Consider the following 452276-nt stretch of genomic DNA (forward strand, 5'->3'; position numbering starts at 1 on the left):
TTTATTTATTTGACGGAGAGAGATCACAAGTAGGCAGAGAGGCAGGCAGAGAGAGAGAGGGAGAAGCAGGCTCCCTGCCGAGCAGAGAGCCGGATGCAGAGCTCGATCCCAGGACCCTTTTGATAATTGCAAATATTCTCAATCATTCCTTTCCTTATTCTCTCCCTTTATTTTTGCAAATCTTGTATTTTATGTGCAGCAAAATGAAAAAAAAAATCTGACTTGTTTCCCTAATGGGAAAAGCACTGTACATGGACTGTTTTCTTTACACACCCTTATAAGTATAACAAATCAGGAAAACTTGTGACTAGGTCAAGTGAAGATGCTTTTACCCACAGTGATGGGCTTGAAGTAAACTAATCTGTTTCCATACCCACTGTCAATGTTGCATTCCTTAACAGGAGTTATTGATAGGACATATTGTACAGGGCCATTTCTCTCTCTGAAATCTGCTGCCTTAGCCCAGGGAGACAAATGAGTCACTATCAAGTAAAGCCCTTAATTCACATCTGCATGATTTTTTCCCTGCTGGAAAAGTAGGCACAGTCCTTGCAATCCCCAGTAATAACTGCATCTCTGTAAAAAGACAGTAAGATGTCAGATTTGTCAGGGGTTATCTCACTTTGTTAGCAGCAGGAATGTGACCAGAGAGACTCAGAATTACTTCGATTTATAAAACTACAAATCATAATGTGAACACACAACTTTTGTGGAGATTCACAATTGATTTTTGCTGATTAATCCACCCCCTGTCATGTCACCAACAGGTAACTGCCTCATGAGAGATGAGTTTATTTTCAAATGTGGAATCTGGTCAACATTTTAATCCATACTCAACATATTTTAACACACGTTTTAAAAGGTTTACTACATCATGCAAGATATAATGCTGATTCGAACATCTTTATAATCCTACAAAGTACAGTACAGACAAGTTATATCTTTACATTGACCAACAAAATGTTAGCAATTGCATTTCACTCTTTTAATCATTATGGGGTTTGGGGTGATTCTCTGAAAAAAACACATTATAAAAATGTCTTTTGCAATCATGACCTTGTCCTCCACTGTTCAAGTAAAAATCATGTGTCATCCAGTTGCAAAATCTTATTATTGGCAACATGTATACAAACCACACTGCAAAGTTTTAAGAATTGTATCCCATCAGGCCTGACAAAGATTTTATGGACACTTTCAATCTAATTGTTTCACCTGTACTAGTAAGCAAAGCCACGATTTTCTACTTCTGTTCATTTGCCAATTTTTAGGAAACAATACGTTCATACTTGCAATACACACAACATGATAAACCAGGATAAAGTCATTTGAAAAAATGTTATAAAATAGACTTGCCTGAAGTCATTTCATCCAACAAAAATTAATTTAACTCTAAAAAACAAAAGCTAAATGTAAAGAAATACATAATGAAATAGTACATTACAAAGAACATTAAGTTGAAGTTCATTTTTCTTTTTATAGAACTATGCTACTTCAGTAAATAAGTATTTTAATTGGTCTGTTCTTTGGTGAAAACAGAGGTCTGATTCATCGTTATATCACGTGAGACTGCAATCAACAGCTGTGTTCCACAAAAAAGAGGAAACAGACAATCTAAAGGAAATCAGCCGCTGGCTACCTTTATTCTCAGCACTGGGGATGGAGAAATTTTCAGCAAACCATGAAATAGTCTCCTTATCTTAAATTGCTCAAAGTGACAGAATGTCTGTTTAATAAGGCGGCTTCCGTCTAAAACACACAGCTTTTTGTTTTTTCTTCTTTTACAAAAAGTGACTTGCTCTATATGTACAATAGCTTATACCAGTGGTAACTCTTCAGAGTCAACTTTCTAGACAGTTGATGGCATCAAAGTACCATTTGAAAATGAAGAGTAACACTAAATGCGATTCATCACCTGGAACTACCACTATTAAAGAGAAGTCATATCAAGTCTTTGGTTTAGGCGCAGTACTTAATAATTAGGGCAAAATGCCTCCTAAAAATATATTCCCTTCCAAACCCTTATTTGCTTCTATTTATAAAATAACCTCCAGCAAAATGCTTTTTTAAAAAACCGGTTGATAAGCAATAATGTCACTACCAGTAACTGGGGTGCTACAATAATTTCCTATTTCCAGGTACACACATTTTGTAAACCGTTCCATTTATTTCACCAAAGTAAACAATCGGCAAAAATAGTTTATAAGAAACGTTCCTATAAGTGATGCTATTTACCAAAATAGTGTTTTTGTTTTTTGTTTTTTTTTTCTCATAGGTGCTTCAATCCTTTTGCTACTTATCATCCCGCTTTGGATGTAAACCCCTTTTCTTCTCTTTTATAAATGACTTCCTGTTACTATAAAAGGAGTTCTGAGTATACAGAGCGAGAGGGATGCGTGCGCCGGGTCCTCCGGTCTGGGATGGAATATGGCTTCGTTCTGGTGGATGACTGCAGTCGGCCCTGCTGTGGGCGGTGCCGCCCGGGGCCCTACAACAGGAAGTGCGTGTATCCTTCCGCGCCGGTGACGATCACATCCATCCAGATCCGCATGGCTTCCGGCGACGGCGCGACCATGTAGTAGATTCTGTCGTGCGTCTTGACGCTGAAGGTGAGTAGTGGGTTAGGGCTCTAAAATCAGAAAAGGAAAAGGAAGGTAAAACAAACACCCTGAAACCACCTGAGATGACCCAGACATAGGGGACGGCTTCTTCCTCTTTAGAAGTTCTAGATGTACGAACTCTCCATTGGTGTTACTGTTGTTCTGGTAGAACCTGGGGCCCCACCTGCAGCACTTTCTGGAGGTCGGGTGTGTTTCCAGACTTTCTGCACAAGAGATCTCACACAGAGAGCTCGTCAGGCAGGCCTCTCAGCAGCCACGCTGTAGGCAGAGCTCTAGCCGGTACCTCTTTGATAGTGGGTGCTCCATAAATGACAGCTCTTCTTAGCCTGCTAAGAATCTTCCTTACAAGCAAGTAGTAGCTCCTTCTTAGACCCTCATCAAAAGTCACTTCACAAGGTCTAAACGAATACGACCAATTTTCTCACTTCACCATGACTTTGTCCCCCCTCAAAAGATCAGCTGTATTAATTACTTCTGTGTTCGCTTTTCTAGAACCGTAATTATTATATCAATCAGTTATGTCAGAACAACAAATCTAAATTGTATGGGGTTCAAAAAACATCTTTTCTCCCAACTTAATTATGCATTCAAAGGACAGAAATCTGAAAATCAGTGTTTACCTTATTAGCGTTCTTGAGGTGATCATAATACACTTCTTCAATGGCTTGGAAGTATATCACTCCTTTTAATTTAGCTTCATGCTTGTCTGCAATAATAGTGTTAAAATACTTTATCACCACGGAATGACTGGAAACATTATAATTTCAGTATAATTATTACAATACTGATCCAGTTTTTAAATTACCTAAGATTAATTTGGATAATTTAGGTGAAGGCATTAGCCCATTTCTATACTGAATAAAACCATGAAAAAAAGGAAAACTCAGCCCAAACCTCAGAGACTAATTGACTTTGCCCAAGGCTTTCCAGCAAATCTTCAGTCAAAAGACAACCCAGAGCTCCTGACGGTCAAATTAGCACACAAATTATAACCACCACTGTCACAGATACAGATGATCTCCTCACATTCTCTAGACCAGTGGTTGTCCCGGAGACATTAGTATGTAGAGGCTGTTGTAATGAAATTTGTAAGAAGGGTATTTTTGGACATCATTTAAAATAATATACTACTTATATTCCTTTCCTATGAATTTCTTATCCAGCATGCTTTTTCTCCTGTTCCTGAAAGAGCTTCTTGTCAGTAATTTAATATCCTTTCAATGCAGCATTTTCCAAGCGATTTCTAAGATTTCATCAAATTTGCCATAAAAACCAAACCAAAGAAAAACAACCAAGCAGGGGTGCCTGGATGGCTCAGTGGGTTAAGCCTCTGCCTTCAGCTCACGTCATGCTCTTGGTCCTGGGATCGAGCCCCGCATCGGGCTCTCTGCTCAGCTCGGAGCCTGCTTCCCCCCCCCTCTGCCTGCCTCTCTGCCTACTTGTGATCTTTCTCTCTCTCTCTCTCTTCTGTGTCAAATAAATAAATAAAATCTTTAAAAAAACAAAAACAGAAACAAAAACCAACCGACCAAACCAGCAACCAAACAGGATCCCTCTGGGATCTAATAAATTCTTGAACTATTTTGTAAGATCATAAATGCATGCGAGCATACTAAAGAATTTTAAAAGCATGGATGGGGTTGCAAAGAAAGAGACTCTATCATATGCTGCTGGTGGAAGTGCAAATAAGAAAGCTTTGGGAAGGCAGTTTGGGAAAACAAACCGATTAAAAATGCAAATAATCCTCTCACTCAGCAATTCCACTCCTCAAGCTTTATTGTATCAGAGTTACTCATGCACAAGCACATGGATTTGTGTTCATTATGGCAGAAGACTGCAAAAAATCTGCTTGAATTTAACAAGGGACTGATTCAATTAGAGACCGGCCATACAGTGAAATCCACACAGCCACTGAAATTCAAGACTAGGTCTGTGTGTGCTTATTAGAGAAAAATCTTGAAATACTGTTATGTGAACAACGTTATGAACAAAGTGAATAATTGGCCCCAACTGTATAAAAAAAGAAAGAATGCATAGATACAGTGAAACATACATGCAAATGGAGAAAAGGTCAGAACGTTTGTGATGTGAAAGAGACTTTCATTATATGGACTTCTGTTCTATTTTTAAGAATTGTATTCATGAATGTCTTTTTTTAACAACAAAAAGCTAGTCTAAAAAACAATAGCTCTGAGAAGTTCAGTGGAAAATAAAAAGCTGTTGAAGTACATTTAACTCAGTATTTCCCTGACTTATTTGACCCTATTTGACCATGGACCATATTTGTATGCTTGTTTTACCCTTTCTCAGGAAACACTGTTTTAATTCATGCCATGTTCATTGGGTTTCCATCAGTTTCTGTTAAAGAGGTCAGAGTGTCTCTCAAATATTCATGGGGAAGGATTCTGTAATATTAATGGGAACGCAGCAACACTTTATTTTCTGAAAACAGATGTTAAATAAAATCTGGAGATGAAAGTAAATCTTACCAATGTTTCAAGGAGGCAGAAAACTGGGCAATGAAATTTTTGTTTGTAGGGCACTTCTTATATGGGAAAGAGCTTAAAAAACACTGACCTCACAAGGACAGGGTGAACTAAGAGAATCAATAATGCTATTATAAACTGACACGAGAAAGCTGTTCATTCAGTTTCCACAACATTATCCCATCAATTTACAGATATATTCTCTGGGTCTCAGTTTTCTTTAGAGACTTTTCTAAGGGTACCGAGTTAATATGGAGGCCTGGGGGCATGATCAGCACAGGGACTTAAAACAGTGTCAGCACTCGTGGTGACAGCTCCGTCACAAACACAGAGCCCATCTACCTCAGCGGGAGCTGAAGGGGTACGGCGCCTGGGGGGTCTAGTCCAGCCTGAACTGCGATCTCTATGGCTTCCTGTGGACTGATCCATTCCTGCACTTAGTGATGTTTGGGGAGACTGGGGATGAGGGGGGCAGACAAGATAATGATGGCTATAAACAGAGCCTAACGAACAGCATTTGTCAAACTAGGACTCCCTGGCCAGTTATATAATACGTGAATATTAAAAACCTGAATGAGGGGTGCCTGGGTGGCTCAATCGGTTAAGTGTCTGCCTTCAGCTCAAGTCGGGATCCAGGGGTCCTGGAATCGAGCCCTGCCTGGGGCTGCCAACTCAGCAGGGAGTCTGCTTCTCCTTCTCCCTCTCCCTTGCCCCTGCTTGTGCTCTGTCTCTTGCACTCTCTCTCAAATAAATAAATAAAATCTTTAAAAAAATAAAGACCTGAACAAAATGTAATTTTTGCCTGTATTATGTATTACAGTTCTGAGTAATCAATCATTAAAACAAAACAAAACAAAATGAAAACTGATCATCAAGAAGTTTGAATGTAGAAAAATGCATTTACATAGTCAGAAGGAGCACAGGTTCTGACACGGGTCAGAAGGAAGGGGAACTGAACAACTGAGCAGGCTGCCAAAGGAAGGAAAGAGAAGAGAAGCAGAGAAGAGTGAAGCTGTTTTATCTGAAGTTGCTAATTAAAATTTTACTTTTGGAAAATTCTGGGTGAGATTGTCTGTGGAGACTAGCACAGTGCAAAGTTTTGTTTGTGGATTTTGCCAACACTAAATTGGGATTTCTCCTTCAACTAGCATCTTTTCTGTTGTACTAACTGAAGAGAACATCTCTGGATTCTTAATAAACCCGACATCAGAAAGCCCAAGAGAGGCAAGCGGGGAACCCCTGAGCGTTGGGCCACCTTCTTCAGACCACTAGCTGCTGGATTAACTGGGGCCCCACCAAAGTGCTCCCAAAGGTATGCACCCCTACCCCTCCTCACCCCAATTCTGGGGCCCCGCAAGCCGTGTTCCCCCTCTTTCACATGGCTTCTTGGTCATTTGCACTTCTCTATAAATGTATCCTGACCTCACACCATAGATGAAGGGACTGGGCCATTTTTTCTTATTTATGACACCAGTGTAACAATTTCTGACAGTGCTCATAAATGGTGATACCTTCACCACAGAGAAGGGTCTCTTCATGACCTCTGGCTTGATACTATTTTTCTTCAATTGTTGAAGAGAGCAGAACGTGACCTGGACTCAACAATGGATGTGTTTCCTATGTGACCTGGGAGACTTCTTAATAAGAACCTCAGTTACATCCATATTCCTGTATTTTTCAAAGATTCAGTAGGGTAGTTTTCTCATAATCCATCATTTAAAGAATCCAAAAAGAATTCAGTCACTTAGTAAATACTTACTTGTCACTTGTTCACTGATGAGCTTTACCCTCTGCTTCAATAACCACTCTAGTCTATAAACTCTAGCTGAGTGACTGTCAGCCAAGGCTGCCTAATTGTGTGTGACTTAAATAGGGCAGATGACCATAAATAAATAAACAGAAACCTTTTTTTCTGGCCTCCTGGTTTAAAAGCCAATATGTTGGTCTAAAAAGGAAAATTCCATTTACTACTTATTTGGACTTCAGCTTATTTCAGAACTGGAAGAGATGAATTCATTTTTTTTTTAAAGATTTTATTTATTTATTTGACAGAGAGAGAGGGAACACAAGCAGGGGGAGTGGGAGAGGGAGAAGCAGGCTTCCTGCTGGGCAGGGAGCCCAATGCAGGACTCGATCCCAGCACCCGGGATCACGACCAGAGCTGAAGGCAAACGCTTAACTGACTGAGCCACCCAGGCACCCCACGAACTCACCCTTTTTAAATAATATGTAGTTTTTATTATTTCTAGAGAGGAAACTCATATCAGGGGGACTATCCTGAATATAAAATAATACATACCCGCAAAGCCAAGATTGCTATTAATTCTATTACTTACCAATCAACCCATCCAGCCTGACGTTTATTACCTTTGCTCTTTAACGGAGAGTTCCTGATCTGACTATATCACTTAGCATTTTCTTTTAATCACTCACCTGCATAATAAGAGAAAGTGCGCTTGTTCCGATCAAAAACAAACCATCGTTTTTTCCAAGTTTTAATTTTTCCACCCATTTTGATAAGAAATCCTCGGCAGGTCTTCTCTGTGATTGACACATGATAACATGTATCAATATTGTGGCCAGCAGTCTCTACATGGCTTCGCAAATCAAAGTCTTCTTTCCGGACAGGCAGATAGCGTGTCAGAGGTCGAGCCTGGAAGAGAAAACCATGTCAAATATAGCTAAATATTTGTTGCGTTTCAGGCCACAGATGTTTAGGTGTGGACATGAACTGGAAAGCTTAAGTGTTAAAATGTCCACATGATTAGAGGAACTTGAGATAAACATTAGAGTTTTAAGAAGTGCATAGTATTTTAAGAAGGATGCTACAATATGTGGGGGTGGGAGGTGGATAAACTCAGGGGAATAGATTCTACTCCTTGAAATGGACAGACAAGGGGCACCTGAGTGGCTCAGTGGGTTAAGCCTCTGCCTTCGGCTCAGGTCATGATCTCAGGGTCCTGGGATCGAGCCCTTCATCGGGCTCTCTGCTTGACAGGGAGCCTGCTTCGTCCCCCTCTCTCTGCCTGCCTCTCTGCCTACTTGTGATCTCTGTCTGTCAAATAAACTCTTAAAAAAAAAAAAAAAGAAAGAAATGGACAGACGAGAAAATGGGAAAATGCCATTAACCTTAGCTTTGTAGGAGGTACTTAGCACTTAAAAACAGGGACTCCTTTGAAGCATGTAGTTCCCTTGGCTGCTTCCTCCAGATGAGGAGTCCTTTCCTGTGAAGTTCCCTGAACCTCTACCAATATAACCTAACATCAGTTCTTCAATATTCTCAAACACGACCTGATGGGTGAACATTATTTAGTACTTCCCCCCACCCTACCCTCTGCAAGATCTCCCAAAGCTATAACAGGTCAACTCACACACTCTTCCTGACAGAAATCAAAGGCAGAGATGTTGGTTTTGAAAAGTGAAGCTAAAATAAGGTAAGCAGTAGAATCAAAGCCATACTCAATGAGCTGCGCAATGAGCGAATATGAACAAGAGCTACATAGATGCTTTTTATTTTACTATGGTTGGAGGAAAGGATCATCTAATCCAGGAAGCTTATATCGCCAAGGGTCATGTTTCTAAGATGGTGTTTCATTTATTCTGTTAAATAACCCTGCCCTTCTGCCCTGGGGGAAATGACCTAAATATATACTCAGAGGCAAACCTTATCATTAGGATTAAAATAGAATTATGCTTTCTGGTTTGGCTTCAAATAATAGGCAGGCATGGATGACCTTCACTGCGAATCATAATTTGCAGAGGATCAACATAATGAAATAAAATGAACACGTTTTCCTCTGTACTTTTCCTTCAATATTTTGCCTTTGATTCTGTGGTGTTTGACTTCAGACAGCTGTCACAGACACTGATGCTTCAAAACACACAGAGTCTTCAAGAGAGTCAGTCTCTCACTGCTGTGTTACCACACTGCCAGCAGCTCTAAAGAATAGGGGAGGTGGCACCTTTTATGAAGCCTAGTAAACCTTGGCAAAATGGATTTGAACCTTATATTAAAGGGCGCAGGATGAAATTTCATTTTAGTTCCTCAGCAAACATATATTATGTAGGCAGCTTTAGTGACAGAGATTCAAACTCTAAGATAAACCAGAGAGGAAGTTAAAGGAAATGCGTGGTTTTCCTGAGTTTTGTTTGAGTTCAGTGACCTTGCACACATGTGTGGACGGCTGTAGCAAAAGGACATATGTGACAATACAGTGGTTAGAAAACCAAAACAAAACAGAAAAACCACTAACACTACCAAGAAATTGGGTTGGTAAAATTGTTATTTGTTCTGGAGTGTTTGCTTCCAAAAATAGCTTACTAGACCCTCTTCTTTTCCTCAACCAAAGGTTCAGTTTGGGTGTTCTATTTGTTTTCAGTGGTAAGTCAAACTTCGTTTTTCAAAGCTGCTTAGAAAAAAACATGCTTATTTTAAATACACTGCACAGAAGGGGTAGAAGAAAAATGCCTCTCCCATAAAAATGTACCACACATGCCTAGAGAAATGTGCCATTTGGTTAGTAGATGCCAATGAGTTTTGAGATAAACATACATTTTTTGGTCTCTGAACCCCCATCTGTTTCTTATCAGTCACATGTCAAGGGCTGCTGGCAGCAAGGGGTCTGGAAAGGTATCCTGAGGGGCATGACCGTCTTCTGCAGAATGACCACCAGGGGGCGACCTATTCTAAGCCATCCAGATTGTCCCACCAACCTGTGCCCTCTGTTTCTCCCTTATTTTTACTTCCTTTTCAATTAACTTCTGCCGCTGGCTAGTTTCTTCCTGCAATCGTTTTTCCAGAAGTTCTCGGCGTCGTTTTTCTTCTTCCAGAGCTCGTTTCTTGGCTTCCATTTCCCGTTCCTAAATATCATCATGCAGAACAAAATTAAGACATGTTGGTTACCCTTTAACGATTCCAACTAATGGAAAAGAAAATTCTCACTAGATAACTGCTGGTTGTATAGCCTGGGTGCTTCAATAGACCTCCTAGACTAAAATCACCTCTCTCACATAGTTTTCAAAATCATCTCACACAGAAAGGCAGCCTCCACATTTAATCAACAATTGAATACTAGGTGAAAATCCCACTTGTGGTATTCAGTCATTTCATACAGACGACCACCGCTCTCCCACTTTTAATAAAAAGGATCACAAATTGTCACCCAACACTAATCGAGGCATTTAGCCCTCCTTTCGAAGGCCATCTTTTAACCAAAGGCCATCAGTCCTGGTCCTTCTAGTTCCTTTGTTGCTCTGCGGCTTCCTGGCTTAAGGTCAGTGGGAGAGGAAGCTCAGAGGGAAGTCAGAAAAGGAAAGGAGGGGCCCTTTAAGGCAGGATGCAAAGGCATTTGGGGGATTCCTAAGGAAGTTCAGATTCTGGCTTGAAATACAGTCACAATAACTTGGGATTTTAAATATTATAATAGCACAGTTCACACAAGCTGGCAAGGAAGGGAGAGTCCATAAAGATATGACATTCTTCTTGTTCCTTGGCAGGCAAACAAAGTGGCCATCAAAGGGAAAATGCAATACAAAGCACTCATTTCGGTCAACGCTGACACTCTACATATTTTAAATTACAAAAAGTTGTGGTGCAGTAAGGAGCCTTAGAAATCTTCTCTACCACCGTTACTTTTCAGATTAAAAAAAAAAAAAAATGAGACCAACAGGGTTGAGTGATTACTCTCAAGATTATATTGCTTCTCAAGACCCAAGGACAGTTTCCTGTCACGTGCAGGAGGATGAACCGCTGCCTCACGGACCTCTTGCGTAAAGATAGTACACCTACCCTGGACTCAAGCAGCCGGGTCTTCTCTGCATGAGCCTGCTTCAAAAGTCTCTCCATTTCTTCTATCCTGGCAATATTTGACGTGCTGGCACTGAAGAGAACACAAAGGCCTTTTAAGAATGTTGCTTGAGATTGAGGTCTCTTGACACACATACACATACGCGCACACGCACACACACGCACAGCTTCCTGGAAGGCACGTGACACGATCTGAGGTCATTTAAAGGATGTTATTTGGCAAAGTCATTGGCCTGAGTGGGCCAGTCAATTCAGCTCTGAAAACTGTAGGTACCATTGATTTACCTCAGTTTAGGAGACAAACTATAGGCAAGAAAGATAATACCAAAGTAGAGTGCTTTACTCATAAATAAACAAACCCCAACTAAATCTAACGAAGTGAGTTTTCAAGATGCTTTTTCCAGAGTCTAAAAATTACAGACCATGGGAGGGTTTCCTGTTCCTTTAATTGTTCAGAGATACCAGGCCAATAAGACAATCACCGAAGTTCTACAGACATGACACCTATGGTGTGAAGTCACTTTATTTGTCTTGGAAGTGTGTCCCCAGCTGCTTTTTTGCTATGCCTCTATACACGTGGACATTTTAGGGGGTGCCTGGTTGGCTCAGTTAGGAGAGAATGTGACTCTTGATCTCCAGGTCATGGGTTTGAGCCCCACATTATGTGTAGAGGTTACTTTTAAAAATACACACACACAGGGCACCTGGGTGGCTCAGTGGTTAAAGCCTCTGCCTTTGGTTCTGGTCACGATCTCAGGGTCCTTAAAAAAAAAAAATCCTGGGATCGTCGGGCTCTCTGCTCAGCAGGGAGCCGCCTGCTTCCCCCTCTCTCTCTGCCTCCTTTCTGCCTACTTATGATCTCTGTCTGCCAAATAAATAAATAAGTAAATCTTAAAAAAAAATACACACACACACACACAGGGACTTTTCTTTCTCACATGATGATGCCAATTTAAAAAAAACACACAAAAACCTCTTAAAGTTGCGACAGAAGGGTGGTGGCAGTTTTGTCAATAATACTCATCCACCATACCGATGAGGGAACCTCCATGAAGGGAATCCAGAGCCTCAAAAGAAATACATCTTGAGAAAGACATCTTTCAGATGAGTGAAGGAAAAAACCAAAAGGAGTAAAGGCTGTAAGAACAGTTAGGGTAAATAAAGAGAAAGAAAAGAATGTGGAAGTGATTAACACTAACCAAAAATGTTATTTTTCTCTTACATTTAATTTGAGTGTTTTAGAAAAAAAGGCATGACGTAGGTCAAAACTTCCTTACTCTGATGTCTCAGCCATAGAGAACCAATGTTGTTTCCTAATTTATTAAATTAAGCATTTAATAAATGCTTGTTTTCTAGACTCTCTTGGGGACAGAGACACTTTTGTTCCTGTATCTTCCATCACCTGGCACACAGTAGGGATTCATGCCAGATGCATTTACATAAAAATTGATTTTTATGAAAATGAAAAGGATAATGCTTAGTATATTCTCCCCATGTGATACTGTTGAACAACTCAAATCTAGAATGTTTCAAACACAGGGCTAAATTCCTTTACTGAGATAAATGACCACAGTAACACAGTACATATGGTTTATCTTAAAATCAGTAGCAGAAGTTTTACAGTAGCTTCATTCCTAACTGCCAAAATTTGGAAGCAACCAAGATATCCTTCAGGTAAATGAATAAACTGTAGTACTTCCAGACAATGGAATATTATTTAGCATTAAAAAGAAATGAGCTTGGGCGCCTGGGTGGCTCAGTGGGTTAAAGCCTCTGCCTTTGGCTCAGGTCATGATCTCAGGGTCCTGGGATCGAGCCCCGCATCAGGCTCTCTGCTCAGCAGGGAGCCTGCTTCCTCCTCTCTCTCTCTGCCTGCCTCTCCGCCTACTTGTGATCTCTCTCTCTGTCAAATAAATAAATAAATAAAATCTTTAGGAAAAAAAAAAAGAAATGAGCTATCAAGCCATGGAGAGACATGAAGGAAGCTTAAATGCATATTGCTAAGTAACAGAAGACAAATCTGAAAAGGCTAAATACTGTTTGACTCCAACTTGATGACATTCTGGAAAAGTCAAAACCATGGAGACAGTAAAAAAGATTAGTGGTGGCCAGTGGTTTGAAGTGGGGTGGGCTGTGGGGGGGGGATGGGGAGGATGAATCTGCAGAGCACAGAGGATTTTCAGGGCAATGAAAACCCTCCCTATGACACTATAATGATCGATACATGATGTTGCACATTTGTGCAAACCCACAGAATGCATAACATCAAAAGTGAACCCAGTTGTAACTTTGGGTGATAATAACGTTTCAATATAGGTTCATCAATTGTAACAAATGCACCACTCTGGTGGGGGGAGGTTGTGCGTGTGTGGGGACAGGGGGTATATGGAAACTCTCTGTACCTTCTTTTCAATTTTGCTGTGAACCTAAAGCCACTCTAAAAAATTGTCTTTTAGAAAAATTGCATCCATCCAGGAAAGGGACAGCCTTAGGACTGCTGTGTCCTTAGAAGCTTAACTAATATCTCTGTACTTTGCAGGGTTACATTGAGTCCATTTTTAGCTGGGTGTGTTCTCCTGATAAAGAGAGAACAGTTCATTTCCATGAACTGTTGGGGGAGGTACAAAGGGTAAGTTCTGTTCTTTTCAACCAGTAATAATTAAAGAAAGAATCTTTAATATTTGTACAGGAATGTGTATCTTCTTTATCAAGAACAATCAAGGTCATAGATGTTAAGTGGCACACTTCATCAGCTCAGCTAAGAGAGCCAAAGACAAACATCAGGCCCTGTAATCACACAGTATCGTGTTTATATTCGATTGTGTTGTCTGTGACATCAGGTGTCTATGTCTTATGTCTCCTATTGATTTGGAAATAAATAATTTAATTTCACTAAGTCTCAGGTCTTAAAAACTCACCAATAGTCTACCCCCATCTGTCCTTTAGTTCTTTCTAGAACATACTCATCTTTTCATCTAGTTTGTGCCTGAACATTGTTAATTACGGAAAAACTTACTGTATCCCTTCTTTCATTGTTTAGACAACATTGTTAGAATGTTGATAAGTTGAACCAAAATCTAGCTTCCATTTATTGGCCTAAGTATGACTTTGAGCTCCTGGAAACCTATCCAGAGGAATGGGTTGGATATAACTTGGTTAGAAACAAATATTTTCAGTCCATGGTCTTTCATAAATCTGTAATTTGGGCATATCCTGGGGTTAAGTTTTCAAATAGTTATCTTCTTTAAATCTTTTTGTTCATTTTTTAGAATTTTTCAGGATGTTTTCCATTTATTTTATAATATTTATAGTTAATTTTCTGCCAATTATATTCAATTTGCTTATTTGGCGATATTTCCATAAATGTCTTAACTTTTGCTCCAAAGGAACTCAATTTTCGGAAAACATCTGATACATGAAAACAATGATACACGTTAACACTTAACCACCTGAGTGTTCATAACCTGTAGAATCCTAAAGTCACCTACTTTTTAAAGCTACATTTTATATACTTTAGAGCTTCTTTGGTTATTTGGTTAAAAAAAGACTTTGTATTCACAGATACCTACTTATTCTCTATAGCCCCACTTTTGCTATTTTTGATGTTAATATTTCCTTGACAGGTAAACCACTTTTATTTAGCAAAACTCCTGCTGCTCTGACACTCTGTCACCGCCATCTTTACTTTTCTGTCCCGTCAGGGTTGGGCCTACGCTGAAAAGGAAAGGCTGTGGCAATGGGAATGCAGGGAAAAGTCTAGACTGGTCATACCATGGGATCAATGGCAGACACCAATGTCAGCAAGTGAAATACTGAGCACTTGCCATGCAGAAGGAGAGTCTGATGTCCCTGAAGATAAGCTTGATGCTGCATTACCTAGAACACAACACTCATCTTTGTCTTCTCAGGTGCATCCACATTATAGGAGGAATCATGTTTCTTTCCATTGTTCCAACTTCTGACCTTCGTAAGGGCAGGCACACATTTCTGATCTTGCATGTGACTACCGTAAGGATGCTGGTGATACTGAGTCATCAGGCCATTAACGATATAAAGATGACTAGTTTGGCAACTTCTCCTACTCAGTCATGTTCTGCTGTTTTATCAACTGAAGGTTTTTTTGTGTATCTGGCCAACTTTGGTAAAAACCATATTCATAAAGAAAAACAAAACTCTCACCAAGGGTAAAGGAATCTAAATAGCAGATATAAGATTTTTAGGGCTTTTTAGAATATTCACTTCATAGGCAAAGGTAAGAACAGAAACAAATTTAAGAAGAAAAGCAAAGAACAACGGCATACAAAAAATAAGTAAGCAAAATAGAACAGAACTAATGAGGGCTAAACAAAATTCTCCACAACGACACATAAAACTTCCAAGACGGCCATCAGTGCACCAGTATTGCCACTATATGGAGCTGGGGGCACGTGGGTGGCTCAGTTGGTTAAGCCGCTGCCTTTGGCCTGGGTCATGATTCAGAGTCCTGGGACTGAGCCCCACATCTCGTGGGGATCTCTGCTTGGCAGGGAGTCTGCTTCTCCCTCTCTCCCTGCTCCTACCTCTGCTCCTTTTCTCTCTCTCTTTCTCAAGTAAATAAATAAAATCTTAAAAAAAAAAAAAAAAAAAAAAGAACCAGTATCCCAGAATATTTCTTTTCAATTAATCTTCTCAGGTATTTTTTCAGCTTCAACAAATTATTACTCCTCATAAAACATCTAGCCTTCCTCTGTCCAGTAGCTCCTTGAATATTACAAAAGCATAACAAGTCCTCCAACCCTTCCTAACCATTTCTCACATGGTTTGACACATCTGGTCCCTTTGGCGCTTGGCTGCCTCTCACAGTCCCCCAACCCCAAATCACTTTGGTTTTCTGCATCTCTTCTCAAAGAACGCCCTAGAATAAAATGCAGACACTGTGTGTTGACTAGGGTAAAAAGCAGAATACAAACTTTTGCCTAACGTGAAGAAATCTGAAGCATCTCAAATTCAGATGAAAGCATCCCTTAGACCCAAGTTCGGCCACAGATTGCCCTCAACTCCATGCCCGGTCTTGCGCCCTGCCCCACATGCACAGTGCTGGCATTTAAGCTACAATGAAGGATCAAGTTCCCCCAACATTTTCTCCAAGTATGAGGGCAAGGTCAGGGCTTGGCAAATTAGTAATAGCAATTGTGATAATAACATATCATTGTAGGTGGTGAGCAGAACACTGCACGGTCTAGGCCAAGTCAGTAATTTCAGAAGAAGAGAGGTTTTATGCAGAATGGACTCCCCGCTGCCGTTTTTCTATAACCCAGGATCTGTTTTCTTAGCTTTTTGTTTGTTTAGGGTGTAAGTCATGATGCTGAAAAAGCAAACATACTGTCTGACTCAAGTAACTTTCTAGTAGACACAAAAATGATGTCTCAACAAAAAGCAAATGGCCAATGTACCCACAGCTCTGAGTAGTTCTGTAATTCTACAAATGGCTTCTTGTGACATAATAAACCATAAGACCAGGCTTCTGTCATTAGGATTTCAGCATGGAATTGCCTCTTTAACATACATATCATTTCAGGGTACTTTAATACATAGCTTTAGCAAATCTCACCAAGAGAAGATGTGTTAGTCTCTTCTTCCTCTTGCTACCTGACTTTAAGAAGTTCTTATTAAGGATGTGTTGTCCTAAATTCCAAACATTAGTTTCTGATTACCCATTTGCCTGATGTTTATCATATTATTTCCCATCATAACAGTGGATACAACTTACCTTAGGATACATGAATTTTTTTTTTTAAAGATTTTATTTATTTATTCAACAGAGAGACAACGAGAGAGAGAGAGAGCACAAGCAGGGGGAGTGGGAGAGGGAGAAGCAGGCTTCCCACAGAGCAGGAAGCCCGACACGGGGCTTGATCTCAGAACCTTGGGATCATGACCTGAGCAGAAGGGAGACGCTTAACGACTGAGCCACGCAGGCGCCCCAGGATAGCATGAATTTTTTAAAAGTAGATGGTGGTACAGAAGCCAAATGTTTGTTTCCCTCCCTCTCCCTTTTATACTAAGCCTTTGACAGGTATCTCTACTTTGGCTTTGACTTTTTCTTTGACATTCAGCGGGTCAGACAGCCGAATGAAATACATACTGTTGGTAATTTCTGGCTGTGGTGACTGGGTATCTGTGACGGCTGGCACCGCCAGGGCAGGTCTGCGTGAACTAAGGATACAAACGGACCGTGGTCCTGGGTAACCACCTGCCAGGAGGGCTCCACGGTGATGCTGTCCTCTTCTCTCGGTGTATTTAGCAGAACCATTCTCATTCTCTACCTCGGGGAACCATTTTAAGAAAAACCAACAGGGCAAGCAAATAAAAATAAATTCAGTTCTTGCCCTGTCACAGTGCTTAAGTGTGCAGATCCGAAGTCGTAATGCTTGGTAATTATAATTAAAGCGGATCCTTTTTGGGTAATTTCCTGTACCTGTTGTTGCACTGCTGCTGCTCCCTGCCACTAAATATGAGAGGTGTGGAGTGATCATTTGAAGGGATGAATATTTACTTTCCATTTTTGGAGGGGGGGAAGAGATAGAGAGTGGAAAAATGCCAAGACAGGCAAAAGCTTAGAGTGTATTTCTCTACTACAGACGGCTCAAAAATAGATAAATAGGGGTACGTGGGTGGCTCAGTCGGTTTGACATCTGACTCTTGGTTTTGGCTCAGGTCATGATCTCGAGGTTGTGGGATCGAGCCCCACGTCGGGCTTGGCGCGCAGTGCGGAGTCTGCTTGAGATTCTTCCTCCCTGCCCTTCTGCCCCTCCCTGCATGCTTTCTCAAATACACAAACAAAGTCTTAAAAACACAGGTAAATAAAGGGTTAAGCTATCATGAGTTCAACAAAGAAGTATTGGTACAAAATGTTCACAATTATTTGGGAAGAGGGGGAATAGTCAACTATTTCCAAAATATCAATTAAGTACCAAATGCCCCCGAAACATGGGTGTCCCTCTGATGTTGGGAATCTGGGCTCTCACTTTTTTTTTTTTTTTAAGATTTTATTTATTTATTTGACAGAGATCACAAGTGTGCAGAGAGACAGACAGTGGGGAGGGGGAAGCAGGCTCCCTGCTGAGCACAGAGCCCTATGTGGGGCTCAATCCCAGGACCCTGAGGTCATGACCTGAGCCGAAGGCAGAGGCTTAACCCACTGAGCCACCCAGGCACCCTGGGTTCTTGCTCTTAATGCCCACTTTTATTCCTCTTGTCACCAAGCTATCATAGTTGCTGGGTGGCTGAGTTTGTTTGTGTCTTTTTATACAGAAAGCACCACATCTGGTCAGTTTACTGTCATTTATGAATAATTGCTCAATATTCTAAACTTTCTGTTCTGAGCACATACTGGCCTGGCTTGGACAAGTGCAGGACAGCGGGTGTCACCAAAGCATCTCCAGTGCCAGCTGGTTTGATGTCCACCCCTTCCACACGCTCAAGTGTATCCCCCAATGTAGTCAGGTGAAAATTTTTAAAAAGTGAGCTATTGCATCTTTTAATATTGAATAACATGAAACACTAATCCTTCTAACCTGAAATAATAATGGCAGCTCCCAAAAAGCTTTACTCTTTTTTTTTTTTTTTTAAGATTTACTTATTTATTTTTAGGCAGGGAAAGAGAATCTCAAGCAGACTCCCTACTGAGCATGGAGCTGATGGGAGGGCTTGATCTCACGACCTGGAGATCATAACCACAGCTAAAACCAAGAGCCAGATGCTTAACCGACTGAGCCCCTCAAAGCCCTATTCTTTATCATTACATAATCTCCTCTTTCAATTTAGGTCATTCCCATGTGACAAGCAGCAGCAATACAATTCTTATTGTTGCTTTAATATTTTTCCCCAGAGACTCCTTTCCTTCTCTGATAGGGTATATCCAATAATATTAATGTTTTACCCATTAATGCCAAAAGAAAATACAGTGTATACTTTATTTACCATAGAATGTAACATCTGCCTTCTTCTCCTTTTCCCCAACCCTATATATATATATATTGCCCCACTATAGCCAACATTTTCTGGCTATAGTGTCTGGTTACAGTTAAGTCTCATATTCACTTCATTTGTGAAACATGAAATAACCGAAAGCTAAGTACATTTTGTTGATATTACTTTCCCTCTCTCTCTGTCATTCTCTTCTTATAGGTGAGAGGAGAGCAAATCATTCAAATAAAGAACTAAATTATATTTACAGGATGGTAATTTTCCATCAAAATGTTTAAAAATTAATCATTGCCTTGTATTCAAGAAACGACCCCTCCATTTTACAGATTAGCAAGTAAATCAGGATGAAGAGCCCTCTGTGATCTGCTTCAAGGAGCATGATCATTGCCCAAGGAGTACAAGCACTCCTGCTTCCAGCCTGCGGCTTCAGTCCAACAGAGGGAAGTTTGTTAATGGCAATGACCCAGCTATACGTTTGCATTTGGAACACCTAAGTGCTCAATTAACATTTACTGAATATTGGATGTTTCTTAGGTTGAAATCATAGTATTAGTATTCGCAGAATGAATGAATGAAGGAGACTATAAATCAATGAGTGAACAATTCAGCCAATTAAAATAGACCAAACAAAAATTTTAAAAATAACAAAATTGAAAATATGGCCATTTTACTGTATCCTGAGGTATTTACTCAGACAACACTTACTGAATACCTACCATCTGCTAAGATCTCTGCTGGGTATAGAAATCAAAAGATAATCAGCCAGCCTCCTTGACATTGAGGAAATCACCAATTAATTACTGAAGAGAAAATTTTATACTGCCATGTGATCAGTGATAGAATAGAAAAAAGAGTCAAGTGCAGTGGAAACACAGAAGGAAAAGGTCCTAAAGGAGAGCTTTTCCTGCGTTTCCAAGCTAAGTTTAAGCCTAACAGATAAGGAAAGTCTCTCCAGGCTCAGACGGGAGCAGAGGAATGGGGATGGTAAAGATATTTACAATGTCAGACACTACTGGTGCTCAGTAAGTATGGAATTGAGTGAATACACAAATGGAAGGATAAATTGATGGTAGACAGTGTCATGCTGGTAAATCAGATCTCTGGAGGGAAATGAAAACCTTGACATATAGCAAATGTCCATTTATGTGGAGTATATACTCCCACCATGGTCAATTTCAAACTACCAACATGACATCACTGATCACACACAGGTGAAAATATGCACATCTGGCACTTGCCAGCTAGCATGACCCAATGCCAGCCCACTGTTGACTCTAGAGCACTCCATTAGTATTCGTGGAATGAATGAAGGAGCCTGTAAATCAATGAGTGAACAAACTACTTGATTCCAGGCCTGGGACCAATATGGTCAAAGGCACAGAGATTTGAGTATTTGTAATCCTCTCAATTAATAAGAAGCCCTGTGAGGCATGTCAGGAGGAGAGAGTGAAGGGCAAGTTGGGGGGGATCCAGAATGCAGGTTCTAGGACGTGACTTTACTCAAAGGGGAGTAGTTTTTGAAGGGGCAGAGTACTAGGACCAGATCTATATTTTAGATGTGCTTTTAGCCCAAATTCCATAAGACCATCTTTGCTTGCCTCAAAGTATGAATACGGATGTGAATGATTAAATCCTTACCAAAATTTTAATATGTGGAACAGTTCTAAACCCTTCCTCTTAATGAAACAGACATGTAAGAAATCCTTCGAAGTTCTTATTATACTGTCGGATTTCTTTATTCAATCAAAAGGAGTCTTAATGAGTCTTGGAATCAACCAACAGAGGCAAGTAAATTTTGAAGCACAGTATACACGTGAACTCAAATGTAAAGAAAGAGAGTAAAGGAGAAAAACGGATTATATGATGTCTGACTGGTTAAGCCACACAGGATACAAGGAAATTACTTTCAAAGGCTGCCATGACACTCAACCCTCTTCTGCCCCATAGACTATGTCTCAGAAATCTGGGCTTGTACATACATGTTGTTCCACACTGATGCCTTTACTTTATGAGACCAGCAGGTGCATTTCTAAACTGGAAGCCCCAACAATGAATACATCTTACCTAGAGATATTGTCAGGTGAGCAGGCAGAGATGCTGGTTTCCATGCTGTCGGAGCTGTCTAGGCTCAGCGTGTCAAAGGCCTGGTCCTTGTAGCTGTGGTCGGGGTAGTGGAAACTGTTCAAGTAGACATTCGATTCAGAGGCTGTGCGGTTGTAAAAGTCAGAAGATTTCTGCCTTTGTCCTTCACTCATCTGTTGGTGATTATACCCTAAGGAAAGAGCCATAAATATGTTAGTATGCCTCATCTTCTAGTCTCAGATCTTCTGAGACTCAAACCAGCAACTCAAAACATCTGCGTACAAAACTTGGACTTTGGTCTAATTTGTTTTGAAGCCAAGAAGATCAAAGACACAGCATCATGCTCAGTGCAAGCGAGGTGGTCTTGGGCGTGATCTTTTCCGTCAGTGGATCATCTCACATTCTCCTTTGCCATTCCCACATCTCAGCGCGACTGAGAATATAACCACACACACACACACACACACACACACACACACAAACAGGCAAACCAAGCCAGAACAGAAACACAATGAAAGGCCCTGTATCTTCTAAAAGTAGCTGGTTCAAGGGAAGCCAGATGACTCCTGGTGACAAGCAATAGTGTGGTCTTAGGACAGTCACTTTCTCAATGGTATTCAAATTTATGGAACACTCCATCTGGTCATAAAATAGCAGGCGGACCATCGAGGTATAGGATTTAAGAAACTTGTATCTCACTCATATTACCACTAACACTTTTAATCTGGTAAAAATCCAAACTGCACATTTTTCTTACTCTTTTTTTCAATTTTCCTTGCCTGCTTATTATTTAAAACATCCACAGCCAATGATTTAAAACAATTCTCCCAATTGGCACACCCCTCCTAATTACCATATACAGAGCTCTCTTGTTTTTCTGCCTTTGCCATCAGCCCTCAGCCAGCTAGTGCTGGCCAACCATAGGACAATGTAGAACTCACATCAAGAGCAGCCAAAGTGCTCTCAGTCCCAGGCTTTCTCCTTACCTTGGTACTTGCTCAACTGGCCTGTTAGATCACTGGCTTTACTTCGTGTTGTTGCTCTGGCTTGCTTGCTAGTGGCTGATTTGGGGCAATGAAAGTTAAATTATTCTTCCTTTCTCTGTGTACCATATAGGCAGGACACAGACATTGAAGTGATAAACCAATTCCTCAACGCATTAAAAACATGTTTCTCTAGCCAACAGTAGGTTCCCACCCCTTTCTCCCTCATCAAATTTACTACCAGATCCATTAAGAGTTAATGATTGGACCATTTGAATTTTGCCTCTTTCCTTGCGCTATACCTACCCTTGCTGAGGCTTTTAATTGGTAATGAAAAATGTCCAAAAAACAGAAGCCACATCCGTGAGGATTTAACAAAGCATCGGATACAGTTCCAAAGGGAGTTTGCCTGCAGTCGTTTTAAATATCAAAGTGCAAATATGTTAGTTCAGATGAGGGCGTTTCTGGGGAAATAACCTTCCTTAATATAAGTTGTAATTAGATATTACAAATACACACACAAGAGCCACATATCACTCAGCAAAGGGAAGATGCAACACAAGACAGCACAGCACGACACTACGGATAGAAGGCCATCAGTCATAGTGATTAACGTGGGGAGCAGTAAGTGAAGCCGGTGCATTCATAAGCGTGGAGCCTGTGCCTTTAAAAAAAAAAAAAAAATCTTTACTCCGATATTTACCTTTGATACTTGAATTTTTGGAATTACTAATCGCTCCTTTTAAATTGTTTCCAGTTATTATGAAAAGGAGAGGGACAAAAACAAACAAACAAAAAACAATACCAGAAATTATTTGAAAAAGTCACGCATGTTATCTTTCCTAATGCTTTCAAAAAAGCCTTACTGGCAAAGAAAACGTGGACGCTGGCACTGACATCATGGAAGCCACTTTCTAGTTGTATGAAAACCAATTCCCTAAAAGACAGTCACGGAATTGAAAACATACGAGAATTATCTCCTTGGCACTGACATGAGGAAAGGCGAATCCCTATGATGCCACAAACACCCTCTTGGAGGAGCAGAGAAGATGGTGGGTCCTGATCCTCGGATCACCCACTATTTTCTTTTTCCTCCAAAAGTATTGCAAATAAGAAAATGAACTTATGGCCCTCAGGTGAAGAAAGAGCACACTAAAATGACTCAAAGATGTCAGATGTGGGCACAAGGGCCAGCCGTGTGGCTATGTGCAGCACACTAAGGGTTGTGAACACAAATCCTCCAGGTCACCCCATTATTCATCGGAGTTGGGCTCTATGTTGAGAGAACCTTCCACCCTTCTGGCGGTAGGATGAGCGAGTGCCTTAGATTTAAGTGAAGTCATGTGCTAATGATGAGCATGTATTTCCTGGCACAGGAATTTTGTTTCCAGGGTGAGTGGAAATGTTCTACCTCAGGGACAGGCTCATTTCTCCCACCTGGCAACCCTCTACTAATAATCACAGTGAATTCAGCGACCACCTGGCTTACTTAGCCTCCTCCCTCCTGAACTTCAAAAAATTCAGTTACTTCTGCAATCACAAATAAAGGCCTGGACCTCTTCCCTGTGATTCTGGAATTGCACCCATATGATTCCAAAGAGCTGGCTTTGGGACCCAGGCTCTGGCCTCCTTGTCCGAAGGTAGAGACTTTTAATGGAGGAAACATCCCAGGAGAGCAACAGAACCAAATGAGGACCCCTGGTGGGAGGTCCAAGAAGTGCTCGTGCAGCTAGGTAAACCCAGAACAGGGGCAAGCTATCCCGGGGGAGAGGGACCCAGGTGTCCTGATCACCACATGATCCCCATTTATTTAGTATGGGGAGGTCATGAACTAAAGAGCTGCTGGATCAATCCATTTTCTCATCCATAAATTCCAGTTTTGGCGGTAGCTAAATAAGGAAGTGGAATGTCTACTATCTGGGGTGGGGGTGGGGGGCGAAGTTAAGTGCACTGGGAAAAATGAGACTTTCCCAAACCCTGAGACTACTTGGTTGTTTTTGTTTTTGTTTTTAAATTATGTAGCAAGAATAACATTCAGCAGTGGGACAGCAACTAGAAAGCAAAGAGGGCCTTGTAAAGGCTCTACATCCTGTCTACCCAGGCAGAAATAGCCACTGGAGGGAAGTTATAAGGTTTATAATGGGAGAGCTGACAGTGTCTGAGGCTCGGCTCTCAGCAGAGCCCATGCAAGGAACCCAAACCAACTCAAGTCTCATCACTGTCCAAGAGAGCCAGGAGAGAGGACGTGCAAGGCCCATTTCTCATTCCTATTCACGCCTATCTATGAATTCTGGCTAATTACACCTGAAAACTCCTTTGTGACTTAACTATTGTGCCACTGTGGGATATACAGTGTTGCCAATATCTTCCAAATGTGTGGTTTCCTACCTTTTTTTTTTTCTTTTTAAAGGGGAGTGGAGCAGAGGGAGAGGGAGAGAATCTAAGCAGATTCCGAGCCCCGTGCAAGCCCAACACGGAGCTTGATCCCGCAACCCTGGGATCATGACCTGAGTCGACGTCAAGAGTTGGACACTTAACTGACTGAGCCACCCAGGCGCCCGTGTCGTATACTTTAAATAGTTATTTGGGCTTAATAGAGAAAATGAGATGATTTAAGGTTATAATCTGGGTTTAAGAGGATAAAATTAATCTGTCTTTCTGACAAATTAGGCTAGTGTAGCTCACCTGCTGAGAAATTCATTCTTCCTAACCATAGTCCACAGCCAGGAGTGAAGGTACAGGATGAGTCAGGAGTCACAGACGAAGAAGGGGGAAGACGGAGAAAGGGAGAAAGAGACAAGATCAAAAAGGATGACGGGGGACCAGGAAAACAGACACGTTCAACATGCCATCCTCGGCAGTGTTAGTCACAACACCAGATTAACAAGGCAAGATGGATGTTCACACTTCCAGATTCCATCTGAGTTTACAGAGGAACCTGGGAAGTTAAAAAATAATAATACGTTTCAGATACATGCATACGGTTAGTCAGTAACGTTTGGAATGAAACATCTTTCACACATATTCGCCAACCAGAAAACAGGGAGAATAAAAATGAGATCATAGTGATAAAACAGTTCTTTTTCCTCGGCAGACAGCAGCACATAGTTTTTAAGAGCTAGGATTTATCAAATGCCATTCAGTTATTCAAAGCACAGTCCCTCAAATTTTCTATAACCAGGGCGTCCTCTGACACCCGCATCTCTGCCACCCTGTCCCAGTCATAAGCATCTCATTTATGCAAGCCAGTCACGCAAACTGCTCTTCATTCCTCCAGGTCGGTGTTCTACGATGGGCATAAATGGAATAAATAAGTAGGAGCGTCCTAAATCCTTCCCTCCTCCCTTGTAGCGGGCCTTATTTATACCTGCCCTTTAGAAAGGAGAAGCCTCCTGTTTTACACTTAGCCTACATACCTGACAATGCCCACTCTGATCTTTATCTAGATTCTGAGTCTTGCAAAACAATGCCCCCCCCACCCCCGCCCCGGTTTCCTGCAGGGTCTGACCTTGTAATAAAAACAAAGGGGCTCCTGCAGCTGCCCCTCTGAGTGAACAGCAGCTGCCCTCAGGATTGGGTTTCTAGCAAACGTGCAGCAATTTTTCTCTATTGTATAAAATGTATGATCCTTTGGCTAAAAATGCACTATTTTACAGTTTCAAATCCGATCATTTCTTAAAGATGACTTAACAATGACCTTTCACTAGTTGCTGAAAACAAAAAAACACCAAGCAAGGAGGTTTGTCATACCTTTCTTGGACTTTCCTGCGTTTAACAGAAAACAAAAGGACAAAGATTTCATTCATTTGAGAGCTTACAAAGGAACATTTCACAAGTGGTACAAAAGCCAATAAGCATTACAACTTTAAGAGCTAAGTTCCTGGCTCTCTGCTTTAAACTCTGCTCTCAGAGATCTTTTTTCTAGGAAAACAGAGCTGATGGAAGGAGGGCTGTTACTTACACCATTGTTCTTGATGTATCCATTATGAACAAGCAGCAAAAAAAAAAAAAAAAAAAGTTCACTTATGTTAATTGTGTAACTCCCCCCAAAATGGTAAGATCTATTATATCTGAGTTAATGAAAACACGTTGGGTCCAGTTTTTTCAAAACCATGGACTTTTACTTGCCTTTGCCATTTTAGTGAAGCCAAAACTGTGTTAGTGAAACAATTCTAAATGCAATAATGATTCATCCCTCCTGGGGATGGGCCACCTGTAGGGGCTTAGGAGAAAATTCTGCCAATTTTCTGGTCTATTGTGGCTCTGAGAACTGCACTCTCTGCCCCTCTTCCTCTGGCTTCACAAGACACATCACCTCTGCTGGGACCAACACACACAGGATGGTTCTCGATTTCCTCGGAAGTTGCCCCATCAGCACCACATGAAATTCTTGAAGAAGAACCCCGCTGGAGAGCTGTAGCAGGAAAGAATGCAGCCGCAGTCTTCCCAGATACACAAAAGGAAAGCACATCGGTGAAGGACCAGAGCAGAAAGATAGCTGAAAGTCAATGGATTTTGCGGAGTTCATCCTTAATGGGGCCTTAATGGAATTGGCTCACATTTCCTCTATGAACCCAGCATGGGGATTCCCATTCTTTGTTGAGCAAAAGGAGATTAGAAAAATAAAGATCAAGCATCCTTTGGTTTCACCAAAATTCTCATTAAGAATCCTCTTACACGATAATCTTAATAGCTCTTGAATTCGCAAATCTCTCTGGTTAGTATAAAGGTCTGGTTTTTATTACTCCTTAAGAAATAACTTTTGACATAAAATGTGGTCTTGTGGCCAATCCAAGCTCTGATGTCTTCAGCCAGTGGAAAAAAACCCATTGAAAAAGTCTATAAATATCACAGAAAAATGCTTTAACAGAAAATGGACTTGACCCACAAGTGAACAATGATAAACGAGAGCCAAAATATCAAGACTCACTTATGTTTATTATTTATAAATCATAAGAGATATCTTAACTTTAAAAATCATAAGAGATATTTTAGCTTAAGAAATTATAGCAAAGAAAATAAAAGTGAAGTTCAATCAACTGTATTTGATTCACATGTTAACACTGTAAACCATTCATGCATTATAAACCTCTCTTACGAACACTACAGCTCTCTGAACTCTTAAACCACATCTGGTGATGATTCAAAAACCTCATTCAAGTGAGAGAGAGCTATATATATGCATATATATATATACATATATATATATGTAAAACATACATATAAACATTTTATATATACAAATCCATATATAATATATATACATAACATATATATATATATATATATATATATATATTTCTTTTTTTTTCTTTTGGCGAGAAACCTGTGTTTATCCCCTGGTACCACTGGCAGAAGGGCTGAGCAGTCAGAACTGAATTCCAGCCTGGTTGGAGGGAAGGGTTTCAATTCCACTAATGTGTGAATGCATTTAGAGCCCAAATGGCCACCACTCCATCGGCAGCCCCCTTTATATCCTGGGCATTCCCCCATTACGGCATGTACCACATTTCATTTAAATCGTCTTTTTTTTTTTTTTTTAAAGATTTTATTTATTTATTTGAGATAAAGCAAGAGAGAGAGAGAATATGAGAGGGGGAGAGGGAGAGGGGGACGCAGACTCCCCGCCAAGCACGGAGCCTGACGTGGGGCTCTGGGACCATGACCTGAGCTGAAGGCAGATACTTAACTGACTGAACCACTCAGGACTCCTTAAATCATCTATTATGTATCTTTCTTCCTCACTAGAGTACAAGCATGTCAGGGGGTGAGGACTGTGTCATTTATTTGCGTTCTTGGTCTCTAGCACCACGTCTGGTCAAAAGTTGGGGCCCATATAAACTGTTGACCTAAATGACTGTGTTGGCACAACTCTAATCCTCTCGATGAGAAGCTCACCTCTGGAAATGCATTATAGTAACTTCTCCGAGCGCCACAAAGACTATTCGACAACTCCATGACAGATGCAGTGTATTATTTCTAAGAAATAAAAGATGCCCAGGATCTAAGTCTACACGAAACCTCACAACCACATAGAAGAAAGGCTCAGACCCCATGAAAAGCCCAATGGGAGTGTGGTCCTGGGCCACTAGTGTGTCCTCTCAATGACTCTTTAGCATATGTCGCAACAGAATAGTGGCCCAGCCCACAGACCAGATACGTGGCTTCGTTAAGGCCACTGGCGATCTCTCTGGATCTCCACCACCTCTCTTTTCTTCCTACAGAATGGGAAGGTTAGTCATTCTCGAGGAGCCTTCCTGGTTTGGGAATTCGATTGAATTGAGGAAGTGCGGTGGGTATGTTTAAAAGGTGCCTGCCCTATGTATAATACGAAAAGTTACCTTAGTACAACAATAAGGCGACAGAGATCCTTCCCCAAGGAAGACTCGTTAAGGATAAAACCGAGGATTTTGGTTGTTCCCTCTCTAATGATCCCCACCCCTGTTCTTACCCACAGACACGATGTGTGATTTAATAGGTACGTACCTCTGAGCGTCCTCCGAGAGTCTGAGTCTTTGGTCATGGTTGCCAGCGAGGGAGGGAGGACGCTGCCACAGCTGTTGCTCTGTCCCAGGGGCAGGTGAGCCTGTGAGAACCGGGAGGAGACACTTCAGGCAAACTGCCCGCCACAGGGTCCTTCAGGACAGGGCCACATCCCTGCCTACAAAACTCCAGGGTAAGCCCAGTAGGCAGGGACGGTAGGAAGGAGGAACGAAGGCGTCCCTGTAATTCACACTAAGTGGCGAAGGCCGGTGACGGACCCTTCTAAGGAGCCCCACGGTGGGCTCAATGTTACAGCAATCTCTGCAGGGGAAGCAATTCCAAAAATGAAGACAGGTGGGGCAACGCTGTCCAAAACCACCTTAAAGGACAACTCAGTTCTTCATGCACAAGGAGCCGGGGGCAGGTGCAGGGACAGGAATGCAGGCACATCATGCACAAGGAAGAGAAGAGGTCTACTTGCTACAAGTGTACCAATGTCCTGCTCCCCCTCAACACTGGAGAAACCTACTCAATATTGTACTCTTTCGAAATAGAAAATCTTAGTGTGCTATATACTAGGGACCCCAGTTTATAAAATAGATTCAAACAAAGTTACTCTGATCGAAGGCAAGGGAAAGGCCCCAAAGCCTGGCTCACTCAGAACCTCTTTCTCATCTGCCCTTCCCCCTCTTTCTGCAGTGACCCCCCGGACACGTCAGCAAAACAGGAGTGAGGACTCCTGTGTCACACCACGGGGGTTCATTGTCCCGCTTCACTGCTAACCAGCTGAGAGCGCTTGGGCTAGTCGCTTAGTCTCTTCACACCTCAGTTTGTCCGTACCTACAGTGCGGATAATACAGAGTACCTTGGCTGAAGAGTGCTGCCAGATTTTAAAATGAAACAATCCATATAAAGGGCTTAGTGCAGGGTCAGGCTCACAGAAATGCTCTCAGTAAATATTTGTGGCTATTATTCCTGGAATATCCTCCAATTTCCGGATCTGGGAGGCAGTCATGGGGAATCTGTCATGTAAATGCCTGCTCTCCACCACTTGTGTGATGGTAGAAAATACCCAGGCCCAGGTTCTTAGGTCCCGGACGTACAATTCAGTACGTCCTCTGAGTAGGATAGAAAATGCAATATAGTTCTCTGTCTGCCCAACAAACAAACTTAATGGTTTATTATTTGGCATTTTATTTAAGAGCCTTTGCAATGTTGGCCAACATGAGGACAAGAAGACTCACTGAATGCAAAGCCCATGGTTCACCCCACATCCTACCTTTGGGGCGGTGCTTCTCCCCATAGTAGCACTGCTGAAATGTGGGGATATGGAAGGTGTGGTTTTCTTTCGAGGCAAAGTGTCACTCAGATAGAGGCCTTCTTTATGCTGTTTTTTCCTTTCTTCCAGACTTCTAAAATGCTTTAAATGCAAATGTAAAGCAGAATAGCAAAACTTGACTAATTGAAAGAGGTCACTGAAGAAATTCAGAAGTATGCATTTACAAAGGAGTTTTGGAATTTTAACACAGAATTTTTTAAAAAATAAACTTATACTTGTGTTCACTAACAGACTAGGGCTAGCATTTGGTAAGATACATAGACACTGGAAGAATTTATTACTGAACCAAGAAACTTAAAAAAAAAAAATCCACCTTTCACTTTCATAGTTAGTTCCTGCAGCCTTGGGGCCTCAGGACAACTTACAAATTATTATGATGGTCGCCATGTGGATGGCGGAACAGCCAGTGGACAAAGCAAGTAAGCAGTTTCTCCCCTTTCTTTCTGGACAGTTCTGTGTGATGGCACAGATCCCAGTGTGAGGAGAACAAGGAAGGGAGAAGATGGAGAGAAAGAGCGAGTGAACAGGGAAGTTGTTTTAAAGTTGGAATAATATTTTAATTACGTATAAACACTTCAAATCCATATAATGCTTCCATATAAGGCATTCTTCTAGGTTATTCTTTCATTTAAAAAAAAGGCTAAGTCAAGAAACCCCTACACTAATCCCTCATATTTAAAAACCCTTCCGTTGACCATTTCTTTCTTTCTTTTTTTTTTTTTTTCCAGATTCCTAAGGCAAAATTTTTGCCAACTTGAAATTTATCCAAATTTTTCTGGGCCTCCCCCCAAAATGTCTTGAGTAGTAAAGTTACTTCCTAAGTAAAGGTTCTTGGGGTTTGATCATTTTTATACTAAGCTCTGGCTGTTGAAATACATAAGAATTAATGCAAATCTGAGTTACCAAATTTATGATCAATCTTTAAACATGACAATCATGAAATACACCTGCATTTTAACTTTATATTATCTACTTACACTAGTTACTATTTATTAACCTAAAAGTAGCGAGGAGATACAGTCCTTTAACAACAGGTAAAAGGCAATAAAGATAATTTTGAGAAATGTAATGGCTGGGCCCAGCAAAGCAGGGCTCATCTAATTGTCTAGGACTATGACTCCTTAGCATCTTCTGGGGCCAAATTCATATAGAAATCTGATGATAGTTGAAAGGTACCCTCAAAAGAGACTTTTTGAATACCTATGCAGGATTATATACTAGATGTACTAAAAGAAGGGTGGCATTCATAATGAACTTTTTAAAAATAGGTGATCAATAAAAACTTCTATGAGCCAAATGCATTACTTGTGGTGTGACCTTGGACAAGCTATTTACCTCTGCTAAGTAAGCCTCAGTTCCCTAAATGTCAATAAGGAGATCGATCCTTATTTCACAGGATCATTAGAAGGAAGACAGGAGATATTTAGTTGTAAAATGTTTAGTGAATTATGACCCATAGCGAGGGCATGATGTCATTATGATTTCGGTAACGTGTAAGAAAAATATTTTGTGCTGACACAGCAACTTTTTATAGCATGGATTTAATGGAAATAATTATTAGCATTTGAAAACTACCTGAGACAAGTTACACTATTTTGGCTGAATGGGAACTGAAGTGTAAGGATATAAAACATATCTAGCTTCAACATATCAAAAGTCAAGAGAGGACAGTCAAGGGGTCAAAGTTTAGAACAATCCTAACACCCCTAAAAAATACTAAAGGTCCTTAAAAAAAGCATAAGAGCAAAAGCCAACCAAATAAAAGAAAGCCCAGCAAAGAAATAGGTACTTGTCTCTTTAACAAAATACCTTTGGAAAAGTGGAAGGAAAGATTCCACATCAGTGACTGCTGTCAAGGTCAAAGTCTCAGACTCTGAATACCAGGGCCTAGTTACCTGTTGTTTCTGCTGCTGCCGCTGCCTTCTGTGTTTCTTAGCTGGTAGAGGAGGAGGTGTGTCATTTAATGGGAAAGGATCGACAGACGGAGCCAGGACTTCGGGCCAAGGGGCTGATGGAGGTTGAGTGACAGGATGAGGAGAGAGGGTGGAAGGAAACATAAATCCAGAACAGACAGGTGATCTTTGCTTTATAGGAGAAAGAAAAGGTATGTATGTGTCCATATGAAATGAAAGAATAAGACAAAGAAATGAAATCGATAATCTCCTTATTCTGTTTTCTTGTATTTTAATCAAGAAGTCACAAATGGTGGGCAGGATCTTTCAATTTAGGTTTTTGTTAAAATTCTACTCTGGGAACAACTTGGAACAATTAGAAGATACTTTAATTTACTCTTCTTTGCCCCTCCCCAGATGTTTTTAAAAGGCATAACATTAAAAAAAAAAAATCCATCCCACTAACACAAGAGAAAACAAAATCAAACTGGAAAAATGATTCAAGCAAATAATTTGAGAAAGGTTTTTCGGTTTCTATGAAAACAAGGTTGGGTCAGAGGGCTACGATCTAGATTTTATTATTTTGAACTTAATTCTCCTGGTACTCCACTCTGCACCATATATTTCATAATTTCCAGTATGAAGAGTCACAAAACAGTGCCCCAGGTGGGTATGTTTTTCAAACTCAGCATCATTCTGGCCCTCTGGTCAACCAGATGTATATGGTCACACACACCTTCATTTTCAGGTAACCATGGGTTAATCTCTGACATGAGGAAAGCAGTGAACGAATGAAATGTCATGCCAACACACCTCTTTATTTTGTGGCTGGCTCACCAGCACAGCTGTGGTAGGCCCAGTGGCAACAGCGTCAGCGTCAGCGGGGAACTGAGTGGAAGGGGACAGATTCGTGGAATTGACACATGGCTCATTAATTTCATTTACACTGATATAGCCCTAAAAGGAGGAATTCAGAAGTTAAACATGAAAAAAGCAAAAGCTGAGGCATGCAAGAGTATTAATGCTCCCAGTACAATGGAGTTAGCTTTGAGCGGCACAGCCAAGTATCTGTGGAATGACCAAATGTTGCATTAAGGGAATCATCAGCAATTAAAATGAATTTATGATGCTTAATCTTGAAAAGTGATATTACAAGCATTACACATAATTTGGGGGGGGTGAAGTCAAGATGACTAAATTATATATAAACAACCTAAAACCTTCAATTTTAGATTTTCTAGAGGTAACAGCATTCATTCTGTTGATTGAATAAGGGTGTCACTATACAACATTTAAAATAACCACACACACGCACAAATCTGAGATATAAAATTTACAATGCAATCTCTCATTCCATAATTCAAGAACCTTTTCCACAAATCTTTATTTTTAGATTTTCCTCTTTTCTTCCATTTTTACAAGTTAGAGTGTGAGTAAAAGTAGGCTGAAGTCTTCAGGTTTTTGTACAGAGAAATTTTATAAATACTAATTTATTTGTAATGCAATCTAGCTTTTAGGTCTCCTCTTGAGCCTTCCCCAGCAAGATAAATGTGTACACGTGCGCGCGCGCGCGCACACACACACACACACACACACACACAGAACCTGCAGGAGAGTTGCAGCTCAAGGCTCTTTCAATTCAAGGCAGCTTCCCCAACCCTCCAGCTCTACCCCAGGACAGAGAATTGCCCATGACAATGATTCAGTTTTGGCTTCAGCTTCAATAAAACACCCATGAATCAAAACCTGCAAGATTAAAAACTCCCAAATTTATATTTGAGGAAAAGGCACTTATAAATTTTCACGGAAAGTATCTGTACAGACCAATCGTAATTTTCACCATATCAACAAAACAGTGGGAAAAGTAGAAGAAAGAGTATAGAATAATATTTCTCTTTTAAAGGTAAAATTGAGTTAAGTTTAGCACTTGGGATCCTCTATTAGACCATCAGTCCTTTAAAAGAGTGGCTCCAGGGTAGGCAAGATATCATTATGCTGGTGAAGCAAGAATTTCAGGCTGGAAAGCAAGGTTTTTACTGATTTATAATTATGGCAAAGTGGGGAAAGCTAAAGCTGACTATAAACTGTAGGTTTCAAAAGGCTGCTGAATACAGTCTTGAACTTCATGGCAATAGATACCATGTAAAGTTTCAGAAGATTAAATTGAAGAAAGGAAGTTGACAACTGGATTGTTAAATTTCCTTTTGTCTTTGGTAATGAATGGGAATGAAGAGAAATGACTTTCAGTTATGCTTTTGCTCAGTTGACAGCATGGTGTTTCAAAACAAAGATTTGATTCTTTATATGTCATAGACCGTATAACCTGATTTATTGCTTCAAACATGTATGCCATTTGTCAAAAGTGGCACTTGTTTGAAAGAGTTAGATATAAATTAATCACTCCTTAAAAAAAGAGAGAAGTGTGAAAGAATGAGATGGTGAGAGAGAGAGAGAGAGGAAGAAAGGAAGAAATTAAAAACATCTCGTGAGCCAAGTCGGCTTAGTCCATGAAAGAGAACACAGTTACCCAACAAACAGAAGAGTTGGAGACATACAAATAGTCAAAAACCAAACGGGCTTTTGGCATCAGGAAGTCTGCACAGAAAAAGAACTCATTAGCAGAAAAGGGAAGATTATTTTCTTGTACCAAGAGGTAAAAAGATGCTAGAGTTTATCTAACTCACTCAGATGCCACAGTCCTTCAAACAATAGGTCCAGCGTCAACCCATGTATCTTCCCTCTTAAGCCTGTGCTGTCCCCAGTCTTCACTACCTCAGAAAAAGGTCCTTACTGTTCAGCTCATGACTCAAACTGGAAAAATGACCTCATTCCTAATACCTCCCTTGATTTACTTCAATCTTACATCCAATCTATCAGCAAGAACTGTCAACTCTGCCTCCAAAATATGTCTGCATCTGACTATTTCCCTCCATCTCTCTGCCATTGCATGAAGGCAAGAGAGGAGCATCTCCAGCCTTCACTACTGCAATCTTCTCCCTCCCAGCTCCCCTGCTTTTCCTCTAACTCCTCATAAACTGGGCCAGTGGCCCAGAGGGATGCTTAACAAATGGATATCAAATAATATCACCTCCCTGCTTAAAATCTCTCACTCAAGGACTGCCCAGGCACATATGATAAACCATATTTCTTTAACACACCTCGTAAGACCTGGTCCCTGCCCACCTCACCGATGTTCCCTTCTTCCGCTCCACTCCATCCACTATGAACCTGTGTCTACCGAATCTGTGAGTTCCATCTTCTGAATAATAGAGAGAAACTATGAAACTGAATCATCTAATAAAGCTCTTTCACAAAATGCTTCCAAGATCCACATTATTCATACTTCTTCTGTGATGAGCTCTACTTCAGACACCCATACTCACACACAAAATACTTCCTACGTAGGAAGTCTTAACTTTGCTATTGTTTAAAAAGATATTTAAAAATAAAGGGTTTGGGTTTTTGTTGTTGTTGTTGTTGTTGTTATTACACACATTTTTATGCAGCAGCAAGCTTTTTCTTTAGCTTTTTGGAAAAAAACAAATATAAAGATAATGACTTTTAGTTGGGACAGATGATAGCTACACTCGTGTGTGCAGGTAACATACAAACTTGCTGGATCACGATGTTGTACACCTACAACTAATGTCGCATGTGTGTCAACTATGCTAAAAAAAAAAAAACAACTATTTTCTTTCCCAGTCAGGGTTATGACTTTCCAAATTAGAGTTAAAATATTCTTCCATTGTAGCAGCTTATCTCCAAAAAAAAAAAGTATTTCAGAAAGATGGATGTTTGGGAGCAAGAATGTGTGGAGCTTAATGCAAATAGGATTTTCTAAGTTAGTGGGGGAGAGAGCACAAACAACATTGGGCGGAAAAGAGACAGAGAAAAGAAAGGCACCAGGCTATCTTATCAAATGTGCAGAGACATTTTCATTTGCTGTCAGATTCAGGAGAAGGAGAAGTAACATAAGAAAGAGGAGGAACTGAAGAAGGGCATTGCAGAGAAGAAGAGAATTTAAGACCTAATCTTGGTTTGCATCTTAACTTGTCTGAAGCCCCAAGTTAACCCACAATGTCGCTGTCAAGCGTGGTTTGCACACACACACACAAACACACACAGTGCACCTGCACTAAACACAAAGATAATCTGTGAAATCCTCAAAGCATAAATAAAAGGCAGGAAAACCATTAAGCATTGATGCTTTCCAAGTCACTCAAGTTAATGTTTTCCTATTTAGTTAATCATCTAAAACGGAGGCACAGCTCTTGATCTCTAAGGTGATAGAGGGGGACACGGAAGATCACAGCTTACCTCTTTCAGAGTACTGGGGTTGACAGGAAACCCTTTTCCCCCAGAGAGGCTGGAGTATTTCTTTTCCAAATTACAAAGATTTTCCTTTTCCTGAAGGAACACGAAAATCTATTAAGCTTGGCCAATCTTAGATTTCCCTGATGACTAATGATGTTGAGTATTTTATCATGTGTCTTACTGGCTCTTCATACATCTTCTTTTGTGAAGAGTTTGTATTCAATTCTTTGGACTGTTTTTTTTTAAATTTATTGAGTGTTTATTGATTGTTATTGAACTGGAGGAGTTTTTAATATAGTCTGCATATAAGTCCTTTATCATTTCTTCTTTTAAGAAAACTTTGCTCACCCCAAGGTCAGAGAAGTGCATGTGCAATCCTGCATTTCCTTCTAGAAAGTTTATCACTTTAATTTTTCTGCTTCAGTCTACAATCTGCCTTGAATTAATTTATATGTGTGGTGTAAGGACAGAGGCATTAGGATTCATTTGTTCATTTGTTTGAATGTTTACCCAGTTGATACAGCACAGTTTGTTGGAAAGACTTTCTTTTTCCTCGATTATCTTGGAGCCCTTTGTGTAAAAAAAAAAAAAAAAAATCAGTAGATGGTATATTTGTGGGTTTATTTCTGGACTTTGTTTGGTTCCATTGATCTATGTGTCTAGCTATATGTCAGCACCACATCATTTTAAATACTATAGCTTTAGAGGCAACTTTGAAATCAAATAGTATAAATCTTCCAACTTGGTTCTTGTTCAAAGTTATTTTGGCTACTTTATGCCCTTGGCATTTTCATACAGAGTTGATTCTCATTTCTTGTAATTCTTATGCTCTGAAGCATTGCCGTGAACACTGAATTAGTAAACACTGAACCCTTGTTCCTACAGGAAATACAGAGATGGATTACTGTGTGCTTCCTCAAAAAAATTTCATCAACTGATCAATCCATAACTTTGCTTTATGTATGTTTCTGTTTAAAGATACCGTATTTGATATACAGTTGATTAAACACGAACTTGTAGCTAAAAGCACTGTAATTTATGCCTGAATGAAACTTATGTAAGACACACATTTTCCCCATTAGGCACATTGCAACTTTCCTGCCCTTAGGAACACTAGACAGTATGTTAGCACTACGCTGGGGAGGCATTTTAATAGTTTAATCAACAAAAAAAGTACAAGCAATGTGAAAACACAGCACAAAATAATCCACAAAAAGGACTCTTATTTACTCCGTGAGAGTTGAAACAGGAAGGTAGAGTGTTGCTTTGTTCAGCCTCAGCAGGGAATTTGTATGCTGCGGGACTCAAAATTTTGCCGCTCTGCACACATCCATCAGTGAACTGTACGACAAGTATGATTGGGGGGCTGCAAGTGAGCTTTAGTGAGCAGGCAAATTTACAAATACAGACTCCTTGAAAAATGCAGATCAGCTACAGATTTGAAGCATCCATGTGTCCATTTCAAACTCGGCTGAGTTTGAGACATATCTACAGAGACTGAGACATATCTACAGATCAATCTGGGAAAATACAAATCTTCATAATTAGCACAATTTTTAGAACAGAATTATATTTTATGTGTTTTAATGAGGAAGTTCTATTTTTATGATGGTGATCACCCATTCTAAAAAATCTATCACTATGAGATTCCCCCACCTCCTTTTTGCTAAAACTTCAGAACTACTTAACTCCTACTTATTACACTATCTGATTTAAGCTGTGCCTTTGAATAGCATAGGCAAAGAGTGGAGTGGATATTAATGGAAGAAGAGCTCGTCCCCAGAGCAGGAGACAGGGATGAAAAACCATAAAACCATTCTGAACTTTCTGGTGTCAAAGAAGCAGGAGGGGAGTTGGCAGGGATTTGTGTGGGCTACATAGGTGCACCTTGATGGACTCATACTTTATGTGAAGGACCAATTTTCTTTCCCTTCTCAACCTGAAAATAGTTAAATGGCTAAGTTGAGAATATTCCAGCTACATATCTGGTAGTGGGGAAACATGGTCTAGCCTCATCCTTTAGTCCCTCATTCTTTCTCCTGTACCCCATTCTGGGTACATCTCATATTTTCAGGATCCCAAAGCATCACATCCTAGGCAGTGACCTGCATACAAGGTTCAGCACTGAGACCAGCCCATCAACTTTATGGTGTCTTAGATCTTAGACTATGTCAGAAAATCAGATTGGGCAAAGGAAACCCTTTCTGTGCAGTCACATTAGGCCCTGGGAGATGGGCCCACAGTCCCCTTGGTGAGGATGGTCTTGCCCCCATTGCTGGGGCTACCTAGCCAATGAAGCCAAACTAAACCCAATGGGGCCATTGCCAGGTGGGGACTCATAGGCAAATAATTAGAGTTTGACACCACAGCAGCTGGGCCAAATTGTTTGACAGCAGCAAAAAAAAGCAGAACATGTTCTACCTGTTTGAAAAAAAATCTGTTTTTTCAAAAGAAGAAAATCTGAAAACGTACATATTTTTCATGGTTTGAATTTTCACACCATGGAAAAATCATGAGGAAAACATCCTTACTTATTTTCTGAATTAATTGTTCACAGAGCATCAGCTTACTAATGTGGAGTATTAAATAAAAAGGTACATTAAAAAGCCTTTTTAAAAATTATAATCCACTATTCATTATCAAAAGGCACTTGTTTTGAAGGAAGGAGCTTCCCCCAAGCTGGAACCTGAGTTTTATTGCAACCAGCGCTAAAAAAGGAAATACTTACTCTCTGTAACATCATTATTAAATTATTCTTTTCTTTCACAAAATGATCTTGTTCTCTCTGAGCCTGCTGGACAATGTGATTGGCTTGCTTTTTCAATGCAGAAATTTTTTCCTGGAGGAAAAAAGATGATCATATACAGACACCCGTTAGACATTCAATGGTTTGCCAGTATATCCTGGAAAAGGGAAAAGTGTTTACAGCTGGATCAGCAATGAGGACATTTTTGCTGGTGGTAGGCAGTGATTCTTATCTAGAGACTGTGAAGTAGTCTCTTTGACCTGCCAAGCTGAAGGCTATTCTTTACCTAAGGCCAATCCAGTCCACGTGGTTTAAAATCTATTTGAAGAATGCAGAAGTCAACAGGAAATCTTGTTTTAGACTTGGGAGATGCCTCATGGGAAAAATAACAATGTAAGTTCTTATTTAAGCTGAGAGCTTAAAAAGTCACCTTCTTCATCTCCCTTCCCCTCAGTCCTACTGGTTTAGTATAGAGCAACTGGGATGTGATTCTAAGTTTTGGAACAAGAGCTGAATTCTGAGGCGGGACATCAAGGAGAAGGAGGTAGGCAGAGCCAACGATGTGTGTGGCGTCTGGCAGGGCTATTTCTAATGGTAATAAGCTATCAGCCAACTTTGGGAACTATGAGCAGTGAAAACCGAAAATGCCAAAATAGACTTTGTTCGCAGAACTATTCTAAATCTAGTTACTGTGATTGCAAACGCAAATACCTTAAAACAAATATCTGAATTTCTGATAGTTCTCTCCTTTGGTTTTCCCATAAATGAAAAAAAAAATAAGGTATTATAAATCAATGGCATCTACAGCATTAAGTGACAGCAACTAACACATGTTGGTGTACCCAGCTTGGAGCGCTATTTGGTATGTAGATGGCAGACTCCATAATCTGTCAGATGTGACATGTGGGGAAACACACCCGGATATTTGGATATAAAGACAGGTAGACAGAGAGCTACATTAATGATGATTCCTGTCAGGGAGTGAGGGGTGAATGTGTGGGTTTCTCACACTGAATGACACCTGGCAAAAGTACCTTTCGAGTCACAATGTTCCGCTGATACTCAGCTACTTCACGTAGGAGCTGTTGGGTCAGGTTCTCCTTCTCCTCATCCAGACGGCTCTCACGCTCAAGCTGCTGGAATTCCAAGTCTTCAAAGTGTTTGCTCTCCACGTCCAACAGGTCGGCATCCTTTGGAGAAAGGGGAATGAAAACAAGACATACCAGAATGGCTGTAGCCATCTTAACATAAAGAAAACAAATATTAAAAGCAAACAGTCTATTCATCAAAATCAAAAGCTTCTGCACAGCAAAGGAAACAGTCAAGAAAACAAAGAGGCAACCCACGAAATGGGAGAAGATATTTGCAAATGACAGTACAGACAAAAGGTTGATGTCCAGGATCTATAAAGAACTCCTCAAACTCAACACACACAAAACAGATAATCATATCAAAAAATGGGCAGAAGATATGAACAGACATTTCTCCAATGAAGACATACAAATGGCTAGCAGACACATGAAAAAATGTTCATCATCACTAGCCATCAGGGAGATTCAAATTAAAACCACATTGAGATACCACCTTACACCAGTTAGAATGGCCAAAATTAACAAAACAGGAAACAACATGTGTTGGAGGGGATGTGGAGAAAGGGGAACCCTCTTACACTGTTGGTGGGAATGCAAGTTGGTGCAGGCACTTTGGAAAACAGTGTGGAGATTCCTCAAAAAATTAAAAATAGAGCTTCCTTATGACCCTGCAATTGCACTACTGGGTATTTACCCCAAAGATACAGATGTAGTGAAAAGAAGGGCCATCTGTACCCCAATATTTATAGCAGCAATGGCCATGGTCGCCAAACTGTGGGAAGAACCAAGATGCCCTTCAACGGATGAATGGATAAGGAAGATGTGGTCCATATACACTATGGAGTATTATGCCTCCATCAGAAAGGATGAATACCCAACTTTTGTAGCAACATGGACGGGACTGGAAGAGATTATGCTGAGTGAAATAAGTCAAGCAGAGAGAGTCAATTATCATATGGTTTCACTTATTGGTGGAGCATAACAAATAGCATGGAGGACAAGGGGAGTTAGAGAGGAGAAGGGAGTTGGGGGAAATTGGAAGGAGAGGTGAACCATGAGAGACTATGGGCTCTGAAAAACAATCTGAGGGGTTTGAAGCGGCGGGGCGGAGGGAGGTTAGGGGAACCAGGTGGGTGGGTATTAGAGAGGGCAGGGATTGCATGGAGCACTGGGTGTGGTGCAAAAATAATGAATACTGTTATGCTGAAAATTAAAAAAAAAAAAAAAAGCAAACAGTCCAAAATATCTTTCAAATTACTAAGCTGACCAGGGCTGGACCATGATAGTCCAGTCTTTTGGAGTTAAATCCTGGAGCAGTGACCATGAGAATGGAATTGAAAGGGACTAGGGATGGGGCAGGAAGAGAAGCACTGGTTGGACCATCAGTCTGAGACTATTCTGTGAAGGTAGGACTTCTTGCTTGAAATCTACTAGGTGGTTATAAATGGATCCTGAAGTATAAAAAGAATTTGGTAAATAACTAAACATCTGTCCACCAAGGGTGTGACATGGTCCCTTGAGAAAGCTCCCATTTTCCAAAATTTTCAAATGAAAGGAGATTTTAGTATAGAAATAAAATTCAAGATTCCAAAGTTACTGACTACAAAAAAAAAAAAAGAAAAAAAGACTCCAAATCTGGCACACATAGAGAACAGATCTATATCATGTATACATAGACATGCATGCTCCAATAATTTTGTTGAAAGGAGAAGTCATTAAAAACATTTGGTGGTTGGTATTCTTACACTGGGCTTCTATGAATCCCTGAACATTGTTTACAAAGATTTTTACCGGAAGGGTGGAAGCACAGCATTAATCAGGCACAAAGAAGGTCTCTAATGGTTAAGTACTGCTACTCTGGGAATAATCTTGAGGGCATTTAAGAAAGACCAGAAATCATAAAAATCAGATGGTCATCAGATAGGCATTTCCTAACCTATGAAATGTCTGAAGACAGAAGTGAATCCCTATCTGTGCAGAGACTGGCACATGTTGTGTAAACAATTCTTTAATCTACATTTAAAAAAAAAAACACTGTCTTAATTTTGGGGCTTTGACTAAACCATAAATAAGGTATAGAAGATTTTTAAAAAATATATTATTTGTAAATAATCTATGGCCGAAAAGAAACAGTAGCTGGGCTGAGCTAGCTGGTTTGTAACTCTGCATAAGCAAAATAGCCAGGACGTGGCTTTTTTTTCACTTAAAACATCAGAAAGAGTTGGATAAATAAATATGATAAATTAGATTTATATCAGTTTTTAAACATACCACCCCCCTCTTTTGGTTTTTATGTGAATGATAAATTAGGCCTTTTAATCAAATGGAATAATATATTTCTGTCTTCTGGAATGAATTTTATTTGGGGGATGATTCACAGAAGGATGATCAACTACCATGTAATTACAAGTGGCACTATAGCAACAAGATTATTATGTCAACACAGTGGATTCTTAAAAGTTAAGAGCAAGAAAAACAATTTGAAAAACATATTCAGCATTTTTGAGCACTCTTTTTTTTTTTTACAGTTTAATTGGCTAAACAGAAAGCAGTCTTGGTTTCAGGTTATTGGTGGACATTCAAGTTTATCAGACATTTCATGCTTATAACTTCTAAAGGAATGAATGAATCTGGCCCAAATCTAGTCACTACTGAAGTAATTGAGAGATAATTCGAGCATCATATCTTGAAACAAAATCCCTGCAGTCTTGAAACAATACATCAGTGGACATATTTCCTCACGCAGTCATTCATAGTCAAGTTTTTATCTAAAAACTTTAAGTCTTTGAATTAAGCTTGGCTTGTGGCTAAAGATTATTGAGAGAAATAGTTTCATAAACTTTTTTTTTTTTTAGTTTATAAGTAATCTTTACTCAAAGTGGGTATGAGTCTCACAGTATGCCGACTACGGTAGTCCCGTAGTCCGTCGCTCACTCCACATCTGGTTAATAGACACCAGGTGTTATCTTAACCATGTGTAGGTCACAGAGCCACTAATTTGTTTGCAGTAAATATTTAAACTGTTGCATGAAAATAATACACACTGGGTAGGAAAGTTGAAAATTAAAGCTAAGCTTAGCACTCAGATTCTGCTGATACCATCATCTGATCAAGTTGTCCAAACAATTAGAATGTGTGTATATAAACTTACACTGTAAAAGAAAAACTGGGGAGGGGAAAAGGCTTTGCAAAGATTTTAGATAAGAATAAGAATTCAGGGCATGGAATTTGGGGGCAGGAGTCATTGAATTTAGCATACAGTAATATATACAGGAAGCTCAAAGTCAAGGGCAGGACTAGTTGAATGAAAATTTTAACTACGCTTCACTTGCTAAAAGGAACATTACAAATCTCTGCTGGATGGCAATCTCAAAGGCCAGGCACCAAAGGACATAAACAGTTGTGCTTAAGAAAATTCAGTGCAATTCTTTCTTTTCTTCTAATAACTGTTTTGAGAATTTCTATGGCAGAAGTTTACATGCAGTCCATCATGCATTTTGTTTTGTTTTGTTTTGTTTTTTTGCTTAGCAGAGGGACAGAAGAAGAGAACAGATGTGAAATAGCAGGAGAGATTCTCAAGACAGCTCAAGGCCAACTTTGAAAACAAATTTAAGTGGGGCTTGGGGTTTGTTCACCTTTCTCCATCTTATGCCTTATAGTCAAACACTTTAACTGCACAGTTTTGGAATCTGGAAAAAGAGAATGGAAATCATTCATGCAACCTTCTCATTTTATATATGAGCACTGAGACCCAAAGAAGTTGAAGGATTTACCCAAGATTAAAGGATAAACTGATTGTAGAACTAATGAGAAAATAGGTCTTCTAATTGTTGATGTCACCGAACATATATATTTATATTTATACTTATACATATATATATGCAATATATACATATTATATAAATATACATGTTCGGTGACATCAACAAGTTGAAGGATTTACCCAAGATTTACCAAAGATTAAAGGATAAACTGATTGTAGAACTAATGAGAAAATAGGTCTTCTAATTGTTGATGTCACCGAACATGTATATTTATATAATATGCATATATTACATATATATATATATATATATATATATATATATATATATAATCAAGAGACTGAAATCAACCATTCAGTGAGTAAATTACCAAAAGCACAAGAAAACAGTTCTAGCCAGGTGTCTCCTCCATTTACTAGGGGAACTCATTCTGGCAAAAAAAAAAAAAAAAAAATCATTTAACTCCTGCTTTCTTTTCCATAATGGTTGCATCCCAGGGAACTTCGGGACTGATGAATCCACCTCACTACATGCAGCTACTCAGATGAAAGCTGTATTCTGACTCCAAAGCAGGGGATTAGAAGTAAGAAGCCTGTTCATAAAGCTATCGTGTTGTGCACAAAAAATCATTCATTCCATAACTTCAGCTTAAGTACTTGGGAAAACACACATTTAAGAAGATGATGTTCTTCCTCTTCATTTATTTTTTTCTTTTGTATGACTTGCCACCTAATGAAGTTTGTGGTAATAAAATCACCTTTACTGCATCTAGTTTAAATGCCTTTGGGAAAGCTTCGTAGGGAAGCGGCATTCTGAAGGTTTTCAAATCTGAAGGGAAATGAGCTGTGGTAACACAGGAAGTTCCTAGTATGAATGGACTTCTCATGAAGTAAGTGGACTTTTTAACAATTAAGCAGTGGGATCAGTGGAAAGTTACTCTGGTCATCATTCCTGTAAAATCAGTGGACCTCTTAATACAGATGAACAGAAGCTACCACAAGCCAGTTATCTCTCCCGAGGAAAGGGATTTATGATAAGAATTTTATACTCTGCTCAGGGAGGAAGAAGATAAGGGTCTTTGCCTTGAAATAGTGGAAGAGACTGTCTATATCACTTCCTGTCCTCTTCTGGACATCCTTAGAATGTACATACATTTAGAGTTATCCTACTGAGGCTAGATTAAGCAAACAGACATTATTATATCAATCCAAGTCTCAAATATTAGTAGAATTTATCAATTTTTATTTGCAGTGGTGTTTATAAAGAGTCCAAGCAATATTTGGATAACTAGAGGCAGAGAAGAACAAAATATGTAAGTTGTTGCTGACTCTAGATAAAGTAAAAGGACCACTGTGTAAAATCCTTAGTAACGAGGAGAGCTGAAAACCAGTGAACCAACATAAAAAGCCGTTTCCCAATCTCTTTGGTGAACTGGCATAAACACAAATTACAAGCAAAAATAATTTTATAAATACTAATGTTTTCCCAGTTATTTTCACCACACAATTTCTAGAGAATTATGACATTGAGTGACAGGAAATTTTCTCTTCTTACAGCAAGTTCAACTATATACACTAAAAGGAGTAAAGAGGAAGAAGCATTGTTGGGACTTTTTTGATCCAACATAGTAAGAAAGTTACTGTTTGTTAAAATATTAAAATCATTAAGCTGTAGGTTGACCTGCCTGCCTTTAGTACTGTTTATTAAGATGCTTTCAGCCTCTGTAATACACTGAAAAGTTTTAAATGTAATTTTTCATAACCTAATGCTACTCTAAGGTATCATGTTTTTATATTAAAGGCCATCCTAAACATTTCCAAGGGTGGGGCTACCTCAGCTGGTGTTTCCACTTGCCGACTCCCAAGAAAGTCTTGACAGAATAGCATGAATGAAACTAGCCTTCTTTTCTAATCACATGGAATCACGAGCTGTTAGTCATTAGCACAAATTACTATGACATGACTCTTGGAGATCCAAGACTGCTCCCCAGCTTTATTTGGGCTGCTGTTCAGAGCAAACAACCCAATCGTTAAGAGGCTCTGAAGTATTATGTGGTCTGGCCAGTGTTTGTGAAACTCTCCACCTCGAAGCCTCATTTCAGCAGATAACCAGCATGGCCATGTTAAGCACAGCCAACTTCAATGATCGGAAAATAACCCGATAAAACCCACCGCAAAGTCCACGTTGCACTAAGCTTCAAAAAATGAGGAAGCTCGCCTGAGAAGATGCAGAGGACATGGCTCTGCATCTTGGGTCTTGGTGTTTGCTGTGGCGTGCTAAGAAGTTCAGTGTCACCAAGAGACAGAAAGAAAAAGACACAGTGAGTGGTGATGGGAAGCAAATCAGAGACAAGGATCGTTTTTGGACCCAAGTGGAAAATCAGGCGGAGACTGGTATAAACAAACAAACAAAACAACAACAACAACAAAAACAACATCCCAAGGGCAAACAGTACTCACGATGCAGCAGAGAATGCAGGAAAAGATGCCAGCTGATTTAAATGCTACAATCTCAGTGTCAGTTATATGTCACAAAGAACGACTCTCTTTTGTTACAAAGAATGACTCCAGAACTATTATTTTCCATTATAAATTAGTGAAGGATTCTAACAAGGAATTGTCTGAATAGCATAAAGTAATATATACCATCAGCATGCATATTTCTATTTAAAAAGTATCTAATGACCAGAACTTATGCAAATTTATACTGTGTGAAGTAGGAAGTCATAGGTAAGTGGAACTTCATTGAAAAAAACACCGAAAAACAAAAAAACAACTGGCGCATTCCTGTTTACTACTGACCCTCTTCAGTTGTTGTTGTAATTGTTCCCTCATGGACTCAGGACAATTGTCCAGCTGGGTCTTCTGCTCGGAGTAAAGCTCCTGAAGCCTCTCTAGTTTTTCCCTTTCAGCATCAAGCTTTACCTTCTCCTGAAGTTCAGAAATCAGAAAATAGAAGAATAGAAATTACCTTCACACCCAAAGCAGGCATTAGTGAACATTTCCCAAGGATAACACCAACACACACACACCCACACACACACACACACACTCTCACACAAACATACACACACGCCCGCACTATATCCTATGCATGTAGAAACATACCTAGTTAGTGACTAAGATAAGGGGGAAGTGGAAGTAAAGACAAGCGGGTTCCATTTCTGTAGTCTTAAAACACGGTCCACATCACTGGGTACTGACAATGACTGACTGACTTCCTTCCTTCCTGACACCATGTTTAAAGTGGAAGAAGCTGGTCAATGGTCAACAAAGGACAAAAGAAATGCCAACCAAATTTATAAGATAGCCTTACAAAGAGTCCGTTGGCAGAGACCAAAGCAAAGGAAAGCCGGCATTTACCTCAAGTATAGTCGTGGTCCAATTTGCTCATGGCATTTGTTAAGCAAGCTTTGCAAATTACTGTAATTTTATTTTCGGACCAGAAGCATGCCAGGTACACTAGTTGACACCCTGGTCACCTGAAACAGCTCTAGCTATCTGGCAAACTTCAAAGCTTAAGCAATTAGAAAATCTGTTTCTAAGGCTGAGAGAGCAGGGAAGGAGGCAAGCCTGACAAAGCAGCGAAGGGAGGCATATCACGCAGTTTGGATACACCGATACATGACATTTACTGTGGAGATGAAGACTTCTCTACATTCACGGATATAAAAAACACTTGAAACATGGACTGTGGAAAAAAGGAGAGAACACCCAGGTGTCAGAAAATAGAAGAGAAACGTGGAGATAACACTATATCTTTCCCCAGTCACACAGTCCAGAGGGATGCTGGACATTCTCTGGGGTCCACCAGGCAAATCCTATAATAGTGATTACATGGCCTTCCATGTCATCTTTTAAATTGAGAAAAAATACTCCAACCTGTTTAGTGCCTGTCTTCCCAACCGGGTGCCCTTTATGATGTTCTAAAGCCTTGAAGCAAATTTTAGCCCTGATTCTCCCCTGTTGTAACTCTGTCAGCCTACACAGAAGCTCTTCGTGACAGATGCCTGGGTGGCTCGGTTGTTGGTTAAGCGTCTGCCTTCGGCTCAGGTCATGATCCCAGGGACTTGGGGTCAGGCTCCCTGCCCAATGGGGAGTCTGCTACTTCTTCTCCCTCTCCCACTCTCCCTGTTCATTCTCTCTCTCAAATGAATAAATAAAATCATTAAAAAAAAAAAAAGCACTTCATGAAGCACTACCATGATTTGGCCCTCATTAAGCACAGTGACCACCCCCTTACTCTCCTTGCCTCATTCACCCTAACTGCAGACAGCAATAAAACTGGCTTCTAAGCTTGATCAGAGAAGGATTTTTTTTATAAGGATGCAGCTCTCAAACAGTCCCATAAAATTATACTGACTATAATTTCTTCATCCAAATGGCCATGATTTCCCGTGTAAACATATCTTTAGATTCTTTATAAAAGAGGCTATGGTTTAAATGGAAAACTATAGGACATAAATAGTTATACCAGTTCACTTAGGTGTCCATTTTTGGCAGAAAATTTCTAAATGTCAAGGGCCGTTTAGAAATGCATATTCAGTTTTTGTTTGTTTTAAATATTTTATTTATTTATTTGACAAAGAAAGAGAGACAGCGAGAGAGGAACATAAACAGGGGAGAGTGGCAGGGGGAGGGAATGGGAGAGGGAAAAGCAGGCTTCCAGCTGGGCAGGGAGCCCAATGAGGGACTCCATCCCAGGACCCTGGGATGATGACCCAAGCTGAAGGCAGATGCTTAACAACTGAGCCACCAGGTGTCCCATGTATTTAGGTTTAGAAGTGCAGTTTTTAACCCTCAAAATGATTAAATACAGAAGTGATAAAACTGAGAATCCGACTTCATCTATCAATTTTAAAATGTTTCTGCAGGGGGCGCCTGGTGGCTCAGTGGGTTAAAGCCTCTGCCTTCGGCTCAGGTCATGATCCCAGGGTCCTGGGATCGAGCCCCGCATCGGGCTCTCTGCTCAGCAGGACTTCCTCTCTCTCTGCCTGCCTCTCTGCCTACTTGTCATCTCTGTCTGTCAAATAAATAAATAAAATCTTAAAAAAAAAAAATGTTTCTGCAGGGGCCCCTGGGTGGCTCAGATGGGTTAAGTGTCTGCCTTCAGCTCTGGTCTTCATCTCCAGGTCCTGGGATCAAGTCCCTATCCCCTGAGTCCCCGGGCTGCCTGCTCACTGGGGAGTCTGCTTGCTTCTCCCTCTGCCTCTCCCCTCTGCTCGTGCCTTCTCTCCCTCTCTCTCTCAGATGAATAAATAAAATCTCTAAAAAAAAAGTAAAAAATAAAATGTTTCTGCAACTGAAACTTTTGCAGACTATTCAGAAAGTTTCCTCCATCTTTTCTGGCAAGTGTACAGCCTGTGCAACCCCCCAGTGCCAGAGGTAGAGAGGGGCAATGGCTTGGAACATAGAGTGAAGGATCATCAGGTGTTCATTCACAGGAAAGCTGATCAAGGACCAGTCAGATTCAGCCTTTAGTTTCAGAATGAATCATTTTTCCCTTTAATACAGCCAGCAATACAGAACACCAGTCGTCCTTTGGATAAAAAAAGGTGTTATGTCTTCTGTGCGTGGATCAAAGATTGCCCTATTTACACAGCAAAAGAATTTTATCCAAAAGAGTTCTATTTGTAGATACTGTATCACTGGATTTTGCACCAATTCTAGTTCCAAGAAGAAAGTTAAAAAAGAGAAACAAAGAAAGCAAAAAAGCAAGAAAGAAACCTATCCAATCCCCTTAAATACCAAATGTGCAAAACTGTAAAATTTAAAGTTACATTTGACAGAGCACATTGATACGATATTTGATTATATGGAAAGGCACTGGCCTGAAACCCAGGTCTCAAATCTGAAGAAATAGCCAAACTAGGCCTCTGAGCTCCCCATTTTGTATTACTACTAATAAGCCCAGATAACGAAGAAAAAGTACCTTATGTTTACATAGCACCTTCCTTCTGAGGTGCTCAAAATGTTTTGCAATTCCGCACAAGGGGGCAGTGAGAAGACTAATGCAAGAGGGCACCATCAGAACCTTCTGCTTCTCTGGTTTACGGGTAATGCTATGAGCAAGACTTTCGTCTCAGCGCGAAAGCTTAATGGGGCCAAAGCGAGGGCAAAGGAAGGAAAGGGCAAGGATGAAAGGACCAGTAGCAGGTGGGCCTGGCCATCAATCATGGAGGACCAGAGACGTGATATCACGCCCATGCCAGCCAGTTGGCCAACTCAAGCCAGAAAGAATTTAATATTCCTACTTTCTATTTATTGCCCAGAAGGTTTTCAAAGGAAAATTAGCTCTAGGCAACTAGTTAATTAGACCTGAAAATATCACCTTCTACGGTGAAGACAAATATATGGACAAATTAGATAGCATTTCAGGGTTCAGGGATTCTCGCTTTGACATGCAAAATATGAAAACTGGCTGTTATTTCCTTTCCCCAGATTTAAACTGGTACACTTGCCTATTACAATTTTTATAGGCTCAACAATTTCTAAATTCTAAAAAGAATTCTAAATTCTAAAAAATTTCTAAATTTCTAAATTCTCAAAATCAATTTCTAAAGGCCAAGTTGGCAGAGAGCTTAACTTTTTTTTTTTTTTTTAGGATTCATGAATCTGTTTTCAAGAAACAAGTATATTTAAGTGAGTTGCAATGAACTTTAAATTAAATAAAATTTAAATTAAATTTTCAATAAATGTATTAAATTTTAATGAGCAAATTTAATAAATTTGTATTAAGTTGAACAGATTTAAGTTTACTGAAAAAAATCAGATGACAAGGAATTGGAACACTCCAGGAAAACCCAGATGCACAAGGGGGCATTTGTAAAACCAGGCACAGACTGTGATTCACCGGAGATGTGGCTGTGTCTGTTCGCACTGCTCTTGCACGGATTTGTCATTATGTACTGGCAAAAGCCATGTGGGTCACAAATTCATTGCCACATTCTGCTCTTTCTTTATGTTTAAGACTGATGTTCCTAAAGTGTATATATGACCAACAGTAATTACTCACAGCAAATTAAAGCAGAAATCAGTATATAAAATCAGGCTCTATTAACTTGAGTTGTTTATTCACTCACTCAGAGACTATAAGTAGAGAAAAGAGGGAGCCTGGATTGTCTAGGTTGCTCAGTTGGTTAAGTGTCTGCCTTTAGCTCAGCTCATGATCCCAAGGCCCTGTGATTGAGCCCCACATTGAGGTCCCTGCTTAGTGGGAGGCTGCTTCTCCCTCTCCCTCTGCTGCACTTTCTCTATCAAATAAATAATAAATAAAATCTTAAAAAGAAAGAAAGAAAGAAAGGAAGAAAAGAGGACCATACTCATGAAGTATGGTCCAGTTAGCTCTGTGGTTCTTAGTCTGGACTGCACATTAGACAAATCTGGGTGAACTTTAAAATATACTATTTTCCAAGTCTCCATGCAGTCAGACATTCAGGAGCAAAATAGAGTATGAGCATTTAAAAAAATCCCTCCATGTTCTCTCATATATAGCCAGGTTGGGAACCCCCGAATGAGCTACCCAGAATGATGTGGAGAGGCAAAGGCAATTAACAACAATTCGAGTTTTTAAATGAAGACATGGGACATTAATACACAAGGCACCAAAGAGTGCTCTTCAGATATTTGGCTTAATGCCTTTACTTCACAGTACAAAAGGCCCTTTTACAAGTGACACTCCAATTGTACAAATTTTTACATTCAGATTAAATGCCTCAAGTAAACCAGACAAAAACTGTACCATGAGATTCCAATATCCAGTGGACGTTCAGAGAGGAAGGCATTTCAAGCTCAGATGCAAAATGACTGTCTTCTAGTCAGACAGATGATCAGGAGTGTGGGTGAGTTTACCTTAACTAACTTGAACTTGTACACAAGAATGAGCAATGATCTTTAATGAACTTAATGATCCAAAGCTCATCATGGGACCATTTTGCTGGCAATGTGGTTAGAAGACAGTAACAAGTTTCTCTCTTTTGAATTGTATTCTTGAAAGAAGAAGTTGAAATTTAACTTGTTGGCTCTATTTGAATTTCAATATTACACAGAAAATTCCTGAATCACAGTGAAGACATAATTTTACCACATCTAAGTAATATTTCGTAAGCAGATGGTTCAAGATTACTCTGAAAAGATGCTTACTTTATATTAGCTTGTGAGGCTGCCAGATAAAACAGAGAACACTCCATTAACTTAGAATTTCAGATGAATTACAAATTATCTTTTAATATAAGTATGTCCCAAATAATGCTTAGGGCATAATTACACCAAACATTTTTCTCTGTTTATCTGAAATTTAAATGTACCTGAGCATCCTATATAAATATTTTATTACATATAAATATGAATATATATATATATATATATATAGGATGGGATGTATACAGGTTATTTATTTACTTATTTATTTGTTAAATCTGCTAACTCAGTTAGCTTAATAAAGATTTTCTTAAAACTTAAGGTCCATCTTTGTAATTCCCAAACATTTAGCACACAACCCAGCACATGCTAAGTACCTGGGTGTGTTTCGTGAAACACTGGGTCAGGTTTGGAGTTGATGCGGTGATGTGTTTAAATTCATTCAGTACCTAAGCCAGCATTTCTAAGAGCAGTCGATCCAAAGTCCTTTCCATATACCCTGAGATTACTCTTCCTTCTAGTTCCTAAACCCTGTGGTTTGGGAGGTAGGCATCCTCATGGGTTCAGAGATTAGGCTATTGTTTTAGGTCCAAAAATCACTTATCTGAAATTCTTAAGACCAGATGTGTTCCAGATTTCAGAACATTCTCAATTTTATAGAAGTAATGCAGTTCATATAGCATACATTAAAAGGCATTTCCAGTAAGGTCTGGGCCAGTAACTAAAAACCAAACACATTTCTATTTCTGCAACTACTTATGAATATTTACACAGGTGTGAATATCAGTCTAAGTCAGGTTTCGTAACCAACTAAATTTTGGTGCCAATCTTACAAAATGATTCCCCCTTCCCCCCAAAAGACCTTTTCAGATTTTAGAACTGCAGAGAAAAGAATATGGACCCATGTCAATGGATGCTGGAAAGCTGAGAACTCATTCTCTACATGCCTCTATAGAGGCACATCCTTATACTTCTTTCTGCAGATTGTTTTTTCCTTTAGCTTTGACATTTTAATTACACAATTGATGGATTAATTTAGTGTGGAAAAAACTGGACAATCAGAACACTAGGGATTTCTATAATCAAACAACCACCAGAAAAAAGAACCCTAATCTGGAATCCTGTTGACTGAGTCCCCAAATCCCAAGATACTCTTCCACTTCCTCCAGCTAACTTTGAAATGTAAGAAAGAGGCACGGGAAGGGCTGGGTCCCTTCTGAACACCGCCTGTGACTTGGCAAATGTTCTGCACTCCAGAAGCATTAACACTCTGCTAAGGAATTCTGGGGCAGGCTCTCTGTCTTCCCCTGGCTCTAAAAGATGGGTGGAGCGGAAGTAACAGGTACCTTGGCAAGATAATAATGTGGGAATAAAATGTAACCATTTTAGATACAATGATACATGCTTCCAGTAGGAGAATTTGTCAAATAACTTAAGATTTCTCTGTGGCAGGAGTTATATGGCGTGGAGTGATTTAAGCTTCAATTCACACCTTTAAGCCTGTTTAGTTATAAACAAGGCCAGGATGGCAACAAAATACCATAATCTGTCTGTGTGAGGACAGATCCTAAAACAAAGAGTGGCTGAGCTTTATTTATGATGAACTTCTGGGTAACAGAAAGACTCTGAGACAAGACTACGGACACAGAGCTCTTTCCTTAACCATTTTACTGAATTTCAGGACAACTGACTATGGATTTTTGCATGCCAAAGAAGCAGAGATAAGACATAGATAATCATCATAGAGGAAATGGAAATTCCTTTATAATAAAGTAAAGGAAATTGGGAAAATATTTTTCGTCCGGAATTCTTACTGCAGTCAGAACGAGGCAAAGACAGAAGGAAAACTGACCTAAACAAATGGAGGTGTGCCTGCTCCACTGTGGCCTCGGCTGGGCTTGGCCGTGGGCCAAGGGAAGCCAAGTCCACAAACAGGCCTCTGCCAGCAAGGGGCTTCATGGTCCTGGTGGCTTCTCTGCTCTGTTGCCAAGCTCATTAGACTGAATCAGTTCACTGGGGCAGAGGTTAACAATTCTCTCTCCTTTTACTAGCCCCAGGAAAACACTATGGCCTCTATGCTGACTGTTTCATCAAATAAATATCCTTTCTGGACTTACATTCAAGTCAGATACTTATATTTGTTCAGGGTTTATCTATGTTCACAAAGACTCTATTTGTGATGAGGCTACCATCTGAGCACTTAGCTCAGACCCACATGGAAATGGGCTTCTTGATGTTTTTGATGGTGGAACCCATAAGGGCAGAGAAGAGTCAGCTCAGGGAGCCACCGCAAAAATGTTCAATAAATATATAATTGATTACATTGTCTATATTTTCTGTTGTCTATATTTTAGATGTCTATATTTTAGATGGCAACGTTTAATAAATAAGTCATCTATAACATTCAGGTTCCCCTCTGCATCTGAAATTGGAGCGCTCCTATGAAACCCTTCCTAAACTGAAATGGTATAAATCAAAGAAGCAATTACCAGTAATTTACATGGAAAAAATGTTAATCTTTCCCAGACCCCCAAAATAACTTCTCTTCGGCTTTTCTGATACCTTAGGACACATCTTGCTCTTCTAACAGATACACCAAGTAAATACACACACAGCTGGAAGCTGCGGGGGCTGGATGCAGAGATGCTGCTGTAGTTCCCAGGCAGGGGGCTAGGGGGCGCCACGCTGGCTGCTGGGGGAGTGAGGGCGCACTCCCGGCAGCACAGGCGCTGAAGGCTTTACACACGCTGAACGCTAGGGTCACGTCTCACCGCCATTTTGCATAAAAGCGGAAATCCTCTTCGGATTTCTCTCAGCGAAAACAGGTGCTAACGGAGAGGTCTTTGGTAAGTGAGAAGCGTCGTGACGTGAACTTTCAAAAAAGTGAGTGACACCGGTATATTAATTATACTAATTAATTATATACTATTATATACTATTATATACTAATTATACTAGCTAAAACAGAATGACAGTCCCCAAATCATTTAAGAGAAATACTACCAAGGCCCGGCCTCGAGTGCCCAGGGAAAGATGCCGATCCTTTCACACCAGCATTGGAAATCTGAGGTGTCAGTAAGCCTTCCTCCTACGGCTCCAGGCCTTGTCTCCAAAACAGTAGGGCCAGGCTGACAGGACGCGCTACCGACATCTGAGGCGGAGCTTGCCCGGCAGGGATATCTTTCCAGGTTTTGGTTTTCTCATTCCAGTTTCCGACAGCAGCAACAGGTGTGTGGAAAAGGAAACGAGATCCCAAAGGGCAGAGGCCACTTCCTCCTTCTGTCTTGCACTCCCGCGGGGCTGGCCGCGTGACGGCGAGCCCACTGGCATGTGCACTGAAGCACACCATCCCAGATGGCCTGAGCTTGGCAGCGCGGAGCTCTCGCGCAGGTGTCTGGCTCCGTGTTTCTGCTAAGGGCTTGCTGTTAGCAGGAGATCTAAGGACAGTATTGCCGAAGCATGCTGGGAGGTATGCTAGCCCGGGCTATGAGCCGGTAAACAGTGGAGAGCACTGCCTGTCTCTATTTCACATGCCAGAGTGGGAAGTCCATACCTAAAAGCCCCAAACACACGTAAAGTACGAAATGCGATTTGTATGGGGACTCAGAGAACAACAGGGTGAACGTAATCAAGACTGGAAGGGTCTGAAAGGGCTTTTCTGGAGAGCTAACAATGAACCTAAGCCCGGAAAGATAGACCAGACAAGATATGGAATACGGGAAAGGAATTCCAGGCATGGGAAATAGGTCTGCAAGGAAACAGACCTGGCAGGAGGTGGGGGTACTCTAACAAATAGAAAGAAGGTCAGCACGCGCATGGTGTGAAGGAGGGGGCAGTGATGAAGGCCCACGAAACAAGTACATAAAATTTATATAAAATACGGTGGAACACAAATCAGAGTGATAGGATCTACTTTATGTATTTTTAAAAATCGCTCTGGCTGCTGTGAAGAGAATGAACTAAAGGGAGGCAAGTGGAAATGGAAGGGAAGAAGAGATTCTGATGGTTTAGAAGAGAAGGCTGTTAGTGGAGATGCAGAGAAGCTGAAATCATTGAGAACTCTTAATGTGAGGGTGATGTCAATGTATACCCTAACAGCTGCATGAGTCGGTCCTTTACTTCAAGCCCCCCATGTCCCCTCTCCTATGCAGAGCCTCTGCCAAGCTTACCAGAACAATAATAGAAAGGATGGAGGTGGCCTCCTTTCTTGTTTCTATCCATATCCCTGGAGATCCACCTCTCCTTTAGAGCCACAGAATATAACACGACTTTCCCTGGGAGGTGGGATTAAGCATTGAAACCACTTGCTTCACTTTTGTGTCTCATGCTAATGATGGAGACAAATAGAATTTTCAGGCCATGACATGTGTGGGCTACACAAAGATTAATAACTACATGGATAAGGAAGGCAGAAAGTCTCATAGAGGACATGATACCCATTCTTCTGACTCACAAGTTTACCAGTAGGACATAAAAATAAATACTAATAAGCACCCCAAACAAAGACATCTCATGGTTCCCACAGTTTCTTGCTGTTACCAGTGCAGAATCTTGGAAAACCAGAAGCGTCCTTTACTGCAGATCTAGACAATCAATCCTTTGACTTGGTTTTGGGCTTTTAAAGAAAAATATACCAACTACCCAAATGGATTCTTTACTATTTCAAAGTCTGGAGCTAGAAGAATATACAAAAAACTTAATGTGAAAAAGCTGGGTAATCTTGACAAGGAGGCAAGCAAGAAATTGATGTGTAGCTGAGTCTGACATCAATTTCTGACAATATCACTTTGAGCTCATTCTCTGGCACCAAGATCAAATGCCCTTATTTATAGGTCTCAAACAAAGAAGAGCCCAAAAAGGAAGCTGCATTCAGCAAAAATCCTTTCCACATATTACCCACCAGAACTTACTCAAACTGATTTTTTTCCCTTTTTCTCAACTTAGTGGAGAAGATAGTGAGCAAGGAAGAAATATGTTTAAGTTCGTTTGTGTTTTTCCTCCAAAACTGGAATTTCATTTTTTTAGGCTTAGTTTAGCTGTAACTAACTCAAAGTGTGAGAGAAAAGTAAAATATTTCCCAGAGGAAATAAACAAATAAACAGATAAAAACCCAACTACAACCCTGAATTCTAAAAGCTGCAAGTAATTTTTCCCATTTACCGTAATAGGTATCAGCTAATATTCAGGTTGTGGCCTGAAATGTATGAGTGAGACCTTTTCCAAGGTAAGTGTCAACCGTGTTTCATGGATATTTTCCACCTGACAGTGTGTGAGGATTGCCTGACAACTCCAGTGCATTCGCCAAAGAGTAGTGCGCTTGCACTGAAGACAATGGTAAGTCAGGACAAGGGCAATGAATGGTTCCCATTCAAATTCTTAATAAATAGAGAAATGAAAAAGAAAAAAGGCAACAGCAGTTGAATGTGCTTAAGTCATCCCCACTGGATACAAGTGATTAAGAATAAACTTCTTATGCTAAAATAAATCTTTAAAAAACACAACACAATCAGAAGAGCAGAAAACCTGTTGGAAAAAAGCAATTCACTCATCTCAAGTAGGTTAAGAGGTCAGAAATATCAACTTGAAAGTTCTATGGGCTCTAGTCCCTTAGCATCCATGGCTCAAACCCTGACAGTTCTTTGTGAAGAACTTACCTCATCTTAAGACTTTCTCCTAGTACCACTGTCTCCAGGAACATGACACACAAATCCCAAACCATGGGAATTCATACAACATTTAAATTTGACCAAATGGAACCACCATATTGCCCCTACAAATTGCATTCAAATATACTTTTCTCTTACCTTGGTCTTTTCACCAACGATGTTCTTTTCCAGTTCTGCTATTTTCCTATTTAGATGATCCAAAATTTCCTTCTCTTTCATAAGTTCAGTTGTTTCGGATTTCTGTTCTCCATCCAAAAGAGCACATTCCATATCCAACTGAGGACATAAAACAAAGCCCAGAGGTGTTTCACCTTCAGAGAGATTCTCAATTGCCCACTTTAGAGGTGCATTTTTAACAGCCACAAATTTCAAAAAGTACTATGGTATCAGCCAGACTGTAGGCTCTAGAGAACACTCCAGAGAGTTTAGGTGAGACTCAGAATTCCTATATAAGAAAGCTGGACAGCCTGCACTATATTTACTAAGAAATCTACCTATCATTTAATTTTTCTACTATAACTCCTTTTCTGCTAACTTCTCAATAATATTTTGCCTATTTGCTCACATTCAGACTCAAGCACAAACCATCTTGGGAGCAGCTGTGTCTGTCTTTGTCCACAGAGCTTGGGAAGTGAAAATTACACCCAGCCCAGCGTGCAAGCGATGCATTCTTAGCAATGACAGCAGGAGGGACATCCAGGGTCTGTGGATAAAATGACAGGTGAGCAGTCCCCTTCCACTTATAGCTGTCTACATCATCTGTGAGTATATACATGGTAGGCAGAATCATTTGCTCCATCTCACTCCATGGAGTTAGTATGAAAATGGCCCCTTTCTCTTATTATATAATAGACTATGTGTCTATCTCCTCTCTGGTTGCAAACCTCTAGAAAGCTGGGTCTATGTTTTCTTTATATATAAAACCCCCTATATTCTGACACGATGTCCAGCTCATAGTAAGCATACTCAGGAAATGTTTGTTGGATTTGAACACGGACACCTAAATATATGGGACCTCAATTGACAGATCTGTAGCAAGTCAGAGAGCATACACTAGTTAAGACAAAACTGGCTATACCCAAAGTACATCAAAAAAGTCTCATCTGGGGTGGCTGGGTGGCTCAGTCATTAAGCATTTGCCTTCGTCTCAGGTCGTGATCCCAGGATCCTGGCTTCGAGCCCCACATCAGGTTCCCTCCTCCATGGGAAGCCTGATCTCCCTCTCCCACTCCCCCTGCTCATGTTCCTTCTCTCTCTCTATCTCTGTCAAATAAATAAATGAAATCTTTAAAAAATAAAAGTCTCATCTGACTTAAGAAAAAAAAAAAAAAGAAAAGGAAAAAACTTTTAAAAAAAAGGGGTTTTTACCCTAACATGGACCTACTGAAAGAAAATACTAACTCATGTTGATTTCTACGTATTCTGCTTCCAAAGCTATGCCTTAATAGGCAGTAATATTTTTAAGCTAAAGGAAAGTGAGAAAAAAGCGAGGGGTAAAAAAACCAACTCCTGTTTTATACCTCTCTGGAAGATTCATCCATCTGGTCATTGATATCTTTGATTTTTTGTTCAAGTTCCTCGAGGTTATTCAAAATTGCTATCCGGGTCTCTTCCATTGCAGCCAACTCCTGAATCCTTTGTTCTTCGTTTATACCCTCAGGGGTCTGCAATTAATCAACACAGAAAAGGGCTATTCACACTTCAATTCCAGAATCGCCCAATTTACACACCAGTAGGAAGTCTGGGGTTTCACAGTCTCAGTGCCTCTTTGGATTCTAAAAGCATCCTTGTGATTGTTCTGTTGCAATTCTGCATTTTCCCACAAATCCTCAGCAGTGAAGGTCTTAAGTTACCTCATACAAACCAAATTAAATTCACCCATTCATATTCTTTTGAAGTTGAAATAACTAAGTTGGTACAGATGAGGAAGTTGGGATCCATTGAGATTGTAGTGACTTATCTTAAGGTCATAGAGAAAAGTTTGGCACAGCAAGGAACTAGAATCTAGACAAGACTTTTGACATCTTCCTCGGGGATATCTTGGACATGATGCTACCTTCACTCCAACCTCCATATTCTCTCCCATCTCCAAGTAAGCACTGCTCCTACAACAGTTTCCCCAATCTCTAGCTGTATCCTGGGCCCCCCGGCTAGGGTTATCTGTGAATGGGCATTCATGCTTATTTGTCTCCTTTCCAACACATGGTGGAAAAGCAAGGGCACGATACACTTGGCCGCTCTCACCTCAGTGTTCCTTGAAGTGAATGACCAGGATAATACAGGCCTTATTACTTTGGTGATTCCCCAAATCACTGAAAACTATACACTTAATATGACATTAATTCATGTTTCAGTGTTCTTGTGTTCACACATTACTGAAAGGCCTGGACAAACTTTACTACACCCGAAAGTTGTTTACTCCACCCGAAAGTTGTTTGCGCCCAAAAGTGTTATCAACCGGCTACTTCTGCTTCTGTAAAAGTGCTTGCTCAACGCGCGGGCTAACTAGCTACTTTCGCTTCTGTTTGAATGCTTGCTTGATGGCGCGCATGAGCTCCCAATTCCAATCAACCAACACCAGGTATGATTTTTAAAATTTGTTTGTACCCCACCCAAACTTGTTTGTACCTGCTTATAAAAACACTGCACTTACTCTGCCTGGCACCTCTCAGCGTCACCGGCAACGAGTGCGCGGAGGTCCGGGTTAGGACTCATAATAAACGACCCTTGCTGTTTAGCTTTGACTTGCGTCTCTGGTGGTCTTTTAAGGTGGGCGTACAATGCGCTCGGCATTACAATTACTATCTTTATCCTACAGCACCTTTTTCTTATATAATGTTTAAGACACTAACTGGGCCAGTGGGCTTCTCTGACACAAAATGTGACACTGGTCACTTTACAGAAAAAAACTTGAGTTCCTTGGCAAGGAATGAGAAAGTCAGGAAAAAAACTGAGTAAGAGAGGACATACTTATACCCCTGAACAGAGTGATGACAGGTGCCCAGGGAAGAAAGGAGCATTTGGGATCATATACATGCAAACTGGGACTGCCTATTGTTTTAAGAAGAGAGTATAATGAGTTGAAAATCGCCTCTTTCAGCCATTTCAGATAGTTATCCTAGATATCAGCTGATCAGTCTTTCTGTAAGTCCGGGGATGCTGGGGTAAAGGTACATCACTTACTCAATTTTCATCTCTTTTTGAAAAAGAAATAATTTTTCTGCATTAGTAAGTCAGCCATGAAACAATTTCACAATTGGACATTAAACACAGCAGCCTCAATAAGTAAATTATTGAAGATTATTCATTAGTCAGTGCCAAGAATATTCATATTAACCAAAGAAATAATTAATATTTGGTATGCCATATGAAATTCATTTGATTTATTTAATGATCTTGAAAATAACTTCAAGAAGAGAGCCAGCATGTGGTCTTCCTTATTCACAGTCTTTATTCTTTACCCTACTTCACTGCCCCTTAAGGAGATCAAACAATTGAGATGTCACAGTATCTCAGGGTGATTAGCAAAGGTACACAGGCCTTCCACGCTTTGACATTTAGACTCCTAATTGCCATCTTAAATGCAGTATCTTGCCAATTAATAAAACAACCGCTGACCTTTTTACCACAATGAATCTCATTGTCTTAGTACTCAGGCAGCTGTTTTAGGGTATGAGGAAGGCCCGTAACAGTGAATGGCATTCCAAAATCACTGACGAGTAATCCTAGCAGGAAAGGCCCAAGAAGGCCAGTATCCTGTTGGGTGAACATTTCATATTGGGTTTCAGCTGCCAGCATGGTTTAAAAATATCTCTCACTGGTGGAAGCCAAGCATTAAGAGCAAACAAAAGCTGAGCAATCTCCATACCCTAAGCTTTCTAAGCAAGTGGCGGGTGAAGAAAGGTGACAGTGGCGATTATAAACGTCTAACTCCAAGTTTCTAAACAACTGACCACAATGGGCACCACAGATAATAGACCATTTGAAAGGCTGTTTATAACCATCAGTGCTATCTAGGAAATGGTCGTTCTTTTTTGTTATTTATAAAGAGTAAAATCTTCAAAAGGCATTCCAAAACTGAATGGTTGGTGATGGAATGGGATGAGCGTACTGTTTACACACATAGGAGCATCCCCGAATATGCCATCTATGAGGTAACCCGATCTCCACAGGGAAAGGGGAGGGACGGTAGAAACGAGACACATTGTTTCTGCTTCCCCCCCCAAATCTCCTTAGAAACTCCTTGCAACCAAGGAAGGTGCAAGTGTTACGGCTGCCCACTATAGACAGAATGATTACTCAACAAGAGAAGAGGGAGAAAATTCTCAAAGAAAAGAACTTTTTTTTTTTTTCTCAAATAACAATATGAGGTGATGGATGTTAGCTAAACTTAGCTAAACTAGCTAACCAGTTAGCTAAACTAAGCGTGGCAGTCATTTCATGATATTTGTAAGTCATGTCACAAGGCCGTACACAAAACACACAAGTGCTGTACGTTTGACTTATATCCTAACACTACAGGAAAAAAGAACAGTAAGCTACTCTCAGCTTTCACCTCCGGTGCCAGAAGACAGGTTCACAAAAGCCAATTAAAATGAGCGTATTCCGGGGTGCCTGGGTGGCTCAGTCAGTTAAGCATCTGACTCAGTTTGGGTTCAGGTCATGATCTCAGGATTGTGAGATCGAGCCTGGTGGCAGGCTCCACGTTCAGTGGGGAGTCTGCTTGAGAGTCTCTTTCTCCCTCTCCCTCTGCTCCTCCCCCTTTGCTCTCACTTTTTCTCTCTAAAATAAGTAAATCTTTAAAATATTAAATTAAATTAAATGTGCATATGTCTAAGGTCATCTGTATCTTTATGTGTTAGCTAAAACTAAGCTCCAGAACAGTAAGTCTCAGGTTTCCTAAATATCATCAAAATCTTTGTTTCCTTAAATCAATGGATCTGTCATATTCTTTTCTGCATTTGATCCTTAGATCGATTAATAACAAACACTGTCCTTTGCTAAGTAAATGAGTTAGTGAGCAGATTACTAAGAAGAAAAGCATCCAAAACAAATGCTCATTTAATCAAACACTCTTCTATCTGCTGTCCTGGGATGACATATATCTGTCTCCGAGAAGTCATACAGGCAAACCTCCGTCCTTGGAACTCATCCCCTCCCTCACTCCCTGCCTAAGCTGCTGCGAGGTAACCAGAGGCGCCTTTGTTATTTCCTGTCTCTAAAGGATGCACAGTCTTACATGTCTGGTCACAACGGAGGTTGCTCGAAGCTTTAGAGGCGTCCTTTTCCACAAAAGCATATTTGGGCATCCGCCCATCCGCCATGATCTGCCCATTTACACACCAGCAGCTATCATGTCCTAGCTCTCTTCAGCAGGAAACCTGTCTCCCTAAAGATGGTCCTTAGAGAGAGACACACAGCTTACTGTTTTACCAAAGTCTTGCAGCTGTCCATGTTGGAAGACATTTAAATGAAAAGAGAGACAAGACTTCAGAGGAAGCCTAAGGGCTGATGAAAACAGCTCAAGCTTTCAAATGGTGGGTCGTTTACTTTGCTGAGTACAATCAACTTTTGATTCTGCCCCCCATCCTAGTTTCTAACAGTTGCAACTTTCTGGCAATTGAGACAGATGTCTTATTCGGAAGTACTTTCCACAGAGAATGAGTAAGGTCGTTGTGGTCATTAGGAGAAAGAAGGACTGAACCTTTTCAAATCCTGATGCTGATGCTGGGAGAACTCAGAAGGTTAGTCCAGGATGGACTCCTGATGAGGAACACTGAGTAAAAAAGTCAAAACACACATACTCCTCCTGAATAATACTCCAGGTGATAAACTACTTCCAGAATTTTGCACATGATAATGTCTTTCTCTTAATCAGTTTGTGTCATTCTCTTACAACAAAAATTTAATTGATAATTTTTTTTTTGGTTTTCATTCTTTGGCTATAATTGCCAAGAATCTCAGAATTGAACTTAATGGTCTGAGTTACTTAATTAATTAATCCTGTTTACTTAAATAAATTCTTGTGATTATGGCATCTGTTTTTTCCTCCTGATTACTATTTTTGGTGTGTTAATTTTATTCCAATAAAGCTTATATCTTCTTGTCACTCTCTTAAATCTTTTCTAGAAAAGAAGTAGAATTTATTTTAATTTCATAGAAAAAAGATTCTTGGCACACTTAGGTAGCTAGCCAGTTAAGCTTCTTACTCTTGATTTTGGCTCAGATAATGACCTTGGGGTCATGAGATCAAGCTGCAGGTTGGGCTCTGCACTGGGCATGGAGCCTGCTTAAGATTCCTGGCTCTCTCTCCCTCTGCCCTCTCTTTGCACACTTGCACACACTCTCTGTCTCTCTCTCTCTCTTAAAAAAAAAAAAAAGAAAAAGAAAAGAAGAATCTTAACCTGTGTGAAAAAAGTTATACCAAAAGATAGTCTTCTAATTACATTTAAGAAATCCTCAAATTTGGAAGACATTTTGAAATCAATATACAACTAGAAGACTAAGTAATAATGACTACGTATGAATCTTAAACACTTATATATCTAAAAAATATCATAAGTACACATATTTACTTATGTGTAAGTGTTTAAGACCACTCATGATAAAAGACTAATTTCCTTACAAATAACTCTAATGACTTAGTAAAAACAAGGTAAGAAATTTTTAAAAAATGGGTGAAGAACATGAGTAAGTGGGTCAAAACACAAATTAACAACCAAAAATAAGAAAAGATGTCTAACTTTATGCATAATTAAAGGCAAGCAAATTAGACACCAATTAATTTAGTATATTGAAAAATTCTGAAAATGTGCAGCCTTGGCAAGTGTATGGAGAACAAGACGTGCTCACAAACTGTTGGTGGAAGTGTCACCTGGAAATATGCAGCCTTTCGAGAGTATCATTTGGAAGTACTGATTAAAATGAATAACATAGAGGCACCTGGGTGGTTCAGTGGGTTAAAGCCTCTGCCTTTGGCTCAGGTTGTGATCCCAGGGTCCTGGGACTGAGCCCCGAGTTGGGCTCTCTGCTCAGCAGGAAGCCTGCTTCCCTTCCTTTCTCTCTGCCTGCCTCTCTGCCTACTTGTGATCTCTGTCTGTCAAATAAATCAATAAAGTCTTAAAAAAATTAAAAATAACTAAAATGAATAACATACAACTCTTTGATCCAGCCATTCCAATTTTAGTAAGTGAACTTGAAGATATATTTGCACAATATTCACCGCATATCCATTTTATTAGTAAAAAAAGCTAGAAACAATTTAAATGGTCCAAACAACAGAATACTAGTCAGCTATTGAAAAGAATGAGCCAGAGCTGTGTGTACTAAAATGCAAAAATATGCAAGACATTGAGTGAGTCAAGGAAAACGGGCAGAACACTGTATGTTTGCATCTGTGCCTCCATGCCTGTGGCCGTAATATGCACAGAAATATGAAGAATGCAGGTAAGACACTTTTGGTGTTTATTTCTCAGGAGTACAACCGGGAGGGGACAGAGAAAAGAGAAACTTCCTTCTTTGGAGTTTTCTGTATTGCTACAATTCTTACGGTGCACACTTGTTACTTAAGAGTAAGTGCCCTAATTTGCTGCACCTCATTTAGCTAATTACCTCTTAAACTGAAGCTTCACTGAAAACATTTTGGGAAACAAGTTCGACAAAGCCTTTCATCTCTGGGCCAAAGCAGAAGAGCCCCGGGCCCTAAATCCTGATCTTTTTGCTCTGTCGCCTTTACCTTGGGTAGGATACTAAGATAAGCAGACTCGCTGGATGTTTTCAGGAAGGCAGGCGTGAGGTCCCTGAGCAGCTCATCATTCCTGATGCTCCTGGGGGAAAGGAAGCCGGCACCACTCTGCCCAACGCTCCCGAAGACCGCCGAATCGGCATCGTGCAGAGAGCCTTTCGGGTGGCACCTGTACCTGGCGTCAGGGCTCACCATGGTTTCCTCAAACACGGACTCCTCGTCAGACAGCTGCAGCTTCTCAAGCTCCTTGTTGATCTTCTGCACATCGGCTACGGTGGTGCCGGTGGACAAGTGACTGTCAGGCTTCGTGTATTCAGCACAGAGACTGAGGATCGTCTCCAGGCGCTGTCTCTCCTAGAACACAGAAGAAGGGACAGTCAGAGAGTTTGTGACAATGCAGACAATCACAAAGAAAAAGATCGAAGAGCCTGGGACCACTGGCGATTTCATCCCACAGGTAAACCCACAGTCAGTGGGCTGATGATGAGTTTCCGTCATCTTCGATGAATGTGTTTAAGGATCCAGGTGAAACCCCAGGGGGAAAATGCCTGATTTTCTTCCCAAACTCAATTCGGGCTGTCCCCTCTCCCTAGATGTCCCAGTGTGGATCCTCCCACATAGCAGCCCCAGGTAAGCCTTTTCTTGATTTATTAGTCCACCTTCAAAGTTGTTTGTTTGTTTTTTTAATCTCCTTTTTAAAAAATGTTCACTCCCCCTTCCTTCTCTACCACTCTACCTCCAACATATCTGGCTCTTTCATCCCTATCGATTTAACACTTGTGCTTAAAGTTACTTTTCTAGCATCCTAGAGAAACAGACACACACACACACAAATACTACTTGAAGAATCTTCTAATTTAAAAGAATTTTTTTCTTGAATTTTTTTCAAATTTTTTCTTGACATTCCTCAAATTTTTCAGTACTTTTCTTATGTCTTCTCATGAGATAAAGGTCTTTTCCACCAATTTCTCACATGGGTAATTAAAACTATAAAGAATTAGAAATACTGCATAAAAATGAAAAACTTTTCATGTCACGTCCAGATAGAAAGACAGCAATGTATTTCAGATTCTGAGATCATTTTGATTCAATTTAACTGGAACATAAAATGATAGTTCATTTGCTTAAAAAAAATATATAGGCCATTGACGTCTATAATGGTACCATTTCTTCACCAAGCTCCCCATACAAAACAAGTGGATATTTATGGTTTTGACTTAAGGTAAATTCTCTATATATTTTTGAGCAATAGGATATAATTTATGAAGTATTTATCATAAATCTCGACAGCACTGTTTGGGGTTCGGAACCTTAACATCTCTGCCTCTCACATTAATTCCAAGGCCAAAGTGAAAAAGAAAATAAGATAAAAACGACAACGAAAATTTGTTGTGATTACATCTACCACATTGGAAAAAAATTCAAAAGCCTTCCGTAGAAAAAACATTTTCTAAGCTGGTTACCAGTAACAAAGTAGAGAATTTTTAAATAGGACCAGGCTGCTGTTTGCAATTTCTAATTGCAGCTAATTTGTAAAGACAAAATTCTGAAGCTACTCAGTTCTTTACCAGTTGAAGGACTATCCAATAGCAAAGTTAAATAGAAACAGAGCACCATAGTATCTTGGTTTCCATTAGATACACTAATTCAATGACAAGACAGAAGTCATTTAAGTTGCAGCTGACTTTTCTCTGTCTTCTAAAGTTTGCCCACTTCACCCCTGCAAAAGCAATAGCTTGATCAAAAGGACTATCACACTGGCTCCTATGAGCCCCGACCTCCCATTCACTGCCTGAACTTGTGGCCTCCCGCTGCAGCTCCGTCCTCATGGCCTCGTCCCAGAGCAGGCACTCATCCCACACGCTTCTGCACCCTGTCCATCCAGGAGCCCTGGGCTTATTTATCTCTGCAGCTGCTGCCAGCTGCCAAGCCCTACCCACCTCAGCTTTATGGGGAGGGAGTAAGAGGTGGGGGCACAGCATTCACTGCTTTATTTTAAATTTCTCTAAAGAGGGAAGGAAGTTTACATGGGAATATGCAAAAACCACCTGCAAGGGCATACTTAAGGAGGGGACAGGAACAGATGTTGTATTTTACCCCTTCTCAACAGCATCTGCACGAAACGCTAATGCTAATCTCCAAAGAAAAGTTCTCTTTCTGCCATTTAGGTGACTTAAGTTGAAGCATCTAAAAACTCCGTCTTTACTGACGACCTTTATAGATCGCAGTGTGTACACATTAGCCTGAACAGTAATTACGATGTGGGATTATCTGAAAGTTGTTAATTCCCCACTTACCAGGGCTTCAAAACCACGGAAGGCACTTCTGCCTCGCCTGTAATACATAGCAAAATTCCTCCCACATCTCTTTCCCAAAATAGTTTCTGCTGCCGCCAGTGCTCTTGCTTAATTCCACAGGGAATAAATGATCCCAGCATTAAGATGAATGCTATTTCAGACAGTGAAACGCAGTATTCAAAGGCTTGTGCACAGGAAGTGTGGTTTACTGGTATGTGCTTCTCTCTATTCTTATCACCCCATTCACAGCCAATCTGTCCAGGCTTGAATCACACACACACACAGCACTGCCGCCTGTGAGTCTCAGAGAAATCCAGGCTGCGCTGAGACACGCTGAGCTGCACCGAAGAAAAATAAACTGATGTCAAGAAGTACGTCAGAACAAAGTCTGCAAGGCACTTCAGAAAGCACTATATGCAGCCTTTTAAGGAAAACCTAGTACAGACGTACTCTCATAAAATCACTCTCCCCCGAGCCCTCTTCACTCTGGAGTCTTGTTCCTTCCCATCCATCACTCCAATATTCTCCCCTCTGGGAGAGCCTAAAACCAGGGCACCTATTCCACACCAGCAAACCTTTGAGAACCAAACAGGGCACTATGAATAGCTATGCTGGAACGTCAAGCTCCAACAGGGACCGAGATGGATGGCCGCCCACCTAAAACCCAGCTTTATCTGGCATTTCACCTGGTGACCTGCCAAGCTGGGAGGGCCACCCACTTGAAGGTCTTCAATTCCTGCCCACTCTCCCAACCAGCATTCTGCAGCACATTCTTTTGAAAAGGCCTAGGCATCTAAATGGCACGAAACATGGGTGCTATGACTTTGAAAAGTAGGTCATTTGAATCAAATTATTTTAAATACATTTCTTAATCTCCCTCTCTGTTTTCCCTCTCCTCCTCTCCATATACCACATATATAGAAGAAAGATTTGAAGGGGACACAGGATCTTAAAATAGATACCGTTAGAAAATGCTGTGCGGTTCTTTTCCCCCAGCAATTAAAAGAAAAGAAAGAAAGAAAGTTGCAGACTGAGTGTGTTTTGATCTCAGAGCTTTCTTTCTTTTTCTGAGGAGTGTGTCTGGCAGTGCCTCTCTCTACAGCCCTCGGTCAGAGACCTCTCCTATCTCCCAGCCCCATCCATCCCCTGGTGACCAACAGCAGCCAGTCCAGGCCACAGGACTGGAAATATAGTGCAGAGGTAAATCACATAGAAAACAGTTGCCTGATACCCACAAAGGCAGTATGAATCTTCGTTGAACTCCTTGTGTTAAAATTAACTATGTTGGATCACTCGTTAACATAAAAGCAAAGGTCAACTTTTAATGGCTAGAAATAATTTAGTCGAAAGAAGGTATTTTTTCTCAAGAGGACCTGTTGTAACTGCTAATTATGACTTTACTTCTCTCTCCGGTCAATCCTAGTGATTCAATATCTCCATAATCGCCAGTTCATCAAAAATCTATTAAGTTATTCTCAGGCTGTTACTGTGCTGGAGACACAAGAACAGAAAAAGACAGCATTTCTACCCTTACTTCTTTAGCGGAAGGCATAAAGAGTTAGTCAAAGACAAGAAAACCAATAATTCACAGATAAGAAAGTAGTGGACAAAAATTACAGAAAGACAAATCTGAGTTGAGACCCTGGGATAAATATGAGTCTGTGTGGCCTGCTGGCCAGTGCGGTGGGCTGGGCAAGTCTATAAAGGAACTGTATAAGCCCAGGCATAGAGCGTGGACTAAAGAGCATGCTTGTGATCAGCAACTGCCATGTGGCTGCAAAGACGGGGTTCTGTGGATGAAGAGGGACGAAGGACACGCAGAGAAGTGGGTCAACTCTCTGTCTCTGTATACCAGGACTTAAGCGATCCCAACAACCCTAAATAAAGAACCAGCAAGAGTCAGAGAACCTGGTCTAAAAGTGGATGGCAGGGGTGCCTGGGTGGCTCAGCGGGTTAAGCCTCTGCCTTAGGCTCAGGTCATGATCCCAGGGTACTGGGATCGAGCCCCGCATCGGGCTCCCTGCTCAGCGGGGAGCCTGCTTCCTCCTCTTTCTCTGCTGCCTGCCTCCCTTGCCTACTTGTGATCTCTGTCTTTCAAATAAGTAAATAAACTCTTAAAAAAAAAAAAAAGTGGATGGCAGAATGAGATGGAGCCGACAGGATGGTAAGCAGAATTTCTAAGACTCCACGAGTGAATTCTGATGTCTCATTTAGGTCGGAAAATGAGGGGGGAAAACAGAGCAATGGTTAAAAGTCTTTTATGTGAGTCTTTTTGTTTTTAGAGATAAACCCCTTGGGGTAGTAACTAGGGCTATGATGATCAGTTCTTGTCTTTTTGGACACAGGGTAAAACAGTTTTTCAGTCTCCTACCCCTAAACTTGATGTAAGTGTCAAACTTGCATTGGCCAATGACATGTGAGAAGCAATGTGTATCCCTTCTGCCTGGATGGCCAACACGATCCATTACCTGTCTTGCTTTGCCATTGCAGAGTGACACTCAAGATGGTGCTGGCTCCCTGAGCCTTGACCTCGAGCAAGGAAATAGGGAGCAGAGGCCTCGTTCAACCCATGCTGGCCATGGAGAGGGGAGGAGAAAGAGATCTATGCTGTTTTAAGCCTGAGATAATTTTTTTCTTTTGTTTTCTCCACAAAAGCCCATTATGATTGATTAGCCTTGCTTAAGCTCAAGCAGGTAACAGGCCCAAAGTTTGGAGACAAGAGCCTCAGAGATCCTACTAAAGGCAGCTCATTTATTTACCGTGTAATAAAGAATTTGGCTTTGCCCAAAGGGAGGTCTGGCTTTCACTGTTGGACTGTGGGCTTCTGGAAGGTAATCTATGTCATACCTGATTGGATTATCTTTGTTTAGGACACAGTGGGGCACTCCTGATAATCAGTCTCAGGGGGAGGGCTGGCCACTCCGGAAGTCTGTTAACCTAGAGATGAGATTAACCAAATGGACAACCAATCAGTCTTGCCTACGTGATGACGTCTCCATAAACACTCCGGACACTGAAGCTTAGGAGGTCTTCCTCCGCTGCCCAGACTCCATGAGTACTATCACACACCAGCGTAGGTAGCATACCACATCCTGACTCCACAGGGAGAAGGCAGCAGAAGCTGTACGGGAACCTCCTGACTCCGTCCTCTGCTTCTCCTGTGCTTCTCTTCTCTTGGCTAATCTTCTTCTGAGCCCTTCCCTATAACAAATAATAATCCTAACTACAACAGCTTTCAGTGGGTTCTGTAAGTCTTTCTAGTGAATTCATGAACTTGTGGAGGGTTCCCAGGAACTCCCTGAACTTGTGCTTGGTATCAGAAGAGAGGACGGTTGTATATGCAGACAGCGCCCTTTCACTTTGTAACTGGCCTTCATGTTTATCCAAACATTGCCCTAGTATCATTTTTATCAGTTTAGGACAACTAAAGATAGAAATATGTATTTCTATATACATAAGGAACTATGTATATGTAAGTAAGGAGTTTTTATTTTTTTGGTTTTACAAATTATCTTCAAATTATCTTCAAATTTTTACAAATTTTCAAATTTTCAAATTTTACAAATTATCTTCATCAGTGTCAGTGTAATGTCTAGCTAAGAACATTTTATCTTCCAGTCTACCTGGGAAGCCTACCTTCAGACTTGTGGTCCGGGCAGCGCTTCACTCTGCTGTCCATTGTTTAAAAAGCATGTGTGTATGTGCCCCATCAGAGGGTTGCTCTGGAAAGAGGTCCATCTGACAAATGTGACGTATCTGTTCTGGAGGCAAGTTCAAGTCATCTGAAGACTTACTAAATAATGTGACAGCCATGAACTGATCAGCAAGCATTTGCTACGCGAAGATTACTAGGAGGATTTTGTATCAACTATACCTAGTCTGGCTCCATGATAACGGAAAACCAGATGCTGAGGAAAAGTAAGGCATATGCAGATAACTAGGACACCGCTTACCACTCAGTGATTTTTCAGTACTCATTTCTCAAATATAGTCAATACATCCCAATACACAAAAGCACTGCCTAAGGAGATCAAGGTTGTCCTGTGCAATGCCCCAAGCTTCCCTCCTCTACCTCTTTTGAAATATCTGGTCCTCCTTTCTTCGTGGTACCACAGTGGCTAAGAGCAGGAACTCTGGAGCCTCAATGCTGTTTCCGTAGCTACTTGTGAGGCTCTGGGCAAGTCATTTAGCTTCCGTGGGTCCTAGTTCCTCATGCATAAAGCAGGGAATTACTAGAGCATCTATCTTGTAGGGTGCCATGGGGATTTAAAACACAAACACACACATACATGCTTCTTGAACACAGTATACACAATATGTTAGCACAGGCATCTAAGGAGAGTCCCTCAGTCTTCCCAAGGTAAAGCCCTCTACCTGCCTCACTGAGTCTATATGCCCTCCCATTATCCTTATAGTTTTGTTTCACCAATTTTCCCTCCCCTACACACTTATTTCCTCTCTCAAATCCTTTGCCTCTGTCTGCAAATGTACTCAAGTCCTCTCCTTCTCCCACCGCCCCAGACAATAAATTATCGTCATGACATTACCCAGCAGATTCACTATCCCGCTTCCTTACTTCCCTTCACACCTCCACACATTTCCCAATCTCAAAGAAGTCACCAAAGCTCAGCATTTCACTTCCACCATTCCCAGCCCTTTGTAATCTAGAATAGTGTATCCTGCCTTTGTGCAGACTAGACACTCTGTAAGAGAAGGGGCACCTGCCACTTCTCCAGGAAAATTACAAGTACAGTAAGCAGAAAGAAGAAGCGCTTTGAAATAATGGTATCAGGATTCTGCAAAGAAATCTCAGTGCTTCTCTCTGTAACCATGTATTGTAAGGATCTGTGGATAAATCGATTTCTTTTTCTCATACGGAACCACTGGGTTTTCAGAGCAGAGTCTGTGTCTAAGTTTGATTAAGGGGAAAGAACAAAGATTTGGATTTGAAGTTCTGGAACGTACCAGACCTATAACACAGAAGTTCTTACCAGGTTCAACCCTCTGAGTTTCTATAACCTGGTCTGTAAAACAGAGACGATAAGATCAGCACCTGCCCTAGGCTTCTTGGGAGGAATCAATAAAGGAGTGTGTGTGAGAATGTTTAAAGTCTAAGTTGGTTCCTGTCACAAGGCAGGTGCTCAGTGTTTGTTATCAATGATTAGAGATGCTTTCCATAAAAAATTGGAAGTGAAATTGATAGCTGTCTTGTGGGTCCTGGAGAATCATCACTAATACAGGAAGGAGTCCCCCCTTATGCGAGGGGGGTATGTTCCAAGACCCTCAGTGTGTACATGAGACCACAGATAGTACTAAACCCACGATGGTTTTTTCTATGTGTACATACATAAACATAGTAGAGTTTAATGCATTAAAGTAGGCACAGTAAGAGATTAACAACAATAACCAATAATAAAATAGAATAGTATAACAATATATTGTGATAATATTATGGATGTGGTCTCTCTCTCTTTCTCTCTCAAAGTACCTTATTGTACTGTACCCACCTTTTTTATGATGAAGTGAGATGATAAAATGCTTACATGATGTGATGAAGTGAGGTGAATGGCATAGGTATGGTGCCTAACGTTAGGCTACTACTGACCTCCTCATGGTGGGTCAGAAGAAGGATTATCTGCTTCTAGACCGAGGCTGACAGCAGGTAAGTGAAACCAGGAAAAGCAAACTGCAAAGAAGTGGGGACTACTGTATTAGTTAACAAGCAAACCTAACAGCTGAATCCAACTGTTCTCAGGGAAAGGCAATACAGGAAAAATATCTGATGCAGCCAAATGTCTCCCTGAAAAATTCACAGATCTGTGGGGCTCTTTGGCCAGTCTGGAAGGAGAGAAAAATCCTCTACTGCCCAAAATTCCCTCCCCCAGGGTGAATCACATGCCTGAACTTCTGGCAACAAAGCGCTGCCCAGTTGCCATAGCAACCCAGGGAGGAAGAGATCTTTTCAGTCTCTCTGTGCCCTTTGGTCATTCTAGCCCCACCATCACAGAGCAACATATATTCCCCATAGCACATTAAGTCCAGAGAGTAACTTCTAGAAGTAACTACCCCTCCCCCAAATCCATGCTCCTCTCCAATGCACACAATTCATACTTGACATAAAACCCAGATTTCTATTTCACATTTTCTCTGACTCTACCTTACACTCCCGAGATTATCAGTGTTCCTGCCCTATGAGCACACACATCATTCAAATACCTGAGGAACTTATCATATCCTGTCTTTGCTCATACTCAGACAAAGAAACTCAGCAATTTTAATCTCATTTCATAAATCAACCCCTCACACTCCAGATTTTTTTTTTTTAATTACTATTACTCACTAGTGTGTCAACATCTCCCTTAATGCTACTTGTCCTAACTGCAGTCCTTACCCACTGTCCTTTTCTGTGTCCCTATTTTAGGAGCTTGTAATTAAGAAATATATATGTACAAAATTAGTATATAGTATTTTATGTTATCAATACATTTACTAAATAGATGATTATTAACATATCTAATAATTAAATAATATGAAATATGTTATATAAGGATATAAATTATATATATATATATACATACACATACATACATGCTGAGGTAATGTTGATTTTTATTTTCATTTACATTGAACATGTCCTAAAATACTATCACCTGATTTAATTGATCCTGTTACTTTTTAGACCAGGAATGTTTGCTTCAACTCGCTTTTTCCACTGGCAGTTACTTCTTGCATTTGTGAGCAGATGCAAGTAAATCTCTCACTACAATAACCATCTAACTTAGATCTGCTGTATTTTTGTCCTTTTCCTAAGGCCTTTTTGCATCATTTTGTCATTTAAAATCAACCGACAGACATACAAGTGATGAAAAATTGTACTTGAATAAGATATCAGGGTTGAGCTGAACTATTCTTAAAATATTAATAGATAGCGCTTCAAAGAAAGTGCTGATTATGAATGACTCCATAACATTGTTGCCTCAGCTCAGATAACTGAAGGGGGGAAATCATGCACTTCTCTCTACAACTGAAAAGCACTGGCTACAAACAAAGGAAATTCATGTGATCAGTATACTCATAATTTCCTTATAGCGTCTAAAGAAGTATGCCAATTATTTTTCCTTGTACATAGTGTGTCAGAAGAAAATCTACAAGGTTCCTAGATCCCTTCAGTTTAAAAAATTTGTGCTTTTGCTACACATCATTAAGGAAAACACAACAAAAGTCTAAAATATTGCTGTTCATTTGCAATTTCACCCTGGCTTAACCGAGTTCCGGGGAATCTGTTTATTTGTTTGTTTCCCCTGAAGGATCATGGTTTATAAAATGCAATCCACTGAAATACCTTTATAATTTTATGTAATATTTAATTTTTTCAATCCACAACTAAATCTCCACATTGGAAAATCTAACCTAAAAAAATTAAGGAACACTCTATGCACAAAGAAGTTGGTAGAGTAAAAAAGTAGGAAAGTCTAACATGTAAAACACAAAGCCAAAAACATGTGGACTGTAAGTTTTGTAAATGCAACTACTTATGAGAGATATATTACATGGAAAATACTGTGTTCTAAAATTTATAAAAAGAATGCTACAGTTATATATAGAAAAAGGCAAAATAATGGTACTCCTAGGTGGCTCAGTCAGTAAGTGTCTACCTTCCACTCACGTCATGGTCCCGGAGTCCTGGGATGGAGCCGCACAGCGAGCCCTGCATAGCAGCTTCTCACTTTTCCCTCTCCTTCTGCCTCTCTCTCGGGTTTGTACTCTCTCTTTGAAATAAATAAAATCTGGGGCTCCTGGGTGGCTCAGTGGGTTAAAGCCTCTGCCTTCAGCTCAGGTCATGATCTCAGGGTCCTGGGATCGAGCCCCACATCTGGCTCTCTTCTCAGCAGGGAGCCTGCTTCCTCCTCTCTCTCTCTCTCTGCCTGCCTCTCTGCCTACTTGTGATCTCTCTCTTTGTCAAATAAATAAATAAAATCTTTTTAAAAAAAGAAAGAAAGAAAGAAAGAAAATCTTTTAAAAATGCAAAATAAACGATGACAAGTCTTCTTTCTCTACTTGAGATGTTAAGAAAGTAACTACATTTTCCTTGCTCCCAGAACAACTTTTAAAATTGTAATCTCTGCGTACCATGATTTAGGCCTTGGTCTTCATGCTCTAATGGGAAAGACAGACTTTCAATATTCTGGCTCTCTTATTCTGTAATCAAAATGAAAGACTAATACATGTCTGAGAAACTTATTCTTTTTTCTATTTAGGCATTTTATTAAAATTGTCTTTTTCCAAAATCCAAATTACAATCCCAGAACTGGGATATGGTCTTAGCAATTTTGAATGAGAAACTTCAATTTTTCCAAACCAAAATTCTTCAGCAGAACATGCCCCCATATACAGATTTCCCCCTTGAGATCAATTAGACTTCACCAGAGCAAAGTTCTTGGCTGTTCTGAACTTTAAAAACTGATCTCCCTGACTCCTGCTTCTGGGGAGATGAGGTAGAGGTATTTTTCCCTATTCCTCCCACTGAGTGTAACTGAGAACCTTGGACTCATTCTGTATAAGACAAACAGAAGAAGACCAAAAGATGAAGAAAAGGCAGCAGATCAACTGGGCACATAGGGACCCAGAAATGAGTTCCCTGAGATTTCCTTTACCTCATACATCCCGGACTTGAGCTGGAGAGAAAAAATGACATGGAACATCCCAGTTCAATCTCCAAAGACTTATGCAGCAAGGAAGAAGCCAAACTCGATCAAGTATATGATTACATGTATGTAACATACTTATGATAATAAAATTATAGCTCTGGAGAACAGACGAGCAGATGCCAGGGGTTAAGGAGTTGCTGAGAGTAGGAGGAAAGTTTGGGAGGCTACAGAAGGCCTGCAGGGAGGAGTTTGGGGTGTTGTATCTGCTCTGTATCTTGACTGCATCAATGTTAATATACCAGCTGTGATAGGAAAACTATAGTTTCGCAAGATGTTAGCACTGGAGGAAATTGGATAAGGGGTACACAGAATCTCTCTGAATTATTTCTTACAACTGCATGTAAATCCACAATTACCTCAAAATAAAAAAAAAGATTAACTTTTCTGCAAGGGACTTCAAGTTAAGTCCTAATCCGCACATTCAAATGGCTGACAAAATCCTTCCAATGAAAAAGTGATGCAAGTTTCTATTCTAATATGTGTTCTATAATTTTTCTTAAAAACTAATCACAAACTTTCAAAGTATTCTTCAGAGCAGATATCCCATAAGCTTTTCTAGAACCAGAAAAGAAAAATTCACCTTACAATAAGCCAGCACAGTCACTAGACCTACTAGTGGATGAAAAAATGTTTTCAAAGGTCGCTGAATTAATGGCTTTTAATTTAGATAATTTAACAACCAATATGGAGATCATTTTTCTACGAAGAAACGCAAGTCATTCCCCATTACCCTGTCTGTATTGATATTCTATATTTTCAATTTCCATCTTATTTGTACCTTTTCCTGTGAATTTTATTTCTGAGCTTTATTTCTTTTTAGTCATGAGCCTTCCTGCCTCAATTTATCATCTTAAGAAAAGAAGGAGACTCGCTCCCTGGCTGACAGGGCAGCTGCTTCTTCATCCAAGGTGTTTTCTTTATTTTTGTGCTGAGCCCAGAACACTAAACTGCTTGAGGATTCACAGCACACATCCCTCAATTCTGAGCAGGAATCTTTAAATGTGTGGCACCATCAAGAGGCAATAGCTTGTACTGCCACTGTAACAAGGATCCACGGTTGGCTCCTGCGTGTAGAGAAACCTGCTTTTAATAGCAACAGTCACAGACTAGTGTAGCAAAGAATTATACGGAGACATTGCTCTGTGTTTCTCCAATGTGGGGTCACTAGATTATTGCTAAATGCTACTTTTTTTCTTCCTTCCCATCACTCCTCCATGTACCTACTGATCCAACTGATGGAGAAGAAAAAGATGTGATAACTGTTTTTAGTCTCAGTTAGCTGAGGACAGTTGATACTCTTAATTTGCTAATGATTAATTCCTTCAATATTTACTAGACAACTACGTACATGTGACAATTGGCCACTTAAAATAACACAGAGAGAACGTCTGCAGTTTGTTTTCTGATGACCCAAAGTGATCTAACCGGACAGTAGTCTACTTCATACTTCTCACTACTTAGAGATTTAGTCTTATTTTATTAGAAATGAAGGAAGTCTGTGTACAGAATGGACAGTTGATTTACACAGGTAGAGAGCATCACCATTCTAAGCTTGTACTGTCTAATATAGCATAATTATTTTCACTATTTCATCAAGTTTCCTTTTTAAGGAAGATTTTATTTATTTATTTGAGAAAGAGAGGAGCATGCGTTGAGTGTGCAGAGGAGCAGAGGGAGAAGCAGGCTCTCCACTGAGCAGGGAGCCTGATACAGGGCTCGATCCCAGGACTCCGAGATCATGACCCGAGCCGAAGGCAGACGCTTAACTGACTGAACCACCCAGGTGCCCCTCCAAAAGTTTTCTGAACATAAGAAAATTTAAAATTGCACATCTGGTTCACAATGATGGCTCCCATTATATTTCTGAGCTAGACCGCTGACCATCCGGGTAAAGGCATCAAGGTGAAAGGTGCAGAATGGCAGAGAACTGACAGACTGAAATATTAGAGCCAAGGCTTCACCAAAATGAGTCAGTTGAGGGCTTACGCTAACTCTGAAGATTAAATAAACTAATGTAACAATAGACATTCTGAGTCAGAATATAGAAAGTGAGTCATAATTTCTAAATATCCCTTTAAAAAGTCCAAGCCACCAAGTTAATTTGGTCAGTAAACCAACCTCTCACCCTCCTGGAGTTTAACTGACCCACTCCCCACTAGCGCAACCATTTTTAAAAAATTACAACTCTGGGATGCCTGGGCGGCTCAGTGGATTAAGCCTCTGCCTCCAGCTCAGGTCATGATCCCAAGGTCCTGGGATCGAGGCCCGCCCCCTCTCTCTGCCTGCTTCTCTGCCTACTTGTGATCTCTCTCTCTCTGTCAAATAAATAAATAAAATCTTAAAAAAAAAATTACAATTCTGCCAGGATGTAGCAGGGGGAAGGGCCACACCAGGAAGAGATCCCTTCCAAGTTTGTGAGACTGGAGAACAAAATAATTTTCAATACTTAAGCTTGCCTTCACATTTCAAACACATTCTTCTCAGGAAAAAAAAAAAAAAAAAAGATTAATATTATGGCTAGGTCGCACAAGACGTTCTCTTAACGTTGCCATTCTGCCTCCAACCAAGAAACGCTGTCAAATTCACAATGCAAAAAAAAAAAAAGTCTGAATGCCCAAAATGTCTTTGGGGTCAGGAATCACAAGGAAGTGCAGGTAGCAAGAATCCTGGCAAGAAAGCAAGGCATACCTTTGGTTAGAGTGACCTTCACCTGACAAGGCTCACACTTCTTGGGCTCCCAAATGGTTTTTCCTAATTATAAAATTAAATAGCACCAACCTGTTTACTCTCTCATTTTTAAAATGGTATCTGCATCTTACCATTTTAAGATTAGTGAACATATACATTTATTTTATAGAATGCTGTAATTCCTTAAATACCCACCATTATACTGATATTTACTTTTAGAAATATAGGTCTCTGGGCTGCTCAACACTACACAAGCCAGACTCTGGGTCCTGCAGCCTTGGCCCCGTATAACCCTGGAGAGCACCAGTTCTTACAAAGACTGCTAAGAAATTTGCAAAATAGAGGAAACCATCTAATTTTCACCTTTTCATTTTTAACTACATATTGGAAGGGAATTGCCCCACTTCTGGAAGCAAAGGAACACATTCGTGCTGAGGTATGTGCATTCTTTTTCATTGAGCTTCATGGTTACCTGGAACCAAGTGCACAAACTTAAGTTTGGGATGTTTGAGAACAAGGGGAGAAGCTTCAACCACAGAATAAGGAAAGCCAGAATGAATGTCATTAATGGGTATCAAAAACATTCATTTACTCTTTTCAAAAACAGGTGTACAATGCTTCTCGCACTCTCATCAATGGCTAGGAGGTGGATATACAGCAGAGAAGAAGATCAACACAGTCCCAGCCTCGTGCAATCCAGAAGTCTTCAGCTGTAAAGAGCTTTCAGAGAAGCTACTGGAACAAAATGTCTTCCAAACAGCACAGAACTGCTGACCCAGACATTTCATCTATTCCAATAACAATACCATGGGAATATTAACATCTTCCTTGAAAGAAAGCCAACCTTATCTTCAGAATGGTAAAGCCTGTAGAAAGTTAGAAACCTGGGGCTTCAGGAGATGGGCATCACATTACAACGCGTTTGAAAAATAAACGGCAAGTGTGGCCCTACATAGTTCCATATGGCGACAATGCTGTTTATTGAGGCACCACAGAAGACTGCCATCAGCCAGAAAGAAAATATTGGATTGCTACAGTGCAATTTGTGGGGAACCACTGGTTCTCCACAATAGCACACAGATGCTTTTGGCATTGTAACCAAATGAAGATTCTTAACAGCACCCAAGTTTGCTATAGAGTTTTTTCATTTTCCCCCCTGTCTTTTTAAAATGTCTTTTCCCTAGACTTTAAGATGCACTAGATGCCATCCTTATGTCAATATTACTGGGAGGGAGGCAAATGAGAGGACTAACAGAATACTCTGTCTACTGTACAATTATTCCTCTAGCCTCTAGAAAACCGAGTGTGTCATAGAATCAGCATCCTAGCCTTCTGGAGACAGCTCATCCATTCATGTCCTCCACTTGGAAAAGAGCTGTAACCACCACAGACCAGCCCAGAAGGAGGTCACGGGGTCTATGGACTGGAGTACATACATTTCATGGGCACAGAGTCCTCTCAAGACCTCACTTGGACCTGGTAACTCTTAGTTTGGAATATTTTTAAACAAGGCTTGATATCTGGTTTCAAAAATCAAAAAATGAAAGAAAAGGCTGGCATAATGACAAAGGCAAGAACTGGCAGCTGAGAGCAAGAAAGAAGGAATAAAATGTATGAAAAACCAAACATCTCAAATAGCACAGCAATTGGAGGCCACTTAATGTAGACTCAAAGTGGATTATTATACTTCATAAATAGGTCCTTGGAGATTCATAATTAGGGTTCAATCTTTAAGACTCAATATAATTACCTTGAGTTTTCAAATAGAGATTGAACAAGTAAAAAACAACAAAAAAAATCCAGATGAAACACTAGTATAATCACAGCTTAGCTAAAAAGTACTATAGAAATTATGCTCAGTGAACCAACCTTACTTTGCTCAGTTTCCTCACTATTGATTTAAATAAATCTTTGGCATCTATTCATTTCATATTTGTGTAAGAGTTCTGTTTCTTTTTTTGAAAATTATGCTTTGACATTTTGGAGGTGCCTGTGAAGTGTCCAAGTACACTCGTCTTGTGGAGTCAATTAAATTGCATTTTTCACGAAATAGATCCCATGGGCTGGAAATCCAGGCAAAGCTTCTCTTGGCTCCTGGAGTAAATCCCAGATGGCAGGAGAACTTTACCTTCATTGACTTGCTCTTTTCTGCAGTTTTTGCTTTCCTGGCTTTGCTTTGCTTCTGTTTCTAATTTTTGACCAAGTTTGACCTGGGTTTTAGTTTGCACGCAAACCAATAGTTATCTCCACTGGTGGCAGTCACGAGCGGGGATCTGGTTTTATGGTCTGGCCACTTGTGATCTGCAGGTAGAACTGAAATTCAACCTTGCTCAGGTGAAAGATGACTGAGCATTTGTATTTGTTCTTGTTTTAATTGGTTGGTTATTTCGCTTTCTGTGAGTTCAAATCAGGACACTATTTTGTGCCCAGTGGAACAGTGAGCAGTCTCTTGAGATATGGAACAAGTAAATTTTATGTTCCAGTATTTACTTTTGATCTGCAGCTGAAGCTATAGAACCAAATTTTAAGTTTTTCATCTGAGGCTCTGTACCTCAGGGGGGAAAAAAATCACTGTGTAAGAGTGAAGTATTTTCCTACTTCTTAAGGATAATAATAAACTAAAATAAAGAACCTCTGTTCTGATTGCTTTAGAGACTAATCAGCATCTAGATAAATCTAACATTTCCAAAATTCTAAGAAAATGCAATAATTCTAATAATTAAAATATGTTCGCATTTTAAGAAAAAGAACTGTCTCATCAAAAAATGCTGATTTCAGAAGCATTTTTTTCCTTAGAAAGCAAGTTTATGTGATCAAAGCAAACTCTTGTACAAGTCAGACTGATCTGACACCCTGGTTTAAAAATCAGCTGTATGTTTTTTCCTTATTTTATCAACATACAGTACAGTACATATGTAATTTCCTATTTTTTTAGAGTTATTCATTTAAGAGAAAGAGAAAGAGAGAGCATGAGTAGGGGAGAGACAGAAGGAGAAGGAGACAATCCCAAGCAGACTCCACACTGAGCACAGAGCCCACTTGTGTGGCTCGATCCCAGGACCCTAAGATCATGACCTGAGCTGAAACCAAGAGTCAATCCTCAACCAACGGAGCCACCCAGGCGCTCCTATAATTTCATACTTAAAATAAGTTTGGATTTATTTTTATCACAAAGGGATTAGTTTACCTGAATTTTTAAAATGTCTTATAATATTAGTTTGCTGAAAAGATAAGCTAAGATCACTTCCATATAATGTTTAAGGTGAAGAAAAATATAAAAGTTGTGCTCAACTAAACTGAATTATAATTGTGACACACCTTTTCATACCAATGGTAATTATGTTCTGTGTGTCAGTTGAAGCATAATTTCCAATATCTTCAAGTTAGATACTTTTTTTCTTAAAGTATCTGGTTGTTCCAGAATTGACAAAAGACCATGAAGAACAAAAGATGGTGAATATTTAAAAATTGTAGGTTTGCACAAAGGGAGCTTTATTTGACTTGGTTTATAATACTTGAAATAGTAAGCTATAAAAATGTAATAAAATGTTAAAATTATGGCAAAGCTTGCACACTTTGATGGGTTTATTAATAAAGTAATTTTTAAAAATGTAATGCATGTCAAATACCTTATAAACATAAAGCTAAAATGCATTTACCTATATTGAAATGACAGAATGATCTTGGAGAAATCAGCCTATTACCTATTACAAAAATAGGAGAAATAGCCTATGACCTATTACAAAAGGTAATAAAAGGTTATTTTTCTACATAGCCTGTCCAGGAAAGCAGAGAGATTTTGTATCTCACAGGAGAAACTTTTTTGTTATATCCCTAAATATTTCAAATGAAAGTTCCTCATTTCCTAATGATTGAAGATTTCTTGTTTATTATAAAATGTTGTTGCTTTATTCAGTAGATAAACTGCAAATATTCATTGTTCTCGTGCATCCACAATCCTATATTAGTCACGTAATGAAATCTTCTCTAATTCATATTTGATTTTGCCTTCCCAAAATCGGACCTTAAATTCAGGGGAAAAAAAAAATTTCCAAGTTATCTTTTATACATGATCCATCCTTAAGTTTTCCCACTTGATCCCTGGGCAAGCACCAGATTTGTTCCTTAACCTTACAAAAAGGATGTCAGAAATAATTAGGTTTGCTATGTCCCTTATTTGTGAATAGCTCAATACCATCAAAAATAGCATAGGAAGATCTGTCAAATGAAATGAGAAGCTCAGCCTTCCCTAGGCTAGTTTTGTAAGGGTAAAATATTATAATACAAACAATGTTCAGAGATGGCATACTTCACAGAGAGGTCCTGGGTGTCTGTGAATGTCCTCAACGCTCTGTGATTCGTTCTCACCCTCTGGGGAAACACTGGTTAAATAAGACCAATGTCCTACGCACCGAAGAGGATTTTACCTCTCCTTCTTGCTGATTACTCTTCATGAGCTTTAACCACAGATGAACCACAGACACTTACCCTTACCCTCACCAAGTGGTCTCTGCTTTCCTCTCACGGTTGCTTACACACTCTGCGGCTAGTTACAGATTAGAATGTGACTTAAACAAAGAGTCTGGTAGATAGACCTTTACCAGATACTCTCTTCAATCTCGAGATTTCAGAAACAGACTTGTGAGTAAAGGCTTCTGAGTTCTTAGCTGACACTGCATAGGCAAGCAGGAAACAGTACAAGGTGGTTAAACCAGGACTTCTTTTAGTCCACAAATAGATGACTTCATGAAATCAAGCTGATGACCCAAGATGCAAAGGAATAAGAATTCTATAGAACTCATCGAACTGATCCTGGAAATCTAATTTCCATATGTCTCATGGAAAATCATTGGCATTGTGTGTAATATTCTACTGTCTAAATGGGGAACATCTTTAGCATTCATCTCCATCTATCTCTAACCCTCAATTTAGTTGACTCTGATTTTGTAAACTAAAGGAAACAATCTTTCAAGGGTAGCTTCTTCTCCTTGGTCCCTCAGAATTCAGGAAGAAATATTTTTCCTAACTTACTTATTATTATTTTGTTTTTTAGGTTGTTTTTTTTTTTTTTTTAAGATTTTATTTATTTATTTGCCAGAGAGGGACAGCATGCGCACAAGCAGAGGAGTGGCAGTCAGTGGGAGAAGCAGACTCCCTGTTGAGCAGGGAGCCCACTATGGGGCTGGATCCCAGAACCCTGGGATCACTTCCCAAGCTGAAGGTAGAAGCTTAACTGAATGAGCCACCCAGGTGTCTCAGTCACTTTATTTTTTCTAAAAGCAATAACATTACTTGCATGGGCCAATAAGAATCTCTCTTCCTTTTTACTGGGATGTAATTAGACAAACGGACTAAGCAACAGGGGCCAAAACCAAAGTGTCATATTTAAAAATAAGCCTCATTTCATTGAACATCATAAAGCCCATTATGAAGCAAAAAAGGGATCTAACTTTACATTTGGAGGCAATATCCATAAAATTCTCCCAAGAAACTGAATCAAGACCTAGTTTGTGACTTACAAGGCCCTGACTTGACAGGCAGTAAGGAAGGTCACTGCCTGGATTGTCAGGAACCTTCGTAGATTTGGGGAAACTGGAGGAACGAGAAATTCACCAACACTTAAAAAGTGCTAAAGATGAAAACTGGAGGTGATTTTCGAGGTTAGTTTCCTGTCCTTGGAACAGAAGAGGAAATAATAGCATCTCAGGAAGATCACTGGAGTGAGGGAAGCCACTGAAATGCTCTCCTGGATTCCTTAATAAATTATCCAATAGAGCTTAACTTTCTGGCTTCACTAAGAGTAGTTGCTCAGGGATGAAGGGTACAGCCTACGGGACAGAGTCAATGGCATAGCTTTGTAAGGTGACAGATGGAAGCCACACTTGCAGTGAGCTTAGCCTAAGGTATAGATTTGCAGAATCACTATGTTGTACGCTGGAAACTAACTTACCTAATGTAACTCTGTGTGTCAACTATACTATAATAATAATTTTTTAAAAAGTAAGAGTTGTTCATCACACTACAGAGCCAGATTTGCTATGCTGCATACAAGAAGGCTTATTCATATGCTAATTAAAACTTCTCCTGAACTGTCAATGAATCAAGCCCAAATACAATGCCTTTTTGTGACCATGAAAAATCTCTGGAAGATTATTTAAGATAACAAAGGAAAACTGTCCTACTGGAGCACCATCTAACAGAGCCACCCAAGGAATACAGAATTTTCTAAGGGTATGCACATTCGTTTGCATTCACTATTACTGGTTAGGCTATCTGCAAGGATCGATACTGACTTATCAACATCTATGAGGGACACAAATGATTCTTTGTGTAAAATTCCAAACAGTTTTTGTCCTGGATAGATGCAAACGGTTTCTGCCCATTCGAATCCAAAGGTTACAATTTTGTTATCCTGTAGGGCATTACTCAGCTTGGTATGTGATTCAGAAATCTTACTCCAGCATACTTTCTTTTAGCAATGAAAATCCTTTTGATACTCTTATACTTTTGTAAATCAGCTTTATCAGCCCCTGCTGCATCCCTCTTTAAGGAACAACTCAGCATTAATGAATTAAAGTAAACTCTCACCCTGTTCGTCCTAAGAAACACATAGGCAAAAAAGTCTACGCTTAAAAGAAAAGAGTAAGAATGCAGCAGTTTGCCCTCATTCATGAATGGGACTCTCAAGGGATAGTATCTCCCATTCTTCCTGTTTTCAGTATTTCCCACAGTCAGCAAAAATCCATTTTCAACAGAAAAAGACGACTCAAAAAACTTCCCTGGATGTGTACTTGGGTGTCACTGCATGGACTAGGAGACACTGCAGAAGGGAATATGGTTGGGGGGAAGGTATGCGTATGTGTACAGAGCAGGAAAAAGGCTGAGCAACATTTAGCTGACCTTTCAATTTTCTAGACCACTTGCTCTACAGAAAAGTTTACTGCCTAATTCCTAAACAGTCGTGATTTCCCCAATTACTCCTATCAGACCATGCCATATCAATTTGATGGCATCCGTAATACAAATCAGTGTTTACTCACTGTCTTAAAGAAAAGGTTGTAAGACTTATAAGAAATTCAGTAAAATTCACAACCACTCGGTTAGGTTTATCAGGAATCTACGCGTGAGAGGACTCCGCAGAGCCACGTAATCTAACACTAGGTACAGGTAGGCCTTCAAACGCCCCCACGCGACCAGCCATAGGGACTGAGAAAGGGAAGGACAGCAGAATTCTAGAAAGACAAAGCAGTGGCTGCACGTGGAGCTCCTACAGGCCTCCAAGTGTGTCTCCAAGAAGCTGCTCAAGGGAAGAGTGAGGTCAAGTCGGATGAGGATTACCAGTCGCTCCATCTCCTGCTCCCTGAGTCTCTCCTCCCTCTGCCGCCGGTGATAGTCCATCAGGTCATCGCGGCTGGAAATGGAGCTGATGCTGCTTTTCCTTTCCCGGAGGATGGGCTGGGGAGTTCCTGAGGCCTGTCGGAGGCTCTCCAGGTCGGCATCATCGAACTCGACAGACCCACAGGAGAAGTTCCTCCTGGCAGCGAACGTGTCCCCGGGAGGAAACGAGTGCCCTGGGCCGGGCCCAGAGTAGGGAGCCCTGTCAAGGTCATCAGAGGTGCAGGAGGAGGTGGAGGCCAGAAGCATCTTCCGAGCCACTCGAGGACTGGCAGGGACACTGAGGGTGGAACTGACGTAAGGATGCCCCTCCGATGCGGAGGGTTTATAGGGTAAAGCCCCTGAGCTCAAAGAAGAAAAATTCAGGTAATTGTCGTTGTCTATGATGCTATGAGGTAGATCCTTTTCCCCCAGTTTTGTTCGTTTGGAATTGCCCAGAGAGTTTCTGGGAGGCAAACTGAGGGGCGTCAGCTGGTTGTCGGTGGCCCTGTGTAACCTGGGGAGAGAGCGGCTGTAGGCTCCCATGTGACTCAGGCTGCTGCCCGAATACTTCCTGGTTCTTAAACCGATGTTTTCAGAGGCCGGCTCCTTGTGTCGGCTCAGCTTGGGCTGAAGGGTCAGGTTGTCCTGGATGCTCATTTTCCTGGCTTGCTTTGGGCTTGAAGGCATGCTTGCCGCCCCCGATCTGCTGATGGGAGAGGGGCTAGTGTCGCTCAGGGAACTTCCATTCCACATGGTCAGGAGTGAGCCGGACACCTTTCGGCCTTCCAGCCCCCCGAGAAAGTAGACATTGTCATGGGATTTATTCCTTAAGCTGTATTTGGAATAGGGAGGCTTCTCTGCGAGCCTCAAGGACCTTTCGCTGTCCCGGCCAATATAATGATCAAAGTCCGCTCTCCCAAGTGGGTACCCACTGAGGGAGGGGGAAGTGCTGAGGAGAGGGGTGGGCGGTTTCACGGAAATACTTTTGTCAGTTCCATCACAGGAGAACTGCCTGCTTCCCTGGATTTTGGCCAGTGAGGGGCTGCTCCTGACATTGGATCCCAGAGGGGAAGGGCTTCTCTTAGCAGCCACAGGTTGTGATAGGGTTAAGTAAGAGCCCGAATAGTCTCCATTGGCTTTAAACCTCAGGCTGGAGGAATATTTCTTTGGGCTCAGGCTCTCCATCATGTTTGGGGAATTGTCCTCGAGGGAATTTGCCACAAAGCTGGCCTCTAAGCTACCATTCTGTAAATCGAGCGGCTTCTGCTTGTGGCTGTGCTCTGCCATGATCTTGTCGGAATCTGTAAAGGGGGAAAAAAAAGAAAGTTTTACTTAGCAAAGAAGATTGAAAAAGACCAAGTACTTGTCAGCCTACATCTGAACAAACAGCCTTGCCGTCTGATGTAATTAACAAACATGACGTAATCAACAAACACAAACCCTGTGTTAGTAATAAATCTCATTAAACTACTGTAAAATGAAGAACCATAAAGAACACTGATCTGGAGCGGGGGCGGCGGGGTGCACCTAGTGACTCTGTCAGTTAAGCCTCTGCCTTTGGCTCAGGACATGATCCCAGGGTCCTAGGATCAAGCCCCACGTAGCGCTCTCTGCTCAGTGGGGAGTCTGTTCCTCCCTCTCATTCTGCCACTGCCCCTTCTTGTGCTCTTTTTCTCTCAAATAAATAAATAAAATCTTAAGAAGAAGAAGAAAAAAAAGAACACTGATCTGGGATGCTTTTTGTACAAAAGAAAAATAACTCGAGAGGCCATTGATGATAGTTGAGAAGAACAAATGCCTAACAAAGTACAGGTGAGGTTCTTCCATAAAAAAGACAATGTCCTGTTAGTGTCCTGGTCCTCGATGGACCACCTGCTTCCTGAGCAGCAGCCAAATACCCAGCATGGTGATGCAACGCACCCTCCTTTGGACGTCTCTGCTAGAATCATGAACTGCTCAGAAGTACAGTCCTGCAGAGACAAAATTCACATTCTGGCACACAAAGAAAGTTTCACGTTACATACTGATCAGTAACGTGAGAGTCAGAAGATGACCCTTTAAAGGGTTTGTGAGAGTCACGTTCTCAATAAAGATGTCATCAAGTTCGTGCATCCATCAGAAGAAGGCAGGCAATCGAGGAAACAGAGAAAACAGGGTTCCCAAAACTATTGCCATGTCAAGATCAGGAGGCAGGATTTAAAACCTGAAACTGAAGTATTCTTCAAGTTCCAGGTCCCCTAAATGAATCATGCTCATCCTTGATCTCACACTCTGTCTCTTGTGGAAACACTTTTATCTATCTCTTCTTTGTACCCATGTGAGCCCACCCATTCTTCATGGCTCAGATTCGGATTCTATCCTCCATGCTTACAGTTTCTTTAAAAACGTATGCACCCAGAAGAGTATTTTTGGACTCAGGCTCTCCATCATGTTTGGGGAACTGTCCTCGAGGGAATTTGCCACAAAGCTGGCCTCTAAGCTACCATTCTGTAAATCGAGCTACCATTCTGTAAATCGAGTTTGAATTGCATTAACTTAAGAAACTAAAGTTTTAGGTTATGAAAACATACTTTAAATACAAATTATCACTGCAAATGAGAAGGCTTGTGTTTGTACCTGATAAAAATATGTATTCTGCAGATTATCATCAAAGCAAAGACACAGTTTTAAACACTCTCATTGAACTCGGGCACTGCTGAGATCGTCCAACACCTCAGGCTCCTCAGACACTATGTATTACAACTCTGGTCTCTGTATCGGCAGAGTCGCTCATGGTGAGTAACCAATTTTATAATGTGCTTGTTTCCATAACGACACCACAAATTCAAGGAAGAGGGTAAGTGTAGTACTTCCATCTCATCTCCAACCTCTCCTGACTCCCACGGACCCACTGGTGAGACAATCAATGAACACTAGCTTTCAATTTCTGTCACAGCCTTCCCCCCACGTCCTAGCCAGAGATCAGGGACTTTGCCTTCCTTGCTCAGCTTTGCAGACTTCCTCGGCAGATTCACGCAGTAGAGTAGGGAATGGCTTCCTATCCAAGCTGGGACCAAGTAACAGTCTGGGTGCTTACTTAAATCCTAGATGGGCTAAGTACTGATCAACTTGTAAAGCTCAGTTTCCCCCAATAAGCTCTGCTTGGGGTTCTCTACCCTCCAGCCCAAATTCCTGCCTTGAGGGATTAAAACCATGATTACCTTTTGGAGCAGACCTTAAAAAAAAAAAAAAAAAAAAAAATTGAGACTCTCCTTTAGAACTGCCTCCCAGATGGAATCTGGTCCTACAATCTGGCCTTTGTCAGATCTTTCAGTCTTCAGGGTCAGTGCCATCTCTGCTCCCAAGCCAAATATCCCTTTCAGCAATTGCCTATGACCAACAGCTATGACCTTGAGAGCAACACAAGCCTGGTTTCAGACACACCTCCCTCAGTCCCCTCGGAGGACTGAAATCAAGATGACCTTCAGTCATGCTCCCCTCTGTTCTCAACGGACTTCTTTCCGCTTGGTCTGCCATGCTGAAATTTCAGCAAACCTTGGCCAATTCCCTCAAGTTAAATATTTTCTAATTGAAGAAACAAGGAAAAAAGGGGGCCATGAAGACATTACAGTGCTATTTATTATGGGGAGAGGAATAACCCAAATATTTATTTTATTTCAGCTTTATTGAGGTATGACTGACAGATAAAACTGTAAGATATTTAGAATGGACACTATGGTGACTTAATGTACATTATGTTACGAATGGCGTCTCACCATCTTGTTAGTTAACACATCCATCACTTCACAAACACGTATGTGTGTCTGTGCGTGTGTGTGAGAGAGAGAGAGAACGTTCAAGTTGTAAATAAGTTGGCACAGACTTTCAGCTACAAGATGGGTATCTGAGGATCTAGTGCAAAACATGGTGACTACACTGTAGTCGAAAACATTGTTACATCACTGAAATTTGCTAAGAAAGTAGAACTTAAAGGTACTTAGAAATACTTCACTTTTAAGTCGATTAGGTTCTCATTTTTCCGAAGCACTTGTCCAATTGTTGAGCCAGATATTAACTCTTCTAAAAAAGCTTCTTGGTCAGACTAACTTAATATGTAAATATTTGACGACTTTAACATTTTCCCCAGCTCTTCTTCTTAATGACTCAGGCATAGCGTTAAATCATGCAAATGTACCCATTCCATACTCTAAGCATCTGAAAAACTAGAAAATCAAGCACAATGCCTTTCCTAATATGAGTAAAGTGAATAGAGTGGCTACAAGACAATTCTCAAAAGTCTGCTGAACATAGCTTGTAAAGTAATATTAGCATCCTCATCTTCTAAAAAATGTAGTTAACATACTGGGTATTTACCCCAAAGATACAGATGTAGTGAAAAGAAGGGCCATCTGTACCCCAATGTTTATAGCAGCAATGGCCATGGTTGCCAAACTGTGGGAAGAACCAAGATGCCCTTCAATGGACAAATGGATAAGGAAGATGTGGTCCAAATATACTATGGAGTATTATGCCTCCATCAGAAAGGATGAATACCCAACTTTTGTAGCAACAAGGACGGGACTGGAAGAGACTATGCTGAGTGAAATAAGTCAAGCAGAGAGAGTCAATTATCACATGGTTTCACTTATTTGTGGAGCATAACAAATAGCATGGAGGACAAGGGGAGATGGAGATGAGATGGGAGTTGAGGGAAATTGGAAGGGGAGATGAACCATGAGAGACTATGGACTCTGAAGAACAATCTGAGGGTTTTGAAGGGGCGGTGGGTGGGAGGTTGGGGGAGCCAGATGGTGGGTACTAACGAGGGCACATATTGCATGGAGCACTGGGTGTGGTGCAAAAACAATGAATACTGTTACGCGGAAAAAGTATTTAAAAAAGTAATTAATTAATTTTTAAAAATGTAGTTAACAGTATATCTATTTGAAGTGGTTCTGCTTACTGTGCGGAAAAATCTAAAATCCCAGCAGAAAGTTCTAAGTATTTCATTCATTCAATGGTTCTCAGGTGCCCACCATGTATCAGATACTGACTTAGGTATTAGTGGCACTGGCAAACATTCCTGTTCTCCTTTTCTCAGAAACAAAGAGGTGCTGCTCTTGCTCCCAGGGTCATAGTCGTGTATGGCTATGTTTCCTGCTTTGATCAAGACACTATGAGAGAAAGTGACATGTCAGTTCCAAGCTGAAACATGAAGGGCTGGGGCATGATTCACTCTTTCCATCCCCTTGCCAAGATGCCTAGCATGCATCCAAGTTTATCCAGACTTTATTAGCCTATCCCCCTCAATGAAGACACCGTGAAACAGGACCCTTGCCAACCCAAGGCTGTCTTAAGCCACTGAGATTTGGGGGTTGTTAGCTACTATGAGGGTGTTAATCTTCCTTAAGTTCTTACCATAAACTAGGCTTTCAGCTGGCCACTGGGAAGTATGTGGTCATAGACCACTTCCCGCCTTTACACAGTTTATGATCCAAAGAGAAAGATACTCATATGAACAAATGATTGCCTTACAGGGTGACACGTGCCTTTACAGAAAACTGACTGATGCACTGGTAAAGGATAAAAAACCAGTGAGAGTGGGGAGTCTATGGAAAACATGGTGGAAAGAAATGACAACAAAGTCTAGTCCCCTGAAGGAAAGGGAATCTGATGAGTACTATCTGATGGTAGCATAAGACCACTTCTACACCTAAAATTCCGTGTTTTTAAGGGTATAAACAAACTTCCAAGCCCATCAGAGGTTATGCTACTTGCACATGCAGCAAATATCCTGTCTCCGACGGAATTAATAACAAAAATTGTGTAAGGAAAAAGATACGGTTATTTTCTATATTATGCTCCTTTTTGAAAAAAAAAAGTCTAGTACGTATCTCTGCTAAGATGAACTGTATTTAATAATGATGCATTTCTCTCTCATAGTAATCTAAATCGTTACCCCTCTCCACCACCATGTATGATATGCCCTCAAGGGTCCCAGCCATTTGCCTAGCCTAAGAGTGGTTTAAATTGGAAAGCAACCTTCCAACCATTTAGGATATTTTAGATAAGGCTACAAAAGGAAATCCATGAGATATTAGAATAGACAAGAAGAGAATTAAAGTCAGTTAGTGGGGAGACTTTGGTTTTTAAGATAATGTATATAAAATGGGAAACAGAGCTAAGTTAGAAGAATTCCCACAATGTGCAGAGACAGCAATCCTGAAAGCAAGCCAGAGCACACGTGATTAAGTAGAAGTCAAAAATTAAACAGCGAGCCCAAACACTGCGTTTTAAATATTTACTCTGTGAACAGCACAGCGCTGAAGGGTTTAACACCTCATGTCAAAAATGGATGTTTAAAAGTTTAATTTTCTTAAAGAGTATAGTTTTTCTGTTTTCTCCTAATAAAACTGGTCAGGTCACTATGTATAAAGCAAATAAATTCTATTTTGGTATGGGAAACAAAAAGTTTAATTTTTGATTCAGCCATCTAAGATGATGATGTCATTTCAGATGATAAACTATGTTACTATATTTGAACTTGTTTACAGTTGCAAATGCTACTTAATAACCCAAATAAAATACTAACAAATTCTCTTCCCTCTTCATTTGGGGAAATAAAACGAGAGAATACCAAACTACTACAGACTTCTCACTGCATTATAGGGTGCTAACCCTTGATACCCCTCACCTCCTCACACAAGCTTTCCTCAAACAGTTTGGTTGGCCCAACAAAATGCAATACCAAAATCCTGCAACACAGTAGTTGCTGAAAAAATCAGCTTTATAGACTCTGGGAAAGAGGCAAGCAGGACATTTGCAAATAAGAAGCCATATTTGAGAAACATGCAACATTTCTCCCCCATACATACATACTTGTAGGGGAAAGTCAAGCATGATGTGGATGGAAGAATGTTCCAGAGAGTATTTGAAGGGATATTCATGTTTGAAACCCTAGTTTTTCAGTTCAATCTCACTGGGTCGGTTAAGGTTATGTAAACATTTGGTTGTACATGTAAAAATTTATCACCAAATACAAATACAGAACTGACTCATTTTCCTGAAGTTTGGCTTACCTGCCCTAGGTGAGTGCATCTGTATACTTGTCTCAACTTGGTATCTTTTAATTCCAACCAATCAATTCAACTCAAAAGGTAAAGAATCAGCTGGTGCCCTTTCTGAGCCTGGGAGTGACAATCATGGCACGACACCTTTCTCCTTCCCTCCTTCCAGAGTATTCTCTTCACTGCAGGTGAGATCACATAAGTGGAAGTTTAGAAATGGGGAAAGCACAGGAGGACGGAGAACGGTATCCAGCATGTCCTTTGAAGGAAGATGAAATCGTGAGCAAGGAGGGGAGAGGCGGGAGGGTAGAGAACCCAGTTGGGAAAGTTTGGGTTTAATGAATTCCCTGGAAATGAGGGAAGGATTGTTGGGACAGGAACACTGCAAACAGAATGCATCAGAGACCACAGCTGAGTAAGAACTAGGATGGTGGCAGGTAAAAGGAAAGTGTTGTCAAAGTGGCAAACGAGAGGGAGGGCATGGCGGAGAGAGATCTGCATTAACATGTGTAAAAGGGGAGGCAGGTGAGGAAGACTCATTTTTCCAACCTGGCTTCTGGGTCTACACTGATGTGTTTATTTTGGGTTTCCTAAACATCTTATGCAAACAAAAAGAAGTCTTAGGGGAATTGTAAAATGACTGTGTTGTTACTATAGAAGCAAGAGTCCTGAGGGCTTTAGAAACTGTCTATTTCATGCATATCCACAGAATGGGCGTGGAGAAGGGGAGGAGGCCTCTGGTGCCCGTCTGAGAGAAAAGACAACACTGGGAAGTCTAAACAGGAAAGAAGTTAATGTGTGTTAAAACACTTGGGCTTACTTTCCAATCCATAAATTTAACCCCCCCAGAGCTCCTATTATTTTATCACCTGAAATGTACATCAGCTCACTGTCAATTAGAAAATGTCAGAAGTCATGAAGAGATCTCCGGAAGATTGCACAGAAACTCACAGCACTTTTTCCCTAGAGAAGAAAATTATGTGAAAAACTAATCTCGAGGATCGTGTTGGTAAGTTTTTTGGTAGCTCCTTTCCTCTCTGGCACAGTTCTGGCATCTGTTTTGAAACAAGGGTTCTCCAGCGCCCTTTACACTCAGTAACAATACAGTGAAGCTGACCCCGTTGAAACTGTGTCACCAGCTGTGATTTTACAGCTCTGCAATGGCCAGCGCTGGAGGGATCTAGGTTTCAAGAGGCTGAAAACACACCCGGAAAGGTTAAGTTTTAAGAAACAAACAAATTAACATAAAATGTGTGTTGTGTTGCATTGCACTGCCTTGCGTTGTGTTGTGTTAAGGGAGAAGGACTTACAGTCTGGTCCATATAAATGCAGTTATCCAGAAACCCAAAACAGTTTGGAGGGGTCCTTAACTATATGATGCATTACTTGTCGTCTGACGCTGTCATGCACAGACACTTCTTGGGGTCACCCAGGACAGCAGGGATTCATCAGCGGAGGACTGGCAGAGCAGGGCAGACCATGGGTGAGTGGAGACTGCTTCATACAGCCGGGAAGAGGTGAGGATGTAGATTATGGAAGCAAACTCAGAAAAAAATAATAACCCTCCAAGATCAGGAAGGTATCGATGAAAATTTCTACCTTATTAAAAAGTTTGAGTCTCCACTGTGCCCTACACAGGCCCATGGAGATTGGGGGCTGGCTCAGGGCACCTCTGCTGTCGCAGACCATGGCTGACGCTGGTGTTCAAAGCTCTCCCAGAACACTGGTGGTCTAGGGGCTGGTCTCTTTCAGCGCTGATGTTTACAATATGGCGAGGTTATAAATAAAGCAAGCACTGATGACATGTAATTGAATTCAGACACCAGCGTAGAGCAGTCCCTCAGAAGCAGTGCCATTCTTTACAGGAATTCTAGGGAGGAGGGGTATTCCTGCCGCAGCAGATGGGGCTGGAGGGGGAGCTTTGAGAGGACGAAAAGGGAAAACCGGGAAATCTATTTCAGCCTCAAACTCCAAGCTTAAGAATGGAGAACAATGAATACAAAACCTCCCTCTTTTTCCACTAATCTCAACAAGAAAACATGATGTGTGGGGTGGGAGGGGGGGGCAGTGGCTAACGAGAAGCTTCAGGAACAAGCACTTCCTTCTCTAGCCATATTCTTATTTCAGGGCTCCGAAAGCGGCCATTTCCCCCACTTCCCCCGTCCTCTGTTATCCAAACACCATCCTCATTGAAATCAGTCCTCTCCGCTCTCCCTTTCGCAAACATACCCTCCTTTTGAACAAATATTTCCTTTCATCACTAAATCCTTCTCGGTCTCCTCCATCTCTGCAAACAAGCCTCACCTCTCCACTCAGCCCTACACCCACAGGCAAACACCTCCTCCCCGCAAACATCCCCAGACCCTGTCTGCTCCACAGATGGCCCTCCACACACAGTGTCGGCGAGCATCCCGAAATCATCATCTCAGCACTCATCTCCTCATCCACCACTCCCCTCATCCCACGTCCTACACTCTGCTCCTTTAAACTCTTGCTCCTCACTCAAGCTTTTCTCTCCCAGTGCAGACAAGAAAAACACTTCTAGTAGTAGACCAAGTACCCTTCTTGTTCTTTTTGCAAATAAACAGAGCAGCCAGTAGATTCCCACTCCTCTCCCCTTGCACCATGTTCTTTGTCATTTAAAGATCTGCCTATTTCGGGGCACCTGGGTGGCTCAGTAGGCGAAGCATCTGCCTTGGGCTCAGGTCATGATCCCAGAGTTGTGGGATCAAGTTCCACATTGGGCTCCCTGCTCAGCCGGGAGTTTGACTCTCCCTCTGACTCTTACCCCACTCTTGTGTTCTCTCTTGCTCTCCCTCTCAGATAAACAGATAAACTCTAAAAAAAAGGAAAAAAAAAAAAAGGTCTGCCTATTTGAACGAAATCATTATTATCCATTAGACACACACACACATGGGTTGATCATCTCAAAGGAGGATATTTTCATTTTCCTGTAAGATCCAAAAAAAAAGCAGTCCCACAGGAATTAATGTATTTTGAATGGCAGAGTAAGGAGGCTCTTTTGTCTCTGCAGATGGAACCCATTCACAGGTGGCTGTAAATCTTAACCGCGGGCAGTTAGGCACCCACACCCTCACAGACAAGCATGACACAGACATGCCCACGGCAGCAGGAAACACACGAAGGCTCGCCAGGACTGCCAGGGAAGGCTCCCCAGAACTGAGACAACTCAGGGCCCCCTTGCAACTGGCCGGCGGCAGGGGGACCCACAGCTGGGCCGGGGAGAGAGGTGAGGACCATGGAATGGCTGACATGACTTCTCAGGACACCGATCACACAGTTTCTCTCTTGGCCCGCTTTGGTTTTGCTTTTGAAGCTTGGCTACATTATATTCTTGAGTCACCTAAGCAGTCAGGGAAACCATTAAAGAAAGATCAGAAGCATCAAATACTCCTGGAGGGAGGACCGAGCACAGATGGGCGTGGTGAGCGATGAGGGGTAATGAGGACATTTAACGCCGCTGGAAGGAGTGAGGACAGAAAGTTAGGAGTTCCAGCTCCTTCCTATCACAATAAAGGAGGCTAACCCCACGTCACCGATCCCTGCTGTCATCTCTCGCTGTACTGAAGTCTAAGCTCTGTCCAAAAAAGAACTCCACACGGTATTCCAAGGTTCCTAAAAGTAATCACAACCTACAGCAATAGCCCTACTTTAAATGAGGATCTTTATCTCCTGTATCAGAGGCTATTTTCTGGAAGTCCAGAGGGTTATATGGGAATAAAAATCTTAGAGGACTGCAGTGAAGAGTTTTAGTAAAACATCAAGTAGGCGGATTTGAATAAAAATTTGTGCGAGTCCTTTCAATGAGACTTCTTGGTACGAACTTTGAAATATTCCTTAGAATCTCCAAGGAATTCGGCAGCACGTTTCCTGTGACGGCTCTCTCCAGCCGGTGAGGAAGGCAGGCAGGAGGCAGGCCACAAAGCACAAACAACCTCAAAACACAGATGGGCCATTCAGATTCTTTTCCCACCCACAAAATCCCTGACTCGTACCTACATCCTCAAGATGTGACTTTTACCGGTTAGATTCACATCAGTGTTCATGCCGTTATTAAAGTAGCTTTAGCAATATTTTTAAAAAGAGACAATATTAATGCAATAAACATTTACATACATATATTATAAATTCAGTTCAACACAGTGACGTGGTAGGAAAGGTCTCTAATTAAAAACATGCTGTCTCTGATTACAGAAAACACAAGGCCGAGGAAATATAATAACCACCACAGAGATGCTATCACTTAAATCTAGAATATGGTAAAGGCTACAAAACAACAACAACACATCCCAGTATCTTCAACCAGCATATGGCAAAGGAAAAAAAAAAGAACAAGAAAGAGAGGGAGCTGTTCTGGATTAAAGGAGACTTGGGAGACATGCCAATTAAATGTAATGCATAGGCCTTATTTGAATCTTGTTTTGAACAGTCCAATTATTAAAAAAATTTTATGAGACAAAAAGAATCTGGACGGTGATTAGAAAATAGATGATATTGTAAATGTTATTTTTTTAGGTGTACTAATAATATAGTTATTTTTAAAAAGCCCTAATCTCTTCGAGTTATTTTAAATTATTTATGAACGAAATAGTATAGTGTTTAAAATTTGCTTTATAACAATCCATGTTTTGGGGGAAGAAGTAAGGTCTACAGATGAAGCAAGGTTAGGATCACATATGGAAGGTACGTGAGATTTCACTGTATTATTCTGTTAACTTTTGTATACGCTTAAAATTTTCCATAAGAAAATATTTAAAAGGTAAGATGTATGCATTTTGAAAATCAATATGAATAAAAATATATGAACATATATTGACTTAAAAATAACACTGGTTCACTTTACAAAGCATCATGGGGTCCTATCAGTAGCTTCTACCTAATTTTTTTAAAGTATGAAATATTAACCCTCTATCATATTGAAGCTCTTAAAATTAGCTCTTAAAAGCTAATTTTTTTAAACACATGGGGTAAATTTGAAAAAAAAAATGCATTGTCCAAATTTCAAGGGTCAGGCGGTTACATTTAGAATGCTTGCTAGATAATGCTAGGTGCAGTAACTAAATTTCACCACTAAGTGTGCCCAAAGAAGAACCATCTCTTCAGAAAGTTAAAATGTAGAAGTATTCACAAAAACTGCCAACCTTGCTATATCTTGAAGAATGTGAGCCTCAAACATACTTTAACACACACACACACACACACACACACACACACACACACAAGCCTTATTACAGATTTGTGCTAAGAGAGACTGACAAGCTTTATAGATAAATTAGGTTCCTCCCTCTTTGAAAGTGAGAGAGTTAGAAGAAATTTAGACTCATATTTTTCAGAGTTCTTTATAGAATCCTAAAACAGTTTCAGGTCAGGATGAAGATTCCTGAAATCTCCCCTCCCCCCAAATCCAATGTTTCCAGATGTTTCTTTTTTCTGATCGTTGGTATAATTCATTCCTGGGTTGAATGATTCTGACTATAAACCTGGAAGAGTCCTCCTCTGTTATGTTATCACCATAGTGAAGATAAAACCAGAGAAGTGGGGGGGACTCGGGAAATAGCTAAACTGGGGGTCATGTCTGTGTGTGTGTGTGTGTGTGTGTGTGCGCGCGCGCACACAGCTTACTTCAGATTCATGTCCCAAAGTAAGGGGTCCTCCAGGAAAAAGCATCCTTCAACTCAAGGCCAATTCCAAGCAAGAAAGATGTTGACCTTGGGATCATATTGGGATAAAGATGCTCTCTCTTGATCCTGAAACCACCATTAGGGACTTGAACTGGAAGCTGAGAGTCTAAGGGACCAAACTTTGATCTTTTTACCACCCTGTCCACATTCCAGTCTACTGATCAAAATGCAATCTCTTAAGAGTCATCTTTTAATCTTCCAAAGTAACATTCCCTAAATCCCCAAACACTACATTCCCCATTCTCTTACCCAAAATTTATGAACTGTGAATAGTCAGAGCTTAAGTAGGCTTAGGAGAGATGAAACAAACACAAGGTAACCACATCTTCCAAAGTCGTGTTTTTCCCTTCAACTCAAAAACTGAGCAGATGGATTTCAAAAATGCCGTAAAGTAGACAAAATGAAATGGTCATGACACCATCTCCTCATTACTTAATGGTTGATTACGCAGAGTGGGTATTATAAGACACTGCTTTATTATAATAACAAATAAAGACCAGTTATTGCTTGGGAGGGAAAGAGAAAGGACTTGAACCAGCAGAGATCCATAATCAACTAACTAAATTCAATTTAATCAATGCTGTTGTTTATAACTGTGACCAAAAGACCTAATAAAGGAAATGGTTTCATTAGGATGTTATTTTTTTTTGTAATGGCCAATCTAGTACAGAGAACACTGGACAGGCTGCCAGGGGCATGAGTCAGGAGACCCGTCCTAGTCCCGGTTCTGCCAAAATCTCCAGCAGAAGCAGGAGCCGGAGCAAGTCACTTTGCCTGTCTTCACCTTGTCTTAGCAGAGGCTTCCCATATTTAAAATGGTAAGGGCGACCTGGGTGTTCTTCCTGCTCCAGCTTTCTGGACTCACGGAGATGCTGGTTCAGTAACACAGGAGTGCCAGTTCTACAACGCAGGAAATGGAAATGACCACAGAACAGAAACATGTTTTAGTGATAAGGTGGCAGCGACCTAACTGGGAAAAGCTTGCCCCCACGCTGTTGCCCATGACATTCCAAGGGCATGGTACATTGTTTCAGCATAACATAGTGGGAAAAAGGCCCAGTCAGAGCTATGTTAATGCAATATCAGGGTACTTGATTCAGCATGATGTATAAGAAATACTTGCTCTGCACTCCCATAGCTTGCCATTTCCTTAAAAAATCTTAAGCTGTTTTTGAAAACCTACTTCTACGATGACATAAGCAGCGTGGCAGCCAGACATCCCTTCCTAGTCTCCCCTGAGTATCTATTGGCTCTGAAGGACTATTCATGCTGGGTCTGAACTGGTCGAAAGAACACAGGAGCAGGCTTTTCTTCGCTTTAACTGTCCTTGCTTTAGTACTACAGTGGTCAAGAAATACATCTAAGAAAAATCTTGTAACCTTTAGCCTTTTGCTATTCCATATGCTAATTCCACAAGCATACTGCCATCTGGAGAAGTCACACACAATGTGCAAACCAAATATTCCAAGATGATCAACACTAATTTCCGCAGAACTCCAGAATTAGCAGCAAGTCTTAGAAAAGGCCGACCCTGCCTGAGGTAATGATATTAAATATTGGCATGCACAAACTTTTCCTTTCCCTTAATTTGTAAAGTCAGAAAAAGCAGTTTGTCTAATAAATCAACTTCTACACACTAACCAAAACGTCTCTTATAAAAAAAAACTCTCAAAAACTTTTCCATGTGACAGCTTGCACTCTAGATCTTATCTGTTTCTTTGTATAGCAAGCTTCTCCAATCCCTGATTTTCCTGTCACATCTCAATAAAATGATTTTTTAACCTGGGTTTCTTTTCTATTATTGACCATTAGCTGCTACAGCTATAGTCACATGTCAGAAACATCCCTAAATATCATGAAAACAACTGTGTGTAAATTAACCCCTAGAAGATTCAAATCCTGTGTGATGGAGACAAGTTCTTGTCTGTTTATCCTGAAGGGATCTGACAACCTGAGCTACCGTATTTGGTCTCATTCACTTTCAAAAGACGAGTCATGTTACTCAAATGCCAATAAATATTTCCAAGCAACAGTTATTTAAAACAAAACAAAACAAAACAAAATAAAAAACAAAGTCAACTCACATCTTCTCCTCCCATCATATGAAAAAAATAAAAAATAAAAAAGGGGGATCATGGGAGGGGCTGCTACTGTTCTTTATTGTGGCACCTGCAGGCAGCAGACCCCTTTAAAAAGTCCTCACTTTCAAATCATTTCTAAATATTCTACTGTGTGCTTGGCCTTGAGGTGCACCCACTGGCTCGCTGTTGAAATAAGAACAACTTACCTCAGCACAGTTCAGAATTCCCACCTCTCCCAAGAAAGGCATATGAAAAAAAGTTTTCTCTAATGCCCAAACCTCTGAAACTAGAGCATTATTAACTACCACGGCAGGATCACTTAGCACACAGAACTAGAATCCGTAATCACAAGCCTAATGACTAAACGTCGAAATGTAAATGTTAGCATACAAATGTTTGTCACTGATCAGGCCATATGGACACGGCTCTTCTGATAATTCAAAGCTCACTGAGATAACACCTTTATACAAGCAGCCATTCACAAATGCCCTCCTTTTTAAACTCTCTTAGGAAATTAACAATAGCTTTATGCTACTATCGTGTTCTTCCCCATTAGGTAAACAGATGGATTGGTAGAGACGGGGGTATAAGAAAACACAATGGCACAGGAGTTAGATTTGACTTGCAGGTCCTGCACTATTCAGGCAAGTTGAGTGCATCATGGGCAAAGGAGTCGGCGAAGAGGATTTCTTTTTATTTCCAGGATTCTTTTGTCTCACTTGCCCAAAGGATAGCCGAGCTCCTAACCCAAGCCCTGTGCAATCACAGTTATCATAGATAGCCATTCATCATGTGAATTTCCCCCCAAATTGCCCCCATGTGTGCTCATTTCCTTATATACCAGGTGTCTTTTTAAACCCCATACTCAGGAGGCCGCTCTCATTTCCCTTTTGTCCAAGACAACTCTATCCATTCATGTACTCTACTCTTAACCCATAAGGCAGGGAGGGACCGAAAATCTCAAATGTTCTGTTTTGTACCTGGATTCAAAAGCAGCATCTGCTGTGTTTGTGAAACCATCTGTTGCCCACTTTGCCGCGGGAAGGACGGTGCAGGCATCAGATGTGGAGTGTCACAGGTCACACAACGGAATGATCTCCTTCTTCGGGCCAGCACACCCAGAGTCTGATCCACTGCCTCCATGGCTGACGCTACTCTTCTCCAGTCAAGGGTTTATTTATTTCCTCATGGAGAATGGTACCTCTAAACTCCAAACTCTCACGACGGGTCAGGTCCTGTTTTTTTGTATAGCAAGCTTCTCCAATCTGTTTGGTCTTTTGCTCTGTTTGTTTGTTTATTACAGTGGCTTGAATATCAATTTCTAAATTCTCTAATTCTGGGTTATACCTAGAACTACATCTGCCACAAACTCACTTGAGACCTTATGAGTCACTAATCTCTGGACATCTATAAAATAAGTTTTCACATCTATAAAATAAGAAGGTTGAACTTGGTGATCTCTGAGGTTCCCTTGTACCCTAACACTCCCAAATTCTGTGATTTTTAAATGAACTCCAAGTTGTCTGTGAACACAAGTTCCTTCACATCTTTGGTATACTGAGGCTCTTAATGCCAAGGGTGAAAGAATCTGGTGCTGACGAAAACGCTTCTACGACATGGTCTCTTTGTGTTTAACTAGAACACAGTTGGTTTCCTGAAGAGCCAAAGTAGACTAAGATCCTTAATCTTATTAACATATGCCCATGAGGTAATGAGCTAGTATTTTAGAGTATTATTCTAGAGCAGTTCTCTAGACTTGGGAGCTGAAGAATTCTTTGGGTGTGTTCTGTGTACTGTAGCATATTATACAGCATCTGAGGCCTCTACCCACCAGATGCAGCCCAGCTGGCAAGCAAGGATGTTCCCTACCTCCAGCTGGAACAGCCAAAAAAAGTTTCCATACATTGGCCAATTTCCCCTGCCTGGGGGTCGGGGGAGGGCGTGCAAAATCTCCCCTCATCCTCAATAGAGAACCATGGCTGTAATGGGTATTGGGGCTTGAAAATAAGGCACATCACTCAAAAGTTGTTTTTGTTTCACATGGGTGATACATTGTTAATAAGTCAAGCACACCAAGACCTAACAGTGAGATTTTTAAAGCACATGTATTCCACTTGAAAGAAGTACAAAGCTCCGCCTTTACAAATCATTCATAGCAGGCCTCCCTGCAAAGGGTTGAGAACTAGCACACAAAGTCATAACCTCATCTGCGCTTTTCACAGGATCTTCCCCAGTATGCTCCAGAATCAACTCTTGGCTTACAGACTTCAAAACAGCACTTTGAAAAGAAGAAGGAAAACCAGTGGTTTGCTTTGATCAGTTTGGTTTTTTCTTTCCTCTCTTGTGCAAAAGCCAGTAAATAAGATGTTTCTGAAAAGGTTGCTAATGAGTTCTGGCTTTGGTCTAGATTCTTGAAGATAGGGGTTAGCAAACTCTTAGCTCAATTTCCCAAGTATCTTTCCTCCACCACTTCAAACAGAGACAACCCCTACGGTCAGTCCTCTGCCCAAAGAACAGCAGCTACCAGCTTCGTGAGACAGACTGAAGGCTGCAAACTGCAATCATTACTCCTCTTAACCAAACATCTCATTTTCCCACTGGTGAGAAAGGCTGAGATTTGCAAACCTCTGGGTCTCAGAAGGTGAAGGCTACGCTAGTCGAAGGAAACATCCATTTTAAACGTTTTCAGGACTTTACAGAGTTTCTTAAGTACATACAGCGTTTGTACTTCAAAATGTCTGTACATTAAAAACGTAAGGTGAAAAAGAAACACTTTTAAAGGACTAAGTGCAGGGTATGAAAAGGGAAATGTGAATAGACACAACTGTTACTTTTCAAAGAACTCAGCTCTTTATTCAAACAAATATTTACACAATTGAGGGTAATGGTACCAGGGATATAGCCATTCTGGTAAAATAGTGGGCAACTCTAGAGGTTTATTTATCCCAAATCCAGCTACTCTGTTGCTATCCTACCAGGAAGCAAGAATTCAAGTGTACTCAGGGCAAAAGTTTAACCCTCTGAAACTGAACTTCATTTGGATCTCTCCCAGCTGAACTCCGATAATGTCTGAATCTCAGGGACGGATCTCAAACACCTCAATTAAGCCAAACTAGGATGCTTCAAGTTACACTCCAATACTTGAAAGAAAGTATCTGCAACTTACGCATTTCTAGAATGAAGGGAAATATGGCTGACAAAAAAACTTATACTGAAAGGAATCCACATTTGTGCAACTCCTCTCCGAGTTCCACTCCCAGGCGCGTTTGGCAGTGACTAGTCTTGCATTCTAGAACTCTTGAGAGCTACTTCAGAGCTGCACAAGGAAGACTTCTAGGGATCAGGGCAGGGCGAGCCAAGAGTATTTCCAGCCCCCAGCAAGTCTACCAACTTAAAAGGCTGCAGGCAGAGTTCCTTCTTTTACATAAGAAAGGTAGATGCGCCGGCTTTGGAAGCCGGCTGGACTTCAGAAGCTCTAGCAAACAGGACACCTCTACCGTGGAAGGGACAGCCTGTCAGCCTTTTAATTTCCTGGCGGTGGCGGGAGTTAGCCAGGTCCTCAGCGCTTCAATAAGTGATGACTGCTAGTGCTAAGTTACTGAAAGCACCAGCAAACATTTCAGCTGCGCCTCAGCCCTGCCCGACGCGGGCTGAAACGGGGGTTCAGAAAATTCCCCAACGCCTGCAGCCTCTATCTCTTGGGGTACAGAGACCGCCATATCACAAACTTTGGGGGATCCAAAGCCAAGTCGGAATCTGAGGTTCTGCGCGGCTCAAACTTGTGAGCCGCACTCTTGAAACAGTGGAATCACAGAAGGGCAGCTAGCCAGATATTTGGGGGTAGGAAGGGGTCGTTTCCGAATCCCATGCCCCACACCATCCAGCGGCAGACCTTCTCTTTCCTCCGCGCACCGCGACAAAGCAGCTTTCCACCGCAGATCCCAATCCCTCTCTCGTCGGTCATTCCAGAGTTCTGGGCAAAAGTTGCCTCCGGTCCCCCCAGATCTCGCCCGTTCCTTACAATCGCTTCGTGAGATTTCCCCCTATCCCGACACTCCCTCCCCAGGATGCTCGCCAGTAGGGTCCAGTCACCACCCGGGGTTCAGGCCCCCCAAAGCTGCTCGGCCAGGTTTCCGCTAACCCCAGTCCGGGCTTTTGTCCCCAGAGCCTGCAAGAGGAGCAAAGCAACTCCGCGTCCCCGGCACCCACTCACCGTCTCATCTTTCCTCGAGCTGCGGCTCTCCAGCGGCCCCGTCGCCCTCTCGCCTGGCCCCCGGCCCCTGCCCTCCCTCCGGCCCCCGGCCCCCGGCCCCCGACCCCCGATATCCGGCCCCGTGCGGGGCCCAGACGCAGCTCCAGCCGCAACCGTCCGGCCACTCCGGACTCGCCGTGCGCAGTCAGCGCGCCCCTCCTGGGCCCGGGCGGCCACTGCCTCCTCTCCGCCCCCAACCCTTCGCCGCGCAACCGGCGGCGACCAACTCGGCGCGGGGGAGGCAGCGCCCCCGGGGAGCGGCCCCGACGCCCGCAGCCGGCGCGCCCCACCCCTCCCGGCCCGCCGCCGCCCCCTCCTCACCTGGCGCGTCGGCACTGCCGGGTCTCCGCGGCCAGGGCGGGAAGGCGCGCTCGGTGCGCCGCGGCACCCTGCGCGGTCCCCCTCCCGCCGCGGTGGTGAGCTCCGCGCTCCTCCGTTCTGTGCCCCGGCCCCTGCGCAACCACCGCGCGGGGCACCCAGCGAAATGGGGCAGTAAGTCAGAGAGCCGCCCAGCTCACGGCGGTTTACAGTTAGGGCTTTTACTACCGCTGGAGGAGCCCGACTGTTCGCCCCATCACCCCGCGCCAGTCCGCAAAGCCGCCTTTACAGCAGCGCACTGGAGACGTTTGTGGCAGGCTTTCCTTTTCCTTTTCTTTTTTTCCCCTTCCCTTCGCTTCCTTTCCTTTTCTTTTCTTTATTCTTTTCGTTCCTTTCTTCTTCTTCTTTCTTTCTTTTTCTTTTTTTTTTTTTTACGGTCTGGAAGAAGGGCGGGAGGGTACACGTCCTCCGGTGATGATTTCCTCACCCGCTGTGGAGTTTCTACTGGGAAACTCCAGGTGGCCACGCCTCACCTGCTCCCGACGGCTCGCCCGGGGGCAGGTACCTGACGCGTCAGAAAAGCAGCTGCGTAAAATCTGTGGGGCACGGCCTCAGCTAGGGGCTGAGGATTTGGAACTAACTCATTCTGACTTCCCTTCGGTCATTTTTTGAAAGTCTGTTTTCCAAAGTTTTTTTTTTTTTTTTTTTCTTTTTTTCTTTTTGAGTTGCTGCAAGCAGTGAAAAGAAGGCTGGTGTGAACGTCCTCCAAAGGATGCTTCCGAGGAAGACAACGAAGCGGACCCAGGGCAGTCCGCAGTGCATCTGGGCACGCGGGAATGTGAGCCTCTGCCAAATTCTGAGCCCGTCTCTGGGGTTACGAAGATGAAGGCCCTCAGCCTTCAAGGAAGCCTCAGCAGCAGGGAAGAGAGTACCATGAACTGTGGACTCTTAAACATATGCTCAGTATGGCTTTGGGGAAGCTGCTTTAGCTCCCAGTGACATTTTCTTCATCTACAAGTGTAGTAATAATGATACTGATGTTGGAAGTCGGATAATAAGCTTTTGGATAATGTAGGCAAGGGATCTGTCACCGTAAGTGTCCTAGTAGTCATTCAACAAATGGCTTATTTCATGGAATTTTCATTCATGCAGGTGAAAGCCTGGTTTCTAATTTCAGGGAGAAGCTCATCTATGAACTGCTTGCTGTTTTATAGGCCTTTTTTTTTTTTTTTTCTTTCCTCTCCTGGCTCTCTGCTGCACAGAAACATACAGGGGTCATTCCAACCAGTAAGTGCTCTAGCAGATCTCTCTTCTCTCACATCATCAATTTTCTCCCTTTATTGCCTCATCTCCTTCAACATAAAATCATGTTATGTGTCCCATCTTAAAAACAAAAAACTCCCTCTTGAATCCACTTCCCCCACCAGCCACTTGTCTTTTTTTTTTTTTTTTTTTTTTAGCTCGGCTACAGCAAAATGCCTTTTAAATATGTTGAGAAAAGCTGTCTCCAGGTTCTGTCCTCTCATTACTCCAGCCAGGCTTTTGCTTTGCCCATGTCACCAGTCCTCTTCTTATGGAGATCAAACTCCCGAATCAAAAGGTCTCTCAGTCTTTACCCCACTTGAGCTATCAGCTGATAGCTGATCATTTTCTCCTCCTGGAAATGAGTTTGACATCCACCACATCTTATTTTCACGGTTTTGTTCCTAACCTTTGCTTCTTGTCAGTCTTCCTTGCTGGTCCCTTTTCTTCTCCCGGCCTCTGAGCAGTGGAGTGAGTACCCGAGGTTCAGACTTTGGTTCTCTTGTCTATCCACACTCACTCCCATGGTGAGTTCATCCTGTTTGTGGCAGTAATTACCACCTGTATGGTAATGACTCTGAAATCTTACCTCCGGCTGGGCCATCTCCCCTGAACTTCAGGCTTCAGGCAAGGCCCACTTGGATGCTTATGGGGCTCCTCCCACTTAACATTCCCAAACTTGAAATCCTGAAATTCCTCCCTCCACCTCCCTGACCCTTTGGGGGTCCTGTCCCAACTGAAGTCTGACTCATATCAGGCCTAAAACCTTGGTGTTATCCTTGACCTTTCTATTTCTCTTGCATTTCAAATCCAATCCATCAGGAAATCCTTTTAGCTCTACTTTCACAATGAGTCCAAAATTCGACTACTTACCACCTCCACTCTTATCACCACCCAGGAGTAATCTACCATCATGTCTTCACTTTGATTACCCTCACCCTGTTTCTACTTTTGCCCGCCCTGTGGGCTCTCCTCCACACAGCGGCCAGAGCAATTCCTTTAAACATTATGGCAACTTGTATCACCCCATCCTCGAAACCCTCAGTGACAACAAAAGCCAGAGTTCCTAGAATGACCCAGAAAGACAATACATGATCTGCCCTTCTCTGACTTCAGCTCCTACTTCCCCCACCTCACTCACTTAGCTCCTGCCACCAGGGCCTCCTCAGTATTCCTAGACTGGTTTCCTGGACAGGTATACTTCCATCTCAGGGCCTTTATGCTGGCCTCTCTGCCTGGATTTGTCCCCTCCCCCAGCCACCGTGCTCCCTCACTCCCTCACTTCCTTCAAGACCCTGTTCAAATGTCACCGTGTGCCTCAGGCCTACCCTGACTACTCTAATTAATATTAAACATGTGTTCTTCATACCAGTAAGCTTTCTTTATTCTTTTATTGACAGAATTTTTACCTTTTATAATATTATAAAATGTACTTTCAGAATTATATTTATTGTCTGACTCTCCTCACTAGAGTGTAAATTCTGTGCAGGCAGGGATTTCTGTCTGTTCTCTCCAGTGACACATCCCCAGTGCCCCTGAATGATGCCTGGCTTGTAGTATAAATGATGGCTTTGACCCAGAGCACTATGGTTGCAAACATTTTCTTGCCCAGAATGATGCCACTCAACCAGACAGACGTTTTAGAGACAAGTTGTTCTCCCCCAAAGGGTCTGAAGAGTATGTCTACCAACACAGCACACCTAGAATGACAGTATTTAACAACATGCGTGTCTGAGAAAAAATAGCTAACGTTCACTCAGAGCAACAATTGCTGTATATACTAAGTGCTCTCCCAAATATATTACAATGTTAGTTTATTCCTCTAACAACCCTGTCAGGTAAGTACTATTATTACTAACAACCCTCTGAGGTAAGTATTATTATTACTCCCATTTTATGACTGAAAAAAATGAGGCACAGAGGAGTTAATGGTCACTCAGTTAATAAGTTTGGGTGGAATCGGAATATTCACAGAGGCAGGATGGTGTTAGGGTCCATACTCTTAAATACTGCCCTCTGTCTCTTGTTTGGGTAGGATGATATGTCAGAGAAGTTTCTGGATAAAGATTAATTCATAATCACCGGGCAAAAAAAAAAAAAGTGATCCTCATTGGCCTCTTCTCACTGTCTTATTTTATTTGTTGACATTTTGGTCTCTTTGACTTCAGCCAAGCTCCTTAAAGGCAAGAGGGATCATTGTATTCATATTTGTGTGAACCATACTCTAAGACTCAATACTACTCGACACTTGATACTCACTTGGAAGGGGCTCAAAGATGATTCATTCAATGTGACATTTTATAAAGTGACTAAAGCCACCAACGCTTCTCACTCCTGCTGCATTGGTGTGATTTTCAGTAGCTGGCATAATGCCACAAGGGCCTGGAGATGAAGAGGTCCCCACGAAACCACAAAGCTTAAACTACATGTTAAATGCAGACCTCAGGTATCTTCAAATGTGGAGAAGGAACTCAAAATGTAACACTTGTTATTATGTAATAAGTATTATTACCAGAATTTCTTTTTAGTTATGATGATATTTAAAGAGAAAAAAAAAGAGCTCTTTCCTTTCACTTTTTCCATGTCCTAGGTTCTTTACAACAAAGTCCCCTCTTTAATCCCAGGCCAGAGCCACACCTCACTCTCTCTCTCTGCCTTTTTCTATTGTCCACTAGGATACTGGGTTGTAAACTACCCCCTTCTCTAGGATCTGTAGTGGATACCATACCCAATCTTACTTTGCTATATCCTCCCCTCACATAGGAAAAGGAGAAATGTTGCACAAAGTTATATTATAAGTTACTTATGGATCATTCCATTTGGACTTAATTTTGCTATGGTACCCTCTCATTAACAAAGACCAGTTGGACTTGATTAACTCGTGTCCTGAATCTGCACATCTCTTCGTCTCTCTGTAGTGATAGCTTAACACATGTTTGTAGCTATTAACTTGGGCCATCCTCAACCCCAGTCCAATTATTTGTACTGACGTTCTCTTTAATAACATGCCTATATAAAGAACCAAGATGTTTTTATTTGCAGAGTGCAGTGGAAAGATCACTGAATGGGAGTCAGACAGACCTGGGTTTAAACCCTGACTCAACCCTGTTGGAATGTGTTATTTACTTTTATTGAAAAACAAATTTCTTTCCTGAAAAAATGAGACTAATAACACCCAACTCATATTTTAATGAATGAATGTGATAAGGGCACCATGCTTTTGATAGGAGACAGCTAGCACACAGGGAGCATTTGAAAGTATAGGGTTTTTTTCCTTTTCAAAAAATAAAAGTGCTTTATATTCAAGGTATATAACATGATTATTTGATGGTCATACAGATAATGAAAGGATTACTACAGGCAAACTAACAAACACATCTTGTCACATAGCTACCTTATTTGTGAGGGGGTAAGAACACCAGAAATCTACCTTTTTATCAACTGTCCAATATTCAATACAATATTATTAACTATAGTCAGCCTGCTACACCTTAGATCTACAGACTTATTTATACTTTAACTTTAACTCCATACTCTTTGGCCAACATCTCCCCATGTTCCCCACCTCCCTGTCTCTGGTTATCTCCTTTCTGCTCTCTGCTTCTCTGTAATCAACTCTTTGTAGATTCCACATATAAGTGAGATAATGCAGGTTTTTTTCTTTCTGTGTCTGGTGTATTTCACTCAGCATGAAGTCCTGACCAAAAGAGAAATTTCCAACCTAATTTACCTTCTCTTGTGGAACTGTTGTCAATGACATCAAGCCTTTCGTTTGTACTATCCTATGTTAAGTTGGGTTCCCCACCATAAACTCATTTTAGAATTTAGTACTAGGATACATTTTCTCTCTCTTAAAAAGTCGATGTTCTTTCATTTCTTAGAAAAGGTATTTCATCTATTTTCACAGTGGATTTGCATTCGTCGTTAAGGAGAATATGTAAACCCATGTTTCCCTTTGTATCCTGGTTGCCAGGAAGCTCAAAGTCATTAAATGATTGTATCATGGAAATAAAGATTTTGTTTTCTACTACTTTTTTTTTTTTTTTACATCTTTGATGTATTTTTATTCCAATAACCTTACTGGATATTTGGACTTTACTCTGTGTTCTCAAATATGTTTTTAAATATATGAAGTATACACAACACATTGGCTCTTCAAATTAATGCCATAAAATTAACCAAAGCTAAGGTGGGAATTTATCCCTGCGTACGGCTTTATGTTCAAACTATTAAGATTGCTTCTCCGATTATGAGAGTAATCTAAATACACATGGACCATCTGATTAATTTCTGCATCAGATGTTCTCTTTCAGCCCTGTCTCCGACCTTGTCTGTGAGTTTGTACTGGAATCAGGCAGGAAAAGGATGCTGGGTGTGTGTGTGTGTGTGTGTGTGTGAGAGAGAGAGAGACAGAGACAGAGAGAAAGAGAGAGACTTTAGATTAACCTATCCCAGCAGTGCTTATCAGGCCCATTTTTCTAATCATTCAAAGAGCCTGAATTGGTCGACTTTTCCTGCATGACAGCCTTGGGTTTTCTTTGTAGCTTATCTGCCCATCACAGAGAACAGCAGTACCCCTATGAACACCGCTCCTGCGTAATGCAGGGAGCTTAGCCTGTCTGCCTCTCCCCTTTGTGTTCCCTTTCATCTGACTCTCACCATTTCACCAGTTATCTCATTCCTTGACTTCAAATTCCTTCATGACATGTTAGGCTATGGTATGCTATATAATATGATTGGACAGGATATAGCGTACTTCTCTGAGCCTGTTGGATAGGGATAAGGGCTCAGACTGATGTGTTGGATCTAGACAGACCTCGCTGCTCTAGAGACTTCTGCCAACTCAGAGCAGCAGACGGGATTCAGCACATGAGGAATGTTAAACACGAAGGCAAATTTACTAAGCATCTACTGTGTTCCACATGATATGCCTGGATGAGTGGAAGATAGAGCTAAAATAAATAATTTATTATGTGGCTCTAGATAAGAAGTTTACTGCCAAGCAGGAAACTGTAACATGGTAAAATACAATAAAACATACTGTAAAAAAGTGATACAAGTGGGTTCAGGGAAGGGTTTCTCTCTACCCAGTGAGTCTATCAAGGAAGACAACACATGTGATCTTTCTATGGAGAAAGGTCCCTTCTAGACAGAAGAGAGAGCATTCATAAAGAAGCCCAGGCGGACTAGAGAAGCAGGGCATCCCACACGGATGGAAGCATGAGAGACGACACGGGGGAGTTGGGGCCAGCTATGCGGGGGAGGGGAAGAATAGGGCTTTGAATTTTAGATTTCATGTCTAATACCATTTTAGTTAGGTCATTTCCTTGCTCTAAACTTGCACTGGCTCCTCCTTGCTGGACAAATACAGGAAGAGCCGGCGGCTGTGTAGGAAGTGGACACTGATTATATGGGGCTGGATGAAAGAGAAAGATGAGCTCCAGCCACAGAGTTTGAAGACTCCAGTAAAGCCATAGGATTCTCTTTCCTCACATGTTAAGCAAAGCTGTCAATCCGAGTCAAGGCTGCGCAGTCGCATATTCACTAAAGGCTCAGTCAAGACACCAAATCTCTCTGTCCACTCCTCACTGCCATTCTTTTCCTCGGGTTAGGATGATTCCATAGTTACAGATCAAAAGAGGCTCACAGAAATGAGAACAGGTACCTTTGGGCTGTTGGGCCAAGTGTTGGACTGGAAATTCAATGCTTTAATATTCCAGGGAGCCAGCTGTGTCACCGGGGGTTTGGGGCTACTCACTTGACCTTTTTTATAATGTTTTACATTATGGGGATAATTGCACTGTTTCTCTCGGGGGGGAGTTAAGAAAGCTAATGAAAACATTTGTGTTTAGAACTCAACGCTGGCTAGAGATTGAGTGTCAGCACTCGGGAAGTTGTATGTGGTTGTTTGAGGCATTTAGTTCTGAGATACAGATAGCCATGTTTATGACTAAGATACAGATAGTTTATGTTTATGACTAAGACAGTTCTTCTAGAGTCATTTGAATTTCTGGCTTTTGCCAAGAACCAAGTTTACATGAGTTACAGTTATGCCTAAAGAAGATGGTATTCCTTTGCTCTTTCTCAAACAGGAACCAAAAGAAACTCTATTTAAAAGGTCTTTCTCTGATTGTTCAAGAGGTTGATTCCTGATATTGGTCTTGTATTTATAAGATTGACATAAGAATCTCCAGAACTTGAACATGAGTTGATGAATATATTGTGCCTCTAGTAAGTAATATTACAGCTCATTTTATAAAAGTCTTATCAACCCCATACAGTACAAGAGAAAACTTACATACTTTGAAATGAATTTGCCAGTCAAGAAGGCAAATGTCGATACTTTCAAAGGGTTCATTTCTCTCCCCCTATCCCAAGCCTGCTGGCAGAAAAGTAGCTCTTCCTCTGTTTCCTCTACGAAAAAGCCTGGATAAAGTTTGAGGATCCCCAACAGCAGGAGTGCTGGTGGGGGGAAATCACCTAAGTGCTCCCCATTCCTCTTGTCCATTCACACTGATAGGCATCAAGACAAACCCTGATGTGATTTATTGTTTTCCTATTACACACGCTAGTTTTTTCCCCCATCCCATCTGGCTTGTGAAGTTCATCAAAGTGACTACCCAGGTGGAAAATTCCTTACACAGTCAGTTTTGAAGGATCCATATGGATGGAGAGCAACATTACCCCTAATTAATAACTCATTGATAATTAGATCTCAAAAGAAAGTTTTAGCTCTAATGAGCTATTAGCATTTCAGGTTAAATTCTCTAGGACTCCATAAATAGTTGAATGCTTCGATTCTATTGGAAATATCAACCTCTCTTTTTCTATTCCAGCTGTCACAGTCCTTAGTACGAGAAAGAAGAGAGTTGAGGGGTACACAAGAAGGAAGGTGGTGATGACATACTGTACACCTTTACAGGGAGTCCCTTGGGCACAGCAGACCCGGTGTCCCCAAATCATCATTTCCTTATTCCACGTATATCCCTCAACCCTCCTCCTTTTTATAGTCCATAATTAAATGAAAAGTCACCCCTTACATTCAGTCATCCAATCCCCCCAGTCTGGAAAATGTCTTCAGTCTTATTTCCCCAACCCCTGTTACTAATCCATTGCCAAACCAGATCATCTTTACCTCTTAAATGTCTGTCAGTAGATCTCTTTTCTCCATTCCCTTTACCTTCATTGATCTCCTGGTATTCTTAACTTCACTCCTAGAGAAGGAGCCCAGGAGCAAGCCCGGGGCATAGGGAAGATATGATTTCATTGGACCTGAAGCTAGAGAGACAGTGGTGTGTGTTTGGCAAGGCTCACCCAAGGCAAAGGAAGATGGAAAGAGTTTAAAGGGAAAGCTAAGATACACAGTTCAGAAAGAGAGAAAGTATCAAATCCAAGACCCTTTGTATTTGGGCAGGAGAAGGGATGAGGTTATGGGGCTATCACTGAGGGATTACTCAGTATTTGAAGTTTGCACTTAGGGCAGGAACATCATGGCCCAGTGGGACAGGTGTAGGCAGACATTGGAATTGTAAGCTTCCAAATCAAGCTGCCAGTCTCAAAAGCACTCACCTAAAATTCATAATTATTTCATTTGTCCTTTTTCCCACTAGGTCCCCACTAGAATCCCAAGCTTTGAAATCAGGGACTCCTCCACGTGAATCACCATTATACGACCTGGGCTTCCCATAGTATTTCAGACATGGTAGACACATTGTGTACTTATTGAGAACAGCATGAACTGGTATTGAATACTGAAAATCTAATCTCATCACCTCAGTGCTTAAGAATTCCTTAGTGACTCCATCAAGACATTAGGCTAAAATAAATCCAGAACCCTCAGCTTCTCATTAAGCAAATAAACAGAAAACAAACCATTTGGTTAGGTCAGATTATTTTCCTAGCGGGTAGCTTGACCATTTCCTACCCCCCATCCTGCAGGGAGGGCTGCTTTCAATCTCAGTACACTACTTGTGGCTTTTTGCATGCGTCATACTCATTCTTTCTTAATAAGCAGCAATAGTTCAGGAAACATACTTTCCAGAAAGCTTTTCCCAACTTTATCCCTGGCCTTGGTCAAGTAAGAAGGCAGTGATGGTTAATTTTGTGCCAGCTTTGCTAGGCTATGGTGCCAGGTTGTTTAGATGTCGCTATGAAGTTTTATTTTTGGGGGGGGGGACTATGATTAACATTTAAATCAATAGACTTTGAGTAAAGCAATTGCTGTCTATAATGTGATTAGATCTCATACAATCGTAGAGAATTTAAGAGCAAAGATTGAGGTTTCCCAAGGAAGAAGAAATTCTCCTCAAGTCTATAGCATAGAAACATTGACTGGATTTCTAGCCTGTGACCAGCCCTACATACCTGCTAAGCTTCACAACGGTAGGTGACAATTCTGTAAAATCAATCCATCAATCTCTCCCCACCCCACCCATATATATGTATATATGTGTATATATACAGAGAGAGATTGTGGTTCTTTGGAGAACCTAGACTGATACAGAAACTTTCTATTTTACCTCCTATGTCTAGGACTTTGCAGAATGAGTCAATGAAAAATTAAATCTACCATGAAATCACCCTCCCTTCACAGAAGAGGACTTGGTAGTGCAGTCATGTATCAGCTCATGGTAGGGAAATACTAGTGAGGTTAACTGACACGTGGTCCCCAGCATATCCCTCAGTAGCCCTTTCCCTGTCCTGGCCCATGACTTGATCATCTGAGGCAGAATCAAAAATAATGAGGAAAATAGACATTTTTTGAGTCCCCTCATTCTGTTTTGAATATGGGGGAATACATTACAAAGATTTCAACAGCCACTACCAGCCCTGTGATGGGAATGCTGCGTGGGACCTCTGCCCTCCTGGAAGGAGTCAGCAAAATCTGCTGCTCCTCTAAGAGAGCCTAAAAGACGGGACACCTTTCTCTGTGCATCCCGTCTCAGCTTTTTCTGTGTTGGCTTTAATTTTTGAATGACCGAGGAGTCACTGAAAAAGACCTCTCCACACCAGCTACTTTGGCCTGCTTGTCATTCTAACCTCTGGTCTAAACAGACCTCAACATGTCTTCAGTGAGGTAAGTAAGCACAGGGCTGAAGCTCTAGGCAAAGATTGCCAGCCTGCACAGATTTTTCTCGTGCTTGCTGGACTCTTGAATTTATGCTGGAAAATGGCAGATCATTCCTAGTAGGTATGACGGAGAGCAGGTACTGGTGAATATTTATTGACAATCTCCATCAATGACGTGCACACTGAGAGTTCTTACCGGTAGCCATTTTGTCAGCTCCCTCCTGCTCAGGCTCCTCTCTCTGGGTATTGCCTTCCTCCATCAGGAACTTCTGCTGAATCTCAGAAGAGAAACTGGGATCCATGCCGGCCTGTACTTGGTGAGAAAAGAAAAGTACCATGACTGGGAAGTCAAGGCAACCTCTGAAAACTGAAGGTCAACAGAGCTAACATATGGGGAACATGAGTGGCTGTTGAATTTGAAAAACAGACATCCTGGATCATCTTCTAATCCCACTGCAGGCTACCCTTTAGAATGACAGATTTAAACCCCATCACCAGCAACAGCACACTTTGACAGTGGGGGGAGGAGGGAGGGAGCCTGGGTGGCTCAGTTGTCAGTTGGTTAGGTGTCTGCCTTCAGCACAGGTCATGATCTCAGGATCCTGGGATAGAGCTCCCGTCAGGTTCCCTGTTCAGCAGGAAGTCTGTTTCTCCTTCTCCCTGTGCCCCTCCCCCTGCTCATGCGCTTTCTCTCTCTCTCTCATTCTCAGTCTTTCTCAAATAAATAAATAAAATCCTTAAAACACACACACACACACACACACACACACACACACACACACACACCCCTCTTTGGGTAGAATTGTTACAGATTTAAAAAAACAGATGCCAGCAAACAAGCATGGCCAATATTTAGACAGAACAGTCAGTTTCTCAACATAGTTGTCCCAGCTTGGGTTTTGTTGTTTCCTATTTTCTATTTTTCATCCCATGCTTTGCCAACCATCCTATTAGGTACTTAGTCTTTATTATATCTTTTAACTTTTACAAAATATCATATTATAGAGAAGGGAACCAATGTCTTTGTTCTTAAGAGCTCCCCAAGGAGCTCTTGACTTTAAGTCATGTCTTTCTCAACTCTCATGAGTCCAATTTTCTCTGCAGACTCAGAGGTGTCCCAGGAGGTGATGTGGTCCCACCGTCATGTAAGGGATCCAATTTATTGTGCACCTGCTATGCCAAATATTTCTCATCTAATTTTCACAGTGGCTCTAAGACTAAGTATTACCATTCCCATTTCACAGATGAGAGACCTAACACTTAGGACAAATAAAAGAGTTATTAAAAGTCAATAATGCATGTTACTTTGTAAGATAACAGCCCTCAGCTACTATTAAGATGCTGAAAGAGTATTGGGTTTTGTTTAAATTATTCTTGGTATATTAAGGAGAATGGATTTTAAGAACTAGAGGCAGAAAGACCAGTTGGAGGTCTATGCAATATTTCTAGGAAGAGACATTAAGAAACTAAAGTAGGGCATTTGTTTAAGATAACAAGGTTCAGACTGTGAGATACATATAGATCTAGAAATAGGCATAGGCATATATATATATATATATATATATATATATATATATATATAATCAGCACAAGATAACTCAAGATGATTTATTGGTACTGGAAGAAAGGTATGGGAGAGTATGGTGTGATTTTGGTAGCTGATAGATGATGATGCCATTATCTAAGAATGGAAATACTGGAAGTGGAGCAGATGTAGAGTGAGGAAGGGAATTCAGTTTTGGATGTGTTGATTTGGAATATGTCAGTAAAGCATCCAGGCAAAGTGCAGGGTAGAGATCATGGCTAGAGGTGGAAATTTGGAGGGTCAGATCATGAGAAGCTTTGCTTCTTCTCAAAATAGTCAAGTTAAGCTGGCTCATATGTTGAGAGAAGATAAAGAGGGAAATGGTAAAGATCTAGAAGGGAGGGAGATGAAGTGATGAGCAAGGTTGTGGGAGAGAGAGTAAGGACTGTGTCAAGAACCAGCTGGAGGATTGGCCTTGACTAGAAGAAGTGCTCCTCCTTTCAACAGAGTTCATAGAGGAAAGGTGATGAGGACAATGCCTACATAGATCAATGACCAGGGCCAGAAGCATTAAAAGCTGAGGATTTTTACATGATGAGGGCCTCATGATTATCAGGGAAGTACAAGACCAAGTCTCCCATGGAGAGTCCATCAGCTTGAACATTTTCGTAGGAGATAAATGCTGAAACATAGTCTTCCAAAGTTATATTAAAAAGAAGCTTGGGGGCGTCTGGATGGCTCAGTGGGTTGGGGCCTCTGCCTTCGGCTCAGGTCATGATCCCGGGGTCCTGGGATTGAGCCCCGCATCAGGCTCTTTGCTCCGCTGGGAGCCTGCTTCCTCCCCTCTCTCTGCCTGCCTCTCTGCCTAGTTGTGATCTCTCTCTGTCAAATAAATAAAATATTTAAAAAAAAAAAGCTTGAAAAACTTTGTGCCACAAATAATGCCATCAAGAAAGGGAAAAGACAACCCACAGAATGGTAGAGAATATTTGCAAATCATACATCTGATAAGGAACATGTAATCTGGAATGTCAAAGGATTCTTAAAAATCAAAATGGTCACAGGATCTGAATTTCTCCAGAAAAGATATACAAATAGCCACTCAGCAGATGAAAAGATGCTGAACATCATTAATCATTAGGGAAAAACATGTCAATACCACAATGGGATACCACTTTCTACCCATGGGGGTGGCTTTAATAAAAAGACAGATAATAACAAGTGTTGGACAGGATACACGCAAGGAGCTTCTGGAAAAGCAAAATGCCACTTTGGAAAACAATGTGGCAGTTTCTCAAATGATTAAACATGGAGTTGCTGTAAGTTCCAACAATTCTACTTATAAGTGTATACCCAAAAGAAATGAAAACATATATTCACACATGACTTGCATACCAATGTCTGTATCACTATTATTCATAAGAAACAAAAAGCAGAAACAACCCACATGTCCTCCAACAGGTGAATGGATAAATGAAATGTGGTAGATCTATATAATGGGATATTACTTGGCAATAAAAAAGAAAGGATGCTCCAACACAGACAAACCTTGAAAATATTATGCTGAGTGAAAAAATCCAGTCACAAAAGACCACATCTTATATGATATGATTCTATTTGTATAGAATGTCCAGAACAGGCAAGTCTATAAAGACAGAAAGTAGACTGGAGCTGGCTCTGGGGAAAAGGTCGGGGAGGAATAGGAAGTGACTGATAATGGGTATAAAGTTTATTTTTGGGGTTGGGGCACCTGGGTGGCTCAGTGGGTTAAAGCCTCTGCCTTTGGCTCAGGTCATGATCCCAGGGTCCTGGGATGGAGCCCCACATCGGGCTCTCGGCTCAGAAGGGAGCCTGCTTCCTCCTCTCTCTCTCTGCCTGCCTCTCTGCCTACTTGTGATCTCTGTCTGTCAGATAAATGAATAAAATCTAAAAAAAAAAAAGTTTATTTTTGGGGTTAACAGAAATGTTCTAAAATTAGATTGTGGAACATTCTGCGAATACATTTAAAAAACCATTGAAGTCTATACTTTAAATGGATGAATTGTATGGTATAGGAATTAAATCTCAGTAATTTGTTAAAAAAAAAAAAAAAGAAGAAGCTCTGGGTCTGAGGAAAGGACTATGGACAGAGGCAGGAGCTAAGGAACACCTCTGAAGACCAGATAATGATAATAATAGCCATTACGTTTGAGGATTCACAAGCCAAGCATCATGCTAAGGGTTTCACTTACATTATCTCTTTTAATCTTTGCCACAAACACACATATATATTAGGTACTTTTCCATTATTTTGCAGACAATACAATTGAAGTTCAGAAAAATGTAAGGAACTTGTTCAAGGTTAATAGCAAGAAAGAAACAGAGACAAAATATATAGACCTAGAGGGACGCCTGGGTGGCTCAGCTGGTTAAGCACCTGCCTTCGGCTTGGGCCCAGGTAGTGATCTCAGGGTCCTGGGATAGAGTCCTGCATTGGGTTTCTTCTTCAGCAGGGAGCTTGCTTCTCCCTCTGCCTGCTGCTCCCCCTGCTTGTGCTCTCTCTCTCTGACAAATGAATAAAATATTTAAAAAAAAAAAAAAAAAAAAAAAGGTCTTGGGTGCCTGGGTAGCTCAGTGGGTTAAACCTCTGCCTTTAGCTCAGGTGATGATCTCAGGGTCCTGGGATAGAGTCCTGTATCAGTCTCTCTGCTCAGCAGGGAGCCAGCTTCCCCACCCCCTCCACCCCCCACCTGCCTCTCTGCCTACTTGTGATCTCTGTCTGTCAAATAAAAAAAATATATATTGAGAGAAGAACCACATGGTCCTCTCAATTGATGCAGAAAAAGCATTTGACAAAGTCCAGCATCCGTTCCTGATTAAAACGCTTCAAAGTATAGGGATAGAGGGAACATTCCTGAACTTCAAAAAATCTATCTATGAAAGACCCACAGCAAATATCAACCTCAATGGGAAAAAGCTTGCAGCCTTCCCGCTGAGAACAGAAACACGACAAGGATGTCCACTCTCACCACTCTTGTTCAACATAGTATTAGAAGTCCTAGCAAAAGCAATCAAACAACAAAGAGAAATAAAAGGTATCCAAATTGGCAGTGAAGAAGTCAAACTCTCTCTCTTCGCAGATGGCATGATTCTTTATATGGAAAACCCCCAAAGACTCCACCCCCAAACTACTAGAACTCATACAGCAATTCAGTAACTTGGCAGGATACAAAGTCAATGTACAGAAATCAGTGGCTTTCTTATACACTAACAATGAAAATACAGAAAGGGAAATTAGAGAATCGATTCCATTTACTATAGCACCAAGAGCCATAAGATACCTGGGAATAAACCTAACCAAAGAGGTAAAGGATCTATACTCAAGGAACTACAGAACACTCATGAAAGAAATTGAAGAAGACACAAAAAGATGGAATACCATTCCATGCTCTTGGATTGGAAGAATAAACATTGTTAAAATGTCTATACTGCCTAGAGCAATCTATACTTTCAATGCCATTCCAATCAAAATTCCACTGGTATTCTTCAAAGAGCTGGAGCAAATAATCCTAAAATTTGTATGGAATCAGAAGAGACCCTGAATTGCTAAGGAAATGTTGAAAAACAAAAATAAAACTGGCGACAACACGTTACCTGATTTCAAGCTTTACTACAAAGCTGTAATCACCAAGACAGCATGGTACTGGCATAAAAACAGACACATAGACCAGTGGAACAGAGTAGAGAGCCAGATATGGACCCTTAACTCTATGGTCAAATAATCTTCAACAAAACAGGAAAAAATGTACAGTGGAAAAAAGTCTCTTCAATAAATGGTGCTGGGAAAACTGGACAGCTATATGTAGAAGAATGAAACTCAACCAATTTCTTACACCGTACACAAAGATAAACTCAAAATGGATAAAAGACCTCAACGTGAGACAAGAACCCATCAGAATCCTAGAGGAGAACATAGGTAGTAACTTCTTCGATATCAGCCACAGCAACTTCTTTCAAGATATGTCTCCAAAGGCAAAGGAAACAAAAGTGAAAATGAACTTTTGGGACTTCATCAAGATCAAAAGCTTCTGCACAGCAAAGGAAACAGTCAACAAAACAAAGAGGCAAGCCACAGAATGGGAGAAGATATTTGCAAATGACAGTACAGACAAAAGGTTGGTATCCAGAATCTATAAAGAACTCCTCAAACTCAACACACACAAAACAGATAATCATATCAAAAAATGGGCAGAAGATATGAACAGGCACTTCTCCAATGAAGACATACAAATGGCTATCAGACACATGAAAAAATGTTCATCATCACTAGCCATCAGGGATATTCAAATCAAAACCACATTGAGATACCACCTTACACCAGTTAGAATGGCCAAAATTAGCAAGACAGGAAACAACATGTGTTGGAGAGGATATGGAGAAAGGGGAACCCTCTTGCACTGTTGGTGGGAGTGCAGGTTGGTGCAGCCACTTTGGAGAACAATGTGGAGATTCCTCAAGAAATTAAAAATAGAGCTTCCTTATGACCCTGCAATTGCACTACTGGGTATTTACCCCAAAGATACAGATGTGAAAAGAAGGGCCATCTGTACCCCAATGTTTATAGCAGCAATGGCCATGGTCGCCAAACTGTGGAAAAAACCAAGATGCCATTCAACGGATGAATGGGTAAGGAAGATGTGGTCCATATACACTATGGAGTATTATGCCTCCATCAGAAAGAATGAATACCCAACTTTTGTAGCAACATGGTCGGGACTGGAAGAGATGATGCTGAGTAAAATAAGTCAAGCAGAGAAAGTCAATTATCATATGGTTTCACTTATTTGTGGAGCATGACAAATAGCATGGAGGACATGGGGAGTTAGAGAGGAGAAGGGAGTTGGGGGAAATTGGAAGGGGAGGTGAACCATGAGAGACTATGGACTCTGAAAAATAACCTGAGGGTCTTGAAGGGGTGGGGGGTGGGAGGTTGGGGGAACAAGGTGGTGGGTATTAGGGAGGGCACGTATTGCATGGAGCACTGGGTGTGGGGCAAAAAAAATGAATATTGTTAAGCTGGAAAGAAATTTAAAAAAATAAAAATAAAAAAATTATTAAAAAAATAAAAGGTCTTAATATATCTATATCTATATCTATATCTATATCTATATCTATATCTATATCTATCTATATCTATATGTATCTAGGTCTGTGTCAGTCTGGAGCTTCTTTTTAAAATCCCTGTTCTATGCTGTTTCCCACAAGACTTGCCATTCCACTCAAATTCAACTTTCTAGGTTCAGCACAAACGCCTTTAGGCCAACCTCTTCTCCCCTGGCACTCCCACAGCACCTTGTGGGAGCACTCCACCAATCTGAGAGTAGTAGACAGTGTTTTCATTTCTGCATCCACACCAAGTGTTGTAAAATAAATGTGTCAGTAAGGAAGAGTTGTAGAATAAACATATCCACAAATTAGGTCTGTCCTAACCTCGTTCGCACTCAGGAGTCTTAGGAGCAGGACCACTACGTTGGACCGAGTGGTTTCCTGAGGTGTGGAACACTGAGAGATAAAGGAGCCAAGAGAGAATGTGTCTCTCCAGTCCCCTCTACTCTGAGAGGTTGTGAGTGAGAAGAAAAGAACAGAAGCTAATCTCAACTCTTAGGGAAACCGTGCTCTTACCTACTTGCCTTTCAAGATGCTTCTCTCAGGTTTTGAGATCTTGATGCTACCTCTCAACTTTCCTCACCGATTTTACTGCTGATATAGCTAAAGTAGTTCTTGGCATGGGGTAAGGGCTGAAGAAATTGTATCTTGTTTTTCCACTCCTTTCACTGTCCTCCCTCCTGTCCCCGCTTGGCACTCCTCAAGTCTTAACTATTCACATACAGAGCTCTAGTGTAGAGCAGGGTAACTGGAAAAGCAAACAAAACATACTCATCTAGTTCAATGTCTTCTGTGCTGGGCAATTGTAGCAAAATGCTGGGAACCATTGAAACGGGGACCCTGAGTGTCTCCTGAGGAAACTATGGTATCTCTTCACATATATTCCAGCACTGCTTTCTTTATGATGTGAGAAGAGCAGGAGAAAAATACTTACGATAAAATATCTCAATGCTTATGTGGGCTGCCACTGCGCCAGACATCGTGCTGAAGTTTTCACAGACATCATGTAGTCTAATTTATTGGGGGTGGGTTTGTCATCTGACACATGAGAGAATAGAAGGTAGAAGAGAAGGATGAACTTTTCCAAGGTCAAAAAGTCAGTCAGCGGAGAGGGCCGCTGGGGACTCCGAAGGTCTGTGGGACTAAAGGTCTGTGGGACTCCGAAGAAGGGTCTCTCCATCTCTCCGTTGCCCCCACCTCCCACAACCTTTCTTCTAAAAAATACATATTTTATTTCCTTATTTAAAAGAGAGAGAGAGAGTGAGAGAGAGAGAGAGAGCACAAACACAGAAGCAGTGGAAAGAGAAGGAAAGCAGGCTTCCCACTGAGCAGGGAGCCCAATGTGGGGCTCAATCCCAGGACCCCAGGATCATGACCTGAGCCGAAGGCAGATGCTTAACTGACTGAGACACCTAGGTGCCCCCTCAATAACCTTTCTGTTGTCACCAAGCTCCCTCTCATGGAGACTGCTCTGCTAAGAACAGTGGAGGAACATGACTCTAATATGCAAATACTTTTGCAAGCAATCATCCAATGTCAATGCAAAAAATATGGATTAAGTATTTGAAAACAATATCCAACACCACATTAAGAAAATACATACCATGACCAAATGAGGTTTATTTCATAAATGCAAGGATGATTCAGTATTAGGAAATCTAGTAATATAAACAGCAAATCAGTAAATGTAAGAGGAATAAGTATGTGATCATCCCCTGTATATATTAAAAAAAAGCCTTTGACAAAACTTCCTGATAAAAACACTCAAGAAAATAAGATTCGAAGCATATTTCCTAAACAGAATACCTCATTCCTAAAATCAGCATTGTACATAATGAGGAAATACTAGAGACACTTCCACTAAGATTAGGAAAGAGTCAAGAATGCTTACTAGGTCTACTAATCTTACTATCTCTACCACTACTGCTGAACATTGTTCTAGAGGTCTTAGCCAGTACAATTTAAAAGGGAAGAACAATAGGAGGTACAGGAATGGGAAAAGAAGAGAAACTATTTTCAGATGATATGATAGTTTACTCAGAGAACCTGAGAAAATCAGAGAACCTGAGACAATCAACAATAAACTAACACAAACAACAAAATAAATGTTAACTCATTAGTGCCAATTTTAGTTTTGCTAGTTTTAGAATAACTTCAAGCTTCAGAAAAGCTGCAAGAACACAGAGGGTATTTTTGCCGATTTTTCCTGGAACCATTTGTATTAAGTTTTGAACATGGTGCCCATCACATAACCCATCAAACAAGGACATTTATTAGAGACTCATGATATCAGGATCAAAATCAAGAAATTATCATTGACACTAGCATTGAATTTACAAACTCCTTTCAAGTTTAATTGCTTGTCCCAACAGTATTCTTTGTCGGAGCTAAACTAGGACCATGTATTGCATTTAGTGGTTTTATCTTTTTAGGATTTTTTTTTTCCCCCCAGTCTGGAAAATTGTAGCGCAGGCTGCCTTTCATAGACTAATTCACCCTCACTCCCATCCCCTCAGTGCCAGGGGTGTTGGAAAAGGCCAGAACTGACCACAACCAAAACCCATCCTGCCGGACATATAAAATGAACAGTTGCTTTAGTGTGTAGAGAGAAGCGTGGAAGTGATCCATGCTTTTATCTCCTTTTATTTTTCCCATAAAAGTTTTAAAGCAGGCTGTAAAAGTGGAAATAGAGTAAGCCATTCACTCTTAGCTGAGTTCTTCCTTGATGCAATGTTCACAGGAAAAAATTGTTTTCTTTCCAAAATGGTTCTAGGACAATCTCTCTTAGGTTAGATTTAACAAGACATCTCTTAGGTTGTGTATTCTCAGGTCTGATTAGTTTCCAGGTAAATCTCAGGTAAGGAGACTTTTCTTAGATTAAATTTGAAATAGGCCCACAGAGAATACAATTGTTCCCACTGTGTTAGATATGAGTTCTAGGCAAGTTAAAAAAACAAAACAAAACATTTGAATCTAACTTTGTTTCAAAGTTCTGTTGGAAATTCTTGGAAATCTGTTAGATCACCACTAATCCCATGGAATGATAATTCAAATTTCTTTACATGTAGAGCATACAGCTACGTTTCCATAATTATATTTTTATTTTTCTGATATATATATATATATAATATATATGATATCATTAGCTTTCATCAATTACCTAAAGGCTTTTGAAAGCATAACAGGTATATAGGTAACCATACAGCTGTGTTTGTTTGAAGAATCTTTGTCCTCGTTAATTTACCCAGATATGTTATTGGATATTCCTTATTTTTTGGGTCCAGACAATTGCTTGAGCCAGTGTCAATGATCATGGGGAAAGCTCCCAGGTTTGTTTGTTTGTTTGTTTGTTTTTTTAACAGAGTGAAGAAACTTTTTTTTTTTTTTTAAGATTTTATTTATTTATTTGACAGACAGAGATCACAAGTAGGCAGAGAAGCAGGCAGAGAGAGAGGAGGAAGCCGGCTCCCTGCTGAGCAGAGACTTGGATGTGGGGCTTGATCCCAGGACCCTGAGATCATGACCTGAGCCGAAGGCAGAGACTTTAACCCACTGAGCCACCCAGGTGCCCCAGCTCCCAGGTTTTTATAGCAAATTCTAGATTTCCTTGAGTGCCTGGGATCTATACCTTTCAAAGCCACCTCAGTGAAAGAATTTTTGAATGTTGATATTCTATTATCTCATCTCCTTGGTGGCAGAATAACACCTCCTAACACCCACTATTTTTTTTTTTTTTTGCTACCTTTTTTTTGTGGGGGCCATTTTTTCTCAGAACAGGTTGGAAGGAAAGGGAGGGATTATGGATTATGCAAAGGGCGAAATTCCTCTTCCTAGTTGTCTGTAGACAAGGCCACCCTACGGAACTTTAAAAAATACAGATTCCTTAATACCAGCCCAGACTTTCTAATCAGAATCTGTAGAGGTGGATCCAGTAAAATTTATTCTTTTAAAATTTTTAAAAAAGATTTTTAAATTTATTTTAGAGAAAGAGTGCATGCTCATAGGTGGGAAGGGTAGAGGGAGAGGGAGAGAAAGTTTTAAGCAGGGCTCCATCTCATGACTCTGAGATCAAGATCTGAGCCAAAAACAAGAGTTGGATGTTTAATTTATTGTGCCAGCCAAGTGCCCCAATAATATGTATTTTTTTCTTACGAAATTTCTCAAGAGATTCTTCCTTGACTAGCATTGAGAAGTTGTGTTCTACACATAGCGCTAACAGAATGATCCCTAAAAAAAAACTTATAAGAGGCTGGAAAACGATGCTGTTGATAGCCTCTTCTTAGCAAGCCATGGCTCATGGTAGCAGATGCATTAAAGGAAACATCTATTTAAGTTTGTTTAATCCAGTATTTCTCAAATTTATTTGCATATAGAACATATCTTTTTTTTTTTGATACAACGCATCATTCTGCCTCCTCCAAAAGCACAAATTTTGTGAAATGTTGTTATGGAAAATACAACTCACCGTGTCACCCCTTTTCATTAACAAAATCAGCAGCTCTGATGTATGGCAACTTGGCAATGCATGTAACTATAACTGCATCTCACCTAAGAGAGATTGTCCTGGAACCACTTTGGAAAGGAGACGAATTTTTCCTCTGAACATTTATCAGGACTGTTATATAAGGGTTTCTAAGGCCTTTATGCTGAGTATTATTCTCTGGCGCTTCCTGTGCTCATTCCTAAACATCAGATGTTAAAAAAATAACAATAGTTATTAAAATTAGTATGCCCTGGTGGGCACCTGGGTGACTCAGTCTGTGAAGCATCTGCCTTGTGCTCAGGTCATGATCCTGGTGTCCGGGGATCAAGTCCCGAGGTGGCCGGGGTTGGGGGGGAAGGGGGGGGGAACAGTCCCTGCCCAGCAGGGAGCCTGGTTCTCTCTCTCTCTCCCTCTGCCCTTCCCCACCACTCATTCTCTCTCTCAAATACAAAATTAAATTTTTTAAAAAAATTAGTATGCATTAACTGCCTCATATGTGCTAAGCTCTGTCCCAAGTACTTTGCAGGCATTATATCATTTAATCTATAACCCTACGGTGTAGGTTTTATTATTGTAACAATGTCATAACAGGACACCAAGGTACAGAGAGATTAAGTAGCTAAATCTAAGAAAATACACACTTAGTTAAGTAGTGAAGCCTGTATCACAGATGTTAAATCCAGGTGTTCAGACGCTGAGCCTACAGAATCAAGCACACGTTATTTTGCTTGCTCATGAGTCATTGGTCTTCCGCTACCTCTTCCTTCTCGACAGCCTCATCCTGCCAAAGCTTCACCCTGTCCATGGCTTTCTGAGTCCTTCCACCAACCAACTCTTGTTCTCTTCTCTGGACCATAGACCCTCTTTACCAACTGCTTGCCAGACATCTCAGAGGGGAGCAATCACTGGAACCTCAACTCAACATATTTCTAATAGAATCTCATATTTCCCCTTCCAAACTTACCCCCCCGCTTTGGGTTCCCTCTTTCTAGTCACTTACGTATTACTTCCTATGACATATCTGAGCACCTATTACGTGTTTGTTACCATGCCCTTTTGGGGATATGTTTAAAAGTGGGTTCCTACTCCTGGTTTCTATAACCCCATAACTTCAGTGACCACATGCTTCTTCATGCCCCTCCTCCTCTTTTTTTGTTATGTTCTTCCAGATTAATCTGCAGCAGCTATTTTATTCTCTAAATTGTTCTCAAGCTATATTTGCTTGAAAGGGAATTTGATTGTCCTGAATTATTTTCCTATGACAGGTCACTGGCACATCTCTAGGTAGTGTGGCATATTGTATTCTATGGATGGTCACATAAACACACATGCAATGTGACACATTCTTGTGGCATGGCTCTGACAGTCCTTCCTCAGGAGACGGGGCTCCACAACTTCTTCTCTTGGATCTGGGGGAGCTGCAGTGGAAGTGATATGACGTGCTTTCAGTGGCTGAATCCTAACAGGCAAAACAACTCCTGCCTGGCCCTTTGGGGTGCTTGTGCATGGAACCAAAGAAAGGGGAAAGATTACATAGAGTTGAGATGTGAAGGTGTCCCAGGCTACAGTCCTCACTGAGGACCCTGCTGACAGCCAGCACTGACTCTCAGACTGGGGAGTGGACAAGGTGTCATATGATTCCCCATCCTGGCCTCCAAGCCACCACAGCCAATGCTGAGCGCTGAACAGGGCAGAAACCAAGACTCTCCTCTGAGCTTTACCTAAATTTTAGATGTGTGAGCCACGTACATGTTGTCATTGTTTTAAGTCATTGAGTTTTGGGGTGGCTTATTAGACAGCAACAGACACCTGGGATAGGTGTCCATGTTTGTTTAAACCTGCTGCTGCCAGAAGGAAGGTCACATAGCACAAAGCATATTTGGGGTGGAGGAACCATGATTAAAGGTCAACCATGTGCCATTATTTTTAAAATTTCCATCCTCTCTAGCATCTAATAGAGTGTTTTACATTACAGATTACACAAATATTTATTGATTTGAACCGAAGTATGTTGTAGTAGTAAGAACATACCAAAGTATGTTGTAGTAGTAAGAACATACATCTTCTTGTTAGATAGACTAAATTTCAAAGCACAGTTCTTGATGCTACCATTCTAATTTTTAAATAGGAGAAATAAGGGTAAAATGAGAAAGATTGAAGCTTGGCTGTGAAGGATCTTGCATGCATGATTAAGATTCATTTTTTAGGTAATGGAAACCTGTGGAAGGTTCTGGAGATGTGATAGGCATAAGGCAATTTTTGAGAAGATTAATATGACTGTCATGTGTGGAATGAGAGGCCAGGTAAACAAAGACCTGTTAGGAAACTAAAGTCAGTGTCCAAGCATGTTAGTATCTACCCAGTACCTAAAAAATGTAGCCAGCCAGAAGATTCAGGTCAGGATTAAATGGCAGGATGATATTACAAAAGATGTTTCTATAGATTTTTGAGTTGGAGCCAAAAAGAAGAAGATTAGTATAAGGGAGAAGAAAAGTCAAAAACTGGGCAAGAATTTATTAAAAGTTATTCAAACAGGATACCCTATGTGTGCTACAGCCTTCTCACTTTTGAAAAATCTGCCTTATAAAGACAAGAGAGCAAAAGTACTCACAGCCATATGTCCAGCGATATTTACTGCAATCTCATTTGTGACAACATAATGGTAAAAAACCAAAATAACCATCAATGAGGTCTTGGGTAAGTGTGGTATGTCTATACAATGGAGTAATATGAGTGTTAAGTAACTCGAAATAAACTGACCTGAATAAGTTTTAAATGAAAACAGCATGTTATAAACATACATGTGCGTGTGTGTGTGTAATGTCATCTGATTTTTGTTAAAAGCAGAAGAAAAGCCCAAGTGTCAGAAAAGAAAAATACTAAAATTAATGCTACAATGCTGTTTTCGTTTGGAAACTGGGAATTTTGGAAAGGTGTGGGGGCAAAGTGGTCTTTAAAATAAATTCTCTGGGGCGCCTGGGTGCCTCAGTGGGTTAAGCCGCTGCCTTCGGCTCAGGTCATGATCTCAGGGTCCTGGGATCGAGTCCCGCATCAGGCTCTCTGCTCAGCAGGAAGCCTGCTTCCCTCTCTCTCTCTCTCTGCCTGCCTCTCCATCTACTTGTGATTTCTCTCTGTCAAATAAATAAATAAAATCTTTAAAAAAATAAAATAAAATAAATTCTCTGAAAAACTTGTGTAATTTTACCTTTTGCACTTCTTTGGTTTTTTTTTTCCTTTAATAAAAGCATAACAAGCTCTTTTAAGTTCACAAATTTAATACCATTACAAGCAAATGGCGCCCTTGACAGAAACAGTAAAGTCTGGAAGGACGATTAGGTTTGGGGCACAGATGATGACTCAGTGTACATTAATGTGTGTCACGTATAAAGGGTTCAATCGTGCTTTTGGGGTGGTGACTGTTGGCAGCATGGATGGAGTGTCAGGGCAGGCCTTCTAGATTCTGGTTCTGGAAGGGCCAGTCAGGAGATGTGGCCCATCTGGGTAGAGTGTACAGCTGAGATGGCAGGGTCAGAGGAAAGTACCACAGATCTTTTCTACTTCTGCTGTCCCAGGGTTGGAGGGAATAACTCTTGTTGACCCAGCCCGCTCACCCTAAAGAAAAACTCTTGTCGTCTATGTGATTCTGTAGTAATTAATTCTGGGCATTCCAACCTACCATGAATGTTGGTAGATAAGGCAACATCCCATTGGTGAAATTTGTCTTCATGAATGTATCTGTCACCATCTTGAACTTATTTACATTTATAACCTGGGCTGTAGCCTAAGCTACATTTGTGTCTATATTTATATTTTTATTCAGAGCATCTATGAGATCTACAGATCTGCCTAAAACATGGACAAATAGTGATGTTCTGCCTGCATAGTCTCATATGAAATAAGCGGCATTTATTCGAATTTGTCTTGAACAATACCGGGTATTAGGACATATTAAATACAGGGTAAACATACCATAAAAATGGATTTCACACAGGGTATTATAGGGGTATGTTATAGAGCCAAAGTTCTATCACAGGATTACTGATATCTTCTCTGGGCAAATTTAAATTGATGACTCTAAGAAAATTTTTGCAAATGGGCTCCTTCTATCTTATTGACCCTAGAAAAGTGCTTATCACAGCTCCTAGGAAGATCTCATTTCCCTGCATAGCTTCAAAATGCTTTGGGCAGAAGAGAAACTGTGTATTTTACTAAGTGAATATTATCTCCAAAGCCCACTAATGAATTTTTTTTTTAATACATGAAAAGCTTCTTTTAAAGTCTGTTCAATATTTAATACACATTGCCTTGGATAAGTATTAAATAATACATTTGAAAATTTTAAAATGCATATGCAAAGTTACCTACATAAGTCTCCACAATATTTGTAATCCTACTGTCATCAGTTTCCTTTTATGTGTCCTGTCCCTGTTAGATTCTGAACAGACACAAGGACAAAAAAAAACATGTAATGATGCCTTCCTTTTCTTTTCCTTTTTCTTTACAAAGCAAACAGAAAGGCATGGGAGTGTTTTAATCGCCTAAGATCTCACAGCCCTTCATGCTGACAATGACATTCTCAGACCCTGGGATGTGTTGACTCTGTTTGCTATTTTCTTTATTCATGATATTTAGGAAATAAGTGATTTATACACACCCAAGGAGTGCGTGTATGTATATATAATATATACCTATATTTTAAATCACTGTTATGAATTTATATGCTATCTCATAAGTTAATAGAAAAAAATACAGCATTTCAAGTAAAGAGTTGCCAGTTTCTTTCTTTCTCAAACAGAAATGCCAGACCTGGTTTCCCTACTTGTCCTCAGGCAGTGTACGCTGCCAAGCTATTCTAGAGCGAAAATCATGACTTCCTGCTCCTGCTGTTGATCTAGTGGATGTACAGGAATGAGAGGAAGAAGAAAGGCTGCTTTTCAGAAATCAGGACCAGTGCTGAGGATATGGAGGCTTTATGTGCCTCCACATTCTACTAGCTTTCTGTACATTGTTTAGCATTCTTGGGGGAAGAAAATTACAAATTTCTCCATGATTGCTTGGCTCCATAATGGTTTTTTAAAAGTTGAAGTTGGGAAAGCCCCTGAACCTGAATCTGTTAGGAATTGGAATCAATTCCCTGTTTCTTTTGAATCATTCTTCCGTTTGGTGATGAGAGGATGTAAGACAAGAGGAGGTAAAAACGACACAAAACACAATTGTGAGTTTAAGATCTAGTGAAATAAAGTGAGTAACCTTTGAGAATCCAGTTAAATAAAAAACAAATAGAATTCTTAGAAAGGTGAGAAGTCAAGATTTTTTTGAGTTCAAACAAGAGAATAATGCAAGATGCCAGAATACAGGATAGGACTGGAGTAAGTAAGATGCCTTCCTTCAGGGAGATGGAACTATCCATCCACTAATCTGAGTTGTTTTTCAGCAGTTGTGCTGGCTGTCAATAACCTTTGTGCACACTTTCAGCCTGTTCCACCCTTTGCCAATGGCAGGTCTTCCCAAGAGGGTGCGAGGTGGACAGAAAGAGAGAAGATAAATGACTCTGGTGGTTGCCAAGAACTTTATCGTTAGTATCTTCGCTTTAATTAATGCTGGTGATAAGAGATGAGAAACGTCTTAAATTTTGGATGCACAATCATTTAAACTGCTCAAAGCCACTAGAAAAAAGATTGCAAATATTTGTCTGTTTATTTTGCTCTCATAATTGAGTTCCCTTTTCTCTACTTGAGAGAAACGACCCACTGGATGCTAAGTGGATCGTAATTTCCACAGGATTACTGTGGTGTACACATCTTTATATTTTACTGTGCTTGGTATTTGGCTGCGTGTCAGCAAATATTTACTAGGTTTCATTAAATTGATTGAACAAGGGGCGCCTGGATGGCTCAGTGGGTTAAAGCCTCTGCCTTTGGCTCAGGTCATGATCCCAGGGGTCCTGGGATCGAGCCCTGCATTGGGCTCTCTGCTCAGCAGGGAGCCTGCTTCCTCCTCTCTCTCTGCCTGCCTCTCTGCCTACTTGTGATCTCTGTCTGTCAAGTAAATAAATAAAATCTTTTTTAAAAAATTGATTGAATAAAAGACAAAGTGTACTCTTTTAGAAGCCAAAACAATTTTCAAATCTTGGTAAGAAGTTTATCAACGTACGTCATTCCATCTGCGTTCATAGGTCAACTGGAAAGGAGGAATTAGAGGGGGAAGTCAAAAGATAATCCACTGACCCATATGTAATTTGGAGGTATCTTTGTAATCCACTCTTCCTGTCCCTCGTGGGAAATATCGCCAGCGTATAAATCAGTCAGTTCCCGTGGGGCCGTCCGGGAAGGGAACAGAGAGCAACATCCCCAGGCCCCATGTTTACCAGCCCAAGTGACATCAGCTGCTGTCAACCTCTGGACCTCCCTCTCCCACTTCACTCACTGACCCAGAGGAGAAGGGGCAACTCTCCCACTGGTGCATTTGGGAAATAAACTGCTCTGGATAGTGCTTGGAAGCCAGCTGACCTTAAGAATTACACATGCCCGGTCTGTCTCTTCACACTCTCCATCGTGAAGAGGCAAGTCCTCTAGCAAGGAGCTGTGTGGCCGCTGGTGGGTAAGTCTCTCCAACTATGGAGTTCATTTTTTGAAGTCTGCTCTTGTCATGTCCTCAAGCCACACCCTCCCCTAACAGCTTTATCAGTAATGAAGATGACATTTTATCTCCTGCCAGACTTCCACCTCTACCTTTCCATTGTTTTCAAAGTTGCTCGGGAGAAGAATGTCATATTCTGGCCACCTTCCAGCCCTACGAGGGTACTTTTTGCATCTGGTTATCGTATGCATATTCATGGATGCTTTCATCCCGCCATCCCTTTGCAAATAGTTACTGAGCCCTAAAATATGCCAAGTATTACGTATGGTAAACCCTGGTACTCTCCCCTGAAGGACCTCACTGTATAGTGTTCTTATAAAGCAATTTGACAAATGGGTGAGCTTCCCAAGAGGCAACGGGAGTCTCAGCTGAGTTGCTCAGTTTTTTTGTGTGTTTTCTTAACTGAGTTGTAATGAATTAGGATTTGGTCAGGAGGTGGCCAGGTCTGGTCTACCTGATCACAACTGGAGTTGAAGGGGTGAGCAGGGGATCGGTTCCTAGAGACCCTCCTCAGACACCATCGTACAGACCCTGGACTCTGCCTTGCAGCTCCCAGACCACTGTGGAGGACCTCAGACGGGTGATCAGATGGTTAGGTTTCGGTTCTCAACAAATCACCTTGATAGCTTGGAGGACCGACCCGAGGAAGGCAAGCCTGAGCAGACCAGTTTGCCAATTGTTGTAGGTGAGAAATTATAGAGTGTGGTTTAGCAGCACCTCTGTTCAATTTTTTTTCCTCTTTTCCCCCACTTTTTTCCCTTGGCAATCTTGACATTTTATAGCATGAGCAGTAAGGAAAAAATTCCCACCTCTGGTGATGACGATGATCATGACGAAGACAAAGCAGATGCTGAGCTCTTGCTATAAAGAGCCATGAGGTGAAAATGCTTTTGTGCATTTGCTCACATCATAGTCCTGAAAAAGGCATGATGTAGATAGTATTATTCTTTTCCATTTTACCTCTGAGAAAACTAAAGTTTACTAGGTTAGAGTAACTATCCCAAGGGCCAGCTAGTAAGCTGCCGACCTGGGACTTAAACTCCAGCCCAAGTCCAGCTTCTATTCTGATAACTCTGGGATTTATAAAAAGCTTCATAGCACTTTACCGAGCGCTTTCTTACACATGTCTCACTTGGCTCTACCGAGCTTTCTCCGGATTCTCAGGTCAACTTTATTTATTTATTTTTTTTTTTTAAGATTTTTATTTATTTATTTGATAGACAGAAATCACAAGTAGGCAGAGAGGCAGGCAGAGAGAGAGGGGGAAGCAGGCTCCCCGCTGAGCAGAGAGCCCGATGTGGGGCTCGATCCCAGGACCCTGAGATCATGACCTGAGCCGAAGGCAGAGGCCTAAACCACTGAGCCACCCAGGCGCCCCTCAGGTCAACTTTAAATTCACTCTAAAGAGAGTGGCTTATTCTCATTTAATAGAATACATGCACATGAAAATGTTTGTGATCTATTTTGAGGTCACCAACTATATGGTTCATTATTTGTACATGCATAATGAATTTAATGCTTTCTTGGCCAAATTTTAATGGTCAAATTTTACTAGTCAAATGTCTTCATCTTACCATCCAACAGATACACACTGAATGAATTTTAATGTTCACTTTAAATAAATATTCTGTAAAATATAATTAAAAACATAACAAGATAAAAGAAATAAAACAGGAGAGGTGATTTCTGGGTTGTGGGTTTTTTTTGTTTTTTTTTTTTTTTGCCATAGATTATTCATTCAGGATTCAACAACCACTGACTAAGCACTTGGTGTGTGTTATGCACTATTTTTTTTAAGCATATGTAAGATCGCTTCTCAGCCTTTTGGCTAAGATCAAGTGTAGGCATATGGAAGATAATAGCCAATAACCTCATTAGGTTTGCTGTATCACGTAGAGCCTAACTTAGCATCATTGTACAGAGGTCCTCAATATCTGCTTTCAGAACAAAGAAAGCAAAGGAATGAACTGTACTCAAAACATCCAATAATTTAATTTAATTAAATCATTATATTACCTTAAATTTACTAGTTTTCCTCCTTGGAAATCTTTAGATTTGATTTTTTATTCCCAATCATATAAGGTAGAGATGACTGAGTTGTTTTATATTCATTTGGCATTAGCTTACATAAATAAGATAGATATTTATTTATCCAGGGCTGTGAGTGCTTCACTGTTTGTGTTAGCGTTACTTACTCCAAACATTCTAGGTTTAAACAGAAACCCCCAAGTGTCATAAAGAACAGCTTGTCATTCTCAGTGAAAGGACTTGTGCTTGTTACAAGTGAAGAAAGTACGGATAAAGAGTGATTCCAAACCACCCAGCAAGTCCTGACTGGAAATTATATAGATTATATACATACACACACTGAGAAATTATAGATATATAGCCCTGGTTTGCTCCCAGAGATAGGCTATCTCTCTCAGAGGGTTCTGGTTCATCCAGCTTCGCTCCCCGCCCCCACCCTCACCCCTCACCACACAGGACCACACCTTACTGGGCAGAACTGCCAAAAGAATGTGGGATGGCAGAGTTCCTTTCTGGGATAATGGGCCCAAATTATGGCATCACTGTTAGGCTTTAAGGATTTCTCCTTTGTCCTAATGTTATTATGTTTTCTTGTGTCCTGAGTCTACCTATTTGAGAGAAAATGTAGGATCCAGTTGTTGATTGCCAAGATTTCCCTGTGCTTAGGGGAAGAAAGGAAAAAATGACTTCAGAAAATTACACTTTCTAGAACGATTAGGGAGCATGTGGGTAAATTTATCTCCAATGTGCCAGGTTTATCCCTTTAAATAACTGGATAATTCCAGCAAATACCATATTGAAACAGTTTCACTTAACTGGTATATTTTTGAGGGTTTATTTAAAAGACTATCCAAAGGGTTCCTAGATAGCTCAATGTGTTAATTGGTCTACTTTTGATTTCCGCCCTGGTCATGATCTCAAAGTTCTGGGATTTAGCCCCAGGGTTGGGCTTCTCACTCACTGGGGAGTTGGCTTCAGGATTCTTTCTTTCCCTCTGCCCCTCCTCCCACTTGTGCACTCTCTCTCTCTCTCTCTCTCAAATAAATAAATAAATCTTTAAAAAAGACTATATGACAAGACAATCCAATATTTAATGTTATATTATATTATTATTAGTTATAATAAACATACTAAAAAGAGATGACAAAATTTAATTCAAAGATAATCCAGATTTTATTCCAGAGAATTCTTTCCTAAATTAAGCTTCTTAAAACAACCAAAGACAAACTAATTGATTGTACTTCAATACCCCTTTCCTTTTTTCAGCTCCCTTGTAGTCTAATGATTTAAGTGAGCTAAAATTTGAGAACATTCAAGTGAAAAACTGTTAAAATAATGTAGTGCCTAGGGGGTTATTTAAAAGGAAGTGTGGTTTAGTGTGTCTTTGCAGTGGAAGATGTCTATTTATCTTACTCTACTTCAAGCATTTCCCAGTCCACTTGGCTTTATTAAGAGCTCAAAAACATGAGAATCTTTTGAAACTAATAATTTAATGTCTCCCTATAGATCTCTCCTTTTGGTGGTGTAAGGATCTTCATAGATCACCAAGGCAGAAGTATACCAACACAAAGTTAGGAAGCTGGATCCAGCTCTTTAGAGAACCTTTTATGTTTGTTGAATTGTTCTACACTGATTCATATTTGTGACAATTGCCTAGATTATGGAAATTTGTGGGCTTAAGCAAGTCTTTTCCTTTTTTTTTTTTTTTAAGATTTTATTTATTTGACAGACAGAGATCACAAGTAGGCAGAGAGGCAGGCAGAGAGAGAGGAGGAAGCAGGCTCCCTGCTGAGCAGAGAGCCCAATGCGGGGCAGGATCTCAGGACCCTGGGATCATGACCTGAGCCAAAGGCAGAGGCTTTAACCCACTGAGCCACCCAGGCGCCCACAAGTCTTTTCCTTTTTAGTATTTCTGTTTTCTCACCTATGTGTTAATGATAATGTTGAAGGTTAAAAAGAAAAAAAAAATAACCTTCTTCTGGGGAGTACTCCATGGATTAGCCTTTCTGTGAATTTATGATTAAAGTTTTTTTTTATAGTGTTATGTTAGTCATTCGTTTTTGATGTAGCGTTCCAGGATTCATTGTTTGCGTATAACACGCAGTGCTTCATGCAATCCGTCCCTCCTTAATAGCCATCACCAGCTCATCCTTCCCCTCACCCCTGCCTTCTAAAACCCTCAGTTTGTTTCCCAGAGTCCATAGTCTCTCATGGTTGGTCTCCCAGCAACTTCTTTCAAGACAGTCTCCAAAGGCAGGGGAAACAAAAGCGAAAATAAACTTTTGGGACTTCATCAAGATCAAAAGCTTTTGCCTGGCAAAGGAAAGAGTCAACAAAACAAAGAAGCAACCCACAGAATGGGAGAAGGTATTTGCAAATGTCACTATAGACAAAGGGCTGATATACAAGATCTGTAAAGAACTCCTCAACCTCTACACCCAAAAAATAGATAAGTCAAAAAACAGGAAGTAGACATGAGCAGATGCTTCTCCAAAGACGTACAGATGGCTAACAGACACATGAAAAAGTGTTCATCATCATTAGCCATCAGGGAGATTCATCAAAACCATACTGAGATTCCACCTTATACCAGTTAGAATGGCCAAAATCGACAAAGTAATTAAATGTTAAGTAAGATGAGGCTATCAAGAAATGGTATAGAAAGGTAAAGTGTAAGTAGTAATATACAGAACAATTTTTCCTGGTTTCAAGAACACCCAGGCAGAATTATTAATGCATCTATAACTGAAAAAGTGAAATGGATCTGTGGCTTTTTCCCCACATGGTAACTATTCTAAAATGTCTGGTATAGTTTGTATGTCTTAGGATACTGTCAATCACATACCCATCAAACCGGTTTAAACAGTACGGAAAGTCACTGACTCATGCATCCGGACATCAAGGTCTCACTGTGTTTCAGTTGGAGGAGCCGGCGATGTCTCGTTGCTGGGCTCTGCCGAACATAAGCTTCCTCTGAAAGAAGGTTTTCCTCATAACTACAAGACAGCTGCCTGCAATCAAGGTCACAGGTTTTCCTTCCATTTCCAGTGTAAAGGAGACTGACTTTCTGAGGAGCCCCTGAAGACAAGGAAGCTTTTTTTCTGGAAGTCTCTAGCAGAAGCTCTTTGAGTTCCATCAGTCGGATTTGGGTCACATGCCCACTCCAGAACCAATATCAGGAGAAAGTTATGGGATAAACTTTTGAGCTCTCAGGTCACTGAGGGACATGGGCTGTGTCAGGAAGGGATGGACACCGAAACCTTATCACAGTTCTATAGGAAAGGAAGAAAAGACAGTGAATGCTGAAGGTCACCAGTAATGTCCAGCCCAGAGCTCCTGAGAGGATATGGCTATACAGGAAGTAGAAAAACCGCCATGACCATTAATATACAGTAAGAAGCTACCAAATGGGTCGGATAAAATATCTATTTATAAGAAGTCCTGTCTCTGGTTCCTGGGGATCACGAGGGCATGTGATGATCCTTCCATGTGCTTGAGACTTAGAATCGTAAAGAAAAAGAGACAGTCAGCAGCCAGCAGCCTAGACCAGAAACAGCCCTCTTTCCAGACAAGATCATGGTCTGAGGTACTAGGGTTTAGAATTTCAAATATCTTTTTGGGGCACACAATTTTCAACCCTTAACGGGTTGTCACATGAAAGTAAAAGTGCTACAGGTTAGACAGTCCTGAAATTAAGCTTTGTTCCTACAAGGCATAGACAGACTAAAAAATTCCCACTCACCCCAGGAGGCGTGGTAAAAATTCGCTGAAAGTCACCAAGTGAGGGCAAAGTGGCTCTGGTTTTGGGAGTTGGAGAACGAAACAGCTGAGGTGGGACCCATTAAGGAAGAACGGTCAGACCTCAGGTGGGATACACAGCACCCCTGAGGCAGGGCTGAGTCACCAGGAGAAATTCCTGGGTCCAGATGAGCTGAGACGACAGACCATAAATTATGAAGTACACCAGCTGTGGCTTTCAGTGGCAGATGCCAACGGAGCAGTCCGCCTAGGGAAGAGCTGAGATCACCCACTCAAGAAGGGACCAGCAAAGATCCAGGCAGCACAAGATATAGGTCCTAGAATTGTGTCTCCTCTCAACAACCTAGAGCTACATGTCCTCACTCAGATGCCGTCCTGGAGGCTGATTGGGGAAGGAAATGGGGTCTGAAGGACTAAACATTTTTGGGAGTCATCCAAGCTGAAATGAAGTCACCGCAAGAGAAAAATAGGTTGAAGACTACTGGGTTGAACTAATTGTCCACACCATCCCCTGCCACCCCTTCCTCCCACACACACATGCACACATCCACGCGTGCACGCACACACCACTATCCAGAAGAAAGGGGGCTGGTGAAGAACATCAGGCCCAGTAACAGAGACATCAAGAAGACACCTCTTCTCTACATCCTTAATGATAAGTGAACCTAGCATATATTCTCCATTTTGTAATGACTGGGTCATTCTAAAGATCGGAAGGATGTTAATGCACACTGATGGTGATTCTAAGTTTGTCCCCAATTTAAGTTTGCTGTGAATGCATCTGTCTCCAGGCAGGTGTAAGTAAACAGGTCTTTGCTAGGTTTATGAAAGCCTGATGGACTTGGGTCCGTGTGCACCCAAAGGCTAGTGAAAGAAATTTAGGCACATTCTACTCCACAGTTCTAGATGGCAAAGCGAGTGGTTACTTGACAGGGGACTCACAAGTTTTGTGGTTATTTGCCTTAGCTTCTTATTATCCGCAGACACAGGATCCTACGACTCATTCAACAATAACCACCTTTTCTGTGACTCTCATGATGTGACGAGGCTGTATATGGAATTTCTGAGTTGAGTTGATTCACATGACATACTATTGGGAAGTCTCTGGGAGCATAATAACAAGCATTTTCTCAGGCAGAGTAGCTCAGGCTACAGATGGGCTACCCATTGCAGAATACATATTCCATATCTCAGCTCTCATCCGTGGCACTGCTAGAATTGCAGCTCTCGTTCAATGAAGAATTCTGGATACCTTGTCTTCCTCCTGGCTCCTGAGGCCACTGGGCTGCAGGTGAGTCCGGAAGTCGTGCTGCTTGAGCACCCCAGCATCCCAGGGGATCCCACGTGTCCCTAATACCACTGTGGCTGCTTCCTCAGCCACTTGCCCTGGGCATCAGCTCGGAGGCTCCTCCAGGAAAGCAAATGCTTGGTGTCTTAGAGCCTGTTCTTTCTTCCCAGACTATCCATTACATAATCTGTCACTTTTCTTAACCAGATATATTATAATTATGTGGATATTTGTTTTTCTCCAGGACTAGAGAGTGAGAGCTTCAGGGTCAGGGACTGTGCCTTCCTCTCCTTATTTGAACTATGTCTGGTATGTACTATGTGGTCAGTAAGGAAAGGAAAGGATAAACGAAAGAAGAAGAGTTTTGGTGACATTTGGTACTGATCCCTGTCACCGATTTGGGCCAAGGAGGGATGAGAGAAGTGAGAAAGCTCAAACCCTCCATGTAAGTCCTCAGGCTTTCTCTTCTGCAATTTGCCAGTCTTGCCTAGAATTCATAGGAGAAGGTTTTGTGCCTTGACCTTTGGGTCCGCAGTGAATTTTCACTGCGGTGGAATAAATTGTCCTTCTTTAAGAGGGAGTGAGAAAATTCCAGAAGTTTGAGGTGGTCTGGAGAGCACACAAAGGCATTTTCCTTTCTGGGGGTCAGAGCTACTTTGTATGTTCAGTGAAAGTTCAAGAGTTTCGTGGACACGCCTGGAGTTGAGAGGAGACTGAGAGGTGTCTCTCCTACATGTGCCTTCCCTTTTTCACAAAGGAAACAGCTGCTGGAATCCCAACAGAGCAAGTTGTTTTCAGGGAGCCTTAAACAGGTCATTCAAGCTTTCTGAGTCTTATCTTTAAGTTGGGAAAAATGACTCTTACTGTCTTGTATTTAGAACTAGAAATAACAGGGGCACCTGCGTGGCTCAGTGGGCTAAAGCCTCTGCCTTCGGCTCGGGTCATGATCCCAGGGTCCTGGGATCGAGCCCCACATTGGGCTCTCTGCTCAGCAGGGAGCCTGCTTCCCTCTCTCTCTCTGCCTGCCTCTCTGCCTACTTGCGATCTCTGTCTGTCAAATAAATAAATAAAATCTTTAAAAAAAAAAAAAAGAACTAGAAATAACATATGCATAAGGTGCCCGGAAGTATTTGGCATACATAATTGGTGTTTAGTTCATACTACTATTATTATTGTATTTAATATTCCTACTTTGCATCCTGCAAATTTTTCATCTCTTTTCCTCTTCGGTTAGTCTATATGGAACAGATGACAGAGCCCCTGTGACTTCTAATCTGAGTCTCTATAAAGTACAATAAATTTTATTTGGATTCTTAGAATGCTTAGTGATTCAGATTAATTCTATAGATAGGAAACAAGTATCTCTTTCACTTTGCATATATAAAGAAGCTTTATATTTAAAAACTTCAAATTTGTACCATTTAAACCATATGTATATAAAATGGGGGAGATTCTTTTCATGCCCACCTGCCTGGATACAAAGGACAAAAGAAATAGAGAAAAACACCATGAGAGACTTAATACCTAACTTTACAACCTAAGATTGTGGTTTCAGAAAATGGACTGGAAAGGTCATCAGTATAGTTATAAGTAACCTGGCCTGATTTTATTTATGGGGCTTGATATATCACTCCTATTTGGCAAACACAGGATTTCCTGACAACTGAAACTCGAACTCCTTTAATGGAATGTGATCATGCCCAGCAAAGCTGTTTACCCCATGGAAGTTGTATGTCTTTTCAGCACTGACATTTTTGCCTGCCAGCAGTCTGGGATGGAAATGAAACCTATAGTTTCTGACCAGCAGACAGCCTTCTGGGCTTCCCCTAGCTTACCGATATTTTCCTACACGGAGCAGCAGATGATATGTTTAAATACAACTTTAAAAATATAATAGCGCTTGGCAAACAAGGTCTTTTTAGTATCACTTCTGCTGTTGTACCGAAGAACAGATTCGTGGTCGTGGAGCCTGTGATGGCTAATCCTTTGTCAACTTGGCTAGACGAAGGAATCCAGATATTTGGTCAAACACAGGTCTGGAAGTTGATGTGAGAGTGTTTTTTAGTTGAGATTGACATTTAAATGGATAGATTTTGAGTAAAGCAGCTTACCCTCCATGAGTTAGGTGATCTTGTCCAATCAGTTAGAGGCCTTAAGAGAGAAAAAAGAGGTATTTCCCCCATTCCCACCCCCCAAAAAGGGGGAAATCTGCCAACAGATTGCCTTCCAGCTGGAGGGGTAACATCAGTTCTTCCTGGGTCTCCAGGCTGCTGATTTTGAACTTGCCAGCCTCCATAATCACATGAGCCAGTTCCTCAAAATAAATCATATATTTTCATTTTTTATGATAAAATCAATCATATATATTTAAGTCAAGCCCTCCTTGAGGACCCACCAGCCAACCCTGAGCTGGAGGCCTGGCTGCGGCTGGAGGCTAGTGGCTACTCCTTTGTAGCACTCTGCTCCTTTAGCTGATGAAAAGGACATCGCTCACACTGGCACTGGGGCTTCTCACCCAGTGCCTTGGGTCTTAGGATAACTGAGTCTTGTCTGACCCAGAAAAGGCATGTGTGATCCATCAGGCTGGTAGAATATCTATTTCTTTGTGTCCTATCTTGGAAGAGTTTCTGAAGGCAAACCTGATTCATCTCAGAGTCACACTAGAAACTCAGATTCTTTGGGGACCCTAGCATAGGACCTGTATGAGACCTAAAAGGAGACTTCCCTAGAGGTCTCCAGAGAGGGAGAACTTCAGACATTTTCTTAGAACTAACTCTGGTTCTGGAGTTGCATTCTTACCCCTAGCACAATCTGGCTGCTGAGGTTTGAAGGCAGAATTGTGCCTGACTCTGGAATTTGTTCTAGTGTTATGCTGCTGTCTTAATCCAAAAGTGAGTTGCTATCCTGACAACTCTTAGTGTCAGTAAATGACAGTACCACCCTTGTATTTGAGCAAAGAGACTGCTCCACTGGCTCCCCTACTTTGGAGAGTCCCATTCTGGCTATGCCTCCCTGGCCCTGCCTTTCTGGATTTCTTCTTCTTCTCTCCTCTTCTTAAACACAAAGTGGGTACTCCAGATCTGGGAATGCTATGTCCAAGGTCTCTATTTATAGGCTGTGTAGATCTGCCTTTTGAAGATATGTTCTATCCAAGTCTGAGAGGTGGTCATGGGGCAACTATTTATAGGTAATGGTTGAATTTGTGGGCTACTGTGAAACACAACACAGGGTTAAATGGATCTGGGATTGAAGAGAAGTGTCTCAGACTGGGCCGGGGTTTGCTTTCCCTGCATCGCTATATTTTAGAGAAGAATTCTAAGGGATCTAGAATCCTGTTTTCCAGGTAGTTATAAAAGTATTTTTTATTAAGTTTGGAAGATAAAACACATTTATTTAACCATTGTTAGCTTTGTTTTTAACTTTTAAATATTTACACATAGAATATTTATTTGTACTCTTGACTATCTATGTCAGTCATTACAGCAGTGAAGGAATTTTGTGACTCAAATAATATTCAGACTAGCTGACCGCCAATTCCCCTGCCAACACTGATTCCACATGTAGTAGTTAGTGGCAGAAGAATGTGGTCAGACTCTCTCTAGAGAGCTCAAGAAAAACAAAGAGGAACAACCTCAAGCCACTACGGCAAGGATGGTTTGACCTAAGTCCAAGTTTCCTTTGGTTGAAACTTCTATTGGACACTGCTTTTCTTCAAAGCTATGACCACTAAAGCCTGAGAGCCATATCATACCATGCCAGATGTGGTTTGTAAATGAGGTCTGACAGCTCTCACCAACCTTGCTTGGTTTCCAGCCCAATAATTTATTTGATAAACATGGAAGTATCTTGAGATTTAAATTCACAGACCCCATTGAGGTTTGTTTATCTTTGGGGTACACATATAAAAGAAAACCAGAGTGAGCCATGATAACATGGGGATCTCTTCTAAAGGATAAACAACATCAGGGTTGAGAAAATAAGGGTTTTATTTCCTGAAAGGAAGTACAGTAGATCTGTAGTGAATGTACTAATTATATTTCTAGGGCAGCCACTTTGGGTTTTTTGGACATTTTAGGCAGCTTCTCAAAATTCTCTATTATATAAATTTTCTAGAAAAGAAACAAACAAACAGAAAAACTAGATATTGAAATGAAGCTCTCCTGTCCTCAGTGTCCCTAGGGGGGAAACAATTTCCTGGGCTATCTCAGGCTATGCTGTACATTAAAGATGGAGACAGGCCTCCCACATCAGCTGATTAGACATGAATGAGATTAAGTGACCTTGAATTCAGATGGGTTATGGGTTTTCTTTCTTTCTTTTTCTTTTTTAAAAGATTATGATACAGAAAAATTTGTTAGAATTCTGTGTCTCTGAAGTTAAGATTTATCATTGTGAACTAGGATGGATATGTACACTGGGAAGAGAGATTGAAAAGGAAAAGCAACAAGATCCGTGAAATAAAATTAAATTTAGAGACAGGAAGCAGCTAGGATGGTAACCAGAATTCAATATATATAGGAATGATTATGGCACAGCATGTAGCAAATGTCAGAATTTCCTCAGGATTCTGCCAGTCTGGACTGGTCTCCATTGACTGTGGAGAATGATATAAGGGAGCTTCCCTTTGGAACCTTACCACTGGGTCCCCCTGTAGTACTAGCAAGACTCCAGTGAGCAAGCTACTGCTAAGAGAAGTTTGATCTTTCAAAATCCATCTTCAACAGTGACAGGGTCTGACACTGAGAAAACATGCCAACCGTGGTCCAATCAGACTCTCAGAGAGTGGAAGCAGGACTAATCCACTTGGGGTAAAGTCACTTCATAGAGTTTTTGGATAATGGGGTTAAGTAGGAGACTTGAGAGTAAATCTCAGTAGGAGAAACTGGAATCAGTACTACTAACCCTTTTGGGGGAGACGATAAATTAAGCAACAACAACAATGACAACAGAAATCTACGTAATCATATTTCATGAACGTACAGGCATACCTTGCTTTATTGTGTTTTGCTTTTTTGTGCTTTATAGAGATTACATTTTATACAAATCAGAGGTTTGTGGCGACCCCACATCAAGCAAGTCTATTGGTGCCATTTTCCCTAAAGCATTTGCTCACTTTGTGTCTCTGTCTCACGTTTTGGTACTTCTCACAATACTTCAGACTTTGTCATTATTGCAACATTTGTTATGGTGATTACAATGAGAAGTGATTATAGCTCCCTGAAAACTCAGTTGATGGTTCACATTTTTTAGCAATATAACATTTTTAAATTAAGGTCTGTACATTTTCTTTTACACATGATGCTATCCTACACTTAATAGACCAGAGTGTAGTATAAACAAACTTTTATATGTACTGGGAAACTAAAAAATGAATTTGACTCGCTTTGTTGCAATATTTGCTTTATTGCAGTGGTCTGGAACTGGAACACTATCTCCATGGTATGCCTGTACTTGAAATAAATTTAGGAAGTCGATTGCATCATTGATTCAACATACAGCCTCCCAGAGGATCTCATTCTCCGGGTCTCAAAGGCCAGCCTAGCTCCATTTGCAAGACCACCAAAATTCTCTCTGATACTTTACTGAGTAAAAACACAAACACACATGCAATTAATTTTTTTTATTTCCTTTCAAGAAAGACCGGCTTCCCAAAACCCATTTCTGACTCAGCTTATATTTAACAGAAACCACGTTTTACCAAAGGCTTTCATGCAAGAGATCAATCTTGCACATAAACAGGACTATATAAAAAATGAGAAAAACATTACTGATAAAAACAAGATGTCATAGTGCATCAAATAAGAAATAAAAGCCTAATAGTCTATAGAATTTAGTTTGTCGTGTGCTTACAAACCTAAATAATCTATCACCAGCCTATCTTCTCCCGCCAAGAGACACACTACCAGTAAAGTGTACAAAATTCACTATCCTTTCTACTCACTCTGAATACATTCTTACAACTCAGTCAGCTAAGCACTGTTATTATTCGTGTGTCTAGAAATCTGAGAAGACAAGGTCCCCAGTGATATTTTGAGCCTATTTTCATGCTGGGCTACCTCCACCTGGAATAAGCATGGTCTTAAATATAATTGGCCATGAGATAAAAGCCTGAAAATGTACAATATAAATGCCAGCAGATCTGGGAAGAGAACTGTGGTCAAGAGACCCAAATTGCTCTTTAGCTTAATTTGAAGAGTAAAGAATTTAAAGATGGGGATTGTAAAGGGTATACATGTGGCCTCCTCAGAAAGTGAGTTTTCTAATGATTACTTCTATGACAAAAAACTGATGAAGAACAGAAGCTATGCCAATTTTAAATAAAAGAGGAATAATAAGACTGTATTTGACAGTTTCTATGTGTTGGGCATTGTGCTTAATGTAGAAATATACATATACTTAAATATAACAATGTGTCTATGCACATATGAAAGAATACATACATACATGTGCGGTTCATACTGGCATTCCCAGTATATATAAGTGGTGAAACCAGCCCATGCCCTCAATCAATAAACAACTCTTGAGCTTTGCTATTTTGCATATGGTCCCAGGAGGAAAAGGCAGTTTTATCTCCCACATCCCACCCCCTTGTATTTATAAGATAATTGGCCTATCTTATCTCGTGTGTAAGAAATGTTAAATGAACTGCTCCACTTTTACATAAAATGATATGAAACATAACTGTATCATACTTAATGTCGTGGGTTCCAATATGAAAATCTGTTTTATAATTTTATTATAAGAACCGCTCTCCACCTGCTTTAAGTTCTTTTCCAAAATTTCAGTCATTCATTTGCACTCTTCATGATTTTTGCCTACTATATATTAACAAGACCATTAATTTTTTCCTTGCATCAACTCGCTGTTTAATATTTAAATTCACAAAAGCAAAGTTTATATCACTACTATAAGATAAATAGAAGGAAGCCATAAAAAGATAGACACAGAAAATTCTATGACCTACTCCGTTCTGGTTAAATATTGCATCTCAAAGGCAGGTTGGAAGTGTCAGTGTAGCAGGGGAAAACGCAGTGCCCCTGGGACTTACCCTTGACGGAATCAGAAAGATAGAAAGGGAATTGAGAAGAACCTCACTTTATGACTGATGGCTGTCTCATGCCCCATGAGTGCCCCATTCAAAGTCTTCTCTCCCCCTGTCCAGAGAAAGTCCTTTACCTGTTGGGAATCACTGATGTGAGCCTCTTGCTTATTAATTTGGAGACTCAGTGATTTAGGCTATAAACTCATCACAAATTACCACAGTTAGACTTGGCTAAGTACCAATCCTTACATTAGGTTTTTCAAAGGGCAAAACAGGTTTATAGATGAGCTGGTTGGGGCGTTTTTCAGGCAATGGTAAAAGCGGCACATGCACTCTAATTTGAAAGGTGGTGAAGCAGAGGCCTGCTCTAAAAGCTCCAGGCACTCTCTTCTGCCCACGCAGATGCTGCTCCTGGTTTAAGGCCAGGGTTCTTGAGCTTTAGGTGCCTAAGAATCCTCTGAGGAGTTTGTCACAGTGTGAATTCCCAACTTCACCTCCACAGAGTCGGCTTGGGAAGGTCTAGAGTGAGACACCGAATGATTCTGACCCAGGAGAAGGGAAAAGAAGGTTCTAGTTTGGGAATTGGTGCCAGGAGGGAGTCAGCTGGTGGGGATGGAGTTCTGAGTGTAGGACAAGGGGATGCCTCAGGGGAAGAAACAGCAACTCAGAGGCAGAATCCTACACAAATAAGTGAACTCCCAAAGTTTTCTCCTGCTGGAGTGAGAAGGAAGGCCCCCAAAAATGTCTCCGTGCACTTATGTGTGAATGTACACCAACCCTGTAAAGCTTCCAGAACTCAAAATGTTCAGGACAAAGTAAGAATTGATATTCTACTGAGCTCTAAAGGGAAACACAGCTTGATGTTGGAATAAAAGCATTGCTGCTTAGTGAGAGGGTCATCACGTTATGCTGAAGTATTTGTACTTCTGAGAAGTTCACCGTAAATTGCAATGAAAAATGACATCTCTGAGTTTGGTACTTTACGTACTGGAGCCTCACATCCTTCCTGAGAGGCAGGCGGTATAATTTGGGTTTTACAGAGAAGGAAACTGAGATTCAGAGAGGGTGAGTAACTTGTCCAAAGTTATGTGTCCACCTCTCTTTATAATTATTTTAGATAATGTTTTCCTAGTGATTGATTTGTATTTAGGTAGCTGTTTGAATAACTAGTTCCAGTTTTGTTGGAAGAAGCATCACCAGGCAGGGAAAGCAGGCTCAGCTCCGCTTTCCCGCATCTGTCGAAGGGGTTTAGTTCAACAATGCCCTCCATGGGGTGCATGCTCATTTACTCTGGAGGGGATTTAAAAAGCATAAAAGTTGATCAATGAGTCTTACCAACAAAATGAGCAGACATCCCAGTACTGTAATGTCCCTTTTAGCAACAATGTCTCTAAACTTTGGTTCAGTCTCCCCCACTTCTGAAACCAGTTACCCCAAAGCCTCACCCATATGAGGATTCCCTCCCCACACCCTACACGTTCTCTGAGCACTCTGGTGTGCTGCTCTGGTCTGAGTCGCAGCTGCTTTGACCTCCTTGGCCAGCCAGCTCTCACCTCTCCTCCTGGCAGGTTAATGTGTGTGTTTGTCATCATTCACTCGCTCACATTTTCATTCATGTATGTGCCAGACTAGGTCAGATGGTGTGGATATCACAGCGAAGCCCATTTCTGTCCTTTGGGAGTTTAGAGCCCAACAGGGAATATTAAATAAATAATAACAGTGACACTGTAGGAACTGTGAAAGAGCAGGCTCTGAGAACATAGACCAAGGGCACAGGTGGAGGTGTAAGGGAGCTGAAGCTGGGATCTGAACTATGAATAGAGAAAGTTAGCCAGACCAGGGGAAGGTGTGTAGGAGGAGAATGTTCCTTGCAGACAACAATGGCATGGGTAAGGTGTCTGTGAGCGAATGTGTAATGTGCAATTTTAGCCACCGTCACAATTTTCAGCACCGCCAATAGGACGACAAGTTCCAAAAGCCCATTTCCAGCTCATATGTCTTTCTTCATGTTTAAATGTTGAAAGATTCCGTAGGAAGCTTTGCTTATACATGACTCTTTCTCTAAAATAGGAGGACCCTTGGAACACTAGGTAGTTGTAGAGGGAGTTGAGGGGAACTAGATGTAAAGGTAAGTGCAAAGGCTTTTATCCCGTTTTGCCCCAGTCAACATTGTTGAATGGGATTTCACAGCAGGTGTATGTACCATGACGGATTTCATTTCCTGGACCATCCATTCTCACCCTCAAACACCTCCTGTCGTAGAATTTATGACTGATCGTCGACTTTGGAGTATGCCTATTTATGTTCTTTGCTTTCCCTTCTGCTTCATAATATGGTCCCATAGATAGAAGCGGGTCAGTCTCCTCCTTGGTTTCCAACCTCTGCTTACTTTTCACCAAGTTTTGATCTTATCTTGTGATCTTAGTATATTCAGACCTTCCATATTTTAGCAAGTTCTCAGGCACTTTCCCTTTCCTTTAAGGATCATGAAGCTATCTTTTCCTAATACATCTCGGCTTTTAGAGAAAACCCAGATATGGGCGAAGTCTTGTGTCAACCACCCTTGCCTCACTCGAGGTCGTGGATCAGCAATGAACATGGATTGGGTCAGAACTCCTAATTCCTTTATCATTTTGGCTAGTGGTTCTTTACTTTTTAAAAAAACTATCATATGATCTCCCTGATATGAGGAAGTGGAGATGCAACATGGCGGGTTTGGGGGCTAGGAAGAGAATAAATGAAACAAGATGGGATCGGGAGGGAGACAAACCATAAATGAGTCTTAATCTCACAAAACAAACTGAGGGTTGCCAGGGGGAGAGGAGTCGGGAGAGGGAGGTGGGGTTATGGACATTGGGGAGGGTATGTGCTTTGGTGAGTGCTGTGAAGTGTGTAAACCTGGCGATTCACAGACCTGTACCCCTGGAGCTAATAATACATTATATGTTTATTAAAAAAAATTTTAAATAAATAAATAAATAAATTTTAAATGACATTATTATAACAAAAAACTAGTATCATTTGAAAGCAAGGCAATGTTATTAATGTCAGCTACATTAAAACCTGTGAGCCAAAGTTCTGTTATGTGTCACAATGGGAGATGGTAACTGTTAGAGAATCGAGAAAGATAATTTAGCATGTAAATCCAACTTTCTCCTGGCTGTGATGAGATATCATTTTGTGCAGCGTTGTTTGTCCTTTGTTACCCCAAACCAGATTCTCACTTGACTGTGCATTCCACCTTTGGGGAAACACTGGTCTAGGACATGTCCTCACAGCTGAGCTGCAGTGGGCTGTGTTTAAAGTACACTTATATTCACTTCGGGCTGCCACTTGGTGGGACCCTAATTAAGCTCTCCCTCTGAGAAAAGTATGGAACATTTAAAAAAAATTTTATAGGTTTATAAATAGATCATCTAAAAATAATACAGGGAAAGCACAGCAATGTTATGAATGTCAACTACGGGAGTAGGGTTGCCACACGATGTTACATTAGTTTCAGGTGCACAACACAGTGATTTGATAATTCTACATTACATTGGTCACCATCCATCACCAAACATCATCATCATACTCTTGTCTAGATTTCCTATGATGTACTTTTCATCTCTGTGACTTATTTATTTTATAACTGGAATTTGGTACCTTTTAATCCCTTTCACCTATTTTGCCCATCCCCCCTATTTTGCCCATGCCACCCTCTGCCCTCTGGCAACCACCAGTTTGTTCTCCATATTTATGAACCTGTTTCTGTTTAAAATATAGAACATTTTTGAATGAAATACACAGAATAAAAAGCAGCCCCTTCAGTGGATGGAGAGTAGAACAGGCATGTGTGGGGGGTTGCCAGAGACAGACCTGGTTTAGGGACCCTTTTTATTAGCAACTGTGTCCCAGTTTGGATGACAAATTATATATCCACCCTAATTAAGTAGCTTAAATATCACACTCACAAAATGAATCATGGGCTTCAGAACACATTACTTCTTTATTCAGCTCAATAGCTAATGGCAAAGAAGAGAAAGTCCAAACCATGTTGGGCCTCAAATATGCTTTATAGTTTTTCCAACTGCTTTGTAGTTATTAGCCATTTCTGGCCCTTTTCCACCTTCCTTGTCTTTAGTTATTCTTCCCACATCTTTGTATAATTTACAACTTTGTGTACCATTCTATGTTTCAGACTTTCAATCAAAATATTTACATTCTGGTAAAAGGCAAAAAGTCATAAAAACACAAAGCCTGATAGATTGGCTTGAGCCTTACATTATTAATTTTTTCCCTCTCACTTAATTATTTTACGTTGGGTAAAGGTTAACTGAAGACCAAAAGGAAAGGAAACCCAAACATATTGAAAATGCCACTTCCTTTTTTTCCTTTCAATAATTTCTGAGCTGCCCAAACACCAAAGAAAGTATTGTTCACTTTTTAAGTACTTGAATGGAAACTTTCCATTCAGCAGGGGTTCTTTCCCTCAAATCTGCTAGAATTCACTGTTACATGATAAAGCACTCTGCTAGGTTTAAGAGGATTGAAGACTTGGTGTCTCCTTTCCAGAAGCTCTCAGTCTGATGAGGGGTATTTACCGATATAAGCAGCACAAACAATGTGATAAGGCTATTGGAGAAGCATCCTGTCAGTCTTTGTAATATCTTCCTGGCAAAATCTCCTTTTTAGTGTCCCATTACTTCATTCTGGACTATGGGCTGTGAAGCATGCCCAATAGTTCTCCTTCTCTCTAAGCTTTTGGAACAAGATTTAAAAATAAACAGAATGTGTAAAAAAAAAATAATTTGTCTGATTCCGAGCTTTATTCTTTCACCTTCTCTTCAAAAAGTCAAAGGCAAGTGGTATTTGATGGAGCCCCAATCTGAATCCTTCCCAGAGGGCCCTATCTCTATGAAGTTGCCTGAAGCAGCGCAGGTGAAACCAGGCAGGAAGTATTTGTCTCAGGATGACCCACACTAAATGAACTCATATTGTAAGCCTGGAGATGGCCTCCGGGAGTCAATGAGGCCAAATGAGAATGTCCTAATGATGTCGTTATTCCTCCCTCCTTCATTGGTCCTTTCCAACGTTCAGCAGCTACATTATTTTTTTTAAAATTTAAATTCACGTAATTAACATATAGTATATTATTAGTTTCCAAGTAGAATTCAGTGACTCATAAGTCTTATTTAACACCTGGTGCTCATTACATCACATGCCCTCCTTAACGCCCGTCACCCACTTAACCTAGCCTCCCTCCCACCTCCCCTCCAGCAACCCACAGTTTGTTTCCTATGGTTAAGAGTCTCCTATGGTTTGTCTCCCTCTCTGATTTCATCTTGTTTTTTATTTTTCCCTCCCTTCCCCTATATTCTTCTGTTCTGTTTGTTAAGTTCCACGTATGAGTGAAATCATATGATAAGTCTTTCTTGTGTTGACTTATTTCGCTTAGCTTAATATCCTCTAGTTCCATCCACCATCATCGCAAATGGCAAGATTTCATCTTTTTGGATGGCTGAGTAATATTCCATGGTGTGTGTGTGTGTGTTTGTGGACATTTTAAGCAGTTACATTGTGGATATGAAAAAAGTAGTTCCCTGGTCCTTCCACTGGATCACTTTGTAAGAACTTTAGACCACTAAGACACTGTGGATTTATGCTGTCCTCCCTCATTCCCCTTCCAGAGCACTGTTCTTACAAAGTATTAGCTTTTGTGTTTGCTATAATTTTTCATAAAGACAGAATCCATGTATACTATCTTTCTCTACAAGGAAACCATCTCAAGTTCCATTCAGACCAACTGAAAACAAATAGTGATCACAGAGAGATGCCCAGGATATACAGATGAGATTCTGAGTGGGATATCCTTGAAAAGAATATAATGCTTACAATAAATCTATCTGGCCTTAAACACATTAACCTTGGAAAGGTTAACCTTGGGAATGGACAATAAGGAGGCCTTGGTTTCTTATTTGAGTACTGGCATTCGGGTTCGGAGACTTCACAGGGATACTGTTGGCAGCAGGGGAGAAGGAAGAGTGAAGAGTGCTAAAGGAATATTCCAAGTATCTCACCTTGCGGCATTGTTGTGAACATAAAAACGAAAAGTGGAAAATCACTAGCCTACTTAGGATGAAGGTCACAAAAATAAACACGAGCCGGCATTGGTATTTTTTCTCTCTCCCAGACTTGATCCCATTGACATGGTCCAATGTGCTTAGTTAGGAGGGAGCAAAAGATTCTTGTGTTTAATAATTTTGCTGCCTACTGAAGGTCTAGAATGTAGGCCTAACATCACACCACTCAGAGGCAACTGAGAAACAGAATTAGAGAGTCTGAAAGGCAGAAGGACTTTAAAGAGTGTCGTGTTTCTCAGTGTGTGTGTGTGCATGTGCATGCACACGTGTCCAAGTGTGCAGGGACCTCCTGTATCACAATCATCAGGTTGCAGGTAAAGGAAGGTATTCCTGAGTCTTGCCACAGAGCAACCAAATCGGAATCTGGGGGGAACTACCATTCAGAAAACCTACGTTTTAAAGATTTTATATATTTGTTTGTTCGTTTGTTTGTTTGTTTAGAGAGTGTGAGGGAGGGAGGGGCAAAGGGAGAGGGAGAAAGAGAATCTTAAACAGACTCCACACTCAGGGCGGAGCCTGATGGAGGGGTGGGGGTGGGGCTCTCACGACGCAGAGATCACAACCTGAACCCAAATCGAGAGTGGGAGGCTTAATGGACTGAGCCACCCAGGCATTCCCAAGAAAACCTACATTTTAAATAAGCTGCCCAGCTAATTCTTACATACATTCAACTTTGAGACTCGCTGCCCTAACTCACCCTTCGTTTACTGATGAGGAAACTGGGTCGCTTCTCCTGCAAAGCTGGCTGGTGGCCAAATACAGTTGAGAGTAGCGTGCTTCGGACCCCAGTCCAACACATTTTCTTTATGATTTGATGAGGAAATGTGAACTTTCCTATAGCAATGACTACATCCTGTTTGCAAAGCTTCTAGTTTTGCAGGTACTTTGATTTTATCAGCAAAGTGCTGAAGGGTGTAGATTCTTTCAAGAGGCTTTACCTTGCAAGACCAGTTGCTCCAACCCTCCGAGAAATACCCTGATGACTCAAGATGAGACACCCTCCGGCTGAGTCTCTTCACGCAGCCGGGGTCATGTTTGGCTCCACTGTGTTCTATGGTAACCACGAGGTGCAGCTGCTCTCACAGATTTTCCTGTGTGATAGCAAAGATGTTTCTCCTGGGGGTTCCATGGGGCATGTACTTGAGACTTTTGCCCAGTCTGGCAGCTCCTTGAAATCTCCTGCGTTTTCTCAGAGAACCGGTTTGGTGTCCAAGCAGCTGTCGGCTCCTACACAGACTGGATGCATTTTCCAACCTCATCTTCCATTTATTTATTTAGTTTCTCATTTATTTTTATATGCTATACTGGCCATCTTAGTAAACTTTATTTTGGACAAAGAGTTCTATTGTCACAAATTAGGCTTTTGTAAAATGTTGTTTTAAAGAACGGAACCGGTCTTCTGTATTTGGGGATTTTCTAGGTGGGTTGCTGGGTCACTGCTATGGAGTGAATTTTGTCCCTGTTCCCCACCCCCCAAATGCATATGTTGAAGCTTTAACCTCCAATCTGACTGTATTTGGAGATGGCCCTTTTAGAGGTAATTGAGGTCATACTGGAGGAATCCTAATCTGAAGGATTGGTGGCCTTGTAAGAGGAGAGGATTCCGGGAGGCCTGGGTGGCTCAGTCAGTTAAGCGTCTGCCTTCAGCTCAAGGTCATGATCCCAGGGTCCTAGGATGGAGCCCCACATCTGACTCCTTGCTTAATGGGGAGCCTGCTTCTCCCCCCTGCCTGCCCCTCCTCCTGCTTGTGCTCTCTCTCTCTCTCTCTCTGAGACAAATAAATAAAATAAAATAAAATAAAATAAAATAAAATAATTGGATCAATCTAGGAAAGATCCAAAAAAGATTGTCACTTAAAAAAGAAAAGAAAAGGAGGATGCCCCATCCCCTCCACACACACACTGAGGACGGGCGACATGAACACCGAGCCAGAAGGTGGGATGTCTGCAAGGCAAGAAGAGGGCTCTCTCGAGAAACAGGCATCATGGGGCCCTGACATCAGACTTCCTGGCCTCCAGAGCCATGAGGAATATGTTTCTGTTGTGTAAGCCGCCCCGTCTGTGGTGGTGTGCTATGGCAGCACTAGCAGACTGAGAGTCAGGAAGAGAGGGCTGGGTTTTAGGAAGTGCATGAACACACAGTAGTCTGGCCCAGACAGACCCCTCCTGGGACACGTATTTCCAGTCTCAGATTTTCTCTTTGCTTAGTGTGCTTGCCCTCTGTTTGAATAAGTTTCCATTTGGCTTGTTGGCTTCTAGCTTCTGTCAGATAGCCTCAGGGCAGGGGGACCATGGTACTTCCCCCAGGGGGAGGGATCAGCAAAGACACGCTGTCCTGAGTCCTGCTTCTGTATATTCCTTTTTTTCAAGCCTTAACAAATTTTTTAAGTGTACAAAAAATATTGTTAACTATAATCACCATGTTATACAGCAGGTCTCTAGAACTTACTTGTCTTACATAATTAAAACGTTGTAACTTATCTTGTATTTTAAGAGTATCTAACCTCTTGGGTTTGTACACTCTCTGGGGTTATGTCATGACTACTGTCCTTAAAACTCTACAAGTTATTAAGACAATGAGCTTAAGTTGACTCTTACTTCAGATAAGTTATTTCGTTGACTTACATTTCCTCCAACCTCAGCACCGTCGGAAAGCAGACATTCTATATGACTGGTAGGCCTGCAGACCATGTCTTAGAAATGAGGACAGGGATCCTTCTTTCTGGGACAAAGACCCAACATACAGTTATAAACTGGCATTAAAGAAAGAGAATCTGTCTTAGGAAACTAGGGAGCTGGTGAGTATATAGGTTTCTGTGGAGAAAAGAGGAGGAAATCAGGTTTGTGAGGCTAGGAAATGGCCCACTGCCAGATTACGGGTAGGCTCTCAGGAATTACTGACATGCCACGAAACCACAGGCTTGGAGACGGCATTCTCATAAGGGAAAAGGTTGAGCATAAGGTCACCAAAGGCAGAGGAAAATATTTATTTTACTATTTAGAGTTGTTTTCCTTTCTTTAAACAAAGTCTCCTTCAATTCCATAGCAGGAGATTTCTTCTGGCACTTCTGATTTATGTGGATTTATTAGTGATTTTCTCAGCAAGCTGTGGCATCACACAAAAGCTCCTCCTAACCATTCTACCAGGTGATTATTGTCTCCTCTGCAAAGCCATAGACCAGTTAGCAGATCATTCAAGGTTCTGTCATTACCTTATCTGTAAAGAACAGTAATTTATTAATGTAGCCTCTCCTGGATTATAGCTGTCAGTTCCTTCTGGAATTTATAGACCAAACCATTGCCTTTCTTGGCAATTGCAATTTCTTTCTTGGAAATGCAATTTAAATATAGTGCTTGAAGATCAAATATATCATTGATGTGTATGAGTTAATGGCTTCAACAGAAATCTAAACCCCCATTGCTGAGTTGTGTAGTGTTGGTAATAGAATTGTAAATGGGACCCTAAATAAAGAATGTGCTCGTTGTTATATTAGTTATGAGAATTACAACCATCAGATCATAGTAACTGGAAAATACCTTAGAGTTCAGGAATGAACTCCATTAATTTCATAAATTAAATATCTTAGGGGCGCCTGGGTGGCTCAGTGGGTTAAGCCACTGCCTTCGGCTCAGGTCATGATCTCAGGGTCCTGGGATTGAGTCCCACATCGGGCTCTCTGCTCAGCAGGGAGCCTGCTTCCTCCTCTCTCTCTCTCTCTGCCTGCCTCTCTGCCTACTTGTGATCTCTCTCTGTCAAATAAATAAATAAAATCTTAAAAAAAAAATTAAGTATTTTAGGACCAGAGATGGCAGAAGACTTTTCTAAGCCTCCTGGGTCTCTAAGAGCTTTTAAATTAGAGCAACAGTCCACGCAGGTTTTGTCTCCTCGACGTTGTTACTCATGTGAGATGCACTTATTGCTTACATACGTCTTTAAATAATCCCGTTCTGAGCAGGAGTGAAAGTAGGTAGCCACATAGCATGTGGGGAGGATGCCTCCTCTTTCTAAGTGGAAATAGCTGATGTCATTCATGCAAAGTCCTCACATCTGATGGCACAGACATCCAGTGCTATTGAGAAAATGTGAAAAGACCATCTATGGATGGAATATGTGGGTGGGACAGGAAGGCTCTGTGGTTTGCTTCATACAAGGGTGTCAGAGGTGTTATGCTCTAAAAATACTTTGATTCACAATTTTGAACTCATTCCCCAAAACCCAGGAAACTAATCAAAGTTAGTTTGACTGTAGTTTTTCCACTATGGCTATATGTTAACATTGCCAGGGGAATCTTTAAAATCCTCCATGCCCAGACAGTGCCTCAGAGCAATGAAATCAGGGTTTCTGGGCTGGGGTCCAGGCACTGGTAATTTTTAATACTCCCCAGGTGACTCTAATGTGCAGCCAGGACTGAGAGCTATCGAGTTAGGCATAAAATTAAAAAAAAAAAAGATTAATCATAAATGTTCTTCCTATGAAGGAAATAAAGCAGTGTTTCAGTTAACTGCATTTAGCAAATTATCCCCAATTTTGCTGGCACTGTCTTTGGTCTGTGGGATTCATTTTTCTTTCAAAATTTAAATAAATCAATGTTTAAACCCTACTCTTCAATTACTAACATGTATTACTTTCCCTCCCCTATATCCTCTGTCTCAAGATGGAAAGTGCTCTAAGTGATTTTCCAGTCAACAATAACTGTCGTTTATTAAGTCCTTAATGCTTGGCTAGTCCTGTTTTATCCATCTCGTACATTTAATTTATTCCTCAAACAGAGCTATGCATTAGATATCATCATCCTCATTTTAAGGGAGAGCTTGACTTCGGGAAGTTGCGTTGGTTGCCTCGCCTACACAGCCAAAGGTGACAGCAGACCTGGGCCCCTGAAGCCTGTGATTCTCTCTTCTGGCATCCCGCATTCTGGTAATAGCATGCTGTCCTGGAAAAGTTCTAGACTGAGGATTAGCAAATGTGTCCCCTTGTCCAGGATCTGCTACTAACATGTGATCTCAGATAAGTCCTATACTCACCAGACTCGAATTTCATCATCTTAAGGAAAAAAGAGAGGAAAAAACAAAGAAGAGAACATGAAAAAGAAACCAGTCACAGAAGACTACATTCTGTGTCATACAAAATTTCATTTATATAAAATTTCTAGAAAAGGCAAAAGTATGAAGACAGAGCGTACGCAATCTGTAGGTTGCTGGAAGTTGGGGAGGGGACTGACAGGGAAAGAGGCACCATGGAACTTTCTGGGGCGACAAGGGTGTTCTTAACTGCATGTGGTGATGGCTGCGTAATGGTAGCTATTTACTGAAAGTCATGGCACGAGACGTTTGCAACGAGGAAATTTCATGGTGTGTGAATTACATCTCAATAAGGCTGTAAAAATCGTACCAAGGCGTGTTAAGCAAAATGACTGCTGGAACGATTCTATAAATACTATTTGTGGTGGTTCCACCACAGCTAACAGTTGTCGCTGCATCTTTATCAACATTTTGGTGCACTTTTTTTTAAGCTTTTATTTAAGTGTCAGTTAGTTAACACACAGTTTCAGGTGTACAATATAGTGATTCAACACTTCCATATAGCACCTGGTGCTCCTCATCACAAGTGCCCTCTGTAATCCCCATCACCTGTCTCACCCATCCCCCCACCACCTCCCCTCTGGTAACCACTGGTTTGTGCTCTGCAGTTAAGAGTCTAGTTCTTGGTTGGTTTGGCCTTCCTTTTTTTTTTTTTTTTTTTTAAGACTTTATTTATTTATTTAACAGACGGAGATCACAAGTAGGCAGACAGGCAGGCAGAGAGAGCGGGAAAGCAAGCTCCTTGCTGAGCAGAGAGCCCAATGCAGGGCTTGATCCTAGGACCCTGGGATCATGACCTGAGCTGAAGGCAGAGGCTTAACTCACTGAGCCACCCAGGCGCTCCTGGCCAGCTTTTTTAATGCACACTTTTTAAGTTGGTAATTCTCGACAAATGTATACATCTAGAAAACTGTTACTACAATCAAGATATAGGACATTTCTATTGCCCCAAAAGTTCCCTTGTGTCCTTCTCAGTCAACGCCCTTCCCACTGCCCTGGCCCCAGGCATGGAGAACTGCTTTCTGTCATGATAGATTAGATTCATCTTCACGAGAGTTCCAGAAAAATGGAATCAGACAGTATGTACTCTTTTGTGTCTGGCTTCTTTCACTAGCATGTTGTCTCCCAGATTCATCTAGGTTGTTACATTTGTCGGTAATTGGTTCTTTTGACTGCTAAGTGGTATTACACTGAGTGGTTATATCGCAGTTAGTTCTCGTCTATTATGAATAAAGGCATTATAAACATTTGTGTACAAATATTTTGTGGACTTACATTTTCATTTCTCTTGGGCAAATGCTTATACCTAGGAGTGGATTTGTTGGAGAGCACAGTAACTATATATTTAATTGCTATGAAAACTCCTGTTTCTAGAGTGGCCATCTCATCTTGATTTCTACCAACAGTGCATGAGAGTTTCCATTGTTTCACAACCTGACACTTACTGTTTTATGACTGTTATTTTTTATATTATTGACTTTAATTTGACCCAAAGTTGGCATTGTTCTTTAATTTATAACAATAGGGTTTTTTCCAGTGTAATTTGTTATTACAAAATTTTGAGTTTTTCTTGGCATGCCTGGGTGGCTCAGACGGTTAAGCATATACCTTCAGCTCAGGTCATGATCCCAGAGTCCTGGGATGGAGCTCCACATTGGGCTCCCTGCTCAGTGGGGAGTCTGCTTCTCCCTCTGCCTCTGGCCCCCATTTCCCCCTCAACTTGTGCTTTCTCTCTTGCTCGTTTTCTCTAAAATAAGTAAATAAAATCTTTATTAAAAACAACTTTGATCTTGCCATTTGCGATGACTTAGCGAAGTAAGTCAGTCGGAGAAAGACAACTATCATATGATCTCCCTGATATGAGGAAGTGGAGAAGCAACATGGGGGGTTTGAGGGTAGGAAAAGAATAAATGAAACAAGATGGGATGGGGAGGGAGACAAACCATAAGAGACTTAATCTCACAAAATAAACTCAGGGTTGCGGGGGTGGAGTGGGGGGGGGGTGGGGGTGGGGTCGAGGGGCTGGGAGGAGAGGGTGGTGGGGTTATAGACATCGGAGAGGGTATGTGTTATGGTGAGTGCTGTAAAGTCTGTAAACCTGGCGATTCACAGACCTGTACACCTGGGGCTAATAATATATTATATGTTTATTTAAAAAATTTTTTGAGTTTTTCTGGAAACAGTAGGAAATATGACCCTACTTTTCAGAAGCTCAGTGTGCAAATTAAGTCTTACTGGTTGTCCTCAGAGTTATTTAAAAATTTAAATAAATATTAAAGTTTAGCAATGTTCTTTTATAGAAATTTCAGTTGTATGCACTAAGATGAAAGTGGCACCAGCTGTCATATTTAGTCAGAAGTAAAAGGGTTTTTGTTTTGTTTTGTTTTTGTGAATAAAAGTTTTAATTGAGCAAAGTGTGGATCTCCTCATAAAGCCGAGTAAGAACCACTTAGTCATTTGACGTGGGACTGGGTTTTGGAGGTTTGGACCCATTACCTGCCACTCATGCTGCTGAGAGCTGTCATGATGTCCTTTGAATCGGGAAAGACAGACACATAAGAGTGTAAGAGACACATGTCACTTTATTCTCCTGTCCAGCCTTCTTCCTTTATTTTAACATGTTCGCCTAGACCTTGGTGGCTAATCATAGGAAATAAAAAGTATGTTAAAACTGGCCTAACTTTTTTCTACCTTGGAAAGTAATGGATGACAATAGGAAGAGTGTTCTGGAGGGGAATCCGATAAGGTCTTCCTCCACAGGCTCTAAAAAAAAATCTCATCAATTCTTCTAGGCTTTTACAGATAGACAGTATAACACATAGATTGTGCATTTCCAATGAGGCAAGCTCTTCCCTAAGGGTTGAAAGTTGGTTCTTGGCAGGGGGTGGGGAGTAAAAGAACTTTACTCTTTTTATGTGCAAAACACGTATATACATAACAGTACATAATCAGATTACCTTTCCTGAGGAAGAGGATGGTTATGAAAAATGTCCAGAAGGCTCTGTAGTGCTGTCTTAATGAGCAAAAGGTTTAGAGACACTGGAACAGACGGAGGACAAGAAAGGACAGGTAAAGAGTTTCAGGGGACTGATGAAGCCAAATTTGGCCTGGGATTGATCCCCCAGAACCTTTTTTCCTCAAAGTACTGCTTGGCCTGAAGTCATTAGCTTTGAAACAGGAAGGCAGAACTTAAGGTTTGTTAAGAAATACTTGTAAATTGAAAATTTCCGTTCTTTATCTCATTTTCTTTAAAAGGGATACTTGCAAGAAAAATACTGACATTTCCTTTTTCTTCTTTTTAATAGATGAGGACATGACGGGTCAGTGAGATGGACACTTTCTCAAGTCCCATACACCGCAGAGTTGAGATAAAAACCTGAGTTTTATTTCAAAGCCCAGGATTTCTTATGCCTTATTTGATGGCTACTGCTTGCTTGTTGGTGGGAACCATCCTGAATTCCCTGAAAATGGAGTCAAGTGCCTGAGTCAGGAAGTGATGGGTTCTTACAGTTCAGATTCCGGGATGACTAACAGGAGTCGGGGGGAAGAGTCACTGAGGTGTGTCAGGAGCTCTGTGTGGGTGTGGGTGCGGGAGGTGACACTCAAGGGAGGGGACAGTCCTCAGGGAGGCTCCAACCGCCCGGAGCTAACAGGAATCCAAGAGGCTTGGCTAGAACAGAACCGATCTCAGGATTGCAGAGGAGCCATTAGTCACAATCTTACATTCCATTCCTTATTGGTCAGTGAGGGAGACGCATTCTGATCCAGACCAAAAGCTGAATAACCATATGAGTTTTGGCGAGTTGCCTGTTCTCTCGGCTTCACTTCACAAAAGTGGACCTTTTGTTGTCCGTGTTCTCCATATTGCAAACCAGGTAACGCATGCATCAAGCAGTAACCCCTGATTTCAAAACTAAGAGCAATGGCCATATAAGCACAATGAACATTTAGACAACATTTCTGCTTTTATGCCTCCTAATTAATATAAACTTTTTGTATAAAATCTCCCACGCACATTTAGAGTAAAATCCTTAATCTCTTTGGTGCTACCTAATATTGTATATCTGCTTTATTTCATATTTCTGCTTTTCCTTTCCTTTTCCAGTGACAGGTTGCCATTTTAACTATGATTAATTCTATCCTTTGGGAACAGTACTTTAACCTTTGACTTTTCTCAGAAGGACAAAAACCACATGTCCGCATCACCCACCTCCCTTATACTTCATCCCAACATCTGGGCAAAATAAAAATGAAGTGCAAGAAAGATGGCTTGATTCCCTTGGTAGGGAAGAAGACAGGCTAATAAACCCAGAGGCAGTGGATGGAGGTTTTAGAGCTTTGTTCATTTCCTTTTCTTTAAAAACTACACATGATGATCGTCTCATTCGGCTGTGACAAAAGAACGTATGTACAAAATAGAAGAAACCTTAGGAGATTTTCCTATCACCCACAAACCATGAGAAGCTAGGACTGTTGTTATTTTATTATTAACCAAATGACAAGGCTTACCATCTGTCCTGAAGGACAAACACCGAGCATTTCATAAGAGGGTATAGGTCATCTTACTCTATGCTAGTCTGGAAATAAAACAGACTTGAAAAACAGGAAATAAATATTCTAAAGCATCATGGGATACAGCAGAGACACCAGAGGACTATTGCTAGCTCTTCTGGATTCTCAAGGAAGACCTGAGGTACAAGGTCTACTTGAGTGGTATCTAGGAAAAGAGAGAAAATGAGGAATCTCTTGGAAGGTGTTTTGCCATTGCTTTTTCTCTCTTCCACTTTATATGATGACCTTGGCCAGCCAGAGCCTTGGGAGGCAGAGTGCAGTGACCCCTGGGTTAACACTTTGGTCCAGAGGGTTTCCTGTATGGAAGCATAGTGATCTATGGAGCTTTTTTTTTTTTTTTTTTTTAAGATTTTATTTATTCATTTGACAGAGAGAAAGAGATCACAAGTAGGCAGAGAGGCAGGCAAAGAGAGAGGGGGAAGCAAGCTCCCTGCTGAGCAGAGAGCCCAATGCGGGGCTCGATCCCAGGACCCTGAGACCATGACCTGAGCTGAAGGCAGAGGCTTAACCCACTGAGCCACTCAGGTGTCCCCGATCTACGGAGCTTTTGATAGAGGTGGTGGCAATCTGCAGACTTTGGGGTGGGAACTTGGGAGAGAGGGAAAGACCTAGCTAGAAGCCAAAGGTCACAGTGTTATATTAGTAAAGAATTTAAACCTCTAATCTGGGTTTATTTATTTTAAAAAGGTGTTAAAATTGAAGTAGTATTCATGTCCTGCTATGGCCACCCTTTTTAAAGTGTACAATTCAGGGGCACCTGGGTGGCTCAGTCAGCTGAGTGCAAGACTCTTGACTTCAGCTCAGGTTATGAGCTCTTTGTCATTAGGCTCTCTGTTCAGCGGGGGGTCTGCTTGAGATTCTCTTTCTCCCTCTGCCCCTCCCCACTATGCACTCCCTCTGTCCCTCTCTCTCTCTCCCTCTAAAAATAAATCTTCAACAAAAATCAAATGTACAAGTCAATGGTTTTTAATATATTTACAGATTAGGCAACCATCTTTCTAGTTCCAAAACTTTCTAATCACCTAAAAAAAAAAACCCCAAATACGCATACCCATCTGCAGTAACTTCTCATTCCTCTCTCTTTTCAGACCCTGGCAACCACTGATCTGCTTTCTGCCTTGACAGATTTGCCTGTTCTGGACATCCCATAGAGATGGAATCATATGTGTGGCCTTCTGTGTTTGGCTTCTGTCACTTTGCAGAATGTTCTCAAGGTTCATCTATGTTGCAACACGTATCAATATTTCATTCCTTTTTGTGGCCAATATTAAATATTACTCCATCGTGGTTCTTAGTTATGCATTCGGTCATCTATTATTGTCACTCATCATGTGAACCAGCCTTGTCCTAGGCTCTCCAGACACATGGCTTCGTATTTGTTACATGGATGAAGGGAGGCCCACAGTTGTTACTTAGAATATACAAATAATTATGAGACCTTCATCTCCCCTCAGTTAAAAAAAAAAAAAAAAAAAAAGCCAAGTTCAGGTTAATGGATTATTTATGAATTTTTATATTTTGAGAAGTCTTCGTCCAGCTAGGTAAAAAAGCTGAGGTCATCACCAGCCTTGCTGGAAGCACACTTTTCTGTATTCAGTAGGGATTTTTTTTTTGTTGTAATCATTTTTTAAAATGGCATTAAAAATTCATCTGCTTTTTATAATATGCAAAGATGAAAAAAGAGAAAGGCAGAATTTATGCCCCCTCTCATTGCTTCAAGGCCTGGGTTATTTAGCTATTAGAGCAATTGGCACAAAGTGATTTGGTACATGCTTCTTAATGGTACAATTGTACAACTGTGCACAGGAAAACTTTTACAAACATTAGCCTCTATACATGGTATCGGCATTGCCAATTATTGTTGGCCTTTTGTTCTAAATCTGAATAGCACGGGGCATGAAGCAGAGTCTGAGAACCCTGGGCTCTTGTTCAGATTCTGCCTCGAGGGGCCTCTGGGAAGCTGGTTAAATGGAGGGAGGGAGGCCGGCTTCAGGGGCCTGAGTACTCTACTGACAGGTGCACAGGGCTCCGTGCTCCCAAGGGCCCAGGCTTGGCATAACGCTTTGCTGTTGCTGTCTGAAAATTCTTAATAACTTTCAAATAAGAGGCCTGGTGAATGATGTAGCTGGTCCGGGAGGAATTGAACAATTGTGAAGTGTTAAGTCTGCTCTGAACTGGCCACTTACTCTAACCCTGCAGCCCTTGTTGTTTTAAAAAGTAATGTTTCTTTATTTCAGAACAGGAGGATTAGAGTTATTCTCGAAGGTCACTTCTAGGTCTAAAATTCTTTAATCGAGGCCCTGGACAATGTCCTAGTGAAGGCAGTGCAGTTATACAACCTGTCTCTTCTTTTTCGAGATGCTTCTTAACGGTTATGTTTCCCTGGCCATTGTCTCGGATCCAGTGTAGTTTTGTAACCTTCCAACTGTAAGCCCCCATGGCCCCTTGCTGTTGTAAGAACATGTTTTTGAGCTGGATTATATAGAGTAAAACTAAATGCTCTCTCTCCCACTGCATTGTATGCTCCTTAAAATTAAGTACTTTGTCTTCACCAGCGTGTAACTTGCAAAATGCTATGTGCTCAAAACTCTGTAGTTTAAGAGAATGGTTAGTTGAAAGACTAAAGAGCCCATAAGATTTTTAATTTTGAACTTAATTATAGCAGGGACTTTATTTCTTCTTTAAGGACTTTATTTACTTATTAGAGAGAGGGGGAGAGAGGGAGAGAGAGAGAGAGAGAGTAAGTATAAGCAGGGGGAGTGACGGGCAGAGGGAGAAGCAGGCTCTCCGCTGAGCAAGAAGCCGAGTATGGGACTTGATCCTAGGACTCTGGGATCATGACCTGAGCTGAAGCAGATGCTTAGCTGACTGAGCCACCTAAGTATCCCTAGCAGGGACTTTAAGATGCACTATGTTAACAGATTTCTGTGAAAAGACTAAGGAGTACTTCTTAAAAAAACAGGATGAAAGAGTTCAGTAGGAGAAATGAAAATTCACATTTGTCAGTGCTTGCTGATACTGGAGATGGGAAAAGCTAAGGCAAACGTTTGGGGTACAGCAGGGTCACTGAGCTATAGAAACTGAAGGCATACAAGAAGAGCAGTTAGGACCACTTCCTAAGTAACTGCAATTTAAAAGCACTGTAGCTTTAAAATGATATACATATAATAGTATAAGAATCTAATAAACAAAAAATAATACCTAGCCATGATTAAAAATAATTAGAAGGTTACATAAAGGTATAGAATTAGAAATGCAAAAGTTTTCTTCACCCCAACCCACATTTTATTTCCTAAAGATACACCCCTGTATGAGTTTCATGGGTATCCTTTATGAATGCTTTATGAATAGTATATTTATACGATCTTGCTTTTACAGAAACAGGATAGTATTTACACATAGTTTGTTCCTTGTCTTTTCATGTAGTAATATTTCTTAGACCTTCTCCCACATCAGTACCTGTAGACCCCCTTATTCTTTTTCAGGAGTGTATAGTTTTCTATCAAATACATCAAACATCATTAATTAAATCAGTCCCTTCTGATGAGCACTTATGTTGTTTTCCATTTAGGGAAAAGCACAATGAAGATCTTCACATAGGAATGTGTCCACAGGATGCATTCAGCAGTGAAACTGCTTGACGTCTCTATGATTTGATACGAAGGAGAAACTAATTCAGTACTCAATGACTTGAAAACAACATCAAATATACTTGGTTATTCTTGTCCTTCAGCTGCTTTCAAAATATTTTCCAATTGGTATGACTTTTTTTTTTTTTCAGAGCAATTCCAACTTTCCAAAAAATAACTTCTAAACCATCAGTCTGCACTTTTAAAAACCAACAAAATGTTCTATTCCACCAATACGAAGAATCAAAGTAAGATTATTTATCCTTTCTAATGCCCCCCCCCCCCCCGCAAAGACCAGTTTGGAAACTGGTATTGCTCCTGTATTTGTACAAGTTTTTTTTTTGCTTTTTTTTTTTTTTTAAACTGTGCTGATACCATGGCTGATTTGGGGGATAATTTTTGCCTGGAGGTTATCTCTCCCCACAACAAAATGTGAGTTTCTCCAGCTCCCAAACACCTCCATCACCCTCCTGGCTCTCCTGGCACTCAACAAACTCTCCTTTGCAGGATAGGACTCCATTAATGTATTATAATTGATCATTTATATTGGGAACATAAAAAATGACATATCCTAGAATTGTTCAGATTAAAGAGAAAATAACATTTTAAACGAATGTTTTAACAATTCCATTGCAGAGTTTTGGTCCAGAAAATTATCAGTTAATCTTACTTGATTACAGAAGGCAATACAAAAAGTAAATGCAAAAAAAAAAAAAAAAAAAAAAAAAAAAAAAGGAAATGCAAACAAACCCAGAGCATGTTGAGGTATTCCTGCACAAAATGGTTTGATTTTAAATATTTTCGGGTTCTATTTCCTTAGTTTCTCTAGTTTGATAGCAACAATTAGCTTTTTAAATGTCTTTTGAAAATTAGAATGCTCCCAGAATGTTCCTTGCTTCTTTTTTAAAATTGAAAATTTGGGAGTCGATTATTGGGACTCTGATTTTAAAAGCTCACCTTGTTACCTTATTTTATATTCCTCTGCATTGTGCAATCAACAGTCATTGCTGAGCCTTGGTTCTGCCATATGTAAAGCTAAGGGGATCTTGAATGTCTGCTCCGTTCTAAAATCACGTGACTCCGTGGTGGGGGTGGGGGTAGAGAAGTGTGGCGAAGGAGACAAGGTAAAAGGGGAAAGATTGTGGGATGTGTCTCAGGAGGCTGATTTTAATCAACTTTAAGAAAAGGACAAATAGGATAAATATTTCTGAGTTTGCGCTTGGAGGCAGATCCATATTTATTTTTGATACAACATCCTACTATTTCAGCTTGTAAACATTTTTGGCAGGTTTATAGAGGTCTCCCAGGCATCAAAAGTGCCACATACAGGATGGATTTTAAAAGACATAGCCTGTAACAAATATAGAACCAAGGCATTCTTGCCTTTGTCTTATGACAGATTGTCTCATGGAATCCTAACACATGGATTGAATTGCTTTCAAATATGCCAGTCAACAATAATAAGAAACAGAAATGCTGTGGCAACGTCTGGGCCTCTAGCTACCCAGTGTCTGAGCTGAGAATTAAGAAACGTGGAGCTGTTAATGACGCGTGAGTTGTGTGTGTCTGTGTGCGCGTGTGCGCATGCGCACCCAGCTAAGTAGCACTTGAGCCATTCAAAGTTCCATATCTTTCTCTTTTATTCATCAGTTTCTTGAGTATTTACTATTTGTTCATCACTGGTGATGAGTTGTCAGCAGGGGAAAGATACTGAATAAATAATGACACCAACACATAGAGAATGATGAACTGTCCTAATGCTAAGAAGGACAACAAAGGGTCTGATGAAAAACTTAACCAGAGTTACTCATTTAGACTGTGGAATCAACGAGAGACATCTCTGAGGAAGTAGGACATACGTCCATGAGGCACCAGGAAGAGGTAGCTAGGAAAAGATTTCGGTTGGAGGAATAAACTAAAACCCGAGGTAGAGAAGAGCTAGGGAGGATTTAAAAACAAACAAGCAAATGGAAGTAGTTGTATCAAGCCCCTAGAGAAGAGCTCAGAGAATAGGGCTGGCAGGTTTGTAGGCTTCGAAGACTTTGATAAGGATTTTAATGTAATTATATTATTATAATTTATTATATTAAATAAATTTATTATTTTTATTATTTTTATCATATTTTTTATTATTTTATATCATACAGATTAGGGATATAATGCAATCAGATTTGTGTTTTTAAAATCTCCCCATGGTTGCTCTATAAAGAGTCCCTTAGAAGTGAGCAAGTGTGGATTCAGGGAGACTTGTTTATGTTTGATGTAACGATGAAAGTAAGGAAGATGGTGGCTTCATTTAGATGACAACAAAAGAGCCAGGGAGAGGTAGACAGATCTTTGACATATTTTGAAAGCAGAACCATCAGGACAATGTTTTAACACCTCTGGAATGTTTTTAAAAGATATTAGTTACTTTGTTTTCACTACTCCAGTAGATCTATAAAGAGGGAGAAGTATTTTTCCATTTCCCCCTCAAGGAAAAAGGCCTTTATTAAAGAAAGCTAGGCAAACTGAGACACCCTGAAGGATTTTCCAAGACGGGGAGGAGCTCCACAGGTTGGAGGAAGCAGTGTGGGAGGGAAAGAGAGTAGAATTTTTTGAGACTTGTAGATGTGTGGAGTTGGGTGGTCTTATTAAACGTGTGTTTACTTTCAAATAAATATGGTGGGGGCCTAATTCTGCTCCCACGTGGCTCATGGAGAATGGATAGATCTTTGATGGAAGCCATTGTGGAGGCTAATCAGAGGGCCTTAATGAAAGGTCCCCAGCTCCAGCCTTCCACAGAGAGAAGAGAGGTAATGATGTTTATATGGACAAGGGCTTGCACAGTACGCACTTTGGTGATGAGCTAAAATTTGTAGTTGGGACACCATCCTCTTCTCACCCATTTCTACTCTCATGTCATTTTTGTAAGAGGAAAGAGCTCCTTAAACATGGGTGAGACGCAATTTCCTGTGACTGGATGGAGGAGACCTAAGCATAGTTATCTGCTTTAAAATAAATCGGTAAATGCAAGTTTATCTGAGGATAGAGATAGTCTTATCTATATACCTGACATTTTAGGCACCTTCCACAAAAACCAGCCAAGAGCCATTACTGTTAATGATAATAGTGGTGGACAGAAGGCAGTTTATAGAATAGTATTGACAAATCAACTTTGAGAAAATGTTACTGAAAAGAGGGCTGTGGCTAAAATAAAAATCTAAGAGCCATCAAAAGCAATGGTAAGAGAGGCCTTCCATTGGGTTCTACTCCTCAGTCAAGTGCTACACAGCCCCTCCTTCGCATCCCATTTTCCAACACCAGACCAGAACAGGCAAGCCTTCAGCAAAAATGACAATGGTAAAGGTTGAGCCATTCATGAAAGGTTTGCCATTCATGGATCAGGGACAGAGGTCCCAGTTGCATTTCATATACCATGACCCACGTGGATCCAGTTCAACCACTTTCAGTTTACAGAATAATTTAGGATGCAGAGAAATAGGGACCAATACATTTTGGTGGCAATATACATTGTTTAATTTTTCCTGAGGGAAGATCTGGTGATATCAATAAATAGCTGTAAAATGTGCATTTCCTCCGTTCTCCTCTTTGGAAGTAAATCGATCATAATCTTAGTTAATTGCACACACGTAGTCTTATTTTGTTGATTTGTTTACTTGCTAGCTTACTCATTTGTGATAAATTCCTAAAACATATCACTCAGAACAAATGCTTAGATCTTGATGATGACTGACAGTTCTCTGCATTTCTTCCCTCTGCTTCCCTCCTGAGATAACCTGAATCTCATACTCATCACCCCATGCCTTTGCTTTTGTATAGATTTTTTGTAACATTTGTATTTCTAAAATTTTATTTTGTTATACGCACACACACACACACACATGCACACATATTTCAGGTATGTGTATTTAGTTTTTACGAATTTTTTTTTCATTTAATAATATATTGCTAAGATAGCCATAGTGCTGCATGTTACTTTGATTCACTCATTTTGGCAGTTGCATAATTTTACTTTTTCTATAGCAAAGCTCATTCGTGCCCTCTCCTTTTGATGGGCATCTGGGCTTTGTTCAGACTTTGCTGGCTTAATCCAAACATCCCAACAGAAAATAGCCAGAAGGTATAAACAGACATGCCCAAGAATAGGAAATACATACAGTTAATAAAACTATCAAATGATATTTAACATCGACAGAAATAAGGAAATAAAAACTGTGATTGTAGTAAAATAATATTTGATTGATAATCATGAAAAAGCCTGACAGTACCAAGTATCAGAGAGGCTGTAGGGCCACAACAACTTGGGAAACCAGTTTTGTTTTATTGCCAAAAGGAGAGCATTCGTCTACCCTAAGATAACTACACATTGCCTAATTCAAGACAGCTTTGAGATAAAAAGGGATATATATGGGGTGAATCCCTGGGTCAACAGGAACTAACTGGGATTGACCTGAGGAAACAGAGACATAGGGTCATTTAGCTAAAATCTAGAAAGTCCACTCCCGCTGCATCTGCTCAGCAGGAGTCCTATATAGAAATGCCCAGAACAGACTTTTTCACATGAGCCTTTCGCTCAGCAAATGCGATATGAATGAATTTCTTGTAAGGAAATGACACTGACTAAGAACAAGCATTTATCTCTAATGTTATTCATCAAGGTATTTCTATAATACTGGATATCTGAAAACTATTCCAATAGTGACAACTCAGTCTTGGTTCAATGATTATGGTACCTTCATAACATGGATTATTAGGCAGTCAGTTAAAACTATATTTAAAAGGCCTGTATGAAATTTATGAAAATGTTCATAATATATTCAGAGAAAAGCAGATCACATATCAGTATGCTCAACTTAAGGGACTTTAAGTGACACCATTTAAAAATGAACATGTATATTAAAAAGAGGCTAAGAGGATACATTTTACAGTTTAATAGTAGGTATTGGTGGATTTTTGGAAAGCACTTAATTTTTAATTTTCTTCTCTATATTATTATGTTTCCCTGTAATAATCATGCATTTAAAAAAAAAAAACCTGTAAAAATAAGAAAACCAAATGGAAAACAAATCTTATCATACCAGAGCACCACTGGGCCTAGAAGCTATTCAGAATGTCCTAGGTAGGCAGCCTTCCTAACACTAAGCCACATGAAAGTTTGTACTGCATCCATGAAAGGTTGTCTTGGTCAAAACCCTGCCTAGGTGCCCACAGACATAAGTTAGTTAGCTCACTGTCATTGTCTGACTCCGAACTGAAATCCCTTATCAACCTATTGAAACAGACCACTAATTATGTAAATGAAGAATTTCTAGAAGGTAAATAAAAAGCTTTTTCAGGACTTTGGACCTTGGTTCCTTATCCCAGGAGGGATATTTACCTGGACAATTCCTCTGCCTTAGTGGTTAGAAAGGAGGCACTTGAAGCCTGCCTGGGGGCAAAGGGCAGCAGAGTGAGTCCCAGTATTGCTATGATAAGGGGGAGCCTCGCTCTTGGCCAGTCTGTAAGTGGAGAATGGCTATATTTTCTGACAAGGGAGGCTGAATATTCAGGGCCATGCTGTGAACTCTTCAGAGTTATGAAAATTCAGGGTCTGGCCTATTTCTGAGTAGAAACAAACATTAAGAAGTTAGGCTTCCACTTCCTGGTAGCTGACTGAGCTGAAACACCTCTGAGGTGATGGCGAGATCAATTTATCTATAATATTAGTCATCAAAGTATTTTTATAATATTGAAAATCCGGAAAGTAGATTTTGTTTGAAGCTTCCTGCTCCCCCACCCCTTGAGGAGCCCCAAGTAAGCTCCTCAAGCCCATAAGACACTGTAGCAGCTATGGTGGTGATGGAATGCCATTCCAAAGTTCTGAGGTGACTTTTGGTTGAGTAGACTCTGACTGGCCAGATCATGGACTTCATAGTATAGAGGTGGTGAGAATCAAAGAGGTTATTATTTCCAAGATTTTTTAGGAACTCGGTCTTGCGTTGTTCAGTTGGCTAAAAATAAGAGTCAAACAAAAATGTTCAAAGCGCATGGACCCCCAGTGATGGTAGTCTGACTGATTCTGGCAGTTAGTAATCATTGCCACTGTATTAATCACTGTTTATTGCTCCATTCCCTATGGGGGCAGGCACTGTATGAACTAAGTGGCATAATACACATTATCTCATGTAATTCTTAATAACCTTACAAGGTAGGCTAACACCATTTACATTTACACAGGAAAAAACTGTATCTTCTGAAGGTTAAGTGACTTTCCCAAGTCCACAAGCTAGTAAAGAAATTTGAACTCAGGACCACCTGAACCCAAAGTCGTACTCTCGTTCACTAGGTGTATATGGCAGAGCAATTCATTCTCTCTCCTTTTTAGTGGGAAATGTATCTATAAGTACTTGCAGCAAGACTATTTTGTTCTTGTAGTCTCTAAAATCATTGAGACAGGGAGATATATGCTAATTGTATAAGCAAATATGAATGGGGTTTCTTTAATTGTTAGTTGACCAAATGACTACCTGGCTCCCATAGGAAGTGTATTATTACACCTTCTAAGAAAGAGGGCTAATAAAGAGTCCTATCGAAGACAACAATCTTTTCTTCAAAGGAAATCCTAATCTGATGCCAGGAACCTGATAAAACCTTGAACTATAGGTGTAATTTGTTGGTTAGCAGTACTTTTCTTGGTTGTGAGCAACATTGCTTTGTTCTAAAGCCTGCAGTGACAACTAGAGAGAATAAGCCAGTTTGTAAATGGGTCACAAAGGGATTTGATGTGTGAACTTTGGTGTTCCTTTCTTAGCCATTTGACTCCAACGAGGGATAGAACCTAAGGGAGCTCTTATAATGCCACTTCTGCGCCCACAATCTTGCAACGTGTTCCCTCTGCCAACAAGGGAAGGAGAAGGAGTCAGTCCTTCTGACTATGTATATCTACTATGTGTCTGCTGGGTGCTTTCCCATAAGTTACCCTTTAATATTTCAACCATCCTTTTACTTGGTAGGTCTATCCATTTCAATGTTGTAGCCCCGTCTCAGTTTCTTTTAAGAGAGAGAAAAAAACAAAAGGTAGATCAATTAGAGAAATAAGAGTCAAAGAAGTGTTGGAGGGGCATTTTCATTTAGAGAGTGTCACATTAATGTCATTTGAAATGAAATTGACATATCTTTGTCTTTCAGTCCTTTTCTATGTGTAGAGGCCAAAGGCCTTGACATTAAATAGCAGGACTGACGTCTGTGAGTTCCAGGTTCTACTTCTGACCTGGACGGAGTCTATCACTATGTCAGTCTTAGTTCTCTGTCAGAGGAGGGTAGCCACATAGATCTACTCTTATAGCATTCATAAGACACAAAAGGACAACTTTCCCAATTACCACTTTGAAATTAAAAATAAAAAAGGGTAATGATCTTCTCCACTAACTAGTTCCTTTGTCTGAGTGCCTTTCTCTTGTTCTTTAACCACATTTAAGGCTGAAATGTCCTACCAACTCTCTTCCTGGAAACTGGTGATCTGCTCGGTTCAGAATGCATGAGATGATCCTCTTGGTTAAGGTGAGGAAAAATTTGTGACCAGGAGCCTTGGCCCATTTGCCATTCATGCTCCCATTCCAGTCTTTGCCAGATTACAGAATTCCTTGTTATCTATGTTTAATATATTTATTGACTAATTTACTGCTTTATTCTCAAAGGTTTATGTTGGGGGCCAACAAAGGCTATGTTTGTTTAAAAACTGTAGAAAAAGTATTTGGTGTATCTTCAACTTGATGTTTTATTTTAGAGAAATATGCAATAGGGCTGGATCCAGCCGAGAATAGCCTGGGTGGGCTGCCAATGGCTCTACCCTGGGGTGGTCCTCTTTTTCTGGCTGTGGCTGTGGAATGCCTCTCCTTTCTCCCAAGGTGGGGGGGGGGCGGGCTGCGTCTTCTCTGAGGCAAGGTGGACAGAAGGGAAATGGCAGGGTCAGAAGCAGAGCTCAGAAACAAGGGAGAGAAGTCCAGAGTCAGAATGCTGCCCGCCATGACTTTGGAAATCTATAGGAGCAAACTGAGCACTGCAGTTCCAGCTTAAATGTGCTCCAGTCTGTGACTGGTCCAGGGCCATAGTCACACACCACGCAGAGTCGGGAGGAGAGTCTGTGGATGACACTGTGGAGAGAGAGTCCTCACTTCCAGTCTTGAAATCCAAGTTTGAAAAACTTACCCAAAAAGAAAGAAGAAAATTTCACTTACAAGGACCATTCGATTTGCAATGAATTATTCTCAAAAGAAACTTTGATAGCATAGCCTGCTATAGAGAATACAGTAAATCCCCCTAAATAGTGAATTACTGAACTGTTTAGATAAAGAACACATCACCTTGAGTAACTTGAAATCGTAAGGATAAGAATTATAAGCTGGAGTTTCTCAGGTATCTTAAGGAGTACCTACCAATGGGCCCAATAGCTCAGCTCCACTAGGCACCACAAATACTAAGAAAAAAGGAGAACTGGAATATTACTGAGGAATGGGAGGAACAGCTGTAATCTTAAGTATGATACCCCGATGAATGGCGTCCGGTCTTCGCCATGCTGATTTACATCAGGTCACTGGTTCTACCTATAGTGGATATTATCCTCCCAAACAATACATCAAAGGGTCATTGTTCTATTCATATCTTTTCCTCTGGCCCCAGGAGAACTCTTTGTTTTTAAGATTTTATTTATTTATTTGAGAGAGAGAGAGTAAGAGCAGGAGAGGGGCAGAAGCAGGTCCCAACACAGGGCTCGATCCCAGGACCCCAGGATCATGATCTGAGCCGAAATCAGATGCTTAGGTCACTGAGCCACCCAGGCACCCCTCAGGAGAACTCTTAATGGTATTTACTTCTAATCTTTTCTTTATTCCACTTCTGAGAGGACTCCCTATGAAGACCCTTAGTGGATACAGAAGCCTGTATCCACTTTCTTAACAGAAGCCTGATCCTGGCTTCTTTTGAGAAGTTCTTTAGGATGGGAAAGGATTTGTCAAGGATCAGCTAACTACCTTCTAGGACAGTGGTTCTTAAAGTTTGATTCCTCTACTACCAGAAGCGGCATCACCTGGGAACTTGCTAGAAATACGAATTCTTACATACCACTCCATACCTATATGAATCGGAAACTTTGGGAGTATAGATCAGCATTCCATGTTTCAGCAAACCCTCCAGAATTCTGTCAGCTCATGAATTTTCTTTTCCTCTGTTCTTGATCAGGAGGAACTGGCAAGTTATTTCTATTGAAACAAAAGCTCAGCTTTCCTAATGTGGGAGTCTGAGAGCTTTGTGTTATACAAAGTATAATGTCAGAATCCTGCCCCAAATGTTTACAGCCTCTAAGAGGCAGATCTTCTAACTATCTCTGCAAAACCCAGCTTTAGATCACATGAACCCCTTCCTAGCCATCACTTGAATCAGTGCACTTCGCCATTACAGTTGCATGCTAACATATGGTCACTTGTCAAGGTCACCCTTCCATAAAACAAAATGTGTCTTTAGTGAGCAGGTAACTAAAGCACAGAAAGGATATCACACTGAATTTTATTTACACCATACATCTAAGAAAGCTTAGATGAGGCAGCACCATGGAAAATGTCCACAGAAGGTAATTGTCAGGAGGGATTTATGGAGGTTATTTGTGGTTTGGTTGGAGACTCCAGAAGCATCTCTAATCTTAAACAGGCAGTTGTAATTGAGTCTCTGACTTGAGCCTTGGGGGCACTGCTCAGTATTTGTCTTTACACAACTACTGGTTAGCCCTGGGGAAGTAGGTTTGGTAAGTTAGTCTTCCTTTTGATTTAGAAGTGTGCACAAGATGTAAAGCTGGAAGAATCTTTAGATATCATCTAGACCTATCGTTTAGAGACTTGGATAACAGATGCATGTCTCTGAACCTACAGCAGTTAGACACTCAACACAGTTATCACATTGTATTGTAATTGTTAGTCTACTAGACTGTCATCACTCTTAACCTGTGCTATCTTTTAGAGTACAGACTTCATTTTAGTCATCTTTAAATCCCTGGTACCTAATATAGTGCCTGGTACAAGACAGGTTCTTAATTCTTGTTTTACGAATAATGAATGTATGAAACTTGAGTTTAACCTCTGGACTGGCTTCCAGAGACTCTCAATCAGATAAGATATTGAAATGACCAGGGTTTGTTAGATCAGGCATATGGGTTTCTATTTAGAAACCTGATTATGTAGTTTCTTTCGCCTATTTATTAAACATAAAGTATTAGTATCTTAGGCTTTGAAAGGACCCTTAGATCATCTAGTAATAATATTTTATTATTTCACTTCTCTCATTTTTAGAATGACAAACTATAGCCCAAGGAAGATAAGCAATGTGTCTAAGTTTCTACTGCTTTTTGCTGGGTGGTAGGTTCTGGAACACCACACCCTAAATTAGTGTTTGTGCCCTTTAACTCTTTAAGCCATTCTTAGTTTAAGCCATTTTAAGAACTCAGACCTAATGTTTTCAAGGGAACAGGGGTATTTATTAAGCCATTTTTCATCTGGCAGTCAAACATATTCCAGAATTGTAAAATCTTAGATTTTTCACTGCAGCTTCTTACTGTGTTTTAGGTCAGTTAAAAAAAAACTCTAGGTCTTTTTTTTCTTGAGGAGATAAGAAAGAGTCCTATTATATTCAATATTCGTAAACAAATTCTAGGTGGATCAAAACGTGTGTGTAAAAATAATAAAAATACTAGAAGAAAATATTCCATTTTATTTGGAGATTTGAGGACATATTCTAAGCATGACTTTCAAAGACATAAGTCACATAGGAAAGACTGCTATATTTATTTTAATCTAAAACTTGAAACTTCAATATGGCAAAAAATCATAAATAATATTTTAAAAACTAGAAAACTGAAAAATGTGTTTGCAAAATATGTGATAAGTGTTAATAGACTTAATATCTCAAGAACCCCTGTGAATCAGCTAAAATAGACACAAAAGAAAGGCCATGAACAATTGCATAACAAAGAAATGAAATGGTCTTCAAACACGTGATGAAATGTTCAAACAAACTAGCTCCTAAGTGTGCTGGCTTAATTAGACTGGTGAATGTGAAAATAGCCATATCCTATGTGGAAAAGTATCTGACAAAACAGGATTTCTTGTACACAGCTGTGACTGTATATTTATAGTATTTATTTTAGGATAATTTATAAATATATGATAAAAGCCCGATAAGGCAATAAACTTTTTTTCCTATAATACCACTTTTCTAAATTTATCCCAAGTAAATATTAAAGATATGAACAGTGTCATCATAACATTAATTATAATATAATAGGGGGAAAAATTTCTAAAAATAGGGGATTGTCCCACTGATGAATACAGTGTCCAAATGGTGACCTATTATTATCCTACAGTTGAAAAACTGATAATTGTAAAAATATGTTTACTTTATAGTATAATAAAGTGAATTAGGACATGACAATGTAGAGTACTACCAATCTACTTCTTATCTGTGTTCAGAAATACTAGTTTTATTAGTCAAAATAGATTAGGTTTTGCTGCAGTACAAAGACTTCCCAAATCTCAGTTGCCTAATACAACAAGAGATTAGTTCTTGAGTCTGCTATTCCCCAATGCATGCTGTGCGAGAGGGCACTCACTCATCACACGCAAAAACACAGACAGATGGAGCCTCCAGAAGCTTCCATTACCACCGGGACAGGAATAAAGGATGAGACAACTTGCACGTGCTGCATGGCATTTCTGCTGTTTTGTTGTAAAAGGAAAATCATAAGGTCATGTCTCATGTCAAAGGCAATAAGGAGATGCAACCTTACCACGCACTTGGAAGGAAACCTGTAATTTTGGAGGACAGTTCTAATAACTACCATGCTGACAGCTTTTTCTTCTGTTTTCTTGTTTGTATTTTCTGTCTGTTCTAAAGCAGCATATAAATTACTTGATTAATAAAAATCACTGCTCAGACATGTGTCCTTAATCGTAAGTTTATGGAATGTTGGTGACTATATTTATTGCCTGTTAAAATATTTCTCAATCTGGATCTTGATTCCATTAACCAATGTATTTTTCTTCCCGGTTTCGTGCTTTTGGCAGTACTGAAAAAAATGTCACCTAAATCGTTGTCAACATGATATGATGAGCACTATGACATGTTAGAGAGACTACTCCTTCCAAAGGACATGGATACACTAAACAAGTCTCTTTAATATATTTGTTCATTCAACTCCCAATCCACCTCACTGTGTGTCTGTGCAGTCCTCAGTTTACCATCTGGTTCTTAAAATTATATAATAATAAAGCTTTTCAAGAGGCCTATTGAAATAAAAATTGAATTCCTCTTTGGTATTCATCTGACACAGTGTTTTAAGTTTGAAAAAGCTTGATTTTAATCTTTGGAACAGAGGTAAGGTATTCTGACCCAACTATCCACGAATTGCTATTTAATGCTCCATTCTAGAATCTTGCTAAGGACAAACAGCGTGTTAATCTTTAAATCAGAAGGACACTTGTCTGTCTCTGGGGTGGAGGTACATTCATAGTTTTGCATGTTTTTCTCCCTGGGTGTTCTTGGATTGATCTGCAAGTTTGTTCTGAATGATCTGTACTTGGAGACTGGAACGCAATTAAAGGAGATGTTTTTTTCTTATCTCCTAACCTTGCTTATGCTTCAGTTCCTTCTTAGCAATGCTTGTTCTATTCTTTCTCATTAAAGAACTTGTCACTAAGAAGAGTAGAAGTAAATTCCAAAGCAAAGTGGGCATTTTGGATATAATTACTGTTGAGGCTACTCATTTGAGAGAGAAGTATTTTATGTGAAGGTAGTCAAGAGTTGACTCCTCTGTGATTACCCAATGATACATATTCATTGGAGGACTCCAGAAACCTCCTTCTTTTCAGTAAGGGTTTTCCCATGACCCTGAAGCTGAAGCCACAGACCTCAGAACTCCCGCAAGCACAGTTTCTAGAAATAAACATGTGAAGCAAGATTCTCAGAATGCTAAATCACAGAGAGCTTTTGAATTTTAGAAAGTAATGTCCTGGGTGAGAGGAGAAAAAAGAGAGAGATAGAACTAAGAAGAAAAAGAAAACCCCAAACTGGAAGTAAGATGAAATTATATGTGACATAAGGTTAGTATATAAAGACTAACTCGAACTATTCAAATAATTTGGAGATACATATACAGATAAACCTTAAAAAGAAGGTGGTATGTATAGAAATATTTCAAAATTTCTCTTCTTTCTGAAGAGGTTGAGAACAAAACCAGACTTCTATATACCAACTTGTATGTGATAAGCACCTGTTCAAAATGATATGGAAAGTAAAGAAGGTCATTGCCCTCACAGAGGATACCATTGATCAGAGGGACAGGAAATTATTATGCAGGAATAGAAGTGTGATGAGTAGTCTGCAGGATCTTGGCACTACAGAAGCCCTGGCAGGAGTTCATCTAGTTTAAAGGAGAGTAGCCAGGGTCAAGGGAGGCTATCTGGCAAAAATTATGTTTAAACTGAAACCAAAAAGATAAGCAAGGATTGGCCATGGTAAAGAAGAGGGTGGAGAGCTTTCCAGGTTGAGGAATAATAAGAACAAAAAGTTAAAAGATTAACTATAAAAAGTTGAATTTGAGCTCTTAAACTTAAAGAGTGGTCAACATCTCTGGAGGTCGGGCAGGCACAGAGCACCTCTCTTTCTTTCCACTCACACTTTGCATCTTACAGCTGGGAAATGTGAACTAAGAAACCAGATCAAGTTTTGATATAGTTGCCAGGAGCCTCATGTCCTTTCTGAGACTGACCATTTAACTTAGAATAGGTTCCATATTTATCTGAGATCATTTTTAGTAGGAATCTGGACATTGGCAATCTAGTGCAAGGGAAGTCATTGCCTATCTCCACATCATATTATTATTGTCATTTGGATGCTAATAGTTGACTTCTAGCTTTATGGTTTGTTTCTCTTCTTCAAATCTCACCCCCTTGGCCCTGGCCTTGGATCCTGTTCCATTCCTGAGACACTAAATGAGTAAACAGTTTTTTTCCTGAGAAAGATAGAACTAAGTCATTGTTTTCTTGATAAATTCAGAATAGGCAGGTTGCATCATGACCCTTTGACTGGGGTAATTTGGTTCTAGAAGCAATACTGCCTCTGTCTACAGCTGCCACTTCATACTTGAAATACAGAAGACTATATTTCATCTGCACCAAGATGAAGACCAAGAAAAACAAAGTTTTCTGGATTCTTTCCTAGATTAAAAAAAAAAACAACAACAACAATTCCCAAAACTTCTTTGCTTAAGAATTTGAGATTTGAGAGTGTGGGGAGAAAGGAATGCAACTGCATAGCAGAAGGCTAAAGAAAATTCTTGCTTTTAAGTTGAATCATATTTGGAAAACTAAGGATTGTTTCTACCATCTACATGAGCCCAATCTTTTTGTGACTGTTTACAGAAGAGAAATTCAATTGTGATTTGCTAAATATATTTAAAAAGTAGAAGTAAAGAATCTTAGAAGAAGGGGGTCTAAGGGTGAGGCTACTGTTTGGGAAGAGAGACCCTAAGAAAACTCATTTAAGTTCAGTACTGGGGCACAAATGTGAGTGTTCCAAACTCTCTTGGCAACCTTGCTTAGAAAGGCTCGTAGTACAGAGTTTGTTACAAAATTGGAGCAAAGGGAGAAGAAGAGAGAAGGATGAGAGGCGTGTGGGGTGGAGCTGTGAGAAAGAAGTTTCTTTGGGGGGAAAAAAAAAAGAAGTTCCATGGTCAATAGATTCCCTCCATAGTTCTTCAGAAATAAGTAAAGAAGGTATATTTTGAACTTATTTTTAGCAATTTGTTTTTTCTTTAATTGTGTCCATATAGTCAATGATATTGTAAAGTGAAATAATGGGACAAAAGCTGAAAAATGCCTTCAGAGCAAATTTCATACATTATGATGGTTTCAGAGATGATGCCAATGGAAAGATTCGAAGTTACTACACAAATATAAAGGATAATGACCATTCATTCATTAATCAAGTACTTACTAAATATCTACTAGGTCTACAGTTCTATGGTTGGCCTGGGGGAAAATCAAGATTCAGTATGCTATAAAAGAACAGACAATCTACTTATATAAAGACACCACACTCAGTTCATGCGTTGACATATAAAAACACCTGCAAATATCCCCTATAGATTTTGTCTCTACGTCTGATGGTAGTGCTACAATTAGGTCCATCCCCTTGCCATCAAAGCTACAAGTCTGCAAGAACCCATCATAGTTCTACCTGAAGAGTCTCTGTGGTATGAGAGTTCTAGGAAACCCGAGTTAGAACAATGAAGCACTTTCCCCTTAGAATGATGTTGTTTGGTGTGATTCTGAAATGCTGTACTTCTTAATAATGTATAGTATGAAGTCAACGTTTGTGAACTCACTGTGACAAATATTTGACTCATAAATAAGGTTCGGGCACACATTTTGTAAACTAGACACATGGCAGAATCCTTGACACATGCATGGCTCCACTTATAAAATTACAGAAGGTGTAGGGCACTAAGTCACTAAATGTGGGGACACATACCCACTCTTTCATTGGTCACAGGTGATTGGATTAATTACTCTAAGTATTCTAATATTTATGATGGTCAGAGACTTATGTAGCTAAGACAAAAAGAGGATTTGGGTCAGAGTCCTTATAAAAATATCAATTTTGGTAAAAGTAGAAATATCATATGATCCAATAATTCCACTATTGGGTATTTGTCCAAAGAAAACAAAAACACTGATTTGAAAAGATATGTGCATCCATATGTTTGTTGCAGCATTATTTCCAATAGCCAAGATATGGAAGTAACCCAAGTGTCCACCAATAGACAAATGGGTAAGGGAAATGTAGTATATACATAGATATAGTCAATGAGATATTATGCAGCCACAAAAAGGATGAGATTGTGCCATTTGAGAGGACATGGATGGACCTAGAGGGTATTATGCTAAGTGAAATAAGTCAGACTGAGAAGGATTAATCCCATGTGATTCAGCTCATAACAGTCTAAAAACAAAAAGAGAATAAACAAACAAAAAGCAGAATCAGATTTACAAATACAGAGAACAAGCTGATGGCTGCCAGAAGGGAGAAGACTAGGGAGTGAGCAAAATGGATGAAGGGGAGAGGCACAGACAGTCCTCCAGTTACAGAATGAATAAATGAAGGAGTCATGGGAACAAAAAACACTGCATAATTAATATAGTCAATGATGTCGTAAAGCAAGGTAATGGGACAGATGGTAGCTACAATTGTGACGAAAATAGTATAATGTATAAACTCATCAAATCATTAAATTGGATACCTGAAACTAATGTAACATTGTGTGTCAGATATAATCAAATACATAAATACATAAATACATAAATAAATAAATAAAATTTGGGGAACCTGAAAGTTCGTCGATGAGTCATCAGTGGAAACTGAAGCAGAAAGGTCAGATTATACATGAGGTGTTCTCAAAATATGGTCTCTAGATCAGGCGTATCAGCTTGGCCCAGACACTTGCTGGTGCTCCCCGAGACCTACTGAAAGTCTGTGAGGAGGACTCCACAATCTGGGTTTTACACACTCCGCAGGTAATTGTGATGCTGTTGAACTACGAGAACCAGTCTTGTAAAAGTAGCAAAAGATTGGTTGTAGGAGTAGCCTAATGGACACCCAGAAGCTAAAGGGAGTCGTTTGGGGAACTCTGTGAGTGAAGGAAAATTGTGGGTAGAAGAGAATGCATCGGATGACAGAAGAGAACCGGCGAGAAACCTTGATCTCCACAGATTCCTTCCCTCCCACTTATGTCTATGCAACTATTGTCATGCTTGTTTTAGAGATTCAGAATGGATCTTGGGTTTCATAGGACCCATTTGGTCTGTTTTGAACCCTGGGTGGTAAGTAGAGATGCTCTATATACGAGGGACTTTAAGGCCATGGACATGATAATGAGAGCAGAGAGCTCCCATGTGAGAGTGTGAGCTGTCTTCCATTTTCACTGAAACTCTGTTCAAGTGCAGTGTTCTACAGGAAGGGCAGTTCCAGCCCTGAAGCCAGGTTGGATACTTGACATATTTTCTGTAATTCTTAACACAGCCCAGTGAGATGGGTCTAAAATAGGATCTGTAATAGTTTGCGAGGGCTCCCATAACCAAAACCACTAACTGGGTGGCTTAACTACCCAATTTATTGTCTCACAGTTGTGGAGGCTAGAAGTCTGAAATCCAGATGCTGGCAAAGTTGGTTCCTTTTTAGCACTTTGAGAAAACGATCTGTTCCCTCCATTCTTCTGTCTTTGACTTGTAGGATATCCACATGATGTTTTCTCTCTATGTGTGTCTGTGTCGAAATTTCCCCATTCTGAAAGGACCTCAGTCATATTGGCATCAACTCATCCCGATGGCCTCATTTTAACTTGATTACATTTGTTAAGACCCTATTTGCAAGTAAGGTCAGATTTGGAGAAATTGTGAGTTAGGAATTCAGCTATGAATTTGGGGGGGTACATAAGTGAACCCTATTTTCAAAACGAGAGGTTATATGACTCCCTCAAGGAAGTAGTTTGGTTGCATGATGGCATGCAAATCCAGAGCTCTCCATAAGATTCTGCTGACTCCTATGCTTTTAAAATACCCTTTCTAGGGTGCATCGAGGGGTCTGGATTTGCCAGAAGCCAATTCATTTACCAGAAAAAGTATGAGTGGGGATGGGCAATGATGTAGAACACCTAACATCTATACCAGGGTAAAACAGATGTTTGCCATCTGAGCCTACTTGAAGGATTTAGCCCCCATGATTTTTGCCCCATAGAATAGTGCCATATATTCATCAGAGGGGGATCAGATGAATTCAGATGACACGATAGGACTCTTAATTCTTTTCTATTGTGTTAAACAGATGGCATCAAACAACAAATTGAGAATATGATGCATGCAAGTGTTACCACAAGCCAGCATGCTTTTAAAAAAAAAAAATGTGGAACGCGATCGAAAGAAATCACATAAAGCTGAACAGAGAAGGAAAGTGCTGTTTCTAGTAATCTGGAACCAGAGTGCCTATGGCCTTTTAGTTCTTCTAAATATTCGCAGATGAGAGAAGAGTGGTCTGATTTACGATACCACACTAAATGTCCCTTTGTTAGAAAGCAAGAGAAAAGAAATACCATAAATTCTGAGCCTAAATTTTAGAGCTGGATATTAACTTCAAATTGGGTTCTGCATATTTTGGGTTGTTTTATAAGAAAAAAAGAAAGGAAAGGAAAAAACCACATAAATCTTTATTTAGAAAAGCATAATGGCTCCAATTTAATAATGAGTTCCTCATTACTGTGCATGGTGGAGGTATCTTTCACTAGCAAGGACCTCTATGTATTTATAGAGGAGTCAGTTTCTCAGAACTTCCCATGGGACATGACGTTGCTTCGCATCAAAGCCTTTCTGTCTCGGCTTCCTTCCTTCAATGCATGAGATTGCCTCTTGGCTTACCTTTCTGTCTTCTTTTTTTTATGCTTTTTGGAGGTTTTACTTCTTTTGGCTCCTAAACCGTATGTGCTTTTCCACATTTTCTTAGCTTGACCCTAAGCTCCTTAAGACTAAGAGTCTATCTTCTGTTTCCTTAGCAATAGACTTGCTAAGGACACATTTCTATCTTTGAGAAAGATTAAAAAGGAGCAAGTATAATCATTACCATCGACCCCTGGGCCAGTCGCCAAGTGTAGAAGCATTACGTGTTGCTAAACTTCCCCATAATTAAGGCAAGGTGAAGGTTTTATGCAACATCAAGGCTGGACTGTGACTATTTGGTACTCTTATGCTGGCCTAGATTCTTTGAGTCTTATATCCAGGTGTATGAGTCATTACAAATCGCTTCCTCCATATTTTCTAAGATAGAGTGCTGTTGATTCAGTATTTGGCAGGGAAAGATTTACCCTCAGGAAGCTGGACTTTCCAGAATGCTGGTGGGAGATCCCAACCGGATCAGCTTGGAGGGTGAGGCATAATTGGAGGAATGTAAACTCAGAGAGTAAATTAATATTTGGCTTGGACAACAGATATAAAAGCCCATACATCATAAATACTTTGGAAATATAGTACAAGAGCAGAAAGGGACTTCCCATAAATTAAAATATTGACTTATGCACCATACTATAGAAAGAGATTTTGCTTTTCTCTCTTCTTCTTTTTCCTACTCCCTTTCCTCCCTAGTCCCACTTGATAGACGAAGAAAGATTTAGACTAGAATACAGGAAAGTTTATATAACAATGGGGATTCTTGTCCAGATCCATCTACCCTCCAACTGTATAGGCAACTGGACCCAAACCTATTTAAATAAGTCTGTTCTTCAAGAGTGCATTCTCAAATAGCAGTCACGGGGGTTTTCATTCTAGTTACTCCTGCGAGTTGGCTCGGGAGCTTTCTCTGTGCAGTTACACTCTGCTTCCAGATCTCCTGCCTTTGGCCTTCCTGCTGGGGAGCTCTGGATCTCTCCAAAAGAGCTAACTGTGTTCCAAAGTTTGCACAAACAGCTCTGAGAATTTTTCAGGGTGAATTTTATAGCAAAGCAGTGAGGCATACGTAAACACCCTATTTGAGAAATGGGTGCCCATTTTCATAAAGTCAGTGTGAATTCTCGGCTCTTGCTAATTTAGCAATTAGAAATAAATGGGTTCCTAAACATTAAACCATAGAAAAATACAAGAACTCTGCTGATTTCTTTGCTAGAGTAAAACATATCTAAAATAATTATTCTCTGGGTTGAATTTCAAGTCAAAATTTCATTATAGCCAGTTTTATAGGACTTTTTTTTTTTTTTGGCTTATTTAACTCCACCTTTAGGATAAACCAGATTTCATGCATCTGAATTATGTGATGTTTAAAAAATGTACAGTTAGAAAAAGGTCTGCGAGAGGCTGCCAGAAATCTGCCAGATCTGTCATTTAGGTCTCCTGGCCCCTACCTAAGGCCTCTCTACCCTCCTAGGGCTCCAGACTAGAGCAAATTCAGGTCACCCCTTGACCCCTCATGCTCTGCATTTTCAACCCCTACTTCTGGACTCACTAGTCTTTCTAGACTATCATCTACAGGCCTTTCTATTTGATTTCCTTCCAAGGTTACTCACCTTCTTAATCCCTGGGGGGAAGCGATTAGACCTTGTTGAAGCTTGTTTTCTGAGGGTGTGGACCGACCCGGCAGCAGACAAAAGGAGAGCCAGAGCCATCTCCCTTTGATCTGTCTGAGCTTCTGCTATAGCTCTAAATGATGACCAGGACACGGACGTTATCTATTCCTAAAGTTGTTGGGGGAACGATACATCTGTATAGGCACAGGGTAGGCTGCTGCGACAATCAGGGCTCAGTCATTGTAGCGATGATTCTCCTAATTATTAGGAATTGCTATGATTCGACCCTTCCTTTGCTTTCTATCGCATATAGCACTATTAAATTTAAATCTCAGTTTCGTTCTCCTGCTTCTGCCACCCACTCCCTGTCATGGGCCTCTCACCGCAGATGCAGGCATCAGCTGGTTTTTGCCTCTCAGGACCATCCGTGGGGTTTGCCTCTGAGCAGCCAGAGACTGGCTGAATTGGAGAGTGAAACCCCACCCGAGCTGCGGGGTCCATCAGAAAGCTGGATAATGAAAATATTTCTCTCAGGGCTAGGTTTGGCAAAACCCTCTGCTTAAATTAAAAACACCGTGAAGTTTGGGCCTTATAAATTGACAGTGTGCTTTGAAATAAGGAGATGTTAACAGGACAAAGAATGTGCCAGACTTAGGATACGCACATGACTGAACTTATTTCAAGTCAGCTTTATTTCAGCTTTTTTTTTGTTGTTGTTGTTGTTATTTTTAAAGATGAAAACAGAAAAAAGCCCCAAAAACCACCCTGAGCCCTGGAGGTGGTGCCCTTTCCCAGGACCCCATATTCCTCGTCATATTTCTGGCACTTCTTCAGTGAGCACATCTCAAACCAGATGTGCCAAACCACTCAGTGCCTTCAGCCCCAGCGTTTTCCTGTCCCACCTCAGTTTCGTGGAGATAGCGCGCGCGTTAGCACCAGGACCGATGACCACATCTGTTTGTTGCTTTCTGACTTTATGAACTTCTGAAACCACCAAACCATCCCTGAAGGGTCACTAGTCAAGGCGCAAACCCTGTAGCAAGGGCAAGTTGGGAGACACATCTGTGGTGGATCTCGGTCCTGCAATGGCCTGGGACCACAGGTTGCCTTCCAGCCTCCCACAGAGTCTACCTGAAAGCCCGGGAGCACTCCACAGGGAGGGAGGAACAGTCAGGCCTGAGAGGCTTCTCCTAGGCACTGGCCTTCCTCCTTTGCTGAGAATGTGGCCCCTGCTCCCTTGGAGCCTCGAGATGCAGAGAGCCGCACCCACTAGGGCCTCCGTAGGCATTTCTGGACCTTGGGTAGGTGGAGACGTCACTTGAGTCCTGAATCCATAGGGCAACTAAACACCATTTGCGACTCTCTTTCTAATAAGGCCACCTGGGCCCCTTCCTGCTACCTACCAGCAATATATCCTTTCAAAGGCAATGTGAGATGAGAGTGCAGGAACAAGTTTCCAACTCGAGAGATGACGTGGTATCTAAAACAAACCAAGTGAAAAGCAAAAGCAGAACCAGGCCTGTAACTACAGACAGCAGACTGGTGGTGGCAGGGCGTGGGGTGGGGGGGAGGGGATGGACAAAATGGGTGAAAGGGAGTAGGAGGTACAGGCTTCTAGTTACAGAATGTCTAGGGTACCCGGATGAAAGGCACACCATAAGGCACACAGCCAATGGTGTTGTAATGGCGTCTGCCTGGTGACCGATGGGAGCTACCCTTGTGGAGAAGTTGGGTCACTGTGTTGTACACTTGAAACTAATGTCATACCGTGGGCAACCTCTACATCAATAACAAGAGAAAGATGATGGGGGTAGCATTTGTGATGAAACTCTCTGTTTGGGGATCTCAGGAACAAGGCTGAAGGTCCAGTCAGACCTGACCTCATCTTAAACCTGTGCCATAGTGAATCCCAACAGTTTACGAGATCAAACACAAATCCTTTGCTCACTAAGTTCCTGAGGGGTAAGCCAGCTGTGTTTATTTGTTTAATCAACAAAGGCTTATTAGGCAAGAGCTCTGTCAGGCAAGGATAGAGAAAGCCACAGAGATAATAAGCCATTGTCTCTGCCTGAAAAAGGAATTCAGGTAAATCGATCACAACAATCTAATAGCATGGAGGGCATGCGAAATGCTGAAGAAAGCTGAGGTGTAGAAACACTCTCTGCAGAGAAGGCAGAAGTCAAGGAAGACCCTATCCAAAGTCCAACTTCACTTAACTAGCGTGACAAATCACTGATTTTCTGGGTTCTCAAGGGACACCCAGGTACATGTTGGGATCCATATTCACATAAGCCTTGGCTGCTCATGTACATTTGGGTCATGCAGTGTCTCTCATACCTTACGGTGTGTTGAAGGCCCCTGGGAAGCAATAAAAATGAGATTCCTTAGTTCCCACTCCAAGAATTTCTGATGATGTTGGTTTGAAGAAACCTGAGAAACCTGGTTAATTTTTTAAAATTTATTTTTCATTTTTTTAAAGATTTTTTAAAATTTATTTGACAGACAGAGATCACAGGTAGGCAGAGAGCAGGCAGAAAGAGAGGAGGAAGCAGGCTTCCCGCTGAGCAGAGAGCCGGATGCAGGGCTCGATCCCAACACCCTGGGATCATGACCTGAGCTGAAGGCAGAGGCTTTAACCCACTGAGCCACCCAGGAGCCCCACCTGTTTAATTTCTATTAACAAACTTTTCAGTTGATTCTGCAGAAAGTAGTTCTCAGGCTGCACTTTGAGTAATGCTGTCAGAGCCCTGAATTTCATGCTCGCCTCCACCAAGGACCGGTCTCTGACTTTCGCCCATTCAATCCCGGTAGCAAGAAAGTAAGTATTTAACTGTTTACTGTAGTTGTTTGCCTCTATGTTGAGACCCAGGGAAAATATAATGGGAATCAGAGGTGTTTGATCTACACATGAATGGGTGTGGACAGGGGAGGGCTTCCGCGCCCCAGCTAAGCATTTTCTCTCTGTGGAGAAAAGGCCAACTACAGTCCTCACAGGCCCCAGCCCTCCTGTGGTGGCGCAGCGGAGAACCTCTGAAGAAAGCGTGCCAAGAGAGGCTATGTGAAGTGTTTCTATAATGAAGTACTGTCTTTCCCCGAGGCACGGGGATGTATAAGGCAAAAGGATACGTTCTCAGGCTATAAGGAAGCTCTTTGATGAAGGAAGTGACACTGGATGTTCTCTTATACTTTCACCTGTGAATCTGAACTGAGAAAAATGCTAATGCGAATTAAAAAACAGAGTGGAATTTAGACTTGACTGGGCGTCTTCTGTGTTCTTATCCCTCCTTCCTCCCCCATTCCCTCCCTTTCTTAAAAAAAAAAACGACTTTTTTTTACTATAGAAAATATAAAAGCAATTTATTAAAAAAATAAATCAGAAAGATTTAAAGGTTAAATCCTTTGGAAAATACAACTTGTAGAACTTTTCCAGAATTACGCTGGAGAAAACTTCCCTCTGCACAAGGTCTCCTTCTGAATAATAATAATACTAACATAGATTTTCATCCATTTTTAGTTATGTTACTTGTTTTCCATGATGTGAGTAAACCAAGTTTATAGTTCAAGTAAGAGAGAAGCAATACATCCCCATAATATAGCAACTTTGTATTTTAGGAGAGTCTTTATCCTTCAGGGAAATTGGTGTATCTTGTACTAAATCCAAAGGGCTGTTTGTCAAAATACAGAAATTTTAAAAACTTAAAGGGATAAAGTTGATCGTTATAAAAGGAAGTTAATCGTTATGTTTGAGGTAGGTGAAACCAAAATAAGTATGTCAGGGATGACTAGTTCAGAGTAGATGATTTTCAAGAAGCCCTGTCTTTACTGTTATGGATTGAAGTGTGTCCTGCAAAAGATGTTGAGATCCTAACCACAAATACCTGTGAATTTGACCTTCTTTGTAAGATTCTAACAGATGATCAAATTAAGATGAAGTTATTAGGGTGGTCCTGATTCCAGAATGACTGGTGTCTTTATAAAAAAGGGGGGGGGGGCGGTTTGAGCACAGAGAGAGACACACACACAGGGAGAATGCCATGTGACAAAGGAGGCCGAGATTGGAGTGATAGGTGTTAGGCCAAGAAAAGGCCTCGTCTGCCAGCAAATCACCAGAAGCCAAGGAGTGAGGCATGGAAGAGATTTCCCCCTCATTCGGCCCTCAGAAGGAACCAAACCGTCGACACCTCGATTTGAAATTCTAGCCTCTAACACTATGACACAATAAATTTCTGTTGTTTAAGCCGGCGAGTGTATGGCATTTTGTTACGACAGCTCTAGGAAATGAATACATTTACCTAGACACAAAATCTTCTTTCTCAAGGTCCAGGATTGCTGATTGACCAATCGGAGTGGGTTGAGCTATACCAGAATGTGGGGGGGAAGGGATAGGTGCACACTGGTGTGTGAGGAGCCTTGGGGAGGAGGTCCAGGGTACCACAAGGCTGTTAGGCTCCACGGCTTTGCTACAAGGCCTCACAAATCTTGACTCCAGCTTGCTGGATTTAGACCAGTTACTGTTTTGTGCTGAGGCTGCTCTTCTCTGTGGGTGATCAGATCCTTGATTATCCCACCAGGACTAGGATTTTAACATTACCTTTCTCAGCTCATCTTCCATAAAGAGCCTCACAGCCTATACTGGCAAGTTCCTAGGTTGAGCAGTCAGATTTTTACTTTTGGTTTCTAATTTTAGCTTTGTGACACAAAAGCCATGTGATATTAGCAGGTCACTTCATATCTCTGAACAGGTTTTCCATTTGTGAAGTGGTTACAGGAATATGAGATTTGTCACAGTATTCCTGTAGGAACGTAAAAGAGTTTTGTACATGGTCCGCATTTTCCCAAGTGTGTTTCTATTGTTTCAGAACCTGGTATGTGTGTGTGTGTGTGTGTGTGTGCACACATGCATGCCTGAGCCAAGACAATCATTGCTTCTGGAAAAAAAATTATAGCACAAAAGTCACAGATTCTCAGAGGACAGCCACTTAACATTTGCATTCAAAATAGTAACAAATGAATTTCAAACTAAATCCGCAAAGTCTTACTAATTGATAATCTCTAAGGAAAATGGTACACACACACACAGGGAAATTAGAAGAAATGTAACGGGCAAACAAAGATCTAAATTCCTGCTTAGAGATGATAAATGTTTCCCCAGACAATTTCTATATCCCAAGGGAGGCTGGTATCTGGAAAAACACATTGCTGACGTAATGAGAACCTTGCCCAGAGGAAGTACCTTCTGCTGAGGGAGATAGAGGCCTCTGGACACAGACAGGGATTCTTGGCTGTGAGGCTCCAGCCTGTCTTTCTCATCGCCCCAGTCTTCCACTTATGAACTAATGATCCTGCTTCTTTCTCTACGATGTTATGTTGGAATACTTGAAAGTGAATTCAGGTTTGTGAAATTATATGAGAAGTTATGGAAACAAAGGAACTAAAAGACAACAATAGATTCTGAGGGTTAATTTATCTTTCTCCTCTCAACCACGAGGATGCTTGTGGTAATCACCCGTCGGGCATATCCCAGCCAGCAGGGCTCTTCATCTCCGTCTTATATAAACCATGTGTGTTTCATCGATTTGCATCGGTCTGCCCAAACACTTACTGAACAGAGCAGCAGAAGATCACACGATGTAGAGATGGAACCAAACACAGGGGCTTGATGGGAAAACTTTCCAGAGCAGCAGGCTGTGGGCAGAATTGCACACCCAGAAAGTCAAGAGTATATGGTTTTCCATGTGCATTTTTGTCTTGGGAAATCTTCAGGGTGAGGAAATCCAATTCCCCAGCAGCCTTCTTCCCTGACGTTGCCAAGGCTCATGCACACTATTGGCACTTTGGCTCAATTATTTGTGGATATACTGGTGAAACTCCAACCGACCTTAATTTAGAGCAATGAAATATTCAGATTGAGGACAGGCAGATGATGAATATTTAGTTGGCGGGATCTTGTGAGATAAAAGAGGTTGTCTTTTTAATCTCTGGGATGTCAGCATATGTGGAGAGGAAGGTGTGTGACAGCTCAGCTGAGCGAGGCTTTGTACCCAAGTGCAAATGTTTATTTGGGCATTGGACCCCTTCCCAGACCATTAGGCCCTAATATCTGGACTGGTTTCCCCATCCTCCTTTTGGCTCAGGTACTTGTAAAGGAACTCAGGAGGGGGCAGTTTCTTTTCTCTTCCCTAGGCCAAGCCACCTCCAAACACAAGGTTTCACATGCAAGGTTGAACTCATGTACTAAACAAAAGTCAAGCCCAAGACCTAAGCTGCTGTTAGGTCACAAATAAATGTCCTGTTAAACGTGGGTCTTCACTAACAATTTCCATCTGGTAACACTCCCAGCCACGTGTCTGACCACGGGTCAGAGGTGAAAAGAAGGCAGCCGGTTCACTGAAGGCTTTGTTTGCATTGGCCCGTAATTAGAGACAGAAGACATTGCTCATTGGTGGCCCGAGGGCTCCTTGGGCATTTGCGAATCCCTCCCTGAGGCAAAAATGAGAGTGGGAGTTGGATCGATGGTATTTAGAAGCATTCCAGACCTGAACCTAAGTATTGTTTCTGAGGACCTCTGCACGTAGGCCCAGCGAGACAAGGCAAAATCAGCTGGCAAGGCAGAGCAGACAGGAGGAGCGGAGGACAGTTTGCTGAGAGTGCGCAATGTATGGACCTTTGACCAGCAAGTGTCTGTTAGCATTGCCACCACAGTGATTCACATATGTGTGGCCAGACCGGAGGGTGTGGGTGCGGGTGGACTGCTTTACTGATGAATGAGCTCCCCAGCAGTTCCTGAATTCCTGTGGCTGGTCACTTCCAGTGTTTTCATTCATAGGTTAGGCTTGGGCCAAGACAGAAAAGGGCCCTCTTGAGGTCATGCTGTCAGCACCACAGCTCTCACCAACTGTCCTCTTCCATTTCTTTCCTCTTCAAATGCACTGGAACCTTCCTCTGCTGTTTGCAGAGAATTAAACTTTCCTTCCTCGTGGAAAACACTTGTTGCAAAATATGTGAGCATAGGAAAGGCAGCCATTGAGTCTTGGTGGACAGGACAGGATTTTACGAGAACATGTCAGTTCTCCTTGGCATATGTCACCACTTCCCAACCCCTCCTGTGCAGAAATTCTATCTTATTCTTGCAATCCACTTTCTAGTCAAAATCATCCCCAGTGGGGGTGCCTGGGTGGCTCAGTGGGTTAAAGCCTCTGCCTTTGGCTCGGGTCATGATCCCAGGGTCCTGGGATCGAGCCCCACATCAGGCTCTCTGCTCCATGGGGAGCCTGCTTTCTCCTCTCTCTGTCTGCCTCTCTGCCTACTTGTGATCTCTGCCTGTCAAATAAATAAATAAATAAAATCTTTAAAAAAATCATCCCAAATGAAATGAGACAATTGGCCTTAATTCCCCCCTCATAAGGGAAGGGGCACCCATTTGCTACCTTGTACTCTTGCCTTTTCCTAATTGTCTTCTAGGCATTCCCAGTGAGGATCAATCATCTCTCTTTCTCTCTCTCTCTGTTTTCTCGCTTTTAATTTAACTTCAAAGCCTTACCCCCTATCACATCTTATCCAGCTCTTTGCAAATTCCACCTGCTTCCCCTATAAAACTCAATTAATATACCTCTCAATCTGGAGCTTGGAAAACCAAGCCTCAGTTGTCACAAAAAATAACATCTCTGCAGACAGATTTAGTGACTGGATTTTTAAAATGATATTCTGGAGAATAGCGGCTACAGCAAAACAAGTTTCTCTTTGCTGGTAAACTCACGAGCCTCTGGCAATAGCTAAAGATACAGCTGTTGGGAATGGGATCATGATAATTATAATTGTTACCATTTGTTGAGCTATCACTAAGTGCCAGGAATCATTCTGAGTACTGGATTAAAAATATCTCATGTTTATAGCAGCAATGTCCACAATAGCCAAAATATGGAAAGAACCCAGATGTCCATCGACAGATGAATGGATAAAGGCGATGTGAGATTACACACACACACAAACACACACACACACACACACACGCACACGTGCGCACATGCACATGGGAATACTATGCAGCCATCAAAATGAATGAAATTTTTGACATTTGCAATGACGTAGATGAAACTAGATGGTATTATGCTGTGATGACTTATTTCTAAGTCAGTCAGAGAGAAACAAATACCATATGATTTCACTCATATGTAGAATTAAAGACACAAAATAGATAAACATAGGGGAAAAGAAGGAAAAAAAAACAAGATAAAAAGAGAGAGAGAAACAAACCATAAGAGATGCTGAACTCTAGGAAACAAAGAGAAGGTGCTGGAGGGGAGATGGGGGAATGCAGTATTTAGGTGATGGGCATTAAAGAGGTCACCTGATACAATGAGCACTGGGTGTTGTATGCAACTGATGAATCACTAAATTCTACCCCTGAAACTAATAATATACTATATGTTAACTAAATTAAATTGTATAAAGAAATTTAAAAAAAAAACAACAAAAGGAATTAGAATGGCAAAAAAAAAAAAAAAAAAAGCCACCTCATGTAATCTCACAACTAAATGCAGAAGTCACAATTACTATCCTTATTTTCAGATAAGGGAAATATGCTTTTTTTTTTTTTTCTGATTCCTCAAACTAGAAAATTAAAACCCAGATAGAAGAATTTAAAAGGAAATTTAAAAAAGAAAAAGAAAACCTTTGCTCATAGTGAAAATGGCTATTTCTGATTTGGGGTTATATGACCAGAAATATTTGATTCTCTTGTTTGGCAGCAATAATCTACAAGATTCTACTTAGTAAAATGTGGAAGAATGGCAGATGTTTACAGATGTCTTTTAACGGGCATGAAGGGTTCTTACTAGGAGACCCCAGGATTGTGAGGAATAGTGTTTCACCCAAAGCTGAACACAGCTTCCCTCTGCTTATCCGCACCCAGATCTTTCTCGGGGAAAGAACACTTGCACAGAGCTGGGAAACGTCCCTCGACATTTTTGTATACAGGTTCCTGGTCAGATTAGCTGTGACCACACTGTCCTCTAACTGACCAGAATAACCAGAGAGGAGCTATAAAGCCAGATGCCAGAGTGAAGTGACCTTCTCAGTTGACACAACACATGGGAAGGAACTCTTTGGTTTTAATACACCTTTAGCAGTGTTAACTCCTAAAAGATAAGGACGTCTGTGCCCCCACAGATCGAGTAACTAGTAAGGGCCAAGTAAGGGTTTATCAAATAAATGAAAGCCACACACCAAGTTTATGCCAAGTTGGGAAAACTCTGGAATGTTCAGACTGGATTATTCCACATTTGGTAAGCACTTGTAGAGGAGGTGTTAAGCTGAGGTCTTCAGAGGGTCTGTGAACCCTCTGAAATTATGTGCAAAACATCATGTCCACTTTTGGGAATTTTGGTGAGGGTCTTTAGCATTCACCAAATTCTTAAGAAAGTTCTTAAGCCAAATTACTGAAGAATTACTGCTTTGCGGTTTAAAAAGCAATCATACCTCATTATTTTATTTTATTATACAACAATGCTATGTGAAGGACATCATCACAATCCCTACTTTACAGAAGGAGAAAATGTGAAATTGAGAAAAACGGCACAGGTATTATATAAAAAAGTGTTCTCACTGCAGATGTCTGTTCTTGCAACTTGCTGTGTGAGTGCCTGTGTGCCCTTGGGTATGGAGAGGAAGAAACAACGGTGAAATGTTAAAGTAGATTCAACATTCCTGGTTGGATGCTGGCTTTCCTTCCAACTCAAGAGTCAAAGGATGGGACCATGTCTCCTCACCTCCCCCCCCACCTCCCACCCGTGCTTTCATTCCAAGGAACTGCCTGATAGAAGCCGGCTCTGGTTTTTAGCTCAAGCCCTGATGCATTGCCCAACCCAGCAGAATAGTTTAAGAACCAGAGAAGAAATGTAACACCATTTACTTTTGAGCTTAATTTCTTTATCTATATAATGGAGTTAAAAATACCACTTACTCTGAACCCGAATACACTTCTCTCTCCTTCTACAGGCAGCTGAAAGCCTAAGTGACTTCTGGATCGATCCTTTTTCCTGGATGCTTCCTACTGCCTGACGTCTGGGACTCGTTTCCTCATCTGCAAACTGAACGAGGTAATTTGGTCGGTGACTTTTAGCTCTAAAGTGCTTTATCGATGATACTGGTGCGGAAGAAGCGAGTGGGGCATGGGCAAGAGGAAATATAAAAGCAAAAGAACATCCTCTTGGTTAGGGGTCCTGGAATCATCATCTCCCTCCACTGGTGTCTGGGTTTGTCCTTTTCCTTCTCAAGGCACCTTGAGCGGCGACATCACTACTTTCTCCCACATCTTCAGGAAATCCTGCAAGCCACACCTAGGCACTTCAGACACGGATGCTGGTGGAGGCAGCCAAGGGCAGAGGGTGCTTCAGGTCTCCTTGTTCCCCCCACCCTCCTGCTGGAAGAATGACAGGTCACATGGGGGAATTCTAACACTCCTGGGAAGTGGTTTTCATACCAACAAAAGGCAACTCGGAAACACACTGACAAGCTCCCCTGGGGCACTGCGGAGGACTGGCTGGATGACCTGGGTAGGTCTTTCAACTCTCAGAATGGGTGATTCTGTGATTCTTCTCCATGACTAGATCACCCAGGGATCACACAGTCTACCTCAGCAAGGAGAAATGGAAGACAGAGTCTGACTCATGAAACGTAAGGGGGGTTAAGTCCCAGTCTGAGTCAGTGGACCTCATGTCTTGCGTTTGGGGATCAGAGCTACACTGTTGCACAACTCTAGGGGGTGCTCATTCTATTGTCAAAGGCTCCTCTTGGATCATAGTTTAACCCGTGACCCCCTGACACAAAGTGACGCCGCAGCCCTGTTTGTGATGCCTTAAGGTCCTTCATTTCATCACAGACTTTCATAGCCTCTGGAGGTTGAAATCTCACTGTCTGGGGAGTACTTTCATCATAGCTCCCTTACAAGACCTGGCAAACTCCCATATCTCCATGCATATGTTGGAACAAAAATGTGATTGATAAAGAAAAGAGGCTAAATGGGGGGTCGGGGTGATGAGTGGTTTATACATCCAGACAGTAAACCAAGTTTAACACAAGAGACAGAAAAATGTCCTGTGCCGTTTTACCCTGTACTCTGACAAGACAGCACTTCCTCCATTGACAGAGGGGTTGTGACCCAATAAACTCCTCGTAAGTTGAAAATATCCTAAATCGACAGGATATGTGATACACCTAACCTATAGAACATCACAGCTTAGCTGAGTCTCCCTGACATATGCTCAGAACACTGTTAGCCTATGGTCACTCCGCATCACCTAACACCAGCCTATTTTATAAGAGAGTGTTGAATAGCTCATGTCATTTACTGAATTATACCGGAAGTGAAAAACAGAGTGTAGGGGTTGTTGACCCTCGTCATCGGGCCGCCGCCTGGGTGGCTCGTCGTTGCCTAGCATCACGGGAGAGCATTGTATGGCATATCACTAGTCCGAGAAAAGATCCCAGTATTGCCAATGTGAAGTACGGTTTCTTTCTTTCTTTCTTTTTAAGATTTTTTTTATTTATTTGACAGAGACAGAGAGAGAGAGAGCACAAGGAGGCAGACTGGCAGGCAGAGGAAGAGGGAGAGAAGCAGGATCCCCGTGGAGCAAGGAGCCCAATGTGGGACTTGATCCCAGAACCCTGGGATCATGACCTGAGCCGAAGGTAGAAGCCTAATCGACTGAGCCACCCAGCCTCCCCTGAAGTATGCTTTCTACTGAATGCGTATTGCTTTGGCACCATGGTACAGTTGGAAAATCCTAAGTCAAACCTCTGTTTTTTGTTTGTTTGTTTGTTTGTTTTGGTAAGAATCTTAGGTGTTGGAATTAGTTTAGTCAGTTGTATCAAGCAGGGTGGTCGTAAGTGGCTTAATCCGTTGATGGATTTCTTTATTCATGTGACCAGTTTACCACCTAATAACTCCCATTCCCCAGCTGCTAACCCAGGGTCAGGTGCTTCCCAAACAGTATGTCACTGGATCTTCCCAGCAACCATAGGAGGTAAGTATTACTGTCTATTTTATAAGAAGAAAACTGGATCTCAAAGAGGTTCATAACTTGCCCAAGGTTACTCAACGCAAGTAGCTGGGTTAAGGATCAAACTCACAGCTACCTGATTCCGAAGCTGCCCCCTTACCAGGATACCAACCTGGTCCCTTCCTCTCTATGATGCCATTATGTTTTTCTTGAGCAAATGTAGCCAGAACTGCTCCATGACTTGCCCTATGGTAGAACTAGTAATAATAACAAGAGCAATGCCTTACTATGTGCCAGGAACTTCCATGAACACCCTCTAATGTCTTAAATAACTTATTCCTAGTAAAGTCTTCCAGGGTAGGGATCGAGCCCCATTTCTGGATGAGGAGCAAAGACATGGAGAGGTTGTGAAACTGGCAGCAAAGTTACTAGGCTAGTCGGTTAGGGGCGGAGCTGGGAATCAAAGCCAGACAGCCGGGCTCTGGAGGCTGTGCAGTCTGTCGCTCGGCTGCGGGAGCAGCTTGTCAGAGGGGCAGACACTCCGTGGAAACCCACTGCTCTGTTCAGATTTGTCCAGACTCACATTAGACGCAGTTTGTGGAAGGTTTACACTCTAGTAGGGAAAAATGCTAGTAAGTCAAGGAATCGGGCCTCTAACCCTTGCTTTCTGTTGCTTGGTTGTCCAACACACCCCGTTTCAGGCAGGGTCATCAAGCTAAGGGCAGCCATGCTTTCTTGTCATTCGTTGGGGGCCCCTGTGGGCAAGCTGGGAATCACACTACTTTGGAGGAGGGGAGCGGGACAAGAGGACAAGTCACAGAGCCACAGGTCCTGAAGGGCAGGTAGACTTAGTTTTCCCATTTTTCTTCTCACTTCTTAATTGCTGCTCTGCGTTTTCAGAAAAGGGAAGTTAATTCTTTGGAATTCCTAGGAACTGGAGGGTTTTGAGCCTGTAATGTTTATGAATCTGCTGAGAACACTGGGAAATGAGGCTTCTTTTTGTGTATGAAGTCATAGTTTAACCCAAACCAAAAAAATAAAAAGCCTGAGAGAGTCTGCGGGGATCAGAGCTGGGTATTGTGTTACAGAAATTTTCCATTTCAGACACAAACTACATACGGCAGCATGTGGGCCAAAAACGGCAGAGCGAGACTCCAGGGGGAGCTGAAGTAATAATACCCCATCCTTTAATCCTGAGGAGTATAGCCAGGTTCTCGGGGAGGGCTGTCCGGAAGGTCTGGATCAGGTCACACTTATATATCTGGGTTTTAGAATGATGCTAATAGCTTCATCGTGGGGTATTAACTTCGGAGAGCTCTCTAGGATGTCCTGGGGCAAGATACTTAGCCTCTTAGTGCCTCAGTTTCCAATATCTGAAGATGAGACAGATGCCTCAAAATTTGTTGAATGTAGTAAAAGTGTTATACACACGAACTATATCATAATGGTGGGGGATAAGGCTAGTTATATTATTAAACAGCATCTAATTAGCTAGCATTTACCCAAGCTTTACTGCACATGAGCCCCTGTGCTAACGATTTCTAAACACTATCTCATTTCATCCTTCCAAGCTGTTGAGATCCGTGGTATCATTTCCCCATTTTATGAGCGAGGAGACTGCGGTTTAGAAATGCTAAGTGACTGAACAAGTTCATAACCTTGGGGGGTAGACAGGGGTCTCAAATCTAAGTCCATTGTGGCACCCGTGAACCGACACCTTCTCCTGTCTCCCCAAGGACAGGCAACCTTAGCCCACACTGCTCTGCTCCTGGGCTGAATCTTGTAAGAAGTCTCTAGGTATCCCCCAGAAGAGGGGGCATCACTTGTTTGGTAAGATATGTTCCTTTGGCCTCTCCTTCCAGCTTTTAGCAGTGGCCCTTTCAGCTTACCATGACAGTACCTATTTTTAAGAACTGTTGCCTCTGGTTTTCCAGGTAGATAGGCTGGTCTTGGTCCCATGGGCTTGATTCTGAAACGGGTGTTACCTAGAGCCCAGGTTCTTACAGGTCGATATCCTTGACCAGTCCCATCACCACCACCAGGAAAGGCAGGCAACGAGAGTCTCTGCCCTCTCCCCACCCCCACCCCACCCCACCCCACGCCCCGGACCCACTGAATCAGAAACTCTGAAGATGGAGCTCAGCAATCCGTATTTTAAGAAGCCTTGAGCTGATTCTGAGCAGCCAGAGTTTGAGAACCACGGGCCTCAGGGGCAGATAAAGGAGAGAGTTAAATCAGGAATAGAGGTCTATGATTCTTAACAGCTGCTAGTGACTCATTCTCCCCAGTCATTCCCTTCTGGGTTTCTGTCCTTTTTAGGATGAAGGATTTGCTCGCAATCCCATCTTGTATGATAAATTTCATCAACAGTGTCCATTCCTTTCTCAGTCGACGTGCGTGAGGCGACTCTGAGCCTTCTCCACTCCCGCGTGTATGCGTCGCCCACTTCTGTTTTTGGAACCGCTTGCTCAGTTTCCAGTCGGGGAGATTAGCTTCAAGTTACTCTTCATGTCAGAAGAGAAAAATAAGTTTCACTAAATCTGCAGTTCTAGGTTGAATTGAAGAACTCCAGAACTGGGGTTAGTGCTCCGAAAGGGCTTTTTAAAGGTTCTGAACACTTCCACACAAGAGCCAAGCGGTGCCCTGTCCCTCTCTCTCCTGCCTGCCCTGCCTGAAATTCACAACCCAGAGTGAAGCTGAAAATGGGGGAAATCATTGCTTCAGTTTTCAAATGTAAGCTCTGACTCAAGCTTTGTCTGCCTCTTGCGCTCACGGGGCCCATCTGCCCCTCAGTGGGAAAACTCAAACTGAATGCACATTGCAGAACAACAAAACAGAAAAAATCTTCTTCCCTCCAGTTGCTTCTCCAGAGACCAGTGTCAAATGGGTCTGCAGTCCACCACGAATCTGCCTTTTAATAACCACGTAAGCCTAACTTTCAATAAAAATGATTCCAAGTTTGCGAATTGGTTACAAAAGCCTTTCTTGTCATCTGAGATGCTGCCCTTCCTGATTGAAAAATAGTAGGAAATTTTATTCAGCTCTGCCAGAAAATGGAAACTGCGGTTATGGATGTGACCTGTGTTTAGCATCTTTGCGGGGGACATGTCCCTTTATCTCAACAGAGATTCACTAACCTGACATTCTGGTTTGAGGGGGGTCTCTGGGGCCCAGCTTCCATCTCTAAATATGGTAAAATGAGCATGAAAACGTGGTTTCTGTTGCCAGAAGCTATTTTTGAGTTTCAAAGGAGTTCTCAGTACTTTGTGCGGCTAAGCCAGTCTGACTCTAATTCACTGCGGACTTAAACTGAAGAACATAGGCCACGAACAGGGGTTAGTCACATGCAAATGAAGACAGGCTGCATGATGGGTATTAAACCCCAACCTGGCAGACGGGGAGCCCCTGCCTAATGATCTTTCCTGAGATGCTGTTGCAGAAATGTGGCTGCAGCCCAAATTCAATGGGAGAAAAGGACAATACTGGGCCTTCACGTGGTCTTCTTTTTCTGACACATACTTCATGTTCTCTGCCTCAAAGACCTTTGCCTCTCAGATTGCATGGTGTCGCTATTATGAAACAAAAATAAATATTTTGACTACAACATAAAATTTTGACTAAAAATGTTGGAAAGAGATGAGCCCGAGTTCAAAATTTGACTTATCTCTCTCTTTTTTTAAAGATTTTATTTATTTATTTGAGAGAGAGTGAGAGCAAGAGAGATCAGAGAGGGAGAGGCAGAGGGAGAAGTAGGCTCCCCGCTGAGCAGAGAGCCTGATTTGGGGCTCAGTCCCAGGACCCTGGGATCATGACCTGAGCCAAAGGCAGAAGCTTAACCAACTGAGTCCCCCAAGCACCCCTAAAATCTGACTTATCTCTTAATAGCTATCTGCTTTTGGGTAGGTTACTTAACCTCTCTGAGACTTGGGTTGGGTTCCTGTCTTATAAGTTGGAGAAAAATGATAACCATTGGGTTGCTATGAAGACTGATTTGAATAATGTCCAATGCTGGCATATAGTAGGTGTTACTATTATTTATTTTGTCATCTTAAACTCCACTGGTATAAACAATAAATTTACATGCTAAAACAAAAATTCCCTATTGCCTAGGTACATACATATGGGAGATAAATATATATAGATGTGGACACATAGATAATTGAAAAATTTTATATATATAAATAAGATTTAATATATATAAATAAGATTTTATATATAAAATATAAAATAAAACTATACATATTATGTTATATATAAAGTATATAAATAAACTATATCTTTATATAATTTGTTATATATAATATATAATTTTATTTAATATATATATATAAAATTACATTTTCACACTAATCAGCTCGAGAAACAGTAATCTTTCTTTTCTCCTTTCTTTCCTTAAACTTCACTGTGAACACTACTTTCATCCTGGCATCCTGGGTGATACCGATAGGCTCCAGGTAACTGGGGCCCCACCCTCACAGGACCCGTTAGCAAAGTATGACTTGTTGCCTCTGTCTGTTCCAAGCGTAGTGGAGTCATGATTTCATCATGGTTGACTCACCCTTCCTATGGATTTGGTCCTGTGAGAAATGTCAAGGCATGCATTTTTCAGGCTATGCCCACAGCAAAAAAAAAAAAAAATACACTTGGAATATTTTGTTTGAAAAGAATTTAGTGACAATTTGATGTCCTAGTAGACTCTGATTCTGGTATTTTAAAAAATATATATGTAAATATACTCAAAAACTCAAGAAATAAGCGATTAATGTCAAAACATTTTTATTTCGACTTGTTTTGTAAGTCAACTTTTGATTAAAATGACTCACAAATTCAATATTAAAAAAGTGGAGAGAGGCACCTGAGTAGCTCAGTTAGTAAAGCGTCCAACTCTTGGTTTCCGCTCAGGTCAGGACCTCTGGATTGCGCCCCCTGTTGGGCTCCATGCTGATCGTGGAGTCAGCTTGAGATTCTCTCTCCCCTTTCCCTCTACCCCTCCCCACTCTCCCTCTCTCAAACAAACAAACAAACAAACAAATTCTTTTTTTAAAAGCTGAAGTCTGTATGAAAAGAGAATTTTAGAATGTATTAGGATACAAGTACAAGCATTTCTTTTGTTTAAAAAAAATAAAAGGAAAACACACACACATACACACCCTGAGGTTTGGAAAATGCCCCTGGCGGACAAAGGCAGAGAAACGGAGCATGCGTGGTAGGAACTGGCAGAAAAAGCATTAGGTCATCTGCTCCTTCCTGCCACAGTGAGATTATCCCCCAGATGGCAGTTTATGTTTCTGTGGTTTGCTGAGGGCTTGGGCTACTTTTAAGTAATTTTCTTCAAGGTCTTTGAAGCCAGCTTAAAATTATTTGGTGAACTCTTCATTCTATCACATGCTTTAGCAAAAGCTACCACAATCTAGTAAGCATTTGGATATGTTCTCTGTGACGCAGCCTGGAGTCTCCTCTTCCTAAATTTCAACACTCTACTTCAAATCTCTTTACTTCCCTGGTGTTTAAATTTTTCCCAGGTACTGAATGTTTTCACTCAGTCTTGTTACACAACCCACTAGAGTCTCCTTAAGGTGCATGCCTGTGTCTCCAACAGAGACTTTACAAACGAATTGAATGTAAGGTGGTAATAAGTAGGTCGCCATTAAGGGTTACAACCTGTTTTGTTCTTTGCTTCCTTTTCTTTATTTTATTCTTATCCTTTTTTTAGAGAGAGAGGGAGAGTGGGGGCCAGAGGGCGAGGGAGAAGGGAGACAGAGAAACTCAAGTAGGCTTCACACTCGGCGCAGAGCCGACACGGGGCTCGATCTCACAACCTGAGATCCTAACCTGAGCTGAAATCAAGAATCAACCTACAGAGCCACCCATACGTCCCTCTTTGCTTCATTTTTAATTCAGCCAGGACCAGGTATTTCTTAAGGGTCAGTTACGAGAAAGACACTAGGCCATAGCTCTTCTGGACCTTGCACACATTTTCTCTCCCTGCTCTGTGTGAAGGTAATTACACACACACACACACACACACACACACACACACACACATCCATCTTTGGCCCATCTGGTTGGGTTTGGTTTTGTTTTTCACATTTAGTACTTGTGTAATGTTTTGTTTTCCAAGCTCACAAAGTTGACTTAGAAGAATTTTTCTCAAACTTCTGGTTGAAAATAATCACGTGGGGGCAAAAATGCAGTTTCTTGGGGCTTCTAAGTCAGTTACAGGTTTTTTAAAATTAAATAAAAGAAGGTTCACATAATCCTTGGCATATATGTTCAATAGGGCTAAGGAAGACACCATATATTATTTATTTGTTTGTTTGTTTGTTTTATTTTAAAATTTTTGTTTTATTTTAACTTATTTCTTGCAGGTTTCTCATCTGATTCTTGTCAGTAGATAAATTTAGGGACCACTGGAGGAGGAGATGATCTCCCGGGTCACTTTCAACTTTAACACAGCACACTTCACATGATCCTGATGACTTTTCTCAGTCGTCTTCGTTGATCAATGACATAGACTGCCTTCTTCAACCTTTGGCCCCAAAGTGCTCTTAGGCCACCTGAGATTCCATAGCAGATATCTGTATCTTCAGTGACTTATGCACTAACTCACAGAATTTCTTCAATGCCTCAAACTTCTACCTAACTCTTTATTTTTATTTAGGGTTTTGAAATTTGTCATCATGACTACTGAGACCACTCTGTAAGTGGTCTTACAGTCTTAAGGGTCTACTGAGACTACTCTGGGGGAGAGTCCACATTTTATGTATTTCTGTTTATCTTCATTTGTGTTCACACAGAGTTTTGCTTTCAGATAAGGAGGTTTTGTCCCTAATTTAATTTTCTCTTTAAATATGAGTATTTTGCTCCATGGGTAAAGAATATGTCATTTCATTACATACACCAAGAGGCATACGATTTAGGAACCCTAGTTTTCTCCTCACTGGGGCAGCTGTTGGGTACTCATATAACCTCCTAATCCTTTATAAAAACTTAATCGGACAGCTGCCTTGATAATACGCAGTTTCAATAACAGCCTCTGTTGAGGAAAATAATATCCCATTGTAGTAAGTCTCACAGATTAATGATGTCTCTACAAAGAAATGTTGAATGGACAGGAGTTCCTTAAACTGGGAATCGAGCTGAACGCTGAAAAAAAAATCACCTTTAAAAATTTCTGTGTAAGATGGAATTATATTCTTTGGTTTTAGCAACTGCTGGTATCTTTGTTATATGAGTGGTTTAATTAGGCTGTTTCTGTGTAGTGGAACAGCCCTTTAAAGTACTTTTAACAAGGATACTATTGTTAAGGAAAAACAGCTCTTTCATCGGAGCTTTTAAAATTATAGGGAGAAAAATGAAAAATCACCCCTGGCAGCATCTTTTTTAGTTCAGCTGTGACTTCTCCAGCCTAATCACCAAAAAACTCTGCGAGGCACTCCTTGTTTACACAGCAGTTTGATCTGGATTCTTGTAAAATTAACATAGGTTGGCAAATTAAATCGAACACCACCACCCTCCAGGACATAAAATGTAAAGGAGATTAAAACAAATATGGGGAATGTTCCTAATCACTCAGCGTAAACTCAGATCCAGTGAAACAAAAATCTTGCTTGTGAATATAATTGGGTGCAGAGTATCAACCCATAGTTAATGTTAATTACTTTTTATATGTTCCTACACCATTTTTCAAATACACCACTAAAATAGATGTCTTTGTTTCCCCACTGATTATTTTTTTTTTTAATCAGAATTTACTAGAGACATCTACTTCAAGTTAAGCAGGTCAGTGGTTTTGCACTATCACAGTTTAAAATCTCCCCCAAGAACTCACGAAATAAGCATCTTACATTGTTGGTGGTTAATTACATTAGGAAATTCAGTTTCTTTGAACTTATCCTCAAAAGGGATTTTTCTTGTACATGAAAAAGACTCACAGGTAATCTGAAACTTACGTCCCAATAGAATTTGACAGGAAATACTCCTCAGCCTTCTCCAAGTTTATTTAGAAGTTCAAATAAAAAGACTCCAAAATTTTAAATGAGTAACTCATGTTTGAATCCTGACTTTGAAAGAAAAGGAAATAGATATCATGTAAATGTAATTACTCTAACACCAACATTGTTTTGCAAACCGCTCAATGTAACAGAGGAAGTGAAGTGAGCATGAAGAGAGACCCGGCTGTTCTGGTAGGGCCTCACAAACTCACCAAGCAAAGTGGGCTTTTCTCATTTTGCCTACCCTGACTTCCTGTTCCAGGGAATTCCAATAAAGAGACCCAAGCCCGGAGGGCCTGATGTTTCCTCCCACAGTTCCCTGGCAGTTCAGGCCACCAGCTGCATCTGCCAGACTCTTTGAGCTCGGCTGAGGAATGCAGATGTGCGGAAGGCCTTCCGAGATGATGGCCAGTGCCCCTGAGTGGGGGAGCGTCCAGCTGTGGCCAGTGGAGCCGTCGCTGGTGGGCGTGACAGCCTCTTGGACTGTTCTGTGATGCCATCTTGGCTCTGTCTTATCATCCACATTTCCTCCTGTGCTGCTCTCCAGCCATCCTACCCATTCTGCCAACTATGCAACAGCCTTCTAATAAATTCCTTTCCTGCTTAGAGCAGAATTAGCATCTGCCTGTGGAAACAAGGACCCTGACTACAAGGTTAATTCCAGCAATTTAGGACCAGAAACTCCAGTATATCTGTGCACCTCCAGGTTAGTGAGCTTATGTTATTGATGTTATTTAGATAAACTCTTCCTCACTCCAGATTAGACTTGAAATAACACAGAAAGGCACAAGCCAACAAGATTAAAAAAAAAAAAAAAAAAGAAAGAAAGAAAAGAGAAGGAAAAATAAGGGTGCTGGTGTACGAGCCAAGTTACTCATGTAGTAGTCTATCATGAGAAATGGAACTTGTAGGCAGTTAAGAGCCTGGGTCCTCACATTCTCTTCCTGGCCTGAGACCCTTTCTGGGAAAGCGGAAACAGTCAGAGGCTTCCACGGGGAGGGCGAGGAATATGGGATTTACGCAAAGGAAAGGGGGCTGTCTTCAGGGGCGGGCCACAAACCACAGTCCCTCAGCTCCTCTCTCCTGGCCTGGCTGGGTGGATGAGTTCCTGCTTTTGGCCTCTGCAGTGTCTTTTAAGTCTCTTCTTTTTAAAATGAAAATGTATTTGGAAGAGATATTTCAGTAAGTCATTTACTTCAGTGAAGGGTTTCCCAGACATCATGTACTCTCTTTACAACCTGGCCATATTCAAATACTATCTGTTCTATTTCTTTTTTTCCTAAGTACCTTGAAAACTTTTGTTCTAAATAATATATGTGAATGTAAAAGCTTGTTATGCTATATATTTTTTAATCCTCATGGCAATAACCCATAGAATTAAAATGATTATACATCATCTTGCCTTCTGTAGAAAGTTTATCAAGTGAACTAAGATTCCATCCTTTTTTAAAAGATCGTGCATGGAAGTTAAAATTTTGAAATCCTTACCTTACCTACCAAAATGTCCATATTTTACTTTAACCTTGCATTCATAGTTTGACTGGGTGTAGAATTTGGGGTTGAAATCATGTCCTCTCAGATTTTGAAGGCATCTCCCCAACATCTTCGAGCACCATCGGGAGATGTTTTGAGAGGTCAGAAGCCAGTTTCATTCATAACCCTTGTAGGCTCCTTTTCTTCCTCTCTGAAAGTTATTTTATTATTTTAATCTTTGGCATTCTAAAGTATCACAGGTTATTTAGTTGCTTTGGGTTTTTTTGTTAGTTTGTTTCACTGGGGTTGTTTGTTTTTTGTTTTTTTAATTCATTTTGCTATACATGAGTTCTTTTAATCTAAGCAGTGTGACTTCTGAGCGCTAAGATTCTACTTTTGGATATTTTTTTCTCCTTCAATTTTTCTGTGATGTTTCTGGGACACCTATTAGTTAGATACTTACTGGATTGGGTCTCAGTGTTTGGCGCCTGAATCAGTCAGGGTTTGATCAGGAAAACAAAAGCCTTTCTGTGTGTTTTCAGTAGGAAATGTTTTAATACACGAACAAATATTGGAAAGTCCGGAAGAGGGAAAGTTTCTTGAACTGACTAGCCCAGTGTGCAATCCCAGGGATGTTCCCCTTGTAGCTGCTTCAGAAACCTCATAGGCAACTTCTGCCTGTGCATCTGCCAGCCACCGCTTTGGAAAATGATGCTTCCACTGTTCTACCTTCCAAATTACACATAACCCCTGCAGGCCCTAACCTGAAATGGTTGGGGTGGGATGGGGGGCTGGGGGGGCTAGTCTGGGAAATGCAGGTCCTGCTTCTTTGTGATGCAGAGAAGTCCTTAGCTGGGGAGCAGATACGCCAAGGTGGCAGAGACAGTCCTGTACAGTGACCCTGCCTCTGCGCATATCCTAAATTCACCACAGACTAGCTGTGACCTGGGGAAAAGTTCCTAATTGCTTCAGGACTTCATCTCTCTCACTGTAAAGAGAGGGCATATTACTACCCACCTCACAGATTTTCAGGGAGGACTGATTGAAATAATGCACACATTGGGTACAAATCAGAGCCTAGCACATAGTCAAGTGTTTTTAGTATATATGTTGGCTATCTAATTATTGTTATTAGTATTTAATGATCTTTTATCTCACATTTCCACCAATGTCCTTTTGCTCCGAATTTTGAAAAAAACTTCTTCAACATGGTTTTCCAGACTCTCTTTTTTTAATAACTAATAATTTTAATTACTAAGGAAAATTTATTTTATTTTATTATTTTATTTTATTTTATTTTTAAAAGATTTTATTTATTTGACAGAGAGACACCGAGAGAGGGAACAGAAGCAGGGGGAGTGGAAGAGGAAGAAGCAGGCTCCCCGCTCAGCAAGGAGCCCCATGTGGGGCTCCATCCCAGGACCCCGGGATCAGGACCCCAGTAGAAGGCAGACGCTCAAGGACTGAGCCACCCAGGTGCCCCAGAAAATTTATTTAGATTGTTATTTTTTTTTTTTTTTTTTTTTTTTGCAGCGTTCTTCTTTGAGTTTATTCTTTTTAAAAATGTGCTTTTATTTTATTTTTTTTAGAAGATTTTATTTATTTATTTGAGATTGAGAGAAAGCAGGGGGCGGTGGAGGGAGAGGGAGAAGCGGGCTCCCTGCTGAGCAAGGAGCCCCATGGAGGACTCGATCCCACGATCCGGGATCATGACTGAGCCTAAGGCAGATAGAAATTTAACTGACTGAGCCACCCAGGCGTCCCAAAACACGCTTTTATTTTAATAAGGCCTTGGGAAGATGAAGAGGCAAAACGTTGGGTCTATTTTGTCATTTTTGTGCAGAAGTGACAGTATTGGATCGAGAGGCTCGGTGGCCGCCAGCAGCTGGGTTATTCTACAGATGCTGTGCGGAGAGCTTCACTTTCATACTCTCACCCAATTCGGCTCCATCGTATGACGCAGGCAGGAGTATCGTCCTCGTTTCTACAGATGAGATAACTGAGGCTTACAGAGGTCAAATGACTCACCCAAGCCACACAGCTTGTACCTCGATGGACATAAATTTAATCACGGATCTATTGGTGACAGAGTTCAAGCTCTGCACCTGGGCTGCTGGACGGACCGCATCCTGGGAGACGGCTGCCCGGCATCCTCACGCATGCGCGCGTGCAGGTGTGGCGGCCGCAGGTCCTTCTCCAATGACCATTTAGGCTCTTTGCAAAATTTGCTGGTATCAACAACCCTTACATAGATATATGTGTACTATGGGAGATTTTTAATGCACTCTTCTATTATTGTCTAAAAGCAAGTCCTAGAAGTGAATTTGCTAAGTCAGAAATTACCCACCGTGAGACATTTTTACGTGGTTTGACAAGCTGCCTTTCAAAAAGGAGGTTGCAGCAATTCCTACTTGTATCATCTTGGTGAGTGAAAGCACCTGTTTTCCACCTGCTCACCGGTGCCTGGTGTTACCTAAGTTCTACCAGTCTCGCAAAAGGAAATGTTATCTCACCATTTTAATTTGCCTTTATTCATTTTTAGTGTGCCTAAACAGCTCTTCAGATGATTATAGATCATTTATCTATAAATGATCATTTATCATTCTTTAGTGAACTGTCCGTTCATTCTCTGCTCAGCTTCTAGCTGGGATGGATTTGCAGGTACTCCTCAGGGATAGCAAACTTTTCCGTTATTTAGGTTGCAAATATATTTTCCTGTTCACTGTTTCTGTTTTTACCTTTCTTTATGGTATTTGTAAAAGGGGTTTTAAATATTTATGTACTCAAATCTGTCCTAATTAACTCTTACATATATTCTTTCTTTCAATGGATGAAAGAATGAAACCAACATGTGGTTTGGTCCATAGACGGTGACTTATGATCTGAGTTTCTAAAGGAATCAGACAACACCGCAACAAGTTGCCCCAACTTCAGAAAGCAGGTGCACTGTTTAAGATGGTGAAAATTTTCACTTACACACTAAAGATTTGCCTAAGCCAACTTAAGAAAATTGAGAAGGATTTCCTGCCATTAAGCTTACCCTTCCAGCTTGCCTCGTGGTTCTGCTGAGTGATACTAAAGTCAGAGTTGGAGTTCTGATGGCAATGGAGGCTGTTGGGATGGGTGTGCGTGGGTCATCCCTATCCCTTAGCCCTGAGCTTCCAAACTGGTGCCAACTGCCGACATCAGAAGACTTCTCTGCTAGAATTTTTCAAGTGTTTTGTTCTTTGTTTCTGTTTAAAGTTGTATCCAGGATAAATGAAATTTAAGTCATAACTGGGTAGAGATCAGATTTATAGCAAGACAGTTCACTAGGCAAAGGTCCCCGGGGATTGGGAGAGGTTGTGAGGTCTGGGCTAAAGAAAATGATTCTAAATTAAAGCTCCAAGTTCAAGGAATGTGAATGAGGCACTGGCTCTATTTCAGGGTGAGGTTTTAGTTCTTTCTGTCCCTACCTTTTCAATTAGAGGGATCTCTCTGAACCCTTCTCTTACCTCCCTTCTCCAGGGAATCAAAACTTCCTTAGTCATGGCCACCACTACTATCTCAACTCTTGTATTTTCTCCTTCAAAGGATAGACAAATTTCGAAAAGGAGGGAGCTTTCCCTTTAAAGTCTGAATTCTTGAAGAGGAAGGATGCAGATTCTAATTTCCTTTTCTTTAGAATACCACTTGGACCTTAACTTCTCTGAAGGTCTTTTGCATTCATCTAGAACTTTTCTGTGCTGTGTTCAGCTGTCACTGCCCTTATAGTCTCACACAAGGATAAGTTGGCTCCTCATTGGTTCATCTCCTCTACAAGATGTTGGTCTTCCTCTGGGAAAAACTGTGGACTACTCTTTTCTGTATCTATAGCACTTAGCAGAGTGTCAAGCATATATTAGGCACTCTATAAATGTCTTTTTATTGGATCTGTTTTAGAACAATAGAAAATATTTGATTCCAACATGCTGTTATGGCCTTGGGCCAACCCAAGTGGGAATTCCCCAATTGGGAATTAATAATTTCTCATGTAAGTTGATATGAAAAAATAGTAGTATCCAGTGGGAATTATGTCAGAAAGTCATTCAAAGAGGAAAAATGGTGACCCTTAGATAATCCCTTTAGGGGAACAGCCAAAGATTGAGCATAACCAGACATGGTCAGAGAGACTGAAGAATAGGAGAAAAAAATATGTCTGGAGACTGGGCTAAGCACACAATGTAACCAAATAATGCTTCCGCCACTGTAACCATTGATCGGTTTATTTAAATTTCACTGGTTAATCTTACTTTAAAAGTCATGTAAAATAAGATACGAGATAGAGATTTGGAATGCCAAGAGTTGCTTGAAGACATATAAAGTTCAATATAATTAACTGACCCTGAGATTTATGTAGACATCTCAGAAGAATATTTTACATGCTAAAGCTTCCTGTAGTGTGCCTTTTCTAAAAATGATCAAAATGCCTTACAGCAATTTTAGAGAAGAGCTATACTATCAATAGAAGTCTTGTAAGTCCATGTTTTGGACAGATATTTGCTAATTAATTCTAGAAATTAACCAAATACCTGGATCTAGGAACAGTTTACATCCAGGAACAGTTTAAATAAAAGATTTTTCTTTCTGCAAAACTGATCTAATGTCTTTCTCCTGTTAAAATTCTTTCCATGCATTAGACATGCACACACAAGCGTGCACACGCGTGCGCGCACACACACACACAGCTTGTAAATTATTTTAGGTTTACTGCAATTACATCAAAACCCTTGGTGCCCCCAAATGCCTGAAGATTTATAGCATGAAAATCTCCTCTGTTCAAAATCCTGCCTCTTTGCCTTTCAGACTAGTAGGCTGTAAAAAATAGGATTATTAGGAACAGACTCTTCATTTTCGGTAAAGTCTGTACTGGATAAGCCCCTCCCTACCTTCACTGTCTGCCAGATTGATGGACACAGACAGAATACTTATGGACTCTGACTCACTTCACTGTGTGCTGACTGAGGACAAAAGGTGGATGTAGGAATGGCCAGATGGCTTTTGGGAAGTAGGAAAACAGGGCTTATTTTGCTCCTGAAATGCTTTTTCTTCTGCTAGATGACGGACAGGGCTGGAGAATCCAGTCCAATATTGGGAATTCAGTTCAGTTCAAGAAGTGATGGTGTGCTCATGGACTCTATAGAAGGAGCTGTGACAGTACTAACTGGTGCTTGGTCACTTGGCTATCAGCATTAGAAAATGGATGAGATTGTCTCATGGTAACACACTGAGGTCTGTTTCTGAGCTACATTTGACATTGATGATGTTTCTTGGACTCATGGGCCATTTTGGTTCCATGGCCTCATAATGGTTGGTACACTGTTGAATCATAAGCTGATTTTCTTCCTATCCTGCCTTAACAGAAGGTATTTGATGGGCAACCCAAGGGTGACTTTTGGTGTTTGGCTGTTTGCTTTGTGGCTTCTAAAAAGTAAGCCTAGCCAATATGATTGTGAGCAGTATCAAGTATACACTACTGTGGTACCCATAGCTTTCTCCAAGAGACTACCTGAGAAGAAGCCAGTTAGATATTGGAAATAGAATCAAGACGGCAAAGTGTCAAAACTCAGTAACATACTAAGAAAGTCACTTGAGGAGCCTGCCAGGACATCAGCCTATTCTTACTGAATTCATGGTGTTCACCCATCACCCCCAAAATTACCAGAGATCCCTGGGTGATAGTAACCAATACTGTCTTTCCCTCTCTCATCATTAAAAAGGGACCAAAAAAATAAAAAATAAAAAATGGACAGCAAAGTGATGCAACCTCTGAATGTTGCCGAGACATGAGTCCATTAATGCCTCATTTCTTTCAGTGCTTTTCTTGTGGGGCCAGAAGTTCCTGGCCATGACTTGTGAGTGTGGTTCTTCAGGGCCTTAGAACTCCCTGGGCAGGGTCTGCAGTGATAAGGAAACCTGGGTGGGCAGGATGCTGCACATTTTCTTTACTAGCACTTTGAAAGTCCTGCCTTGGTGCCTGGTGAGATTAGCAGTTTCCTTTGAACAGTACTGCCCTGGGCTGCTTTCTCATCGTCACAGTGAACAAGCATTATTCTTTCCTTTTTGTGGGAGAAGTAGAGCAGAGAGGAGTGAAATAACCCCAGAGGTGAAAAATAAAAATTATCCACGCTTGGAATGGAACGTCATAATTCTGTCAGTCATTGTGATGACCATTCACTTCTGCAAAATACAAGAGGGAAACTGGAGTCTCTCCCAAGAACAATGCCCTTTGAGTTCAAGCCCTCGGGGAAGATCTTTGATGCATTCTTCTTCTTCCTTTTTGTGCCTTCTCTTCATTACAAATAGCCTTTCATGAAGCTTGCAAGTAGGGACATGGGCACCAGCACCCAGTGAGCAACTACCTGGGTGAGTAACCCTGGGCAGGGCAGCTGGGAGGGGGCTCTGGGAGGGGCAGGAGGACAAGAATGGTCTCACCATCCAAAGCAAACCTGAAGCTCTTCCAGAGCCCTTGACCATTGTTTTGTGAACTTAAGAGAAGTACAGACCTCCCCCTCACTCTTCTGCCTTTTGCTTATAATGTCGCCAACACACACAGTTCCATCTGACACACTGCCATGCTTCTGTAACCTTGGGCAAGTCGTGTCACCTTTAAGGGTTTTCGTTTATTTATAAAGGGAGGATAATAATCATGACTGCCAGCTCGCTGAAGCTCCCATTAGTGACACACAGAAGCGGAGCGTCACAGCCAGGGTCGGCACTAGACAGAACTCAGAAGTGGTCACCTCTCTTTTCCAGCTGGGCAGGCTCCTTCTCCAGAAAACATCGATGCCCACCCTCTCCAATTTTCTAACAGCCTCAGACTTTCATTCTTGAGATCTTTTCAGCAGTTTCTTATACCCCCAGTTCATTTACCTAAGAGATTGTGAAAGTGGCTCAAGAGAGAAGACAACTGTTTGTGTATTTTCTTTTTAAAGGAACTGTTGATCTTAACTTCTCTAGTTTTTCATAAAAGACACAATATGAAAACTAGAGGAGACCATAAAAAATCATACATGGTCTTCCTCTAGCCTCCATTTTTAAGAATAGATAATTGAGACCAAGAGAACTGAGGTGATTTCCTCAATGTCCCATAACCAGCATGCTGCAACAGTACCATCAGACCAAAGCAGTCTCCACTCTGTTGGGCCATTCTGTTACTGGACCACCAGAGAACAAATAATCTTCAAAGCACCATGCCCACCCCACCACAGGTTAACACTTCCCCTTCTCTCTTTAGTCATCCCTGGCAATGACAAGGTCTTTCTTTAAAAAAATTACTTTCTCTACAAAATTTATAGTCAACCACTAATTTATTATCATCAATGAATACACATTGAGAACTCATCATCTCCAGAGTTCTGTACAAATATTTGTATTTTTAGGGAAAGGAAGCATGTGCACGCACACTTACGCGAAGGCACAAGCAGGGGGAGGGACAGAAGGAGAGGGAGAGAGAGAGAATCTTAATTAGGCAGATTCCATGCCCAGCTTGGAGCCTGAGCCAGGGCTTGATCTTGGGACCCTGAGATCATGACCTGAGCTGAACTCAGGAGATGGTTGCTTAACCGACTGAGTCACCCAGGCACCCCCAGAGTACTGTACAAATAATTAAAAGTATGTGTGTGCACACACACGCACACACACAGACCCAAACAGGGGACTCTAAGGAGGCTGTGGTTTGGCTCACTAGATAAATTTAAAACCTTCAAGATTATTTAAACTTGTTTCAAAAACTGTGTCTAACATGTTTCTCGGAAAGAATAAGTGACGATAGCAGAACTGAGGATGACCCCATCAATGAATGTTTGTGGTTATTCACGGTGAAGATGCAGAGAGTAAAGAATCAAAACTGACTGAGTCACCACCAAGAAGTTTAAAAGTTGGCACCAACCCACAGAGCAAGATAATGGTGGAGTCAGAACCGGGTGCCTCTGTCGGGCTAAGTTTTATGTTCTATTGGTTGGACTACAAATTACCAACACAGCAGTATTCCATAATGATACCTCTTGTCAAGGGCTCTTCCATCTTGCAAAGAGAAACCAGATGAAATGAATTTTGGTAGAGAACAGTCAGATATTAGGAGGTCTAGCCATGGGTTCTTGCCTATGTTCAGGATTCCTACCCAGGAAATAAAGCTAAATTTTGTGGAATACATGTATTTGAACTTGAAGGTGCATCTTTTCAGGAAGGAGGTACTGGTTTTCTTCAGGTCATAGAAAACCTACCGTCTGCTTCTTCACTGCAACATCTTTGCTTGGCTGCTGGGTTTTCTTTTTTTACAACCTGCTGGCTTACTAATCACAAGTTTTCAGCTTGCGTGCATTGTGCCATCTAATGAGATTACAATAAGTAGGGCCCCATGGCCAGCGATCATTACACGGAAAGACACAAGAGCCCCAGCTAAACACACCATATAAGGCTTATCTTAAGATATGAATCCTTGAAAACATCAGCTCAGCGATGACAAAAAAGAATTCTGCCTAGTTGGAGTTCTCTCCAGGAAGTATTTTTGATATTGTTTTGGCTTTAAGAAAGGAAAAACAACTAGACTTTGTGGGGGTTACCTAAGTGCACAGTGAAACTGCAGATTCAAACTGTTTGAATCCTGTCCTCCAAATACAGAAGTCTTATATGAAAACAATCTCATTTTCATTTTGCATTCTGGGAAACCCTCCAAGGCACGGTGCATTGGCAGCTTTTTGTGACCTTCAGTTCCCTAACTGCTCCCAAGGGAAACTTGACCTTGGAACTATAGAGAGGAGGGGAACTAGTTGGTGTGGGGCAGGGCAGAAGTTTCATTCTCCCTGTTTGCTCACTGCCCCAAGTGGATGGGTCCTCCTACACCAAGACCCTTAGAGTCTCTGAGGGCACAGAGGTGGGGACAAACAGTGCAATGGAAATACACATTAATCCCAAAGTAAGGATGCATACGAGACTATCACGTGGGAAGGAGACTTAAGATGGCCAGCCAGGAGCATTTTCCAGAGAAGAATTTAGGAATAAAAACATTTGGTCCCCTGCCCCCCAGATGCAGAACTGATACAGGGCTCCCTGACTCCTCAGAGCATCTTAAGACTGAAGTGAAATTCACAGGGCACAAGAATACCTGCTATAATTTTAGCTGGCTCCTAGGGGTATGGGGACTCCACCCACAAGAGATACCCTGTCTGCAGGAAGAGTTCCTTGGGTTTTCTTGCGTGATCACAGGACACCTCTGGTCAGAGGGTTAACTAAGAGAGGAACTCTCTATATCAAGGGACACCCTACCCGGATACACCATCCCACAGGCAGGCAACCAGTCAGAGGACAGCGGGTTCTGACCTTTCGCCTAGCTAGAACTGCTTTGATCTCTTAACTTTGCTTATGGGTGCATGGGTTGAATGGCTTTTGCCTTTAAAGTAGATTTTATTAAGTATCAATTAGTATCTTCATTTCCACTACTCAGTGAAAACCTAATTAGAGTAACAACATTATCACACTGACCTGATAGAATCGCAGCCAAAAGCAAAGCAATCAACATTTGAGTAGGGCCCGTAGCCCGAGAACAGGCTCTGTAGGTCAGTTGGAATTTTTAATTTCGGGAAATGGCTTGTATTGTCCCGTTCTTACCATCTGGGAGCCTGAAAAACCCAGAAAACTGCTTGTGTAGTAGAAAAAAAGAGCAAAGAATTGGGAGCTGCGAGACCTATGGGACTTGGGAGCTGAGTGACATTGAGAAGGGCCTCACCTTCATTAAGTGTTGGGCTCCTTATGTGAAAGGATGTCATCTGAAAATGACACCGCCCTTATGGGGCTGTGAGGAGATCAAAGAAAACCAATGGGGAGTTTTGACATATTTCCCTTTCTCAGAGAGAGACACTGGACTGTGGGGGAAAAAAAAGTCCTGGGACAATAAATGAAAAATTTGTCTCTATGTTACATTAAAGTCAAATAAATCAACAAAACCATGTTTTTGAGTCAGGAGAAAAGGATGATTTTTTTTTCGCCATTTCAGAAAGGGATCAAAATGCTGACCTGAGTATGAGCTCTCTGTCTCTGTCTCTCTCTCTCTCTCTCTGTGTGTGTGTGTGTGTGTGTGTGTGTGTGTGTGTGTGTGTTTTCTTGTTACTTTCCTGGAAGAGGGGAAAACTACTCTGATATTGGGTTTTATGCTTGTATAGGATCAAGAACACCTGGGAGAGGGAGTCATAAATGTATATTCTGAGGATCCAAGCTAATCATTTAGAAAGGACTCTACACTCTTTTACACTTGGAATACAAATAGCATAGATACCATTGGGTATTTTTTCCAAAACAGAGTGCTAAAGAGCATGGACTTTGGCCAGATGGACCCCAGTTTAAATTTCACCTCATCTTACCTGCTACCCGATATGCATGAGTTGAGCAAATTGCATAAGTTTGTTATAAGGATTAAATTTTAGAAATGTAGATAAAAGGCAGTAGTTCACTTCCTGGTCATCAGAGACCCTGGAGAAAGGTGAAATATTATGAGGCTGTGTATTTCAGTTCCAACTTTTTCTCTTACCCTAATGTTTTAGGTCACAAAAATGATAGCATGTGAGTACAGTTCATGTGCAGTCAGCTGTCTCAGAAAATGGCACTACTCAGTGGACTTGGCAATGTGATCGCTATGTGTAATGCCTTTGCTATCACACGCTGAGGTATGCATGAGGTGGGTCAGTATGAAGAAGAAATTCTTTGTTCAGAGATGTTTAGCCAACCACATCTCATCGTGGCATTTCTTTATCTTGATCTTGTAAATGCTCGGGAATTGTGGCTGCGGTGGAATTTCCACCAGATAGCTACTGGAATTTTTGGGATGTGTCTGAACAGAAATGAAATGGAGTTTGGTAGGAGAGGAAGACCTTACTCATTTACCGCTTGAATGACACCAACAAGCCACTTGGATTCCAGGCTAACACAGGTCTCTTTGGGTCACAGCTACCAGGAGCCTTGCTGTGATAGATGAAGGGTCCTCCTGCTATAAGCCTCTTTCTGCCCAAGTCCCATGGATTTAGATGAGTGGATAGGAGCTGAGATGAAGTGAAATTGTAATTATTTTTCTTAGTTCCTGGAGAAGGATTGGAATAGTGTCATTTGTTTCCCTGGAAATGGTTCAAACATCATACTTCAGTTGGGGCTCATGAATTTGAATCTCTGGAATAGAAAGGGGTGGCGATCTAGTCTGAAAATTCCCTGGGTTTTCTTAAGAAATATTCAGGACCAGGAAGGCTCCAGTGACCGTGACTACTAGGTCTGGGATACTTCCTTTTGCTCCCTCCCTGTTCCTTTCTGTTCCTTCCCCTCAAAGAAGGTCCTGTCTAGTCAATGCTGGTGTTCTGGTTACAGTGGGACCCAGCTGGCCTTGGGCACGGCAATCCACGACCCAGTGGAGAACCACCGACTCTGTTAGTCAGCCTTGTTTTCCTAGTGACCCCTCCCCCCCAACAATGACCACACACCCACGATTTACATTCCTGCATGTGCTTAACTCATGACCACTTCGCAAAAATGCTGGATTGGGAATGAGGAAGAATTTGGTAGAATCCTGGCTCAGCCTCTGACCGAGTGAACTTGGGCAAGTTAATTAACTTCTGACTTCTAACTTCCTAACTTGTATAAGGAATACTACTGTGTACCTTGTTTAGTCAATCCCAAGAGTGACCTCCCGCCACCTAATATCCAATATGCATGAAATGGGAAGAAAAGCTTGGATATACTCTCAAGGGCCACCAGCATTATGGCCTAAGCTGGATGCTATGCAGAAAGGATAGATAAGACCTATCTGTTCCTAAGGCAGCCTAGGGTATTGTGGGTAAATCTGGCCAATAGACTGGAATGTTCTGACACACTCTCCACCGCCCCCCCCCCCCCAAAACACCTCCTTCACATGCATTATCTATGAACATTCTCTGGAAGCCAGCCAGACGCACACTTAACATTTTACAGAGTTAATATCTTCACAGAAATGTATCAGTTTCCATAATTCCTCACCACATTCCTGGGAGTTAGCCACAGACTCGCCCAGAATCACACACGGGATTTGTGTCTGGGCCACTCTCTGCAATGGCCTTCACTCCTGCATCGAGTTAACTGCCTGAGCCACACAAAAATTCTGGCCACAAACCGCACTAAAGGGGATTCACTTAAGTTCCATAAATAATTAACAAAAACAGTGTCAGACGTTACCTTGTTGAGTAAACAACTCAACCCCTTCCCTAAAGGGAGTTTAGAAAAATAGGGCTTCTCTACCACCAGGGCTTCTAACAATAAGAGCTCAGAGCCATTGCACAGACCTGACAAGTATATAGAATGACAATATCACAACCTTTCTGGAGGAGTCAGACCTAAAGCAGATGGATCATGTTTATTAAAAAGGACATATTTCTGGAATGTGTAGACTTGAAGGGGAAAAATTCCATGGTTTTTGGTAATTACTTAATAATCTTATTGCCCCTGGAGAGTCACTTAGTAACTTGTTCTCAAGTCTATCTTTCCCCTGTAGACCTCCGGAAGTAGGGAAAGCTTCTTCAAAGCCACAAGCTCTCCTGAGGGAGGAGACATCAAGTATTCAGTTTGCACAGGAGTCTTGTTCATGTTTATTTGTTGTTGAGCTAGGTCGGACCCTGTGGCATTTACAGCTCTGAGTAAGAGAAAAACGTCTCTGGTCAGAAGAGAATACGGGCTCTGGTGGCAGCGAGTGGTACCTGCTACATTGCCTTGTGTCTGTTCTGTGGAGATAGTTAGGCATAGGCTTTAGTGGTCTTCTGTCAGAGTTAGGAAACAGCCTTTCATCAGTAAATGATTGACCTGGCTGCCCTGGGTGATAAGCTTAGGTAAACAGGCTTGATTCTGCTCCAACAATTTCAAGACTTTTAACTCCTTAGGTTCCAGGGCAGAAAAAGGCACATGGCTTCCTGGGAGATCCTGTCCTTAGAGTTTGGCAGCTTTCTGGACAGTGTGTTCCTCAGAATTATAATGCCAACTGTTGTGCTAAATCTTGAAAGTGGAAAGAATTCATGCAAACAAAATTCTGGAACAAAGTCATGTTTGAAGAGGCATGACTAGTGGAAGAATTTCAAGAAATCACACATACGATTTTTATAACGAAAGACAGAAAACCTTCTAAACCTTTGAAATATATAGAGGAATAATGACAATTTTCAAAGGGGAGCGACGATGGAAGAAATATACAGCCCGCTTTGCAGAATATGTTGGTGGACCAATGATTGAATTCTCTTGATACGCACCCGTAGCTAACATCCATCTAGACCTTCCACAGACCGTCATCAGAGACACCCTGGCTACAACACTAGGCAAAATGCTTGTTTTATATTCTTAAGGGAACGGCCCATGACCAGACAGGTCGCCTACCTTGACTGCTGTTTTAGAATCTGGATTCTCCTCTCAGATTCCGTCTTGACTCTGCAGTGGTGGCCCACGACTGTTCCAATCCTCGCTCAAGAGTTTGGGACGTTGGTAAGAAGCATCAACACAGGCTTTCACTTCTCCTCAAGCACCAAATCAAGGTGTTCCCCTCCATTTGCTTTCCTGCTTTCCCTGGCCCCTGCAGACAGCGGTCACCAGCTGGGACTTCCTCGCAGTCAGGTATGTTGACAGATGTGAAGGAGGGAGACTGTGCTGGTCTCAGCTGCCTGGTCTGGCCAATCATTACAGACCAGACCAGGCTCTTAGTTCTGCTCAAGCCCGATAGCAGCAGGCGGAGGCAGAAACCAGATCTGTTAGCTATCGACTATCCAGAAAAGCAGTGACCTTGCAACTGGATCTGTGATGTAGACAAGGATATATGGGAGGAAAATCCTTTTAATTTCACTTCTTTTTCTTGTAGCAATCTCAGAAGAGAATTTGGAGGTCACTTTAGCCACACTCTCATGTAATAGAGTTTCTTCTATTGAATTCTTGTCTGGTGAGAATCATCTGGAAATTCCTTGAACAAATCTGTCTGCCACTTACTGAACATGCACTATATATTAGGCATTATATATCTAGTAGCATAAATCCTTATAGTAACCTTGAAATTTTATTCTTTCTTAATAGATGAGGGAACAGACGCTCAAAGGGGTTAACTAGTCAGGCAGTGAGTAGGTCCTTCAAACAGGATTTGAACTCACTGTTCTAAAACTGTATCAATGTCAATGCACTTTCCATAGTACTCTGTGAAAGGCTTTAGAGCACCCAAAGAGGTCCATGCCCAAGTCCTTAGAGTCTGTGGCTATGTCACCTTACATGGTAAAAGGGCTTTTGTAGATGGGATCAAGTTTTGAATTTTGAGATGGGACATTATCCTGGAATATCCAGGTGGACCCAGTATATCATAGGGGTCCTTGTAAGATGCTAGAATCAGAGAAGACATGGAAACAGAAGCAGAGCTAGAAAGAGATTAAAGATGCTATGCTACTGACTTTGAAGAGACAGAGAGGGGCCACTGATCAAGGATTGGCTTCTAGAAGCTGAATAGGCAAGGAAATGAATTCTCTTCTAGAACCTCCAGAAGGGATGTTGCCCTGCTGGCCCATTCTAGACCTGGGACTCTAGACCTGAAAGATACCAAATGTGTGCTGTTGTGAGCCACTAAGCTTGCGGTGACTTATTATAACAGCAATAGAAAACTAATACACACTCTCTCAGAAATACTCTGCCTGATGGTGAGCTCGTGATCTCAGCTAGGAATGCTTTTCATTGAGCCAAGCTCTGCCTTCTTGAAATGTTAACTCATGAGTTCTAGCTCTTCTCTGCATATCAGGCAGTCAGGGAGGCAGTTGCAAATGTTGGAAAGGACACTGGGCAGAAACTCAGAGACCAGGTTCTAGTTCCAGCTCTGCCTTGGGCCAGTCTTTTCTCTCTGACTTTCAGTTTTCTCTCCTGTGTAACATTAGCACCTGGACAAAAGTTCTTTTGTTCTTCCACATCTAAATTCATAAGATTCTAGTATCTCAGTCATGTAATAATTTGGAAATACTTGATGATATCCCCATCATTTCCTCAGTCTTTTCTAAACTCAGTATCCCTAGTTTCTCATGTGTTACGACTTCAGGACCCGTCACCCTCCTAACTGCCTTTCTCTGGAAGGGCTCCAATTTGTGCACCTCCCTCTGAAATGTGTTCAGACTTGTGTAGGGCGCCTAGCCACCTCCACCTCCGTGTCTGCCAGTGTGTCTGGTTTCTCCCATTTCCCACCGCCCTCTCATGCCAGAGACCACTTAACTAACCCTTAGGGTCTTTTGGACTTGCTTAGTCTGTTTCTTCTTATCTTATTATATTCAACTTTACCTCTTGAAAGAGAGCACCCGGAATCAGCAAATTCATATGAGTCTTAGTTTAGTTCATTTTTTTAAATAGGAAAGACCAAGGCCTATGTTGGCTGTCTTTGCTTGCTTAACAACCTTTAAATGGTAGTTCATTCTCACAGGTACTTGAAAGAAAGTGCTATGTACATTTCTTAGGATCATAGTTTCCTCTAAGAATCTGAGGAGAGCTACAGATGCCCTACTAGAAAAAAGTACACAGCTTCCAAAATTTTGTGTGCGATGTCAGGGTATTCTGGCCCCACTGAGGTAGCCCACCGACACCTCTGATGTGTGGCAAGTTAGTTCTAGGCCCACAAGGTTGTTGGGGAGGGGGAAGCTTTTGCAAAAGGCAATCGAATGTCTTCTTCCAGAACTACCGACACTTCATGGAAGCCTAGAAATGGGACTGCTAGGCCCAGGTTGAGCAAACACCCACTAAGGATCAAAGCAGGAAAGACTTTAGGCCACAAAGCAAAGACATTCTTGGAGCCTTTCTCCAGAGGATAAATCCCATTCTTTAGACACCAGGCCCCTTAGATTGAAGCCATCTGCTTGCCTAAGGCTTCTCTCAGTTGCATGATGCTACTGGACGGAGGCTGACACTCCTCTGTCCCCCTTCCCCACCAGGCTCTCCAAAAACACTGCCCAGCTGTGTAAACAGCCTGGCCTGACTAGCACTTTTGTTTAACTGGCACATGCCCAGGCCGTCCTGGGTGAGGTTTGAGGCACATGGGCTTTAGCCACTGTCCCTCCCTTGCAACTTTCTACCCTCCCTGAGACTGAAAGGTTTCAAGTCTTAAAAACAATAACACTCCTTCAGTCCCAGTTAGCAGATTTGCAGAGGGATAAACAAAGAAACATACTGCTGATCAAGAAAAATTCCTTTGGGGGAAGAAAATACACACACATACACAACAAAAATTTGGGGCATCCAAGCATCCTAACCTCAGGGATTCATAGAAAAGGACTCACTTCCCAAGTCAAAGAAGTGGGGTTTGCTGTCTACACTGTGTGTAACCCCAGGGCGTGACTGTCAGCAGGACCAAGGGACTAGGACACCTCTATCCTGCCCTTTTATACTGCCACACAGGATGGCTGGTAAAGAGGGTGGTCGGGGTATGGACTTCTACAGGAGACATGTAGAGTAAAAAAAGAGGATGTTCTGTCTCAAGTAGTTTGTTTATATACTTATTTCTTTAGTTAAGGATGTTCGGAAAGAGCACATTCAGACCCAGTTCTTGACCAAAGTGTGCAGTAGAATCAACTGCAGTTTTTTCCAACCTGGAAAGGATCATAAACAAAGGTCATTCCCATAGCTTCACAGCGGAATTTTTTTTTTTAAGATTTTATTTATTTATTTGACAGAGAGAAATCACAAGTAGATGGAGAGGCAGGCAGAGAGAGAGAGGGAAGCAGGCTCCCTGCTGAGCAGAGAGCCCGATGTGGGACTCGATCCCAGGACCCTGAGATCATGACCTGAGCCGAAGGCAGTGGCTTAACCCACCGAGCCACCCAGGCGCCCCACAGCGGAATTTTTTTAAAAATCTATTTTGAAAGGAAATTTTATATCACTGTTGAAAAACCCAGTATCACTTGCCATAAAGAGAAGGGAACCATTGAATTAATACAATGCAAACAAAATGGTATTAAATGTTACCTGGAGGCTACTGCCTTTTTAAAAATTTTTGCTAGGTAAGACAAGGGTTGTGGGGATTTCATCACTCAGCTGAGACTTCCCTCTCTACCAGCCAGATGATTAAATGATTAATGACATGAATGCTATTCAAGGATGGGGCCACTTTCCACCCCACATCATCTGGCATACCACCAGTGGCGTGAACCCCACTCACTCCCTGAGCCAAGCAGAGCTGGTCCAGTGGTTGTGCAACTTCTCTTTCACTGCCTGAATTTATCTGTGCCCCTTCGTATGAATTAGTTTCTGCTAAATCATTTACCAATCAACGCAAGAGTTAGAAGTTAGCCATGGCGAAGGGATCATGCCAGGTACTGTGAGGAGTGGGAGGAAGGTCTCCACCCTCAGTCTTAAGACTAAGAACTACTCTTGAGAATTTACTGAGTGCCAGGCTCTGGGCTAAAATGCTCTCTGTATAGTTTCTTATGTGGACTTCTCGTTAAACCATCAGAGGAGGTGTGATTAGTCCTATATTCTATATATTTAGAGATGTTAGTCTAAAGTTACACAGCCAGAACTTGCTAGAATTGGGATAGAAGAAACGCAGGACTGTGCATCTCTGAAATGCCTGTTGCCATAGCTTCTGTGCTAAATAGAACATTCAGAACCCAATTACAATATGAAATATTCATTGGTACATAATACACTAGCTCCCTTCTCATGAGTAATGTCTCAACCCGAGTGTATGTCCAGAACTTGAGGCCGGCCAGTGAAGTCTTTGCAATTACCCCAGGCAGGTTTCACCCGCTTTGTCTATGTTTAGACCCAGCCTTATCTTCATCATGTAATTTTTTATTAAAATCAAGTGGGAATGACTGACCGTGGTGCGTATGAAAGCCAACCAGAGGACAGTATGGTAGTTTATAGACACTAGAAATACAGGTGAAAAATCTGACCATGACATGTTCTTCAATTGCTACATTAACTTGAATGGAAATGATTATCCCTAATTAGCTATTGTAACATTCAACTCTATGAAATGAATGATTAACATGGAATTAATTTCATCTCTACTAAATTCATACACAGGACTTTCACCTCAATGCATTATTTTTGTAAGGCATAGGGCAAAAAGAGAAATTCACCAAAATTAAGTGGGTTCAGGTATTCTACTAAAAAGAATTAGGAACAAGGAAAATATTGGAATCTTCATTGTCAACAGGGCCTGGACACCCACTCTTGCTGACTATGTGTGTGCACAGACACATAGTCTGCTCTGCATTGTTCTATCTCCAGGCATTTCGCAGTCACTCAGAATAATGTGGGCTGGAGATGGTGGTTGGTAAGAATATGGAGGTCAGCGGGACCTGGCCTAAGTCTATGAGAAACAGCTAAAGCGTTGGGGGTAAAGCTCAGAAAGGCACGGGTGACAAGGCTGGATGCACATTTCATGCTCGTCTTGGGAACTGCGGGCATGGTCAGCCAATTCCCATAGTTCTACATCCAATATCATATGACAAGGCAGCTTATTGATGCTGAACCTCTAGCCTTTAAAAAATATTAGAAGTGGGCCCATTATAAAATGCACACAGAAACAAGGAAAATGCCTGCTGAAGTTTTATATTTATTATTAGGTTTAAGCCTATTTAGGTAGTTCAAATAAAATACAAGAAAAGACATTATGTCATCATATCTATTAATTTTTTTTTCACAGTTAAAATGAGGTAATCCGGCTTTACAATGTTTTAGGTTGAATTAAGCAGTGTGATCCAGTTTATAAGAAAGAAGGAGAAATATATTTGAATAATGATTTCCTAGGGGGGAAAAAGCCAAGTGAAATGTGTGTGAATAAGATAATTAAGCCACAAAATACATTTCAGAGTACCAAGCAGGATATATGTAAAATTTTCACTCTAACCTTTAATTGGTATAGTTTATTGTTATTTTTTACTTAACTTAGCAAACAGCATGCACTGTAATATAAAACAAGCCTAGAGGACAAACATAATATCTAATAGAATATTTCTCAGATTCACATGTCATCTGAATTGACCAAGACGTATTTTCACTATGATAATCTCTGTGTTTTTTAAGTGCCGATCAGTGAGGTTAAGTATCACAGTTGGCATATTATCCAGTATGAACAAAGCATATACAATCTGTATGAGATACTTATTAATACTGGGGCATAAGCCAGAAAGTACAGTAGCAGCCAGGTAGCACTGTTTCTAGAATATGTACTAAGATTTATCACATTGATACTACAGATTCGTGACCACAGTGTTATTAGTGCTATAAATTAAGAGCAAATGTAAAACTGTAGATATACAAAGCGACTGAGGGTCTATTTGACTTCAAAGTGCTATGCTTCTCATTGGGCTCCATGCTCGAGAGCCCACTCCTACTATTTGAATGAAGCGGTGGCCCCCGGTTCTGAGTTCCAATCAGATTCTGTGTGTGGTGGTGGCGGGGGGCAGAATTACGCATTCAGGAACAGTACGGGGCGATTACCACCATGATAAGAATGCATTTGGACATCATCGAATGCGTGTGCTTCTTTGTGTAAGTTTTGCCAGCATTCTGTTATTCATTGTAACCGGCAGACGTTAAAGGATGCCCAAGAGACAAGAGGGGAAAATGGTCTTCTGTGGCGATCAGAAGGAATGAGAGAGGAAAATGCCTCTTGACTATGGATGGGGTTATCTCAGTGGACTGTGGGATTGAGTTCCCAGTGAAGAGAAGAAAAAAATGTTGTATCCAAACTACATAGGCTTAGAAACAAGTCTGAAAATTCTTAAGAATAAGTTTTGTTGGAGAAAAGACTAGAACACTGTAACCACTGCAGGATCGAAAGAGTTATCTTAGAATACTTTTATAGCATATTAAAACACAATTTCAACAGTATCAGTAGCATTTTCTACTGTATTCTTCTGGGTTAAGGGTCCATGAAGCAATATAGTAGCTTTAATGTCAATATTTCTAGTTGGAAGCCGGGGAAGCCAGAAGATACGGAGATAGTACATCTCCTGGTGTGGTAAAGAGCTGTTCATGATCACTGGGAATTAGAGTCAATTTCCAGCTAAATCACTTATCACCTAACCATTTCACTTCTGTGTATCCCAAGGTGACATTTGTGAGTGACAAAGTTGTGATGGCAAATACTAGAAAGCCATCTGAGGCAGAAGGCCAAGGAAGACAGGGAAGGTAGCAGAATTTTGAGGGACAACCATGTTCTATGCCACAGAAAACAAAACTTCCTGTCAGGATATTTGATGTTATCAGTTTCTGTTCATTCCCTCGAACATAACATGACCGTTTAGCATGCACTCGGGAAAGCCCACCTCTCAGGATCTTGAGTGCTTGCCGGCTGATTTCACTCAGCTCCGCTCATCTCATTCGACAGATGACTAAAGTCGCGAAAGTCATGCCAGTTCCATCATCCTACACCACACTTTTGAGAAATGAACCCAAACAGCATTTCTTCACACATGAAGCACAGGAAGAATGAATAGGAGACATATAATTTAACCATAAAGGGCCTGATATTTTGGGGAGCTAGTCCACCAAGGTTTGCAGAACAGCACTAATGTGGCAGACAGCGTCTTTATTCCAGATTAAGGATCCAAGGCAGATGTAGCACAGGGTCACTGAACTGAAAAGCCACGAGAGAGAAGTCTCATGGCTGGGACCCACTTGTTAGCCTGTTCCGTTTCCCAGAACCTCCCAGTAAAGAACATTACAATACTTTACAGCCAATAAAGAACATTACAAAAACTTCACTGGGGCATGAACTCATTTGATGAGATGGCCTGAAGTTGTGTAGCCCTAGTGCTTCCATGAAGAGAAACCATTTCATTTCAGTTGCAATTTCTTCTGTTTCTCCACCGTTAGCTTAGCACTAAAGCTTAGCACTAAACTTTCTTACCACTTTGTAATCACATCTTTTTGGGGGACACTTTCTTATGGCAGGATTCCGAAAAACAGAAACAAAATCTTGACCACGACAAAACTGCATTTCATTCCGGAGTGTTCCACCACGTCACCTTCTTGAACAGAAACATCCACTTTGTGATGTGAATGTGAGGTCATGAAGAAGAACTAGGATTCTTAAGATTAGTCGTGACCTGGGCTCAGATCTTGTGCTTTTCCTTGAGTTTATATAAAAATCCTGGGTTTGGACTGTGGCCTAACTATTTATTCTCAAGAAGTCAGGGGTCTGGACTCAGTGCTGAGGAAATAACTAAATGCAATTATTAGAGGTCTCATACAGCATATATATAATAGTTCTTGGTATGACCCCCTTCAGTTCGCCATTACTTTAAGATTTAAACCACAATCATTTATCATCCCTTCCATCAGTTCCATCTTGACTTCTCTCTCCAGCCCTAAGAATATCTTCTGTGACCATAAAACCACAGTGGTACCTCTTATAGGCTCCAAGTTCAAACCTTTAAACAGTGCTCTAATCTAACTGAAACCTGTGATTGTCCGCTTGGCCACAAAGCCATGGAAATGTGGCGAATGGTCCAGAGAGTTCATGAAAAACTCAGCCTACATTTCAGAAGAACTGTGGCCCCAAATCCTGTGAAAAGAAAGCCCTCTTTAACTCAGTCAAGTAGCTCTTTAGTTGACCATGGAAGTGAATTCTGAGTAAGCATGATAGCCTTGTTTGATCTTGTGAGAATAAATGATGTGGTTGGGTCAATCATTTTTATGTCATAGACCGAAAGTCTATTGTTCCTCTGTCCCATCACAGAGTCTCCTGCTTGGCCTTAGGTCCAAGAGCAGAATGCATACCTCCTTTGTGATATGTTGAACAACTTTTTCTTGGAGCAGAGATTCTGTCAGTTCAAAGGTGTTTAACAAGGGCGAACTGCAAATAATCTTGCTCCCATCTCCCAGAACTCCTGGGCAGAATTTGAGAATGCAAGCCAGGCTGGCAACCCAGAGCAGTAAGGAGGGGTGCGCACCTGCACTTGCCGCATAGAGCAGGACTCCATGCCCATGACCTTGGGACCATTTCCTGTGCTTCTGTGTCATGGTTGATGACTTTTCTCTTACCAGGCAAATACTGAGATGCACTTAAATGTTACAACCCAAGTGAAGTGCAATTATATCTTTTAAAACGAAAGGAAAAAAATCAAGTAAACATTTCACTGAACAGTCAGCAGCCCTTGGGTGTCACTGGCATCCTACGTAGGTCCCCGCCAACACACCTGGCCTCATAGCACCGAGCACCTGGACAAAGTTGAGGCTCAAATAAAACAGAGCAGAGTAATTCTCCTCTTGCCTCCTGATCTCTTTGCCAAGTTACAAAGGATTAAAAGAGGGGAGACCATCTAGTCCCTAGCAATCAATCAAGAGTTAAAAATAAGACCAAAATGAAACAATAACAACACAAATAAAATCCTGAGGGTAGGCCAGGGATTTCCAAGCTTGTCACTGGGGTTCAACAGCAGAACTGAAGAACAATTGAAAAAGTGAGGGCACTTCTGTTCTTACTCCTTTCCATGGAAAGCCCTAAAAACGGACAGTACAATCCCAGAAACGTTTCGGAGTGGGGGTTCGAATGCAAGAACAAGGAAAAATTACGCCAGATTTTCCCAGAGGCATTTGTTGTGACCCCCCTTCAGCCGCAGGAGCGAAAGGTCAGGGATGAACCGACTTGACAAAGACGCTGGAAGAGTGCAAGCTGCGCGTGCGCGTTCGGGAGCTTGCCCCTAGGGCCTGCCGCCACACAGCCGTGAGCACTGGCAGAGGAGGAATGGTGAGCCACTTGGGGGGGTAGCCCAATGGTCCTTACACACACACACATCTGTCCAGGAGTCCATGTTTATCTTTCTGCCTTAAGAATCCAAAGGTGACCTTTCCTTAGGGATCCTCAGACAGATCTGAGCAGCATCGGCATGTACATACACCCATGCCCAGTTTTCTTTCCAGATCCTTCCTTTCCAACCCTCTATAAGAGAGTCTCCCTCAAGAACTGAGGGTTCTTCATGACCCATTGCATCCTCGGGCCCCCCGTTCAGGGCCCGGGAGGGGCTTCTCTGTTTTGGGCCACACTCACACAATGCACACTGTCCTGACAGGACTGGGGGAGCTGGGAACATCTGCAGGCGAGTCAGAGGTCACTCAGAGGTCACTCACAGTCCTGAAACGCACAGGCCTGTTGAAGAGCAGGGCAGCGTCAACCTGGTGACCTGGGTGAGAAAAGTTCAGGCAGCTCCTTTGTGAGTGCTCTTGAGGTAAGAAGCACTGAAGATAATTGATCTATAAATAAATAAATGGATAAATAAATAAATAAATAAATATACACACAAGAGGGCTTGCTCTAGATAAGTACCTCTTATCCATTCAAAAACAACAAAACAACAAAACAAAACAAAATCCCCTCTTGAGTGTCACAGCCCTCCTGCAGTGGCGATTAGCAGGCTCAAGACAACCTGCAAGAAGTAGAGCTATCAAGACACAAATTGGAAATGTTCCAACACCGCACATCTCTCACTCGATGACACACAAGTCATCCTGAATGTCCCCGAGGTAGTCTGGTTTTCAAGGAGTTACAGAACAGCTCCAAACCCTCTTGGAGCTTCCTCCTCAAATCCATTGCACTTCCCCACGCATCCTGTGGCTGTCTCCGCAGTGCCACGGTTGAGACGCCTTCCCTTAGCGTGAATGTTAGCGTTGTGCCTCACAGTGCAAACCTGGGTCCTCGGCAGATGGCAATGAAATGCAATTCCAAGATCCAGCTTGAAGATGCCGTTCCAAAGAGGGCTTTGCCAAAATGAGGCAGGAGTTTACCTAGCAGCCATTTTGGGAAAAGCTTGGAGGATTAAACCAAAGAAATGTGGCATGCGGCACACATGCATGTCTGTCTCTTGTTGGGCCCCACACTGAAAGGACCTCCCACCATTGTTCCTTTCACTTTTGAGAAGGGGCCGAGAGAAACTGAAAGGAATCAATGTTTTACCACTGGGAAACACATTTTGATACCAAAGGCAATATGCATGGTTTATCCAAAGAATGAAGGTGCCCAGTTCCCAAGCAGAAGCTATGTAAGAACAGCTTGTGGCTGGAATGGCCTGATGACAAAGAAGTCTCACTCTCCCGGGGAAGAAGTGGTGACATTCAGCATGCCAGAGAGAACTGGTGCTGGCCCTTTTCTCCCTCAAAGCCCCAGGTTGATGTTAGAGCCACCCCACAGAGCCTTCCACACCTGCCATGAGCCATTCTTTTGCCTAAGAGTGCCTTTCTGGTTCAGTCTTCTCACAGGCTCACACATAACATCCTGGAAGACAGCAGGAAATCAGGTCAACTCAAAGACACTCAAAGGAAGCTGGAGACCCCATTTCCACATTACATTCAGCATCATGAACCATTGGGGAGACCCTGACTTTGATCACACAAAACCTGCTTCTTCCCTTGGACTTCAGTTTTTTAAAAAGTCTCATTTGGGAAAAATGCAACTGAAAGCTCTGTAATTTTATCCAAATGGCCCTAGGAAGAGGGGAAAACGCCCTCCCCCTCCTCCTTCCCCATCACTGCCAGGGGCCATCCTAACAGGAAACCCTTCAGAACTCTGGCCTGGATCAACAAAGTCAACACTAAAATAAAAATCAAATCAGCATTTAGCCAGAGCTCTGTCCTCCTGGAGGAGGTCATTCAATTCAATGACAGTCGTGGCGAAGTCCACCAGGTCCACGAAGTCAGAGGTGATGATGTTGACACCCGTGGCCCCGGGCTTCTGAGTTTTCACCCAGTCTAGGATGGCAGGAAGATTCCTACATGGGAGACAGAACAAGAGAGTAGAGTTGAAAGGACTCCTCCAGAAATGGAAACAATGCATTTCCATTCATGTAACAAAAGTATGTCAATAAAAGCACAAGCCCCCACAGTTCATCCACGGAAGCTTTGGATCTCGTGATGTCTATTCCAACAGAGAACAGTATTCGCAGGGTTTCTGTGCTGGAAGAGATTATCTGCCTCAACCACCAAAGAGATAACCATGTCAGGAGGACCCTGAAAGACTAAGATCAAGATCCTAATTATGAGTCTGTTCTCTAATTTTTTTTTTAATTATGAAAATTTTCAAACATATTGCAACACTGAAAGAAATTTATAGTAAGGGCGTGCACGACTTAGCTTCTACCACTAACACTTTATAGTACGTGCCTGCCACATAGCTGTCCATCCACCCATCACTCTACCCTTCCATCAAGACATCTTATATTTTTGACAAATTCCAACTGCAACGATCTATACATATGCCCCAAATATCCCAGTCGGCATATCATTAACAAGGACTCAATATTTGTTTTAATTTTTCTTTTGACATCAACTTGCATCCAATAAAATGGGCAACTCTTCAGTGTGCACTAGTTGAGTTATGACAAATGTATACATGTAAAGCACACACGTGTCGCGGTATAGAACATCACCAGTACACCAGAAGTTTCCTGCATGTTCCCTCCTCATCAATCCCGGCCCACATCCTCCAACGGGCAACAATGATTCTAACTTATTTTTCTACCATTGATTCAGTTTGCCTGTTCTAGAACTTCATGTAAGTTCACGCAATGTGTCTTCTTTTGTGTGACACTCTTTCACTCAGCATTAAGGTTTTGGAATCCATCCACGTGACTGCACCCATCAATAGCTTGGTCTTCGTCTGAATCACTGCACTATCCCACTGCATGAATTACTGTAGTTTGTTTACCCATTTTCTCATTCATGAGTAAATGGGACGTTACTAACTTTTGGATATTATGGCTAAAACTGTTAAGGGCATTCTTATCTCAGTCCTTTTGCAAATCTTTATTTTCATTTCTTTCGGATAAATACCAAGGACTGGAATTGCCTTATTACATGGTAGATTTACATTTAGTTTTTTAAAGAAACTTCCAGATCTCTTCCCAAAGAGGCTGTTCCATTAAATATTCCATTCAACAAAGTATGAGAGTTCTGGTTGCTTCAGAGCAAAATTTGACATGATTAGTCTCTTTAATTTTAGCTATTCTAGGGGGTATGTAAAGATATCTAAGAGTGTTTTAATTTGCATTCTTCTAATGACTAATAAGCCTGAGCCATTTGTAATGTACTTATTGGCCACTTGTACGTCTACTTTGGGAAGTACCTGCTCAATTCTTTTACCCATTCTTTTCTTTTTTTTCTTTTTCTTTTAATTGTTGAGTTATAAAAGTTATTTATATATTGCAGACACTAGTCTTTTCTCAGATATGCTTTTTGATATTTTATCCTGCCTATAGCTTACCTACTAATTTTTAAGATTTTATTTATTTATTTGACAGAGAGAGATCACAAGTAGACAGAGAGGCAGGCAGAGAGATAGAGAGGGAGGCAGGCTCCCTGCTGAGCAGAAAGCCTGATGCGGGACTAAATCCAAAGACCCCGAGATCACGACCCGAGCTGAAGGCAGCGGCTTAACTCACTGAGCCACCCAGGCTCCCATAATTTTTTTAATGGCCTATTTTGGCAAGCTCAATTCCTTAATTTTTTTTTCTTTTTAAATTTCTGTGACCTATCTAGGAAATTTTTCCCAGTCCCAAGTCAAAAAAATATTTTCCTGTTTTCTTCTATAAGCTTTGTGGTTTTCACTTTCCTGTTAGATCCCCAAACCATCTCAAGCTAATTTTTATATATGTTATGAAGTAGAGATTGGGGTTCACTTCTCCCATATGGATATACAGTCATTTCAGAAATGTGAGTGGCTTCCTTAATGGACCAATGCTGACTCAGTGGTCTCGCAAACACGGCTGGTCCCATTTTAAATTCAAGGATTTTCCATGTAATAGCCAGAATGTTTTGTCCGAAGCAGCTCATAATTTAGTGACATCAACAAGTGACAACAATTTAATGTGATACCTTCTGTATTAGCAGGAAATGTAAGTATCATGGAGGACAGAGAGGAGGGCACAGTGAAATGTATGCCATAGTCTGGCATCTGGAGAGACTTTAGGGAAGACACAACCCATGGTTTATAATTTGGTTAAGGAACTTGAGATTTTTTTTCCTAAGGTTTATTTTATTCACTTATTTGAGAGAGAGCAAGAGCGAGCAAGAGTGCGGGTAGAGAGGGGGGATTAGAGGGAGCAGGAGAAACAGGCTCTCTGCTGAAAAGGGAACCTGATGCGGGGCTGATCGCAGGACCCTAGGATCGTGACTTGAGTCAAAGGCAGACGTTAAGCAACTGAGCCACCCAGCCATGCTGGGACTGGAGATTTTTCAGGAAGAATTTGCTCTAGGCCAAAATTTAAAATACTTTTATCTTAAGGGGCTCCTTTCTCTTCCTCTGGTGAAGCTCTCCTCGGTTGTCATCTTCTCTTTCCAAGCTGCCCTCCCTGTCTGTAAGCATACATCCTGACTTCTCAGTCTCCTCCTAAATGACCCTGTCGAGACCTTGCTAGCATTTCTTTTTCTCTTCTCACGAAGAGAAAAATGGTCAGTCCTGGGTCACTTCCCTCACTCAGTGGACTCGAGAACTGGCCATGGGCTAGAAAACGCATTTCATAAACCAATTTGCATTTTTATGTTAGTAGGTTAATTAGGATTTAGTAAGCTGCCATCACAGGAGTAAGTCCATTTTTAACTGGGTCTCCTGAAGATTTAATCACCTCAATTAATCACCACCGTAACTTCTTCAATTTCTTCATGCCTCAGTCTCTCCCCCTGTAAAATGGGGATACTACTACTACTTATCTCGTGTAGATTTGGTGGGAGGGAGATTAAATAAGGTAATACATGTGAAGTGCTTAGAACTTCGCCTGGGTAAGAACTAGGTGAGTGTTTGGCATGAGAGGAGAAATCATACATGGTAGAGTGTAGGGTGGAGATATTTTGCCAAGGGTGAGGTGCCACAGGTACAGTCTTCCTTTGGCAATAGAGACCGAGGATACACAGTGGCCCACAGGAAGTCCACTGTAGTCCTGAGCCTGACCCATTCAAAACTTTTTCTTTTCCTTTTTTAAAAAAAAGATTTATTTATGTATTTTACAGAGAGAGACACATACACACACACACACACACACACACACACACACACACACAGAGACTGGGGGGGCAGAGAGAATCTCAGGCAGACTGCGAGCTCAGCACAGAGCCCCACTCGGGGCTCTACCCCCCGACCCTGAGATCACAACACTAAGATGACAATGTGAGCGAAACTGAGTCAAGCCGCTCACCCGACTTCTGTGCCCCAAGAGGAAGGAACGTCAAGCCGGTAGCCAAGCTGTGGCACTGCAGTGGAGATGCTTCACCAACAACCTGCCCCATCTACCCATGAGACGCCTGCGCAAGAAGATAGAGAAACGCAACCTCAGATTGCGCCAGCAGAACTTAAACTCCCAGCAGCCTCCAATGGGAGCTTATCAGAAACGCAAAATGGATATTTGTCTGAAGAAACAGTGGGAGGTGGGAAGGTTAAAAAAAATCCCTGAAATGGTCTGTGAGTGGGGGGCTCATCAGAAACCCAGAATGGAGAGAGAACTAAAGAAATGGTGGAAACCGTACAAGTTTAAAAAAAAAGAAAGAAATCTACCATAGTAATCAATGGAGAAGCACCAAACAGCTTCCCAATTCAGAACCAAAAAAGAGGAAGAAAAAGAGAAAAATGGTAGATGATGCCAGGCCTGATACCAAAAAAGCGAAAACTAAAGACAAAGGGGACTCTGATGAAGGGACCCAAGCTCCCGAAGAGACAGAAAAGAGTGTGGAGAAGCCGATGATCATGAAGAGGACAGCGAAGTGCCCAGCCTACCCCTAGGCAGTCCTATCTTAGGACTGATAGGAGCTTCTGAGGATACTTCCTTTGCTTCTCTTACCGATCTTGTCAATGAGAACACTCTGAGGGCAATAAAAGAAATGGGTTTTACAAAAATGACTGAAATTCAGCATGAAAGTGTCGCACTTCTGGAAAGCGGGGACCTTCTAGTGGCTGCAAAAACAGGCAGGGGCAAAACGCTGGCATTTCTCATCCCTGCCCTCGAGCTCATTGTCAAGTTGAAGGTCTTGCCTAGGAATGGAACCGGAGCTCTTACGCTCTCACCTGCTAGGAACTGGCCATGCAGACTTCCGGTGTTCTTAAGGAGCTAATGATGCACCATGTTCACACTTCTGGGTTGACAATGGGCAGCAGCAACAGATTGGCGGAAGCACAGGAACTTGGTAATGGGATCAACATCATCGTGGCCACCCCAGGCCGCCTCCTGGACCCCATGCAGAATACTGCAGGATTTATGTCTAAAAATCTACAGTGTCTGGTTATTGGCGAGGCTGATCGTATCTTGGAGGTTGGGTTTGAAGAGGAATCAAAACAAATTATTAAACTTCTGCCAACACGCAGGCAAACCATGCTCTTTTCTGCCACACAAACTCGAAAAGTTAAGGACCTGGCGAGGATTTTTTCGAAAAAGAAGCCATTGTATGTTGGTGTCGATGACCATGAAGCTAATGCAGCAGTGGGTGGTCTTGAGGGGGGCTATGTTGTTTGTCCCTCGGAAAAAAGATTCCTCTTGCTCTTTATATTCCGTAAGAAGAACCGGAAGAAGAAACTGATGGTCTTCTTCTTTTCATTCTGTAAGTCCGTGAAATGCCACTGTGAGTGGCTGAATTACATCGATTTGCCCAGTCAGTCATGGAAGGCAGAAGCAAAATAAGCATAGAGCCGCATTCTTCCAGTTCTGCAACGCAGATTCAGGGATATTGCCATGTACCGATGTGGTAGCAAGAGGGCTGGGTATTCCTGAAGTCGACTGGATTGTTCAGAATGACCCTCGAGATCACCCCAAGGAAGATAGTCATCGTGTAGGAAGAACAGCCAGAGGCCTAAACAGGAGGGGGCATGCCTTGCTCATTTTACACCCTGAAGAATTGGGTTTCCTTCCTTCCTTGAAGCAATGCAAGGTTCCATTAAGTGAATTTGAGTTTTCCTGGTCCAAAATTTCTGACCTTCAGTCTCAGCTTGAAAAATTGATTGAAAAGAACTACTTCCTTCATAAATCAGCACAGGAAGCATATAAGCCCTACATTCAAGCATATGATTCCCATTTTCTGAAACAGATCTTCAATGTTGATAACTTAAATTTGCCTCAAGTTGCTCTGTCGTTTGGTTTCAAGGTGCCTCCTTTTGTTGATCTGAATGTGAACATGCAATGAGGGCCAGCTTAAAAAGAGAGGAGGCAGCAGTGGGTTCGGCTACCAGAAAGCCAAGAAAGTTGAGAAGTCCAAAATCTTCAAACACATTAGCAAGAAGTCCTCCAGCAGCCAGCAGTTCTCCCACTGAAGACACACCTTCCTTTCGTCTTGAATAGCTTTGTCCAGAAACTGATCCCCCCACCCCCCCACCCCCCACCCGCTTTGTCTAACAAAGGAATTGTAGCTTCGGGATTGGGACTGATGGAACAGGAGTATGAGTTGGTGTGGGTTGCAAGCTCTGGGCACTGATACTTCCAGGAGATACCGCTCTTATTTGGGGATGTAAAACAGAGTTCAGTTTTTCTAGGTTGTTCAAGAGCAAAACAAGGGATCTTTTGGATTGTGTTGGACAACAGAGTATTTGAAATCTTTTGCCTCCAAATTTGTCATTGTTTTGGGGGGTGGGGTATTTTTTAAATTTAAAATTAAAAAATTAATATAAAATATATCATTGGTTTAGAGATGGAGTTAGGTGATTCATCAGTCTTCTATATGCCCAGTGCTCATCACATCACGTGCCCTCCTTAATGTCCATTACCCAGTTCAGCCTCCCTTAGAAGGCAGTGACCTGGTACACTGGGGGTGGTGATGCAAAGATTATCTCAGGCTTTTTTGTTTTGTTTTGTTTTGGCTTTTTATTGGCCCTTAACCATAGTTATTGATCTTCTCTGAAAATGCTACTGTGTCTAGGAAGCACGTTACATTAAAGGTGGCGTTGGTTTTTTATGCCAGCGAGCCTTTCCCATTTTTTTTTTAAGAGCAGAAAGTGTGGATTGTTTGTCATTGTTACTTGAATAAAGCACCCTTAGCAGTCCTAACATTTGTTGGAAACAGTGGGAACCTGAGATTTGAGCCTCATTTATACCAGTATATGTATAATAATAATAATAATATAAAATCCACAAGCCAGGGACGCCTGGTTGATTCAGTCAGTAGGCCATGTGACCCTTGATCTCAGGGTTCAAGCCCCACATTGGGTGTAGAGTTTACTTTAAAAAAAAAAAAATAATAATAATAAAGAAAGAAAGAAAAGAAAACGGAAAAGAAAAAAAAAAACCACTAGTCAGTGTTTAGATATGAAATGCTGGCGCCATCTTCTGGTCATCATGGGGAAATGAGCATTAACGATTTGGTAGCAACTCCAGGGGACTCCAGCCAGAGCCAAACCACAGGAGATCCTGGAGCCTGAGCAGCGCAAGGTGGGAAAGGCATCCTCCTGTGGTCTCCGGTGACAAAGAGCTCCATGTCAGCTTCGGGTTGCAGGTATCAACCTTCCTCAAGGCAAGGATCAAATAACCGGGATTATGTACAGAGACAGGAAAATGTAGAACTCCCTGTGAGGAGAAGCTGCTTTGTTTTCTTAACTTTTGGCCTTTAGCAAGAAGAGATGGGACAGAAGGCTCAACAGGCCTGTGAAGCACCAGGTGCCATGAGCAGAGCAGTGCGGTAGAAACTTCCCTTTGCCTTTGAAGCCCACTGAGAAGTCTGAGCCTCGGTGTTTCTGGGTTTCTTTCACATAGAGATGGCAGGCCTACTTTGTGCCAGTCACTGTGGTAGGCATTTGATGCTCAGACTCTGCAGTTTCGTGTAGTATTAACCCTCTAAGCGGCAGGAAAGAGACAGCTCAGAGAGCTCAAGAAATTTGTCCAAGGCCAGCCTGTTATTAAGAGACTACACTGGTAGGGGCACCTGGGTGGCTCAGTGGGTTAAGCCTCTGCCTTCGGCTCAGGTCACGATCTCAGGGTCCTGGGATTGAGCCCCGCATCAGGCTCTGTTCAGCAGGGAGCCTGCTTCCCTTCCTCTCTCTCTGCCTACTTGTGATCTCTGTCTGCCAAATGAATAAATAAAATCTTTAAAAAAAAAAAAAGAAAAAAAAAGAGACTACACTGGTGTGCTAGGGCTGCCACAGAAAATGCCAGACTGGGTGGCTTCAACAACAAAAATGTATTTTCTCACAGTTCTGAGACTGGGAGTCTGAGATCCAGATGTTGGCAGGTTTGGGTTCTTCTGAGGTTTCTCTCCTTGGCTTGTAGATGGCTGCCTTCTTGCTGTGTCCTCACGTCACCTTTTTTCTGAACACACACACTCCTGGGGTCTCTTTGTGTGTCCAAATTTCCTCCTTTTATAAGGACACCAGTCAGACTGGATTAGGACCCCCTAATGGCCTCATTTTAACTTAATCACCTCTTTAAAGACCCAATCTCCAGTGGTCCCATCCTGAGATATTGGGGCCTAGAGCTTCAATATAGGAATTTCCAGGGAACATAATTCAGCCCACAACAGGGACCAGGTCAGGCTTCAATCTCAGGCTTCTGACTTCAGTCATGACTCCATGGCAGCTCTGTCCTTGAGCTTTGGCAAATCATGCTTTCATTTAGTTCCAGTGAGAGTGTAAGGTTTCTAAGAATCTAGGGAAAATCTACCATAAAAATTCAGTCAGAATGGCTCTATTTCTCATGGCTTTGTTTGAGGGTGATGAATCAAAGCAAACAAGATCTTAGGTCCAAAGTTTCACTTAAGAGTTAGGTTAACTTCCTGCTGGGGGAAAAAAAAATCACCTCTACAATTGTAGGAAAATATACCTATGTGGTCTTTTTTTCCTCTTGGTTAAGCTGATAACCAGTGCTCAGGAGCCAGTCTGACAGCACCCCCTGTACCTCAGTTAGAACAGAGCTCTTGGGTGTTAGAAATGCTTCTCTCCCATGCTTGTTCAATTGCCCAGAGGAAACAAGAGCCAAACGTCCTGCTGGTGCTTCGGAATGAACTCTTGACTTTGTTTCTCCCTCCAGTGCATGTGGAGGCCTAGGAATACCAGCTGCATCCCTGTAATATTGTTGAGACTAGCCAGAGTGGAGAGACCCAGGGATTTTTCCAGTCTTGAGACATCTGCTGATCACCAGGGAAGGCTCTGCCATGCTAGGATCCCTTGGCTTTGGCCACTTGCCGCCATATTATCACTAAGTGAAAGAGCTTGGTGCTTCCTCTGCAGCCAGATGAAAGTTCTAGGAATTTACAGGTCTGAAAAGCACTGTGACTTTGTGGAATCACAGTTGTAACCAGGAAGAGCTGCCCAGATTCTGAGAACAGTGAGACAATTACAGGCCAGTGGAGCAGAAAGGAGTAGAGTGTTGAAATACGCTATATTCAGGTTGAGTGGTGAGTATGGAAAAGGGCAGCAGCACAACAGTCAGAAGTCTAGGGTCAGGCATATCATTGACTCTTACCAGCTATGTGGGTCTGGGTCACTTAGCCTTACTGAGTCCCATCTGAAATGGGCACAGTAGGGATGCTTCGGTGGCTCAGTTGTTAAGTGTCTGCATTCAGCTCAAGTCATGATCCCAGGGTCCTGGGACTGAGTCCCGCATCAGGCTCCCTGCTCAGTTGGGAGCCTGCTTCTCCTTCTGCCTGCTGCTCCCCCTGCTTGTGCTCTCTCTCTGACAAATAAATAAATAATTTTTTCTAAAGGAGTGTTTGAAATGGGGACAGTAATGTGCTCTAGACCTGGAGGCTGGCTTAATTTAAGAATCAAATGAAATCATCTGCAGGAGGATAATTTATATTCTAAATACAGTACACAGATATAACTTGTCCTTATTTTTAAATATGCTCTGTCCCTTATCAGTACAACTCTCTGCACAGACTTTATTATTTTCAGATTGCTTTATAGAAATTTACATGTTTATTTTTCCTGAGTGACTTAAGTTCCATGAGGATAAAGACTATATTGTTTCCCTTTCATCTTTAGCTCTAGCTTCTCCTAAGTACTCAATCTTTTTTGTTGAATGAATGAATAATATTAGCCTACAAATTTATCAAACGCAGGAGGATAATGGTGTCTTACATGAACATATAAAACAAGAAAGTCTGTCATTCTGGATCTTTCAGAGATACAGCATTGGATTATGACATTCTCTTTTCCATGTTCAGCATGAGTAATTCAGTCAGAACTTAGCGGAGCCACATAGTAAGGGTATCTGGTTTTGTTTACAGCCAAGATAAGCAGGAGTTTTCACCAGGAAACAAAAGTTCAGGTTCTTCTTGCTGTCTGACCTCTTGCCTGATGAACTCCTGCTACCTGGAGTGATGCTATCCAAACTCAGAACCAAACAGCCACAGACAAGTTTTTGGAAGAATCTTTAACTACCTAAATGCTGGTGCTTTCCATCTGGAACTCAGGAACCAAAGTGGGTCCTGCAAATATCCTTGTTACCCAAATATATTCGCTTCCTCAGCTTGGATTGGGAGGATGCCCCATTCTCCAGATATATTTATAACGTTCCCTTTATCCAAATCCACAGGTGCACACACACATGTATGTACAGATATAAAAGCCGAGCTTTTTCTTGATGACACCTGTCATCTCTGCTGTCCGGGATAAAGATCATCTAATATAACACATCTGAACCTTCTGCCTAATGGTGCAGTCAGAATCCATTCTGCTCTGGGAAGGACCTGAAACGATGGAGCTGTAGGGACCAGCCTGACGCTGCTTCTCAGGACTCACTGTCCCTACGGAAGGAACAAACCTTTGCAGGCCACCTCTGAATCCCTAGCACCTAGCACAGCCTCATTCTCCTTTAATGCTTTCTAAATGAGTGAGTACTAGGGCCAGCTGTGAAGGGTGGGGGACAAGTATGTGATGTGATCACACAGCAGAAATGAACACACTGCTGTTGGCTTAAAGGGCTTTGCCCTAGCACCAACACTGAGTGAGTATTTATGGTCCACTAGATATTTTAACAAAGTATTTACAAACCCTTTGGCCACGTTTAATGTAAACTGCCCCTAATGCACAGCTTTTTCAAATATAAGTTTTTTAGTTTTTTGTTTTGTTGTTATTCTAAAATCTTCAAGCTATATGATTTTACTGCTCTTTATTCAGAAGGGAATCGAGACAAGTTTTATTAAAACAAAAAACAAAAGAGGGATGCCTGTTTGGCTCAGTTTGTTAAGTATCTGCCTTTCACTCAGGTCATGATCCCAAGGTGCTGGGATCGAGCCCCATGTTGGGCTCCCTGCTCAGCAAGGAGCCTGCTCTCCCTCTGTCTGCTGCTCCCCCTGCTTGTGTGCGCTCTCTCTCTCCCTCTCTGACAAATAAATAAAAATCTTGAACAACAACAACAAACCTTACTTGTGGGGGAGAAGCAAGTTCTTACCTATGAACCAAAGTGTTCTTGAGGCCACCAACCAGGCCTCGGGCGATGGTCTTCACTCTGGGGGTGAGAATGGCTTGAGAGACGTGGAAGGAGCCGCGCGGGGCCCGCTCACTCAGAGTGGTCTCCAAGAAGAGGATGAGTTTGCGCACACTTGTGGTGTTTGCCCAGGGCGCTGGGATCTTCTTTCCGGGCCACAGGAAGGGGTATTGCTTGTAGAAGGGACAGTGATAGAAAATAAGAACCTGAAACATTCAAAACAGAAAAAGGAGAACAATTCATGAATAAGCTGAATGTCAGTTCCTTGGCTTTGCCCTGATTGTAGGAATAAAGGCAAACAAATATAAGCATGTAGAAATTCAAGAACTGTATGTATATATATATATATATATAGAGAGAGAGAGAAACCAATTAGCAAAGATTTTAGTACTTTCTTTGTTTTTGTCACGAAACACCTCTGGAAGTATGATAAAATCCTGAACCCCTTCTCAGATCACATTTTAAATGAATGTATAAGATAAAATAGGATTACAAAGGAAATCAATGAGACCAAAATATAGCTATCAGTAGATTATCAACTTGTAATAAATTAGTGTACGTGCTTCATAATAATACATTAAATAAAAGTACTGTGTTGTAAGTCTACTAAGTTCCATCATTTTGAGTTAATGATGAGTAAAAATGATATTTCAAATAACTGAAATGTGATACCTGTGATTTCTATGGGGACAAAATCACGGGTAGGGCCGATACTTATGTGGCTGAGTGCCTACGCTCATCATCAATGGGTATATGAATTTTCAGTTAGAGGTGAGAAGGAAGAAGTATGAAGATTTTTCCTATCCAAATCCACAGACTGCTTAAATCCTGCCCATGCCCTGCCCCTTGGGGCTCTGAGCCCCGGATGGAGGGCCCTGTGGCCAGTGCTGTCTGCAAGGGAGGACTCCTAGGCTCATGAAATTGATGCTCCCAGGGTTGAGACCAACACCTTGCACTAATCTGGGACTACCCTGAGCTTCAATCAGGGAAGGCGACTGAACGACATAACCCTTCCCAGGAGGGGGTGGGAAGGTGGTATTCCAGGAAAGACAGACTTCCAGGAGGCGGTGGGTCTTCAGTGGGACCCCTCGGGGCCGGTGGCGATTTTGAAAATAATTAGTGAGCCAGATCCACAGCATTAATTAGTTTCTGGGAGGCAGCTGAGGGACGGGGAGTTGCTATTTTCATTGTCCCAATTCAGAGCTCTGCTGCTTAGGTTTCTAGAAGTCGTCTATTTTTCCCTGCTCCTAAGCACCAGTAATCTCTTCCTGGAGGAATGTCCAGCATGTTTACACTCCCTGGACTGCCATGGTCGGATAGCTGGCCCTAGAGCGTAATCCCCTAGGCACCTGAGAAGCAGGGCTCTGAATGCGTGTCCAGTTTCCAATGTACTGAGCTCATGACCAAGGTGACTAACTGCTCCTGTGGACCCAGAGCAAGGGCGCGTCAGGCTGGCTGCACCCAACAGGCTAATAGTTGTTGTTTTTAATGGTGTTGAGTAACGTCTGACTGACTGCTAATGATGCCTGTGGTAAACACGTGTGTTAATGAGGTTAATCACAGGCTCATGGTAAGCAGATTGTCGGGGAGATTCGGAGGATTCCCTGCTGCTGGTGTAATTGGCTAGCTGGGAGGCTGGGGTCTCCTGCCTCCGAAAGGGAGGTCAGCTGTCCTGTGACATGGACGGCGGCAGTGAGATCCTTCCCTGGCGGGCCATTTTCAGAGCTGCCCGGCCCCTGAGCGTTGTTAACGTTAACGGCTGTTCTCTCTACTCTCCCTTAGAGAAGGTGCAAATAGGACAAGCTGTAGAAAAGGGGCTCTAGGCCTTTCCTCGAGTGCCTGAGCAATCTGACCGCAGGGTTAGAAGGAGGAGTTCTGTTTACACGAGGACCTCAGTCCAGCAAACCAACTGTTATTCTAAGGGATTCTAGGGGCAGTGACTCCTGCCCTAGGGCCTGTGTTTTGCATCTGCCTTCCTGCCTTGCTCTGCCATCTTTTTCTCTGAAATACTCTCCCCCACCCAGCTCAGCAACTTATGTTCAGTTCTTCTCCAGAGACTCAGATTTGAAATCTACTTTCTTTTGAAAATTATTCCTTGACTGACTTCCTCTTATTCTGATGGGTCCTTTCCTGGAGGCTCCTGGACTAGAGATCTATGCTAGGTACTATTTTTCAACGGATTGCTTACAAACCCCTTTCTTTATACAGTACCTCTGAGGCAGTTTTACTTTGCCACTGTGTTTTGGTTGTTTTTTTATGAGTGTTAAGGACTCTTACCTTTTCATTAAGATTCAAAATATTGCCAAACCGTAGATTAAGTCTTCTAATTCATCGTCCCTCAAAACCCACAGCCATGATGTACACCTATTAGTGAGCTGTGATGTCATTGTTAGGTGTAGTTAATGAAATTTGACTGAATGGTAGTATACTTCTTGCTATGAAACTGCAGTGATAAAATAATCAGGGGGTTCCCATGCAAGGCAGCTCTTTACATAATGAAGATTTAAAGTTTAACCACCAGTAGGGCCCTGCTTCCAGCAGGGGGTAGATCACTGATGACTGTGAGGTCTCCATTTAGCTTTTAGGAAGAGACATGGCAGGGAAAAGCTGGGGAGAGCAGGAAGAGCAGGGAGAGCCTAGAATCCAAATGGATGACATTCTCCCTTTTTCTGACAGGTCATCACAGTCTCTCCTTCATAATTTTTGGAGTAGCTGTAGTTGGAAGACACAGATTAGTCCATACTTAAAAGCAAGGATGGCTCACCACTCTGCTGCTAGAAATTCACGGTCCCCCTCATCATTATTCCTGAAGACACCCATTACTCCCGCAGACTTCCAAACAATTTGGTGTGCAATATGGCAGTCCATACAGGACACTATCTGTGCGTAAAATTATAAAGCTGTATTTATAACAGATATCTGATTGACAAACTTAGCTATACTGAGATTTAACCTTATCCGAATCCCACATTCAAAAGCCCTTCTTCAGATCTACAGCCCTTTATCATTCTGTGAAACCTCTGAGACCCTCCAATAACACGGGCTCATGAATAAAGAGAAGGGGTGTTTATTATAATGATCTATGCTCCTCGTTGTGAAAACCACCAAGATGAGGGGAAGGCCCTGGGACGGCATCAGGAGCTGTGGGGAGCAAACAGCCGATGACTCTACCTCGGCTCTTGCCACTCACTAGGAACGTTCTCTCGGGCAAGTTGCTTAGTCTCTCTATGCCTCAGTTTACTCCTCCGTAAAATGAGGGTAACAAACCACCTATCTCACAGTGTTGTGGAGAGGATTCAGTGTGCTAATCCATGTACCTAGCACAGTATAAAGGCTCAATAAAGGTTAGCTATCAAGGTGACCTTGTCATTCCTATTATCTCATATTGTAAGAGGGACTCCACTGAGGAAAAAAAAAAAATTCTCCCAATTAGACTTGTGAGTCTGAAAAGATATCTAGCCAGATTGGGAGCAGAGGTGTGATAAACATTTGGCCAAACATCATTACAAAGTTTTAGTGAGGAAAAGTGGCTTAGGTAAGTTTTAATAAATCCTGAGATCTAACTCATTAGCTCCTGTGGCGTCAAAGGTTTTAGCCCTTTCAGAGGCGCGCAAAACCACCTGCGGTTTCCAGTTCCTCAGGCCAAACCTGGGAGTCATCCGTGAAGCCCGTTTCTTTTGTGCGCTGAATCCCATCGATTGGAAAACCCTGTTGGCTCTACCTTCTGATCGATTCTAAATCTGATCACTTTCCCCACTAGTGCTCCTCACTGGTTCTCCTCCTTTCCCTGCCCTCCTACCCCCGCTGTCTTCCTACCAGCTACAGAGACCCCGTTACCATGTAATTCTGGACACAGCACACTGTACAGAACTTTCCCCGCTCAGAGTGAAAGCCTGAGTTCCCACCCCACCATCCATGATCTCTGACCCCCTTCTGCTGCTCTGCTCTCCAGCCCCATGGCCCCTGCGTCTCCCCAAAGAGAACCAGGCAGTGGAGGGTTCCTCTGCTGGGAAAGCTCTTCCCCAAACAGGCACATGATTAACTCCCTTGAACATCTACCCTGATCAACCTATTTAAAATCAATACCAACCCTCCAACCTACAGAACTTTGGTTCCTCCCAACCATGCTTACCTTTCTGTTTTCATCACTCATATCACTTTTAGCATTTTATGTAATATATTTATTGTGGCAATTATCTACGATCTCTTTCTTACACCTGAATGAAAGCTCCACGAAGGCAAGGATCTTTGTTTTATTTACTAATTTATCCCAAGTGCCTGGACTGGTGCTCAGCACACACCTGGTATTCATGAATATTTGCAAGTGAATAATCTTTAATTGATTTTTAATTGAAAGGTCTTCCCCAAGTTCAAAAACAGTTGCCTCTTTAAGATGTGTTGGTTAAGGCAAACAACTATGAAAGAAGTGACTTGCTTGCTTTCTTTTGTTAAAGAGCATCTAAATTGGAGGCTGATCTTTCTCAAAGCTCCCCTTGCCCCCCAGTGTCTCATAGATCCAGGCAGCATGTATCTGAGGCCCACATTCCTTTTCCGGACTATACCCCTCAAGGCCTCGCTTTGGGGTTTCTTCCAGGCTTAAGGGACCTGGGATAGCTCTCAGGCCTGGATCCCTTTGTTGGGCTCTTCCTTCAGTCTCTCAAGCCAACCCCCCAAATCTGTTAAAATAGCCTTTTCAAATATTAACAGCTCTGAGATGAATCACTTCCATGCTTATGTCAGCTAATGTAGGGATTATCTGACAGTGAGTTAAAGGCAGGATGGACTCCCCATCCTTCAGGGGAACTAGGGGCCTGAAAAGGGATTCCAGGGGAGATAGGAGGAAAAAAAAGCGGGGGGCAATAACCAGGGGGTCCAATTTTATGAAGCTGCCCTGGGCTGGTTCTGGCCAGGCCACTCAAATTCAGATACTTCCAACAGGCTGCCCAATCAATCGTAACTATCTGGCAGGTGTTAATCCCAGTTCACTGGTGCCCAAGAACTAGTGGGTATATCTGAGTCTGAAGCTATCCCAGAGTCCAGGACCCAGGGAGAATCTGTGTTGCCTTCTAGCCTAAGCGCCCGGGGTGAGCTGCCTCTTCTGGCTGAAAAGGCAGAAAGAGCCCTGCTGCCCTTGCAAGCGGGTCTGTCTCCTCTCACCTGGCACTTCTTCTCCCACAGGGCTCGCAGCGTCATGCTCTCCACACTGCAGGCGGAGCACAGCTTGTTTCCAAAGGCCTCCTGGATTCGAAGAACCAGGCGCTTGTGGTGGGCCTCATCCATGGCGTAGAAGTGGTTGAAATCCAGGAAGACGATCTCCTGGGGGTGTTGGGTCAGAAATGAGTCAATCTCCATCAGCCCATCCCAGACCTTGATGCCAAAAAGTCCGTGAATGAAGTAGATCTCCTGGTCGGCATCCCCGGGTTTGGAAGACACTCGCAAGTCGAAGTAGCGGATCCCAGCTTCCAGCTGCTCTCGGAAGGTCAGGTTCTGCGTCACGGACCACTTCTTCATGAGCTTCTTCACCAAGGAGATCCTGGCCAGGCGTTTGATGGCTGCGGTTTGGTCAGGGCCCACCGGGGACTTCTCATCGACCCAGTAGCTGAACGAGTCATGGGAGCCTGCGTGGAGAGCAACAAAGGTGGGGAACCAGGTGAGACCAGAGCTGGGCAAAATGAACCCGCCCATCAGGAAGCGGCAAAAAACTAGCAAACACACACAAAAATGTCAATAAATACTTGCATAAATTTTCAAGCTTGCTAGACTAGAAGGAAGCACAAATTAAAGTAAGGTAGTCTTATTAGCAGCTTGGTAGGCCTGAAGTACCAGCTCTTATTCTCACAGACGACTAGCGTGAGGTGAATTACTAAATGCCCTTTTGGAAAGCTCCTTAGAAACGGGTTTGGAAAGAGGAGCTTTAAAATATTCATACCACTTGATCTAGTAATTTCATTTCAGGAACGCTCTTCTGGGGAAATAAATTAATGTTGGGAAAACAAAGATGTTTGCTACAGAATATTCATAGTAAGACAAACTGGAGGTTGCCTAAGTGTCTCTTACAGAAGAAGGCTCCAGGCCGGCAGATCCGCTTTATTCATGCGGTCCGTGAAGCAAAGAGGAGAACCCCGCATCTAGCTCACTAATTCTGGGACAGGCGTTTACATTCTAGGAAAGGCTGATTTCTAGAAATCAACTGCTATTACGTCTATTATTTTTTATGCTCTTGTACATACACTATTTTACTATCATGAAAACCTGAGTCAGTAGGAATGACTTCTTGACAAATCAGGTCATCATTTTTAAGAGCTCAACACAGCTTACTTAGATGGCCTTCTTTTTGGACACATATCTTAATAAGCCAAATCTGTCCTTAAATGGTCAAATATGGGTTCTTTTCCTCTGCCTGAAAGAAAAGAGGGCAGTTCCCCTCCCAGGCACTGCGGTGATCTTATGGTTACAAAGTTTAGGAGACCATGAGAGACACAGTTCTAACTATGATGAGGAAACACTTCAGTAGTAGTAACTCAAGGTGAGAATGATCTTTAACAAATATCATTCATTGGTCATTGGTTTCTTGTAAATTGACGTGGAAACTGCCCTTCTTCCGACCCAACCAGCTCCGTTCTTAAAGACTTCCCATTTTAGAAACAAATTTTTAAATTCCTACTAGCTGGCTGTTATCAATTATTCTTTTGACTTAATTTTAAATACACATTATTTCCATGTTCTTTAAAATAAATCAATCTTCTCAGAAATAGAGCAAAAGAAGAAAAACAGGAGGCGATCAGGCACGTTTTATTCGTATGTAGCCTCTAGAAAAGGGAGGATACTCATTAACTATTAAGAAAAAGCATGTTTATTAATCCTTAGGCAAAGTCAATTTTGCAAGCGAGAAAATTACTAGCATATTTCAGGTTAAAAAAAAAAAAAACAATTGCCATTACTAATAGAAATGTGGAGCAAATCCCCCTGGATTTTCCGTATTGGTTGTCTCTGTTAATGAGACTCACAGGATACTTGCCTAATGCTCTGCTTTCTTTGGCCTGTACAGAAATGGGAAATCTTTTTACCTCCTCATTGAGAGATTTATTATGAATACATTACACATTGATGGTGAACAGCCAGTTCTCCCTTCTTTTTAAATTATACTAGTGGCCCAGCTGTTCAGGATGGAGTGTGTGATACAGTGCGAGGCCCACACTGAACTTAATTCTTCCCTGGGTCTCAGGGAATAGTCATTACCCAGGCACGGAGAAGCGACAAATTCCCTCTGGTTCCCTCTTGCTGGTGCCAAGCCCAGTCTCATCTCCGCAGGGAGATGTGCTAACAGCCTCCAACGGCTCTTCTCTGTGCCCCAGGGCTGTGCAGCAATGTGACAGCGATGGGGCCCCAGAGACCATTTCTGGATACACAGGGACATGCGTGGTGCCCAGCCATCCCTCGGAAGAGAGATGGCTGTGTATATTCCCAAGGAACACTCAATTTCTGTCTCTTTGTTCCCCTCTCCATTTCCTCTTTTCCTTTCTGACGTCCTATGTCCAGTGCCACCCCTGGACAGGAGAGGACACGACAATGGAGCCGATTGTTTGCAGAATGTTTTATGGCATTGTCCTACCCAGGCGTACCTACAGCAGTCAAAACTGCTGTCACTCATTAAAAACAGGAGTTTTTGCTTTTCTACTTGTTTTTTTTTTCTCCTCTGGGAAGCTTTTGCCTCATACAGAGTGAGTGAAGTCACATTCAGGCCTGAGTGCATTTAACTATCTCTTTTTCAATACATGGAATAAAAATGCCCTCCCCTCTGCTGCACATAGAATAATTACAAATTATGCACTCTGCTAATAGTACATATACAAAGAAAATCCTAATGCTTTAAAGCCCAAATTCATTAGCAAAATTTCTTCTTCTCCCTAGAGTTGATGGAAGTTATTTTACTTTATAAGACTGTTGACAGAACTACCTCTCCCCCTCTGGCCTGGCATGCATGCATTAAACTCATGCACTCCACCAGAAGAGGAGGAAGAGCCTCTGTTAACGACCCCTTGCCTTATTTCTATGAGAACTACTGCATGGGAGTGAGGGAGGGCAGCTCCAGGAGCGGCTCCTGCCCGTCAGTTTTATGACAAGGTTCGAAGAAATTTAGGAGCTCCTCCTGCTGTAAGCTCTGACATGGAAAGTATTTTTGCTGCTTCCTTATTTTTGCTTTACCACCTGGCAGTACCTTCTTCACTCACCCCTTCACGCATCTTCACTCACCCCTAGCTTCTCTCTGGAACCTTCCATCCCCTTATGTTCTGTGATGCATACTTCTAGACATTCCTATCTGTTAACCACTCTTGTTCTTTTTCCTTTGCTGGCTTCTCTTCTTCCGTGTCCCCAGACTTAAATATTTCCCAAGGATCTGTTCTCTATTTGCTTCTTTTCCCCCTCCAGGGGTTTCATCCGCTTCCTAGGTTTATCATAGCACCTTTGTGTGGATGACACCAAAACCTTCATTTCAAGCTCAAACTCTTCTAAGTTCCAAATTTGTTTCCAGTTTCCTGCTGCGGTCTCCCTCCTTGATGGCCCGCTCACACAACAGATTCCAGATTTCAGAGTCCACCTGCTCATGCTGTCCCTCTTACCCCACAAAGTGACTCTGCTGAATTTCTGCCCACGGTTCAGTGACCTGAACTTGACACCTTGGATTCTATTTCGATTCTGCCCCACCCCCACCCCCACTCTTCGTCCACCCAGTGAGCAAAACTTTACCTTTCACTTTTGCAACATATATCACACCCGTCTCTTCTTTAACCTTCAACTGACACCCCCCTTGTTCATACATTCATTATCTGTTACATGATCAGGACCGAAAAGACCCTAATATAATCCCTTCCATTCCAGCCTCTCTCCAATCTGTTCATGTTTGAAAGCTAATCATCTCAAGATACAGTGCTGTTATGTCTCTTCGTCCTTCCTCCCTCCCCAACCAGATCCCAACTCTGAGCACTGTTGTTCAGGAGTCTTCAGTATGGCCCCAGTGTGTCATGTTAGACTCATCTCTCACCAGGTCTCCACACACAAGCCGACATCTACTGATGTACAGTGTACCCGGACGGGCAGACCTCCTCCTGGACTTAATTTTCCATAAAATATTCTCTCACTCTAACCCAGTCTACAAATTCTCCCCCAGCATTTATAACCCGTATTGGGCAAATGGTTTACCCCATGTCTGTCTCCTCCTTTTCTTCTGCCTCATTGTGATTTGATTTCTATTTCCCCCCAACCTGAGAGCCCAGGGTCTACTGCCTCTACTTCTCCTTCAGCTATAAGCAAGGGTGTTATGTGCACGCTCATCTGTGGAATTCTTAATTATAACTACTTGAAGGCTGTTAGGATCACGGTGGAGGCACATTTTCTGTCTATACATGCAGATCATGTGCACAGCCCAAAATGGACATGGAGATATTAACATGATATTTTTCTTTTTTTTTTTTTTAAAGATTTTATTTATTTATCAGACAGAGAGATGGGGAGAGAGCAAGCACAGGCAGACAGAATGGCAAGCAGAGGCAGAGGGAGAAGCAGGTTCCCTGCCGAGCAAGGAGCCCAATGTGGGACTCGATCCCAGGACGCTGGGATCATGATCTGAGCCGAAGGCAGCTGCTTAACCAACTGAGCCACCCAGGCGTCCCTAACATGATATTTTTCTAATATACTTTTTGAATATCAACAAGTGCTTTTCTTTTCTCCAGTATTTCTCATTTATAGAGTGGACTCAATAAGGTTTTAGGAACTAGTAGACATCAAATGTTAGATGACTGTTTTTCGGACTCTGGGTAGGGAATTTTGTTGACATCTCAGGAACAATCCAAACAGAGCAGCAAGTTCAGCCACACAACTCCTCTTTCATCTTCTACACTCAGTGGATTGCTAGCACCCCTAATTTTAGCCCTACAAGGGTGAAGGCTTTTCCTCCAATTTTTGGAAACTTATTTTTCTGCAATCCTTTCATTTTCACAATTACTATTCTTTCTCTTCCTTATAGAGTCAACAGGCATTGCAAATGTTTCCTTTTCCCCCTTTTAGGTGTACAAACCGTGGATAATATGTGAAAAAGCACTTTGTATTCTGAAGCAGTATTCTCAACCTTGAGTGCATATCCAAATCCTCTAGGGGAGTTTTGTGTTTTTTTTTTTTTTTTTTTTAAAGATTTTATTTATTCATGAGAGAGACAGAGAGAGATAAAGAGAGTAGGGGGTGCAGAGGGAGAAGCAGGCTCCCCGCTGAGCAGGGAGCCCGATGCAAGACTTGATCCCAGGACCCTGGGATCATGATCTGAGCTGAAGGCAGTTGTTTAACCATCTGAGCCACCCAGGTGCCCTTGGGGAGCTTTTAAAAACACCAGTGCCCATGACCCCACCCAGACCCACAGAGTCAGAATCTCTCTGGGGTGGGAGTTGAAACTGGAAGACTTGAAAAGCTCCCAGGTGATTCTGCTGGGCACTCAGGCTTGACATTTCTGCATTACATAGAAGAGCATCCTTTCCTAACAAGCTCTCTGACTTCTGGGATCTCCTATTCTGATGGGTCTTCTAGTACTTTCAGATCTTCAAATAATAATTTGGTGGACTGCATTTCCCATATCCTCACCCTTCTTTTCATTCCAGAAATTCATGCTTCCTATCTTTTGACCAACAGAATAACCATTGCTTGTTTGTGAAGAGAAAAATATCAGGAGAACTTACTTTCTTTATCATGCTTTCTAGTAAGTGATTAAATGAGGTTATTTAAGGTTAATAAGGGCCCTTGGGATACGGGCTGGGTTACAGATTTCAGAATGAAGTCATTGTGGCAGCAAAACCACGAGGAAAGAGATTTGAATGGGAAGAAGACAATAAGCTGTGTGCTCAATGTTTTTTCTCCTACATACCATTAGATTCCAAGATTCTAAGATTACTGAAGAGGTCAGGTACAGGAAAATGAGCTGGCCTTCTGACGACCAGGGACAACCAGTTTGCTCTTTATCTGGAACACCAGTTGCTACTTTTCTTCCTGAGGTTTGTTACGTGGGAACTAGGAGATCTCAAGTGAGTGCACAGCAGTTTTTAGTCACAGCATTTTCATTACCCATTTCTTGTAATTTAGGGAAGTAGCCATTTTTTTTTTTTTTTCTGAACTCACTTAATTAAAAAGGATTTAAAGCAAGCTTCTTGGGAACATGGTCTCTAAATAAAACAGGAAATCAAACCACACACCCTGCAATGAACATTTCATTAGAACATAGTGGCATTTCAGATGACATGGTGACACACTTACAGCCAGGGAGGGAAGACAGAGACAAGAGTTAAGGGAATAATAGGAGAAAGAGAAACTCCTTATCACATCTCTGGGTGGCACTGGGCAAGTGGGGATAGTGACCCCATGTCAAAGAACTTCTGACCTCACATACTTTTTTTTTTTTTTTTTTTTTTTTTTTTTTTTTAAGATTTTATTTATTTATCAGAGAGAGAGGCGGGAGAGAGCGAGCACAGGCAGACAGAATGGCAGGCAGAGTCAGAGGGAGAAGCAGGCTCCCTGCTGAGCAAGGAGCCCGATGTGGGACTCGATCCCAGGACGCTGGGATCATGACCTGAGCCGAAGGCAGCTGCTTAACCAACTGAGCCACCCAGGCGTCCCATGACCTCACATACTTAAGAAAATTTCTTTTCTCCACCACCTGCCTTTGGCGAGCCCTTCTAACTTTGAAGCCCATCATCCCCCTCCAAGCTTATTCACTGAAACTCACACCCCCACCCCATGTTCACTCACACAGCATTAATGTCTCCTGTGCCCCTAGGCTATGCATTCTCAGTGGGGTGGCACCGCCCCAGGGGACAGAAATCTGTTCTTGAGGGATGAAAAAATTCCTTCTCTTTTTATGTATAAAGCACAGATATATATACACAGTACTTAAACAGATATACAGTATTTCTGTGGCATTAATATATCATTGTATGTGGAGGGAGAGAAAGTAGTAAATGGGACAGAACTGGCTAAAAAGACTCCATAGTGATAAAAAACAAAATGCTGAGAAATATCACTCTAGACCGAACTCTCCAGTAATCAAAGGGACATCTGACTCGTCTGGGCTGGACCTCTGGCCCTTTTATTTATTTATTTTTTTCATTTGTTTCAAGTTTTTATTTAAATTTTAGTTAACATATAGCATAATGTTAATTTCAGGTATAAAATATAGTGATTCAACACTTACATATAACGCCCAGTGCTCATCACAAGGCCCTCCTTAATCTCCATCACCCATTTAACCCAACCCCTCACCTACCTGCCCCTTTTTTGATCCATAATCAGCATGTCTCTCAATGCCTCCAGCAATTGCTTCCCACTGGACACCCATCCGTAAGTTGCCTCAGTACTGGAAGGTTCTCTTCCCTGCTGCCAGAACGCCAATGAGTTGGGAACCAATTCAATTCCCTCTTTTCCAGTTATCTTTTAAGGATTTTACTTATTTATTTGAGAGGGGGAGAGAGAAAGTGAGCATAAGAGTGCAAGAGCAGGGGGAGGGAGAAGCAGACTCTCCAGCTGAGCAGGGAGCCTGACAAGAGTCTCGATCCCAGGATCTGGAGATCATAACCTGAGCCAAAGGCACATGTTTAACAGACTGAGCCACCCAGGTGCCCCTCTAGTTATCTTTCAAATATTCCCACTAGGCATCTCCAGGTCCAACAAGTCATTTCTCTGCCTCCTTAGCTGCAAAGGACCCAGATTTGACGTTTCTTTTTTTTTTTTTTTTCTTTTAAGATTTTACTTATTTATTTGACACAGAGAGAGAGAGAGAGATCACAAGTAGGCAGAGAGGCAGGCAGAGAGAGTGGGGGAGAGCAGGCTCCCTGCTGAGCAGAGAGCCCGACAAGGGGCTGGAGCCCAGGACCCTGAGACCATGACCTGAGCCGAAGGCAGAGGCTTTAACCCACTGAGCCACCCAGGTGCCCCAAGACTTGACGTTTCTAAGATGTCAATGTAGCAAGAAGAATGTTGAGTCCTGAGACCTAACTTAATGAATTAGCAGAGTGCTGAATGAGCTAATGGAGAGTTCCCACGGTGGGTACAAGCATGGAGTCTGGTGCCAGGCTGCTTAAGTTCATAATCCTGGCACTACTGTTTACTAGCTATGTAAGTGAAATGTTGTGTCTCAGTTTCCTCATTTGTAAAATGGGGATAACAACTGTACTAACATTAATTGTTTGTGGTTAAGGTGAAATGATTAACTCCGGTAAGCACTTGGAAGAGTCCCTGGCCCACAGAATGAGTTCAAACACATCATCACTATTGTTATTTCACTCTCAAGGAATTTGTGTCATCTTCCACTTGGATGATGATATCTGGTTTTTAAACAATGTTGTCAAACCTCATTAAAGATTTATATTCAGAGATCTGCTGTGGCAGTTAAATGGGAAAAATGAAATTAGCATTTGACTGGTTTATTTTAGGTTACCAACATCAAAGCCAACATCAAAAAGAGCAAGTTCAGATCACAGTATTTACAGTTTAAGTGTAAACTGACACTAAACATAAAATAATAAATTATCTCCACTCAGCAACTGAGGAATGTCAATAACTCAGGAATAAATAAACATACTGACTACACAATTTCAAAGTAGGAGAGAGAAAGTTCCACGGATATTCTTGAACTTTCTGTTTTTAACATCATAGAATTACATATCCTCAAGAGAGTTTTATACAAGAACAGTTATAGAAAAACAAATCCAACCTCTTTCTAAAAACATGTTAGGACATTTTGGGAGAGCAAAAGCCTATAATCCATTATTTGAAATGGAAAAAAAAACAGCAATGTTTTTTTCCCGTCAGTGTTCACAAATATCACTAAAACACTCAAACACGAAGAAATCATCCAAGAAAAGGACCTTTCCATAATATAAGGTATTTTAAATACCAAATACCAGTATCAACAACACCTTCAGAAGTTCTTCTGCATCTTCTTACATATTTGAAAATATTAGTGCATAGCTCCTAAGGACATGAGCACAGCCAAGTTGATGTTAGTTTTACACGCTTTATCACTTTCTATTTTTCTTTGCATGGGTTTTTCAGGCCTCTTGGGTTCACCTATGTTATTCACAGGCTTTTCACTGTTTGAGAAGACATTTTCATTCACTAACATGGGAATTTGAGAGCCCTTGAGCTAAGGATACAAAATATTCTCCATCTTCTCACCTGGATATACCTGCAACTTAAAGGTGCTTACTAGCCCACATGGCTGAATTCACTATGATGAGATATTTGACTAGTGAATTTCAGGTAAAACAAATTTATAAGTTGTTATGGCAAATGTTTATATAGCAAGCCTTCATAGTAGAGTTATTTTAGGGGTGTTTGAGACTAATGTCTCTGTTACCAAAACATTTTGTGCATGTTTGTGTGTATGTGTTGACACTAAAACTGGCCCATCTGAGATAAAATTCAGAGAAAATTCTTTTTTCAGGGAGGAAAAACTGCCATGCTTCATTTACTTGGAAAAGAATGTTTAAAAGAATTGAAAAAAAAAAAAAGCCACCATTTTACAGGAAGTATGTTTACTAATATCAACAGAGAGCTTTAAATAGATATAATAATTATTCTGCAAAATTTAAAGACAACTATTTATTTTGAACTCATTTTGTAAGGAGCCATCTAAACTCCATGTAAACTCAAGATTTTTATTAGGACTTAATCATATTATTTCCATCAACCCCTAAGATAGTCTGGTCCACTCCAAGCTTGCTCTTAAAACATGTACTGAATGTGTGCATTGGCTATTAGGAATCGTCAGAGGGTTCAACTCTGGGTCACATGATTTGTAACTGACATATTCTTTCCCTGATTATTAGCCTACCTACACCCTGTCAAATAGGCCAGATTATTCAGGCAGCTTGCAAGAAAACAGATGCAGCTGTCTTGCCAGTTACCCACTGGAGCTATGTGGCCTAAAATGGCCTTGAATGTCAAATTTATTTTTCCAAATTCATGTAAAATACAGACACTTAAAAAATGTTCCAGGCAAGTTAAGAAGATCTTAGTTGCAATGAAGATACTTCCCCATCTAAAAACAACAACAAAAAGATATTAAAGGTACCCAAAAACAAAAGACCACAACCTTGCTTATACTCTATCTTAATAGAGCTAGGTCACTCATATGTCTGGAAGGTTTCTGGGCAGGTATATAGGCTAATCTAGATCCAAAAATGGTCAGTGCAAACAGGAGAAGAGAGGCAGTATCATACTTTATAAAGAGAAAAGATCTTAAGAGTTTAAGCCAAAGAAAGAGACTGATTTTCCTGCATCCCCTAAGGAGGAAAAGAAGAGAGAACAGATCCCAAATGGAACTGGGATTAGCAGCCCAGCTGAATCATACTTCCTCATGACAACTGACCGTCCATCTTTGGGTTTCAGAGACAGCAGCCTGGTGACTTCTTAGCCATTTTAAAGGGTTGAATTTTTCTGAGAAAATAAGAGGCTTTTATGCCTCGATTTACCTGGAGCCCAGACAACTCTACCTTCATAGAATTTCTCTTAAATATATCTTCAGACAATATTTCTTAGAAAATGAGCTAAAAATGAGGTTTAGAGCCTCAAACACATTATCTCACTAAGTGTTTATATTTTAGTGGATCTGTGATTTTTAAGAAATTCAGAACATTTTCAAATGTACTAAATTGAAGGAACTCAAAAGCATTCCCACTCAAGATCATTTGATAAAAGACTCAGTACTTTTCTAAGGTTTGGGGAGACAACTGCTTAATTTTAGAAATGACTAAAAGCCTGCATCTCCGTACGCCTATGGAACTTATCAGCAAGGCCAAGTTTAGGAAGAAGAGGTCTTTAGGAACTACTCACTCCCTTAGCACCAGTGTCTGCTCTCAGACTCAGAATGACAAAGAATATGAGGGTGACACCTCTGGCCCATCAGAGATCATTGGCTCAAGTGGACTCCAGATCCCCTACTGTTCAGTTCTTACTTCTGTGGAGGCCACTTCTTCCCCCTCTCTGGCATCTTCCTGACTCATGACAGTGAACTCTGCCAGGACTGTGGGCCTCCAGGGAGAGCCATGTGGAAGGGCGCAACGGCAGAGCAGGAGCTGAAGGGACCCGTCCACAAGGGACAGTGGATAAACTCCATATTTGGTGCCAGCTGACACAGGTTTTCACCAGTGATTTCTTACAAAATAGGCAAGATGCTAAAAAAAAAAAAAAAAAAAAAAAAAAAAAAAAAAAAAAAAAAAAGGCTCTTTTTAATGCATACAGAACCTCTTTATCTTGAATATGAACATGTGATAAGAAAAAAAGTCCTTTTTAATACATGCTCTCTTCTAAGCAGAGTGAATCCTGGTAACTGTGGTATCTTTTGTTTGCTAAGCACAGCTGAAATATTCATCTTTGGCATTAATGGCTTTGGACACGCTTGAAGCAGTATTAAGTGGGGGTGGGGTGTGCAGGCCTGGAGACAGAAGCGGGAGCGGGTGAAGTGCTCTGCGGAGGAAACCGAGAGAGGGTGGGGGGCCGACAGGAAGGCTGGGAAGCAGAAGGGGAAAGAAAGAGGGCATCACAGGGGCTGCAGGGCTGAGGAGAGAGACCCAGGTGAGGGAACGAACCATCTGTGGGGTTTTCAAAGGTGTGGTCCAGTCTCATTTCTACGTCTCTTTCTAAATCAAAAATCAGTATGGTTCAAGTGACAATGAAAAGGTGCCACACCATAAACCTGTCTGAAGCAAAGCGTGTCCCCATCCGGCCCTCAGGAGCCCCGTCACAGCAGGGCTCCTTGCCTCCCCTCTTGATGCTGCCTGGGCCAGAGTCAGCGGGCAGAGGCTGCGGAGTGGGGCGGGGCTACATAAGGGGAAGAAGATGGAAAAGTAGGAGGAGAGGCTTCTTCCTGAGAGGGGGCTTCAAAAAGATCCCTTTATGGAGGCTCCTGAGTGGTGCAGGTGGTTAAGCGCCGTCTGGGTTCCGGCTGGGGTTGTGATCTCCGGGTTGTGACCTTCGGGTTGTGACCTCCAGGTTGTGATCTCAGCGTCCTGAGATCGAGGCTGAGCGCAGCATCTGCTGAAGTTTCCCTCCCCCTCTGCCCCCTCTCCACTATGCGCATGCACTCTCTCACTCTCTCCCTCTAAAATAAATAAATGACTCTTAAAAAAAGAGATACCTTTATGAAAAGTCTTTTTCTCAGTATGCTGGAATTAAAACACTACCACAGGGCTAGCAATATTAAGCATCCATAAGCAAGACGTATAGATTTTCGGGCCCCTCTAAGGAGGAAGGCAACGTATAAAGAAACAAAAAGCACAATCCAGAAAATGAGACAAACACTGGGAATAGAGAGTTTCCTAAACGCTGCCAGAGGAAACTAAAGCAGCCGCACCACATATTGTTCAGTTAATCCACACCAACGGGACACTTCCAAGTGTGAGGCAGGGACCATCCTTCCACGAGCTGACTAAAGACTTAGGACACTGCCCAGAATAGCACTGCCAGGGTGCAGAGAGCCGCGTTCTGCGGCGCATGCGTCACGGCCGCGGGGCCGGCTGAGGGGGCTGCTTCCCCGCGGAGCAGGTGCTGTGGGGCCGCTGGAGCACAGACTTCCCTTCTGCGGCTCCGCCGCCACAGGTGAGCTGGTTGAACTTTCCATAAATAATAAATACCTTGGCTTCATATGCCGTGTTGGCCTTATTTAAAGGCAACAGACTCTCTGAAAGGATGAGCGACCCCAGGGCCGAGGCTTGCAAGCTCTGAGCAGCCTCTTATCTGTTTCTTGCAGGCGGATAATGATCTATGCAAAGGTCCCAGTGATAATGGTATCTAGGATAAGTATTTAGAGAACGAGTCTGGCCTAATCTTTCTTCTCCTTCCCTCCACCCCTCCTCCACCAAGTAAGCCCAAAAAAGAGGGAGGCACAGGTGATGACTTCACTCACCTCGCCACCTTCCCGGCTCACACACCATTGGACTGTTTCTCTCACTTCTCCAATAAGCTAGCGGAAGACAGAGTCACCGACTCTGCATTTCCACTAACATTTAAAGGTCAAGGTTCCTTGTATTGTACATAATGATACCTCGCTCGGCATGTCTGAAAAGGATGGCTGTGAGAATTACTGGGGGGAGCCGGGAACCTTTGCTCATCGGGGGCAAACAGACTTGATTTACTGCAGTTCTGCTCAACACTTAATGCTGAGATGGCTTGTTCCATCAAATGAAGAGTTGAGGCAAATGAAAATCAGACGATGAATTCACCCAGCTACCGTTTTTCACCTCTGCTCTTATTGATTTTAATATGGTTATCCTTCAATAAATAAAGACTTCTAAGGGAACTGGATCAATAACATAAATAGGATCTGGTTTTCAAACTTTTTTTTCAGAGTAGAGATTTTTTTTTTTTTTCTTTCACTGCTGGACCCTGGGTGCCAGGAACCAGGTTACCTCTGAAAGAAATTCCACCTACCAGAAAGCCATTTGGCCTAGCGCCACTGAAAATTCCCCATCTGAACGAAGAATTTATTTTGGAGGAATAATATAATCAATACATATTTCTTTAAAAATGATCTCTCCTTTCCCTCTGTCCCACCCCCCCCCCCCCCACCCTCCACCAGCTCATGGGAACCTTTTTATCCAAGAGGTAAAAGCAACCCAAAGACATTCTGTTGACCTCCCGGCATTTGCATTCCATTCCTTCACCATGAACTCAACTGTGATCCCTGGTGAGGGCTCATGTCTGAAAAGAACAAGAGCTTCAATTTACTGAGTGTTTATTATGTACCTAGTGTCCAGCTGGGCACTTTGCCTATATGATCTCATTGGGTCTCTGCCATGATCCCGTAGCACAGTGATTACGCAGCAGGTAATCACTAAAGGATCTGTAAAATCCTTTTACAGACGAGGAACTGGGGCACAGACTGGTTTTGCAACCAGTTCAGGGTACGAAGATCTCAAGTGGCCTGGGACAAAGTCCAGATCTGTCAGACTGGAATCTACATGAAGCTTCTCTAGGGATTCGGTTGCTTCTCTACCCTTAATGATGAAACAAGTCAGATGCATTGTATATTTGCTTCCTAAGACATTGTGTTCACAGGGTTTGTTCTTAGAGCTAACTATGTGCCTTCATTCCAATGTAGGAACTTGATGGAGAGATTCAAGTAATTTTATATTTTGTAAAGACATGAAAAATTTCTATGTAGGGACACACGAGGGCACTCTAACCTTCTCTCAGTTGAGGAAACATTTTCTTTATAGTTCCTCAGCTCAGAGCCTTGAATCCCAGGGCTGGCTCTGCTCTGATAACTCGTGTGAACTTAGATTGTAACTTCACACTGGAGGGTGGTTGTTCCATCTGCAGATTTAGGAAGGTGGGTGACATTAATGAGCCTTAGGATCTATGCTACCTTAGGAATCGGATGATTCCAACTTATTAACACCTCATGAAAGGAATTTATGACCCTATTTTAAGAAGGATTATTCATCATTGTAAAGAAATGATAAAGGTGTCTTTCATATTTACTATACTTAAGCAGAAAATGTGCTTATAAATTTAACTCATCATATTTGCAAAAAGCAAATCAGTCTAAAGCCCAGTCTTTCACTTATCTTCGGGTCATCTGAGAATTTTGTGAAGTTGCTGGAGAAATTCCTGCCCTTCACAAAGGTTCAGGTTCTCATTTTCTTGAGGGCCACCTTATGGTTGGCTCGGGATAGGTCTGTACGTTGACTGAACACACTAGCCCATAGCTCATTTCTTGTTCAGCGTTTATGTGGCAGCTCCTTCACACCAAAGGCTGGTGTTTGATTGGGTTCTCTGACATCTTTACGAAATTTATTGGGGGGACTTTGAAAAAAAAACACACAGTTGTAGTCACCTTGCTCGGTTGAAATTTTTCACAGGGCAGGATTATGTTAAGATTCATGTGATAAATTGCAGAATGGTCGAGATCCAGGGAAGCTCTTCAGCTCGGTCCTGTCAAGAACAAGGGTTTTTTCCTCTTTTCTGTAAATGAAGGACGAAGCCAGTTACCCCCACAGAGGAAAGGGAAAAAGGAGGAGGGCAAAGCCAACAAGTAGCAGTCTAAATTACACAAAATGATAGGTTTAAAGAGAATTTGTACATTATTCACAGCAGGGAAAGTGAACGAAAACACACCCACTCTGAAAAACGAGTGTCCTGACAAGCTTACACCTGCTAAAAGCCTCTGCTGATCTTTTGGTATCAAGGCAGAAAGAGCTTTTCTCTGCTGGAACCTCACGGGGCGATCACTACACAGACCACTTAAACCACTGGGCTGCTTCTGTTTGAGTCAATAAAAAGCCTCCTAGATGTTTGGTCTTGAAAAAAAAAAAATGGGACTTGTTCAGCCGGAACAGGTTAGCGGGCAGTGTTTCAAACACAACCATCCTCATGGGTGCTGAGGCATTACAGTTCTGGCATGGAAGCAAATGCCTCAGATGAAAAGAAAAGTACTCTTTATTACAACCAACAAAAGGAACTGAAGTCACAGCCCAACACTGGTCAATTTCCAACTCTACAGATGTCTTTTATTCAAGTGCACTTAAATGAATTTGGCAAGATCTAGTTTTTACAATCTCGTATTGTTACCGGGATTTTAGTTGCAATTTGCTTATTAACTTCTCTGTATTTCAGTTTCTTCATTTTTAAATGGAGCTAATAGTACTTCTGTCATTGGGTTGTAAAGTTTAACCAGGCAGGTTTACATAAATCAAGTAGAACAATATCAGCTCCCTACTGAATGCTTTTTAAGTGTTATATAAGTAAGCTCTTCTATTATTATGATTATTTTTATTTTATAAAACCTTGGGACACCTTAAGAGAGCTCCGCAATGCAATTATAAGGTTTTGTCTTACTTTAGGCATTGTTACTTTCTCTATGTCCTACTTTCTCCTTAAATTAACTAGAAATATCTGCTCTTCATACTTAAATTCTCTGTAGATATTTCAAGATTCCACATTTTCTCTTTGGATCCCTCCCTTTTTTTGCACAAGGTACCTATTCTGAACCAGACACTGACTATACAGAGGCCCCCAAACAGCGCTGTGTGCAGTGGGAAGACAGGTAAAGTGTTCCAGTGGCACATAATATGTCCCAGAATGGAAACATGCACAGACATGGTACTGGGCTGTTTCTTACAGGATAAGCAGTCTTGGACCAAGTGAAGTGGGGGTTATTGGAAGGGAGGCTGTGCCAGTAGAGGAAAGAGCATGTGCAAAGACTGGAGTCATAAAGAGAGACAGGAGATTTTCTTTCAGGTTTTCTTTGGTTCCCAGATTGTCACTGGCTCCCTATCGTCTACAAGATAAAGCAGGAAGTGCTTCACACCACCTTGAAAACCTCTCTCATCTGCCCTACGTCTGTCTGCCCAGTCCTTTCCACTGCTTTCTCCTGTTACCTGTACAGGGAGTCACAACGACCCCTGCGTTCCCATCTCCAATTTCATCCATTTGGTTCCCTGTGTCTGGAATGCACCTCCTATCCATATCAAAATCCTATCCATCCTCAGACCAGCTCCCAGGTGTCTTCCCAGGCAGCTGCTCCTTGACCTGCAACTGCAAGTAATCACTCCCTTTCCCAGGTTCCTAGCACAGTATGCTTGGTTCTATAACTGTGGCATTCACTGCCTTCTGCTTTTATTGGCTTTATTTGAACCTTAGTATCTCCTACAAGATTACAAACTATATCTCATTAAATTTTTAAAGTATCTAGTATCTAGTATGGTGCTAGATAAATATTTGGCCATCAAAAAGGACTGTTAATAGTCATAGCTATATATCCAAAATCTATGCTTTTTTTTTTTTTAAAGATTTTATTTATTTATTTATTTGTCAGAGAGAGAGAGAGAGAGAGAGAGAGAGAACGTACAAGCAGGCAGAGGCGGAGAGAGCAGGCTTCTTGTGGAGCAAGGAGCCCGATGTGGGACTCAATCCCAGGACCCCGGGATCATGGCCTGAGCCGAAGGCTGCGGCTTAACCAACTGAGCCACCCAGGCGTCCTATTCTCTGCTTGTTCTGTGCTAAGCAATATTTTAAGCACATTGCATGTTTTATTTCATTCAATTCTTTCTTTTTTTTTTTTTAAGATTTTATTTATTTATTTCACAGAGAGAGATCACAAGTAGGCAGAGAGACAATCAGAGAGAGAGGGGAGGAAGCAGGCTCCCTGCCAAGCAGAGAGCCCGATGCAGGGCTCGATCCCAGGACCCTGAGATCATGACCTGAGCCGAAGGCAGAGGCTTAACCCACTGAGCCACCCAGGCGCCCCTATTTCATTCAATTCTTAAACAACTTTGCTGTATGGTAAAGAATTCAACCCTGCCCAAGGAGAGGGCTGGTCCTCTTCCTTGCCATGGGAAGCAATCTCTCAAACCCCTGCAATAGCTTGTCTGATAAGAGCATCTTTATTTACCTGAGGACTTTGGGGCCACGTCAAAAAGTCTGAGGATGATGGCATTGAATCATGTGGATGCTTGACCTTGGAGGGGCTGGATACTGAGATCAGCCATGTGGAGCCTCAGTGATGACTCTGGATACCAAGGCTCAGAGAGCTTCCCCGGTTAGCAGGACTCTGTGCATACTGCCGCCCATTAATCCTGAGAAAGCAGCACTGTCCACTGACCAGGAGACAGGACAGCTGTAAGCCTCACGTTTGGAACCCCCCTGGACTCTGCCTTGTGAACCTCTATACCTGGTCAATTTTAACCTGTAGCCTTTAGCTGTAATAAACAGGAACTGGGAGTATAACAGCTTTCAGTGAGTCCTGTCAGTCCTTCCAGCATATTATTTAGTGAAACTAAGGGTGATCTTGAGGACCCCCAAACCGTCAATGGTATCAGAGTAAGAGCAGATTTACAGACTGTGTTTCCTCTAACCTTGTGCTTATGAAGCAGGTGTTGTGATTACCTCCATTTTACAGAGGAGAAGCCTCAGGGACAGAGAGGTTAAACTTTTTATTCAAGGTCATGTAACTAGTAATTAGGATTTGATCCTAGGTATCCTAAAACAGAACTGAACTACTTCTCTATACTGTTTCTCATGTGTATAAAAATTAAAAATAGAGATAAGGTAAAACGTATTAAGAACAGACATAAAAATGAACATGAGTCTTTAAATGATGGACATGTTTAGGATAGTTTTTGTAGAAAACATCTTGTGTTATAGATCAGGTATTTCATCTCTATTAATATTACAATAAATGGGATTTGAACAGACTGTCATTCTGCATTCTAAAATAGGTCTGTGGCCTGAGCTGAGAACATACTCATTTGCCAAGTTACATATAAGAGGTGGGCCTTATTGTTATTGAATATAGCAACAGATTTGCTTGAAAGAAGATGGAAACAGAAAACCCTCACAGTCCTTGGGAACAAACTCATTGGCCCTTGCCTTTTTGTTTTCATTACCTATAAGTGATCAGATCACGAATCATCTGTCTGTGAGCTCACCTGACTCCACCAAGTAGATTTAAGTACTTCTCACTTTGTGCATCCACGGCCTCTTGAACTTGATGAACCTGGGACACCTTGTGGTCATTATCTCTGTATCTGTCATGGACACCTGACCGTGATTATCCCTACAGTGCTTAAGTCTCTGGCATACAGTAGGCACTGAATACATGCACCTAGGATAAAGGTAAGCATGACTGCTTGAATAAACAGATGTGTAGAGAGTTGCCTAGGGCAGGTAAGCCAAGGTCCTCTGATCCCTTCCCAAACTTCTGTTTGGTCCATTCACCTTCATGAAACAGGCAGAGTTCACCGCCTGCACCTCCTCACCCCCAGCAACTGTATACGCCCAGTTCCCATTTCCTCCATCTGTCCTTTTAGCTTGAGTTATTTGTGTCAACGAAGAGGAATATGTCAGGAAACACACAGGACAAAAATCAGCCAGAAAGGATGACGAAAGGAGCAGCTATATTAAAACAACACATCAAACAACTTAAAAGGAAAAGTCCTAAAGAGTAGATTTCCTGCAACTTATGCCTGTGTAAATTATTTCCTGATAACATCTCCTTGGGGTCTCCCATTTCACACACCTGAATGGGGTCCTTGGGAAAAATACAGCATTTGTAGGGAATGTGACTCCAAATGCTGACAAATGCAGAAAGGCTGAGGCATCTTAGGATCTACAGAATCTAGCTGACATGAGTCCAAGGCTCGAGTTCTGGGGACCATTTAGCAGATTCTCAAACCAAAGAATAACAACTTCAAACCCTGTCAGCCCAAAGGGATAAACTTCATCTATATGACTGGATTATTTTCCATAGGGCGTGGGGGAGAATATTAATAACAACTATCTAACTGCCCACAACATCTGAGAAGGCCATGTGGTCCATTTAATTTTTAATCAAGTGGGATTATTCACAATGCAACAAAGCAGTGGGGCTAGGCAGAACACTGGAAAGCAGAGGATGCTGATCAACTTTTTATGTGCTGAGTAGCCAACGGGCATCCCACCATCTGAGGACTGAAGACATTAGCCTGGGAATCCAGAGGGCTACTGCTGGTCTACCCCCCAAATGGCTGGATAAGCTGGACAGTTGGAGTAAATCAGACCTTCTCATGGTGCTTTTGAGACCGGCAACGTTGTCAAATGAAGTATTTATATGTAAAACAAATACAAGCAGAGCTTCTCTGACCGGACAGTCCCCACTGCTGGCCTTGAGAAGGGAGTCCTGGGGGGCACCAAGCCTCACGTGGACTCTTGCTGGACACCATGAAAATTCCACTGCCCCAGATATTTTCTGAATTGGCCCCAACATCCTAGGATTTATGTGAGTCAGAGGGGTTTCAATTATATGTATGGGAGGTATTTTAAAGTCCTCTACAGATAGATGGGCATCTATTTTCTTCTGAAAGACCTTCTCTTCCTCAAAGGTCTGGTGGACTCTGACCCCCATCCCAGAGTAAGAGATTGTATAATATAGTTAATTCATTAATAAGAAATTCTTTCCCTGTTTTGCTAATTAATCACTCTGTGTTGCTTCTGATAAGCCTTCTCAGTTCCAAAATAATCACGTTCTCTTTAACAACTTTTCAGTTTCCAACACAAAAATAAGAATAATTCAAAGACGTAGGGGAAAAAAGGAAAATGTTTAGGGTAGAAGGAAAAGTTATATTAAATTAAATATTTTACTAAAAAATTACTCTGCTTTTATTAAGCTTTTGGTATAACCCAGGATGTGAATGCGTAAAATAAATTGTATTTGATGGCATGGTAAAATTACTAAACGTTTCCATTTCACAGCTGGTTTCTGCTATAGTACACAGAGCTAACCTTAACTCTCACCTCCAAGCTGCCAATATGGTTGAAGCAATCATTAAAACAAGACATGAGAGAATTCAGGCAGAATAAGCAAACACTCGGTGAGCTACTGAGGGTCATGTATCTGGGACTAGAAGTTTTGGATAAGCTCCTGAACAAAGTAAAATTTTAGTAGAAACCTAAATAAATAAATAAAATAAAGACACCTAATTCAAACTCAAATCTTCCTATATTGGATATAATAGTAGCTGTGGGTGAGGATCTGGTGTTGGGTAAATTGGGAAAAGTAAGACTGAACTCTGAAATGTTTTCCACTGAGTGCTGTCCATGCCCTTAAGTCCCACAGGTCCCTCAAACTCAACGTGCCCCAAACTCAGCACATCTGCTTCCCTCTGCCACCCCTAACCTCCTTTTTCTCCTGTATCCCTTTTTTCAGCTTCCAATGTAATTGCCAAGTCCTACTGATACTTTCTGCGCTATGTCTCCTGTGTCTTCCCTTTTCCTGCTTCCATACTGACACTCTCCTTCTCAGGTAAGCATCCCCTTCCACGTGGATCGCCTCATCAACAACCCAGCTGGTTCAGAGGGGTCCAATACTCCCAAATCCAATATACGTACGTTATGGACTGTAGCCAGAGCCATCTTTTCAAAACGCAGGGCTGACCTTCTCATTCACCTCCTTAACATCCTTCCCGCCATCACTGAGGTAAAGCTAAATGACTTTAACATGGCTTATTAGACCTTCCTGTATCTTGCCACCTTACTCCTTGCCCCCACTCCTGAAAACCTATAGTACAACTACCATGAATGATTTTGGTTTGTTAAGTGGGCCATTTTCTCTCTTTGAGGTCTGTCTTCACCCATGGTATTTCCTCTTCTAGGGAACTCTCATCCTCTTGGCTAATTCCTACGCATCCTTCCAGTTGCAGTCTATTTATCACTTCCTCCAAGAGGCTTCCCTGGACTTCCATGCCATGTGCATATTCTAGCAGTAACTTCTACCTCCCCATTCTATAGTATATTATGTTACAACTACCTGGGGTTTTGTTGTTGTTTTGTTTTTTAAAGAGCAATTACTCATCACGTACAATAGAACTACTTGATTAAATGCCCATTTCTCCAGGGTGCCTCAGTCGGTTAAGCATCTGCCTTCAGCTCAGTCATGATCTTTAGGTCCTGGAATTGAGTCCCATATAGGGATCCCTGCTCAGTGGGGAGTCTACCTCTCCCTCTGCCCCTGCCCCCACTTTTGTGCATCTGCATGTACACTCTCTCTCCCAAATAAATAAAAACTTTAAAAAAAAAAAAAGGTCTATTTCTCCAACTAGATTGTAAGCTCACTGAAAAAAGGAACTATGTGTAATGATCATCACTGTGTCTAGGAGAGGGCCTGGCATATAGGAGGAAATCAATACATATGTATTAAATAGAAATGAAAGAAGGGGTAAGTTTCTCATATTACCCCTCAGCATTTCTAATACCTGAGGTGCCATTTTGTTTCTCTTCATCCTTATGCAGTTATCTGGGGACTTTTCCCCCACTCCCGACCAAGTATTTCAATGGCTGCTTTTTGCCCTGGGATAGTGTTTAAAGTTCAATCTTCGCAGGGCACGTAAGACTCATTAGCCCACTCTCCCAGTCTCATCTCGTTTAAATGAAGTCTATGTTCTGACCACACCGGACTGCTTCGGTTTCTGCAAGGTCACCCTAATCTCTCACTCCTCGGTACCTCTACATTGTGACAAACTTCCCTCTACCTGCAACACCTGGCTATTTACTATTTGCTCTTTATGATTCAACCCAAGGCTCATCTCCTCTTAAAACCCCAATCTAGCAGGCTTCCTGCCTCCTCTCAGTAATGGGATTGGAAGTTGGCTTTCTGAGTCTTATAGTCCCATACACATTCTTCTCCAGGGTATTTGAATTTTAGCTTTCTTCTCTTACAATCATAATTCTTGAAAAGCAGGGAGAAGAATCGTCTCTTCATGTTCGCCTCATCTAACACAGTACCTGGCACAAAAGGCACACAACAAATATCCTTTGAACATCTGATTTCCCTTTAAATGAATACATTTTTGAAATCTAGGCAATGAAAACCAAAAGAAGCAAAGGGGATAAACAGATACCTGTAATTTTTTTCTGCCAAACTGCCACCATGTGCTCATAGAATTCTTGCAGATATCCATTTGGGCACCTCCTGCCATGACAATGACCTGAGCTCAAAGCTCAGGAAGGAGGATATTTTTTCACCTGGTTTCAATTATACTTTATAAGAATATTGCCTTCTGCATATAGCCTTCAAATCACACATGTTCATAAAATATTCAGCTCAGTCTGACAGCACCTAGGAGCGGTTCAGTTCTACCATCACTTCAGACCGCTGAGCGCTCCAACATATTAGTGTTACAGGGCACAAATGCTTCTGGTTCTTCCCTTATTTTGATATCGTCAGGTCCATACAGAGGAGAAAAAAGAGCAACAGAATATTCTCTGGAAAAAAAAGAATACCTTACAGCCAACAGTTCTAGAATAATTGGAAATTTAAAAAAAACAAAAAAAAAAAAACAAAAAAAAACCCCACCTGTTATTCTCGTAGAAAATTCCAGCTTCTACATAGACCATGAAGCAAGGAAGACCGCCAACACTTCAGAGCACAACCTACACATCCCCTGAGAGCAATGCCAGCATCTATGGCCAAACCCATGTTACCCTGAAGCTACTAGAGACCTATTAATGCAATCCTCCCAGGTACCGTTTGGTCCTTATGGGCACTCAGCAATATAATCCAAATTCCCGGAGCTGTGAGAAGGGAAGGGCCCTGGCTCCACCAGGCATGAAACAACTCAAACACTCACCATCACAGTGCTCCTCTGCGTCAGTTTGGTTCTTGATGGATGTTCAGATCCTTTCACACACACAAACACACCCACCTACTACAAGGTCTATAAATAACCCCTCCTTTGCAGGCCTGGTTTGAAACTCTAAATAGGGTTACTCAGCATTTGTAAAGAGGTTCAAGCTTTTCCCAAAGGCTAAGCCCAGCCTTTCACTAACAGTAACTTCTAGCTGCCTGTACTTAGAAGCTTTTGGGGGTGGGAGGTGGGGGTAGACTGGAGCCAACCAGTCCCCTGGAGGAGTTGGGGGGAGCCGGGGGGGGGGTAGTTAGCTCAAATCATGTGACAGAAGCCAACTGTCAGCTTCGGAAGCCCGGCTGAAACAGTAGCGTGCAGGTGAAGGCGCAGGCTCCTAGGATTTGAGTTGGCAGTGGGCATGGATTCCAAGATTTTTATCACAGGAAAACAGCAACAGGCATGAAAATTTGGGCTCTCCTGAGGACACAGCTCAGTGTGTGCACTAGGTAATGGGTAGTAGGTGTGTGTTAGTGTGTGTATAGGGGGTGATGTGTGTGTTTGGGGGAACTGTGAGGCTTTCGGAGTTTGGGATGGGGGCCATAGTAAGTAGCTCAAGAGGATTTTCTGGCTCTCTTGATCAGCTGCCCTCATACTGCACTTACGTCTCCCTTGGTACTCACATCCTGGGCAACCCTCCATGTATCCTTCCCTTAATTCTAAGCCCCTTTGAGGGGATGACCATTCACGTTATCCTGATCTGATCGGACAGAACACTGAGCCACATGGCTTACTGGAAGGTCAGCTCCTTAACTACACTGCACATTGCCTGAAGGGAGGAACTGATCTTACACTTCTTTTGGTTGTCTATTCCAGGTGCAGGTTTTTAATAAATCCACCATAATTAATTTTAATGACATATCGTGTTGTGACAGAAACTATTCTAAGCATGGTATATGCATTAGTTTATTTAATTGTCACACTAACTAAATGATGTAGTGCCATTATTATCTCTGTTTTACAGAGAAGGACACTGTAGCACAGAGAGTGAGTAACCTGCCAGGTTACAGAGTCATGAGGGACAGAGTTGAAGTTCAAATCCAGACTGAGTGGCTTTAGCATTAATGGTCTAAGCCAATCCATGGTTCGTTCTGCTTCTTAAAGACACAAGTGACTCCTGAATTCCCTGTGGCTTTTTGTGTGATTGCGGGTAGGGAAATCTAAGGAAGTGAGGAGCCTCCTTAGAAGAAAGACCTACTAATAAGAACACCAAAGTCATAGACTCTTTTTATTCCTCCCCATGACCACCGGGGGTGGGGGCATCAAAAAAGTATTCCCACTTAAGAATCCATTTTGGTTCCATATAATTGTTTTTCTTGATTGGGTCAGCCCTGGTAGACTCAGTTTGATCCTTGTTTTTCCACAGCCTCAAATCCTGTAGGCTGTAGGGTTTCTTTCTAGGGCCAACTCATGGCTCATGCTATCCTCAAAGCGGAGCCAAGCTAGAATTCTTGTTCCACAATGTATGTTATGCCCTTTTGGGTCCCCAAATCTCTCTTGGATGCACCAGACCTAATCCAACTTCCAAAAGCAGAATTTGAGCAATGATCCTTCCATCCTGCCCTTGTAGTAATCTCGATGTCTGCGGGACGCACGTGTGCGAAGTGAGAAGAGCGACAGAACTCATCAAGTGGTCAGAGGTGGAACTGCATGGGGCAGGGATAGAATTCCAGAAAGGTAAAAAGGAAGGGGATGATGCTCAGGAAGATGAGAACAGAGAAGGGTCTGGGAATTGGAGAGCAGTGAGCAGCATCTGAGCGAGGGCTGACACTGGAAAGGGAGAGGCCAGGTCAGTGGAAGGAAGCTGAAGAGGGGAATAAGAAATGAGAGCAGGCTGAGGCTGAGGCCAGGCGGGAAACATGAGAAGCTCACATTTGACAAGGGAAGAAAGAAGGCAGAAAGGATGCAAGGTGAAAGCATTGTTCCTAGGACACAAGTTACACCAGAATTCCTCTTCTGACTCTCCTGCCCATTTTGCTCTGCCTCAGAATTTTCACTTCCAATGGGGCTCAGTAATGAGCTTTATCTAAAGTTATGGGAATACTATGCATAAGTCACAAAAGCTGGTTGGAAAATGTTCAGGGGGCTTCATATGGCTTTTTTGTCAGGAAAACCTAACCAATCCATTCAGTTTAGCTCTGACCACAATCAAACATGATGGTGGCTGCAAGTGAGCCACTGTCCAGCACCCTTACTTTCCTGGTCTCTTGTATTCAATCATCCACTTGACACCAATGACCAAGCGGTCATCCTGTACCAGGACATAGCATTATAAAGAGAAATAAGACACACTCTCTGCATACAAGTTGTTCATAGATGATGTGGATGACAGGTAGCCAAAAATAACAATGTGTTCAGAAATACTGTGATAAACATATTAACAAAGCATTACTGAGAGGCAGGAGAGAAAGTCCTCCACTTTCCATCTACCCCCATCCCAGAGCTTAATTGGTCCATTTCAGGAAAGTCCACTTCTAACCCAGACTGCCTACCTAATCACATCCCTTGAAATTTTGACCATTCTTCAAATCTTGGGTCAAGCCATTTTTTCAACGAAGTAGTTCCTAATCTGAGAAGTAGCAACTAATGGGAATTAGTCTTTCCAGTCTGTGTGCTTCCATCACACCTCCTTTAATCTCTGTTTCAATATTTGCCCCAATTATTTTTAACTATATATGGTAATTTGTATATATATAACTAAATTGTAAGCCCTTTTAAACTTGGGTTGATACCTGATTCATCTTTGGGTCTCCCCCAAGCCTGAGCATGGAGGTTTCTTAATATGTACTCAGGGTCAGTTTATTTAAACCAGTTATTCTACAGTCCCTTTTAGGATGCTAAAGTGAGAGGACCCTGCTTCATTCTGGCAATTGTGAGTAGTTATTTGCACATGCCAAAAATAACTTCTTGTTTTAAAGAGGCATAAAAGGGCTTTTAGACCTAAAATGTCTTATTCCTCCCATCTCTTTTCATGTTTGAACAAAGAATGGGCATTTATAGTTTATTTGATTTAGTTAATCAAAGAATTTTTAATTTGGAAAAGACTCTATATTTCGTTTAATCCAACAGCTTAATTACAAATGAAGAAACTAAGTCCTGAGAAATTCAGACGCTTCTTCAATATCAGACAGCCAGAACCAACAATATCAAATCTTAAGGTCAAGGCTCTCTGCAATAGACTAAACAGTTTACCTTCAATAAAAAGGGAAAAACATGATTTAAAAAAAAACTCAAAAAAAAAGTCAAGAAAAGAAATACACGAAAATATAGAAAAAGAATTCATTGAAAATATACATGTTATAGAAAACATTTTTTCTATCAGTCCATTTCTGCATAAAGAATATCATGCTTTCACTAATGTCAGTGAAAATGTTTGTAGAGTTTAAAGCTTTAATTTAAAAATCTGACTTTTGCAACTTCCAGATCCTTTACCCTTGGGGTCTCCAATCACTCTAAATGGTTGGCAATGAGATCTGTTCTGAAGTTCTTCTCCAGAATATTTCAATATGTTTGGGTGACACTGGCCATTAACAGGTGTTCTTAGCAGTTGTATAAGTAAAATAATACACCAAGGCTTTGTTGAGAGGTACATGCACACCTGTTCTCTCCCATCACGCCTTGGGCAAATGCAGCAGATGCATTCAAATATAACCTAGTTTACTCCATCCCAGTTCTGCTATTATTGCCAGAACTCCTGCCTTTTCTCTGACCTCTCCCTGGGGCCACCCCACCCCCATCCTGACAGATCTGACACAATCTTATAGACACCCTATGTCGTTGTCTGTTGGCACACAGGAGCACACACATGTGCATACACATCACACAAAATAGGTCTAAGCAATAAATCTGAATTTATAACTTCCTGGGTTCCACAGGGATATATATGTCTATATGTAAACACATACATACACACACAGATATATACATATACATATATACACATACATATATACAACCATATATACACATACACATATATACCACATATATCATATATAATTGTAAACATATAAATATATATATTACTCAGATATATAATTTGTATACATGTATGTCTGCCTATCTATCTCTTCACAGTGATATATAATCACTCAGATAAGGACCACCTAGTCTTAAACATAATTTCATTTGCCATAGAGGACAGGCTGTGAAAACTGGTTTTAATTAGAGACTACCACCCCCTCCCCTAGTACACACACACACACACACACACACACACACAGCTGCTCTGTGCTCCCCAAGGCCCCCTGAGGGGCACAGGGATAATGCATGGGTTTTGGAGCCAGCTAGACAGGGACTTAATTGTTAGTTTTGTTATTTACTATTTGTGTGATCTTTAAAAAATTACTTAAATAATTTTCTTATTTCCAAAACGAGGATGTTAGTAGCTGTCTTGGAGGTATAGATCTTTGAGATATATAATGTTTGTCAGTGGGTGCTGGGGTTAGCACTTAATAAGTAAGAACTATTATGCTGAAGGGGATCGCAAAGGGGAAGAGGTGTCGGGGGAATGGGGGAGGAAGACGATGGATTCCACTTCCTGAATGCCTTCTGTATTTCAGAATTTCTCCACAAGGCTTGGCAGAACTTGAGTGCTAGCCATTAGCTAGGGGATATTAAGCTTGAGGGAGGGGAAAGGAAACTGGTGGGGGAGAAGAATGGTTGGTGGGGAGGCGTCCATAAGTGGCTAGCACTTACATGTGACTTTCCTGTGTTGAGCTCATACATATATACGCTCATGCCCCTTCCACTGCTGGGAAAAGGACATTCACAGAAATGAATTCAGCATGTTGAGGAGTCAAGGTCATTTTTTTTCTTTCTTTCTTCCTTTTTTTTTTTTTTTCCTTTCATTTACATAGAAGGACCAGACTTCACAAAGCAGGGTGAACAAATTCCTATGTCCTCCATAGTGACTAATCACAGCATTTCCAGTTACAGCAGCAGACTCCGGCTATTTGCCCACTTCCCCTGGCAATTCTAGTAACTGTGAGATACCCTATAGATGGTAGAACAAATGCCCAGCTCCTTTCAGGAGTCGTGGTGTCAGAGCACATATCCAAGCCACTGGCAGAGCTGGGGCTGTGGTCTGATCTGTCCGTCCAAAGTACAACAGGAAGGAGGAAGCCCGGACATGCCCTGAATGACAGAGTCATTTAGGGCCTGCCTAAGATGCCATGCTGTTTGCAAACACACACTACCTGCCATACCACCTGACCAAACAATTCCACCGGAAAGCCTGAAGACAGATGACTAATGTTAAAAGAAGCCCGTGCATCATTTCAGTGATGACTCCACAGGCATCAATTAAACATGGAAAAGACCTGTTCTGAGGCATGACCATCTGGCATTTCCCAAGGAACTATAGTCAATGGCTGATAAAACACAAGTGATCATAACTATAAAGAGATTTAGCAGCCCTCTCCTTGCTCAAAAGCAGCAAGAGCCCATAAGGACAATGAACCTGGAAGACCTCCAAAAGAAGAGGCGAGTAAGGAAAAGGCTGCATCTGAAGCCAGCTCTGCTCTTCCTCATGCATAGAAAGCAAAGATCTGGGTTGCATGAGGTCATGCACAAAAATCAGACTGCTCCCAGGGATGCTTGCGAGTTTGTCTGGAAGTCTAGGGCTCAACATCAATTGTTATGTCTCCAGGTGAGAGAAAACATTGGCAGTAGTCCATCCCCTGCTCCGAGGGGTGCTTTTCAAGTACAGGCGTCTGGGACTTTGCCCAGCACAGCAGTCCAAGATCACTGTAGTCCAAATGGCCCTCCCTAGAAACCATGTTCTAGCCAGCTTTTGAGTGGAAGGAAGAGGACACATTTAACAATTTAATGAGAGTGATTCCAAGGCATAAAACCCCTAGGATAGAAACTGTGGCTGGAGGAGAAGTGTTTTTCAATGCTCTGGTTCTAGATCAGTCAGGCAGACACCTGTATATATATATAGACAAATCTTCAAACACCACCTCATCACACCTAATGACTGCCTGTGACCTCTGATGAGCATTTGCATTCTCTATATCTGGCTTTTCCAACAGCAAAAATATGTGTCTTTATACTCAGTCCTGGTTCTGAACCTGTTATCTAATGCTAATCTTTGTTTATTTGTTTTTCCTATATGCAAGGTTAAATTAATGAGAAAGAAAATACTTTTCAGTTTTAATTTTGATCCAGATTGAAAATCGTTAATGACCTTTTATTCATTACTCATGAGCTCTCCTTTTTTCTTTAAGTGATTCAGGTACTCACATGGCCTGGTTCCAACATTAGGGATGTAACATTCTTAGAATGAGGCTACCAAGTAAAAACAAAACACAAACAAAAAGATGCAAATAAACAAAAAAAAAATGGTGCTTCCATTCTCCCAAGCCCCTTTTGCCAATGATGCAGTGTACTTAAATCTGTTTACAGCAGCTGCTTCAGTGTTAAGTTTTTGGTTGGAAATAAAAACGTTTAGTAAGGTCACTGACAATTATTTTCTCAGCACAACAGAAAAGCAACCCAATCCATTAATAATAACAACACTAAAATGGCAGAAGCAAACACAGTGGGAACAAGTAGGAATAGAAGAGTACCTGGGATTGCCAGATTGGAAAGGGGGACGTTGTGGAGGTGAGGGGGGAGCGAGGCCATCCAGTCGGCATTGCAGACCTCCGATGATGTCTTTGTCCCGCTGGGGTTGGGGGAGCAGATGGTCCCCATCCTGAGTTTCCTCCTTACCTTCCTAACTGCTAGCATCCCTCTTTGTCAGTCAACAAACTGCCCAGGCGCAGCCCGGTGCCACTCACTCAGGGATCATCACGGCCCGGACTCTAGACATTCCAGGGCCATCTTTGTCAAGCCAGTCTTGCCAAAAGACCTTTCTGCCGGGTAGACGGGGCAAGTAGGTGGTTCCCTACCCCCCAGCCCCCGCAGTCCCCACCCTCTCCGGCCCAGCCGCTGTTCCACTCCCTTAATCTGCTCAGACCCGGCTCCGTTAAACTTCTTAGGTTCCCCCTCTGGAGCGGGGGTTAGGTAGGCCCCTAGAGAGCAATCTTACAGAAACTGAACGTCCGGCGAGCAGCCACGCCCGGAGCCACTCACACGACAGGTGCCCTTACGGCGTACGGACAAGCCGGTGGGTCTCTACACACGTGAGCGCCCGGACGCAACATCACCAGCCGGATTTATGCCTGTCTGTGTGTCACGGGGCTGGCCCAGAAGCTGGGCCTGCCTCCTCCTCCTCCCCCCGCTTCTCAGCACACACTCCCCCTGCCCTGTGGCTTCCCGAAGGCGCTCAGAAGTGTAACCGGCGGCACCCGGACTCCGGCAGCCCCGCCCCGCACTGCCGGGCAGATTTGCCGGGCTACGCGGCCCGTGATTGGCCGCTGGCGGAGCGCGCTCCGATTGGCCGGCGTCCGTCCGGGCTGCCCCTCGGAGCGCTCCCACCCCCTCCGCGGCCCAGTCCCCTCCCTCCGTTACTCCAGCCGGGCTGGAGGAAGGCGGGCGCCGCCGCGGGGACTGCGGGCGGGGGAACTTGGGGGCTAGTCCTGGGACCTCAAGAAGCGTCCTTCCTCTGGCCTTCCTGGAAGCCAGCGCTCAGATGCTGTATACGACCACAGATGATGTTTCTTTCCTTGTGTCTTTCCTCTACACACACACACACACACACACACACACACACAAAATGACAATCACATAGAATGTATTACATTTTAATAAACCACAGAGGAGGCAGAAATAGGGGGAGTAAGAAGGCTGAGAAAGGTGAAATATATCATATTTGGATGACAACCTCTAGGATGGTTTGTTTCAGCAGTTACATAATGAAGATTTACTTACACACCTCTTACCCCCTTCTTACAGAGGAAGGAATAATGATGACTTCTATTTGTATTACTCAGGTATTTGAAACCTTCTTGCAAATTCTTTGTCCCATTTGATCTTCACAGGGCCCCCATAGGGCAGGGCGGGTGGTGGATAGGATGCCCTTTTCACACATGAAATGGAAGTTCTGAGGCGTTCAGAGAGCAGCTGGCGCTATTTGGAAATGCCATTTTAAAAGGAAACCCTCAAATCCAGAGGTCTGTAGGCACACAAACTCATTTCCCTGCTTTCTGCAATATTCCCTACTCCTTCAAATGGTACTTTTTCATGGTGGTATACTACAGGGTCTCTAATGGTATGAGAACTTTGCACAGCAACAATCAGAAACATCCTGACCAACAGGCAAAATCAGAATGCCTCCACCCAGGACCTTGATAGTGGGGTCCTGGAGGGCTTCAGGTCAGGCAGCTCCTGGGTGACTCAGGAGGGGCTTATGTGAAAAGCAAGCAGCAGGCTTTGCTAAGAGAAAAGTAAAGTCTGACATCCAATCACTGACCAGCCCACTTCAACTCCAGGGTAACTCCACAGGCCCCTGCAATGCCTGTGCCCTAGACACCACTCAATGCACATAACTCCTGCTCATATTGTCCCTTTGGAGGCCAGGAAAAACAAGGCTGTACCTACGAGTCTAGCCCTGTACAGCCATCTTGATATTCCAGATTATCAAAATATTTCTTGGGTTCTGACCTACTCAGGTTAGCACTTTAAACAGTCCCTCTCTTCTCTAATAATTGATTTAAACCCCTGGACTCAGCTGCCTCTGTCTTTCATAATAAGTCCCCTACACATTCCCCAACTGATTAATGTTGACCCGAGCAGGCAGGGACAACTCTATGCCCCTACTCAGCAGGAAGAAGTTAGAGAAGATGAGACCTTCCACCTTCAGCAACCTTAAAGATTTAAGGGTCAAAATTGTTCAGGGGGAAATGTGGAGGCCGAGAAAATTAAGGCTATCCCACCTCAGGTTTAGCTGATGTGGGAAACAGAGGCAGAAGAAAATCATTAAAATTCCTTACCTACTGACAAGCTCTTGAAACAGACAGAGTGGCTCTCCCCTGGGGACTTAACTGCCCTCACCTTGAGGTTTTGCGAAGGACAATCCTAGCCTCACCAACCCTCTACCCCAACAGATCCGAGTAGGATTCTGTAAGTCTACTTTAACAATTCCTTTATCTCTAAACCTCCAAGATAGTGTCAAGAATCATTCCCAAGTATATGGCCCACTGATACACATCTAAAGGGTCTCATGAGAAGATTTTTATTGGTAATAAATAACCCTTCTCCCAACAATAGCTAGTCCCCCAAGATCCTGGAGACCTTGCTTTCAAAATTCCTTAGAGACTTATGCCATCCCTAATCCCCTTTGTCCTCACCCACCACCGAGTCCACCCCTACTCTGCCTTTAAAAACTCTGACTGTAATCTGGTTCCAGGTCCAAGTCCCTACTCTGCTGTGTCGGGTATACTTGGGCCCAAGCTTAAGCTTGTCAAATAAACCCTCGTGTGATTGCATCGGTGCTTGGCTCCTTGGTGGTCTCTCGGACATGAAAACTCGGGCATAACAGTCCCCTTTTCCTCTTCCAGGTTATTCTTAACATTCATTTGAACCTGCTTTTCAGTCCTTTGAGCTGCCTGGTATTACAGGAAATTTTTGTTTTTGTTTTCCTGGAGGAGTATCCCATCGTTAATAAAAAGAAAGTGTTCATCATGTATCTTCTGGGGTTTAAAGCGCACTTCAATATAGTGCTCTTTTTTCCAAGTACACCATGGCACGTGTTTGAGTTCACATTTTAAAAAAAAATTTTTTAATATTTTATTTATTTATTTGACAGAGAAAGACACAGTGAGAGAGGGAACACAAGGAGGGGGAGTGGGAAAGGGAGAAGCAGGCTTCCTGCTGAGCAGGGAGCATGATGCTGGTCTCAATCCCAGGGCCCTGGGATCATGACCTGAGCAGAAGGCAGATGTTTAACCACTGAGCCACCCAGGTGCCCCTAGAGTTCACATTTTTTATTCCTCATAAAAAAATCACTCCGTAAAGCAATATCCCAACATCTACTTTTGAAATGTCACCTTTCTGTGCTTTTCTTGAGTTTAGCACCCTTTTAAAAATTCCTAAATGCAAAATTTTATTGAAGCTGGCTAAGGCAAGCAAAATGTGTTCTTTAAGCTCTATGGTGGTATGTTAATTTCAATGGATTTTTCCCCTTGATTTTTTAGCTCTTAATGGAAGGAGTGAGCATATTAAGAAGGCATTAAAGGAGGGGGGACTTGGTGGCATGGTCAATTAAGCGTCCAGCTCTTGGGGTCATGATTTCAAGGTCTTGAGATCAAGCCCCACTTCAGGCTCCAAGCTCAGCTTGGAGTCTGCTTAAGACTCTCTCTCCCTCTGCCCCTCCCCCTCCAATAAATAAATCTTTTTAAAAAAGAAAGCATTAAACTTTAGATTTAGAGATATCACTGTGTGAGAATTCAGAAACAAGAGACATGGAATCACTTAAGACTAGAAGTTTTGTGTCTCCATGAAATTGGCAGCTTTTTTGATCACAACGACTTGCTTTGCCAAGAAAACAGTTCAAAAGAAGCCAGCGCTCTTCTTCATAGATTTTTGAGTCATCCTGGGAGAAATCTTGGAGATGAAATCACAGCATGTAGTACAGTTCTTGGCATATAGCAGGTGCTCAATAAATGTTTGTGAGGAGGAGACAGACACTTGGTAAAACACGCTCCGTGGGGTTCTAGGAAGTGTCTGAGAGTAGGGTTTTTTTTAAAACATTAATGCGTAAATCCATCATATTTGGGTTGCATCTGAGATGGGCTCAGATTCTGCATTCCTAAATTTCTAGCTGTGCTGGTTCAGTCCACACTTGTAGGTAGCAGTGCTTTAGAAAACAGGCTCATGTTTCATAGGTGGGTCCTTGTATTGCTTTTTCTCTTCATTTTCCAAGGTTTTATTATATTTTTACACCACTTTTAAAATTTAAAAAACTTGCGTTAAGAATCTCAGCTAAGTGGGCGACTGGGTGGCTCACTAGGTTAGGCATCTGCCTTCGGCTCAGGTCATGATCCTGGAATCCTGGGATCAAGCCCTGTGTCAGTCTCCCTGCTTAGTGGGGAGAATGCTTCTCTTTCTCCCTCTGTTTCTGCTCCTGTGCTCTGTCTCTTGCTCATTCTCTCTCAAATAAATAAATAAAATCTTAAAAAAAAATCTTTAGCAGGTAACCCACACACTAAGGGGCGCCTGGGTGGCTTCGTCTGTTAAGCGGCCTACTTTTGATTTTGGCTCATGTCGTAACCTCAAGAGCCCCATGTTGGTCTCTGCACTCAACCTGGAGTCTGCTTGTCTCTCTCCCTCTGCTCCTCACCCCTCTTGTGTGCTCTCTTGCGCTCTCTCTCTAAAATAAATAAATACAATCTTTAAAAAAAGAATCTCAGCTAAGAATCTGTAAGTAGAAGAGAATAATTTTTCCTCTCAAATAATGTAATGGAAACCAAAATATTGGTGGGATTTTTATACTATGCCACAGATATTTAGGGAAAAATGATTTTAAAATAAAAATAAAATTTAGGATTTGGTTAGGTAGTATTTTCTTACATGCTGGATTATGAAAGTTATTAAAGGGTTGTGGGCCTAAACTAACAGAACGAGTAAGATAATAATTACAATGGAGTGGCGTGCTTATCATGTACCAGTCGTTCTGGTACTGCTAGGAATGCGGGAAAAGTTAAATGTAGGCTGGCATCTGAGGAACCTCAGATAGAATATAATTCAGGAGAAAAGAGAGCGAAATATGTGAATTACACATTGTGATGTGAAGTGGAAGGAAGGGATAATACAGACATGTAGAGATGGACAAGGAGGTGCACATTTTGATGGGCGTGGAGAGGGCCAAGGGACATGTTCTCAGAGAGGCATTCTAGCCAAGACTGGAATTCTGAAAAAGGTGTCTGCAGGTGGAAAACGGGCAGGCGGTTTTGGCGTGAGAAAGAGATGTGCTCTGGGGAAAACATCAGCAGCAAAGCTGTGACTGTGAGTGGAAATGGGAAAGGAAAGCTGCTAGAAGGGCAGCTGGAGGGATAAGTGGGAAATAGGTCTCATTCATTCTTGCTGAACCTTCACAAGAGGCCGGTGAGTTAGGCACTATCTCTTTCCCCGTTTAAAGAGGATGCTAAAGCTTCAAAACGAAACAATTCTGCCTGAGATGTCATAGATAGTTAGTGGCCGAGCTGTGACTCTAAGTCTCTTGATCATAGTGCCAGTGACTCACTAAGGGTTACCTGTTCATACTGTCAACTTGGTAGAGTTTATAATAGAAATATATTAAAGAGTTTGAACCTTTTCTCCCCCATAGACAAAACAGGCCATTGAAGGTTTTGAGAAGAGACTCACGTTGTAGTTTAGGAAGAATGGCTGGAGAAATGCAGTCCTTTAAGGAAATCACTGAAATCAGTTATCTAAGCAAGAAAAAGGTAAGAGAGCACGGGGAAGCTCTAGCACACAGAGACTAAATGCATAGACTTTCTTAATGACAGTGCTTGCTGCCTCCTCCCTCCACTTCTCACCTCCGTGGACCCCGAATTCAAGAGCCCAAGTGGCCTAGCTCTGAAATTATTAATCAATTGCAAGTCTCCTTAAATTGTTCATCCATTTCTTGTTATATACAACCAAACCTGTTTCTAGGAGAATTTCTACAAATTAGTTTTCTTTTCTGGAAATTTTTCTATTACTTGATCAAGGACACCACTGAATTCCTGAACAGGTGACTGCAGGCTTTGCCCTCTTTGGGAGGCTACATTATATTTCGGCAGTGTCTAAAATGGCTCGTGTTCTTTGGAATTGTGTCATAAATGAGTAGTCAGGTCCCAGAGCCAGCACCCCAAAGAACTTGCCATTTGGGCATTTCTGGTTGGCGAGGCAAGATGGCCTGGATTTTAGTTGATTGAAGACACCCTAAGAACCACAGGGGAAACACACTAATTTAATGACAGTACATCCGGGGCTGTCTCTGGCCCCCCAAATCTAAGATCCGGTGCTATCTTACCTCCCAGTCAATGTGCTAGATGGGAAAGGAACAGATCTCAGAGAGAATCAGAATCCAGGCACTTTTTTGGTCCGGGGACGTTGTCTAGAGGGGAAGGAGACGACGGGATGCTTTGAGTTCCACATTCACAATGTTTTTTCCCCTCCTGGCTGGTGGGTGTGGGAGGGTGAAGGACGGAAATGAGGAGGCGGTAGACGCGCGGTGGGATGTAGCCTGCTTTGTTTTGTGTCTCACGTCAGCAGAGTTTATCCCTCGTCATCTCTGGCCTTCTTTTCCCAATTTAAGCCAGAAAATTAGGCGACAAGGATGGGAGTAGGATGGAGAAATGTCCCCAGTATGGGTGGTGCTGGGGACATGATGACAGCAGCAGCAATTACCTCCAGGAAGAGTGACATCATTGCAGGAACTCGAGACATTCAGGAGCCTGCAGGGAAAGGCAGGGAACCAAGAACACTGCCTGGTGAACAGACTTGGAGGGCAGAACCAGGAGCTGGGGATCCAGTTACTTAGTTGATTAGGGCTGGAGCCAGACTTCGTGGCACTAGGACCAATGCCCTGCGGACACACAGGTGAGTGTCCCTGAATTGGGGAGGAGAGCAGTCAGCAGAAACAGAAGTGGTGGTATGTGCTTATCACCTCCTGCCTGTAGGGGGTTTATGGCTCTCAATGGGGATCCTGGTAATGAGACAAAAGAGGATGGCAGGTAGGAGTTGGCCGAAGGTTGTTTCTCCCAGGTGGAAAAGCTTGGGTTCCAGAAGATGCTGAGAGCCTCTGAGTCTATCTATTTATCCAGGTTTTCTTAGTTTATTTATTAGAAAATGTACTTAAACGATGACACGGTGTCTCTACAATCATTTTGAGAGGAGCTAATAGCAAGTGATGATCGTAAAATTAGTTTAATATCCATTTATTCCTCCTATCCCACCACACTCCTTGCATCTTCTTCTGCTCCCCTTTCCACCCCTCCCTTATCTCCGAGAAAGTAATTGAGAGAAAATAGACTCAGAGGCCAGTTTTCCAGCTAGTCAGCTAGTGGCGGTATGCCTGATTTAATATGTTATAGAGCCACCTTCTGGTGGTAAAGGTACATTTCACGCACACAGTAAATTTCCTTTCAGTTTCTTTCAATTACCCTAAAAAAATGTTCCTCCAGCACTGACACCAGTAAGACCACTGGGGAATTTATGCAAGAATACGGATTCCTTGGTCACACTCCAACCCTAATGAATTAAATCCCCTGGGGGTGACACCTTTCTATTCCATCTTTTTAAAAAGGTCCCCAGGGGATTTTAATGTCGCAAAGGTTTTATTTATGGCAGGACTTTGAAATGTCGAGCAATTTCTCTTTCATAAAAAGTCGGAATAGGAAGAATGGCAAAGTAAACAACTCTTACCCGTGTTGTGTGTAAATTTATGCAATTAGAGGAGACTGTTTTGGCAGAAATTCTTGATCTCGGCTGAACTGGCGGGAAAACCAACCGTTCTCCTTATTTGACCCACCCCAAGGTTCCTGGAATCGAGAATGACATCAGCTATGAGGAGAGCTTGTGTGTACTACTGTATATTAGTAAACACTTGACCTTCGATCACAATTAGAATGACTTCTCTACATTCGTTGTTCATTAGGCAAATTCGATCTTAAAAAGGAAAGCATTCTTTTTTAATGGCCTGACTCTGTGTTTGGGGTTGCAGACATCATTTGGAAATAGCATGATGACACATTATCTAAGGAGTAAATATCTCCTTATCTCGGAGTAACTGAGAACAGATATGATCATTCTCTGCCAACTTTATTACTAAAATCACAAGTTTTAGAAATTGACTTCAACCAGTAAAAGTCATTCTTTTTTTTTTTTTAAACAAGGTAATCAATTTTAGTGTAAATAAAAATAATGAGTCTTTAGTGTTTTTCCCTTAGCAACTCTCTCTGTATGGTAGGTTATAGTCAAAAGCTGTTAGCATATTTCTCTGCAGTTTGATGATTTGGTTTCAAAGGATTCTGATCTGTTGATGTGTCTGCAGGTAACCCCTCAACTCAAGACACATGTATTGCTTCGTGGAGGAAGTCATAGTTTGTCTTAACAATCTATCAGTGCCCACAGCTTCCGCTTCCTCTCAGTAGCAGAAGTAAGAAAAAAAGAGCAAAGTTTATCCCACACATCTATGTTTCACCCAAGTATAAAAATGGATGTTCTAGGGCTCAGAGTTAGGCAACAGAATGCAATAGAGGAAGATAGGAGTCCCTGCAATGGAAATATCCAACCCAAGTTTGGCAACAAGAAGACAGTAATGTGGTAGAGGCGGGGTTGAAACATTTGCTCGAAGATTACACTAGATGAGTTTTATGGTCTGTTGAACCATATTGTTTCCCCATCACCTCTCCTCCAGCTGTAGATCCTTTTTACCTTTTCACAATTAGGCCTTTCTTGCCTCTCTTCTTTATTATCTTTTCTTACTTAAATCTTCCACGACTTTTGCTGGAACTGGGTCTAATGGAATGTCTTATATATAAATATGGACCTGATATTTTAAAGTTTACTGCTACCAGCAAAACCTTGATACTGTGCTTTTGGGAGTTTTCTAATAAAGACTTCATATTTGTCACAAACTCTCACCTGTGGGACAGCTCAAAATATTCTCTACACCCTCCTCACATTCAGTACCCAGGATGAGATGCTCGGACCTCAGGAATCGAGGCTCAGGAAACACTTACTAAAAGTTCTCAGAATGAGGAGTATAGAGGAGTATAGATGGCTTGGATGGGAGTTACCTCTCTGTGCTCCCAGCACCCTCACAGTGGTAGGACTAGTGTGTGTGTGCAATCCTAGGGCAGAACTTCTCAACCTCTCCTCCTGAGAAGAATAAATGCACCACTTTCCAGAGCCCCATATGGCCAGCACTGATCATAGCGTTTCTTTCAAGTGGTGTTTTTTTTTTTTTTTTTTTTTTTTTTTTTTTTTACAAATCCATTCAAATTTTGTTATATATGTATATAAAATTTGAATAAAGTTGAGATTCTAGAGGTGCTATGTTTATCTCGTGGCTTTGAGTCCTTCCTGGTGCACATCCATATCCCTGGGCATTCATGTTGCCTAATGTGAAAGTCTCAGGTCTGAGAGAAATGCACCGTGAATCCAATTAAACACAGTGAAGCTCTCTTAGTTTCATCTCCAACCTGGTTCAGCAAAGTACAAGACTACAGGTGGATTTGAGGCCAAAACTTGAAATAGTTCCTATTTTCCAAACCTTGGGCAAAATGGGGCAACACCTGGTTGCGAATCGGGGACATGGGCCCAATTTTTCTTGCCATGAGAGACTCGATTATCAACTTAGGAAGAGTAGAGGACCAAAGACTTCCCATCTAAGACTTAACTCTCTGCTTTTGACTTGATCAGGAAAAAAACTTCACCCATAGAACTGACCCATAGAACTTTGACCCACTGAGATCTGTTCTTGTTCTTAAAATTTCAGACCAAAGGAGGGCTTAGTGGGTTACGCCTCTGCCTTTGGCTCAGGTCATGTTCCCAGGGTTCTGGGATCAAGGTCGGCATCAGGCTCTCTGCTCAGCGGGGAGCCTGCTTCCCCCTCCCCTCTCTCTGCCTGCCTCTTTGTCTACTTGTGATCTCTCTCTGTCAAATAAATAAATAAAATCTTAAAATAAATTTTTTTTCAGACCATGGTTCCTCACTGGGCTGAGTGGGGTTCTTCTTTGTTTTCCAGATTTACTGGGATATTACTAACACATAACATTGTATAAGTTTAAGGTGTATGACGTAACGATTTGTGAACATGTATGTCCTGGGAAATGTGGATCACAATAAGGTTAGTTAACACACCCTTCACCTCACATAGTTACATTTTTGGTGTTGCTGTGGTGAGAACATTTAAGGTCTGTTCTTTCCACAATACAGTATACAATACACCATGCTATTTGCTAGGTCCCCAGAACTTATTTCTCTTACAAGAAGAAGTTTGTGCCTTTTGACCAACATCTCCTCATCTCCTCTCACCACCACCCCTGCCCCCAACCGTGGTGTTTGTGTTTACTTAGTCTTCACATTCCCAGCACCTGGCCTTTTCTCAGCGCCCACGGATACAGACCTGATTCTACCAATCTGAGAGAAACTTTGACACTGACCCAAAGGCAAGTTCAATCTAAGGCATCTGCCAAACCACCCAGATTTGGGTCCTTACCTGACTGACTTGCCACAATAAGATTTTGAAGAACACAGATGTCAAGGGGATGTATTCATTTATGACACAAATTGAGTGAAAAAGAAAAAAATATCTCAGCTCACCATGGTCAGTGAGAGACTGTCACCTGTGTCAGCTAAACCCTCTGTTCCACGAGGCATTTCCCCCTCTCCTCTGCACTCACTGGCCATCACCTGTCATTCACTCACACAGTACTTGAGCGCTAACTTGTCCCAGGCCTTGCCCTCCTCTGAAGGTGCTTAGGTGTACAAAGCTACCTGATACCCTTGAGGACTTTCCAGTCCAACAGAGGAAGTCCTTGGCCCTCATTTCCTCAAAGGCAAATTTTCACTGAAACATTACACTAAAGCAAAACCAGCAAACAAAAAAAGTTGGGTCTCAGGAAAATAAGAGATTATCTTCAAATTCACTGTTTATTGAATTAACATTTACATTTATTAACATTAACATTTATTGAATTAATACCGGTCAAGCTATTTGTTGAAAATTTGGGGATATGGACAAAGTACTCTAGGAGGGGAAGGGGAAGTGATTGCTGAGCCTTCTAGCCCCAGCACCTGCCTGGGGAAGCCCACATGGGCTGCCACCCTGAGTGCTGAATGGGGAGGCAGGGCCTGCTGTAAAGCATACACTGTTTCCGTGACTTCCAGTAGGGTGTCGACAAAAACCACTGCCCGAGGAGTGTCTCTCTTGGGTGATGTCTGGAGGGACACAGCTTAGTCTCCTTTGATATGAAATGGTTTAATGGTGAGAGGAAAAGCTTGCCCTGGAGTTCTGGGAAAATCAAAGGGCTCTATTCATTTCCTTAAGAAAGAAAAATTGATTGAAGTTTTGGTGGATTCCAGCCAGTACCCAAGGCAGGAGAAGACCCAGAAATGAAACAAAAACGGCCAGCTTGCATGATGAATCCTCATTTATTTTCTCCTGAACTTTCAGATTAAGTAAGTGCCAGAGAACAAATGAAATTCCCTTGAACGAACAGATCTTTGCCTCTTGTCCTACCGTCTAAGGGTTGCAGTGTTTGAAAAAAATAGGCTCGTTTGAAAAAAAAAAAAATAGGCTGATTTAGAGTCAATTACGCATTACTTACTGGGATCTTACTTAAGCACTTAAAAAAAGTTCTATTTGGAAATAATTTCAAACATTAAAAACGATTGTGAAAATAAAAACAGAAAAAAAACCCCCACATACTCCTTTTACCTAGATTCATCTGTTGCTAATATCTCCACCATCTGTTTTTCTATGTATTCGTGTATGTGCATGAAATATACGTGTATTGCATATACACTCACACCCATTTGAGAGTAAGTTATATATACCATGGTCATTTACCCCTAAGTACTTCAACCTGTATTTCCCGAGAATAGGAATATTCTTTTACGTAACCATAGCTGAGTTACCAATACTTTTATCTAGTCTTCTGCCCATATTCCAGTTTTGTCAGCTGATCTGACAAATCTCAGAACTGATTGGCCAGATTTTCTTTGTAACTTTTCTTCCCCTGCAGTAAAAAGGATCCAGTCTGGAGTTAGATATTTGCCATTAATTGTCACGTCCTTTTAGCTTCTTTTAATCTGGAATATTTTTAGAGTCTTTCTTTATCTTTAAGACACTTTTTAAATTTTGTATTTATTCAATGTCTCTTCATGATTGGATTCAGTTTATTTGTTCTCTGCCTTAATACTGCACGGAGATATTGTGTCCTTCCTGGTAGGACACTGGAAGGGGTGGGGGAGGGGGTATTCATCTAGTCATCTATTCCTCACTAGTGATGTTCATTTCGACTGATCACTTGGTCAAGTTGTTCTCCACTACATAATTACCGTGTCGTTTCCCTCCCTTGTCACCAACAAGCATACTTCTGGCAGATCCTTAGAGACCATGAAAATATCCTAACTGTCATCAAAACTTGCTGGTTGATTTAGCTAGCATGTGTTGATGAATCTAGCCTGATCCCATCTTCACTACAATTTCTCCCCCACCTCTGCTTTCTCTTTTTCTCTGTCTCACCTTACCTATATTTTGAGCACCTATTTCTGGTAAGGACTCATATATTCCTGCTTTTTTTTTTTTTTAAAGATTTATTTAATTTTGAGAGAGAGAAAGACAGAGAGAGAGAGAAAGCATGAGCAGGAAAGGGGGGAGGGGCAGAGGGAGAAGCAGACTCTCCGCTCAGCAGGGAGCCCCCTGTGACACTGGATCCAGGACCTTGGGATCATCACCTGAGCCTAAGGTGGACCCTTAACCAACTTGAGCCACCCAAGTGCCCAAAATTCCTGCTTTCTTTCAATGGTTTCTAATTCATTAGTGTACATAATTAGGTTGGTGCTCAAATTATCCCATATTTAGCCAGTAGGAGTCCTTTCAAGCTGACTCTTGCATCCTCTGGTAAACCCCAGCATTTTTGGAGTAAGTTATTATTTTCTGACATAAGAAAATATTTTGTCTCACAATACATCATCTTTGCCCTTAATCAGATTAAGGGCAAATTATCTTAATGAGTCAGCTGTGCTCTCTGGTACTGGAATATCTTTGCTCCTTGTTCCTTTCAAAAGACATTATCTGGGAAAGATAGGCATGTATGTATATAGACTTACAGTACAACACTCAAGTATATAATCAAAATTAACCTTACCAATGAGATACAGTTGGATATCATATTATATAAATTGTATATAATTTTTCTTTATTTCTTACACTGGTAGCACATTATATAGTCCTTGTACTTTGCTTTGCTTTTTCTTCTTAATACTATCTCCTGGAAATCACTCCATACCAGTCAATGGAGACTTTTTTCTTTCCTATTTTGACGGCTGTACAGTCTATTTCCTATTTTGACAGCTGTACTTACTGTAGTTTATTCGACCAATCTCCTATGTTTGGACATCTGGATAGTTTTCAATACTTGGCAATTACAAATCATGCTGCCAAGAATAACTTTGTGCATATAGTGTTGGAGGTAGAGCTTCAGGGTAAATTCCTGAGGAGAAATTCCTAGGTCAAAGGATAATGTAATATGCAGTTTTATTAGATATTGTCAAATTCCTCTTCATAGTGATTGTGTCATCTTGCATTCCTTTCAACAACATATGAGGGTACCTGTTTCCCCATAGCCTTGATAACAGAGCACATTGTCGAGGGTTTCAAATTCTTCACAAGTGGATGAGGAAGAAATGATGTCTTAGTGAAGTTTTAATGTGCATTTCTTTTAATATTAATGATTGAATTTTTTCAAGTGTTTTAAGAATTATTTTTATTTTTATTTTTTATGAGATTTTATTTGCCAGAGAGAGAGAGAGAGTGTGTGCGCACACAAGCAGGGGGAGCAGCAGATAGAGGGAGAAGCAGTCTCCCCACTGAGCAGGGAGCGTGAGGTGGGGCTGGATCCTAGGACCCAGGATTATGACTTGAGCTGAAGGCAGACACTTAACTGACTGAGCCACCCAGGTCCCCCTCCGTAGGTTTTGAAAGCTTATTTATCCTGTTTGTAAGTTCTTTATCAGCTTTTATCTGTAATATACGATGCGAGTATTTTCACCTCGTTTATCATTTGCCTTTGACTTTGCTTTTTTGCCATGAAAATTGCTTTTATTTTTAAGTAGTCAAGTATCCATCTTTGCTTACATTGTATCTGGACACACACACACACACACACACACACACACACACACACACATATATATATAGAGAGAGAGAGAGAGAGAGAGAGAGATTTTATTTATTTATTTGTCAGAGAGAGAGAGTGCTTGTGCACAAACAGGGGGAGCAGCAGGCAGGGGGAGCCGCAGGCAGAGGGAGAAGCAGGATCCCTGCTGAGCAAGGAGTCCAAAGCAGGACTTGATCCCAGAACCCTGGGATCATGATCTGAGCCCCTAAAGCGAAGGCAGATGCTTAACCTACTGAGCCACCCAGGTGTCCCTGGACACATATATTTGTAAAGTTACATTTGTAGGAATAGTTACAGTATGTATGTACGTTGACTACAGTGTATATTATAGCACATATATATGTGTGTGTATATGTACTATAGTGTATATATATATATATATATATAACTAGTTATAATATCTATATACTACACTAGTGTATGTATATACGTTATATATAAATAGATACAGATATCCACACACATATTATGTATAAACATATAGTTAAGACAATATACCATTTTCTCAAGAGTTTTTATTAGGAATGGGCACTGGATTTTGCCAAAGACCTTTTAAGCATCTTCATCTTTTAAGATTAATTGTATGCTTTCCCTCCTAAGCCCTAATTATATGGCAAAATATTAAGAGATTTTCTGTTATTGAACCCTTCTTGTGTTCTGGGTATGCATAATTCTTAGGTGAGATTTTCAAGTCGGGTTAATATGTCTCAGTGCCTTTGTCTCTATTGACGGCTCCTTTCTGAAGCCTTCTGAAAATATTTCTCACATTCTGTCTCTGAAATGATACCCTTTTCTTTATTCGTTTCTCTTCTTTATACATACTTTTATTTTCACATGTATTTATTAGTTTAAATGTCTACTTCTCCCATTAAACTCTACACTCACGGAGGGTATGGAGGGTGTGGTTCTTAGATATTTTTTAGATCAGCTTTTTTAAATAAAGATTTTATTTATTTATTTGAGAAAGAGTGAGCAGGGGGCTGGGGAGCAGAGGGAGAAGCAGACTCCCCACTGAGCAGGTAGCCCAATGCGGGGCTCCATCCTAGGAGCCTGCGATCATGATCTGAGCTGAAGACAGCAGCTTAACTGACTGAGCCACCCAGGCACCTCCATGTTCTCTTCTTTACGTTGTGATCTTGGGTATGTTACTCATCTCCTTTAATTTCCCCAGTGTGCCACCATATAATCACAATCTCACAGAGCCTTTGAGCAGACATGAGAAATCTGAGTGAGCAGACAAGGCAAAGAATGTAACAGAAGTTAGAAGACTATAGAGATGCTGGTTGGGGAGAAAAATTGTATTCAATCATTTCAAAGGTGTTCTTTGGCCCTGATCTTGCCCAAGGTCATAATCTCCTGCTCTCTCTCTGGTCATGGCTTCCTGGCTGCAGAATGCCGCCTCGTAAGTAATCACAGAATCCAGGGAAGAAAGCCCCTTTGCAGAAGCTGGGAAATAAAATGCCCTTCTCTCACCATCTCATCTTGTGTTTCTTCTTGCAACATCAGCCCATTTCTCCAGTTAATGTCTTTTTTCTCCCACGGAGGTAACTTTCACTCACCATTTCAGCTGTCTCTGCTGGTCACTCAAGCTTTGGGTGGTCGACATAGCCATGACAGCTGTTATCAAAACTCAGGGAACAAAGTTTCTGTATTTCTGAAGATTCAATCTTCAAGTGCAAGTCAAAGCCAACTCTCCTAAATCAGGGTGCCTAGAGGGCTGCCTTCAAGAACCTCTTGCTGGCTCTGGATTTCGGAGACAATGCTCTTTCATTATCTCTGGCCTTGGTCAGATTCTCTAAACTTTTTTGGTGTCTTGTCTTGATTACTCTTTTTACTTTTTCTTAGTCTTTTTTTTTTTTCACACTTTCTTGGCTATTCTACCTTCAGGGGTCAATTATTTCTACTTTTCTTTGTTTTCTGTCAACAATTTGGGCATTAAAAAAAAATCAGTATTTACCTAAATGTACACAAAACATCTGTCATCTATAGTAAAAAGAGACAACAAAGCAATGAAATATTATGATGTAATGGAGATTGATCACACCATGGACTGGAGACCAGAGTTGGATTTCCATCATTCTGGCTCAATCCTTTCTGATTATGTGATGTTGGGCAACTCAAATTCACAGAGTGTCTTAATTCCATTTTTGTAATAGGACCTCTAATGCCCATCCTGGCAAAATGTTAATGTTTTTAAAAGACCTATAATGCAAAGTTAATTTGGTCAAACCAACCATATGTTCTTCAGTTAAAACAAAACTTCTGCTGGATCAAAAAAAAAAAAAAAGCGACTATTCTTGACAAAGGTACATGTGAAGCTAGTCTTATTTATTTCTCAAGAATTAATGAGGAATGGAGGGTAATTAAGGCAGGCAAACATTATTTTTCCATTCATTGGGCTGTATTAGTTATCTATTACTGTGTAACATGCTATACCTAAAGACAGTGGTGTTAAATAATGAGTATTTATTATCCCTCACAGTGTCCGTGGGTCAGGAAACCAGAAGAGGTTAGCTGAGTGGTTCCGGCTCTCATGAGGTCCCAGTCAAAAGATCAGCTGAGGTGCAGTTAACCAAAGGCTTGAGTGGGGACTGGAGGACATGATTCCAAGATGGCTTACTCATATGGCTGGCTAGTTGATACTTGTTAGCAATAGGATTTTGTTCCTTGACAGGGGGCCCTCTCCACAGGGCTGCTTGAGTGTCCTCACATCATGGTAACCAGCTTTTTCCAGAGAGACCGATCAAAGAGAGAGCAGTGCAGAAGCTACCATGTATCCTATGACCTAGCCTTGGAAGTCACACTCTGGTGATTTCTGCATATCTTATCCATTATACTGGGCCAGCAACTGGTACTCGCAAGATTGTACAAGTACATGACCCTGGATTTGAATATCTCCTTAAATTTTATACCATAGGTGTCTTCCTTGCCTTACCCTAGTCTTGGCCAGCTATACAAGTTAGTTGCATTTGGTATCAGTGGGGATTATATAAGAGGCAAGAATCATGATGGACACACTAGAGGCTGGTCACCACCAAAAATAAGTACCTAACCAAGATTCTGATTAATGAGAAGGGACCTTGAATGATTCAGCAGTTCTCAACTTTAGCTGAACTCTCAAATCACCTGGAAGTGCTAACGCCTCGGCCTCACTCCACAGGGATTCTGATTTTATTGTTTTGGGGTGGGACAGCTCTGGTGTTTAAAAAAACTCTCCAAGTTATTCTCACATACGGTCAGGGATAAGTACACTGCAAATGAACTAAATGTTCCTTCTGAGACTGAAGTCCACCCAGCATTTGCCTATCATATCTGATAGCAACATCTGTTGCCCCTTCCTAGGGCAGAGAGTTTGGGTGGTTTAGAAGAACAAGGAGCATCAGTAATTTACTCACTCAGGAACTCTTGTTGAATACAGAACAGGTGTGGCTAACTAGGTTTCTTTTCCATTACCTATATGTTCTATCTGAAGTATTTTATAAAAGAGTGGTAGGAACAGGATTAATTCAATGCTAGTATGATTTGAGCCTGTATTTACCTCAAGACAGATAAAAACATGCAGACTGGATGAACAGGAGAGTTCCCAGAAGAAAAAGAGAATAATAGGATTTGCAGAAATTGGGTTGGGGTTAGGGTGCCTGTTTACTCATGTAATAGTTTGACGTACCTATGCACGCACACACGCACACACGTGTTCAAGTGCACACACACACAAACACACACACACGTAAAGCTGAGGATGAGACCAGACCACTCTTAGTTCATATCATTTTAGAGGCCAATGAAGTATTCCCTATATCTACGAGGCTACTTGGTTGCTGGCCAGGTTTCCTTTGATCCCTCCTCCATCCATGGGGCAGGCGCCTGGGCAGAACATGGTGGGAGGAAGGGGGACTGGGACTGGCATCTTGCGCAAGGTATTACGATTTCCTCTAGTGAAAATAAGCAAAATATTTTCCGTAAGAGGACAACTTGCACTTATTTGGAACTCTTTCTAGAACTTTTACATTTTTTTCTTTTTGTAATTTTCCTAGGGAATGCAACAAACCTCAGGGATGATCATATTTTTGGCAAATAGTTCAGAATTTTGGCAGATGCCCAAATGGAAGAGGATCTGGCGTGGACATATGCTTGAAACCATTGTCGTCACCTCAGTCAGTGAACTAAAATGAAAAATAAAAACACCGCAAGTACTTTTTTAATAACAGCAGCCTCATTTGCACTTCTTACATAAGCAAGAACATTCCTACAGATCGCATGGGGTATGAGCATGACTTCACTTCATTCTTGCTCAGTTTCAGGCATGCAGATGAAAGGGGCTGAGTTGCTGGGAAAACAGGTCACTCACTTCTGACATCCACTGCAGCTGCAGTAAAGGCTTGGCTAGAGGGCAATTATGTTAATAAAGCACAATATCCAGCTTCTTGCAGGATTCTAGCAGAGTTCTATGTGGCAAGTCTCAAGTGGCTCTTAGAGAGTCTCCATCTCGTGACAAGGCAGATCATTTCCCGTGGACTCTTGAATGCAAGTGTACTTGATGGGAGGTGGAGGCGGCTTGAAAGGCGGGGGTCTTTCCATGCTAGGAACAAAACATTGCTCTTTCAGTGCTAGGAATGTGAGGTGGTGAGTCAAGGAAATAGGAAAATAGGACACAGAGAAAGAGACATCCCCACCAGTTCCCTCAGAATTTTTCCTTCTGTTTATTAGCCACGTTATAATAGCATTAATATTTATAGATATTATATAGCTTGTGAAGCATTTTTATCATAACATTATTTAATTTGCATCTAGGGATTGGACATTATTGTCATCATTCTGATGAGGCTCAGAGGTCTTCAGCAACTTGGTAAAGAGAACCAGACAAGCGATTCTGGTCTTTTGACCAGAACCCATATTCTCCATGGAAACTGCCTCCTAATAGAAGAAGTGTTTCTCTTATGTGGGTTAAAATACTCCTCCAGAGACAAAATCTTTAAATTCTGGGACTAACGACTGAAGGTTTTCAAATAATCCCTTTGCCAACCTTACCCCCGCCTTCACCCACACAGTCACTGTGCACTGTGAGGATAGGGCTGAGATGGGAAGAAAGGCTCTACGGAACCCTTGTATTGGTTGATGCTGGGTGGTTAATGTCAGAATCCCTTACATTTCAATCAGTGAACATTCTTAAAGTCATCTTTATATCAAAAGTACTGTTCTATGTTAGCACAACTCTTTGTCTGAAATGCATTTGGCATATGTCTGAGTTTGGGATGTAGCTGTACAAATTCTCCAACTCTCTTGATATCAAGACACAGAAATTCATCTGTGGACAGATTTCTGTCCTTGACTCAAATCCATAACCCTTTGCTGTGGTATAGAGATAGAGATGGACATGGAGGAGGAGAGAGAGAGAGAGAGATTCTCTTCTCTATATGACACAAATATTGGATTACAGAATAATAAAAAGAATCAATTCAAAATTTCAGATTCCCGCTTTCTTCTTTTAATAAAAATATCTAATGCCTATTACCTGTTTTTTTCTGATGCTTTGATGCAGGTAATATATTTCAACAGGTAGATAAAATTCTAAGAAATTTGCACTTCTGTTGTTTCAAGGAAATTAAGAAGTCTTCAAGGTCATATGGTAGCCAAAGTGTAGTCCTTGGACAAGAGTCCAGAATTTCAGACTACTGGTTTAGTGTTTTGTTTTTCACCAGGAAACACTTGCCGCACATGGATATAGAGTCTTCAAGGACAGTTTAAGTAGAAGGTACCGCACAGTGGTCATTGGCATTTTAGACAGTAGCAGCAGGCATGGAAGAACAGCTCTGTATGTTGTAGGGGTCTCCTCCAATCATGGTCTACTCTGGATCCAAAAGAGCCAAGTCAGAAAAGTAAGGCTTAATCTGACATGTCATTTCAGATGGTGGAGTGGAGGGAAAAGACTCTTGGAGGATATTTCAATAAGACAAAAGAGGGGTAACCCACTGTTTACTTTCTTTTGTCCTTGGGAAAAAAGAAAAAGGATGGTAAAAGCCCATTTTGCTGAAAGCAGTAGGGGTTTCTTAAAATTACCTTTCTCACTCAATTTCACACTTGAGCATCTGGGCCCAGCTGGGCCCAGGCAGTTCAGAGATGCATGAAAATGAAAAAGTAATGAAGATTAAAAGAAAAATCAGTTTCAGTGTTTGAGGTGAGGCAAGGCTCCATTCTCATTTCATGCCCACTGACTTGCTCCATCTGAGTGTCACTGACTGAGCAGGGAGAAGGGGACACCAAGGCAGAAGTCGCACAACTCATCCCAGCTGGGTGGTGCTGGGCAAGGTGGGGAGCTTCTCTGAGCCTCTTTTCCTCAGTTCTATATGAGAATGCCATATACGAGTGATATTTAAAGTGCTGAGTGCAGGACACCTGGGTGACTCAGTTGATAAAGCATTTGCCTTCAGCTCAGGTCATGATCCCAGAGTCCTAGCATTGCGGGAGGGATTGAGTCCCGCATCCGTCTCCCTGCTCAGCAGGGAGCCTGATTCTCCCTCTCCCTCTGCCTGGCACTCTGCCTACTTGTGCTCTCTCTCTCTCTCTGTCAAATAAAGAAATAAAATCTTAAAAAAAAAACAAAAACAAAAACGAAGTGCTGAGTGAATATATTATACTGAAAAACTATCTCTGTTCCTGCCGATTCAGGATTATACTCACATTTCCTTCTGGTATTGGCACCACCTTCTCACTCCGAGACCAAACAGCGCTATGCAGAAAGAGAGCAAAGCTGCTACAATCACCGGCCAGGACATTCCATCTTTAGGTTTATTGACCACAATACCTGCAAAGGACATAACGAAAGATGAACTTTCATGCCAAACTTTGGCAATTTCAAAGCAGCATGACTTGAACCCTCTCTCCTACCTGTTTTCTCCAATGGCCCTCACTGACCACAGTCATGCTCTGGGATCATACCTATGCCTTGTTCTCACTCCCGTTTTTGCACGTCTGCAGTTACTATTTATGTGAATGTCTTTCTTGTTATAATGTTCCAGAATGAATCTTTTTTTTTTTTTCTTTCATTTTCCCAAGGCCTTGGACAATTCCTGGCACATAATGGGCAATGAATTTGTAAAAATGAAAAATAAAAGGGATAAGCTCTAAATCTGTATTCCAAATTTACTCCAGTAAAGGAAACTTTATATGTGAAGTAATGGCCTAGCTTTGGCTTTGCTTATTCTTTAAGGAGTCATTATAGGCTTTATGGAATATTAATGTATTAGGAGGAGGAAAAAAGCATTATAACGTCATAACATTCTGATGCCCTGAAAATCCCAAACTGAGAAGGCCTGGTTAGTATGCTCAGAGTTGTAGTTGCTCAAAAGATCATCATCGAAGACTTTTCCTTTGGATGTCACTCAGGGAACAGTGTCCAGAATAGAGATTTCCAAATCCTTTCTACCACACCTCCCTTCTTTTCCTTTCTCTCTCCTTCTACGCACTTCAGCAATAGAAAGGAGAAAAGTGACAAAAGGGGTAAAACTAAAATCAGTTATTTTGCTCTTTCTATGGTCTGCAAAGGGAGGAGGTCCAAAGTAAAGGTCTGGCCAGAATTATATTGGTGGGTAATAAGCAGACTGATTTTTCTTACCCCTTGATTATATCCACACTCAATTCATTCATTGCATTTCTAGCATTTGTACACCACGTCAGACTGTGTAAATCAAAGACTTTCCAATATTGTTGATTTAGACCAGAGGCAATGTAAATATCATATTCTGGACTGTTTTACCTTTTTTCTAACATGAAGGAAGAATTAAGAAAATTAACTCTCTTAGGAAGTAAGATTGATTCTACTGCAGAGAATAAGAGGGAATGTTTATAATTACAGTTACTTAATATTTTCCTTTTTGAAAAGCATTTTACAATCATGTTAAAAATTCAAATAGTACAGAAATATAAAGCTATAATGAAAAAGGAGGTGTCTTTACGACTTTCAGATGCCAGTTATCCATATTAGAGGCAGCAACTTTTAATAGTTAATTATGTATCCCACTAGAAATTTTATACATATATATGTATACATATATATGTATTTAATATATATACATATATAAACATGTATATGTATCATGAATATATATCTCTTTTTCTTAGAAATGAGGGCAATACATATTGTTCTGTCCCTTGTGTCTTTCTTTTAAAAATATGCTCTTGAAAAAAAATAAATAAATAATTTTTTAAAAATGCTCTTGGAATAACTTTCCATGAAAGTGCATAGATATTTACCTTCTTTGATTAAATGAGTGGCTAGTTCCCCAATATATAGACGTATCATGGTTTATTTACTCAGTCTCTTGATGTTCAAGGGTTAAATTGTTTCCAGGCTTTTGTTATTTCTAACAACACCCCAGTGAAATTCCTTATACCTTATGGATAGATCTTTAGCTCTTCAGAATATGTAGATCATTTGGGCAAAAAGTCGATTTTGTATTAGAATAATTTGGTTTCATTTTCTTTTATTGTTTCAACTAGATTGTGAACTGTTTGTGGGTGGAGACTAGGTTTTTAATTTCTCTAATTGCCTCATATTTATTATAGTGTTTTTTATAAAGCAAAGTCTCAAAACACATAGGCCAAAAGAGATGGATTCAAAATATTAGTTACCAAATCTTCTCTATGTTCAACATAGTTTGGACTGCAGCAATATGATGTTGTCATGTTTATGACACACATCCAGAGACCTGGGGTCTTCCTGATGCTCACCCAACCTCAGCCTAGTCTAAGCAGATGCTTAGGTTACTCTGGAAGCCCATGTAGTCCTGCAACACATACCCATATGCTATGTTGTATGTGCAGGTGACTAGTTCACACTAGTTCACAGTAGCAGTGGAACTGTGAAAGACTAGAGTATCATGATCATAAAAAAAACAATCATACAGATGATTAACAAGACTACACAAAGTTCTGTTTCAGTCAAGTCAAAATTTACTAGGCTCTACATTGGTAACATGGTGCGATATAACATTTTACCCCTACAGTTTCAGAGAAATAAAAGAACAAAATGTTTTAAACCAATGCTTAAAATTTTTCTCCCTACCACACACAGAAAATGAGACCACTGACTTCAGGAATGTCTCAGTGGAGAAGCGGAGCTCCATCTTGCCCCATCTCTGAACTAGGCAGTTTTTTAAGGCACCAATATCTGAAAGGCATCGGTGGGACTTCAGTTTGTTCTACTGGGATGTTGCAGGCAGGATGCTCCAATGATCTGAGGACTGGATGACCTCTGATACAGAATAAGCTGAGAATTCAAGTGGAGTGTTCCCCAGTCAAGAGAACACCCTCTGAAGTGAGTCGACAATGCCTCTGCACTTACAATCAAGATCTGGGTTGGGAAGATCTTGATCTCTTATGATATAAAACAAGAAATTATATTCAGTATCAATAAAATTTTATTAGTTTAATTACAGAAATACTCTTTGTTCCAACAATCTTTTTTTTTTTTTTAAGATTTTATTTATTTATTTGACAAACAGAGGCAGGCAGAGAGAGGGAGGGGGAAGCAGGCTCCCTGCTGAGCAGAGAGCCCAAAGTGGGGCTCAATCCCAGGACGCTGGGATCATGATCTGAGCCAAAAGCAGAGGCTTTAACCCACTGAGCCACCCAGGCGCCCCGCAACAATCTTTCTTGTCTCAGATATATTTTCATAGGATAAAGTGTTTCTCACTTTTTGCCTGGCCAATTTTTATTCATTTTTTAGATTTTAATTTAAATATATCCTTAGAGGATATATTTATCCTTTCCTGTTGCCAGTTAAAATTACATATTTCTGTTATATTCTGACAATACCTTATATTATGTCACAGTATATCTGTCACAAATATATTTAATTATATGATTTTTTTACTTAATGTATATCATCTTCAATAGATTATAATCTTCTGAAGGTCAGCATTTTCAAGGTCTCCCTGTATACAAGACAAGAAAGATCTACTTCTTTCACAGAGTATACCCAACAACTGTTACAGTGCCTGGCAAATGGTAGGTACCCAACAAATATTTGTTGTGTGAGTAAAACACAAAATTGAGAAAAAAGTAAATGACTCACCAGTGATATGGATGTGAATATTTTTAGTAGATCCATTGGTAGTTGTGGGAACTTCTGAAAATGTCCTGATTGTGCTGGTGAAGACACCACCTAGGGATATACAGGGAATATGTGAACTGATCCTAACAGCCATCTCAACCCAATCAAGTGGTGTAAGATCATGACTGGATCTCACTAGTGAAGGAAAAGCTCAATTTTAATGGCCTAAATGTTCCTAAGTACTATGTATAAAGTTTACTAAGGACCAATTTATATTAAGACTTGGACCTTAGAATCTAACAACTACCAAAAAAGTGAAAGTCTCTATAGGTTTAAAGAGGAGAAGAGAAACTATACAACACACATAACAGAACAATATTTGCTAAAGAATCTCCATGAGAATTTACATGATTATAGGAAAATGTCTTATGTTGGACCCATAGAAAAATGGGAACTTTCTGTATTCTCCCAATGATATACCATTTCTCCCACTGTAATGTGTTTGATAAAGTCAATAAAACTTCCTTTTCAACATTCTAGGAGACAATTCCATGTTGACAAATCATCTCAATTGCTAATGGAAAATTAAAATTTAAAATGCAATTTTAATGCATTTAATTAGCCAAGAAATGCTATTTTGTAGATTTCATTTTGAAATAAAATAGAGAAAAAAAATCTAAGACTTGGTTTCTGACTAGCTTCTTTGGGTGACTCTCGCAGGGAGAAGTTTTGGTTCTATTCATTGTCATTTTCATCATCAAGTTGCACTTTTTATACCTGTCTGAGATTGGTTTCTTACCAGTTCTTGTTTTTCCACCTCTGCCGACACCTTCCCGCCCTAAATCTCCCCCCCATCACTCACCATGATTTGTTGAATTTGCACCTGAGGGGGATGAACTATATGTTTCACTGGGCATCCATGAAGCTGTTAAAGGAAGAAGGTATTAGAAGAATCAACCTGATGTGCTATGAAGTGTATAAACCTGGAGATTCACAGACCTGTACCCCTGGGGCTAATAATACATTATATGTTAATAAAAAATTTAAAAATTAAAAAAAGAAGAGTCAATCTGTATAAGACTAGTTATTTTATAGCCTCTTCTTGACCTTTAATTGAATCTAATAATTTATAATAAAATAATAAAATGAAAAAAGATTATTAATGAATATGTAAAGAAAAATCACTGAACTATTCTGCAGCACACATTAGAATGTCCCAAAATAAAGTGGGAGTTGAGGGAAAACTTGTAATTCTGATGTCTCAAATAGCGAAGGTTTTGATTATAGCTACTTAGAAGCAGGAAGAAGGAAAAGAAACAAAATACTAGGAGAGGTTTTCCCAGCCACAGAGAGTACGCCATAACTATTTTTGTGTTCATCCAATACGTGGGAGAGAATGAAAGCCCAGGTGTGTTATGGTGGCCTTTAGTCAAGCAAAGGTGCCAAAGGGACTTTGAAGACTTTGGTAGGACATGCATGAGGGAACAAAATAGTGTGTACTTGTGGATAAGCTGATATTCTTGTTGTGAATTTGTTGTGAATTTTCAGACCCTTCTGGTCACAGGCATCACTAGCTGCTGTGCTGAGTCATCTTGATGGATTAGAGAAGCAAACCTTCCCCTTGAGTGGATGGTAGCAAATTCAGGCAGTACCTATAGCTTTTGGAGTAGATCTATCAACTCATTTTGTCTAGTTCTCCCTCTCTGGCAAGAAAGTTCCACTTCTTGGCAGGCTCTGCATTTCTGTATTTGATAACAGGCTTATAATGTAGTATAAAGTAAAATAGCTATAGTTACACGCAGTTGCAATCAGTAGAAAAACATTATGCTCATCTGTTTAAAACATTAGCATGTATGATTTTCCAAGTTAAGTGCTTTCTTGTGTGTCAAGACCAGAACAAATAAGCAAAACCAAACCAAACCAAACCAAAACAAACATAAAAAAAAAAAACCCCAAAACCAAAAAACGCTTGGTCTTTTCTTTCCTTGGTTTTTCCCCTAAATGTCAATGGCAGTTGCAGCTACAGACAAAGGTATGTTATCAGGCCCTTCAGGAGTGGTGTAACTCAATGCTTTCCAGGGCGTGCTCACAGTACAGTTTGTCATAGCTAATTGACGTAGGGTCACCCAGAGGTAAGGGGAGTTTTACACACAGCTATTTTGATTTGACTAGGTCAGGGAGATGTTCTTATTTTCAAATTATCTGACCCTGAACATGTGATCTTGACCACTTTTTGTTGGTGCTGTTCTAGACAGAATACCAAGGTCAAGAGATGATGGACTAATGTTTTTTCAAAAGCCAATTTTTAAAGGCTAAGCCTTAATGGTGGGGATTTGAATAACAAAGAACAACAACTAATTAAAAAGAAATTGGGTCTAGGCCTGGATTTAGATAAAATTACAAAGAAGGCAATTTGTTCTGGATAACCTTACAAGATATTTTGCCCAACATGGTGCCTCTACAAAACTTGTAATTTTTAGGGCTTGATACCTATATTTTTTATCTTTTCAGAGTCTGTTTGCAAGAAAGGATGTGATAAATTAATTTATGCTAAGATATAAGTAGTTGAACAAATGCTATCCCTTTGAGGGAACTGGGTATTCAATTTTTTTCCATTTCATATTTATCTCATCAGCAAGTAAATACAGAAAATAAATTTATTTTTAGCTCATCTCTACACCCAATATGGGGTTCGATTTTCCAAACCCAAGACCAAGTGTTACATGTTCTACCAACTGAGCTAGGCAGGCGCCCAGATACCAAATGGTCAGTTACATGTGGGTACCAACAGTTTTTTCACCCAATATAGAATGCCAATTTTTTCTGCTTAATATTAATTTTCCCCAGGCAAAATAACCAAGCATAACACAATTTCAGGAGATGGTGATACCATCAACACGATCCACCCAAATTACAAAAATGGCAGTACTTAAAATTTTGTAAATTACTTGGTCATTTTTTAAATTTTCCTTTTTAGACTTCTACTCCTCAGAAACTGTGTGATAAAATTAAGCTACAGAATCCACTTTGGAAAAGCAGGGAGTTATTTTTCTAGTTTGGTTTTAAGATTTGTCTTTATTCTGTTAAAAAAAATATAGTGGGGAGTGTGTTGAGAGAGGTGAAGAAAAAGGAGATTCCAGTTGATGGACTCAACATGTCTGAAAATATTTCAGTAATATAAAGAAAAAAAACTTCAAGAGCAAGAATGTATTATACATAAGAGTCTTTCAACAAGACAAAGAGATGGGCTATTCTTATATCAATTGCTCCCACAAGAAAGAGGTCTTCCTGAAGAATACTTACTTATAGAATCCTCAGTAAGACAGACTTTACTAATTCTAAAGATTTCTCTTTCATTAACATAATATTTTTCTAAAAGCCTATCCACTCTATCCAAAGACAGATATCCAAAGATATCCAATTTTCAGAATGTGCTCCACAATGGCTATTTGATCTGCCACTCTAAGTCTCCTTGAGAGTCTCTCAGCAGAATTATGTTTTTATGTCTTTTAATTGATTGAAATACTCTGCGTTCTTCATACCACCATTCTGTTTGTTAAATATATGAGTTAATTCTTCTTTAAATCTTTTGAGACTCCATTTTCATCAAAATCCATGAATAAACACTACTTTGACATTTGGATGATAAACACCAGCTTGATGGATAACCTCCTTGAGTACATCATCATTATCAGCTGAAAATATTAATATCAGGATGCCGTGTTGCTAGAGTTTCTCAAATAAATTTTTATATCTTTCCTGGAGCATAACATTGGATTTTTCTATAATTTATTTAAATTTAGCATTGGGTGAAGCTTATTCAACAAGGAAACTATGTGCTTTAGCACATCTTTCTACCACAAAGGGATATTTTCATCCCATGGTAAAAACAGAATCAATTCTGACAACATAGCGCTTTTCCTTATTTGGAAAAACTTGACCATTTTTTTAAACCAATTTACAGTGGTCAGTAACTATTATGATATGTTGGGCATCTTTTCATTTTGTAGGAAAATCTACTTAGTGTCATACCAAAATCCATGGTTATCTGAAGTTTAAAAGCTCCTTTTCTGATAAAACCACAGATAATTTTTGTTATTCTTATAGAGTAAGCTGATGCAAGCTGAACTTCTCTTGGAATTTGGGTGTCACTTCTACATGTACATTTACAGAGACTTGTCTCAGTTACCCAATCTTCCTTAAGACATTCTGAGTTCTTCTGTCTCTGATTTTGTCTTGGAATAATGGCATGGGTAGCAAGCAAGACTTGGATACAGGAATCTCAACGATCTTGGTTTTCTGCCCCATGCTCCTCTTCAGAGTGAATATGTACTGGGCCAGCACCACCCCTTACATCAGGAAGAACACGCTGGCATCAGCTACCTTGTTTATTCTTGCCATGACCACCTCATCTATAGATGAGACCCTCATGCTCTTCCTGACCATGAAAAAAAAGATTACACTCATGATCTTTGGATATGCAGGTCTTGTGTGCTAGCTGTGGAGAGACCCAGGAAGCCCCCAGAATTTGGTATTTTAACAGAAAATGGAACTTAAAATCAGAGAAAGAAATCTTGAATTTGTGGTTCACCTAATCAGGAACTAGGTAACAGAACTGGAGAACAGTGTTTTAGAGAAGAAGAACATAGAATGAGAAGTGATCTGAGATACATAAGATTTTAGAATTTGAGAGGAAGAGGGGTGAATTTAGAGATTCAGCCTCTTAGCCAACAGGGAGCAGCAGGACTACTGGAATGATCCTACAGCGTGAAAGAGGAGAAGGGCCCACTATTGCCATAGGTTCTGGCATTGCTATGTCCCTGTAATTGACTCTCAACCCCTCAACTCCAGCCTCTCCATCCCTTCTCCCTATGGAAAATAGAATGGGTTGCTATGAAATTATTAGGCAGAACTACCAAGAGTCTGAGAAGATCCAACCAGGACCAAGGAAAGGGTAAAAAATACAATTGCAAAATTTATGAAGAAGGGTACATAAATTTTGAAGAATAGGAATGTATGGTCAAAGAATAAAATAGAGACCCTTTGTGAGGTTTTTAAGAGGTTCTATGAGGCCCCAGGTGTGTGTGTGTGTGTGTGTGTGTGTGTGTGCGCGCGCACGCGTGCACGTGCATGGGCACACGTGGTAAGGTAATGATAAGCTTGTTGATTCTGGTAATGGGGCAAATTGGAGGCATAGGGGCCTATGGAGAATCATTTCATTTTTCTGCTCCTCTAACTTAGCCAGACTGACTGATTTCAATGTGGCTTTAGGCTCCACTGGACCAGATGGATGGCAGGGAAAAACAAAGAGAAAAGTAATTAAGCTTCCCTTTTCTGCTCCATGACCTGATCACCTGAACGTCAGGATGAGAACATCCAGGATGTTATGAGCCTTATACACTTGAGGTATTTAGATGGTCAGAGTTGATATCCCCATTTCATAGGTGGTTAAAGTAAAATAAACATTTCTGTTCCAGGCAGTTGGAAACTTGGAAGCTGAACTAGGATTAGATGCTAATATTCTAAAGTTGATAAAATGACGAGAAAAGAATATATTAAAATGCATACTTATAAATTTAATAGAAATGCAATGCACCCAGAATCTTCTAGTGACATCCAAATATATGTGAGCTACACAAAATGCATGTAAAAGCAAATATCCCATTAGAATGTGCTCACAAATAGGAAAAGCTTTAGAAACACTGCTAGTGGGTTTATTTCACCAGGAATCCATCCATTATCATTCTTTTTCTGTCTGTGAACATTTAATATATCTCTTGAAATAAACATACTGGAAGGAAAAAAACCCCCATTACCAATGCCTGTCATGAAACTTGCCAAATGCATCATCTAATATTGGATGTCACATTATAGTCCAATCCAACGAGTAGAAACATGTTTCAAAAATAGTTTGGGAGTGAGCAATCAATATTAACTTGTTGGATCCAAATGTGTTTTTGTGAATGATTATAAATAGAGCAACTCACTGCAGGGAATTTTTTTCTTTAAGCTTATGGATAAAAAATGGCAACTAGTAAACAAGATATTCTTATTTGCATAAGTGAGTTTTCATGGTGAGGGAAATTTTGTTTGTTTGGGTTTTAGAGTCTCTTCCTAGATTTCACAATTTCTAAAGCTATTTCATGGTAGGAATGATAGAGAGATGTCTGAGGATAAATGAAGTTTTCAAGTGGGGAGGACAGAAGATGTGAGGCATTGCATAGTTCATTTCATTATGAAATCTACTAAAAAGACCAAGAATACACTTGTGTAAATTATAAAGCACTTTCATGCAAGACCATTTAGTTTTCCAGTTTCTAGGGCAGAGAATATTTTGGGTAGCCTCTATGCTTCATAATGATATGATACGTGGGGTAAATAGGATTTCTTTTTTTATTCTGGGCACACATACTATTGTAATAACAATTTAAATAAAGCAAACAAAAAGTTCAAAAATTTCATTTAAGCAGATCATTTCTTTTCACTGTGTATGTTTGTGTGTGTTTTCTTCCTTGTCCTTGTCCATATGTACACATATTCTTTCAATTATTCAAGAAATATTTGCTGAGCACCTACTGTATGCTTGCCACTGCTACAGGCATTATGATATTATAGTGAACAAGACAGGAAAAGGTTTAGGTTCCTTTTCTTGTGTATCTTAGATTTCAGTATAATGTCAACAAAAAAAATCAAATAAATAAAATAAAGGAAATCATTAGATACCAAGTATTATGCTGACAATGAAAATATGGGATAACATATATAATCATAGCATAAATTTAAATTTCATTTCTACTTTATCCTATAATATTGTTCAATAAACTTTTATTTTTTAAAGATTTTATTTATGCATTTATTTGAGAGAGAGAGGTGGGAGAAGCAGAGGGAAAGGGACAAGCAGACTCCACACTGATCACAGAGCCTAACACAGGGCTGGATCTCACAACCCAGGACCCTGAGATCATGACCTGAGCCAAAATCAAGAGTTGGATGCTTACCTGACTGAGCCACCCAGGTGCCCCTCCAATAATCTTTTATCACCATTGCTACATAATTTCCCTCCACAGCCAACAAGTATTGATTCTTTTATCTAATCAGCAATATTTGTGGAACACCAACTCTATTCCAGACATTACCACAGGCATGGGGGATACAGGTAAGCAGCAACAAAAAAGATATGGAACTTATCTTGTGTTACCAGTGTAGGTAAAGGAGAGTTTCAACAGAGTTCATTACAAACTTAATTTTATGTTAACACCATTTGGATAAATGTTAGTGTATTAAGTATGGAATTTCATCACCAGTCTATATAATATTTTTATTTTCAATTTATATCTGATGGGTGAAGATTTTCTAGCCAGTAACCTTGTTTATACAATAAGATGTACTGGCTAGCTTAGTACATTATGGCTATTGTTTGAATTGACTTCATAATATTGCATTGAATTACTATATCATTCTATTTTACATTCTCTTGTTATTGGATATATTTTTCTTTAACACCCTTTCACCCCCACTCTTACACATGGACTACTGGATTACTGTAAGTAACATTATGTCTTCTGACATTTTAACTTCTAACACACGGCTCCTCCCTTGTATGCTCACTCCAAAGCAAATGCTCTGCGGAATGTGTCTATTATTCACTCATTTATATAGTTTTCTAGTTTCTATCACATATTATGTCTAAGCCATATGGTGTTTGGTTGTACTTGCTTTAATATTTGTTTAAAAATATCGTTCCAGGGTCCCTGTGTGGCTCAGTCAGTTAAGCGTCTGGCTCTCATAGGAGCCCCATGTTGGGGTCCTCTCTCAGTGGAGTCTGCATGAGATTCTCTCTCCTTCTCCCTCTGCTCCTCCCCCCCAACCTTGTGCTCTCTCTAAATAAATAAATAAAATCTTTAAAAATATATATATCGTTCCTTATATTGTCACCTGGCATTTACTTTTCTGACTCAAGACAATCTTATTAAGATCCATTCATACTGTTGTATATGGCTGTCATTCACTCATTTCTCATTGCTCTATAATATTATATGACTATGCAATAATTTATTTACCTATTCTCTTGGCTATGGTGACTTAGATTATTTAGAGTTTTTACTATTATGAATAGTGTTTTCCCCTGACATTTGTGTGCATACCTCCTGGTTACATATATTAGCATGTGTAGAGCAGTGGAGTATAAATCTAAGAATGGAACTATTGGGTTGTAGGGTATGAAATTGTTTGGCATTAAAACACCATATCAAGGGGCACCCGGGTGACTCCGTGGGTTAAGCCTCTGCCTTCAGCTCAGGTTATGATCTCAGGGTCTCTCCTCAGCAGGGAGCCTGCTTCCCCCCTCTCTCTGCCTGCCTCTCTGCCTACTTGTGATTTCTCTCTGTCAAATAAATAAGTAAAATTAAAAACACACACACACACACAACAACAACACCATGTCAAAATGGTGGAAAGTGATGGTACTAACTTGTTCTTTCACCAGCAACATATAAAACATTATATTGATCTACAACCTATCTAACACTTGGCAATTCCAGACTTGTTAATTTTTGCCAATTGATTTTATGTGAAACGGTTATCTGATTCTCGTCTTCATTTGCATTTCCTGATTGCCAGAAAGACTAAGCATCTCCTTGGATGTTTTCTAGCCACTTATTACATCTTTTGTGATGTTCTTCTCTGCTCATTTTCTAATGTTTTTATATTTTTAAAAATTGATTTTAGCCATTCTTTATATACCCTTGATATAAAGTTTTGATTCTCTGTCAATTATATATTCCTGATCATTTTTCAATTACATCTGTTGCAAATATCTTCTACACTATAGCTTGCCTTTTTTTTTTTAATAACTTCTGCTAAGGTGTCTTTTGATAGAATTTTCTTAACTTTATGGTATTCTACTGTTTCCACCATTTTTATGGTTAGTGCTTTATTTCTTCTTTAAACCCTGCCTCACCTCACAGCCAGAAAGAAATTCACCTTTATTTTATTACATGCTTTAATGTTTTGCTTTTGACATAAAGATCTCATACTCTATGGAGCCTATTTTTATGTAATGTGCATGGCAGGCATACATTTTAATACTTTGTTTCTTGTAAATAATCAAGGTTTGCAGATCTATTTGCTGCCTCTTCTTTTCACAGGAATCTGCCATGCCACCTCTGGCACCTCTAGGTTATGCTTATTTGTGGCTCTCTGGGTGTGCTCTCTCTTCTGATACTCCCCTTTTCATCTCTCATATTTGGGCACTGAACTCACAGGTGTCTTTTATATTATTAGCATATTTGTTAAAAGAAATATGTTAAATTAAATTTCAGAGGATCATACACAAATGGTCAAAGTGTGTCATGAATTAAGGATTATGATTAATCCAGATCTATGAACTTGAGGTCCATAAAAGAGATAAAATAAATAACTAATGCTACAAAGAGCAATATGATACATGTTCCTCTTTGCTATTTGATTTACTTCCTAAGGACACATTCTCGGAAGTAAGATGACTGAGCCAGCAGGTATAAAAGACTTTTAGAGGTTTTAAATGTACAACTGAAACGCTTTCCTAAAAGAGACACGTGGATTTACTCTTCGTGGCCAAGGGCCTAGCAGCTAAGCCCAGAGTTCTGCACTAGCAGCATCTGGGATCTTAGCGGTAGCCACATCCCTTGCCACTTCCCTACCACGCAGATTCCTATCTTGTACCACTAAGAGGTAGTAGACTTTCCCTTCAGATGCTGCGGATACCTGGTAATGTGGCATCAGCACACGCTGCTGCAGGGTGGCCAGATTAAATGGCCACACCAGCTCTGTGCCTCACACGGGGCTCCCTCTTCTCACTGCTTTTAGTGACATGTGTATTCTGGCTAGCTCACTCTTTCCTCAGTTAGCTCTTCCATCCCCGTGAGTTATATCTTTATTCAGATCCCACCTTCCTCAGGACGGCCTTGCAAAACCCCCTGTTGAAAATGGCAACCCACTCTCCCACCAGATCTTCAATGCCTCCCTTCACTGCTTGCTTTCTTCCCTATCACTCATCACCATTTGCCTGTCTCTCTTCCCCCAGAATTTGGAACTGTTTTTGGATCGGTTTTTGTTCACAAACGTATCCCCAGCAACTACAACAATGCTTCAAACACAGTAGACGTTTTGTAAGTATTTGTTAATATGATTATGAGCAGAGCACGTCGTAGTTGTTCATTATACATGTTGGCTGAATTAATGAGGCCCAGAAGACCCTGAGGGACTCACAGTTACACTTACAGTTTTTGGTATCTTGCCCACGAGGGGTCCAGGAGTAGTTGAAGCCTTGGGTAGTCACACTGGAATTGCTGGCTGAAAGACAAAATTCTCGGAATCCAACCTTTTTATACAGCTGTAATTTAACTTTACTTTGATGTGCTGAATTTTTAATCTATGTGACTTTGGGGAAATCTGAAATTGAAAATATGCTTTCCTACACAGGAACACAGCTGGCATATTAAGCGAAAGCTCTGTAGTTTATGTTTAAAGCCAATTTGTCACTGCTTTTCTTTCTTTTTCAGTTCTTGTCGCCAAATCAGATCACTGGGAGTACTGTCAAGACTACTTTCATGTTATCTTAAAATTCCATGAGAAATGATAAGTATAGTATAATAATTCACCAACCCATATTTTAAAGATTATACTGATTGTCATATCAATGTATAGCCACCATTTAGATTACAATTTGCCACAGAGCAACCTAAAACCAAAATACCAACATCAAATGAGAAATATAGCCTTTTGCCAAAACCTCAGTGTTGTCAGAGCTGTACTAAATCTTGTGTTTTGTTTCTTTTCAGTCACTATACTCACGTTGAAGGGTGGTATTTGGAGTCGAGGTATCCACTTCTCCCACGGCTATGGAAGATATAGCTGGATATCCTATTTTGAAAAGAAAATTCCCAAATTAAACACCAAACATGGTGTTTACATTCCCATATTTAATATGCTGCTATAACTAACAAGGGTGGCATAGAACATTAGAGAAGGAAAGAACCTTGGTGAATACATAGTCTAATGGCTTCATTTTATGAAACTGATTCCAAAAGGCATATGCTTGTGGCACCATAGCCAATATTCAATATCATTTTATGATATTAACTCAGCTCTCCTAATTCCAAGTATATCACATTCACACTTTCAAAATATGTTGTGTTCGTGTCTACTCTGTGTAGGACTCCAGTCTACACACAACAATGAAGACAAGGTCCTCACCCTCATGGAACTTACCTTGCAGTGAGTTTCCACAATTGTACATAACATTTTCATATGTGCAATATGGTTACTTATCTACTTCAGTTCTTAGCTTTCAAAATCATCCCCAACTTTCTAGTCCATCATTTCCCATTCTTCTCCTCTCTCCCTCTTCCTCCCAAAATGAAGGACTAATTCATATTCCTTTGAAAATATCCCTAGGGTTGAAGCAAGGCAGATTGAAGAAGAAAAACACCCAATACACTCCATTGAAAACATGGTCATATCTCTTGGAAAACAAATATATTTAAGGTCACTTCCATAAATACTCAATTCAAGAAGATAACAGGAATAGATAGAAAGGGAAACTAAAGGCAAGGAAAATATAGTTAGAAAAAGTATGTTGATCCCTGTCAAAATCTGGGGGTGGGGATAGTACACAAAATCCATTTCTTGATGTCCTGTACTCTTTTTTTTTTTTAAGATTTTTATTTATTTATTTATTTATTTGACACACAGAGAGAGAGAGAGAGCACAAGTAGCAGAGAGGCAGGCAGAGAGAGAGGGGGAAGCAGGCTCCCTGCTGAGCAGAGAGCCCAATGTGGGGCTCAATCCCAGGACCCTGAGATCATGACCTGAGCCAAAGGCAGAGGCTTTTTTAACCCCCTGAGCCACCCAGGCGCCCCATGTCCTGTACTCTTAACAGATATAGGTCCCACATTTAGTCAGAACTTCCTGGTAACGATGTTAAAAAATGTTAAGTCATTAATGGCTATCATAGGATAAAACCAGTCAATTTTCAAGAGACACGCAGCTTTCTTTTCATTGTGATTAACAACAAATTTCTCCTCAGTCTTTTTTTAAAAATATTTTATTTATTTATTTATTTATTTGAGAGAGAGAGAGAGAGAGAGAGACAGAACAAGCAGTGGAGAGGGGCAGACGGAGAGGGAAAAGCAGGCTTTCCACTGAGCAGGAAGCCCAAGGCAGGGCTCAATCCCAGGACCCTGGGATCATAACCTGAGCTGAAGGAAGACACTTACTGACTAAGCCACCTAGACACCCCTTCTCTCGTCTTTTAAAGAAAAATACTGTATACTGTGTCTGATATTCTTAATAATATCCTTATAATATGATAGTATGCTCATTCCCTGTAAGCTTGAATTAGTAATGAATAGGATCCCACCTTCCCAGGTATCTCAGTTCTGGGAAATGACATGCTTAAATTAAAAAAAAAAAAAAAAAGGATAATCAAATCTCTGAAAAAAAATATGTAGGATATATAAATAAATTGGCATGATGGTTTATGCCAATCATCTATAAGTGATTTACAGTAATGATCAACAATAATCATTTTGCAATGCAGGCTGCTAATGGGCATCAAAGACACACTTTACCTGAGCTCCCAGAATACAGTCGGACATGGGGAGATGCGTTAGAGGCTGCCTCAGATGGTGCTGTATGAGGAACTAAAATGGGCAACCAGCATCAGGATGGCAGATAAAATGTTTTAAATACTGAATATGCACAGTTTCATTTATCCAACAAATACTTATTGAGGCTCAGTGTATTTGAGAATTGGGGATGAAGGAAAGAGTGAAATATTGCTCTTACCCCCACAATTTAGTGAGAATATAGGTCAGCATGTCAGACTATCAGGTAGTCACCAAACCCAGTCTTCTCTCTGGTACAGATGAACTACATCTCTTAGCCTCATTGGTGGTTAGGTAAGTGTGGTTGGGTAAGTGTGGTTGGGTAGGTGTGGCCATGTATGAAGTCTAAGCCAATGGAACATGAGTGGGAGTGATGGTTGTCATTTCAAGACCTGATGTATAAAACCTTCCACGTAAGATCTTCCATGACCTTCCCTCATATGCTATCTGATACTATGAAGCAGGGGGACTTATACATCACAAGTTAAAGGTGACAGACCTGCTAAAAGCCTGGGTTCTTGAATGACCGTGTGGAACAGAACACCCCATCACTGGATCACAGAGTGAATCTGAATTTTATTTCTTTTATTGAGATGGCTTTATCTTTGTCCTTATCCGCAGCAATTCCTTTACTAACCTATTTTGTTTATTTTTCAAGTTTTATTTAAATTCTAGTTCGTTAACATATAGTATAATACTGGTTTCAGGAGTAGAATTTATAGTGATTCAACACTTAAATATAACACCCATTGCTCAACATCAGTGCCCTTCTTAATGCCCATCACCCATTTGGCCCAACCCCCCATCCGCACCCCTCCAGCAACCCTCAGTTTGTTCTCTATAGTTAAGAGTCTCTTATGGTTTATTTTCCCCCTCTCTCTTTTTTCCCCTTTCCATATGTTCGTCTGTTTTGTTTCTTAAATTCCACATATGAGTGCAAGCGTATGGTATTATATGTCTTTCTCCGACTGACTTATTTTGATTAGCATAATACACACTAGTTCCATCCACATCACTGCAAAATCCACTCTAACCATTGCTATTTAACATAGCATTGGAAGACTTACCCTCAGCAATCAGACAACAAAAAGAAATAAAAGGCATCCAAATTGGCAAGAAAGAAGTCAAACTTTCACTGCAGAAGTGCAGTGAAATGCAGAAATGATACTCTATGTAAAAAGCCCAAAAGACTCCACCAAAAAAATTGCTAGAACTAATACACGAATTTGGCAATGCTGCAAGATATAAAATCAACCATACAGAAATATGTTGCACTTCTCTATGCCAGTAATCTATTTTAAAAGTTTTTGTATTGTTATGTTTTTTAAAGTTACCTCGTATCCTTTTATTTTAGTTTATTTTTTTTGTTGTCGTCATTGTTTTCTTTTTATTTTTTAAATTTCATTTTATTTTTTCAGGGTTCCAAGATTCATTGTGCACAGACAAATGAGTAAAGAAGATACGGTCCATATATACAATGGAGAATTAAGCGTCCATCAGAAAGGATGAATACCCAACTTTTTTATCAACATGGACGGGACTGGAGGGGATTATGCTGAGTGAAATAAGTCAAGCAGAGAGAGTCAATTATCATATGGTTTCACTTATTTGTGGAGCATAAGGAATAACATGGAGCACATTGGGAGAAGGAGAGGAGAAGTGAGTTGGGAGAAATCAGAGGGGGAGACAAATCTCATATCCTTTTAAAAATAAGGCAAGACAAAAAAGGTACAGAGGGATAGAATGACTAGTCATAAGTAATCTTTGGATATTAAGAGATACTGAGAGATATGTGTTTCTCTTAATTAATACAATAAGAAGAGGTGAGAGAGCTAGGGAGAAGAGAGAGGGAAGAGAAGAAAGACTCTGTCCAGGTTTTAAGAGATTCTCAGAAGGATGAAAAGAATGATTCCTTTACTCAGGGACTCAATTCCTCATGTAGGAGGGAGTGAAGCTTTCACTGTTGGTCAACAGTCTTTTAGCTTACCTCCCATGAAGGAGCTTCCTTCCTGCCTTCCTTCCTTCCTCCCTCTCACCCTGAGAACTGACCTCCATAGAATTCACTGAGTGATTTAGTAAGTGAAAGCAGAAAGGAATGGTTTTAAAGTAGTGATGTGATAACAATGGTGAGAATAATGATAAAGAACTAAGAGGTAATTATCAAGAGAACTTTGTATTTATTTGTAGGCAATGTTACTGTTACCTAGAAATCTCAGTCTAATAAGCAACTGCCAGTCACCTATTAAAATACCTCTTACTTGACAAGCAATGGACATCATCCCCAGCCAATCCAATGACCCATACTGACCAATAGCTCCGTGTGATTTAATTCTGTCAGGAATCAGTAGAATCCTGATGAAGTATGATAACTTTTTTTTTTTAAGATTTTATTTATTTATTTGACAGAGATCACAAGTAGTCAGAGAGGCAGGTAGAGAGAGAGAGAGAGAGAGGAGGAAGCAGGCTCCCTGCTGAGCAGAGAGCTCTATGCGGGCCTTGATCCCAGGACCCTGAGATCATGACCTGAGCTGAAGGTAGAGGCTTAACCCAGTGAACCACCCAGGCGTCCCTGAAATATGATAACTTGACAGAGAATTTCATTTGTATTAGTAAGATTGATTGAATTTCTTTTTTGGAGAATCAGAAACTAAGGTGACATAAATCCTTCCTTCTTGAAACTTTACTGCAGGGAACGGAAAATTCATTCATTCATGAACATGCTGTTCTTGGACCACGTGGGAGGAGGAACAGTGAATGCCCCAGTCTCATACGTTGCCTTGATCTTTGTGTTACTGTGCCTCTTGCTTGTCATAGGTATCAGTGCTGCTCTATGCTTCCTCTTACAGGCCTGTTAAGTATATTGAGGGCTGACTGTGTGCCAATAAGTTTCTGGAAACAAAAAGATCAATGACATCCCATCAATATCCCCAGGGAACCTAAGCTCATTTCAGTCTTCTCATTCTCCTGCTGAATTTTGTTTGAGTCATGGCATGAGGGTCTGTACCATGTTCCACAGGTTATTGAAAAAAATGATCCCTTTACTATGAAACCTTGTTCCTTACATGCAAGTAGCACTAAAGTCATTTTGAAAACTATCTACTTCTTCAGGTGAATTAAATCCCACCCACTCCTCTTGGCTCTACAGTATGCTTCAAGGTTAAAGTTCCTTGGCATTACATGACCTGACCTGTAACAATCTCCACATTGTTATCTCTTGCTTTTACCTCCCTATGTTCTTTCATTTATTGACCAGTATTGGGGATCCTCTATCTTCCAGGTATTGCGTTTGGCACTGGGGGCACAATGATCAACTCCCTTGGGATGGGAATTCATAGAGGAGACAGACATCAACCAGAGAATTACAGAAAGCGATCCATGTATAAGAACACGTAAAAGAAGGTATGCCTTATTCAGAGTTCCAGGAAGGCTCCCCTGCAGAATGGGATGGAAGAGTGGGGGCAGGGGAGGGGAGATGGGAGCCTCCGGGCAGAGGACACGGGGCAAAGACCCACTGGGTGGTCTCATCCACTGTTAGTAACAGCAGTGTGTGGTACCTATGTGTCTATTCAGGGCTGGGCCTTTGTAAGCCCTCAACGAGGGTTTGTTCTGTGTGTTGAACTGAGTATGAGACTGCAAGGCATTACTTGTCACAGTGCACACATGTTGCCCCAGCAGCAGACAGTGATCAAACTGTGGCATACCAGTAGCAGGAACACTGCTTCTTTCTCAGGGCTGTTTTGTGTGTATGTGTGTGTGTGTTTAAAGATTTTATTTATTTGTCAGAGAGACAGAGAGGGAGATGCAGGCTCCCTGCTAAGCAAGAAGCCTGATGTGGAACTCGATTCCAGGACCCGGGGGATCATGACCTGAGCCAAAGGCAGATGCTTAACAAACTAAGCCACCCAAGTGTCCCTGTTGTTTTGTTTTTAAAAGTGTCTTCCTAATGCAAGCTGGTGCAACCACTCTGGAAAACAGTATGGAGGTTCCTCAAAAAGTTGAAAATAGAGCTACCTTATGACCCAGCAATTGCACTACTGGGTATCACAAATGTCGTGATCTGAAGGGGCATGTGCACCTGAATGTCTATAGCAGCAATGTCCACAGTAGCCAAACTATGGAAAGAACCTAGATGTCCATCAACAGATGAATGGATAAAGAAGATGTGGTGTATATATATATACAATGGAATACTATGCAGCCATCAAAAGAAATGAAATCTTGCCATTTGTGACTACGTGGATGGAACTAGAGGGTATTATGCTTAGCTAAATAAGTCAATCAGAGAAAGACAATTATCATATGATCTCCCTGATCTGAGGAAGTTGAGAGGCAATGTCAGGGGTGTGGGGGTAGGAAAAGAATAAATGAAAAAAGATGGGATCGGGAGGGAGAAAAACCATAAGATACTCATAATCTCACAACACAAACTGAGGGTTGCTGGGGTGGGGGGGTAGGTGGGTAGGGAGAGGGAGGTGGGGTTATGGACACTGGGGAAGGTATGTGCTATGGTGAGTGCTGTGAAGTGTGTAAACCTGGTGATTCACAAACCTGTACCCCTGGGGCTAATAATACATTATATGTTAATAAAAAATTAAAAAAAAAGTGTCTTCCTAGAGTCTGACCTGGAGATCTATAACTATAAAAAGACATAATTGGCTCTCTTTTGACATCAAATAGAGCATTTTAAAAGAATTATATTTATACTCCTCTTAGCCAAGTCTTTGAGATTCCTACTGATCATCTATTTCAGCATATGAATAAGACAGCTTATTTTTTGTGTTTTCTGTTTCAAGGTTATATTTACATTTACAATACAGCCAAGCCTCCTCAGCACTCAATAGTTAGTTCTGTATCATGACATGCTGTGTAGGCGACTAATATGCCAAACCCAGTGACAAAGAATTGCTTGCTTTGTCTGCTGGTTGTTTATTTGTTCTTCAGTTTGAATGCTTATTGTTATTAAACCTTGCAAGCGTCCAGAGATACATAATAATGACCCATGTTTCCAGGAAAGAGAAGGGGGTTAGAAGAAAACACTACTTGTACAAAATGTCTTGCTTATATTAATTTGAAAACTGCCATGAGATTAGATGAGAAGTTTCAAAACTTTCCTAGCCCATTTCTATTTCAACTTAAAAATTTTTTTCCACTAAAATTAAAAATTAGCCCTTTATATTATCACTAGAAATTCAATTAAGTCAGAAGACAGCTCTGTTCAGTTCTGAGTTAAATGGAAGAGACAGAAACATGTTCTCTAAGAGCTAATTCTGGTTGGCTTCTCATGACATTATGAAATAGAATGGAAGCTCTTCACCTGGACTCCTGCCATGTTCCTGGGGACTGTCCTCATCACCAGAGAAGGGAGACAGAGGGCAAAGCTGGAGGTCTCATGGTGGGGCTGGGAAGGTTAATCTGGGAGAAATATTGATATAGTTTTCAAACCAACTTAAATTTTAAAGATCATTTCATATGGACATACTCTGTACCAAATAAAAGAGACAGGTGAGTAGTTGGGAGGTGAGGTAAGTAAAAGATAAGGAGAAAATGGTCGTTAAAAAAAAAAGAAATATTAATTTGGTCATTGGTTCTACCTTTAAGGAATTAAAAAATACAAGTAAAGGTCTTGACTTATTTGGAGATTAGTTTTGTTTGCTGGACTCTTCTTTTGATCATGGCATGCTTTCTCAGATAGTCCTGCGTGGGTCTAAGCTTTATACTTGTTCTTTATGCATTTTCATGTTTGATACTCATAATAACCATATGAACTAGATAATACTCAGTCTTGGTTTTCGAGATAAGGAAACAATATTAAAGAGGCAAAATGACTTGCCCAGGTTACACAGCTAGTAGGTGGCAGAGATAGGAATTGAACTCAAGATTGCCTGACACCAGAGACTATATTCATTCCACTCTGGTAGACTTATAAAGTGTAGTTAGCCTTGCTACAGAACCAGAGGGTAGCTTTGGAATTCAGTCATGGTCCCCACACAGCCACCCAGAATCACTGAGACCTCTGTCCCTGCCTCTCTGCCCCTCTCAGCCTCCCCTCACAAGGCTGCCCAGTCTTCAAAACCTGGCCAAATGCCAGTTTCTTCAGGGAACCTTCCTCTGCTCTCCCTGAAGCCCTTCCTTTGTTAATCAGTTCCTCTCTAACCCCCAGAACATTTACTGAGCTATCAATACTTACTGACAACATAGTTACAGAAAAAAAAAATTTTTTTAAAGATTTTATTTATTATTCGACAGAGAAAGACAACAGCAAGAGAGAGAACAAGCAGGGGGAGTGGGAGAGGGAGAAGCAGGCTTCCCACTGAGCAGGCAGCTTGATGCGGGGCTCGATCCTGGGACCATGGGATCATGACCTGAGCAGAAGGCAGATGCTTACGACTGAGCCACCCAGGGGCCCCTACAGAAAAATATTCTTAGCCCCCAGAATATTTACTTGAGTTATCAATCTTAGGGACAATCATGTGTTATCACTATTCCAGGTGATAGAGATACATCCACAGACAAATCAGACAAAGACAAAATGTCCTTATGGGATTCCCTTTCTTGTGGGGAGAAGCCAAACTAGTGCATTATACAGGATGTTAACAAATGCTGTGGGGCAAAATAAAACAGGAAAAAGAGGAAAAATAAAACTTCCTATCGGAAATGAAACAGAGGACATTACAGCTATAAAACAGTCCCATGGAGAAGATGACATCTGAACAAAGATTCGGAGATGAGAGTGTGAACCATGTGGATTTGGGCGGAAAGAATTTTCCAGGCAGAGGGAAGAAGGAAAAAGGCCCTGAGGTGGAGGCACCTCATGCTGTGGGAACAGAGAGGAGGCCAATTAGCATAAACCAAAGTTAATAAAAAAAGAGAGTAGTGGAAATATAAGAAACTGGATACAACATGTGAACTTTCAGATTAACTTTGTAGCTATTTGCCCTTCCTCACTTCTGTTCTTCCTCCCCTCACATGACCATGAACCTGGTGGGTTTTATTTACATCAGTAGTCATTGAAAGTAGAAGTAGACACATAATTCTATGACTAGATTATTTCTTTTTATTAAAACACACACACGCACAACTTATACAGACTGGTTACTTAATCAACCACTCTGTTTTCAACCATAGGTTCCTACCATCTTCAAAGGGATTTAAGGGGACAAATAGTACAGTGTAACAATTTGACACTTAAGTGTTTTCCATGCCTAATCCCTTCTGTTGTTCATAATAATTCATTGAGGAAGGAACTACCCATATTAATGTCCTTTCTTTTCTTCTTTCTCTTAGTTTCCCCCATTTTCTTCAAGCATCCTCATCTCTGGCCAATTATTCACTAGTCCATCTCACTATTGCCAAGAACTACGGCTTTCTGTGGATGAACTCAGTGGGTAAGCCATCATCTCATCATGGCTATCCATTTTCAGAAAATTATTTTATTTAGTAAGTTATTTTAATTTTTTATCATTTTATTTTTTTTCATTGTGATAAATGATGATAAACTCCCTCGTCTATTTCACCCATCCCCACTCTCTCCCCTCCGCTCTGGTAATCATCAGTTTGCTCCCTATAGTTAAGAGTCTGTTTCTTGGTCGGCCTCTCTCTGTTATTTCCTTTGCTTATGTGTTTTGTTTCTTAGATTCCACACGAGTGAGATCATATGGTATTTGTCTTTCTCAGACTAGTTTCACTCAACATTACACACTCTAGCTCCATCCATGTTGTTGCAGATGGCAAGATTTCATCCTTTCTTATGGCTGAAAGATATTCATCACATCTTCTTTATCCATTCCTCTCTTGATGGACACTTGGGCTGTTTTCATATTTTGGCTATTTTAAATAATGTTGCAATAAACATAGGGATGCATGTATCTCTCTGCATTAGTGTTTTTTGTATTTTTTGGCAAATACCTCATAGTGCCATTCCTGGGTTGTAGGGTAGTTTGTTGGTTTGTTTGTTTGGTTAATTTTAGGGAGAATTTCCATAGAGTTTTCCACAATGGATGTACCAATTTGCATTCTCACCAACAATGTTTCTTGTGTTTTTTATTTTGGCTATTCCAACAGGTGTGAGGTGATATCTCATTGTAGTTTTGATTTAAATTTCCCTCATGATGAGTGGCAATGTTGAGCATCTTTTTATGTGTCTGTTGGCCCTCTATGACTTCTTGGAGAAATCTCTGTTCATGTCTTCAGCCCATTTTAATTGGATTATTTGTTGTTGGTTTTTTTTTTTTTTTGGTATTGAGTTGTATCAGTTCTTTATAGATTTTGGATATTAACCCTTTATCAGATATATCATTTGCAAAACTCTTCTCCCATTCAGTAGGTTGCCTTTTAGTTTTGTTGACTCTTGGCTGTGCAGAAGATTTTTATTTTGAAGTAGCATCAGTAGTTTATCTTTGTTTTTATGTCCCTTTGTTTTTATGTCCCTTAGTTTTTAAATAAAAAGTGTCTATATTTTAGGTGTGCAACATGATTCAATATAAACATACATAGTCAAATGATTAGTACAGTCAGCTAATTAACATGTCCCTCCTCACATAGTTAACATTGTTTTTTTGTACAATGAGAGCACCTAAAATCTACTCTTAGAAAATATCCAACATTCAATATAGTATTATATATATTATAATATATAATATATATATTCAACATAGTATAATATAGCATTATAGTCATCATGCTGTACATTAGATCTTCAGACTTATCAATCTTACATAACTCCAACTTTGTACCCTTTGAACAATATTTCTCTGATTTTCCACTTCTCCACCCCAGTAACTAGTGTTCTATTCTTTGCTTTCATGTATTTCACTCTTCTAAATTCTACTTATAAATGAGATGCAGGTTTCTTTTTCTGTGTCTGGCTTATTTCATTAGTATAATGATTTGCAGGTTCATCCATGTTGTTGCAAATGGCAAAATCTGTTTCTTTTTTAAGACTGAATTACACACACACACATACACACACACACACACACACACACTTTCTTTACCCATTCTTCTGTCAATAGAAGATGTTGTTTCCCTCTAAGATGTAAATGATTTTTCTTCGTGTATATAACCAGAATGGAGATTATTGGATCATACAGTATTCTTTTTTTTACCTTTCCAATGAACCTCAAAAACCATTTTACATAATGGTTTTCATATTGTTTTCCATAATGGCTGCACAAATTCATATTCCTACCAAGAGTGACAGGAGTTCTCTTTTCTCCATATCCTCACTAACACTTTTTATCTTTTATTTTTGCGGTAAAAGCCATCCTACAAGGTGGGAGGTGATATTTCATTGTGGTTATGATATGCATTTCCCTAATGATTAGTGCTGTTGAGGTTCTTTTCGTGTATTTGATGGCTATTTTTTTTTGTCTCTTTTGGAAAAATGTCTATTTGGGTCCTTTGCCCATTTTTAATGAGTTGTTTCTTGTTTTACTATTGAGTTGAATGAGTACCTTATATATTTTGGATATTAGCCCCTTATCAGATATGACTTAAAAATATTTTCTCCCAATGTATAGGTTGCCTTTACATTTTGTTGTTTCTTTCTTTTGCTATACTGAAGTATTTTAGTTTGATATAGTACACTTATTTGTTTTTGCTTTTGTTGTCCAAGCTTTGGTGTCATATCTAAAAATAGTGCAAAGGCCAATGTCAAGGAGCTTCTCCCCTATGTGTTCTTCTAGGAGTTTTATACTTTCAGGTCTTGTGTTTAAGTTTTTACCCTATTTTGAGGAGATTTTTGTGTATGCTGTAAGATAATTTCATTCTTCTGCAAATTGATATTTAGTTTTCCAACACCATTTATTGAAGAGTCTATCCTTTTCCATGTGTATTCTTGGGACCCTTGTAAAAACTAGTTGGCCATATATGCTTGAGTTTGTTCCTGGGCTCTCTATTCTGTTTTGTTGATCTATGTGTCTGAATGTATGCCAGTACCATACTGTTTTGATTACTACAGCTTTGTAGTATAGTGAGAAATCAGGAAGTGTGAGGCCTCCAACTCTGTTCTCTCAAAATTGCTTTGGCTATATGGTATCTTTTGTGACTATAAATTTTATGATTGTTTTTCTATTTTTGTGAAAAATGCCATTGGAATTTTGATAGGGACTATACTAAATCTGCATATCATTTTGAGCAGCATGGAAAATTTAACTATATTAATTTTTCCAATCCATGAGCTTCAGATGTCTATTTGTTTGTGTCTCCTTCAAATTCTTTCATCAATGTTTTTGGTTTTCAGTATATGGGTCTTTTATTTCCTCACTTAAATTTATTCTTAAGTATTTTAGTCCTTTTGATGCTATTATAAATGGGACTGTTTTCTTGATTTCCTTTTTGAATAGATCATTGTTAGTCTCACTGAATTTCTTTTAAAAGCTGAATTTTAATGGATAATACAGAACAGAATTTTCAAATGGAGCTCTTTGTACTTTTATTTTAGATGAGGTTCCAAGGGTTAATAATGATATTATAGGGCAAGTCATCCTCACTTCTAAAGCAGAAAGCAGAAGTCTAGACCACCTGTGAAGGCCATGTGGGGTGGCCTATCATCATCACTCAACCTCAAGACTATGTAAGGGGCAAGAACCCCAAGTGAGGATTTTTTTAAAAGAGAGTTGTCAGTGTGCTTAGAGTCAGGTCCCCTCTCATGGAGGGACTTGCCTTAGCCCAAGTGAAGTGTGGTTTCAAGAGAACTACTCAGAGTTATTGGCTTATGTGTCCTGGCATTTGGGATGAAGAGAACTAGTGTTGGGAACCTATGCTTGACTAGAAGAGTTGAATGGCCATATTGGAGAAGAAAAGCACTTCCCCCCAAATAGGAGGCCAAAGTGCATGTTTTCCCATGCAAAACAGGGTGCCATGAAAAGACATCTCACCCAGGAAGAATATCTACAGGAAGAAAAAGCTCCTAAGAGGACAGAACTCTGGAAGCTTATAAGCTGTAGGGGGATAATAAACAGAAGACTGGAGGAGAAACATGGCCTGCATCAAGGGGACAATAGCTACAGGCCAGTCGCAGACTTCTGAGAAATCTACCAGAGTGCCCCATGAGGTCAAGATGGCACATTTTTTTATTCACCCCATCTAGAGGGCACTTAGGTCAGATTACAGTCAGCCTGATAAGGAAGGTCTTTTCTTACCTACCTCTCTCCTCTCTTCCACATGATATGACCCCAAAAGAGAGGTCCAAATCAATAAGCAGGAGTGCAGGAGAGGATTGAGCCAGGAAATCACAGACATTTCTTCCACCCCAACCCCTACAGACATGAAGCACCCAACCTTCCATCCCCAGCTGCTTCAGCTGAGGTATACCCACATGTGGTTGGTAGGAGAGGGGGGGAAAGTTCTGGATCAAATTAATTTTTTCCAAGTTTTGACATTACATTTGACAAGCCTTTTTAATTATTGACACAAGTCCATTCTTGAATCTGAAAGGGACCAGACAACATTTATTATATGAAAATCACGAGAAAAAGCCTATAGAGGCTAAGGAGAAATTATTCAAGAGAGCTCATCTGGAGTTAATCATGGGGAAAAGAAAATTCCTTTTTTTTTTTTTTTTTTGCTAATGTACTCAGTTCAGCTCAATTATTCAACTAAACATAAAGGTAAAAGTTATTTGTATGTTCAGGTTGCTGCTGTCAGAGTGATCTGGTTTGTCAAGCTCAATTGTTCAAGACTTTGCCTTATTTCCATGTAAAACTGAACCTGGAATTTAATTTATTTCTTCAAATAGTAATATTTTTACTTGACCTTCCACCTATTGACATACTGTCTACCCACATAGCCACCCAGCTTCTTTGGCAAATGTGTAAATTGTATTCCATCGATTCACCTGCAGCTCAAAGAACCTCTAAACCCATAATGACATTAGCTGCCGCACTTAAAAGAATATAGGCCGTCAACTACATCTAAACACATCTGCGCCGGTTCGCCAATCCCTGATGTCAGGATTAGAGAGATATTGACCTTCAGACCAGCATAAAGGAAATATATGGTGTGAAATCTTGATCTCTGCCCAAGACTGTCTGCCCAGGGGAGGCAGATTATTTGAGGAACATGTGCTCACTGAATGGCTACGGCAATGTGTATTGCCGGATTACTGGTCTGGAAAGGATTTTCAGGACCACCCCCACACCCCTGGGGGGAAAGGACAGTAAGAAGGACAGAGCTCATTACATGTTGTGTGGTGTGATTACAGATACTCAGTAATTTATGAAATGAATGCAAGAATAGGCCGGCCAATAGCTTTTTTTCCACAGCTACCTTGTTCCGAAGAGGGAAGAGTAGATAAGCAATACTCGATACTTCTGCACCCAATGTGATTTCCATTTGACAATCTTGTCCAATGGGATATCTTCCAGTGTAATCCCCCAGCCATTCTGACATGCTTTCTCGTAAATCAGTTTTGTTGCTTCCCGTAGGCAGCTGCTTCCTTTAGTCTGTACCCCTCAGTCTCTGATCCCCACCTACTGAGCACTAAGCGTCCTTACTTGTAGAGCTAGCCAATGGTTAGGGTCAGACTGGACCTGATATTTTATCTGAAGTGTTCAGGAGTAGAAAGAATCTAGACTGTGGAGATTGGCTGAAGCTTCAGAGAAGCTAAAGCTTTTGATATTAGCTAAATATCAAAACCAACACCATCAAGTCCAAGGGTTCATATGCAGACAAAAATCTGAGGCAGAGCCCAAAGGCCTGTGGCCTGGTAGACAGTGAAATGGGAAAGTAGGCAAGTTGGTTGTGCTAGAAATGCGAGCTCTGTGTAACTGGGGTCCGGCTTGTCTTGTTCGTTGTTGTATCCCAACACCTCTTAAGTTCCTGGCACCTTTTAGGCACTCAATGTGTATTTGCTGAATGAATAAATGTCTTGGATGATTGCCACCATTGGGGCTGGCATATTTGAGGCCTGTTCTTTTAGTCACACACCCTGAAGCCAGTTCAAAGCCAGAGTTCGAAGGCATAGGGCCCTACTCAGAGCACCGGGAGCGCCTGAGTTAAGCTTGTCAGCCTCATGTCTTTTCCTAGGGCAGTGCTGCACATGCAGCAGGGACTCAGAAAACACCCATCAGTTCAGGCTGAATTGTGCTGGGCTCCCTGGGTAACTCCTGCAGTTTGTTACGAGGCTCTCCTTCTCTAGTCAAAGAACATTGTTTGCGTTATCTTACATTCATCAAAAAAAAAATCCTTAAGCTGAGGAAGAAAAAAAATACAAACTGGATGTTTGCAGCAAGACATGTAGCTTAATAATTAGGACTGAATTATACAGTGCATTCCATAGTAGAATTTGGAATGAAATCACAGCCTTTTGAAGCTGGTCTCCATGACATGTTCCATCTTGTTTCCTTTCTTAAAAGAACACAAAGGGTGAATCCTTTTAGCTTCTGAGACATAAGGCAGCCAGTCATCATGTGATTTCACAATGACCCTCCAGATTACCTAGACAAAATTTGGATTTTTCAGTTGTAATTCAGTGTTCTAAGAAAATAAGTTTTGTTTAGCCTAAAAGAGCCACTGATTTAACATTTTTTGACATTTTAGACTGAAAATTGTTCCAAACATAATTTGTTACTCTTTTGACAGAGGTCCAGATTTTGTAAAGTGAGAAACAGCTATTCTCATACCTGAGCCTTGATCTAAAATGGTTTCTCAATCTCAGCACCACTGACATTTTTGACCAGATAATTCTTTGATGTGGAGGCCATCCTGTCCTGTGCTATATAACACGTGGCATCCTTGGCTTTGGCAGGTGGCACCCTCCCCGCCAATTGTGGCAAACAAAAATGTCCCCAGACACTGCCAAATGTCCCTGGGAGGGGGGCGGCCAAGTTTCCCTGCTGAGAACCACTGGTCTACAACAGTCCTGTGGTTCAGTGTGGTAGGATCTTATTTTAAGGAGCTCTTGTGACTCTCCAGAAATTTCCCAACCATATCGCTTTAGCATGAGAGTAGATCAGATTTTCTTCTTGCTTTTTAACAAGTATGTTCATTTGACTATATTCTCTTTTCCTGTCTAATACTAGAGGTATTTTATATTGCAGCCTCCTTAAGGTAACAAATGTTCTTTTTCTTTTCTTGAATTTCTTCACAGAAATAAGAATGGTATTTGGTCTGATGGATGCATTTAATGTATATCAACTAACCCTGTGAAAAACTCAGTATGAGAAACTCATTTCTGCTTTCAGCTGGTAGAAGGTTAGTATCATAAGGGCATAATTGTTTTCTTTTTTGGTCATTGTCGGATTCTCAGTACCTGGAAGAATACCTGGTATGTAGTCATGGCTTAATAAATATTTGGTAAATTAATTATGTCACTTCTTTTCTAAAAAATATCTACTGGGCTCCCAATCCCATTTCCTAAGGGATAACACTGAAAATTCTTGGGCTGGAACTTAACACTTTCTTTATTCTGCATTTTCTAATCTTCTTCCCTGCTTCTATGCTACATAATCCCATCCCCTGACCCAAACTTATCTCCTAATATTTTCTCAAATTCCCACAAACATTCTTGCCAATGCACAAATTACTCACTTTGCTCTCTTTGCTTAGAATTTTTTTCACGCTCTCAACTGAGTCAAATAAATGCAACACATACTTAAAAGGTCAGTCATCTTATTTCCTCTCTTTGGTAACATTTCCTGGCTCCAAGAACCCACAGGGACATCTTCTTACTCAAAGTCAAAAATTTGCTGGTCTGTACCTCTCCCTGAGTATTTTAATTCTAAAAGATGCAGCACCTTTCACTATACTATTTTTGAATTATCATTTTTGTGGGCAGATATAATCTCTTTCCAAGTACACCACAACCATTCTGAAGGCAGAAATAAATTATCATCTCTTGTTAAAGACATCACGGAGTATATTAAATGACACTTATATAGTGAAGGAGCAGTATTCTCCTTAATTCTTTTATTCAACTAGTACTTTTTTTCCCTTCATTTTTAAAATTTAATTTCTTTTCAGTGTAACAGAATTCATTTTTTATGCACCACACCCAGTGCTCCATTCAAGTAGTACTTTTGTGCATCTACTCCATGCTGGGTATACGTCCCCTGTCCTCACAAAGTGTTTAGGCCAAGGTTTCTCCAAACCCTGGTATCAAATGTGGCAAGAACTAGATTTGAGTCCAAAGACTTTGGTGTGAATACTAACTTTGCCACTTACTAGTTGTGTGGTCGTCTCAGTGACTTCATCCCAATGACTTCATCTGGAAAATGGGGATGATAATGCTTGCTCTGTCTACCTCCCATAATAAAGATCAAGCTGTATTGCATTTTATGTGCAAATATTTTCTAAATGACAGGATATGGTAGTTTTAATTCGTCCACAGGTTCTTTCATACTCTTCCCTTCAAGAAGTGGAGCCTATTTCTCCTCTTGAGTCTGAGCTGGACTTAGTGACTCGCTTCTAATAAAGCAAAATGATGCGTGCAATAAAACAGCAGTGCAACTTCTGTCTTGGTTACTCTGTTTCTTGAATTCCTTGGTCTGAGCAAGGGCAGCTGTTCCGATGTGAGAAGCTTTCTGGAGAGGCCCATATGGTGAGGGACAAGGGCCTCCTGACAACATGCTCAGACTTGGAAGCAGAACCCTCAGCCCCAGTCAAGCCTTCAGATAACTGAAGCCACAACCAACCCCATTTAACTCTAAACTCATGAAAAGACCTGATACATACCATCCAGCTCAGCTGCTCCTGGCTTTCTGACCCCAAAATCATATAAGACAATATATGTTTTAAAAGTTGCTAATGTCGGGGATAATTGATTAGGGAGAGCTGGGTAACTGGATAATATGTACAGTACTAAAGAAATTTAAGGTATTGTTTTTGACTGTGCAAATATTTGTTGAATGAAGGATAACATAATCTACTGAGGTTTATAGTTGAATGATGAGTTAGGAGTGGAAGAAAAAGCAGCTTCCAATAAAAATTGCAAAACATTAAGAACTAGGAGAAATCAGATGAATGTAAAATTTCTGCTGGGTGATCTGCAGACATTTCCCACCCTGCCACATACTTCATTTTCTGAGAGGTATCAACCTGTGACAGTGACTGCAGGCTATGAGCCAAAGGGTACAGGCTGAAAGAATTGTTCATTTCTCCTGACTGCTTTTAGTTTATTTCATTTTCCATTCTCATTTTGAGCTAAAATTGATAGTTTTAATTAAATAAGAAACGAGAACTACTTCTCCTTTGTACAGGATATATACATATATACACTAAAGAAAGTAACCATGGTTCTTTGTTAAACACAAAGGCTATAGGCATGGGAATTTATGATTTGTTTGCATCAGTGCGACCTTCTGAAAGTCACTGCTCTCCCTTTGCCAGAGTAACACTGACCCAGCCTGGCCTTCATTATTAATAATGCCATTGGGAGGCTGAATTCACAGTCCTCACCAGTCAACTTTGTCAAAATTAATATGAACTAGAACAAATTTAAATTTAAAACTATCTAACTACATCTGGTCCACAGGATGCCCATTTATAACCAATTTCTTAAACACCCCACTGAGAACACAGTTGTGGAGGAGACTGTCAATTTATTAACCTATTTAATAATAAATACAGAATTTAAATTTCTCACTGAATATTTATTGACCCTAATTTTGCCAGGGTTTCAAGTGAAGGGCTTTGGAAGCTATGTTAACTCTTTAAAGCTGTAAGAATAGTACTTAATATATTTGCCGAAAATGTTATAGGTAATAAAAGAATGTGAACCATACAAATTTTCTGAAAATGTTTAATCAATCTGCTTGGTTAAAAGATTGATAGCTCATGGAAAATAAAACAGTGTAGTCACTAATTGAAGATGACATGCTACAATATATAAAAAATCCTAAAGACACCACCAAAAAATCACTAGAAGTAATAAATGAATTCAATAAAGTTGTAGGATACTGAATTAATACCCAGAAATCAGTAGCTTTTCTATATACTAATAAGGAAGTCTCAAAAAGAGGAATTAAGAAACAATTCTGTTTATAATTGCACCATAAATAAAAAACAAAACCAGAAAAACCTTAAGAATAAGCTTAACCTAAGAGGTGAAAGACCTGTATTCTGAAAACTATAAAATACTGATGAAACAAACTAAAGATGACACAAATAAATGGAAAGCATCCTATGCTCATTGATCAGAAGAATTAATATTGTTAAAATATCCATACTACTCAATTCAGTTTACAGATTCAGTACAATACCTATCAAAATACCAACATCATTTTTCACAGAACTAAAAGAAATAATACTAAAATTTTCATGCAACCACAAAAGACCCCAAAATAGCCAAAAACAATCTTAAGAACAAAGCTGGAAGTATCACAATTCCAGATTTTAAGATATACTACAAAGCTATAGTAATCAAAACAGTATGATACTGACACAAAAACAGACACACAGGGGTGCCTGGGTGGCTCAGTGTGTTAAGCCTCTGTCTTCAGCTCAGGTCCTGATCCCAGGGTCCTGGGATCTAGCCCCACAGGAAGCCTTCCTCCCCCTATCTCTCTGCCTGATTCTCTGCCTGTTTCTCTGCCTACTTGTGATCTCTCTCTGTCAAACAAATAAATAAAATCTTAAAAAAAATTTAAAAAAAGCCAGACACACAGATTGTGGAACAAAATAGAAAGCTCAGAAATAAATCCATGCTTACATGGTCAATTAATCTATGACAAAGAAGGCAAGAATATACAATGGGAAAAAAAATCTCTTCAACAAATAGTGCTGGGAAAACTGGAGAGCTACATGTGAAAGAGTGAAACTGAGCTATTTTCAAACACCATACACAATAATAAACTCAAAATGAATTGAAGACCTAAATGTGAGACCTAAAACCATAAAAATCCTAGAAGACTACATGAAAATAAAAACCTTTTGCACAACAAAGGAAACTATCAATAAAACAAAAAGTCAACCTACCAAATGGGAGAAGATATCTGCAGAAGATATATATGCAAACTATATATCCAATAAGAGGCTAATAGCCAAAATATTTAAAGAACTTATAAAACTCAATACCCCCAAAATAAAAATCTAATAAAAAAATCAGCAGAAGACATGAACAGACATTTCTCCACAGAAGGCATCCAGGTGGCTAAGAGATATATGGAAAGATGCTCAACACGTTACACTCAACGGAATGGCTAAAATCAAAAACACAAGAAGCAGTAAATGTTGGCAAGGATGTGGAGAAAAAGGAACCCTCATGTACTGTTGGTGGGAACGCAACTGGTGCAGCTGCTCTGGAAAACAGTATGGAGGTTCCTCAAAAATTTAAAAAGAGAACCACCCTATGATCCAATAATTGTGCTACTGGGTATTTACCAAAAAACCCCACAAAAAACACAAATTCAAAGGGATACATGTTGGTAGTGTTATTTATAATAGTCCAACTATGGAAGCAGCCAAATTTCCATTTATCCAGATGAATGGATAAAGAAGATGTGATATCTATTACTCTATCTCTATCTATATTTATATCTATACAATGGAATGTTATTCAGTCATAACAAAGAATGAAATCTTGCCATTTGCAACAACATGGACACAGCTAAAGAGTACAATGCTGAGCAAAATAAGTCAGAGAAAGACAAATACTATATGATCTCACTCATGTGGAATTTAAGAGACAAAATAAATGAGCAGAGAGAAAAAGAAAGAGAGAGAGAGAGAAATTAAGAAACAGACTCTTAATTATAGAGAAAAACTGATGTTACCAGAGGGGCGGGGGTGGGGGTATGGGTGAAATAGGTGATGAGGGTTAAGGAGTGCACTTGTCATGATGAGATGATGAGCACCAGATAATGTACGGAATTGTTGAATAACTGTATTGTACACCTATAATTAATATAACACTATATGTTAACTAACTGGAACTAAAATAAAACATAAATAATAAAATAAAGAACTTATACAATTCAATACCAAAAAACCAAACAATCCAATTTAAAAAAATGGGCAGAGAAGCTGCAAATATGAAAATTTCATATTTTTTTTCTACAGAAGACATACAGGAAAATGCAAATCAAAACCACACTGAGGGGTGCCTCGGTGGCTCAGTGGGTTAAGCCTCTGCCTTTGGCTCAGGTCATGATCTCAGGGTCCTGGGATCGAGCCCCACATTGGGCTTTCTGCTCAGCAGGGATCCTGCTTCCCTCTTTTTCTCTTCCTGCCCCTCTGCCTCCTTTTGATCTCTCTCTGTCAAATAAATAAATTAAATCTTTAAAAAAAAAACCACACTGAGATATCACCTTATCCCTGTCAGAATGGCAAAATCAAAAAGACAAGAAATAACAAATGCCAGAGAAGATATGGAGAAAAAAGAACCTTTGTGAGAATACAGCTACTATGGAAAAATAGTATGAAGAAAAAAATAAAAAGTGAAGTACCATATAATCCAATAACTTCACCACTGGGTATTTACCCAAAGAAAATGAAAACATGAATTTGAAAAAACATATGATAGGCACCCATATGTTTATTACAACATTATTTACAATAGCCAAGATATGGAAGCCACCCAAGGGTCTACTCAATAGAGGAGTGGATAAGGAAGATGGACTATTATGCATCCTTAAAAAAGGATGAGTTTGTGCTATTTGCGACCACATGGATAGAGCTTGGGGCTATTACGCTACATGAAATGAGTCAGACAGAGAAAGATAAATACCATATGATTTCACTTATATGTAGACTCTAAAAATAAACACAAATAAATAAACAACCAGAACAAATCAGACCTATAAATTCAGAGAACAAACTTATGGTTGCCAAAGGTGAAGGGGGTGGGAATGGGCAGAACTGGTGAAGACGAGTAGGAGATACAGGGTTCTAGTTATAGAAGAAGTAGGTCATGGGATGAAGGGCACAGCATAGGGAATATAGTCAGTGTTGTATTTTAACAGTGTTGTATGGTGACAGACAAGTGGCTACCATTGTGCTGAGCGCATCATAACAGGAGCTGAATCACTATGTCGTACACCTGAAACTAATATAACATTGTGTGTCAACTACACTCAACTTAAAAAAAAAAGAAGAATTAAAAAAAAAAAGAAAGTAAGACTGAAAACATTCTTACTTGTAGGAGACATGCTGTTGACTGGAGAAGGTTGGGTGCCAACGGTTGATGTGACAACATCATGCAGAGGACCTACGGAAGGGTTCACTGAGCCTGAAAGGATGAAATGGATAATGATGATGAACAAAATATTGTAATAGAAAGATGATGTGTTGACCTAATTTCCCCCACAACTTTATCCATTTATCTCAGAAATCGTTATTGAAGGTCTGTTACATTAAGGCTGTGGGACATGGTGGTGGAGGACATCAGGCTGCCTTTACGGACCAGACCCTAGGTAACAGGCAGGGAGCCGGGCACTGTGTTGAGTGTAGGGCACCACGGGATTGCAAAGAAAGGGCACCGGCTGAGATTGTGAAGTCAGGAGAAGCTTCCTGGAGAAAATAACATTTAACCAAGCACTGGTAGAACAACTATAACAGCTAATATTTCAAAGTATTTGCAAAGTAATCATACAATCTATAAATCTGCAAGCCTGTAAAATTTTATTGGCAAGAGTAGAAACAATGATGTAACTATCCAACCGGAAGTAACATCAATGAGCCTAAGATTAATGATATTATTACTGCCATTTCTAAAATGCCTGTTTTTGTCAGAAAATTTTTATCTGGTTATAACTTTTCTCTCTGTGTGTAGGGATGAAAGAGAGACTAGAATATATTGTTTTATCATATAATACGTTTATATCGGTTCCTTAAAGCTCCCACTATTCAACTGTAAAATAGTCCTACTAACAGTATAAAACAATCTACAAATGCCAGAAGGATTTACTGACTTTAGGAAGGTCAGGGTTAAATATGGTTAAATGATTTTGAAGCGAGGGAATTTTGCAACTTTCTAGATATAATGACATTGGGTAGAGTGTCACACATCTGATGAGCTGTGTCAATTACTTGGACATTTAATTATATATTATACTATTGGTTCTGTTCTATAATTTATTTTAAGAGAAAAGAATATATTCTATAAATTGTGTCACCTGATAGCACATAGCACATTGGAAGGGATCTGTGTTTTGTAATCAAGATGTATCTGTGTTTTATTTTCAGTGTTGGTAGTGTTGTTGCTGTTGGCTGAAGGTGATGCTTACAGCTGGCTCTAACTTGTTATCATATAAATGATCCCTTGCTCTTAAGCTCTGAGGAGGTAGGTGTGGGTTGGGTAGAAAGTTACCTGAGAGCATACAAATAGGCTAGTGGAATGACCATTTTCTTCCACCCATCCCATCTGAAACATATTTGAACACTTCAGCATGACATTCAAATCTGATCATTATTTTCCTCCCCCTGTTCTATTCCCCACTTCATTTCCCGATGCCGCCTATCATCTTTTACAACTCGAATCATTCACTCAATCCAAGAGGTGATATTTCAACCTGATCTCTGTGGATTCTTGCTTTGTGTGCATGCTGTTTCCTTATACTTTCCCATTGCAAACAGCCTGGTATGCACCATCTGAAACTTGAAGAATCCCAGGGATCTTTGTGATGTGCTCAGAGTCCTAATGTTTGCCTTAGCAGGGACCTTAGTACTCTACATCATCAGTACACCCCTCAAGAGAAGTGACTGTGTTGCTCCTCATGGTATTTCTGGTTCCTGGCAAATGCAAGTGGATGAATGAATGCATATGGATTCATTCTAAACATTGAAAGAGAGAAGACCAACTTTAAGTGCCTATCTGATGACTGGTGCATAATGAGCATCATCTGCCAAAGCAGTAACCTTAGTAAGCATGGGCCTGGAAAAAGAATGCCTTGGTGTTTTGCTCTGTAGACTGACTGGAACAGAGGGTGGCAAACTACGGCCCACAAATCAAATTCCACCCATCGCCTGCGTTTGTAAATAAAGTTTCATGGGAACACAGCCATGTCCATTTGTTTATGTAATGGTCTATGGCTGTTTTTGTACTACAATGGCAGAGCTGAGTAACTGCGATAGAGACCATACGGTCCACAAAGCATAAAATATTTACTATCAGGCAGATAAAAACAGAACATGTTTGCTGACTTCTGGAAAAGAAGATGTTGATAGGTTATGCTTAATCCTAGATTTCTGCAAAGGGAAACATTTATTTTTCATTTACTGACTATTTCTATTTTAAGATATTATTCTGCCATGTTTAACACCACATGGCTTTGTAATCTGAGGGCTTCTCAGCACACATATCCTTACAGTGTATTAGGAAGTTGCCACTGCAAGATTTGTATTTAAAGATGAACTCTTTGCCCTGTAACAAAAATGATGCATGGCTTTCAACATGAAACCTGCAGCCAGAAAAAAAAAAAAAAGCCCTTCTGGTTTCAGATTGTCCTGTAAAGTAGAAGCTCTGCCTTGGTCAAAACAAAACTCAGAGGGTGTAGAAAGAAGTGGCTAAAACCTAACGGGAAATCAAAACAAAAACAACAAAACTATTTCCCAAAAGTCAAAAGCAGAATTTAGCAGAAGCCTGTCAGTCGGTTTTCAGACCATCACATTTGGCAACCGGTTCTAAGGGATGAAGCTGCTGGCCTAAAGCAACTTCATCTGCTCCTGAGTGTGTCTCCTCTGCAGGCCTGGCAGGACGCTCAGGACCACCTTCATGGTTAATAGTGGCCAGGTGTTTGTCTGTCCCACAGGGCAGCTGGTCAGTTCTAGGCCTTCCTCAGAGCTTGGATTAGCACTTAACTGGTCCATCTAGAAATGAACCAAACTTCAGATCTTCCTAGATCCTTGCTTGTCAAAATGTAGTCCATGGCTTCTTTTAGGAGCATGTTTAGAAACGTAGAATCTCTGGCCCTCCCCCTCCAGCTCAACTTAGTGAATCAGAATCTTCTTTTTAACAAGATTCTTGGGTGATTTCTGTATATATTAAAGTCCTTAACTGATACCCTTAGGATCCCTAGGATCAGACAGGGTATGAGAAAAATCATGAAATAGGAAGGATTTGGCATATTCTGCCTCAATATTCAGTTGTTCTCTTGCCGCACTATTGAGATATCCCTTTCTGATCCTTTCTCCATATTCCAAAATACACATGCACCCTCAAACAGACATGACTCATCAACCCCTAAATCTCTGTCTATCCCAAATGGAAAGCCATTTAACGATGAATAACAGCTGATGACAGCGAGGACATTACCTACCCCAGGGGGTATTTGCACTCAACTTTTGTTTTAAAATAAAGAAAAAAAACTCACCTCCACCTCAAAACAAAACAAAATAAGACAAGGCAACTCTTTATATGCCAAAAAAGTTGACCCAACAGTGCTAGAACTTTAGACATTCTGGTAAGCCAGGGTAGCAGTGAAGCAAGCTACCTTGGCCTCTCCTGTTAACCTAGTAGTCTTTGAACTTTATCAAATGCCCTTAGGTCATGTGATGGATTAACTTTCCTTTGAATAGCTATAGATCTTGCATTCATTCTTTCCTAGAAAGAACAGAGCACTCCTACACCTCTTGAAACAGGAAGCAGACCCCCTTGCACAACCCTCCAGCACTGAGATAAGGTCTCTAGCTGGTAACACCAAGATATCATATCATCAAGAAATGTTACAGAGCACTACATTCCCTTACCAACTAACTGCCCTGAACCCCTTAAAAAACTCCCGGACCAGGGAGAAAGCCTTTGGACAAGAGTCCACCTTCTCCCACCTTCTTATAATATGAATAAGGTTCATATTCCTTTCTAGGCAAAACTCTTTTTTTTTTTTTTTTTTTTTTTTTTTAAGATTTTATGTATTTGTTAGAGCCCACAGGCAGGGGGAGCGGCATGCAGAGAAGGCAGAGAGAGAAGCAGGTTCCCTGCTAAGCAAGGAGCCTGATGCCGGACTCCACCGAGCACCCTGGGATTGATTATGACTTGAGCCAAAGGCAACCGCTTAATGGACTGAGCCACCCAGCCAACCCCAAACTCTCTTTTGAGTATTGGCCTATTGAGCAAGGGGCAGCCAAACTTGGGGTTTGGTAACAGCAGGGTAGGATATTTTGGAAAAGATCTTTAAAAAAAAAATGTATTTATTGTTAAGTCACAGGAATCTGCAGGCCCTGGTACTCCATGGCTGCTTGATGAGCCACTGATCACCCGACCCCGATCCCTCCCCTTTTCCGAGTTTACTAGAATAAGAATCACTGAGCATTTGAACTTCCGGGGAGACTGTGAGGTAGGTGGGGAAGGGACCGTCTCAGGGGACTATTAGCTTGCAGGCTTCCAACTCTTCTTTGGGAACAAAGGGCAGCAAAAGCTTCTCTTCCCTTACTAAATCTCCTTTTTGCTCTGTAATATTCTCAGAATTTCTCCACTTTAGATTTTTGTCCTGTATTTTCATCTCAATATCTGTCAACAGTAATGGCTTGATAAAGCAGTAACTGTTGCACAAAACATCAGAAGTTTTCCCAGTGTTCATAAAGCACCCAGCAGTACTACCATGAGCAGAAAGTACGTTTGGAAGAAAGTGTTTCAGAACTTAAAACAAGTAAGGGAGTGTGATCCAGTGATGACACTGCTTTACAGAGTCTCTGCTATATCTTCTAAATCATTCCCAAAGATCCATGCTAGAATGTGACTAGAATGTAAGCTGTAATTTTGGGAAACTGCACTCTTCAGGATTTATTGGTTTTAATATTTGATCATAAGGGCTAAAAATTCATTTGACAATGTAAAAATAACCATTTGCTCAGAACCTAAAATTATACTAGATCAAGGGCTGTCCTGTAAAGCTGGAATTGTGGTATGCTTTGGGAATCAGGATCAGTGCCCTTCCTTATTATCCTAAAATTAGTCATTATTTTCTGATCTTAGGACTTAGCTTAGCTCAAGAAAATGTGAAGACAAGCCACAGATTGGGAGGAAAATATTTGCAAAAGATTCAACTGGTAAAGGACTATTATTCGAAAAATACAAAGAACTCTTGAGACTCAGCAGTAAGATAACAACCTACCTGATTTTAAAATGGGCCAAAGACTTTAACAGACACCTCAGTAAAGAAGATAAATGGATGGCAAATAAGCATATGAAAAGATGATTCACATAATATGTCATCAGAGAAATGCAAATTCAAACAACAATGAGATATCATTGCACAGCTATGAGAATGGCCCAAATCCATAACACTGATGGCATGAAATGCTGGAGAGGATGTGGAGCAACAGGAACTCTCATTCGCTGCTGGCTGGAACGCAAGATAGTACTGTCACCTTGGAAGAGAGTGAAGTGTCTTCTTACAAACCTAAACATACTCCTACTTGCAGTCCAGCAGTTTTATTCCTTTGTATTCACTCAAAGGAGCTGAAAACTCATGCCCACACAAAAACCTCCACATGGATCTTCACAGCAGCTTTATTCATAATTGCCCAAACTTGGAAGCAACCAAAATGTTTTTCAGTAGGTGAACAAATATACAAACTGCTCCATGTATAAAATTGAATAGTATTCAGTACTATTAAAAAAAATAGGCTGCCAAGCCATAAGCCAACACTGAAGAACCCTAAATACACATTATGAAATGAAAGAAGCCAATCTGAGAAAGCTACATACGGTATGATTCCAACTATATGACATTTGGAAAAGGCAAAATTGTAAAGACAAAAAAAAAAAAAAAAAAATCAGTGGTTGCCAGGGATTGGAGTTGGGGTAAAGGATGGGTAAGAGGAGCAAAAGGATTTTTAGGGCGAGAAAATTTAAGGCTGTTTGAAACTACTGGCAGGTACATGTCATAGTACATTTGTTCAAACCCATAGAATATACAATACCAAGTGTGAATCCCAAAGTAAATTATGGACTTTGTGTTATTATGACGTGTCAGTGTAGGCTCATCAGTTGTAACAAATGAACCATTGTGTTGAGTCAAGCTGATAGCGAGGGAGAATGTACATATGTGGGGGAGGGTATATAGGAAATCTCTGCACCTTCCTCTTTTGCTGTCAACCTAAAACTTCTCTAAGAAAATAAAATAAAACAAAACCTTTAAACCAAGAAAAACTCAGTTTTAATGTTGGGAAAGATTGGAATTTTAAACATGGTTCTGTGATGGAATTTAGGAATTTAAGGTTGTTTGGGTGTTAGCTCATGTTCTTAGAGTCTGTCAAAGTTACTGGCAAATCCACATGAGAACCAGTTACCTTTACCCTATTCTAAGACTGTAGCCCTTAACTGTGTCCAGCCTTCTAGAAAGGACGTGCATTTATCTCTGAAGGAACTAGACAAAACTAAGTAGGGATGTTCCAGTGTAAATCCATGACCACTTCTGAATGATTAACTCAGAGTTCACAGGGAGAAGCTTGTGCAGTATTATAAGCACAATGCCAGTGTCCCAGATTCAGAATGGCACCTGCTCCTCAATGGTGGATTTGCCTTGAGCCATGTACCCTTCCCATCCAAGGCTCCCAGGAACCAACTGCCTGCATTTGTGAAAGGGCTGGGTAGGACCCAAGACACAGACAGTGGCCTTGAAGCAAAGGGAAACTTTTCCTTATAAGCTATCCTGCATTTTACGAGTATGTTACAGACTACAGTATCTCTGAAAATAGGAAGGTGGTAAAAGATGTTAATGGTCTTGCAGAGTTGTAATAATGGCTAACAAATCTGCTTAAGTATTACTTTACTGTTATCTGTGCATGTTTGATAGTTGTCGTTACAAACTTCCATTTTTTATAGGCAATCTGTTGTCGCTGTATTTGTTGAGACATTTGTTCACATCTTTTAGGTAGAAAAATCTCCATTATCTGGTGAGGTATAGAGTAGCGAATATTCTGGTTAAGCAAATGTTGTGATAAGTAGAATGATCCTGCATATCAATTTTCAAGTCATAAAAATCTTCAATGTGTCAGATTCTGTGCTTCAACCTAGGGGCATGAAAATCACGAGGATAGAGTCCTTATCCTCAAGCTATTTATATCTCATACATGGTTTAAGTATTAAAATTATTAATTCTATATATAATTTAATACTTAAGTATTAAAATTATAAGTTCTATATATATAATTGAAGGTTTTTAGTGACTCAGAAGGGATTTTAGGATTTTAAGAATCTCTCTTGATCATCAATATATTAGTGTTAATTTTCATCATATGGTATGTTAGCAAAAAGCTATTATTAAAGAAAGTTGAAAAAAATTTGCCATATTCATCAGAAATTCTCAGGAACAGGAATCAGCTACTTTTTATTTGAAGAAATTCTTTTAAGCAGAGTCCCATTGTTTTGTCAAAAAAGTTTTGATAGTATGAAATTTAATAATTTTGAGCTGTGTAAAGAGTTTTCCAAGATTAAACTACCATGGAAATAATGAGCGTTCTATTTATTCTAATTAGAAGGGTTCTGAGTTTATGGCAGTCTTGATCACCCCTAGTTGACCTTATTAAATAGACAACTCACCCAAGGAAAAAGTGATCTTTTCAGATGAGATATTCCACACTTCATTTCTGGGGACTGGAGACAGAGCCATACACCAGATGGTCAGGTTGTTTGATTCGGCTGGTTTATTACCATACACCCTTGTCAAAACAGACTTCAGCTCCAAAAATCCACCTTTGTCTTTTCTCTCTTCATTAGTAATGTATATTCCTATAAGACAGATCCGGGACAAGATCAGTCACCAGTTTTCTGTATGAGCCATAAAATGATGTCGAGGCATGGCTGGGGATGGTCCAGTTTACAGTAACAGAGTCTAAAATGGTCAAACCACAGCTTCTGCACACTGAGGGTTTATTCCAGCAGGCCTAAACTGTTAACCTAAACTGTTTTGCTCAAGCTCCTGCATGGTATTGATCCATGGTCAAGGCACAAAATGTATCGATTAATAGTGTTGCTTTATTTGTGACCATGGGTCCGGGGCTGGGGGCCCGGACCATGGGTCCGTGGTTGGGGGCCAGCTGTCCTAGCTCACCAGCATTGTTTATTGGAAACAGTGAGATTGATCATTTGCATGTGACCTGGGACAGAACCTGGGAAGGCTTTACTGTCGAGTCTGGTTACATAGCAGGAATATGTCTAAGTAAAATACAAAACAACCTCAGCCAAGATTCCATTTTGGGCTCCCCATTTCTGAGATATTCTCTGCCATATCTTTAAAAAGATCCCCCCCCCTTTAAAAAGAACCCCATGCCTGATTTCACTGGCCCCCTTGCTGTAAATCTAGACATGTGATATGTACCCTTACTTTAATGGTATTTTTATATTGTGTCTTTTTCCTGAAATAAGCTATAGATTTATAACTACTGTCATTTTGGGTCTTGTGAGTCTCCTTTAGAAATAGAAACTATTTAACTGCCACTGTTAGTCCAGCCTCCAAATAGCACACATGGCAGCAGGAAATTAATATAAAACCATCTGTCACTGTAGGCCAGAACTTTCTGGACTCTCCGTAGCTTTTTTACACGACGGGCTCTAAATGCTAGTTTTGAAGTTGTTGCTTGCCAAAATAATAACTAAACGCAGTTTTACCACACTGTCTGGCCTCATGGTTGGGAGGGTAGCCCAGTACATCAAGCCAGGGCTTATTTAACAGGAGAACATATATCTAATGACCTTTAAGAGGTATTTTCAGGATTGCATCCATCATTATTAAGGGTGAATTATTTTCAAGTGAGTAACAAACCCAGTAAGAGTCTAAAAATGAATCAAGTGGATTGATATAATAGTTCATCAACATGAACTTTTTATTTTATCAGTTAAAAGTAATAATGTAGCAAAAGCTTTGGGACTCAGTTACTGTTGAAAAGATATTGAGCTTTGAGCAAAAGAATGACTCAAGAGAAAGGGGAAGAGCAGGCAGGGAATGGCTGGGATCGCTCTGCCTGTTTACTACCTCTGAAAAATACGGCTTTTACGTTCTCACCTGAGCTTGCCTCTATGTGTGTTCCAGCTCCAAGACTTTTTAATCCTCCTAGAGGAGTTCCTTGTCATAAAGCCCAGTCCTTTATATATACTTCCTCTAGTCTTCCACACCCCACCCCACTCAGAGCCTTACAAGAAAAACTAGAAAATATTTGTTTATTGATTTAAAGCAGTGGTACTAAGTTATCTGATAAATGAAATTATTAATAAATGTATGTTGAATTAAACTTTTTTTGTCCTCCTATAAGAGATCTGCTTTTTCTAATAGTTAAATAAAACATGAGCATTTATATTCGAGTTAAAGAAATCAGGTGTGGGGCTCCTGGGTGGCTCAGCTGGCCACTTGATTTTGACTCAGGTCATGATCTCAGGGTCCTGGCATCAAGCGAGGAATCTGCTTCCCCTCTTCCTTCCCCTCTGCCCTCCCCCTGCTCATGCACACTCTCTCTAAGAAATCTTAGGGGGAAAAAAAAGAAAGAAAAAGAAGAAAAAGAAGTCAAGTGTATTTTTTGATTTTGGGAAATGTGACCCACACGGATCGTCTTAGAGGCACTAGATGCGGTATCAGAAAATAGCACCTGGTAGGCAAGATGATGTTTGTTTTGGAATGAGAGTTGTTTTTAAATGCCAAGATCAACCTGGTCAATGGTAATTTCTATTCTTCTTTGTTTTCTTTCTTTTTTTGCCAACCCATTTCGGTTGGCTGATTTCCTTACCTTCTTTTTCACCTTGAGGAAAGCCGCCTTCTATAAACCATGTGAGATTTGCTGTGGGAAATACATTCCTCAGGGAGCAGGTGAATGTTCTCTGGGGGTAAAGGCAGAACATAGAAAGGCTTATTTGCAAATGCAGAAGAAACAGGTACCCCTTACAACCCCACCAACTGTCACATGCGGCAAATTGGCAGGAAAGGATTTTCTCCACTTTCGACAAAGCTGTGTTTACCTTTCAGAGGTTATGTGAAAATGTGAGCTACGAATTGGCTGTCTCCTATAGAGATGTCATGAATTCAGGGCTAGAATAATAGGTTAACTTATGAAGAATCTAGGACTAGACTAATGTTGCAAGTCTGGATTCTGGGTTCTGGAGAAGGCAGATCACAACTGCATACAGGAAGAATAAAATAATACTAGATGGAAGCCAAAGACTAGAAAAATGGAGCAGCTCTAAGAGGCAGAAGCCAGAAAAGAATTTTCTGTTAGACTAAAAGCTAAAAGAGATCCATATTTTGGTTGTTTCCACTCCCAAAATAATGTAAAGTACTACTTATAGCCACAACCAGAGACACCGTTATTATAAACATCTTACTTTTGACTTGTAGAGAATTTATGTAATTGGTTTTTCATTTTTTCATCCTAACAATGCTAGAGGGCAGGGAGGACATGCCTTATCATTGCCATTTGACAGATGGGGAAAGCAAGGCCCCGAATCACAGAAGAGTGAAAGGGAGTAGAATGTAGTCAATGGCACAATTGTGAACTCGGCCACTCCAGTCCCAGTCCAAGATATTTCCTGGTAAGACACATTGTACTGAAACATGAAAGAGACAGAACACCTAGCTTATGTTACAAAACCAGAAAGCTTAGGGGTAGGGTCAGTTATGTTTTACTCCCAACACCGTATTTGCTCTTCGTGAGATGATAGTTTATTTCAACAGCTTGGTGAAAATATCCAATAAGACTTTATAGGATCCTCATTATTTTATTGGAGACACTGCAAAATTATAATCCCATTCATAGTTTTTTGTTTTCTCATCAAGAGATATATGTATTTCACACACAGCCAGCCCTGGTTCTTGTTCTCAAATATTTTCCACAATGGATGGATTCACTAGTTAACTAGTAAAGAACAATGAACTATACGTAATACTTGGGGTGCCAATTTCCCCACAGACTAATAATACCCAGAGAGTCTGGTCCTGAGCAGAGTTGAGAAATGAAATTTAAGGATACTAGAGTAGCATTTTTCTGGTGAGGTCCTACAGAGGTACAATTTAGCACCTTCCCCATACATCCCTACAAAAAGCCCAAGGAAATCATGAGACTTTCAGAGGGGACTGTCTGTGGAATGCAGAATGGCACATAGAGAACACGGCAGCTGCCAGTGTTTCCACTCATTCTGTACTTGACAATGGAGACCCGTGCATGGATCAGCCATGCAGACCTATGACATAATGTCACTTTTTGTCCTGGAAAATCAAATGTAAAACCAGGTCCCCTAAAATATAATTTATTTAATAAAGAAAAGAGGGTTCAATTTCTTTAATTCAGTAAAATGCCCAAGATTGGTATTTATCTTCAGGTGGTCCAGGAAGGGGTGTAAGAGTTACAGGAAATGAAATGTTTAAAAAAAAAAAAAAGTGGTAAAGGTTTCTGTTAACAGCAATACTTGAAACCACTCTCATGACTCATTTTCTCCATGCTTGGTTAACCCACCGTAAGATGATGATACGGTAATATCAGGAACAAGTAAGGGTTCCATTATTTTATAAAGGCAACAGGCTTACTGAAGAAATCTCTTGTCAACATAATAAAAATATTAAAAAACTTTAACTCTTGTGGATTCTCTGAATTCAGATTTTATGGAGTGAGTCACATTTCAAATACTCTCCACCACCTCCAAACTGTGTTCCAAGATTTTTGTTTCAGAATGTGGCTCTTGTCCTGAACGCCTCCCTCCCAGTCTCTCTAAATTCGAAAAGCCACAGACTTAACCAGCTCAAACTGAAGTCAAACCTCTTATGAAACATCAAGTTTGAAGGGTTTTGCTGAGCAAGCAGAATTATTGCAGTTTGGGAACTTCTAAATGAGTCAGAAGAAAAACATGTTAAATTAAAAAATATATATATGAAGTATATATGGACAAGAGTCTGTGTGTATACACCCATGAGTGTACACACACAATTTCCTCTGCTAAGAAATCAAAATCACTCACTCACTTAATGCACGGCTGTTGCATTCAGGAGACAAGCCAAAGAACTGGTCTCTCTAACACATTTTCTAAGTGTACACAGAATACCTGCACAATTGCACAAAAAATGATGTAGTAAGTGGCAGAAAATATTTGGGCCGTTCTGTAGGAGAGCAGAGAAGGGTGAACTCTGGGAATAGGAGAACAGAGTTGTATTTTGCAGACAGGGAAGAGAGGGGCCTGGACTCCACAGGTGGGCTGTTGTGGAAACTAGTGGGTAATTCACAAAGTTGGAGAGATGGAAAGGGTTCCTGTGAGTTGGGGGCATTGTCCCGGCAGCAGAGGGACGCCGGCGGGAGATTGGAGCACGAGCCTGGAGAGTCAGGAAAAGTGAATTCACATCTGGCTGTAAGAACGATCATTTCCTTTTTTTCTGTAGATGAAATACTGAAACGCTGACCATTTGTAAATGAGCTCAGATTCAGTTTGCCTAAATTTGGGCAGAAACTTTTCAGAAGGGCTTTCCGCAGAATCATTTAAAAAATAATTTTTTTTAGTTTAGAAAGAGGAATCTTTTTTTTTTTTTTTTTTTTTTTTTTTTTTTTTTTTTTTTAAGTTCTCCTATTCATTTACCCAGTCTTCTCTTCTCTTTGGAGTCTTTCCTCCCCTCAACCTTCTTTCTTCACTTGAAATTCATCTTTCAGTCTCTGTTTTCTAGTCTGCCATTTCCATCTTTTCTATAACTCAAGCATTTTCCTTCTACGGACACCTTCTTCAAAATGTTCCTGTCTCCTCCTGGTAGGTTCTCCCTCCTAAATATACATATAGATAAATAATAGCATTTATGTGACTATTATGTGACTATTCTTTTATTTCCCTCCAACTGAGAATACAAGCCAATAGCAATTCAACCTTGCCAATTCCACTTACATAATATAATAAAAAGCAACCTCAAATCTGTCTCTCAACATCTCAGATTTCTTTAAACTTGGGAGGTTTCCTTTCACTTAATCTTCCCTTTCCTGCAAGTTCTTTTCCACTGACTATATTTACAACCTCCATAGTTTCCAAACCCAACGTTGAGACTCATGGTCTGACAACTGGACAAAATATTTGAAAGCACAGATGTCATTGAGGCCTGTGGTTTCTCTGCTGAAATCTCACCCTTTTCCCCCCTTCAGTATTTTCCTTTGCTTTAAGAGGCCAGATGATCGGGTTATCTGGAAAGAGAGCTAAGACCTGTAGGTGCTTGACTTACTGTTTTATTACCAGCCCTGTTCCAGGAACTTCTTTTTTGGGGTAGGAGGGGGGCAGAGACAAAGTTTGCCTCAGTGCGTGGGCAGACTTGGACACACCCACCTGGAAAGGAGGCTTCCCTGGATGTGGGAGGGAACAGGAACTGCAGGTGCCCTCCCCCTGGGGGCAGGAGTCAGCTAATAGCTACCCACAGCGTGCAGGAGTGCTCACCCCACACCAAAGCCCTCAGAGACACGTACAGAGCCTTGCTTGACTGTAAGTACCCACTTGTAGGGTTGGGGAGGTGGGAGTGTTTCCTAACTCTTTGGGGTTGCAAAACTTGACAAAGAAGGCTCTCCATTACTTAAGAAATGACCCCCAAAAAGAGAGAGATGTCAGGCTATTTTTTACAATGTAATTTAATTATCCATCTATTTATTTCGGTGGGGGTGAATCAGGTAAACATCTGGAGCAAGCTGCCATCGGGAAGGTCTTCTCAGCTATTGGCTTTGCAGGTGATGGTGCCAGGGAAGGTGCAGTGTAAGCTACTTGCTGAGGACCACCGGGCAACAGGTCTCTGGATATGTGCTCCACCTCCTTCTCCTCTGTCCATGCCAGCTCGTCCTGCTGAAAACAGCTAAGCCTGCTGTTCGGAATTCTTAGAATCTCATTCCCAGAGGGACCTACCTCTCTAGGGGCAAACTGACCTCACACTGGGAACTTTATTACCCAGAGTTTGGACTGCCTGTTGCACCAGTTCTCAGGAAGTGCGAGTGTCTCCCACGTCAGCATCTCTCTGGGTGTGCTTCTCCCTACTCTGAGGAAGGCCAGTGATGTCCCAGCCCTGGACATCGTGAGCAGCCTGGGGGTTCGGAGCCTCCAAAACCCATTTACAGGCATCCACGAGCATAGACACAGTGGAAGCAGCCAGGAGGGAATCAAGAGAAAACCTGACACTTCCAATGTTCAGAAACGTATGGAATGGTGCTTGATCTGTAGAGGACCCTGAATTTACTGAAGAACTTTGTGATTTCTGGGCTCATTTGCTTTGCCTTTCTGGTCTAGACAAGGAGGGATCAATACACATCTGGGGCCTGGAGATAATGTATACGGGAGCCTCAGAGGGCATTTCATGTGGCTCTGACTCACCCTGACTCTCCCGTGAAGTGGAAAGGAGGAAACACCACACCACTCAGGTGTGGCCAGCCTTTGACCATTGTTGTGAATGCCCAAGAGTTACTACAGTCCCTTCCCAATTACTCATTTTGCTTTAGCTGTGGTTGAGCTAAGACTTCTGGCTCAAGGAAAGCTACAGAAGAGGAGATAGGATGAGGCGGGAAGAGGAGGAAGAGGAGGGAACCAGGATGAAAGCAAAAGGAGACCTAGAGATGAAGGAGGAAGAGGCAGTGAGTGAGAAGGGAGAACCGGTTGGCCCTTTCATGAGAGCTATGCCCGCCCCTCTGCCGCACAACAAGGGGAGCCGGTTTTCAGAGGTATGGGAGTATTTCCACCTGGCCCCTGTTCGTGCCGGCCACCACCCCAACCAATATGCCACCTGCCGCCTGTGCGGCAGGCAGGTGAGCCGTGGCCCCGGGGTTAACGTGGGCACCACAGCCTTGTGGAAACATCTGAAGAGCATGCATAGAGAGGAGCTAGAGAGGACTGGCCATGGTCAGGTGGGGCAGCGCAAGGACCCGAGGCCCCAGGGGCCCCAGCTCCCCATAGGGATCGAGGGCGACTGGGCCCGGCTCCTGGAGCAGGTGGGGGCCCTGGCGTTGTGGGCCAGCCAAAGGGAAAAGGAGGTGCTTAGGAGGGAGAGGGCCGTGGAAAGGCGAGAGCGAGCCCTGGAGGAGGTAGAGAAGGCCATCCTGGAGATGAAATGGAAGGTGAGGGCCGAGAAGGAAGCCTGTCAGAGGGAGCAGGAGCAGCCTGCCTTGGCGCATCCCTTCCATTTTGTGTAATCAGTCTGGGAGGTATCTGTTCTGAAAACACAGACTTGAGGCTCACAGCAAAGAGCCACGTTAGTATAAATAGAAAGTATTTTGTTTTTAAGAGACGGAGTGCACAGTAGGTTAATCTCAGCAGGGGTCAGCTGACCAAACACTTTTGTACAGGGTTCCTAAAGCTGTCCTGATCAAAACTTCAAGATGCATTAACTGGAGATAAGTGCAGTTTTGCCATCATGGGTCTGTGAGTTTGGGTACGGAACGAACCACCCTGCTGTGTTGCTGAGTGAAAATAACGGGATTTATGCTTTGCACTTGGTTTTGGTGGAGCTGAGGGTTCTGACAGGTGAGGTTGGTCAGGTGGCTGGAATGTCCCTATATGACCAGCTCACTCTAAGAGACCCCACCAGGAGCCGAGCACAGGGTTCCTGGGGCCCAGGCCTTTGCACACATCCCGGTGGTCAGTTGAGAACTGGGGACAGAGCTTGTTCTGTGTGGTGCAGCTGTGGATGGACATAGAAGCCTGCACCTGAGATCTCGGGCCCCATCTGGTGCAGGTCTTTCTCCCACTGGTGCTGTGTTGTACTACCTGCTCATATTAAAGCTGTGTCACCAGCACAACCTGTCTGAATCCTGTCTTTCCAACAACCTAACACATATGTCATTCCTGTGTGATCAGCACAGAGAGAACTGAACTTTTCAGCTCACTCGGATGAAACAGTAAGAACAGAAGATAAAGAAACTTATTCATAAATATTTGAAAATATAATCCAATTTCATATTAAGGTCTGTTGAAGAGGGATTTCATGAGGAAGAGATGAGAGAAACTCAGAAAGGAAAAGGGAAAGGTGGAGAGATGGGGTGAGGAAGAGGCAGCAAACCAGAAGAGAAAGAAAAAGGGATAGAGAAGTGTGAACACAGAAGAGAGACGGATGCCCTCCCCCACCCCCCAGGGTTGGGGGGAATTCGCCTTGAGAGACGTGGGAGACTGAGGCACAGAGAACATTTTCCTAGGTTCTGAGGTCAATTTGTAACACTTAGGTTGCATTTGTCTTGTCCCTACAGACCTCTCATTCACGTGAGCTATAGGTTTGGGATTTTATCCCTGTCTTTGAGATGCTGGCTGCATGCCAACTGTTCCCTGATTTTTTGAAAAAAAAAATGTTCCTTTTTAAATACTCAGAGATGCTTTGAAAAAATGGAAGCTAATAGTCTACAGGGAGAGAACAATTCCCTGGGCTGTTGAGGATACGCCGAGTATGTTGTTCACTCAGGAATAGAATAAAACCAACTGGCAAGGAGTGTGGCCTTTGTGCTGGAGCTGACTTTTATTTTGAATGATTCCTCTAGAACCTTTTCTTTTTTTTTTTAACTGGGTTAGGGGTGGGTGAGGGGTGGTGGGAGCTGGGAGACAACAGCTAATAAACACAGTCTTTCATTGTCTCATAAATAAGCCCAAGCCCTTTACGGGCAGGCAACAACCTTCCAGAAAGCGGACTAGATCCTGGTATAATGATGGCTTCTTGCCTGGCTCTGTCCTTACCTGTGTGTGGCTCCCTCTTAGTGCTTGTTCTTAGACTGTCTGCAGCTCTAACAGCCACCTCTGTCTTCTCTGCGAGCTGTTTGTAGAACAAGCACAAGTCCAAACACAAGCTTGGGAAAAACCCAGACTGTACTGCAGACTTTTAATCTCCCTTTTTTCCAGAAACCAGCCTGATATTAGAGATTTCCCTTCCCATATGGAGTCCAAAGGGGTACGGTGCCATTTTCAGGGCCCTCTGCAGCCGGGGTGCGAGCTCAGGGACTCACGACTGCACATGATGAGGGCTGCTGGGAGTCCGGTGGCTGGACCCTGGAAATCAGAGCCTTATTGTGTCCTCAGACAGAGAAAGAAAGAAAGGAAAGAAGGAAAGAAGGAAAGAGAAAGGAAGGAAGGATGGATGGAAGGAGAAGAAAAGCTCTAACACCTAATCTTAAACCCATACACACGCATACACATGTACACTTGAAATGGAGTTTAAGAAAGACAAAGGATCCACGAAGTTTCAGGCTTTACAAAATCACAATGAAATAAAGAGCAACAGTGAAAATCTTCAAAGAGCCACCGGAGTCATACTGCTGAATGATAACATGTGTTTTTAGAGTCTGGCGTCTACTTCACATGTCTCCTATGATTTTAACTTCTCTTCATTTTCAGGCATTTTTTTTTTAACCATTTACTTATTTATTTTTGAGAGAGCATGCACAAGTGTGGGGAGGGGGCAGAGGGAGAGGGAGAGAAGCAGAGCTGAGCTTGGAGCCTGACATAGGTTTCAATCCCATAACCCTTAGATCATGACCTGAGTGGAAATCAAGTCTGATGCTTAATCTACTGAGCTACCCAGGTGCCCCATTTTCAGGCATTTTAGCCCCAACTACCTTTGTTTCCTGTTTCATGTTAGGTAGCTCTTTTTATATATATTTTTTTCACCTAACTTTTGTCAAACATAGTAAAGGTAGAGAATAACAAAGACGAGATCCACAGAGATGATGGTGTTAAAGCAGAAAGCACAGGAATGAAATAGAGACACATGTGGCTCGTGGAGAGTCCAAACTATTGTATAAATTCTGGAGTTTTCATGCATCTCTCTTGTGCCTTCGTTTGCTGCATCATCAGAGTAGGGTATGCAGGGCCAGGACTGTGAGCTGATGGCTCTCTAGGCCATCATCTTTTATTGGAATACAAAGTCTGGTACAAAAAGGGGCCCTGTGGTTTCAGGAAAGACTCCTTTTCCAGGTCAGCTTCAGGGCCGAGGCTGTGCGCCACGCTGGGGCCCTGGTTAAGCCTTGCCGTGGAACTCACAAGAATATGACACCCAGGGTATGACACTCTGCTTGGACAAACCTGGCATGTCAAAGTCTGAGAAGCATCATTTTTAGGATAATCTGGGGGCTTTTCTATTTTTCAGGAAAAACGAATTAACCATAAACATAACTCATAACTGACCAAATCCCTATTACTTTAACACTAAGGGCTGCTGGTGTAGTGAATACATAGCACATAGTAGGCATCTCATAGGAACATGTTGGATTAATTTCTCAGGAATGAAGAGGGGGTTGGAAATTACCATGAACCAACCCTATGGTTGCCAGATGGTAGACACTTTGCATATGTTCTCTCACTTAATCTTTCTATCACTCCTGAGGGGTTGGGATCATTTTCCCTGCTCACTGATGAGGAAGCTAAGGAATCAAGGTCCCGGGGGCCAGAGTTAATAAATGACGGAGAATTCAGACCCAGGCCTGTCGGATTCCACAGTCTATGTTCTGTTTTTTTCATTATCCCACACTGCTTCCTAAAATCAATCACACGGGAGATTTATGAACATTTATTCAGATGAAGGGATGGGTGAAAGAGAATAGGTGAATGATAAATAGTGGGAGGAGGGAAATGCTCCCGAGACATCTATCATGGGCGAGGTACTCCATTACTGTGCATACATTTAATTCATCCAAGAACCCTGTGAAATATTAATCTCGATCCCAGTTTTAGGTGACTTAGCTGAGACTCGTGGAGGTTAACTACTGGATGAAGATATGTAGCCAGGAAGTGGTCAGATTAGGATTCGACATTAGTTCTCTGTGCCCCTGAACCACAGGCTCCTCTTCTTACACTGTTCTGCCTGGAATCAGGGATGCCAAATGCTCGTCCTGGCTCTGCCCTTTATCAGCAACTTAGTTGTGTAGACTCTCCAGGCCCTAATTTCTCATCGGTAAGATGACTCATACTGTACCTTTTTCCAAGGCTCACTGAAAGCATGACTCGATAAAAGCATGTGAAAGCACTTTGAAGAGTTAAGAAGCTATTAAAAATACAATGGGGACTCTAAGAATATTAGGGTAAAGAATTACTAATGTTTGGCAGAACCCTAAAAGATCCGCAGACATGCTGTGTCCTGTCTCTGGTTATAAAGAGTCGGTGAGAGATTACTCACTAATTCCCCAAAAGGAAGGTTCTCTGAGTTGTCTAGTCAGAACCCAGGTAAGCACGGGTACAGAAGAGGAAATCTGATAACATGTAAGAGAAAGTCTTTTTTCTCTTTAACCAAAATTCTTGGGTCCAATCTTATGGTTCTGTATCTGAATTGAGTCCTTAGTACCTGTAAACATTAGCATAAAGGACCTTCAAGAAATCCTTATAAGAAACAAAAATACCTATCAAACATTGAGCCATGAGTTTGTTTTAGTCAAACTATTGAAATGAAATCCACTAATAAAGTTGGGATTAATTGTGGAAGAAAAAAAATTTTAATCTTTTTTACATACTCAGGATTATAACACCAATTATCTAAGAGACTAACACATAAAATCAACAGCAGACACAAGTATATTCTCATCTAAAACCATCCCACAGAGTCTGAGGTATGATTTGTATGCAGCTGTCAAATTAAATGACTGATATTCAGCAGGACCAGAAATCATAAGTTATTTAGTGTTCGAAGGACTAGAAGAAACTAGAATATGAGTGTAATTTTCTCTCATCCCATGTAGCAAGAAGTGTTTGAGAATTTGTGGGAATATTTATTTTACAACTTGGGATTTTGAAAAGCTTGAATTAAGTTGAAGTGTCCCAAGACAGCTGATTGACACTAATAGTAATAACAATATAGCAACAATTATAATGTTCACTGATGCTTAGTATCTGCCATATTTATACTAAGAGCCTTCCACACATTATTTCATTTCATTCTTAAGAACAACAAGATGCAGATACCCTTCCTATCCTCTTCATAGGGATAGAAAAACTGACTAAAAAGATAGAAGTTTTTTGCCTAAGGTCACAGCCAGCAAGAAGAGCTGGCAAGTGAGCCCAGAAGCCAGTGACTTGAGACTGGGAATTACCTACAAGAAACTAAAGTCAGATGGCACTACCTGACTTCCCTTTTCCACCTGCCTTTTTCCTACTGCTCGAGGAATAGCCAGGATTCTGAAGGAGTTACAGAAGGGCATTGTTCCTCTTGTCACTTCCAAATAAAAACTACAGGAAAGATGCTATAGGAAATAGATTAGAACAAATTAAATGCGGCTGAGCAAAGGTCTCATTCTTATAACAGGATTCACACTGCTTTCTGTCCTACTTTTCTTTTACTATCTTCTCCAGTTTTTATTAAGGAGAAAATTAAACTATTGAGACAATTTTTCCAGAAAATTTAAGGATTAATAAGGATTACAGATCACATGTTCTAAGAGCCCGAAGTCAGAAAGTAAGATTCCCATTTGGTTTCTAGGATCAACTCAGTTTCCCTTCTTCCTTACCAGAAATTAATTGGCTGAGGGCCAAGGAATAAGGTGCTTTGAGAAAACATTCTGGACAATGATGTAACAAAACATACCTTGGCATATTATACTACAGATCTTCAAAAGCTTCAATGTGACTCACCTCTCTCAAGACATCCGTAGAGTTATTTTCCACAATCATGGGAATTTCTGGCTTAGCTTAAAGGCAAACAAAACACAGTTAGTGGCACTGACTGTCATCTGACCTGGCCACCATTTGTGTGTGTGTGTGTGTGTGTGTGTGTGTGCGCACGCGTGCACGCACGCGCGCACACGTATGCGTGCACATGTGCATGTGCATGGGTGTGTAAGATTCATCATCAAATATTTATTAAACACCCAACACATGCCTAGGAAACAAAGGTGGACAGATCAACTTCACTGTTCTTAAGAAATTTACATTTTCAGGGAAAATACAGATCTTAGAAAGCACCAGAGAATATCTCAGTGATTCTGATGTGCTGCTAGATTGTAAGTGCCTAGAAGCCAGGCTGTTTCTTTCATTCATGTGTCCATCTCTAGCACTTAACAGTGCCCAGCGCAAAACAGGCACTGGGTACATTATGTTGAACTGAAGTGACTTTAAGACAGCTCTTGACGGCAGACAGTAAGCCTGTCACAGGTGCTGTCAGTGCCTGGTACAGCCATGTGGCACTTCCTTCTACGTGTTGGAGGCCTCTCATTGGGCATACCTAATGAGTCCCTCCCAAGAATTTATAGGAGCACACTTAGTCTACAAGTAGGGCAAACTGTAAGTCTAGAGAGCTAATGGTGATAACAGATGGGGAGTTGGCGGATAATACTCCAACTTCCTTGCCTTTATTTGGGAGAGAACTCTGATGTGTGTTCTTCCAGAGTTCCCCTGTGGGAGTGAGTTCTAAGCCCACACTGGTAACCGGCATGGTCATGTACATTTCATTATCTTCCTTCCCTTCCTTGGCTTTTCCACTCATCTCCTGATGTTTCCGTCCATAAATTCCCTCAATATGTAAATCTCAAATAAATTAATTTAACTCGAATCCTGTCTCCATGGTTTCTTTCAGCGGAACCCAAACCAAAATACACCCTACAACCCTAACGGGATGAGGGGGATTCTGACTTCATATTAGCAACAAATACCGTCGAAATGAAGAGCCTGAAAGAAAGACTAGGTACTGAAAGCTGCAAGGGTGCTAGAGAGACAAAAGAAAATGTAAATTTCTTTTGAGGCTCAGGACAATCGGGTTTAGGGGTCAGGGGTTAGGAGGGGGCAAACCTGTGATGTCAGGTTCCCTGCTAAGGAAAGTAAAGTCAGAGGAGATTAGTGAGAGAAGGGCAGGAAGTAGCAAGGATGCTGGGGAAGCTTCTGGTCCCTGGACTGTTAGAGAATGGAGGCATTATTAAGGAAGAAGAAATAAGCTGGATTTAGGGCATCCAAGCTGGAGTGGGTCTGTGCTACACGTGGGTATTTATGTCAAGGTTTTCAAGTTTTAATTTTTGGCTTGTTCTATTTGAGGAATCACCGAGGGATGCTGAGTGGGTTCTGAATAAGACATGTATTTTCCTTCCATGCCAGGGCCACTGTAATATGCACTTGGTGGCACACACACACTGTCTAAGGACTGGATGAGACCAGCCAAGCATAGCCTGGATAGCCCATTCACTAAAGGGGGAAAGCCAGGAAGCAGGGAAGAACTCATGAACGAGCAGGCAGAACCTCTTATTTTTAAGCCTCTACTGAAAGATCAAAGACGGAACTGAGAGCAAGCTCTAGACACCAACAGGGCCAGAAGAGCGAGAGGTGAAAGAGAGGGAAGCGTTGGAGACGAAGATGGAAGTATCTGTCGCAGAGAGATACAGGGTGCAGTTTCAGTGTTGACAAGGCAGTTAGATCAAGCTGGGGAGCAAAAACCCTTGGTCCAATGGGACATCGTTCGTCTAACTTGGAATCGACATTTCTTTTCACATCCTGGATATCTGCCTTCATCGATTTGCCTAAAGTCAGGCCAGATGAGTCCGTTTCATGTTGGGTCGAAGACAGTCACGCCCCAGTAAGTGAGTGGAGGGTAAAATTGATGAGAGATAAACAGTCTCTCCCACCACTTCACAGAGCACTGTTCAGGCTCCATAAGCAACCTGATCATCAGGGGTGATTGATTATCTCTTAGTCTCTCCCAAGGAGAGACGGAGGGAGAGGGAGGGAAGGAGGGTGAGCCCGAGAGCAATACAGGAAGGGCTATAAGCATAAGACTTCAAACTACAGAAATCTTGGCTGCAGCTGCTTCCGTCTTTATACACCACAGGGTCTGCATTTCCCTCAACATCCTGAACTCTCTGATCTTTAAAAATAATGCAGTAAGATTCTAAGTAAAAACAAAGATGATTCACTCTTCCAATCATTCAGAGAACTGAAGAAAAATCTAGGAGCTCATGCCCTTAGATTCTGTGAAGTTATCTTCTTTGTTTACCTCATTTGCAAAAATAATTAATTGCTCCTCCACATCACTGCTTTTCTCTTTGCCTTCATTTAAAAATGATTTTTTTTTTTAAAAAAAAACACAGTTCTTGGAGACAACAACAACAACAAAAATCCAAAGCCAAGGGTTTGTATTTATTAATATTACCATGCATCACCGAGCAAAGTAGGATTTTCACATTTCCCCCAGATTTCCTCCCTGCAGAGTCTGTGCAATTTGAGTAAGGCCACGGTGGATATCTCAGCTCCGCCCCACACTTCTGTGAATGCAGGGACAGAGGGCCATCCCCACAGGCTCCTTTGCTGAGGCCCTGGCCCTGCTGGGGGTGGGGGAACTCCCGCAGTTTCTTTGGAGCTGTGTTTATTGTTTTCCTTTTCTCGTACTGGCCCTATTTCGCCTTCCTCCCACAAGCAACCAAGACAATTAGACAACTAAGTAATTAGATTTTGGCAGTTATAATTAAAGAGATTTCCAGTATTTGCAGGAAACATTAAAGTTGTAAATAAGGAGTGGTCACCAGGAAACTGGTCAATCTAGGGCCAATCACTCTCTGTGTGATTTTATTCTATCAACTCAATCACTGTTCTTTAACTTCTTTCCTTATTCCCACCCTTACCATGAATGACAGTCTCAAGGGCAACAGCTCTAGAGTAGCTACCCTGGGGAGCTGCTCTCCAGTTAACAAGGCACTTTCTTTCCAGAGTGGAGCAAGGCAGGAGAAATGGACAGGAAGATAGCAGGGAGCCCAGAGAACAGAATCTCTTACCAAAAACCTTGACTGTGGTGGAATGCCTCAAGATTTTGCCAGATCTGACCACAACACGGCAGGAGAACTTCCGGTCATCATCATGGATTTGGACTGGAGAGAGGTAGAGTTTATAATCTGCACCTAGCTTGACTCTGTCTTTAAACAATGTGGAATTGCTGATGGAGTGACCTTGGGTGATGAGTGTTTCCCAAGTTCCATTATTCTCCTGTTGAAAGAAATAGTCACTAGTTACTGAGCACTCAATCATGTCAGCTCTGGGCTAGATGTTCCATATGCATTAATTCATTTATATCTGTAAAAATAGAGATGATGAATGAAGAATTGAAATTAAGAGATACTTAGTATATTACTAGAGAAAAGATCTTTACACTTGTCAGTTCACAACTACAGTCACCCTCTCCTAAAGTGAGTAGAAACTTGATGATCTTCTGACTAGAACTTTCTTTTCACAACTTTCCATAAGCTGCATATCAGGGTGGGATTTGGAGGGCACAGCACTGGGGACTAATGAAAGACCGTAGTTCTTATTTTAAGTTCAAGAATCTTAATGCTAAGATGTCCTGTATTAGCTTTGTTTTAAATCTTCACTTAAACTGGATGACAGTTGTCCTCTCTTCTATCTTCCCTTTAGAAAAGGGCTCCTTTAGCTCCCCTTGGGGCCAGGACTAGGATGAGGTGAAGAGACCCCTAGGGCATAACATTTAAGGAGGCATTCAGTCTCGGGATCCTGTAAGTGCAGGGTGGGCGTCTGAGAGTAAGTGCTCCTTAAATTTTGTGCCCTAGGTGCCTCCTAGTCTTGGTCCTTGCCTTTCTGTCTTTATTTCTGTTACCTTCAAGGAGGACACATAAAGGGTAGACGGTAAATGTTAATCTGAGTTCCACAAATCAGAGTTTATTTGAAGTATTTGGTTCTTCTATTCCATATCCTTTCTTGCGTCTATGAAGAAATGCTCCTATTATTCTTGCCATACCCAGAATTTCCATGGACAAGATCCCTGGGATTTCACTGTGCTGGTCAGTGTCAGTGTATGTGCTAAGGGCCAGTGAGGAGGGGACTCTTGAGGGGCACAAGGGTAAAGGAAGGGTTATGCCCTCATTCTTCTTTAGTATAACTTAATATTCTCAATTGAGTTGCTTTGAAAACATTCTGATGCCCAAAGTCTGTCCTCTGGAGATTCGACCTCAGTTGTTCTGGGATGAGACTTAGGCTGGGGCATTTTTTTAAAAAGGTCCTCAAAGGATCCGGGTTTGAGAACCACTGATTTAACTGTAAACAGCAGATGAATCATAACATGCAGAGATCAGTGGGAAATGAAGGGAACTAAGATGAAGAAGGTTGAACAGCAAGTAGTACATTTGATGGGGAAGGAGACACACACACACACGCGCGCGCACGGAAAGAAAGATTTGTCGCTTGGAATCTCTGGCTTAAATCTGTTAAAAAGCCAGATGATTCAGAGTAGTAGAAATGGAAGCTAAGTGAGTAAGAGAATTCAAGTATGAGTGAGGAGCAGAAATGGGGGAAACATGAAGGCAGACTTCTTAAATAGTTCATACAGGTATTTCCAGAATATATTTCATAGAACTTCTTCTGTAAGACACCATTCTTTAGGGTCATATGGCTAGGACTGGTATCAGCTTTACATACCCATATGTAGTTAGTGCCCCTTGCAAAGAATGATACCCTGCTGAAGATATTCCTCCTGAAACAATGTACATACCTTTGTCCCCCCAAAAAGAGGGACCCAGGTGTCAGTGCTGCTATCTTCCTCATGAAGATACGCACAGAAAATTAAAGGGAGAGAGCTTGTATCCTGGAGACAGGGCCTCTGAAAGGAGTCCTTAGTATTGGGTGGTGACAGAAGACCATGGAAGGCTCTTCAGTCCATGGCTGCTGATCTGGAGGCCAATCATTAAGGAAGCAGGCTCCCCCTGCAGGTCTCCAGAACCTGCTCACTGACACAGCTCTCGCTTCTTGCACAGGTTCTGTTTTTGTGAGGATCTTAAGAGTTCAAAAGGCTTCTTGGTCACTGAGTAAATGACTCCCCACCTGGAACATTTCCACCTGCTACTTTGTAGTGGGAAGAAAGGCAGTCAGAAGCTGAGCTTGCAGACTAGGAAGACAAAAGCTGCCTTTGCTTTATTGTGGAGCTCCATGTGGCTGGCTGGCATAGTTTACTTGATGCCAGAGTTAAATAGGGGGCTGAGGCAAGAACCTGCGTGTGAATGGCCGCCTTCACAGAGCAAAGGAGAGATGAGGTGGGGAGAAAATGAGCTCAGGCAAACAATGAAACGTCTGGAGCTGGAGAGGGGAAAACAATACTAATATTATGTTACCACCACTGCTAAAATTTTATATCCTTACTAATCATAGTTTAAATTTATTTAGCACCTACTATGTTTTAGACACTCTGAAAAGTCCTTTTAAGTCTCATTTATTCCTTATGACAATCTGGAATAAACTAAGGCTAAGTAATTTGTGCAAAGATCAAACAATGCAAGGTATTTGAGTCACAGCATCGAAAAGCAGAGATGCCCAGGTCCGGGGACAATTAAGCCTCAGAGACAACATGCACTAATAAAAACCAAACCATCACAAAATAATAAAAAGAATTTTTTTTTTTTTTGAGTATCCAGAATGAAAAATTTAAAAGAAATTCCAGGAACCCAAAGGTCTTTATACAAATTGCTGATTGTGGAGGTGTGGGCAATTTGTTGATTGAAGGAGCTCTTTTATGATATACTGATCCACTTTGGTGATAGGAGTCAGCCTCAACTCTACCTGATAATAATGATCTTAGGTAACCTGGTCTGCTGCAAACAGACCGGTAATTGGTCTCGTACCGAGTCTTTACTCTTCCCTGTTTGTGTTTTTCTCTTGTTCTTCAAAGAAAAAAAAATGACAACTTTTTAAAAATGTTAATAAATGTTCCTAAAACTTAATGGGATTCTCAAATTGGAGGACCCATATGATTTAATGAAGAATGCGGCCTGAACTGGCTAATATATATGGTACACGTGTCTGGTCCCGACACTCAGTGGATACCCAAGTAAGACAAACTCGCTGTCCGCCAGCCTCACTGATGGCCATCTGTATTTCATGAGAATTCACCATATGCAAGGCTAAACTGAAGAATCATGGAGAGTCATAAAATGGATCCTTTAAATATGAGCTTTAAATATGTACTGAGTACAGGTACTATGCTGAGTTATTTAGTTTGTGTTACCTTCTTTATACATCACAATACCAGCGTCAGGTCCATACTATAATCATCCCCTTTTACATAGGAGGGATCTAAAACTTCGTTAGGCAACATGTCCTAAGTCATACTGAATTCTGAGACAAAAGGAAAAATGTACACCTCTATATACTCTTCGTAAAATATTCTCCCATGTTTTGACCAGGTGGAAAAAATTAATAAAAAATCTACAATTAGGAAATTTTTATGACTGTGTAAAGTTGTGCCCATGGGGGACACGATACTATGAAGTCCCAGAAACCACAGGCTAATTGGAAAATACTCGTGAATAGCATAACTGGGTCTCAAAGCAGACAAAAACAACAGCTTACTTTTGTTTAAAATTTTGATATTTTGTTCATCATGCATTTTCCCTAAATTTTGGTTTTAAAATATGTATCTTAATTACTATTTTGGGGGCAGTCCCTTAAACTTTGTACCTAAGGAGAGGATCTTGCTCACCTCACCCTAATCCTAGCTCCGAGGTCACACAGTAAACAGAGGAACCAGAATTTGAAAACAACAATTTCCTTCCCAAAACTCATGCCGTTAATGATTTTGCTATACTCAGCCTCATAAAAGTAGAGAACAAACAGTCCTTGCTTTTTCTGCTTCTAGTCTATTTGAGGAGAAGAATAAATTCACAAAAAATCCCTCAAAATCAGGACCCATAGAAGAGAAATAAATGTATAATTTAATTTTGGGCAGGATTTGGATAAAATATTTGGCATGATGAGGGTTGGGCAGGGTCATAATGAATCATGAAAAGCTCTTCTTATATGTCCCTCAATGACCTTAATGACAAACCTTAAAATAATTTATGAAGGCTTTCCTGTTTTTGCTCTAGAACCAGAATTTCCAATACAGAAAAGAGACTTTGGTACTATTTGATTTAGTGATGTTATCTCATCTCCAGGCTGGCCTGAGCACCATGTCAGACCTGGCTGTGTTGACCACAGCCCATGTCAGGTGTTGAGAGTATAGAGCACATTCAATAAATTCTGTTAATTGTATCAGCTATTACTTCTTTATCTCCAAACTGCTTCCTATCTTCACATTTCTTCCATTTATTTTCCATCCAGTCAGTGCTGTCAAGGAGGGCTGCTTACAAAACTCCCCATGTCTCCTTTGTAGAGCACCAGAACAATATTTTCCCAATTATCACAATGGGTTGTGAGTCCTTTGTGGGTTGGCTACTACTCTATTTCTGATTATAGTGAGGACGATTAGGGTCAGCTGCCATCAGGTAGAAGGTGAGTCTTGCTTTCTGAATAGCTAGGCTTCCCACAGGCATGGGAAACCAACATTGATTATAATTCCCATTTAATTTTTGTTTAAATATAAAAGATTACAAATATTGAAGAAGAGGATATAGAAAAGATTTATTTATAGACAGAAATATAAAGAAATATAAGCACATAGGTTTTAGTTATGTGCCCTTATCACAAATATTGAACTGTCTGAATCTGATATAGACTTCTTTTCATGATTTTAAGGAGAAAAATCATGGGTTTTTCTTTATCCACCAACTTTGGAATCAAACATTTCTTTGATATCTCTCTCTTCATCTCCATTTCCAACTTGTACTCACGGTCCCGGGGTCTTGGTGTAGTACATGTCTGATGTTTGCTGGCCAGCTGTTCTTTAATTATCCAGCTCAAACATAATCTAAGAAGATTTTCCAGGTCCATTTATGCAGAACCAAACGATTTTCCCTCTCGGCTGCCATTTCTTATGTTTTTATTAAAGCTGTATTTCATGGCAGGAAATATATGCCATGTAGTTTTGTATCCCCACAGGACCTAACACTCAAAACGGAGTCATGTATGTTTGTTGGACTGAACTGAAATTTATGCTGTAGGAAATCAGGGTGATACCCTGGAATGAAAACAGAATATCAGATGGTATTTAGAAGCTCCCAGGATAAGTCTGCAGAATTTCCCAGATGACTCTATACTTGTGTGTCAGAACATAAACTGAAAGAAGTATTGCTTGTCCTTTACCCACCAACTGCATACCATCTAAACACAAACATCCTATGACTTCTTAATTCATTATCCCATCCTGTACATAAACCCTCAGTGTCCACTGAAGGATTAACCTTTCGTGTTTATTTAATTACCTCTCACACTAGATCAATGTAGGATACACTATTTGCATCTGACGACTTTTACTTCAATGTAGTTGCCATCCTGGAATGTAACTTCCCCAAATGCAAAGAAACCACCCCCATGAACACATTTAACACAGCCTTTGCATGGGGTCAGGTACAAATACTTTTTTATAACTGAGGGATCTCAAAGACCACCTTTCCCATGAGTGTCATAACAGAATTAATTAGGTCTTTGGTTAAGCGGCTGCCTTCGGCTCAGGTCATGATCCCAGGGTCCTGGGATCGAGTCCCACATCGGGCTCCTTGCTCGGCAGGGAGCCTGCTTCTCCCTCTGCCTCTGCCTGCCTCTCTGTCTGCCTGTGCTCGCTCGCGCTCTCTCCCTCTGTCTCTGAAAAATAAATAAAATCTTTAAAAAAAAAAAAAATCCAACATACAAGAAGACATGCCTTTTGTTTTTCAGTGACCTAGATTAAAATAATTTTAGTTTATAAAATTGTTTCCAGGGATGCCTGGGCGGCTCAGTTATTTAGGCGTCTGCCTTCGGCTTAGGTCAGGATCCCTGGGTCCCGGGATTGAGTCCTGCATCAGGCTCCCTGCTCAGTGGGAAGCCTGCTTCTCCCTCTCACTGCCCCTGCTTGTGTTCCTGCTCTCGCTATTTCTATGTCAAATAAATACACAAAATCTTAAAAAAACAAAATTGCTTCCAGGGCTTAGTGCGGCATTTGAAGGGGAGGGGCACTTCGCAGCTTTGAGCTTGGTCCAGCAGGCGCCGGCCCTCCTCAGCTCATCTTCACCGCCTCCGCTCTTCAACCTTTTCCTAAAAGCCGCATTGTGTCACGTTTTTAAAAACAACTGGCTGGAGCACGGGGTGTGGTGCAAAAATAATGAATACTGTTATGCTGGAAAAAAAAAAAAAAAAAACAAAAAAAAAAAAACAAAGAAAATAAAAAAAAAAACAAAAACAAAAACAAAAAAACAACTGGCTTGTCATGATTACTACTACCAGGTTAACAAGAGATGAAAGAACGAAAATATAGACTGAGGGGTATTTGTGTCCAGCTGCGGTGGATTCCCTAATATGAGCACATCAGCGGATTTCCTCTCAGACCTGCAGAATCCCCCAGCTGCCAACAGTGCGGAGCACAGATGTAAATCGGAGGAGCAAATAGATTTTGACATTTAAAAGGGAATGTGCAGTAGGAATTTCCTCGGCACATTTGCCAATACGATGTTCCCTTTGAAGAGAAGTTTCTTTCAAAAAGATTCCTCAAGTCATCTGTATAATGGTGCATCCTTCAAAGTGACAGTGTGGCTGAAGGTTCTTAAAGTTTAGGATTGCCTCACTGTGTGACCTTAGGTGCACTCTTTTCATCCCTTATTTATCTCACATGCCCTGGCAGGATCCACAGGTAATGTCTGCATAGCCTTCTTCGTTTCTTTGAAGACAACCACCGCATAGAAGATACCTTATCAGTTATCTAGTCGTTGATACCTAATGAGATGCTCAGTAACCAGTTAAACAGGCAGCATGAATTTAGTGACCACCATTTAATATGAGGTCACTGAATAGGACTGTGGGGGAGAGGGACAAAGAGAAACAGATCCATTCAATTATTTATTGAGTCTTTGTTGAGCAACTATGTTCTAGGTACTAAACGAGAGGCTAGGGATTTTTGAAATGAGTGGCATAGTTTTTTGCCCTGGAGAAGCTCATAGTCACACAAAAGACACAGGCTGGCTGAAGTATTGACCCCTGCTTGGAAAAGCAGATAACCCAGCCTTTAGATAAGATAAGAACACTATAGATCAATTTACTAGCCACTATCAATCCCTACAGTCAAGCTTTATTAAACTGTATTATTGTTACTATTAAACTTGATGATTCCCCTTGATAGTGAAATTGTGGTATTAGAGTGGAAATGTTTGCCCTTGGGTGGAAGCTATGAATAACACAAACAAGGTGTAGTAACCTTCCATTGCTGTCATGTCTAGGACAGCCAGTTCCTGCCCTCTTGAGATCATCTCCTCTTTTTTTTTTTTTTTTAAAGATTTTATTTATTTATTTGACAGAGAGAAATCACAAGTAGGCAGAGAGGCAGGCAGAGAGAGAGAGAGAGGAGGAAGCAGGCTCCCTGCTGAGCAGAGAGCCCGATGCGGGACTCGATCCCAGGACCCTGAGATCATGACCTGAGCCGAAGGCAGCGGCTTAACCACTGAGCCACCCAGGCGCCCTCATCTCCTCTTTTCAACTTTTTTTCTGAGAGCCTCTTTGTATCATGTTTGTTAAGAACAACTTATACTAATGATAGATGTAACGACAGGAAGATTTACGTTTTGGAAACCAAACCGTACAAAGGGGAAAGAAGGTGTTTTTTTGACAGATGACAAAAAGACACTGTCGATTTTAGGACAGTCTGAGAAAGTTATTTTAGAATATTTTTTTTCTTTTCATCCTACTGACTATCCAAAAAAAAATGTATCTAGATACTGAAAACTCATCAGTAGGTTGTGTTCTGAAGCCTGCTTGCAAGTCCATTATTTTGGATTTGGCACATTGTCAGACAGATCTTTGTATATGAAGGGTCTAGTTTCTAAGCCGGTCCACAAAAATTTAGGTAACTCATAATATGAGTGATCATTTATGTGGATACAGCGTTGTGCAAGTGTATCAGCCACTGTATTCATGGAGATCTAGGAGTTCGGCAAGAATTTTGAAATCTTGTGTTTTCATTTTGATGACAATCTAAAAATAATCAAAATCATGTTCTGGATCATCTAAATCAACACTCCATTATGTGATTCTCAAAACAGTGCTTATGGTTATCTTTGTGTTAGTCTTGTGTCATCAACCAATTTAACAATAGTAGAGGTTTACTATAGATTGAGATTAAAGCTAGCTGCCATTTGGTTGGATTGCCTTGGGAAGTTTTTCATAGAAATCAAGGTTTCTGGCTTCTTTTTCTTTTTTTTTTCCTTCCTTTTCTTCCTTCTCTTCCCCTCCCCTAAGTCTTCCCTTCCCTTTTCTCCCTTCCTTCCTCCCTTCCTTCCCATGTCAGAAAACATGGCAGCTATGGGCCTGCCCCAGCCTGTGGCGATAATACAACTGAGCTGGCTGCTTCTCATATAGTCCTGCTTCTCTTGTGTATGTTTCCTCCTGTATCCTGTAAGCATTAGAGTTTGTGTGTCCCCATCTAAAGGAATGCTGCGTATTCCCCAGGATGTAGCAGCAAGCTCTCCCTCTGTATATGTTGTTTATAAGACAATTATTTGTGCATAGGGGTTTCTGCTGCATGCGGCTCCTCTCCAGGACACCATCACAATCCTTTCTCTCTGTAATTAGGGTTTGGTATATGGCTTGAAATAGAAACTAACCTTTAGGAACTAATTTTTAAATTACTGTATTCATAGACCCAGAGGCTTGCTGAGTTGGAAGGAATCTTAGTACTCACCCTTCCTTCCCCTGCCAGCCCTCAACCTTCTACCTGTGTGCTTCCTTCCCTATTATTACTTCTTATTCATTTCTATTTCATTAATATTTAAAGATCATTGTAGTTATTCACTGAAAAGGGCAACACTTACCACCAACCATGCAAAGGTGAACTCAGACGAAATTTCTGAGGAGGTGTTTTGAAAGCATGGTATTTCCAGAGTCTGATTTATCTGTACTTCTATTATATGGCTGCTTCTCAATTCATCCTGTGTGACTATAACAAAATATAGGTGAAAGAGACATGAATATGTGATCGGTCTATAAAATGCTTTTTGTGAAAGAAACAAGAACAGTTTTAGTGGAGAGCTTCATCTGCCCTCAGGAGACACCTAGGACAAGGCAAAACCCCACTATACTCCTCATTGTATAAATGGCAAAAAGGAACCACTGAGGATCGTAGAGCTGCTTATCACTGAAAAATTACAAGGAAACTCCCCTAAAAGAGTCCAACTCACAATCTGGTATGTTCCTCTGCTTTGACCCCAAAACGGTGCATTAGGCTTCAGATCATATCTTTTTGATCAGTTGGAATATAAAACTTTATAGCCTGGCCTCTGTCCTATGAAAAATCCTAATAGGTTTAAAGTTTTTTTTAGAGACATTTTAGGTTCATAGCAAAATTGAATGGGAAGTACGAGAGTTCCCACACCTCCCTTGTCTCCCATGCATGCACAAGCCACCCCTCCCCCCCTTATCATCCTTAATCACAGTGATGATTGTATCGTTACAATTGATAAAGCTACCTTGACACATCATTATCATCCCAAGCCCATAGCTTGTTTCCATTAGAGTTCCTTCTTGGCCCTGAACATTCCATGGGTGTTGAGGGCTGCATAATGACCTGTATTCACCACTGTAGTGTCACACAGAATAGCGTCGCTGCCCTAAAAGTCCTCTGCGCTCCACCTACTCATCCCTCCCTCCTGCCAGACTCTGCCGTTCGCTAATCTTTTTACTGCCTTATTGCCCCTCTGAGCTGTCTTTTTAGAACTTATAAATATTCCTCCAAAGAGGGAATGATATAGAAAGATACATAAGGAAACTCTGAAGAAGGCACTAATGCTAATGGGTTATTTATTTATTTATTCTTCATTTGAAAGGTCATATGAGACAAATACCAGTTTCCCAGGTTCTCCTTGCGAAGTCATACACACACACATACGCATTTGTGACTAAACTACAATAACATCAAAGAATAGTTTACAAATGAACTCTACCATCTTAATATCCCGAAAATCTGATTTTCTTTTTTCCATGTCTATACAACTCTTGTTTGTATGCATATGTTTTCTCATGCTGCAGTCCTTTTAATCAACAAATGTTACCCCGTATTTTTGCTCGATTTTTTTTGCTGTCATATATATACATCATCATTTGGTTTGTCATTTCCAATTACTGAATCATGTGTTCTTTCAGTTTGGGCTTTTAGTTTATTTAAACTACTATAACCTATATAGCAAGGATTATCCTTATACTAACAGCTTTCTTCTGACCATTCAGCTACTTATTCTGTGAATTTTGGGGGCACCTGGGTGGCTCAGTGGGTGAAGCCTCTGCCTTCGGCTCAGGTCATGATCTCAGGGTCTTGGGATCGAGCCCCATATCGGGCTTTCTGCTCAGCAGGGAGTCTGCTTCCCTTCCTCCCTCTCTGCCTGCCTCTCTGCCTACCTGTGATCTCTCTCTCTGTCAAATAAATAAATAAATTTTTAAAGAAAGTCTGTGAATTTAATGGGTATGAGTATCCTCATTATTATTAACAGCATTTATTTTTAAGTGAAATATTTCTCAGTTTGGTATATGTAGCCTGTAGGACTTCGTTATATTCCAATGTCTTAGCAACAGAAGCTTTACTGAAAATTCGTTCCTCCTGCCTTCCTTAATTGAAACCAGGCCTCTCCATTAGGCACATCTTTCCTACATCATTCTCAAATAGTGGCTGTTTATTTTCTTATGCCCTTATTTCCTCAAAATGAGGAGGGAGGACCAGTGCCTTTCTTGCTCCTCATTACCGTTTCCAAATATTATTCCAATCCCATTATTAAAAGAAAAAAAATCCTTTCTTTTATGGTTAAGACAATTTAGCTATAACAGCACTTCCAAATAGAGTTATTTGTATACTACCACTGATACTGCTTGCCAGGACTGCTTACCATCATTACTGTCATTACTACTATTTAATTTTATTTCTGATATTACTGTAATTGTTTTTATAATTGTTTTACTGACGTAAGTTTATTTTAAACAGAGGATGATGGTCTAGGCACTAATATTTGAGAAGTGCATGAAATCCACTTGGTATGTTATTTATATTTTAATATATATTACCCAAATATGTAAGTATTAGATTTTTGTAAAACTGATCCAGATTCTGGGAAGTTGGGAATGCAACCAACCTCACTTTTTAAATATTCCTGAAACTCCCTATAAAAACAGACAAAGTAACTAGAGCAGTAAACCTAAAAACACACGGGAAATATGTGTAGGAACACTCATTAACAGTATGTCCTCATTAATAGATGGGGACAAATCACTGGACCACTGCAGTATCAGCAACTGAGCAGAAATCAACAAGGAAAATCGACTGGGCTTCTTATTTCCCTTAGAACTAAAGAACGTCCCCTCTACCCCCTCCCCCACCCCCCACTAAAAGCAACAGGTAATCACTGGAAAGACATGCAGACTAATCTGAGAACAGCAGCAGAAATGTAGAAAGGAGTTTGCAGGCACCAGATTACCAGTGCCTTCAAGGGAAACAAGAAGAGGCTTGTCAGTGTTGGAACAGCGGGTGCTTTTTAGACAGATCCCGTACTGGGAAGAAAACCCTGGGAGTAGAATCCAAATTAAATAGGACAGGTCCAAAAGGAGAAAGCAAACAAGCAATTTAGATAAAAGTGAGGGATAGAAGGAAAAGAAGTATATCTCAGAAAGTACAATACCATATTATTTACCTTGAAAATAACAGAAGACAGGGCTCTAGAGACACTGAAGACTTTAAAAAAGCTAGCCTGGTCCACCCTTCCATAGCAAAAATCAACATGCGTTTACCTTAAGCGTAAGCAATAGAAAAGGAATGGGGTAAAATCACACATAAAGAGACCATGAGAAGAGAGAACAAAAGAATATCCCCTCAACAATGGCAGCATTTTAGAAAAAGATAATTTCACAATAAATAATAACTGTAGACTAATAACTCAAAACAAGGTGAAAGAAATAAGGGAAATGATAGGAGCTGCAAAAAATTTTAACAAAACTGCTAAATGAGTCAACTGGAAAGAAGGAAGCTCAGCAGAGACAGGTGAGAGAATCCAGGAATGGGTTGGAAATAACAACTCATTGTAGAAATTAAGAGCAAACTAGAAGAAAAACAAGAACATACTGGCCCAAAAGTTAATGCTAAAAGAAATTTTAAAATTTCTTTTAATTTATTCTTAAATTCTTAAAATTTCTTTTAATTCTTAAAATTTCCTAAAAGAAATTTTAAAATCGAATAAAAGGGAATTTTTAAATAATAAATAATAAATTTTAAAAGAAAAAGTATCACTTTCAAAGAAAATGATAAGCAAAGAAGATTGAAAGTGTGTATAATAGAAGGCACTAAAGTCAATAAGCAGTAGATAGAAAAAAATACTAAAAATTGTAATTCAATGGGCGCCTGGGTGGCTCAGTGGGTTAAGCCGCTGCCTTCGGCTCAGGTCATGATCTCAGAGTCCTGGGATCGAGTCCCGCATCGGGCTCTCTGCTCAGCGGAGAGCCTGCTTCCCTCTCTCTCTCTCTCTGCCTGCCTCTCCATCTACTTGTGATTTCTCTCTGTCAAATAAATAAATAAAATCTTTAAATAAAAAAAAATTGTAATTCAAGTACAGTTTCTTAAAGTAGAAAATGATTAGCAAATACATATTGAAAGAGTATACTGAAAAAGTGGGAAAATAGGCTCAAAATAGACATTAAGCAAATTACTATAATGGCATTTTTAAAAAGTCAGTTATGGAAAAATAGGATTATTATTAACTTTTTGACAGCAACTCTTTATGCCAAAAAATAATGTAGCAACATATTTAATGTACTCAAGGAAAGAAAATGTGAGCTAATGATTTTATATTCAGCAAAATTAGCTTTTTGATATGAAGACTACATAAAACCTGTTAGAGCCAGGGAAGTCAGGGAATATTGCTCCCATGAGGATTCTCCAATAGAATACACTTTAGACTGGGGAGAGATTTATGTAAAGTCTGGGGTGAGTGTTGAATCTATGTTCACCTTTAGCACTAAAAATAAATCATTGTTATAAGGAAGAGAGTAGTAATAAATACATATTTTAAAATAATGCGAAAAGGGCACCTAGTGGCTCAGTTATTAAGCTTCTGCCTTCGGTTTAGGTCATGATCCTAGGGTCCTGGTATTAATTCCCACATCGGGCTCCATACTCAGTGGGAAGCCTGCTTCTCCCTCTCCCATTTCCCCTGCTTGCGTTCCTTCTCTCACTGTCTGTCTTTCTGTCTCTCTCTAATAAATAAATAAATAAATAAATAAACTTTAAAAAAATAAATAAAATAAAGAGAAAATATAAGGATCACAAATGGGGCAGGGGGAGGGTTGAGATGGTTGTGGCTATGGGGCCACGAAAAGGTCAGTGAAAAAAGCCATGTATAAAACTGAGCAAATTATAAAAACTATCATTTCAAGACCAAAGGCAAACATGTAATTGAGAAACATCTCTTCTTAGAAAAATGCTAGAACTTCAGTAGAATAGCAGGAGTCTTTACTCTGCTTGCCTAGGAATCCTTCCATTCCCCTTCCCCGGTGTTGTCAGTGAGAAAGGTAGCTTTACCATCTTGGAGATGGCTGCAAGAAACAGCAGCTTTTCTTCCAAAAGAAGCAGACTTAAATTAGATCTGAGTGTGTAGATCCTTCACTTTGTTAGCTAACAGGCACAAACTTGGTAGGAAAACAGAGAACTGAAGCTTGGTTAGCATGGGTTTGCAAATCCCATTTGGGGTGAGTAGCAGAACAGACGGACATTTAACATGAAGAATCTAGAAATTAGAGAGTCATGGCTGACCAGGAAAATACACAGGTGAGTGCGGAGACCTCGGGGAGCTTATTGAAAAGCAAAAGCCAAGGGAGACCGTGTTACGGTCTGCAACTTTGAACACACCCTCTAACCACCCCCCTCAACCCAGCACACACACATCAATATGTAGGGGGTGGAAGCTGAACAGGCTTGAGGAATTGGAGCACAACTTTTGTCAAATTCATTGGTGGACCAATAAAGGGGCTTTGCCAATGCAGGGGCAATTTGTTGGAAACTAAACTAAAGACATAATAAGTATAATAAAAAGTTGAGCAGAAAAATCTTTACACACTGAAGAGGAAACAGATTTTATAATTTAGGTATGGTTAGTTACCAAAATTAAAAAAAAAAAAAGGAAACTTAAAAAAACTCCACTGGATTTAGAGTTGTCACATTATTATTATTATTTTTATGCCTAGTTTTCTAAAACAACAACAGAAAGATGATACATGAAGAAAAGAGGAAAGCATGTCCATGCTCTCAGGAAAAAAACAGTTAGTTGAAACTGATTCCTACATTGGCTTTAATAGACATTAAAGCAGCTCTTATAAGAATATTCATGGGATTAAAACAAAAGATGATGACTCAAAATGACAAAAAATGACTCAAAAAATAGGGAATCTTAGTGGAGAAATAGAAAACTATCAAATGAACCAAATAATTATTCTAGAGTTGAAAAGTCAGTAACAAAAAATAATTAAAAATTTACTAGGGATGGTCAACAGCCAATCTGAGATGGCAGAAGCTAAAGAATCAGTATATTTGAATATTGATTAATATAAATGACCTAGGGGCACCTGGATGGTGCAGTTGGTTAAGCATCTGACACTTGGTTTTGGCTCAGGTCATGATCTCAGGGTCATGAGACTGAGCCCCACATCAGGCTCTGTACTCAGCGTGGAGTCTGCTTAGGACTCTCTCTCTCCCTCTCCCGCTGCCCCTTTCACCAGTGTTGTCTTTCCCTCTTTTTCTCCCAAATAAATAATCTAAATATATATATGTGTGTGTGTGTGTGTGTGTGTGTATAATCTGAAGAAAAGGGAGAAAGAAGATTGAAGGAAAACAGAGCTTCAGAGCCATATAGGACAATATCAAGTGTCCTTAAACGTAGGCAATGGGAGTCATAGCAGGAGAGATGAAAGAGAGAGGGAAAGAACAAATGCTTAAAGATATAATGGCCCAAAACTTCATATATGATTTTTAAAAACTTTCTGGGAAGTTAGTTTACCTCCAGGTTAATCTAACCTGCAGGAATCTTAAAACTCAAAGAAGTTAAACACAAGGAGAAACCCACCTAGGCATATTATACCTGCTGGAAGCCAAAAGCAAAGAGGGAATTATGGAAGCAGTGAGTGAAATCAACAAGAAAAACAAAACAAAACAAAACAATCACATGCAGAGACCAATAATACAATTAATGGCTCACTTCTCACTAGAAAAACGGAGATCAGAAGATATATTCAAAATGTTGAAAGAAATAGCAGCCCACTTAAGAATGCTGCATTCAATGAAACTATCCTTCAAAAGTAAAAATGAAAAAGCAGGATTCATTGCAAGTAGATTTGTCTTATATGAAATTCTAAAGTCCTTTATGCTGAAAGGAAGTGATACCAATTAGTAACTTCATGAGGTGGAATGAAGTGCACAGGAAATGGTAAATAAAAGGGTAAATATAAAAGATTACATATATAGTTCTTTTATCTCTTAATTTAAGAATAGAAAATTTTTAAACCATTAATTTTAGCACTGTTCTGTTGGGTTTATTTTGTTAATATATAATATATATAATATGTACATGATATATATGCGGACAGTAATAATGAAAGGAAAATATATGCTGGAAGAAGTTGCAAAAAGAGAAAAAGAGAGAGAGAGAGAGAGAGAAAATAAACACAGAAACAGACATAAGAATGATCCTGACATTGAAGCTATCCAACAAAAATATTAAAATAGCTTTTTAAAAAATTAACATATAATGTATTATTAGCCCCAAAGGTACAGGTCTGTGATACCGCCAGGCTTAAAAGAGTTCTTTTTAATATGCTCAAGAATAGAGAAAAAGATAAGTAAATGAAAGAATGGACAATTTCATCAAAGAATTAAAAATCTACCAAAAACAGTAACTTAAAAATATTAGATCAGAAACTAAGAACTAATTTGATTGGGTTGAAAACTTAATTAGACATCACAATAAATAAGATTTGTGAATTGGAAGTATAAGTCAATAGAAAATTTCTAAACTAAACTATAGAAAGAATAAATAAAATAAAACTATTTTATTTATTTATTTGAGAGACAGATCATAAGTAGGCAGAGAGACAGGCAGAGAGAGAGAGGGGGAAGCAGGCTCCCTGCTGAGCAGAGAGTCCGATGCGGGGCTCGATCCCAAGAGCCTGAGATCATGACCTGAGCCGGAGGCAGAGACTTTAACCCGCAGAGCCACCCAGGTGCCCCTGAATTCATAATACTTAATACAAAATACTTTTTGGTCACCTTATAAGAGTGCTAATGAGCCAACTCATTTTTCAAACTGATAAATAAAGGGAAAGAATCAAGCATCTGTTTGTTTTTCTTATACAAACTGTACATCTATTAAATAATTGTCTCCTGAGAGGAAATTTCTCTATAAGAAGACTTCAGGTAATAAATACAAGAATGACAGAATTTGAACAACACTCTTTGTCAACCCATAGTGAATTAATGGATCTTGGCAATACTTATCAATGGCGTTTAACATCACATACCCAGACATTATGTGCGTCTGATGTAACTATGCAATATCGTCTATGAAGTACTTGTGCCAAAAAACACAAAAAATAAAAACAAAAAGTTAATGTGATCAAATCTCTATATTCGACAAAGTAGTAAACAAGGAACATGGATATACCAAGGGATACAGGAGCAAAATCCAGGCTGTGGCTAATTTTACAGATAAAGAGCCAAATTTACTTAGCAAATATTTTGGAGAAGGAAAATAAGAAACATAAAATAATCTTCAGATTAAAAGGGAATTTTGGGGTGTCCTGCTCTCCACTTAGCAGGGAGTCTGCTTCTCCCTCTCCCTCTGCCTCTTACCCCCTACGCACTAGCTCTCTATCTTTCTAAAATAAATAAATAAAATCTTAAAAAAATATATATAAGAGGGGTGCCTGGGTGGCTCAGTTGGCTTGGAGGCCGCCTTGGGCTCAGGTCATGATCCCAGAACCCTGGGGTTGAGCCCTGCATCAGGCTTCCTGCTCAGCAGGAACCCTGCTTCTCCTTCTCCCACTCCCCCTACTTGTGTTTCCTCTCTCACTGTGTCTTTCTCTGTCAAATAAATAAATAAATAAAATCTTTAAAAAATAAATTAAAAAAATTAAATTAAAATAAAAAATAAAAGCGAGTTTTCAAATTATCACAGTACTTTCAATTGATGTGAATCCAATTTAAATAACCAAAATATAAAAATAACAACTATGAGGTCAACTGGATATTTCATGGTATCAAGAATTTACTAGTTATTTTTAGTTCTGGTAGTGGTATCATGGTTTTATATATATATACATCATTTTTAGCTTTCAAGGAATCATTCTAAAATAAATAAGATATTTTGGAACAGTTTAATCTGGGAGGTGGTAGTTGCTAAAGGTAAATGAAACAAGACTGTGAGTTAATGATGACTGAAGTTGCATGTTTACTCTGTGGGAGATCATTATACTATAATATATAATTTTGCATGTTTGAAACTTTCCACAATTAGAGGTTTTAAAATCTTTTCATGAATCATCTGAAATCATCTTGAGTATTGCCTGCTATATGTAACATACTTTGAGTAAAACTAATCCTTCTCTCTCCAGATTCACTGCTAGTATGCTCTTATTCCGTGACTGTAACAGACTATGGCCTGTGGGTCAAATCTGGTGGCTGCTTTGGTAAATCAAGTTCTGCAGCAACACAGCCAGGCGCCTTAGCTTACATATTGACTGTAAGTACTTTCATGCTACAGCAGAGTTGAACAGTTTTGACGGAGGTTGTATAGGCTGTATGGACAAAGCCTGAACTATTTGCTATGTGGTCCTTCAAGTTTGTCAGCTCCCACTCTGATGTCCCAGTCCTCATCCATTATTCTTTGAAGATCTCCGTTATCCAGTTTGCAACCTTGATACATTCCCGAGTGACTTCAAGTTACCGTGCCATTGCGCATCCACCACCTGGCCCCTCAGTCTGCCACTGTTACCCCACTGTCTCCACTCCATTTCTGATGTCCACTGTCACGATCCCGTTTGGAATCTCTGTGCCACCCCTAACTGCTCCACCTACAAAATCACTACAAACCTACAAACACTCCTGCTGGTTGTTTTGTGCAACTAATTTTGTCTCAACTGTTCTTTGTCCTCATTCAGTCTTTAAATGAGTTGATTTCTACTTTCTCCCAATCCATGAGATTTCTTTGCTTTACTTCCCTTATTATCTAGAAAAGATCCACAGTCTATCATTACAGTAACATTCTTGCTAATATCCCAAATCCCTTGGCTCTTTCCCCTCGCCCCTCGCTAATAAATAGGGAATCCAATAGTTAACTCCAGCTATCTACTTTTTAATGCCCAGACCCAAGCAGCCAAGCACTACCGGTGAATGGAAATTGTCTTACCATACTTACTACAATTTCTTACCATACTCACATGTACAGTCAACACTAACTGAAAATCCAAATACATTTACCTAGTTACCTTATTTTCCCTCTATTCACAGAGGTGATTTCAAACTTTGGCCAATCTCTTTTCTGAAGACTCCTCCCCTCTCTCTACTCGAAGATAACTTTGTATCCTATTTCATTTAATTTAATTGATTTATTTTTGAAGATTTATTTATGAGAGAGAGAGAGAGAGAGAAGAGACGGAGAACAAGCAGGAGGGGCAGTGGGAGAGGGAGAGAGTATCCCCAGCAGACTCCGCACCAACTGGAATCAGATGCAGGGCCTCCATTTCATGACCCCGAGATCACAACCTGAGCCGGAACCAAGAGTTGGATGTTTAACCAACTGTGCCACCCAGGTGCCCCATGTTTCCTATTTTAGAGAAAATAGAAGAGGGCACCGCCCTCATCAAATGCACTTATTCCAATTTCCTTCTTCCCGTTATATAATTTTTAAAAACTGTCCTTTTTTCCAATTTCAGGATCCCTATAGTACTGATGTTATAGATTTCTTTGCCCCTATATTCTCAGAAACCTTAGTTTATTGTAGTTTTTCTTCGGTTTATTTAACCACTCTCTTTCAACTCTGACTTGGTTTTGAAGCTTAGCCAGGCATCTTGCATTAATTAAAACCAACCCACTACCGCACAACGCTGATGCAAACCCTCATTTGAGTACTCATACCGTTCCCCTCACTCCTGACAGACTTCTTAGAAGTTGTGTCGACATTTGTTGTCTCCATTTCCTTGCCTCCTACTCACTCCTGTGCTCCCCCGAGTCTGACTTCCATCTCTCTTCCGTGCCACAGAAATAGCCTCTGTTAAGGTGATCAATAACATCCTTGTTCCTAAATACAGTCCAATAACCATGCTGTCCTTTCAGAAACATCAGAATTGATAGTTACTCCTTTCAGGAAATATTATCATTCTAGTTTTTTGGTGAGCCAGATTCTCTCCCTTTCACGGCTGCCTCTCGAGTCTCTCTTCTAATCTTTTGAAGATTTATCTTTCTCCATCTATCTCAGCTGAAGGGCTACATTGCTTTTCTCACTTGCTTTTCTCTGCCTACATGAGCTCTTTCAGTCCCCAAACCTCAGTTAGCATATACTCATACAGTTCACCAATTGGTAACTTTGGCTTAAACCTCTCTTCTCGAACAGGAGTTGTATATCTCTTTCCTTATCTCCTCAATGTGTCAACTTCCCATGTAACTCAACATGTACAAAATCAAATTCAGTCAAACTCCAAACAGCCCCTGCATGATCGGACTGTCCTCCAGTTTTTCCTAACATAAGGAGTCATCCCCCCATTTTTTCCTGTTCCACACATTCAAACCCAAAGCGCCATTCTTGATACTGCTTTTTGTTCCTCATTCCACGCATGCAATCCAACACCACATCCTGTAGGGTGAATCTCTTAAATACACTTCTAATTTGAACACTTCTCCCCAGGTACCTCACTGCCACTCTACTCAATGTTATCTCGCTTAGATTTCTGTCCTGTCTTAACTTATCTATATCATCCTCTCTATCTTTTCTCAATCAATTCTCTATAATCTTGCAATAAAGATCTTTTTGAAATGCAAAATTCAAAAAATTCAACAACTACCTTCCAATTAGTTTCCATACCTCCTGGGATAAAGGTAAAACTTAAGTTTCTAACTAGCCTCTTCTTCAAAGGCTTCCCTTTTAATCCTTCTGCTCAAGCCATACCTTTTAAAACCCCCCATACTTGCGATATCTCCTAACCACCACAGAGCCTTTACACATCCTGTTTTATGTAAAGCTGTCTTCACTATATTTATCTAGTTAATTCCTGCTCAGCATCACTTCCCCAGGAAACCGTTCCTGACTTACCTATTACATCTTCTCAAAACACTACTTTCTTACTGCAAGAGCACTTTTCACTGTTGCAATTTGGCCTTAGTTTGTTTGTCTATTTGGTTATTTTGTCTCTTCCCATTGGACTTCATGATTCCTGATGACAGAGTCATGTCTGGATTGTGTCCCTGTATTTTAAGCACTCAAAAATATTTGTTGGCTAAAGATTGAATATAAGAATTTAAGAAGAGCCAGCATTCAAGCTCAAGAAAAAACCATGCTATGAAATTGACACATACATCAGTGAAACAGAGTGCCCAGAAATAAACCCACATGTAGGATCAATTAATTTATAACAATATTATTATGAAAGGAGCCAAGAAGACGCAATGGGGAAAGCGTAGTCTCTTTGATCAGTGCTGTTGGGGAAATGGGATAGCTGCATGCAAAAGAATGAAACTGGACTCCTGTCTTCCACCCTACATAAAGCTCAAATCAAAATGGATTAAAAACTTGAACGTAAAGCTCCAAACCATAACACTTGTAGAAGAATATATAGGAGCAATGATTTTTTGGCTTTAGCAATGATTTTTTGGATTTGACACCAAAACCAAAGGCAAAAAAAGCAAAAATAAGCAACAGGACTGTATCAAACTAAAAAGCTTCTTCCCAGCAAAGGAAAACATCAATAAAGTGAAAAGGCAACCTATGGAATGGGAGAAAATATTTATAAATCACATATCTGATAAGGGGTTAATATCCAAAATATATAAACAAGTCATACAACTCAACAGTAACAAAACAAACAATCCAAATTAAAAATGGCCAGAGAAATTGAGCAGACACTTTTCCAAATAAGATATCCAACCAAGTATCCAGGGGCGCCTGGGTGGCTTAGTAGGTTAAAGTTTCTGCCTTTGGCTCAGGTAATGATCCCAGGGTCCTGGGATCGAACCCCGCATTGGGTTCTCTGCTTGGCGGGGAGCCTGCCTCCCCCTCTCTCTTTGCCTGTCTCTCTGCCTACTTGTGATTTCTGTCAAATAAATAAATAAAATCTTAAAAAAAAAAAAAAGTAAAAAAAAAAAAAAAAAAAAAAGATATCCAAGTATCCAATAGGCAAGGAAAAGGCCTCCCCGTCACTAAACAGAGAAATGCAAATCAACAATGTCACCTCACACCTGCTAAAATGAATGTTATCAAAAAGGTAAGTTAACAAATACTGGAAAAGATATGGAGAAGAGGCAGCACTTGTGCATTGTTGGTGGAAATGCAAACTGGTGCAGCCACTCTGGAAAACAGTATGGAGGCTCCTCAGAAAATTAAAAATAGAATTATCAGGGCACCTGGGTGGCTCAGTCAATTAAGCTTCTGGCTCTTGGTTTGGGCTTAGGTCATGATCTCAAGGGTGGTAGGATCAAGCCCAGCCTTGGGCTCCTCACTCAGTGGGGAGTCTGCTTGAAGATTCTCTCTTTCCCTCAAACAAATAAATAAAATCTTGAAAAAAATAAAATAAAATCAGGACTACCGTATGATCCAGCATTTCTAATTCTAGGTATATATCTAAAGAAAATAAAATCACCACCTTGAAAAGATATATGCATCCCCATGTTCACTGCAGCACTATTTACAATAACTAAGACAGAAACAACTCAAGTGTCCATCAGTGGATGAATGGATAAAGAAAATATTCTAATATACAAGGAAATAGTATTCATTAATTTAAAAAAATGGAAATCCTGCCATTTGTGACAACATGGATGGATCTTGAAGGCACTATACTACATGAACAAAAGAAAGACAAATACTCTGATTTCATTTCTATGTGGAACTTTAAAAACAAAACAAAATGAATTCATTGGTACAGAGAACAGGTTGGCAGTTGCCAGAGGTGGGTGTTGGGGTGAAATGGGTGAAGAAGGTCAAAAGGTACAAACTTCCAATTATAAGATATATAAATTCTGGAACTAAAACATAGAGCTTGGTGACTAAAGTTAACAATACTATACCATATGTTTGAAAGTTACTAAGAGAGTAAATCTTAAAAGTTCTCATCACAAGAAAAAAAATTAACTCTGTGAGGTGATGGATATTAACTAAACTTATTGTGGTGATCATTTCATGAGATGTATATAAGTATCAAATCATCTGTTACACACTTAAAACAAATACAATGTCATATGTCAATTATATTCTCAATAAAACTGGAAGAGTCTCTCTCTCTCTCTCTCTCTCTCTGTCTCTGCCAGCCTCTCTACCTACCTGTGATCTCTCTCTGTCAAACAAATAAATAAAATCTTTAAAAAAAAAAAAAAAACAAAACTGGAAGAGTCAAAGAGCACATTATGCCTCTAGACAGAGTAGTCGAATTACCAAGATTATATTATCAAGATAGTGTATTCCATTACTAGTAATATAATAGTTTTTTTATCATATTCTATATTACTTTATTATCTACCTCCTCCTCCTTGTATTACCATTACTTCTTCCCCTCCTACTGCTTCCAGTCACAACGTTAATGGCCCTCTAAGGCTTTTTCATGATCTGGGAAATTAGAGTCATGTTGCACTTTAATAACAGAAACTAGTAACTTCAAATTTTAAAATACATCAAAAATTCTACAATCTCAGGCACTTATATAAGAAAACAAAATCCAGGAAACCTGGGTTAATTATAGCAACTAAGGATTCAACTCAGAAAACTGCATGTCTCAGGGTAACTCGAAAGCCAACCCAGGAGGAAACCCTGTCAGGTGAAAATGAAAAAGAACCAAAGCTCAAGTGTTCATTATAATTTCTCATCTGCAGCCCCAGAGCACCACCTCACACAAAGGAACGAAATACTGTGAAAAGAGAACAGAATCCCTTTTCAGGCCTTCCAGAACATGGGGACAGATACTGTTTTATGAACAGACGGGGAGGAGAATGGCTCAGAGGACAAGAGAAAGGAGACAAGAGGTCCCTACCGCCTGCGGTCCTCCAGATTTTCATATTTAGATTCTTCTACACCATCTCAATTTGCCTCTGTTCATGTGCTTCGTAAGTGCTTACACTTCGTGTGTGCTTTGCTTACCCATCTAGCTCGTGAACCTGAAGATCTCCCAGGGGTATACAAGGGAAATGGCACGAATGACAGAAGAAGAGAGGGAAGATCAAAGGAATAATGGGGGAAGAGATGTGTCATTGGGGCGGGGACTTGACAGGGCTTTTGAATGGCAACTGCCTCATCTGAGTTGTGTCTACCCTTTCACTCTCCACCAGGCTTACACTTTTGGTCACTCTGTAATGAAGGATGTTTTGTCCCTTTCTGTTTTGCTCTTTCCTATGTTGCTCTCTTTGTACTCGGTACCCAATATCAGAACTATTTCTTTAATATTGAGGCCATTTCTTTTTTTCAATCTGGTGCAGCTGACAAGCAGCAAGGTTACAATCAGAAGACTGGGGAATTTCTAACCACAAAGCATGTAGACATGGCTTCTGCCTATCCAGAGATCTGTTTTTAAAAGCTAAATTTGGCTTCTTTGAGTTGCCCTTTATTTTAAGAAATATGCCTTCCTTAAAGGCAATGCCACTCTCCTTTCCAGGTAACGTACTACCTCTTCTCCAGTGCTGTCCACATGTTGAGCTGTCCCTTATCCCTTATTTACTAGAGGGAACATCAATCCATCTTGTCAGTTCTCAGGGGAGGCTTTAGATCCTCAGAGGTGCGATAGTACATTTTACAGATTTAGGCAAAAGGTACAAAATCTTTATCTAAAGCCAAGGTCACCGTGTACCTGTGCTAATGTATGTTCAATGTTCCACTGGGTTCCGTAGCAGGCAAATATAAAAAAAAAGAGGGAGGAGGACTCATTTTAAATAAGAACTGATAAACAGAGTTCACACATTATCATTATTACTCTTCTTAATGAAAACTACCCTTTTCCAAACTCTGACTCTCCGGCAGGAACTATGCTAAGTGCTTTACACAAATTACCCCATTTAATCATCAAAATAATGGTACCTATAAAGGAGGTACTATAATTATCCATATCTGTTATATAAGAAAACAAAAGCATAGAGACTTGAAATAACTTGACAAAGATGAAATGGATATATAGTAGACAGAGCCAACACTCAAATCCTTTGCTGTCTCCAAAGTATGTGTAGCGAAGCACTGTTCTATGCAGGTCTCCTTATTTCTCTTTGTTCAACCCCACCCAATGCCACTCCCAATTTGAACTCAAGTGTTTCTTTTTTCCTGGAAAACAGTAATGGGAACAGGGCATTGTAAAGTAGTGGTGGAGGACCTCCCGGTCTCCAGATGGACTGTTCCAACACCTTGGTCTTATCTCTTGATAAGACATGGAGTGGAGGTAATAAATCCATCCCTGTGGCCTGATCTGGGCAGTCCTGTGCCTCTTTTAGCACAGCCTTCATGAGTTAATTTTTGTTGTTTTTCTCTAACATTACCAGGCCACTTTTCCCCTGACTTAAAAACATTTCATTTCCAGTGCATTTTCCATTTGTTGGCCTTCATTTTCACTCTTTTCCATTAGTATAAATGGAAATCATTTACTGTAGGACCAACTAATTTAGGGTAGGCATTATTATCATCATTTTCCAGATGGGCTAGGAGAATGTACGTGACAGTCCCCGGGTGAAATTTATTTCTGTCCAGAAAGGAGCTAGAACTTAAGCCTAGGATTCCTCCTCCAAATGCAGCCCTCTAAGGCACCTATGTGTGAATGCTACCTGTCAGCAGCCTCCTTGGTGTCTTTGCCTGCCCAATACTAAATAGGACATATACCCAAAGCCACTTGCATACATCCCCCCACAAACATACTCTGCTCCCTATGCCTTCAATGAATGGCACCTCCTCCCACGTCACCTTAAATTTTTCTCTCCCCTTCCTTCAAACTACCATTGTCCTATATCCACTCTATTAGCAAGTCACACCTATTTTACGCCCAAAGCATTCAATTTGTTGTTTCTTTCTATGTCTACCCAAACTATCACTCTGTCTCCTCTGGGCTATTGGGACTGTCTCCTAGCTCGATCCCATCATTTCCTTCTTGCCCATTTTTGTTCTATTCTCCTACTGAAGCCAGCACGATCTTTTTCTGACACAAGTACAACCAGGCTATAAATGTCATGCCATTCTTTTGTTGTGAACACTTCAATGTCTTCCTATGGCTCTTAGATAAAAATCAAAACTTCAAATATGGCTGACAAGATCTGACATGATCTGGTCCTTGCCATGTCTCCCACCTCATCCCTTAACCTCTGCGCTGCAGCCCCGCTGGCATTTTCTCATGTCCTCAAACACTACAAAGCCCCTCTCACAAGCTGTTCCCTCCCCCTGGATCACTCACAAACTTCCCACCTCCTAAATGGTGTTCATGTCTACCCTTTCTTCAGACTTCTGCTCCTGTGTTGCTTTCTCAGGGTCAATTTCCCTGGCCCTTATTACATGCTCTTTCACAAGACCTTTATCACTTATCCTTAACACTTGTCACTGTTGCAATTTTACATTTATCTGTGGAATTATGTGATGAATTTATGTCTTCCTTTCTGGGCAATACCTCTTTCTGCCCAACCTCTGTGTACTTAGCACCGTGTCTCACACACACTTGGTGCATAAGACACATCTGTCGAATGAGTGAGAGCCGAGTGAAAGTGTGTGCTCCTTTCCCTCTACAGTTATGCTTACCATTTGTCTGAAGGAGTAGGTTGTAGATTTTAGTCCGAAAACCCTCTGGATACAGAGTAAAGCTACACTCATATTTCCCAGTAAGCGAGGATGACACGTTCTTTAAGTGCAGAGTCCACGTGGACACATTTCCGGGAGTTTCTGTGAAAGTCACCAGTGACTCACAGGGACCGCCATTACTACAGTGAAAGCCATACTGAGGATGATAAAGGGCAATCAGATCCAACTTATCAGTGACCTTGGACCACTGCATCTGCACCAAGAAGCCTTTCTTCCACGTTTGACAGGTCAGGTTGATATCAGAGCCAGGGGAAGCATAGATGTTTTCTGTACTGGTTGCTTTTTCCCATACTCCTGAAAAGGAAGGACATGAGCCATTCGCTTACATGATTCATGTGGGATGACTCTTATTTAATTAAACCTTGGTCACTTTGGTGAGGTGAGAGAGCAACTAAGAAACTTTCTCTCCGGCTACCTTACACATAGGAGGGAGCCAGTGCATGATCCCCATAAAGGAGCAGAGACTCAGTACAAATGAGGAGGCATTTGCTTAAGGACTCTAGAGAGATAGTCCTCTCTTTTGTCTGTTGGGCTGTCCAAAGGATAATTTAAGTTCTCTTACCACCTGTGAATAAAATTAAGCCTATCTAGAAATTGAAGTCCACCAGCAAACAACTACTTTTACTATGAGTATTACTGATTTTTTTTGAGCTGCATATAACACACCAATAATATTTTCTGAAACTGAAAAAATAACTGATATGTGTAGGGCTGTTTTTAAAAATCTATGTTCACAAGATGCTTTTCCATAGGCCATTTCCACTTAATCTTCCTCACGTACCACAGAATGATGTTAAAACTCTATCAAAGAGGAAACTGAGGCACAGAGTGATTAAGTGACTAGCTTCAAGTCACACCTCATTAAAAGAACATGCATTTGGTTACTTAAAGACTGTGCTCTTTCTCTAAACTTCATAACAACCCAACTGCCTCCCAAATTGGTTGAGAAGAGTAAGAAATTTGACATTCACTATGAAGATCAAAAAGACCTCCATGTCCGTGCAGTTAGGGCTCCTGAGGGGAGGAAGGGAGAAAATACCTCAGGTAGAGTTTCCACTGAAGATAAACTACGGTCAGCATCCTCTATCATCAACACTTTGCAATACTAGACATAAAAGAAGAAGATCCTCTCCCATCAGCTCTCTGACCACATAGTACAAGGCACTTAAAATATGTTAAGCATTGAGCCTTTGACATGCCTTCACCAGTGGAGGCCTCCATTTTAGCGTTAATGGAACACTGTTCCAGGAATGATATATTATTATGACAAGTACCACTGAAGCTCACAAAGGAAAAAGATAAAAAGATGACAAGCAACGGAGAAGAAACAAGGCTCTCTAAGGTACTTGACAAATGGGAATTATTACACTTTCATGGATTCAAAAGTTTGGGTAGGCAGAGGTTAGTATAGTTTAATGTCGTTCCCTGTAAGCTCTCCTCTGCCTGATAATATGCCTCTGATTCTATCCACAGCATTGTATTCCAAAGTCTCCTTTGATTTAGAAATTCTCCTTAAGATCTTTGTAGCTCTATCTGTAAAGCATAGTTAATTCTTAAGACACTCGGACTCTCTATAATTCCCCCATGCTATGGAATGCAGAACTAATCTTTCTTCCCGCTATTTTTAAATAGGCCCTAAAGGAACCAGTTCCCAGTGTTGTAAGGACCCTACTTTGTCTTCCAGGTCCATACCTACACATGCCTCATTAAAATTCAACATATGTTTAAATCCCAAAGACATTCGTATTTGGAGGAGTAATACTTGTTATATACAAAAGAAAAAGGATCCTCGAGAGAGAGAAAAGTTGAGCAGGGATCCCACAGCACTGGTGGCTTTGTGATTTTTTTTAGAATTCGGGAGTTGTTCTGACGACCATGGAGAGAGCATTTCATTTCCAAGAAGCATAATTTCCAGTTACTCTAGAGATCCTCTTAGGAAGGAAATGCGTGAAAATGTCTCAGAGCAGTGGCACAAACCACTCATTCCCTTCTCGTTTTTAGTGTTCATTAGTAATCATTTCTAGACCCTAACATCTCTCCGATAGCTGCCACTTAAATTTGTAACTGAAAACCTTAGCAATGATCTGCCTTTGGTGATCAATGTCAGCAGCCTCACCCCATTTTAAATGAACAGACGCCCCACTCACCCCAAAGCAGCCGATCTGACAAGACAGGACAACTAGAAGCCTTACCCCTGACAAAATGTATCTGGATGATGGAACAGACAGCACAGTAGGTCCATTTTTTCTCCATCGTCTCCTAAAGGTTTTACGCCAGCATTTCCATGATCATGGACGTCAACTGATGCCTTGAAGCAAACACCAGCTCCCCTATTTGTGCAGAAAAACCCCAAACCTACTGCACGCCTGGGTCTGTTTATCACTTGGCAAGACCCCAGGAAATGAAACGTAGACAGGAAAGTAATGTGGTTCAGAGCTAAGTATAACCTTCACCAGAACAATGTTGAAACTGTTCTCTGAAATTTTGTGTATCACCTTCATTAAAAGACTTCTCAGGATCCAAAGATTCTCTCCTTCAGGATCTCTGTGTCAGTTATGCTGCTTCTAAAATCCAAACAAAGGAAATCATGCAGAGCGATTCATAATGTACTTGTTATACATTTCTTTTCAAGAACACGAAGTCATTGAACAAATGTGAGCTTCGTGTCTTTCACAACAGTTTTTCTGTTCACTTTTAAAATATGTTTTCCTTCCAGAATGGCTCCTGGGTGAAAGAACAAAGAATTAACACGCTTAATTTTAATAAAATCTGAAAAGTAACGGAGGGTAACATCAGCTATCAAACCGAATTTTATTGTCACACCTAATGCAGGAAAGTCCACATTTCCTGGGTGGGGGGGAGGGGTGTTGAGAAGGGAGGGCTCCTTTTCCAACCCTCATCTGGGTTAGGCTGGAGGTGAGACAGGGGAATCTCTCACTCCAGCAGCTGGAGGATTTTTTTTTTTCTTCTGACAGTAGAAGAACTTGTCTGTGTCTCAGCCAAAAACCAGAGAGAGTAAGGCCGAAACAATCTGAATCCAAAGGCAGAGAACCTCTTACCTCAGCCAGCTACTAGGCCTGGGATATCTGCCCCGTCACTTCCATTTACAGAGGACTGAGACTGGGGTTTAGGGAGGCAACTCCTCCTATATGATGGCTTCCTCACCAGGTAAGATACACATACTGGTTTTTCTAGCTTGAAACAAAATAACCTTCCACCCTTAAGAGAACAAGCATTGGGCTGAGGACTACGGCATAGGGTTGATGGACAAAGAATAAGACCAAAGAAATACATGTGTTTACACACAACCATATGAACCATTGGTGAAATATTCTGTGACCCTGATTTCACTACCACAATAGGGCGGCAACCAGCAAGCCTAAAGACACATGAGATGGCGGAGCTGTGTTCCTAAGGTCGTTGTTTTATGGGGGTCTCGGGGAGAGAGAATTCTGGCCACGTTGTTGTCATGTATATTGTCATCGTGTATCACGACATCATGATACACTGATCTATCTTGTACATACTGATCTGTCCCTGTAGGAGGACTTGGGAGAAATATGGATGATGCTAAGACATAAGGCATTACCTCTGCCATTTAGAAGGCCAGAATTTAGCTGGGAGAACAGAGATTTGCATCGTGGTGAAACAGGGGTTCCGTCCTGGATGTCTAGACTACCCTCCACCCTCTACACCAGGCTACCCTCTGCACCACCACTGGGACCACTCGCCATGGCAACTATCACTGCAGTTTCTCACCACAAAGCTAATGATGTTTCTTGCAAAGGCCAGAAGATGGAGTTACTTATTTCCTGGCTCAGGGCTCCTCAGACCTTTATTCTCACCCCCATGCCCACCTCCACACTTAGTTTCAGATCCCTAGAGGTGTTGGGCCAGGTGATGTTGACAGGAATGCTTTCAGGGAGGCTGGGGAGTGCACAGACTTTGACTGAAAGTCAGGAGATGTCCCTGTTCTGACTGCCTTCGTCTCTTTCCCTTCACCCCTGGAAATTCTAGTAAATCACAGTGATGACGTATAGCGGCAAACATAGGCTAGGAGATCTTGATATGCAGGTTCGTGTTCCCTTTCCGTTGGGACACAAGACAAGCCCAGGGAAGGACTTTGGTCCCCTCACTCCACCAGTCCTATTAAGAGGATTTACCAACATGAAATCCATAAAAATCTAAACTTACTGAATTCTCTAAGAATACCTCCTCTTGAAGCAGTTATGCTCCTAGTGCTTTAAACTAAAACACCTCTTAAAAAAAAAAATCCCTCAAATTCAGAAAAAGGGAAAACATCACTTATTTTCCAGAGCTACAGACACTTGGAATCCTTGCCTTCCACTGGGGTTGGGCAGCCGGGCAAATCTGTCCTCTCAGGGTGTGCCTTAGAGAGCTTGGTCTGTGGGTTTTGGAGCTAGAAACCTCTGTGGCCCGGAGTCATCAGATTTGACTAGCTCTCCATTGGAGTTCACCCAGGCTCTAAGAGAAGAAAAAATTGCAGATGCTCACAGAATATTAATGGGAGACACCTGGTGTCCTCCAGCTGCAAGCCCCATGCGACAGCCCCTCCATGCCCGTGTGCATGCAGCAGAGGGCAGCAACGCCCTGCGGACCGGCACTGTTCGCCCAGGTGATGGGAACTGCCCCCGCGGCTTTTCAATTCCAGTAACGTTTTCTAAAGGCCCTTTCAGCATGGGGATAGACATTCTCTGTACTTAAAAATAACTCCTCTATGGAAGTCTTGAAAATCTCTATTATCCTCCCTGCTCACCAAATCCCAATTGCACAGCATTTCTTCTGCCTCAGATTAGAGTCGGCTGCATATAAAGAGAAAACAGAAGCCGCCAGTTTCACACACACAAAGAAATCTTGAACTTCTTGAACTTCAGAGGCAAATTCAATTATTTACAAAGAGAACCAGGGGCACGCATTATTTCTGCTGGAGGCAAGCCATAATTGTGTGTTTTGAGCAAACTTTTTAAATGCTTCATCTAAACACTGACACTCAATGAGAAAAGGACATTTTCAGAAGGAGGAAGTTGGGCAAAAGGTAAACTTACATTTGTGGTTTGCACAGAGGTTAACTCATTATTACTGATTTGTCTTGGATTTTTATTCTTTCATTATTATATATAAAAATTCGAAAGTGTAGTGTTACACCCTTGTACATGCAGCATGCTTAGAAAACATGCTGCTTAATATTTCAATTAATCAAGAGATATTTATTGAGTGCCAACCCTTAAGGGATTACTGAAGAGGCATAATTATAGGTAATTTTATGTAATCATTTATTTATTTATTTATTTATTTTTGAGCAAGAGAGCTGGCAGGTGTACAAGCAGAGAGAGGGCTGGAAGAAGAGACAGAGAATCTCAAGCAGACCACAGCTCAGAGTGGAGTCCTGTGCAGGGCTCAGGACCCTGAGATCATGACCTGCGCTGAAATCAAGAGTCAGACGTTTAACACTAAGCCACTCAAGTGCACCAGTTTTATGTGATTTGAAAATGTAAATGATGAAACACAACTCTTGCTCTTACCACATTTATTATTTTGCTGAAGACAAACATCCCTGCACACCATAAAGGAGTCAAGAAACATAAGGCACAGAACTGAATGAGTAGGTAGCCCAGGATTTTAGGAGAGGAGAGGTATAAGGATCAAGTCAGTAGGGAACCTAAACCTGGCTTCTTACTGTAAAGACAAGTCTGGTGGAAACCACAAGGTAAGTCATTTCAACCACAGGAAACACTAAGAACCATCAGTTGGAACTGCTGAAGTTCAAGGCCAACTCTGTGAGTCAGTTGTTATCATTGAACAGAGGCTTTATTGAGGGGCTGGGGCCCAAACAAAGCTGTCCAAGGGGTGAGATTAGATGGAGGAGGGCTTTGAATTCTGAGCTGTATTTTTTTCTTCATGTTATAGGTCTTTCAACAAAAGAGTAACATATATAAAATAACATTTTAGAAATATGAATTGAGTGGAGTTGTGGATAAAATAAGGGGGGAAGAGAGAGGAGGAAGACCGGTTAGGGGTCTTGCATTTCTTTAAGCATCGGAGGACAAGAGTCTATTGATTCGTTATGGCAGAGTGTGATGGGGGTGCGGACATTACAAGGAAAGAGGAGGCAAGCCTTGGTGTCCAATTGGACAGGGAATCAAAAATGTGCTGGGAAGTTTCATGCATCAGACTGAGGAGAAATGAAAAACTGTAGAAGATGTAAGGGCTGTAAAACCATGGAGAAGGGTCATGGATTAAATGTCACGGGTCCCTGCTGGAAGAGCCACCTCCCCAGGGAGCAAGGGATCACTGGACTTTGATGGAAAGTGAGGGACAGCCCGTTAGGTAGAGGCCCCACCTTCATGAGAAGCAAGTTCCCCCTTTTGGTTTTCACTCAGATTTTATGAGATTTAAGAATTGCCCTCTAATGGGAGAGAAAGAATTTCATGACACTTTCAGCAGATGACAATCTATTTAGTCACCATCATTTCCACCATGCTCAATGCCATCCATTAAAGACTGATTTTAATGTAATACACTTTTCCAATGATAGCATCAATATCTTTTCATTACCACAATGCATTTTAAAAGGGTTAACAAAGAAAATAAAAATCAGCTGGAATCCTAACCACCCACAGACAACCAGTATTTCTATTTTTGTCTTACATCTCCCTGGATTTTACATAAATATGTATGTATGTATGTATGAAGAAAACTGACTTTTACTATGTTTACCACATGCACTCCAGCCTGTCCCTTTTGTTATACTTCATAATATATTGCAGACATATACATGTTATAAAACAAAGATAAACCTCCTTCTTTTGAAATAGTTGCATGGGATTCTGTTGTATAGATGTTCAAAACAGAATTCTGAAGATAAATATAAAATTTCTACCTAATGTTTTACATTATGAAATAGAATTTAAAAATTCAATTGAATAATTATAGTTAGTAACCTTTGAATAATTTTCAGTGGCAAGCTAAAATAAGGAAAGAGAGAAAGGGCCACCGACAGAAAGGAGAGAGAGCTTGGTTTTGCCAAAGACCTGGGAAGCTAATGCTAGCTCACTCATAATTCATTAATGTTGACTTTTGCAGGAATATATTTTACAAACTATTAATATCACTAGGATTAACACACAATAAAAGAAATCTTAGAGATTCTATGTCCTACTCAGTTTCAGAACATTGAAATTTTCTTAAAACGTCTCTTCCAAATGCAATGAGAAAAAAAAGTACCACCTGAAAAACTGAGAAGTGTTCCAACTGATTTCAGAGCTTAAAAAAAGATAGTTAAGGAACCAAGTCACATACTGTGATGCAAATATATTCTTAACCACATTGTGTTTTTACAACTATGGATTCACATACAGATACTGCGTTTCTACACTTGGTGAAAACAACAGACTAAGTCAAGTCAACCATGGACTGCATCTGATCTTTTGGAAGTAATCTGTCCCACCAATGATTTCCTTTTTAAAATTTATTTATTTACTTATTTATTTAGTCACTTAAAAACAACATAAATTTATTATTTTACTGTTCTATAGGTAAATCTGACATGGTCTCACTACTCTAAAACCAAGGTGTCGGCCGAGTTCTGTTTCTTTCTGGGAACTTTAGGAAGAGATGACTTTTCTGGCCTTTTGCAGCTTCCAGAAGCTGCCCGCATTCCCTGGCTCAGGAGTTCTGAGTTTGAGAGCGAGAGCCAGAGCCAGAGCCAGTGAGTGAGAGGAAGACAGAGGACAGAGGCCACTTTGGTATTTGCTGTTTTTTGTAATGCTGTGGCTCAATACAGCCTCAGTTAGGTAATGTTATCAGGAAATAGGAGATTGTGATTAATAGCATTTCCTGGGTAACTGAGAGCTAAATCAAATACTTTTCATAGGGGAAGAATTGTGATGGGAAGGTAAAGTAAGTGAGGAAAAGGTCCTCACGGCTGAACATCTCTTAAAAATGTATTATTTCACCTTTCTGGCTCAATGAAAACCTTGCAATAAACATTACTCCACTTTATTTGGTGACTGATGATCTTACAGAGACCACAGACATTCTTTTGGACCTCAGACCCCATAGTGGTCTAAGAACATAGAGGATTCTTGTGAATAAAAATATGCTCCCCTTCTCCAAAAAAAGAAGTCTAACTTTTGAAAAATTTGCCTTCTTTATGAAGAGTCAAAAACAGAGGCATGGGCATGCCTCGACACAAAGGTTGTCTGTTTTCTGCCACAATCTTTAGAATGTTGGAGCTAGAAGGAGCTGTACCAACGATCTAGCAGAGCTAGAGCTCTTCATTTTACAGATGAAGAAACTGAGGCTCCAGAGGTGTCTTGGTCAAGGTCAAAGAGTTTGTTGTAGGAAACCCTGTACTGCATCGTACACTGAGATGCAGAGTCTTTGCTTACACTATTCAACTATTTAGTGCAGTGAGCTCAACAGCTGAAAGCAACCATTCCTCAAAGTAAAATGCCTCTGATATCTTAAAAAGTAAGAAACAATCTAGAAATCATTTGGTTTTGTTTGTTCCCATTACATTTCTCTCTACCAAACTGCTGTAGTATATCACAGAGGAAACAAGAGTGAGCAATTTCTGTCTGAATGTATAGATGTACACACACACATTCGTTTGAGAAGTTTCTGTTTGTGTATTTGTTTGTTCGCTTGCTTGCTTTTCAATTTAATTTCCTGGAGGAATTCTGACCAGCTTTCTGGGTGATACCACAGGGGCCATTTTTAAATCGAAGGTATTGAGTTAACTTCGCCTGGTATTATGTAACTCAGCATCAATTTTATTTTATTGCCACTGTTCTTTCACTATTTATTATGTATTTTTCTCTTTCATTTTGCTCAGAGAAGGCACTATAGATCTCTTATTTATTTCTCCAAATACTTTGCTTTCTCTTTGCGGCCTCTCCTCTCTCCTCAGTGCACACAGCCGGCCTATGGGGAAGCTGCTCTAATTACCCAGCGCCCAGCTGGGAAGGCCACATTTCTAGAACTGGATGACGAGGTAAACAAATGAACAACAGAAAACACTGTGTATGGAAAGTCCTCTGAAGCAAGCAGAAGATCCTCAAAGCTTTATTTTCTAAAACAAAATCATGCCTTGTCCCTTTTGAGAAAGTTGGGAAAAGCTTTTCTTTTCTTTTCTTTCTTTCTTCTTCCTTTTCCCTAAAATCATGCCTTGTTGAATTTGAGAGTGTTAGAATCTACTTGGAATTACCAGCATTTGTATCAGTTTCACACTCTAAGCACAGTTATAGACCCTGGAACTTTAGAATCATCAACCCCTTATTTTATAAACAAGGCACCTGGTGCCCAGTGAAGGGAAATGATGAACCTGAAGTCACAGAGCTATATGCATACCATAAATATTGAATTCAAAGGCATGGCTTTATTTTTTTATTTTTTTATTTTTTTAAGATTTTATTTATTTATTTGACAGAGAGAGATCACAAGTAGGCAGAGAGGCAGGCGCAGAGAGAGAGAGAGAGAGAGAGAGAGGGAAGCAGGCTCCCTGCTGAGCAGAGAGCCCGATGCGGGACTTGATCCCAGGACCCTGAGATCATGACCTGAGCCGAAGGCAATGGCTTAACCCACTGAGCCACCCAGGCGCCCAAAGGCATGGCTTTAATGTGGGCCACTTTTTCATACAGAAACAAAGGCTAATCATACCACAAATATTGCTATTTACATGACCCTGAGAAAAGAACCACAAAACCAGACTGCGCTGTCAACTGGGCTCAAGTCCCAGCAAAGCCATTCATCCCCACATACAAGCCTCACAGGTCGTGTGACTCAAATGTGTGCCTTTGGGACATAAAATTGCATAAAACAATGTGTCAGAGATCTGGCAGTTACTTTTAAGAGGTACAGACCTTAAATGCCAGTTTTGCAAATGTCTAAGCTCCTCTTTCCATACATCTCTAAGGCATACAGGTGCTTAAGAAGAACTCAACACCTCACCGTGGTTGGCCAGACTCTGCACAACCGACCACTAAGCCCCTGACTCCACTGTCTCCGCCCTTCCAGCCGCAAAGGCCCTCATTCACCACAGTCCGCCCCCTCTTTCCTTTCTGTCCCTCAGGCTCTCTGTGTTCTTCAAACCCCAGGGTTTCTGCGTGAGCCATGTGCTCTGTTTAGTACTCTTCCACAGCCTTGTTACCTGACTGGATTCTGTCATTCTGGGGTTACCCCCTTCCTCTTCAAGGACGTTTCTGACCCCCATGAGTGTTCACAGGAGCACGCCCCCTCTCCCCACCCATGGGTCTCATTCATATCAACAGCAGTTATTCCCTACATGGTGCTTATCAATCGACTAAGAGAAGTTAGGTTGCTGTCTTTCATGTTGGTGTATTGTCACTTTACTTTCTTTTAGAATGTAAGCTCTGCAAGGACAGGAATTCTGTGTATTAATCATCTCTTACACCTCACCAAACATCCTCTTGACTCACCTTTTCATTCCAGCTGTTGTGGAAGCAACCAGCTGCTTACATATACAGCCTCTTACAACCCTTACATATACAACATATACAGCCTCTCCTCCGCCACCCAGAATGACCCTCACTTTCTGACTGGGTGTCTCTGGAGCAGAGACACAGTGCCTCATCCATTCTGACACATGAACAACCCTGAAAGGTAGTTAACACCCCATGGGGTAACACGTGGCCCATGAGGAGCAAGAGCTCGTGCATAAATCCTTCCTCTTCTAATGATCAGGTGAGAGTGATTCTAAGGTGTGTTCTATAGGACTCTTTAGAAGGTGCCCAGAGGGACCCAGCCACATCTGTCCATAGTGCAAGCTGCTTAATAATATGCCTTTAGATTGGTTGTTCTTCCTTCCCTGCTTTACTCTTCTCTGTCCCCCATTTCTGTTCCAGAGAATGACGTTTTAAGGTAGCTGTAAACATTCTCTTATCTCATGCTGTGCCTTTGGGGGAATGCATGTCAAAGCTGTCTTCTTATTTACTGCTCTATCTCCAGCCCCCAGAATGGTCTTGGCCACATAATAGACACTATATTATTATTATTATTATTATTATTATTATTATTTTATTATTTTTTGGTAAAACTCTCTTTACTAAGTAACATCATTTCCCATCAATGGGAACAAATTAGCACACTCCTCTCACAATGTCCACAAAATTGCAATAAGCTAGTCAGATAGTCTTAAAAATAATATATATCCTTTTTTCTGATGAGTTTCTAAAAAAATATTGGGCTCCAACTACATGCCAGGCACTAGGACTGATCTACAGAGACAAAGATAAAGAACCTCCCCACTGACATCGTTTTAACATTATCAAGGAGAGGGATGACCACTGTAAGTATGAGCAGTCCAAGGACTCCCATAGGTCCCCCACCAATTATGACCTTTAGGTCCACTTTAAACTATATAAGGAAATCAGTAGCTCATAAAAGAGCAGACAATATACACCTTGACAATGTCGATATAAATTTAAAGACATTTCATGGCTGACCTGCCAAATGCTCAAATGAACTATAGAAAATAAAGAAATCCTTGTCACATGAGCCATGGAATTCAACAGCAGTACTTAAGATAGAAATGACAAACCTACCTCTACCAATGATAAGATTCTTTTCTCTGATAGCCAGAAAGCTAAGGAGTATGATGCTATAACTCTGGGGAAATGAATATGATCTAGGTCTCCTACATAGAGGCAGGTGATATTTTAAGTATCAGAGAAGACACAGTACAACTTCTGCTGGTACTAGTGGTTTAGCTCTCACTGAATTTCTTGTTTCTTGGGAGCTGCATTACCCCAGAGTCGGTAAGCCAGTCTCAACCCATCAGAAAACAAAAGGCATATCCAAAAGTGATAATTGAGTTGAGTTTAATGTGCAGTTTATATATAAGGCATGGTAGGGTTGTAAAGGCCTATTTAGCCAGAGCAATTCCACCCAGTTGAACAGCCATTTTGTTGTTTATGTAATAAAACTTAAACTGACCCCCCCCCCCCCACCGCCAGGGGACTTACATAAAAGTAAGTCTGGGAAACCAGTAAAATATGGTCGACCAGTCCCAGGTAAAAGCCCAAATACAAGGGCTGGTCAGGCCAGGTGGAGACATTCAATCAGTGAAGTGCTCATACTGTCTCCCTAGCTACCAAGGAGTGTTGGCCCCGCCTTTTGGGCGCCAATTCTGACCGAGGTGATAGGCTAGTTCAAATATCTACTATAGGGTAAATTGTAAGTCAATTGGCCACCCGTGTGTGACCTAGGATGAGATTGCGTGTTGCAATCTCATTGGCCACCTTGTGCGGCCAGGCTCAACCACACGGCCTTTGCTCTATAAAAGTTAGTCTGTAAGGCAGGGAGGGGTCGCCCTCTCTGTAAGAGGCAGCACGACCTGTCAGTTTGATTCTGGATGCTTGGCGCGAAATAAAGCTTTGCTTGACCTTAGCTTTGTATCAGTCTCGCTCCTTCGATTACGGACCCACCAGGGTATAGGGGAAATAAGAAGGGATGGCATAGTTCTCAGGGCTAGCAACACTGGGAAGCCACTTCCTTTCCCAGGACTGAGGGGAACTGGGAGAGGGTCACCGGAGAGAATAACTATAGGAAGAGGGCCTCCTGACAGGAACTGTGGCCTTTTCAGTATAGAAATGCAGGCAAGCCACAGCAACTCTTCACACAGGCAGCTGGGGATATGAATACCTCAACCTCACTTTCCTTAGAGGGAGGAAGGAGAGTAAGGTTGAGACATTTGCAGAACCAGAGGTCAAGAGAGCTCATTTACAGTCCACACAGCTTTGCCTCCTGGGCCAATAAACATGATAGATCTGGAGAGACCAAAAAAAAAAAAAAGAAAGAAAAAGTAGTATCCAGCATACCAGCCAATGTGGTCCTCAGTTATTATAACAGAAAAGGCTGTAGGCTTTCTTTGAGGCTCACTGTTGAGTGCCCAGCCTCACAAGAGTCACCTCAGAAGCCACCAGTGAGAGAATTTTCAGCATGGTGGTGGATGAGAGCTTGAGTTGAGATCCTCTCCCTTCCAAGAAAGGCTTCAAAAGATGTCACTTCCTTCAGTCCTGTGCAATAGGAGGTTAAGTCCTCTTGTGAGAAAAAGCTTCCCCTATTGGCAATGTCTGTAAGATCTCAGATCTCTCGGAACAAACAGTTGAAATCAGAAGAATGTGTCATTATGTTCTGCATATAGAGTGACTAAGACATTGCTTCAGGCTCTGACCATTGTGCAGTAGGATTTAGCTCTTGATTTTAAAGACAAACAAATGATCAGCACCTTTAAACTTCAGCTTCACCACCTCTTGTCACCTCATTGAATGTTAACAGCATTCCCTGGGGAGATCAAAAGTTACCACTTCATAGACCTCCTCTTTTACTTTGGTCTCAACATTCCAGGTAGCACCAAGGTTTCCCTGGAGAAAAAACGTGTGCACAGGTATCAGTTTGAAATCTTTATCTAAGGAAAACTCTTGGATTTTTCCAAGGAATTTTCTACCTCCGTTATGTGGAAAAGAAGCCTGTTGTGGGGCATGAAATATTACAGATCAGGAAAATACCCCCATGACCTATTAGGAGGGGAAATAAATACTTGAGAATAAGCAAACCAGAAATGGAGAGTTCAAAGTGGATAACAGGACCCAGCCACAAACTGTGAACTAAGACTTATAACTTTCTTATAACTGTCAAGATATTCTGCAGCACCATGTAATGTCTGTGCTATCCTGGGTCCTGACACGCTATTGTCATGGTTTGCACTAAATCCATTGGACAGAGATATTGGAGATATTGGATTTTAAATATATAATTTCTTATGTAGGATAAAATGGTTTAATATATTTGTTTTCTTAGAGCTGTATAAATTACTGCAAAATTGGTGACGAAAACAACAGAAATTCATTCTCTCACAATTCTAGAAAGCAGAAGTCCAGAAGCAGGTGTCAGGCAGGTTTCTCCTCATCTGGAGGCTCTACAAGACAATCTGTTCATTAATGCTTCAGCTTCTGGGGACTGTTAGCATCACCCAATCTGTTTCAGTCTTCACTCGGCCTTCTCCCCCTTTCCTTGTGTCATCTCCTCTTCTGTTTCTTATAAAGACTTTAGTCACTCGATTTAGGGCCCACACTGTTAATCCAGGATGATCTCATCTTGAGGTTTTTAACTTAATTACATCTGCGAGGACTCTTTTTTTTTAATTAGGTCTCATTTATGGGTATTGGAGGTTAAGACCTGCACACTTCTTTTCGGTGGGTCACCTTTCAAACCACTAAAGATAGCTTGAAGCAAAATCATCTCAGATAATCAAGCATGCTCTCAGCACTGAGAAAACTGGCATCTTATAGTATTAGATCTTGTGGTGTGCTGACAAACTCCCTCTTCCAAGACTGAACCACGCATTTCCCCTGCTGCTGCCTGCTAATGGCTCATAACTGAGTCACTCTCCAAGAATTTTCTTCATCTGAAGAGAGCTGCCTCTGCCAAGTTTATGCTTCCTTCCCGGAAAAAGCCTACATGTAATGAGAAGATAATGAGGGGCAGGTACAAAGGCCTGGTCTTTGCCTCAATTCTGGATAACTCTGAAGGGTCATCCCAGCTCTAGAGCTCCCTTGTAGGACCGGCTGAGTCCTGTGCTTTAACTTGATCACAAATCAACTTCTCCTTCTGCCCTGTCTTGCTTCCTCACTCCCTGGTAGGTGTTGTTCCCAAGAGCAGCCCCCATTACACCTCCTGCAGACAAATCTCACCACATATGTTTCCCAAAGACCCTGACCTAAGGCACATCCTGACATGAGACAAACCATAGATACTCTAAGTAGCTCAGAAGGAGTCTTTTTGGAGAACCATCTGCTCAAGGGGCTGGGAGAGCCATTTGGATGATCAAAGGAGAACTTGGGTAAAAGAAGTCCTTATCCTCCACTGTGTAAGCTCTTTGCTCTATTATCATCCCTGTGATTAGAAACATGAAGTATGAAGTTACACACAAAATGAAAAGGACAAAATATTTTTTTAAAATATAACTAATATTTTTCAAAAATTATGAGGCTAAATAGATGATTACCAGGTACGGAATTTTAGTAAGACAAAGCAAACCAAAATCTTATCACGTTAATAAAAATTAGAGAATATATTTCTCAAACAGAGAAGGAAAGCGAAAGGTCTGGATGTCAAGAAGAGAGAATAAGCCTTAGTCTTCTTACATATGAGGCTAATGACAATACCTAGCTTCCAGGGCTGCTGTGAGAAAGCACATGTGAAAGCACTTGGTACAAAGCTTGGCCAACAATATAGCTAATGAAGCCACAGTAATGGTAATAACAATAAGATGCAAAGGAAGGGAGTCAGGGAAGACTTTCTAGCTATAGCTCTTCCTCAATTCAGTGATGTTGGACAGATAGGTCATTTAACCTTTCTGTGCTTGCGTTTCCTCATTAGTAAAATAGTAAACTGCTAAAGATTACAGAAATGAAAATGGCCTTCTAGTTCACTGATTCAAGACGAGTCTAATGGTCATCATTAAATGACTTTTAGAGATCTCAACGTTATAGCAGTCTGCTAGGCGTGCTATTAAGCTACAAAACATAAGATATCCATGAACTATTCAGAAGATGATAGACCATATAAAACATAGAAAATTGTAATAAATTATATGGATGAATATCTATATTCTGGCAGATGCAGCCTATAATCCCTTAATGTTTCCCCCCTCCCCGCCAAGTAAGGAGGCTTTTTCTCTAATCCTTAAAAATCAATGCTATAGTAAATTAATCATAGCCTGCTGTAGTGATTGGATTAATGAAAAGATCTTGCTAGGGCTTACATGAAAGCCTAAAGTAAACAGCCACCCAATATACAGATGTTCTGGGTAGGGCATAGAGACACTATAAAATCCAGTTAAAATTGAATGAATAAATCTATCCACTTAAAAAGAAACCTTCTAAACTGGAAGAGGCTGGGATCTCAGATTCTTTACCTTTTTGCTTCCGTAGCAATTTTGCTCAAATAAAATTTAGGTTTTATTAAAACCACGGATTCCTTGAAAGTCTTCAGCAAGTTAGCCAATGTACCTGCCTTAATTGCTTCCTGGAGTGGTCTTGGTTCTGGGCCACTCCAGGAAGACAAATTCAGATCAGAGGAATGCCTCTGTCAGATTCATTTGGGAATTTAAATCAGTCCCAGATCATTCAACAACTGAGGGTTTAAAGCTAACCACGAGGAAATCTTGAAGCTTCCTTAGCAGGGGACGTCTGTAACACCGTGATAGAAGACAGCCGAGAAGTTCAGTCTCCACGAATCTACATCGTTCAAAATGTTTGGCATAAAAGTTCAAGGAATGATGAGTCAATATGTACTCAGAAGTGGCCATAATGTTCTGATTTATCATGTTTCACTTTCCCACAAAGCAGGTGACAAAATGGGAATAAAATAAAATGAATCTATTCTTATTAGATTGGGGCCACAATCTCATACAGGGTTTAGATATTGGATTTCCTGACTGCTTCCTGTGTTGTCGGCTTATTGCTTTCAAGGGAGCCAGCAACGGCCTGGGATAACAGAGTGTCTAGGATGTGAGACATCTTAAATGGATGACACAATTTCCCTGGGCTCTGCTGCCAGCGGAGTTCCCTGAGCAAGTTAGTGTTTATGTGTTGGTGATGTTTGGGGGCTCAGTGGAAACTAGACAGGAATGATCCTTGCCTAGAATAATGATTACCATTAAAGAAAGTGGGAACACAAAGATGAATACTCTTACTGATGATATTTACTCAGATTCAGTATTGTCTGAGTCAGGAGCTTTGCTTCTTTGGGCTGAGAAAGACTCAAGGATTCTTTCTGCGCTAGTCCCTGTTCCTTTCAGGGTGCTTCTGAGTACACTTTGCCTTGACTCAGTCAAGGCATTCCTCTCTTACCCATATCAAATGTGACACATGCCCCTAAATCCGTATGTTGTAGAGTTGGTCTTAATATCTTCTGACACAAGCTTGATCTGTCTGGCTCAAGGCCTCAGTGTGACAAAACAATAAAGAACTTTCTTCTGAGTTTTAAAGGAGCCTTGGTCCGGCTTTGCTTCTTAAAAATATAAGTTTGATGATAGGTCCTGAAGTTTGCTGATAGGTCAAAAATCAAGAATATTTTCATTAATTCAGAGAAAAAAGACATCATCTCTTAAAAGTGAACCAGCTGGGGCTAGAAGGTGTGAGTGAATGGGGGATTGTGGGGAGAGGTGAGAGGAGACCATACTACCTAACCAGAAGGTTCCTTCACCCTTCAGTAGCTCCATTCAGGATTTCTGGACCTGCTGGTATCAGCAGCTGACTGGTCCCTCTGCCCAGCAGTGTATGGCAGGAAGACCAATGTCAGCCCTGTACCTGCTGCACTGGGATTCACTGTTCAGTCCCACCAATTTGCCCATTAACTGGCTCTGTTAAGGGTCCACCTGGTTGGAATGGAACATTGGCTCTTTCCTGTCCTGATTCTCCTGGCTCAGAGTGTGGGACTGCTGGGAAACTTGTCTGGCTTCCATGGGCAAACCCAGGGCGGCGGTCTTCTGCTCCCATCCCCCACCCCATGCACACTTCTGTGGCTAGCCCTTCTCTTTTTTTTGCAAGCCATTCAACCTTCAACTCCATGATATGGGTCTCCCTAAAGTTCTGTTTTCTTTCTTCTTTTCTTCTCTGTCTACCCTCCCTGCTTTTTTTCTCACTAGTAGTTTAAGCAGGTGGTGGAAGAATGATAGCATACTCAGGCTGAGCTACATTTTGGGAGGCAGAAAGAGTAGAGGATTCTTTTGAGAAGAAAGGGACAGTGTGAGGTAGCAGGAGTGGAGGCAAAGGGGAAACAAAGAGTGAAGAGAAAGAGATGACTGATGCAAAGATAAAAAAAAAAGGGAAAAGTCACAGAAAAGTGTCTGGGAAATAATGAGGAGGGCTGAGATCAGAACATAGAGTGACCACACTGCAAAGGAAAACGAAAGTGCTTCCGGTCTGATGGCGAGGAGAAGAAAAATTATTGTAGGATTGGTATGTGGAGAATAAGAAAGTTGGAGGAGTTCAGATCTGAGCCCCCAGGCTTGTATATAAATAGAAAAGCAGGTGGGTAACTTGCAGAAAATCAGTGAGGTGGGGGAGCCCTGAGGAAAGTGGAGCAGGGAGCTTTGGAATACGTATCAGAAGGATGGTGACAGGAAGGCAAGAGAAATAAAGAAAAGGATTCCTGAGCGGAGATGAGACTGTAGTTGAAGATGGTATATTGACTTTGAACTGAAATCAATACTCGAAGTTAGGGACTAGGAAAGGAGAATGCATGACAGGGGGTTCCAGCTCAGCAAGGCAGGGTTGTCAGGGGGCTGAGAGGCCCATGTACAAAGAGAAGACAGAGGACAACTAAATTTGCTGATTATGGGTTATCTTGGGACAAATGGAAACTGGAAAGGTGCCTGAAGAATGGGGACAACAGGAGTGTTGGAGGGAGAAGGGAGTAAAGAAGAGGAAGGTCAACTCTCTCCGTGCTTGATGATTGTTCTCCATTCCTATCGGTTTATAATTTTGACCCAATTCCAATAGCATTTTTTTTTAAAAAAAGGACTCATGTGATTAATATCCAATTTAAGATTTGACTACTCTTGATCCCAACAGCTCATTGTTGTAGCAGCTAACACAAATATATTTGGAAAAATGGCCTCTGTTAGAAGGAGACTATATGATGTAACTTTTTAGTGGGCTGAAGAGAAAACGGGTAGTGCCTGCAGCCTAAGGTCAGCACACAGGGAATCACAGACCTTGGACTTGAGGGCAAGAGAGTGAGGGGTGATCCTTAGAGGAAGCAGAACGCCAAAGAATAAGCTTTGCTTACACCATTCTGGCTGTGTTTTGTCTTAGGTATATCTGGCATTACGGGAGGTAAAGAAATGGTTATGCAATTCTGTCCAGTTCTGACCCAGGATCATGCTAATGCTCAATTAGGGATTAAAAAAACCAAGATTGTGTGGAGATGTGGGAGAGAAATCACCTGATTAGATCAAGATAGTTCTTCACATCCAAATACAAATGGTGCCAACCCTCAATTGTCTGATTGTCCTTGGGCAGCTGCCAGCATTCATCCCAGGAGGTTTTTATTTTCTTTCAAGAGACCCAAAATCAATCACTTAATTCTTGGTGAGGTTAAGGTGGAAGATTAGAGTGGATTAGAGTCAATTATAAACACAGTCCCTTCTGCCATGCTTCCTGGGGACCAACAGAAGCTCAGCAGATCCCTCATTAAAGCGATTACTCTCACAAGCCAATGATACTGTATCTACTTTATCTACTGGCCATACCTGAGCTTATGCTGAAACCAAACCAGAAAAATTAAGGGAATTAAAAGGGAAAAAAGTAGGAATAAAATAGAAAATAGGAAATAAAATACTTGAAAAACCTCATAGCCTCAGACTGGAAAGACCCTGCTTAGAATCTAGACAGATAGACAGATAAATGAGTTATGTTTCTCTTTCTCTTTTTAAAAATTTTATTTATTTGTCAGAGAGAGTGAAAAGGGCAGGCAGAGGGAGAAGCAGGCTCCCCGCTGAGCAAGGAGCCCAATGTGGGACTCGATCCCAAGACCCAGGGATCATGACCTGAGCCAAAGGCGGATGCTTAACTGACTGAGCCACCCAGGTGTCCCAAGATATATTTCTCTTAGCTCAAGACTGGTAAGAACCATTAGCTTCTGGGATTGGCTAATGTATATATTAATATTAGAGCAACATTTTCTGAGCTAAAAGAAATTGAAACAATGGTGGTGGTGATTGTAGAGGGAAAACAACACTAAGTAAATGACAGAATTTCAGGGGCCAAGGAGAGAGCTAAGGCCGGAACACACTACTGCTGCTCCCCCACACCACATGAAAATGCTCAGACTTGATGTTGTGGTAAATGGCACGTCTGCTCAGTGGCTCCTCTGCCAGAGTAGATTCCACATGAAGAATGCCTGTTATGCAAAAGAATAGCTAAATGATTCACAGATGTCTTGTTTTAATGTTTGCCAGCTGTCAGCTATGAATTGGGGTTTGACAACCTAAAGTCCCTACTGTGTGCCCTCAGAGTCATTTCAAGCTATTTCCTCATTTTTAAAATGAATATTAATTGAGCCAATAACACCCTTATGTATTTCTTTTTAACATTTCAGGTCTTATAATAATGGTTCATTTTCAAAGAATGTTTCATAAAATGGGAAAGAATTATGGTTAAAATCAATGCAGTCTCAAAATTGGTATTTTAATCATACAGGCAGAAAACGTTAAGTTTTGACTCCCTGTTCTACTACATCCAATGTCTTAGCAGTACTTAGAATTTTTTCATTAGCTGGTATGGTATTAATTCTGTCTTCTGCTAGCACAATGGGCTCGGCTATGCTCGCCTTGGGATTTTAAACCTGGGATTTTTACTGGTATTTACATGATTAAAAACACAGCATTAATTTTGCCTTAATACTTAACTATGCTTTATTTTTATTTTTCCTTTTTAAGGAAGAAAAGTTGGTGAACAGAAAGAGAAGACAGACATTCATTTGGTAACTCAGTCAGAGACTAATGTGAGCCTCATGGAGGACCCTGAAGGGAAGCATGAAATGAAGGGCAAATCGCAGAGCTCTCACAGGCTGTTATCCACAGTCGTTCTCTACCAAAGTGGACCAGTCAGTTAATTTACAGGGAAGGACCTCTTCCACCTGCAGGATTATAACAGAATTTGAGCTATCAGCAGCACTGGGTTTAGCATCACAAAACCTTAACCTGAGCCCTACTTCTATCATTTACTAGCTCAGTGAACTTAGACAAGTTATTTTACCGTCTGAGTCTTCTTTTTGTTTCTGAAATGAGAATTTTCCAGGGTCTTCCAACTAGAAGAGGAATTCTCCTGGAATTTTAGAGGGATTAGATGAATTCACAGAAGAAGCAGCACTCGACACAATGCCTGGGGCATGATAGTCGCCGAATAAATACTAGGCGGTTTTCTTCTTTCCCGTTTTAATTAAGGAAGGATGGCTTTTGAAAAATTGTTTCTAGGATTCACACTTCTAACTAAGAACATTAGCAGAGACAACATAGGTGTAAGTAATTTTGTAGCAATCTTCAAAGGACAATCCAGCATACACTACCCCAGTGAAAACGGGTCTGACCTTGACAATCTTCCAGTCCAATTCCCTCATTTTATAGACAAGGAAATTGACCCAGAGAGCTTAAATGAGACAATCAAGTCACAGATATACATGGTGACACAATCAGGACTTGAAGCCAGATCTCTTGCCTTGATCCTAGACCTCCCAATTACCATGTTGATGCTACTGTAGCTGGGCAAAAGAAGTGTGAATGGTCAGGGTGTCCATGAAGTCTGAAGGTTTAGGGAACATTTGCAAGTTTTCAGTTAGCTTATTGGTCTCAGCAAGAGACTGAACAGTATATGCTCATATCAAACAGAAAAATGAGCATTCATTCTGACAAATAAATACTTCCAGAAATTTATGGAAGGGCTAAGACTAACCTTGAAACTAACCTTGAGCTGGCCTCAAACACATATCCCCATGGCCCATAGTGGTCTCTGTCCTAAATAGCCCTACCCAATGGCAGCAAAATGAGAGTCTAGACATAATGGATGGGATTGAAAAGGGCTTGGGGGACTTCCAAGTTTAACATGTACCATATTTCCCCCAGGTACCTCTTCAGGTTTGGCTTGCAGCGGAATTTTTAAAAGCAGGTAACATCAGGTGGCACATGTCAGGGAATACTTATCCAGCCCCACTGACAAACTGTATGGGATTTTGGTTGAGGCCATTTGGGGAGAGCTCTCAGAGCAATGGTTTTCAAAAAGCCAGTGTGAAAGCTTGTGCCAAGCTAGCTAGCTGTACTACTAGGGAATTCTCTAGAAAGAAAGCTTTAAGAAGCAGAGATCTTCTCCTGGAGATCCTCTTTCAGTCAGTCTGTGGTGGGGCTTGGGCATCTCCATTTTTCAGAATTGCCTCAGATGCTTTCATATTTAGCCATCACCTTAACTCAAGGTGGGAGTATTTGGGGAGAGATAGTAAGAACTTTACAAATGGCAGATATGATGGCTTCCAAGTCAAGTGCCTCCCCTCATGGCATGGATGTGGTCACGTGCAAGAAATGACTAAGTGTCCTCACCTGTTTTGCTCTACCATTAACTGTTCCTCCCTCCATAGTCAAACTTAACTGCCCATCTACCAGAATGCAGGCACATACCCTGAGTACACCCCTACTTAGTATTTCTCTCTGCCTTGTGGGAGTACTGTCTGTTTCCCTAATAGCCAGTGACCTTCTTGAGATAAGAATGGAGACTATGAATATGCTCCAGTCATCTCTGTACGTAGTGCTGGGCCTGGCCCATGGTAGGAACACTATAAATACTGGAAACATGAATTAAATACAGCCTCTTTGTTACTGGGATATGGCATCACCTCTTTCTTGGCTTTAGGAGAAAAAAAAAATGTTGATATCCTTGGGGAAAACTTGAGGTCACTGAGAATTCCGAGATTTATTTTTCTGGGAAACTGATAGACTCAACCTTTGAGCTCAATTTCCATGAGACAAATCCTAACCCAATGAGTGATATAAACACCCACAGTGTCACTTCAGGAGATGAGCCATGTGACCCCTGGGGCTTCCACATGCTTCCATGATTCTCAGAGTGATTCAGCCAGTGGCTGTTAAACAAACACAGATGCTGATCTGGGAAGCAAAATGAGGTTAAAAGCTGGTGAGCCCACAAGTCTACAATAAATCTGCCCTTGAATCAACTGGGATACCTTGGGCAGCATGTAGTCTTCTGATGCAGATTCATCTTCAGCTGTTCTGAATTAATTTGGGGATTATAAAATTGGAGTATATGAATGCAAAAACAATGGAAGTGTCAGTTTACGCTGGCACCCAAAGAACTTAACTGCATGAGCAAGAATAGCTTACCATGATCCAAGAGACAATTCTGTTTTTTACTGAAAGGGAGGATAGCTGAACCTAAATTATTTTTGGCTGTGGCTAACGCAAAGCTGGGTAACTCTGGCCAACTCAAGAGTAAATCTGCAATAAGTTTATGGGACTCTGAATAATCTCAGTGAGAATTTATCTCAGGAGAACAGAGAGATCATCAGGCTCCACTTTGTAGTGAAGCGTCAGCCTCAAGAGGCAGCAGGAATTCTGTATACATCTTGGTGTCTCTCCTTCACAATGGACTCCTGACCTAGTCCTTCTGAACTCATGTCTACGGAAGGGGGAGAAATAGGGAGGGGATAGGATGGTGTTAAGTACAATAACTAAGGAAATAACCACACAGTGTGTATAAAGCTGCACCTAGTCCAGACTGAAATTTAAGACTTCTTTATCTTTCCAGCATCATATGAGTAGAGAAACTCAGTCCACAGCCACTCTAACAAAAACTTCCTGATTCTTAAGCATCTCCAGATTCCTGGAAATTTCTCATTCTTGTATCCTAATAGAATTCTCCCATCTGCATAGTCTTGTCCTCACCATCCTGATCTATCAAGCTCCCCAACCTCTGCATAGAGCATTCCTGATACGCATCTGACATGGGAAATCCCTCTACCATATGTCCCCTATCCCCTAATTGGATTTGTAGTTCTATTTCCTTGATTGCTTTTCTCAAACAATACACTTAAATTTTGTCCTTTATCTCTTCAGAGAGAAGGGAGGCAAAGAAGCTATGAACATCTATATGTTAGGTTTATTTTATCATAGCTGTTTGAATAAAAACACTGTAGAGTTTGGTACAGTCTCTTTTTTAATATGCCACTAAAACAAACAACACAGGTTGTAAAGAAGAGATCTTTACAGTTTTTCCTAGATCCCAAATGGCTTTGGCCAGGGTTCCTTGAGGGTCCATATGCAAAAGCAGCCCCTCATGCAGGTGATGGTAGTCAGAGTAAGGGACAGAGTGCATTGAGACATTGGTAGTATATTGTAGCAGCAGCAGCAGCAACTGACAGCACTCTTTGAAAGAAGCAGTACTAGGGACAGGTAGTAGCCATGCCCAGTGGCAACATCAGGGCCCTATGGAGGTGATGGTGACATCCATGAAAGCAGGTGCACCCTGTAAGAGAGAATTACTGTGGGCTCTGCCAGCTGAAACAAGGCAACTTCACACAGATCCACATGGACTGGAGGCCCTGGAAGCATACATCTCTGAGTGAGTCTGGAGCAGAAGAATAAGAAAAGGGCACATGACTTTTGGTCACTAAAGAATTATTTGAAGTGTATGTGAGATACCACTTGCAAACTGGGGGATTAATATGGGAACTAGTGATACTCAAGAGCCAGTGAAAAGTTTGTTAACATCACTTTAATTCCCATGTTTTATGTCCTTCTAGATAGTAATACAAGTACAGGAGTGAGGATGTCTGGTTTGAAGACACATATCACTTATGACAAAAAGTGATATCAGTATGTGATTCAGCTAGACATACTGATATCCAGGTTTTCATAGCAAAATCTAAGTTAAAAGTTCCCTTTTTAAATATGAATTATTTTTGGAAGTTCCCAGGAATCTTTGATCAAAATCTCATATGTATGTCCACTATCTGATTCAGTGTTCTCTTAGATAAAGGATCTGGAATACATGCCTTCCATATAGATGGGTTTTTTTTTAATCTAATTTTTTTTCAGTGTTCCAAAATTCATTGTTTGTGCACCACAACCAATGCTCCATGCAATAGGTGCCCTCCACAACACCCATCACCAGGCTCACAGATCCACATGGATTGGCTATGAACATCTATATATTAGATTATATGAACTCCCCCCCCAAACCCTTAAGTTAAAGATAAGCTTTTAGCCTTTAAATTTTGAGTGCTTGAGAATTCGGTGTATTTATTACAGTATTTCTGCTATAAAAAATTAATAAGGAATAGCCTTCTAGTATTAACCTATATTTCTTTGGTTAAGGCTGGGTAGATGGATGGATGGATGGATAGATAGAAAGATGAGTGAATGGGGGCTAATCTGTTTTAATATTTCATAGGATCTCTAAAGTAACTAACAACATCATGGACTTTAGTTAGCTACTAGAAATGTTTCCTCACTTTCCATTCCTTAAACATCGCTGACATTATAAAACAAGAAAGGAAGAATATTGAAAAAATCAACAGATCTATGTCTGCAAATCACCATGAGCCCTCAAACATGTTTCTTTACTTCTTCCCAACTCAACTTTCTCATCCATATAACCAAAGAATTGGACTACATTGTCTCTTAAATCTCTTTTTGCTCTAAATTTCTATGATTCTGCTTTTCTTCAGTTGTTCTAAATTGGGTAGAGCAATGGTTTTCCAACTTTTTAAACTAGTGGTATCCTTAATTCATATGGTATATAAATAAATCTTAACATTAAAAAAAAGGCAGATGTTCTGTGGATGAACTGTAGGTGTGAGGCAGATTTTACATTTTCTTGGTACCCTCTTCAACCCTCCTCTGGCTCCTCTAGTGTTCTATAGATACCAATTTATAAACTGTTACACTATGGAAGTAGTATGGAAGCACTTGAAACTAACTAAATACATTTGAAATGATGGAATAGAAGCCAAATCTTGAATACAGCTAGAGACTGGGGTGTCTGTGGTTCTGGTGAGTTCCAGAGTCAGTTAGGAAAAGCATAAAGGTTTCAGAGATATGCCCCATAAAAGAGGGAACTGATTTCTTTCCTCTATGACCAATTTTCTTTCCTCAATGACTTCAAGACCAAATTCTCTAAGTTTTGTGTCAACTTCACATTCCTTTAAAAAATGAAGACACAAAATGGGGAGTGCCCCTGGAGGAGCTTTGGGCAGACAACCTTAAATCAAATTCAAGGGAAGAAAAATACATTTTAAATTGTATCAAATAGCAGGATGCAATGACACATCAATAACAACTGCCTGTGGCAGTTAAATGATGGCTTGAAATTTATCCCCATTGCCCTCCTCCATCTCTCTTAAAATAAATCGCAAATAAGGTTGAGTGAGGAATGTCATTTATGCTTTTCCCATTCTTCTTCCATCCAATTCAGAAATGAAAATGATGTTGATGTTTTATTTTGGTCACCTTTTGTTAGAATTCTCACTGTAATCCATCATGTTCTCTAAAAATATTAGCAATTCCTTTTGACCTAGTAAAAGACAGTGAGCTTCAAATTGACTTGTTGATGGGGGGAAGTGATAGACTATGGTACTTCTCAGTTATTTTAGGTAAAGCATGTTCTTGACATAACTTTGATGGATGGTAGTAAAACACACAATGGACAAGAATTAAAAGGGGCAATGAAAAAAAGTTATCATGGTATTTCCTTCCCCTTTCTCTCTTGTCTACTTCTCCATAAGAGAATGGTATGTCAGAGAGACCTTCACTATGAAATTTATAATTGTTCCTTTATTTAGCACAGCTCAAGGCTGTAACTGACTATATCATCAGGGACTCAAGAAAACTTGAAATAGTCATGGAAAATGAAGCATAAAGAAAGAAAAAACAGAACTCCTAAGTGATGTCACTTCCTGCAAACAAGAATTACCATTCCTTTATGCCTTATCTACTCTTAATTAATCCCATCTCATCTTCAGCTTTGTTTAAATGAAGTAAGAATGCACTTATTTAGGTTTTAGGCATATATTTCTCCTTAGTGAAAAATAAAATTCAAAGATTTCCTTGCATAATTTGCCACAATATTTTTTTCTTCCATTTACTTATATAAACATTAAGAATTTATGGGTTTTGTATATGTTAAGCACTATTAATTGATGGAAAGTAAAAAAAGGAGTAAGACATGATTCTTCCCCTCAGGAAACTCATGGTTTGATTTTTCTGCATTGAAATCATAGCCTGGGTATCAACAGAGAAGTCTCTGAGCAGAATGTATTGCTCTTAATAAGAAGCTTAAAATAACACCAGAATAAACTGGGAATACTAACAGGAATACAGGGAGAGAATAATCAGCTAATTTTTCATTTTCTATTATAGCTTACTTATTTACGATGATATTCTCTCATTCTCTCCAGTCTTGTCTAGTTGGAGGTGCAATGCTGCTCTACCAGGCCAGAGCCTCTCTTCTCATACTAATGAAAAACATGAGCAACAACTTGAGGAGAAGCAGCTTCCTGGTCCTTCCTTTCTTGAACTAAATGTGTGTTAAGGTTTTAATGTGAAATTTGAAGGGAAAACAAACTCTAAGAGGAAAACTGTACTTTTAAGTCCCTTGTAATTTTTCTCTCTATTCCACTTTTACATAAGATTATGACTTTTGGTTTTAGCTCAGGTCATGATCTTGGGGTCCTGAGATCAAGACCTGAGGTGGCCTCTGCCCTCAGTGAGGAGTCTGCTTAAGATCCTCTCTCCCTCTTCCTCTCCCCTCTGCTCTTTCCTTCTCTCTGAAGTAAACAAATATATCTTAAAAAAAAAAAAAAAAAGATTATGTAAGGGGATCATTTTTACATGTACCTGATTTAATCCTGTCAATGTCACTGTGAAGGAGACATTATTAATATTGAGATTCAAAAATTTGGATACTTAAAACATTTTTTAAACTCTGAAAAATCCTTTTTCGTTTTGAATAGTGCCTTGAACTTTGTTTTATTTTATTGTGTCAAGGAAACATAACATGAGATCTACCCTCTTCACAAATTTTTAACTGTACAATATGGTAGAGTTGATTATAGGTACAATGTAGTATCGTAGATCTCTAGAAATTATTCATTTTCCTTAACTGAAGTTTTCTGTCTGTTGATTAGTAATCCCATTTCTCCTCTCTTCCAGCCCATGGCAGTCACCATTCTACTCTTTGATTCTATGAATTGGATCATGTCAGATACTTCAAGTAAGTACAATCGTGTAGTATTTTCTGTCGGTGACTGGCTTATTTCACCTAGCAAAATGTTCTCAAGATTCTTCCATGTTGTGAAATATTGCAGAATCTCTACTTTCTTAAGGCTGAATGATATGCAATTGTGTGTATAAAATACATTTTTATCCATTCACCTGTCGATGGACAGGTTGTTTCCATGCACTGGCTATTATGAATGGTGCTGAAATGAACATGGGAGTACTAATATGACTTTGAGATCTTGATTTCAGTTCCTTTGGATAAATATACAGAAGTGGATTTCTGGATAATTTGGTAGTCTATTCTTAATTTTTTGAGTAACCTCTATACTGTTTTCCACAGCAGGTACACCATTTTGCATCCCCACCAACAATGCTTAAAGATTCTCTTTTTTTCCACATCCTCACCAACACTCATTACCTCTTGTCTTTTTGATAACAGACATCCTAACAGGTGTGAGAGGATATCTCAATGTGGTTTTGATTTACATTTTCATGATGATTAGTGACATTGAGGGGTTTTTCATATGTCTATTGGTCATTTGCATGTCTTCTTTTGAGAAATGTCTATTCAAGTCTTTAACCCATTATAGTTTTCTATTTTGGCTCCCTTAACTTATTTCTTCCCCACCCCCACCCCTTTCCTCTGGCAACTACCAATCTGTTCTCTGAATATATGGACAATTTTTTGTTGTTATTGTTGCTGTTTTGTTTTGTTTTAGATTTCATATATATGAGAGCTTATATGGTATTTGTCTTTCTCTTTCTGACTTATACCACTTAACACAATGTCTTCAAAGTCCATAATGCCTTCAAGGTCCATCCATTTGTTGCAAATGGCAACACTCCATTCTTTTTTATGTTTGAATAATATTCCATTGTGTATATATACCACAATATATCTGTTGATGGTTCATATCTTAACAATTATAAATAATTCTGCAATGGACATAAAAGTGCATACATCTTTTCAAGTCAGTGTTTTCATTTTTCTTCAGATAAATACTGAGAAGTGGAATTGCTGGATCATATGGTAGTTACATTTTTTATTTTTTGAGAAATCTCCATATAGCAGTTACACCAAATTACATTCCCTTCAACAGTATACAAAGGCTCCCTTTCCTTCACACCCTCACCAACCCTTGTTATTTCTTGGCTTTTTAATTTTATTTTCAGTGTTCCAAGATTCATTGTTTATGCACCACATCCAGTGCTCCATGCAATACGTGCCCTCCTTAATATTGCTTGTCTTTTTGATAATAGTCTAACAGTTGTTAGGTGAAATCTCATCGTGGGTCTGATTTGCATTTCCCTCATGATTAATGATGCTGAGCATCTTTTCATGTACCTGTTGGTCATCTATACCTCTTCTTTGGAAAATGTATACTCAGATTTTCTGTCCATGTTTTAACTGGATATGTGGGTTGTGTGTGTGTGTGTGTGAATGGGTTGTAGGAGTTCTTCATATATTTTGGATATTAATTCTTTATCAGATATATGAGTTGCAAATATTTTCTTCCATTTAGTAGGTTGCCTTTTCACTTTTTTGATGGTTTTCTTTGCTGTGAAGAAGCTTTTTATTATTATGTAGTCCCATTATTCATTTTTGCTTTTGTTGCTTTTGTTTTTGTTGCTAAATTAAAATTAAAAAAAAAAACCCACCAGCAAGACCTGTGTTAAGACATTTACCACCTGCGTTTTCTTTTAGGAGTTCTATGATTTCAAGTCTTATGTTTAAGTCTTTAATTCATTCTAAGTTAATTTTTGTGTGTAGTGTAAGATAGTGGTATAGTTTCATTCTTTTCATGTGGTGATCCAGTTTTTCCAACACCATTTATTGAAGAAACTATTTTCCCCATTGCATACTCCTGGCACCTTTGTCATAAATTAATTGATTATATAGGCACAGGTTTATTTCTGGACTCTCATTTCGATTCCATTGATATATGTATCTATTTTTATGCCAATACCATAGTGTTTTAATTAGTTTTATAGTATGGCTTGAAATCAGGAAGAATGATGTTTCCAGTTTTGTTTTTCTTTTTTAAGACTGCTTTGGCTATTCAATGTTTTTTGTGGTTCCATACAAACTTTACAGTTATTTGTTCTATTTCTTTGAAAACTGCCATTGGAATCTTGATAGGGATTGTACTGAATATGCAGATTTATTTGGGTAGTATGAACATTTTAACATTAACTGGTCCAATCCATGAGCAAGGAATATCTTTCCTTTTATGTTTGTCCTCTTCAATATCCAAATTTCTTCAATTTAATCAGGTTATTAGTTTTTACACTATTGAGTTGTAGGAGTTCCTTTTATATTTTGAAGATTAATTCCCTATGGGATACATGTCTTGAAAATACTTTCTCCCATTCTCTAAGTTGCCTTTTAACTCTCTTCATTTTTTCCTTTGTTGAGCAGAATCTTTTTAGTTTGATGTAGTCCCATTTGTTTATTTTTTGGTTCCATTGACTATGGTTTTGGTTGTCATATCCATGAAATCATTGCCATAACCAATAACCAGTGTGAAAAAGTTTTTCCCCTGTTTTCTTCTAGGGGTTTTATAGTTTCAGTTTGAAGTATTTAATCCATATGAAGTTGATTTTGTGGATGGTATAAGTTTTCAATTTCATTCTTTGGCATGTAGATATGCAGTTCTCACAGCACCATTTTTTTTTTTTTTTTTTTAAGAAATCATCCTTTCCCTATTGTGTATTCTTGACACCTTTACTGAAGGTCAATTTACTGCATATGTGAGGGTTTAATTCTGGATTTTCTATTCTGTTCTATTGGTTTGCATGCCAATCTTTATACTAGCACCATACTGTTTTGATTATTGTTAACTTTGAAATAAATTTTGAAATCAAAGTGTGATGCCTCCAAATTCATTGTTCTTCTCAAAAATTACTTGGCTATTCATAGTTCCACATGAATTTTTCTTCTATTTCTATAAAAAGTGGCATGAGGATTTTTATAGGACTAGAATTAATCTGTAGATAGCTTTGGGTAATAAGGATACTTTATGATATTAAGTCTTTCCATCCATGAACACTGGAAATCATTCCATTTGTTTGTGTCTTCCTCAATTTCTTTCATCAGTGTTTTTGTAGTTTCCAGTATACAAGTATTTCCTCTTCTTAGTTAAGTTGATTCCCAAGTATTTTATTCCTTTAGATGCTGTTGTAAATGAGACTGTTTTTCTAATTTCGTTTTCAGGTAGTTTATTTTAAGTGTATAGATGTGACTCATTTTTGTATTTTAAATGATCATACACCATCATCAAATGGGATTTATCTCTGGGATGCACCCAGGAGTTTTTTTCTGATCCTAGTCTATACTCAGTCTCCAGCAATTAGTCAATTATCTTTTAACTGTTTCTAAAAAGCTCCAGCAGTAGTTCTGATCCCACTAAGCTGTGATTTCCTATATTCTGATTCCAGTTTTCAAGGCAGTAGTTTGCATTGTGAAGTCAATAGTTCAATAAATCTAAGAAGAGTTATTGTTTTTTAGTTTGTTTAGGTTTTTCTTTATTGTAAATGGGATGACAACTTCCAAACTCTTTACATGCCAGAACGGACACTGTAAGTCTCCAAATTTTCAATTCTATTTATATGGTATGTACTTTTTTGGGAGTGTGAGTGGCCTCTTTCACGTAATTTTGAGATTCACTTATATTGTTGTATGTATCAACAGTTTGTTATTTTTTATAACAGGGTAGAATTCCATTGCTAAATATACCAAAATTTGTTTATCCACTCATTTGTTGATCAAAATTTGGGTTTTCAGTTATTGACTATTACAAATAAAGCTGCTATAAACAAAAGTATGTGAGACTTTGGACGAACAGATTTTCCTCTTTTTTCTCCTTGAGCCGATTCCTAGGAGAAGAATGGCTGGGTAATTTGCTAGGTGTGTGTGTTTAACTTTTTCCTAAATTGCCAAAACATTTTCCAAAATGGTTTTACTATTGTACACTGTCACCAGCAGTGTATGTAAGTTCTACTTCCCATCCTCACCAACTCCTGACCTGGTTAAGATTTGTTAATTTTCATCATTCTAATGGGTATGTAGTAGAATCATAGTTTTAATTTGCGTTTTCTTGGGGCGCCTGGGTGGCTCAGTGGGTTAAGCCGCTGCCTTCGGCTCAGGTCATGATCTCAGGGTCCTGGGATCGAGTCCCACATCGGGGTCTCTGCTCAGCAGGGAGCCTTCTTCCCTCTCTCTCTCTCTCTCTCTCTGCCAGCCTCTCTATCTACCTGTGATCTCTCTCTGTCAAATAAATAAATAAAATCTTTAAAAAAAAAATTGCGTTTTCTTTTTTTTTTTTTTAAGATTTTACTTATTCATTCGACACAGAGGGAGAGAGCAAGATCACAAGCAGGCAGAAGAGCAGACTGAGGGAGAAGGAGAAGCAAGCTCCCTGCTAAGCAGATAGCCCCATAATGGGGCTTGATCCCAGGACCCTGTGATCATGACCTGAGCTGACGGCAGACACTTAATAACTGAGCCACCCAGGAGCCTTTTAATTTGCATTTTAATTATGAATAATGATGATCATCTTTTCATGTCCTTTTGTTCTTATCTGCTTTTTTGATCTATCTTCATTTGTGGTGTCTATTCAAACCTTTTGTCCATTTGGTGATGATGAGGGTCCTTGTCTTTCTGTTAAGTTGTATGTTTTTTAATGTAATCTGGATACAAGTCCTTTGTCTGATATATGTATTTTGAATACATCCTCTCATGTTTGGCCTTTTTTCCACTCTTAATTATAATTTTCCATGTACAGAGGCTTTTAACTGCAGAGATGTCCCAATTATTTTTTTATGGTTTTGCTAAATTATAAGGGATTTCTCTTGTGTTTTCTTCTAAGGTTTTATCATTTTAATTTGTATGTTTAGGTCTACAATCCAGTTTTAGTTATTTTTGCATATGGAAAGAAGTAAAAGTCAATGTAATGTGTCATTTCATAGCTGCGTTCAAAACTGTTTATATGTCTTTACATTCTTTGTTTTTCAGCAGTTTAATTATGCTATGTCTAGGCATGCTATTTTTCTCTTTTGTTTTTATATCCTCTTGGGGGTTCAATGAACTTCTTTCCATTGCTTTCAAGTGCATTTTCCATGGCCTCATGGAGTATAGTTATAATAGCTATTTTAAAATATTTTTTCTCATATTTTAAACTCCAAGTCATTTTGTGGTTAGCATTTATTGGTTATCTTCTCTCTTGAGAATTGCTCACATTTTCTAGGCGATTTATGATTGTATTTTATAAACTGTGGAATGTTATGTTGCGTGGACCCTGAAATATAATTCTTTCGTGAATGTAATGATTTAAGAACCATATATGTTCTTAACCTTATAGGTTCAGACCCAAGTAACGTTTCACTTTTCCATGGTTATGGCTTATATGAAGTTGGGTTCTCTAAGGCACTGCTATGCTGGTTTGGGTTTTTCCCACACATGCACAACTCAAGAACCAGCCTAAAATATGCAGGTTTATATGCATAATTAGGGATTCCTTTCTGATATGGGATTTTCCTTCCTCAAGTTCCAATGCTCAGGATGTTTTTTGTATTTTATCTAGGGTTTTTAGTTGCAATCAGCTAGAAAGGTAGACCATAGTGGACGTATGCCACCATGATAGAACTGGAACCAATATGCATATTTCTTTTAAAGGTTATTATTAAATATTTCATTTTCAAATTGTTAATATAAAATGTTTTCTTGTCCATTATATATGTTCTAACAGTTATTGCTTTTATATATGAAAGCTATTTAATTGCATATATTAATTTTTATCTTTCTACATTATTGTTATTACTTCTGTCTTATCATCTATTCCTTTGAGTTTAATAGGTATTTTATTGTAGTCTCTCAAGAAAGACGTAGTTTTGCTTATTCCTTTTCAAATTTTCATGTTGGAAATCATCTCCTCTTGTCTAATTATATTGGCTAACACCTGGAATATGTTGTTAATGGAATAAAGAGTGGGCACCTTTAACTTTATTCTGACCCTAGTGGCAGTACTTCTAAAGTTTCCCTGTTAAGTAAAAATATGGCTCTAGAAATGAGTTACACATAGTTACTATTAAAGAAGAAGTAATACTTATTTTATTGAGTATATACTTTTTAAATCAGAAATGGGTGTTGAATCTGTCAAAGCCTTTTCAGTTATCTATAATAAATAATCATTTATTATTTCTCTTTAGCTATTAATGGTAATGAACTATATTTCCTAATATTAAAATACTTGGGAATAAATCACTTGATCATGGTGTATTTTATTAATATACCATTGGAATCTGTTTGCTGCTGTTTAACTTTGAATTTTGGCACCCATATTTAAAACTGAGACTGGTTCTTAAGTTTTCTTTTTATATTTTATGTGATTTGTGCATCAATGTCGTACTTGTTTAATTAAAGAAATTTGAAAGTTTCCCTACTTTTTCTATGCTCAGGAGCAATGATGATGGAATATCTTTGAGAAAAATAAATGAATCTGGGGCTTCTTGTAGGATAATTTTGTCACATCTCACTGTTTTTTCCTATGAAAATTATTTGCTTAAAACTTTTATCCCTATTGAGGTCAATTTTGGCATATTGTATTTTTGTGGGAAACTATCCATTTCATTTTTCAAATAAATTGCATAGAGCTATATAAAACATTATGACTTTTATAATTGTTCTTTTTCAAAAGTTATTTCCCCCACATCATTTCTTATTTTATGTATCTATACCTTCTCCTCTTTTTCTGGGTAAGATTAACTAGTGGCTTGTCTATTTTGTTAATTTTTCAACAAGAACCAGTATTTTGATTTATTTAGTTTTAAGATTTTCTAATTCCTATTTATATTTCTATTCCTTATTTTAAAATATTCTTTCTTCTTTTTCTCCCCTATCTTTCTGAGTTAGGGATTTAATTGGTTTAATTTTTAATTTTTTATTTATTAAGTATCATAACTGTGCAGAGCTCTGCATTTTCCTCTAACCACTGCTTTAAAATTTATCTCATAAATATCTTAAGAAGAGTTCATGTGTAGAGTATTTACTGATTGTTTTGTCTATATCAGACTATTTTCCTATAGGACCGATATTTAAAAGATAGCTTACCTACAAATAAAATTGTCGGCTCACATTTTCTTCAGTCTCTAAAAATTCTTCTTCCATTATTTTCTTACTTTATGAAGTTATTTTGTCTGTCAGTGACTTGCCTTTTTGCATGGATACACAGAAGACTGCTTTTGTATATTTGATGTCTAATAGGTTTATTAGATTATATCATAGAGTTGAACATGATAGGCCATTTTTTCCATGTACACAGTGGGCTCTTCCAGTTCATGGATCCAAGTTTTCCTTTTTCCTTCCTACTTCCTTCCTTCCTTTTTTTCTTTCCTTTTCTTTTCTTTCTTATTTTGTGCAAAAGGTGGTTCTATTAAAGCATGGCAATAGGACCTATGGGCAGAAAGAGCTGCAATGGGGTCATGAGGAGTAGCCCATTATATACTTTCAAGTTGGGAGGTTAAGGATAGCACAAGCCTCCCAGGTATTCTGGAATCAAGGTTTCCAGGATCCTGATGGGGTTAACTACTGTTAGGAAAATTCATTTATTATTGTTTACTAAAAACTCAGTCATAAGACTCTTCAGATGTGTATCAGTAGGTCATATGCTTGCGGGATGAAGGCCAACATGTATCTGGAGGGGGTAGAGATAAAGGAGGTTTCCCAAGGAATTTTTATATGTTAAAGTAGATTTACAGGGTTCTTGGGATTGGGCTAAGATTTCCTTTTGCCCTCAGCAAAGTATCAACATTTAAGTAGCTGAGTCCCTAGAGGAAGGTCATTCTGCCCATTTCAAGGACTTGTCAATGGACCATAAGTCATAAGGAAATTTAATAATTTTTCTTCTGCCTTTGTTTACCACATCATTCTCCCCCTGAACAATTTTGACCCTTAAATCTTTAAGGTTACTGAGGGTGGAAGGTCTCACCTTCTGTAACTTCTTCCTGCTGGGAGTAGAGATGTCTCTACCTATGGGCCAACATTGTCATCTGGGACTTACAGATATAGGAGTTATGAAAGGCTGAAGCAGGTGAATCCAAAGGAGACCAAATGTGTGGATCTTCCCAAGTGGAAAGGATCATGTATCAGCTGGAAGTGACAGCAGTGAGGAAGTCTCACCACCAAGTGGAGAGATATGGGAGAAAACAGCAAAACATGATTAGAATAACAAAAAGAAAATCAGCCCAAATAAGAGTCCTTTGAGAGTTGACAAAAATACTTTTCTAGTCCAGGAGTTTAACCAATCATTAAAGGAAAGAGGAATTGTTTAAAGCACCAAGTTAGGTATACATGTCAGTTAGAAACCTAGAAATATATTTGTGGGATATGATATAATCCAGAACATAGACACAGCATTTTGTTTTGTGAAGCACACGTTCCACCTTGTTCAGCAGTTAAAACATCTACTGCCATTCTATTTGTAAAACTGCTTAACACATTTGTGTCACTTCAGTATTTAGTAGAGAAATGTTATTCTGAGTATCATTTAGGGCTTTGACCATATGTTATTAAGAGCTCCCATGTGGCAAACAACATCCTCCAGTCCCAAAGAGGGGGAAAAAAATGGATGTTAGGTAGTCATACCAATGAGACATAGATCATGTCTACCGTTGTTCTAAATTTGTAAGTTTGGCTGGATTGGTTATAGTTTTATTAATGCATCTGTGCATCCAGGCAAAACCCAGAGTACAGTAGCCTATCCAGTCTAGGGGAAGCCATGGACACAAATTAAACACTGGGTCCCATTAGGAGTCAGCCATCTAATTTTGGGCCTCTTTGAACTGCAGTCAGGATATCAAGGGCTACTCACTTTTGGAGAGCCACCTTTTGAATTTGTGGGTGAGTACACATTAAGCTTAGTTAAAGTTAGTTGTATTCTTGAGTAAAGCCTCTACTTGTAATGTTACATCAATAGAGGTAGTTCCTCAGACAAGTACGACTAAGGAATAAAACCATTAAGGAACCCTCTTTGTTTAAGATCTACCCCTAACACTATTCTAATTGTAAGGAATCACTGGCAAGTGGGAGAAGACTTGTCTCAGAAATAAGGGCATCCCCTAGTGCATCATCTAATCCCATTATAGAGAAAGTAGTTTCGTCCATTATCTTCACAAGTCTATAGTTAACCCCATGGAGTGGGTTATGCTCTGGCTTTTAAGGAGTAATTTTGTTTTCCCAGTCACAAAGAATTGGTCTGGTGCTAGTTTTTTCCGCAGTTCAAGTAATCATATGCCTTTGGGGTCCTGTTATTATCCTCACAGAGTAACAAGCAAGGAGATGGTCTATACATGAGCCACTGTGGCAATTTCTCTGAAGTTTACCCCAAGTTGTCTAACATGATAAACAACAAATATTCAAAGACAATCAGAACTAGAATTTAACATCTGCAAAGATTTGTTATTTTTCACAATTTTTTTCTATAAAATCACACTTCATTTTCGGAGAGCCAAATCAAGGCTAATTTGTTTGCAAAACAAGTCCAATATTAACAAACTTGGCCTAATTATATAAGCTCAGCAAGAATAGTGATTGATTATAGATTTTTTTTTAAGATTTTATTTATTTATTTGACAGCCAGAGGTCACAAGCAGGCAGGGAGGCAGGCAGAGAGAGAGAGGAGCAAGCAGGCTCCCCACTGAGCAGAGAGCCCGATGAGGGGCTTGATCCCAGGACCCTGGGATCATGACCTGAGCCGAAGGCAGAGGCTTTTTTTTTAATTTCTTTTCAGCGTAACAGAATTCATTGTTTATGCACCACACCCAGTGCTCCATGCCATATGTGCCCTCCATAATACCCACCACCTGGCTCCCCCAACCTCCCACCCCCCGCCCCTTCAGAACCCTCAGATTGTTTTTCAGAGTCCATAGTCTCTCATGGTTCACCTCCCCTTCCAGTTTCCCTCAACTTCCTTCTCTTCTCCATCTCCCTATGTCCTCCATGTTATTTGCTTTGCTCCATAAATAAGTGAGACAAATAAGTGATAATTGACTCTCTCTGCTTGACTTATTTCACTCGGCATAATCTCTTCCAGTCCCGTCCATATTGCTATAAAACTTGGGTATTCATCCTTTCTGATGGAGGCATAATACTCCATAGTGTATATGGACCACATCTTCCTTATCCATTCGTCCGTTGAAGGGCATCTTGGTTCTTTCCACAGTTTAGCGACCGTGGCCATTGCTGCTATAAACATTGGGGTACAGATGGCCCTTCTTTTCACTACATCTGTATCTTTGGGGTAAATACCAAGGAGTGCAATTGCAGGGTCATAGGGAAGCTCTATTTTTAATTTCTTAAGGAATCTCCACACTGTTTTCCAAAGTGGCTGCACCAACTTGCATTCCTACCAACAGTGTAACAGTGTAGAAGGCAGAGCCTTTAACCCACTGAGCCACCCAGGTGCCCCTGATTATAGATTTTTTTTTTAAAAATCTGCTTTGTTGCAACGTTTATAAGGAATCTTTTGGTTGAACCCTTAGTAGCCTCTACAGGCCAGAAACCAAGCCAAGTACTTGCCAACGGAAATGCCTGCAATATCTGTAGATTTGGAAGATTCTTCTCAAGGTCCCCAGTATATCTTGAGGTTACTGCACTTGCCAGGAAGTGACATTCTTTACTCACCTGTTGAGGTTGCTGGGAACTCCGTAAACAAGATATCAGGCCAACATTTCCAAGGGGCTTTATGACTTTCATAAATTCAACCCTAGCTCCTTAAAGCTGTTTGGTCCTATCTGAGTCTATGCATGTCTCTCTCAAGTATGACTTCCAGTCACACCCTGGTAAAATAACAGAGGGCTCAGGTAGAGAGAAATGTTAAACGCTTCAATTTGTTCACAAATGAGTACTTTATTTATCACATTTCTGTGAGTCATAAATATTTTAAGACAAAGTCTCCTTAATCTGGAAGAGCAAACATTAGAGAATCAGCTATGTTTCAAACAAGAGTCACAAAATTATAATCACCTTGTTAATTTATTTAGTCCCATGTCACTAATTCTTGTTCAGTTTGAATGCAACTTTTTAGTCAATTCTGAAGATTCTTATCCATTTCAGGTTTCATCTTAAAGGTATTAAGTACTTGTACTTGCCATAAAAGTCCTTTATATGAACCTCCTTGGATGAAATTCATTTTGTAAGACAACAAGAACAATTAGAAATGACAAAAACTGGGGCTCTTGGATGGCTCAGTCGTTAAGTGTCTGCCTTCAGCTCAGGTCATGATCCCGAGGTCCTGGGATCAAGTCCCACATAGGGCTCCCTGCTTAGTGGGGAGTCTGCTTCTCTCTCTACCCTAACCCTGCTCATGATCTTTCTATCACTCTCTCTGTCAAGTATTTAAATAAAATCTTACAAATAAAAAGAAATGACAAAAACTCAAGAAATAGACATTATTATTGGTCTGATATGAAAGTTCATTATGATGCAACTGGCAAAGAAATTCAGTTATTTCTGTGACACATAACACTTCAATAACCAGAATATTGAGTGATGACCTAATACCAGAAGATAAAATACCAAATAAACAAGCCTAATAAGTCAATGAGACTTCCGTTTATAATTTAAATCTAGGGGAAGTTTGTTAAAACCTTAGAAAGTTCTAAAGCACATGCCTAAACAGGATTAGGGTCATCAAAGATCTGATAAAGGCAAAATACAGAAACTGTTTTTTTCTGGGAAGGCAAAAAGAAAACAATTATTTATATTTTCTTATTAAGAACAGACCAAAAATTCCATAAAACTTTGTCTTTTTAACAGAGAGAAAGCAGACTTTTCAACTTTATACCAGTATACTTTAAAATCCATTCATGGAGTGTCTGCGTGGCTCAGTTGTTAAACGACTGCCTTCAGTTCAGATCGTGATCCTGGAGTCCCCTAGATCCCTCATCAGGCTCCCAGCTCTGCAGGGAGTCTGCTTCTCCCTCTGATCTTCTCCCCTCTCATGCTCTCTCTCTCTCTCGTAAATAAATAAAATCTTTAAAAAAAAAAAAATAAAATCCATTCATTTCAATCCTAGTCTATCCTGACCACGCCTAGAATTCCTTTTCAAAGATTTCCCTTCACAAACCTTCTACAATTTTCCTTTGCATTCAGATTTTGTCCCAAGCCATTTTTCTCCAAACAACCAGTATCATTTAGGACAAAACTGTTTTCTTTTACCTTAAAGAAAAATACATTCTTATTCCTTATGTCTTTCTCACATATTTCCTACTTTTTTACACACAGAGTTGCTTCCCTATTCCCATCAATTTTAATTACAGTTAGCAGAATTCTGAACTCTTAGAAACCTCAGTATCCAGTGAAGACCAAGTAACAACCAATTGTGAACTGTTACACTATAGAATTTCTTAGACAGCAAATTTATGAGCCTATTAAGTACAAAGCATGTTTACCAACAGACTTAAATATCTTTAGTTTCTTTGCAATAAGAAGTCAAAAGCACAAACCTATGTCCAATAATCAATGTTTTAGCACTTTATGCTATTTGGAAAAGACCTAGACATCCAATGATTTTAATTCCACTTATCATCCAAGCAAAACTTTAAAGTTTCAGGTTACCAAAGGCTTTGAAAGCTATCTTAACAATTACTCATAACACTTTGAGACAGAACAGATTACTCATGTTTTAAATCATCTTATTGCTAACAAACTGCAACAGAGGTAACACGAGTTTATTTGAGCTTCAGCAAACCTTGGAAGAGTAAGTTTCACATTTACTGCTGATAACATTAAAAACACGTCTATCTTAATTAAACCAACAAAATTAGTTTAAATAGTGAGTATGTTCCACCTGGGTTCACTTAAAAGTCAGTCAATTTGTTCCCCATTGTCAATTTTTTTTTTTTTTTTAAACTTGAGACACTGGTGGGGAAATCTGAAGTGGGTGGTGTTAAATCCAGGTGGTGCTCTTCCTGCTCTTTTACAGCAAGGGGAGAAGGAGCCGTGGTGCCTGAGGCATGGAGAATGGTACAGAAACCAGTTACACAGACACCCAAGGTGGTGCAGAAACCAAGGTGGTGCACAAACAGGAGAAGGGCGAGGAGGAGTCAGAAGAGGCAAGTGCTGCCAGAAAGCAGAAAAAAAGGGTTCCTGTTCTAAACATCCTTAGCTCAGACAGATGAGCAGACGCCATGTTTCTGTCCACCACCAAGGAGAATTAGGCAGTCCATGTCAGGCTGGAGAAGACAGGGAGGGAATTTCCTTGAAACAAAGAGAGTTCTGGCAGCTGCTTGGGAATACTCCTTAAGGTACCTGTACTGAGGTAGACTAATCACAACTGGGTCCAGTTATAGTCATTAACCCAGAAAATGAATGAGCCATTAACCCTGGTGTCAAGGTGACAAGAGGGGCTCCCTATGAGGAGGAGGAGGAACAGTGAGGGAGTGTGTGTGTCAGAGTCCCCTTTGTAGAGGTGGCCTATGTTTTCTCCAGCAACCTGGGTTTATTTGGAGGAGGCCTTTTTAGATAATTATCATCCAACACACCAGGAGGGAGTTTACTAACCCACACATCTGGGTAAACACATTCTGCAAGAGGTCCTTAGGTTTGGGTCCTAGTGTAGAGCAAAGAAGGTCTAGAGAAGAGCAATGACGGTACCCTAGGTGCAATTGTCCTATTTCCTGCAGAAGAGATCTACCTAACTGATAGATCCCACTGAAGCCATACAGTATATTACAGGAGATCAGTCCTTTTCCAAGTTTTATAATCCTAACTGTTTCTAATGGGTTAAAAGGCACTCCAAGGAAAAGGCCTTGGGAACTGAAGAAGAAGAAGAAAAGTAGAGTAGGTACATTACCTAGAAATCTGCCCCCTCTCCCCATTCCCTGGTAGTGTCCCACATGAAGGGTATCTCAGAAGTTCCTGGTATCAAAGTGACAAGAGGGGGTCCCTCAAACAAAAATTGCTATGACCATCACCACCAATAAAGGCCCTTGTAGGGTGAGCCGCACCCCCACCTCTGCTTTCCCATTGCATCCCAGGCTACAGATGGGTGCCTGGTGTATGGACCAATACACCATGTCTTGAAGCACCTGTCATTTTCAACCCATGAAGAACACTAGGCTAAAAAGGTTTTACAAGGTGAAATTACCGAAGTTTGTAATTTAAGTACTTAGTAGAGGACATTGATGGAAAATAGTAAAGTTTGAAATTTATCATGGTCTAAGCAATATTCTAACACGTGTGGTCCTTACAGTCCTAAGAAATTGTTCTCTTTGGATTTAATTTCAATCAGGTACTGGTTTCTGCTGGCTCCCAGTGGAAGTCCCATGGCCAGAAGCAGCTAGACCAGGGACTTGAAGGGTATCACATTAGACCAATTAGGAGGAAACCTCACAGGTGTGTCTTAAGATTGGTAGCCGTCCTGGTAACTTAGGTGGCTGTCCTGTGCCCGAGACAGAAAACTTTGTATAAGGACAGGAATAAAGAAGAAGGAAGTTGGGGGAAATTGGAAGGGAAGGTGAACCATGAGAGACTATGGACTCTGAAAAACAATCTGAGGGGTTTGAAGTGGCGGGGGGTGGGGGGTTGGGGGAACCAGGTGGTGGGTATTAGAGAGGGCACAGATTGCATGGAGCACTAGGTGTGGTGCAAAAATAATGAATACTGTTATGCTGAAAATAAATTAAAAAATAAATTAAAAAAAAAAAGAGAGAGGGCATCAAATTTCTGGGTCTTATTATGCAGCTAGGGTACTGACTTCCAGCCAAAAGGCACGCTTTCTTCTCCTCATAGAGTAGCCATAGTCTAGAAGATAGCAGCCTGAACAACTCACATGAAAATGTTCCAATAAGACTGTACCCCTTGAAGAGTTCCTGACATGAGAGTAAAGGAAGAGAAGAGAAAGTATTAACCAATTTTGTACCAGGGCTCAGAGTCCAGATGAAAAAGACTGAAAGCCCCATGCTAGGTGCCATAGGATGTAGGAAAGATGTTAGGGTACGAAGCTGACCATCAAGAAAGAATACTTGAGACATCTTTGGTGCAAAAGGTTGTTTAATTAAAGCACAAGGACAGGACCTGTGGGCAGAAAGAGATGCCCCAAGTTTTCTTTTATTTACATAAAATGTTCTTGGATTACATTTTTTTTTTAAGATTTTATTTATTTATTTGAGAGAGAGACAGTGAGAGAGAACATGAGCGAGGAGAAGGTCAGAGAGAGAAGCAGACTCCCCGTGGAACTGGGAGCCCTATGCGGGACTGGATCCCGGGACTCTGGGATCATGACCTGAGCCTAAGGCAGTCGTCCAACCAACTGAGCCACCCAGGCGTCCCTTGGATTACATTTTAAATATTATTTCTTTTGTCCATTTTTCTCTCTTTTTTAGGAATCTGATTATGTATACAGTTGACCTGTGGACTATGTGGGGATTAAGGGTGCTGACCTTCCATGCAGTTGAAAATCCACGTGTAAGTTTTGACTCCCTCCCCCAATTTAATTACTAACAACCTTTATGATAGCATAAAGCCCATTAACACATATTTCTATGTTATATGTATTATATATTATACTCTTAAAATAAAGTAAGCTAGAAAAAAATGTTAAGAAAATCAAAATGAAGAGAAAATACATTTATAGTACTGTACCATATGTACTGAAAACAATCTGTGTATAAGTGGCTTCCTTCTTTCATTTTATCTCCAAGCATTGAAAGAATGCCTCCCTTTCCAAGTTGGCTCTTCTCCCATAGAAATCATATCTCATCAAGACTGCCAAAATTTCTTCTTCATCCTTTAAGCTACTTCCTTTTGGTCCTTCTGTAGTTGCGTTCTGATCCATCTGGCCTCAGACCTGTTCTAAATATTTTCACATTTCGGATGGGACTCTCTTTTGTGGGTGTGATTTTATCTGTGTACTGCCATGCTGGTTTCTCACTTGCATACTGGTTTTCCATGCACTTTGTTATTGCATGGCTCTAGAGCAGGCTTTGGAATATTCTGGAATATTTATTCCACATATACATAGGTAATTTAATGTATTGCATGCTGTCTTCTAGTTTTGCTTCAAGAATGAGTGGTGGGTAGTTTTATTTACTCTCCATGTGGATCTGCATGCTTTTTTTGACAATGTGTGGGGAGATTTGAATTAGGAAACTGCGACTGACATATGAGAACCCAAAAGTCTGTAACTGTATTCTTGCTATCCTCTTCAATCCAGTGGTTTAACACATTTTTTTTTTTTTGTCCATTTCCAGTTGGTAGGAAATACCTTTTTAAATTTTTATTTGTTGCCATAAGATATTTTTAAAATTCATAGATGAACATTTGGCATCAAACTTATACTTTTATCTATAGATCTATATACATTTTGTATATAAAATCATATATATGTATATTTTACACATACACACATATATATATAAATTACATATATATTGTGTATATATATATAAATTGGTTTCAGTGTTAATGATAATCTTCTTATATAATTCTTTTCCCCATTCCGTAATTCTTTATTTCATTTACTTCATTTGGGTTAAAATATCTTGAAATAGGGGCGCCTGGGTGGCTCAGTGGGTTAAAGCCTCTGCCTTTGGCTCAAGTCATGATCCCAGGGTCCTGGGATTGAGCCCTGCATTGGGCTCTCTGCTTAGCAGGGAGCCTGCTTCCTCCCCTCTCTCTCTCTTTGCTTGCCTTTCTGCCTACTTGTGATCTCTGTCTGTCAAATAAATAAATAAAATCTTTAATAAAAAAAATCTTGAAATAGGTTGTTAAAGCATAATAGATAAATGGTATATTTTCTGAGCCACTGAATATCTAAAAAATTGTTTTTCTATTGCTTTCACACTTAAGTGACCACATTTTCTGACTCAAATTCTTGGGTCATGACATTTTCCACTGTTTTGTGGTTTCCTGGTGTTCAGTGTCAAAAAAGTTTAAGATTTATCTGGTTGTTTTCCTTTGTAAATAAATTTTTGTTTTCATTTTGTTGCCTGGGGTTTAGGTATCAATGTTATACTCACTTGGTAAAAAGAATTTGGTAGATGTCCCTTTTATTCGACCTAAGTGAACATTTTAAACAGTTTTGAAGTTATCCTCTCCTTAGTAGAATTTCATTTAGTAGAATTCCCTTGTGGTACCATCTGGGGACTGGTGCACTTTTTTTTTTTTTTTTAAGATTATCTCTTGACATTATTCTCTGTTTCCTGTATGGTACTCGATCTGTTCAGATTTTCTCTTTTTTAGGTCAATGTTGGGTATTTGTAATTCCCTAGAAAATCAACCGTTTCATCTGAATCCTAAAATAAATTCTCTTCGAGCTGATAATATCATCCTTGTAATTACTATAATTAGTTCGTACAATCCCCATTTTCCTATTTTAGTTTTCTATCAATTTATCTATTTTTTATTGTTGTTTTTACTCATCAAAAATTCAGCTCTTAGATTGATGCTACCTATATATGATTTTTAACTCATTAATTTCTACTCTTTCATTCAGAGTTTTTATTACTATTTGTAATTCTTTTTACTGATGTATTTATTAGATTCTTAATTCTACAGCAGCTTATAAACTCTATATTCTACTCTGTAATCCTTATCCTCATATTTGCATTAGTTTTAGATTTATAGCTAAATGAAGCAAATGCTCACTTTCAGACCTTTTCCTGCAAGGTCTGCATTTATATCTTGGTTGACAAAAGTTTTCTTTTATGTCTTCAAGTGTCTTCCAAGCAAGCTCAAGGGACCTTGGACTTGGCATGTTTCAAGCTATTTGTCTGTCAGCCTTACACCTTAATAACATATTAGCTAGGTATAAAATACTTGGATCACATTTTCTTCCCTCGAGAATTTTATAACACTTTTAGATTTAAAAGTTGCTGTACAGAAGTCCAAAATGAATCTTATTTTTCACCCATAACAGATGACTACCTTTCACTGTCAGTCTTATTTTCTTATCTTTGAAACTGATCATTTTATCAGGATATTATTTCTGAGTGCTGATGATTATGTAAACATTTTTCCCATGGCATGGCACACTCTTAAGTCCACAGACAAAAGGGTTATTTTTAGCAACCTTATAAATATCTTTATATATTTTCTGTCTCATTATGTGGGCACAGAGGGAGATATATATTATACGTGTGCTGCATTTCCCATGTCTGTTTTCCATATAGATAATCTTCTTTCTAGTACTTTTCATTTTACTCATTTTCATTTTATTTTGCTCTTTTCCTCAAGTCTGTCATTTGCCTCATTTATTTAAAAATATTTTCAACAGTTTCTGATATTCTGCTCTTGATGTATCCTTTACTTCTGTTATGGTTTTAAATATTTTTTTGTTTACTACTTACCTGGTGAAAGTTCAAATTTTATCTCCTTCTGTTGCCTTGTCAGATCTTCCCTCTTATTTTAGAGACATATTCTTTAAAAGCAATTTAGAGACAAGTAAGCTTCTGATTTTTAATTCTTATTTTTATGGGAGTGCATTTGCCAACAATTGGTGTTTGCCCCATCACAACTTTTTAGAATGAGTATATATTATCTAGAAGTTCTTTCCATATTCTTTTCCTCTGTTTATTTGTAATATTTGTACAATGATCCTGTGTTAATTCTTTTGATTTTCTTATATTCATAAAATTCATATTATAACTTCCTAGACTTTGAAGCTTCCTGTGGTTTAAGGACTAAGACTATGTTCCAAGCTTGTATTAATTCTCCTGTGTGTGTGTGTGTGTGTGTGTGTGAGAGAGAGAGAGAGAGAGAGAGTTCTTTTGCCTTTACTTTCCTCAACCTACTGGAATCAACCTAGTTGGGTAACTCACCATATGCAGTCTCTCTTCTCCTACTTACCAACAGATACCTTCTAAGAAGTATGTCTTTTCTGTGTGATCTCTTACTTATCCTTAATTCCCCTGTTGCTTAAGATATTGTGGTAAAATAAGATCAGAGAAGTGGTTGCTACCAGACAACATTCCCATCCTCATTATTCCAAACCAGAGCTCATTGGTTAGAGGGTGCCAGTTACTTTGGAGATCTGTGCTTTGATAGCTTTGTGTGGCATTTACAGATATGAGCAAATGTTCTAGATTTCTTCCATAAGGCTATTAGACCTTGGCTGTGTTGAGTAGGTTTTTTTTAGAAATTTTCGTAAGTTATAGATGTCTTCTGGCTTTGTTGAAAATGAAGATGAATACTCTTATTTCTCATTTTCTTTGAGTTTTTTGTGATATTCTAAAAGTGGAAAGTAGAAGCCATTATCTTTTACTGTCATTTAAAACTGAAAATATTCTTCTATCACAACATTTTGAGGATTCAAAGCAGAGGCTTCTGAAACTCCATTTGTTAATTACAGAAAATCATATTCTTAGTATGTTCTCTTTATTGTGACTTTTTTTTATTTGCCCAATGTGGGTCTTTTTAAGCTTTGCTGTCAGGGGAGTCATAAATGAAGTGTTAGGATTTGCTATCAGAAAGGACTGGTGGCCATCACCATCTCCTGAGGGTCTAGAAAGTTGTTTCTCCAAATTATAAACATTAAGTTTTGTCCTTAATTTATCATTTTTAGAAAGCAGAAATTCACTGAAAGTTTCCTGGATCTTTTCTTGCTCTGTCAGATTCTCCCACTAAACTAGGGGGTATAATGCAATTTGTATTTTGAACAGTGGAAATACATGAAAGACCATGGCTTCCAGCGTGCACTTCTAATCCTCCATATCTCTGCCCAGTTTCAGGACACAAAACATTTGCTGTTTTATCTTCTCTTCTCATCCCTATGTACTTCCTTCTGTGCTGTGTTCTTGGAATTACCATTTTGAAATGATGGCAGTAAAAAGAATATAATAGGGATAAACGTGGAGGGGATAAGACCTTGGCTCGAGCACCAAAAACCATAAGATACTTGGGAATAAACCTAACCAAAGAGGTAAAGGATCTGTACCTGAGGAACTACAGAACACTCATGAAAGAAACTGAGGAAAACACAAAAATATGGAAAAGATGGAAGAACATTCCATGCTCATGGATCAGAAGAACAAACATTATTAAAATGTCTATACTGCCTAGAGCAATCTATACTTTCAATGCCATCCCAATCAAAATTCCACCAGCATTTTTCAAAGAGCTGGAACAAATAATCCTAAAATTTGTATGGAAACAGAAGAGATCCTGAATTCCTAATGAAATGTTGAAAAAGAAAAAAAACTGGTGGCATCATATTGCCTGATTTCAAGCTTTACTACAAAGCTGTGATCACCAAGACATCATGGTACTGGCACAAAACAAGACACATACACTAGTGGAACAAAGTAGATAGCCCAGATATGGACCCTTGATGCTACAATCAAATAATCTTTGACAACACAGGAAAATATACAGTGGAAAAAAGACAGTATCTTCAATAAATCGTACAGGGAAAATTGGACAACTCTGTATAGAAGAATGAAACTCAACCATTCTCTTACACCACACACAAAGATAAACTCAAAATGGATAAAAGACCTCAACATGAGACAGGAATCTCAAAATCCTAGAGGAGAACATAGGGAGTAACTTCTTCAACATAGGCCTCAGCAACTTCTTTCAGGGCAGGTCTCCTAAGGCAAAGGAAAAAAAAGTGAAAATGAACTTTTGGGACTTCATCGAGATCAAAAGTTTCTGCACAGCCATGGAAACAGTCAACAAAACAAAGAGACAACCCATGGAATGGGAGAAAATATTTGCAAATGACACTACAGAAAAAGGATGATATCCAAGATCTATAAAGAACTTGTCAAACTCAACACACACAAAACAGATAATCACACCAAAAAATAGGCAGAAGACATGAACAGACACTTCTCCAAAGAAGACATAACAGATGGCTCACAGACACATAAAAAAATGTTCATCATCATTAGTCATCAGGGAGATTCAAATCAAAATGACATTGAGATATTACCTTACACCAGTCAGAATGGTCAAAATCAACAAGACAGTAAACAACAAGTGGTAGAGAGGACGTGGAGAAAGGGAAACCCTCTTATACTATTGGTGGGAATGCAAGTTGGTGTAGTCACTTTGGAAAACAGTGTGGAGATTCCTTAAGAAATTAAAAATAGAGCTACACTATGACCCAGCAATTGTACTACTGGGTATTTACCCCAAAGATACAGATGTAATAAGAAGAAGGGCCATCTCTACCCCAGTGTTCATTGCAGCAATGGCCACAGTCACCAAACTGTGGAAAGAGCCAAGATGCCCTTCAACAGACAAATGGATAAAGAAGATATGGTCCATATATACAATGGAGTATTATGCCTCCATCAGAAAGGATGAATACCCAACCTTTGTATCAACATAGATGGGACTGGAGGAGATTATGCTGAGTGAAATAAGCAGAGAGAGTCAAGTATCATATGATTTCACTTCCTGTGAGCATAAGGAATAACATGGAGGACACTGGGCGATGGAGAGGAAAAAGTGAATTGGGGGAAAACAGAGGGGGAGACAAACCATGAGAGACTGTAGACTCTGAGAAACAAACCAAGGGTTTTGGAGGGGAATAGGGGTTTAGGTGAGCCTGGTGGTGGGTATTGTGGAGGACACATATTGTATGAAGCACTGGGTGTGGTGCATAAACAATGAATTTTGGAACACTGAAAGAAAAAAATAAAATTAAATTTAAAAAAAAAAAAGACCTTGGCTCTATGTGGCTACAAAATTAATTTACCTGGAATTGGAGAATGGCCACCTGTTTTTCTAGTTGGTCCATCTTCACTGTTGCAGAATGAAGCACTTACAGAGAAGGTGAATCAAAGCTGCTTCTAACCTTACTAGGTCCATGTAGCCTGTTCTGGTTCAGAGATTAAAGCATGTGTTGTGCAGTTAAAAAATGTACTTCTTGACTTTATCCCCAAGGCTGATGCAATTAGTTGAAATTCCACCCAGATTTGGCATATGGTCTTCTCTTATCTTGAGTTTACAGTGATTTTGTCAGCTTTTTAAAAAAGTTTTTTGTATTTTCCGTGGACATTTTAATGGTAAGTTAGAGAGCAGTCAAAAACATTTCAAGCTCGCCACCATATTAACTTCCATATTTATACAATGGAGCCACACCTTAAATGCCTTGAGAGAAGGGACTCATATGTCATCTGCAGGGCTCTTTATTTAATTACTGCTCAATAAACTTGTTTGATTTAGAACTGAATAAAATCAAAATTAAGCTGTTCTTGCTTCTTACTTTAATAGGCTAATTATGAACTTTATATTATCTTAGTTCTGGATACTATGAGTACATGAAAGTGATAAAACTCACATGTAAAAAATACATCTATACTTTGGCTTTTTGTTCACTTGTACAGATTTAATTCAGTTGAAATTCTCTATTTGTTTTTAAAAGAAAGAACAACTTGTAAATTAATGGGATTTTGAAAAGTCTTGAAAGTTGTGCTCTCATAAACTACAAATCTCTATTTCCTTTAGTTCACTCTACCAAATTGCTCACAATATATCACGAAACATTCAGCTTGGTCATGTTATTAAAGAGTCAGCAAATTACAAATTTTCCACTATTGTCAAGAGACATACAGGAGTTAATGAGCCCTCAAAGCATAGATTACTCCAGGGGTTATTTACTTTACCTATCAGTATCCATGCTTCTTAGAGTCATGAAGACAATTAGTATCTCTTTTAGGCTAGAGTACACAGTCTGTCAAATCATCAAAGGTGCCATATCTATTGACCTAGACTGTAAGTCCTTCTTCATGTGTATCATAAATACCTAAGGCAAGGGCTATTTTTTTTTTCCTTTCTCAAGGCACAGAGAAGGGTTATAACGCCCAGTCTAGAAGCATTCTTCACAGGGCAGATTATTGAATTTAGAGCCAGAGGATGTGAGTTCCTAGTTCTGCCATTTATGATCTGTATGACTTTGGGCATGCCATTTATTCTCTCATATGTTCAGAAGGGTCTTATATAAAAGAAATGTATCTGAATAAGCTTGATAAGCCATACATATGCTATAAAGCAATAAGTTGCACCGACTGTGTGTATTGCTCTTCAGATGGATGACATTCAACTGTGATCAGAGACAGGTCAACTGGCAACTGCCTGGAGCATTAAAATGTTACACAGTGTAAAAAGAGGAAGAAAAATTTATTTACCAGAACACCTGGATGGGAAGAAGCAGGGAATGGGTCTGCATGTATTTGGGAGGACTATTCTGATAAGCCACTTAGGGTGAAGGAGCAGACACTCAAGGGATATGTATCAACAGATGGTGCCTAAACTGCTTTCTAACAAGGATCAAACAAATTAGCTCCAGCCTTCTGTTTTGATGAGCGGAGTATAGAATCTGGGCCTGCCAATGGGGCCCTCCTCCTCTTTCCTTCTCTCACACACCTGAACAATCCCTATAAATAAATTCTGAACACAAGTCAGAAAAATATCAGTTTTAAGGTTAGCACATTACAGTCTGTCTGGGACATGCACAAGAAGCAACTGAGTCTTCATGAAAACATTCAATTACATAGTAACATGGAAACCTTTGATAATCAAGAGCCATGTGTTTTAGGATTAAGTTCTCTAAATTCTCCAACTCCTGGCATTACTTGTTCTACTTAGATCTCTGTGGTTCAGCTTCTAACGTATTGATCAAGCTCTGCTCTTCAGGTTTCTTACGAAGTTACAGCTGTTGAAATGTCCAGTGGTGGCTTCCTGCCTTATTTATTTATTTATTTATTTATTTATTTATTTATTTATTTGACAGAGAGAGAGACACACACACACACAGCAAGAAAGGGAACAGAAGCAGGGGGAGTAGGAGAGGGAAAGGCAGGCTCCCCACCAAGCAGAGACACTGACATGGGGCTCAATCCCAGAACTCCGGAATCATGACCTGCGCCAAGGCAGACACTTAATGACTGAGCCACCCAGGCGCCCCATTATTCATGATTAATGAGGTTTTCCACAGTCTCTCTGTGCAAGGGCCAAGTATCTACGTTTGTTGCCCTGGACATCTCCTAGAAATTAGCCACTTTCTGCTTGTCAGGGATTGGTGACCCAAGTGTTGGGTCACCCCTGATACTTGTAGGTAGAAGCATAGGCCACAGTAGATGCCACTGTTTGGGTCTAAGCATTACTTTTTTATTATTAAAATCCAAGAGGCAATTTATAAAGGCTGACAGTATTATTTTAGTTTCCCTGAAAGTTGTTTTGATTCTCTGGGACTCAGAGCAACCCCTTTTTAGAACAGAAACTGTTTGTTTATCCAGTCAGACTTTGAGAATGATTTATTATATATTCATATGAGAAAACTGCAACTCAGGCAATTCAGGACTTTCAACTTATTTAAAAAAAAAAAAAAACAACAACCCTTCAACAGCAATGGGATGTTTCCAGATAAAAACAATGTCACTTGATGAACAATCCATTTGTTATCTCTCTTTCTGCTTTTGGGAGACCATGCTAGGTCAGCCAAGGACATCTCCAAAAAGGTACTATTATTAATGGAAATTAAATGGTGTACAACACACAATATGTTTTCTTCAATGATATTATATTCTAAAATGAAATGGAAAATAGTTCAAAACGCTTGCACTGATATCTGATCTAAAATATTTTTTGCACATAATTTAATTTAATCTTTGTCTTCTATGAAATTTATACATGATCAAAAAGATATAAACAGGGATGCTGGAATTCATCTGCTGGAAAGATGATCCTTTTGGCTTTGCTTATGGTTTCAGAATCCCCTCCAGACTTTGACTTTTGTCTATGTCTTTAAGTCTATTGGGAGTTTATATATTGTACACAGAAGTGTGAAGCCTCAAATGTAGTACAAACACCATAAATGTGATTCTATTACTCTCTTGCTTAAAATCCTTTTAAGTCGCACTCAAGTCTCCAAGTGTTCAAGGTGTAAATTTCTTAATATTGCCTGAAGACCCTCCATGACATGACCCTTGACCACTTTCTAAACTCTGTCCCTGACCACCACTTCCCAATTTCCCCTCTGAGCCACACGTATATGCGCACATGTGAGTACACACACCTCCCTAACTGGTTATAGATTTACTGTCTAATTTTATCTGTATCTCTCTGATATTTTCCCTATCTGATATCACTTACACCAAGCCAAAGCAACCCAGCCCATGCATGGTCCTACTACTAAACTTGCAAAGTTAACAAGCAGAAGGCTACCCTTGTCTTGAAAATTTTAAAGGAAAGACAGTTCATTAACATTGAAATAGCATGTGCTATTGAGTGATATGTGATTGAGTAGTATACAAAGGATGGTTAATGTATAATCTATTGCTAATTAGAGGTAGCCTGAATTCGGGTTAAAACTGGAGCATTTATGAGATATGTGATCTTAGCCAACAAAACTTCTCTTGGCTTCAGTTTCCTTGTCTGAAAAACAAGCCCAGCTAGAATACTGGGCAGTCAGAAAGGTATAGAGTTTATTTCCCACCCACTGGATGGGTTTAGAAGAGAATTACCTGGGTGCTACAGGGAGATTGGGGGGATTTGGCTGGTGGTGAAAAGTGTAAAAAATGGATGAGTGGCCTCAACTGCTTAGAGGACTTGGAATCTGGCTGTGCATCCGTGAGCATTTTTTAAAAAGTTCAAAGAGCAAAAGCAGACTAGAAAATGGGAGTCAGCCAAAGGTCAGACACAAGTCAGGCCTTAACGGAGGGAACAACAGGATCGGGACCACATGGAAGCGGTGGTGACTAGTGACAAAGTGGAGGGGACCGTGACTTGCCACAGATCAGCACAGACAGTAAGAACGCATAAACTCACAGGGTGATTGTGAGCATAGCTATTAAAAGTCATGCAATTTGAAGCATTTTAAAAACCGTAAAGCTCTAACAGATACTACTATTTTTATCTTATAGTATCACAGAGATGAAACAACTGTGAAAAAGCTTGTCAAGATTAACCCCATCAGGGAGCAACCCAACAGCTGTCCTCCCTTTTACCCAGGGGAACATGCACTTGGCATTCACAGAAAACTTGCCTTTGCTTCTCCTTATGGGTCTGACACTCTATCAGACTAGGGGCATTCACCTTCTGCTTTGATCCCTGGCTGCTTCCAGTGAATCCTCCAATTCCCAACCATAAAGGCTAATGCAATAGTAGGACTTCAGGCATTCTGCATCAAGAAACCTCTCAACTCTTGCCACCTAAAGTGAAAAACTGTATTTCTGAAGGGCAGAGTTATTTATTTTTTTTCTACTTCCTTATTTGTTGAGTACTCTGTACTGGTGAGCTGATGTGCTTATACTCCATTACCATAAATTCAATTGTTGGAGAATTTGTTCTCAATTTCTACCCCCTTCTGGATACACAGCTACATTTAGAATATGTTGTCTTTAGAAAGTTGCTACCTTCCTTTTGTTGAAGAGTTCTCTGAACTTTTTACTGCCTGTTTGATTCTATTATTCCTGTTCAATAGCTTCTCATTTTCTCAAATATTATTGGTCACTTTACTGTCCAGTGAGTATTTTTCTACCAACAGATAGACATTTAACTACCAGTCACGAAGGGACTGGTATGCTGGAGAGCTTCCCTTTATGCTTTAACTCAAAAAACCAATTTGTCATTGTTTTTCTATTCAGTGATCTATCTTCAATGGTCCTTGTGTCTTTCTGTTCATTCTTCAAAGCCTCTGCTTCTTGAGGATGCAGATTTTGCTGCTCCCTTCTGATATTAGTAATCTGACATTCAGTCTGCCCCGTCAATGTGCCTTAGTTTAAAAACACAAAGTGGAATGCTCGTTTTTAAGGGAAGATGCTGCTCTGTGCACTGCAGTCCCAGAACGGTGTCAAGGCAGGCAGCCAAATGCATCTTCTCTGTATAGAATGTTAAGTTCACAATTTAACATGGCCACAACCTACATTTCAAAGATACCCTGGATTAGAAATGAGGAAACCTAAATCATAATTTCTGTTCCATTTCGAAAAGTATTCATTGGTCTTCTTACCACTCTTGTATTTCTTTGATCTTTTATCCTGTAAATTAGAATTTTGATCAATAGATCCCTAAGCTTCCTGAAAACTTTAGAACTCCATTTGCGCAATTCCTCTTCTCCTCTACAAATACAGTCTCTCCACAGTGGGAGAGGAACAGAGTGATCAGAAAAGTCAACAGAGTGGATGTTTGAACTGAGCTTGAAAGATAGAGTGCAAACTTCCAGACTGATGAAGGAAGAAAATTGTTCTAAATAGAAAAGATGGCAGGTGCAAAGTCACAGAGAGGTGAATTAGCATGCAGCATGTGAACTTCGGATAAACAGTCTGTTTGGCCCTCAGGGGGAGCTTGAGCCTATGATAGCAGCACTAGCCCCGTGAAGTTCATACTATCACATCACACCACTAACTTTGAATAGACATGGGATTTCTTAGTTGAAAAAAAAAAAAATGACATTAAATCACATGTACAAAGAGGATAACAAGAAGCCAGTGGGTTTTCCCAGCTCTTAGGAAGATGTTACTTGACAGTGGAGGCTCTAGTTCCAGGGCCAGCAATTATCTTTAGGAGGCCACATCAGTGAAGGGTTTCTAGAGCTTGAATGGAGTACAGTTTAGGGGGGAGACTGGTTCTTAGTCTGACTGTGCATGGTGCAGCCAGAATGAAGGGCCAAACCCAGTCCCGTTGCTGAAGAAAGAGACAGAATCTAGGTATGAGTCTCTGGGAACACAAACGCCCAGATGGAAGGTGGAAAATACAGCCTGAGGATAACAGCAAAGATGAGACCATCTGCATCCCCAGAAATCTGTGGTGATTAAATTGACTAGGGCAGTTAAAGAGTTTAACATAGTTTTTGACCCATAACAGACATTTGATAAATGTTAGGGGTTTTGCTGATATAGCTTAAGGCACTGAAATTTAAACACTGAAGGCCTTATTTGAGACTTGGTTGGCTTCTAATATAAAGGGATGAGACTAAACAACAACAACAAAAAAGAAACAAAACAAAACAAAAGACAGAAAGAAAAAGGAATGTTCCCCAAGCCCCAGGGGTTTTCCTATTCTTAGCCTGCCTTCATCTCCTTGGCTCTCCCAGACAGCCCTCCCTAGCACTTTAGCACTCATTCATTATGAGACCATGATCCTACTCCATCCCCCTGTGTTTCTGGTTACAATACACTGTGTTTTATGTGGTGCTGCCATCACTTTGAACTAGAAGTGCCTCTCACCTCCCACTTAGAGGATCAAGGGGTAGTTCTGTGAACTACAGTCGGATAGCACCATCGTGGAAGTCAGGATACCTGGGCTTTCTTTGAAGCTCTGTCATTACCAACCTGGGTGTCCTGAACAAGTAACTCACCCAGAGTTTCTTATCTGAAAATAGAGATAACTGAACTGGATGCCATGCAAAGACTTCTCCAAATACAGCAGTATGAAGCGTTGGCAGCACCTTGAGAAGCTGCACTCATTATCAAAGTTGCCAAAACGTCTCACCATTTCATCTTGGGCATCAGCTGCATGATGCCAGATAATGAGCTTTGGCTGAAAGGAAAATGACAAAAGAGGGAAGTAATGCCCACAATTTGTTTAGCCAACAAGAAGCTGCTCTCAATAGCCATGAGTTTGGTTAAAAGACATCCAAGGAGTTCAGTGGCCATTTTTGGTTACTCAGTAATCTGGTAACTGTGGGCTACTTAACCCTCCTTGTTACAAGTTAGCTTGAGCAACACACCTTCACTGGTGCCTCACATGTGTAGGTGTACTAGGCAGGGCTTCACTGAACTAGAGGTGTTAATGCTTAACAAAAATCTACTTTCTTTAAGAGATACTCTATAGCCCAGCAGATTCTCTCTAGCATGAAAAAACAAAAACAAAAACTCCTTATTTTCATTCTAAATAACATTTGGTTTAACATGTAAACTAATATCTGGATCTATTAGTTTATACATTCATGGTAAGAGAAATTAACTTAGGTAAGGATAGCTTTCAGTAACAATTGCATTATATTATTATCCATAGATAAGTTTTTGCCGAGAATTCCCTATGCTGATGTGGTTTCAAGAACTTTGCAATGGTGCTTTTCCCCGGCTGAGTCTTGATTTTCATTGTTCTATGAAGTTAATAGTGTCCTGCTGCAGAACAATAATGAGCAAAGCTATGAAAAACAAAAATTTAGGTGTTTTTCCTACCTTTAATATAGGTTTGATTGACAAAAGTCTGTCTAAATGAAGAGTCATTCATGCTTAACATTTTATTTTATTTTTGAGACACACACACACAGAGAGAGAGAGAGAGAGAGAGAGAGAAGCAGAGAGAATCCCAAGCAGGTTCCATGATCAGTGCAATAGCCTGATGTAGGGTTTAATCTCGAAATCCTGAGATCATAACCTGAGCCAAAGTCAAGAGTGAGATGCTTAACCAACTGAGCCACCCAGGTACCCCAGATATTAAACATCTTAAGACAAAAATATTCATGTAGGAGAGTAGTCTATTGTGAAAAGCAATGCTTTAGTGAAAAAGGGGGAAAGACAGAAAAAGAAGCTTTAATGAGGTATGAAGCAGATTTTCCTTCTTTTCAGTTCTTTTTTTAAAAGAATTTATTTATTTATTTGACACAGAGAGAGATCACAAGTAGGCAGAGAGGCAGGCGGGGGGTGGGGGGATGGGGAAGCAAGCTCCCTGCTGAACAGAAAGCCCAATGCGGGGCTCAATTCTAGGACCCTTGAGAACATGACCTGAGCCGAAGTCAGAGGCTTAACCCACTGAGCCACCCAGGCAGTCCATTTTTGCCAGTTCTAAGAACAGATTCTCCCAAATCATATCTCCTTAAGTTGAAGACTGTTCCATTGGGATAGGAAGATGAAAATAAGAATACATATATTTTGTTTTTATCCTACTTCTCAAGGGAAATGGCATAAAATGCAGCATGAGTGATTCAAGCTAGACCTCAGGAGAAATATCATGATAGTTAAGAATGATGAACTCTGGAAGGGGTTATACAGAAGAAAGAGTTCCACTATCTTTGTGGAGGCTTTAAAAGTAGCCAAAACAATCTGTTGAGTGGTTGGACAACTTCTCAACTTTGTTTCACCATTTGTAAAATGGTGGAAAGGCTACGGCTGCTTCTAACTTTGGAAACTGATACTATGGTTGCAGTTGGTGCTATTGTATGGGGGAGTTTAGGTGTACTTGGCTATTTCAGAGGAGCTCTGTCACCAAAGCCCTTCTCATGTCATACCTTCAGTATCTCTCCAAAGATACAGCTCACCAAATTAACAAAACTGAAGTGGTAACAGCAGGTATGAATTTTTATAACTTTATGTTTAGGCCATTCATATTTTCCAGTTCCTCAGTGAGGCTGATGCCATCCCACTAATCCCCCCACTGTACTGGTGTACCCTTTATTTTCTGATGTCTTTGACTAAATGCATTTTTTGACAGTGTTTGGGGTTAAGGGAGAGCTATATTCCCCAGAAATCCTCAGGCTGCTTGGGGGTATAATGAAGACCTGGAGATTCACTCATCCTTACTTGGTGCTCCAGTTCTGCCATTAGTAAAGGCACTTGAGTGTTTGAAATGACACCCAAGAAGCTCTGCTTAAATCAGTGTCTGGGTGAAACTGATTAAGAGTATCAAAAAGCAGGCGCCCGGGTGGCTCAGTGGGTTAAGCCACTGCCTTTGGCTCAGGTCATGATCTCAGGGTCCTGGGATCGAGTCCCGCATCAGGCTCTCTGCTCAGCAGGGAGCCTGCTTCCTCATCTCTCTCTCTCTCTCTCTCTCTCTCTCTCTCTCTGCCTGCCTCTCTGCCTACTTGTGATCTCTCTCTGTCAAATAAATAAATTAAATCTTTAAAAAAAAAGTATCAAAAAGCATGATACATAAGAAGAGATTTTGCAGTAGCATAAAACCTGGTGATATAATTAACATTATTATGGGAACCTCCCTCTCTTTCTTCCTCTCTCTGTTTTGCTTGTTTCCATGGAGCTAAAGACATTGTGAATGATGAGGTAGAATGGAAACTTGACCAATGTGGCCCATTCAGACTATTCAGGAAGTTAGATTATCAGAAATTTCTTTCAATAATGTAAAAGCAGGAGTGTTTAAACAAAGGTTTTGATGAATTAGTTTTTTTAAGGCCAGACTGGTTATCCATGTTTAAACAAAAACATGAATTAGTTCCTTTCCCAACATATTTTTACTGTTATATATGTCTAGTTCCTGTCTCCTAGTAGTATATAGGCCACTAAAATTAAAGAATGTGACAATAAAACTACTGACTATTGACCATTACCAAAGCAACTTATCATTAAAGAGAACATATTGAAGCAGTAAATCAAATAAACATTGCATCATGGAGATTATAAGGTTATTAAGAAAAAGATTTTTTTCTAAGTTTTCAATATTAGGGTATTGTGCTGTGAGACAGTTTGATGTGGGAATTAGCAAAGCAAACTGAACTTATCTAGGAAGGTTACAATACTATTTTTTAAAAAGAACTGGATTAAACAATGGAACATTTTAAAAAATGTGATCCCCTGAAAATGTGATCGCCCCATATCTTTTTCCGCATTGACAATCAACTTTCTGTCCTTTCTGTACTCATAAGACCAGAGAAGTGCCAATAAATTATTCCTCTCCCTGGTTGTGCCTGGACTGTGCATAGTATATTTCAGACACACCTACTTTCTTCTGGATCACAGCAAAGGGTTATAAATCTATCAGCAAAGTGATTCCCAGAACATATGGTTCATGGGGGAAAATAGCTTGCATTTAGCTCTGACCAGCTGTCCAGAGCTCAGCAATGTTGGTAACATATTTCAGGACATATAAACTAGGAAATATATTTAGAAAGTGCAAGCTAAGAAATGTACACTAAGCTCTACTAGATTCAAAAACACAAACTGCCATTGCACTATTTCTTAGATCAGAATTTAATTAAATCATTCCTGGTCACCAAAGATCTGACTGAACAGGAATAATACCTTTTCATACCTTGTGTAGATGGCATTCATCTGGTTAAAACCATAACAATAAGCTTTCTGATAACTGGCAAGTTCTTCAATTGCATGTCAGATATGATTTCTGACACTAAAAGTTAAATGATCAAGGGAAGATCCATATGCATAAGATGGACCATCTGCATATCTGCATCAGCTTTCAGACACTTAAGTGAAAATAAGCCTTATTGTAAGTTTCTGAGTTCATGAATAAAAAATAAGTAAGTTAACAGGGCTCCTTGGAGATGTGGCTAATTCTTGGGCTGGGGAGGAAAAGAAAGAAGAACTGGATTATCTTGTAGTGCCAGAAATAAAAAAAAAAAAAAAAAGAAGAAGAAGAAGAAAGAAAGAAAAGAAAAAAACTAAAGAAAAAGAATGGAAAAAAGACAGATATATGTCAAAAGAAACAGGAGCCAACCCAAAAGAATTCCCAATGGCCAAAACTGGAACAACACAGGCAACAAAATAAAGACTATGGCATTGTATTAAAACTAGCAGAATTAACAAATATCCATGGGTCCATCCTGATGTAAATAAATGACCGAATGAGAAATAAATGGTGGAGAAGAGACACATCTTCCACAGCCAAGAATTCTAAGAATTATATGTAGAGACTCCTGCTTCCAGGAAGCAGAGCTTAATTCCTCTCCCCTTGAATGTTGGATAGACTTAGTGACTCACTTCCAAAAAACAGAGTATGAAAGGAAAAGTAGTAACTTCAGAGTGGAGAGCCTTGATAGATACCACCTTAACCAAGGGATCAACAGTAGCATCCCCAGTTATAAATCATGTTGATAATATATACCCAATATGGTATGATGCATGAAAAGGTCTCTCACCTCCTAGCATTTCTCCCCAAATCTGTAATTAGGATCTAATCATAAGGAAACACCAGACAAACTGAAGTCAAGAGACATTGCACAAAATACCTGACCACTGCTCTTCAAATTCTCAATAAATAAAGAACGAGGGAAGACTGAGAAACTACCACAGACGAGAGGAAAGTACGGTAACATTATGGCGACATGTAATATGGTATCCTGGATCAAATCCTTCAACAGAAAAAGAAAGTAAGTGTAAAAGACAGGTGAAATACATAGTCTGTATTTTAATTAATAGTATTGTAACAAGATTAATTTTTTAGCTTTGACAAATGCATTAGAGTTACATAAGATGCTAACATTAAGGGAAACTGGATGAAGGTAACATCAAGTTTGGATTTTTAAGAATAACATATTTAAACTCAGTTTTTAACTTCACACATTTACAATAAAGCTAAACCCCCATTTAAGGGTGTTAAGTCCAACTTCACTTTTTTAAGGAGAACATTGGTTTTTTCTACAAGTGTTTTTGCAGACAATTTCTGAAAGAGATTGAAAGAGATGCAGAGGGCCCTGTGCCCCGTCTCTGAAAGAGATGGGATTGCCATCTATTCATGAATCTGTCCTTGTTAAAAAACCTTAAATTTTTATAGAAGGGTATTCATTCTTCTACTACTTTAATGCTATTAAAGAAAACATGTCTATGTATTAACTGATTTCATCAGATGATTGCTTTCTCAAGGCTTACCAGGAGATATAATGACAGATTCATTACTGCTTATTTAAAACTTTGAATGAAAGAAACAATATTTATGTACAGTTTCTTGAAGGATATACAGTATATCCTTTCCTGTAGGCACTCTAAAAATCTAGGTCTGGAATAAGCCAAGTCATCAGATCTGTCCAATATATCATGGGCATCATGCCCACTTCCTAAACAATTGCTTTACACCAAATTATTCTTTGGTAAGGTATCATTAGTCAGAATTGAGAGCTACACAGACCACTCCATTTAAATCATCATTGTGGTTTCTAGAATACTGTTTGACTTATTATTTCTTACATACACAATGTAATCCAGGTATGAGATACTTCTTAAGTATCAACAAGAGGATTATATGTTCCTCTCTTGAGAAATAGATGATTTTAAACTCATGAACCTTCTGGATTATGGAACTGGCTCTGTTTTCCTTTTGCACTGGATGCTAGAAAACTCATAGTTAAATTTGTGACTGGTATCAAACAAGCATATTTAAATTAGAGCATGCTTTCCAAGCACTAATCTCACCTTTGACTTCATTTTAAATTATTGCTCCTATATTTTAACATTTACATATATTGATGTTGTCATATTGTTAAGATGTGTTCACAGCTGAGAAATTTAGAGAACACAGATAGACAATATTTATTTATCATTGCTCAATCATTAACATACTGCAGTATAGCATATGAACATCTAGACTTATTTTATCTTGCTATATTTTATTACCTTTATTAGGCTGCTTTGAGTTTTGTGGGGTTTTTATTGCAGGGGAGGGTGGATATGACATAAGATATAAATGAATTAAAACAAAATTAAAGAAACACATTTAAATCTTTGATCTTGTGTTGATTGAGTCTGAACTTATCACTTTTAGGTGGATTAAATTCTGTGTCTGTGTCTTCATACATACAGAGAATCTTTACATTTAGATACACCGAGGAAAATACCTATGGTCACCAATTTATCTTTAAATAACACTTCTGTTTAAAAAAAAAAAAAAAACAAATTTGCCTGATGTACTATAATAAAGTCATTATTGGTTCCTTAATAAACATTCCAGGGCAAGAGCATTACATGCTCTTAATTAGAACTTGGAAACAATTCACCTTTTTCCTGTTAATTAAAGAATGGCAACATTCATTGGCTGACTCTTGAAGTAAAAGCTTAACTTGGGGGCCTCTTTAGAGTTCTACTAGTCCTCTAACAGAAAGGTAGCTACATGAGATATTGGAAGTAGAAATAAATTTCATTTAAAGGGCACTGTAGCAGCATCAGTGCCATAATTATGATGATGGTAATAAAAATGATACCTTTATCTTTCTAAAATAGTGAAAAGATACCCTGATATGTGGGAACCAAGAAAGAGAAAAAAGGAAATAGATTGTATAAACAATTTCATTAGAGAAATGACGGTCTTAGTCTTTCTTACCCGATGTTGTTGAAGGAGGAGGAAGGGGAAGAGAGGGAAGGAAGAGGAAGTGAAGATCTTTAAATAAAGAGGAAAATGATTGCAGATATGCTGGACAATTGTCATGAAGAGTTAACAAGGAAGAAAAGGATCTCATTCAAAAAGAATGTTAAAAGCATTCTAAGTCCACAGAAAATGCTTATTGGTTTATGGTTATGAACTGTTAGAACCAGGAGGACATCTTTAAAACACACCTGCTTTAAACTCTCTCCTTTTCTGTCTCAGTTCTTTTCATTCTGCCTTCTCTGCCATCCTCGCTCTCTCTTTCCATCCTCTCCCTTTAACAGATGAAAAAATAAAGATCTAAAAAGATGATACAGTATACCCTAAATTACACAGCTATGTGACAGAGATAAGGGTAAAAAAATCTACACTTATTGATTACTAGCTGAATGTTTTCCCTTTTACTTCACTGGGCAGGGACAAAAAAAAAAAAAAAAAATACGGAGCAATCTCATGTCAACTCAAAGGTAAACCATGGTTAACAAAACTCCTACTGCTGAGATTAGGTAGCTCAAGGACTAGCCTTATTGATGTGTGTCTACAGTGGGACTATGCAGTTAAAAATGTTATGCTTACTTTTCTCCTGTTAACTTGTGTGTAACGAAGCCTGAATACTTATCATCTATAATAATCTACTAGATTATGGTTGAATTTTTACCTCAGCTTGAAGCTTTGGTCAGCCCTTTGATGGTAGATAAACTATGACTCCTCATCCCTTTGCATCCTTGGACCTTTTTCCTATTCTTCATGCCAGTCCTCAACCCTAGATCACCCCCTGCCCTAGAAAACAGCTAGAGAAGGTCACACACTGAGTAAACTTTATCTTTTAGCCCATTAGCCCTTGATAGATTCAGACAGTTGCTCCTAATTAATGCTCAAAAATTCTTTTTTTCCTCTAATTAATACTCTGGAAAATTCCACATTGTGGTTGTTGCCCTGTTTTTCTTCTATCCCATGTCTAGTTCCATCTTCAGAGCAGATAACCCCATCTATTATGTCACTGTGAAGCTTGAGGCCATTTTTCTTTTCTCTCCCAGAAAATGTCTATGTATACATTCTGAGCACATTCCTATATACTTTTACACATGCATCCTCTTTCCTAAATTAACTCTTACATCTGCTTCCTAGTTCTATCTCCCCTTCTTCATTTCCAAACCTCCCAATTGCCTCTCTCTGTAGATGTTTTCCTGTCAATAATGGCTTGAGTATCTGGTTTGCAATGAAAAGAAGGAGCACATGTACCCCAGTGTTCATAGCAGCAATGTCTGTGACAGCCAAACTGTGGAAGGAGCCGAGATGCCCTTCAACAGATAAATGGATAAAGAAGATGTGGTCCATATATGCAATGGAATATTACACAGCCATCGGAAAGGATGAATACCCACCATTTGCGCTGACATGGATGGAACTGGAGGGGATTATCCTAAATGAAATAAGTCAAGCAGGGAAAGCCAATTATCATCTGGTTTCACTTATATGTGTAACATAAGGAATAGCATGGAGGACATTAGGAGAAGGAAGGGAAAAATGAAGGGGGGGGGAATCAGAAGGGAAGATGAACCATGAGAGACTATGGACTACAGGAAATGAACTGAGGGTTTCAGAGGTTGGGGGGAGGGTGTTTGGGGATGGGTGAGCCCGGTGATGGGTAAATGAGGGTATGTATTGCATAGAGCACTGGGTGTTATACACAAACAATGAATCATGGAACACTGCATTAAAAAGTGGGCTCCTGGCTGGCTCAGTTAGAAAAGCATGAGACTCTTGATACTGGGGTCATGAGTTCAAATCCCTCATTGGGTGTAGAAATTACTAAAAATAAATAAATTAATAAAAAAAAACTAATGATGTAGTGTATGGTGACTAACATAACATAATAAAATAAAAAATATTTATCTGTTATGCTCAAAATTTTTCTCTCTTGGCTCCCTATCCTCAAAAATGCTCAGGTCTCCACCCTCTTGAGGAAAGCATCTTTCAGCTTATTGCTCATTTAGCTAGCCCCGGCCCTTGGCAAATGCATTAGCTCTCAATATTTGAGGTACTGCCGTTATTCAAATGCTCTGCAGACCTTTTCCTCCAACCTGTTTCCTTCTCATAAGCCACAGCCAATGTCTACTGAATTCTGTTCAAGATCATTCCAGCTTAGTTCAGTCACTTTAGGAAAAGTTGCTTTCACATTTGTTACCACCTTTCATTTATCTTTTTGTAACTTGTTATAACTTGATTTCATCTTCTTCTCTCAATGCCCTCCTTTTTTATTTTTATTTTTTTAAAAGATTTTATTTATTTATTTGACAGACAGAGATCACAAGTAGGCAGAGAGGTAGTCAGAGAGAGAAGCAGCAGCAGGGAGCAGGCTCCTTGCTGAGCAGAGAGCCCGATGAGGGGCTCGATCCCAGGACCCTGGGATCATGACCTGAGCAGAAGGCAGAGGCTTTAACCCACTGAGCCACCCAGGTGCCCCATCAATGCCCTCCTTTTTTATTCAAAACTGCAGTACTCCTATATTCCTTTCTGTACATACTTATGTGGTTCAAATCAGCATTTCCATATAACAGATGCCATTCTCCTATTTCTGCTTTGGCACCACATATCAGGTATATAACCCTCCATGCCCATAGAATTAATAGATTCGTTTCCTACTCAGACTCTTTTCCAGTTTGGGCCAGGCCCTTATTACCTTATATCCAAATGATTACAATGGCCTTCACACAAGATTGCCAGCCAATGGGATCTGAACAAAGATGGAATAACAAAGATGGAAGATTAAGCTTCCAAAAAACAAACAAACCAAAAACTAAGCACAAACAAAACTCTGCTTGTTCATATCATCCTTCTCTCCCGCGTTCTTCAACTGTCTTCTCACAATGTACTCTACAGAGTGAAACCAAGCCTAGAATTCAAGGTTCTCCACTCCGGTCTGTATCTCTAATCTCTTTCCATCTTTCATCAACATGAATCCACCTCTTCAACCAAATTTGTCTGCTCAGATGTGTCCTGTGCATTTCCCTGTAGCACATTTGCTTATGCTATTCTTCCTATTTTAAGCCAAACAGCTCTATCCTATCTACATCTTATGCAACTGATGGCAAAAAATCTTGGATAAAATTCAACATCCACCACTGCTTAAAAACACTTAGTTACCAAGGACAAGGGCAACACTTCCCTAACTTGAAGAAATCTCATCTTAAACCAATAGTCTATATTACATTTAAATTTAAATGTGAAGTTTAAAGTATTAAAAATAAAGTATTTCTATTAAAATTCAGAATAAGAGGCAGATGTAGGCTATTTTCAGTATTATCTAATGCTGTGATGGAATTTAAAAGATATGTATTTTGGAAAAGAGGAGCCAAATATATCTTAATTTAAAGATGATATAATTATTGCCTACTCAGACAGCTTAAAGGAATCAAATTAAAAAGTAGTAGAGCTAATAAGAGAGCTCACCAAGGTTGCAGATTATAAATAAATATCCCCAAATCAATAGATTGCCTATAAACCAGCCATGGCCAGTTAGAGAAAACATAATGAAAAAATTATACTATCACAATAACCCAAAATACATAGTATAATATCAAAAAATTTAACAAGAAACATGCAAGATTTACATGAATGAATCTGAAAAGCTTTAATGGTGACTTACATCTCCTATCTACCACTCAATAATCAGCTCAATTCTGCCACCTCCAAAAAACTTTCCAAAACAAAGGTAAAAATATTCTCTCTTATCTGAACTCCCATTATATTCCTTGTGGATAATGATTCCCAATAACACAGCTCTTTAAATTTAGACTGTGAGATTCCAGAGAAAAAGAATTGTGTTATTTGTATAGTAGTTATGATATAATCGTGGTCACTTTTATCTCTTTAG

General features: G+C 40.6%; 4 protein-coding genes, 3 long non-coding RNA genes and 1 pseudogene across 44 annotated transcripts; 4 read left to right on the forward strand and 4 right to left on the reverse strand.

Annotated features, from left to right (window-relative positions):
• Positions 1-2242: 2242 nt before the first annotated feature.
• Positions 2243-222552, reverse strand: PHLDB2 (pleckstrin homology like domain family B member 2). Of its 29 annotated transcripts, none has more exons than XM_032349463.1 (25): positions 222258-222547; positions 197361-197487; positions 116157-116273; positions 86152-87491; positions 65313-65474; positions 58897-59040; positions 57515-57652; positions 46374-46502; positions 39752-39907; positions 38700-38810; positions 35975-36064; positions 32471-32614; positions 31661-31849; positions 29706-29846; positions 28430-28529; positions 25694-25708; positions 24629-24649; positions 22647-22682; positions 21947-22021; positions 20943-21150; positions 10893-10983; positions 9818-9964; positions 7538-7757; positions 3239-3324; positions 2243-2626 (listed from the first exon to the last, which is right to left on the reverse strand). In XM_032349463.1, exons 3-25 carry the CDS (start codon positions 116260-116262, stop codon positions 2486-2488), a joined length of 3990 nt encoding a protein of 1329 aa, XP_032205354.1. In that variant the 5' UTR covers positions 116263-116273; positions 197361-197487; positions 222258-222547; the 3' UTR covers positions 2243-2485. The 29 variants fall into 29 exon arrangements, with proteins under 29 accessions (XP_032205354.1, XP_032205224.1, XP_032205216.1 ...); XM_032349333.1 differs by having other exon boundaries at positions 65112-65474; positions 116157-116268; positions 222258-222546; XM_032349325.1 differs by having other exon boundaries at positions 65112-65474; positions 222258-222546.
• LOC116594345 lies at positions 54482-58567 on the forward strand. Of its 2 annotated transcripts, XR_004287177.1 has the most exons (4): positions 54482-54556; positions 56977-57044; positions 57948-58097; positions 58528-58567. It is a non-coding gene; the product is annotated as an uncharacterized LOC116594345 (long non-coding RNA). The 2 variants fall into 2 exon arrangements; XR_004287176.1 differs by lacking the exon at positions 56977-57044.
• LOC116594349 lies at positions 166473-174943 on the forward strand. The gene is made up of 3 exons (XR_004287178.1): positions 166473-167522; positions 168674-168825; positions 174735-174943. It is a non-coding gene; the product is annotated as an uncharacterized LOC116594349 (long non-coding RNA).
• A 4857-nt stretch (positions 222553-227409) lies between the features above and the next one.
• PLCXD2 (phosphatidylinositol specific phospholipase C X domain containing 2) lies at positions 227410-279744 on the reverse strand. Of its 2 annotated transcripts, XR_004287157.1 has the most exons (5): positions 278991-279744; positions 249383-249843; positions 244190-244431; positions 233041-233605; positions 227410-232094 (listed from the first exon to the last, which is right to left on the reverse strand). XR_004287157.1 is itself a non-coding variant. In XM_032349593.1 (4 exons), exons 1-4 carry the CDS (start codon positions 279151-279153, stop codon positions 233446-233448), a joined length of 1026 nt encoding a protein of 341 aa, XP_032205484.1. In that variant the 5' UTR covers positions 279154-279744; the 3' UTR covers positions 227410-233445. The 2 variants fall into 2 exon arrangements, 1 of the variants encoding a protein (XP_032205484.1); XM_032349593.1 differs by having other exon boundaries at positions 227410-233605.
• On the forward strand, positions 249789-297605 carry LOC116594339. Of its 4 annotated transcripts, XR_004287172.1 has the most exons (4): positions 249789-249875; positions 269946-270041; positions 284633-284750; positions 297239-297605. It is a non-coding gene; the product is annotated as an uncharacterized LOC116594339 (long non-coding RNA). The 4 variants fall into 4 exon arrangements; XR_004287170.1 differs by lacking the exon at positions 284633-284750; XR_004287169.1 differs by lacking the exons at positions 269946-270041; positions 284633-284750 and having other exon boundaries at positions 249790-249875.
• On the reverse strand, positions 297374-387959 carry CD96 (CD96 molecule). 4 transcript variants are annotated; one of them, XM_032349561.1, is made up of 14 exons: positions 387761-387959; positions 385509-385862; positions 368346-368470; positions 359412-359619; positions 356293-356348; positions 345498-345588; positions 343321-343509; positions 335974-336066; positions 314089-314157; positions 313504-313587; positions 304118-304180; positions 303277-303366; positions 299883-300006; positions 297374-297783 (listed from the first exon to the last, which is right to left on the reverse strand). In XM_032349561.1, the coding sequence occupies exons 1-14, from the start codon at positions 387819-387821 to the stop codon at positions 297675-297677; spliced, it is 1716 nt and encodes a 571-aa protein (XP_032205452.1). In that variant the 5' UTR covers positions 387822-387959; the 3' UTR covers positions 297374-297674. The 4 variants fall into 4 exon arrangements, with proteins under 4 accessions (XP_032205452.1, XP_032205449.1, XP_032205460.1 ...); XM_032349558.1 differs by having other exon boundaries at positions 359412-359622; XM_032349569.1 differs by lacking the exon at positions 304118-304180 and having other exon boundaries at positions 359412-359622.
• LOC116594333 lies at positions 304422-309700 on the reverse strand (annotated as a pseudogene).
• On the forward strand, positions 330000-352035 carry ZBED2 (zinc finger BED-type containing 2). Of its 2 annotated transcripts, none has more exons than XM_032349611.1 (2): positions 330000-330095; positions 349443-352035. In XM_032349611.1, exon 2 carries the CDS (start codon positions 350256-350258, stop codon positions 350886-350888), a length of 633 nt encoding a protein of 210 aa, XP_032205502.1. In that variant the 5' UTR covers positions 330000-330095; positions 349443-350255; the 3' UTR covers positions 350889-352035. The 2 variants fall into 2 exon arrangements, with proteins under 2 accessions (XP_032205502.1, XP_032205494.1); XM_032349603.1 differs by lacking the exon at positions 330000-330095 and adding an exon at positions 349092-349203 and having other exon boundaries at positions 349386-352035.
• Positions 387960-452276: the final 64317 nt, after the last annotated feature.

The sequence above is a fragment of the Mustela erminea genome, chromosome 1 (genome assembly GCF_009829155.1).
Source record: "Mustela erminea isolate mMusErm1 chromosome 1, mMusErm1.Pri, whole genome shotgun sequence".
NCBI lineage: Eukaryota > Metazoa > Chordata > Mammalia > Carnivora > Mustelidae > Mustela > Mustela erminea.

What these genes read in the sequence shown, in the direction of transcription:
- CD96 (XM_032349558.1), bottom strand. Translation starts at nt 387,821, where the DNA reads ATGGAGAAAAAATGGACCTACTGTGCTGTCTGTTCCATCATCCAGATA. An exon ending in TATTCACATCCATATCACTG is followed by an intron (nt 300,007 to 303,276) that starts GTGAGTCATTTA and finishes TGTCCTTTGCAG; the next exon opens with GTATTGTGGTCAATAAACCT. An exon ending in TGCCAATACCAGAAGGAAAT is followed by an intron (nt 297,784 to 299,882) that starts GTGAGTATAATC and finishes TTTTGTTCCTAG; the next exon opens with CATGGAAAGACCCCCGCCTT.
- PHLDB2 (XM_032349342.1), bottom strand. Translation starts at nt 116,262, where the DNA reads ATGGATCCCAGTTTCTCTTCTGAGATTCAGCAGAAGTTCCTGATGGAG. An exon ending in GCCAGCCACAAAATAAAGAG is followed by an intron (nt 31,850 to 32,470) that starts GTGTGTTGGCAT and finishes TCTCCTATAAAG; the next exon opens with CAAAGATCACCTGTCTGTTC. An exon ending in TCACCTGACAATATCTCTAG is followed by an intron (nt 10,984 to 20,942) that starts GTAAGATGTATT and finishes TGTTCTCTTCAG; the next exon opens with TGCCAGCACGTCAAATATTG.
- PLCXD2 (XM_032349593.1), bottom strand. Translation starts at nt 279,153, where the DNA reads ATGCTAGCAGTTAGGAAGGTAAGGAGGAAACTCAGGATGGGGACCATC. An exon ending in TTCCAATCTGGCAATCCCAG is followed by an intron (nt 249,844 to 278,990) that starts GTACTCTTCTAT and finishes CTCTCCACGCAG; the next exon opens with GCTCCCATGACTCGTTCAGC. An exon ending in TGTGGGAGAAGAAGTGCCAG is followed by an intron (nt 244,432 to 249,382) that starts GTGAGAGGAGAC and finishes TGAATGTTTCAG; the next exon opens with GTTCTTATTTTCTATCACTG.
- ZBED2 (XM_032349611.1), top strand. Translation starts at nt 350,256, where the DNA reads ATGAGGCGGGAAGAGGAGGAAGAGGAGGGAACCAGGATGAAAGCAAAA.